This window comes from Coregonus lavaretus, assembly GCF_964263955.1.
Source record: "Coregonus lavaretus genome assembly, chromosome: 21".
Taxonomy (NCBI): Eukaryota; Metazoa; Chordata; class Actinopteri; order Salmoniformes; family Salmonidae; genus Coregonus; species Coregonus lavaretus.
In genome coordinates this window covers 42,008,819-42,585,534 of record NC_140008.1, presented here as the reverse complement: position 1 = coordinate 42,585,534, position 576,716 = coordinate 42,008,819, and the positions used below count along the sequence as shown (strand labels likewise).

At 43.9% G+C, this 576,716-nt stretch overlaps 1 protein-coding gene across 4 annotated transcripts; it reads right to left on the bottom strand.

Moving 5' to 3' along the window:
• Positions 1-107,798: 107,798 nt before the first annotated feature.
• pik3r3b (phosphoinositide-3-kinase, regulatory subunit 3b (gamma)) lies at positions 107,799-470,213 on the bottom strand. 4 transcript variants are annotated; one of them, XM_084186117.1, is made up of 15 exons: positions 469,826-470,213; positions 341,510-341,602; positions 341,234-341,311; positions 300,622-300,753; positions 267,839-268,040; positions 265,563-265,648; positions 123,440-123,554; positions 117,744-117,842; positions 117,232-117,412; positions 115,905-116,030; positions 115,137-115,279; positions 114,689-114,865; positions 114,255-114,329; positions 113,823-113,996; positions 107,799-112,043 (listed from the first exon to the last, which is right to left on the bottom strand). In XM_084186117.1, the coding sequence occupies exons 1-15, from the start codon at positions 470,172-470,174 to the stop codon at positions 111,830-111,832; spliced, it is 2,244 nt and encodes a 747-aa protein (XP_084042243.1). In that variant the 5' UTR covers positions 470,175-470,213; the 3' UTR covers positions 107,799-111,829. The 4 variants fall into 4 exon arrangements, with proteins under 4 accessions (XP_084042243.1, XP_084042244.1, XP_084042245.1 ...); XM_084186118.1 differs by lacking the exons at positions 265,563-265,648; positions 267,839-268,040; positions 300,622-300,753; ... (1 more) ...; positions 341,510-341,602; positions 469,826-470,213 and adding an exon at positions 139,029-139,490; XM_084186119.1 differs by lacking the exons at positions 265,563-265,648; positions 267,839-268,040; positions 300,622-300,753; ... (1 more) ...; positions 341,510-341,602; positions 469,826-470,213 and adding an exon at positions 128,482-128,640.
• Between the last annotated feature and the right edge of the window lie 106,503 nt (positions 470,214-576,716).

The window sequence follows — 576,716 nt, the reverse complement described above, 5'->3', positions numbered from 1 at the left end:
TGTAGAAACATCTCAAGGATGATCAATGGAAACAGGATGCACCTGAGCTCAATTTCGAGTCTCATAGCTCAAGTTTCTGAAAAGTATTTCTGTTTTTTGTTTTTAATAACTGTGCAAACATTTCCTAAAACCTGTTTTCGCAATGTCATTATGGGGTATTGTGTGTAGATTGCTGAGGAAATTGTTTTATTTAATACATTTTAGAATAAGGCTGTAACGTAACAAAATGTGGAAAACGTCAAGGGGTCTGAATACTTTCCGAAGGCACTGTATGTGCAGATATGTGCTCCACATCATTGCTCTCGCTCTGCTGTTTGTGCATCTTGCTACCTGTCACTCGTACGGCGAGGGGCTGAAGCTCATTGGTTGAAGTCAAATTAGGGAGCTGAATTAGGGGTCTGGCCCACATGGGGGAAAATGTAGGGAAAATGGTGCAGCACAGCTTCCAGCAAGACAGTTGCTTTCAAACTATATATTTAATGGCTAATTGAGGTAAGAAAGTAATTCTGCTCATAGATTGTGCATGTACTGTGTGAACTACACATTGACACATTCAGCCCAAAGCGGGAGGTTTAAAAACGACTTAGTAGTCGCCAAAGTTCCGGAGCATATCTTTAAATAGAGTTGTGACTAGCATAATTAGGCTATGATAAAAAAACACAAAGAAGACATAAGTTTGAAAACATAGTAGAACTTATGATTGATGTACAAAAACACTAACTCTCTCAAAGTTCTAATGATTTATATATACACTAGATCACTGACAGGGGGTGCTGTGTTGAAGCCACTGCTCCTTCATCTCGGCACTCTCCCACCATCACTAAAAACATTTTGGAATATTTTAATTTTACATTTTAGCTCTTATCCAGAGCGACTTACAGTTAGTGTGTGCATACATGATTAAATTTTTTTCATACTGGCCCCCCGTGGGAATCGAACCCACAATAATATTATAATAATATGCCATTTAGCAGACGCTTTTATCCAAAGCGACTTACAGTCATGTGTGCATACATTTTTACGTATTGGTGGTCCCGAGGATCAAGCTCACTACCCTGGCATTACAAGCGCTGTGCTCTACCAATTGAGCTACAGAGGACCACAACCCTGGCATTGCATAATGCCATGCTCTACCAACTGAGCTACATCCCTGTCGGCCATTCCCTCCCCTACCCTGGACCAATTGTGCGCCGCCCCATGGGTCTCCCGGTCGCGGCCGGCTACGACAGGGCCTGGATTATGAACCAGGATCTCTAGTGGCACAGCTAGCACTGCGATGCAGTGCCTTAGACCACTGCGCCACATTATTAAATAATGTCTGCATTCGTTTTTGACACGTATTCCATTACAGACACCTTAATGCCTACTTTAAACTATATTATATTAACTAAACATTTTTTTTAATGAAAATATATATACAAACTTTTTCCTTAAAGGGTAATTTTTTGGAGAGTACAAATGTTACTGTCCCCACTAAAACAACAAAAATACTTAAATATCTGTAATTTTGTCCTTGAAACATTTAATTGAAATATTGTAGAATTCCATTAATTCCTATGGAGGACTGCTCCTTTAAAGCATCCCAATGGCCAATACATACCATCAGAAATCCAGGGTTTATATACAGTACCAGTCAAAAGTTTGGACACACCTACTCATCAAATGGTTTTTCTTTATTTTTACTATTTTCTACATTGTAGAATAATGGTGAAGACCTCAAAACTATGAAATAACACATATGGAATCATGTAGTAACCAAAAAAGTGTTAAACAAATCAAAATATATTTGAGATTCTTCAAATAGCCACCCTTTGCCTTGATGACAGCTTTGCACACTCTTGGCATTCTCTCAACCAGCTTCACCTGGAATGCTTTTCCAACAGTCTTGAAGGAGTTCCCACATATGCTTAGAACTTGTTGGCTGCTTTTCCTTCATTCTGTGGTCCAACTCATCCCAAACCATCTCAATTGGGTTGAGGTTGGGGGATTGTGGAGGCAAGGTCTTCTGATGCAGCACCATCACTCTCCTTCTTGGTAAAATAGCCATTACACAGCCTGGAGGTGTGTTGGGTCATTGTCCTGTTGAAAAACAAATGATAGTCCCACTAAGCCCAAACCAGATGGGATGGCGTATCACTGCAGAATGCTGTGGTTGGAACCAAAAATCTCAAATTTGGACTCCAGACCAAAGGACAAATTTCCACCGGTCTAATGTCCATTGCTTGTGTTTCTTGGCCCAAGCAAGTCTCTTCTTATTATTGGTGTCCTTTAATAGTGGTTTCTTTGCAGCAATTCGACCATGAAGGCCTGATTCACACTGTCTCCTCTGAACAGTTGATGTTGAAATGTGTCTGTTACTTTAACTCTGTGAAGCATTTATTTGGGCTGCAATTTCTGAGGCTGGTAACTCTAATGAACTTATTCTCTGCAGCAGAGGTTACTCTGGGTCTTCCATTCCTGTGGCGGTCCTCATGAGAGCCAGTTTCATCATAGCGCTTGATGGTTTTTGTAACTGCACTTAAAGAAACTTTCAAAGTTCTTAAAATGTTCCGTATTGACTGACCTTCATGTCTTAAAGTAATGATAGACTATTGTTTCTCTTCGTTTATTTGAACTGTTCTTGCTATAATATGGATTTGGTCTTTTACCAAATAGGTATATCTTCTATATACCCCCCTACCTTGTCACAACACAAGTGATTGGCTCAAACACATTAAATTATGTTTTAACAAGGCACACCTGTTAATTGAAATGCATTCCAGGTGACTATCTCATGAAGCTGGTTGAGAGACCGCTGTAGTTTACAACAATTATAGTTTCTGAGGTGGAATTTGGGAGAGTTATATTCGGGTGTTTCAGTGAAACGTAAGTGAGGGAGGCCCCGCTCTCTCCTTTCCCAGATGTTTAGTTCATTCATTCCGATCTCCTTTGCATTATTGTAGCCATTTTCTGTAGCCTGTCAACTATGCCTCTGTCTATCCCTGTTCTCTCCTCTCCGCACAGGCTATACAAACGCCTCACACCGCGTGGCTGCTGCCTCTCTAACCTGGTGGTCCCTGCACGCACCACCCACGTGGAGTTCCAGATCTCAGGCAGCCTCTGGAACTGCCGTTCTGCTGCCAACAAGGCAGAGTTCATCTCAGCCTATGCTACCCTCCAGTCCCTCGACTTCTTGGCGCTGACGGAAACATGGATTACCACTGAAAACACTGCTACTCCTGCTGCTCTCTCCTCGTCTGACGATGTGTTCTCGCATACCCCGAGAGCATCTGGTCAGCGGGGTGGTGGCACAGGAATACTCATCTCTCCCAAGTGGACATTCTCTCTTTTTCCCCTGACCCATCTGTCTATCTCCTCATTCGAATTCCATGCTGTCACTGTCACTAGCCCATTCAAGCTTAACATCCTTGTCATTTATCGCCCTCCAGGTTCCCTTGGAGAGTTCATCAATGAGCTTGATGCCTTGATAAGTTCCTTTCCTGAGGATGGCTCACCCCTCACAGTTCTGGGTGACTTCAACCTCCCTACGTCTACCTTTGACTCATTTCTCTCTGCCTCCTTCTTTCCACTCCTCTCCTCTTTTGACCTCACCCTCTCACCGTCCCCCCCTACTCACAAGGCTTGACCTCATCTTTACTAGATGCTGTTCTTCTACTAATCTCACTGCAACTCCCCTCCATGTCACCGACCACTACTTTGTATCCTTTCTCCTCCAACACTTCTCACTCTGCCCCTACTCAGATGGTAATGCGCCGTCGCAACCTTCGCTCTCTCTCTCCCACTACTCTCTCCTCTTCCATCCTATCATCTCTTCCCTCTGCTCAATCCTTCTCCCTCCAATCTCCTGATTCTACCTCCTCAACCCTCCTCTCCTCCCTTTCTGCATCATTTGACTCTCTATGTCCCCTATCCTCCCGGCCGGCTCAGTCCTCCACTCCTGCTCCGTGGCTTGATGACTCATTGCGAGCTCACAGAACAGGGCTCCGGGCACCCGAGCGGAAATGGAGGAAAACTAGACTCCCTGCGGACCTGGCATCTTTTCACTCCCTCCTCTCTACATTTTCTTCATCTGTTTCTGCTGCTAAAGCCACTTTCTACCACTCTAAATTCCAAGCATCTGCCTCTAACCCTAAGAAGCTCTTTTCCACCTTCTCCTCCCTGCTGAATCCTCCTCCCCCTCCCCCCCTCCTCCCTCTCTGTGGATGACTTCGTCAACCATTTTGAAAAGAAGGTTGACGACATCCGATCCTCGTTTGTTAAGTCAAATGACACTGCTGGTCCTGCTCACACTGCCCTACCCTATGCTTTGACTTCTTTCTCCCCTCTCTCTCCAGATAAAATCTTGCGACTTGTGACGGCTGGCCGCCCAACAACCTGCCCGCTTGACCCTATCCCCTCCTCTCTTCTCCAGACCATCTCCGGTGACCTTCTCCCTTACCTCACCTCGCTCATCAACTCATCATTGACCGCTGCCTATGTCCCTTCCGTCTTCAAGAGAGCGAGAGTTGCACCCCTTCTCAAAAAACCAACACTCGATCCCTCTGATGTCAACAACTACAGACCAGTATCCCTTCTTTCTATTCTCTCCAAAACTCTTGAGCATGCCGTCTTTAGCCAACTCTCTTGCTATCTCTCTCAGAATGACCTTCTTTATCCAAACCAGTCAGGTTTCAAGACTGGTCATTCAACTGAGACTGCAATTCCTGTGTCACGGAGGCTCTCCGCACTGCTAAAGCTAACTCTCTCTCCTCTGCTCTTGTCCTTCTAGACCTGTCTGCTGCCTTTGATACTGTGAACCATCAGATCCTCCTCTCCACCCTCTCCGAGCTGGGCATCTCCGGCGCGGCTCACTCTTGGATTGCGTCCTACCTGACCGGTCGCTCCTACCAAGTGGCGTGGCGAGAATCTGTCTCCGCACCACGTGCTCTCACCACTGGTGTCCCCCAGGGCTCAGTTTTAGGCCCTCTCCTATTCTCGCTATACACCAAGTCACTTGGCTCTGTCATATCCTCACATGGCCTCTCCTATCATTGCTACGCAGATGACACACAACTAATCTTCTCCTTTCCCCCTTCTGATAACCAGGTGGTGAATCACATCTCTGCATGTCTGGCAGACATATCAGTGTGGATGACGGATCACCACCTCAAGCTGAACCTCAGCAAGACGAAGCTGTTCTTCCTCCCTGGGAAGGACTGCCTGTTCCATGATCTCGCCATCACGGTTGACAACTCCGTTGTGTCCTCCTCCCAGAGTGCGAAGAGCCTTGGCGTGACCCTGGACAACACCCTGTCGTTCTCCGCTAACGTCAAGGCGGTGACCCGATCCTGTAGGTTCATGCTCTACAACATTCGGAGAGTACGACCCTGCCTTACACAGGAAGCGGCACAGGTCCTAATCCAGGCACTTGTCATCTCCCGTCTGGATTACTGCAACTCGCTGTTGGCTGGGCTCCCTGCCTGTGCCATAAAACCCCTACAACTCATCCAGAATGCCGCAGCCCATCTGGTGTTCAACCTTCCCAAGTTCTCTCACGTCACCCCGCTCCTCCGCACACTCCACTGGCTTCCAGTTGAAGCTCGCATCTGCTACAATACCATGGTGCTTGCCTACGGAGCTGTGAGGGGAACTGCACCTCCGTACCTTCAGGCTCTGATCAGTCCCTACACCCAAACGAGGGCATTGCGTTCATCCACCTCTGGCCTGCTGGCCCCCCTTCCTCTGCGGAAGCACAGTTCCCGCTCAGCCCAGTCAAAACTGTTCGCTGCTCTGGTACCCCAATGGTGGAACAAGCTCCCTCACGACGCCAGGACAGCGGAGTCACTCACCACCTTCCGGAGACACTTGAAACCCCACCTCTTTAAGGAATACCTGGGATAGGATGAAGTAATCCTTCTACCCCCCCTTACCCCCCCCCCCCCCAAAAAAAAATAAAAAATAAAAAAACATATTGTAAAGTGGTTATCCCACTGGCTATAAGGTGAATGCACCAATTTGTAAGTCGCTCTGGATGAGAGCGTCTGCTAAATGACGTAAATGTAAATGAGATTACAACATTATGTAATAATACTGTTTATGCATCAAATGGTTGTTTTATGCAATAGAATAGGGTTGTTAGAACTCTCTCATCTGTGTCTGTGTGAACTGTCAGGAGCCTCTGAAGCTTGGGCTGGCAACTGATTAAGTGATGGCTAGGTGATAAATCCAACAGCCATATTCCATTCTATGATTAGTGGTGTGTGAGAGGGAGAAGTCTCCGGTCTGACTGAGCCTGCATTTCATAGACTGGATTGGTGTCTGTGTGTGTAAGGTATCAGGGACGAGATCTGTTATGAATAGTTGATAAGAACCTCGTCTTGGGGGCCAAATCCTGGTTTCCATACAATGAGAACAGTCTTCACAGCAGATACTGTCTGCTGTGAATTATTAATTGCTTTCATACAAAATCCTAACCTTTTGACCCATTCCAAACATCTGTTGTTTGTCATGAACATTCAGGAGGATGTACTTTGCTATAAAAGGTGTAACCCGATGTCACACCCTGACTTATGGAACTCTTGTATGTTGAGTCAGGGTGTGGAGATCTATGTTGTTATTTCTATGTTTACGTTCTAGGTGTAGTATTTCTATGTTTGGCCGGGTGTGATTCCCAATCATAGACAGCTGTCGCTCGTTGTCTCTGATTGGGGATCATACTTAGGCAGCCTGTTTGCAATCATTAGTTGTGGGATCTTGTTCCGTGTAGAGGCTTGTATTATGTTTCGCCTGAGGACTTCACATTACTTTGTTTTGTTCGTGTGTTTATCGTTATAATAAACATGTATGCTTTTCACGCTGCGTCTTGGTCTGACCCGTCCTTCAACGTCCGTGACAGAAGATCCCACCAAACACGGACCAAGCAGCGTGCCCAGGAGGAGCAGAGAGTATGGACTTGGAGGGAGATAAGAGAGGATCTGGTCAAGCAGATGGAGGCCCTGAAAGGGATCAGGGTGGAGAAGGAGAGACAGCCCCAAGATCCTCTCAAGCTCTGTCAGGTTGGATGGGGAGGTTCGCTGCACAGCTATTTTCAGGTCTCTCCAGAGATGTTCGATCGGGTTCAAGTCTGGGCTCTGGCTGGGCCACTCAAGGACATTCAGAGACTTGTCCTGAAGCCACTCCTGCGTTGTCTTGGCTGTGTGCTTACGGTCGCTGTCCTGTTGGAAGGTGAACCTTCGCCCCCAGACTGAGGTCCTGAGCGCTCTAGAGCTGGTTTTCATCACTCTATTCTTTGCTCCGTTCATCTTTCCCTCGATCCTGACTAGTCTCCCAGTCCCTGCCGCTGAAAAACATCCACACAGCATGATGCTGCCACCACAATGCTTCACTGTAGGGATGGTGCCAGGTTTCCTCCAGACATTTGGCATTCAGGCCAAAGAGGCCAATCTTGATTTCATCAGACCAGAGAGTCTTTAGGTGCATCTTGGCAAACTCCAAGCGGGCTGTCATGTGCCTTTTACAGGAGTGGCTTCCATCTGGCCACTCTACCATAAAGACCTGATTGGTAGAGTGCTGCAGAGATGGTTGTCCTTCTGGAAGGTTCTCCCATCTCCACAGAGGAACTCTGGAGCTCTGTCAGAGTGTCCATCGGGTTCTTAGTCACCTCCCTGACCAAGGCCCTTCTCCCCCGATTGCTCAGTTTGGCCGGGAAGCCAGCTCTAGGAAGAGTCTTGGTGGTTCCAAAATTCTTCCATTTAAGAATGATGGAGGCCACTGTGTTCTTGGGGATCTTCAATGCTGCAGAAATGTTTTGGTACCCTTCCCCAGTTCTGTGACTCGACAAAACCCTGTCTCGGAGGTCTATGGACAATTCCTTGGTTTTTGCTCTGACGTGCACTGTCAACTGAATATGGCAACACAACAAACCTGCCAAGAGAGGGCCGCCCACCAAAACTCACAGACTAGGCAAGGAGGGCATTAATCAGAGAGGCAACAAAGAGACCAAAGATAACCCTGAAGGAGCTAGGAGTATCTGTCCATAGGACCAATCCACAAAGCTGGCCTTTACTGAAGAGCGGCCAGAAAAAAGCCATTGCTTAAAGAAAGACATTTGGTGTTCGCCAAAAGGCATGTGGGAGACTCCCCAAACATATGGAAGAAGGTACTCTGGTCAGATGAGACTAAAATTGAGCTTTTTGGCCATCAAGGAAAACTCTATGTCTGGCACAATCCCAACACCTCTCATCACCCCGAGAACACCATCCCCACAGTGAAGCATGGTGGTGGCAGCATCATGATGTGGGTATGTTTTCATTGGCAGGGACTGGGAAACTGGTCAGATTTGAAGGAATGATGGATGGTGCTAAATACAGGGAAATTATTGAGAGAAACCTGTTTCAGTCTTCCAGAGATTTGAGACTGGGACAGAGGTTCACCTTCCAGCAGGACAATAACCCTAAGCATACTGCTAAAGCAACACTCAAGTGGTTTAAGGGGAAACATTTCTTGGAATGGCCTAGTCAAAGCCCAGACCTCAATCCAATTGTGAATCTGTGGTATGACTTAAAGATTGCTGTACACCAGCAGAACCCATCCAACTTGAAGGAGCTGGAGCAGTTTTGCCTTGAAGAATGGACAAAAATCCCAGTGGCTAGATGTGCAAAGCTTATAGAGACATACCCCAAGAGACTTGCAGCTGAAATTGCTGCAAAAGGTGGCTCTACTCAAGTTTTTTGTTGTCTTATTTCTTGTTTGTTTCATTTTTTATTTTATTTTGGATCTTCAATGTGGTAGACATGTTGTGTAAATCAAATTATACAAACCCCCCAAAAATCAATTTTAATTCCAGGTTGTAAGGCAACAAATTAGGAAAAATGCCAAAAAAGTGCCCCTTGCTTAATTATGTGACTTCTGAAAGTAATTGGTTGCGCCAGATCTTATTTAGGGGCTTCATAGCAAAGGGGGTGAATACATACAGTATGCATGCACCACTTTTCCGTTAAACAAGTAATTTTTTTCATTTCACTTCACCATTTTGGACTATTTTGTGTATGTCCATTACATGAAATCCAAATAAAAATCAATTTAAATTACAGGTTGTAATGCAACAAAATAGGAAAAACGCCAAGGGGGATGAATACTTTTGCAAGGCACTGTATCTCTAGCTTAAATTCACTGATTTAGATGGGGATTTGTTATTATATTACTTACCTCAATGGACTAGTAACGATTATTAGGTCAAAAATCTACATTCATCCAATTACGGCAAATTCCAAAGTGAAACTATGAGATCAGGTTGTGGAATCAACCTTTCACTATGTGGCACTGTTTTTCAAATTACATATTCAACCTTCCCCTGTTCCCCTTGCAATAGTATGTCCAGCATGTGTGCATTATGGTGCCTAAAGGGTTAATGGTTCAGCAGTAGTTAAAACACCCTAAACCACAGCTTTAATGACCTCAGGTTATTGCTATAGTGTACTGTATTGCTTTTCTGTCACCTCAAACAAATTATTTTGTAGCAATTACAGAAACAATAACTCTGTGTTTAAATGAAAACACGTGGCCTAACATAGAGCAGAAAAAACACAGACAATTCAATTGAACTGCATTCATTGATCTATAACGATGATCTTCCGCGATACGGATTGAATCCAGCCCCCACACACGCACACACGCGCACACACATGCATGCGCACACGCACACAAACACACACACACACTGTCTCTCCGGCACATATAAACCCAGCCATGCGCTGCAGCCACGTTGGCTCACACATACAGTAGACATGAGTCGTTCAGCCCCTGACTAGCCATTTATTACAGGGAGACAGGGACTGTCACAATACTTATAGACTCATATACAGACCCATATACCTCCTCAAGTCCTGGCCAGCCAAGCATCTGATGGGGGAAAATGTGCTTTTTTAATTGATTCCCATTCATTGTTTTCTGCTGTGGCCCCTGTGATTTCAGGTCCCTCTGAAGGTCATTTGGTGCCTGAGGAGGAGGACCTATAAGTGAAATATAGGACTGTAAACTCCTGCCAACAGCATATAAATCTACCTTACAGCAACTCTTGACATTTCACACCAACAATCAACAGCTTCCATAACCATCCCACATCTCACTTGTAAGTTTTTATTTTCTTCTTTTCATTCCTTGATAATTTCATAAAGCATCCATTATATGTCCCAAAGTGTTGAAACAGCAGATTTGTTTCTCTCCCTGTGTCCCGTAAATTGAATTGTAATTAGCAGTAAAGCCATGCAGTGACTTGGAAAGGCAGTCATTACGTTTTTACACAGGGTAATTTATGGCCGGGGCGGTTGTGAATGTTCACCGATATGATCATGGGCCACATCCAGAGAGGCACAACACAACAGAACGCCCTTTGTTCGTCTGCGAGCCACGCTAAAATAGCAAGTGTGTTCACCACACAATAGACCCCAGATGCAGAAATTGTGTGTTTCTCCCATTTCATAGCTGCTGCTGTATGTAGCTGAATGAGATCGGAAGTCATAGGGCTCTATTCAATCCGTATCGCGGAAGTTCAGAGTTACAGCATGATTGAAATTTAAAGGCAACGTTACCGTGTTAGCGGAGATTGCATTCACGGTAAACGCTGCAAATGTTGGCTCAATCGGAAATTACCTTTACATTTATTTTGCGCAATCTGTAACGCTTCAGCGGTACAGATTGAATAGAGCCCATAGACAATCTTTCCTCAGGAGCTATTGAAGTGAAACAACGGGAGCTGTGAGTAACCACACAAATCAAGGCGTCAGTGTATATTACACATTCTCTTAGTGGACATAAAGTTGTCACATTATCAACTGATTCACTAACAGACAGACAGCAGGGGAAGGAGAGCGTTGCTGCAAAGCTCTCACTCTTCTTCTTGTTTTTTAATAATGATCATGAAGCTAGATATTTTTACAGCACATTTCATACATTTAGGAAACAACAATGCAATCTCCAACAAACCACAACAAATCCTATTATATCAAATCAAGTTGTGTAGACTTCTTGTCCACATTATAAAGTAAGGCCTAGCTACTGTATGTTGTATCGAAGAAACCAATCAAGATGTAATTGCTTTTGTTTACAAATAGAAGTCTGGGATGGTATCCTATGTCCTTAGTCTAGGTCATATCATGCCGTCTGGTCACTCTGTCATGGTTTGGAGGTGCCCTGGGCTCCCTCCAGTCTATCAGTAAGCTCTCTCCCCTACATCCAACACATAGCCAGTAGACAACCAGGGATTCACTCATTTGTACACTAGTCAGTCAGAATTCCCCAATACCATGACAAATCAGGCACTTCTTCAAAAGACTGAAGTCCCGTTCACCGTGGTCCCGTCCGGCTGCTGGCAGACCCCGCGGCGCCTAAGGCTGCCATTAAGCCTTTCAACCATGGACCCCTGCATCCACAGTCATGTGAGGGGCTCCCTCTCTCCCTCTCTCTCCCTCTCTCTCTATATGCCCAGCAAGGGAGATAGAGACCATGAAAAAAACATCAGAGGAAAAGATTTCTGCCTTTCATATTTCATCCCCAGTCAGAATCAGCCACAGACAGGGGGTATGAGGGGGGGGGGGCACCTGTATCACCCCACTCAGCTGTGAACTCAGAGACAGGAGAGGAAATGGGGAGAGGAGGGTAGGGGAGGAGAGGAAAGAAAACGAAACCAAATGAAAGTAGAAGTAAGGAAGAGAGAAAGGAGAGGTACAGTGAGGGGAAAAAAGTATTTGATCCCCTGCTGATTTTTTACGTTTTCCCACTGACAAAGACATGATCAGTCTATAATTTTAATGGTAGGTTTATTTGAACAGTGAGAGACAGAATAACAACAAAAAAATCCAGAACAATGCATGTCAAAAATGATATGAATTGATTTGCATTTTAAAGAGGGAAATAAGTATTTGACCCCTCTGCAAAACATGACTTAGTACTTGGTGGCAAAACCCTTGTTGGCAATCACAGAGGTCAGACGTTTCTTGTAGTTGGCCACCAGGTTTGCACACATCTCAGGAGGGATTTTGTTCCACTCCTCTTTGCAGCTCTTCTCCAAGTCATTAAGGTTTTGAGGCTGACGTTTGGCAACTCGAACCTTCAGCTCCCTCCACAGATTTTCTATGGGATTAAGGTCTGCAGACTGGCTAGGCCACTCCAGGACCTCAATGTGATCTTCTTGAGCCACTCCTTTGTTGCCTTGGCTGTGTGTTTTGGGTCATTGTCATGCTGGAATACCCATCCACGACCCATTTTCAATGCCCTGGCTGAGGGAAGGAGGTTCTTACCCAAGATTTGACGATACATGGCCCCGTCGTCCATCGTCCCTTTGATGCGGTGAAGTTGTCCTGTCCCCTTAGCAGAAAAACACCCCCAAAGCATAATGTTTCCACCTCCATGTTTGACGGTGGGGATGGTGTTCTTGGGGTCATAGGCAGCATTCATCCTCCTCCAAACACGGCGAGTTGAGTTGATGCCAAAGAGCTTGATTTTGGTCTCATCTGACCACAACACTTTCACCCAGTTTCCTCTGACTCATTCAGATGTTCATTGCCAAACTTCAGACGGCCCTGTATATGTGCTTTCTTGAGCAGGGGGACCTTGCGGGCGCTGCAGGATTTCAGTCCTGTGGTAGTGTGTTACCAATTGTTTTCTTGGTGACTATGGTCCCAGCTGCCTTGAGATTATTGACAAGATCCTCCCGTGTAGTTCTGGGCTGATTCCTCACCGTTCTCATGATCATTGCAACTCCACGAGGTGAGATCTTGGATGGAGCCCCAGGCCGAGGGAGATTGATAGTTATTTTGTGTTTCTTCCATTTGCGAATAATTGCACCAACTGTTGACACCTTCTCACCAAGCTGCTTGGTGATGGTCTTGTAGTCCATTCCAGCCTTGTGTAGGTCTATAATCTTGTCCCTGACATCCTTGGAGAGCTCTTTGATCTTGGCCATGGTGAACAGTTTGCTAGTGTCGATACACTGCGATAGCGTTTCAAAACATTCATCAAGGATCTTTAATTAGTGGGAAAACCCCCCTATCTTTTTTTTGCGCCCGCCCTCACCATCTCTGTTTGTTTTTGTTTGTGTCACTTAATCGTCTTTTTTTTCTACGGTAAGATTGGGCTATGACGTTCAGCAATAGTATGGACAGGATTTAGATGTTCCTCTAACCTAGCAACTAGGCAGCGATTGGCTAAGAGAGAGTTGGTTCAGAGTGTGTGATTGGAGGGCTGGGCTGGTGTGAGACAGGGAGCTGTCAGAATGGGCAGATAAAGACAGAGAGGCGAGACATGTATGTGAGGGGGGCTAGATAAGTGGGAAAAGTTGGCCACAAGGGTTGAGTGTGTGTGTGTCTGTGTATGTGCGTGCGAGTCACCGAATTTGTGTGTGTGGGTGTGTGTTTGTGTTTGTGGCGGTTTGTCTGTCAATGATGGTGTGTAAATGTGGCGATGAGTGTTTGTGTGAATGCATCTAGGTGTGTGTGTGTTGGTGCATGAATGTGTGAGGTGGTGGGAAGGTGCAGGTGTCTCAACAGTCTAGAAGGGCAGAGCAGGGTAGGGCAGTAAGTAATGCGACAAAGTTGCGACAAAGTTGATGTGTCGAAACATCTGACCGAAGATTCAGGTTATGTGAGCTGAGAGTGACATTTCAGTTCAACTATCAGAGAATTTCAAACACAAGACAATGCCTTCCTTTCTTTCTTTCTTTCTTTCTTTCTTTCTTTCTTTCTTTCTTTCTTTCTTTCTTTCTTTCTTTCTTTCTTTCTTTCTTTCTTTCTTTCTTTCTTTCTGTCTGTCCATCTGTTTCATCCTCTGTGGTCCCAAGCTTCAATCCATCTAATACTGTTTGTCTTCTCCTGTCAACACTAGTTTTATATTAAACATTCTTACTGGAAGTTACTGGCTGACCAATCAGTTCTACCTCTCTGTTACTAGAACCACTGGTCTTAAATCCTTCATGAAATCATCTCTCTCTCTCTCCTCTCTCTCTCTCCTCTCTCTCTCCTCTCTCTCTCACTCCTCTCTCTCTTCCTCTCTCTCGCTCACATTAGACTGTGTAGGTGGTTCCACTTTAGAGAGCTGGCCCTGTAGCTGGCAATGTTTCAGGGTTCTGCGCATGTGTGCATGCCTGTGTGATTGTGTGTGTGTTTGTTTTATAATCAGAAACCTGATGTATAAGCATAGAGACAGAAGCAGAGCACCTGTAACTAAAGACAGGCAGGCACAATGTAAAATAATGCTTTTGTGTGCTGTGCTGTTGTCTTATACAGTAGGGGTGACTGACTAGTAACCCTGTACCAGACAAGCACTGACACGGAACAGAACACCGCCCTTGGAAACCTACTGAGGGAAAAATTGTTCTTAACATTTCCAAAAAGTCTATCAATCCCTGTTCCCCCTCTCGCTCAATTTTCTTTACCGTTATTTCCTCCCTCTCTCTTTCTTTTTCTCCCTCTCCATTCCTCTCCATCCCTCTCTCCCTCTCTCCATCCCTCTCTCTCAGTGGAAACAGAAGTATAGGCCTGGGCCTGTGTGTGTATAGGTGATGGATGGGCTCTCTCCTGACGCATGTTTGTGTGTCTGGGTCCTGTTCACACTTCCCACAATGCTTCAGCATGTGTTGTCTGTTCTGTTCTGTGTTGTGTTGTGTCCAAACCTAGCACTTCCAGTCTGCAGTTGGCGGCTGGCTCAGAGAACTAAGCTGAGCCTCAAATATTCTAAACATCTCACCGGAGAGGAAGTTTAATGCATCTCTCTTATTTACGTCTGGACGTCTATGGGTATCTACTAGCATGCTAGCAGATACCCATAGACTTCTAGTCATTGTGCTAATGCTAATTAGTGTTGGCTCACGAAACTACCTCTATGGTATCCACAAGTTCATCTGACTCTGGGGAAGTGGATAAAGGGCCTCATTGCCAAAATCCCAAAGTATCCCTTTAAGTCATGAAGGAACCATGCACACTCACGTTTTGGATGAGCCTGGAGTTTAAACAGATATTTTTTTGTCTATACAATTACCTCCATTCATGATTGTCTGTTATGGTTACACTGCTATGGTTTCAACTATACTGTATATTGATATTATATTGTCATTGTATTGTTATGATTGTGAAAGAGTGTGTTCCCTCTTGTTGTATTATTTGTTGTAGAAACTATTTTTGTAGTTCTCACATGACCAGGAGTGAAAGTAGATTTAATTTCTTACCGGTACGGGATACCCAAATGCGCACACACATTTTTTTTATACTACAAGAATTACAGGGTAGCCTACGCTGCTGACACTGACAAACAAATCAATAAAAAGGATATTGTCTTATCCATATAATCGGTCTACGAAAAGGGGAGACAGAAATACAATCTAACCTGGAGGAGGAAATTATTGTCCAAAAACAAACAAAAGGGGCACTGACCCAATGATAAAGACAGTGAATATGCACACTCACCGGGGATATGGCCGATGTTCTCCTCTGGTGCCAATAAGATAGGCTATTGTTTGCTCAATTAAGTTACAAATTTGTATAACTAAAAGACAGATTGGTGTCTTTTCATTGTCATCTCTTTACAGAATAGCCATTTGCTTTCCAAACAGTTTTTTCGCGATTGTATTTTTCAATATTGCGATATGCCTGGCTGGGTCTCTCTGCTTTTCACTGACAGTCACAACTTAACAATCATCTATTTGGTATTTGCAGCAAGCACTGCCCAAATTGCGGGCCCTTCCGACTGTAGGCAATGCGATTTTAAACAATCCACAGCAAAAAATGTTTTTAACTAATTATCTTCTGTGGCCAAATCATGCTTTCTGGTATAGTAGCCTATTTCAAATTATTTTTATTTATTTCTGTATAGACAGGAGTAAGCTAATTAGGCTATATAATTTTGGCTAGTTAATTCAATTTACTTTAGGGGAAACTTAGCTTCCCCTAGCCTTATGGACACGCCCCCTATTCCTTCTAATGTGGCATAGAGACAACCAGTCTTGATGTTTTCATCTGATTGTCAAACAAACACTTAACAAAGGCGCTCCTGTAGGCTACCCACACACATTCGTCCACTCACAAAATAATGTCAGCATCCAAACCCCAACAGTGCACTGTGCACCCGCAAATTGATGAATGGAAAGAGACATCAGTTACAAAACACCTACAGTGAGGGAAAAAAGTATTTGATCCCCTGCTGATTTTGTACGTTAGCCCACTGACAAAGACATGATCAGTCTATAATTTTAATGGTAGGTTTATTTGAACAGTGAGAGACAGAATAACAACAAAAAAATCCAGAAAAATGCATGTCAAAAATGTTATAAATTGATTTGCATTTTAATTAGGGAAATAAGTATTTGACCCCTCTGCAAAACATGACTTAGTACTTGGTGGCAAAACCCTTGTTGGCAATCACAGAGGTCAGACGTTTCTTGTAGTTGGCCACCAGGTTTGCACACATCTCAGGAGGGATTTTGTTCCACTCCTCTTTGCAGATCTTCTCCAGGTCATTAAGGTTTCGAGGCTGACGTTTGGCAACTCGAACCTTCAGCTCCCTCCACAGATTTTCTATGGGATTAAGGTCTGGAGACTGGCTAGGCCACTCCAGGACCTTAATGTGCTTCTTCTTGAGCCACTCCTTTGTTGCCTTGGCCGTATGTTTTGGGTCATTGTCATGCTGGAATACCCATCCACTACCCATTTTCAATGCCCTGGCTGTGGGAAGGAAGTTCTCACCCAAGGTTTGACGGTACATGGCCCCGTCCATCATCCCTTTGATGCGGTGAAGTTGTCCTGTCCCCTTAGCAGAAAAACACCCACAAAGCATAATGTTTCCACCTCCATGTTTGACGGTGGGGATGGTGTTCTTGGGGTCATAGGTAGCATTCCTCCTCTAAACATGGCGAGTTGAGTTGATGCCAAAGAGCTCGATTTTGGTCTCATCTGACCACAACACTTTCACCCAGTTCTCCTCTGAATCATACAGATGTTCATTGGCAAACTTCAGACGGCCCTGTATATGTGCTTTCTTGAGCAGGGGGACCTTGCGGGCGCTGCAGGATTTCAGTCCTTCACGGCGTAGTGTGTTACCAATTGTTTTCTTGGTGACTATGGTCCCAGCTGCCTTGAGATCATTGACAAGATCCTCCCGTGTAGTTCTGGGCTGATTCCTCACCATTCTCATGATCATTGCAACTCCACGAGGTGAGATCTTGCATGGAGCCCCAGGCCGAGGGAGATTGACAGTTCTTTTGTGTTTCTTCCATTTGCGAATAATCACCTTCTCACCAAGCTGCTTGGCAATGGTCTTGTAGCCCATTCCAGCCTTGTGTAGGTCTACAATCTTGTCCCTGACATCCTTGGAGAGCTCTTTGTCTTGGCCATGGTGGAGAGTTTGGAATCTGATTGATTGATTGCTTCTGTGGACAGGTGTCTTTTATACAGGTAACAACATGAGATTAGGAGCACTCCCTTTAAGAGCGTGCTCCTAATCTCAGCTCGTTACCTGTATAAAAGACACCTGGGAGCCAGAACTCTTTCTGATTGAGAGGGGGTCAAATTCTTATTTCCCTCATTAAAATGCATATAGATTTTAAACATTTTTGACATGCGTTTTTCTGGATTTTTGTTGTTGTTATTCTGTCTCTCACTGTTCAAATAAACCTATCATTAAAATTATACACTAATCATTTCTTTGTTAGTAGGCAAACGTACAAAATCAGCAGGGGATCAAATACTTTTTTCCCTCACTGTACGTGTTGTCAATAGGACAACACTTGTAGACTGAATTGATGCATCCACTATTGTCCACGCACGCCTCGGCCTGCAAGCGTCTCGGCCACTCATCGCCGTCTTGACAAAATGTAGGCGTTCTCCTCAAACAACAATGCAATTTGAAGCGTATACCACCCGGTTTCCAGTCAATTCGCAATTTGCAATTATTGCTGACATGCAATAATGTTAAATAATGGTGTTATAGCCTATAGTTTTTTGGGCATTTTGTATTAATTGTGATAGGCTCACATTTTACCGGTATGGCGTACCCCCACTATTTATTTTTTACTCGGACGCCTTCCCAGACCATACCGCCTTACTTTCACCCCTGCACATGACACCCTTCCTCAGTGTGACAGACATCGTGACAATAGAGGAAGTGGCTCTCTCTCTCTCTAACAATACAGTACTTCTCCATCAGCTGACCATGTATTGTCATGGACAGCCCTCAATGGACAATAAACTGAATGACTGCCTGGTCTGTGTGACTTATGGGGAACCTTGTGAGGTTCAAATGATCCCATACTAAACCACAGCACAACACAGTACAACCACCCTCCAGACCTCTAAGGGACCTTTCAGCCTGGGCCTTCCCCAAGACATTACTTCTAACCTGGGCTTGGCTAAAGAAGAAGTTGGATGGAAATGCATAAAAAAAGCTGGTTTTGGTTTTGTTTCCTCTTTTTTCTTTGAAATTCACGCATGCACACAGGCACAAACATGCATATGCACACACACACATACACACAAACTCAAACAAAACCCTGACACAAGTCTGTGGTTGGTATGAAGGCCGTAACAGAAGGGAACTGATGAACAGTAGATCACTATTTTATTAACTTGGCGTGATGTGTTTGCACAATGTGTGTCTTTGTTAACCCAGCGGGGATTCAATGCATCTTTCAAGCCATCTCCATCTCTCCTCCTCCTCTCCACCTCCTCTTTTTCTGTCTCAGTCTGATGAAGTGAAACTCCTATCATGTTAACACTGGGGAAAGAACTTTCCAACTTTCCACCAAACTCCCAACTTCTCTTTTCCATGTCATTCATCCAGGGACGGCCTGTTCAATAGGGCGATATGGGCGACGCACTGCCAAACGGGAAAAGGAAGGGATTTTTTTTCTAATCAATTATATCACGGCAACAGTAGTTATCAGTGTTGTAATCTGATCTGACTGCCACTAAATGTCAAATCAGGCTAAAGTCGTGCTTCAAATGGCCCCGCCCGTTTTTGGGCGATTTCAGTCAGGTTGAAAATCGCCCAGAAGTCTCTCATAGCCTGTCATGTAAAATCTATTTTTTTCAAATTTCAAAGCTTTCAATACATTCTCTATGGGTGTCTGTGGGCTTGCACTTACGCGCTTTCGTCATACGTGACGTAACCATGAACGTAACTAAGCAAATAGCGGCTAGCAGCGTCTCTTTGCGACCTGCAGTGTGGCGTTATTTTATGTTTTTAATTTGTACACTTAGTGGCGTTATTTTATGTTTTTAATTTGTACACTTAGTTTACAAACATTCTGCCAACCATGGATTTCGAGTGGTGGGTTTTGGACTGATCTTGTTGATCGTGTACATACCCGCTACGAACGGACTAAATAATGAAAACGTTGCTGGCAGCGGAATCCAATACAGCTGGGAGACTTGGCTGGATGACAGAGTCCCGGACAGAGAAGTGGAGCCGGCCGGCTTCACCCTGGTCGGAGCGGACCTCGATCTGACAGTCACAGGGAAAATCGATCCTGGTAAGAGAGCGACTCTGTACCCCCGAGCCCCGACATTGAACTGCTTTCTGTGTCACTGTGACCTTACTATCTGCCCCGTGAGTTCCCCCAATTGTTTGTTACCGTTGTGTACTGTTGATAATCACAAGTTTACTGGAGAACTGAGACCAAGTAGAGACTTTGGACAGGGTGGATATGGTATAATAAAGGCAGTTTATTCAGAGGTAAAGATATCTGGAATCGCGTGCACGGACTCGTTCGTCAAACTCTTAGGGAGCTATCTGAAGAGAGCCCCGAAAACATTGTGTGCACAAAATGGGTCATGCACAAGATTTTAGTCAGACCAAGCTATAACATTATATATTTACTACGACAGTACATTCAACCAAAAGCTAATATAACAAAGGCATCAGAGATTATTTATAATCTGTCACAGAAACTGGAATCCATCTCCCCAGATCAGTCAATAAATGCTTCTGGTATTGACTTATATGCTGCCCCTGTCTTCATGTTGTTGCTGGACATATCTTTTTTTAAATGTGTGTAGGTCACCTAAATCATCAGAAAAATTGCCCCTCCTGAGAATTTTTTCAGGAGCCGCCACTGCATTCATCAGAACAGGCCTGGTAAAGGAAGGGTGTAAAAATACAGAGAGGGCTCTTTCTTTCTTTCTTTCTTTCTTTCTTTCTTTCTTTCTTTCTTTCTTTCTTTCTTTCTTTCTTTCTTTCTTTCTTTCTTTCTTTCTTTCTTTCTTTCTTTCTTTCTTTCTTTCTTTCTTTCTTTCTTTCTTTCTTTCTCTCATTCTCTCTGCTTCTGTCTACTGTTTATCTTTATGTGAGTCTCTTGCTTTCCCTCTCTCTCTGTCTCTCTATGGCTCTCCCTCTCCACCCCATCTCCCTCTCTCACCCCTTTCTCTCTCTATGCCTTAGCCTGAGAAGAGAGTGAGGTTGTGATTGGAGCAGGGTTGAGCTGGGCTAAGCAGAGCTGGGTTGGCTGTGCAGGCAGCCCCCTTCACCAGTGATGGAGTAGTAAAGGTACATGGAAAGGGCTGAATTTCCTGGGCAGTCAGTCTGAAAAAACATACATGTGAGCACACTCACTGCACACATTAAACAAGTGCACGCACACATCTGGCCTCTCAACTGACCTTATTTTCATTCATATGTGAAACGTTGGATTTGAGAGAGAGACTGTGTGTAAGAAAGGTGTGAACAACTGAAAAAGTTGGATGGTGAGACAAAGTGAGCCAATGTTGAAGGGGCTGTATGGACTGTATGGACTGTAATGAACCTCATTGGCCCAGGCCCACTATTCCTCACGTTATGTTTATTCCGTCAATGGGCGGCTTGGAGACCCAACCTCAAGAAAAGGAGAGAGAGAGAGAAAGAAAGGGTGTGTGTGTGTGTTTTTTGGGGGTCATCAGGGTAGTCTGGCATCACCAGATGAACATTTACACTAAAACACTCATTTCTTCCACTAACAGCATCACATGCTGCTACAGTATTTCAAATACATTTCCATGCTTATGTTGTGTTTATGCAACGTGCCATTGTTTAGTATTCCATTTGCTCATTTCCAGCTCTGCCCTCCTCCCTCGGTTTCATTAGATCCTCATCACTCTGAGGTACTCAAGGGGCACTTTTAAAAGATGCATTCCCCGTCTCCTCCAATTTGACTAAGGCAGTTTCCACTTTTTTTAAAGTCTGATTTTTCCTTCCAGCGTATTTCAAAGGCTCTGAATTTGAAGTGTGAAGAGTTTTTTTAACTAAAGTACCATGACCTGAACAGCTCTGTTGTGACAGGTTGATTGAAATGTACAACAAAACCCTGATCTTGTAATTTAACCCCAACCCTAATCGAATTCCTAACCCTAACCCTAGCGATAGCATTTCCCCCTTTCTGGCATTTTCCCTAAATTTTTCCTGTAATTTCGGCCTCATTTCAATCAGATCGAGCAGTAACCCACGTTGGTGGTGTTGGAGGTGTAACTGCAGTATGAGAAGACAAATACAGTAGGTGGGCGACTGCTCTTGAGTGTCACAAACCACTCCCTCCATATTATCCGTTAGAAGTTCGAAACGGCGATAGAAAGTGTAGGCTAATGCATGTTTTCATGTTAATTGGATGGGGGGATTTATAGCCTATTCGTCTAATGAAAAGAACATCACGCTTTCGAGTGTTTGAAAGCGGCTGCATGGGATTTGTCGGATTATAAAGTCAGGTGGTTTGTTACATCTGATGGCAGTGTCCGCGATAAGCTAACACAATGAGCTGCTTGTCGATTTGACAGCTGCAATGCAGTTTCACCTCTGACACCGACAAAACAACCACTATTTGGGTGTTGGCTAGCACAGATCTAGAATCTAGCCCTGGGTAGACTGATTAATATGAGTTTGGTAAACATATTATTTTGAGTTGGATAACAATCATATTTTGAGTTTGGTAAACTGATTGACCCTTGCTGGCATTTACCAGTATTTTCCCAGTATTTCATTTAAACTTATCATTTTGAATTGGGTAAACTGATTGAGTAATTTGAGTTGGGTATGATTTGTCAATTTGAATGATTATTATTTAGATTTGGGTAAACATACTTGAGTGAACTTTTTTCTTTGAGTTGGATAAACATATTTTAAGCTTCAAACCTAACCCTAACCCTAGCCACTAAGCAACTGTTTCTTTTTCGTGGGGGAACTCAGTCGGGGTATCAACTTACTGTTGAGAGTTAAAATAGTAGAATACACAAGGTGCAATTTCAAAAATGTGGTTGTGCATCAGCAGTTTTCCACTTGTTATGTCAGTAACTGACAGTCACCCAAGTAGCCCATGTCAGCTAACATTTTGTAGATCGGTAAGTTAGTCTAGCCGGATATCTAAACTTGAAGTAATCATGGTTGAATTTACGACCGGGCACACAGCGCACGTGCCCAGGGGCCCTGACCTCCAGGGGCCCCCCATTTATGTTGTTAGCCACTCTCACTCAGATATCATATTAACCTGGCATTTTCACCCCACCCCATGCCAGAATTTGTAGAATTACTTAGGACCCCGAAAAGGCTAGGGCCGGCCCTGCCTCACCCTACCCTAGCTCCCCCCCCCCCCCCCCCCCACCCACCTCTCTGGTCTGGGAGGGTGGCCCAGGAGGGATGTAAAACATCTGTTCAGCATGTGTTGTCATGGCAGCCCTCCAATCCCACCTCTCTCAGCCTCTCTAACGCCTTGTTTATACCTGGTGCGCCCTTTGTCATGATTGTGTCCAAATCCTAATTGTGCCCACTTTTGTAGACAGGTGTAGACAATCAAAAGACACATTGTGATCTGATTGCGATCAGATCTTCCTGACCACCTTTGAAGGTAGTCAGGCACATATTTTGTCTGGATAGCTCACAAGTGTAGAAAGATCTAGACAGCGAAACCATTTAAATCATCAGTATCCTGCCTTCTAAAATCATTGACAGGTGGCACCATTCACTTATGACATCAATATGTAAATAAATGAATAATATTTTGAATGAATATCTGTCAAACAATTTGCATACAGGGAGGAACCAGGAAATCTGGTCACCATGCGGACACTGTGGAGGGATAAGAGACACATTTTAATACCGTGTGTAGTCGCATATCTGGTAATGTGGGCACAATCAGAATGTGGACAAGATCAGGACAAATGATGCATGTTAGGCTGTGTTTAGACAGGCAGCCCAATTCTGATATTTTTTCACTAAATTGTCTTTTGACCAATCAGTTCAGCTCTGAAAAATATCTAATGTGAAAATATCTGATGTGATTGGTCAAAATACAAATTAGTGGAAAAAATATCAGAATTGGGCTGCCTCTCTAAATGCAGCCCTAGTGCCAGGTATAAACAAGGCTCCTTTACCTGTCCCTCTTCTCCGAGGTGGGATGCTGTTCTCTCTCCCCTCTCTATTTCTGGTTAAACCTTGCTTTAACATATGGTTGTCTTCATCCGATTATGACACAAGCTGTATAAATTGACAGAAAACAGCACACTTCATATAGTCAATAGTTTTACACAATCATCATTACAGCCTACTTTTCGTGATGGGGGAAAAACATCTATAGTTACATTTTAGTCATTTAGCAGACACTCTTATCCAGAGCAACTTACAGTTAGTGAGTGCATAATCTTTTTTCACACTGGCCCCCCGTGGGAAACGAACCCACAACCCTGGCGTTGCAAACGCCATGCTCTACCAACTGAGCTACACGGGACTACAGTTGAAGTCAGAAGTTTACATACACCTTAGCCAAATACATTTAAACTCAGTTTTTCACAATTCCAGACATTTAATCCTAGTAAAAATTCCCTGTCTTAGGTCAGTTAGGATCACCACTTTATTTTAAGAATGTGAAAATGTCAGAATAATAGTAGAGAGAATGATTTATTTCAGCTTTTATGTCTTTCATCACATTCCCAGTGGGTCAGAAGTTTACATACACTCAATTAGTATTTAGTAGCATTGCCATTAAATTGTTTAACTTGGGTCAAACGTTTCAGGTAGCCTTCCACAAGCTTCCCACAATAAGTTGGGTGAATTTTGGCCCATTCCTCCTGACAGAGCTGGTGTAACTGAGTCAGGTTTGTAGGCCTCCTTGCTCGCACATGCTTTTTCAGTTCCTCCCACAAATGTTCTATAGGATTGAGGTCAGGGCTTTGTGATGGCCACTCCAATACCTTGACTTTGTTGTCCTTAAGCCATTTTGCCACAACTTTGGAAGTATGCTTGGGGTCATTGTCCATTTGGAAGACCCATTTGCGACCAAGCTTTAACTTCCTGACTGATGTTTTGAGATGTTGCTTCAATATATCCACATAATTTTCCTTCCTCATGATGCCATCTATTTTGTGAAGTGCACCAGTCCCTCCTGCAGCAATGCACCACCACAGCATGATGCTGCCACCCCCGTGCTTCATGGTTGGGATGGTGTTCTTCGGCTTGCAAGCTGCACCCTTTTTCCTCCAAACATAACGATGGTCATTATGGCCAAACAGTTATATTTTTGTTTCATCAGACCGGAGGACATTTCTCCAAAAAGTATGATCTTTGTCCCCATATGCAGTTGCAAACCGTTGTCTGGCTTTTTTATGGCGGTTTTGGAGCAGTGGCTTCTTCCTTGCTGAGCGGCCTTTCAGGTTATGTCGATATAGGACTTGTTTTACTGTGGATATAGATACTTTTGTACCTGTTTCCTCCAGCATCTTCACAAGGTCCTTTGCTGTTGTTCTGGGATTGATTTGCACTTTTCGCACCAAAGTACGTTCATCTCTAGGAGACAGAACGCGTCTCCTTCCTGAGCGGTATGACGGCTGCGTGGTCCCATGGTGTTTATACTTGCGTACTATTGTTTGTACAGATGAACGTGGTACCTTCAGGCGTTTGGAAATTGCTCCCAAGGATGAACCAGACTTGTGGAGGTCCACTATTTTTTTCTGAGGCCTTGGCTGATTTCTTTTGATTTTCCCATGATGTCAAGCAAAGAGGCACTGAGTTTGAAGGTAGGCCTTGAAATACATCCACAGGTACACCTCCAATTGACTCAAATGATGTCAATTAGCCTATCAGAAGCTTCTAAAGCCATGACATCATTTTCTGGAATTTTCCAGGCTGTTTAATGGCAAAGTCAACTTAGTGTATGTAAACTTCTGACCCACTGGAATTGTGATACAGTGAATTCTAAGTGAAATAATCTGTCTGTAAACAATTGTTGGAAAAATTACTTGTGTCATGCACAAAGTAGATGTCCTAACCGACTTGCCAAAATGATAGTTTGTTAACAAGAAATTTGTGGAGTGGTTGAAAAACGAGTTTTCAACTGTATATATCAGGATATTATTTTTGACAATATATCGTACTGTTTTGACAATATCGCAATATTGTTTTTGCGCTAGTTGGCTGTACCTGCACAAAACTCCAGTAGTTTTCCTTCATAGCTTGTTCTCCATCTTCTTTTTACATAGGGAGCCAATTTGTTTTCAGCACTTTTGGAAATTCTACACAGGGACACTCGAAGTCAATCTTAAATGAATCATCCTTTATTGTCAGCGTGCTGGAGAAGTCCCAACCAATTCAATGCACCAAGTACACATGTTGATCAGGAGCTCCACCCGGGGCAGTCCCTTTAGTTCTCTTATATACAGACAAGTTATATTTGCATGATTTAGCTTATTCATTGTTCATAATTAATTCATCATTAACGTTTGCTTCCTTCATTTGACCGACCAATACTCGTTCATAACATGTGACAGAACAATACCTCACAAGGCTTCTCTCTCTAAGCTGATACCTTGAAACTGAGATATATTTTGTTCTCAAAACAAGGGTCTGGGTGTACTGCCAAATTGCAGATACTGATAGTGAGGATTTGTTCGATCAGTCACTTGCATGAACACAGAAATTGGTTACTAGAAAAGCACAACCAATAGAAATGTCCATCACAATATCATATTGGCCCCAAAGTATTGTGATAATATCGTATCGAGAGGTCCCTGGAAATTCCTAGCGCTACTACATTTGTTTTCCAACAATTTAAGACTGAGCTTAATAGGCTACTGTCCCGATAACAGCTGTACACATAAATATTCCAAGAATCTCTCCCATCCCTTAAAAGGTCACCACATGAAAGAGCTGAGTATCTGAATGTGTGTACAAAATACAATTAATGGATAGGATAAATAAAAATGACACAAAGATGCAATGAGAAAAAATCGCTCCTCAATTTCCTGGTTGCTAAAATTCTAATAGTTTTCTTAATGTCAGTTTATGTGACAAAACAAGCAAGTAAAGTGTAGAGAATCATTGTACCATCTAAACTGCTGTGAAATATATTTTCAATAACCAAAAATATTGTATTTTCAGTTCTTTGAAACTGGTGTACAAAACCGAAAGTAAGAGAAACAAAAACAAAACGTAAGAACGGGAAGCATAGACATAGCACACATAGAACAGATCTACCAATTCTTAGACTTGCTTTCAATGTGAATGACATATCTATAACCCACATTTCTTGCTTTCAATGAGAATGAATATTTATTTCTAGGCAATGTAGTAAACTATAGCCTAATCATATTTATGAAGTAAATTTCCTTGGAAAGATAACTGCCCATTTCTCCGCCCATGCATATGCTATAGCCTATTTAATTGAGACCACACACGCACCTGATGTTGAGGTTGGATCTCCACCTATTGCTACTGAACTTGAAGCAGCAAAAATGATGAGAGCAGACACTTGCACTTTCTCTTGAGCTACGTTTTGCACATAAGACATAGCCTACATTTTAGGAGGACGATTTACAGGCAGAGACAAATGAATAGGTAATCAATATTTATTGAAAATGAAAAGGAGCAACGCTCGCTCACCCTCACAAAGGAGCACGCATATAAAGCAAATATTAATAAAGGAATAACGTGTAAATCAAAAATGGGCCTAAAGAGTCCTTCATATTGTACATTATAGTGGACAGTGGCCTCACTCATGCTTACAGAAAGCTATGCGCCTTTACGCATCAGTTTGAATATCTTCTGTACTTCTTTGCTTTAGCGATTTGTCTGGAAAATGCTAAATGATTCACAGAATATAATGTACAGAGTTTCATTATTACAGATTCTTAATTAGTATAGGTCTAAACCATACCAAACCGTACGACCGTGGGTTGGTTTCCTCCAAATCAATGATCAGTGATAATTCACTGATGGAGTCTCTTTCTCTCATTGAGGGTTGATAGACTGATATAATGTACTAGCATTAAGTAGTTTAAACTGAACTACAAATGTATTGGGGATGCATGGGAAGGTGGGCTTGTGGTGGGATGGTCACCCAATACTGAGTCCACCTCTGAATAAAATGGTCATAGGGTTCTCCCATTCCCACTCCTGCTATTACAGTGTTTGGCATTTCTGTATGATGTTTTAAAATATTTGGTTTTGCGCTGGCATTGGACGTTGGAAAGGGAGAACCCTTTTTCTCTCATTCAGGATGATATCTCTTCATAAATATCTTTATTTCTATAGCCTATGTTTGATCTAATTTCGATTGGAATGTGGCATCCGACCACAGTAACTGTAGGCACTTGGTTTCTAATGAGCACCATGATCTTAATTCTGGAGGAATGATAGAGGTATCGTTGTCCATAATTACTACCTCAACTGGCCAGAGTGATTTTTTGGAGAGGGTGGGACAACCGTGATGTTTGCCAAATGTATATGGTTTCGTTGTCAGAATTCATTTACACTTCAAGGATATCCTACAAGATACATCTTCGACTACCTTTGGACAAAGATGGTGGATAAATGAAGATAGTTCACTCAAGCTGTTTACCATGGTTAAAAATATTCAATGTTCCTGTCTGTGTAAGTGGACGTACCCTCTCTTGTGTGAGCTTGCTTTCCCGCGTGAGCTCACGTTCCTCCATAATATCTGGCATGCTCACAAGAGTAGGGGAACAGCTGGCTTTGGTCTACTTATTGTCTCTTCCCTGCTCGCCCCACCTGCCCTGACCAAAAAAAATGGACAGTGAGGTGTCTCCCTCTGGGGCACTCCCTCTGCGGGGCAGGGGCAATAAATAGATCAGAGTGGCTCCGCCCTGATCAGAAAAAATGAGGGAGTGGGATGACTCGCTTTCTCTACTGTCTCTGCCTCCTTATGTGGTCAGGAAGATCTAATCACAATCAGATCACAATGCGTCTTTTGATTGTCTACACCTGTCGATGAATGTGGGCACAATCAGATTGCTGACAAGATCAGGACAACGGCCACATGATAAAACCAGGTATAAACTGGGTTTTCTCTCTCTCATCCCCCTCTCTCTACCAGCCTCCTTTGGCACAGGCTCCTCTCCCCCACCCTTACACCCAGGCCAACCAATAACGGCTCCATTCACGGCACCCAGCAAAAACACAGCACCGGTGAAGCGATTTTTTCAGCCCTTCCTTCTTCCCCCTTTCATATTCTGCTGTGGAGCGTTTTCTTCAACGCTGAATAAATGTTTACTTTATTTTGGTTCTGTCGAATTCCTCAGCGGGCTCTGCTTCCATGGATTGGGTAGGGTACTTGTGGGCCTTAAAAGGTTCTGTGTGGCAGAGATTGGGTTTTACTGCTGGGTAAATTCCTGAAACACTCTCCCTCTCTCTTCCTCCCCCTGTTCCTCTCCTTCTCTTCTTCCCCCTTCTTCCCCCTCCACCTCCTGTAATTCTCTCTCTGTCTCTGTGATAGGCTCCATGGATTGCTATAGTATCCAACAGAAGGTGATCAATGTTCACAGAGCGACAACCAGACTTCAAACATTCATTTATTTTCATTTATTTCTACTAAACACAGTTATAGCTGATTCCATCGTGTGCAAGAATACGTACATGATTTAATTTAAGAGAAGTGTAATACACAAACCTTTCTACATCCATGACAATTAACTTTATTCACATGATATTACAGTATTATTCCATTCATATGATATTAGTAAAGCTGTTTGGAAGGTCTGTGTTTCTAAACATATCCCTGTGTCTGTGCAGTGCAAAATTATTGGCACCCTTGATAAAGATGAGCAAAAAAGACTGTATAAAATAAATAATATAAATACTGAGCTATATTGTATGCGGCAAAACATTTGGAAATTATATTATTTTATACTAATACAATTGCTCATTGAAAGAGATTTTGTTTAACAAGTAATTCCCCCAAAATTGCAAAAGATAGGCGTGTCCAAATTCAGGAAGGTGAGCGTAGGACACACATTCCTAGGAGAGACGTTAGATTTATTATTTTATTTTTTGCAAAAATTCATTTTTTGCTAAAATGCCTTGAACATGTGAACTTTCATGTGCCTTAATAACAAACTCGTAAGTGATCTGTAAATATGAATACGAATGTTAAATTACGAGCCTAGTTTATTTTTCACTTTTTATTTTTAGTGAGGTGCCAACAGTCTACTTTTTTGAGATGTAAAAATACAATTTACTGTATACAACAGGTGGGGTTGAAATTCCCATTGTTATAGAGCATTTCAAACCCGTAATAAAATGCACAACATACTATACCCATGGCCACGTTGATGTGGTGTGCTGGTGATCAGTAGGATTCCGCATGACCTGTACATTGATCTCTAACTTCAGCACCATGGACAGCTTCGTATATTTGTATCATGCATGGCCTTAAGAAAGTATTAATATCCCTTGACTTATTCCATATTTTGTTGTTACAGCCTCAATTCAAAATGGAGTAAATAGTTTTTTTTCTCACCCATCTACACACAATACCCCATAATGACAAAGTGAAAACATGTTTTTAGAAATTTCAGCAAATGTATTGAAAATTAAATATGGAAATATCTAATTTACATAAGTATTCACACTCCTGAGTCAATACATGTTACAATCACCTTGGCAGCGATTACAGCTGTGAGTCTTTCTGGGTAAGTCTATGAGCTTTGCACACCTGGATTGTACAATATTTGCACGTTATTATTTTTCTTTTATAAATCGTCAAGCTCTGTCAAGCTGGTTGTTGATAATTGCTAGACAGCAATTTTCAAGTCTTGCCATAGATTTTCAAGCCTATTTAAGTCAAAACTATAGCTAGGCCACTCAGGAACATTCAATGTCATCTTGATAAGCAACTCCAGTGTATATTTGGCCTTGTGTTTTAGGTTATTGTCCTGCTGAAAGGTGAATTTGTCTCCCAGTGTCTGTTGGAAAGCAGACTGAACTAGATTTTCCTCTAGGATTTTTACTGTGCTTAGCTCTATTCTGTTTCTTTTTATCCAAAAAAACTCCCTAATTCTTGCCGATGACAAGTATACCCATAACATGATGCAGCCACCACCTGCTTGAAAATATGAAGAGTGATGTGTTGTGTTGGATTTGCCCCAAACATAATGCATTGTATTCAGTACATAAAGTTCATTTCTTCGCCACATTTTGCCTTGATGCAAACAGGATGCATGTTTTGGAATATTTTCATTCTGGACAGGCTTCCTTCTTTTCACACTGTCATTTAGGTTACGAGTCATGAAGTAAGTCAAATTCCACGTGACCATTTAGTCACAGTAATTAGGCTTCTCCAAACTCTGATGCTGTTGATGGTCATTAGTAGCCTATCAAACTTGCTAACTGCCTGGTACTCAGCACTCTATTGTCCCTCTAATCACTCTGACATCAATGCAAATGTTATCAAAAATCGAATCAAACACTTAATGAGAGCCCATGAGCTCACGTTGCACAACATTTCTATAAGCTATGGAATTGTGCGAGAAAACAGAGTGATGGCCTCTATTAAAAAGAGGAGGATCCCATCAACTTTCTATAGGCTAGGCCTACTATATCCATTTCTCAACTTTCCTAATATTAAACAAATATAAGCACATTGCTTATCTGTCATGAATCCTGCTTTCTGAGTCTGTTTCTGCCTGAGTTGCCTGTTTTCTGTCTTGGAGTCTGTTTCCTGAAGGTTCCTGAACGCACCCTGTCTGGTTGCCGGGCGACGAAGCTATGCGGGAGATCTCTCGATTACCCGCACCTGCATCTCTTCAGCTATCTGCACACCTGGTCCTGATCATCACCTCTTCACTTCATAAGCTCTGACCTGACATCCATTCCCTGCTGGATTGTTAGCCATGAACAGTATGTTGTGTCAGTGTATCAGCCTCAAGTTTTCTAGAGTTAGTTTTGTTGTTTTGTACTTTTTGCTTGCCATGTACTTGCCTCCGTTTACTCTGTCTACAGTTATTCTCCCGGAACATTCACTCCACCCTTGCCTGGTTGTCGGTGGGTTCTGTAACATCATTGGATCTGCCTATTCACTTCCACCAACTCACCTCCGCTGCCCGCTCCATCTCCTGAATTATCCTGCTTCCACATTTGAGTCGTTAAATAAATACTCCCCTTCTGTCTACTCACCTTGTCCTGGTCTGCTTCTGGGTTCTGCTTTAGAGAATCGTGACATTATCTTTACAACAGGAGTATAGCCTACCTGGCTGGCATAAAAATGAACCACAGGAAAAGCGTCCTCCATTCGCTATTTAAAAGTGCAGAGATGACACTTATTTTTGCTGTTTGTTAGGCCTACTCATCTTGTTGGCTGATGAAAAGTACATGTGGACAGTTCTTCCAATAACTTCAATATGCATTATGGCCAAACAAAGGGGACGACGCCGGGAAATTCGAAGCAGAGCTCATGCCTTTCAAGCATCATGCAGCCTTACAATGTATTAAACAACTAAACATATAGCCCAACGTTTGTAGAACAACTAAAGTTACATTAATAACTCTAAATGAAGCATATAGGAGTACCTATTTCTTTGTTAACCGCTCAACACAGAATAGCCGCATGTGCGCACTTCCTCAAATCGTTTGGAGAAAATATCCTTTCCATTTTATTCAGCTTTGTTCAATTGTATTCTTCATACTATAAAATAATGTAAAATAATTCCACTGAATTCTAAGCAACTCTTGTCTGCTAAATGAACTAGTGTAGCCCACAGCCATATGGCATAGCCAGATCAGGACCTAACATAAGGACAACTCAGAGTATGCTATTCTGTTCTTCTGAAATAGACTACATTTTCTTCATATCATGTTTCTTTCGACCTGTCTAAAATAAATAATGGATTTATAGTGAAGGTGTAGGCTATATTACATGGAGTTATTAGACTTTTTTAAATGAAGATGTTCCAAAGGTCTGCAAAGGTGACTTGTAGGCTATGTGCAGAAGCCAGGAGATGCTAAATGTGTTTATGTTAATTAACGGTAAATTACCATGAGACCGACAGTTATTTGTTGATAATCACCAGCTGACGAAGTTTCGTGACCGCCACAGCCCTAATTGTGGAGTAACTACAATACTGTTGATCCATCCTCAGTTTTCTCCTATTACAGCCATTAAAGTCTGTAAATGTTTTAATGTCACCATGGTGAAATCCCTGAGTGGTTTCCTTACACTCCAGCAACTGAGTTAGGAAGGACACCTGTATCTTTGTAATGACTGGGTGTATTGATACACCATCCAAAATGTAATTAATAACTTCACCATGCTCAAAGGGATATTCAATGTCTTTTTTTTTTACCCATCTACCATCTTTGCGAGGCATTGTAAAACCTCCCTGGTCTTTGTGGTTGTATCTGTGTTTGAAATTCACTGTTTGACTGAGGGACCTTACAGATAATTGTATGTGTGGTACAGAGATGAGGTAGTCATTCAAAAATCCTGTTAAACACTATTATTGCACACAGTGTAAGTCCGTGCAACTTATTATGTGACTTGTTAAGCATATTTTTACTCCTGAACTTATTTAGGCTTGCCATAACAAAGGGTTGAATATTTATTGACTCAAGATATTTCAACATTTAATTTTTTATTAATTTGTACCAATAAATCGAAAAACATAATTCCACTTTGACATTATGGGGTATTGTGTGTAGGCCATTTTAAATTCAGGCTGTAACACAACAAAATGTGGAAAAAGTCAAGGAACTGTAGATTTCACTTGCTGTGGTAGCTGACTTATACACTGAGTGTGATGCCATTTGAAAAAGGTTTGTGGAAAAGTTCAGTAAATTATTGTGTGTGTGCAAAATATATCAGATAACGAGGGCCAGCCCTGGTCACCTGGATCCACTGGTGAAGACAAATCAAATCCCCAAAAATTGCCTATAGGGATCAGTGGCGGCTCCTGAAAAAATTCTCAGGAGGGGCAATTTTTCTGATGATTTAGGTGACCTACACACATTTTAAAAAAGATATGTCCAGCAACAACATGAAGACAGGGGCAGCATATAAGTCAATACCAGAAGCATTTATTGACTGATCTGGGGAGATGGATTCCAGTTTCTGTGACAGATTATAAATAATCTCTGATGCCTTTGTTATATTAGCTTTTGGTTGAATGTACTGTCGTAGTAAATATATAATGTTATAGCTTGGTCTGACTAAAATCTTGTGCATGACCCATTTTGTGTTGGGCGTTTGTTTTCAATCAATGCTGTTCCTATCCTATAACAATGGACAAAAGAGTCCTATCTTGTCAGCCTTGTCAGCAGGTGGCCAAGGACAACACCCACGCCATAGGTCTCTCAGTTCTTCCAACTCACGAGTTCTTGCTCTGAGGACACACACACACACACACACACACACACACACACACATCATCACTGATAACACACACACACACACACATCATCACTGTTAAACACACACACACACACACACACACAAAAATCCCCTCTCTTTAGGCTGAACATTTGAAGACAGAGAACCCGACTCAGAGCCAATGCAACAGTGGAGGGGACCTCGCCCAACTCATCAGGACCAATCAGAAGATCAGAACTACTAGATTCAACCTACATCATTTATTGTATAAAATGTCTGCACACAATGTTTTCGGGGCTCTCTTCAGATAGCTCCCTAAGAGTTTGACGAACGAGTCCGTGCACGCGATTCCAGATATCTTTACCTCTGAATAAACTGCCTTTATTATACCATATCCACCCTGTCCAAAGTCTCTACTTGGTCTCAGTTCTCCAGTAAACTTGTGATTATCAACAGTACACAACGGTAACAAACAATTGGGGGAACTCACGGGGCAGATAGTAAGGTCGCAGTGACACAGAAAGCAGTTCAATGTCGGGGGTACAGAGTCGCTCTCTTACCAGGATCGATTTTCCCTGTGACTGTCAGATCGCGGTCCGCTCTGACCAGGGTGAAGCCGGCCGGCTCCACTTCTCTGTCCGGGACTCTGTCATCCAGCCAAGTCTCCCAGCTGTATTGGATTCCGCTGCCAGCAGCGTTTTCATTATTTAGTCCGTTCGTAGCGGGTATGTACACGATCAACAAGATCAGTCCAAAACCCACCACTGGAAATCCATGGTTGGCAGAATGTTTGTAAACTAAGTGTACAAATTAAAAACATAAAATAACGCCACTAAGTGTACAAATTAAAAACATAAGATAACGCCACACTGCAGGTCGCAACAGAGACGCTGCTAGCCGCTATTTTCTTAGTTACGTTCATGGTTACGTCACGTATGACGAAAGCGCGTAAGTGCAAGCCCACAGACACCCATAGAGATTGTATTGAAAGCTTTGAAATTTGAAAAAAATAGATTTTACATGGGAGTCTATGACAGACTTCTGGGCGATTTTCAACATGACTGAAATCGCCCCAAAAACGGGCGGGGCCATTTGAAGCACGACTTTAGCCTGATTTGACATTTAGTGGCAGTCAGATCAGATTAGAACACTGATAACTACTGTTGCCGTGATATAATTGATTAGAAAAAAAATCCCTTCCTTTTCCCGTTTGGCAGTGCGTCGCCCATATCGCCCTATTGAACACACCGCCCCTGATAGGGATATAGTATGGACATTGTTTGCCCATGTGCATAGTGAGTGGAATAAGGTAGAGTGCAGTAGCATCATATAATTATATGAAAGTATACTGTACATTAGTAGTGCAGTAAGGTTACAAACTATTGCATTGGTCCGTTAGACAAAATGTAATTTCAGTGTGTACAGAATATGAATAAATGGTAAGTGTGTGGTAGGATACAGTACTCAGCTGTTGGAACAGTCTTGTGGCTTGGGGGTAGAGGCTGGCTTTGAGACAGGTGGTCCGAGACTTGATGTTGACCCTCACTGCAACGGTCCCTCTCCCCTGCCCGCTGCCGCCTCCTGCCTTCACAATCGGAGGCCCTTTTCAGGTAACGGGTGACCTGAATCTGGACCCCTCATCCATGGCATCCTGGGTTGCAGGGTTCTTCTGAACGGCTCCTATACACAAAGAAAGAACATTGAGTTACATTTGACTCACACATGGTCTTACACATTAGTTTAAGACCATGCAGCATTAGTAAAGATGTGACTAATACACGTGGATGATTTCTTTCCTGTGCTGTTTGTATATACCCTGATAGGTTGACTGATTACCTGAACCAGATTGCAGGCACTGGTTACAGTTTGAAGATTTTTGTTGAGTGGACAGCTTGATGAAAACCAGTCAATATGTAGGTCACCCAGAAAATACACTGAGTGTATGAAACATTATGAACACCTGCTTTTTACATGACATAGACTGACCAGGTGAATCCAGGTAAAAGCTATGATCCCTATTGATGTCACTTGTTAAATCCACTTAAATCAGCATAGATGAAGGGGAGGAGACAGGCTAACAAAGGATTTTTAAGCCTTGAGACAATTGAGACATGGATTGTGTATGTGTGCCATTCAGAGGGTGACTCGGAAAGACAAAATATTTAAGTGCCTTTGAACGGGATATGGTAGTAGGTGCCAGGCGCACCAGTTTATGTCAAGAACTGCAACGCTGCTGGGTTTAGTCAGCCACCAATTGTGCAAGTTCTCCCACTTAAAAAGATGAGAGAGGCCTGTAATTTTCATTATAGGTACACGTCAACTGTGACAGATAAAATGAGGAAAAAAAATCCAGAAAATCACATTGTAGGGTTTTTAATGAATTTATTTGCAAATTATAGTGGAAAATAAGTATTTGGTCAATAACAAAAGTTTCTCAATACTTTGTTGTATACCCTTTGTTGGCAATGACACAGGTCAAACGATTTCTGTAAGTCTTCACAAGGTTTTCACACACTGTTGCTGGTATTTTGGCCCATTCCTCCATGCAGATCTCCTCTAGAGCAGTGATGTTTTGGGGCTGTCGCTGGGCAACACGGACTTTCAACTCCCTCCAAAGATTTTCTATGGGGTTGAGATCTGGAGACTGGCTAGGCCACTCCAGGACCTTGAAATGCTTCTTACGAAGCCACTCCTTCGTTGTCCGGGCGGTGTGTTTGGGATCATTGTCATGCTGAAAGACCCAGCCACGTTTCATCTTCAATGCCCTTGCTGATTGTCACGCCCTGGCTCTGGGGACTCTAGTATGTTGAGCCAGGGTGTGAGTTTTCTAGTGTGTACGGTCTAGTATCGTATTTCTATGTTGGCCAGTGTGGTTCTCAATCAGAGGCAACGGGTATCAGCTGTTGCTTGTTGTCTCTGTTTGGGAGCCATACTTAAGCAGCCAGTTTTCCCACAGTGTTTGTGGAATCTTGTTCCGTGTTGGTTTGTGTATGTAACCAGGGACGTCACGTTATCGTTTTGTTGTTTTGTTCGTGTGATCATTATCTATAATAAATATGTTCGCAAATAACGCTGCGCATTGGTCCTCTGTTCCCGATGATCGTGACAGAAGATCCCACCAAAACTGGACCAAGCAGCGTGTCCAGGAGCCATCGCCAGGGGAATCGCTAGTGGATCTCCGTGGCAACCTCGACTGGGTCAAGCCTAGTGAAGAGCAGAGAGGGTGGACTTGGGAGCAGTGGAGGAAGAGTCTCGACTGGGTCAAGCCAAATGAAGAGCAGAGAGGTTGGACTTGGGAGCAGTGGAGGAAGAGTCTGGCGAGAGATAGGGAGGCTTGGTCCACGGGGAGGAGAGACACCCAGAATTTTTTAGGGGGGGGCTCACGCCGTGGACGACGGGGCAGCAGGAGGCCGCGATGGAGCGGTCCAGCGGGTTTGCAGAGGAGGCCGCCAGGTTAAGGGGGCCACTGGTCACAGAGGAGAGGGAAAGTGTAGAGGCACGGCGAGAGGTACTGGGGTGTGTTACCAGTCCAGTCCGGCCCGTTCCTGATCCCTGCGTAGGGCCAGTGGTGTGTGTCCCCAGTACGGTCCGGCCTGTTCCTGTTCCTTGCATCGAGCCTGTGGTGCGCGTCGTCAGCCCGGCCCGGTCTGTTCCTGCTCCCCGCACCAAGCCTATGGTGCGCGTCGCCAGCCCGGCCCGGCCTGTTCCTGCTCCCCGCACCAAGCCTATGGTGCGCGTCGCCAGCCCGGCCCGGCCTGTTCCTGCTCCCCGCACCAAGCCTATGGTGCGCGTCGCCAGCCTGGCCCGGCCTGTTCCTGCTCCCCGCACCAAGCCAATGGTGCGCGTCGCCAGCCCGGCCCGGCCAGTTCCTGCTCCCCGCACCAAGCCTATGGTGCGCGTCGCCAGCCCGGCCCGGCCCGTTCCTGCTCCCCGCACCAAGCCTATGGTGCGCGTCGCCAGCCCGGCCCGGACCGCTCCTGCTCCCCGCATCAAGCCTATGGTGAGCGTCACCAGCCCGGTCCGGCCCGTTCCTGCTCCCCACACCAAGCCAGTGGTGTGCGTCGTCAGTCCGGCACGGCCCGTGCCTGTTCCACCAGTGCCTGGTCCGGCACCGGTCAGCTGCTTCACGCCGGAGCTAGAGCAATCCGCTCCACCAGTGTGCAGTCCAGTTCCGGCCAGCGGGGCCAGACCGGACCAGGGGTACTTTGGGGGGTTGGAGAGGGAGTGGGGATCAGGCCCGGAGCCGGATCCGCCGCCAAGGCGGAGTGCCCACCCGGTCCCTCCCCTGTGGTGTTTGGTTGGCGCGGCCGGAGTCCGCGCCTTTGGGGGGGGGGTACTGTCACGCCCTGGCTCTGGGGACTCTAGTATGTTGAGCCAGGGTGTGAGTTTTCTAGTGTGTTCGGTCTAGTATCGTATTTCTATGTTGGCCAGTGTGGTTCTCAATCAGAGGCAACGGGTATCAGCTGTTGCTTGTTGTCTCTGATTGGGAGCCATACTTAAGCAGCCAGTTTTCCCACAGTGTTTGTGGGATCTTGTTCCGTGTTGGTTTGTGTATGTAACCAGGGACGTCACGTTATCGTTTTGTTGTTTTGTTCGTGTGATCATTATCTATAATAAATATGTTCGCAAATAACGCTGCGCATTGGTCCTCTGTTCCCGATGATCGTGACACTGATGGAAGGAGGTTTTCACTCAAAATCTCACGATACATGGTCCCATTCATTCTTTCCTTTACACAGATCAGTCGTCCTGGTCCCTTTGCAGAAAAACAGCCCCAAAGCATGATGTTTCCACCCCCATGCTTCACAGTAGGTATGGTGTTCTTTGGATGCAACTCAGCATTCTTTGTCCTCCAAACACGACGAGTTTAGTTTTTACCAAAAAGTTCTATTTTGGTTTCATCTGACAATATGACATTCTCCCAATCCTCTTCTGGATCATCCAAATGCACTCTAGCAAACTTCAGACGGGCCTGGACATGTACTGGCTTAAGCAGGGGGACACGTCTGGCACTGTAGGATTTGAGTCCCTAGCGGCGTAGTGTGTTACTGATGGTAGGCTTTGTTACTTTGGTCCCAGCTCTCTGCAGGTCATTCACTAGGTCCCCCCGTGTGGTTCTGGGATTTTTGCTCACCGTTCTTGTGATCATTTTCACCCCACAGGGTGAGATCTTGCGTGGAGCCCCAGATCGAGGGAGATTATCAGTGGTCTTGTATGTCTTCCATTTCCTAATAATTGCTCCCACAGTTGATTTCTTCAAACCAAGCTGCTTACCTATTGCAGATTCAGTCTTCCCAGCCTGGTGCAGGTCTACAATTTTGTTTCTGGTGTCCTTTGACAGCTCTTTGGTCTTGGCCATAGTGGAGTTTGGAGTGTGACTGTTTGAGGTTGTGGACAGGTGTCTTTTATACTGATAACAAGTTCAAACAGGTGCCATTTATACAGGTAACGAGTGGAGGACAGAGGAGCATCTTAAAGAAGAAGTTACAGGTCTGTGAGAGCCAGACATCTTGCTTGTTTGTAGGTGACCAAATACTTATTTTCCACCATAATTTGCAAATAAATTCATTAAAAATCCTACAATGTGATTTTCTGGAGAAAAAAAATCTCAATTTGTCTGTCATAGTTGACGTGTACCTATGATGAAAATTACAGGCCTCTCTCATCTTTTTAAGTGGGAGAACTTGCACAATTGGTGGCTGACGAAATACTTTTTTCCCCCACTGTATCTAGCCAACCTGACACAAATGCGGGGAGTATTGGAGTCAACATGGGCCAGCATCACTGTGGAATGCTTTCAAAACTTTGTGTAGTCCATGCCCTGACGAATTGAGGCTGTTTTGAGGGCAAAAGGGTGTGCGAAATGACAGTGTGAAAAGAAGAAAGCCTGTAAAGATTTGCAACTCAATATTAGGAAGGTGTTCTTAATGTTTTGTACACTCAGTGTATTCCTCTTTGTTAATATCACACACACCATCAAGCATTTCACACATATTATGCAGATAGATACTGACTGTTAGCACTCGGGGGTGCCATGACCCTTCACAAAAGCCACCCCCAAATTCTTGTAGGGAATTAGTAAGATATGGAAGGATCATGAAACAGAGGGTGGCTGGAAGGTCTGGGAGGGATTAGGAGATTGGAGCAGGTGAGCCACTGGGTCGGACACAGGGTTGGAACTGGTTGCCAGGTCTGGGACGTAGAGGGCTTAGCCCCATCAGGGAGCCGCAGGGAGAGTAGGTGGTTGGGACCTGGCAGCCCGTACGGGACATAAAGGGTGGAAGTTCGACACAGGGCAGCGTGCTTGAGTGACCTCAGGAGGAAGAAGGCGTAGCTTGCTGGTCACTGGAACTCTCTGAGGGTTTGATGGGTTTGGGTTCGTCTTGTCAGCCGGAGGCTGAAGGCCTGGGGTTGGCACACTGGCCACCAGAGGGGGTCTTGGAGGTTACACACTAGCCACAGGAGAGGAACCTGAAGGGCGTGGCACGCTGGCCACTGGAGACGGTGACAGAGTTGGCTGGCAAGCCACAGCATGGGCGCTTGGAGAGGCTGGCTCGTCTGCCGGAGAAGGGTCTGGATGTTGTGGCACACTAACCACTGGAGCAGGAAGGCCCTGGGGTGGCACGCTGACCACTGGAGGAGGAAGGCCTGTGGGTTGCATGCTGACCATAGGAGAAGCAAGCTTGGTTGCTGGAGCTGGGATGGCTCTTTGGATCGGAGCCGGACTGGTGACTCCCTGAGTCAGAGCCGGACTATTGGCTCCTTGGATCGGAGCTGGATTAGGGGCTCCCTGGGTCGGATCCAGATTGGTGGCTCCCTGGATCAGAGCTGGATTGGTAGCTCCCTAAATCGGAGCCGGAGGATACTTGGTAGGGGCTGGTGCGCTGCAGGTGCTCCAGGAGGCCTTGTCTTACTGGGGCGATTAGGGTAATGAGATGAGTGTCCTCTATTTGGAAGTACTGTCCTGGATGTGAGGCAGAGGTTAGCTTGAATGATACTGTGGAGACGTGAAGGGTTTCAACTTGCCTGATGGTCCACAGTGTTAGGTCTTCAGCCTCACCCCATAGCTGGCGGTGGCAGACAGATGGTTTTAGGAGGAGAGTTCTCTCAGAACCATCATCAAGGATTGCATAGGTGTCAAGGGATCCTTCTCTGTTGTGAAGGGTTACCTTAACTAGTTTAAGGAGAACTCTGTTCTTGGTTGCGGGTCGGTCGAGTTACAGGGTCTGTACAGTTGAGCTGACCAGGAAGGTGTTGTTGCTGGGATGCTGGTTGACCTCACATAGGATCTATAAGTGTCTCCCTTTGCAGGTTGCACAAGGTTTCTTTAGGCCACACTGAAAGGCCTGATGGTTATGTGCACAGCGCCAGCAGCATCCTTTCTCCTTTATCCAGCTTACCCTTTCACCGTTTGTCATACGTTGGAAGTCATCCAGCTACTAACGTGGTGGTGAGGGGAGCAACAGTAAGCACACTGATCGGAAGGATGGTGTAGGAGGGTTACTGTCAGTGGCCTTTTGGGTCACATGGAGGATGGTGGTAGCACCCCGGCTGGACCTTCGGGACTGTCCCTGTGGAACCTGGGCCATTGGGTAATGCTCCTTTCTTGGCAGACATCGTGCTTCGGTCTGGAGCCAGGCAGATAAGTCCAGAAGGTCATAAGACATGGAGCTTGTGTGGTTTCAGCAGATTCACCTTTTGAAGCGAGAATATTGTTCTGTCGGCAGCTTTTCCATCGGATGCTCCACATGAGACTCACAGAGCAATTCAGCCTCTCCAATCTCATAAAACATTTTAGAAAAAGGCTCAGTGCCATTATCCTCACAATGGGAGAGTGCTAGAGTATTGAAAACAGGGGTGTCAATAATTCTGACCCCTATCTTTTTTAGATTTTTTAGAATGACTTGTTAAACAAAATATATTTTTTCTGAGCAATTGTATTAGTATAAAATAATATACTTTTCTATTTATTTAGAGCATACAACGTAGCTCAGTATTTGTATTATTTATTTTTAGTCTTTTTAGCAGATCTTTATCAAGGGTGTCAATAATTATGGACCCCACTATACGTTGGCTGTAGCAATACTATTTTTGGTTATTATTGTCTCACTAGACATACGAGCATAACTCATTTAGGAGCAGTTGCATAACCAATTTCTAAAATCAATTTTCACCACGATGAAGAAACAAGTTACGGTAGCCTACTCTCAGACTTGACATTCCGAATGCGGCACGCTGTTTACCTAACGCTCCACCCACTATAATTTGAATCAGCTGTAAATTGCTTGAGTCATAATTATTTGAGAAATATTTAATTGAACAATTATTAAAACAAGTATAAAGATCTAGTCTATCTAAAAAAAATGGACGATAGATTGGAGATAATATATGACAACTACTAGAAATAATAGAACAACATGAAACATCTAAGAAGCCAGTCCTGGTATTTATAGTGGAGTTTGAAAAGGCTTTTGATAAAGTAAGACTGGATTTTATTTATAAATGCCTGGATTTTTTCAATTTCGGTGATTCACTTATAAAATGTGTAAAAGTAATGTATAGCAAACCCAGGTGTAAAATAATAAATAGTGACTACTTCTCAGAGCGTTTTGAATTGTCAAGAGGAGTTAAACAAGGGTGTCCGCTGTCACCATATCTATTCGTTATGGCCATCAAAATGATAGCTATTAAAATCAGATCAAATACAGTTGAAGTCCGAAGTTTACATACACTTAGGTTGGAGTCATTAAAGCTAGTTTTTCAACCACTTCACAAATGTCTTGTTAACAAACTATCGTTTTGGCAAGTCGGTTAGGACATCTACTTTGTGCATGACACAAGTAATTTTTCCAACAATTGTTTACAGACAGATTATTTCACTTAGAATTCACTGTATCACAATTCCAGTGAGTCAGAAGTTTACATACACTAGGTTGACTGTGCCTTTAAACAGCTTGGAAAATTCCAGAAAATTATGTCATGGCTTTAGAAGCTTCGGATAGGCTAATTGACATCATTTGAGTCAATTGGATGTGTACCTGTGGATGTATTTCAAGGCCTACCTTCAAATTCAGTACCTCTTTGCTTGACATCATGGGAAAATCAAAAGAAATCAGCCAAGACCTCAGAAAGAAAATTCTAGACCTCCACAAGTCTGGTTCATCCTTGGGAGCAATTTCCAAATGCCTGAAGGTACCACGTTCATCTGTACAAATAATAGTACAAAAGTATAAACACCATGGGACCACGCAGCCGTTATACCGCTCAGGAAGGAGTCGCGTTCTGTCTCCTAGAGATTAACGTACTTTGGTGAGAAAAGTGCAAATCAATCCCAGAACAACAGCAAAGGACCTTCTGAAGATGCTGGAGGAAACAGGTACAAAAGTATCTATATCCACAGTAAAACGAGTCGTATATCTACATAACCTGAAAGGCCGCTCAACAAGGAAGAAGCCACTGCTCCAAAACTGCCATAAAAAAGCCAGACTACAGTTTGCAACTGAACATGGGAGAAATGTCCTCTTGTCTGATGAAACAAATATAGAACTGTTTGGCCAGAATGACCATTGTTATGTTTGGAGGAAAAAGGGGTATGCTTGCAAGCTGAAGAACACCATCTCAACCGTGAAGCACGGTGGTGGCAGCATCATGCTGTGGGGGTGCTTTGCTGCAGGAGGGACTGGTGCACTTCACAAACTAGATGGCATCATGAGGAAGGAATATTATGTGGATATATTGAAGCAACATCTCAAGACATCAGTCAGGAAGTTAAAGCTTGGTCGCAAATGGGTCTTCCAAATGGACAATGACCCCAAGCATACTTCCAAAGTTGTGCCAAAATTGCTTAAGGACAACAAAGTCAAGGTATTGGAGTGGCCATCACAAAGCCCTGACCTCAATCCTATAGAAAATGTGTGGGCAGAACTGAAAAAGCGTGTGTGAGCAAGGAGGCCTACAAACCTGACTCTGTTACACCAGCCCTGTCAGGAGGAATGGGCCAAAATTCACCAAACTTACTGTGGGAAGCTTGTGGAAGGCTACCCGAAACGTTTGACCCAAGTTAAACAATTTAAAGGCAATGATACCAAATACTAACTGAGTGTATGTAAACTTCTGACCCACTAGGAATGTGATAAAAGAAATAAAGCTGAAATAAATAATTATCTCTACTATTATTCTGACATTTCATATTCTTAGAACAAAGTGGTGATCATAACTGACCTAAGACAGGGAATTTTTACTAAGATTAAATGTTAGGAATTGTGAAAAACTGAGTTTAAATGTATTTGGCTAAGGTGTATGTAAAGTTCTGACTTCAACTGTAACAACATTGGAGGATTAGAAATCCAAGGCTTAAAAACAAAGGTGTCCATGTATGCTGATCCCTCAAGTTTTATATTAAGTCTGCAAGCTAGATCCCTGCAATGTCTCATTGAAGATCTAGATAACTTTTCTGGACCCTCTCTGACTAAAACCTAGTGTACAGTATTATGTATTGGGTCTTTAAAAAATACAACTTTTACATTACCCTGCAGTTTACCTATAAAATGGGCTGATGGTGACGTAGACATACTTGTTATTCATATCACAAAATATATAAATGAGCTCTCCACAATGAATTTCAATAGACAAGATCCTGCAAGCATGGAGAGATAAATACCTATCTTTTTATGGACAAATTGCCCTGATTAACTCCTTAGTCATATCTCAGTTTACTCACTTACTTATGGTGCTGCCTACTCCTGATGATTAGTTTTTCAAATCTTATGAGTGAAAAATATTTCGCTTTATCTGGGATGCTAAACCAGACAAGATAAAGCGTGCCTATCTATATAATGAATATGAACTGGGTGGGTTGAGATTATTACATCTAAAAACACTAAACCTCTCTCTAAAAGCTTCACTTATCCAAAACTTTTACTTTAACCCTCAATTGTTCTCAAGTAGATTACTAAGAAAAGCTCATCCATTGTTTAAAAATGGCCTTTTTGCCTTTGTGCAGATTGCCATGTCTCATTTTCGATTAATTGAAAATGAAACTTTTTTCAAAGTATCTCTCTTTTTCAAACAAGCATTGCAGAGCTGGCTACAATTTCAATTTCATCCCCCTGAAAAGATAGAACAAATATTACAACAAATATTATGGCTGAACTCAAATGTGCTGGTTGATAAAATACCTGTATTTATGGAAAATATGTTTGAAAGGGTATTTTGTTTTTAAATGATATTGTAAATTGGAATGGTAGAATTATGTTTTTAATGGAGTTATCAGAATTGTATGGGAAGGTCTGCTCAATCCAAGATTACAACCAATTGATTACAGTATTACCCCAAAAATGGAGGAGACAGGTGGCAGCGGGAGGAGGTAGGGATCTGGTCTGTCTGCCCAATATGAAGGATCAAAATTGGCGGAGGAAGAAAAATAGCATAAATAGGAACGTATACAAGTTTCTTTTGAGGACCAGGATGTTGACAGCTGTGCCATACAGATTGCAAAATGATTTATGATGTACCGATTTCATGGTAATAATATGCCATTTAGCAGACGCTTTTATCCAAAGAGTCAATAGGCCATTTGTTTGGTATTGACTTAGGTAGCCTGTTTCTGGTCTCAGGTTCAGGAATTGTTGAAAACGCATAACATTGATCTAAAATTGACCCTAGAAATAGTATTGTTGGGAGATCTGGAGAGACCGGGTCAGTCAATTACTAATATACTAATACTCTCAGTAAAAGTACACTGCTCAAAAAAATAAAGGGAACACTTAAACAACACAATGTAACTCCAAGTCAATCACACTTCTGTGAAATCAAACTGTCCACTTAGGAAGCAACACTGATTGACAATACATTTCACATGATGTTGTGCAAATGGAATAGACAACAGGTGGAAATTATAGGCAATTAGCAAGACACCCCCAATAAAGAAGTGGTTCTGCAGGTGGTGTCCACAGACCACTTCTCAGTTCCTATGCTTCCTGGCTGATGTTTTGGTCACTTTTGAATGCTGGCGGTGCTTTCACTCTAGTGGTAGCATGAGACGGAGTCTACAACCCACACAAGTGGCTCAGGTAGTGCAGCTCATCCAGAATGGCACATCAATGCGAGCTGTGGCAAGAAGGTTTGCTGTGTCTGTCAGCGTATGTCCAGAGCATGGAGGCGCTACCAGGAGACAGGCCAGTACATCAGGAGATGTGGAGGAGGTCGTAGGAGGGCAACAACCCAGCAGCAGGACCGCTACCTCCGCCTTTGTGCAAGGAGGAGCAGGAGGAGCACTGCCAGAGCCCTGCAAAGTGACCTCCAGCAGGCCACAAACGTGCATATGTCTGCTCAAACGGTCAGAAACAGACTCCATGAGGGTGGTATGAGGGCCCGACGTCCACAGGTGGGGGTTGTGCTTACAGCCCAACACCGTGCAGGACGTTTGGCATTTGCCAGAGAACACCAAGATTGGCAAATTCAACACTGGCGCCCTGTGCTCTTCACAGATGAAAGCAGGTTCACACTGAGCACATGTGACAGACGTGACAGAGTCTGGAGACGCCATGGAGAACGTTCTGCTACCTGCAACATCCTCCAGCATGACCGGTTTGGCGGTGGGTCAGTCATGGTGTGGGGTGGCATTTCTTTGGGGGGCCGCACAGCCTTCCATGTGCTCGCCAGAGGTAGCCTGACTGCCATTAGGTACCGAGATGAGATCCTCAGACCCCTTGTGAGACCATATGCTGGTGCAGTTGGCCCTGGGTTCCTCCTAATGCAAGACAATGCTAGACCTCATGTGGCTGGAGTGTGTCAGCAGTTCCTGCAAGAGGAAGGCATTGATGCTATGGACTGGCCCGCCCATTCCCCAGACCTGAATCCAATTGAGCACATCTGGGACATCATGTCTCGCTCCATCCACCAACGCCACGATGCACCACAGACTGTCCAGGAGTTGGCAGATGCTTTAGTCCAGGTCTGGGAGGAGATCCCTCAGGAGACCATCCGCCACCTCATCAGTAGCATGCCCAGGTGTTGTAGGGAGGTCATACAGGCACGTGGAGGCCACACACACTACTGAGCCTCATTTTGACTTGTTTTAAGGACATTACATCAAAGTTGGATCAGCCTGTAGTGTGGTTTTCCACTTTAATTTTGAGGGTGACTCCAAATCCAGACCTCCATGGGTTGATACATTTGATTTCCATTGATAATTTTTGTGTGATTTTGTTGTCAGCACATTCAACTATGTAAAGAAAAAAGTATTTAATAAGATTATTTCATTCATTCAGATCTAGGATGTGTTGTTTAAGTGTTCCCTTAATTTTCTTGAGCAGTGTATTTATCTTCAACTCGCAATCTGTGGATTCTATTTGATTAGATTTATTCAAATTGTATGTTAAACATCACAGCAAAGCTGAAAGATATATGATGCGTAGAAATCCGAAGAGGGTGGCCAGCAGAGATAGTGGGATGGGCTTAGGGAAGCTGAGGGTTGGGATGTGGAATTGGAGACAAGTGGGAGTGGAGTTGCTGGGATGGGGATAGAATGTAAAAGTCAAAATAATAAAGTCAAAATAAAACATAACAAAAAGTAAGTTTGAATGACACTGAGGGGCACACACGTGCACATACACCAACACACATACACACACACACATACACATATGTAAATACTGCCATGCATGAATACAAACATACAGTACAGGATTGTGTCGAGGCACAGAAGGGTACCAAAAAAATTCTGCAGCATTGAAGGTCCCCAAGAACACAGTGGCCTCCATTATTCTTAAATGGAAGAAGTTTGGAACCACCAACACTCTTCCTAGAGATGGCCGCCCGACCAAACTGAGCAACCGGCGGAGAAGTGCCTTGGTCAGGGAGGTGACCAAGAACCTGATGGTCACTCTGATAGAGCTCCAGAGTTCCTCTGTGGAGATGGGAGCATTCCACCAATCAGGCCTTTATTTAATAGTGGCCAGACGGAAGCCACTCCTCAGTAAAAGGCACCTAAAGTACTCTCAGACCATGAGAAACAAGATTCTCTGGTTTGATGAAACCAAGATTGTTGTCTTTGGCCTGAATGCCAAGCGTCACATCTGGAGGAAAGCAGGCACCGTTCATCACCTGGCCAATACCATCCCTACGGTGAAGCATGGTGGTGGCATGTAATTTATATATAATTGATTAAATGTCATATTGCTCAGTGTTTGATAATTAGTTGCTTATTATATCTAGATGTGTGCCCGATGCTGCCCCTCATCCCTGATTCTCTGCTGGGCACGTAATATAAAGTACACCTAGTGCAGTCTCAATCAAATGATCCATAGACTATACTATAGGCTATAGGCCTAGGCTATACGAAGGAAAAGCACCGGACAAAGTTATATTTAGAAGAAAATGTACTTCCTCCCCAAGATTTTGCGGTGCTGGGATGGTGTATATAAAACTAGGCTACACTGCATTACACACTGCAATGGATAGGCTATCCCAATCATGAGCCCTGGCCTTCCCTGCTCTTGCTGATGTAAACCCTTTTGTGCTGCCGAACCAATGGCTGCGCTTTGTACGGTGACACTTCAGGAGGCGAGTCGAAGGCTTCTTCCGAAAATACATTTTTATTGAAAAAGGAAATGCAATATCTCTGCGCGCGTATGTTATAGCACGAAGATAAGGAGGACCGGAGTTAAGCTTGCTACTGCTATAATTGATTTTAATAAAAACGCTATGTTTCGTTGCCCATAATGAAGCTGTTTATTAGAGTTATTGACCTCACAATAAGCCATATTTGAGTAATTTACATAACTTATGTCGTGACGTGCCTTTCATTATTGTGATTACTATAATTTATAGAATAATTACCTACTATGTTCAATTGTTACTAGATTAAATTAATCATGTAACAATTAACTCATTGGGAATTTGGGGCATCACGGGAAAAGTTGTTTAACGAGTTACCGTTTCCTGAATGAACTCTAAAGATATCTAGATATCTCTTATCATTTAACAGTCATTTATTAATAATTTACCTCATATCAGTCTCATTCTGAAAGTCGTAGGCTTTTTAAGTCTGCATGAACCCGGGTCTTACTGATCATTCCATACCACACAAATCTATTTAATTATTGATTTACTAACTAATAAAAAATGATAACACAAGATACAAACACATACACGGTATAGGTTAGGGATTAGAAACTTAATACAATGAAAATGGGTCCCTAGCGGACTAACACAATATGACTCTTGTTACAAAAGATGGCGATTTAAAGAGAGAGAGAGAGCGAGAGAAAACACTTGGATACACATGGACCTATACTCATAGTAATCCTAATAATTTGGCAAGAACTGCCGCCCGTTTGGTAAGAAGTCATGCATGTATTTATGTGTTTGTCTTTGTTGTCTCTGTTGGACCCAGGCCTTCGTGGGAAGGGTTGATTGGACCTTCTCTTTTCGGATGGCCTTTTAGATGTGAGGTTCAGATGTAAGGCTCAGATTGTCCACAAGAGGTCACAATGTCCTTCTTCTTAGTCGTCTGTTGACTTTCACTCGTTCTGGAAGTGGTCTTCTGAGGACGGCTAATCAGCCGTGTTGATGATCATCTGTGGGGTGATGAGATCAGTGTAGTAGACGATGGTTTGAAGAGAGTAACAGGATGGTCCCACTTAAATTCACCTTCTTAGATACAGTACCTAGAACATCTACTCAGCCGTAACATTGATTGTTAGTGGAGGCAACTTTGTCGTCTTCACCTCGTGTTGACTCCTGAGTGGCGCAGTGGTCTAAGGCACTGCATCGCAGTGCTAACTGTGCCACTAGAGATCCTGGTTCGAATCCAGGCTCTGTCGCAGCCGGCTGCGACCGGGAGACTCATGGGCGGCGCACAATTGGTCCAGGGTAGGGGAGGGAATGGCCGGCAGGGATGTAGCTCAGTTGATAGAGCATGGCGTTTGCAACGCCAGGGTTGTGGGTTCGATTCCCACGGGGGGACAGTATAAAAAAAGATGTATTCACTAACTGTAAGTTGCTCTGGATAAGAGCGTCTGCTAAATGACTAAAATGTAAATGTGTTGATTTTCAGGGTCGGGACCAATATGGACAAAAGCTGCAGCTTGAGGTCCGTCTAGTCTGATCTGATAATTCTTATCTCAGTCTTTTATGCACTCTGGTAAAGAGGGGCATTTCCGTCATACTGACACGCTCTCTGAGCTCCCTCGGGTGTGGCTAGTTATGAGGCAAAAGTATTATTATCACTATGATTTTGTTAGAAAGCTAAAATCACCTTCCTATCTTCACGAAAACATTGTCTTCCTCCTTGATATTTTCTACCCAAGGTAAAGGATGTAATCCTGATATCCACAGTGTAAAAGCTCTTCACGTCACAATGTTTTCGTTATAACATCTTTATACATTTTTAATGACATCACAAAATAGACATTAATTTTCCATATTCCATTTCTCATCAATCCCAACATTTGGATGTTGAAATATATTGTCCCAATGTTCATTGTTGGATGTTGAAGTTTTTGGGCGGCAAAAGTCTCTGAAACAAAATACAGTGGGGAATAAAAGTATTTAGTCAGCCACCAATTGTGCAAGTTCTCCCACTTAAAAAGATGAGAGAGGCCTGTAATTTTCATCATAGGTACACGTCAACTATGACAGACAAATTGAGGGAAAAAAATCCAGAAAATCACATTGTAGGATTTGTAATGAATTTATTTGCAAATTATGGTGGAAAATAAGTATTTGGTCACCTACAAACAAGCAAGATGTCTGGCTCTCACAGACCTGTAACTTCTTCTTTAAGATGCTCCTCTGTCCTCCACTCGTTACCTGTATTAATGGCACCTGTTTGAACTTGTTATCAGTATAAAAGACACCTGTCCACAAACTCAAACAGTCACACTCCAAACTCCACTATGGCCAAGACCAAAGAGCTGTCAAAGGACACCAGAAACAAAATTGTAGACCTGCACCAGGCTGGGAAGACTGAATCTGGAATAGGTAAGCAGCTTGGTTTGAAGAAATCAACTGTGGGAGCAATTATTAGGAAATGGAAGACATACAAGACCACTGATAATCTCCCTCGATCTGGGGCTCCACGCAAGATCTCACCCGTGGGGTCAAAATGATCACAAGAACGGTGAGCAAAAATCCCAGAACCACACGGGGGGACCTAGTGAATGACCTGCAGAGAGCTGGGACCAAAGTAACAAAGCCTACCATCAGTAACACACTACGCCGCCAGGGACTCAAATCCTGCAGTGCCAGACGTGTCCCCCTGCTTAAGCCAGTACATGTCCAGGCCCATCTGAAGTTTGCTAGAGTGCATTTGGATGATCCAGAAGAGGATTGGGAGAATGTCATATGGTCAAACTTTTTGGTAAAAACTCAACTCGTCGTGTTTGCAGGACAAAGAATGCTGAGTTGCATCCAAAGAACACCATACCTACTGTGAAGCATGGGGGTGGAAACATCATGCTTTGGGGCTGTTTTTCTGCAAAGGGACCAGGACGACTGATCCGTGTAAAGGAAAGAATGAATGGGGCCATGTATCGTGAGATTTTGAGTGAAAACCTCCTTCCATCAGCAAGGGCATTGAAGATGAAACGTGGCTGGGTCTTTCAGCATGACAATGATCCCAAACACACCGCCCGGGCAACGAAGGAGTGGCTTCGTATGAAGCATTTCAAGATCTCAACCCCATAGAAAATCTTTGGAGGGAGTTGAAAGTCCGTGTTGCCCAGCGACAGCCCCAAAATATCACTGCTCTAGAGGAGATCTGCATGGAGGAATGGGCCAAAATACATACCTTACCCAGGCACACCTGGCTAAATTGATGGGTCATGTAAAAGAGGGCTATAACAATCCCCCAGACACATCTAGCTAAGTGGATGGTTGTCTTTTGTCCAGCTACTGTAATTACACTTTGACATTATAGGGTATTGTGTGTAGGCCAGTGACACACAATCTCAATTGAATTCATTTTAAATTCAGGCTGTAACGCAACAAAATGTGAACAAAGTCAAGGGGTGTGAATACTTTCTGAAGGTACTGTATATTGGGGTGGTTGAAATTATGTTGAATTCTTTATTTGATTAGACATATTTTATTTGACCTTGTTTCAATGTTGATAGTAAAATGATATGTTTGAATCAACGTCATTGTTTCAACTTCATGCCATCAACCTAAATAAAGAGGTATATTGAAATAAAATGTGAAGCCACAGTCCACCGATTCCTTCCTGAACAATGACTCCTACTGGTATATGAGGGGAATGCACATACACCTCATATACCGAGGATATACCATCCAGATGCCTACCTCTGTCTATCCTGCTTAGCTTTGGAAACAAGCTGTGTATGTTTCAGCTGAGCTATCATGTCAACACATTTAGAAATTGATCAGCTGCCAAACTCATTATGTAGACAACCCAAATAACATTGAATAATTGAAATTAAGTCCTCTACCTTTTCTTACACAAGCTGAATGTGAAAGTAAATTCAGATTCAGGTTGGGTTTATGTAGACTACATTGACATCTGATTTGCCCAATAAAGGACACCATCATTCCAACATGTAACTAGGTATACTATCATTCATCCATGGTTGATTGGATCTTTGGACATTTAGAAGTAGTTACCATTAGCCCTATAAATAGGATGCCACATTCATGATATTAATAATTCCCTTTCACCTGGAACCCACAGGGGAAAAGGAAACTAGGAAGACCCAAGAACAACGGGAGAAGGTCTGTGGAGGCAGAACTTAAAGATGCAGAATCATCCTTGAAAGAAGCAGAGAAAACTACCCAACACCTACAGTGGCTTGCAAAAGTATTCACCCTCCTTGGCATTTTTCCTATTTTGTTGCCTTACAACCTGGAATTAAAATGGATTTTTTGGGGGGTTTGTATCATTTGATTTACACAACATGACTACAACTTTGAAGATGCAAAATATTTTTTATTGTGAAACAAACAAGAAATAAGACAAAAAAACTGAAAACTTGAACATGCATAACTATTCACCCCCCAAAAGTCAATACTTTGTAGAGCCACCTTTTGCAGCAATTACAGCTGCAAGCATCTTGGGGTATGTCTCTATAGGCTTGGCACATCCAGCTACTGGGATTTTGCCTATTCTTCAAGGCAAAACTGCTCCAGCTTCTTCAAGTTGGATGGGTTCCGCTGATGTACAGCAATCTTTAAATCATACCACAGATTCTCAATTGGATTGAGGTCTGGGCTTTGACTAGGCCATTCCAAGACATTTAAATGTTTCCCCTTAAACCACTCGAGTGTTGCTTCAGCAGTATGCTTAGGGTCATTGTCCTGCTGGAAGGTGAACCTCTGTCCCAGTCTCAAATCTCTGGAAGAGTTAAACAGGTTTCCCTCAAGAATTTCCCTCTATTTAGCTCCATCCATCATTCCTTCAATTCTGACCAGTTTCCCAGTTCCTGCCGATGACAAACATACCCACAGCATGATGCTGCCACCATCGTTCTTCACTGTGGGGATGGTGTTCTCGGGGTGCTGAGAGGTGTTGGGTTTGCGATAGACATTGAGTTTTCCTTGATGGCCAAAAAGCTCAATTTTAGTCTCATCTGACCAGAGTACCTTCTTCCATATGTTTGGGGAGTCTCCCACATGCCTTTTGGCGAACACCAAACGTGTTTGCTTATTTTTCTCTTTAAGCAATGGCTTTTTTCTGGCCACTCTTCCGTAAAGCCCAGCTCTGTGGAGCGTACGGCTTAAAGTGGTCCTGTGGACAAATACTCCAATCTCCGCTGTGGAGCTTTGCAGCTCCTTCAGGGTTATCTTTGGTGTCTTTGTTGCCTCTCTGATTAATGCTCTCCTTGCCTGATCCGTGAGTTTTGGTGGGCGTCCCTCTCTTGGCAGGTTTGTTGTGGTGCCATATTCTTTCCATTTTATAATAATGGATTTAATGGTGCTCCATGGGATGTTCAACGTTTTTGATCTTTTTTTATAACCCAACCCTTATCTGTGCTTCTCCACAACTTTGTCCCTGACCTGTTTGGAGAGCTCCTTGGTCTTCATGGTGTCGCTTGCTTGGTGGTGCCCCTTGCTTAGTGGTGTTGCAGACTCTGGGGCCTTTCAGAACAGGTGTATATATACTGAGATCATATGACAGATCATGTGACACTTTGTTTTACTAATTATGTGCTTTCTGAAGGTAATTGGTTGCACCATATCTTATTTAGGGGCTTCATAACAAAGGGGGTTAATACATATACACGCACCAGATATTTTTTTCATTTCACTTCACCAATTTTGACAAAATAGGAAAAATGCCAAGGGGGATGATTACTTTTGGAAGGCACTGTAAACCCTTTGCTATTTGGGGAGCATAGGTCATTCACAAACTTACTCCAGTGGGCTACAGTGCCTTGCAAAAGTATTCATCCCCCTTGGCATTTTTCCTATTTTGTCAAAATTGGTGAAGTGAAATGAAAAAAATAACTGGTGCGTGTATATGTATTCACCCCCTTTGTTATGAAGCCCCTAAATAAGATATGGTGCAACCAATTACCTTCAGAAAGCACATAAGCTTTTTGGCAATCAAGGAAAACTCTATGTCTGGCGCAAACCCAACTCCTCTCATCACCCCGAGAACACCATCTCCACAGTGAAGCATGGTGGTGGCAGCATCATGCTGTGGGGATGTTTTTAATCGGCAGGGACTGGGAAACTGGTCAGAATTGAAGGAATGATGGATGGCGCTAAATACAGGTAAATTCTTGAGGGAAACCTGTTTCAGTCTTCCAGAGATTTCAGACTGGGACGGAGGTTCACCTTCCAGCAGGACAATGACCCTAAGCATACTGCTGAAGCAACACTCGAGTGGTTTAGGAGGAAACATTTAAATGTCTTGGAATGGCCTAGTCAAAGCCCAAACCTCAATCCAATTGAGAATCTGTGGTATGACTATGATAAAGATTGATGTACACCAGCAGAACCCATCCAACTTGAAGGAGCTGGAGCGGTTTTTTCTTCAAAAATCCCAGTGGCTAGATTTGCCAAGCTTATAGAGACATACCCCAAGAGATTGCAGCTGTAATTTCTGCAAAAGGTGGGTCTACAAAGTATTGACTTTGGGGGGGTGAATAGTTATGCACGCTCAAGTTTTCAGTTTTTTTTGTCTTATTTCTTGTTTGTTTCACAATAACAAATATTTTGCATCTTCAACGTGGTAGGCATGTTGTGTAAATCAAATGATACAAACCCCCAACAAATCCATTTGAATTCCAGTTTGTAAGGCAACAAAATAGGAAAAATGCCAAGGAGGGTCAATATTTTCGCAAGGCACTGTAAGTAAACTTAGACCTTTCCTCCATACAGAATCCTTCCAGATCCTTGATATCCTTTGTCGGCGCTTATGGACTGCCATCTTCAATTCAAACCATAGGTTTTCAATGGGGTTCAAGCAACAACTAAATTGTTAAAAGATTGTAAAAACAATTCTAATGAATGCAATAGTTGGGACAATGGATAAAGATACTTCAAACTTTTTGAATGTTAATAATCCATCAAAATATTGACTGAATTATAGCACATAAAACAGTTCAGGGATTTTGGTGGGATTCAATTTATTGTAAAATATCACTTATTTTTTCTTAGAATGCACTTATATACACATTTTCTTATATTATTAAGTATATTTTTTTATAATGTTTGTTAAAATCAAATAAAATTATATGTGCCTCATTCGCATAAATTCAATGGGTATATTTGCATATATGAAACCATTAACATAAAGGTGAGGACCTGGCTCCAACCACCAAACACTCTAACCTACCTGCACTCACCTGTGCTGTCTAGACTGCCTCATTAATTATTGTTGTTGTCACATTTTCTTGCATAATACAACAAATGTGTCAATAGCAGGATACCCTCGGATTAAAAATCAACCCGTTTGGCTCTAGGTTACACCTATCTATACATACTTTACATTGTTTGCGAGATCAGACATAATATCACTATAATTCAAATGTTCATTTTCGGAAGTTGCTTTCATTTCAGGGTATCTAATTTGTAAACATTTCAACTGTAATATATGATTATTATTTCAATTCCACAAAAAATGTACACCCATCAAAATAAAGTTATCTTTCTTCTCTGTCTTGTGATGTAAGTGTCGAGACAGTGCGTTAAATCCAGACAAAGCTTTAGCGTTCTTATAGATATAACGGAAAGCCAATGTATCCTATTGAGCCCATTTCAGCCATTACCGGAGTGTGTTTGACAGGTCATTACAAACATTTCCGCGGTCGTAGCGTTAACAGGAAAAAACGACAGGTACAAGCAAGAGTATGAAAGAGTCGCAGGAGTAAAATGAAAGTAACCAATCCTGCGAGATTTAAGTGACAAGTGGATTTTGCACCCCTCAAACACAGGAAATAGAGGGCTGAAAAAGACAGCTCCTCAGCTGGGCAAGGCTTGCATATTGTTAGTTCAGAGACTGAGATGGCCATTGCAAAATGCAAATTTTTTGGTCAATTAACCATTTCTTTGTGGATTTTGATGTGTGCTTGGGGTTGTCTTGCTGGAAGATCCACTTGATGCCAAGTTTCAGCCTCCAGGTTTTTGGCTAAAATGTCCTCCTTTGGTGTCAAAAAACAGATGCATATGCAGAAAATAACCTCATACCTACTGTAAAATATGGTGGTGGATCTTTGATGATCTGGAGCTATTTTGCTTCCATTGAAGAGGGCAGTCCATAAGCACAGACACAGGATATCAATGATCTGGAAAGAATCTGTATGGAAGAATGGTCTAAGATCCTTCCCAATGTGTTCTCCGATCTCATAAAACATTTTAGAAAAAGGCTCAGCGTCGTTATCCTGGCAAGGGGATGGTGCTGGAGTATTAAGTCTTTAAAAATATACAGTGGGGAGAACAAGTATTTGATACACTGCCGATTTTGCAGGTTTTCCTACTTACAAAGCATGTAGAGGTCTGTAATTTTTATCATAGGTACACTTCAACTGTGAGAGACGGAATCTAAAACAAAAATCCAGAAAATCACATTGTATGATTTATATGTAATTAATTTGCATTTTATTGCATGACATAAGTATTTGATCACCTACCAACCATTAAGAATTCCAGCTCTCACAGACCTGTTAGTTTTTCTTTAAGAAGCCCTCCTGTTCGCCACTCATTACCTGTATTAACTGCACCTGTTTGAACTCGTTACCTGTATAAAAGACACCTGTCCACACACTCAATCAAACAGACTCCAACCTCTCCACAATGGCCAAGACCAGAGAGCTGTGTAAGGACATCAGGGATAAAATTGTAGACCTGCACAAGGCTGGGATGGGCTACAGGGCAATAGGCAAGCAGCTTGGTGAGACGGCAACAACTGTTGGCACAATTATTAGAAAATGGAAGAAGTTCAAGATGACGGTCAATCACCCTCGGTCTGGGGCTCCATGCAAGATCTCACCTCGTGGGGCATCAATGATCATGAGGAAGGTAAGGGATCAGCCCAGAACTACACAGCAGGACCTGGTCAATGACCTGAAGAGAGCTGGGACCACAGTCTCAAAGAAAACCATTAGTAACACACTACGCCGTCATGGATTAAAATCCTGCAGCGCACGCAAGGTCCCCCTGCTCAAGCCAGCGCATGTCCAGGCCCGTCTGAAGTTTGCCAATGACCATCTGGATGATCCAGAGGAGGAATGGGAGAAGGTCATGTGGTCTGATGAGACAAAAATAGAGCTTTTTGGTCTAAACTCCACTCGCCGTGTTTGGAGGAAGAAGAAGGATGAGTACAACCCCAAGAACACCATCCCAACCGTGAAGCATGGAGGTGGAAACATCATTCTTTGGGGATGCTTTTCTGCAAAGGGGACAGGACGACTGCACCGTATTGAGGGGAGAATGGATGGGGCCATGTATCATGAGATCTTGGCCAACAACCTCCTTCTCTCAGTAAGAGCATTGAAGATGGGTCGTGGCTGGGTTTTCCAGCATGACAATGACCCGAAACACACAGCCAGGGCAACTAAGGAGTGGCTCCGTAAGAAGCATCTCAAGGTCCTGGAGTGGCCTAGCCAGTCTCCAGACCTGAACCCAATAGAAAATCTTTGGAGGGAGCTGAAAGTCCGTATTGCCCAGCGACAGCCCCGAAACCTGAAGGATCTGGAGAAGGTCTGTATGGAGGAGTGGGCCAAAATCCCTGCTGCAGTGTGTGCAAACCTGGTCAAGACCTACAGGAAACGTATGATCTCTGTAATTGCAAACAAAGGTTTCTGTACCAAATATTAAGTTCTGCTTTTCTGATGTATCAAATACTTATGTCATGCAATAAAATGCAAATTAATTACATATAAATCATACAATGTGATTTTCTGGATTTTTGTTTTAGATTCCGTCTCTCACAGTTGAAGTGTACCTATGATAAAAATTACAGACCTCTACATGCTTTGTAAGTAGGAAAACCTGCAAAATCGGCAGTGTATCAAATACTTGTTCTCCCCACTGTATATATTTTTACTTGTTAAACAAAATCTCTTTCTCTGAGCAATTGTATTAGTATAAAATAATATCATTTAAAATAAAAATGTGCATACAGTATTTCTCAGTTTTTGTATTATTTATTTCATACAGTTGTCTTTTCTTATATCTTTCTCAAGTGTGCCAATAATTTTGGACCTGACTGTAAGTTACACTTTGGATGTCATCATCCTTCATCTTCAGTTGGCCAAACTACTGATTAATGGTAGTAATGACTCCTGCACCCTCCCTCCCTCCCTCCCTCCCTCCCTCCCTCCCTCCCTCCCTCCCTCCCTCCCTCCCTCCATGTCTGTCTGTCTGTCTGTCTGTCTGTCTGTCTGTCTGTCTGTCTGTCTGTCTGTATGTCTGTCTGTCTGTCTGTCTGTCTGTCTGTCTGTCTGTCTGTCTGTCTGTCTGTCTGTCTGTCTGTCCGTGTCTCAAGGCCCCCAGCATTCACAGCTCAGAGTTACACTCCAGCCCAAATAACACTAATCCCCACTCACTCGCTTCATCCACCTCTACTCCCCTATCGCTTCAGCGTCGGCAAGGTTTTTCCACAGGCATGCAGACAGACAGCCTTCAGAGGAGGTTCCGGTGACTGTGAAGCCGTGCCAGACATAGGAGCAGGGGCCTGATGTATCAGCACCTGTTCCACACAAGGCCTGGCCAGAGATAAATATGTGGGCAAAAGGAGGGACAGTGACTGTCTGTGACAGCATAGAGTTACAGCCCAACTCAAAAATCAAAGCAAAGGACTAGCACATCAAGTACTGCAGTGAGATAAGATGCATGATTACATTTTTTTTTATTTGATTTGACTATTTATTGGGTAATAGTGAATCATAATGAAGTAATACTGAAATTGCTCAAGACTACACAGCTAATTATCCAGTGTTAAATCAACACTGAGAGTGTTACATTTAACTGAAAGTGTGGTCCCATATAGACGCTGGAACTGTGTTATATTAACACACAGCTTAGTGTAAAGCTTTATTTACATATTTCCCAGAGTGCCTTGCCATTTGAGTGAATTGTAGAGTTACTACCCATGATTGTTTTTGTTAGTGACAGATATATGGTAGTTGCATTTATCGCCAAATGAGATCGTAAGTGAATATGTTAACAATAAAATAATATTTTAACACAATACAATAGGTATTTTCTAACAGGCCTACAAGTCACATTATACTGGCTTGCAAAGTGATGTGCACATTGATTGACTAATTGATCTTATGCTACAAAAATATCAATGACATACATTTTCTAAACTAATCCAGTATGTTACATGGACTTATTGCACCCATTACTGAAATGGTTGTTCCAGTTTAGATGCTTTAGGTAGTTTCATATCATATTCTTCCCAACCCTGGCAGTCATTCTGAACGCAGGTTGTGGGTGCTAAAAAATTCCAAAGGTTGGATATCTCCACTCAGGCTGGATTCCAATAGGAATCATACAAAAACATAGATATTGAAACAAACAATTCAAAAATGAATAGAGCATGCTGTGAAATATGATAAAGATTTCTGTGGTTTTGGTTCAATTCTGGTATTAAGACCAAGACTGGGGTTATTTTACACCACTGAGTGTTAATTTAACACTTACAGTGTTAATTGTTATGTTACACAGAAAAATCAACACTAGGTAACACTGGCCAATTTACTTTGTAGCTTTGGATCTTTGGTGGCTATTTAGCTTGAGAGAATGAAAGAGTGTGAGAGAGGCAATAGTATAAGAAAAATACAGGGAAGGAGTGTGAGAGAAGGAGAAGGAAAAAAGAGAGGGAAAGGGGACTTTGTGAAGCGGATGTTGGTTTTGGCCACGGAGCAGACTGGAAGAGAAGGTGCAGCTGCTGCTGCCGCTGCTTGTGTGCGAGCGTGCGTGAGTGCATGCATGTGTGGGTGAGAACGAGAGAGAGAGAGTGCACCTGAATGTGTTACTGTGTGCTCGGAATCGGTATTCCAAATCATTTCATTCAAAGGTGAGTTTACTAGGTTACACATGATGACAACATTTTAAAGGTTCTCTGCAGTCAAAAGTCCTGTGTTTGATATCATTTTTGCACAATAACTGATCAAACTAAGGCCATGATTCAATCAGATCAGTGGTAACTGAGTCGTATTAGTATGAATCCCAAATAAAATAAAATAGGATTTGTCACATACTGTACACAGTTTACAGCAGGTATAAAAGGTGCAGTGAAATGCTTGTGTGCTAGCTCTCTCAACATTGCAGTACAATAATCAATATCAATACTAAAAAGTCTATTAAAAAATAAGAAGTAATAGAAGAGGTCGTATTCATAGTAATAAGCTGATACTGTATGTACACAATATTTACAGTATTGATTATGAATGTGCTATGTCAAGTATGACTGCATTTACATATATAAAGTGGGTAGTGTCTTGGTCGTGCAGTTCAATAAATAGCATACAGTGCCTTCAGAAAGTATTCACACCCCTTTACTTTTTCCAGATGTTGTTGTGTTAGAGCCTGAATTTAAAATGGATTCAATAGAGATTTTTTTCACTGGCCTACACACAATACCCCATAATGTCAAAGTGGAATTATGTTTTTAGAGAATTTTTTTTTTAATTGAAAATGAGATACAGATATTTAATTTACATAAGTATTCACACCTCTTAGTCAATACTTAGTATAAGCACCTTTAGCAGTGATTACAGCTGTGAGTCTTTCTGGGTAAGTCTCTTAAGAGCTTTCTATACCTGGATTGTGCAACATTTGCCCATTTTTCTTTTCAGAATTCTTCAATAACCCGGCCACTCAGGAACATTCACTTTCGTCTTGGTAAGCAACTCCAGTGTATATTTGGCCTTGTGTTTTAGGTTATTGTCCTGCTGAAAGGTGAATTTGTCTCCCAGTGTCTGGCGGAAAGCAGACTGAACCAGGATTTCCTCTAGGATTTTTCCTGTGCTTAGCTCTATTCCATTTATTTATTATCCTGAAAAACTCCCCAGTCCTTTACGATTACAAGCATAACCATAACATGATACAGCCACCACTATGCTTCAAATTTGGAGAGTGGTACTCAGTAATGTGTTGTATTGGATTTGTTCCAAACATGACACATTTAGGATAAAAAGTGAATTGCTTTGACACATTTTTTTCAGTATTACTTTAGTGTCTTGTTGCAAACAGGATGCGTGTTTTGGAATATTTTTTATTCTGTACAGGCTTCCTTCTTTTCACTCTGTCATTTTGGTTAGTATTGTGGAGTAACTACATCCTCAGTTTTCTCCTATTACCGCAATTAAACTCTGTAACTGTTTTAAAGTCACAATTGGCCTCATTGTGAAATCCCTGAGCGCTTTCCTTCCTCTCTGGCAAATGAGTTAGGAAAGACGCCTGTATCTTTGTAGTGACTTGGTGTATTGATACACCATCCAAAGCGTAATTAATAACTTCTCCATACTCAAAGGGATATTCAAGGTCTGCTTTTTTTTTATCCATCTACCAATAAGGGCCCTTCTTTGCGAGCCATTGGAAAACCTCCCTGGTCTTTGTGGTTGAATCTGTGTTTGAAATTCACTGCTCGATTGAGGGACCTTACAGATAATTGTATGTGTGGGGTACAGAGATGAGGTAGTCATTTAAAAATCATGTTGATCACTATTATTGCACACAGAGCGGAGTCCATACAACTTATAATGTGAGTTGTTAAGCAAATCCTTACTCCTGAACTCATTTAGGCTTGCCATAACAAAGATGTTGAATACTTATTGACTCAAGACATTCCAGCTTTTCATTTTTTATTAATTTGAAGAAGAGAATCGAAAAACATAATTCCACTTTGACATTATGCGGTATTGTGTGTCTAGGCCAGGGTAAAAAAATCTCAATTGAATCCATTTTAAATTCAGGCTCTAACACAACAAAATCTGGGTGTTAGGCTAGGTGGGGACTCAGGCGCAGAGACGGACACACGGACAAAGAGGGTGAATTAAGATGTTGTTTATTCAGCGTGTTTTGGCAGAGAGAAGCAGTTCAGGGTGGAGCAGCTTCAGACCGGGGTAGGAGCTGAGTGGGGTGGAGAGCCAGTAGCACTGAGAGCTGGATGACGAGGATATCAGACAACAGATGAGCAGGTTGCGGCGTGGGAGTGGCAGGCAGGCAGGCAGCAGGAACAGACGGGATCTGGTCGAAGGAGAGACAGGTTACAAACGTGGCAGAGACAACTATAATGCTGAGAGGGTAACAACTAAACTGAGATTGCTGTACGGAGCCAAGTTACCACAGGTGGTGTAGGAACGAACTGGCGCTGGAGAGGTGGCCAGCCCGGGTAGATAACTGCTGGTTGATTGGTGACAATGAGCTGCAGCTGGATGTAACTGAGCAGGAGAGAGAATGGCCACGCCCCCTGACCTAGATCCTCTGACTGGGCTGCACAGCGGGAGGAGACAGACACAGACAACACACACAGGGAAAAAAGGAAAAGGAAAACAAGCGGGGACAGGAACAACAGTGCCGGACCGTAACAGTACCCCCCCCTCAACGGGCGCCACCCGGCGACCCACCCGGCTTGTCAGGGTGGTCCCTATGGAAGTCAGCCACCAGCTGCGGGTCCAGTATAAACCGCCGGGGAATCCAGGACCTCTCCTCGGGACCGTATCCCTCCCAGTCCACCAGGTACTGAAGCCCTCTACCACGCCTCCGGACGTCCAGCAGTCTCCGCACCGTGTAGGCTGGATGGTCGTCAATAATACGCGGTGGCGGAGGGGGATCCACAGGCGGACACAAAGGGCTGGAGGAGACCAGCTTCAGCTGGGACACGTGAAATGTAGGATGGACTCTCATGGCCTGGGGAAGCTTCAACCGAACAGCCGAAGGGTTGATGATGGAGTCGATCTCGAAAGGACCCAAATACCGGGGCGACAGCTTACGGGAGTCAGTGCGCAGAGGGATGTTGCTGGAGGAGAGCCAGACTCGCTGACCAGGCTGGAACTGGGGAGCGACTACCCTGTGCCTGTCCGCCACTCTCTTGTTACGCTCTGCTGTCCGTAGAAGGGCCTCACGGGTGTCCACCCACACCTTGCGGCAGCGACGAAGGTTATCCTGAACTGACGGGACGGCTAACTCCCTTCCCTGAGACGGGAACAATGGCGGTTGGTACCCCAAAGCCGCCTCAAATGGTGAGAGGCCGGTGGCAGATGAGGTGAGGGAATTGTGGGCATATTCGACCCACGGGAGGTGTTTGGCCCAGGTGGACGGGTTCTGGGATGTCACACAGCGTAGAGCAGCCTCCAGGTCCTGATTGGTCCTCTCAGTCTGGCCATTGGACTGGGGATGGAAACCTGATGAGAGACTGACAGAGGCACCCAGAGCAGAACAAAACTCCTTCCATACCCGAGAAATGAACTGTGGGCCTCTATCGGACACTATGTCCACAGGTATTCCATGGGGACGGAATACATGTAGGACAAAGAGGTCGGCTGTCTCACTGGCAGACGGTAATTTTGGTAATGCAACAAAATGGGCAGATTTAGAGAATCTGTCCACGATGGTGAGTATGGTGTCATTACCTTCAGACATAGGAAGTCCAGTGACGAAGTCCAAGGCCACGTGAGACCAAGGACGACTCGGGACTGGGAGAGGCCGCAGCAGGCCCGAAGGAGCCCGGTGGGAAGCCTTATTTTGGGCACAGATGGAACAGGCCGCCACGTATTCCCGGACGTCAGCCTCGACGGATGGCCACCAAAAGTGCCTCTTCAGTAGCGACAGTGTACGGTTCATACCAGGGTGGCAGGAGAAGCGCGAGGTGTGGATCCAGTTGAGCACTTGCGGCCGCACGGCTGCGGGAACATAGAGAAGGTCGGGGGGGCCATCGGCCGGTCCAGGTTCCGACTCTTGTGCCGATCGGACGAGGGGCAGAACAGGTTCAGGATTGCTGGAGTCTTCATTGTCTGTAAACTGGCGAGAGAGAGCATCAGGCTTGACATTACGTGTGCCAGGACGATATGTTAAAATAAACTTGAACCTGCTGAAGAACAGAGCCCATCTGGCCTGACGGGAGTTTAGCCTCTTGGATGACTGGATGTAAGCCAGGTTCTTGTGGTCTGTCCAGACTATGAAGGGTTGCTCTGCTCCGTCTAGCCAGTGCCTCCACTCCTCCAACGCCAACTTGACAGCAAGCAACTCCCGGTTACCCACGTCGTAGTTCTTCTCAGCAGGGGTCAATCTCCTGGAGAAAAAGGCCACAGGATGGAGCTTCTGGTCCGTGGGGGAACGTTGTGACAGGACAGCCCCCACCCCCGAATCAGAGGCGTCCACTTCCACAATAAACTGCAAACTAGTGTCTGGATGAATAAGAACAGGGGAGGTGGAGAACAGTTCCTTCAGTGTACTCACGGCTGACTCGGCCTCAGGCGTCCACAGGAATGGCACCTTTGGGGAGGTGAGCTTGGTCAGGGGGGCAACCACTCGGCTGAAACCCCTGATGAAGCGGCGGTAGAAGTTGGCGAAGCCCAGGAAGCGTTGTAGCTGTTTCCGAGACGTGGGTGTGGGCCACTCCGCAACCGCTCTGATTTTGTCAGGGTCTGGTGACACTTGTCCCCGCTCGATAATAAAACCCAAAAAGGGGACGGACTGCCGGTGGAACTCACATTTTTCTGCTTTCACATACAGTTTATTTTCCATGAGGCGTTGGAGAACCAGACGGACGTGGGAGACGTGTTCATCCTGTGACTTAGAGAATATTAGAATGTCATCCAAATAGACAAACACAAAACGGTGTAGAAAATCCCTCAACACATCGTTAACCATGGCCTGAAACACTGCTGGGGCGTTAGTGAGACCGAATGGCATGACTAGGTATTCAAAGTGTCCGAGAGGGGTATTGAACGCAGTTTTCCATTCGTCTCCCTGCCTGATCCTAACGAGGTGGTAAGCGTTACGCAGGTCGAGTTTGGTAAACACGGTGGCACCATGAAGGGGTTCAAATGCTGAGTTGATGAGAGGCAGGGGGTACGTATTTCTGACTGTGATGTTATTTAGTCCTCTGTAGTCAATGCAGGGGCGTAATGTTTTGTCCTTCTTCTCTACAAAAAAGAACCCAGCACCAACAGCGGAAGATGAGGGACGAATGATGCCAGAGACTAGGGAGTCGCCTATGTAGGTTTCCATAGCTTCTCTCTCAGTACGGGACAGATTGAAAAGCCGACTGGACGGCAAAGGGGCTCCAGGCAGTAACTCAATAGCGCAATCGTATGGCCTATGAGGTGGTAGTGAAAGTGCTTTGGACTTACTGAATACCTCGGCCAGGTCCAGGTACTCTTTAGGGACTGAAGAGAGGTCTGGGGGTTTGACAGGGGAAGCAGGGGAACCTACAGAGGGCGGAATAGCCGACCCAAGGCAAGCAGAATGGCAGTGAGTGCTCCAACTGTGTATTTTGTGGTTTTGCCAGTCAATATGGGGGTTGTGAAGGCTAAGCCAAGGGAAACCGAGGATAAGAGGGGAGGCCGAGGAGGAGACTACTTTAAACTGGATGGTTTCTTTGTGATTGCCGGACAGCATGAGAGAAACGGGGACAGTTTGGTGGGTGATGTTGGCAAACTGATGGCCGTCTATAGCGGTTACTGTTATAGGCTTAGGCAGGGGCTTAACAGGGATCTCAGCCTGAGTGACCAGGTTAACGTCAAGGAAACTATCCTCAGCACCAGAGTCAATGAGAGCAGCTAATGGGAGAGACAGATTCCTGAACTGGACTGTAGCTGGGATAACTAGACGGGGTGCTGTGGGCATTGAGTCAGGTGTAGCACTCGCAAGTACGCCCACTTTTACCTGCGAGCTTTGTCTTTTGGGCGAACCGGACAGTTAACCAGGAAATGAGTGCGGTCCCCACAGTACACGCACTCACCAGCCCGCATGCGCCGTTCCTTTTCGGCAGGGGACAGACGAGCACGGCCCAGCTGCATGGGCTCGTCTAGTTCCGTGGAGGGATCCGCTGAGGTGTGTGGGCGGTGTCCGAGTGGTGGTGTTGCTCGGGTTGCAGAAAGCGAGGGGGCCCCGCCTGCGGTGCGGACCCGACCGCCCCTCTCCTGTCTCCTCTCCCGTAGCCTGTTGTCTATTCGTGTAGCAAGGGAAACGAGAAGATGAAGGTTAGCAGGCTCATCACGAACAGCTAGTTCATCCTTAATCGTGTCACTCAAACCGTTAACAAACGCTCCCTGAAGAGCTTCGTCATTCCACTTGGAATCGGCTGCCAAGGTCCAAAAATCAATGGCGTATTCAGCCACGCTACCCGTGCCCTGTCGTAGCTTCAACAGTCTCTTTGTGGCGGTCCCGGCATGGTCCGGGTGATCAAACACAATTTCCAATTGAGAGGAAAAATCGTCAAACGACAGGCTGGCAATCTGCTGAGTAGAACAAGCCGCTTCTGCCCAAATCAAAGCTTTGCCCCTCAGTAACCCCAGAGCGTAATGTACCTTTGAGGATTCCGTGGAGAAAGACAGGGGCTTCTGTTGGAACACCAAGCGGCACTGAAGCAGGAAACCACGGCATTTGTTCAGGTCCCCGGTGAAAGGTTCGGGTGAGGTTGTAGGGGGTTCCCGCAGGGCAGGAGCGGAAGCCGAGCCTGGAGCAACTGTAGGAGGAACAGGCGGAGGAGAAGCAGAGGGAGGAAGAGTAGTGAGTGTTACCAGGTTAGCTACCTGAGAGGTGAGCTGAGATACTTGATCCAACAACCGCTGGTTGTTATCCAATAGAGACCGGATGAGTTGGTCGTGTTGTCCCAATAACATTCCCTGTGAATGGAGGGCGCGTTGTACGCCATCACCCGTTGTTTCATGTGGCATCTCTGCTGAGTCCATGTTTGGCCAGTTCGTTCTGTTAGGCTAGGTGGGGACTCAGGCGCAGAGATGGACACATGGACAAAGAGGGTGAATTAAGATGTTGTTTATTCAGCGTGTTTTGGCAGAGAGAAGCAGTTCAGGGTGGAGCAGCTTCAGACCGGGGTAGGAGCTGAGTGGGGTGGAGAGCCAGTAGCACTGAGAGCTGGATGACGAGGATATCAGACAACAGATGAGCAGGTTGCGGCGTGGGAGTGGCAGGCAGGCAGGCAGCAGGAACAGACGGGATCTGGTCGAAGGAGAGACAGGTTACAAACGTGGCAGAGACAACTATAATGCTGAGAGGGTAACAACTAAACTGAGATTGCTGTACGGAGCCAAGTTACCACAGGTGGTGTAGGAACGAACTGGCGCTGGAGAGGTGGCCAGCCCGGGTAGATAACTGCTGGTTGATTGGTGACAATGAGCTGCAGCTGGATGTAACTGAGCAGGAGAGAGAATGGCCACGCCCCCTGACCTAGATCCTCTGACTGGGCTGCACAGCGGGAGGAGACAGACACAGACAACACACACAGGGAAAAAAGGAAAAGGAAAACAAGCGGGGACAGGAACAACAGTGCCGGACCGTAACACTGGGTGTGAATACTTTCTGAAGGCACTGTATGCTATTTATTGAACTGCACACTTTATATTTGTAAATAGAGTCATACTTGACATAGCACATTCATAATCAATACTGTAAATATTGTGTACATACAGTATCAGCTTATTACTATGAATACGACCTCCTCTATTACTTCTTATTTTTCATTTTACTTTTTGTATTGATATTGATTATTGTACTGCGATGTTGAGGGAGCTAGCACACAAGCATTTCACTGCACCTTTTGTACCTGCTGTAAACTGTGACGTATGTATGTATGCATATGTGGGGGCATATGTATGCATATTTGTGCTTGAGTGTGTGTGTGTTTATGTGATATTGTGTGTGTGTGCTTGTATGTACTACTACTACTACTAATAATAATAACAATAATAATAATAATAATAATGTATTTTATACAGCGCTTTTCATAAATAATCTATACAAATCATTCTGGCAGCTGGCAGTTTATGGGAGATGGTCTTCCACAGATAGATGATGATTGATTTCAGTAAAGGCGTAGCTTGAGTGCAGGTGGCGTCAATATTACAGCCAGGGAGGGAGAAATATCAGTCAGACAGGCAGGCCCAGAGCTTTTCGTCAGGCACCTCTGTCTTTGAGGTTCACAGGTACTCCTCCTTTATAGTAGGCTGGAACATCCAACACTGAATGTGTAGCACCCACCTGGGTGATGCTTCGGCAGCTATAAGCACCTGAGAGACCACCACACCTTGACAGTAATAAGCAACAGTCTCCTACGAGGTGAGCCTCTGTCATCCCCTCACACCACAGTCCAAATCCTTCCAGAAACCGGGGCAGGTGGAATAAAAAGCTGGTGCTGTGTTGATCAGGTGTGGATGCATCATTCAAAAGATTAGCCAGCTAGCTAGCTATGGCTAGCCAAGCCAAGTAAACAGACTTGCCATCTGTCAGGGCATCAGTGAAATGCGGTAGGCGAAGTCAAGCGCAGGACACAGAGCTGATCAGAAGACGTACTTTACTCCAAGGTAAAATAAATAACAACAACCTCCACACAGGGAGGGAACAAACCCGCACACTAACGACTGCCGAAACATGAAACAATCACACACAACACACAGTGTAAGACAGAGGGTTAAATAGGGAAGACATCACTACATAATGGGAAACAGGTGTAACCAATAAAGACAGAACAAGTCGAACATAGAATCATGGATCGGTAGCAGCTAGTACTCCGGTGACGACGAACGCCGAAGCCTGCCCGAGCAAGGAGGAGGGGCAGCCTCGGCTGAATCCGTGACACCATCGTCACTCCTGCGACTCCATGAGTCACCATTAGATATTTTAGCTCAACACTCAACAGGTTATCAAAAACCCAAACAAATGTTTAAAAAATGCAATAAAAAAAAACACTTAACCCTTTGACACGTACGATCACATATTTGTGATCATTGTTGAGTGGTCCCTGCAGCGTACCATTGCAAATATGTGATTGGAACAGTAGCAACAGAACGTATGATGCAACAAACGCGTCCATACAGCATTGTTGTCTGAAAAACATTGAAACAATGTTTTGTACTGATGGGAAATAAAGGTCTTCACAACTTTATTCCTCAATTTCACCTTTTATTGTTAAAGATAAATGCAAACTTCAACATCCAAGCATCACACGGAACACATCCACAGCCAAACTCATTCCATAAACCAGTCTAAATAATAGGTTGCACTGACAAAAAACAAAACATAAGTTAGCGACCTAACAGCTAGACTTGTTTACAATGTACCACATCTCTGGTGAGCACAAGGGATAAATTAAGAATTGTATAGAAAAGAGATGTGTGTCAGCTAAGCTAACAGCAGCTAAATTCTTTATGCTGGCTGCCATGTTTGTTTATATTTGACAAGCGAAAACTCCCTAATCCCAGAATGGCATTCACTATAAGACTCAAAAAAACAAAGTCAAAGTCAAGGCCCATTGCCCGAAAAATATTAACTTAGTTTGGCCACTTTTCAGCATATTACAAATCTTCAATGTACTTGTTACAGTGTATACAAGAACAGGAGCAGATAACTTGACAAGTCGTTTACAGTTTTTGACAAATCACAAAGCAAATAAAATGTTAATAACTCACAGATCATCACCCCAAATACAACTGGCCTACTGCCTAGGCCTACTGCCTAGCCTAACTGTAGCACGAAAGCTAAATAGGGTTGCAAGATTTGGATAAAACCATTTTAGGGGAGTTTGTGGGGGAGTTCATTTCATTTGTGGGGGATTTTAAGTCCACGGGGTGTAGATATGGGGGAAGGTATCGTGGCAGGATATGATGCAGGAAATATTACTATGATGGGGAAATTATCAATAAATGGGGGGCAAACACAGGATAAGTTTATAAGCTAAATAAAAATAAAACCCCTGGAAAGGGGGGTCTGAGCTGGCAACCCTGAGTAATGATAGTTACAATCTAAGTCAGTCGAGTGAACCATCTCTTCACCTCGTTTTGTTATAACATCTTTGGTCTGACAGACGTTTAAGTGACAACCAGAATGCATAGCGCCATACATAGCTGGCATTTAACTTAGCATTAGCTCATCATAATCAGTACAACCTTCCAAAAAGTATTTTACATACATCATATGTGTCCATTACAATCTATGCAAGAATCCGAATGCATGATTTGTCACCAGTACTTGAAAACGTGAATAAAACAGTAAATACATTATGCTCCATACATACGGTGTGCTACAGCAGAAAGGACAATACAATATACAGAAACTATAATGATAACGTAATAAGGCACTTACTTTGAAATGAACGCACACAGGTCCAAAGTTATTATTAGTAAGGAAAACAACAAAGAAGGCAATGCGGACGCCAGACGGAAAATGTGCCAGGGGGAAAAACGTTTGTGCAAGTTCTGTTCTGACTGAAGATGCGCAAATGTCTGCGTACTCGATCTGGGGAAACACTGGGGAAGTGCTGAGGCTCTTGTCGAAGAGAGAAGTTTGTCCAGCTCAGTAAAGCCTCAAACATAAATTGTCCACAACAGTGAAATGGGCTACTTCTATGTGAATTAATGAGGAGGTGGAACACACCTAAATTCAAACTGTTGTTAGAAAATAAAACTTGTTAAAAAAGTCATTTGAAATTAACAAGCTGAAACATAGCCTATAGATATTTAGCAGGCAGTGTGCCTTGGTTTGAGAGCAGCCCAGGTTAACTGTCCTGTTGGGTAACAATCACATGTTGGAAACAGTGAGTGCATTCTGACATCACGCACATAAACAAACTCACACTGGGACAACCGTTAGAGATATTTGGAACTTGTGTGAAAAGGATAAAAATAACAAAAAATATGTACAATATTTACAGAGCTCTCTGCCTTGGCTTCCTCACGGTGCCATGGCAACCACGGAACTAAGGATAAGGGTTGGATGTGTGGAGAGTCAGTGCAAATAGTCTCTAAGGTTCAGGTCTAAGCAGGTAGACAGCTAGGGTTAGCTGTTCAACAGTCTGATGGCCTGGTGGTAGAAGCTGTCTCGGAGCCTGTTGGTTCGAGACCAGATGCTCCGATACCGCTTGCCAGATGGTAACAGGGTGAACAGTCTATGGCTCGGGTGACTGGAGTCCTTGACGACCTTCGAGGCCTTCCTCAGACACCGCCTGGTGTAAATGTCCTGGAAGGCAGTCGGCACCACCTTCTGTAGAGCCTTGCAGTTGAGGGCGGTGCTGTTGCCATACCAGGCGGTGTTGCAGCTTGTCAAGATGCTCTCGATAGTGCAGCTGTAGAACCTCTTGAGGATCTGAGGGCACATGCCAAATTTCTTCAGACGCCTGAGGTTGAAGAAGCACTGTTGCGCATTCTTCACCACGGTGTCGGTGTGATTAGTCCATGTCAGGTCCTCTGTGATGTGCACGCTGAGGTACTTGAGGGACGTCTCCACTGCAGCCCCGTCGATGTTGAATGGAGCGTGCTCCCCCCTGTTTCCTGAAGTCCACGATCAGCTCCTTGGTTTTCCTGACGTTGAGGGAGAGGCTGTTTTCCTGGCACCACTCTGCCAGGGCTTTAACATCCTCCCTTTAGCCTGTCTCGTCGACGTCTGGAATCAGGCCCACCACCATCGTGTCGTCTGCAAACGTAATGATGGTGTTGGAGTTGTGCGTGTACAGGGAGTACAGGAGGGGGCTGAGCACATGCCCATGAGCGGCCCGCGTGTTGAGAGTCAGCGCGGTGGAGGTGTTGTTGCATACCCTCAGCAACTGTGGTCTGCCCGTCAGGAAGTCCAGGATCCAGTTGCAGAAGGAAATGTTTCATACCCAGGGCTCTGAACTTAAAGGAGAAGTTGCCCAAAATCCAGAAACTCCCAAGTGATTCCATTCATTGAAACTAGTTCAGTGGAGTTTGCCCTCTCCCCTTCTCTCTCCCTCTAGTGCTGTACTGAAACAGTTGCAAAAACGAGTCACGTGACTCATGACGTTGCTGGATGCAGGCCTCGCTCTGCTCTGTTGCCAGTGAATTCATGATTAAGAAATCTGCAGGACAAATTCATTGTTTTATTGAAAGCGTACGTCCGAATTAGCTATTTTTGTCAAAAGTACTAGGTGGAAAAGTAAATGTGTACTTTTCCACCTAAAACATTTGCGATTATTTTATCTCATTATTTTATGTAGCCGACTGGCACTGCAGCGGAGATGTGTAACAACTGCGCATGTGCACTTTCAGGGGAATCCCTGCTACGTAGAACTGCACGTTATGCCCTTATTCACAGATGCACGTTTTTTTTGGCGGAGAAGTGAAGACAGCATTACACATTAGCTATACAAAGTAAACAACAACCTACAAATATGTCTGACTAAGAAATACTTGCGAGTGACGAAGAAAGCTACTGGAGGGATGCCGATGGTGTCCTCGAACTGTATTTATTTGAGCCTGAGTATTCGGACGAATTCACCTTCAGATGGCCGCGGCCGCCACTGCTCTAGCCACCGAAGCCAGAGCACAGCCCCAACCAAACCCCAGGATCAATACAGACTGGTGGTGCAGTTGTGGCAATTACGCTTCAATGCTGCGAATGAGGAATGTTTGTGCTGCAGAAAATTCAAATACGTGACTACAATTCTTACAGAAATGGAGGAACATAATAATGATGAAGAGCAGTTAGTTTGCTTTTGCGACCACAATGATTTTTCAGCCCACATAAAATCTGGGGTCCTGAAAAAAAAAAAATATGTATTCCAAAGACGAATTGGAGACTTACCCATGTTCCAGCTGGGCTAAAAGTATTTACTACTTTGAATTGCTACTAACCATCTTCTGCATCTCTCCATATCTTTTATCGGAAAAAAGTGACATTTTGTGTCTTCTTCCCTGCAGCCAGAGACCGAACACCAGCTTGCTCTTGCTACCATCTCTTTTTCTCTTTCCACTTTACCTGTGATACCAGCTCCTTCTCATCCCCAAAAAACTTGAACCTGTGACATCAAGCTCCATAAAAGGGCATATTGTGACGTCTCTACGTAGCAGGGTCTCCCCCACGAGGGCTCACATGCGCAGTTGTTGCCCATCTTCGCTGCTGTGGCAGTCGGCTGCATAAAAAAATTATAAAAAATGATTGCTAATGTTTTAGTTAGAAAAGTACACATTTCCTGACTCAAAACCGATAGTACTTTTGACAAAAATAGCTAATTCGGCCGTACGCTTTCAATAAAACAACAAAATTGTCCTCACTTCGCAGATTTCTGAATCATGAATTCACTGCCAATGGAGCAGAGCGAGGCATGCATCCAGCAACGTCACGAGTCAGGTGACCCGTTTTTGCAGCAGTTTCAGTACAGTACTAAAGGGAGAGAGAGGAGGAAAGGGAAAACTCTGCTGAACTAGTTTAAATGTATGGAATCACTTGGGAGTTTCTGGATTTTGGGTAAAGTTCTCATTTTACGACGAGCTTTGAGGGGACTATGGTGTGGAAAGCTGAGCTGTAGTCGATGAACAGCATTTTCACATATGTATTCCTCTTGTCCAGGTTAGATAGGGTAGTGAGCAGTGCAATGGCGATTGCGCAGTCCATGGATCTGTTAGGTCGGTATGCAAATTCTAATGAGCCCAGGGTGTCAGGTAAGGTGGAGCTTATGTATTCCTTGACCAGCCTCTCAAAGCACTTCATGATGACAGAAGTGAGTGCTACAGGGCGGTAGTCGTTTAGGCAGGTTACCTTTGTTTTGCTTGGGTACAGGGACAATGATGGACATCTTGAAGCATGTGGGGATCACAGACTGGGACAGGGAGAGGTTGAGTATGTCCGTAAACACTCCGGCCAGCTGGTCTGTGCATGCTCTGAGGACGCGGCCAGGTATACCATCTGCTTTGCGAGTATTCACACGCTTGAAAGTGTTATTCACATTGGCCACAGAGAATGAGAGCTCACAGTCCTCTTCAGCAGCGGGGGCCCTCGTAGGAGGATCAGTGTAGTTTACCTCGAAGCGAGCATAAAAAGTGTTTAGCTCGTCTGGGAGAGAAGCATCGGTGTTCGCCACGCAGCTGGTTTTCCCTTTATAATCCATGTTGGTTTGTAGTCCTTGCCACATGCATCGTGTGTCGGAACCATTGAAATGTGATTCCCCTTTGTCCCTGTACTGTATTTTTTGCGTCTTTGATTGATTTTCGGAGGTCATAGCTGGTCTTCTTGTATGGGATATGTGCGAATAGTCACTGTCCTTTGTGCATTTCCTGATGAACCCTGTGACTGTGTCTGTGTACACGTTGATGTTATCGTTGGAGGCGACCCGGAACATTTCCCAGTCCTCGTGATCAAATCAGTCCTATAGCATAGATTCTGATTGGTCAGACCAGTGTTCGAACACTGGAATGTGTGACGTAATCTTCATCTCGATTAGGCTGATATAAATACTTATTATTTTGTTTAATGACTTTCAATTTGAGAGTCATTATTTCTATATACCCTACACTTTCTCGTTCTGAACTTCTAACATGGGTGTGATATAAGGACAAAAGCAATGATATGCTACCACGGGTAACGCTGATCTGATTGAAACACTGTAAAGAAAATGTAATAATGCATGCGCATGCCAAATGAGTCTACCTGAGATAAAGATTTTAATATTGACACAAGGATCTCATACTCTTTATGTATACATTCTTTAAATTGGTCATCTTTTTAATAAACTTGTGCTTAGCACAAGGTGCCACTATGATTGTAGGCCGTCATTGTAAATAAGAATTTGTTCTTAACTGACTTGCCTAGTTAAATAAAGGTAAAATAAAAATAAATAAATGATTATATCATATCCACAATGATACATGGCCTCATGTTTTGGGTACTGACCATATCCTGACATAGTCGGACTCGGGAAGTGAAGCATGTCCGAGTCGGGAAGTCTACGTGTGTGTGTGCGTACCCGTGTGTTTGACAAAAAAGGACAGTGGTGGTGAAGAGGTGGGGTTAGGGGGATGTAAATGACAGGATATGTGGCCTGGCCACTTAAAAAATCTGCAGAGTAACGTTAGTAAATATAGCAGTGATCTACTGGCTTCTCTCAATAGCCGCCTGTTAACCCCTGGTCTATTAAGGGTCTTGGATGAGGTGCTGCAGTGCTTTCAGCCATACATGAATGGGGGCCAGTGTTCTCCACGGGTGTGGGTGGGAGGGGCCGTTACACAGCTGTATTTACTCTTGAGGCCGTTGCGTTAGGGTAGAGTAACACCACTGAATTTGCCTAAGGTAAGGCCTTGTTGGGAAACTCAAAGTGGGACCACATGTCAAAACGCCAACTCCATTCTCAGATAGTGCACTGTACTAAAGCGATGCAGAGGCCAGATTTAGGGTTAGCTAAGCCTCCTGCTCCGAAGATGTCTTACTGAATGGTGAAAGGATAAACAGATTGATGAGGTCCGGAATGAAGAAAGAGGGAATGAGTGGGTGATCAGGTAGAGGAGAGGAGAGGTAGTTAAAGAAAAAGGGGTGGTGGTGGAGATGGGTTATTGACTGAAGCTGGACAGGTTTAAGAGCCCTATAGTGTGTGTGTGTGTGTGTGTGTGTGTGTGTGTGTGTGTGTGTGTGTGTGTGTGTGTGTGTGTGAGTGAGTGTTTGTGTGGAACTGATTGGATAGTGGATTAATTTCAGTGGCCGTGGGCTCCATGTTTAATAACTGATAGGGTGAGGGAGGGCGATGTATCGAACCAAGGGATGAGGGGACAATTGATTTAGCTATCATTGTGTTTTCCGATCTCCTCGAGTCTTCAGAACTCTGTAGCAACCTATTCGACCCCCCTCGGGCCTGCTCCCTCAGGACGACTGAAGTTGACATAGAATGTAAAGATCACACGACCCCTGACCTCTATGGATTAGCAAATGTGAACTGTCAGCAAATCTCCATTCCCAATGACTGAAACACTCTTCTTCTAATGAGGCCTGGCTAGGAGTGCTGCATGGAGGACAATCCAGATAGACACTACACACAAACACACACACACGCACGTGAGCATGCACACACGCGAGCACTCACGCACAAATGCACACACATACACACACATGCACACACACACAGGCGCACTATGCTGCTCTCTCGCTGTCTCAGCCTGGTATTTAATGGGGCTGGCCCTGGTACTGCCTGCCTGTGATTTAATGACCAGGACTTATTACAGGGTGGTACATTATCACTGGGCTGTGCCCGGCCTGGGTGTTGGGGTTGGCACGGTGGGGAGCTGCACACTCATTATCACATTATTATTCTGTCTGTCTGAATGTAATTACCCCCCTGCTGCCACTGCGGCTGGTACCTTTGCTGCAACACTGTACACCTTTACACTCCAAAACCACCACCACCATCCCATACATACTGTATGTGTGCACGCACAAACACACACCAAACTACCCCCCTCATCGAGATGGTGGTGGTGGAGGTGGTAGTAGAGGGAGCTAGAGGATCAGGGCCTCATTAAAGGATGTGCTGATATGGGGAAAAAGTTTACTCCTCTGGGTTGTGAACCTGGAAGTTGCTCTGGAAGATCCTGGCGCAACGGATGGAGTCTTTTATCTGATGCTGTAGCCATCCATCTAAGATAGGAGGCGCTACAACTACAGTGAAAGTGGGTTTTTGTCTAGACTCACTCTTACCTTTGAAGACACCCACCAGAAATGTTACTATTTTTAAGAGAATTCTAAATCGTACCCCCAGTGAAAAACTAAACTGTGCAGCGAATGAATGAGTGAGTAGCAATATCTCAAGGTGAAGAGAGGAATAACAGATTTAACAGCTTGAGAAACACAGTTAGAGTTAGAAAAATGTATTAAAGCTTCACTCCACAATGATAAAATAGTTGACAATACAAAATACAGATTTTAAAAGCCACATTGAGGACCACTAAACCCGATGCTAATCTCTTAACCAAGATCCACAGATAAAATATATTTTCAAACAAAAAGCCTTCAGATACAGTTGAAGTCGGAAGTTTACATACACCTTAGCCAAATACATTTAAACTCAGTTTTTCACAATTCCTGACATTTAATCCAGTAAAAATTCCCTGTTTTAGGTCAGTTAGGATCACCACTTTATTTTAAGAATGTGAAATGTCAGAATAATAGTAGAAAGAATGATTTATTTCAGCTTTTCTTTCTTTCATCACATTCCCAGTGGGTCAGAAGTTTACATACACTCAATTAGTATTTGGTAGCATTGCCTTTAAATTGTTTAACTTGGGTCAAACGTTTCGGGTAGCCTTCCACAAGCTTCCCACAATAAGTTGGGTGAATTTTGGCCCATTCCTCCTGACAGAGCTGGTGTAACTGAGTCAGGTTTGTAGGCCTCCTTGCTCGCACACGCTTTTTCAGTTCTGCCCACAAATGTTCTATAGGATTGAGGTCAGGGCTTTGTGATGGCCACTCCAATACCTTGACTTTGTTGCCCTTAAGCCATTTTGCCACAACTTTGGAAGTATGCTTGGGGTCATTGTCCATTTGGAAGACCCATTTGCGACCAAGCTTTAACTTCCTGACTGATGTCTTGAGATGTTGCTTCAATATATCCACATAATTTTCCTTCCTCATGATGCCATCTATTTTGTGAAGTGCACCAGTCCCTCCTGCAGCAAAGCACCCCCACAGGATGATGCTGCCACCCCCGTGCTTCACGGTTGGGATGGTGTTCTTCGGCTTTCCTCCAAACATAACGATTGTCATTATGGCCAAACAGTTGTATTTTGTTTCATCAGACCAGAGGACATTTCTCAAAAAAGTACAATCTTTGTCCCCATGTGCAGTTGCAAACCGTTGTCTGGCTTTTTTATGGCGGCTTTGGAGCAGTGGGTTCTTCCTTGCTGAACGGCCTTTCAGGTTATGTCGATATACGACTCGTTTTACTGTGGATATAGATACTTTTGTACCTGTTTCCTCCAGCATCTTCACAATGTCCTTTGCTGTTGTTCTGGGATTGATTTGCACTTTTCACACCAAAGTACGTTCATCTCTAAGAGACAGAACACATCTCCTTCCTGAGCGGTATGACGGCTGTGTGGTCCCATGGTGTTTATACTTGCGTACTATTGTTTCTACAGATGAATGTGGATGAACCAGACTTGTGGAGGTCTACAAATTTTTTTCTGAGGTCTTGGCTCGTTTCTTTTGATTTTTTACCATGATGTCAAGCAAAGAGGCACTGAGTTTGAAGGTAGGCCTTGAAATACATCCACAGGTACACCTCCAATTGACTCAAATGATGTCAGTTAGCCTATCTGAAGCTTCTAAAGCCATGACATCATTTTCTGGAATTTTCCAAGCTGTTTAAAGGCACAGTCAACTTTGTGTATGTAAACTTCTGACCCACTGGAATTGTGAAAAATGACTTGTGTCATGCACAAAGTAGATGTCCTAACCGACTTGCCAAAACAATGGTTTGTTAATAAGAAATTTGTGGAGTGGTTGAAAAACGAGTTTTAATTACTCCATCGTAAGTGTATGTAAACTTCCGACTTCAACTGTATCTTCATTCGCGTCACGGGTCAGACAACTGGTTGTGACTTCTCTGATTCCCTGTACTGCTCTGTTAAACCCTGTTAATTGACATGCTAATTGCGTGTGTATCATTGTTTCTATATGATCATTGCTGGCTGGAGTGGAGGAGTCAATATAGCCAATTAAAGCATGGTGGTGATAAAGAGACAAGCAGCAACAGAACAGAGGATGATGACAGGCTGGCTGTCACTTTCACTTAGGCCCACAGTGTGAACTGTCCAGAATAGATAAAAGATATGACTGACGTATTGTCTATTGTACAATCTCTGTGATCTCAGTGTGCCAGGAGTAGGCCTGGGTTCAAAATAGTTTTCCTCTTGGGGACATTAAAGTTAATCCTATCTTATCGTATACTATTCTATCCTATCCTATCCTATCATTTTATTAAAAAATACATATCATTTAATAATTTAAACTGTGTTAGATTGAACTCGTCTGACGAAATGGAACTAATAGAATGGTCCCAAAAGTGTGGACCTGCCCATATGGCACTCCAGCCAGGATTAAAGCAAACGCTCAAATTATTTGAAACATTTCAACTAGTATTTGAATCCAGGTCTGATGAATATGTGTATAGTCTAGATAGAATCATATTTGTGATCTCAGTGTGCCTGGAGTCAGTATTTACTCAAACAAACACGTCTTTTAGAGTTATCCTCTGTGGAAAGTACTTCTATTTACAAGAGCAAGGAGGTTTGGAATGTTACTTGGTTTACCAATAGTGTGAGCAATGGAATAGAGCAGTTCGCAGGTAAACAGTTCCCAGCATTCTATCACCTGAGCCTACCTGACATACTTCCTTATACAGTATACATTTTCCAGAGAGGAAGTGAGGAATTTTTGTATGGAGTTCAGTGTCAAATTTGATCAACAAAAAATGCAATTGCTAATTTGCTATGAGAGTGTTATTTGATTTAATATACATTTTTACACATTCTGTTATGTTACAAAGTGGGATTAAAATAGATGCAATTGTCCTTTATTGTCATCAATCTACACACAATACTCTGTAATGTCAAAGTGGTAGAAAAATTATACGATTTGTAAAAGATGTATGAAAAATAAAACACTAATATATCTTGTAAAATGTAAATGTAAATGTATATCTTGATTAGATAAGTATTCAACCCCCTGAGTCAATACATATTATAATCCCCTTTGGCAGCTGTGAGTCTTTTTGGGTAAGTCTCTAAGAGCTTTGCACACCTGGATTGTATATTTGCTAATTTTTTGTTTTTTTAACATTCAAGCTCTGTCATTGCTACACAGCCATTTTAAAGTCTTGCCATAGATTTTCAAGCCGATTTATGTCAAAACTGTAACTAGGCCACTCAGGAACATTCAATGTCGTCTTGGTAAGCAACTCCAGTGTATATTTGGTCTTGTTTTTTAACCTAAAAATGTCCTGCTAAAAGGTGAATTTGACTCCCAGTGTCTGTTGGAAAGCACACTGAACAAGGTTTTCATCTGTGTTTTGCCTGTGCTTAGCTCTATTAGGTTTATTTTTATCCTAAAAATCTCCTTAGTCTTTGCCGATGACAAGCATACCCATAACATGATGCAGCCACCACCATGTTTGAAAATATGAAGAGTGGTACTCAGTGATGTGTTATGTTGGATTTGCCCCAAACATAATGCTTTGTAACAAAAAGTTAATTTATTTGCCACATTTTTGCATTATTACTTTAGTGCCTTGTTGCAAACAGGATGTTTTGGAATGTTTTTATTCTGTAAAGGATTCCTTCTTTTTACTCTGTCATTTAGGTTAGTATTGAGCAGTAACTACAGTGTTGTTGATCCATCCTCAGTTTTCTCCTATCACAGTTATTAAACTCTGTAACTGTTTTAAAATCACCAATGGCCTCATCGTGAAATCGCTGAGCAGTTTCCTTCCTCTCCTGCAACTGAGTTAGGAAGGACGCCTGTATCGTTGTAGTGACTGAGTTTATTGATACACCATCCAAAGCGTAACTGATAACTTCACCATGCTCAAACGGATATTCAGTGTCTGCTTTTTTTTCACCTATTTACCAATAGGTGCCATTCTTTGCGAGGCATTGGAAAACCTTCCTTGTCTTTGTGGTTGAATCTGTGCTTGAAATTCACTTCTCAACTGAGGGACCTTACAGATAATTGTATGTGTGTGATACAGAGATGGGGTAGTCATTCAAAAATCATGTTAACCACTATCCATGCAACTTATTATGACTTGTTCAGCAAATTTTTACTCCTGTACTTATTTAGGCTTGCCATAACAAAGGGGTTGAATACTTATTGACTCAAGACATTTCAGCTTTTCATTTTTAATTAATTTCTTAAAAATTCCACTTCGACATTATGAGTGTGTAGATCAGTGACACAAAATCTAAATTGAATCCATTTTAAATTCAGGCTGTAACAGAAAAAATGCGGAAAAAGTCAAGCGGTGTGAATACTTTCTGAAGGCACTGTAACTGGATGCATGTGGCATTTTGGCAACTTTAAAAAAAAGACTTTATGGAGTTGTGCCTGTTGTTCACGCGTATCTGCCCTCTCATTGGCTAGAATGGTCCCACCTGAGCTCGCCTCCTCCCGCCTGCCTTCCATCTTTGAGGACATGTATTTCCATTGCCAGAATGGTCACCCGACTATCTTGTCAATATAATATCTTTGCGTATACCTTTATGGGGAAACTTGCTGCTACTGGGTCTTGGTGTCCCTATCTGTTGCACTTCCTACCCCTGACGTTTGCCATTCAAATTCAAATGTATGCCCTTAGTTTGTTGAGTTACCTCACCAGTGTATGTCTAGGGGGCCAGTCTGTCAGGTCAGCTGGATCTCACGGTCATCCCCTCCACAGGAAAACAATAATGTCATCATCAATCCAATGTTTCAGATGCTCATCTTGGGTCCAGGAATAGGGTTTTGCCTTGATCACATGATCTCCTCCTATTTAACCCTTCATCGAGTCATAATAGAAATGAGATTATGGATATGTCCATTGCCTTGGGATGCTCGTCTATACCTGTGATCAGTGAATAATCAATTTCAATTTTGGAAATGACTACCTTCTTTAGAAAACACCCCACACCAATTACCCAGTGTTAATCCCAGGTCGTCTGGTCTGCTATTAGGCTGCATTCAATGAGCCTCCCCATAGCCATGTTTTACAGTTGTTTTGGAACAATGTTGTCGTTTTACAAAACAGAGTCCACAATACACGAACTCTGTGGCCTTTTGCAAATCAGTAAGCATTTTCAAAGTGTAGTTGCCTTCTCAAAACATAAATACATTAATCAAAACTACATATATTATACAGTCAAAATTGCAAATTAATTCATCAAAAGAACATGACTGCCTGCAAAAGGATTTACGCAACCATACTTATCTCTTGAGTCCAAGCAGACAAAACAGAAAGATAGTCTCTTTCAAATAAATCCCACTACATCAGTACATTTTCTTTGCAGTCACTTAATCATCATGGTGATCAAAATTGGAAGTACAACTATCCAAAGGTGCAGAATTATGGGAAATTGCTCTCCTTTTATGCATATTTCACCAAACATCAAATCAAATATTATTCCTAAAACTAAGAAATAAATAAGCACATTGTGTGCAGGATTCATTAATCGGTACCATCACAATCCAATTACATGTATTCAATAAAAAGGTTGGTTTGCTCATAGGTTTGGCGGGTCCACACTTGCGAACATTAGAAAAAGTTTACATTTAAACTTAAAAACAGCCAATTAAAATCATTGATGTACTTGCATGTGATACAACGCTAGATGTTAGCTGTTCCCATCAGATAACCTGGTAGCCCTATGCTACAAGTATGGGTAACTGCAGCCCAATACGGTGACCGGATTATGGGCGAGTGGGTGTGTCGAAAGGAGTCGGTGTATGGAAAGCGAATCAGCTAATTGGGCAGATTGGTTGCCACTCAAGATCATTTGAGCCATCATAGCCATACAATCTCCATAGACTAACATTGGCAGTAGAATGGCCTTACTGAAGAGCTCTGTGACTTTCAACGTGGCACCGTCATAGTTTCCAACAAGTCAGTTCGTCAACGGCTCAGCTGCGAAGTGGAAGGCCATACAAGCTCACAGAACGGTGCCATCAAGTGCTGAAGCGCGTAGTGTGTAAAAATTGTCTGTCCTCGGTTGCAACACTCACTACCGAGTTACGAACTGCCTCTGGAAGCAACGTCAGCACAATAACTGTTCGTCGGGAGCTTCATGAAATGGGTTTCCATAGCCGAGCAGCCGCACACAAGCCTAAAATCACCATGTGCAATGCCAAGCGTCGGCTGGAGTGGTGTAAAGCTCGCCGCCATTGGACTCTGGAGCAGTGGAAACGCGTTCTCTGGAGTGATGAATAACGCTTCACCGTCTGGCAGTTAGACGGTCAAATCTGGGTTTGGTAGATGCCAGGAGAACACTACCTGCCCGAATGCATAGTGCCAACTGTAAAGTTTGGTGGAGGAGGAATAATGGTCTGGGGTTGTTTTTCATGGTTCGGGCTAGGCCCCTTATTTCCAGTGAAGGGAAATCTTAATGCTACAGCATTCAATGACATTCTAGACGACTCTGTGCTTTGAACTTTGTGACAACAGTTTGGGGAAGATATTTTTCTGTTACAGCATGACAATCCCCCCATGCACAAAGCGAGGTCCATACAGAAATGGTTTGTCAAGATTGGTGTGGAAGAACTTGACTGGCCTGCTTTGGGATGAATTGGAACGCTGACTGCGAGCCAGGACTAATCGTCCAACATCAGTGCCCAACCTCACTAATGTTCATGTGGCTGAATAGAAGGCCCTAGAAATTGTCAAAGACTCCAGCCACCCTAGTCATAGACTGTTCTCTCTGCTACCGCACGGCAAGCGGTACCGGAGCACCAAGTCTAGGTCCAAGAGGCTTCTAAACAGCTTCTACCCCCAAGCCATAAGACTCCTGAACATCTAATCAAATGGCTGCCCAGTCTATTTGCATTGCCCCCCCTCCCCCCTCCCCCCTCCTCTTTTACGCTGCTGCTACTCTCTGTTTATTATCTATGCATAGTCACTTTAATAACTCTACCTACATGTACATATTACCTCAATTACCTCGACTAACCGGTGACCCAGCACATTGACTCGGTACCGGTACCCCCTGTATATAGCCTCGCTATTGTTATTTTTACTGCTGCTCTTTAATGATACTTTTTTCGTATTATTTTATATTGTATTTTATTTTAATTTTTGGGGGGTATTCTTTCTTAAAACTGCATTGTTGGTTAAGGGCTTGTAAGTAAGTCTACACCTGTTGTCTTCGGCGCATGTGACAAATACAATTTGATTTGATTTGATTTGAAGTAGTTATCTAGTAGCCAATATCAGGGTGACAGTCACAGTAAGCACACGCATGCAACGCATGAAGCAACAGTACACCCATCATCAATACTTTTAATCAAAAACAAACAGACGTCAGTTTTCATAACTGAAAATGTACAATTATTTGTGTAAAACTAACAGTGAAATATGACTCAGACATTCCTCTTGCTTAAAAACAGAAGTCCAAACTCTCGCTGTATGGTAGCGCAATGTACAGTAGTTGCCTGGTAAGAAATGGAAGAAAAACAACACTGCTCAATCAAAACCATCTAACCTATAGCAGAGCGCTTTCAATAGACCCACTCCTTTCCACATGCCCACTACTTTCATTTCGTCACACCTACTGGACCATACTCCGGTCGCCATATTGGGATGCAGCTACCCCCTTCTCCTTTGCTAACCTGGCCAGCTGGACATGATTATTTCCAGTAACATGTTCCTCATCAGCCAATTACAAATGCTGACATAGGTGGACGTGATCAAACACTTTTTCATGAAAACATCCTTAACAGAAGTTAAACGGCACAATCTAATATTCAAAGCTACTGAAACATGTGCTAAGTTTTATATTGACTAATAGCTCACAGTGTTGAGAAGCCGACTTTAGTAGTTTTTGCTGTTTGCAGCAAGTTTGAATCCCAGGAGAGGTTCCTTTGAAATGTAGAATTACATTCATTGTGATAGTGTGTTGCGAAAGGAAGTGCAGCCAAACTGTTGTAAATGAAGATTACAAATATATTTGATGAGTAGCTTCTTGGAGTACCTCTTGCAGACCGACACATACTGTAGGCTATAGCTACAGGGGTGTAACATTAGTGCTGCCGGAGAGCACCGAAGTGACGCTCCGCCAACTCTCAGAATGGTGCTTGTTTACTAAAGCTTAGATCAAAGCTGAATGAATGTCTTCCAAGATCACTTAAAGGGATGGTTCACCCAAATTACAAAATTACACATTGGTTTCCTTACCCTGTAAGCAGTCTATGGACAAGGTATGACAAAAATCCACACTTTGGTTTAGTTTACTTGGCGCTGTTTCCACATGCTAACGTATTAACATTTGTGGCACAAATCCCATTCAAGTCATTTGCGGCAAGTTCGAATCCCAGGTGAGATATTGTTTTTTCCTTTGAAATGTAGAATTACATTTCTTGTGATTTAAAAAAAATTTTTTTATTAGGATCCCCATTAGCCGACGCCAATGGCAACAGCTAGTCTTACTGGGGTCCGACACATAACGAAAAATATATTACAGACAAAGTACTTTGCAATTTACATACATTTAAAACATTAACATGTCGTGTGCAGTTACACATACATGTCAGGACGTAGACACAAAAAGTAGGTCATGTGGGAGAGGCATTGTGCCGTAAGGTGTTGCTTTATTAGTTTTTTGAAACCAGGTTTGCTGTTCTCTTGCGCTATATGAGATGCAAGGGAGATCCATGCAATCATGGCTCTGTATAATACAATATGTTTCCTTGAATATGTTCTGGACCTGTGAAAAGACCCCCTGGTGGCATGTCTGGTGGGGTAAGTGTGTGTCAGTGCTGTGTGTATGTTGATTATACAAACAATTTGGAATTTCCAACACATTAATGTTTCTTATAAAAACAAGAAGTGATGCTGTCAGTCTCTCCTCAACTCTTAGCCAAGAGAGACTGGCATGCATAGTATTGATATCAGCCCTCTGATTACAATGAAGAGCAAAACGTGCCGCTCTGTTCTGGGCCAGCTGCAGCTTAGCTAGGTCCTTCCTTGCAGCATTTGACCATATGACTGGACAGTAATCAAGATAAGATAAAACTAGAGTCTGCAGGACTTGCTTTGTGGAGTGTGCTATCAAAAAAGCAGAGCATCTCTTTATTACAGACAGACCTCTCCCCATCTTTACAACCATTGAATCTATATGTTTTGACCATGACAGTTTACAATCTAAGGTAACACCAAGTAATTTAGTCTCCTCAACTTGCTCAACAGCCACACAATTCATTACCAGAGGTCTAGAATTTAGGGAATTATTTGTACCGAATACAATGCAGCCTATTTGTTGCTGTTTCCATCTGCCCTGCGACCTGCCCTGCACAACAGCAGGTCTATTTTGCTCCAGAGAAGTCGTTCATTGTTCCCTTGTTGGAATCAGATTTTAAAGCAGATTGGTGTTTATTGGGATGAGTCTTGTGCTTGAGGCAGAACTGAGTGATTTCCACTAGATGGGCCAGCTGCAAAGTCAAAATTTGCTATATTGTAAAAATTAATGAAAGCACAAATTAGCTTTTTGGTCTTAATTTAAGGTTAGGCATTAGGGTTAGCATTCTGGTTAAGGTTAGGGGAAAGTAATCTAAAAGCAATCAGATTACATTACTGAGTTTGGGTAATCCAAAAGTTATGTTACTGATTAAAATTTTGGAAACGTAACTAGTAACTAACGGATTAGATTTAGAAAGTAACCTACCCAACCCTGAGTTACTCCTCGCAGTTCCAGACAGAGCAGGTCGCAGGGAAGATGGCACCAACGAGGGAACAATAAGCAAATTCTCTGGAGCAAAATAGACCTGCTATTGTGCAGGGAAGGTCGCAGGGCAGATGGAAACAGCAACAAACAGCAGGGATCTAGACAGCCACAAGCCTGGGGAAATGCGCGGCCCCAGCCACAAGGGCTAACCACGTCGCAGGCTGCATTCAAGCCCCCAAGAAAGCCCTGCTAGCTTCATAGCCAGCTAGCACATAGGCTAACTGCTACGCCAAACAGCTTCTCAGACCCTTAGCCGGCAGGATCCCAGGACAGATAGCAGCCGTCCCAGCAACTGGCCAACCGCATCACGGTATCCAAACTCAAAAGGCAGCTAGCTAGTAACCAAACTTTTTCAATAGAACACTTTTCCAGAGACTTTTCAAAACACCAAAACAACAGACCGAGCTCTCAGATAGTGTGTTGCGAAGGGAAGTGCAGCCAAAACCTTGTAAATGAAAATTACAAATATATTTAACCTCCTAAAATCGATGTCCGCGCCCCTGTGGAAATCGAATTAGCATAATAAAAACATCTAAATCTGTCAGTTTAAGTTAGAGATATCTGCTTTTTTGCATGGGCTGCATCTCAATCCAGTGTGTCTGCCGATGTCGCCCTTCTTAATCTCACGAAAACATCTGTAGCGTCCGAACGGTTTGCCCTACAAAACTATGGAAAGATGACTCTCACGATGGTGTTCTCCGTTTTGCTCTACGGCCCCTCACAGGACTCGTCTGAGGTTGGTACAGCCGATCTGCCAACTTCTGTCTGTAGCGTCTGAACAGTTTGGGCTACACACTAATTTGACCTATCTATGGAAAGGTAAGTCTCTCACTAAGACGTACTTATTGGTTGTTTTGCTCTAGAATGCCCACAAGCCTCACAAGACTATTCTGAAGGTAGCCGGGTACCAGTAAAATAAATGAATGGAAGTACAGTATATATGGAGATAGATTAGTGCCTAAAATAAGTGGTTAAATAGATGTCTGCTGATTGTTTGCTGATCTTTCTTGTATCTCTCAGATATAGGATGGACATGAGCCCTCCCAAGTGGCGCAGCGGTCTAAGGTCGAGAGGCGTCACTACAGACCCGGGTTCAATCCAAGGCTGTGTCGCAGCCGGCCGCGACCAGGAGACCCATGAGGCGGCGCACAATTGGCCCAGCGTCGTCCGGGTTAGGTGAAGGTTTGGCCGGCCAGGATGTCCTTGTCCCATTGCGCTCTAGCGACTCCTTGTGGCGTGCCGGGCGCATGCACGCTGACTTCGTTGTATGGTGTTTCCTCTGACACATTGGTGCTGCTGGCTTCCGGGTTAAGTGAGCAGTGTGTCAAGAAGCAGTGCGGCTTGGCAGGGTTGTGTTTCGGAGGACGCCTGGCTCTCTCTCGAGTCTGTATGGGAGTTGCAGCGATGGGACAAGACTGTAACTGCCAATTGGGGTAAAAAAATAAGATATAGGACAGACACTTCAGAACAAACTTCCTTTAGATTTTTTTTTTTTACTATATGTTTGTCCATGTAGGAAGCTGTTATTCAATGCGTTTCTATGGGCTGATCGCAGTAAGGCCAAATTCAATGTTTCATCAAATAATTGTTTTATATATTTTTTTGATACCTTAAGGGGTGCTCAAACTCAAATAGCTAAATGATCCTTGGTATCCTTGGTACAATTCCATATTTTAGACTCTAGATCGGGGTGTCAAACTCATTCCACGCAGGGCCAAGTGTCTGTGGGTTTTTGTTTTATCCTTTCAATTAAGAACTAGACAAACAGGTGAGAGGAGTTCCTGACTAATTAGTGACCTTAATTCATCGATCAAGTACAAGGGTTGAGCAAAAACCCGCAGACACTCGGCCCTCAGTGGAATGAGTTTTACACATGTGCTCTATTGGAGGAGCTTCTTGGAGTACCTCTTCCAGACCGACACATAGTGCTGCCGGAGTGCACCGGAGTGACGCTCCGTAATTTCTCAGAATGGTGCTAGTTTAATATAGTTTAGATCAAAGCTGAATCAATGTCTCCCAAGACCAAAAACACCACTTCATTTCTTATGTAGGCTACACTTACATGTATAACGTTTTATATGCATTATTATAATCATCCACTTCGTCACAAAAGCTGCAGGGGCCTCAAATCTATGGTTACTGTACCCCAAATACTCTCAGTCAACCGCCTTAGTGGCATATGCCACCTGGCAGCGATGGTAATAGTGGTACATGACAGCTATTTGACAAGACCATAAGGCTCTTCTACTTTTTTTCACAATGTACGATAAACTTAAATGTTGTATAGACCTCCTTTATCTTTTTCCCATAAAAGCAACTGGATGTGTGTAAAACGATAAGCAAAAATGTGCGATTTTCTCATATGCGTAAGCATGCCTTTGAATTTTGTCTAACCATTCTGTTATTTTCACAGTAAATAATTGTACAATCAACAGTATCGTATAAACTGAATACAGGAGATTACCGTAATTACATTGCATTGTGGGAAAATATTAAATGGCCAGGAAATATTAGATTTAGTTTGGACGTTATCGTAATATTTGATGTATTTTGGACTTTACTGTAAAATATGCTACATAAAATACAGTAGCAGTCCACTTACTGTATTTGTGAATGTTCAAAATAGAATGCCACACAAAGAGCATAAGGTCAACAAAATCAAAGCACATCCTCTGAAGTAAGAGGAAAACGTTTTTTGCTGCATTTCGAAATGGCTTGGAATTCCACCCCACAGAATACAGTACCGTACCGTATTTTTGGAATGCGAAAAACCTTTTAACCATGCTTAAAACTTTCTTGTTGTTTTGACAGTATTATACAATAAAACTAACAGTAAAGTATCGTATAAATGATTTACAGTAAATTGCCATAAATGGAAATGCACTCTGGGTGATTTAAGGCCTACACAGTACATTATATCGTATATTCAAAATAAACTTTGGTTTAACTGTACATTACTGTAACCGCACAGCATTGTGGAAATGGCAACTGGCAACTTTTCAAACAATTCTGAGACATCAAGGTCTAAAGTGAACCAACCAAACAATGTGTGTACAACATTTATATGATTTACAAAATTAATGACGCAGAATATTACACTGTTATGAAAAACTTTCATAGTTATGGTACATTTTTACATTTATCAACAGTAAAATACTGTGAAGCATTATATTACAGCATACTATACATTATGGTGCATTGTGGGAAAGTGTTGTGGGCAGGGATATAATTGCTGTATTTCGAATGGTACTGTAATTCCACTCCACAGAATACAATACCGTATTTTTGGAATGCCAAAAATCTTTTGACCACTAGTGATTTCATTGTATTGTTGTTTCTGGCTCATTAACATATTTGTAGGCATGCCTTGTAAGAAGCTAATTTGTGGCACCCGTTAATGAGAGCGCTGTACCTATTTAACTGATATGTGGTAATAGTGCCCCGACAATTAAATATGTATAGGGGACAGATTGAAGTGGCAGCACGTCACAAACCTTTAATGGTTGAGTATTTTCTATGTCCTTTGGACTGTTTTGCCCTGTAGCTAAGATTGTTTATAATAGTGACTGCTATAACAATAGAAATACAATCCTCAACAATGGAAGGCAGGCGGGAGGAGGCGAGATCGGGTGGGACCATTCTAGCCAACGAGACGGCAGATACGCGTGTGAACAACAGGCCATAGAGATAGATAGAGGACTCATCTTATTTTCCGTGGACAGATTTTGGGCGGAGTAAAACCTCTCGCTTCATCTCTTCTTCTCTGCCTGTAGTCACTGTGTCACGCTCTGGCTCCGGGACTCTGTATAGTGAGCCAGGGTGTGTTCATTATTTGGGTGTATTTCTATGTTTGTATTTCTGTTGGGTGCATTTCTATGTTTGGTCAATGACTCCCAATCGGAGGTAACGAGTGTCAGCTGTCGGCTCGTTATCTCTGATTGGGAGCCATATTTAATCTGTATGTTTTCCTGTGGGTGTGGTGGGTTTTTGTTCGTGTTTGGTTGTGTATTGACCGTCGACTGTCACGTCGTTGTTTTGTTGTTTTGATCGGGTGATCATTCAAATAAATAATATGTTCACATTCAACGCTGCGCCTTGGTCCTCCTCCTCTATGTATGATGATCGTGACACACTGTAGGTTTGAAAGCCTTTGTTAAGGCTTCTAGAACAGTGTTTCCCAACTCCAGTCCTCGAGTACCACCAACAGTATACATTTTGGTTGTAGCCCTGGACAAGCATACCTTATTCAACTTGTCAACTAATCATCAAGCCGTCAAAGAGTTGATTCAGGTGAGTTTGTAGGAGGCTACAAAAAAATATGTGCTGTTGAGGGTACTCGAGGACTGGAGTTGGGAAACACTGCTATAGAAGTGCAAGTGATATAAAATGCCAAAATGTGGTATTTCATATCACTTGCACTTCTAGAGGCCTTAACAAAGGCTTCCAAACTGGCATTCACTGATATTCTGTAATATGTAAACTGATTACCTACTGTAGCAGCCAACCTGCTTGCGCCAATCCCATGTCATTACGGCAAAATACTGTAGCATAAAAACCCCATCACCCCTCAATGAATTTAATTAATTCATTCATTCATTCATTCATTACAATTACCATAAAAATATTACAGTAATAGTATTGGATACTTTAAAATTCGGTACAGTAACATACTGTACCTTTTTGTACGGTAACTTACAGGCAACGGTCTGCCTGTAAGTTACCATAAAAACAACAGGAAATGGTTAATAGTGTAGCTAGTAGCCTAGTCAAGGATGCATCATGCAATATTGGGGCACTACACTTTACAGACCAAGTGGAACAAAAGTAAACCTTGAATTTGGAAGTTTAAAATCCAAGTTGACCTATTTTAAGAAATGCCATTGGTTGGTGGATATAGTCTAAGATCTTTGATAGGCTGATTTGTTACAGGAAAAAATTACTGCCACATGGTCAGGTTAACATAGGGCTAAATGTGCCAAGTTATGTAATGGGAACAGCTAACATGTAGTGTTTTATCACATGCAACTATATCAATGATTTTAATTGGCTGATGCATATTTTGAGACTAAGAAAAAGTTTAACCTCAAACTTTTCCTATTTTCATAAGTATGGATTCATCATTGGCGCAAAGAAACACAATCAACAATAGAAATATGGAAGGCTGAATACAATGGAGGAGTGCAACTGACAGGAACTTACAGTATAGACCTAAATCCACACCAATGCAAAGCTCTATAATGGAAGGTCACAATGTTGGAAATGACTTAGGAGTAACCCAGAGTTATGTAGAAGTAACCCAACTTAATTCTCTGCATCTCTGCATGTCCATAATATTGTAAAAAATCATACAGTTTTTCTCAATCGCGTACAAGCAATTTCTGGATCTGTGTTGAAACTAACAGTGCCTTCTGAAAGTATTCACACCCTTTGACTTTTTCCACATTTAATACCAAAGTGGTATTAAAATGGATTTAATTGTCATTTTTTTGTCAATGATCTACACAAAATACTTGAATGTCAAAGTGGAAGAAAAATTATATAGTTTGTAAGAAGGAATGAAAAATAAATATATGTTAGAAACACCTTTGGCAGCGTTTACAGCTCTGAGTCTTTTGGGGTAAGTCTCTAAGGGCTTTGCACACCTGGGTTGTGCAATATTTGCCCATTATTCTTTAAAAAATGATTTAAGCTCTGTAGAGTTGGTTGTTGATCATTGCTAGACAGCCATTTTCAAGTCTTGCCATAGGTTTTCAAGCAGATTTAATTCAAAACTGTAACTAAGCCATTTAGGAACATTCAATGTTGTCTTGCTAATCAACTCCAGTGTAGATTTGGCCTTGTGTTTTAGGTTATTGTCCTGCTGAAAGGTGCATTTTTGGAAAGACTGAACCAGGTTTTCCTCTAGGACTTTGCCTGTGCTTAGCTCCATTCTGTTTCTTTTTATCCTGAAAAACTTCCCAGTCCTTGCCAATGACAAGCATACCCATAACATGATGCAGCCACCACCATGCTTGAAAATATGAAGAGAGGTACTCAGTCATTGTTATGTTGGATTGGTCCCAAACATTACACTTTGTATTCAGAACAAAAAGTTCATTTTTTTTGCAGTATTACTTTAGTGTCTTGTTGCAAACAGGATGTATGTTTTGGAATATTTGTATTCTGTAAAGGCTTCCTTCTTTTCACTCTGTCATTTAGGTGAGTATTGTGGAGTAACTACAATGTTGTTGATTCATCACAGTTGTTTTCTCCTATCACAGCCATTAGACTGGCCTCATGGTGAAATCCCTGAGCGGTTCCCTTCCTCTCTGGCAACTGAGTTAGGAAGGACGCCTGTATCTTTGTCATGACTGGGTGTATTGATACACCATCCAAAGCCTAATTAATAACTTCACCATGCTCAAAGGGATATTCAATGTCTGCTTTTTTATTTTTACCCATCTACCAATCAGTGCCCTTCTTTGCGAGTCATTGGAAAACCTCCCTGGTCTTTTTGGTTGAATCTGTGCTTGAAATTCACTACTCGACTGAGGGACCTTTCAGATAATTGTATGTGTGGGGTACAATCTTAGTAGTAATTCAAAGATCATGTTAACCACTAATATTGCACACAGAGTTAATCCATGCATCTTGTTATGTGATCTGCTAAGCAAATTTCTACTCCTGAACGTATTAAGCTTTCCATAACAAAGGGGTTGAATACAAAGGGGTTGACTAAAGACATTTCAGCTTTTCATTTTTAATGAATTTGTTTTAAAAGATCACAAAAAAAAATCAATTTGACATGATGGGGTATTATTGTGTGTATATCAGTGAAACAATTTCAATTTAGTACATTTTAAATTCAGGCTGTTACACAACAAAATGTGGAAAAAGTCAAGGGGTGTGAATACTTTCTGAAGGCATTGTATCTATAGCAAAACAGCAACGATCAAATGCTCAAATACATTTATAGAACTTCTGATAATTGTCTTGCCTTAGTATCTACATTTACATTTTACATTTTAGTCATTTAGCAGACGCTCTTATCCAGAGCGACTTACAAATTTGTGCATTCACCCTATAGCCAGTGTGATAACCATTTTACACTTTTTTTTAGTTATTTTATTATAATTGTATTTTTTAAATATTATTTATATATTTTTGTATTTTTTTTTTTTTTTTCTTAAATATATATATATACAGTGGGGAAAAAAAGTATTTAGTCAGCCACCAATTGTGCAAGTTCTCCCACTTAAAAAGATGAGAGAGGCCTGTAATTTTCATCATAGGTACATGTCAACTATGACAGACAAAATGAGGAAAAAAAATCCAGAAAATCACATTGTAGGATTTTTAATGAATTTATTTGCAGATTATGGTGGAAAATAAGTATTTGGTCAATAACAAAAGTTTCTCAATACTTTGTTATATACCCTTTGTTGGCAATGACACAGGTCAAACGTTTTCTGTAAGTCTTCACAAGGTTTTCACACACTGTTGCTGGTATTTTGGCCCATTCCTCCATGCATATCTCCTCTAGAGCAGTGATGTTTTGGGGCTGTCGCTGGGCAACACAGACTTTTAACTCCCTCCAAAGATTTTCTATGGGGTTGAGATCTGGAGACTGGCTAGGCCACTCCAGGACCTTGAAATGCTTCTTACGAAGCCACTCCTTCGTTGCCCGGGCGGTGTGTTTGGGATCATTGTCACGCTGAAAGACCCAGTCACGTTTCATCTTCAATGACCTTGCTGATGGAAGGAGGTTTTCACTCAAAATCTCACGATACATGGCCCCATTCATTCTTTCCTTTACACGGATCAGTCGTCCTGGTCCCTTTGCAGAAAAACAGCCCCAAAGCATGATGTTTCCACCCCCATGCTTCACAGTAGGTATGGTGTTCTTTGGATGCAACTCAGCATTCTTTGTCCTCCAAACACGACGAGTTGAGTTTTTACCAAAAAGTTCTATTTTGGTTTCATCTGACCATATGACATTCTCCCAATCCTCTTCTGGATCATCCAAATGCACTCTAGCAAACTTCAGACGGGCCTGGACATGTACTGGCTTAAGCAGGGGGACACGTCTGGCACTGCAGGATTTGAGTCCCTGGCGGCGTAGTGTGTTACTGATGGTAGGCTTTGTTACTTTGGTCCCAGCTCTCTGCAGGTCATTCACTAGGTCCCCCCGTGTGGTTCTGGAATTTTTGCTCACCGTTCTTGTGATCATTTTGACCCCACGGGGTGAGATCTTGCGTGGAGCCCCAGATCGAGGGAGATTATCAGTGGTCTTGTATGTCTTCCATTTCCTAATAATTGCTCCCACAGTTGATTTCTTCAAACCAAGCTGCTTACCTATTGCAGATTCAGTCTTCCCAGCCTGGTGCAGGTCTACAATTTTGTTTCTGGTGTCCTTTGACAGCTCTTTGGTCTTGGCTATAGTGGAGTTTGGAGTGTGACTGTTTGAGGTTGTGGACAGGTGTCTTTTATACTGATAACAAGTTCAAACAGGTGCCATTAATACAGGTAACGAGTGGAGGACAGAGGAGCCTCTTAAAGAAGAAGTTACAGGTCTGTGAGAGCCAGAAATCTTGCTTGTTTGTAGGTGATCAAATACTTATTTTCCACCATAATTTGCAAATAAATTAATTAAAAATCCTACAATGTGATTTTCTGGATTTTTTTTTCTCAATTTGTCTGTCATAGTTGACGTGTACCTATGATGAAAATGACAGGCCTCTCTCATCTTTTTGAGTGGGAGAACTTGCACAATTGGTGGCTGACTAAATACTTTTATTCCCCACTGTATATAAAAAAAAAAAAATCTTTTTTTTTCATTTTTTTTATTTTTTTTTTTCACTTGCTACAGTATGTTAGACCACCTTTTGCAAAACATTAAATATAAATGTCATCAGTGAATATAAAATTCACTTAAGTGTTTTGTTCACAGAATATTAACAGTGTTTTCATCAGAAGATAAATGTGTGCAATTGTTTTCCTTGTTTCCAGCAATCTGCACAAAATTCTACTGCACAAAATTCTAAATCATCCCATCAGTGTCATACCATGTACAATATATGGAAAGATCTAGGCAATGGGGACTGTCTAATTTGTCACGTCTACTACTCCCATCCCCCTCTCCGGCACTCAACATCGCCGGTTTACTAATCACTGGCTCTGACAACCATCATTACGCGCACCTGCGCCTCATCATGAGACTCACCTGGACTCCATCCCTTCACTGATTACTTCCCCTGTATCTGTCACTCCCTTAGGTTCATTCCCCAGGCAGTATTGATTATGTGTTTCATGTCCAGACGCTACTCCTGTTTTGTATCGTTCGTTGTTTTATTAAACTTACCACCTGCTTCTCGACTCCAAGCGTCATCGTTACATAATTGTTATGATATTTTACATATTGTGGACATGCCTGGATGCAGAGAATGAAGTTGGGTTACTCCTAAATCATTATCTCCAACAGTGTCTTGTGGACTCTGTTTTGAAAATCGGCAACAATGTTCAAAAAAATGCTTGTACGCGATTGAGAAACGGAAACAATTAGACAATCCTCATTGCCTAGATCTTTCCATATACAGTATTTTCGGTGAACAAAACACTTAACAGTAAATGTTGTATTCACTGATGACATTTGTATTTAATGTTTTGCAAAAGGTGGTCTAACATATGCAAGTCAGGTACTAAGGCAAGACAATTATCAGAAGTTCTGTAAATGTATTTGAACGTCATTGCTGTTCTTTTATGGATACGTTTCAACACAGATCCCAAAATTGCTTGTATTTGATTGAGAAACTGTAATCAGGGTCATTTCCATATGTATGTAGGTATGCCCAAGACCCCATTAGGGCTGAGGAGCACATGGGTCTGAACTAAAGCAGAACTCTAATGTGTGGGTGGTTGCATTTAGGCTATGCAATCCAGCAGCACATGGCAGGATTTTGCCATGCTTCATTTGTCTGACATGTTAATCAAAGTATCCCTGGGGGAGGGGCCAAGGTCCCAGTGGACTCCGCCCCATGCAGAGGTGTGGTACTGTATCAAGTGTGTGTGTTGGAGTGTATCCATGTGTGTGTGTGTGTGTTGGAGTTTGTCCGTTTCTAGAATTGGGATTATGTGTGTAGGATTGTGTGTGTGCGCGCACGTGCATGCATGAGTGTGTGTGTCTTATAGTAAGATGATTGGCACATATCATTCAGGCCTGGCAGTGTGTAAAGGAAAGGGGGGTTCACATAATGCACGCTCTAATGACCTTTTAATGTTTCTGCCAAATCTAATTAATCTAGCTCTGGATCTGCTTTTAATTACCAACCTCAAAGTAGGGAAATGGAGCAAAATATAACATTTATTAAATAGAATTTCAAATTCGTGAGAGAAAGAAGAAGATAAATAATAAGAAGAGGAAAAGATCAAACAGCCGTCCTTACTTTAGTGGTTTGGTCCCATGGGGTTCTCTGCTTTTCAAGGTTTGTGTGTTTTCAGTCTTTAGAGAGGCTACATAGACCCACATAATTATCTGACTGGCTTTACTAGGAGAGAACACAGGTCTCAAGGCATGTAGTTAGTACAGATGGAATGGGAGCATGGATTTCTGTCTAAAACCACTCATCATTTATTAGGAAATCACTCAGGCATATCACTCAGGCGTTTTTCATCAACTTCTGCTAACGCTATAAATACTGTAGTAAAAGAAAATGCTAGCATACAGTGCATTCGGAAAGTATTCAGACCCCTTGACTTTTTCCACATTTCTTTTACGTTACTGCCTTATTCTAAAATGGATTAAATTGTTGTTTCTCCCCATCAATCTACACACAATACCCCATAATGACAAAGCAAAAACAGATTTTATTTGTTGTTGTGCAAATTCATTACAAAAAATAATAATAATGGGAAAATTACATTTACATAAGTATTCAGACCCTTTACTCAGTACTTTGTTGAAGCACCTTTGGCAGCAATTACAGCCTAGAGTCTGCTCTGGTTTGACGATACAAGCTTGGCACACCTGTATTTGGGGAGTTTCTCCCATTCTTCTTTGCAGATCCTCTCAAACTCTGTCAGGTTGGATGGGGAGCGTCGCTGCACAGCTGTTTTCAGGACTCTCCAGAGATGTTTGATCGGTTCAAGTCCAGGATCTGGCTGGGCCACTCAAGGACATTCAGAGACTTGTCCCGAAGCCAGTCCTGCGTTGTCTTGGCTGTGTGCTTAGGGTTGTTGTCCTGTTGGAAGGTGAACCTTTGCCCTAGTCTGAGGTCCTGAGCAGGTTTTCATCAAGGATCTCTCTGTAGCTTTGCTCCGTTCATCTTTCCCTCGATCCTGACTAGTCTCTCAGTCCCTGCCGCTGTAAAACATCCCCACAGCATGATGCTGCTACCACCATGCTTCACCGTAGGGATGGTGCCAGGTTTCCTCCAGACGTGACGCTTGGCATTCAGGCCAAAGAGTTCAATCTTGGTTTCATCAGACCAGAAAATCTTATTTCTCATGGTCTGGGAGCCTTTGGGCAAACTCCAAGCGAGCTGTCATGTGTCTTTTACTGAGGAGTGGCTTCTGTCTGGCCACTCTACCATAAATACCTGATTGGTGGAGTCCTGCATAGAAGGTTCTCCCATCTCCACAGAGGAACTCTGGAGCTCTGTCAGAGAGACCGTCAGGTTCTTGGTCACTTCCCTGACCAAGGCCCTTCTCTCCCGATTGCTCAGTTTGGCCGGGCGGCCAGCTCTAGGAAGAGCCTTGGTGGTTCCAAACTTCTTCCATTTAAGAATGATGGAGGCCACTGTGTTCTTGGGGACCTTCAATCCTGCAGAAATTTTTTGGTACCCTTCCCCAGATCTGTGCCTTGACACAATCTTGTCTAGGAGCTCTACGGACAATTCCTTCGACCTCATGGCTTGGTTTTTGCTCTGACATGCACTGTCAACTGTGTGACCTTATATAGACAGGTGTGTGCCTTTCCAATTAATGTCCAATCAATTGAATTTACCACAGGTGGACTCCAATCAACTTGTAGAAACATCTCAAGGATGATCAATGGAAACAGGATGCACCTGAGCTTAATTTCGAGTCTCATAGCAAAGGGTCTGAATACTCATGTAAATAAGGTACACTACCGGTGAAAAGTTTTAGAACACCTACTCATTCAAGGGTTTTTCTTAATTTTTTACTATTTTCTACATTGAGAATAATAGTGAAGACATTAAAACTATGAAATAACACCTTACGAATCATGTCGTAACCAAAAAAGTGTTAAACAAATCAAAACATACACTGCTCAAAAAAATAAAGGGAACACTTAAACAACACAATGTAACTCCAAGTCAATCACACTTCTGTAAAATCAAACTGTCCACTTAGGAAGCAACACTGATTGACAATAAATTTCACATGCTGTTGTGCAAATGGAATAGACAACAGGTGGAAATTATAGGCAATTAGCAAGACACCCCCAATAAAGGACTGGTTTTGCATGTGGTGACCACAGACCACTTCTCAGTTCCTATGCTTCCTGACTGATGTTTTGGTCACTTTTGAATGCTGGCGGTGCTTTCACTCTAGTGGTAGCATGAGACGGAGTCTACAACCCACACAAGTGGCTCAGGTAGTGCAGCTCATCCAGGATGGCACATCAATGCAAGCTGTGGCAAGAAGGTTTTCTGTGTCTGTCAGCGTAGTGTCCAGAGCATGGAGGCGCTACCAGGAGACAGGCCAGTACATCAGGAGACGTGGAGGAGGCCGTAGGAGGGCAACAACCCATCAGCAGGACTGCTACCTCCGCCTTTGTGCAAGGAGGAGCAGGAGGAGCACTGCCAGAGCCCTGCAAAATGACCTCCAGCAGGCCACAAATGTGCATGTGTCTGCTCAAACGGTCAGAAACAGACTCCATGAGGGTGGTATGAGGGCCGACGTCCACAGGTGGGGGTTGTGCTTACAGCCCAACACCGTGCAGGACGTTTGGCATTTGCCAGAGAACACCAAGATTGGCAAATTCAACACTGGCGCCCTGTGCTCTTCACAGATGAAAGCAGGTTCACACTGAGCACATGTGACAGACGTGACAGAGTCTGGAGACGCCGTGGAGAACGTTCTGCTGCCTGCAACATCCTCCAGCATGACCGGTTTGGCGGTGGGTCAGTCATGGTGTGGGGTGGCATTTCTTTGGGGGGCCGCACAGCCCTCCATGTGCTCACCAGAGGTAGCCTGACTGCCATTAGGTACCGAGATGAGATCCTCAGACCCCTTGTGAGACCATATACTGGTGCGGTTGGCCCTGGGTTCCTCCTAATGCAAGACAATGCTAGACCTCATGTGGCTGGAGTGTGTCAGCAGTTCCTGCAAGAGGAAGGCATTGATGCTATGGACCGCCCGTTCCCCAGACCTGAATCCAATTGAGCACATCTGGGACATCATGTCTCGCTCCATCCACCAACGCCACGTTGCACCACAGACTGTTCAGGAGTTGGCGGATGCTTTAGTCCAGGTCTGGGAGGAGATCCCTCAGGAGACCATCCGCCACCTCATCAGGAGCATGCCCAGGCGTTGTAAGGAGGTCATACAGGCACGTGGAGGCCACACACACTACTGAGCCTCATTTTGACTTGTTTTAAGGACATTACATCAAAGTTGGATCAGCCTGTAGTGTGGTTTTCCACTTTAATTTTGAGGGTGACTCCAAATCCAGACCTCCATGGGTTGATAAATTTGATTTCCATTGATAATTTTTTTGTGAATTTGTTGTCAGCACATTCAACTATATAAAGAAAAAAGTATTTAATAAGATTATTTCATTCATTCAGATCTAGGGTGTGTTATTTTAGTGTTCCCTTTATTTTCTTGAGCAGTGTATTTTATATTTGAGATTCTTCATATAGCCTCCCTTTGCCTTGATGAAGGCTTTGCACACTCTTGTCATTCTCTCAACCAGCTTCATGAGGTAGTCACCTGGAATGCATTTCTATTAACAGGTGTGCCTTCTTAAAAGTTAATTTGTGGAATTTATTTCCTTCTTAATGCGTTTGAGCCAATCAGTTGTGTTGTGACAAGGCAGAAATGTATATAGAAGATAGCCCTATTTGGTAAAAGACCAAGTCCATATTATGTCAAGAACAGCTCAAATAAGCAAAGACATGAAGGTCAGTAAATACGGAACATTTCAAGAACTTTGAAAGTTTCTTTAAGTGCAGTCACAAAAACCATCAAGCGCTATGATGAAACTGGCTCTCATGAGGACCGCCATAGTAATGGAAGACCCAGAGTTACCTCTGCTGCAGAGGATAAGTTCATTAGAGTTACCAGCCTCAGAAATTGCAGCCCAAATAAATGCTTCACAGAGTTCAAGTAACAGACACATCTCAACATCAACTGTTCAGAGGAGACAGTGTGAATCAGGCCTTCATGGTCGAATTGCTGCAAAGAAACCACTACTAAAGGACACCAATAATAAGAAGAGACTTGCTTGGGCCAAGAAACACGAGCAATGGACATTAGACCGGTGGAAATTTGTCCTTTGGTCTGGAGTCGCGGTGTGGGTGAACGGATGAACGCCGCATGTGTATTTCCCACCGTAAAGCATGGAGGAGGAGGTGTTATGGTGTGGGGGTGCTTTGCTGGTGACACTGTCTGCGATTTATTTTGAATTCAAGGCATACTTAACCAGCATGGCTACCACAGCATTCTGCTGGTCTTAGTGGGGCTATCATTTGTTTTTCAACAGGACAATGACTCAACAAATCAAATCAAATTGTATTTGTCACATACACGTGTTTAGCAGATGTTATTGCGGGTGTAGCGAAATGCTTGTGCTTCTAGCTCCGACAGTGCAGTAATATCTAACAGGTAATATCTAACAATTTCACAACATATACCCAATACACACAATCTAAGTAAGGAATGTAATTAAGAAGATATACATATATGGATGAGCAATGACAGAGTGGCATGGACTAAGATACAGTAGAATATTATAGAATACAGTAAATACATATGAGATGAGTAATGCACGATATGTAAACATTATTAACCTCTACCGGATCGGTGTCCCGTATACGGGACTGTTGAGCCAACATGCGCTATGTGATTAGCATGACATTTGTACTGTAAGTAACAGCATACGTTCCAGGACATAGACATGTCTTATATGGGCAGAAAGCTTAAATTCTTGTTAATCTAACTGCACTGTCTAATTTACAGTAGCTATTACAGTGAAAAGATACCATGCTATTGTTTGAGGAGAGTGCACAACAACAACAAACTTTTCACGGCAACTGGTTTGATACATTACATTTTACATTTTAGTCATTTAGCAGATGCACTTTTCCAGTGCGACTTACAGTTAGTGAGTGCATACATTTTCACATTCACCACTGAAGGTAAATAATGTACTTACATTCAGTAATTACAATATCTTGTAATATTAAAAAGTATGAACTGGGTTCTACAGTTTGAACCCCTGCTGTCTCTGGCTCCACACCCACCCCGCCCGGCCATCTAGGTGCGTGAAAGTTAGTGTATAAGCTAATGATCCATCGTGAATGACATTCCTGGGAGTGTGTAAACTTATATTTTGTATTACCATATCATTTTTGTATGTTCTCTATAGTCATGTACTTGAAAATGTATCAATTGACCAATTCGGCACATTTGGGCAGACTTGATACAAAATAGTCCAGTATTTCAATGCTTCACTGGATCAATCGGAAACTTTGCACACATACTGCTGCCACCTAGTGGCCAGAATCTATATTGCATCTAAACTGCAATATTATATTGTGGCCTTTCTCTTGCATTTCAAAAATGATGGAACAAAAACATAAATAGAAAACACATGTTTTTGGTTTGTATTATCCTTTGCCAGATCTAATATGTTATATTCTCCTACATTAATTTCACATTTCCACAAACTTCAAAGTGTTTCCTTTCAAATGGTATCAAGAATATGCATATCCTTTCTTCAGGTCCTGAGCTACAGGCAGTTAGATTTGGGTATGTCATTTTAGGCGAAAATTGAAAGAAAGGGTCCGATCCGTAAGAGGTCAAAGTGACTAGTGATCCATTTCTTAAAGTGACCAGTGATTTGTAGTCTATGTCTATAGGCAGCAGCCTCAAATGTGCTAGTGATGGCTATTTAACAGTCTAATGGCCTTGAGATAGAAGCTGTTTTTCAGTCTCTCGGTCCCAGCTTTGATGGACCTGTACTGACCTCACCTTCTGGATGGTAGCGGCATGAATAGGCAGTGGCTCGGGTGGTTGATGTCCTTGATGATCTTTTTGGCTTTCCTGTGACATCGGGTGCTGTAGGTGTCCTGGAGGGCGGGTAGTTTGCCAGCGGTAATGCGTTGGGCAGACCGCACCACCCTCTGGAGAGCCCTGTGGTTGCGGGCGGTGCAATTGCCGTACCAGGCGGTGATACAGCCCGACAGGATGCTCTCAATTGTGCATATGTAAAGATTTGTGAGGATTTAGGTGCCAAGCCAAATTTCTTCAGCCTCCTGATGCTCTGTTGCGCCTTCTTCACCATACTATCTGTGTGGGTGGACCATTTCAGTTTGTCAGTGATGTGTTCGCCAACATGAAGCTTTACACCTTCTCTACTACGGTCCAGTCGATGTGGATAGGGGGGTGCACTCTCTGCTGTTTCCTGTAGTCCACGATCATCTCCTTTGTTTTGTTGATGTTGAGTAAGAGGTTATTTTCCTGGCACCACACTCCCATAGCCCTCACCTCCTCCTTGTAGGCTGTTTCGTCATTGTTAGTAATCAAGCCTACTACTGTAGTGTCGTCTGCAAACTTGATGATTGAGTTGGAGGCGTGCTTGGCCACAAAGTCATGGGTGAAGAGGGAGTACAGGAGTGGGCTGAGCACGCACCCTTGTGGGGCCCCAGTGTTGAGGATCAGCGAAGTGGAGGTGTTGTTTCCTACCTTCACCACCTGGGGGCGGCCCGTCAGGAAGTCCAGGACCCAGTTGCACAGGGCGGGGTTAAGACCCAGGGCCTCGAGCTTAATGATGAGCTTGGAGGGTATTATGGTGTTGAATGCTGAGCTATAGTCAATGAACAGCATTCTTACATAGGTATTCCTCTTGTCCAGATGGGATAGGGCAGTGTGCAGTGTGATGGCGATTGCATCGTCTGTGGATCTATTGGGGCGGTAAGCAAATTGAAGTGGTTTTAGGGTGACAGGTAAGGTAGAGGTGATATGATTCTTGACTAGTCTCTCAAAGCACTTCATGTTGACAGAGGTGAGTGCTACGGGGCAATAGTCATTTAGTTCAGTTATCTTTGCTTTCTTGGGTACAGGAACAGTGGTGGCCATCTTGAAGCATGTGGGGACATTAGACTGGGATAGGGAGAGATTGAATATGTCCGTAAACACACCAGCCAGCTGGTCTGCGCATGCTCTGAGGATGCGACTAGGGATGCCGTCTGGGCCAGCAGACTTGCGAGGGTTAACACGCTTAAATGTCTTACTCACGTCGGCCACGGAGAAGGAGAGGCCACAGTCCTTGGTAGTGGTCCGCGTCGGTGGCACTGTGTTATCCTCAAAGTGGGCGAAAAAGGTGTTTAGCTTGTCCCGAAGCAAGATGTCGGTGTCGGCGACATGGCTGGTTTTCCTTTCGTAGTCCGTGATTGTCTGTAGACCCTGCCATGTACGTCTCATGTCTGAGCCATTGAATTGCGACTCCACTTTGTCTCTATACTGACTTTTTGCCTGTTTGATTGCCTTGCAGAGTGAATAGCTACACAGTTTGTATTCTGCCATGTTCCAGGTCACCTTGCCATGGTTAAATGTGGTGGATTGTGCTTTCAGTTTTGCGTGAATGCTGCCATCTATCCACGGTTTCTGGTCATGGTAAGTTTTAATAGTCACAGTGGGCACAACATCTCCTATACACTTCCTGATAAACTCAGTCACCGTTTCAGTGTATTCGTCTAAATTATTTTCGCAAGCTACCCGGAACATATCCCAGTCCGCGTGAACAAAACAATCTTGAATCGTGGATTCCGATTGGTCAGACCAGCGTTGAATAGTCCTTAGCTCGGGTACTTCCTGTTTGAGGTTCTGCCTATAGGAAGGGAGGAGCAAAATGGAGTCGTGGTCAGATTTGCTGAAAGGAGGGCAGGGGAGGGCGTTGTAAGCATCCCAGAAGTTCGAATAGCAATGGTCGAGGGTTTTAGCCACGCGAGTACAACAGTCGATATGTTTATAGATCTTCGGCAGCCTAGTCCTCAAATTTGTTTGTTAAAATCCCCAGCTACAATAAATGCAGCCTCAGGATTTGTGGTCTCCAGTTTGCATAAAGTCCATTGTAGTTATTTGAGGGCTGTCGTGATATTGGCTTGAGGGGGGATATAAACGGCCGTGGCTATAACCAAGGAAAATTATCTTGGGAGATAATACAGTCGGCATTTGATAGTGAGGAATTCTAGGTCGGGTGAACAAAAGGACTTGAGTTCCTGTATGTTACTACAATTACACCATGAGTCGTTAATCATGAAACACACACCTCCGCACTTCTGCTTCCCAGAGAGATATTTATTTCTGTGAGCGCAATGAACTGAAAACCGATTTCGACAGAATATCCCAAGAGAGCCATGTTTCCGTGAAACAAAGTATGTTACAGGCCCTGATGTCTCTCTGGAAAGAAACCCTTGCCCTGAGTTCTGGTGAGTTACCTCCGCTCTGATATCCAATAGTTTTTCCCGGCTGTATGTAATGATACAAAACATTTTCTAAGCTAATAATGTAAAATACAATACATAAAAAAACAAAATACTGCAAAGTTTCCTAAGAGATCGTTGCGAGGCCGCCATCTTCATCGGCACCTTACACATCTCCAGGCTGTGTATGGGCTATTTTACCAAAAAGGAGAGTGATGGAGTGCTGCATCAGATGACCTGGCCTCCACAATCCCCCGACCTCAACCAAATTGAGATGGTTTGGGATGAGTCGGACCGCAGAGTGAAGGAAAAGCAGCCAACAAGTGCTCAGCATATGTGGGAACTCCTTCAAGACTGTTGGAAAAGCATTCCAGGTGAAGCTGGTTGAGAGAATGCCAAGAGTGTGCAAAGCTGTCATCAAGGCAAAGCGTGGCTATTTGAAAATATATTTTGATTTGTTTAACACTTTTTTGGTTACTACATGATTCCATATGTGTTATTTCATAGTTTTGATGTCTTCACTATTATTCTGCAATGTAGAAAATAGTACAAATGAAGAAAAACCCTTGAATGAGTAGGTGTTCTAAAACTTTTGACCGGTAGTGTCCCACACCTCCTCGGGCCGTATGTATTGCTTAATTGACCCACAAGACAATACAGAGACAACAGTAAGTTTGAACAAAATATTTTCTTTATTCTGCGAGATAAATGAATATGGTGAAGTTCCATTGATAACGTACAAGAGTTGAGCTCATAACAAATTGAGATTTTACAACATATACAAACTATTGCAACAGATACGAGAAAGTGAAGTAGTGTACTGTGATGGAATTAAACCAACTTAACTGAACAATTGAATACCTATAGAAGCCAGAAGCAAGGTATGTATGATGTTGTTGTAATACTGAGAAAGAAGTCTCTGTCTGGTTGGTCTGGAGAGTAGAGAACCACTCATAGCCGGCTGTACAAGAGAAAGTCATCACCATCACAATCCACATGCAAGAACACTACAATGTCGCTCCAGAAACACACAATTATATACCAGAAATGGTATGTGAGTAGGTACTTAGCAGTAATTGTCAGAATAAAGTAAGCAGATGGAAATATAAAAGTAGTTGAATATCATACTGATTCAGTAGCCTACATAACAAAAACTGGTGGTGTTACAAAATGCTGCGAACAGTCTGTGAAATAAGAATAATTGTTTGATTATGTGAGTTACAAGCTGTGTACTGTAAGCAACCCAATAAATGCTTTACAGGTCAAACATTCAAAGCATTTATATTGTATGCCTCAAACATTGACAGATATTGTTATATGGAGAGACATGTTAGTTTCAACAAGCCAAACAAACAATAACGGACACATGTTTGTATTGCTGTGATGTTCATCTTTCTCAGTATTACATACTTATAACGCTATAAACTGACAATAATAGGACTCTAACTTGGTTCAGCTGGAAGCAGTGACTTGTTTAGTTAGCTATATTAAATTCAGATCTGAATACACCATAAACAGACAAAGAACATTTTTTTTTTTAAACATCTCTTTTTCTATTTTCTTTTATACACAAAAACAACAGTCAAGAGTACCAAAGATGCATGCTGGATCTGTACGTATGTCAAAAAAGGGATAGGGACAGTGTGATATACACATTATTTTCTTCAAAACTATTTTTTTTCTCTTTTCTTTCTAAATCTTTTTTTTTAATAAGAAGCTGTACTCCTTGAAGCTGTGCTGGGTATTGTGATCAGATAGCAGTGGTAAGAACACACACGACTCCTGGTGAGAATCACAACATATTCAAACCCCACTGGCTGTTGCTGCAAATAAAACTTTGCAGAACTGCTTGAGGGCAAGAAGAAGAACAACAGACATTATAGCTATATAACAGTCCTGTGGTGCTATAGGAAACCTAAGCCTGCATCTTCCTGTACCTGTACTCCAACTTAGTGTTTTGTTTTCACACAGAAAACTCTTAAAACAGTCAAAAAGTAAACTTGGGTAATATATATCTTAGTTTGTCCTAACCGCTTCGAAATGTATTTTCCCTCCGAAAGTCTCGTAGTAGTAAAATCCCACTGACAGTGGTTCTACACACTAATCTCAGACAAAACATCTCTCTCACGCATCACTCCTCTGTCCCTGACCCCTAACCTCTGACCCTTGACAGAAAAAGAAAGGAATATTGCATGCATTCTGGAGTGAAAGAACTTAAGGAAAACCTGCTTTCTTTCCAGCAGAAGAACGACAATCACTTCTTCTCTTCTTAAGACAAACCACTAGACACAAAATGAAAGTGTATTGGTCTTATTCCCTTCTTTCCAAAGCTGAGAGGGAGAGAGAGCAAGCATAACTCTGACTGGATCAATATGTGCAAATATATGACTGTGTTGTGAGAAAACAAGAGGAGACAGACCCTGGGAGTGTTTTTGGTGAAGTAAGAGGTCTTTCACGAATTTAACAAAACTCAAATAAAAGAGGAACCACACCAATGGCACACATATTATAGACCAATAAAGCCACTCACATCATTGGTGCAGAGACTTGCTAAACCATCAAAATAAAACCCGGGCATATGAATGAATCTGCCATATCTCTCAGCACTTTCAGAACAGTGAAAACTATCGGTCTAATTTGAATAGACAAAAGACTGAGAGGTGATATGAGTGGCAAACTATCCTCCTTAACCACACTGCTTGGTGAGGACATCCAAATGTTCTTTGGTATAGATCCTATACCCCAAGGAACACCTATCCCCAATAATTAATTGTATTAATTAAAATTATTATACTTCATAATAATTACCTTTATTGATAATTATCTACATCATTATCACTAACAGGGGATTATACTGTATGGTACACACTCACTCACTCTGACTACATCTAGCTACTGTACCATATTAACTTCTGAGTTCTTCTGCAAACAAGGCAATGGAAATAATATGTAACATGGAAACAAACATCCCTTTCAAACTATCAACATCTAAAGGCTAAAAATAAAGTCAAATGAAAGCTTTGGTCTCAATGCCAGAGGGAAAAAAGTAGTGGAACAACAACTAAATCACAAACAAAAATAGTATGTGTTCTTTTAGCATCATAGATTAGTATGAGAAATGCTTTGTCTCACAGTGGAAAATAACAACTGTAGATGAGACAGTCACACTATGTCTGCGTCTGAAATGGCACACTATTCCCTAGGCACTATATAGGGAATAGGGCACCATTTTGGATGCACCCTGTCTTCTCGAAAGAGTGATGTGTGCAATATCAGACAAGCCCTCATCGACAAACATAATCTTAGTATATTTCTGAGAAAGTTTACAAAGCACCTCCTTCCCTCCTTGCAAAGAAGATTCATTTGATTTCTGTTTCTGTGACATAGACATGTATAGTTATATATATTTAAAAGTCAACCCAGTCCTGCTCACCATAGAAAAACAAAACAGATATTTTCTTTAATATATGCATATTTCTATTAAAAGACATTCAACAGTGAGCAATGCAATAGTTCAAGTAAAAGAGTTAGGGCCCTATAGGGCTCCTAGTAAAAAACGAACCAAAAGTCAACAAAAGAACAACCTTCAAACCACGGTGGAGGATAAGGAAGGAGAGGAGACTGAAGTGAAGATAGACAGGCTCTAGAGCTACCTCAGTGGACAAACCTAACAGAGCAGGGCTACTGAGGTCGAAAGACACCATTAGAACCAGGTAGACACCATTATAATTAATGACATAGCTTACTGTCTGGGTGTTGTTTACCAGTCCAGAGATTAAAGAGGGTTTTGTTATGAAACTGTTATGTAGCAAAAGGGTAGCCTAGCATCCCGCCTGAGGGTCCTTGCCAAAAAGAAAACAGGGACGAGGAGACACACAAACAAACTTCCATCTAGCAGAACTGCCTGATCCAGTTTTACATTCAACATAACCTCTAACCCCCTTCCCTCCGCCAGTACACCATATCACACCCCACTACACTCCATACAGAAGAGCTGAACCTCACCTTAACCCTAACAGCTGTTACTAGGCAGATCAGAACATACAGACCAGGGAGAGACTGAATAAGGGAGAACCCATCTCTTCAGAGGGAGTGTGTCACACCTTCTCCCTCCTCCTCCCTTGCATGTGTTCCCTATCAAGCGCTTTCAGCACTGACTGTGTCCTAGTGACCCCTCCACCCCCACTGCCTCATCTGGCTTATCTTAGTGCACTACTCCAAGGGGTGGGGGTGTATGTTAGATAAAGATGATTCGCTCAAGGGTATGGCGTCGTTGTGGAGGAGATACAGGGGAGATAGCTACTCGGTGGGCAGGCGGCGTAGAGGCCTGGTTTTTACAAGGCTGTATCATTCACTCATTCATTCACCATGATGATTCCACTTCACCACCACCACACAGCTAGATAACGTGACCTTAACTTTCCTCCTCCCACTCACACACACTGAGCACTGGTTCTCACTGGTGTGACCCCATACACTTTACTGATTTCCACTGGTAGTTCAGTAAAGACTCCAGACGATATACAGGTGCTGTCTGACTTTGTAACAAGTGCTTAGTCCTGTTTTCAAAGTATGACAAGAGAGCTACTTATTTGTGTAACTCTAAATCTGTTAGATCAATTTTGGTAGTCAACCTCACTGGAGTAGTGTCTTTACCCCAATTGTGCCAAAACATTTGTCCAGTAAGGTGCAGAAATTTGGAGGGGGCTCGCTCCTCATAGTCATAGACAAGGGCTGAGTGTGTCTGATTAAAAACCGCTGTCTTTGTTCTACTCCAGGGTCACTAAATCACCCCTCTGCTGCAGCACTACCCTCTCCTGTCAACAAAGGCCTTAAATATGGCCTAAGATTAACAGGTAGGGAGGGGACAACTGTCTGGGAGACAGGACCCCAGGGACACTCAGAGATGGAAGAGGAAGTGAAACAACCCACTCGCTGTTTTTTTCTGGTTCAATGAAAGTCAATTAACTAAGTAGACCAGAAATTGACAATTTATTTTCAATGGTAAATAGTTCACTCAGGCTATCTTCATTTATCCACCATATTTGACCTCACTGGCCCATTGTCTGTCTCAGAGGCTGCTGGTTAGATAGGCAGCAAGGAGAGCCAATGGTAAAACAGTAGCCAAACAACAGCCAATCAGAATAGAGAGTTTCATATCAGGAAGTAGAGGTGACTGAATAGACTGGAAAATTGCACATTGTGGTTTGTCATTTTGTCAATATTTATTGTGCGATGTTATAATCTTTTATTTTCAACAGAAATGTTTCCACTGGTCATAAAGTCAAGCACTGGGTAAGAAGTTTGAGTGAAACACAAACAAAAGAAAAAAAGGAAAAAAATAAAAACAACATATCTTCAAAAGCTTCACTGTGCACTTTGATTATCTCTCCTGCGAGTCTGGCTGGAAGCTGGGTTCGTTCAGCTCTCCGGGTGACTGCTAACCTAAATAATCATAATACAATGTTGGATTGCACTTTCTTCAAGTTTTTATCATCAGCAAAAGCATTCGTCTTCAACTTGAAACTCCCCCCCTCCCTACCTGCTTCGTGTACACTAAAACAGTTCAAAGCCTATTATCTCAAAGGTTCCGTAACCAATACATAAAGTCCCCGTTTGTTTTAAACAGACATTAGCATATACTACACATAATCTTTTGTTTAAAACAAACGTGTTTCAGGTTCTAAGGTAGTTTGTTTCTCCTAAGTTTTGGGATTTGGTGTCAAACCGTACGGTGCAGCCTTGGCTGGGCTCTCCTCTTAGATAAGTGCTTCTAACTCGACCGTGACCGCCATCTAGATGGTCAAACCCACCGACCGTCTCCGTCTGTGCGTACCATCCCCTCAGAGCTTATAGTGCACGAGCACTGGGCCCAAACTCTGTTTTATGTGTGGTATTAAACAAAGCAAGCACTCTCTTTCCTCTTCTCCATTCATACAGACTAATAAAAACACAATGGACTTTTTTTCTGCCCATGCCAACTTTGGTCTCTATAGGTGACTATAACAACATGACTTTACCATAACTTACAATGTGTCAAAGGAAATAGGATCCAGCCAAGCAAGAAAACAAACTCACTCTCCATCTACAGTTAGTATAAAAGCAAGCTTTTTTTCTTCTTTTAAGAGTACAAAACCTTTTTATCTCGCTTGTGGCCCCTTTCGACTCTTCCCTCCCTTTTATTCTCCCTCCCCCCAAACCTTCAGCAGCAGTCTATATGGAGGGACACTGAACAACTGTCTTTCGTCTGTTATGCTACATTATTTTTGCTTCTCATACGGAGAGGGACAGAGAACATACACTCGACATCATCATAATCATCATCTCTTGCATTTAGCAGACAAGCTGTAAACAAAATAAATTGTCCAAATGAAAAAATAAAGAAAGAAAATAATAATTTGGGGGACAGGAAACAAAGCCTTAAAATTGAGCGTTTTCATGTTATTGTTTTTCTGTAAAAGAGTCCTGGCTGGAGTTTAGGCTGCAGCGGGGTCACCTGAAACTCGGCTCTTCTCTTTTCCTTACGTTTTTTCACATTCACAAACATTTATAACTTCCTTGTGCAAATCAAGCAGTCTTTAGAAAGAATGCCCTCCAATTGTTCTAGTAAAAATATATATAACTCCAAGGTGGCTGACGTGTGTGTTGCAGCAAGTGTTTCTGTATTTGTTTCTTTCGTTTTTTTTATCTCAGGTTTTTTCTCAGGTTCTGGGTACAAGTTTGTACCCCCCACCCCGTCCCCTCATCCCTCCTGGGGCTGGGTAGGAGGGGGGGGGGGCTCATCTCCGTGGGGCAGGGCCGGAGGATGAGGGCATCTGTGCGTAGACTGGGTAGGCCAGGCGCACGTTGAGCGAGTCGTTGTGCTGGACCAGGGAGGTCTGGTGGTAGTGCAGGACCAGGTCTTTCAGAGAGCTGTACAGGTTGTAGGGCTCAGCGAAGCCGTAGCCCCTCTGCGTGCTGTAAATCACACAGTGCTTCACCTCACCCTCCACACTGTAGAGAGAGGAGAGGAGGTGTTAATACTAGCCTAACACACAATGAAAACAAAGCAGTTGGACATGGACACATACTTGCGACTGCTTATAGAGTGCCTTCGGAAAATACGTTACAGCCTTATTCTAAAATTGATTAAATAAAACATTTTCCTCATCTATCTACACACAATACCCCATAATGACAAAGCGAAAACAGGTTTTTAGAAATGTTTGTACATTTGTAATAATAACAATTTACGTAAGTATTCAGACCCTTTACTATGAGAATCGAAATTGAGCTCAGGCGCATCCTGTTTCCATTGATCATTCTTGAGATGTTTCTACAACTTGATTGGAGTCCACCTGTGGTAAATTCAATTGATTGGACATGATATAAGGTCCCACAGATGATGTGCATGTCAGAGCAAAAACCAAGCCATGAGGTGAAAGGAATTGTCCGCAGAGCTCCGAGACAGGATTGTCTCGAGGCACAGATCTGGGGAAGGGTACCAAAACATTTCTGCAGCATTGAAGGTCCCCAAGAACACTGTGGCCTCCATCATTCTTAAATGGAAGAAGTTTGGAACCACCAAGACTCTTCCTAGAGCTGGCCGCCCCGCCAAACTGAGCAATCAGGAGGTGACCAAGAACCAGATGGTCACTCTGACATAGCTCTAGAGTTTCTCTGTGGAGATGGGAGAACCTTCCAGAAGGACAACCATCTCTGCAGCACTCCACCAATCAGGCCATTGTGGTAGAGTGGCCAGATGGAAGCCACTCCTCAGTAAAAGGCACATGACAACCCGCTTGCAGTTTGCCAAAAGGCACCTAATGGACTCTCAGACCATGAGAAACAAGATTCTCTGGTCTGATGAAACCAAGATTAAACTCTTTGGCCTGAATGCCAAGCGTCACGTCTGGAGGAAACCTGAAACCATCCCTACGGTGAAGCATGGTGGTGGCAGCATCATGCTGTGTGGATGTCTTTCAGCGGCAGGAACTGGGAGACTAGTCAGGATCGAGGGAAAGATGAACGGAGCAAAGTACAGAGAGATCCTTGATGGAAACCTGCTCCAGAGCGCTCAGGACCTCTGGCGCGAAGGTTCACCTTCCAACAGGACAACAATCCTAAGCACACAGCCAAGACAACGCAGGAGTGGCTTCGGGACAAGTCTCTGAATGTCCTTGAGTGGCCCAGCCAGAGCCCGGACTTGAACCCGATCTAACATCTCTGGAGAGACCTGAAAATAGCTGTGCAGCGACGCTCCCCATCCAATCTGACAGAGCTTGAGGGGATCTGCAGAGAAGAATGGTAGAAACTCCACAAATATAGGTGTGCCAAGCTTGTAGTGTCATACCCAAGAAGACTCAAGGCTATAATCGCTGCCAAAGGTGCTTCAACAAAGTACTGAGTAAAGGGTCTGAATACTTATGTAAATGTGATATTTCAGTTGTTTTATTTTTTGTAAATGTACAAACATTTCTAAAAACCAGTTTTTGCTCTGTCATGATGGGGTATTGTGTGTAGATTGATGAGATTTTTATTTTATTTTATCCATTTTAGAATAAGGCTGTAACATAACAAAATGTGGAAAAAGGGAAGGGGTCTGTATATTCTCCGACGGCACTGTATAAGAGCAGTTTTTGACACACTCACAGAGGATTATTGAACTACCACAACTTAGCAAGACTTACCATGGCATATCATCATCGCAGAGACTCAATCAGTAGTACATATTGAGACACTTACACTACGGAACATGCTTATCTTATTGATAGTATATACTTGAGTACTTACACTACGGAACATGCGTAGCAGCCCTTCTTGCTGCTCTCCCTAATGAGGAAGGCTCCGTCAGGTTTGCCCAGTAGAAGGTCTTCAGACTGGGTTCTGTTCAGGTCTCCTACAAACCAGCTCTTCTCATCATAGTGGGGCAGGTTCTCATCCTCCTCCGTACTCACAAAGTACCCTCTACACACACAGGAGACAGGGGAGCGAGATAAGCATAGGGTTTAGCAGAGATTCATTTGAGATGATGCATTTATGGTGTAGCCAACATATAAAATGAGAACGATTTCCTCAAATCTATATCCCTCAAACATGAATATAGTGATGAGACTATTGTGAATGAGCAAAGCCAATGTCAAGTCTATTGCTCCAGTATGTCCATGCTACAGATAGAGTGAGCCTTGCAGTGCGAGGCTGGGAGGCCGTGCTCTGAACACTTACTCATCTGTGTTCTCGTTCTTGATCCCCAGCCAGTCGTTAATTCGTTTCTGTCGCACTCCTTTGTGATTGAGCCAGCTGCAGAGAGAGAGAGAGAATGAAAAGAGAGGAGAAATGACTACAAACATCGAGTTAAAGCCCTTCTTTCATTATGCACATCATTCCTCCATTGAACAGAACAGACGACAAAAGGTATTGAATTAGTAGCACTCGCACAACCCTTCTGAATTAATCTGTGTATAGAAACGAGGCAGACCTGGTAATGCTATTACAGGCTTCCTAGAAGCCATGGCCTTTCTCTCCCCAGGCAGCCCAGAGACTTCCCTATAGAGAGCCTGCTGTAGCTAAGAGGAAACACAAGCTTGTAATATGGCAGCTCTCCAGTTAACCCCGTACGAACTCCACGTTTACCCCTTGCGGTCTGGGTTACTACTTACACAAGGTATTGGTCCCTGATCTTGCGGAGCTGGATGAGGTCAGGTTTGAGGCTGTTCATCTTCTTGTCTGTCTCTCTGTTGTCCAGAGCCTGGGTCTTCAGGTCCTGCTCCAGACGAATCTTACTGTCGTGGATCTCACCTAGACGAGACTTAAGCTTCTCATAGTTCATCATGATCCTATAGGACAGAGAGGGAGCGGAGGGGAGGAGGAGGAGAGGGGGAGGATGGGTCAGGATACTGCATCCTTTATGTATACTACTGCGCTACTATTACCATTATTCATAACTATTTCCATCACCCCCACAACCTAACATCCTGTTAAACACTTAAGGTCAATCTAGACACCACACTCTTTAATGTACACAAACATGACTTTGCCTGATGACAAATAGAGTGTATTCCATTTGGAGCAGGTCTGAGCCAATAAAAAAAAACGTCCACTGCATACCTCTCGATCTCCTTGTCGTTGCCCTCCCGGCGGAAGCGCTCAATGTACTCTTTGCTGTAGCGCTCCTGCGTGTGACACTGCTCCTCAAAGATCTTGATGGTCTCGTTGAAGGCCTCGATGGCCGTCCTCTTCATCTGAATCTCCTGAGAGGGTTTACAAAGACATCAGGGCTATTAGTCCTCCACTCATCAGCCTGATAATGGTGTAATCTTCTAACGAATAAAGTCTATATCTATCTGTCTCGATTTATCAGCCAGGCACAGTCATATACACCTGGCAGTACACTGGTTGGCTGGATGTCCTTTGGGTGGTGGACCATTCTTGATACACAAGGGACACTGTTGAGCGTAAAAACCCAGCAGCGTTGACACAAACCGGTGCACATGGCACCTACTACCATACCCCGTTCAAAGCCACTTACATGTTTCACCCTCTGAATGGCACACATACACAATACATGTCTCCATTGTCTCAAGGATTAAAAATCCTTCTTTAACCTGTCTCCTCCCCTTCATCTACACTGATTGAAGTGGATTTAACAAGTGACATCAATAAGGGTTCATAACTTTCACATGGATTCACCGGGTCAGTCTATGTCATGGAAAGAGCAAGTGTTCTTAAAGTTGTGTACACTCAGTGTAGCTGTTCCTTTCCTGATTAAAATAGAACATAGCTAGCTACTAGGTCTGTATTGGGTTTGGTGATGCAGGTGCAGGGTAGGTGTGTGTGGTATGATGGGCTAACAGTGTAGTGTGGTGTGTACGGTACCTGTGAGGTCTTGGTGTACTCCTCATAAAGCCGGTCATACTCCTTGCTCTTCTCCTGGTATTGATTGTGATATTCCTGGAGCTTCTTCCCCACCGCGTCAATGTTGTCCTCTTTCACCAGCTGATCCTGAGAGAAAGGAAGAGAAAGAAAGAAAGAGAGAGCGTATTAGAGGGAGATACATTGATATTAAGTGCAGAGAGCGAGAGAGAGAGAGAGAGAGAGAGAGAGAGAGCGAGCGAGAGAGAGAGAGCGAGAGAGAGAGAGAGGACAGGAGTTGGGGATTAACCTGTCTGATTGTGCATACAGAGGGAGGCTTCCTGATTAATTCAGGACCCATGATTTGGCATGGGTCCTCAGATCCTCAAAAAGTTATACAACTGCACCATCGAGAGCATCCTGACTGGTTGCATCACCGCCTGGTATGGCAACTGCTCGGCCTCCGACCACAAGGCACTACAGAGGCTAGTGCGTACAGCCTAGTACATCACTATGGCCAAGCTTCCTGCCATCCAGAGCCTCTATACCAGGCGGTGTCTGAGGAAGGCCCTAAAAATTGCCAACGACTCCAGCCACCCTAGTCACGGCAAGCGGTACCGGAGCGCCAAGTCTAGGTCCAAAAGGCTTCTTAACAGCTTCTACCCCCAAGCTATAAGACTCCTGAACAGCTAATCAAATGGCTACCCGGACTATTTGCATTGTGACAAATAAAATTTGATGATGCCTTTATCTAGGTGCTTGGGGGGGGGATAATTATAAATGCAGGGACGGCCTTTTGACATGGAAGATGCATCTAATTATTTAGGGAGCTGTGCATTGCAGCACACAGCGGAGGAGAGAGAGAGAGAGAGAGAGAGAGAGAGAGAGCGAGAGAGCGAGAGAGCGAGAGAGCGAGAGAGCGAGAGAGCGAGAGAGAGAGAGAGAGAGAGAGAGAGAGAGAGAGAGAGAGAGAGAGAGAGAGAGAGAGAGAGAGAGAGAGAGAGAGAGAGAGAGAGAGAGAGGAATAAGCAGGGTAATATTTCACCATGCTGTAAATCCTGCTGTATAGGCACTTTGCCTGGGAAGGAAGGGAACAACCCCCAGGACTACTCATTAGATAGACTGGGGATGCACAGGAGAGGAGGAGCAGGGGAGGAAGAGGAGGACGGGAGGAAGATAGTTGTCGAAGAGGAAGAGTAAGAGGGAGCAAGAGGTGCAGAGAGAGAAAGAAAGAACGACGAAGAGGACAGAGTAAAGGAAGAGGACAGAGAGAAGAACACGAGGAGAGCAGAGAGAAAAAGAGGGAGGAAAAAGAAGTGGGCAGTAGATAGATGGGAGTGTGTGTGTGTACCTGCTGGTAGCGTGAGATGGGGTACATGAGTTTGACGTCTAGCTTGGTGTTGTACTGGGCCAGAGACTCATGTCTGTAGTGACTAATCAGCTCCACCACAGAACCAAATGTCAGGGGGTCGGAGAAACCATACTTCCCATCCCGGTGGTAGATTTTGATCAACTTGTTGTTCCCCCCTTTCCTACAGAGAAGAAAAGGACAGAGAGAGAGGATGCATGTATGAAATAGGGCTTTCTAGAACCATTTGGACTATCAATTAATTCATAGATTATACATTTTAATAATATCTTTAACGAGTACTACCTCATAAAAAAACCTTCCTACGGTAAATAAACTCTTGAGTGAAGTGTCCCAGGCCTTACCTCACTGTTAGTGTGTAGTGTGGTAACCTACCTCAGTGTTAGTGTGTAGTGTGGTAACCTACCTCAGTGTTAGTGTGTAGTGTTAGTGTGTAGTGTGGTAACCTACCTCAGTGTTAGTGTGTAGTGTTAGTGTGTAGTGTGGTAACCTACCTCAGTGTTAGTGTGTAGTCGCCCTGCATTTTGGTGGAGGCATCCCGAACCAAGAAGGTCCCGTCAGGCATGTCTCTCAGCTTATCATTCACCTCTTCCCTGAAGAGAGGGATGGAGAGGGGGATGGAGAGAGGGATGGAGAGAGAGACAGAGAGAGAGAGAGAGAGAAACAGAGAGAGAAACAGAGAGAGATAGAGAGAGAGAGAGAGAGAGACAGAGAGAGAGAGAGAGAGAGAGAGAGAGAGAGAGAGAGAGAGAGAGAGAGAGAGAGAGAGAGAGAGAGAGAGAGAGAGAGAGAGAGAGAGAGAGAGAGAGAGAGAGAGAGAGAGAGAGAGAGAGAGAGAGGTTACACATCTGAGGCAGTGGCCAGATGACATTTACAAGAAAGGCTGCAACTTAGTTATGGCAGGTAATATACACTTTACCCTCCCTTCCTCCCTCCCTCAACACATTGGTGTCCTTGAGACAGGAGAGACAGGCACACATCGGTATCGGTGTGTGTGTGTGTGTGTGTGTGTGTGTGTGTGTGTGTGTGTGTGTGAGAACAGGCTGCGGGCAGAGGCAGTGGCCCGTGTCCCTCCTGTCAGCTGAAATGGTCTGGACAATGGAGACATGTTGGGATGGTTTACCTTAAGATGACCCACACACACACATGTCCTAAATGGCTCCAGTCTGTATGTCTGTAGCCTATATCCCAGACAGGCTTTAGGGGCTTTCCTGTCTGTCTCCCGAGCAGCTTGCTCACCCTCCCTCCCCTCGTCTGTCTGTCTGTGTGTCTGGGCCAGTGTGGGCAGTAAGCCTCGTCATGCTGAGAAAGCAGGCTCCCACCTCCAGTCAGCTGACCTCTCCATGGCCGTCTCTGGGACGGCAGGGGTTAACTTCAGCCTGCCGGAGCAGCTGGGGCCCTGTGTGTGTGTGTGTGTGTGTGTGTGTAGAGGGGAGCTGGGGCAGTGTGTGGAGTTGATTTGACATGACACAGCGCTGCTCGAACACTGCTGCCCCAGGCTTAGATGAGGAGGGGAAGGGCGGGGTGGGGGGGGCTCATTTACTGCCAAATTCCCTAAACCCCCTCCTAACTATGCACCCTGGGTAACTTTCAGTTTTATGTGTGTGAGTGTGTGTCTGTGTGTGTGTGTGTGTTTCTGTGTGTTTCTGTCTGTGTGTGTGTGTGTGTGTGTGTGTGTGTGTGTGTGTGTGTGTGTGTGTGTGTGTGTGTGTGTGTGTGTGTAATGCATTGTAAACAGTGTAGCCATGAAATAATTTGAATAATAAGAGCATGAAACACAACCCAAATTAGCCAGAGAGAGACTGACTGACGACAAGATTGGGCCATGCAAATTAACCTGATTTTCTTAAATATATATATTTATGTTAACTTACTATAGGCAGCTCTGGTCTAGTCCGTCTACGTTTCACCCTACAGTCCCACTCAGACAGGTCTGTGGGCAGACAGACTTACTGTCTGTAGGTGTGTGTGTGTGTGTGTGCGTGTGTGTCAGTCTGTAAGTGTATCTATGCCTGTGTGTGTGTGTGTGTGTGTGTGTGTGTGTGTGTGTGTGTGTGTGTGTGTGTGTGTGTGTGTGTGCAGCTTCAGCCTCAGATGTGTGTCAGCTTTGGCTGGTGGTGGTAAGCTAAGCTGCACTTTACACATGGTGTAGATGAAACAGGGGGTCAAGTAAAGCCAGTCACTAAGCAGGCCTGTAAGCTGCTAAAACCTGCCTGGCTGGGAGACTCTGCTCTATAGGCATAGTGTGGTCTGGAGACAGACACACAGACAGACTGCTAGACTGGAGATTTAGGTTCATTTTAAAGGCCCAGTGCAGTCAAAAACGTGATTTTCCTGTGTTTCATATATATTTCCACACTATGAGGATGGAATAATCCTGAAATTGTGAAAATGATGATAACGCCGTTTTAGTGTAAGAGCTGTTTGAAAAGACCACCTGAAATTTCAGCCTGTTTTGGTGGGATGGAGTTTTGGCCTGCCTAGTGACATCACCAGGTGATACATTTGTTAATAGACCAATAAGAAAGAGTTCCAAACCTCTATGCCAATAATACGTTTTCAGTTTTCCCCTCCCAACACAGACCCCTCCCAGAGAGTCCTAGTAAAATTCATGCTTGAGAAATTGCTCTTTGCTAATACATTTGTTTCTTTTTGAACATTTTAATTGAAAACAGTCACAGCAAGGTACTTAATTGTTACCCAGAAATTGATTAATATTGAGATTAAAATGGCTGCATTGGACCTTTCAAAGGTTCTTCCTTCTAACATCCTCTCTACCCCTTGACACCAACCCATACTGTACAGTCCATATCCCAGTTAATGTAAGACAGCCGATAGAGGGAGAGAGAATTGTAAAACTGAAATGAAAGGGACTTCCGTGATCATGAGAGTGACTGAGTATTGATTTATGTGATCCCATGACTCGACTCAAGGCACCTTCTCGCCAAATAAACTCAGATGTGCACCATACCAACACACAAGACAAACAGGAACCTTCACACACACACCACACCACATCTCGCGCTAGTTAGACAAACTTGTTGCTGCCATAGCTGATCTACCATCCCATCTGGTAGTGCCCATCTTGACTGCATGCCTGTAAGAGTCTGCTGACTTCCACAGGCTTCAAACTTCCTTTTAAGAGGTACAGAAAGCAGCAGTTGACTACTCCATTGTCAACACTTTGATTAAATCAGTAGACCTATATCAATATCTTTGAAAATACCATATAAGTATCATTAGCTTTTAAAACCAATATAATCTATTTTCTTTTATCATATTTTAGACCAGAGTTAGGCTACCTTTTGTTCCTGCAGTGAGGAGGATTCACCATCGTCATCCTCCTGTAGCTCAGTTGGTAGAGCATGGCGCTTGCAAAGCCAGGGTTGTGGGTTTGATTCCCACGTGGGGCCAATATGAAAAATGTATGCAACTGTAAGTCGCTCTGGATAAGAGCATCTGCTAAAATGTCATCAAATGTTTTTATAATTTATCTGCAGTTAATTGCCAAAAAGCCTACCAGTATGTAAATTAGGAAGCCAAATGAACAGCTCTTACCGATGCAATTCGGTAAGCTACTGACGAGTCACTCACTTTAACGTCACTGAAGTCCATCAGTAGCCAGCTAAATTAGCCAGCTAGCTAGCTAAAGTAGCAAGGCTAATTGAGGCTATTTTGAGGCACCCTTGTCTACAACAACTCCATTCATATAAAACAACAGCCTACCTGTTGGTTGATCATTGTAGCCTACTCCTTCTCATTTAGCCAACTTAATTCCATAATTTTAGATTAGAAATCTCCCACTTCACTGGCTACACATGGAGCCTAAAAATGAATACTCTCCTAGTAATCGAAAACTAACGTCCGTTCTGATATTTGAATAACCGTGCCCATCCCTAGTCTAATTGCCCCCTTCTCTGCCCCTAACAGTGAGAGACACACATGACAGATCCAACTGAAACGTAGCCTACCAGTATTGAAACTCTCTGCACGGCATCTGTACCCAGTGGCCACTGCATGCAGAAGTGTGTGCTTGGGGCTGGAGAATTTTCAGAGATTAAAATGTATGAAATTAGCTAGTTTGATGTGCATTACATTTAAAATTAAAACATTGAAAAGAGACTTAAAATAAAATAAAAAGTAAATCATCAAATAAAATCCCCCAGTGTTTTTCACTAGCGCCAGCTGTCGGCTATACAGACGATTACAGACCAATTTTCAGCCACCTACATTGTCCACTTAAATGAACTACACTACTTTTCAATTCGCTAGTCAAAAAAAGTCTGCCGAGCCCTCTCCCGCTAGATTGAAGGATATCCATCTTCTAGCAATCTATTGATAGGAGGAACAGGCGCCTGTCAGTCACAAAGTGAGAGATGACAGGTAAACACTGCTGGTTTGACAGTCTGCTGTCTGTTCCATCTCTTGGTACCTGGATGTGTGTGTTGTGTGCGTGTGTTGTGTGCGCTGTGGTTGCAGTCAAAATGCTCATATAATGTGGTATCGATGTGTTTTCTGGCACATTAATTTATTTTATTTTGCGTGCAGGGTCCGACATTAACGACGGCCCGCTGGCCCAGGGCCAGTAAAAATGTGGGGCCAGTAACTTTTCAGCGCATTTCAGTTCAACATTTACCTGCTCTGTCACAGTCTACCATTGAAAACCATTGAATTTTTGCTATTTGTATTTGAGCAATATGATTGGCCATTCATTCAAGCACTACCACGCTCCCGCGAGTCACAACTTCTCGAGCACCCGAGCAGTACATGAGTTGGTGCCTTCACACAGCACATGCGAACTGTCCAGAGTGAAAATAAGATTTATTTTAGGGAAAGTGATTTACAAAAGTAAACCTTCAATAGTGAACATACTAGCAATATGCTGGCTACTGTTGATACGTAGTCTGCAAAAAGAAAGCTACAAAAAGACATAGCATTCATCTTGGCTAGCCTACTGTAGCCATGTCGATGTCTCTTTTGTCTTAAAGGGACAGCGTCCGATTTTCAAATCTTCTCAAAAGGACATACTTTAGAAACAAAAATGTATGCAATTAATACAATGCAATGCTAAAGAATAGAGTAATGACTTGCATTGCTAAATTATATTACACAGGTTTTTAATACATATCATAGTAACCAAATATAGCCGAATATAGAGAAAAAGCATGCCAACCTATAGGCCCTGCAAGACCCCAAATCATTTAAGAACTACACCATGTCCGGGCCAGTAGAAATTCTGTTCGGGCCAGTAGATTTTTGGCCAACTGGCCCAATCGGGCCAGTGAGAAAAAAAGTTAACGTTGGACCCCGGCGTGTTTCATATGCAGCGATGGAGTTATACGTCAATGGTATCGCATCGGGACAAGTCAACTAAAGATCTCGTTTGTATTTTTGATATGAAGTCCATCAGGACTAGCCAGAAAGTGACGTTAAAGTGAGTGACTCGTCAGTAGCCTACCGAATAGCATCGGTAAGAGAGCTCTTCATTTGGCTCCCTAATTTGCATACTGGTAGGCTTTTTGGCAATTAACTGCAGATAAATTATGAAAGCATTCGATGAAGATGGTGAATCCTCCTCACTGCAGGAACAATAGGTATGTTAGTGGAGAGACAGCCTCACTCTGGAAAACCGATTGAATTATTTTAAAAGCGAATGATACTTGTATGGTATTTTCAAAGACATTGATATAGGTCTACTGATTTAATCACAGTGTTGACAATGGAGTAGTGAACTGCTGCTTTCTGTGCCTCTTAAAAGGAAGTTTGAAGCCTGTGGAAGTCAGCAGACTCTTACAGGATTCTTTAAATGCCCAGTGCAGTCCAGTTTTGTTTTGCCTGTGTTTTATATCACATTGTACAACAGCTGATGAAACTAACACCGACTGTAAAAGTGTGAAACAATTGGATCAGGGTTATTTCCTGATAGTTGCTGGTTCAAAATACAATCTAGCATTAGAATATACCAGAGGCCACCAAAATAGAGCTAGTTCGGTAAAAATATATTAACCAATCCCCCCAGCCCAGGGGAGCCTGGCTAACTACTTTTTCGATTTGGCTGGCTACTCAATGTGCTTGTGAAAAACGCTGATCCCCCGAGCTGTCAGGGCACTTTCATAGGAGGGCAAAAGGGCAGCTGCTCGGGCACTGGTTGAGCCCTATTTGTGCATGTGCCTGGTGTGCGGAGTGTTACCTTGATATGTCTCCCCAGTACCACTCTGCTTCCTGTAGCGACCCCCCAGCCCCCTCCTTCACACCGTTGCTGCTGCTCACTGGAGTCATGGGCTTGGCCGGCTTGGGAGGAAGAGCTGCAGAGAAACAAATAAGGGAAGAGAGAAAGACAGAGGGTTAATGGCAACAAAATAACAAATAAATGCTTCTACATGTATGAGGTGTACTGACATGACAGTGGACCTGAAGCTTGTAGGAAACAGTCTTCCTGTCCTGTCATTCCTCCTTTCTGCACCTCTACTTCTGGCCTGAGTTCATTCCTTCATCCCTCCATCCCCCTGGCTTAGATGATGTCTCAATCGGCCATACTGGCCATGCTTCGCCTCCCTCCCATTCAGCGCGGTTGTTAATAATTTACCAAGAAGAGACCTCCCTCACAGCATTTGGAATCTAGAGATGCCGTGAGAATACTAATCGGAGGATAAGTAGCAGGAAACAGAGCTGGGCTGGGCTGGTTAGATCCCCCTCACCCCGGTTAACAGTAGAGAGAGGTGGACATACGTCTAGGCTGCTAGTAGAGGGACCTTGAGGGTCAGGGAGGGGTGAGATAGGGAGTAGAGGGTAGGGGCGAGACATGCCACATGCCAGGTGCAGCAGAGAAGAAAAGTGTAATAACATTGCTAGCTTTAGGGGAAAATAAGCCCTCACCTCCTCCCTTTACCCCCTCTAGCCCAACAGTAGTTACAGTGTTCATATGAAAACTCCAAGCCAAGCATAACTAACCTGCCCCTGACCCAGACACCCTACTCAGCACCCACAACCACACACATACACACAGCGCGCGCACACACACACACACACATATATGTGTACCCACTCTTCAGTCAAGAGAGTCACTGACTTTAGAGAGTGCCCTTTCAGAGAGCACACACAACAAAGAGCAGTGTGTGTGTGTGCGTGTGCGCGCGTGCGTTTCATCTTTCATTCAGGGGTCTCCCCTGGCTCTCTGGCGGCCTCTAGAATGTTTTGTCTGTCCCTCTCTAGAACATTCAGGGCTGCTCTGGGAACTCACACACACCAGGGAGGGAAGACACAAGGTGACATCATGACAGACAGTCAGGGGAATCCCATAAATACACTACTAGGGGGCAGTCCAACCAGGCAACCAGGCCAGTCACAGACAGACAACCAATTCCCCAGAGTCATCCAGGACACATTTATTGACATAACCATTACTCAATGTCCCCATGAGAGTCACATCACTCACTGTCATGGGTCCTCATACTCTACAGTACCAGTTACAGAAAGTAACACATACTGAGAGTATTACTACAGAATTAACTCTGCATTAATGGTGTCAATAAAGGGAATTAGAATGTGTGACAGACATACAGCAAAGGAAATAGCTCTTAGTAAAAGAGGTTACAGTTGGAGCAGACTGAGTACAATATTTATTTCGCTACAGCAGTACAGAGCTAGGGGAATATAAAACTGTGTCTGGGATACTAATGAAAACCAGCTCTTTCAGTTGGGTTGGCAGTTGGTCCACGGGGTATGCACACACACATACACATACGAACACGCACATGCAGGGTTGGGGAGTAATAGATTACATGTAATGCGTTACGTTAGCAGAAAGAATATTGTAATCGGATTACAGATACTTTTTTAAAAGTAGATGATTACTTAAAAATTCAGAAAGGGTGTTTGCGATTATTATAATTTTTTTTACACCTTTCTGTTTTCTCAATGACATTAAATGTATTTGTTTGTTCCGCCTGAGGGAGTCTGACCACAAATCAAAGACCACTATGAAGACACACCAAATGCGTTTGATGGATTGCGGGAACAGAGCAGGAATAAGATTTTGTAGACTACAGTCCAAGCTATATCTTCCAATGGTGCGACTGCTGTCGGCATCCAAAGATTCTTCAACTTGAATAAACACTTGGAGGTAAGGACATTTTACATTTTCATTTAGTAGAGGCTCTTTTTTTTGTTTAAATGTTTGGAGGACAGCTTTTCCATTTACACACGACACTTATTGTTTTACTTAGCGGAGGCTCTTAACCAGAGCAATTTACAGGAGCATTGCTCAAGGGCACACGGACAGATTTTTCACCTAGTTGGCTCGGAGATTCGAACTGGCGACTTTCCGGTTACCAGCCCAACCCTCTTAACCACTAGGCTACCTGCCGCACAACAGCAGTGGTGTAGCCTATGGGCGATACGGAAATCACTTAGGCCAATTATAGGCTACATAGCGCATTGATGTGAATCACACTGCCGCTCTCTCATTTAGCTATTTGCGCCTTACAGCTTGTGGTTGTTGTGGATGGCTGTTCACAAATGTATATGTGTATTTTAAAGAAGTTTGCACTGCCTATCAAATCATTGTTTTCGTGACCAGGGGTGTATTCATTAAGAAAAATGTTTACCGTTTAAGAACCAAACAGAAGCAAACAGAGCAAGTCAACATTTTCTATTGGACAAATTCAGGTAGGTCCCTCCTCGTTTCGTTCAGTTTGCTTCCGTTCAAGAAACGTTTTGGAACAGAATGGGCGTAAAGAATATGCCCCCAGTGGACAGCCAGTAAGCCTATAAAATGCGCTCTTGCAACAGCTGCATAGTGCGGCTACCAGCCTATGGCGTAAAAGTTTGAGGGAGTTCCTCCCTTCCTCCCCCGTAGTATTGTCCTCCATACCGTCAAAAACAAGTTTCATTTAAGAAGACCACGAATGTGGCTTTTATTGCTCAATCAAATTTGTGCAACAACCAAAAAAATGTCCATAGGCGTAACGGACACATGTTCAAACTTGCGTACTTTAGATAGATTTAAACAGCTGCAAATTATTGACGTATCAGTATCGACAACAGAAGTAGGCTTATAGCAAATGCAGCATGTGGCATACATTTTTCACATGCAAAAAGCACTTTTTGGTAGTGCTCAAAGCATACCATTCCGACAGCAGCATTTTTTTTTTCAACTCGAAGCAATGAGCCCAATTACTCCTCCATGACAACAAAATCATAAACAACAGAGTAGGCTAAATAATATTTAGTTTTTGGGTTATGCTCAGGTAAAAAACATTTGTCTAGTCTAGATTTTCAAGTCCTATTCTTGAAGATGAAGTATTAAATTCATTGGAATGACTATAAGTCTGACACAGTTTTTTTTAAATGTAAAGATATAGCCTAATCATATTATTACTATTATCTGCAGTAGAAAGCAATGTATTAGAAGAAGCCTACATAAACAACCCATAAAGTAAAATGCAACATCCATTTAAGGCCAGCCATGTAAACTCTAACAATGATTTATCCTGCAATAGATGTCGTTCAATTGGTAATATACATTTTTGTCTTCTTCTAATGCCTCTTAAGCAGATTGATGTTTATTGGGATGAGCCTTGTCCTTGAGGCAGAACTGAGCAATTTCCCCCAGATGGGCCAGCTGCAAAGTCAGAATTGGCTATATTGTAAAAAATATATGAAAACAGAAATGTAATTTAGAGTTAGGGTTAGGCATTAGGGTTAGCAGTGTGGTTAAGGTTAGGGTTAAGTTTAAAATCAGATGTTATGACTTTGTGGCTGTGCCAGCTAGTTACCACTCTGCAGAGCTGCCTCCAGAACAAGACTAATGACGAAAAACGCTAAACTGCGCCTCTTAAGGGGAACGTCATCTAAAAGTACCTGAAAGTAATCCGATTACTTTACTGAGTTTGGGCATTCCAAAAGAAACGTTACTGATTACAATTGTGGACAGGTAACTAGTAACTGTAACGAATTACATTTAGAAAGTAACCTACCCAGCCCTGCGCCACACACACGCACACAGTGAGCCAGGCAGGCAGCCCAGGAGACAGAGCTCCTCTCCTCTTCCCTGTGGGGTGAGCAGTCTCCACCAGTGAGAGAGAGCCAGGGGCGGACCTGCCTCTCTCTCCTCCCCTCCTCCTCCTCTCTTTCCTTTCCTCTCCTCTCCTCCCTCCAGCCTCTCCTTGCAGGTGCACACACACTGCTTTCACTCTCTCTCACAGCACACAGGGGAAAGAGGCAGGAAGCCACAGGAGGAAGAGAGCAGAATTGGGCCAAGTGAAAATGAAAGCCCTGGCTAGCTAGCAACCTCCAGCCCCCTCCCCTTCCAGGACCTGTGTGTGTGTGTGTGTGTTAGTGGTCTTTACTATTTATTCATCCCCACTTCATCATTAACAGATTAATTATATATCAGAGAATCTGTCCTGCACCCTTCACCCTCAGTCGAGCCCCCACCTATGACACACACATACACAACAGCTCGATCCGAGCCAGTTCCAAAGAGCACATTATGCAGCTTGCATAGGACACAGGGTCAGCCTCAGGCACAGGGACAACTCTGTGTGTGTGTGTGTGTGTGTGTGTGTGAGGCAGCTCTTGGGTACAGAAGCAGGAGCATGTTAACCAGAGTGTGTCGGGGGCCAGCAGAGTGTATTAACACTACCGCCCCACAGCAATCCTTCACACACACACCTCAGTGAGATGTAAATGACAAATCATAATTGACAAGTAAAAAAGTGAAACAAACGAACATTTGCGCAAATGTGCAAAGTTACTAAATAGAAAATGGAATGAAAGTAGTAGAATAAAGAACAATCCAATCCAACCTTTATTATTGATTTTGTTGGGAGGGTGTAAGCCCCAGTGTGTGCAAGCAGAGCAGAGGGTCTTTTACACACACACACACACACACACACACACACACACACACACACACCAGTCTGTCTTTTAAGCTGAGCAACACATGCAGTGCTGCAGACTCAGTCCACGCGGCCGGCCAGCCAGCCTACCACCGGTCCCCTCAAACCTGTCACACACACATAAGCCCTCATTTCAGTCCTGTCCAGTCGCAGGCGGCACTTTGCTTCACACACACAAACATGGACCCACATACACACACACACACACACACAGGGAAGCACAAACACACAAAAGGGACGTGGGCCAACTGACAAGAGAAGAAAGAAAGGGGAGGAGGACGGAGAGAAAAAAAGAAAGAAAGAAAGAAAGAAAGCTGGTGCTGGGTCTTACCGTCTTCCACTACTGTCTGTGTGAGCTGCATTAGTCCTGTCAGCTGGCTGCCACACACACACTGTTCCTTTCCCTTTCTCTGTGTGTCAGTCAGTCACCCCCTCTCCTCTTCTCCTCTCTCTCTGCTCTCTCTCTCTCTCTTTCCTCCTCTGTCAGACTGGCGCTGCGAAACAAGCCCTGATCCTAAAATCAGCCAGCTAGCTAATCTCTGAATGGAGACCTGATTTAGCCAATAAGAGCACAGCAGGGGGGGGGTAGGGGGTGGACCCTGAGAGAGGGGGGAGCAGAGAGAGAGAGAGAGAGAGTTAGACCCTCAGAGTATATAAATTATGTCAGGGACATGTTGAGGAAGAGAAAGAGAGAGGGTCAGGGAGAGAGAGAGGGTCAGGGAGAGAGAGAGGGTCAGGGAGAGAGAGAGGGTCAGGGAGAGAGAGAGGGTCAGGGAGAGAGAGAGCACACAGCGTGTGGAGCCTCACTAAACCAGACACACAGTCTTACACACACATACAAACACGTGACGTGACAAATGGACAATTTTTCTTAACGTTTAAACAGCCATTATTTCCATTAAAACTATAAGAAATTTCATAAAATGTGCAGCTGCCAGCAACGGTTTGGGTCTCAAAGTGCGTCCCTTTCAGATGGTTAAGCATTGCACCTGTACTACCATTACTGTACCTCAATTCCACCTCGCAAAGTTTGCATTTCCTTCTCATTTTATTTCTCGAAGTATTGCCATACAGGACTTCGCTGCTGTCGCTTGCCTTCCTTTGCCATTTTTCCAACTGTTAATGACGATGGCGTAGTGGTGGAGAGTCGATTCCAAAATAATTGACTCCTCGACTCTTTGTACGTTGACTCCCGGTGTCAACTCCCATTTCTGAGTGTCAAGACTCGATTCTGCTAGGAATCAACTCCTAAGATTCAATATTTTTGGAACGGAGGAGACTGATTAGTTGCTTTACTTCCGAGAACACAAACACATCTTTCATAGCGAGCTAGCGAGGGACGGAGAGAGAGGGGAGGGGCACAGTATAGGCAGGTCGGCCACCAGGCAGACAGTCAGAACCGTGCACTAGGCCTGTGCACTAGGCCTGTATCTCGCAATGGAATGCATTATCTTGCAATTTCTTGGCTTGCAATGTCTCGCAACTTCAGAAAAGCAGGGCCTATCATCAATGAATAGGCTAGGACATTCTACATGCAACAGACCGAAGACTGAACACACACTCGCATCATTAGTGAAGAGAAAGAGCAGGGGTCTAATCATTAGTCCAAATAGTTGCAAAACGGAACGTTCCTATTGGACAAATTCAGGTAGGTACCTCCCCGCTTCATTCCATTTGCTTCCGTTTAAGAAACGTTTTGCAACATAATCGGTGTAATGAATACGCCCCAGGCGAGCCAGCGCGAGGGAGAGAGGAGGGGGCAGGCAGAAAAAACCGTGGTGCGCATATGTCTTGCATTCCTCGCAAATTCACCAAAGTAGTCTAAAGTTCATCTCTTCCTCTCGTTTTATTTAAATTACACAACTTTATAGCTTATCGTCCAGTTAGGCTAAAACACAGAAAATAATGTTTTGTGATTTTTCTCAAAGTTAAGGATCCCAATTTAATTTTTAAAAAATTACGTTCACCCCCCCCCCCCCCCCCCAACACAAACACACCCCACACACACCCCCTGTGGCCAAAGCTGTGTCTGTGTGTGAATGGGAAAAGACAGGCATATTCTGCTCTCAGCCCAGTTTCCACAAGTCAGGCCTGACCAAGCTGCACGCTTTTAACTCTAGTACTATTTATACATGTGAGGAGAGAAAGGGAGCGCGTGAGAGAAACAGAGGCAGAGAAACAGAAGGAGAACAGAGTGAAAGCAAGAGATTTGGGAGGGAGAGAGATGGGAGAAAAATGTTTATCCTTAACAGATGTATGTGTTCTGGGTCTCTTCCCAGCCTAACATGTGTCCAACATGAATCCCAGAAAATAATAGAAGACAGAAAGAGAGAGAGAAAAAGAGAGGTTGGGGGGAGAGGGCAAGTTGCCTTGTATGCTTAGACACATGATGAATCCTTAGCTCTGCTACATCTCTCCATGGCAGACAGAATGAGAGAGAAAGGTTGTGTCTACACTTGACACTTACATGCAACTTCTGCTATCAGAATACGAAGATCACATTGAAAAGACGGGTCTAGACACACAAAAGTCGCATTGTGGTCTGATTGTGTTCAGATCTGGCTGACCACTTCAGGATGTGGTCAGGGATGCGTTGTGTGCAGATTTCCGAAAGCATTCAGGCTACCGAAAGCGCATACAGTGGCCGACGTCATCAGCACTCCTCCCACAAGTCTCCAGAAAACGTGGGTTTTGGGACGGAGAGGCACCTTTTCATTATGACGTTGGAGGAAATACATTCCTAGCGTGTGAGGAACGTGTTTGCTGGCCTCATAAATGTTAGCCAGTTAGCTAATAAATAAAAAAGAATATATATGTTTGGCTAGAGTTATGCTAACCCGTTTGCAATCCCTTTAGCGTTGCTTGCTAGCTTGCTGGCTAGCTATAGAGGTTAGCTGGCTAGTTAGCTTCAGTAGTTAGCTACTGCCATTAGTTGTCGTTGTGTTATTATCAGATTTGGCCTATTCCACCGTTTGTAGAATGCATACTGTCATTTGAATATAGTGCAGGAAAGGGGAATCCGGACACACTGTGGACACGGTAGACTCATTTAAATGTAGGTGTAGATGCATGACGCGTTCGGAATTCATTTATCATATATCTAGGATCAGAATACTAAAGCTGCATGAACTGTCAAGTCTAGACACGGCCAGAGAGAGAGAGTAAGGTAATAGTTCTACTGTACTTCTTATGGAAGAGAATGCGTGTTTTAATGTGTAGAGGAAGAATCAACACAACCAACCCAGTCTGTCTGTCTGGCTGTCTGACGTGCCTCTCCTGTAAGTGACTTATGTCATTGACCCATATAGCATCATTCTAGCAGCATGGGACAGAAATGTACTGGTGATTTTCCATTCAATGAAGAACCTACCCAATTCTCAGAGTGCTACCCTGCAAACCCACACCCCATCCCTGCACCTTACACACACACACACACACACACACACACACACACACACACACACACACACACACACACACACACACACACACACACACACACACACACACACACACACAAAATGGGAGGGGAGTAGTCGTGTTGCCGTTGGGAACTGAGGTCAGCCCTCCCCTGGGGCAGCACTCCACCTGTGCTAATCACCCACGCCCACGGACACAAAGACACACACACACAGAGCTGGCCCCCGGCATTACATCCTGACCGTCACAGAGCCTCTCACATTTCAATTCCACTGTAATAAATATATTAATGAACATCTGCACAACGCTCATCCTTTCTCTTGCCTTCTCTCTATTTCTCTTTCTCTGCTGGGCCCAGGGCTTAGACCCACAGTATCCCACAAAGTGAATCCCATGCCGAAATAAAATCTAAAAACAGGAGTACAGAAGAAGAGAGAAAATCCCAGACAGGCAACCTAAAACACAGCGTGTGTGTTCTGTAGGGGCCGAGCTGTGCGCTGGCATTGAGTGGAAGATAAGATTAATGTGCGGTCTTGATCACACACACTGGTGAGCTCATTCCCCCTGGAGAGAGAAGAGGAGGAGTAGAGAAGAAGAGTGGGGCTATTTTCTTCAACTCCCCTATACACACCGCCGCTATACGCCACTCTATACACCTGCCTGCCTGCTGTAACACAGCTAGGGTCCTTTCAGATAGCCCAGGAGATGTTACATAGAAGCCAAACACACAACACAGTGCATCTTTACCTTACAAACCTATTGTTTATACAAAGCCTACTGGTTGTTTCATTCAATGTCTTCACTGACAATCCCTGGCACAATGGAACAAGCTAGCTAACAGGTGATCATGTAATACAACCGATGTTGTTTGTTATCACTCTGTAACAACACCAACACACATAAAAACACAAACATCAACCATTGACAGATTAATCACAGCAGGAGATGGTGATTATGTTTCCAACACCAGGACACGTTTAGACATTGTTGTTTTGAAACAGATCTGACAACATGATTAGTGTGACATTTTGGCCATTTGCCAACTGGCTCATCCATCTGGGTTTATATGCATAAGATGCACAGCATTACTATGCCCATTATACATACATTGTAGTCTTATTGTTCATATTTTCATAGACAGAGAACCTACCCAGTGGGCATACAACATGATAAAGATGTTTTTTTTTTCTGGTTGAAATCTGGTCGGGGCGTCATATAACCAGATCACAACCAGATTAAGACGTATTTTTCATTACGGAAATTAACTTTTTGGTCCAACAGCCACTGTGGCAGGTAGATTTTAAAAAAATCTATCAGCCACTCACATTTTTTACCAGCCAATTATTTTATTTTTTCATAATCACACACACAAAAAAAAGAGTATTCCTAGTAAGACATAATGTGGTATATTGCTTAATTTAATTTAATTAGTGACCTGCGTCATTTAACCAATGTATGTTAAAAGAAATCATTTAGATCCAATAATAAAAACAGATAAATAGTTATACAACTGTACATCAACAATCAACAAAGTGCCTACCCTGATACAAAATGCTGAGTGATACGGCTTATTTATTATTACAGTTCAGGGCTCTATGCTGACATTTTTTTACAAGGAGTACATGATGTGCTCCTAAGTAGAAATGCAGAAGCACAATGACTACAAGTTCATGAATAAACGTTTTTGGGAGCAATCCATGCTCAATCAAGCGCAATCATTAGGTGAGACAAAAACTTTCAGCTGGCCCTTTAAAGGAAGGGCCGTTACCGTGGTAACTTGGGCACTTGCTTGGCTGTGATGAAAATAATCTTGACTGTGTTGTTTTCCTAACAGCAGACAGTTGCAGCAAACTTAAACTAACATTGAAAAACAACCTAGCATGTGAACAAAACGATGTAACTGGCCAAGAAACACGAGGACAAAGTCACACTTTAGTAGATTTTCTTGTAAATTCGACCATGTGGGCTTTGGATTTTTTTTTTCATTTTTTTTTCTAAATGCTCTGTGTCACCACCCGACAACGTGGCTTATGAAATATACATTCTTACCCACCAATTACAAAATCTACCCGCATTTGGAGGGTTTTAATTTCCAAACCAGATTACTTCTTTTTGACGTCTTGAAAAATACATCTTATTTTGGTTGAAATCTGATTTAACTACTGACCAGTTATCTAAATGTTACTCAATTAATAGACACCAATCTATATAAACACGTGCATTGTTGGATATAAGACACTAGAACCATTACAAGTATTCAAATTGGAGTAATGTTCTTTTTCAGCAGGGTTTGCATGATTCAGCTTAATCAAATCAAATCAAATTTTATTGGCCACATGCGCCGAATACAACAGGTGTAGACATTACAGTGAAATGCTTACTTCCAGCCCTTAACCAACAGTGCATTTATTTTAAATAAAAAAGTAAAATAAAACAACAACAAAAAAGTGTTGAGAAAAAGAGAGCAGAAGTAAAATAAAATAACAGTAGGGAGGCTATATATACAGGGGGGTACCGGTGCAGAGTCAATGTGCGGGGGCACCGGCTAGTTGAGGTAGTTGAAGTAATATGTACATGTGGGTAGAGTTAAAGTGACTATGCATAAATAATTAACAGAGTAGCAGCAGCGTAAAAAGATGGGGTGGGGGGGCAGTGCAAATAGTCCAGGTAGCCATGATTAGCTGTTCAGGAGTCTTATGGCTAGAAGCTGTTGAGAAGTCTTTTGGACCTAGACTTGGCACTCCGGTACCTTAGCACAGCTGGCAGACGCACCAAAGCGGGTTAAGGTCCCATGGCATACAACATGCTGGGCTCAGACCTATTCCGTTTGAGACTCAGGGGACTCCGCATGGACTCGCACGGTTTCATTTATGTTTTACATTTTAGTCATTTAGCAGATGCTCTTATCCAGAGCGATTTACAGGAGCAATTAGGGTTAAGTACCTTGCTTAAGGGCACATCGACAGATTTTTCACCTAGTCGGCTCGGGGATTAGAACCAGCGACCTTTCGGTTACTGGCACAACGCTCTTACCCACTAAGCTACCTGCCGCCCTCTTCCTGAGTCCGGCAGAATCATATTACACTATGGGCTCCGGCTAACGGTAGTCGGGTCAAGTCCACTTTAGCTTATCCTGAGGTCATATGTCATTAACAAGCAAAAATGTGTGATAGTCTCTGCGGTCTTATAGCTATCAGAGATGGTCCCTAATTTAGAGAATCTCCGGTGCTATAAATGCTTTGGATTTTACTACAGGCTATGGCAATGTTGTTCGTAGTTGTAGTCCACCCTATTGTAAAGTGCACATTCACTTCCATAACATTTGTTCCAGGCTACCAGCATGCAAGATACACATGCACAATAATACAGGATATCCTTACAAAAATTAACTGCCGTTAAAATGCAGTAAAACTGCAGTACAATGAAATAATGTTTTATTAATGAATGATATCTGGTAGCTTGCTGTGTGTGTTGGCTTCTAATGTTAATCTTCTGTCGGTGTAATTACACTGTTTATTGTGCTGGGCATTTTCTTCTGTTCCACTGAATGCCATTTTGATGTTCTATTATGACTAAATACATTTGTTTTCAGAATTTAACAACTAACACTTAGGCCTATGTCTTTAATTACAATATCATACTGCAATCCACCAGGATTTACAAAACACTATTTTCATCCCATTTATTTCCATCAATAATTAATCAAATTATTGCACCTGAATTTAACCATGAAAACATGACAATTATATTTTCCCTTAAATCTTTTAAGCAATTAACCTTTTACTACAATGGGCTAAATCAGGGTCACACAGTGTTTCTTGGTAGTCTTAAAACAAATCTACTTTGAAACAAAAGTATACACCTTACACAAAAAAGAAGACACCTGTACCATGTCAGATATAATAATATGCCATTTAGCAGACGCTTTTATCCAAAGCGACTTACAGTCATGTGTGCATACATTTTTACGTATGGGTGGTCCCGGGGATCGAACCCACTACCCTGGCATTACAAGCGCCATGCTCTACCAATTGAGCTATAGAGTTTAAATGTATTCCATTTTGAGTTTGCATACCAATATTAAAGTTGATATACTTCACAGAAGACTGAAATATAACAAAACCGTTTGACATAGAAACACCGGATTTTCTGCGTTTAAAAAAGTATCATGTTTATTAATTATGAAATTATTTAAAATATTAATACAATTCCACCCAGGAGGGCACTAGAGGGCGAATTGGTCATTTGACTGCAGGAAAGGGCTACCATAACGCGTGCACTAATTTTATTTTAAGTAGCTAAATAAGGAGGTAGGCATATCAGTTCCAACTAAAACTTGGATTGGAATCTGTGCCTTGCACACAGCAATAGATCTCTGCGCGCAAGCAGCCTGCTTGCTCGAGCCATCAACATTCCATATGGTTGTTGGGCCAGAGCGCCCGGTAGGCTACACAACAACACAGCTGGAAAACAACAACAGTTTCTCGAAATGTACACAAAAAACTGCCAAAAGATTTGACTGCTAAGTGCTAGTCCCTGTTCTCCTGCATTCTTGTTGAACTTTTGAAAGTAATGCAGCGGTTTGTTGGGGAGAAGAACGTCAACTAAAGTTGCTAGCTGGCTAACGTTAGCTCTCTGGCTAATCCTCCATGGACGTGGTAAGTTTTAATTTTTACCTGTTGTAACTAGCTAGCTAGCTAGCTAGCTAAAGTTTACATTTTGATATCTGTTTAGTTAATGACAGTAAATGTGTGTATGTGTGAGAGAGAGTGAGCGATGATCACAACTTTAGAAAACATTGTCAGGTCCAAAAAAATGTTTGATTCATCAGGGATCCATGTATTTTTGTGTATTTTGTATTTGACAATACGATCCATCTTGCCTATCCCCCCTCAACACTCATTCTAAGGTTACACCACAACTGCCTTTTCCAATTCTTGATTCTCTTTTAGCTGCGATGTGGCAGAATAGGTGACTGGTAACTGAGTGGGTGGTCAAGGCCTTCTGTAGTAGCTAGGTTAATGAACTTAACGGTTCATCATGATTCGTCTCTGTCTTTACAGTTCCTGAAACATGTCCTTGGCCACCCACTCAGTTACCAGTCACCTATTCTGCCATATCCCAGCTAAAGGAGAAAGGAAAGAGATTAGCCAATTACACTCGTTTCTAACAATGTTTGTTGCAGGAATGATATGACATACACACATAACTTTAGATTATGTGTGTCCTCAGGTTTATGGAGTGGTGTGTTTATAAAATGTTGTTTGAATATTACAACATGTATTAGGATTAAGCAAAACTTTACCATTTAGAGATTGTATTATCCAACTAGTGTAATTTTGATATCCTCTTTCTTAAAAAGTTTGAGATTGATGACCAACGAGTTAATGTCCCACTTCATTATGAAGGGACAGAGGAGCAAACATGCCTTTGCTACAACTTGAGTGCTCCATTGTAATTGGTAAGTAAATGTGAGCAGTTGAGACATTTGGCGTAGACAATGAGACATTTTTAGTAGATTCTGACTGTTAAAGATATTTTACTGTGCGTTATTGTTATGTAATGTCCTGCATGCCCATATTATACCAATCATTAATTTATTTTCTTCTCTTTTTATGCTTACAGTAAGTGCAATGAAAAGCCAGAAAAGGTTGATGTTGATGTGTTTCGGGCCCTCTGGAAAGTTCTAAAATATGCCCCTGATGCCGGGATGGATGAGGACGCAAAGTATATATATGAGCAAGTTGCTCTTTTTTGAAGACATCTAAGCTACAACTTCTTCAACTAGGACCACAAAGTTTCTTCAGGAATGTCCTTTTCTAGTTATTCTAAAATCTCAAATTGATTAAGTTTTGCCCACTGGGTACTGACTCACTTGTTAGTTCATTTGACAGTAGCTTTGTAGCCTATATGGTAGACTATGTATTTTAGAGTAGGCCTATAGTTGAGTTGCATTGCAGAAGTGAAGCTGGACTACAGCTCGGGCCTATATATCTAAATGCCATCTTAAAACTGTCTCTCTCCAGGTTCCCAGCCTATGTATGACCTCATAGTGAATGCGTGAAACCCTGTGAAAGAAAGCAAAGCTTTGTGAATCGCAGAGCCATTGCATTGACAGCACATATAAATGGAAGGGGACTACACATAGGCTATAGGATAATGCTTCCCCCCCATTCACTCCACCACCGACATAAAGCCCCTTTTTCTAAAGAGATATCATCCCACTTGCCCCGGAGGACAATGGAGAGGGTTGCTGTACACGCAGAACGGGATATTGTAACAGTCCACTTCACTCGCATGCGCTACAGAAGGTGCCAAGATTCTAAAACCTTTCTATCAAGGGAATGGGACAGGGGGGAGAAAGAGCTACCGGGAAATTCTATTCAGTGCAATTCTACAGCGCCTCCTGCTCCATCCGCTGAGCGTCCTACATCTGCGGTATTAATTCAAGAAGAGGGGGAAGGGGGATGGGAGTCGAATGACACTTGCACAAAATACCAAGAAATGACTGAAATACATTTAAACATCTATATGACAGTCGGCTAGAATCATGCGCAGATATTATGCATGAAATCTGCGCCTGGAGCAACGTTGATATAGATTCAACAGAGGGTTTTACTTCATTGATTGTAACGCAATCTTTTCAGATCTCTTTCCCCTCCCCCACAACCTATGCTTCACTGGACTGAACACTTTTAACTATTTTGGAGAACCAGGATATTATATTGATGGTAAAACACGGTAAAGTAGAGTTTAGGTATGAACGACATGAATAAATATTGAATAGACTGTTATAAAAGAACAAAGCAAACTGACAAAAGCGATGGCATTCGTGCTAAATGAATGAATGAATGACTAAAGAAAAACGAATGAATAAGCAGCCGAGTAAATAACTATATTTGAGGTAATCCATTCGTATGATAGCGACAAAGAAATACAGTTAATTGACACAATGAATAATGTCCATATGCGCGTGAAATGTTTACTAGAACGGAAGACATTATTGCAGGATACACCATAGCCTGTATCAATCTGCTGTTCATGTGATGTCACTCCGATAGACTCGTAAAAAAATTAGAAACATTGTTGCAAACCAAACAACGCATCTGATACATTATAACAATAAATGCTAAATGATCGTCATCACGTTGCACTTGCAACAGTAGCAAAACGACTGGACGTTGACAATGTTGCGATGTTACAGCGAACGGAATAGAAAACGATAACGCTAATTCTAGATGATTGTGCACTACTTGTGCATCTGTAATAACTACTGCAAAATGAAACAAAAACTAAGTTACCCAAATGAATAGGCTCGCTATCTAGACAGGCAGGTTTTTCAGGCAACGCGTTCTTCTCAAAGTTTTCACCATTCAATCCATCTGACAAATGGCCCCGCATCCACGAATAGGATACATTACTTTACACAATGACTATCCAATAGTTTTAGTGGCCTACCTGGAGGTGGTTGGTCCATTTCAATGTAAAATATTAATTCTGTGGAATATGGCATCATCACGTCCCTCCAATCATCGTCTTCTTTTTCCGTAGTCCAAACTGTATTGTACATTGTCTTTACTTCACTTGCGAATGACACTTGTCCTTCTCCAAATGGATATATAAAAAAAGAGGATCACAGGTGAACAACGACAAAACTTGACTGATTTGATACTGCTATCTACTGTATATAGGACAGCTCAAATATAACAGTCTCTGATGATCTGAATTCCTGCTTCAGACAATAAATACGATGAATTCTTCTCTAAAAGCACCAGGCATCACTGCTCAGTCAGACATAAAGCTTCACTTTTCCAAAGGCCTATAAAATGTTCTAACAGTCCTACAGAGCTGAAAGTAGATACCAGCTCTACAATCCAGTCCGTTCTTCAGGGACTGAGCAGTAGTCTTCATTTTAAGAACACTGACAGCGCGCAGGGAAGCGTTCACATCATCTCGGCGATACCACTTCACGCGGACACACGGGGGACAATCGTTTCTAATAATGACGCATCGAAAATGGGTTTGCGCTTTCTCTGCGCTATATTCACAGACAAAGTTGTTATAACATACGGACGATTGTATATGTATATGCGCATATTTTGCTGTTCTCTGGTTTATATATCATGTTTGTAATTTTCAAGTAACTAGTGGCATCAATTTACTGGCCCCCTTTTCCACAAACACATTGGTATGTTCCCATCTACTTTCCAGAGGCTGAGAGCTGGGGAGTTTGAAGTTTTGTATTTCATTTTTTTGCAACCTCGTGTACCCTCCTGGCCAATGAACATCGCAGGGATGCAGGCAGTGAATTGCTGATTGTGTCAAACAGTACTATCAGGGACAAAGGGTTGCAAGACACAAGAGGAGAGAAATGTGACACTAAAAGATGTAGTAATTGTTTTCTGAGCACAACCACAACTCCTGGCCAGGCACAAAACACACACTATGTTATATATATGGTACAGCTTACTGTTAACTAGTGGTATACTTGAACTATTTTTTTGGGGGGGGGGGCAGAGTGGTGTGTGTGTGTGAGGGGGGGTGGAGTCCCCCAGACCCCACCCCAGATGGCTCATGCTGGACACCCAGCCCCTTTCTGTCAAGTGTGTCAAAGTCTTTTAATTGCCACTGTCTCTATCTGTGGTGGGGTGGTGCCACACAGGCCAGGCTGGACAGATGGAAGGGTAACAATGACACAGGAACTGCCTCTGCCCTGCATGGTAATCCACATGAGATAGAGCCCTGGGAAACTAGAATATTCTGCTGTGTTTTATCTATGCATCAGGACGGGGTCCCTCTTAATCTGATGAATAATAGATGAGGGAGGCATCACGCCTGTATTTGCATACTGTATGTATAATAATCACCAGCAGCAGTAGGAATAAGTGTGTGTGTGTGTGTATGTGTGTGTGTGTGTGTGTGTGTGTGTGTGAACTACCCCTCCTTCGCCTCCTCCCTTCCACACCAAATTTTTCTGAGATCATTTGTTCATTTATTAGGAGGGTCAGTCAGGGATGTGCATTTTCCATCCTGTGATTCTGGCTTCTCTCAAGCATCTGATACACAGGTGGTGAGTGTGTGTGTCTGTGTAACCACAGGTGACCTCTGGGACTCAGGTGTTGGTTTTGTTACTTCTGTAGCCATAGAAACGCAGCAGTGCCTAGTGAAGCGCTGTAATGTGATGATGTAGCATCTACTAAGAGAGTTATTCCAAAAGGTCTTAAATAAAGGTATGTTTTAATAAACCATTTAAAGTGTAGGCCCTCTTTAGGAATATAGTGTTCAGTAAACAAGTTTTAATCTCGTCTTGACATATCAGGGGGTTGCACGGCAGCTGTGTCTGAAATACAACATCTACGCAATACTGGAACAATGTCTGCTTCTTCTAACCTTTAATCATTTAAATTAATTTATCTGTGTAAAAGCTAAGATGCCAAAAAAGGGAGGTCCAGACTGACAGAGATGAATTGGGTGCCTATGGGACCATATCACATTTAGAGACTTTTTCCTGATTTTTACGCATGGTTTCATGGCCCCTGTCTCAGTGTGCATGTGCTGCAACAGATCATTGTTACAGAAAGACACACTCCAGCTAGGTACAGTAGCTCTGCCTGTCAAAGTCCCCAGTGTATGCTAAAATCGTCAACAGTGATTCCACTGCTCTCTGTGAGTGTGTGTGTACAGTGTATGTGCGTTGTGTTAAAACACTTTCACACATGTAGATTGCGCATTTGTGCTGCTCAAAGCCATGGGGCAGGCATGAGCAGCCGTGAGAGAGATTCTAATCTGCCTGGCTACAGTGCAAGACCAAGCTAACCAACGCCCGATCGAGAAAGAAATTGACAAAAAAAGCAAGGCAGACTGTTAGGTTAGGTTGTTGAAGTTTGAAAGGTACATGATTGCCTTGCGGATTTGGAAAGCGGTCCATGCATGGAGATGGAGGGGGGGAGCGTTTTCACTGCACACTGATGTGACCGCAGTCTGCTTTCCGCATGACACATTTTCTGACTGTGCTATTTCTGTGCTGATTATCCATTGCCCTTAGCGCTTTCATATTTTGTCTGTAACTGTAATAAGTAGAGTGGAAAGTGCTATTTAACTGTAGACATGAATAGGCTGTTCCATAGTCCAGTGCTAAACATAGACCTTTCTAGAGTAGGGGAGCCAGAGCACACACAGAAAGGGAACTGTTGCATAAGACACCGTGGCGGTCATGCATATATTATGTTTGAAAGTTGTGATAATATTAGTGTCCAAATCCAAAGACAGGAATGATTGTGCTTCCTGTTCCCTCTCCATCCACTGTGAGGGTTTGATGATTATCTCTTAATTTTTTACAGACATCATTAGATTCTCCCCCTCTCACTCTCTCTTTCTGTCTCTCTCTGCAGTAATATACAATATTATATAAAATAGTTGCATAAGCCATACAGGATTCAGGGTTACCTAATGGTGTGTGTTTGCGTGTGTGTATGTGTGTGTGTGTATGCGTGTTCGGCCCATTTGTGTGTACCGTATGTCAGAGCAGCAGCAGTAACAGCGTCCATGGGCTGGTAGCTGCAGGGGACATGTGGAGAGGGCCATACTCCCTTCCTAATATTGAGAGACACTTCAAAACCTTATTCCTTATGATTTATTTTTTGACTCTCTTTTTTTGCGATTTGTGAATGTGTTATTCAATGTGTTTCTATGGGCTATAGATGGCTTAGACTTTTAGAGGATAAAGAAAGCATTGCGTTGTATCTTTTGAGTCTTTGATGCACTTCAGACCTAACAGATTCAAGCCTGATTGTCATATTAGCTGCTGTGGTCTATCTGGTCTGTCTGTCCAACTGACACTCACTGTGGGAGAAATCTGCAGCAGCAGCCAGCCAGCCAGCTAGGAGTCATGTGTGTGCTAACTCGAGCTAACCGATTAGCTGCACCGTCTGGAAGTTTCCAGGCATTGCTCTAATTCAGTGTGAAAACCCAGTCTCAGTTCCCAGTACTGGCTGAATAGGTCTTTGCCCAAACGCAACGCACAAGAGAACCGGCCGGCGGGTCTCCTGTTAGGCACACATGGCGTATGCAGCTCTTCCCCAAAAACTAGACCCCGGCACCAAAGTGTTAATAACGCAGTGTTAATAACCCCCCCCCCTCTCTCCCCTCCACCTCTGTCAGTGCATCAGCCAGTTACAGTGCCAAGCAGGGAGAGAGAGAAAGCAGGCAGGGCAAGGCAGTACCCTCGCTACACTCCACCCCCACCCTTTCGCTAACCCAAATCTCTCTCTCCTGTTCTCTCTCTCCCTCTATCTTTAGTCTGCACCCTTGTTCCTCACCTTTACCCTTCTCATCCGCCCCCAAACCCTCTTTCTCTATCTCGCTCTCTTTCCCTCTCTCTGGGGTGGCAGGCAGACGGTGTGTTTGGAGCTCCTGTCCGCAGCAGAGCAGAGCTGAGCCGGTATAAGGTGATGTCATCCTGCAATGTGAGCGTCCCTGTAGCACTGATGCAATACTCCGGTGACACTCTGTAACGAGCTGCTGGCAGGCACAACTGCTGACCCCTTCTTTATCTATCGCTATCACTATCCCTTTTCTCGTCCTCCATGTTTCTACCCTCCATTTCTCAATTTGTGTTTTTTTGTTTGATCCAAATCCCCCTTTCCCCTCGCCTCGTCTGTATTTGTTCTCTTACCCACACAGTCCCCTTTCCTCCTTCTACTTCCCATCCCTTCCTCCCGCCCCTCTGTGGTTGTCACAGTGTCATGGCACCATGGCTCAGCATTACTCATGTAGTAGCACAGCCAGTCAGTCAGGCAAGCAGGACCTCTTCAGATAAAGGGCCAGCTCTACAATTAACCCCTTCCTCCCCTCTTCACAGCAATGCCTGCTGGGTTAACCCTTCCCTGACAGAAAATGACATTTTAAATTGAAGTATTCAATTCAATTCTACACAGTATGCAATTAAGAAACATGACACAAGACAAGGCAGAATGTAATAGAAGGAGTGTGCAAGCACATCATTTTTTGTCTGTGTGTAAGGGTTTTCCCATACCCTGAGAACAGCTGTGTGTAAGGGTTTTCCTTTTGTCTGTGCTTAGATCCTCTGACTCCTCTTGAGTTATCAACAGCTCACAACAATGAACAAGCAGCAGCGACTGATACAGCAGCACCTAGGCACCCTTGGATAAGATTACACCACTAAACAAACACGTTCTCACTTCTGATATGTCAATCAGGACTTTCACCCTCCCCCTTCTCCCTCCTGTCCACCCTCCCTACCTCCCTCCCTCCCTCCCAACTCTTCAATAAACCCCCATTATTCGCTGGAGATGGATCCTGCCACCCTAGTCCTCCATCCTCAGGCATAGCTTTCTGTCATGTCAGTCTGAGCTAAGCTGCAGAACAGGGTTAGCGACCGCATAGCTGCTATCCATGCACGCCAACACCTGAACCCATGCAGAATTACCAGGCGCTAACGCTAACAGATTAGCATCCTTCCATGACTGGCTCTAGGCTCTGCACGGCTGGGAGTGGAGCTGTGGACTTGTGTGTGCGCGCGTGCGTGCGGCCTAGGGTGGTCTAGTGGTTGTACCACGGCAGCATGGGTTCCAATCTGTGTGTGAACTGCGTGTGAATGGGCCCCTTTATCCTGTGACCTGGCAGAGAGATTATACAGCAGAAACTAGGTGTGTAATCCTTTTAGGGTCTGCTACAGTGGAACGACTGGGACGGGAGCCGGAGCATAAACCTGACTGAGTCTGGGCTGGATTAGAGGAACACTGACAGAGACAGACACTAGGGCCCTAGCTAACCAAACTCTCTCTCTCTCTTTTCTCATTCACTTATTTACTGTACTTACTGCCAATGTCCTGGTAGGGCTCTGCAGCTGCCAACCTGAGTATGACATGCTGTATCATGCTGTATCTTATATTGGTGAGCTGTTTTTTTAACAGGTGGTCAGGACGAGAATAGAATAATAATAATAATAATAAGAGATTGTACAGGGCTTGGAGCTGTGTTGTGTGTTAGAGCTGCCTCCCACTCCTCCCTGTATACCATTTACATTTACGTCATTTAGCAGACGCTCTTATCCAGAGACCATCCTCATCAGCTGCACGTACAGGGCCATCATGACGCAAGCTGTGTGTTTATGTTTGTGTGTTTTTGTGTGTATTTTTGATACAGTGAATGTTTGTTTGATGAATGCTAGTGTGTGTGTGTGTATGTGTGTAAGTTAGATATGGAGGGTGATACAGTGAGTCTTTTTAGAGTGAGAATATGAGTGTGTGTATGATAATGTGTGTATGTGTATGTGTATGTGTGTGTGTGGGGGGGTGTGTGTGTGTGTGTGTGTGTGTGTGTGTGTGTGTTTCTGTCTGTGTGAGTCGGGTGTAATCTGAATTTGCATTTCTGCTTGCTTGCTTTGGATGCAATTCAAATAATTTGTAACCTCAAGGGAGAGGCCCACATAAAGAAATACTACAGTTTACTATAGAATACTATAATACTTACTATAGAATTATGAGGTAAACTGTAGTATACTATACTACACATTGTAGTGTCCCCTGATCATGTGTAGTACTTACTGTATAATTGTGTAGTATACTGTAGAATACTATAAATACTACAGTATTATCCGCATAAAAAACACTGTAATAAATACTGCAGTAATGTCTGCAAAAACACTACAGTCTACAACAACAATACATATTTATTTACTATAGTAAATACTACAGTATTTAATTAGCATATACCCCTCCCCCACATCCCAATTAGTGCCACCCATAAGTCAGAAACCTACATGCCAAGAATAGACCATACAATGTGTTCCCTACAGGTTATAGAAAAGAGCAGAAGCTCTGAACTATCTGTTCAGATATCAGACCTACCTATAGGTTATGGAACATTTGCTCTTTTAGTATTTCTCCAGTAGGGTTCCTCAATAAGAAAGCCTCCACCACTATAGTGCCTTGCAAAAGTATTCATCCTCCTTGGCGTTTTTCCTATGTTGTTGCATTACAACCTGTAATTTAAATGTTTTTTTATTTGGATTTCATGTAATGGACATACACAAAATAGTCAAAAAAAGTGGTGAAGTGAAATAAAATCTAAAAAATCAATAACGGAAAAGTGGTGCGTACATATGTATTCACCCCGTTTGCTATGAAGCCTCTAAATAAGATCTGGTGCAACCAATTACCTTCAGATGTCACATAATTAGTTAAATAAAGTCCACCTGGGTGCAATCTAAGAGTCACATGATCTCAGTACATATACACCTGTTCTGAAAGGCCCCAGAGTCTGAACACCACTAAGCAAGGGGCACCATGAAGACCAAGGAGCTCTCCAAACAGGTCAGGGACAAAGTTGTGGAGAGGTACAGATCAGGTCATAAAAAAATATCTGAAACTTTGAACATCCCACCGAGCACCATTAAATCCATTATTAAAAAATTGAAAGAATATGGCACCACAACAAACCTGCCAAGAGATTGCCGCCGACCAAAACTCACGGACCAGGCAAGGAGAGCATTAATCAGAGAGACCAAAGATAACCCTGAAGGAGCTGCAAAGCTCCACAGCGGAGATTGGAGTATCTGTCCATAGGACCACTTTAAGCCGTACACTCCACAGAGCTGGGCTTTACGGAAGAGTGGCCAGAAAAAAGCCATTGCTTAAATAAAAAAATAAGCAAAAACGTTTGGTGTTCGCCAAAAGGCATGTGGGAGACTTCCCAAACATATGGAAGAAGGTACTCTGGTCAGATGAGACTAAAATTGAGCTTTTTGGCCATCAAGGAAAATGCTATGTCTGGCGCAAACCCAACACCTCTCATCATCCCGAGAACACCATCCCCACAGTGAAGCATGGTGGTGGCAGCATCATGCTGTGGGGATGTTTTTCATCAGCATGGACTGGTAAACTGGTCAGAATTGAAGGAATGATGGATGGCGCTAAATACAGGGAAATTCTTGAGGGAAACCTGTTTAATTCTTCCAGAGATTTGAGACTGGACGGAGGTTCACCTTCCAGCAGGACAATGACCCTAAGCATACTGCTAAAGCAACACTTGAGTGGTTTAAGGGGAAACATTTAAATGTCTTGGAATGGCCTTGTTAAAGCCCAGACCTCAATCCAATTGAGAATCTGTGGTATGACTTAATGATTGCTGTACACCAGCGGAACCCATCCAACCTGAAGGAGCTGGAGCAGTTTTACCTTGAAGATCCCAGTGGCTAGATGTACCAAGCTTATAGAGACTTGCAGCTGTAATTGCTGCAAAAGGTGGCTCTACAAAGTATTGACTTTGGGGGGGTGAATAGTTATGCACGCTCAAGTTTCTAATTTTTTTTGTCTTATTTCTTGTTTGTTTCACAATAAAAAAAACATTTTGCATCTTCAAAGTGGTAGGCATGTTGTGTAAATCAAATGATACAAACCCCCCAAAAATCAATTTTAATTCCAGATCGTAAGGCAACAAAATAGGAAAAATGTCAAGGGGGGTGAATACTTTCGCAAGCCACTGTGTGTCAAAGATATTCAAACAAAAACACTATAGTAAATACTACAAAAATTTACACATCACACATGGTTATGGGCTTTTAAAAAATAAGACACCTGTACCATGTCAGATTTGAAATCTATTCAATTTTGAGTTTGCATCCCAAAACTGTTTGACATAGAAACAACGGATTTAAAAATGTTTATTAATTATTTATTAATACCATTCCACTCATGAGCCCACTAGGTCATTTGACTGCAGGAAAGGGCTACACACTATTATTGCACACAGACTGAGTCCATGCAACTTTTTATGTGACTTGTTAAGCGAATGTTTACTTATTTAGGCTTGCCATAACAAGACGGGGGAAGACCCGTGACAAAGTCTAGGGATACAGTATGTGAGACCAGGGACGGTGAAGAACAGGTAGAGGTTGGAGGAGACCAGCCGGAGCTTGCCGAGGAGTCTTGTTCTGCGCACAGATCGTGCAGGCGGCGACGAACGCGGAGATGTCAGGAACCATGGTAGGCCACCAAAAGCGTTGTCACACAAAGGCCAGGGTCCGAAGGGAGCCTGGATGGCAGGCAAGCCTGGAGGAGTCGGCACACTCCAGGACCTGCGGAGCGGACAGCATCAGGAACAAACATCTGGTTATCTGGGCCCCCCCGGGGTTTGGCTGGGAACGCTACGCCTCCAGGACTTGCTTCCCTATTCCCCAACTGAGTGTCATCGCCAAGCACGAGGTGGGAAGGATGGTCTCGGATTCTGGGGGTGTAGCCACGGGGCTATAGCAGCGTGACAGTGCATCTGGCTTGACATTCTTGGATCCCGGTCGGTATGAGAGGGAGAAGTTGAACCGGGTGAAAAGCAGGGCCCACTTAGCTTGCCTGGAATTGAGACGCTTGGCGGTGCTGAGATATTCCAAGTTCTTGTGGTCTGTCCACACAATGAATGGATGTTCCGTCCCCTCCAGCCAGTGCCTCCACTCCTCCAACGCCATCTTCACCGCGAGAAGCTCACGATTCCCCACATCGTAATTCCTCTCCGTGGTGTTGAGGTGATGGGAGAAGAAGGCGCAGGGATGTAACTTGAGGTCCAGGGCCGGACGCTGGGACAGGACCGCCCCCACTCCGACATCCGAAGCATCGGCCTCCCCTACGAACTGGCGGGACGGGTCAGGATGAACCAAGATGGGAGCAGTGGTGAAACAGTGTTTGAGGTCTCGGAACGCCCAGTCAGCATCTGGGGACCATGTGTACGGAACCTTGGGAGAGGTGAGTGCAGACAGGGGGGAAGCCAGGGTGCTGTAACCCCGGATAAAGTGGCGATAAAAGTTGGAGAATCCAGGAAACGTTGCAGCTGCAATCTGGACGTAGGCTGGGGACAATCCACCACCGCTCCCACCTTCCCGGGATCCATCTGTACACTCCCTGCAGCAATGATGTAGCCCAGGAAGGGGATGGTGGAGTGATGACATTTGCATTTCTCCGCTTTCACAAAAAGCGTTGGAGGACCTGTCGGACATGGAGCACGTGTTCTTGGGTGGAATGGGAAAAAACGAGGATGTCGTCGAGGTAGACGAAGACGAACTGGTTCAACATGTCACAGAGAACATAATTAACCAGGGCCTGGAACACAGCTGGAGCATTGATAAGGCCAAATGGCATGACCAGATACTCGTAGTGACCGCTGGCCGCGTTGAAGGCCGTCTTCCATTCGTCCCCCTCCCGTATCCGCACCAGGTGGTAGGCGTTCCGTAGATCCAGCTTGGAGAACACGTTGGCGCCCTGGATCGTCTCGAAGGCCGAGGAGATGAGTGGTAGCGGGTAGCGGTTCTTCACTGTGACATTGTTGAGGCCCTGGTAGTCGATGCACAGGCGCAGGGTTCTGTCCTTCTTCTCCACAAAGAAGAACCCTGCGCCGGCAGTGGAGGCAGAAGGACGGATGAACCCGGAAGCTAGGGAGTCCTCAATGTAGGTCTCCATCCTTGGTCTCTGGACCCGACAGCGAGTACAGTCGTCCCCGGGCGGCGTGGTGCCTGGGAGAAGGTCGATTCCACAGTCGTAGGGTCGGTGCGGCAGAAGCGAAGTGGCCCGGGCCTTACTGAACACGTCCTGAAGGTCCCGGTACTCCGCGGGAATGGCAGAGAGGTCCGAGGCAACTTCCAAGCCCCCAGGAAGATGTCCCAGGCAGGCTGCGCTGACTTCAGACAATGAGTGTGGCAGAATGGTCTCCAGCCCAAGATGGCACCAGTAGACCAGTCAATAAAGGGGTTGTGTCGCTGGAGCCAAGAGAAACCCAATACCACAGGAACCTGAGGAGGCTTAATTAGCAGGAATTGGATCGTCTCGCTGTGGTTCATGATACTCGTAGGTTGATGGGGGTGGTATTGTGGGTGACCCGGCCTATAGAGCGCCCGTCCAGCGCTCCAACGTCCATGGGAATGGAGAAGGGCTGAGTGGGGATGCCCAGCTTGGATGCCAGGGTAGCGTCCATAAAGCACTCATCGGCCCCAGAGTCGATGAGTACCCAGAGTGATTTTGACTGGTTCCCCGACAGCAAGATGGCATGAAAGGGGGTGAGAGTAAGGGGAGAGGAAAAGTTATCCGTATGGCCCACCAGAGCCTGGTCTTTTAGTGGACAGGTGGACACAAAATGATCAGTAGTCCCGCAATACAGGCAACTCTTCACATGAGCCTGCATTGCCGTTCGGCTGGAGACAGCCTAGCTCTGCCTAGTTGCATCGGCTCGGGAAGAGGTGAATCGGCAAACTTCGGAGACTCTCGGGGGAACTCGGGTAGCCTCGGGTTCTCTCAGCAACGGAGCCGTCGGGGACTTCCGGGATGCCTCGGAGGTGAGGTGGAATCGGACATCCTCTCCTTCCTTCGTTCCCGTAGTCGCCCATAGATCCGAATGGTCAAGGCGATGAGCAAGTCAATATCCGTCGGTAGTTCCCGGGCTGCAAGCTCGTCCTTTACTTCCTCCGATACTCCATGCAGGAATGTGTCGAACAGCGCTTCCGGGTTCCAGGCACACTCAGCTGCCGACGTGCGGAAATCCACTGCATAGTCTGCCACACTGCGGGATTCTTGCCGAAGCTTGAGTAACTTCCTGGCAGCCTCTCTCCCGGACAATGGAGCATCAAAAACCTTCTTTACCTCCTGCATGAACTCCTCCAGACTGAAGCATACGGCCAACTGTTGTTCCCACACTGCCGTAGCCCAGACATCAGCGTGATGAGGTACACTATCTTAGAGCGGTTCGAGGGGAAGGAGGAGGACTGCAGCTCGATGATGAGCGAACACTGAGTGAGAAATGCCCAACAGGTTCTCGACTCTCCAGCGAAGCGTTCTGTGGGAGGTAAGCAGGGTTCTCGGGAAACCGGGGTGGCTGGGGAGGCCGCGCTGCTAACAGACGGGTTGGTGAGGGGCTGGGAGGTGACCGTTGTGGTAGGCTGCCTAACAGACAACCCGCAGAATTGCTCCAGCAATGTGTTAAACGCTCGGTCATGGCGTTCGGCCAAGGTCTGGAACCCTTCCATGAGACCACGAAGCAACTCCTTGTGCCTTCCAATGGTGGGCTACTTGGTAGGAGATGGCGTTGCAGAGCTGGTCCGAGTCTGCTGGGTCAGTCATTGCCAGTTTGTACTATCACGTTTCAGGAGAAGACCCAGATGCAGACAGTGTCGAAGTAACAAAAGTTGATTACAAAAACAGGGGGCAGGCAAACGACAGGTCACGGTCAGGCAGAGGTCAGTAATTCAGATCAGAGTCCAAAAGGTACAGAACGGCAGGCAGAAGTAAATCATCCAGGGTGGTGTGACAAGGTACAGAACGGCAGGCAGGCTCGGGGTCAGGGCAGGCAGAATGGTCAAAACCGGGAAAACTAGAAAACAGGAACTAGAGAAAGACAGGAGCAAGGGGGAAAAACGCTGGTAGGCTTGACGAAACAAAACGAACTGGCAACAGACAAACAGAGACCACAGGTATAAATACACTGGGGATAATGGGGAAGATGGGCGACACCTGGAGGGAGGTGGAGACAATCATAAAGACAGGTGAAACAGATCAGGGTGTGACAGAGTCAGCTCAATTCAAGTTTGTCTGTTCGTCTGCATTTGTCATTATAGACTGTATCGTGACACTGCTAATAGTAGGCCCAAGTGACAGCAGTGGTTGAGTAACCGGGTCGTTCTTGAATTGCGGTGGCATTTGCGTCCATGAAAAACACTTTAAAATGACAAATAGTTACACATCATACATGTTTTTGTTGATATTGAACTGTCTATTAATGATAAAACATCCGTTATACTGCAAAATCTAATGTTTATGCATTGCTTAAAGTACTTATGCTAAGCAAATTGGCTTGTCCCACTAGGTATGTGTAGAGTTGTAGTGGCATGTTTTGGGGATGTAGCGATATCTATCTATTATTTTGAAATCTGGAAAGTGAACAAAAGTATTTAATATATTGTATAAATCAATAAAAACAAAGAACGCTATTAAAATACATATTTCTTTATTTGTATAATGTCTGTTCCTCAGTTTTATGTCATTAGTGTTCCCGCCGTGAAACTCACTCATTACAAAGATATACAAGGACCTTGAGCACTCCCTCCATTGGCAAGCTGTTATCAGGGGAGGGGTCTGTACTAAAGAGAAGTATTAGCTAATCTGACGAGGATTCAGTCTCCTCGCTGCCCGAATGTACTCCAGAATGCGGTGGTCAGTCAAAATGAGAAAAGGGTGTTTAGCCCCCTCAAGCCAATGTCTCCACACCTTAAGAGCTTTCACAACAGCTAACAGCTCCCGATCCCCCACATAGTTTTGCTCCGCCGGGCTGAGCTTCTTCGAGAAGAAAGCACAGGGGCGGAGTTTGGGAGGCGTACCCGAGCGCTGAGACAGTACAGCTCCTATCCCCGCCTCGGACGTGTCCACCTCGACTATGAATTGCAAGGAAGGATCCGGATGAGCCAGCACGGGAGCCGTGGTGAACAGCGCCTTCAGCTGACCAAAATCCCTGTTCGCCTCTGCTGACCACTGCAGGCGCACCGATCCGCCCTTTAGCAAAGAGGTTATGGGAGCTGCTACCTGGCCAAAGCCCCGGATAAATCTCCGGTAGTAGTTGGCAAAACCCCAAAATTGCTGCACCTCCTTTACCATGGTAGGAGTCGGCCAATTATGCACGGCTGAAATGCGGTCACACTCCATCTCGACCCCTGACTCTGACAAGCAGTATCCTAAGAAGGAGACGGACTGTCTGAAGAACAGACATTTCTCAGCCTTAACGTACAGGTCATGCTCCAACAGTCTACCAAGTACCTTGCGCACCAGGGACACATGCTCGTCGCGTGTAGCGGAGTATATGAGAATATCATCTATATACACCACTACACCCTGTCCGTGCAGGTCCCTGAAAATCTCATCGACAAAGGATTGAAAGACTGAGGGAGCATTCATCAACCCATACGGCATGACAAGGTACTCATAGTGACCAGAGGTGGTACTAAATGCCGTCTTCCACTCGTCCCCCTCCCGGATACGGATCAGATTGTACGTGCTCCTGAGGTCCAATTTTGTGAAGAAGCGTGCCCCGTGCAATGACTCCGTCATACTAGCAATGAGAGGAAGAGGATAGCTGTATTTTACGGTTATCTGATTTAGACCTCGATAGTCAATGCACGGGCGTAAACCTCCATCCTTTTTCTTCACAAAAAAGAAACTCGAGGAGGCAGGGGAAGTGGAGGGCCGAATGTATCCCTGTCCGAGAGATTCGGTGACATATGTCTCCATAGCCACCATCTCCTCCTGTGACAGAGGATACACGTGACTCCTGGGAAGTGCAGCGCCCTCACGGAGATCTATCGCACAATCCCCTTGTCGATGGGGTGGTAATTGAGTCGCCTTCCTTTTACAGAAGGCGAGAGCCAAATCGGCATATTCTGAGGGAATGTGCATTGGGGAGACATGGTTTGGACTCTCCACCGTGGTTGACCCTACGGAAACACCTACACACCTTCCCGAGCACTGAGGTGACCATCCCCTAAGAGCCCTCTGTTGCCACGAAATACTGGGGTCATGGGTGGCTAGCCAGGGAAGGCCCAGCACCACGGGAAACACAGGAGTATCAATAAAAAAGAGACTAAGTCTCTCTTCATGACCCCCCTGTGTCTCCATCCGAAGTGGAGCTGTGACCTCCCTAACCATACCTGAACCTAGGGTGACTATCTAGGGCACGTATGGGGAAAGGCACATCTAACGGCAATATAGGAATCCCTAATCTATGCGCAACCAATCTATCCATGAAATTCCCAGCTGCGCCGGAATCTACGAGCGCCCTATGCTGGGAATGTGAGGAAAACTCAGGGAACATAACATTAATCATCATGTGAGCAACAGGGAGCTCTGGGTGAGTTGGGTGCCTACTCACCTGGGATGGTCCCCCAGAACCTTTCCTGCTGCCTCGATTCCATGAGGGTCTTCTCCTGCACCGGCCCGCAGTGTGTCCTCTGCGGCCACAGTTGGTGCAGGAGACCACCCCATTGCTCGGTCTCTCCGCATCAGCACTTCCAAGTTCCATAGGTGTGGACTCGGAAGTGCTGGGGGATGGACTGGATGGACCCTGATCTGGACGTCCGCGGGTAGCCAACAGGTTATCCAGCCGGATCGATAAATCTACCAGCTGGTCCAGGTTAAGATTGGTGTCCCTGCAGGCCAGCTCCCGACGGACGTCCTCCCGTAGACTGCATCGGTAGTGATCAATCAGGGCCCTCTCGTTCAATCCCGCACTGGCTGCCAGTGTCCTGAAATCCAGGGCGAATTCCTGTGCGCTCCTCCTTCCCTGGCTGAGGTGAAACAGACGCTCCCCCGCCGCTCTCCCCTCAGGCGGATGATCGAATACGGGTAAAATCCTCATAACGAACGGACTCAGCGTCTATTCCACCCCACTCCGCGTTGGCCCATTCCAGGGCTCTGGCCGACAGACAGGAGATGAGGGCGGACACGCTCTCGTATCCCGAGGGAGCCGGGAGGATGGTGGCCAGGTAAAGTTCCACCTGGAGCAGGAAACCCTTACACCCGGCAGCTGTCCCATCGTATTCCCTCGGGAGCGAGAGCCGAATACCACTGGACCCAGGGTAGGAGGAGGAGGAGGTGTAGAAACCCGACTCTTTCCCATCGATCCATGGTGTTGATCACTTGATCCAGAGCCGAGCCTAGTCTCTGCAGCATGGTCGCGTGCTGGTGGATGCGTTCCTCCACCGAAGCGCTGGGACTCCATAAAAGGTGCGTGATTCTGTCAGCGTCAGGGTGCAGTGGGGAAACGGAATCAGGCGCAGGACACAGAACTGAGAGATAAATGGCTTTACTAGAATCCAAGTAAACCATAGCAAACCCTCTACGCAGGGAAGAGCAAAACAACAGCTCAACAGACGACGTAAGAAAGAACTATCATGCACACACCCAGGAGGGAAAACAGAGGTAATATAGGGAAACTAATAAGCCTAATGAGTAACAGGTGTGAACAATAAAGACAGAACTAGTGAGACACAGAAACATAGATCGGTGGCAGCTATTACTCCGGTGACGACGACCGCCGAACCCTGCCCGAACGAGGAGGAGGGGCAGCCTTGGCCGTATCCGTGACAGAGGCTGACAGCGAATGATAGTGTCACAGCTGAGCCCAGTGTCTTTTCAATTGAGCGGGGGTGGCGGTTGGGCCACTGGTTGTGTACAAGCAAAACAGAGGGTCATTTGGTGAGACAACTAGCCAAACACTGAGCCTAGCCGGTGGCCTTACAGACTGTATAGGGGGAGAGGTTTGAGTGTGTAGAGGGTGGGGTGGTGGTGGTGTCCATGGGAGAAGATGTGTGTGTTTGGTGCCAGGTGTACAAACAGACTAACCCAGGAGACAAGGAGAGGGTGGCCCAACAGGGCTGGGCCCAGTGTTTGGTGTTTGATTCCAACACATGGAGGAGAAGGAAATTAGAGATTTGACAGGGATGTGAGAGAGAGGAGGTGAGAGGAAAAGAGAAGAGAGGAAAGGCAGGCGGGTGTTCTCCTCACCTCCTCACCGTGCCAAGTGCAGAGCCCAGAGCCCAAATTTTGTCAGCCGGTGATTGTCATGCAAATATCTGCAGGTCTCACGGTAATTGACATAAACACTTTTAGCATCTCCTGGCTTCTACGCATAGCCAACAAACCTAGGAGCCTGGACCCTCTCTTCATATTTCAAGGCTGCGTTAAGATATTGACTCAGAGACAGACCAAGCCCGGTTTAGGCAATACCTCCCATCCTCTCTAAGAGTTATCGTCGTACTGTTGTCTATACTGCCAGGGGTGTTGTCAGTTGAAATCTTGTACCCATTAGTTTGAACTCCACTCTTAGATCTGCTATTGTTAGCTCAAACGGTTTGCTCACCCAGTGCTTTTAGTTCAAATGTGAATACCATAAACTTGAATACCCCCTCGGTTTTCAAATCACGTAGAGGGCTTGGGCTGTTGCACGATAGAAACCAAAGCCCATGTATGTCAGTTTATAACATTCCATCATTGGTTACTCTGAGAGTTCCTCATATTGACATTGGCTGCGGACTCAGGCCTTATGGTGCTAACCTTGGAAAAGTGATTCTATTACTAATAGGGATAGACCAAATGGTGCAGTTCTATGCAATCTTATAGCCATACCAACTATATTAATATCAACCATCAGACAGGGCCTGCAACCGCCTATTGAATGTAGCTTGTTTGAGTTGGAGTTTCCATGTGACTAAAAAATCGTAAAGGTCTTGGGTTGATGCATCTGAACATTAGGAGCTTATTTCCTAAACTGGATTACATCAAGATCTGGGCTATGCAGAGAAATCCAGATATTCTGGTATTGACTGAAACTTGGATCTCTGGGGACATTCTGGACTCTGATATTAATATTTAGGGTTATCATTTGTTCAGAGCTGACAAACAGGGTAGAGGTGGTGGAGTGGCCATTTTTTATTCAAAATAATTTCTCTGTCTCTTTACTGAGATCCATTTCCATTGCCCAAAAAATTTGAGCTACTATCTTTAAGCCTTTGTCTGGGAAAGAATGTATGCATAACTGCTATTAACTGTTATAGGGGTCTACCGTCCTCCCTCGGCTAACCTATGTGCACTTGTGGAGTTAACTAGTTTGTTGTCTTATTTTACTAAATCAGAAGTTATTATCCTGGGTGACCTAAATTATGACTGGGAAATGCAGGTTTCAGACATTCTAAAAAAACATGTGTAATGATCTAAACGTAACCCAGCTGGTGACTAAGCCTACACAGCCCAACCCTAGAGATCCTTCAAAGTCATCTCTGATGTATCTTATTTTAATGAATACTCCAGAGAAATATGTTTCTACTGGTGTCTTCGCCCAAGACATTAGTGATCATTGCCCAGTTGTTTGTGTTAGAGATGTGAGAATACCAAAATCTAAGCCCCGTGTCATCACAAGAGCCTTGTGTCATCACAAAGTGGAACTTTTAAAACTTCAGTGAACAGGCTTTTTTACATGATCATTATTTTAGTGTCCTTGATTATATTTCAGCTATCCCTGAACCTGAATTAGCTTTGAGCCTCTTTGAGATATATACAATACTATTGTGGATAATCATGCTCCCTTAAAAAAATTAAGGGTTAAAGGTAGATCAAATGCCTGGTACACTCCTGAATTATCAGAAGTTTTTCATAAAATAGATTATGCTTGGGTCAAGGCCAGGAACACAGTGTTAGGGCCGGACTGGAAAGCTTTTAAGCAACTAAGGAATCATTGTGTAAAACAACTCAGAAAGGTTATTATGTAACCGCTCTTTCAGATTGTAACGGGAACCTGGTTAAATTCTAGAAAACTGTAAAATCCCTGAAGGGCTCTACTTTCTCCTCTCTGCCACAATAAATTATACTGAACAAAAATATAAACGTAACATGTAAAGTGTTGGTCCCATGTTTCAGGAGCTGAAATAAAATATCCCAGAATTGTTCCATTCGCACAAAAAGCTTATTTCTCTCAAATTATGTGCACAAATTAGTTTACATCCCACTGAGGAGTATTTCTATCTGTAATAAAGGGGGGAAATTATTCTGATCGTCTGGGCCTGGCTCCCCAGTAGCTGCGCCCTTGCCCACTCATGTGAAATCGATAGATTAGGGCCTAATTAATTTATTTCAATTGACTGATTTCCTTCTATGAACTGTAACTCAGTAAAATCTTTGAAATTGTTTCATGTTGCATTTATATTTTTGTTCTGTATAATTAAGACACTGGTCTCATTACGGAAATAAAGGCCATCATTGATGCATTTAATCAGCATTTTATCGCTTTGAAAGAAATTCTAAGCCTATTCACAATTATATTGGGCTGGATGCTGATAGGGAAAACTTGCTGAATGATCAGAGAAATTATAGTCAAAGATTTTATTTTAGTCTATTTACAGAAAAATAAGTCCTGGAGGGTTTGCTAGCAATTGACCACAATAAATCCACAGGGGCCAACAAATTGGATCCTGGTCTGCTTAACTGTGCAGAGCACACATTTTTTATTCAACATTGTTATCAGGAAATATTCCAAAAGTATGGAAATCAGCTCTTGTGCTGCCACTCCATAAGGGTGGGGATAGTAGTGAGCTTAATAATTATCGCCCCATTTCAAGGCTTTCTTGTCTAGCTGAGATTCTCGAATCCTTGGTAAATGTACAACTTTGCTCATTTTGTTATCAGATAAATGTATTTTGAATGTAAATCAATCAGAGTTTAGGCCTGGGCATAGCACTATTACAGCAACCACTTTAGTTGTTAATGATCTTGTCAATGCTTTAGACACTACAATGAAATGTGCTGCTTTGTTTGTGGACCTGTCAAAAGCTTTTGATACTGTTGATCATGCTATTTGATTGAATCAGTTGTCCTCGATAGACCTGAGCTCTGACGCCTGTTCTTGGTTTCATGATTATCTTAGTGACAGAACTCAGGCCATCGTGATGGATGGGGTAAAGTCTGAATTTCTTTAAGTACATAAAGCTGTATCACAGGGGTTGATTTTGGGACTTGTTCTCTTCAGTATTTATATAAACACCATTGGTCAATCTGTAAAAAATTGTAAACCTAATCTATATGCAGATTATACTTTTATGTATCCTATTGCCCCGACTGTTGATCTGGCTGTGTTAAAACTACAGTCAGATTTGATAGCTTTGCAGGAATCCCTTGCTGATTTAAAACTTGTGCTTAATATGGGCAAAACTAAACACACGTTGTTTTTAAACTCCCGTAACAATGTTTCAGAAGAACTACATGTTCACTCATTAGATGGTTCTCCAATCGAACGTGTTCCCGCATATAAATACTTAGGCATTTGGATTTATATGGATTTTACATTTTAAAAAACATAGAGATGAGCTGGTTAAGAAGCTAAGATTTAAATTTAAGATTATTCAGTCAACGTTTTTATCTGTTCTTGATTATGGTGATATTATTTATCAAAGTGCAGCTGCTACTACTCTTAAACCTTTGGATGCCATCTACCATAGTGCCCTTCATTTTGGTTACAGGCGACAGTTTTGATACTCATCACTGTATCCTGTATCAAAAGGTTGGCTGGACTTTGCTAACGACCCGCAGATCTCTACATTACTCCCTTTTAATTTACAAGGCCCTACTTCATAAACTTCCGTCTTATCTAACTTTAATGTAGCCTATAATATATATAATAATAAATAATAAAAAATAAATAAATGCATATTTACATAAGTATTCATACCCTTTTCTCAGTACTTTGTTGAAGCACCTTTGGCAGCGATTACAGCCTCGAGTCATCTTGGGTATGACGTTACAAGCCTGGCACACCTGTCTTTGGGGAGTTTCTCACATTCTTCTCTGCAGATCCTCTCAAGCTCTATTAGGTTGGATGGGGAGCGTCGCTGCACAGCTATTTTCAGGTCTCTGCAGAGATGTTCAATCGGGTTCAAGACTGGGCTCTGGCTGGGCCACTCAGAGACATTCAGATACTTGTCCCGAAACCACTCCTGCGTTGTCTTGGCTGTGTGCTTAGGGTTGTTGTCCTGTTGGAAGCTGAACCTTCGCCCCAGTCTGAGGTCCTGAGCGCTCTGGAGCAGGTTTTAATCAAGGATCTCTCTGTACTTTGCTCCGCTCATCTTTCCCTTGATCCTGACTAGTCTCCCAGTCCCTGCCGCTGAAAAACATCCCGACAGCATGATTCTGCCACCACCATGCTTCACCGTAGGGATGGTGCCAGGTTTCTCCAGACGTGACGCTTGGCATTCAGGCCAAAGAGTTCAATCTTGGTTTCATCAGACCAGAGAATCTTGTTTCTCATGGTCTGAGAGTCCTTTAGGTGCCTTTTTGCAAACTCATAACGGGCTGTCATGTGCCTTTAACTGAGGAGTGGCTTCCGTTAGGCCACTCTACCATAAAGGCCTGATTGGTGGAGTGCTGCAGAGATGGTTGTCCTTCTGGAAGTTTCTCCCATCTCCACAGAGGAACTCTAGAGCTCTGTCAGAGTGACCATCGGGTTCTTGGTCACCTCCCTGACCAAGGCCCTTCTCCCCCGATCTTTGGCCGCGCGGCCAGCTCAAGGAAGAGTCTTGTTGGTTCCAAACTTCTTCCATTTAAGAATGATGGAGGCCACTGTGTTCTTGGGGACCTTCAATGCTGCAGAAATGTTTTGGTACCCTTCCCCAGATCTGTGCCTCGACACAATCCTGTCTCGGAGCTAAGGACAATTCCTTCGACCTCATGGCTACGTTTTTGGTCTGACATGCACTGTCAACTGTGGGACCTTATATAGACAGGTGTGTGCCTTTCCAAATCATGTCCAATCAATAGAAACATCTCAAGGATGATCAATTGAAACAGGATGCACCTGAGCTCAATTTCGAGTCTCATAGCAAAGGGTCTGAATACGTAGGTAAATAGGGTATTTCTGTTTCTTATTTTTAATACATTTGCTACAATTTCAGAAAACCTGTTTTCACTTTGTCATTATGGGGTATTGTGTGAAGATTGATGAGGAAAAAATGTAATTTAATCCATTTTAGAATAAGGCTGTAACGTTACAAAATGTTGAAAAAGGGAAGGGGTCTGAATACTTTCCAAATGCACTGTATATATATATATATATATTTTTTTTTTTGTGTTTAATGTATATTTTATATTGTATTATACAGGGTGGATTTGGAAAAGAGAACTAGGTCTGAATACGTCTTCCCCTGTCAAAATAAAGGTTAAATAATTAAAAAGCTACTGACCTTTTGGAACATCTACATTTAAAAAAGTCTAATAAATCCATTTAATATAGTCTGCATCATCACAATAAATCCATTCTTTATTTTAGACAGATCTAAAGAAACACGATATGAAGAAAATATAGCCTAATTCAGAAGAACAGAATAGCATACTCAGAGTTGTCCTTATGTTAGGCCCTGATCTGGCTTTGCCATTTGGCTGTGGGCTATACTAGTTCATTTAGCAGACAAGATTTGCTTAGAATTCCATGGCATTATTTTATATTATTTTATAGTATGAAGAATACAATTGATAGACTACATGTTTCGATTTTTTATACATTCTAAGGCTGCATGATGGAACTCTGATGATGATTTGAAAAAAGTTGCATGAAAAGCATGAGCTCTGCTTCACAATTTGACAAGCACTTGATAATATTCTCACCCATCAGACTATTCTTAATTTAATCTGGTCTTTACATATTTGTGTGGAAAAGTGGAGTCTGGTGGGAGGAGCTTTAGGAGGACTGGCTCATAGTAATGGCTGGAATGGAATCAATGGACCAGTATCAAACACAGCAAACATATGGAAACCACATGTTTGACTCTGTTCCATTTATTCCATTCCAACCATTACAAGGAGCCTGTCCTCATATAGCTCCTCCCACCAGCCTCCACTGGTGTGGAATTATTTTTTATTTAGAATGGCCCACAAAAAATAAAATAAAAATGTAATCCGTTGCCTGCACTCGAATAGCGAATGGAGGTTACGTGCGGTTACGTTTTTTGAGTCAATTGGAGGTGTACCTGTGGATGTATTTCAAGGCCTACCTTCAAACTCAGTGCCTCTTTGCTTGACATCATGGGAAAATCAAAAGAAAGACCTCAGAAAAAATTTTGTAGACCTCCACAAGTCTGGTTCATCCTTGGGAGCAATTTCCAAACGCCTGAAGGTACCACGTTCATCTGTACAAACAATAGTACGCAAGTATAAACACCATGGGACCACGCAGCCGTCATACCGCTCAGGAAGGAGACGCATTCTGTCTCCTAGAGATGAACGTACTTTGGTGCGAAAAGTGCAAATCAATCCCAGAACAACAGCCAAGGACCTTGTGAAGATGCTGGAGGAAACAGGTACAAAATTATCTATATCCACAGTAAAACAAGTCCTATATCAACATAACCTGAAATGCCACTCAGCAAGGAAGAAGCCACTGCTCCAAAACTGCCATAAAAAAGCCATACTACGGTTTGGATCTGCACATGGGGACAAAGATCGTACTTTTTGGAGAAATGTCCTCTGGTCTGATGAAACAAAAATAGAACTGTTTGGCCATAATGACCATCGTTATGTTTGGAGGAAAAAGGGGGTTGCTTGCAAGCTGAAGAACACCATCCCAACCGTGAAGCACGGGGGTGGCAGCATCTGGATAAGAGCGTCTGCTAAATGACCAATTATTATTATTATTATTATTATTATCATGCTGTGGGGGTGCTTTGCTGCAGGAGGGACTGGTGCTCTTGACAAAATAGATGGCATCATGCGGAAGGAAAATTATGTGGATATATTGAAGCAACATCTCAAGACATCAGTCAGGAAGTTAAAGCTTGGTCGCAAATGGGTCTTCCAAATGGACAATGACCCCAAGCATACTTCCAAAGTTGTGGGAAAATGGCTTAAGGACAACAAAGTCGAGGTATTGGAGTGGCCATCACAAAGCCCTGACCTCAATCCTATAGAAAATGTGTGGGCAGAACTGAAAAAGCGTGTGCGAGCAAGGAGGCCTACAAACCTGACTCAGTTACACCAGCTCTGTCAGGAGGAATGGGCCAAAATTCACCCAACTTATTGTGGGAAGCTTGTGGAAGGCTACCCGAAACGTTTGACCCAAGTTAAACAATTTTAAAGGCAATGCTACCAAATACTAATTGAATGTATGTAAACTTCTGACCCACTGGGAATGTGATGAAAGAAATAAAAGCTTAAATAAATAATTCTCTCTACTATTATTCTGACATTTCACATTCTTAAAATAAAGTGGTGATCCTAACTGACCTAAGACAGGGAATATTTACTAGGATTAAATGTCAGGAATTGTGAAAAACTGAGTTTAAATGTATTTGGCTAAGGTGTATGTAAACTTCCGACTTCAACTGTAGATTATAAACAGAGTAGCAGCAGCTTATGTGAAGAGTGTGAAAGAGTGTAAAAGTGTGTCTATGTGTGAGTGAGTGAGTGTGTGTGTGTGGCATCAATATGCATGTGTGTGTGTGTTTTGTGTGTGTGAGCGTATGTAGGGTGTGTCTGTCAGTGTAGTGTTTGAGACCACCTAAAGCGAGACAAATTCAAGACCAAGACCGGAGCAAATTGAGTCCGAGTCAAAACCAAGACTGGAGGGGAGGCGAGACTGAGTCAAGACCGAGTCCGGGAGGGGGACAAGGGGTCCTTGGCCGAGTCAAGAGAAATGTGAGTCCAATTCAGGACCATGATTGCAATTTTGTAAATTACCCCCATAATAAGCGTTCAAAATGTCCAGTATTTCTGTGTTCATATTTCAGAACAACATATAGATTCTTTAGACATTCAAAAAAATGCATGCTGAGGGAAAATGGGCCTTCTATGCGTTCAGAGAAGGGCTAACGATTTATAAAATAATGATTATAATAATATAATAATAATGATAATTATATTATTATTTTCAATGATGCTCTTCAGTTTTTGTTGGAAAGAAAAAGATTAACACTGAAGAGAAAAACATATCCAATCAGGATTTTTCTTTGCTGGTCTCTGGGGAGATACATCTAGCTAGCTAAGTCAGCCATTGGCTAGGCCATCAGAAGCTAGTTACAGGCATCTGCCGTTCAACTGTATTAGGGCAACATTTTGGAGTGACAGTGGAATCAACCAATCGCATTTTGAATTCATGGGTGGGACCATTAAAAAAAAAAACATATGGAATCTTCTGCCTTCTTGAAGGCCAATAGGTCACTGCGCAATAGCGAGCAGGAGTTTTCCCACAGTCTAGCTAGCTAGCTTTTGTTGTCGACTAGTTTTCAGCGGCTGCAGCATGTGTTATCAAAGAGGATGTTGTTGCTAATTTATTTGCTTCTCCCTTTTCAAGAATAACTTTCAACAAGAAGTTTAAGTTGATGATCATCATCTGGTGAGTGGAACTGTGTTTTTTATTGCAGCGTGCTTGCTGTTGTTAGCCATCTCTTTCAAAATAACTTATGAGTGTGAAACATTGTTGCATTTAAAGTGGAACTGACAACATTTTAGCAACATGAAATCTTATTAAAATCTGTTCATATACACCCCCAGGAAGAATATGACACTTTTTAAATCATTTTCTGACAAGCGACCACTTAGATATGGTCATTTTCACATTTTCATAAATTCCTAGAATGTTTGGGAATTATGTATACTAAGGCATTTGTGAAAATTCTATAGCCTAATAAAAAGCATGAGCTGGCGCACACCCAGAGGAAATTATTTAATTTAGAGGTGCTGACTAACGGGAATTAACTGTAACCTATAAAAACAAAGAGAGTCGCACACTCCATATGTATAACCTCCCAGTAATTTATTGGGTAAAAAAACCACCAACGTTTCGGCATCACTGTGCCTTCTGAAGAAGGACATAGCAACATAGAGAGGGAAAGCGGCTGTGCGTGTGGACAATTAATAGACACTGCAGTAAATAAAATCGGATTAAAACATCTGTCTTGTCCAGCACCGGAGTCTACACAGACCGGTACGCTATAGCCAATCAAAGCTACATTAGGCCTTTATACAAACAAGCCATTCACCACACGGGCCTGCCATCATTCACTTTGAACTGGACTGTGTGTTTACAGGCAATTGCAACAGTGCGACTTTAGACAATTAGAACGCATTCACCTAAAGCCACAAAATATACCTGAACGGATTTCTGCAAATATGTAAACACCACAGGAGTCCTCTTACATTTGGGAACTTTACAGTCCTATTGATCAAACAACATGAAAAGGTAGGCTCTCTCTCCCTCAGTTATGCACATCAACAACAACAAGATCAACAACTAATGCTAGCCAGAGCAAGATGAGTTAAAATCTAACGAAGGAACATTAGATAAACCCTCTGAAACTTTTTCAGATAGTTGGCCGTCAAAATTGCACTGATAAACGATGGGGTATTGTAGCCTCCTCGTCCTTCTGCAGCTTGCCTGTCAATGCATGCTTGTCCCAACCAAGCACCCAAGCTAACTGGCTAAAGTTGGCTAGCTTGCTAGCTACTTCCAGACACAAATGAGAGTACACCTTACTCTGACCATTTTACTCGCCTTGGCAGAGCTGTTTAGGCTGTTAACATGTTATCTAGAGCATTCTTGACTAACACTTTTTTTGTCTACATTTACTAACAACGGTCATATTCAGCGGGTGTTGCGCGTTCGTAAATTGATTATGTTCTGCGCTCTGGCACACTCAGATGAGAGTGCTCTGAAATTGGAGTAGATAGCCAGAGTGAATTTGCGAACTCAAGTGATAAGGTCCCGTGTAGCTCAGTTTGTAGAACATAGAGCTTGCAACGCCAGAGTTGTGGGTTTGATTCCCACAGGGGATCAGTATGAAAATACAGTGGCTTGCGAAAGTATTCACCCCCCTTGGCATTTTTCATATTTTGTTGCCTTACAACCTGGAATTAAAATTGATTTTTTGGGTGTAGAAATCATTTGATTTACACAACATGCCTACCACTTTGAAGATGCAGAATATGTTTTATTGTGAAACAATCAAGAAATAAGACAAAAAAAAACTGAAAACTTGAGCGTGCATAACTATTCACCCCCCCAAAGTTAATACTTTGTAGAGCCACCTTTTGCAGCAATTACAGCTGCAAGTCTCTTGGGGTATGTCTCTATAAGCTTGGCACATCTAGCCACTTGGATTTCTGCCCATTCTTCAAGGCAAAACTACTCCAGCTCCTTCAAGTTGGATGGGTTCCGCTGGTGTACAGCAATCTTTAAGTCATACCACAGATTCTCAATTGGATTGAGGTCTGGGCTTTGACTAGGCTTTTCCAATACATTTAAATGTTTCCCCTTAAACCACTCGACTGTTGCTTTAGCAGTATGCTTAGGATCATTGTCCTGCTGGAAGGTGAACCTCCGTCCCAGTCTGAAATCTCTGGAAGACAGGTTTTCCACAAGGATTTCCCTGTATTTAGCGCCATCCATCATTCCTTCAATTCTGACCAGTTTCCCAGTCCCTGCCGATGAAAAACATGGTGTTCTCAGGGTGATGAGAGGTGTTGGGTTTGCACCAGACATAGCATTTCATTGATGTCCAAAAAGCTCAATTTTAGTCTCATCTGACCAGAGTACCTTCTTCCATATGTTTGGGGAGTCTCCCACATGCCTTTTGGCGAACACCAAACGTGTTTGCTTATTTTGTCTTTAACTAATGGCTTTTTTCTGGCCACTCTTCCGTAAAGCCCAGCTCTGTGGAGTGTACGGCTTAAAGTGGTCCTATGGACAGATACTCCAATCTCTGCTGTGGAGTTTTGCAGCTCTTTTCAGCGTTATCTTTGGTCTCTTTGTTGCCTCTCTGATTAATGCCCTCCTTGCCTGGTCCGTGAGTTTTGGTGGGCGGCCCTCGCTTGGCAGGTTTGTTGTGGTGCCATATTCCTTCGATTTTTTTATAATGGATTTAATGGTGCTCTGTTGGATGTTCAAAGTTTCTGATATTTTTTTATAACCCAACCCTGTTCTGTACTTCTCCACAACTTTGTCCCTGACCTGTTTGGAGAGCTCCTTGGTCTTCATGGTGCCGCTTGCTTGGTGGTGCCCCTTGCTTAGTGGTGTTGCAGACTCTGGGGCCTTTCAGAACAGGTGTATATACACTACCGTTCAAAAGTTTGGGGTCACTTAGAAAAGCAATTTTTTTGTCCATTAAAATAACATCAAATTGATCAGAAATACAGTGTAGACATTGTTAATGTTGTAAATGGCTATTGTAGCTGGAAACGGCTGATTTCTTATGGAATATCTACATAGGCGTACAGAGGCCCATTATCAGCAACCATCAGTCCTGTGTTCCAATGGCACGTTGTGTTTGCTAATCCAAGTCGATCATTTTAAAAGGCTAATTGATCATTAGAAAACCCTTTTGCAATTATGATAGCACAGCTGAAAACTGTTGTGCTGTTTAAAGAAGCAATAAAACTGGCCTTCTTGAAACTAGTTGAGTGTCTGGGAGCATCAGCAATTGTGGGTTCGATTACAGGCTCAAAATGGCCAGAAACAAATAACTTTCTTCTGAAACTCGTCAGTCTATTCTTATTCTGAGAAATGAAGGCTATTCCATGCGAGAAATTGCCAAGAACCTGAAGATCTCGTACAACGCTGTGTAATACTCCCTTCACAGAACAGCGCAAACTGGCTCTAACCAGAATAGAAAGCGGAGTGGGAGGCCCCGGTGCACAACTGAGCAAGAGGACAAATACATTTGAGTGTCTAGTTTGAGAAACAGGCACCTCACATGTCCTCAACTGGCAGCTTCATTAAATAGTACCCGCAAAACACCAGTCTCAACGTCAACAGTGAAGAGGTGACTCCGGGATGCTGACCTTCTAGGCAGAGTTGCAAAGAAAAAGCCATATCTCAGACTGCCCATCTTAATCTTTTATTTTTATTGGCCAGTCTGAGATATGGCTCCCAAATGGAGGCAGTATACAATGTACCAGGCCAGCTTTAATTTACAAGCTGATAGCAATATTTATTTTTGGACTACCAAGACAATCTATCTGCATTATTAAAGCTGATCTACCCCCTAAAATGTTTTTATTAAATAAAAATAAGAAATGTATTGGTGAATTATATCAATCATGCATTGAACTGCATCCATCTATTCTGCCAACAATGCCTTAGTGTACGTCATGGAACGTTGAGTCAAATATAAACTATTATTAAAACCCCCTTTAAAGTTGGTTTTGTAGCATAAACTGGAAATTTGACATTTTTGACTGATATTATGATTGTCTGTTTGTTTCATATCTGCAAAGTAGTTAAAATGCTGTCAGTTCCACTTTAAACTTTATGTCACCGGTTACTTTATGTCCTAAACATGAAATGTTTTTTGCAATGGGAAGTAATCGTTTTTTTCGATTGGGAAATGCTTAATGGTTGTGTTGTTGTATTCTTATGATTGGGACCTACTGGCTTATTATGTCTGAGTTTATAGACTGCTTATCCTTGAACATCATGCTATGTGTGACTGCTGTCTCCCCACTGGCCCTATGCAGTGGTGCCTGGAGAAGTGGGTATACTCAAATTTTGCCCAAAAGTTCCCAAATGGCCCGCCCAGTGAAAAATCCTATTCTCCTATGTTTTTTTAATGAGTTTTCCTATAGATTTTCTGATTATCACTCTCAAAATCACACTTAAAAATTAAATACAAATTTGATGGTCTAAGTCCAACAATAAATAAACCACATCAATCTGATTGGGTGAGCCTGTCAGGGCCTGGCTCCCCAGTGGTTGGGCTTCTGTCCACCCAGGCCCATCCATGTCTACACCCTTGATGCAAACAGCGCATGATGACAATTGCGCATCATAAATAGCCTACTAACCAACACTTAGGACCCATTGTTGCATATCCATTGTTGCCTTAGCTAGCATTTACTGATAGATATCATACGTTGAAACGTCTTTCCTACCCTAACGGCTACCGATGTCATTCTTCTGTGAGCTGCTTCATGCCAAAACCAGTTGAGAGCTGCACACTCTTGCTGCCTGCAAATTATATTCTGCTGAATCTATGCTATGTGTGCGGCGCACATGTGAATATATTTCACGTGCTTTGCGATTGTGTAGGCTACTTTGTGCATGATTTCTCTATTGTATATAATAATTGATAAGTAGTATACCTCCACTACACTACTTTGAAACGCATCAGTAGGTATTAAGAAGTGAGTATACGCAATGGCCACGGAAAAAAAAGTGGGTATACGGCTTATACCTGTGTCAGTGGTGGTCAGTGCCGTTTATGATGAGGGAGGACACATTTTTTTTTCATGAGCATGGCCTTATTTCTATTACAGCATGTTGGATGACTGTCATTCATATTACATTCACCCAGTTCAATGTAACATCGATAGGTTTAGGCTACTACACGATCCTCAAATTTTCCCTATACCCATCATGAGGTTGCTACAACCTAGCCTATGAATGAAAATGTACAATGTAGATGCACACAGGTGGAGAGAGAAATTTGAGATGACAGACAGTGACACATGCACAGACAGTGACGCATTCAATACTGCCTTGCACACTCTTGCCTGCATCTAGCTTATCTAGGGTGTAATAATTAGTCCAACAGTTGCAAACTAGAGTTTCTATTGGACAAATTCAGGTATTTTTATCCCTGTTTCGTTTGCTTCCGTTTAAGAAACATTTTTCCACAGAATCGGCGGAATGAATACACCCTTGATTACGCATAAACACAGTTCACTTTCATAGCAGCCACGTTGTATTCCTTCTCGCCTCTATGCACTCTCCTCCTCTCACCTTTTCCCTTCGTTTGTGGACTTCAATGAACAACACATCAGCTGTATGTGACCAGGCGAAAAAACCTTTCCAAGCCAAACCATGTCATAATCGCTACACATAGCCTTCATCGTTGTCCCCATACTAGCTAAAGTATCATCCTAGTCAATATAGCTAATAGAACAAATGCGTTAGTAAACCCGCTACAATGATGCAGTAAGGTTACAGTGCATAGTCAGTAAGCAGTTACACCGGGCCCCGGTGGCAATAAATTAATCAAACCAAAAGCTTACCTTGACTTGGAAGAGTTCCAGTGTTGTGTTGGATAGTCATAGCCAGCTAGCTAACATAGCATCCCTCTGTTTGAGCTGGGTGTTTGAGTAACTAAACTAGCCAACTGCGTTTGCTAGCTAAGTAAGTGAAACTGAAAGTGAAAAAAAAATGCAGAAATCTCTCTCTCTCTTTCTCTCTTGCTTCTCCTTCATTTTTGAAGAAATTAATTTGTTGAAATTTTTTCAACTATTGTCTTTCTCTCTCTTTGAGTCAACTACTCACTACATTTCATACACTGCAGTGCTAGCTAGCTGTAGATTATGCTTTCAGTACTAGATTAATTCTCTGATCCTTTGATTGGGTGGACAACATGTCAGTTCATGCTGCAAGAGCTCTGATAGGTTGCTCGACGTCCTCCGGAAGTTGTCATAATTACTGTGTAAGTCTATGGAAGGGGGTGAGAACCAAGAGCCTCCTAGGTTTTGTACTGAAGTCAATGTACAAAGAGGAGGACGGAAGCTAGCTGTCCTCCGGCTAAACCATGGTGCTACCGTACAGAGTGTGGTTGAGGCTACTGTAGACCTTCATTGCAAAACAGTGTGTTTAAATCAATTATTTGGTGACATGAATATATTTAGTATAGTTTTATCTAAAAAGGATAACTTTTTCCATGTTTTACCATTTATATGGTAAAACATGGATGGTCCTCCCCTTCCTCCTCTGAGGAGCCTCCACTGACCTGCGTGTACCCTCCACTACCCCACTGGCCCTTTGTGTTTTACAAAAACGCCCTCTCCTACATGAGTGCGCTGCTATTACGGTTGCTGTCCTTTCAGAATCATGAACCTGTCACACACTGAAGGCCTATAGGTTCTCCACTGCGCAAACATGTCTATAAGGCTGTTAAGATACTGTATTAATGTTTCAAGAAAGGAGTGTATATATTTGGCCTGGCGAAGCGGTTTTATGCGCTGACTGAATGGAAGCTGATAATTAAGAGTTTTTTTACTCCACTGGTCTCGGGAAGAAATTACGAGTCCTCACTGTCCGAGACCGAGTCAAGGCCGAGTACAAATGTATCCGACACCGAGACAAGACCGAGACACTCAATATGTGGTCTCGAGTACTACAACACTGGTGTCTGTGTGTGTGTGTTTGTATGTGTGTGTTGGAGTGTGAGTGTAGTATGTGTGAGTGTGTGGGTAGAGTCCGGTGAGTGTGCATAGAACCGGTGCAAAAGAGTCAGATAATAAAAGGAGGTCAATGCAAATAGTCAGAGTAGCAATTTGATTAACTGTTCAGCAATGGCTTGGGGGTAGAAGCTGCTCAGGAGACTTTTGGTCCCAGACTTGGCGCTCTAGTGCCGCTTGCCATGTGGTAGCAGAGAAAACAGTCTATGACTTGGGGGGCTGGAGTCTTTGACAATTTTTAGGGCCTTCCTCTGACATCGCCTGATATAGAGGTCCTGGATGGCAGGGAGCTCGGCTCCAGTGATGTACTGAGATGTACGCACTACCCACTGTAGCGCCTTACGGTCGGATGCCATACAGTTGCCATACGAAGCGGTGATGCAGCCAGTCAAGATGCTCTCAATGGTGCAGCTGTATAACCTTTTGAGGATCTGAGGGCCCAAGCCAAATCTTTTCAGCCTCCTGAGGGGGAAGAGGCATTGCCCTCTTCACGACTGTCTTGGTGTGTTTGGACCATGATAGATCCTTAGTAATGTGGACACTGAGGAACTTGAAGCTCTCAATCCGCTCCACTACATCCCGTCAATGTGAATGGGGGCGTGCTCGGCCCTCCGTTTCCTGTAGTCCACGATAAGCTCCTTTGTCTTGCTGACATTGAGGGAGAGGTTGTTGTTCTGGCACCACACTGCCAGGTCTCTGACCTCCTCCGTATAGGCTGTCTCATCGTTGTTGTTCATCAGGCCTACCACCGTCGTGTCGTCTGCAAACTTAATGACGGCGTTGGAGTCGTGTGCGGCCATGCAGTCATGGGTGAACAAGGAGTACAGGAGAGGAAAAGGCACGCACCCCTGAGGGGCCCCCGTGTTGAGGGTCAGCATAGCGGATGTGTTCTTGCCTACCCTCACCACCTGGGGGCGGCCCGTCAGGAAGTCCAGGATCCAGTTGCAGAGGGAGGTGTTCAGTCCCAGAGTCCTTAGCTTAGTGATGAGCTTGGACAGCACTATGTTGTTGAACGCTGAGCTGTAGTCAATGAACAACATTCGCACATAGGTGTTCCTTTTGTCCAGGTAGGAAAGGGCAGTGTGGAGTGTATGTCTATTTGTGTGTGTGTGTGTGTGTGTTATGAAATGTATACATGTGTTCAAACACATGCATGTGAATTCTGTATGTGTATGTGTGTAGGTCCAGCTTATGAGTAAACATCACAGTTTTACTGCCACTTTGTGCTTCTGCCTGCCTGTTAGCACTCTAGTCCTGGACTGGAAGGGGTTAACATCAGCAGACTAAACAGAGGGTGAAGAAAATGACTAATTGAGCATTTTAATATCTTTCTGACAGGCGAGAGACCAAGATAAAAAGGAAAAAAAATCTTGCAAGTCATGCTGCAATGATTAGAAGACCCATGTTGTAACTAAATCACCTCTTTTTTTATTTTAAAATATAAACCTTGTTCACTTCATTACGCATCAAAACCGTTAACCAGATGAGGGCATTTTGGGCATCAACTCAACAATAAACCATAGAGGTGCATCTAAATGTGCTAAAATGATGCATGCTTAAATAACCTTCAATTACTTCAGTTTGACATGAAAGGAGCACTGGCGTCAGGCACTCGTTTACCGGCAAGGCCATGTGAGAGTTTTAGTTAGAAAACACTCCTCGCTCTTACTGTTAGGCCTGTGTGTGCGTATACACGTGAGTGTGCGCGTGTCAGTGTGTGTGTCAGAGCTCTCAGCTGATGAGGGCAGAGTGTGATCTGCTTGTGATCTCTCCTTATTTTAGAATAGAAGAAGAGGAGAGGGGAACATGAAAAGAAATGATGGCTTATCTATCTATATGAAAACAGCTACACAGAACTAAACTCAACTATTTTTTTTGTCTCTCTACCTCCTATACCCGTCCACCTCTGCCCTCCCAGCTAATGCACACATTAATTGAGCCAAGGCACACATTATGACAGCATAATCCAATCTAAAGTAGTACAAATATTATTGCATTGGTGTGCAGATGTGTTCATAAACACACTAACTAACTAATACGATAGCTGGCCAGCTAAAAAGATGCAAAAAACTGACTGTGGGTAAAGCTAATCGAATCAAAGTTTTGAGAAATTAGGCCAGAGGAGAAGAAGGAGGAGGAGGGTATGTGTGTGTGTCAGAGACAGTATATACAGTTGAAGTCGGAAGTTTACATACACTTAGGTTGGAGTAATTAAAACTCGTTTTTCAACCACTCCACAAATTTCTCATTAACAAACTATAGTTTTGGCAAGTCGGTTAGGACACTACTTTGTGCATGACACAAGTAATTTTTCCAACAATTGTTTACAGACAGATTATTTCACTTATAAGTCACTGTATCACAATTCTAGTGGGTCAGAAGTTTACATACACTAAGTTGACTTTGCCTTTAAACAGCTTGGAAAATTCCAGAAAATGATGTCATGGCTTTAGAAGCTTCTGATAGGCTAATTGACATCATTTGAGTCAATTGGAGGTGTACCTGTGGATGTATTTCAAGGCCTACCTTCAAACTCAGTGCCTCTTAGCTTGACATCATGGGAAAATCAAAATAAATCAGCCAAGACCTCAGAAAATAAATTGTAGTCTGGTTCATCCTTGGGAGCAATTTCCAAACGCCTGAAGGTACCACGTTCATCTGTACAAACAATAGTACGCATGTATAAACACCATGGGACCACGAAGCCGTCATACCGCTCAGGAAGGAGATGGGTTCTGTCTCCTAGAGATGAACATACTTTGGTGCGAAAAGTGCAAATCAATCCCAGAACAACAGCAAAGGACCTTGTGAAGATGCTGGAGGAAACAGGTACAAAAGTATCTATATCCACAGTAAAACGAGTCCTATATTGACATAACCTGAAAGGCCGCTCAGCAAGGAAGAAGCCACTGCTCCAAAACCGCCATAAAAAAGCCATACTACGGTTTGCAACTGCACATGGGGATAAAGATACTTTTTGGAGAAATGTCCTCTGGTCTGATGAAACAAAAATAGAACTGTTTGGCCATAATGGCCATTGTTATGTTTGGAGGAAAAAGGTGGATGCTTGCAAGCTGAAGAACACCATCCCAACCGTGAAGCACGGGGGTGGCAGCATCATGCTGTGGGGGTGCTTTGCTGCAGGAGGGACTGGTGCACTTCACAAAATAGATGGCATCATGAGGAAGGAAAATTATGTGGATATATTGAAGCAACATCTCAAGACATCAGTCAGGAAGTTAAAGCTTGGTCGCAAATGGGTCTTCCAAATGGACAATGACCCCAAGCATACTTCCAAAGTTGTGGGAAAATGGCTTAAGGACAACAAAGTAAAGGTATTGGAGTGGCCATCACAAAGCCCTGACCTCAATCCTATAGAAAATCTGTGGGCAGAACTGAAAAAGCATGTGCGAGCAAGGAGGCCTACAAACCTGACTCAGTTACACCAGCTCTGTCAGGAGGAATGGGTAAAATTCACCCAACTTATTGTGGGAAGCTTGTGGAAGGCTACCCGAAACATTTGACCCAAGTTAAACAATTTAAAGGCAATGCTACCAAATACTATTTGAGTGTATGTACATTTCTGACCCACTGGGAATGTGATGAAAGAAATAAAAGCTGAAATAAATAATTATCTCCACTATTATTCTGACATTTCACATTCTTAAAATAAAGTGGTGATCCTAACTGACCTAAGACAGGGAATTTTTACTAGGATTAAATGTCAGGAATTGTGAAAAACTGAGTTTAAATGTATTTGGCTAGGGTGTATTTAAACTTCTGACTTCAACTGTATCTGCACATGACTTGACATTACATTGAATTAGATTTCACTAATTTATCTAGCAGACACTCTTCTCCAGGGTGGACTGAGTGAGTGAATTATCACCTCTCTAACAGCCACATGATGCTGCAGAATAGAACTTAGACCACAGTCACGCTGGCCGCTGGCTCGGTTGTCGGTCGGTGGCAGCAACAGTAGCCGGCGGTGATGGTAGGTTAGGTTAATGGCGGTCGGTGGAGGGTTACAGACGTGTGTGTGTGTGTATGTGTGGGTGAGAGTGTGTGTGTGCGGTGGGCTGATAACCGACACCCTGGTGCGCTGCTGTGGCACTGACCCCCGTGTTCCCGACTTTGTCACTGAGTAGCCAATCATTAGGGCTGCTGTTGAATTATTCAGAGGCTGGACTGGCCCACGTCACTTAGCCGGCCTGATGAAGATGAATACAGCCGTTATGGGGGACAGGGACAGATATGTTTAGCCTCTCAGATGGCAGAGAAAAAATGGATGAGACAGACCAGGCTGTCGGTACGCCTGCATAATGAAGACAACAAAAGAAGGAAGGGTTGACCTTTTTGGTCAAGTGTGTCATTGATGTTAAGCTGAGTCATAGCCCTCAAATGGACAAATCATATGACATATTGTAGTAAGTTGTTAAGACACAGAAACAACTGTGTGATCGCAGCACACAGTGTGAGTCAAAGCAGTAACACGCACACATACATGTGCAAGGTCTTGACAGGCAGCGATGTTAAAAAAAAGTAAGGCTCAGCTGCCACACTTAGACATGGACAAGCGTCCAACCCTGTGCCCGGTCCTGAAAGTGTGGCCTAGATTCCTCCCAGAGAGAGATAGGGTTGAGCTCAGACCTGGGGTAAAAATTATATTTGTTTTACTTTCAAAATATTTTCGGCCATTTGATTGAGTCTGCCTAGACTGGGCATTGGTTCTATTGCACCAAGCAAGCTCAATAAGTGTAACTAAAGTATTTAAAAGAAAACAAATACTGTTTAAACGGAAGTCTGGGTGAGATGATAGAGGTATGAGACAGAGGGATGGGATAGAGGGCTGAGCTAGAGGGATGAAGGGCCAAAGAGAGGGAGACATTTCTTTAACAAGGATTAGTGTGTCACTCAGCTGAGCTAAAAGACCCTGCTCCATCACACAGGGTGACATCAGGTCACCACCTCAACCTGCCACCGCTGGCCTAAGTCCCGGTCAGGCCTCGCGCTCCCAGACAATCAGGTTAAAGGGCCATACAGTGTATGTCACCATGGAGATGGAGCAGATACAGTATTTAGCGTTAAACGCTGACAGCATTATGGAACAACCTTCTGCCCACATTCCACTCTTTCCTCTTCTCCTCTATCTATTTATATCTTCCCCTTCCACTGTGTCTTTCTGAAATCTGTGAATAGGTATCAGCTTTGAGGCCCTCAATGGATATAGGGCACCCAGTCATCCTCTTTCTACCTCTCAGACCTGTAGCACTCCACTCTGGCTAAGTAATCAGTGGTGGTGACGTCATAGACAGACTACAGAGGCATTTTGAGTGACTGTGGCATCTGTAAGTGCTGGGACGGTTCTTATTCAAGGTCAATAGCTTGGCAGTGACTGGCTGCCCTGACTGAAAAACACTTGACACTGACCCATAGATACTGTACAGCATATAGGCTTAAGTCACTGAGGACACTGGACATAATATAAAACCACTGTAACCATGTCTTCATCAGTGTAACAGTACATGTACACTTACCAACAACCAATGCACAGAAAATGCTAGAAGACACTGAAGAAAGTGTTGGTATAATACAGAGTTGACAAAGGCAGGTTAGATACAGTGTGACTAAAGGGTAAGGAAGGTATGTGTATGTGTCAGAGAGCGTGTGTGTGTGTGTGTGTGTGTGTGTGTGTGTGTGTGTGTGTGTGTGTGTGTGTGTGTGTGTGAGAGAGTGTGTACGTGAGTGTGTGTGTGTGTGTGTGTGTGTGTATGTGTGCTGGTACAGAATAAGCTCAGTAGCTCTCTCCTCTAGGTTTGTGTGTCTAATAGGATTAATGGGATAGAATATGAGAGTATTAATCAGGCTTTAGAGTGAGAGGGGCTGATACACTGAGCTTTACCCAGCTGGAAGCAGACCCAAGGCTGGCTCAGCCCAACTCGCAGGGCACGGGCACACACACACACACACACAAGGATGCATGCATGCAAACACACACACACACACACACACACACACATACACACAAGGATGCATGCATGCAAACACACACACACACATACACACACACACTTGCATGTTAGTATGTAGTCTCACATACACTACTCTCCCTTATAGTTTGCTTCAACACCTCTAGGTCACCTGTCTTTGTTTCAAAGTGAGGGCAAAGGGACCCTGAGGGTTAGTCTCTTTCCTTCCCCTCTGTTCTCTCTCTCTCTCTCAATTCAATTTCAATTTAAGGGCTTTATTGGCATGGGACGTGTGTTAACATTGCCAAAGCAAGTGAAGTAGATAGTAAACAAAAGTGAAATAAACAATAAATATTAACAGTAAACATTACACTCAGAAGTTTCAAAAGAATAAAGACATTTCAAATGTCATATTATGTATATATACAGTGTTGTAACAATGTGCAAATAGTTAAAGTCTCTCTCTCTCTCTCTCTCTCTCTCTCTCTCTCTCTCTCTCTCCATCTCTCTCTCTCTCTCTCTCTCTCTCTCTCTCTCTCTCTCTCTCTCTCTCTCTCTCCCCGTCTCTCTCTCCGTCTCTCTCTCCGTCTCTCTCTCTGTCTCTTTGTGGGTCTACACTCTAAAGCCTCTTCACAATGTGCTGTATCAGTGGACCTGTGCCACTGCAGGGGCCTCACACAGCACAGCATGATAAAGTGTTTAAGGCAGCTTCACACATGAATGGACTGTTTCACACAATGCCCCCTCAGAGTGCCGAATCAGTGGTTTTGACGAAGAGATGTGTTAATCAACACACACACACACACACACACACACACACACACACACACACACACACACACACACACACACACACACACACACACACACACACACACACACACACAGTGTCTCCAGGCCCGGGGTGGCAGGGGGGCTTATCAGAGGGAGCAGCTGTTTCCTGCTCAGACCCAGTGGGCAATGAGCACATGAATCTACAGTCTGAGCGGCAACACCAGACGTGTGGCCTCTGGAAGGGTGTGTGTGTGTGTGTGTGTGTGTGTGTGTGTGTGTGTGTGTGTGTGTGTGTGTGTGTGTGTGCATGTGTGTGTGAGTGTATGCACATGTCTGTGTGTGGCAGACTTTGGAGCAGACATGTAGGGGTGCTTATAAGAGGGCATCTGTATACGAACACACACCAGCTTGCAGAAACCTTGTGTGTGTCTGTGTGTGTGTACATGTCTGTGTGTGTCACTGTTAGAGAGTGTGTGTGTGTGTGTGTTTGTCTGTGTGTGTGTGCGTGTGTTCCAGCTGAGCACTAATAGAGAACAGGTCAGCTGATGGGGGTAGGGGGTGCCAGCCCAGCAGGCTTCTCTCCTGTCCTCCTCTCTCCGTCAGCCAGCCAGCCAGCCTGAGATTACACTCACTACTCATTTAACACAGCCCCAGAGAGAGGGAGGGAGAGAGGGCAGAGAGGGAGCATAAGGGATAAAGTAGTGAGAGGGAAAGAGGGGAGAGACTAGAGGGGAGCATGAGAGAGAACTGGAAAGAGAGAGAGGGAAGTGGAGCCAGGAGAGGAGAGAGGAGTGAGTGAGAGAGAGGGGGAGAGACAGGAGGGGAGAGATCAGAAGAAGGGGAATTAATATTATCCCTTTTCTTTGGAAAATATGAGCAGGACAAATGAGTGTGATGAATTGATTAATTAACTTTGATTGTGGTCTTAATGAAACATGAACACACAAACGAACACACCGCTTATTTTTTAGCCATTGTTGATGGGGAAATAAGTGGAGGCCTTGTACAGCTGGACACACATACTGTGCCCTTTGATGCTGTGGAACATGGGATTAAATTGTCAACACACTAATCTGGAGACCACAATACCTCTGTGGGTTAAGAAACAAACACACAATCATTGACACAATATTACATAACATTTCCCAGAACAACAGAGCTAGCATTAACCTAGAATCAGCCAGCAGTGAAGAAATACTTAGTGTTGTTTTCTTCAACTGCAATGTCTAGGGAAGCCTTTCAGACAAATGGTCAAAACTAGGAACAAACCCTAAATGAAAATTCCAGTAAAATCTCCCCTAAAAATAAACATGCAAGATAAGTTTTAATATTCAATCTAACTAGGGGTGAGGACTTTAGGGAATGCCCTCTTAAATATTCACTCCTCCCCCTATATTTGTAGGAATTACTAACCCCGGTCCAATTCACAGTATTTCCTCTAAGGATCCTTCCTGCCTCCATTCATTATGCAAACAGACAGGGGAACGGGGGCATGTAAATGTGGAGCTTTGTGACATAAGATGTTGTTCTACGGGAGGAACCCCAGCCAGCTAATGGGATGAGTCCAGGACCCTGAGAGCAGGCCTGGGGAGAGAGAGGCAGCGCTCGGCTCTGAGAACCAGCCAGGCCTCACCTACCAGACCACCACCCCCACCACTGGTGGTGCTGCTGGGCTGATAGTGCTAACCCCAGCCCCCTGACGGATCTAGGGCATGAAAGATTTATATTTAGGGCCTGGAAGACTAGACACTCCTGCTGAGTGGGAGTGGGATCAGGGGGGGGTGAGGATGACATGGGTGTGGGGGTGAGGGGTTAGAGGGATGGTAACCTAACGTAGCAGGCGTAAAATAAGAAACTAGATCCCCCTACATACTGGTCTCGACAAGAATAAAGAAACTTTCGGGAGACGTTCTCTTCTGTACTGTTCGACCAATCCAGTAAATATGGAGGAGTTAAGATGGAGTGTCGCATTGTTAACGTCCAAAAGTGGAAGTCACGTCACATCCGGTTGTTGGGGACTCGGCTCTGTCTCCTCCTCTCCCTGTCCTCTCTCTTAAAGGGATACTTTGGGATTTTGGCTATGAAACCCTTGATCTACTTCCCCAGAGTCAGATGAACTCATGGATACCATTTGTATATCTCTGCATCCAGTATGAAGGAAGTCACGAGCAAATGCTAACTAGCGTTAGCACAATGACTGGAACGCTAGTTAGCAATTACGCTAATGCTAGTTAGCAACTTCATCTGACTCTAGGGAAGTAGATAAAAGGCTTCATTGACCAAATCCCCAAGTATCCCTTTAACCCCAGTCTACTCCCTCCCTCCCTCCCTGTCTCCCTGTTAGAAGGCCTGAGCCCACACAGGGGTAAAATCAACCCGACACTAATGATAATTATGTGTCACTGACATCTTTCACAGTGACATTTGCCAGATGCACATATGCCTGGAATGCTGTGCTTTCATAAGTGAATGACAACTGTCAGTGGGTCCCTCCTGTTCTCTCTCTGTGTGTGTGTGTGTGTGTGTGTGGCCTTGCTGTGAAAGAGAGACAGAGTGAGAGAAAGGAAGATAAGAAAGAAAGAGCGAGAGGAACATTGAAATAGAGAGATAGATGAGAGAGACAAGGGGAGACAGTGGTGAAAAGAAAGAGATTGGAAGAGAAAGAGAGAGGAACATCTGCTCCAGTTCCCTTCACACCAATGTGACACATGAGAGACAATGCAGGCAGCGCTGCCTCAATTTGTTACTCTAATAAGATTTTCCTTCTGAGCCTCTGCTTTGTGTTGTATAAACATTAGCCAAAGTGCTGCCTGCCTGTGAACCAACCAGTGTGAATGCTCTGCTCCACTCATGCATGCCCTCATCTCATGCTATGGCCTTCACTCACATAAGCCTATATGGGTGATCAAAACAAATCAAATCAAATTGTATTTATCACATGCGCCGAATACAACAGGTGTAGACCTTACCGTGAAATGCTTACTTACACGCCCTTAACAAACAATGCAATTTTAAGATAATAGAGTTAAGAAAATATTTACTAAATAAACTAAAATAACACAAAATAATAATAACGAGGCTATATACAGGGGGTACCGGTACCGAGTCAATGTGCGGGGGTACAGGTTAGTCGAGGTAATTTGTACATGTAGGTAGGGGTAAAGTGACTATGCATTGATAATAAACAGCGAGTAGCAGCAGTGTAAGCAGCAACGCAAAGGATCTGGGGACCCATGCCAAATCTTTTCAGTCTCCTGAGGGGGAAAAGGCGTTGTCGTGCCCTCTTCACAACTTTCTTGGTGTGTTTGGACCATGATAGTTTTTTGGTGATGTGGACACTAAGGAACTTGAAAATCTCGACCCGCTCCACTACAGCCCTGTCAATGTGAATGGGGGCGTGTTCGACCCTCCTTTTCCTGTAGTCCACGATCATCTCCTTTGTCTTGCTCACGTTGAGGGAGAGGTTGTTGTCCTGGCACCACACTGCTAGGTCTCTGACCCCCTCCCTATAGGCTCTCATCATTGTCGGTGATCAGGCCTACCACTGCTGTGTTGTCTGCAAACTTAATGATGGTGTTGGAGTCGTGCTTGGTCATGGGGGAACAGGGAGTACAGGAGGGGACTAAGCACGCACCCCTGAGGGGCCCCCGTGTTGAGGATCAGCGTGGCAGATGTGTTGTTGCCTAACCTTACCACCTGGGGGCGGCCCGTCAGGAACTCCAAGATCCAGTTGCAGAGAGAGGTGTTTAGTCCCAGGGTCCTTAGCTTAGTGATGAGCTTTGAGGGCACTGTGGTGTTGAATGCTGAGCTGTAGTCAAAGAACAGCATTCTCACATAGGTGTTCCTTTTGTCCAGGTGGGAAAGAGCAGTGTGGAGTGCGATTGAGATTGCATCATCTGTGGATCTGTTGGGGCGGTATGCGAATTGGAGTGGGTCTAGGGTTTCCGGGATGATGGTGTTGATGTGAGACTTTCAAAGCACTTCATGGCTACCGACGTGAGTGCTATGGGGCGGTAGTAATTTAGCTTGAAACATGTAGGTCTTACAGACTCTGTCAGGGAGAGGTTGACAATGTCAGTGAAGACACGTGCCAGTTGGTCCGTGCATGCTCTGAGTACGGCCTTGTGAATGTTGACCTGTTTAAAGGTCTTGCTCACATCGGCTACGGAGAGCATGATCACACAGTCGTCTGGAACAGCTGGTCCTCTCATGCATGCTTCAGTGTTGCTTGCCTCGAAGCGAGCATAAAAGGCATTTAGGCTGTCTAGTAGGCTCGCATCACTGGGCAGCTCGCTAATGGGTTTCCCTTTGTAGTCTGTAATAGTTTGCAAGCCCTGCCACATCCGACGAGCGTCAGAGCCGATGTAGTAGGATTCAATCTTAGTCCTTTATTGACACTTTTCCTGTTTGATGGTTCGTCTGAGGGCATAGCGGGATTTCTGATAGGCGTCCGGATTAGTTTCCTGCTCCTTGAAAGCGGCAGCTTTAGCCTTTAGCTCGGTGCGGATGTTGCCTGTAATCCATGGCTTCTGGTTGGGATATGTACGTACGTCGTTCAGCCACGACTCGGTGAAACATAAGATATTATAGTTTTTAATGTCCTGTTGGTAGGATAGTCTCGAACGGAGCTCATCCAGTTTATTTTCCAGTGATTGCACGTTGGCCAATAGAACGGATGGTAGAGGCAGGTTACCCACTCGCCAACAAATTCTCACAAGGCACCATGATCTGCGCCCCCTCTATTTCCTTATTTTCTTCATGCGAAAGACGGGGATTTGGGCTTTGTCCAGGAGCAACATTATATCCTTCGCGTCAGACTCATTAAAGAAAAAATCTACGTCCAGTTCGAGGTGATTAATCGCTGTTCTGATATCCAGAAGCTCTTTTCGGTCATAAGAGACGGTAGCATCAACATTATGTACAAAATAAGTTACAAATAATGCGAAAAAACACACAAAATAGCACAATTGGTTAGAAGCCCGTAAAATGGCAGCCATCCCATCCGTCGCCATTCTTCTTCCTCAAAAAAATTATTCTACAGAAATGGTGTAAATTGCTGTCCCACCCCCAAAAAACTAAAAACTAACAAAGAAGTCTCCAAACTTAAGACATTTATTTATATCATGATATGTTCTTATTCATTCCAAGGCAATAAACAACATATTGTTAAATTAACATAGTACAAAGTCATTGTTTACACACCTATTTCTATTGAAAGGTGGCTGTCCCACACCATGACTCCTAAACTTCATGTTTGAAAATAAAGCAATTAATAAATTGTGTTATATTCTTAACACTATTATTTCAATAGAACAGTTGTTTATTATTATGTTTAAAAATACTGATCTAATTAGTAGTTTAGTGAATTTTTAACCATCCTTCTAAAGAAAATGCTGTCCCACCTGATGTCACTACCGAAACACCCACATTAAAAGACTGTAGAATTAATGTGCCTTAAGCCACACACCTACAAATATCACCAGGTGATGGGATTGCACCCATCGCCAGCATGGCCACATGGTGAGCAGTCTATCTGCAAACATTTTGGAGAAAGGGAGTGAGCAAGTTGGTAAATTGTCATGCAATTTTAAGAAGTGTCACTACCGAACATCTAATATTTCAAGAAATATGTAAAGTATGGTTTTGGGACTAAAATATATGTCGGCTGGAAGCTAGCCAGCCATATGCTAGCTATGGGGATTCTTTAAAGTCCAACATAACTGTAAATTGTCCAAACTAAAATGGTCACAACCGAAACAATTGACACCATAGAGATAGAGGTCTCATCTTTGAATCTGTGCCATTATGGCATCTGTGACAGCACAGGCAGTGCCACTGAGGCTATCTAAATTTTTAAGTTGCAAGAGCCATGCGCTACCAACTGGGCGACAGAGGACCACAATGTGGGTAATTGACAAGTGAAAAAGTCTACAGTATTGCGATGCGTAGCCAGCAGGGGGCTCTAACCCTCCAAGAGCCCAAACATTGACGTCTATAGTGTGCTGTACTGTACTGCACTGCACTGTACTCTACTCTACTGTACTCTACTGTATTGTACTCTACTCTGCAGTACAGTACTGTGCTCTACTGTACTGTGCGTCTGCTAAATGACGTAAACGTACTGTACTGAACTGAACTCTACTCTACTCTACTCAACTTGACTGTACTGTACTGAACTATAATCATTAACCCATAGGAATCCCCACCTAGTTGACTACTTTAAAATGGTGGAAGCCCTCAATTGCAATATCCATATTAAAACAAGTTATATCCTTCAAGAGTCTATCTATCTCTATGATTGACACTTGCTTGTTAGTCCACTGTATTTTTGTTGTAAATGTTGTGGATGGCTGCCATTTTATGGACTCTTAACCAACTGTGCTATTTTGTTTGTTTTTTCACATTGTTTGTAACTTATTTTGTACATAATTAGCCGCCGAAATTGTCGCAACCCCTATCACTAGCCTGTTCAACCTCTCTTTCGTATCGTCTGAGATCCCCAGAGATTGGAAAGCTGCCGCGGTCATCCCCCTCTTCAAAGGGGGTGACACTCTAGATCCAAACTGTTACAGACCTATATCCATCCTACCCTGCCTTTCGAAAGTATTTGAAAGCCAAGTTAACAAACAGATCACCGACCACTTTGAATCCCACCGTACCTTCTCCGCTATGCAATCTGGTTCCCGAGCTGGTCATGGGTGCACCTCAGCCACGCTCAAGGTCCTAAACGATATAATAACCGCAATTGATAAAAGACAGTACTGTGCAGCCATCTTCATCGACCTGGCCAAGGCTTTTGACTCTGTCAATCACCGCATTCTTATTGGCAGACTAAATAGCCTTGGTTTCTCAACTGACTGCCTCGCCTGTTTCACCAACTACTTCTCAGATAGAGTTCAATGTGTCAAATCGGAGGGCCTGTTGTCTGGACCTCTGGCAGTCTCTATGGGGGTGCCACAGGGTTCAATTCTCGGGCTGACTCTATTCTCTGTGTATATCAATGATGTCGCTCTTGCTGCTGGTGACTCTCAGATCCACCTCTACGCAGACGACACCATTTTGTATACATCTGGCCCTTCATTGGACACTGTGTTAACAAACCTCCAAACGAGCTTCAATGCCATACAACACTCCTTCCGTGGCCTCCAACTGCTCTTAAACTCTAGTAAAACTAAATGCATGCTCTTCAATCGAACGCTGCTTGCATGCCCTCGTAAAACTGACTATCCTAACGATCCTTGACTTCGGCGATGTCATTTACAAAATAGCTTCCAACACTCAACTCAGCAAATTAGATGTAGTCTATCACAGTGCCATCCATTTTGTCACCAAAGCCCCATATACTACCCACCATTGTGACCTGTACGCTCTCGTTGTCTGGCCCTCACTACATATTCGTCTCCAAACCCACTGGCTCCAGGTCATCTATAAATCACTTCTAGGCAAATCCCCGCCTTATCTTAGCTCATTGGTCACCATAGCAACACCCACCCGTAGTCTGCGCTCCAGCAGGTATATCTCACTGGTCATCCCCAAAGCCAACACCTCCTTTGGTCGCCATTATTATTTTGCACTATGGCCTGTTTATTGCCTTACCTCCTTAACTTACTATATTTGCACACACTGTATATATATTTTCCATTTTCTATTGTGTTATTGACTGTACGTTTTTGTTTAATCCATATGTAACTCTGTGTTGTTGTTGTTTTTATCGCATTGCTTTGCTTTATCTTGGCCAGGTCGCAGTTATAAATGAGAACTTGTTCTCAACTGGCTTACCTGGTTAAATAAAGGTGAAATAAAAAAATAAAAAAATAATGTTGCTGCTCTTATGACCGAAAAGAGATTCTGGACATCAGAACAGCGATTACTCACCTTGAACTGGATGAATAATTTTTCTTTAATGAGTCGTACGAGAGGGATTTGCTCCAGACGCCCGACAGGGCCCTCATCCCCGTCATTCGCAGCAGAAAGAAAATAAAATATTGCGGAAGGAGATCGGGGTGCCTGGTAAGGAGCTGGCGACGAGTGGCTAATCTGCATTTGCCATCGATGCTATTGGCCAACGTACAATCGATTGATAATAAAGTGGACAAACTAGAAGCACGTATAACCTACCAACGGGACATGTAATCTTATGTTTCACCGAGTTGTGGCTGAACGACGACATGACTAACATACAGCTGGTGGGTAAAACACTGTATCGGCAGGATAAAACAGCAGCCTCTGGTAAGACAAGGGGTGGCGGTCTATGTATATTTTTAAACAACAGCTGGTGCACGATATCTAAGGAAGTGTCAAGGTTCTGCTCGCCTGAGGTAGAGTATATCATGAAAAGCTGTAGACCACACTATCTACCAAGAGAGTTTTCATCTATATTCTTCGTAGCTGTCTATTTACCACCACAAACCGATGCTGGCACTAAGACCGCACTCAATGAACTGTATAAGGCCATAAGCAAACAGGAAAATGCTCATCCATAGGAGACGCTCCTAGTGGCCGGGGACTTTAATGCAGGGAAACTTACATCCGTTTTACCTCATTTCTAACAGCATGTTAAATGTGCAACCAGAGGGAAAAAAACTCTAGACCAACTATACTCCACACACAGAGATGCGTACAGAGTTCTCCCTCACCCTCCATTTGGCAAATCTGACCATAATTCTATCCTCCTGAATCCTGCTTACAATCAAAAACTAAAGCAGGAAGCACCTGTGACTAGGTCAATAAAAAAGTGGTCAGATGAAGCAGATGCAAAGCTACAGGACTGTATTGCTAGCACAGACTGGAATATGTTCCAGGATTCTTCCAATGGTATTGATGAGTACACCACATTAGTCACTGGCTTCATCAATAAGTGCATTGATGACGTCGTCCCCACAGTGACTGTACGTACATACCCCAACCAGAAGCCATGGATTACAGGCAACATCCGTACTGAGCTAAAGGGTAGAGCTGCCGCTTAAAAGGAGCGGGACTCTAACCCGGAAGCTTATAAGAAATCCTGCTATGCCCTCCGACGAACCATCAAATAGGCAAAGCGTCAATACAGGACTAAGATCGAATCGTTCTACACCGGCTCTGACGCTCGTCGGATGTGGCAGGGCTTGCAAACTATTACAGACTACAAAGGGATGCACAGCCGCGAGCTGCCCAGTGACACAAGCCTACCAGACGAGCTAAATTACTTCTATGCTCGTTTCGAGGCAAGTAACACTGAAACATGCATGAGAGCATCAGCTGTTCCGGATGACTGTGTGATCACGCTCTCCATAGCCAATGTGAGTAAGACATTTAAACAGGTCAACATTCACAAGGCCGCAGGGCCAGATGGATTACCAGGACGTGTACTCCGAGCATGCGCTGACCAACTGGCAAGTGTCTTCACTGACATTTTCAACCTCTCCCTGTCTGAGTTTGTAATACCAACATGTTTCAAGCAGACCACCATAGTCCCTGTGCCCAAGAACACTAAGGTAACCTGCCTAAATGACTACCGACCCGTAGCACTCACGTCTGTAGCCATGAAGTGCTTTGAAAGGCTGGTCATGGCTCACATCAACACCATTATCCCAGAAACCCTAGATCCATTCCAATTTGCATACCGCTCCAACAGATCCACAGATGATGCAATCTCTATTGCGCTCCACACTGCCCTTTCACACCTGGACAAAAGGAACACCTAAGTGAGAATGCTGTTCATTGACTACAGCTCAGCATTCAACACCACAGTGCCCACAAAGCTCATCACTAAGCTAAGGACCCTGGGACTAAACACCTCCCTCTGCGCTGATCCTCAACACGGGAGCCCCTCAGGAGTGCGTGCTCAGTCCCCTCCTGTACTCCCTGTTCACTCATTACTGCATGGCCAGGCACGACTCCAACACCATCATTAAGTTTGCAGATGACACAACAGTGGTAGGCCTGATCACCGACAACTACGAGACAGCCTATAGTGAGACCTGGCCGTGTGGTGCCAGGACAACAACCTCTCCCTCAACGTGATCAAGACAACGGAGATGATTGTGGACTACAGGAAAAAGAAGCGGACCGAGCACGCCCCCATTCTCATCGACGGAGCTGTAGTGGAGCAGGTTGAGAGCTTCAAGTTCCTTGGTGTCCACATCACCAACAAACTAACATGGTCCAAGCACACCAAGACAGTCGTGAAGAGGGCACGACTAAACCTATTCCCCCTAAGGAGACTGAAAATATTTTGCATTGCCCCCCCCCCCCACCCCCCCCCCCCCCTCCTCTTTTACGCTGCTGCTAATAACTATACCTACATGTACATATTACCTCAATTACCTCGACTAACCGGTGCCCCCGCCCATTGACTCGGTACCGGTACCCCCTGTATATAGCCTCGTAATTTTTATTTTACTGCTGCTCTTTAATTATTTGTTACTTTTATTTCTTCTTATTTTATTTTTGAACATTTTTTTTTTTTTTTTTTTTGTATTCTTTCTTACAATTGCATTGTTGGTTAAGGGCTTGTAAGTAAGCATTTCACTGTAAGGTCTACACATTTAGTCTTTGGCGCATGTGACAAATAAAATTTGATTTGATTTAATACATCCCCTAACCCAGACAAATGTGCGTCGCCCTATGGGACTCCTGGTCACGGGCCGGTAATGACACAGCCTGGGATCGAAACCCAGACTGTAGTAACACCGCAACACTGCGATGCAGTGCCTTAGACCGCTGCGCCACTCGGGAGGCCCCACTGTGTTTGTTTACATTTATTTGAGAATAAAACCCATCTGAAATGATCATCTATATTAAACACAGATAATTATACATATTTTGGATTATTTGTAGAGTTATGAAGGACAGGGACATCGATAAGGTGCCAACATGCCAAAAAGTACAGCAGACAGTCAGAGAGGATAAAAACTGACACTGTGCGATATCAAGAATATCTGAGAAAGGTATATTAATGCTAAAAGAAAGGCAGAGGGAAAGGTCAAATAAGTAAAAGATTTATCTGAGAGGGAGAAGAGCAAGATGGAGGTCAAGTCAAAGACAACACAGGGCAGCAGTGAAAAGGCAGAAAGACAGATAGAAATACTTGTCTTTTATTGATTGTTATAATTATGGCAATCACATGTGCCCCATTCGATATGGTATCAATTAAGTAAGCAATTAAGTTCAGAATATACACTACCAGTCAAAAGTTTGGACACACCTACTCATTCAAGGGTTTTTCTTTATTTTTACTATTTTCTACATTGTAGAATAATAGTGAAGACATCAAAACTAAAAAATAACACATATGGAATCATGTAGTAACCAAAAATGTGTTAAACAAATCAAAATATATTTTATATTTGAGATTCTTCAAGTAGCCACCCTTTGCCTTGATGACAGCTTTGCACACTCTTGCCATTCTCTCAACCAGCTTCACGAGGTAGTCACCTGGAATGCATTTCAATTAACAGGTGTGCAATCTTAAAAGTTAATTTGTGGAATTTCTTTCCTTCTTAATGCGTTTGAGCCAATCAGTTGTGTTGTGACAAGGTAGGGGGGGTATACAGAAGATAGCCCTATTTGGTAAAAGACCAAGTCCATATTATGGTAAGAACAGCTCAAATAAGCAAAGAGAAACAACAGTCCATCATTACTTTAAGACATGAAGTTCAGTCAATATGGGAAATATCAAGAACTTTTAAAGTTTCTTCAAGTGCAGTCGCAAAAACCATCAAGCTCTATGATGAAACTGGCTCTCATGAGGACCACCACAGGAATGGAAGACCCAGAGTTACCTCTGCTGCAGAGGATAAGTTCATTAGAGTTACCAGCCTCAGAAACTGCAGCCCAAATAAATGCATCACAGAGTTCAAGTAACAGACACATCTCAACATCAACTATTCAGAGGGGACTGTGTGAATCAGGCCTTCATAGTCGAATTGCTCCAAAGAAACCACTACTAAAGGACACCAATAAGAAGAAGAGACCTGCTTAGGCCAAGAAACATGAGAAATGGACATTAGACCGGTGTCCAAATTTGAGATTTTTGGTTCAAACCGGCGTGTCTTTGTGTGACGCGGTGTGGGTGAATGGATTATCTCTGCATGTGTAGTTCCCACCGTAAAGCATGGAGGAGGAGGTGTTATGGTGTGGGGGTGCTTTGCTGGTGACACTGTCTGTGATTTCTTTAGAATTCAAGGCACACTTAACCAGCATGGCTACCACAGCATTCTGCAGCGATACGCCATCCCATCTGGTTTGGGCTTAGTGGGACTATCATTTGTTTTTCAACAGGACAATGACCCAACACACCTCCAGGCTGTGTAAGGGCTATTTTACCAAGAAGGAGAGTGATGGAGTGCTGCATCAGATGACCTGGCCTCCACAATACCCCGACCTCAACCCAATTGAGATGGTTTGGGATGAGTCGGACGCCAGATTGAAGGAAAATCAGCCAACAAGTGCTCAGGATATGTGGGAACTCCTTCAAGACTGTTGGAAAAGCATTCCAGGTGAAGCTGGTTGAGAGAATTCCAAGAGTGTGCAAGACCCTTGAGGTGAACTGGGGACCCTGATCCGACACAATATCCTCAGGTACCCCGTAGTGCCGGAAGACGTGTGTAAACAGGGTCTCAGCAGTTTGTAGGGCTCCACAACGACCGGGATCGTGGTGTTCCCTTGTGAGGGGGGAAGGTCCGTCACAAAATCCACCGATAGGTGGGACCACGGCCGTTGTGGAATGGGTAGGGGTTGAAATTTCCCTCTGGGCAGGTGTCTAGGTGCCTTACACTGGGCGCACACCGAGCAGGAGGAAACATACACCCTCATGTCCTTGGCTAAAGTGGGCCACCAGTACTTCCCACTAAGACAGTGCACTGTCCGACCGATGCCAGGATGACCAGAGGAGGGTGACGTGTGAGCCCAATGGATCAATCGATCACGAACCTCGAGCGGCACGTACATCCGACCCTCTGGACACTGGGGGGGAGTGGGCTCGGTACGTAACGCCCGCTCGATGTCCGCACCAACCTCCCACACCACCGGTGCCACCAGACACGACGCCGGGAGTATGGGAGTGGGCTCAATGGACCTCTCCTCTGTGTCATACAGTCGGGACAGGGCGTCTGCCTTAGCGTTCTGGGAACCTGGTCTGTAAGTGAGAGTAAACACAAAACGAGTGAAGAATATGGCCCACCTTGCCTGACGAGGGTTCAACCTCCTCGCCGCCCGGATGTACTCCAGGTTACGATGGTCAGTCAAAATGAGAAAAGGGTGTTTAGCTCCCTCAAGCTCCAACAGTCTACCAAGCACCTGACACACCAGGGACACATGCTCTGCCCGTGTAGCGGAGTATACGAGAATGTCATCAATATACACCACTACACCCTGTCTGAGGTGGAATAGACACTCACCCGCCGCTCTCCCCTCTGGTGGTTGATCGAATACTGCCCTAAAGCGGCGGGTAACCTCCGCATAGCTTACAGTTACGCCGTCTATTCCCCCCCACTGGCGTTGGCCCACTCGAGCGCTTTACCGGACAGACAGGAGATGAGGGCGGACACGCTCTCGTATCCCGAGGGAGCCGGGTGGATAGTTGCCAGGTAGAGCTCTACCTGGAGCAGAAAACCCTGACACCTGGCAGCTGTACCGTCATAAGCCCTCGGGAGCGAGAGCCGAATCCCACTGGACCCAGAGGGTGAAGCGATGGACATCGGTGTAGGTGGTGGTGTAATCGGAGGAGGTATAGGGATACCTCCTCTCTCCCATTGCTCCATAGTGTTCACAACTCGTTCCATAGCGGTGCCGAGAGCCTGGATCATGGCCGCTTGTTGTTGGACGCGTTCCTCCATCGATCCGGCTGGCATATCTGTACCTGCTGACTCCATGATGTGGTGCGTGTTTCTGTCAAGGCGTCAGGGTAATGAGGTAGGCGAAGTCAGGCGCAGGACACAGAGCTAATCAAAAGGCATACTTTACTCGAAGGTAAAAGAATGAACAACAACCTCCACGCAGGGAGGGAACAAACCCGCACACTAAAGACAACCAAAACATGAACAAACATGCACAACACACATTGTGAGACAGAGGGTTAAATAGGGAAGACATAACTACATAATGGGAAACAGGTGTGACCAATAAAGACAAAACAACATAGAACATAGATACATGGATCGGTAGCAGCTAGTTCTCCGGTGACGACAAACGCCGAAGCCTGCCCGAGCAAGGAGGAGGGGCAGCCTCGGCTGAATCCGTGACAGTGTGACTAGTTGATATGTCTATCTGACATATGTTGTAAGACGAGTGCTGAAAGTTTGGTAGAAATAGGATACACATTTTCATTTTTTTACAACCCCCAATTTTAACCACTTCTGTAGAATCACCCATTTAATTGAAAAAGGGCAAATGAAAGAAAAATATGGCATATGATAGAAAGAAAGAAAGAAACATAAAAATGTTCTAGCTACGCATTTGACAATATTTGTCACAATGCACCAGATTAAAGATAGCTATTCTTCTTCTTGACTTGAGGAAGGAAATAGTATTAGGCTAATAGATTCAGGCAGCCATACATGCTGACATCTGCTCATCAAAGAAACGGTTAGACAACCCTGGGAGTGAGAATGATCAGGATTAGAGGTGTATTGTGAAAGTGTTTACACAAAGCCTCCTCGTCTAAAGCAGAGGCACCACAACAGCAGCAGCCATATCCAATCAGTGTGTGTGTGTGTGTGTGTGTGTGTTTGTGTGTGTTTGACCTGCAGGCACGTGCACAGATAGGGGCTCTATCACAGACTGGCCTTCCAGTCTCCAAAGTGCACTTTTGGGTGGTGGTATAATTTCCCCCAAAACGATTTTTGTGTCCATAAAAAATAAATAAAAATCATTGTTGTTCTGAACCCACTGCTCGCAAGTTACACTTTTTTTGTTGTTGAACACACTGTCTGTCTCTCTGTGTCCTTCTGTTCTTAAGACTATTACCATCCTTATTAATTAATTGTCAACTGCGTGAAGGCAATACGCAAATTGCCCCCCAACACACAGATTGTTCTGGCTCTGGGATTAAACTAGAGAAGAAAAGACAATAGGAAGGGGAATATGATGTTAATGCACAATGATGTAAACCCCCCAATGAACGACAGAGTGGAGGGAGGCAGCGAATTGGCCAAGAGGAGATGAATAAGGAAAAATGGTTGTGGCTATTAATAATTAAAAGGGGGAGTGTAGGGGGGAGAGAAAGGGAGGGGTGGCAGGCAGGCAGTAAGCACTAAGCCGTGACACAGATAAAGGATAATGCCTCTTCAGACAGCACCATTAAAGCCCTAGCTACAACAGTATTGGGCTTATCGCCTGGACACAGGGCACGACTCTCCTCTCATAATAGCGTCATTATTTACACCCAGATGGAGAGGGCCATTGTTAGACTTAGTGGGCAGAGCCACGGATTTATAACCCCCATGCCTCGACCTCTGACCCTGACCTTCACTGGCAAGCAGCAAGCAGCATCCTCAGGTCTGGCGGATTCATGTCTGGTCTGGGGCTGGGGGGCTCGACAAGGGGCTCAACCAATGCAACAATGGACAGAGACAGTGAGCCAATGGAGGGAATCTTTGTGTGTGTGCTGGGTGTGTGTGGTCGGGTGCGGGTGGGTGGGTGGAGGGGCTGTGGAGAGAGGAGACCAACAAAGTCCAAACACAGATATACAGAGTTAGAAATAAAGACAGAGACACACAGGAGACACAGGTACACAGTCACACATAAGAATCACATGGTGAGTGCATCTGATCACAGAACTGTGAAAGTGGTTGCTACAGTAACTACAGTATTGAAGAGGTGTGGTAGGCTCCATCAAGTTAGCAACGGTGGCTACTATAGAGGCAATAGGGAATCTTGGGTTATATGGCTGATATTGTGAGTGAACTGGCTTTTGGGTAACGCATAAGTGGTTTGCTCCATCAGTTACCAATGTTGGGTACTACAGAGGCTAGCTACAGGCAGCTCAGGTTATTTTATGGTTTTATTGTGGGTGAAATGGCATTCTGGGTAGCACAGAAGTGGTGTGCTATCTTTACAGTAGGTTGGTGCAACATGGTTGGATAAAAAGGCCCAAACAGATACTGTCAATCATATGCAGTCCACCTAACTGCCTGACCACCAATTATCTTCAGTAAAATATACATTTGTATCTGAGCCCAGGGTTAACAATGAGCCTGATCAGATAAGAGCAGCACTCTATGAGAGACACCATCCCCCCCCCCCCCCCCCGTCCGTCTGATGGAGCAACCCTCTTCCCCATCCTTTCCAACCCTCTCCCCCCATCCCTTCCAACCTTCTACACTCTACAGGATTCTAAATCTAAGACCTTGGCCTGCCTCACTGACTGGCTGACTGGTTGTCTGACTGACTGCTGGCAGGTTGTCTGGCTGGCTGACTGGTTAGCTGGCTGACTATCTGGTTGATTGACTGGCTGGCTGGCTGACTAACTGGCTGGTTGGCTGACTGGCTGACTGACTTGCTTGACTGATTGACTGGCTGACTGACTTGCTTGACTGATTGACTGGCTGACTGGCTGACTACAGGATGTGATAGGCCTGGCTGGCTGACTGACTGATTGACTGGCTGACTGGCTGGCTGAATACAGCATGCGATAGGCCTACTCGGCGGCTCTGATAGACAGGGCCATTCTCACTGTAACAGGCGTAGTAATCCCACCAATCAAACACATGCAGACGGTCACAATGGAGACACATGTGTCAATAATGTAAATGTGCCTGAGCTGACTGAGCCTGAACACGCTGCAAACACATTCAACGTGCTCCCTCATCACAGGATATAGGCGCCTGAGATTCGATTAGACTCACATAAATCCGCCCTCAATAACCAAAGCCATTTAGTTTTGAGTGGATGGAGGGAATTTAGATAGAGAAAGAGAGGGAGGGAGAGAGACAAAGGAAATCTGAAATAAAATAATTTCAAGAGGTGGTCCTCAGAGGATACGGAGAACACTGCCTTTACCCCCGACATGCACGCACACGCACACACATACTTGACAAAGGGAAAAGCAGAGATAGAGCGATCAAGAGAAAGAGAGGTGGGAGAGAGAAAGAAAGAGAGATAGACAGACACATAGAAGGAAGTAGAGAGAGCGAAAACAGATAGAGAAAAATGGTAAGAGAAAAAGGAAAAGAGCCGTAAATGGAACAAGAGAATCCAGCCTCTCCTCTCCTCCCATCTCAATCCCATTAGTCTAGAGACCACAGCAGAACAGAGCAGAGGCTGCCAGGGTACTTTAGTCTCTGTGCCCATCCAGACTGAGCCCTGACAGAGGGCTGAGTTAGGTCTGTACCATAGCGTGCTGTCCCATGCCCTGCTCCATGCAGAGCGAGAGGTATATCAGCCATCAGCCTCCTAGCTCCCCATCTCTAGCTGTAGGGGGGCTAGACAGGGGAGCTGGCCCACACGCACAGAACACCTCACACACACCTAGCAGTCTCAGTAGCAGACAAAACTCACACAACTATAGCACCAAACTACTATGCAACAAGCACCAAGTCAGCTGCACTATGTATACAAAGGTATGTGGACACTCCTTCAAATGTGTGGATTCGGCTATTTCAGCCACACCCGTTGCTGACAGGTGTATAAAATCGTGCACAAAGCAAACGCAATCTCCATAGACAAACATTGGCAGTAGAATGGCCTTACTGAAAAGCTCAGTGACTTTCAACGTGGCACAGTCATAGGATGCCACCTTTCCAACAAGCCAGTTCATTAAATTTCTGCCCTGCTAGAGCTGCCCCGGTCAACAGTAAGTGCTGTTATTGTGAAGTGGAAACGTCTAGGAGCAACAACGAATCAGCCGCGAAGTGGTAGGCCACACAAGCTCAAAGAACGGTACCACCGAGTGCTGTAGCGGCTGTCCTCAATTGCAACACTAACTACCGAGTTCCAAATTGCCTATGGAAGCAACGTCAGCACAATAACTGTTTGTCAGAATGGGTTTCCATGGTCGAGCAGCCGCACACAAGCCTAAGATCACCATGTACAATGCCAAGCATCGACTGGAGTGGTGTAAATCTCGCCGCCATTGGACTCTGGAGCAGTGGAAACACGTTCTCTGGAGTGATGAATCACGCTTCACCGTCTGGCAGTCCGACAGACAAATGTGGGATTGGTGGATGCCTGGAGAACGCTTCCACCCCGAATTCATAGTGCCAACTGTAAAGTTTGGTGGAGAAGAAATAATGGTTTGAGGTTTTTTTCATGGTTCGGCCTAGGTCCCTTAACGCTACAGCATACAATGTGCTCCAACTTTGTGGCAACAGTTTGGGGAAGGCCCTTTCCTGTTTCAGCATAACAATGCCCCCGTGCACAAAGCGAGGTCCATACAGAAATGGTTTGTCGAGATCGGTGTGGAAGAACTTGACTGGCCTGCACAGAGCCCTGACCTCTACCCCATCGAAAACCTTTGGGATGAATTGGAACACCGACTGCGAGTCAGGGTTAATCGCCCAACATCAGTGCCAGACTTCACTAATGCTCTTGTGGCTGAATGGAAGCAAGTCCCCGTAGCAATGTTCCAACATATTAATGCCCAAGATTTTGGAATGAGACGTTCGACGAGCAGATGTCCACATACTTTTGGTCATGTAGTGTAGCAAGCACATTCCCATCTCTCTCTCTCTCTTTCTCTCTCTCTCTCTCTCTCTCTCTACACAGATCATTCATATCCACCCTCCCACCCCCCACCTCTCTCAAAAGAGCCATATTGCAACCTATGTGTTGTGATAATTGCATTGTTTGCTCTATAACCTGTTAATTCATATGCCTTGCGACCATGATATATATATACAGTTGAAGTCAGAAGTTTACATACACTTAGGTTGGAGTCATTAAAACTCGTTTTTCAACCACTCCACAAATTTCTTGTTAACAAACTATAGTTCCGGTTAGACACAAGTAACACGACACAAGTAATTTTTCCAACAATTGTTTACAGACAGATTATTTCACTTATAATTCACTGTATCAGAAATCCAGTGGGTCAGAAGTTTACATACAGTAAGTTGACTGTGCCTTTAAACAGCTTGGAAAATTCCAGAAAATGATGTCATGGCTTTAGAAGCTTCTGATTGGCTAATTGACATCATTTGAGTCAATTGGAGGTGTACCTGTGGATGTATTTCAAGGCCTACCTTCAAACTCAGTGCCTCTTTGCTTGACATCATGGGAAAATCAAAAGATATCAGCCAAGACCTCAGAAAAAAAATTGTAGACCTCTACAAGTCTGGTTCATCCTTGGGAGCAATTTCCAAACGCCTGAAGGTACCACGTTCATCTGTACAAACAATAGTACACAAGTATAAACACCATGGAACCACACAGCCATCATACTCGTTCTGTCTCCTAGAGATGAAGGTACTTTGGTGCGAAAAGTGCAAATCAATCCCAGAACAACAGCAAAGGACCTTGTGAAGATGCTGGAGGAAACAGGTACAAAAGTATCTATATCCACAGTAAAACGAGTCCTATATTGACATAACCTGAAAGGCCGCTCAGCAAGGAAGAAGCCACTGCTCCAAAACCACCATAAAAAAGCCAGACTACGGTTTGCAACTGCACATGGGGACAAAGATCATACTTTTTGGAGAAATGTCCTCTGGTCTGATGAAACAAAAATATAACTGTTTGGCCATAATGGCCATCGTTATGTTTGGAGGAAAAAGGTGGATGCTTGCAAGCCGAAGAACACCATCCCAACCGTGAAGCACGGGGGTGGCAACATCATGCTGTGGGGGTGCTTTGCTGCAGGAGGGACTGGTGCACTTCACAAAATAGATGGCATCATGAGGAAGGAAAATTATGTGGATATATTGAAGCAACATCTCAAGACATCAGTCAGGAAGTTAAAGCTTGGTCGCAAATGGGTCTTCCAAATGGACAATGACCCCAAGGATACTTCCAAAGTTGTGGCAAAATGGCTTAAGGACAACAAAGTCAAGGTATTGGAGTGGATATCACAAAGCCCTGACCTCAATCCTATAGAAAATATGTGGGCAGAACTGAAAAAGCGTGTGCGAGCAAGGAGGCCTACAAACCTGACTCAGTTACACCAGCTCTGTCAGGAGGAATGGGCCAAAATTCACCCAACTTATTGTGTGAAGCTTGTGGAAGGCTACCCAAAACATTTGACCCAAGTTAAACAATTTAAAGGCAATGCTACCAAATACTAATTGAGTGTATGTAAACTTCTGACCCACTGGGAATGTGATGAAAGAAATAAAAGCTGAAATAAATAATTATCTCTACTATTATTCTGACATTTCACATTCTTAAAATAAAGTGGTGATCCTAACTGGAAAATATAAATAAAAAAATATATATATATTTTTTTTTTACTAGGATTAAATGTCAGAAATTGTGAAAAACTGAGTTTAAATGTATTTGGCTAAGGTGTATGTAAACTTCCGACATCAACTGTATGACTCTATTCTCATCATTGATTTCATTTACTTATTTCACAAATTTGTTGATTTTGTGAATTGTTGTCTAATGTTGGTGGGGCATATTATTCTGTTTCAATGTTACTCCTGAATCACTATGATAAATATAATAGTTTTTCTTGAGTTTATTCTTAAGAAAGCAGAAATTCACTTTGAAGTCCAAAGTGTCAGAATACAGGTGAAAACAGTTATTAACACAGGTGTGGTGGCATAGCAGAAAGATCAGAATGTCGTGAATCAAGAGGTTGTGAGTTCAAATCCCAGGTGAGGACACTAATAATAATTACTGTATAAATAAACTGACGTCAAAGTGTATCAAATATGTAAGTTGAAAGCACTGTGTTTATCATAATGACTCATTTTGGATTTAATATGTGACATTTGTTCCAAAAACACATTTTCCACATGTGAAGTAATGTGGTTTTCCTTAAGGGTGGGTCCTGAGGGGGGAAATGACAGAGTATAGCAGCAGCTGCAGTCTCTAGGGGGGAGACGACACAGTGATTTTAATGTTGGGTTTCTCAGCCTGCACCAGGCGCCCTGACACACTCCAATTAAAATTTATATGTTGGAGAGAAAGACGAGCACACTCTGTACTAGAGTCTCTCTCTCTCTCTCTCTCTCTCTCTCTCTCTCTCTCTCTCTCTCTCTCTCTCTCTCTCTCTCTCTTTCTGTTTCTCTCTCTCCTGGCTGGTTGATGGTTTGACCCTGTGTGGAGCCAGTGGTCATACCCTCGCTGAGGTTCTGTGTCACTGAGGGATGTGTGTGTGTGACCACAGGAAAGACCCCCTGTCTCATAGTCCCCCTAACCCCCCCACCCTGTCTCATAGCCCCATGACCTTTGACCTCTAACACAATATCCTGGCCATGCTGGCGTCTCCTCTGATGGGGGGGATCCATCTTTACCTCCACCTCTCTCCACCCCGTCTTTATCATGGACACTCCATCCATATACCCACACACATACACACCCACAGACACACACACACGCTGAGCTGTGTGATTTTTCCCCTATGCAGGGATCTTTCCAAGGGACGATTAATTTTCATCTCTGTGCAGGTCACCCTCTCATTCTCTTTCTCTCTGTCTCTCTGTCTCTCTGTCTCTCTGTCTCTCTCTCTCTCTCTCTCTCTCTCTCTCTCTCTCTCTCTCTCTCTCTCTCTCTCTCTCTCTCTCTCTCTCTCTCTCTCTCTCTCTCTCTCTCTCTCTCTCTCTCTCTCTCTCTCTCTCTCTCTCTCTCTCTCTCTCTCTCTCTCTCTCTCTCTCTCTCTCTCTCTCTCTCTCTCTCTCTCTCTCTCTCTCTCTCTCTCTCTCTCTCTCTAACTGGCTTAGAGGCGCATAACCTCTCAATCTAAGAGGGTCAATGAACGCCTCTACTACTTCTTAAGCCAGAATGACACCAATTACTGCACTGTTGGAGCTAGAAACACAAGCATTTCGCTGCACCTGCGATAACATCTGCAAATCTGTGTACGCGACCAATAAACGTTGATTTGAAGTGCAGAGCTAGCTGCCCTGGACTGGAAACACACTGGGTGCATTGGGTGCATACAAAACAGCCCATAGGGCTCTGTTGAAAAGTAGTGCACTGTCTAGGGAATAAGATGCCAATTTGGATGCAGCCGCTGTCTGCATGATGCTTCAGCATGTAGAGAGCCTCCAGGGAGAAGTCCCAGCCCCAGTCAGCCAGTCAGCCAGTACAGCACTTTATGTGGACAGTGACCGGCCAATCCAGACTGTGTTTATTGTAAATGAGTTCATCTGTAGAGAGTCAGTCTAGTTTAGTCTAGTCTAGAACACTAACAGGGCGAGTTATGACTTCATCTGTATGTAAATGCTGCATTAATTTCTTCATAGCGCCCTTCTCCCTCCCTGGTAACTTCAGTACCTGTGTTGTGAGAGCCGAGCGGAGCACACAACTTCTACCTCCCTCCCTCCGTCCCCCTCCATCCTTCCTTCCAGCTTGCTAGCTGACATTTCTGTTTGTTCGATCCAGGGAGAGAGAGATGGAGTGATGGATAGAGGGAGGGGAGAGGTGATTGAAGGCTGAGGTAAGAGGGTGGAGGAGGGAAAGAGCACGGTCATGCAGACACACACACTCAACCCCCCCACAAACACGCTCTTGAGGCCTTGAAAATCAAGTGTCTATCGGAGGAACAAAAGGACATCCATCCACAGCCAGGCCTTATGAGAGAGAGACCATCCCTCACCTTCCAACCAGGGGCCCTGGAGAGGACAGGGAGAGGACTGTGGTTGGGATGAGGAGTGTGTTTCCCCTCTGGGAACATTCATATCTCCTGTTGGATGGCTCCCCTGCGGTTAGCACAAGTCTAATTTGTTAGCGCATAGCAGGCGCCTTCGCCACAACATCATTACCACCACAGGGGTCAGAGTTCAACATCATCACTACAGTGATTCCCCAGATATCTCCCAGGATCCCGTCTGTCTTGTTGTCGGGAAGACACCGCCCCTGTGTCCTCTTTTCATTCACACACTCCCTCTCTCCCTAAATCCCTCTCCTCTCCCTCCTTCCTTAATCTTTCCTTATACCCCTCTCTTCCTACATCCCTCTCCTCTCCCTCCTTCCTTAATCTTTCCTTATACCCCTCTCTTCCTACATCCCTCTCCTCTCCCTCCTTCCTTCTCTTCTCCCTATACCCCTCTCTCCCTCCCTTTCCTGTCCCTCCACCCCCCTTCCATCCCTCTCTCTTTACTCCCTCCTTCCCTTTCTACGTCTCCCTGTGCTGTATATCTTGAGTAGAGATGATTAACCTTTCGTTGCTGTCATTAGACCATGTGTGGTGCTGTGTTAAGCATGTGGAGTCTTGGCTTAGCCAGGCTGGCCCGCAGATAGTATTAAGGGGGCTGTATTAAGTGAATCATCCAGTATATGCTACTTGTATTAAGTGAATCATCCAGTATATGCTACCTGTATTAAGTGAATCATCCAGTATTTGCTACCAAATATTAATTAATATTAATATGCCATTCAGCAGACGCTTTTATCCAAAGCGACTTACAGTCATGTGTGCATACATTTTTACGTATGGGTGGTCCCGGGGATCGAACCCACTACCCTGGCGTTACAAGCGCCATGCTCTACCAATTGAGCTACAGAGGACCTGTATTAAGTGAATCATCCAGTATATGCTACCTGTATTAAGTGAATCATCCAGTATTTGCTACCTGTATTAAGTGAATCATCCAGTATATGCTACCTGTATTACGTGAATCATCCAGTATATGCTCCCTGTATTAAGTGAATCATCCAGTATATGCTACCTGTATTAAGTGAATCATCCAGCATATGCTACCTGTATTAAGTGAATCATCCAGTATATGCTACCTGTATTAAGTGAATCATCCAGTATATGCTACCTGTAGTAAGTGACTCATCCAGTATCTGCTACCTGTAGTAAGTGAATTACTATATGGTTTCTATAGAGCCTGAGGCATTAGAACTATTGAATTATTGAGTGCTTATGGATGAGAGAGAGGAGTGATTGCATTGCATCACTGCCACAATGGTCAAGTGACACACTCACAAACACTTACAGACATGTACACGCACACACACAGTGCATGAACACTCACACACACACACACACAGTGCATGAACGTGACACTCGAACGCACTAGTAAGTTGCCCCATCACTTTGAGCCTGTTGGATTTGATGGGATCAGGAGCTGGTGCGGTGGATCGATGGGTGTTGAATGGAGAGAGGAAAACATCAATAGAATGTAATACTGTAATAGCCTGGCCTCACCTGCTTATCTTACCACAACACAACCCCCAACACACAAACACACACACACACACACACACACACACACACACACACACACACACACACACACACACACACACACACACACACACACACACACACACACGTGCACACTCTTAGAAAAAAAGGTGCTATCTAGAACCTGAAAGGGTTCTTCGGCTGTCCCCATAGGAGAACCCTTTTTGGTTCCAGGAAGAACCCTTTTGGTTCCAGGTAGAACCCGTTTGAGTTCCATGTAGAACCCTTTCCACAGAGGGCTCTACATGGAACCCAAAAGAGTTCTACCTGGAACCAAAAAGGGTTCTCCTATGGGGACAGCCGAAGAACCCTTTTGGAACTCTTTTTTCTAAGAGTGCACACACACACACACACACACACACACACACACACGCAGACATGCTCCACCAGGTCAGGCCAGGGTAGACTATACCGTATAACCTAAATATCTTATATTGAAAATAAATAACAAAATGTTTTTCTTGTGTGTTTTTTACCAAGCTAAATTATTTAGCGTCATTGGCAGATAACTTTGCTTATTTTAACCTAAAAAAGGCTTAATACAAGTAATGTATCTTTTACCTTAAGAATACGATTATGGTAAAATATCTTGAAAAATATCTTGAAATATGATTAAATAATTGTATTTAACCTTTTTTATGTTAAAATAAGCAAAATTATCTTCCAATGACGTTAGATAATTTAGCTTGTTGAATTACACTCAATATAAGATATTTAGACTTGCTTAGATTTTAGTTTTTGCAGTGTAGTGGTTCATCCGCCTGGGTTAGGGTTAGGATTATTAATCTGCCTGGGTTAGGGTTAGGGTTAGGCTTATTCATCTGCCTGGGTTAGGGTTATTAATCTGCCTGGGTTAGGGTTATTAATCTGCCTGGGTTAGGGTTAGGTATATTCATCTGCCTGGGTTAGGGTTATTAATCTGCCTGGGTTAGGGTTAGGTTTATTAATCTGTCTGGGTTAGGGTTAGGTTTATTAATCTGCCTGGGTTAGGGTTATCCATCTGTCTGGGTTAGGGTTATTAATCTGCCTGGGTTAGGGTTATCCATCTGCCTGGGTTAGGGTTATCCATCTGCCTGGGTTAGGGTTAGGATAGTTCAACTGCCTGGGTTAGGATAGTACACCTGCCTGGGTTAGGATTAGGGATGGTTAATCTGCCTTTGTTAGGGTAGTTCATCTGCCTGGGTTAGGATGGTTAATCTGCCTGGGTTAGGGTTAGGATAGTTAATCTGCCTGGGTTAGGGTTATTAATCTGCATGGGTTAGGGTTAGGATTATTCCTCCGCCTGAGTTAGGGTAATTAATCCCCATGTTAAACCTATAGACCCTCATTACTAAGCGATATGAACTGACTTTTGATGACTTATTTGCAGACCCTTTGGTTCAAAAAGACCCCAGATGAGAGGCAGCATCAGACACACCATATGGATTGGACTCAGGCCACCAATCAGATTCTAATCTGTTCGTTGTGGTGTCCTCACTTCAATCGGGTTTTGACTATGATGCATCATCTGGGAAACTGATTGTAGTATAGATTGATTTAGTGCAAGCTTTCCCAAACTCGATCCCAAGGTGTGCACATTTTGTTTTTTTGCCCTAGCATTACACAGCTGATTCAAATCATCAAAGCTGAGTTTGGGAAATTAAGTGATTGAGTTGCAAGCACCTTACCAAATCTATATTTTTTCTCAATTGAATAAAAGCATGTAGTATTCTTCAGGGGTAGACTAACTAACATTCTGTATTAAACCACAAGCTGCCTTTTTAGCAAAAATTATACAGATAGAAAAGTGAGGCGAAAGTTCCTCTTCACCCACACCATACCCACATAAAAAATAGTACAGTTTACTATATAATACTACAGTACTTACTATAGAATGCTGTAGTAAACTGTAGAATACTATATTACACACCACACTGTATGTAGTATACCTCGATCATGTGTAGTTCTTAGTATAGCATTTTGTAGTATACTGTGGAATACTATAATAAATCCTACAGTATTATCCACAAAAAAACACTGTAGTAAATACTACAGAAATGTCCACAAAAACCCTACAGTCTGCAAAAACCCTACTTTTTTTTTTACTATAGTAAAAAACTACTGTATTTAATTTACATATATCCTGCCCATTCCCCTCCCTTATATCCCAATTTGTGCCACCTGTAAGTGAGAAATCTACATGCCAAGTATGTAGAAGCTCTGAACTCTCCGTTCAGAACCCAGTCCTACCAACCTACAGGTTAAAGAAAACTAGATATTTTTGTATTTCTCCAGTAGGTTCCTCAAGGAGACTTGACACTTAGATTGCACACAGGTGGACTTTATTTAACTAATTATGTGATTTCTGAAGGTAATTGGTTGCACCAGATCTTATTTAGGGGCTTCATAGCAAAGGGGGTGAATATATATGCACGCACCACTTTTCCGTTATATATTTTTTCATTTTTTTTTCATTTCACTTCACCAATTTGGACTATTTGGTGTATGTCCATTACATGAAATCCAAATAAAAATCAATTTCAATTACAGGTTGTAATGCAACAAAATAGGAAAAATGCTAAGGGGGATGAATACTTTGCAAGGCACTGTATGTCAAAGATGATAAAACAAAAACACTTTGTTAAATACTACAGTAATGTCCCTCAAAACTCTACAGTAAACACTATGGTATTGCTACAGTCCTCAAAAACACTACAGTAAATACTACAGTATACTACAGTCCGACAAAAACACTACAATAATTACTATAGTATATACTACTATTTTTTTACTATAGTATTTATAATATAGTAAATTGTAAATACTACAGTATACTACAGTAAATACTACAGTATTCACTGTAGTGTTTTTGCAGATTTCAGTAAAGTCAGCAAAAACACTACAGTGAAGACTACAGTGAAGTCCGCAAAAACACTACAGTGAATACTATGTATTCCTGCCATAGTATACAATATAGTATTTTTTTCAACGTGCACTTTTAATTCTTTCAACTGACGTTTCATTCTTTCAACTGACGTTTCATTCTCAAAGGTACAGACACATTTTTACATTTACATTTTAGTCATTTAGCAGACGCTCTTATCCAGAGCGACTTACAGTTAGTGAGTGCATACATTTTTCATACTGGCCCCCCGTGGGAATCGAACCCACAACCATGGCGTTGCACGCACCATGCTCTACCAACTGAGCTACAGGAGGCCCCACGCATGGCATGCAAGATAAGCTAACAGGGCGATGTCATGGTGCATGGTATACAGAGTAGCAAATATGGCCATACGGTACCATTAACCGTGATCCAGACTTAAGGTGACAACTTATGTAGTTCCGAATACAGACAAACAATCAACACTAGTTGAGAGGGCTCGCGAGAGAACACACTTTAATGAGATGACACTAAATTAAGGTATCTTCTGTTCTCTTCCTCTCAATTTAACTTGGAGTACACATTTATTAAAAGAAGCATGAACACCAAATCTCTTTTGGCATTATTTTCCTAAAACATAGTGGCTTTTCTGCTTGCGTTTGCGGTGACGGCCATAGAGATGCAGTAAGGGTGGTTGATGGGAGGGATGGGGCTTTTCTCTGTCTGCCAAGGGTTCACACAGAGGATAACGTCTTTAAGTGCGGGCTTGGATTTCCCACGTCTTTGTACAATTTAGTAACACAACCCTGTTCTTAAGCAGCCTGTCCAATCCTTAATCTCACACAGACACGGAGACATATTCACCACAAGACAGCACAGTCAGGGACTGCTAACACACACACACAAGCGCGCAAGGACATGCGGACGCACACACACACGCACGCACGCACGCACGCACGCACGCACGCACGCACGCACGCACGCACGCACGCACGCACGCACGCACGCACGCACGCACGCACGCACGCACGCACGCACGCACGCACGCACGCACACACACACACACACACACACACACACACACAATGGTAAAAGGCGGCAGGTAGCTTAGTGGGTAAGAGCGTTGTGCCACTAACCGAAAGGTCGCTGGTTCTAATCCCTGAGCCGACTAGGTGAAAAATCTGTCGATGTGCCCTTAAGCAAGGCACTTAACCCTAATTGCTCCTGTAAGTCGCTCTGGATAAGAGCGTCGACTAAAATGTAATGGTTTCCATTAACACACACCAGGGTTTCCATTACGAAAATTTGATCAGCAGCATTTTAATTTACCGGACATTTGAGAAAGTTACTGGACGCATATGCATTGGGTGCGTAACCTGATTAGGGCGTCCACCCATGGTGCTCAGAATGACAATAACTTTGATAATGGTAATTAATCTTCACAGAACATGCAAGTCGAGGGTGCAATGACGTGTGTCCTTACCGTGCACTTTGAAGATGTTAGAATAACTGTCCACATTTACTATTTCTCAGCCAACAAGATGAGTAACGAACAGCAAAATCACTAGCCTATGCATACTGTAGGAAGTTAGTGAGTTTCAAATTTGGGGAACAAATTTTCAGCATTGGGCTCCCAAGTGGCACAGTGGTCTAAGGCACTGCATCTCCAGGTCGCAGTTGTAAATGAGAACTTGTTCTCAACTGGCTTACCTGGTTAAATAAAGGTGAAATAAATAAATAAATAAAAAATAAAAAATCTCAGTGCTTGAGGTGTTACTACAGACCCCCTGGTTCGATTCCAGGCTGTATCACAACCGGCCGTGATTGGGAGTCCCATAGGGCGGCGCACTGGGTTTGGCCGGTGTAGGCCATCATTGTAAATAAGAATTTGTTCTTAACTGACTTGCCTAGTTAAATAAAGGTAAAAATGCACCTTTATAATAAAGCATTGCATTTGCAGACTTCTGTAAGATAGACTACTATTCGTAATGTGATGAGAAAATAGGATAGTCAGAGTTTAGGCTAATAATATAACTCAATTGCTGTTTTTAATACGACAAATTACAGTGTAGCCTACTCTGCTGACACTGACAAACAGATCAATAAAAACGACATTGTCCATAAAATAGGCCTACGAGAAGGGGAGACACAAATAGAATATGACGTCCATCTAAACTGGAGGAGGAAATGATTGTCCAAAAACAAACTTTTAAGTGGCACTGACCCAACAATGCTATAGTAAATATTCGCAGTGCACACGCACTGAGGATATGGCAGATGCTCTCCGCTGGTTCCAATAAGATATGCTATAAGCCTACTGTTGTTATTCACTCAATTACATTTTGATAACTAAAAGACAGATTAGAGTATTTTCATTGTCTTCTATTTACAGCAATAGCCATTTGCTTTCTAAACTGTGTTTTACCGCAATTTAATTTTGAAATATTGCAATATGCCTGGCTGGGTCTCTCTACTTTTCACTGACAGTCACAACTCAACAATCATCTATTTGGTATTTTTCATGGGCTAATTGCGCGCTGCCTTTCCTTCCAACTGTAGGCAATGCGATTTAATCCCCTAGCCTTTTTTTTAAGGCTAGGGGAAGCTAATGATCCTCTGTGGCCAAACCATGCTTTAGTAGCCTATTTTGAATTATTTTATTTATTTATGTATAGACAGGAGTAGGCTAATTAGGCTATATAATTTTTGCTATTTAATTCAATTTACTTCAGGGAAAGCTTTGATTCCCCTAACAAAGCGCTGTCTAACAGATTTTCCGCTCAAAGGCTCTGTATCTGTATGCTGTGAGAGTGTGATAAATAAGATACATAACGAATATACACACACGCCAATTTAATTCCACGAAATTATGCAAATTAACCCATAGACCAATAAGCATGGCCAGTCAAATGTACTTACATTATTTAGTAATGGCCATGTTTTTCTTCTCTCAGCTTTTCACATTTTTTAACAGCCAAAAGCCGGATATTACCGACTAATGGAAACCCTGACACACACACACAAGCAAACATTAACACACACATACACATGCATGCACACACACACACATAAATGCAAACGTGCGCAAACGTGTGCGCACTCCCACACACTCACACAGTGCCAGAATTTCTGCCTCCTCAAACCTGTCAACTGTAGCTAGCATGTATTAAATGTCCACACCCATACACACCTCATTGGCTGAAGGAAAGCTGTGTGATGGCTGGTTTGTTTGCGTTTGGGGCTGAAACAACAGACAATGCCATGACCTCTGACCCCTGCCCTTTAGCTTGCGCCTCCAGGTGTCATAAACTCTCAACTCCAACTCAGAGAAAGTCCAGAAGTCTCCCAGGCAGCAGGCAGGCAAGGAAAGTTCACTTCACTTCTACCCAAAGTCACAGTAGGTGGAGTGGAAACACAGACAGCACCCTAACGCTGTGGAGCTCTGTAGAGTTGTGTGACTCTGACAGGTTCTACATAATTAACCATCAAAGTAAACAGGGCCGACCACACTAACACTTCTTCCATAGAGTTAGTCAGCTAGCTTAGCTGCTGCAGAAATAAACCTTGCCAGAAGAGTCTGGGGTCAAGTAAATTAAATTCCCCGATATACATTAGTTGTTTATTTGGTGTTTACTGCCGCGGTGCACTGAGAGGAGAGACATGGATCAATCTACAGCCTTTGTCACGCAAAGAGCCATGTCAGGATCTATTCCAGTAACTATTCCCCTGTCATCCTGACATAAGGAGAAATGGAAGGAAGGAAAGAGAGTGAGGAGGGGGCGAGAGGGAGGGGGGAGTGTTCTCAGAGGGAGACCAGAGCTCCTGATCAGGGGACTGGGATAGCGTGAGAGGCTGGGAGAGGAGAGAGGACACGCAACAGGACCCCCTGCCTGATGTGCTGCACACACACACTGAGTCTCTCACTCAAACAAAATCAAACACAGACATACAAGCACAAACTTTAGACACACAAATGTACTTGCATACAGTACACAAGTCACTCTCACTGCCCTGTCTCTCATGCTCATATGACACACACATATACTACCGGTCAAAAGTTTTAGAACACCTACTCATTCAAGGGTTTTTCTTTATTTTTACTATTTTATACATTGTAGAATAATAGTGAAGACATCAAAACTATCAAATAACACATATGGAATCATGTAGCAACAAAAAAAGTGTTAAACAAATCAAAATACATTTTATAAATAGCCACCCTTTGCCTTGATGACAGCTTTGCACACTCTTGGCATTCTCTCAACCAGCTTCATGAGGTAGTCACCTGGAATGCATTTCAATTAACAGGTGTGCCTTCTTAAAAGTGAATTTGTGGAATTTCTTTCCTTCTTCATGAGTTTGAGCCAATCAGTTGTGTTGTGATAAGGTTGTATACAGAAGATAGCCCTATTTGGTAAAAGACCAAGTCCATTTTATGACAAGAACAGCTCAAATAAGCAAAGAGAAACAACAGTCCATCATTACTTTAAGACATGAAGATCAGTCAATACGGAAAATTAGAGATTTTTGTTTCCAACTGCCGTGTCTTTGTGAGACGCAGTGTGGGTGAACGGATGATCTCCGGATGTGTATTTCCCACCATAAAGCATGGAGAAGGATGGTGTTATGGTGTGGGGGTGCTTTGCTGGTGACACTGTCTGTGATTTATTTAGAATTCAAGGCACACTTAACCAGCATGGCTACCACAGCATTCTGCAGCGATACGCCATCCCATCTGGTTTAGGCTTAGTGGGACTATCATTTGTTTTTCAACAGGACAATGACCCAACACACCTCCAGGCTGTGTAAGGGCTATTTTACCAAGAAGGAGAGTGATGGAGTGCTGCATCAGATGACCTGGCCTCCACAATCCCCCGACCTCAACCCAATTGAGATGGTTTGGGATGAGTTGGACCGCAGAATGAAGGAAAGTCAACAAGTGCTCAGCATATCTGGGAACTCCTTCAAGACTGTTGGAAAAGCATTCCAGCTGAAGCTGGTTGAGAGAATGCCAAGAGTGTGCAAAGCTGCCATCAAGGAAAAGGGTGGCTATTTGAAGAATCTCAAATATAGAATATATTTGTTTAACACTTTCTTGGTTACTACATGATTCCATATGTGTTATTTCATAGTTTTGATGTCTTCACTATTATTCTTCTTCTAATGTAGAAAATAGTAAAAATAAAGAAAAACCCTTGAATGAGTAGGTGTTCTTAAACCTTTGACCAGTAGTGTACATTGCCCCTGTCACTCTCGGATACACCCACACACCCTTGTACTAAAAACAGCCCCAAGGCGGTCAAGACCACTAGGCTGGTCCATCTCTTAACAGAGAGAGGAGAAGAGAAAGCCTTACACTCCACACCACATGTCTTGATGGTACAGAACTATAATATCCAACAGTCCCCCCATCCGTCTTCATCCTCACACCTTCTATCCTCCTCTCTGACTCACACTGCCCCCCTTTCTTTCCTGCTCTTTCCTCGAGTGAGGAAGCTCTCTAGCGAGAGGGCTGAACATGGAAACCACTCGCACGCAAAGGCCTTGCACGACGAGCCCTCACACTCCTGAGGGGCCAATAGAGCGTGTGTGTTGTATCACATTGGGACTCAATACAACACCAGCAGACACTTTTCCGGGGGCAGGTGAGCGTGTGTGTGACGTGTATGTGTGTGTCTATCAGACAGGCAGTCATCACTTAGGATGACCGGCACAGATGGTTGCTTTTAGCGATGTGTTTACATTTAGCGGAATCCCCCTGGAGACAGAATGAGTGGAGTGTCAGAGAGGGCCTGAGACTTCTAAAGAAATATTTCATGAAACAGAGACTCTCTCTCTCTATCCATCTCTCTAAGTGTGATGATATTCTGATGAATCTCCCCTCTTCTGCTAATAGTAATCCTGGAGTTAGAATTTAAAAAGTCACTGGTGCATGTCTCATCTGAGTCTGAGTGTCTTGGTTGTTTATCAGAGCGCAATCTATCACTCATTCATGTGTATGCATGTGTGTGTGTGTGTGTGTGTGCATTCATGTTGGTGTGCATACGTGTGTGCATGGCTATATGTGTCTGTGCGTGCGTGTGTGTGTGTACATGTGTCTGTGTATTGATCTGGGTTTACTGAGTTCTAACCATAACCCCAGACAGGCTAGACAGTAGAGTATTTCCTAGCAACTGCAGTGATATTTTAAAACAACTAGCTGCTAACTTCACATGGTGTCATACAGAGTGGATCCAGAGCCAGAGATACAGCAACTAAATCACGCCATTATAGCTGTTACTGTCCACCACTCTCTCTTATTACAGCATATAAACACATCACATCTCTGGAGTCAAACCAGAACTAATACAGATACAGAGAGAGAGAGAGGGGGGAAAGAGAGAGAGAAAGAGAGGTGAGGAGAAGGATATGGGTTAGCGAATAAGGGTCTACCCAGAAGTTATGGTTATCACCACATACAGCTACACTCAGATTACTTTAACTGGAGAAACAGCAGGCGAAAAAAGGCTTTTGTTTACCTAATACAAACGCACCAGTCTTGTATTTGCTTCTATACGTTTACCTGTTCATATGGTAATGAGAGCAAACAGCCAAGGTTGTTTGGTGACAGTTGGGGGGTGGTTAGATGTAGTATTTGAGTGGTTGGCGTGGGAACAATTCTCCAAGGGCCTGAGCCCTGAAGGCTGTGGTGACGTACTGACTGGATGGGAACTGACGTGACATGTCATAATGTTTGGCCATGCGTGTGTGTGTTTGTCTGTGTTCATTTCTAGGAAGGCCCATGGTGACATAGAGAAAGCAGACAGGGAGGAGACAGGGAGGAGAGGACTGTGTTTGAGGATAATCACATACCTTCATAGGCTGCCATAATGTAGCATACACAACAACTAGCATGTTGAGAGAGAGAGAAATAGAGAGAGAGATAGAGTGTGGATGTGTGGATGTGTGTGATGAGTGTGAACAATGTGTGAGAGTAGCTACAGCCCATAAACTCATTATGCTAGGAGGAAGGATTGTAAACCCAAAGAATCATCGGACGTCATATTCACAGCCTACTTCCGTTAGAGTTTAGTATCTCTCTCTTTGACACTGTGATCCAATCATTGCATCCACTCCCAGTGATTACAGCGGTCATCACTTATTGACCTTCTCTTACACACCATATGCTAATTTCATTATCCTCTAAAAGTCTATCAAATTACCACAGGTCACTATCCAGGGACAGAAGGTTAGCTCCTACGGTCAGTGGGCATTGTCGCCAAGGGAACAATGCCAGTTGCTACGGACAGGGGTGGTATGATGGGGACAGGGTGGACCAATCAGAACCTCTGTCCCTTTCTGCATCATCTGATGACATCACACTATCATCACTCCTAAGCTCAAAATATATGGGTTAAGGCAAGAGGATTCTAATATCCCATAACTCTTTGCGCCACTATTCAACAAGGGGCCAGCTTCCGTATTCAGAATGACTGGGAGTGAATGGTAGCAGCACAGAAAGTTTGCCATCTAAGTGAAGAATATACACAATCGTGGGGAATTTCAGCTAACTACTCAGCGAACACATAGCACAAATGCTTTACTGTCACTGTATTCATTTAGAAAAAATTATAATTATCGACAGACACTTCATTACTGGATTTCCCGACCGCTGGTCACGTTTTCAATGCTAATCCTGTAGAATCCATCAACAGTGCTGGTCTCACGAATTTGTTTATTTTCGAACGGTCCGTATTGAATTATTACGTTGTCTTCACCTTACAGCTTCAACCTAGCATCACTTCAGTAAGTTGACCCTGGTTCTAGAACAGTTTAATTAACTAATAAGATCTGCTAATCAGGTTTCTATTGGCTTTCTATTGTCCCTCATGATGAATGAATGCGCTTAAGGGCTCTGGCACCTGGGGGTTTAGCAGGGCTAGACGTACAGTAGACTAGCTAGCTGAACAGGACTTAACAGGCCTAAGGAACATGCTAATCCTGTTTCACTAATGCTGTTGATACTCAGGTGGACAATAAGTGAAGACAAGATTCAAGTTTCAAGTTTTATTAGTCATATGTACGGGATACACATGGTATACAGTGCCTTGCAAAAGTATTCATCCCCCTTAGCGTTTTTCCTATTTTGTTGCATTAAAACCTGTAATTTAAATGGATTTCTATTTGGATTTCATGTAATGGACATACACCAAATAGTCCAAATTGGTGAAGTGAAATTTAAAACATTACTTGTTTCAAATAATTCTAAAAAATAAATAACGGTAAAGTGGTGCGTGCATATGTATTCACCTCTTTTGCTATGAAGCCAATAAATAAGACCTGGTGCAACCAATTACCTCAAGAGGTCACATAATTAGTTAAATAAAGTCCACCTGTGTGCAATCTAAGTGTCACATGATCTGTCACATGATCTCAGTATATATACACCTGTTCTGAAAGGCCCCAGAGTCTGCAACACCACTAAGCAAGGGGCACCACCAAACAAGTGGCACCATGAAGACCAAGGAGCTCTCCAAACAGGTCAGGGACAACGTTGTTGAGAAGTACAGATCAGGGTTGGGTTATAAAAGAATATGGCTCCACAACAAACCTGCCAAAAGAGGGCCGCCCACCAAAACTCACGGACCAGGCAAGGAGGGCATTAATCAGAGAGGCAGCAAAGCTCCACAGCGGAGATTGGAGTATCTGTCCATAGGACCACTTTAAGCCATACACTCCACAGAGATGGGCTTTATGGAAGAGTGGCCAGAAAAAAGCCATTGCTTAAAGAAAAAAATAAGCAAACACGTTTGGTGTTCGCCAAAAGGCATGTGGGAGACTCCCCAAACATATGGAAGAAGGTACTCTGTTCAGATGAGACAAAAATTGAGCTTTTTGGCCATCAAGGAAAATGCTATGTCTGGCGAAAACCCAACACCTCCCGAGAACACCATCCCCACAGTGAAGCATGGTGGTGGCAATAGTTATGCACCCTCAAGTTTTCTGTTTTTTTTGGTATTATTTCTTGTTTGTTTCACAATAAAAAATATTTTGCATCTTCAAAGTGGAAGGCATGTTGTGTAAATCAAATGATACAACCCCCCCTATTTTAATTACAGGTTGTAAGGCAACAAAATAGGAAAAATGCCAAGGGGGGTGAATACTTTCGCAAGCCACTGTACACCGTCCAACGAAATTCTTACTTGCAGGTTCCTTCTCAACGCTAAGAAATAATAAAAGATAAGAATACGAACATAAAGTAAATGGCTCAGTAGAATAGAATATACGAGTGGCGCAGTGGTCTAAGGCACTGCATCGCAGTGCTAGCTGTGCCACTAGAGATCCTGGTTCAAATCCAGGCTCTGTTGTAGCCGGCCGCGACTGGGAGACCCATGGGGCGGCGTACAATTGGCCCAGCGTCGTCCAGGGTAGGGGAGGGAATGGCCGGCAGGGGATGTAGCTCAGTTGGTAGAGCATGGCGTTTGCAACGCCAGGGTTGTGGGTTCGATCAAATAATGTATGTGCTAACTGTAAGTCGCTCTGGATAAGAGCGTCTGCTAAATGACTAAAATGTAAATGTAAATATACATTTTAGCATAAGTATAATACAGGAAGGCACAATTTATAGTCCAAAGGGTTTTGGGGAAGGGGGGATCGTTTAAATTGTGCAGTATTTACAGTAGCAATCATAATAAGAGTCAGGTTTCAGCATTTGTGATGTGTTTGTAGCATGAATGTATATACATATGTGTGTGTGTGTTTGGGGGTGGGATCATTGTTAAAGAGTCAGCAAGTTAAGAGCCGTTTAACTTCATGTGCGTCAAAGGGAAAGGAACAACAAATGTGAGCACCGAAACTCACAGTACCCAGGGGAAAAATACTGTAGCATAATCCACACAAAACAAGGCCTAAAAGCAGGTAGATCCACCACACAACATGTATGTGCATGGCACCACAGATACAGTATGTCCATGTGGCCAATACGTGTTTTAAATGTGGCCAATACGTCAGTTAGGCCTAGCCTGGGAAAACTGGTGCAACAGAGGGAGGGAGTGATGGAAGGGGAGGGAGGGATGGAGGTAGAGAGAGAGACAGTTGGACAGGGACAGGGACAGGATAGCCTGAGTCTCTCTCTCTCTCTCTCTCTGGGCTCTAATTTAACAAACCTAACACAATGGTAAATCTAAGCATTGGCGTTAGCTCTATAGGTTTTGGGGTCTGTCAGAAATATTTTTGCTATTTTCACAACCAGAATTATTGGCGCAGTAGCTGGTGATGGCGCGAAAAGCCTGGGTTTTGATGAATAAACAAGTTGAAGGTGTGTTGAGGCTTGACCCTTCACTGGCCAATCATAACGTGCTCCATGCCAAAATATTGGTTGCTTCAAGTTCTGTCTTTTATGTATTGCGTTGTCATCAACTCCAATTCCAATGTTGGTCGGTTATAGCCTAGTTTGTTACATAGCCTACTAAAACAAAATAACAAAATGTAGGCCTATACCATATTTGCTATATATTTTGAACATGTTTTTGTACAGTAATTGCATGGCTTCAATATGGAAACTTTATTGTTAACATGGCATTCACACTGATATAGGCCTACTGTAAAATACATTATGGCTGAGCCATGGACATGCCAAACGTTGTCAATAAGCAAGATTCAATTCACTATTGATAAGACCTAAAAAGACAGTGAATATTTCTAATAAAATGAAATCACTTTTTATAAAGTTACAGAGGCACCATAATTGCTCCCTGTGGGTTAATAATAATAATAATAAGCCTAAAACAACTTGGACTATGGAGGGTCTTACACACATACAAACTTTTCACGGGGGGGTGGGGTGGGGGGGGTAGGTTGGCGGTGCAACTCGATATTAGGAAGGTGATGTACAAAAGGCTGTGTGCCTCTGCTGGCAAAATCAATGCCATAACCAATTGATTTACCGCTAAGACCAGCTTTTGGTCAGTCTTAAATATCCGTAGTTGTGTTCACTGAAATTGGCATATTGGCACATGTTTTTAAGGACACACCTCAAATATTGCCACACATCCCACCTCAGCGCAAGCCACCTAATGTTAGACAGGTAAATTGCCGAACCTGCCGTAAGGGCTGGAAAATGCAAGTGCGACAGTTTTTACAGGTAGCAGGGCCGAAAACATGTTTATGGATGTGTGACTGTGTTTGAGCGCGCATGTGGATGAGGTGTGTGTGTCTATATATGTTACAGTGTGTGTTAGAATGTACGTGTGTGTATGTGTATATTTGTGTGTGTGTGTGCCTGGGAATCTGTTGACGCCTCAAGGGTTTCAGCAACAGACTTAAGTGCCCCTTTTTATTCTTCTATCAGCTCATGGCCTATGAGTTCACCTCAGTAGCCTCAGCACTGATGCTCTTTTCAAAAACACACTTTGAAGCCAGAGAAACAGAGAAGCAGAGACACAGTCTTAATAATCACACAGCCGCTGCTATTTCAAACTGCCTGCCTGCTTGTTTATATCCCCTTTGATCTTTCCTCTCTGTTATGGCCTTGTCTTCATGTAAAAATAAGTGAGATTTTGTGTGTGTATATGATGTGTGTGTAGAGGTCAGGCTGCATTTTAGACCCACATTCTTCTCTGACAGCATCATTAAGCAGACGCGGCCGGGCACACACGCACACACACACACACACACACACACACACACACACACACACACACACACACACACACACACACACACACACACACACACACACACACACACACACACACACACACACACACACACACAGCCTCCATCCATAAAGCATACAGTGGGCTCTCTGCCAGGCTCTGCCCACAGAGGGAGGCTTTTCTGTGGGTGCGAAGGGCTGGAGCCTGGCTTAGTGGTTCCCCACTCCCTGGAGGAATGAGAGAGCTCTCAGCCTGCATCAGCCTTCACTCTGGGGACCAACAAATATGCAGAGGCCCCTCTATCCCTATATGGCTGCCATAACACTCATCTTAGTTCCCAATATCTCTCTATAGCCCAGCTATAGGCACACAGCTCGTTTATTGATGGGCCCTCCACTGGGTCTGTGATGTGGGGAGACCCCGCGGCCCCCCTCTACCCCCTCCCCCGGGGCAGCCATCACACTGGAGGAGGTTGGGGTGGAGGAGACCAGGTGGGCCGCTTTGAAACCAGGGTCTGTCCTGCCTCTGTAGCCCACCTCGGGGCTAACCTGGCATGGGTATCCCAATTACAGGGACCCCCGGCGGTCAGAGTAATTGGGGGAAGAAAAAGGAGAGGGATGGTGGGGTGTGATGAAGAGGCTGTTGGAAGGGGTTTCCTCTCTCTTTCTGTCTCCCTGTCTCCCATCTCTATAGGCCACATATTACACCTGCCTCTGCATCCACACAAGCTAAGTCTGCAAGACCAAGAGTTTCCCATTTAAGAAGTATGGCAGAGACAATATAGATATACGTTTTACTCATGGTATTCACTTGAGAGACTTGTGGCCTAATTTAATTTATGCACCTTCACAAAGCTTATAAATGTTCCTTTTCCTAAATGGGTTACAGGGAATCCACTGACACTGACATTTCTATATGAAGCATGGTGAATGGACAGAACAGCCATGTACTGTTACTGTAGCACGGCCGGGAAGGCGCTCTTGGGCTAAAAGCCCAATCTGATTGTTTAAGGAGATCTCCATCTGTGTGTGACCAATGATGGATGAAATGCTAAGAGAACATTGTGTGACTGTGGCTAAGACAGTGTATAAAAGGAATCGCTAATGATGTAAGCGCTGTGGCTGTGCAGTGCTGCGGTGGAGTTTGCCCAGAGTTGTTCCTGTGTGTTAAAAGTGGAGCACAGGGATAGCGTGAGAGAGGTTCAGGGAACTCTGTGGCTGGCTGAGACCAAGGCTAAAGCTAGCCTGAGGGCATCACGCGCTAGGCTAGCTAACACGGCCGCTCCGCTCTGCTCCTCGTACCACTCTCTAGCTATCGCTGTCTCTCTGTCTCTCTGTCTCTCTGTCTCTCTCTCTCTCTCTCTCTCTCTCTCTCTCTCTCTCTCTCTCTCTCTCTCTCTCTCTCTCTCTCTCTCTCTCTCTCTCTCTCTCTCTCTCTCTCTCTCTCTCTCTCTCTCTCTATCTCTCTCTCTCTCTCTCTATGCCCAGGGAAGTCCAAATAACAATCGTCTCTCTCTTCTCCCTCCACCCTGAGTCTTATGATGATCCTAACAAACAGAACAGGACTTCAGTGTGTTTGTTTATGTCTCTAATATTCCTTATGTTGACCAGGGTTAACTGTCTGTTAAATTATGTCTTCGCTAGGACACCACCAGATATTTATCTCAGAAACAAAGACTGGTAAGGATAAAGCTCAGAGAGGGACAACCTAATGAAAATAACTCACTGATTTGATTATCATTGAGATGTGCCATTTATAAATGATGACATTGACAAAGGTTTAACCACTCCTAATGGACACTAGAGGAAAGCCACACTTGCACCACACAGTGCACAGAGCACACACACACACAAAAAACATCTAATTGATGCGTACAACCAACTAATTGATTATTGGAAACATTATCCCAGCTAATCTAATAGGCTTGATTGAAGCTAATTGAAAGGGACCTAACCCTAATTTTAACCCTAATTCTAACCCTAACCCCTAAGCCTAAAATTGCCTTTTTACAAGTGTCCTCATTTTTCTGAATTTTTGTTGGTTTACTATTCTTGTGAGGACATCTGGTACTTACAAGTATAGTAAAACATATACACACACACACATACACACACGAACAAACAAAAGTAACTGCAGTCGACTGTGATAGTAATTGCAGAATAACTGCAGTGTACTAGTTATACTGCACTGTAATGGCAGTTACACTGCAACATTACTGTAGTAAAAAATAACAGTGTTATTTTGGATGCAGTATTTGCAGCATACTGCAGTTATATTGCACTCTCACTGCAGTTTTACCGCAGTGTACTGCAGTTATACTGCACTCTGACTGCAATCGTTTTTCGTAAGGGCACATACACACACACACACACACACACACACACATTATGAGGGCACCTGAGGGGTTTGGTAAAGTCATGCTAATTAACCCCAGATCAGCACCCAACTCTCTGTAATATCATTCAGTAATTGTTGAGTTCTAATCATTATTTAGAGTAATTAATCATATATGAACATGCCGCTGTGTGCCAATTATGTAAGGGATAATCAAGGAGGGGCTATGCGTACTATGGAAAATAATGCCTGAAGTGAAAGGTGTGTAGCACGACGTTCTATCGGAGTGGCACTAACCTTCCACGGAGTTGCAATATTTTCCAGAGAACACATAGAGCCCCGAGTTGATTATCCCGCTTATACCAAGGGATAATCAACTCCCGGCATAAGCCGGAATTGATTTTCCCGCTTATGCCGGTAGAAATGTGTTGAACTTCCACTGAAGTAGCTAGCAAGTTTACTATATAGCTACAGTCGTTGCTTTGTGTAACCAAACAAAAATACCTGCTAGATTAGCTAACCAAACAATCAGTCCTTCTTCAGTAGCTTGCTATTATGGAAATCGAATTCAACAATGCCAATAAAGTTTTCAATTTGACTTTTGCTTTCAAAAGCAGCTCCATAGATTTAAAACAGGGTTCTATATCTATGAGTAGGATGTTATGTGACACAATGGACGTTATGCGATAATTCTACCAAAAACCACAGTAAACAAATCTGTTTTCACTAAATGTCAATAATAGATGCTGTAAAGAGGTCAATGGAACGCAGACCATGGGGGACAGAAGAAAGAAGTTGGAGATTGGCGCACATTCAACAAATCACATCTAACAAAGTGGATATTCCTCAAATCCGTCATGATTGATGTACAGGCCCACAATGTGGTAACTAAAGTCAATTTTGAACATACAGTATTTGGCTGTTTTCGCTACATAACATTTAGAAGTTTTCAGGTTTAGAAGAAGTGACTGCTAAATGCTAACTCCCATTCGTATAAGCTTGTAGCATATCTAGCATACAGAAATAGGTGGTAGTAGTCAAAGTTGTTTTTAACTGCAATGCCGTTCCTTGGCGTCCACATCACTAAGGACTTAACATGGTCACACACACTCGCACAGTCATGAAGAGGGCATGGCAGCGCCTCTTCCCCCTCAGGAGGCTGAAAAGGTTTGGCATGGGCCCTCCGATCCTCAAAATGTTCTACAGCGGCACCATCGAGAGCCTCTTATTATATTAATGGGGCCGAGCTCCCTGCCATCCAGGACCTCTATATCATGCAGTGTCAGAGGAAAGGCTGAAAAAATTGCCAAAGAATCCAGCCACCCAAGCCATAGACTGTTCACTCTGCTACCGTCTGGCAAACGGTGCCGGAGCATCGGCTCTCGAACCAACAGGCTCTGAGACAGCTTCTACTTCCAAGCCATGAGACTGCTTAATAGCCAGACTGCTAAATAGTCAATTAATGGTACCCGAACTATCTGCACTGACTCTATCTTGCACTGACCCTACGCACACTCACTAGACTATATATACACACCATATTCACACTCACTCACTCACACACACACTTTTACACTCATAATTTGCTACTGCTACTCTGTTCTTTATTTTACTCTTATCATTATCTATCCTGATGCCTAGACACTTTTACCCTGCCTTCATGCGAGAGTTGCACCCCTTCTCAAAAAACCAACACTCAATCCCTCTGATGTCAACAACTATAGACCAGTATCCCTTCTTTCTTTTCTCTCCAAAACTATTGAGCGTGCCGTCTTTAGCCAACTCTCTTGCTATCTCTCTCAGAATGACCTTCTTGATCCAAACCAGTCAGGTTTCAAGACTGGTCATTCAACTGAGACTGCTCTTCTCTGTGTCACGGAGGCTCTCCGCACTGCTAACGCTAACTCTCTCTCCTCTGCTCTTGTCCTTCTAGACCTGTCTGCTGCCTTTGATACTGTGAACCATCAGATCCTCCTCTCCACCCTCTCCGAGCTGGGCATCTCCGGCGCGGCTCACTCTTGGATTGCGTCCTACCTGACCGGTCGCTCCTACCAGGTGGCGTGGCGAGAATCTGTCTCCGCACCACGTGCTCTCACCACTGGTGTCCCCCAGGGCTCAGTTCTAGGCCCTCACCTATTCTCTCTATACACCAAGTCACTTGGCTCTGCAATATCCTCACATGGCCTCTCCTATCATTGCTACGCTGACGACACACAACTAATCTTCTCCTTTCCCCCTTCTGATAACCAGGTGGCGAATCGCATCTCTGCATGTCTGGCAGACATATCAGTGTGGATGACGGATCACCACCTCAAGCTGAACCTCGGCAAGACGGAGCTGCTCTTCCTCCCGGGGAAGGACTGCCCGCTCCATGATCTTGCCATCACGGTTGACAACTCCATTGTGTCCTCCTCCCAGAGTGCAAAGAACCTTGGCGTGACCCTGGACAACACCCTGTCGTTCTCCGCTAACATCAAAGCGGTGACCCGATCCTGCAGGTTCCTGGTCTACAACATTCGCAGAGTACGACCCTACCTTACACAGAAAGCGACACAGGTCCTAATCCAGGCACTTGTCATCTCCCGTCTGGATTACTGCAACTCGCTGTTGGCTGGGCTCCCTGCCTGTGCCATTAAACCCCTACAACTCATCCAGAATGCCGCAGCCCGTCTGGTGTTCAACCTTCCCAAGTTCTCTCACGTCACCCCCCTCCTCCGCACACTCCACTGGCTTCCAGTTGAAGCTCGCATCTGTTACAAGACCATGGTGCTTGCCTATGGAGCTGTGAGGGGAACGGCACCTCCGTACCTTCAGGCTCTGATCAGTCCCTACACCCAAACGAGGGCATTGCGTTCATCCACCTCTGGCCTGCTGGCTCCCCTTCCTCTGCGGAAGCATAGTTCCCGCTCAGCCCAGTCAAAACTGTTCGCTGCTCTGGCACCCCAATGGTGGAACAAGCTCCCTCACGACGCCAGGACAGCGGAGTCACTCACCACCTTCCGGAGACATTTGAAACCCCACCTCTTTAAGGAATACCTGGGATAGGATAAAGTAATCCTTCTACCCCTCCCTTACCCCAACCCCCCCCCCAAAAAAATAAAAAATAAAAAATAAAAATATAAAAATATAAAAACACATTGTAAAGTGGTTATCCCACTGGCTATAAGGTGAATGCACCAATTTGTAAGTCGCTCTGGATAAGAGCGTCTGCTAAATGACGTAAATGTAAATGTAAAAATATCTACCTCAAATACTCATACCTTTACACATTGATCTGGTACTGGTACTCCCTGTATATAGCGCTATTCTTGTATATTTTAATTTGTTGCTCGTGTTACAATTGTTTTTATTTATTATTATTATTATTATTATTATTATTATTTTTAAACTCTGCATTGTTGGGAAGGGCTTGTAAGCAAGCGTTTCACAGTAAAGTCTACACCAGTTGTATTCGGCGCATCTGACAAATAACATTTGATTTGATTTGATTGGTGACGATGACATGAACATGTATTGGGGTTGACATCCATACAAGCATTATACTCCAATTTGTACCTTAACATAGTGTGAAATACACATATACAGTGCCTTCAGAAAGTATTCACACCCCTTGACTTATTCTACATTTTGTTGTTACAGCCTGAATTCAAAATAGATTCAATTGCTTTTTTTTCCCTTACCCATCTACACACAATACCCCACAAATACAATGTGAAAACATGTTATTAATTGTTTTGCAAATGTATTTAAAATTAAATATAGACATATCTAATTTACATAAGCATTCATACCCCTGAGTCAATACTTTGTAGAAACACCTTTGGCGACGATTACAGCTTTGAGTCGTCTTGGGTATGTCTGTATCAGCTTTGCACATCTGGGTTTGGGGATTTTCTCCCATTCTTCCTTGAAGATTTTCTCAAGCTCTGTTAAGTGAGATGGGGAGCGGCGGTGAACAGCAATCTTCAAGTCTTTCCACATATTTTCAATGGGATTCAAGTCTGGGCTTTGGCCGGGCCACTCAAGGACTTTCACATTCTTGTTCTGAAGCCATTCCAACATTGCTTTGGCTGTATACTAAGGTTGTTTGCACTCTGAAGCAGGTTCTCATCAAGGATTTGCCTGTATTTGGCTCCAATCATTGTTCCCTCTATCCTTACCAGTCTCCCAGTCCCTGCCGCTGAAAAGCATCCCCATAGCATGATGATGCCACCACCATGCTCCACAGTAGGGATGGTGTTAGATATAATAATAATATAATATAATATGCCATTTAGCAGACGCTTTTATCCAGAGCGACTTACAGTCATGGGTGCCTGGTTTTCTCCAGACACAGCACTTTGCATTAAGGCCAAAGAGTTACATTTTTGTCTCATCAGACCACATCATATTTTGCCTTATGCTCTCAGTCTTTCACGTGGCTACGTGGCTTTTTGCAAACTTCAAGCGTGCTGTCATGTGCATTTTTCGCAGGAGTGGCTTCCATCTGGCCATTCTCCCATAAAGCCCAGATTGGTGAAGTGCTGTACAGTCTGTTGTCCTTCTGGCAGGTTCTCCCATCTCAGCCAAGAGACTCTGTAGTTCTGTCAGAGTGGTCATTGGGTTCTTGGTCAACTCCCTGACCAAGGTCCTTCTTGCCCGGTTGATCAGTTTGGTCGGACGGCCAGCTCTATGGGTAGTTCCATATGTTTTCCATTTCCCAATGATGGAGACCACTGTGCTCTTGGAAACTTTCAACACTATAGAAATGGTTTTATACCCTTTCCCAGATATATGCCTCATCACAATCTCTGAGATCTACAGACAGTTCCTTGGACTTCATGGTATAGTTTCTGCTCTGACATACACTGTCAACTGTGGGACCTTATATAGACAGGTGTATTTCTTTCTAAATCATGTCCAAACAATTAAATTGGCCACAGGTGGACTCCAATCAAGTTGTAGTGACATTCAAGGATGACCAAAGGAAATTGGAAGCTCAATTTGGAATGTCATAGCAAAGGGGTGTGAATACTTATGTATGTAAATGAAATATTTCTGTCTTTCATTTTCAAAAAAAATCTAAAAATTTCTAAAAACATGTTTTCACTTTGTCATTATGGGATATTGTTGTGTGTAGATGGGTGAGAAAAAACATATATTTAATCAATTTGCTGGGGGCAATGAGGAGATTTGGGATCTTTTCCCCATGGCATCTTTCCCCCACGCATTTCCATGGCATTTTCATTGTTTTGGTCGAGTTCCATTGACCTCTTTACAGCATCTATTGAATTATGCTGCGCATTATAGGGATATATTGCATACTCTAGAATGCCCTTCTAACCAATCAGAAACTAGTATTCAACAATGCCATGGTATAAGACATAATAACGAGATTTAATTTAAAATCTCTTGCTCTCAAATCACCATTAACAAATATTAGTCAATCCATTGTATTGCTTGTGTCTTTCTGTGATTGCAGAGATTGTCTAGAGATAATCAGCATACAAAAAAAGGAGTCTCAGTTGATAGACAGAGTGAAAGAGGGAGAAAAAGAGGATGGGAGAGAATGAAATAGATTATGAGGAAGTGTGAAATAGAGGGAGGGAGATGAGAGGGGAGCGGTAGGAGAAATTATTACATATTTTGTGTTCTCCTCCAGGCTTATGCGTGTGTGTGTGTGTTCGGACGGCCTTCTCCCCTCCAGATTCACCAGCCACTGGCTATAAACAGAGCAGGCCTGTAAAATCCTGAGCCAGTAGAAAACATTGATACATTTTTATGGCTCAGTTATCAGCAGGGGGTGAGATTATCCTTGACTCCTGTTGTAATCTCTCTCATTCATCCAGCACCTGCCGCACACCCGCCCGCCCGCCCGCCATCCACCTCTCCCGGCCGACCAACCCAGCCCAGATTGATTGAGAAATGAACTGGCTCAATAAAAAGTAGAGGTCAAAAGTTTGATAAGGCCTCAGGAGCCGGGTTAGGCTGACCTTGGATGGGAATTTGTTAAATTCGGGAGGAGGTAGGAGAGCTAGGAGGAGGCAGCTCCAATCTGACTGAATATAATATCAGATATGGATTATGCTGGGAGGAAGAAGGAAGCACCAATATGTTTCATCAGGTGGCTTATTACTTATTCAACGTTGTTCTGGATGATGACTTCTACATCAAAAGGCAGTTGCCGTTGTTGCATACTGATATATTACACAAAATGTATTTCTGCTATTTTTTTTAATTATTTTTTTTTACAGAATATTATATCCTGAAGACATAAGAACCGACAAACAAACAAACAATGCTAATCAATTGTTTAAAACAATAAGACAATGTTTTCCGCTCTATCCCTTCAACCTCTGTGTGATCTGCAACTGTGCTTTCATGTCACTCAACAAAGTGACCTCAATCCTGCCACCCACAATTTCCAGAGTACATTACAAATGGCAGCCTTCCCTATACAGTGCACTGATTTTGACCAGGGCCCTGGTCAAAAGTAGTGCACCTTATAGGAAATAGGGTGCCATTTGAGACGTACCCTGGACAGTTGCCCAACCTTCACTTTACCTTACCTACGCCCTTAGTCTAGTGGTCAGAGACAATGGGACGTCTTTAACTGTATTAAGTGATGTACTAGCCAGGGGCTGGGAGGGCAAAAGGCCAGAGCCAAGGCTGCAGAACAAGCAGTTTACATGTACAGGCTTGATGGCTGACGTCAGGTGGTAGTTGGATCACATTCAGCCTGCTTAGGAAACACTGGGGTGGCCTTGTTAAGACCTAGACACTGCTATTATCCACTGTCCCATGACAGAGGTAGACTACCGCTCCACTACCACAACAGGACTCAAACACATACACGTGCACACCTGCACACTCTTTCCAAAAAGCTTAAAAATGGATCTGATGTTTTATGCATATGAAGAGTTTATTTCCAAAACGCTATATCCATCAATTTTTCACATGTTGTTTTGTCACCAGAAATGATTGCTTATGGGTACTTTCATGTGTGTGTAAAATATTATTGTTCTCAGATTTGTTATGAATAGATTTGAGGTGTTTTTTTAAAGCGCTATATATCCATTGTTTAGCTGGAATGGAATGTTCGTACACTGTATATTTGACTGTGATATGTGGTTGTCTCACCTAGCTATCTTAAGATGAATGCACTAACTGTACGTTGCTCTGGATAAGAGCAATTGGCTACAGTAAATTACTAAAATGTCAAATGTAATGTAAATCTCATATTACTGTATTGATTTTATTTTTAATATTGATGTCACAAATGTATCATTTGTACAGTTCGTTATATATATTTTTGTTATTTGTTACATTTGACTAGCAGGACTACTTACTTCTCTGAGAGAGAGGCGGATATATAGTGTTTTGCAAAACAAACATAATTATTTGTCTCTGAAATGAAACCATCAAGTGATAGATTTCAAACAAATACATGTCTGTCATTGAACAACCCCATACCATGATTAGATAGTTAAAAAATATATAATGATCTCTTTTATAGGTTCTTTAAACAATAAAAGCTAATTTACCAACATTTCTGAAAATGTATATATAGCAATTTGGAAAGAAATTCTTCATATGTACTTTGGATGGTGCCCACATTGATCGTGTCCCGGGTTATAAATATATGTTTATGTGGATTGACGAAAAGCTATCTTTCAAAAAGCATATTGATGAGTTAGTTAAGTTCCTTTATAGGAATAAGGCATGCCTTTCATTAAATAGCAGAAAACAAATCATTCTGTCGACATTCATACCGGTTATAGATTATGGTGTATTGTATTGAAACCATTGGATGCAGTTTATCATAGTGCACTGCACTTTATTACAGGCGACAGGTTCAGTACACATCACTGCATTCTGTATCAGAAAGTAGGCTGGCCCTCTCTTAAGTCTCATAGATCAATGCACTGCTCTCTTTTTGTTTATAAAGCCCTCTCTCCATACCTTACTTACTTCATTGTTAACATATGAGTCACTAGACCCAATCACAGAGATGGCTAACTTTAGAGGTCCTCTTGATCACTACAGAATTAGGTAAATCTGCATTTCGTTTTTTTGCGCCCCGTATATGGAATGATCTGCAGAGCTCTCTGCATCTTGATGCTCTGGGCCTCTAGGGCAGTTCAAGTTGTTAATGGAGGACCTCATTGTTGAGGAATGTGTTTGCTTCTTAAATTGATTGTAGTATCGTATGCTTTTATTACGGCACCCGTTTGAATGTTGTACATTTTATAAATTGTGTTCATGCAGGGCCCCCTTGAAAAAGAGGCCTTGGTCTCAATGGGATTCCCTACAAAAATAATAAAGGTAACAAATCATTATAACAAAGCAGGTCAAGTCAAAGGTGACAGCTCAGAAAACAGATGACCCCTATCCCTGACCCTTGACCTTAACCGATGCAGAAGCTGACATACTGTATTAGCTGTATAAACTGTATAAACTGCCAGCTCACACAGTTTAACTGCTTTCCTTAATGACTTAATTGTTATTCCTGCTGATTTTTAAGACCAGCTCATAAAAGACTGTAGCTTCATTGTGGAGTCACACTGAGACACCAATAAACACCAGGCTTTGTACAATGGAAAAAAACACCACAACAGAGACCATTCACAATCAACAAATCCTGCATATTACACAAATTATCTTGTGACTGTGTGTCTGTCTGTGTCTATGCATGCCCCTCATCGCCCATTGGCACAGTGGTAATGGTTTCTCTGTGACCATGATAAAGGGCCATTGACGAGGCCTATCTCCTGGTCCGAGCAGTGCAGATTGGAGCCAGGACGGAGAAGGCCAGCCTGATTGGATAGAGAGTGGGATCCTCTCCCACTCTTTATAAAGTAATGAAATAGAAACTCTTTGGCCGGGGGAATCCCTTTAGCTAACCGCCTAGATTGCTCCTTGAAAACCCAATTAGATTAAGGCCAAATCAGGGAATTAAAGCGTGGCATAGTCGCGTTGGGACGTCTATTCTAATTCACTTACTGGGACTTGGCCCTCCTTTAGGTCTATAGTAGGGGTCAGGGCCCTCTTAAGCACTTCATGTGGATCTATATCACAATGGAGCCATTCACTGATTCACTGGACCAATGGATGCCCTGCCCACAGGGACCGTGGCTCTCTCTCTATGGGGCTCTATGGCTGGGGTTGTAGAAGGCTCAGTGGAGAGATGGTTCCCATTGCCTGTCTCTGTGGATCATATGATATGGCCATATGGCCATCAGAAGCCATAGACAAGTAGCGAGACCAAACAGTGAACAATGACGACATTGAGACTCTTTAATTTGCCCATAAGTGGTTTTGTAGGGTTGTTGTTGGGAGCAACCCCGAGTCAAGCATGATGGAGTTGGTGGAGGACACTGACTGCATTTTGTGTTAACGCATTTGAAACAGAGTGATCCTCAAGCTGAGATAGTCAGTTAGCTAGTAAGCATAACATCAATTACCTTTCAAATAATCAACCCCCCAGCAATAGGCCTCTACTCAAGATCCACTATTCAAATCAGTGCACTTAATGCATTGCAATTCAATGCCGTTATGCAGCTAGCTATTGAAGTAAATCAGTAGATATTGCATTAGTGCTAGGTAACATGCTAGCACAGCTAACAGACATTAGACCCATCCCTATAAACCATCAAAAATTATTGCAAATTAAGCTAGCCTTTGTACTATTTCTGCACCACCACAGGGTTGCAGGCCAGGTTGACCACCAATGCTACAATGCTACAGATACAGTGTGAGTGAGTCTCTGGAACACACAGTAGAGCAGAAGAGGAGAGTGGTAGAGAAGTGTGGGACTGTGGGTTGGAGAGGAGCTGTGGCGTGTCCATGATAATGGTCAGGTCTGAGTCTGGGATATTACTCTACAGAGAATACAAAACTCATTACATCCGATTCACAGCCACTGTAAACATATGAGGTTGTGCGGGTGCATGATTGTGTGTGTGTATGCCCATCTCCAGAGGACCATGAAAGCCAGTGATATGTGTGTGTGCGGTCACCCGTGTGTGTGGTGGGGCGGCTGGGTTATCATTACCTGTGGTCTTCAATGCACAGACACACCCACTCACGCACACTCTACCCACACACTCTACCCAGACACTCACACATACTCACACTGACACCCCAACACCCAGATACACACACACATATACACACACACACTACATACGTCCACACACACATAACATGTGCACACATGCATACTGACGCCACACACACACACACACACTTTCACACTCACCACATACGCTGCTACTACTGTCTATTGTCTATCCTGTTGCCTAGTCACTTTACCCCAACCCATACGTAGATAGCTACCTCAATTTCCCCTGCACATTGCCTCGGTACTGGTACTCCCTGTATATAGCCATGTTATTTGACACAGACACACACACACACACACACAGTCATGGACCAATTACGGCCCTCCAGTCGGCCATTAAGACCTAGGGTATGAAAGGAAAGGAGAGAGCGCCTTTTTCCAAGAAATGTGGAGGAAAAATGTATCCTATTTTTATAAATCTCCATCTTTACAATATCCGGCAGATTTCATGTCTTCATATGAAGTGCCCTTGACCTTGGGCTGGAGACTGATACAGCCTCATAATGTGAGACCATAACTTTCCATGTGGTTGAGCCTGAGCCCTCTGCTAGCTACAGTATTATCTGATAAACTGCATTCTAAAAAATGCTGGGTTGTTTGGAAGACCCAACTGCTGGGTTGCAGGCATTGGGTCACTTAGTTGGGTTGTTTTCTTTAAAAACTGTCAGATCAGAAGACTGGAGGCATGGCTTTGGAGGAGCATGGCTTTCAGATAGCTATTTTTGGTCACCCATGAGAGTAAATGTCATTGAGGTTTATCTGTTCTGTTATAAAAAAAAATGTCATTTAGCAGACGTTCTTATCCAGAGCGACTTACAGTAGTGAGTGCATACATTTGCATACTTTCTCCCCCCATACTGGCTCCCCGTGGGAATTGAACCCATTGCAAGCACCATGCTCCCTAATAGGCCATGCCTCCTGGCCGACAGTTTTCCAGTTAATTCTGCAATCCCAAAGGAAAAACCAAACATTTTATGGGTTCATGGTCTTAATTTTCATTTTAACATTGTTATTAAGTTGGGTGTGTGCACATCATTATGTTTTAATGTCATAGGCCTACAAGTATGGCTTAACTGACAGACCATAGAAAATAACATTTTTAGAACTAAGTAACACATAAATCGGAAAAACAGATGGCTAAATCTTCAGAACCACGCGCTGCCTAGCTCTATACATGTCTCAATGCTTATTTCTATCTTGCTTAACCTTTATTTGACCTAGAACATCATGTACGCTACTGGATGGCTACGTTCTCTCCTAGTGATGCAACACATTGTTTTCCACAGGGTACGTCCACTAACTAACTCACTCACTCACTCATTCACTCACTAACATCAACCAGAGGCTAAGTATGTCCAGGCTAAGCCCCTGATACATTCTGACTTCTGTAAACAGCTTAAGAGCACTCACGTCATATTGATTAGGGATTAATTTATTTGTAATTTAATGAGGCAGGTGCAGGGAAAGCAGTTTATCATTGATTAGAAAAAGGTTTACCTGCTTAACATGTGGAAAAGGATCTGAACAAGCTTTCAAATGAACTTAACTCGTGGCAGATAGAGAGAGAGAAGAGAGAGAGTGAGAGAGAGAGAGAGAGAGAGAGAGAGAGAGAGAGAGAGAGAGAGAGAGAGAGAGAGAGAGAGAGAGAGAGAGGGGGGGCAAGAGGGGGGGGGGCAGGAGGGGGGGGGCAGGAGAGAGGAGAAAGAGAGAGGTGAGAAAGAGAAGAGAAAGGATAGAGGGCGAGAGAGGGAGGGAGATGATGGTTGAAAATGGCGCCGAAGGAGATGGCTGCGTTTTACGGGCTCCTAACCAATTGTGTGTGTTTTTTCGCGTTATTTGTAACTTATTTTGTACATAATGTTTCTGCCACTGTCTCTTATGACCGAAAAGAGCTTCTGGATATCAGGACAGCGATCAATCACCTCGTACTGGACGAATATTTTTTCTTTAACGAGTCGGACGCGAAGGATATTCTTCAGACACCCGACAAGGCCCAAATCCCCACCATTTGCATAAGAAAGAGACGGAGATATCGGGGACGTATGCCCGGGTGCCTTGTAAGGATCCGACGGCAAGTGCATAATCTGTCTCTACCATCAGGCCTATTAGCCAACGTACAATCATTGGATAACAGAATAGACGAACTAAGATCATTGATATCCTACCAACGGGACTTTAAAAACTGTAATATCTTATGTTTCACCGAGTTGTGGCTGAACGACGACATGGATAACATACAGCTGGCGGGAAATACGCTGCATTGGCAAGATAGAACAGCTGCCTCCAGTAAGAAAAGGGGTGGCGGTCTGTATATATTGTAAACAACAGCTGGTGCACAAAATCTAATATTAAGGAAGTCTCAAGGTTTTGCTCGCCTGAGGTAGAGTATCTCATGATAAGTTGTAGACCACACTATCACTGACATTTTCAACCTGTCCCTGACTGAGTCTGTAATACCAACATGTTTCATGCAGACCACCATAGTCCCTGTGCCCAAGAACACTAAGGTAACCTGCCTAAATGACTACCGACCCGTACCACTCACTTCTGTAGCCATGAAGTGCTTTGAAACGCTGGTCATAGCTCACATCAACACCATTATCCCAGAAACCCTACACCCACTTCAATTTGCATACCACCCAAACAGATCCACAGATGATGCAATCTCTATTTCACTCCACACTGCCCTTTCCCACCTGGACAAAAGGAATACCTACATGATAATGCTATTCATTAACTACAGCTCAGCATTCAACACCATAGTGCCCTCAAAGCTCATCACTAAGCTAAGGACCCTGGGACTAAACACCTCCCTCTGCAACTGGATCCTGGACTTCCTGGCGGGCCGTCCCCAGATGGTAAGGGTAGGTAACAACACGTCTGCCACGCTGATCCTTAACACGGGGGCACCTTAGGGGTGCGTGCTCAGTCCCCTCCTGTTCTCCAAGTTCACCCATGACTGCATGGCCAGGCACGACTCCAACAAAAAGAAGCGGACCGAGCACGCCCCCATTCTCATCGATGGGGCTGTAGTGGAGCAGGTTGAGAGCTTCAAGTTCCTTGGTGTCCACAGCACCAACAAACTATCATGGTGCAAACACACCAAGACAGTTGTGAAGAGGGCACGACAACGCCTATTCCCCCTCAGGAGACTAGGAGAATATTTGGCATGGGTCCTCAGATCCTCAAAACGTTCTACAGCTGCACCATCGAGAGCATCCTGACTGGTTGCATCACTGACTGGCATGGCAACTGCTTGGCCTCCGACCGCAAGGCCCTACAGAGGGTAGTGCGTACGGCCCAGTACATCACTGGGGCCAAGCTTCCTGCCATCCAGGACCTCTATACCAGGCGGTGTCAGAGGAAGGCCCTAAAAATTGTCAAAGAGTCCAGCCACCCTTGTCACTGTTCTCTCTGCTACCGCACGGCAAGCGGTAACGGAGCGCCAAGTCTAGGTCCAAGAGGCTTCTAAATAGCTTCTACCCCCAAGCCATAAGACTCCTGAACATCTAATCAAATGGCTACCCAGACTATTCGCATTGTCCCCCCCCCCCCCCCCCCCCCACCCCCTCTTTTACGCTGCTGCTACTCTCTGTTTATTATCTATGCATCTAAATCTTTAAATCTACCAACATGTACATACAGTGCCTTGCAAAAGTATTCAGCCCCCTTGCCGTTTTTCCTATTTTGTTGTATTACAACCTGCAATTTAAATAGATTTTTATTTGGATTTCATGTAATGGACATACACAAAATAATCCAAATTGGTGAAGTGAAATGAAAAAAAAAATTGTTTAAAGAAATTCTAAAAAATTAATGACGGAAAAGTGGTGCTTGCATATGTATTCACCCCCTTTGCTATGAAGCCCCTAAATAAGATGTGGTGCAACCAATTACCTTCAGATGTCACATAATTAGTTAAATAAAGTCCACCTGTGTGCAATCTACATGTCACATGATCTGTCACATGATCTCAGTATATACACCTGTTCTGAAAGGCCCCAGAGTCTGCAACATCACTAAGCAAGGGGCACCACCAAGCAAGCGGCACCATGAAGACCAAGGAGCTCTCCAAACAGGTCAGGGACAAAGTTGTGGAGAAGGACAGATCAGGGTTGGGTTATAAAAAATATATCCAAAACTTTGAACATCCCACGGAGCACCATTAAATCCATTATTAAAAAATTGAAAGAATATGGCACCACAACAAACCTGCCAAGAGAGGGCCGCCCACCAAAACTCACAGACTAGGCAAGGAGGGCATTAATCAGAGAGGCAACAAAGAGACCAAAGATATCCCTGAAGGAGCTGCAAAGCTCCACAGCGGACATTGGTGTATCTGTCCATAGGACCACTTTTAAGCCGTACACTCCACAGAGCTGGGCTTTACAGAAGAGTGGCCAGAAAATAGCCATTGCTTAAAGAAAAAAATAAGCAAACAAACATATGGAAGAAGGTACTCTGGTCAGATGAGGCTTTTGGCCATCAAGAAAAACGGTATGTCTGGCGCAAACCCAACAACTCTCATCACCCCAACACCTTTCATCGACAGGGACTGGGAAACTGGTCAGAATTGAAGGAATGATGGATGGCGCTAAGTACAGGGAAATTCCTGTTTCAGTTTTCCAGAGATTTGAGACTGGGATGGAGGTTCACCTTCCAGCAGGACAATGACCCTAAGCATACTGCTAAAGCAACACTCGAGTGGTTTAAGGGGAAACATTCAAATGTCTTGGAATGGCCTAGTCAAAGCCCAGACCTCAATCCAATTGAGAATCTATGGTATGACTTAAATATTGCTGTACACCAGCGGAACCCATCCAACTTGAAGGATCTGGAGCAGTTTTGCCTTGAAGAATGGGCAAAAATCCCAGTGGCTAGATGTGCCAAGCTTATAGAGTAGTTCCGTTTTTTTTGTCTTATTTCTTTTTTGTTTCACAATAAACATATATTTTGCATCTTCAAAGTGGTAGGCATGTTGTGTAAATCAAATGATACAAACCCCCCAAAAATCAATTTTAATTCCAGGTTGTAAGGCAAGAAACTAGGAAAAATGCCAAGGGGGGTGAATACTTTCGCAAGCCACTGTATTACCTCAATTACCTCGACTAACCTGTGCCCCCACACATTGACTCTGTATAGCCTCGCTACTGTTATTTTACTGCTGCTCTTTAATTATTTGTCATTTGTATTTTTTAGATATCTATTGTTTACTTAACACTTATTTTTCTTAAAACTGCATTGTTGATTAAGGGCTTGTAAGTAAGCATTTCACTGTAAAGTCTATACCTGTTGTATTCGGTGCATGCAACAAATACAATTGTATTTTATTATATTTGAGAAAGAGAGTGAAAAAAGAACAGGTTTGAAGATGGGGTAGAGTCAAGTTGAGATAGTACAAGAGGAGTGTGAGATAGCTATGTAGATAGGGATGGATGGACAAAGAGAGAAAGGGGTAGGGGAAAAAAGAGAGCACAAGCAAGAGATAATTATTATAATTTGGTGGGTGCTTATATTTATCCTATTTCACATGTACAAGTGTGTATTAATATGCATGTGCGAATTGGAAAGGTTTTTTGCATATCCCAACTCCCCCTGAGACACTCTTGGAAAGTGGCTTCACGGCCAGGGTCTCTCTCTGTGTGTGTGTGTGTGTGTGTGTGTGTGTGTGTGTGTGTGTGTGTGTGTGTGTGTGTGTGTGTGTGTAACGTACCCGTCTGCCAGTCTGTAGTAGGAGATGAGAACATGCTGCCCACAGACTGGCATCAGTCAGCTACCATGCCACGCATCACTGCTCTGACACTAACATAATCTGAAGGGCTTGTTTTCAGACACACACATCGGTACACACACAGACACAGACACACACACCAGTGAAGGGAGTCTACCTAGTAATCTGTGGGCACCAGTGGATAATGGGACAAACTGCTACTGAAGGGTCATTCTCAGACACACATCAATACACCCCAAACTTTAATGACAAGTTAACGCAGGTTCAACAGAGGATTAGTGTTATACGGGCCACTAGCCAGCCAGTCCTTATACAGTATAGCAGGAATCATCAACTACAGTGCCTTTAGAAAGTATTCACACCCCTTGACTTTTTATACATTTTGTTGTGTTACAAATTGGGATTAAAATTTTGTTAATTGTATTTTTTCACGATCTACACAAAATACTCCGTAATGTAAAAGTGGAAGAAAAATGAGATTTAAAAAAAATAGATTAATGAAAAATAAAACACTCATATATTGATTAGATAAGTATTCAACCCACTGAATCAATACATGTTAGAATCACCTTTGGCAGCATTTACAGCTGCAAATAATTTTGGGTAAGTCTCTAAGAGCTTTGCACACCTGGATTGTACAATATTTTGCCCATCCATCTCTTCAAGCTCTGTCAAGTTGGTTGTTCATCATTGCTAGACAGCCATTTTCAAGTATTGCCATAGATTTTCAATCCGATTTAAGTCAAAACTGTAACTAGGCCACTCAGGAACATTCAATGTTGTATTGGTAAGCAACTCCAGTGTATATTTGGCCTTGAGTTCTAGGTGATTGTCCTGTGAAAAGTAAATATGTCTCCTAGTGTCTGTTGGAAAGCAGACTGAACAAGGTTTTCTCTAGGATTTTGCCTGTGCTTAGCTCTATTCCGTTTCTTTATATCCCCCCACAACTCCCTAGCCCTTGCCGATGACGAGCATATCCATAACATGATGCAGCTACTACTGTCACGCCCTGAGGGAGCCCAGGGGACTCGTATATGTTGAGTCAGGGTGTGTATATTCTTTGTTGTGTTTATTCTATGTTGTCGATCTAGTATGTGTGGATCTATGTTGGCCGGTGTGGTTCCCAATCAGAGGCAGCTGTCGCTCGTTGTCTCTGATTGGGGACCATACTTAGGCAGCCTATTGGCACTGTCTAGTTGTGGGATCTTGTTCCGTGTAAAGTATGTTGTGTGTTCTACCTTAGACTTCACGTTTCGTTTGTTGTTTTGTCGTTGTGTTGATAAGTTAATAAACATGTACGCATATCACGCTGCGCCTTGGTCTGACCCGTCAATCAACGAACGTGACAGAAGATCCCACCAAACGAGGACCAAGCAGCGTGCCCAGGCGGAGCGAATAGCCATGTCACAGGTGGGCAATTTGTGGTCATGGGAAGAGATATTTGCGGGGAGAGGACCATGGGCTAAGGTAGATGCCCAGGCAGGAGAGGAGCAACGGCAACACAGAGGAGGCCGGTCGAGGAGGAAGCCCATGAAGCAGCCCCAATACATTTTTTTGGGGGGGCACACAGGGTCGACGAAGAGGCAGCAGGAGGCCGTGGAAGGGCGGATCTGCAGGCTAGGAGGCCACCATGTTACGGGGCCTGTTGGCTCAGAGGGAGCAGGAGTTATTCGGTCAGAGGGAGGCGCTACAGGAGGCTAAAAGGGAGAAGGAAAAAGTAGAGGCACGGCGAGAGGAGCTGGTTAGGCAGCAGAAGGAGCGGGGGTTAATAAAGGAACCCAGTCCTGCTCCTCGCACCAAGCAAGTGGTGCGTGTCGCCAGTCCGGTCCGGCCCGTTTCTGCTCCCCGCACCAAGCCAGTGGTGCGTGTTCCCAGTCCGGCCCGGCCCGTTCCTGCTCCTCGCACCAAGCCTGTGATGCGCGTCACCAGTCTGGCCCGGCCCGTTCCTGCTCCTCGCACCAAGCCTGTGGTGCGCGTCGCCAGTCCGGCCCGGCCCGTTCCTGCTCCTCGCACCAAGCCTGTGGTGCGCGTCACCAGCCCGGCCCGGCCCGTTCCTGCTCCTCGCACCAAGCCTGTCTAGTTGTAGGATCTTGTTCTGTGTAAGGTATGTTGTGTGTTCTACCTTGGACTTCACGTTTTGTTTGTTGTTTTGTCGTTGTGTTGATAAGTTAATAAACATGTATGCATATCACACTGCGCCTTGGTCTGACCCGTCATTCAACGAACGTGACAACTACCATGCTTGAAAATATGAAAAGTGGTACTCAGTGATGTGTTGTGTTGGATTTGCCCAAACATAATGCTTTGTATTCAGGACCAAAAGTGCATTTGTTTGCCACATTTTTAGCAGTATTACTTTAGTGCCCTATTACAATCAGGATGCATGTTTTGGAATATTTGTTATTTTGTTTAGACTTCCTTCTTTTCACTCTGTCATTTAGGTTACTGTTGTGGAGTAACTACAATGTTGTTGATCCATCCTCAGTTTTTTCCTATAACAGCCATTAAACTCTGTAACTGTTTTAAAATCACCATTGGCCTAATTGTGAAATCCCTGAGCGGTTTCCTTCCTCTCCGGCAACTGAGTTAGGAAGGACGCCTGTATCTTTGTAGTGACTGGGTGTTTTGATACACCATCCAAAGCGTAATTAATAACTTCACCATGATTTTTTGTTTTTACCCATCTACCAATAGATGCCCTTCCTTGCGAGGCATTGGAAAACCTTCCTGGTCTTTGTGGTTGAATCTGCGCTTGAAATTCACTACTCGACTGAGGGACCTTACAGATAATTGTGTGGGTCGGGTACATGGGGCAATCATTCAAAAATCGTGTTAACCACAATTATTGCACATAGAGTGATTCCATGCAACTTATGTGACTTGTTAAGGAAATCTTTACTCCTGAAGGTATTTAAAATCAAATTGTATTTGCCACATGCGCTGAATACAACAGGTGTAGACATTACAGTGAAATGCTTACTTACAAGCCCTTAACCAACAATGCAGTATTTTAAAAGAAAAGAAAAAGAAAAGAAAAATAATGTGTTCATTAAATAAAAAAATAAAATAAAAGCAAATAACTAAAGAGCAGCAGTAAAATAAAATAACAGTAGGGAGGCTATATACAGTGGGGTACCGGTACAGAGTCAATGTGCGGGGGCACTGGCTAGTCGAGGTAATTGAGGTCATATGTATATGTGGGTAGAGTTAAAGTGACTAAGCATAAATAATAAACAGAGTAGCAGCAGCGTAAAAGAGGGGGATGGGGGACGACGTCATCGATGCTCTTATTGATGAAGCCAGTGACTGAGGTGGTATACTCCTCAATGCTATCTGAAGAATCCCGGAACATATTCCAGTCTGTGCTAGCAAAACAGTCCTGTAGCTTAGCATCTGCGTCATCTGACCACTTTTTTATTTAACAAGTCACTGGTGCTTCCTGCTTCAGTTTGTGCTTATAAGCAGGAATCAGGAGGATAGAGTTATGGTCAGATTTGCCAAATGGAGGGCGAGGGAGAGCTTTGTATGCATCTCTGTGTGTGGAGTAAAGGTGGTCTAGAGTTTTTTTTTTATTTTCCTCTGGTTGCACATTTAACATGCTGGTAGAAATTAGGTAGAACAGATTTAAGTTTCCCTGCATTAAAGTCTCCGGCCACTAGGAGCGCTGCCTCTGGATGAGCGTTTTTCTGTTTACTTATGGCCTTATACAGCTCATTGAGTGCAATCTTAGTTCCAGCATCGGTTTGTGGTGGTAGATAGACAGTTACGAAAAATATAGATGAAAACTCTCTTGGCAAATAGTGTGGTCTACAGCTTATCATGAGATACTCTACCTCCGGCGAGCAAAACCTCGAGACTTCCTTAGTGTTAGATTGTATGCACCAGCTGTTATTTACAAATATACACAGACCGCCACCCCTTGTCTTACCGGAGTTAGCCGTTCTATCCTGACGATGTAGCGTATATCCCGCAAGCTGTATGTTATCAATGTCGTCGTTCAGCCACGACTCGGTGAAACATAACATATTACAGTTTTTAATGTCCCGTTGCTAGGATAACAAATGGGTTGAATACTTACTGACTCAGGACATTTCAGCTAGAATTTAACAATTAATTTGTACAAATTTCTCTAAATAAAATTCCACTTTGACATTGTGGGGTATTGTGTGTAGATCAGTGGTACACCTAATCTAAATGTTATCCATTTTAAATTCAGGTTGTAAAACAACAAAATGTGGAAAAAGGCACTGTAGATTCAGCCACGGCCTGATTTTTTCTTGAGTGGATGGTCAGGGGGCCGGAACATATTCAAAAATAACTTGTAGACTGCAAAACAGATATAATAGAAGCCCAAAGAGATATCATATTTTACTAAAACATAATCACCCGCAGACCAAATTGGCCCGTGGGCCGCCAGTTGGGAAACCCTGCAGTATAGGATGACTAGATGGGATCTGCTAGAAGCCCTGAGAGAGAGCTAGCTACAGTAGTGTGGGATGTATGTATGGGAACTTTGCTGATGAAACTGAATGTCATTTTCTTGTGATCCTGATAATGACATCAGCTCCATTCCGTTTCTATGGAGAGATAAGGGCTGTTTGATGTGTAGTTATGCAATAGATTACATTCTATCTCCAGTCTTTCAGCACAGAACATCGAAAGCAGCACATCGTTTCCCAGGCCATGCTATAAACCAAGCCATCCAGTGAGGAATGGGCTGCATTGGCAGTTACAGGGGGTCTTAGAGGATTAATGATCTATATCTATGCAGTGGTAGACATAACAGAGAGAGAGCGAAAGAGAGAGAGAGAAAGAGAGAGTGTGTGTGTGTGTGTGTGTGTGTGTGTGTGTGTGTGTGTGTGTGTGTGTGTGTGTGTGTGTGCATGTATGTGTGTGTGGTAGCTAGTTAGGTATGAGCTGAAGCAGCACATGACCCTACCTCCATGCCACCTCTCTATTCTAGATGACCTTTGAACCTGGAGCTTTCTTCTATGTTCAGCCTCCAGCCAACGCCTAATTTCAGACCTCATCACTCCTCTCTCTACCGCTTGACCCCCCAGCACCCCCTGTCAGCCTGCAGTCCAGACCCAAGGATGGCACACTCCTTCCCCTTAGCTGGAGATGTAGAGGCTGACCAAATGGAAATAAAGTAGGAGGCAGGTTGGGAGAAAATATAATAGTGGGTGTGTTTTTACATGGTACATTATGACAACACCCCTCCCATCATTTGCTGATCAACAGATGTCTGCACTTTACACCTCAGACACTCACCCACAATGCAGCAGCTGCTGCTAAGTCACACAGCTGTACAAGTATTCCCTACACTGATCATACTGTATGTTTCTTTGTGAATGGCAATTTCATCACAACCACCTCTCCCATCATCTGCTGATCACCAATTATCTGCACTTTCCTCATCTCAAACACACTGAACTGTACTTCACTGTTCATACTGTATTTGGGTGGTATGTTACTGAATACCCAGTTCTCTTTTTGAGTTACATTAAATATTGAACACTCCCCTGTATTTTAGAATTTCAAAGATAAACATTATTTGGATATATATATGAATGTTTAACATCTGTTTGATGCTACAGAGCCCTGTACAGCTTATATAAATATATTATGTGAATCCATAAAGGCAGACACATTTAGAAGATTGATAGAAAATATCCGTATTTATTTTATGGTGGTTCTACATGGTCTTGTCGAGCGACACTTTCCTTTATCTGGCTTTGGTACACGGGCAATGGTGTTTGGCATGGTGGGCTGGGGAAGCTGAGATTCTTTGTGCCTTCTGTGGTCTTGTCCTGTCTGTGATGTACGGCCAGCTGGATAAGACTCTGCCGGAAGTGGGCTTCCCGAGTGGCACAGCGGTCTAAGGCACTGCATCGCAGTGCTTGAGGCAGGCATCACTACAGACCTGGGTTTGATCCCAGGCTGTGTCGCGACTGGGAGACCCATGAGGTTTTGGCTGGCTGGGATGTCCTTGTCCCATTGCGCTCTAGCGACTCCTTGTGGCGGGCCGGGTGCATGCACACTGACTTCGGTCGCCAGTTGTACAGCGTTTCCTCGGACACATTGGTGTGGCTGGCTTCCTAGTTAAGCGAGCAGTGCAGCTTGGCAGGGTCGTGTTTCGGAGGACGTGTCTCGACCTTCGCCTCTCCTGAGTGCGTACAGGAGTTGCAGCGATGGGACAAGACTGTAACTACCAATTAGGGGTAAAACGTTTTTAAAAAACAAATACTAAAAACTGGTGAGTGCAGGGCTTGTAGACCTTCTTAACAACCCACTGTTTGGACCTCTTGCAGAAGATTTGCTGGTACTGCACATCTCCTGGTTGTGGTGTTAGCTTCTTACACTCAGTTGGGGAAGGGGCGTAGTGCAACACTCCTTTGTTGGTAAAGGTGTAAAGCGAACGGGATCCTAAGTGTTTAGAGACAGGCTAATGTATTGTTTAGGGACAATGAGGGACTTTAGGAGCTGCTTTTGAGAGGAAAGATCAGTCAACAAAGTGAATGGGCTGGGGGGCTGCAGAAGGTGTGAAGTCTTAGGAGGGCCGTTCTTACACTGTATGCATTGTTGTGTATAGGAGATTGAGGTGAAATGACACCTTTCAATCGTTCTCATACACAACAATGCATTTACTATCTCTAAGCACAACCCTGCACAACCAAAACACCCTTCCTCTCAAAGACCTGTCTGTAAACCTCCCATTGACTTTTACAGCTCATTCTTGTCAGTAGTAGCCCTTGGCAGGGGTATTTTTGTAGACATGTCTTTGTATTGTGTTTCGAGAATCTGCAGAGAGAAGAATGAGGTGGTTGTGTCATTACTGTAGTCTTGATTATATACCTTTCTGTGTCCCTTGTTGGTTTCCGTCCCATAATCTTGTTGTGCTCCATAACGGCAAGGTGTGTCCGCTCCCTCATGCTCATGTACCCAAAATGCAGCCGCTTTGGGGTATATTTCAGCAGGGCACTGTGGAAGGACTCCACATACACAGAGTTTTACAAAGAGAAAGGGTCATAAGAGAAAAGGGGCTGACTAAATTGATTACATGGTCTGGAAGGTACTCTGTGGTCCTCAGGCTACCTCCAACCACATGTAACCTCATAACACAAACCCACACAAACACGTAGCTTCACTTTGTGCAGAGGGGTAGGAAGCACATGCTGGTGGAATCAGGTTCTGTACCACCTACAACAAAATATACAACAATTCACAATTTAACCACAGCACTAATTGTATTGATCTCTATTACACTGGCTAGCTTAGAACACCTAACCTAGACATTTCAATATTGTCAGCTAGCTAGCTAGCATCACTAAATTGGCAGCAAGATTGCTAGCCAGCTGAGAACCAACTAACCAACCATAGATGATTTATGCACATTCATCATTTCCAGACAAGAGTGGAATATGTGGCCACCAGATTGAGCTACTGTTATTCACTAAAGTTAGCTAGCTTACATTAGTTAACATTAGTCAAGGATAAAATGAACAAACAAACATGTTTACTCTGCTGAAGGTAGCTAGCTACCAGTATAGCAGTGACTACCATGGTATAGACAAAATTGATTGGCAGTGTGTATCCAAAAGATAGCTATATGAGTTAGCTAATGGCTTTCAGTTCAATACAGGACTGTAGCTAGCTAGCTAACTTAGTCCAACTAGGCTAGTAAGCTAGCTAACGTTAGGTTACCTCTAATCGAGAATCTTTCGTTTTGTGAAGGAAAAAAACAATGGTATCGCATCACTTCTCAGCTGGCGTCGAAATAGATGACCCATCAGTTCAGCCTGTAAGCATCATTCTTGATAGCCGCAAGCCACTGGCAGCAAACCCTAAACCTATCTCTAAACCTTTAACCCCCTAACCCCTGACCCTAACTCTAACCCTAAACCCCCTAGAAATATACTTTTTCCTTGTGGGACCGGCAAAATGTCCCCAGTTGGTCTAATTTTTGTTTGTTTACTATTGTTGTGTTTACCATTCTAATGCATGGCCTCTCTCTGACCGCCACCATACTCCATGAGTCAGCCATCAAGACAGAAAGAGAGAGAGAGGAGGAGAGGGAGAGAGACAGACAGAAACCTATCAGTGAGAGTAGAGACTGAAAAGCAAACCTGCCACCAACAGAGACACCTGTCAATGACATGTGATCCTGTCCGTCTTAGTATTATCCATCCACATAGTCACGATCCCCTCTCTCTTACGCACACACATGCGTATTAACACACAATTGTACATGTGTGAAATAGGACAAATATACACACCCACCAAATTATTATCATTATCTTACACACGCTAACACAGCTGTTGAATTACATCATGACACATCTCTCCAACCACAAAAACAATCAGATGCCCTGATGACTAATGCTCACTAATAGCTTGGTGGAGTGGGTTCGTGACAGTCTCCGTGTACCAGATATGCTACTTGTAATGCTATTTATATGCTCTAACACAGAACACCAGAGCGACAGAGACCTGTTCTGAATGGATGGTGAGTGGGCAAACTTAAGTTCAGCATAAAGGCCTGTACACATACAAAGAGAAGGATCATACACCATGAAATGGTTAAAGGAAACAGCCAGAGTTTCATAGTCTCCGCCAAAAGTTTAAAACTTGCACCATTCTCACATAGATACATTCCACATTCTTTTATGTGATGTTTTTATTTTTATTTCTTTAAAATCATTCATTTTTATTGCAAATGGGCTCCGGCATTTTAGTCTAGTTGTTTGAGGGGCAATATAATGGAGAACCTTATAAACATTGGACTGGGTACTGTTTGTAAACCCTGCTATAAACACAGAGAGAAAAGAAGAGAGAAAAGAAGAGAGGGAGAGAGAAGGGGGGATATGAAAACAGAGAGAGAGAGATATTGAATGGGAGGTGTATCTCTCTTGCTCTCTCTTTCTCTCTCTCTCTTGCTGTCTCTCTCTTCCCCCAATCTTTCTCTCTCTCCCTCCTCCCCCCTTTTTTTTTTTCAGCGCAACATGCTCGCAGCCACAATGAATCCATCAGTATCTGACAGGGCTAGTCATCCGAGAAGATGGAAGTCAAACGCGAGCCCACAAGATCTGTCTTTAACCGCAATGTTTTACCAACAAACTTTCCCTGCCTGGAACACATTAAGGCCCAAATAAATGTCCTGGGGACGGGAGCAGTGGGGGGGTAATGGGGGGTATAGGGTGTGTGTTACATTTGCTAGGCTGTGGGAAGGGGTTGCGTGCCTTCAGCAGTGGAAAATAAGTCATAACAAAGCAGAAAAAAAGGCATTAATGTGAATGTGAATGTTTTTTTGTTCTTATTTTTTCTTGTTTGGTAGCGTGATTCTTACGTGATGGTAATGGCTGACAGATTGACTGGCTGAGCTGGGATCCACCGAGACGTAAAACTCAAGCGGTCCTGCTGTCACGACTTCCGCCGAGGCTGCCTCCCCTCCTTGTTCGGGCAGGCTTCGGCGTTCGTCGTCACCGGCTTACTAACCACTGCCGCTCCATATATCACTATTCCATTTGTCTTGTCTTGTCAATTACACACACCTGGTTCATATCCCCTCATTAGTCTGTGTATAATTGTTCCCTCTGCCCCCCTTGTCCTTGTGGGTGATTGTTTATGGTGAGAGTAGTGTAGCTCGGTGGAGCTACTCGCACTTTCTATTGCCGGGGTAGATATTTCCCCTGTGCATGTTTATTGTGGGAGTATCCCGTACCGTGTATTGCCAGGGTAGATAGTTTCCCCTGTGCCTGTTTTCCTGTGTCGCTATCCAGCGCAATTGTGTACGACGGAATAAACTCTGTATTCGGTGATTCACCCTCCTGCGCCTGACTCCTTCTATCACACTCATCACACCTGCTCCACCAAACACACACACACACAAACTTGAACACTCAGGTTAGGACCGTATCTGGTCGTAATTTATTATTGTAAGACTCCATTTGCAGCAGGCTTTGTTCGGCCTAATCAGGGGGTTAATGGTACACCCATGGGAGCTAGTCTGACCTTTGACCCGGGCTAATGTATACTCTGAAGCTGGAGGGGTGAGGGGTGGTAGGGGTGCTGGTTACGGAGCCAGTGGGGGAGAAAATTGTTCACACGTGAACCTGACCTCTCTCTTTCTCCCCACAGCAGCAAAGTGCTGTCCACAAACAAAGACACATAGCTGATCTAGACAAATGGTGTACATGCATGCCCACACTATGTGGCTACTGCCCCTTTTAAAGATATTCAATCTGACAAACATGAGGTCTGTGGACTTTACTTCTGCAACATCAAATATTTAAATGATCCATCTTGAGTTGACATGCAAGACAGAATAGAGACAAAGATGATCATAGGTAGTGATACTAGAGGTAGAATATGGAGATACAAGCAGTCGCAAAATGTCAAGATGATCTTGAAGAAATTCCATCCATCCACTCAGAGAGCTTGTCTAGTGGGTTGCGTAAGACAGGTTATAAAAGACGTTGCATGTCAGAGACAAATAGACAGGACTCATGTGATCTCTTTGTTGGTATAATGTAACCCTGCCAACCCACACATCATCCACACATACTTAAAAAAGCACTGGGATTCATTCCACACAATGAATTCATTATACTGGAATAATGTACTGTTAAGGACCATTCCCCACTCTACTTATGTAACAATAACCATAACCTTCAACTCCATTACTATGTAATTGCTAGGGAATAATACCAAATTAAATGTTGTTTTTATAGTAATTAAAGCATAAAATACCCTAGTATAAGAGCTGCTGGAATGTAAAGTCCTAATGATATATCAGTGAAATAAAGGGCATCAACAACCCCATACAGATTTCCATTTATTTTTATTGCTGCTCCCATCCCTCCCTTCTATTATCCTAAATGCTGTCCCCCTAACCCCCATAACCCCCATCTCTTACCCCCATAACCCCCATCTCGCCCAACTGGCTCTGACTTTCAGGGTAGTGAAAGCCACCCCATAAACCCCTCTCCGTTCCAGGCATGCTGAGTGTGGTGATTGGCTCTGAGTTATGGTGCCTTTGTCCTGGCCCAGGCCAAGCACAGACAAAGGGTTAATATAGGGCCCAGCATTCCTGATCACAGCTGACTGAAGGGAGGAGTGGTGGACATCTTAAAGTTACGTCAGCCATTCAAGACATTGAACAGGATCTTAAGCACTTACAAATTCGTAAAATATTGTACGAATTGGAAGACGTACACAATTGTGTGCAATTTTCGGGGACCAGTTTTGGCTCGTGAGCAATACTTTCAAAACTACTGGCTGAAATTATACAAAACCTTTATAACGCATCGTAAAGTAACACCTGGTGTCCAGATTTACACACCTACTAAAAGAGCCATCTGAGATATACTGTCCTATGCTATTGTTCCAACCCCGTCACCCTCAGCGGGGTCGTACACAACCGGAAGCATACCGTTTTCAGAGGAAATGGAAAGAGAGCCTGTGACACGACTTCTGCTTTGGACGTTAACAAGGCGACACTGACCCCATAACATTAACCCCATAAGCCCCCACACCCCCAAACCACCCCCACCTGACCACCTAACATTGACCCCAAACAACCCCCCAACCCCACCTCCTAACTTTAACCCTATCCAACATCCCACCCCTCATAATCAACACACACCTGCTGTCTGACCCTTAACATCCACATTCAGTCCCACGCCCACCGCCTGCCTGTCTGTTGGTCTCTGTATGGCTAACAAAGATCCTTTCACAAACACGCACACAACGAGCGCGCACACACACACACACAAACACAGAGAGGGTACAAGACGATCCTAACAACCTTTACAAGTCTAATCCGCTTCTCCGATAGCGTTACACCACTGGTGACAGGACACCCCCGCAGCCCCATGCGCCTGTCTGACATCAATGTGTATTATTATTATTGTTGTTTTTATATAAATAATTTTGACAGTCACTTAACCCTCCAAAAAGTTAATTAGGCCAGCGTGTATAGCTTTGTGAAATGTTAGGTTTAACATGAGAAAATTAAGACCAAATAGGCCTACCAATAAAAATGTATCCATTAGCTAAAGCAAAGCTATAGGCTACATGCCCTGGCACCACAGAAAGCCTATAATTGATTCAATAGGCAGCCGCATAGACATGTCACAATTTCAGCACCATGGACAGTGATCGGCAGTCTATACTTTGTGAGTGGCTGCCTGGCTGACACATTACATATTTTATGGGGGGAGGGGAGGGGGGCCCGACCTCCGACCTTGCAGGGGGTCCAGAGAAACTGAGTTACTGAGGTTGGCTGACTCTCCAGGCATTTTTCTTTGACATAAACACTAGCAGACCAGCCAGACAAATGCACATATCTGGTTACATTATTGCAGCTTTCGTGGCAAAGCAAACAAATGGAGGAAGATGTATGCTATTATCTCATACTACATGCACCATTTGTTACAGTAGCTCAGGACATTTCTTAAACCAAAAGTCTCTTTTCCACTGGAGGTTGTGCATTTTCCCACTGTGAGAAATACATAAGTTAAATAAACTACACGGCCCAGCTTTGGGAAGCTCCTCAAGTCTTTTCATTAAAACCACCAACAAACCCCTTGCTGGCAGTGGGCTGTTTCTTACAGGGCAAACATAATACAGAGTGTCTGCTCTCTGCCAGAACCCTGCCAAGCCTTCTAGAACCAGCCTGTCCTTGGATAGAATACCCACTATTCCATTCTACAGACATCCTGCCACCGCAACGGGTGTAGACTTAACCGTGAAATGCTTGCTTATAAGCCCTTCCCAATGATGTAGAGAGAAAAAAAATATCATTACAAAAATTGTAACACAAGAGGAATAAAATATACAAGAATGTAGCTAAAGTGCTTTCAAAAAGTATTCACACTCCTGGCCTTTTCCACATTTTATTGTGTTACAGCCTGAATTTAAAATGGATACACTTTTGATTTGTTGTCACTGGCCTACACACATACCCCATAATGTCAAAGTGGAATGATGTTTTTGACATTTGTACAACTTAATAAAAAATGAAAAACCGAAATGTCTTCAGTCAATATTCAACCACTTTGTTATGGCAAGCTTAAATAAGTTCAGGAGTAAAAATGTGCTTAACAAGTCGCATAATAAGTTGCATGGACTCACTCTGTGTTAACAGTGTTTAACATGATTTTTGAATGACTGCCTCATCTCTGTAGAAACACACAATTATCTGTAAGGTTCTTCCGTTGAGCAGTGAATTTCAAACACAGATTCTGCTTGGAAATCTATGGTAAGACCTGAAAATGATTGTATAGCAATGATTAATAACCAATTTGATAGAGCTTGAATAATTTTGAAAATAATAATGGGCAAATGTTGCATAATCCAGGTGTGGAAAGCTCTTAGAGACTTATCCATAAAGACTCAAAGCTGTAATCACTGCCAAAGGTGCTTCTACAATGTATCGACTCAGGGGTGTGAATATTTATGTAACTTTGATACGTCTGTATTTTATTTTCAATAAATATGCTAAAATTTCAAAAAACAAGTTTTCACATTGTCATTATGAGGTATTTCCCGTCAAGAAGTTCATGATCCAGTTACAGAGGGAGGTGTTCAGTCCCAGGGTCCCCAACTTGATGATGAGCTTGGAAAGGACTATGGTGTTGTAGTTATTTCCCCTCTTGTCCAGGTGGGAGAGGGCAATGTGAAGTGCAATTGAGATTGCATCATCTGTGGATCTGTTGGGGCGGTATGCAAATTGGAGTGGGTCCAGGGTGTCTGGGATGATGGTGTTGATGTGTGTCATGACCAGCCTTTCAAAGCACTTCATAATTACAGATGAGTGCTACAGGGCAATATTTAGGCAGGTTACCTTGGAGTTCTTGGGAACAGGGACAATGGTGGTCACCTTGAAACATGTTGGGATTACAGACTGGGATGATTGAAAATGTCTGTGAAAACAACTGCCAACTGGTCTGCACTTGCTTTGAGAACGCACCCTGGTATTCTGTCAGGCCTGGCAGCCTTGCGAGTGTTAACCTGTTGAAAAGTTTTACTCGCATCGTCCACAGAGAGCGAGATCACACAGTCACCGGAACAACAGGGGCTTTCACACGAGACTCAGTGTTGTATTCCTCGAAGCAAGCATAAAAGGCATTTCCCTCATTTGGGAGTTCTGCATCACTGGGAATCTCACGGCTGGCTTTCCATTTGTAAGCTGTTATTGTCTGCAAGCCCTGCCACATATGACAAGTGTCGGAGCTGGTGTAATAGGATTCCACCTTCCTCTTATATTGTCCTTTTGCATGTTTGATGTCTCGTCAGAGGTCGTAGCGAGCTTTCTTGTATGCGTCCATGTCCGTGTCCCGTTCCTTGTAATAGGTAGCTCTAGCCTTTAGCCCAGCGTGGATATTGCCTGTAATCCATGGTTTTTGGTTTGGATACGTTCGTACTGTATAGTCACTTTGGGGACGATGTCGTTTATGCACTTATTGATGAAGCCCATGACTGATGTTGTAAACTCCTTAATGCTATTGGATGAATCCTGGAACATATCCAAGTCTGTACTAGCAAAACAGTCTTGTAGCCTCGCGTCTGCTTCATCTGACCACTTCTGTATTGATCGCGTCACTTGTACTTTCTGTTTGAGCTTTTGTTTGTATACAGGAAGCAGGAGAATAGAGTCATGGTCAGATTTGCTGAAGGGAGGACCTTATATGCGTTTCTGTGGGTAGAATAAAAGTGGTCTAGAGTTTTAGCGACCCTAGTGGCGCAGGAGACGTGTTGGTAAAAGTGAGGTAGAATGGTTTTATGTCTCCCTGCGTTAAAGTCTCCGCCCACCAGAAACGCTGCCTCAGGGTGAGCGGTTTCTTGTTTCTTTATGGCCCCATACAGTTCGTTTGAATGCCAGCGTGGTGTTGGCTTGTGGAGGGATGTATACAGCCATGATGATTACGGAAGAGAAATCTCTAAAGGGTCTGCAGCTTACCATGAAGTATTCTATATCAGGTGAGCAAAAGTTTGAGATTTCCTTCACACTGGAAGCAGCGCACCAGTTGTTGTTTATGAAGAGAAACACCCGAGACATCCTCAGACAGATCTATTACAGTCTAACATTCCACCATTATCCACTAATAGACAGACTTACTGTAAATTGGGAGCTGAAATAAGTCCATGATGACATGGTGGACATTAGTAGCTGTTGTCGTAGTGGAACAACAAACTATGCACAGTCATAATGTAGGTGTGTTTGTCATATGAAACATGATGATAATTTAGTAAAATCACCACCATAATAACAGTTCAAAATGTCCAGTATTTCTGTGTTCATATTTCAGAACAATGTATGGATTCTTTAGGCATTCAGAATAGTGAAAAAATAAATGCATGCTGAGGGAAAATAGAGCCACTCTACAAATTATTACTAACCCAAACACAGTGGGGAACAATGGGCCTTCTACGCCTTCAGAGAAGGGCTAAGGATTTATAAAATAATGATTATAATAATATAACAATAATGATAATTATACTATTATTTTCAATAATGTTCTGATTTAATCTCTTAAGTTTTTGCTGGAAAGGAAGGTTTAACACTGAAGAGAAAAAAATATCCAATCAGGATTTTTCTTTGCTGGTCTCTGGGGAGATAAATCTAGCTAGCTAAGTCAGCCATTGGATAGGCCATCAGAAGCTAGATAAAGGCATCTGCCACTCAACTGTATTAGGGCAAAATCCAACAGGTCGTTGCGCAACAGCGAGCAGTAGTTTTCCCACGGTCTAGCTAGCTAGATTTTGTTGTCAGCTAGTTACCAGCAGCTGCAGCAGGTGTTATCAAAGAGGATGTTAATGCTAATTTGTTAGCTTCTCCCTTTTCAAGAATAACTTTCAACAAGAAGTTTAAGTTGATGATCATCATCTGATGAGTGGAACTGTGATTTTTATTGCAGCACGCTTGCTGTTGTCTCTTTCAAAATAACATATGTGAAGTGATACATTGTTGCATTTAAAGTGGAACTGACAACATTTTAGCAACATGAAATCTTATTCAAATCTGTTCATATACACCCCCAGGAAGAATATGACACTTTAAAAAATTATCTGACAAGCGACCACTTAGATATGGTCATTTTCACGTTTTATAAATTATTAGAATGTTTGTGAATTACGTATACTAAGGCATTTGTGAACATTCTATAGCAATATAGAGTGGGAAAGCGGCCGTGCGTTTGGACAATTAATATACACTGCAGTAAATAAAACCGTATAAAAACATCTGTCTTGTCCAGGACCGGAGTCTACACAGACCGGTGCGATATAGCCAATCAGAGCTACAGTGGACCTTTATACAAACAAGCCTTTTGCCACACGGGCCTGCCATCATTAATTTTGAACTGGACTGTGTGTTTACAGGCAATTGCAGCAGTGCGACATTAGATCATTAGAACGCATTCACCAAAAGCCACGAAATACACCTGAATGGATTTCTGCAAATATGTAAACACCACGGGAGTCCTCTTACATTTGGGAACTTATAGTCCTATTGATCAAACAACCATGAAAAGGTATTCTCTGTCCCTCAGTTAAGCACATCAACAACAACAAGATCAACAACTAATGCTAGCCAGAGCAAGATGAGTTAAAATCTAACGAAGGAACATTAGATAAACCCTCTCAAACCTTTTCAGCTAGTTGGCCGTCAACATTGCACAGATAAACGTTGGGGTATTGTAGCCTCCTTGTCCTTGTGCAGCTTGCCTGTCAATGCATGCTTGTCCCAACCAAGCACCCAAGCTAACTGGCAAAAGTTGGCTAGCTTGCTAGCTAGCTACTTCCAGACACAAATGAGAGAACACCTCACTCTGCCCATTTTACTCACCGTAGCAGAGCTGTTTAGGCTGTTTACATGTTATCTAGAGCAGTTCTTGACTAACTATTACTTTTTTTGCCTATGTTTACTGATCCCGATCATATTCAGCAGGTGTTGCGTGTTCGTAAATTCAATCAGTTGTTCTGCACTCCGGCACATTCAGACGAAAGTGCTCTGAAATCAGAGTAGATAGCCAGAGTGAATTTGCGAACGCAAGAGATGTGCTAACTGTATAGCAGTTGTTCAAGTTCTTGCTAGCTAACCAAATTATACCTGCATCTCTAGCTGTGTATAGCCACCGAAAAACAATATGAGGGGAAAACTTCAGTCACTCACCCACTCCTCCAGTGGCATGACATGACATCCTCCTAGCAGCTAGCTAGCTAGCTATCTAGCTAACGTTAGCGAACACAAGTGTTTTTAGCTTGCTACTTAAACAGATACGCTAGCCTATTAGCCACATTATGACTACCAAGAAATGTATTGATGAATTATACTTGTCAAGTTCTGCGTGATTTCTGGCTGACCACAGCTCTGCCCAAACTTGAAAACGGCTTTATCCTTGATGAACGCAAAGGACAACTCAAAACTGTTCACTTTATGATTTTTTATTGTCATAAAGATGGAACAGAATAGGTTGATAACCTTCAAAAGACACAAACAAAAAACCATGGATTAGTTACAAATAACTCTCAATTCCACTTTCTCAAAAATAAGCATAAACTAATGTTACTGAATCCTCAAACCTAACCAAACAATCATTTCATCATTTAGATTAACCTAGGATCATTGCAAGTTAATAATTAAATATCAATATCATAATTAAACATTTAACAATACACATGATTATAGTAACGTTACTGTCAAGTTCTACGTTCACATAATGAAGTCTTCACTATTTAATTTAATTAATAATTGTATTGTATGTTACAACCAAACAAAAGGGCATATAGAAGCATGAATTCAACACATTTCAACACATTCTGTCCTACCAGTTGCGTCTTTGGATGATCAGGAGCTGTGGTCATTGGTATCTCTTCTCAGGAATGAGTGAGAGCCAAGTAAGCTTTTACCAAACATTTCGATGCCATGCACATGCACTGCTTGTGGGTGCGCAGGTTAATATGGTCCCCAGAGCACTTCCTGGTGGTTGGTTTCAACAGCCCCGGTTGCATGGTTGCCCCCTGCAGGTTGGGAGTGCTTTGAGCACCCTGGGTGGATTTAGGCTTGAGTGCTCGGTATAGCTTGTAGTCAGGAATTGACACAACACCTCCCACTTGACCTCCTGGTTCTTCAACCCAAGGAGGTCACACAGAACTGTGATGTGTTGGACTCAGTTACTCTATTTTTGATCCTGTTGCTGCTGCTCTTCAACTGGAAGCAAGACAACTATCCGTCTGACATCTCTGTTAAGAACTGTTGCTGGTATCTTGATTGAATGTTTTTCCATCTTTTTAGTGGGCTTCACAGTTGCGACTGGGTAGCTGGGGAAGGATCGGAGATATACATCCCTCACAATTCCCTTCTTGTCAGTGTTAACGTCAATAACTCTGGCAAGCCTGTACTGACCTCTCAAGGCGTTCTGGTCGGCCAGACGACATCTCCAATTGCCACATTCCTGTGAGCGGTGTGCCACTTGGTCCGGACAAACAGGTTTGGTCCGGCTAACTGACTCCATTTCCTCCAGAATCGGTCAACTTCTGTTTGGATGGTCCTTAATCTCTTGTAGGAGTAACCTTCAAAGTCAAAGGTCCCTGGATCTCCTCTGGGTCCGGTTCGTCCGAGTAGAAGTGAATTTGGGCTAATGTATTCTACACAGACCTCTCTGCTCTGAGTCCTGGCATCAATAGGCCGCTCATTGGCAAGGTTGGAAGCCATATAAAGGAAAGTCTGAAATTCACCCCATGTGAGGACTCCATTACCTCCCAGATTGTGTAAAGCCCGCTTCACAGTTCGGACAGCGGCTTCAGCAGCTCCGTTTCTGTGAGGTGAGTCTGCTGGATGGATCCTCCAGCTCCATTCTGTGCCATGCTTGGAAACGTCGTTTTCAAGCTTCGACTTCTCCAGCCGGTCCAGAAACATGTAGAGTTCTTTGAGGGCAGGTCTGGCTCCGACAAAGTTTTTTCCAGGATCCGACCACAATTTCTTTGGATGCCCTCTCAGTGCCGTAAATCTTTGGTAGGCTAACAGGAAGCCTTCAGCTGACTGGTCGCTGACAAGGTCTGTGTGCATAGCTCTTGACACCATGCAGCAAAAGACAATTCCCCACACCTTAAGTTTCACCTTCTTTCTCACCTCATCCTTCACTTCATAAGGTCCAAATAAGTCCACTGTGGTGTACTCAAAGGGATTGGCTGGTGTTATTCTCTCCGATGGAAGGTCACTCATGATCTGTTGGCATCTCCGGGCCTTAAGTTTCCTGCATGTCACACAGTTATCAACGATCTTTTGAGCTAGTTTCCGGCCTCTTACCACCCACGCTTTCCTTCTCATCCGGAGGAGTGTGCCTGCGATGTCTTCATGATTTGTCTTGTGGGCTTCTTGAGCTAGAAGGGAGGATACCCATGACGTGCAGGGCAAGATTGGTACTGCAGTTTTTTCTTCATTAAAGATTTGGAATCTTCCTCCACAGAGCAAGAGTCCAGTGTTTTCCTCTTTGACCACAGCAAGCCTGCTGAGTGTGGTGTCTGGCCAGGTTACATCCTTTTGGGCTGCAAGGAAGAGATCCCTGAGTGCATCTTCACACTCCATGATGGTAAGTGTAGCTTTCTTGATTATGGACTTGATCTCAAGAGCTGAAGGAATTTCCTTTTTCTTTGGCTTGCTTGTGGTGGTGGTCTTGGCTAGCATTTCTTTCCACCTTGTGGCAGCTCTCCACACCCAGGCAATGACTCTTGTCAACCTGGTTAAACTGCTGAACTTGCCGATGTTAAGGATATTCCCCACTGAATAACCAGAAGGTGGTCTTTGGACTTGGATTTGGTGCCCTCCCCCATTAGGGCTGCTTGGCAGGTCTTTACCTTTGTCAGAGGTTGGAGATATTGGTATACGTGGAGCATGTTGGATTTTTTTCCCCACCTGCGCTCGGGTCAGTGCTGCTGTAAAACATTTCCTTTGGAGCTTGTTTATGCCTTCTTTGGCATCTGCAGCGACTTCTTTGGCTGACTTTGTCGGCCAATCCTCTACAGGTCGTTTCAGAAACTCTGGGCCGTTCTGCCACACAGAGTTCTCTTTGAGGTCCTCTGGGGTTGCTCCTCTTGTCATGAGGTCAGCAATGTTTTGCTCACCTGGAATCCATCTCCAGTCCTCAACTGATGTGGACTTCTGGATCTCTCCCACTCTGTTTGCAAAAAAGGTCTGGTACCCATAACTGTCCCTTTGGATTGCACCCAGCACAGTTTGACTATCTAACAGATGGATCCAACGTCCTACTTGCATCCGACTGTGCTTTTCAATGTATTTCCTGAGTCTTGCAGCGAACACAGCACCACAGACTTCAGCCTTCACTGGTTCTCCCTTTTGGTCAAGTGGTGTAAGCTTGGCTTTGGACTCAACAAGTCGGACCAGGATGCCTTGCTCGGTCTCCCACCTGAAGTATGCCACTGCTCCATAACTCTGGTCGCTCCCATCTGAGAATGTTATTCCCCAGGGTTCCCCAATCCTTTTGACTGGAGTCAGGCTTCTATGGAAGGTAATTTGGTTGAGGCGTGTGTATTCCTCAAACAGGTGGATTGCTTCTCCTCTAAGTTTCTCAGACAGAGGTGTGTCCCATGTGTCTCTTGTTAGAGCTTTGCCTCCAGTTTCTTGGAATGCTTTTCTGACTACAATGGCTCCTTTCTGTTTGGCAGGTGTTGCAAGGCCTATTGGGTCATACAAACTAGCTACTTGGCTAAGCAGTTGCCTTCTGGTCAGTGGGTTTGGAGCTTTCATTCTCACTTCCTCTCCAACGAGATCTTGACTGATCCTCATCTTCTTTTGTCTCTTTGAGAAGTTTATCGAGGTCATGAGGTACAGTTTGTCTGATTCGACTAAATAACCAACTCCAAGGGCTCTGTTGTCTCCTTCTCTCACTTGGTTGGGGAGGATGAAGACTTCATCTGACGATGTTGGATGTTCTGATGTAGATGTTTGCCTCCCACTTTGGCCTGATCGGACCCACGGCTTGAGGAAGAATCCACCTGCCTTTAGGATTTCTTCGACTTTTTTGGTGGTTCCGTCTAGCTTTTCCAGGTCATTATGGGATGTCAGGATGTCATCTACGTAGGAATCCTCTTCAAGGACCCTCCGTTCCTCTTTCAGATGTGTGAACATGGGCAACTTCGCTGTTTCTCTCATGGCTAGTTGTGCGATACACCCTGCTGGTCGATCGCCCATGTTGACCCTGGTGATGGCATATTCCTCAATGTCCCCATCATCACCGTCTCTCCAGAGGAATCTATGGAGGTGCATCTCCAGGTCTTCGAGCCACACAGAATTGTACATCTTTTTGATGTCGCCGAGAGCAGCATGGATTCCTCTCCTGAACCTTGGGAGTACCGCTCGAATAGGATTAAGTACCTCAGGCCCTTTCAGAAGAAGGTCATTCATGCTGCTTCCTCTAAACCTCTGGCTGCTGTTCCATACCAGTCGGACAGGTGTAGTTATAGAGTGTGGGTTTGGTGCTATCAAGTGACTGACGTACCATACTGGACCTTTCCAGTCGGCAATGGTCTTTCTAGTGAGTTTCTTTGCTGCCTTCCTTTCCACCATCTCATGAACTTGAGTTGTGTATGCTGCACGCCAATCTGGTTCTCTCTTGAGTTGTTTCTCCGTCCTCAGAAACGTGGCTTCCACTGCGCTTCTGTTGTTGGGCAGGGAACTTGGATCTTCAATCCAAGGGTATTTTGTGTCCCAGTGAGGCTCCTGACTATGCACATCTGACTCCACGTAACTGAGACCTTGCCTGATTATCTCAAGCTCTCTTTCTTCACTAAGAGTCATGTCTTTGCCTCCTGGTTGACAGTTACCACAACAACATCCTCCACACATGGGTTCACAGGCCGCACCAATGCTGTCCCACTTCCACCAGTCCAAGAACTCTTTGCCAATAACAGTGGTTTTAGTTTCAGCTCTAGATTCTTGCATCTCAGCAATTTCTTGATACTTTACTGCTGTGATTCTCATAGATTGTGCAAAATGAGTTTCAGAATTGTGCAGGGCCATGTCCACTACTTCACAGAGGTCTGGATGTGCTCCTCCAACGGTCTTTCCTAAAGGGCTCTCCCACAGGACAAGATCTCCTACTACCTTTACTCTCTGTGGAGCAAGTCTTCCTTCACGGTGGCTTATGAGAAGCTCAACATGTTCTGGTCTGTGAAGGTCTTCCAGGTTGGTATCGGGGAAGAACTTCTTGAGGTGTTGTGCTTTGATTGCTCTGTGAACTTTTGCAATTTCATCCAACCCATAACAGATCAGCTCATGAGCTTTCTCCGTGCCTCTTGGTGTCTTGACTCTCACCTTGAGTAAGTATCTTTTGGTCTTCACCTTCATGGCCATGCCTCCAACTCCATGGACGACTAGTGTGATCCTTTCACTTCGAAGCTTCAGTCTCCTGGCGGCTGTGTGAGTGATGTAGTTGGTGTCTGATGCTAAGTCAATGAGAGTTCCAATTTTCTGCCCTGCGTTAGTAGTTACTTCGAGAAGCATAAGAATAACTGGTAATTCACGTGTGCTTGAGTCCATTACCCCAGGAAGGCTTCCTCCAGTGCAGTGTGATTTTGCCATGTTGGTGAAAGCATTCCTGAATTTTTCTGCCATGTCCGGGGTGAGCTCACGTATTAATCTCTCTTGCTCCTCTGTGAATGTTTGCCTCCTGGTGCTGGGTTTTTCCACTTTCACGTATTCTTTCCTCTTAGCCCCTCCTTTAAGGCAGAGAAAGAAATGGTGATCTGAGGAGCTTCCTCTTTTGCAGTCTCTGTTTCTGCAAAGGTAAGTGTCCGTACATTCCTCATCCTCTCCATGACATCTGAGGCATCTTCTGCATGCTCCCAGTCTTTCGACAGCATTCAGCTTCTCACTAGGCTTTAGTTCTTTGAACTGCTTACAAAAGAAAATCTTCTCACGGTGCTTTTCATCTCCACACACAACGCATCCTCCCTTTCTCGTGGACCTTGTGGAAGCATACCGCTTCTCCGGGTACGTAGCTTTCTTTTCAGGTTTTTCACTTACACCCAACTGGTCTAGTTTCTCCAGTATGTCTTCTTGTGTCTTTAAAAATCTTAGAAGGCTGTCGAAGTGATTGTCAGGTGTGACTCCATTTCTTGGGTTGACCATGAATATCAGCCAGTCCCTCTTCATGTTATCCGGCAGCTTGCTCTCTATGGATCTGATGACAAGGGGATTCTTTATGGCTCCACTGCTTTCGAGCTCCGTGAGGTCATTCAGGGCCTTTTCCACAGCTTGAATCAGGTCAATAACCTTCCTTGGTTGGTGTGACTTTAAAGGAGGGATCCTCTCCAGGTCCTCAATTATCTCCAAAGCAATTGTTGGCTTGTTTCCATACCGGTTTTGGAGTACTCTAAACATGTCTTCAGCACTGTTATATGATGACAGGCGCAGGTCTCTACATATTCTCTCGTCCACACTGTCAAGAAGTTGAAACTTCTTCACCTCCACTGAACCAGTCGGCTCTCCCTGCTTTTGCAGGCTCTCCCAGTCTTTCCTCCATCTGTGGAAATTCCTCCTAAGCCCAGTGAATTTAGGTAGACTGGTTGGTTTTATTCTCACCACTGGTTGTGGGACTGCTCTTGGTTGAAGCTCTGTAGGTCTTCTGTCCTCTTCTGCAATTCTCTGTGCGATGAGGAATTCTGTTCTTTTGGCCTCGAGGTTACTGCCGAATATTCTCAGATCTTTTACTCTGCCTTTCAGCTCTGCAGTCTCATCGTGTGGGACCCATTTTTCCCAGTCTTTCAGGCTTTCACTTGCATCATGGATTAGCTTCCTCGCTCTTTCCAGCTGTAGTTCATAGCCGTCCCTGTTAATAGCAGTGACGGGGGTTTCTTTGGCTCTGTCACAGGCTTTCTCCGCTTCTTGGATTGCAAAGTTTACCTCCTCTTTACCGTATCTTGGCCAGAGGTTGAATTGGACTGCCTCTCGGATCTCCCCCAATTTCATGTCGCACTCTTCAATCGTCCTTTCAAGATCAGCCTGCTGGTTCTTGTCGAGCTTGACCTCTTCATCTCCCTTAGTTCCCGCTTCAGCCAGTAGGCCAACCGCGTAGTCATCATTTGAATCACTGACTCTTCTAGCCAGGGAACTGAGCTTGCTGAACTCCTCTTGTAGTTCATGCTTAATCATACCAGCTGCAGCTTTACTCAGGTAGTTCGCTTGTCTGGTGAAAGCAGATTTGGCTAAGGTCCGCTCTTGCTTCATTTGCTTGACTGTTTTCCCAAAAGTTTCCTTGGCCATGGTGTAGAGTTTTACAGGCAATTCTTCCTTTGCGTCGACAGCTTGACTTCAGCCCTTTGATCCTCGTCTTCACTGCCGCGCTGGTTATCAACTGTCAAGTTCTGCGTGATTTCTGGCTGACCACAGCTCTGCCCAAACTTGAAAACGGCTTTATCCTTGATGAACGCAAAGGACAACTCAAAACTGTTCACTTTATGATTTTTTATTGTCATAAAGATGGAACAGAATAGGTTGATAACCTTCAAAAGACACAAACAAAAAACCATGGATTAGTTACAAATAACTCTCAATTCCACTTTCTCAAAAATAAGCATAAACTAATGTTACTGAATCCTCAAACCTAACCAAACAATCATTTCATCATTTAGATTAACCTAGGATCATTGCAAGTTAATAATTAAATATCAATATCATAATTAAACATTTAACAATACACATGATTATAGTAACGTTACTGTCAAGTTCTACGTTCACATAATGAAGTCTTCACTATTTAATTTAATTAATAATTGTATTGTATGTTACAACCAAACAAAAGGGCATATAGAAGCATGAATTCAACACATTTCAACACATTCTGTCCTACCAGTTGCGTCTTTGGATGATCAGGAGCTGTGGTCATTGGTATCTCTTCTCAGGAATGAGTGAGAGCCAAGTAAGCTTTTACCAAACATTTCGATGCCATGCACATGCACTGCTTGTGGGTGCGCAGGTTAATATGGTCCCCAGAGCACTTCCTGGTGGTTGGTTTCAACAGCTCCGGTTGCATGGTTGCCCCCTGCAGGTTGGGAGTGCTTTGAGCACCCTGGGTGGATTTAGGCTTGAGTGCTCGGTATAGCTTGTAGTCAGGAATTGACACAACAATACTGAACAAAAATATAAACGCAACATGTAAAGTGTTGGTCCCATGTGTCATGAACTGAAATAAAAGAACCCAGAAATGTTCCTTATGCAAAATAAGATGTATTTCTCTCAAGTTTTGTGCACAAATTTGTTTCCATCACTGTGAGTATTTCTCCTTTGCCAAGATAATGCATCGACCTGACCAGGGACGGCCTGTTCAATAGGGCGATATGGGCGACGCACTGCCAAACGGGAAAAGGAAGGGATTTTTTTTCTAATCAATTATATCACGGCAACAGTAGTTATCAGTGTTCACGTCTGATCTGCCAGCCACTAAATGTCAAATCAGGCTAAAGTCGTGCTTCAAATGGCCCCGCCCGTTTTTGGGGCGATTTCAGTCAAGTTGAAAATCGCCCAGAAGTCTCTCATAGCCTGTCATGTAAAATCAATTTTTTTCAAATTTCAAAGCTTTCAATACATTCTCTATGGGTGTCTGTGGGCTTGCACTTACGCGCTTTCGTCATACGTGATGTAACCATGAACGTAACTAAGACAATAGCGGCTAGCAGCGTCTCTGTTGCGACCTGCAGTGTGGCGTTATTTTATGTTTTTAATTTGTAGACTTAGTTTACAAACATTCTGCCAACCATGGATTTCCAGTGGTTGGTTTTGGACTGATCTTGTTGATCGTGTACATACCCGCTACGAACGGACTAAATAATGAAAACGCTGCTGGCAGAGGAATCCCAATACAGCTGGGAGACTTGGCTGGATGACAGAGTCCCGGACAGAGAAGTGGAGCCGGCCGGCTTCACCCTGGTCAGAGCGGACCGCGATCCTGGTAAGAGAGCGACTCTGTACCCCGACATTGAACTGCTTTCTGTGTCATTGCGACCTTACTATCTGCCCCGTGAGTTCCCCCAATTGTTTGTTACCGTTGTGTACTGTTGATAATCACAAGTTTACTGGAGAACTGAGACCAAGTAGAGACTTTGGACAGGGTGGATATGGTATAATAAAGGCAGTTTATTCAGAGGTAAAGATATCTGGAATCGCGTGCACGGACTCGTTCGTCAAACTCTTAGGGAGAAGAGAGCCCCGAAAACATTGTGTGCAGACATTTTATACAATAAATGATGTAGGTTGAATCTAGTAGTTCTGATCTTCTGATTGGTCCTGATGAGTTGGGCGAGGTCCCCTCCACTGTTGCATTGGCTCTGAGTCGGGTTCTCTGTCTTCAAATGTTCAGCCTAAAGAGAGGGGATTTGTGTGTGTGTGTGTGTGTGTGTTTAACAGTGATGATGTGTGTGTGTGTGTGTGTGTGTGTGTGTGTCCTCAGAGCAAGAACTCGTGAGTTGGAAGAACTGAGAGACCTATGGCGTGGGTGTTGTCCTTGGCCACCTGCTGACAAGGCTGACAAGATAGGACTCTTTTGTCCATTGTTATAGGATAGGAACAGCATTGATTGAAAACAAACGCCCAACACAAAATGGGTCATGCACAAGATTTTAGTCAGACCAAGCTATAACATTATATATTTACTACGACAGTACATTCAACCAAAAGCTAATATAACAAAGGCATCAGAGATTATTTATAATCTGTCACAGAAACTGGAATCCATCTCCCCAGATCAGTCAATAAATGCTTCTGGTATTGACTTATATGCTGCCCCTGTCTTCATGTTGTTGCTGGACATATCTTTTTTAAAATGTGTGTAGGTCACCTAAATCATCAGAAAAATTGCCCCTCCTGAGAATTTTTTCAGGAGCCGCCACTGGACCTGACAGGTGTGGCATATCAAGAAGCTGACTAAACAGCATGATAATTACATGCATTGAACTGCATCCATCTATTCTGCCAACAATGCCTTAGTGTACGTAATGGAACATTGAATCACATATAACTTATTTTGTAAAACCTCTTATAAATGGATTTTGTAGCATAAACTGGAAATTTGATATTTTTGACTGATATGATTGTCTGTTTGTTTCTTATCTGCAAAGTAGTTAAAACACTGTCAGTTCCACTTTAAACTAGGTCACTGGTTACTTTGTGTGCTGAAAGTGAAATGTTTATTTTTTTGCAATGGGAAGTAATAGTTGTACATTTTGATTACTCTAATTTTGCCAAAAAGTTCCCAAACAGCCCACCCAGCGAAGGAAAGGCACCCTGTGTGAAAAATCATATGTTTTCCTTTGTTTTTTAATGAGTTTTCTATAGATTTTTCAGATTTTCACTCTCAAAATCACACTTTTTTTAAATAGAAAAAATACTACATTTGATGGTCAAATTCCACAACAATGCTTAAACCACATCAATCTGATTGGGTGGGCCTGTCAGGGCCTGGCTCCCCAGTGGTTGGGCCTTTGTCAACCCAGGCCCATCCATGTCTACACCCTTGATGAAAACAGCACATGATGACAATTGCACATCACAAATAGCCTACTAACCAACACTTCGGACTAAACTTTTAAAATACCTGGTATGCATACCCATTGTTGCCTTACTTAGCGTTTACTGGTCAATATCATGAGTTGAAACCTCTTTCCTACCCTACCGGCTACCGATGTCATTCTTTTGTGAGATTCTCCATGCCAAAACCAGTTGAGAGCTGCACACTCTTGCACACTCTTGCTGCCTGCAGATGATATTCTGCTGAAACTATGCTATGTGTGCGCCGCGCATGTGAATATATTTCACGTGCTTTGTGATTGTGTAGGCTACTTTGTGCATGTTTTCTCTATTGTACTGCATAATTGATAAGTCGTATACCTCCACTACACCACTTTGATACGCATCAGTAGGTATTAAGAAGTGAGAATACGCAATGCCCACCGAAAAAAAAGTGGGTATACGGCTTATACCTGCGCATACCCTCAACTACACCACTGGCCCTTTGTGTTTTACAAAAAGTGCACTCTCCTACATGAGTGCGCTGGTATTACGGTTGCTGTCCTTTCAGAATAACGAACCTGTCACACACTGAAGGCCTATAGTTTCGACACAAACATGTCTATAATAGATGTAAAGGCTGTTAATATATTAATGTTTCAAGAAAGGAGCGTATATATTTAGCCTGGCGAAGCGGTTTTATACGCTGACTGAATGGAAGGTAGCTTAGTGGTTAAGAGCGTTGTGCCAGTAACCGAAAGGTCGCTGGTTCTAATCCCCGAGCCGACTAGGTGAAAAATCTGTCGATGTGCCCTTGAGCAAGGCACTTAACCCTAATTGGTCCTGTAAGTCGCTCTGGATAAGAGCGTCTGCTAAATGACCTATTATTTATATAAACACTTAACCAGAATGGCTAACACAGCATTCTACAGCGATACGCTATCCCATCTGGTGTGGGACTAGCATTTGTTTTTCAACAGGACAATGACCCAACACGCCTCCAGGCTGTGTAAGGTCTATTCTACCAAGAAGGAGAGTGATGGAGTGCTGCATCAGATGGCCTGGCATCCACAATCCCCCGACCTCAACCAAATTGAGATGGTTTGGGATGAGTCGGACGGCAGAGTGAAGGAAAAGCAGCCAACATGTGCTCAGCATATGTGGGAACTCCTTCAAGACTGTTGGAAAAGCATTCCAGGTGAAGCTGGTTGAGAGAATGCCAAGAGTGTGCAAAGCTGTCATCAAGGCAAAGGTTGGTTATTTGAAGAATCTCAAAAAACTTTTTTGGTTACTACATGATTCCATATATGTTATTTCATAGTTTTTATGTCTTCATTATTATTCTACAATGTAGAAAATAGTCATACGTTTGGACACACCTACTCATTCAAGGGTTTTTCTTTATTTTTACTATTTTCTACATTGTAGAATAATAATGAAGACATCAAAACTATGAAATAACATATATGGAATCATGTAGTAACCAAAAAAGTGTTCAATAAATCAAAATACATTTTATATTTGAGATTCTTCAACGGGATGGGATGGGATAGCGTATCGCTGTAGAATGCTGTGTTAGCCATGCTGGTTAAGTGTGCCTTGAATTCTAAATAAATCACAGTGTCACAAGCAAAGCACCCCCACACCATCACACCTCCTCCACCATGCTTCATGGTGGGAAATACACATGCGAAGATCATCCGTTCACCCACACCACATCTCACAAAGACACGGCGGTTGTAACCAAAAATCTCCAATTTGGCTCCAGACCAAAGGGCAAATTTCCATTGCCTGTGTTTCTTGGCCCAAGCAAGTCTGTTCTTCTTATTGGTGTCCTTTAGTAGTGGTTTCTTTGCAGCAATTCGACCATGAAGGCCTGATTCACACAGTGTCCTCTGAACAGTTGATGTTGAGATGTGTCTGTTACTTGAGCTCTGTGAAGCTGGTAACTCTAATGAACTTATCCTCTGCAGGAGAGGTAACTCTGGGTCTTCTATTCCTGTGGCGGTCCTCATGAGAGCCAGTTTCATCATAGCGCTTGATGGTTTTTGCGACTGCACTTGAAGAAATTTTCAAAGTTCTTGAACTTTTCCGTATTGAATGACCTTCATGTCTTAAAGTAATGATGGACTGTCGTTTCTCTTTGCTTATGTGAGCTGTTCTTGCCATAATATGGACTTGGTCTGTTACCAAACAGGGCTATCTTCTGTATACCCCCCTACCTTGTCACAACACAATTGATTGGCTCAAATGCATTAAGAAGGAAAGAAATTCCACAAATTAACGTTTAAGAAGGCACACTTGTTAATTGAAATGCATTCCAGGTGACTACCTCATGAGGCTGGTTGAGAGAATGCCAAGAGTGTGCAACGCTGTCATCAAGGCAAAGGGTGGCTATTTGAAGAATCTCAAATATAAAATATATTTTGATTTGTTTAACTCTTTTTTGGTTACTACATGATTCAATATGTGTTATTTCATAGTTTTGATGTCTTCACTATTATTCTACTGTCACGTCCTGACTTATGGGACTCTGGTATGTTGAGTCAGGGTGTGGTGTTCTATGTTGTGTTTTCTATGTTTTCATTCTAGGATTGTATGTCTATGTTTGGCCGGGTGTGATTCCCAATCAGAGACAGCTGTCGCTCGTTGTCTCTGATTGGGGATCATACTTAGGCAGCTTATTGGTTAGTTGTGGGATCTTGTTCCGTGTATAGGTTTGTTGTGTGTTCAACCTTAGGACTTCACATTTCTTTTGTTTATTGTTTTGTCGTGTGTTTATCAGTTTAATAAACATGTACGCATTTCACGCTGCGCCTTGGTCTGACCCGTCCTTAAAGGAACGTGACATCTACAATGTAGAAAATAGTAAAAATATAGAAAAACCTGGAATGAGTAGGTGTTCTAAAACTTTTGACCGGTAGTGTATATGTCCATTACATGAAATCCAAATAAAAATCAATTTAAATTACAGGTTGTAATGCAACAAAATAGGAAAAACGCCAAGGCGGATGAATACTTTTGCAAGGCACTCTATGCTACCCTCTGCCTATTGGCTACTTAGCTTAGTCAAGCGTGTCTGAAAATACAACACTGCCCCTTTAAGATAAACAAAAAATATTTACCTGACATGCTTTTCAAAGATGTCTAGAATGTACACATTTTCTGCTCTTATAGGAAGCAATCACTCCCCTATTGCTGACTACAAATTATCTATAACTGGGCTAATAACTCACTAACTAGAAAAGGATATGAACAAAATGTGCACATGTGGCTAAATGTAGCTCTTGCTTTAATCTCAAAACAAGTGCATCTACTCACGACCACAGCCATAAACACAGTCCAGTTCAAAGTAAATGTCACAGATCCATATACGGCAATGGTCTATTTGCATATAGTCCTACTGCAGCTCTGATTGGTTATGCCGCGCCGGTCTTTGTAGAGTACAGGCTGAGCCATGCACAATATAATCCTACTCTGATAAGTTCTGCCTACAACAAAATATTTAGTTTGTTTTGTTTCGGTATGTGCATTGAAAGTGGCTAATATTGTGTTGATTCGATCACAATTGCCACAGTAAAGGGAAATGTTGATAGTGTTAACTAACAGGGAAAACTCTAGAAAGTTGAGTGAAGTTCAATCTCGTGCTTCTCTCCATGGACTGATATTTCTCGCCTGCGCACGCGCGTAGCTTAGAGGAAGCATTGCTCATTGGCGACCCACTTCTACAAATTGTCCTCTAACCAGTGATGTACACATTATTTCCAGAATCCATCTGGTTTTTGAGTTGTGGTAGTTTCAACAGCGCATATCCACCCCACCCCCCTAAAAAAAACGGGTTTGCCCTGCCTACAATGAGGACATCTGTACTCTCTATTGAAGTAAAGACCTAGGCTTTACTATGGGTTCTGGGCAAAAGTAGTGCACTATATATGAAATAGGGTGCCATTTGGGACACAGACCATGTAAAAAGACAATGACACTCGACCATGTTGGGAAAGAGAGAAGGGCGGACAGATTGCAGTTCGGATCCAAAAAGGGAGTGTCCTACCTGGGGCTGCCTGCATCTCCACCAGTCCCCCAGCTGTAATCAGGGCCTCCATGATCTTCACATGGTGCTCTGGGTTCACGTCCGCACTGCAGGGAGAGGGACAGGCAGGGTCCGAGGTCAGAGGTCAAATGAAGGGACAATGAGGTCAAGAGGTCAAGCATGGGGAGAAGAGGGTCAGTGATGTAAATATCGACATCAACATAACACTGTTTTAATAGGAAGTCAAGTCCTACAACGTCACTTGATTGTAGAGAAAGAGAGAGAGAGAGAGAGAGAGAGAGAGAGAGAGAGAGAGAGAGAGAGAGAGAGAGAGAGAGAGAGAGAGAGAGAGAGAGAGAGAGAGAGCATGTCATTGTTCTTGTAACCATAAAAGCCATAGGTATGGTTGAACTGCAGTAGTAAATGGAACCAATTGGCTTCTTTTAGAAAGAGTTTCTTGGTAAAGAACCAGGTCACAAGAGAGTAGGAGGAAATGGAGGTGGTGGGGATTTTGAGGGGAAAAGGCCCAGGTCACACCATGGGATGGTAGGCTAATGTCTCTGGCAGGCAGACTCCTCTGGTTCTCCTCTTTCTCCTGCCCTCTCTCTCTATTGGATTTTGCCTGGTACTGGGTCAGAGAAAGTGTTGATTTACTTATGCATTTATTTCCTATAATTCAAGTCCTGTGATGGATACATATGTGACCTTTGAGGCATTATACACATGCTTGCGTTCTGCGCCTCTTCTCTCTATTTTTGCATGCCGTGCTCTCCCTACAGTAGTTTGACAGGCCACAACTCTGTCATGAAATACAAGTGCAGCGGAGAGAGATGATGTTACGTTTACGCTATGCTTACTATGTACAGTAAGCTATATGCTGATATTTGCATGCAAACAACATTAAACTCACTATTTACTGCAGATGATTGGATTTTCATTTTCATCTTCCTTCCACAGTTAATCTGATATAAAAAATGATTGATCTTGATCTACTTATATGACCTACTGCTACTTTACACTCTATAATCTCTGTTGGCACAACTCTCTGGCTGGCCTAGAGCTAAAGGGTTAAGAAGACTTCCTGCCCTGCCATTCCTCTCTGCTTTCTATCCAATGAGCTTACGTCTGAGTACCAAATGGTAAAAGGTAGTGCACTACAAAGAGAATAGGGTGCCATGAATGAGGCAGAGACTGAGACATACTCTCCAGTAAAGTCAGACAAATAGATTTAGGTTGGCCTCCATCTGGTTCTCTGGTGGTTATGGCCAGAGGGCTGAAACACCATGGGTCAAATTTATATCAACAACACCACGGAGCAACGGGCCAGGGAGAGCAATGTATTCTGGGATAATCCAGCACGCTCACTCCTCCTGGTGACATCAGAGGCGAACGGCAGAGCGAGTGGAAGAGGCAACACAAATATCACAGGTTCTGACTCACTGACTGTAATCTCTTATTCCAGGTTTATGTGTAAAGAGAAGCCAGAAACAGACATTCCTCGCTGATTCAGAGCAATTCAGAGAGCAATTCTCCCAGTGAGCTTTTGCACAAACAGCATGCTCAACATGTTAATGCTTTGCTTGACCATTTCAGCTTACGGTTTACAATGACAGGATGTTAACATTACCACCGAGCCAAATATTACTGCATAGTTTTCCCTTTAGTAAATGCAGCTCTATCAGTTCATGCCCAAAGGCCTACTAGTGCACAGGGAATTCTAATCTTCCTCTTCTTCTTCTAAAATAGACTTGAGTGTGTACATGAAGAGGATAGGAACAGCATCACTATCAACTGGTCACTATCACTATCAATAACAACAGCAACATAACAACATAATTGAAGCTGCTGGCTAGCAGGGTTTTTATCTTAAAGCTCCAGGGAAACATGCTTTGTTTACATTTTCATTAGTTGACTGTAGCTGCAAGTCAATGTCAGTATACAGTATATCTGAGAATATAACATGCATAAGACCCATGTTTAATATGTTTCCTATACATGTTTGACAGTACACTCTTAGAAAAAAGGGTTCTAAAAGGGTTCTTCAGCTGTCCCCATAGGATAACCTTTTGAATAACCCCTTTTGGATCCAGGTAGAACCCTTTTGGGTTCCATGTAGAGCCCTTTGTGGAAATGGATCTACATGGAACCCAAAGTGGTTCTACCTGGAACCCAAAAGGGTTATTTAAAGGCTTCTTCTGTGGGGACAGCCGAATAACCAATTTAGGTTCTAGATAGCACCTGTCTATCTAAGAGTTCAGCCAGCCACACCACTTCATCAATGCACCAATCAGTCTTACCTGAAGTGGGAGTGTTTGAAGATGGCCTCACTGAAGACCTGGCCTAGAAGCCTGGGACTGGCCTGGTTCTGAGCCTCACTCTGGGCCACCCTGACCAGGTGTCTGGTGAGGTGCACCAGGAGCTGGTAGTTGGCCTGGGGCACGTTGGGGGACTCCAGGATGCTCTTCAGCTTCTCACCACACTCCTCCAAGCTCTGAGTTTCTGGAGTAAGAAGACAGAGAAGGGAGAATGAGTTCAAGTGTGTATTGTGTTTGTGTGTGTGTGTGTGTGTGTGTGTGTGTGTGTGTGTGTGTGTGTTGGGACAGAGAGCCAGGCACTAGTAACAGAACATACATATTCTCGGTTCTTTGAATATTTGAGAGAAAAAATCTAGCCTCCCCAACTGCTGCCCTGCTGTCTAGCATAGCAATATGTAGTCCATCCATAAATGGCTTTTTAATAAGTTATAAAGACTATGTCTTCTGTGTCTGTGGATGTTAGTAAAAGCAGCTAACCCACCAGGAGTCAGGCTGGCCTGGGATCTGGCTCAGCTCCTTTGTGTGTTGTCACAGCTCAGACAATAATGTTGTTTAGAGAGGAGCAGACATATTGATGCTCTCACCACAGGTCTTCTCTTCACTCTGCAAACAAGTCGACATCTGTGCCTCTCCTCTGCAAGACTCTGCTCTGTCTAGGCAGCTAGGGGTTCTTTCATAGGAGCCACATAGATACATTATATTCTAGATTCACTTCTGCAGTCTGCAAAAACAGGTTCAATCAACATTGTTTCCACGTCATTTCAACCAAAAAATGCAATGTGACGACGTTGAATCAACGTGGAAAACTGATTGGATTTGAAAAAAGTCATCAACGTAAGGGAATTTGTGACTCGTTTCAGGAAACTAGAAGTATGTCGAGTGTTACTACTTCACAGGAGCGCCTTTTGAACGTAAACTTTTTTTTAATCAAAATGCGTTTTTTGGCAGAAATGCCTTCTGGAACATGTGAACTTTCATGTGCCTTGATAACAAACTTGTATGCCATCTGTAAATACGAATAAAATTGTTAAATTACGAGCCTAGTTGGTTTAGCCACGGAAAAAGACAGCAACCTTCCCGCTAGCCATGATTGGAAATGCCGAGAGATGAGTTTGGATTGGTCTGCCATGTAGTGCGCTTCTGTCTATAACATGAACTGGTCAGTATGTGTTGGTAATCCTTTCTAACGCGGCTTCTTTGAAAGATATCACATAGTAGAACTGCATAAGTGTTGCTCTCCACTTTCTGGAGGACCGAGTTTTGAAATCAGTGGAATTAGAGTATGATAGCTAAGGAGATGGAGAAAATTCTGGCATTTGATTGCAAATATGCAGACGGAGTCGAAAAGAGAACACACAGAAGGCTGTTGTATAAAACACCTGTCTCCGGATTACATCTTCAAACTAAGAGCAACCATGGCATCCGTGACATAGAGGGAGAAGCGTCCATCCATGTATACAGGTAAGATAGTCTAGCTAGCTACATTTTCAGATATGACACGTTTCAAATGTTGTTAGAAAGTTCAAGGTAAAGTGTACTGTTAGCTAGCTAGCTAACATTAGCTGGCTGGCTAGCTAGCTAACGTTAAGTGTATGATCGGTGTAGTAATATTATTGGTATACATTAGAACTAGTAGATATATGGAGGCTTAAATATCCTGATCTAGTGAGATATACATGGCGGAGATTCAATCAAGCTAGTCGTCTTGACTTCTTTCTTATGTCATTCTCGTTGGCACCAAAAGTTTAGAAAGTGTTGATAGGGGACGGAATGCGGTCGGACCATCATATAATTGGCATATACATTACTCTTACTGAATTTCCACATGGGCGAGGATATTGGAAATGTAATCAAAGCCTATTGGATGATAACTTGTTTTTAACTAGGACAGAGGAATTTATAAATGTTTTTTTCCCGACATAACATAGGTACAGCAAATCACCTTATTGTATGGGACACCTTTAAATGTGCCTTTAGAGGCCATGCAATTCAGTACTCATCTCGAAAGCAAAAAACAATTTAGGTCAAAAGAGTCCACACTAACAAAGGAAATAGAAGGTCTAACAGAACAGATAGATAGCAATAAAAACTGTAACATCGAGGTTCAGAATAAATTAGAGGAGGAACAAAAAGAAATGGAGAAACTTATTCAAGAAAGATCAAGTGTAATATATTATAAAAATAAAGCAAACTGGATGGAATATGGGGGAAAAAATGGTTATCTTCAACATAGGAATGCTACCTTATAATAATTTATTGAAACTGGTTACAAATGACGGAGTAACCCATGATTCAACGAATTATATTTTGAAGGAGGAAACAAAGTACTTTAAACATATGTTTTCATTTCAGTCGCCTCCATCTCCTCTAACTGAAGCAAATTGTAGAGATTATTTTTCTATTGATAATGTAAAATGAACAGCCATACAGAAAGACTCATGTGAAGGTGAAATTACACAGGAGGAACTTCTGGATGCAATGAAATACTTTAAGCCTGGGAAAACTCCAGGGTTGGATGGCATACCAGTCGAGGTATACCAAACCTTTTTTGATATACTCAGAGGACCGTTATTAGCATGTTTTACCCACTCCTATGTAAATGGTAGATTATCAGACACTCAATAAGAAGATTTCATTTTTACTGAAACAGGATACAAGTGGAAAATATAAAGATCCAGTCCATAAAAAAATTGGCGGCCCCTTACACTTCAGTGTTGTGATGCAAAAATTCTAGCAAAATGTATAGCGCATAGAATTAAAAAGGTATTGTTGGACATTATTCATTCTAATCAGACATGTTTTTTACATGGGCGATACATTGGAGATAATATAAGGCAAGTACTGGAAACAATAGAACACTATAAACAATCTGGGAAGCCAGGCCTACTACTCAAGGCAGACTTCGAAAAGGCATTTGATAAAGTACAACTGGGGTTTATATATAAATGCCTGGAGCATTTAAATTTTGGACAATCTCTTATAGATTGGGTTAAAATCATGTATAGTAACCCTAGGTGTAAAATAGTAAATAATGGCTATTTCTCAGAAAGTTTTAAACTGTCGAGGAGTGAAACAAGGTTGTCCACTATCGGCATATGTATTTATTATTGCCATCGAGATGTTAGCTATTAAAATCAAATCCAACAATAATATCAAGGGATTAGAAATCCAGGGCTTAAAAACAAAGGTGTCATTGTACGCTGACGATTCATGTTTTCTTTTAAATCCAAAACTTGAATCCCTCCACAGCCTCATAGAGGATCTAGATCAGGGGTGTCAAACTCATTTTAGCTCAGGGGCCACATGGAGGAAAATCTATTCCCAAGTGGGCCGGACCGGAAAAATCATGGTATATATAATTTAAAAACAACAACTTCAGATTGTTTTCTTTGTTTTAATACGATCAACATACAACATAAAGCTGGAGCCTGAGGACAGTGTGTCCAAAATAGTACAAGCACAACATCACTATTAATCATAAAACACGTCAAGTTTATTTGAAAATTCTAAAGAAAAAGAACACAAACACACAATACCTCAGTGATTAACAGAACTGTTTCACAGATCACAGAACTATATCAGGGGGTCATTTCTCAGGCGGAAATGTAGATAAAAAGAATGAAATCCTGTTCCCCAAACAAGTGCAAGAACCACAGAGTCAAGAATAGGTTAAATATACAAATAAAATAAAATCAATTAAAAACAATAGCACATCAACATAAAAACATATAAACATAAAGCTGGAGCCTGAGGACAGTGTGTTCAAAAGCACAACATCACTATTAATCATAAAACACCTCAAGTTATTTGAAAGTTCTGAGGACAAAGAACACACAAACACACAATGCCTCAGTGATTCACAGAAGTATATCACAGATCACAGAACTATATCAGGGTGTCTCATGTAGCACTTTAAGTGGGGTTGCATAGTTTATTTGACTCCTGATACCTGGCATCTTTTAGCTTTCACCAGCGCATCAATATCAGGCGTCACATCCTGAGTGGCAGCCAACATCAGGATGTGATTCAAGTGCTTGTGCGTGAGCCTTGAGCGCAGCTTTGTTTTATTTATGCTCATTACAGAGAAAACTTGCTCACAAAGATATGTGGTTCCAAACATGCACAACAGTTTTGCAGCGAGGGCTGTCAAGTTGGGGTAACCTGGCAAGAGATTCTGATTAAATGTGTCCAAGCCAGCTGCGGCAAATTTGCCCTTCAAATCCGAGTCACACTGCAAGTCTATTATTTCAAGTTGGATGCTGACGGGCAGATCAAAGGGATTCACGGTGAATGGCGAGCAAAAAACTTTGAAGTCTTTCTCCAGTTCACCAAAAATCTGAAAGCGTTGCTCAAACTCCCGTAACAGTCCCGTTATTTTATCTTTGAACCGCTTCATGTCTGCCACATGTTGGGTCGCGCACACATTTTTCAGACAGGGGAAGTGAGCTGCATCACCACCGGCAAGTTGCGTCTCCCACAATGACAGCTTCAACTTGAAAGAACGTATGCTGTCATAATACTGTGTGACAACTTTGTTGCGCCCTTGCAGCTGTTTGTTCAAGTTATTCGGGTGCTCTGTAACATCCACCATAAATGCAAGGTCCTGCATCCATTCTGCGGAATGGAATTCTAACACTGGTTTGCCCTTTTCTTCCATGAACTGTTCAATTTCTTCTCGTAAATCAAAGAAATGCCTCAGCACCTCGGCTTAACCATCTTACCTCAGTGTGGTATGGCAGGCCATAGATGTGGTCTTTCTCTCTGAGAAGGCTGTCAAACTGACGGTGATTCAGGCTTCTGGATCGGATGAAATTAACAGTTTGGATGACCACCTTCATGATGTTATCCATCTTTAATGACTTGCAACACAAAGCCTCCTGGTGCAAAATACAGTGAAAAGTCAAAAAATCACGTCCTCCATTTGCAGATTGCACTTTCTCTCTGAACTTTGTCACAACGCCTGCTTTTTTCCCGATCATTGAGGGCGCACCATCTGTAGCCAGGCTGACAGCGCGGGACCAGTCCACTCCGACCCTGTCAAGCGCGCCGACGAGTGCGGTAAAAATATCAGCTGCTGTCGTTGTATCTGTCATCGGCACCAACTCCACGAACTCCTCGGTGACGGTCAATGTGTCATCAACTCCGCGGATGAAAATGGCCAGTTGTGCAACATCTGTAATGTCCGTGCTTTCATCAATTGCAACCGAAAACGCAATAAATGACTTTACTTTTTGCTTCAACTGGCTGTCCAAATCCACTGAAAGATCGGAAATCCTGTCTGCAACTGTGTTTCTTGTCAGGCTGATATTTACAAAAGCCTGACGCTTTTCAGGGCACACAATCTCCGCTGCCTTCATCATGCATGTTTTTACAAATTCACCCTCACTAAATGGTTTTGAAGCCAATGCAATTTCATTAGCAATGAGGTAGCTAGCTTTCACTGCAGCGTCACTGATGTCTCGGCTGTGAGTAAACACAGACTTGACCTACTTGCTCTGCCCCGGTATAAACAGTTTGCTTGCTTAACACAATTGCTATTGCGCCATCCAGTGGAGGCAATTGGAACAGCAGTTTATTTTATTGAAAAATTGCAGCACATTTTTATACTTTACAAAATCATCTCGCGGGCCGGATTAAACCCGTTTGCGGGCCTGATCCGGCCCGTGGGCCGGACGTTTGACACCCCTGATCTAGATACAGTGGGGAAAAAAAGTATTTAGTCAGCCACCAATTGTGCAAGTTCTCCCACTTAAAAAGATGAGAGAGGCCTGTAATTTTCATCATAGGTACACGTCAACTATGACAGACAAATTGAGATTTTTTTTTTCTCCAGAAAATCACATTGTAGGATTTTTTATGAATTTATTTGCAAATTATGGTGGAAAATAAGTATTTGGTCACCTACAAACAAGCAAGATTTCTGGCTCTCACAGACCTGTAACTTCTTCGTTAAGAGGCTCCTCTGTCCTCCAGTCGTTACCTGTATTAATGGCACCTGTTTGAACTTGTTATCAGTATAAAAGACACCTGTCCACAACCTCAAACAGTCACACTCCATACTCCACTATGGCCAAGACCAAAGAGCTGTCAAAGGGCACCAGAAACAAAATTGTATACCTGCACCAGGCTGGGAAGACTGAATCTGCAATAGGTAAGCAGCTTGGTTTGAAGAAATCAATTGTGGGAGCAATTATTAGGAAATGGAAGACATACAAGACCACTGATAATCTCCCTCGATCTGGGGCTCCACGCAAGATCTCGCCCCGTGGGGTCAAAATGATCACAAGAACGGTGAGCAAAAATCCCAGAACCACACGGGGGGACCTAGTGAATGACCTGCAAGAGAGCTGGGACCAAAGTAACAAAGCCTACCATCAGTAACACACTACGCCGCCAGGGACTCAAATCATGCAGTGCCAGACGTGTCGCCCTGCTTAAGCCAGTACATGTCCAGGCCCGTCTGAAGTTTGTTAGAGTGCATTTGGATGATCCAGAAGAGGATTGGGAGAATGTCATATGGTCAGATGAAACCAAAATATAACTTTTTGGTAAAAACTCAACTCGTCGTGTTTGGAGGACAAAAAATGCTATACACAATACCTACTGTGAAGCATGGGGGTGGTAACATCATGCTTTGGGGCTGTTTTTCTGCAAACGGACCAGGACGACTGATTCGTGTAAAGGAAATAATGAATGGGGCCATGTATCGTGAGATTTTGAGTGAAAACCTCCTTCCATCAGCAAGGGCATTGAAGATGAAACATGGCTGGGTCTTTCAGCATGACAATGATCCCAAACACACCGCCCGGGCAACGAAGGAGTGGCTTCGTAAGAAGCATTTCAAGGTCCTGGAGTGGCCTAGCCAGTCTCCAGATCTCAACCCCATAGAAAATCTTCGGAGGGAATTGAAAGTCCGTGTTGCCCAGCGACAGCCCCAAAACATCACTGCTCTAGAGGAGATCTGCATGGAGGAATGGGACAAAATACCAGCAACAGTGTGTGAAAACCTTGTGAAGACTTACAGAAAACGTTTGACCTGTGTCATTGCCAACAAAGGGTATACAGTGGGGGAAATAAGTATTTAGTCAGCCACCAATTGTGCAAGTTCTCCCACTTAAAAAGATGAGAGAGGCCTGTAATTTTCATCATAGGTACACGTCAACTATGACAGACAAAATGAGGAAAAAAAATCCAGAAAATCACATTGTAGGATTTGTTATGAATTTATTTGCAAATTATGGTGGAAAATAAGTATTTGGTCAATAACAAAAGTTTCTCAATACTTTGTTAAATACCCTTTGTTGGCAATGACACAGGTCAAACATTTTCTGTAAGTCTTCACAAGGTTTTCACACACTGTTGCTGGTATTTTGGCCCATTCCTCCATGCAGATCTCCTCTAGAGCAGTGATGTTTTGGGGCTGTCGCTGGGCAACACGGACTTTCAACTCCCTCCAAAGATTTTCTATGGGGTTGAGATCTGGAGACTGGCTAGGCCACTCCAGGACCTTGAAATTCTTCTTACGAAGCCACTCCTTCGTTGCCCGGGTTGTGTGTTTGGGATCATTGTCATGCTGAAAGACCCAGCCACGTTTCATCTTCAATGCCCTTGCTGATGGAAGGAGGTTTTCACTCAAAATCTCACGATACATGGCCCCATTCATTCTTTCCTTTACACGGATCAGTCGTCCTGGTCCCTTTACAGAAAAACAGCCCCAAAGCATGATGTTTCCACCCCCATGCTTCACAGTAGGTATGGTGTTCTTTGGATGCAACTCAGCATTCTTTGTCCTCCAAACACGACAAGTTGAGTTTTTACCAAAAAGTAATATTTTGGTTTCATCTGACCATATGACATTCTCCCAATCATCTTCTGGATCATCCAAATGCACTCTAGCAAACTTAAGACGGGCCTGGACATGTACTGGCTTAAGCAGGGGGACACGTCTGGCACTGCAGGATTTGAGTCCCTGGCGGCGTAGTGTGTTACTGATGGTAGGCTTTGTTACTTTGGTCCCAGCTCTCTGCAGGTCATTCACTAGGTCCCCCCGTGTGGTTCTGGGATTTTTGCTCACCGTTCTTGTGATCATTTTGACCCCACGGGGTGAGATCTTGCGTGGAGCCCCAGATCGAGGGAGATTATCAGTGGTCTTGTATGTCTTCCATTTCCTAATAATTGCTCCCACAGTTGATTTCTTCAAACCAAGCTGCTTACCTATTGCAGATTCAGTCTTCCCAGCCTGGTGCAGGTCTGCAATTTTGTTTCTGGTGTCCTTTGACAGCTCTTTGGTCTTGGCCATAGTGGAGTTTGGAGTGTGACTGTTTGAGGTTGTGGACAGGTGTCTTTTATACTGATAACAAGTTCAAACAGGTGCCATTAATACAGGTAACGAGTGGAGGACAGAGGAGCCTCTTAAAGAAGAAGTTACAGGTCTGTGAGAGCCAGAAATCTTGCTTGTTTGTAGGTGACCAAATACTTATTTTCCACCATAATTTGCAAATAAATTCATAAAAAATCCTACAATGTGATTTTCTGGATTTTTTTTCTCAATTTGTCTGTCATAGTTGACGTGTACCTATGATGAAAATTACAGGCCTCTCTCATCTTTTTAAGTGGGAGAACTTGCACAATTGGTGGCTGACTAAATACTTTTTTTCCCCACTGTATCACTAAAAGCTTCAGTCATACAAAAATTATACTTAAATCCGAGCTGGTTCTCTAGCAAACTAGTAAGATTGTCTCACCCAATTTTCTAGAAAGGACTTTTTCCCTTTATTCAAATCATCTCCCAAATATCACTATTTCTAAAACAAGCCATAGAAAGTTGGTTGCAATTTCAATTTCATCCTCCAGAAATGACAGAACAAATATTGCAACATATATTGTGGTTAAACTCAAATATACTAATTGATAAAAAAAACATTATTTTATGAGAAAAAAAAAAAAAAAAGGTATAATCTTTGTAAATTATATTATCGGTAGGAATGGTGGAGTTATGTCGCACATACAGCTAACAGAAACATGAAAATGTCTGCTCTACCCACAATTACAATCAAATAATTGCAGCATTCCCGCGGAAATTGAAGAGGAAAGTGGAAGGAGGAAAAAGTAAGGAACTTGTCTGTCGGCCTTGCATTTTAAGACCATAATTGTTTAAAGAAAATCGTGATAAATAAAAAGGTTTACCAGTTTAATTTAAGGACCAATAGATTGCAAAATAGTTGGGAAGGGATTTTTGACGTATCGATTCCATGGCATAGTGTTTATGAACTGATACGCAAAACGACGCCGGATTCAAAACTTATAATTTTTCAATTTAATTTATTATATAAAATTCTTGCTACCAATATAATGTTATTTGTATGGGGGATACAATATTCCCAGCTCTGCAGATTTTGCTGTGAAGAGACAGAATTATTAGATCATTTGTTTTGGTACTGTCCATTTGTAGCTTGGTCCAGGAATGGCTGAAGGATTGCAATATTTGCATGGAGCTGACCCTGCAGATAGCACTACTGGGTGATCTGAAAAGTTATAGTCAATCGATCAATAATATAATAATACCTTTAGCAAATATGTTTATTTTCAATTCACAAACTGTAGAAAAAATTAGCATAGAAAGGTTCAGAACTTTTATAAAACATCACAGTACAGTTGAAAAATATATGGCAAATAGAAATCCAATATGGATGGTGTTAAGAGATAGATGGGAGGTGTTGAATGGAGCTGAAGGATGGGACTTATAACAACAACTAATAACAACAAGATAACTAGTGTAAGACATACTGTGTCCATAATAAGTATATAGGTTATATATTGTGAGCTTTTGTGAAAGAGCACAGTTAGAAAGATATGGCATATATGAGCATACCAGATGGACATCATGAAAATGATCGGAGGAAGTTCAGGAGTAAAAACAAACAAAATATAATTATTGACTGTGTCCATAAAATGTATATAGTATGTATGAGCATGAAGTAGAGGCCTAACCATTGTTGTTCACTAGTTTACTCCAATCAGGGAGGGGATGGTGGGGTTGGAAAGTAATATATATATATATATATATATATATATATATATATATATATATATATATACTAGTATCTCAGAGCCATTTGCATTGCTAGTTATAGCCTAATGTTAGCTAGCTAACATTGAACCTGGTTGGTTAGCTACCTGCAGATTCATGCAGTGTCACGCCCTGGCCTTGAGAGCCCATTTTCTTTAGTTGGTTTGGTCAGGGTGTGAATTTCTATGTGTAGATCTAGATATTGTAGATCTATGTTGGCCGGGTGTGCTTCACAATCAGAGGCAGCTGTCGATCGTTGTCTCTGATTGGGGATCATACTTAGGCAGCCATGTTGCCTACCTATGTTGTGGGATCTTGTTTCTGTGTGTTTAGAACTTCATGTTACGTTGCTTTTGTTGTGTTGTTCGGTGTATATTCAATAAACAAACATGTACGCATGCCACGCTGCACCTTGGTCCAATCCTGTACTCAACGAACGTGACAGAAGATCCCACCACCAACGGACCAAGCAGTGTGCCCAGGAGGAGCAAACACCCTGGACACAGGTGGGGAAGATGTGGTCTTGGGAGGAGATATTTGCTGGTAAAGGACCCTGGGCGAAGGTAGAAGCACAGGTAGGAGAGGATCAATGGCGAGGGGGGGGGGGGGGCGGGGGGCACACGGGGTGGTTGGCTAAGCAGCAGGCGGCTCGGAGAGACCTGCAGATTAGCACTCGAACAGAAGAGACAACCACCTTACGAGGGCTGATCGCGAAGATAGAGCAGGAGAGCGCCCTTCAAGAGGAGGCGCTGCAGGAGGCCCTTAGGGAGAAGGAGTCAATGGTTGCATGGAGAGAGGAGCTGGCCAGGCAACAAGAGAAGCTGAGAGAGGAATTAACACTCCAGCAGCAGAGAGCTCAGTCGTTAGAGCAGAGGTTAGCAGAGCCAGCTACCCGCACTCGCTGTAAGGAGCGTGTGTTCATTGTGGAACCAGGTTATGCATAGATACGCACTGTGTCGCCAGTGCGTCCTGTGGCAGCGCCCCGCACGTGCCGTGCAAAAGTGGGCATCCAGCCAGGAATGGTTGTGCCAGCTTTACGCTCCAGACCTCCAGTGCGCCTCCATGGTCCAGTATATCCTGCGCCGGTTCTACGCACTGTGTCACCAGTGCGCCTCCCCAGCCCGGTACGGCCCGTACCTGCTCCTCGCACCAAACCAGTGGTGTGTGTATCCAGTTTGGTACGGCCCGTTCCTGCTCCTCGCACCAAACCAGTGGTGTGTGTATCCAGTTTGGTACGGCCCGTACCTGCTCCCCGCACCAAACCATATGTCAAGCTGTATATTTGGAGCACATGCTGCCCAAACTGCAGCCTTCTTGAGAGCGGGCTCATGAGTCCTCCTGTGGTTGGCGGTTGCAAAAAAAATAAAATAAAAAAATATATATACTACATATATAATATATACTGTATATATTTCCTTTTTTGTTTTATTATTTTATTTGCTGCCTCTTGGGCCCTCTACTGGCCTGGGCCCAGGGGCTTCAGCCCTGGTAAGTCCCTGCATTAATCCGGCCCTGTGTGCTGAGGATTATAATGTTTGTAATACTAACATATACATTCCACTATGCCCATAGAAGAGGAAGCAAAGATAATTATATTGTGCTTACTGAATTAAATTAAAGCGAGCTTGTCATTCAGACCAGACTTACTGATTGAATCTCCGTATTAACTACATTATAGGTACTAAAATCTAATGCAGCTAGCTATTCATTCACACACACTGTACATGAAGGTAGCAGAATGTGATCCATATTGACTTATTAGAGTGGTGCATTTGGACCTCGCAGGGTTTTCAGTGTTAAAACCCATGTTTGTGATCGATCCTAATAACTCAAAGTGCTCTGGACTTAACCCACAACCAGCAGAATGGCCTCAGTAAATCTGTCTGTCCTGACTGACATTGTGATTTTTAGCTGAGAGTGTTTGTTGAGCCTTAGTGGTGTGTTTGTGTGGGTGTGGGTGTGGGTGTGGGTGTGTGTGTGTGTGTGTGTGTGTGTGTGTGTGTATATTTTAGCTGCAGACAGAGCAGAATGCAGCACCATGAGTGCTCAGTATAGAGCATCTCATGTCTACTGATAAGGACTACTCTCCTGTTAGCTGCTCTTGTCGCCTGGCTGAGGCTGGCCTTTCTTTTAATGAGTTCCACCCACGCCTGGAGCCATTAGCGCTGGCCTGGTTAAGGCTGGCCAAGCGTGCTTATATGAGATAAATGTCTTAGGGTCAGGGGTCAAAGGTTAGCAGGGCCGTGCACATACATTTCAGGGGGCAGGTGCTAAAAATAAAAAAATGGTACCCAGACTGGGAAATGGGCACACGCGAGCTCTGTACAGGGCATACCAAAGGACAGAGTAGGAGTGGGGGGTGGCAAACTTGACGACGTCACGGTAACTTTGGGGCAGTGGGTTCAGAACAAAAACTACAAAAACTGTATACAACAAATATATAATTATACCACCACCCAAAAGGGCACTTGAAGAGTGGGAGGGCAAAGTGGCAGGTGCTTGGGCACAGGTGACGGAGGAGGTGGTGGCAGGGCAATGGTCATGTGTGTTGAGATGGAGGGTGTGTTTGTGTGTGTGTGTGTGTGTGTGTGTGTGTGTGTGTGTGTGTGTGTGGATGAGTGTGGAGGTGTGTGTGTGTGGGGGGGGGGGGGGGGGCTGTGTGTCAGCTGTGTTGACTTCCTCTCGTCTCACCTCCTCAGACCACAGACGCAGCCAATGACTGCTACCCACCCATACCCCCTGCTCTCCCTCCCCCAAAATCCATCCACATCCCGTCTGGAGCTGTGATCGCCCCTCCCTGTCCCTCTCGGTCCTCATGGCCCCCCTTGGTCCTTATCAATACGATCTGACCCTGGCTCAGTAGAGGACAAGGCTGGGAACTTGGCCTGTCCATCTGACCCTGAGAACCTACTGGACACTGGGAATGGGCACAGAGGAAGGGGGGATGGGAGGAAGGGGAGAGGACCTTTGGGTGCCACTGATCGGTCGAGTGGCTTTCCATCTGTCCCTAAGGACACTGGACACTGGGCAGACCCGGGAGGATCGGAGGATGGAAGGAAAGCAGGACGGACGGAAAGGAGGAAAGAGAGTAGATGTGGGTGCTATAGGGCTACTGACTGGTCTAATGGCTTCCCATATGGACCTGGCCTACTGGGCACTAGGACATTGGGCAGCCCAGGGAGGAGGGAGTAAGGGAGGGTTAGAGCTGGGTGCTAGGCAGACCTGGGTTCAAATACTATTTAGGGTATTTCAATTATCTTCAAAGACATTTGGAAATAGTAGCTAGCTAGCTAACTTTTTATTTTGGATCCCGCGACACAGTTGGCATCAGTTGCTGGGATTGCTAGTCTCTGTCCAGTGATCCTGCCGACCAAGGACGGGTCTGAGGAGCTATTTAGGGTTGCAGCTAGACTAGCTGCTAGCTAGCAGCAAATCAAGCTAGTGGGGTTTTCTTGAGGGCTTGAAAGCAGCCTGTGATGCAGTTAGCCATTGTGGCTGGGACCGCAGATTGTCCAGGGTTTGTGGCTGTCCAGATCCCTGCTGTTTGTTGTTTTCAATCTTCTCTGTGACCTGCCCTGTCTGGAACTGCGAGGAGTAACAGCGTAACCTACGTTGCAAGCTACCATGACAAAGACCAAAGCCGGCGGGAGTACCGTTGTCGAGGACAGTGGTGTCTCTCTATCACACGTGAAGGATCTTTTAAACGAACAAAAATAGTTCTACAAGCAGTTGTTACAACAACAAGAAAATAGCTTCAAGTGCTTTGTCCAAATACTGGTGGATTTGACTAATAAAAGAATGGACAGAATAAAATAACAGTTTGCAGTTCTCCCAGGGTCAGCTCGATGAGTTGAAACAGGAGAACGGCAAGATTACAGCAATCTGTAAGTCATTGAGAGAGGACATCAGTTATGTGTGTGAATCCATGATAACAATGACGGATTAATCAGACTATCTCGAGGGACTATCAAGGCGTAACAACATGGTTGTGGACGGAATTGCAGAATCTACACATGAGACCTGGACGGAGTCTGAGGACAAAGTGAGGGAAATGATCTCTGAGAAATTGAAGATGGATCACAGAAAGATTGAGGTGGAGCGCGCCCACAGGACTGGAAAACCCACCACCGGCCCAGGTGACAGGCCCAGGCTGATAGTGGTCAATTTCCTGAGGTTCAAGGACAAGGTAGCTGTTCTGGAAAGAGCCAAAAACTTGAGAGGAACATATATATTTCTCAACAAGGACTATCCTGAAGCTGTGCGCCAGAAGAGGAAAGAACTTATCCCAGCCATGAAAGCTGCCAGAGCGTGTGGGGACATTGCTTACATCTGCTTTGACAGGCTCATTGTTCACCCTCCCTCCCAGAAGCCTGGAAGGGATGAGAGAGCCAAGCCTATGGGTTTGTAGCTTCAACCACGCAGCACAGACACACACACACACACACCAATTGATTAATGGACTGCTGAATGTGTATTTTTACTCTTGCTTTGTTTGCTCTTTTCAGTATTATGTCTATCTCTGATAAGCTACCCAGGAAAGGGCTGAAAATAGCCCATATTAATATATGTAACCTTAGAAATAAAGTTTATGAAATCAATAACTTGATAACATCAGATAACATTAATATATTGTGAGACTCACTAAGATAATTCATTTGATGATACAGCAGTAGCAATACAAGAATATAACAGCAGAGAGAACAGTCTATGACTAGGATGGCTGGAGTCTTTGACACATTTTAGGGCCTTCCTCTGACACCGCCTGGCAGGAAGCTTGGCCCCAGTGATGTACTGGGCCGTACGCACTACCCTCTGTAGTGCCTTGCGGTCGGAGGCCGAGCAGTTGCCATACCAGGCGGTGATGCAACCAGTCAGGATGCTCTCGATGGTGCAGCTGTAGAACTCTTTGAGGATCTGAGGACCCATGCCAAATCTTTTCAGTCTCCTGAGGGGGAATAGGCTTTGTCGTGCCCTCTTCACGACTGTCTTGGTGTGTTTGGACCATGATAGTTTGTTGGTGATGTGGACACCAAGGAACTTGAAGTTCTCAACCTGTTCCACTACAGCCCTGTCAATGAGAATGGGGGTGTGCTCAGTCCTCTTTTTTTCCTGTAGTCCACAATCATCTCCTTTGTCTTAATCATGTTGAGGGAGAGGTTGTAATCCTGGCAACACACGTCCACATCTCTGACCTCCTCCATATAGGCTGTCTCATCATTGTCGGTGATCAGGCCTACCACTGTTGTGTCGTCGGCAAACATAATGATGGTGTCATGGGTGAACAGGGAGTACAGGAGGGGACTGACCATGCACCCCTGAGGGGCCCCCGTATTGAGGATCAGTGTGGCAGATGTGTTGTTACCTACCCTTCACTTGCCACATCTAAAGCCTTTTCTTTTGGTGTGATGCTATAGGCCACCAAGTGTCAACAGTCAGTATCTAAATAATACCTGCAAAATGTTTGATAGTGTATGTGATGTAAATAGAGAGGTGTACTTTATTGGGGACCTGAATATTGACTGGTTTTCATCAAGCTGTCCGCTCAAGAGGAAGCTTCTTACTGTAACCAGGGCCTGTAATCTGTTTCAGGTTATTAATCAACCTACCAGGGTGTTTACAAACACTACAGGAACAAGATCATCCACACGTATCGATCACATTTTTACTAATACTGTAGAACTTCTAAAGCTGTATCCGTACCCATTGGATGCAGTGATCACAATATAGTGGCTATATCCAGGAAAGCCAAAGTTCCAACAGCTGGGCCTAAAGTAGTCTATGACTAATATGTGGATGATGTAAAAAATATTTGTTGGTCTGATGTGATTAATAAGGAGCATCCAGACGCTGCACTTGATGAACTTATGAAATTGCTTCTTCCAATTATTGATAAACATGCACCTGTTAGGAAACTGACTGTTAGAACTGTTAAGGCTCCATGAATTGATGAGGAATTGAAAAACTGTATGGTTGAAAGAGATGGGGCAAAAGGAATGGCTAATAAGTCTGGCTGCACATCTGACTGGTTGACTTACTGCAAATTGAGAAATGATGTGACTAAACTCAACAAAAAGAACAAGACACTGTATTAAGAAGCCAAGATTAATGATATAAAGAATGATGAAAAAAAAAACTTTGAGTAAATTAAATTATGGGCAGAAAGACAAATTCTACTCCATCTTTCATCAAATCAGATGGCTTATTCATCACAAAACCATTTGATGTTGCCAATTATTTTAATGATGACTTAATTGGCAAAGTGGACAAACTTAGGCAGGAAATGCCAACGATGAACAGTGAGCCATCGTATTCATGCATAAAAAAACAAATAATGAAAGAAAAGCATTGCAAGATTGAATTTTGTAAAGATAGTATGGGAGAGGTGGAAAAAGTATTGTTATCGATCAATAATGACAAACCTCCTGGCATTGACAACTTAGATGGAAAGCTACTGAGGATTGTAGCTGACTCTATAGCCACTCCTATCTGTCATATATTTAATCTGAGCCTAGAGGAAAGTCTTTGTCCTGAGGCCTGGAGGGAAGCCAAAGTAATCCCGCTACCCAAGAATTGTAAAGCGACCTTTACTGGTTCTAACAGCAGACCTATAAGCTTGATGCCAGCTCTTAGCAAACTGTTGGGGAAAAAATGGTGTTTGACAAAATACAATGCTATTTCTCTGTAAACAAATTAACAACAGACTTTCAGCATGCTTATAAGGAAGGGCACTCAACATGTACTGCACTGACACAAATGACAGATGATTGGTTGAAAGAAATTGATAATAAGAAGATTGTGGGAGCTGTACTGTTAGATTTCAGTGCAGCCTTTGATATTATTGACCATAAATCTGTTGTTGAAAAACCTACGTGTTATGGCTTTCAACGTCTGCCATATCGTGGATTCAGAGCTATCTACCTAATATAACTCAAAGGGTTTTCTCTAATGTCAAACATGTAAAGTGTGGTGTTACCACAGGGCAGCTCTCTAGGCCCTTTTTTCTATTTTTACCAATGACCTGCCACTGGCATTAAACAAAGCATGTGTGTCCATGTATGCTGATGATTCAACCATATACGCATCACAACCACAGCTAATGAAGTCACTGAAACCCTTAACAAAGAAAAAGGAAAGGAGGACAGGTAAAGCGGGTTGGGGAATTAGTGCCGATCGTCAGAGAGAGAGAGAGAGAGAGAGAGAGAGAGAGAGAGAGAGAGAGAGAGAGAGAGAGAGAGAGAGAGAGAGAGAGAGAGAGAGAGAGAGAGAGAGAGGAGAGAGAGAGAGAGAGAGAGAGAGAGAGAGAGAGAGAGAGAGAAGAGAGAGAGAGGAGAGAGAGGAGAGAGAGAGAGAGAGAGAGAGAGAGAGAGAGAGAGAGAGAGAGAGAGAGAGGAGAGAGAGAGAGAGAGAGAGAGAGAGAGAGAGAGAGAGAGAGAGAGAGAGAGAGAGAGAGAGAGAGAGAGAGAGAGAGAGAGAGAGAGAGAGAGAGAGAGAGAAAGAGAGAGAGAGAGCGCCCGGGAGGACAGGCTGAGTTCTCTGCAGCATGACAGACAAAGAGACAAGCATGGAGAAAAGCTAATGATTACTGTACACAACATAGGTTCACAAAGTACAGACAAATGAATGAACCCAGAGCTTGTTAAATGTGCTCAGCACAAGCCTGCATCTCAGAGACATTAGAAAGGATCCATAACCCCATAGGTTAACAAGAAAGCCGACGGTACGGACAACCAAGTGTCATTTATACACTGAGTTTACAAAACATTAAGAACACATGAAACACACACCCACACAGGAGCCAGTCAGTGCACTGTATCATATCATCACTAATGACGAAACTTCTACCAGTTTAAAGGCGTTGTAGGCTAAACGTCCATGCCAAGTTTCGGTTCCAACAGGTCATTGCTGTAGCCTACAGAAAATGGCATCTTGGTCGTCAAAACGTTTTCAGATAAAGGATTACTACTAAAGGAAAATAAAACACACAAGTGAGTATAAATGAGTCAACTGCTGCGCCACTCGGGAGGCCAGTGCAAAACTTTTTTAAACATATTTAAGTTGAAATGTTACAACAACCTAGCTACGTTTTTGTTATTTGGAATGATTAAATAGGCTACTTTTTGAATAGGGCCACAGCATATTATGCAAATCTGCAAGCATAGCAGCAAATGCTGGACAAATATTATTCATATCTACTTTTGTTTTAATATGTTATACAGCATCCTATGTACAGTTGTGGTCAAAAGTTTTGAGAATGACACAAATACTAATTTTCACAAAGTCTGCTGCCTCAGTTTTGATGATGGCAATTTGCATATACTCCAGAATGTCATGAAGAGTGATCAGATGCATTGCAATTAATTGCAAAGTCCCTCTTTGCCATGAAAATGTACTTAATCCCCAAAAAACATTTCCACTGCATTTCAGCCCTGCCACAAAAGGACCAGCTGACATCATGTCAGTGATTCTCTAGTTAACACAGGTGAGAGTGTTGTCGAGGACAAGGCTGGAGATCACTCTATCATGCTGATTGAGTTAGAATAACAGACTGGAAGCTTTAAAAGGAGGGTGGTGCTTGAAATCATTGTTCTTCCTCTGTTAACCATGGTTACCTGCAAGGAAACACGTGCCGTCATCATTGCTTTGCACAAAAAGGGCTTCACAGGCAAGGATATTGTGGCTAGTAAGATTGCACCTAAATCAACCATTTATCGGATCATCAAGAACTTCAAGGAGAGAGGTTCAATTGTTGTGAAGAAGGTGTCAGGGCACCCAAGAAAGTCCAGTAAGCGCCAGGACCGTCTCCGAAAGTTGATTCAGCTGCGGAATCGGGGCACCACCAGTGCAGAGCTTGCTCAGGAATGGCAGCAGGCAGGTGTGAGTGCATCTGCACAGTGAGGCGAAGACCTTTGGAGGATGGCCTGGTGTCAAGAAGGGCAGCAAAGAAGCCACTTCTCTCCAGGAAAAACATCAGGGACAGACTGATATTCTGCAAAAGGTACAGGGATTGGACTGCTGAGGACTGGGGTACAGTCATTTTCTCTGATGAATCCCCTTTCCGATTGATTGGGGCATCCGGGAAACACCTTGTCCAGAGAAGACAAGGTGAGCACTACCATCAGTCCTGTGTCATGCCAACAGTAAAGCATCCTGAGACCATTCATGTGTGGGTTTGCTTCTCAGCCAAGGGAGTGGGCTCACTTACAATTTTGCCTAAGAACACAGCCATGAATAAAGAATGGTACCAACACATCCTCCGAGAGCAACTTCTCCCAACCATCCAAGAACAGTTTGGTGACGACCAATGCCTTTTCCAGCATGATGGAGCACCTTGCCATAAGGCAAAAGTGATAACTAAGTGGCTCAGGGAACAAAACATCGACATTTTGGGTCCATGGCCAGGAAACTCCCCAGACCTTAATCCCATTGAGAACTTGTGGTTGATCCTCAAGAGGCGGGTGGACAAACAAAACCCCACAAATTCTGACAAACTCCAAGCATTGATTATGCAAGAATGAGCTGCCATCAGTCAGGATGTGGCCCAGAAGTTAATTGACAGCATGCCAGGGCGGATTGCAGAGGTCTTGAAAAAGAAGGGTCAACACTGCAAATATTCCCTTTGCATAAACTTAATGTAATTGTCAATAAAAGCCTTTGACACTTATGGAATGCTTGTAATTATACTTCAGCATACCATAGTAACATCTGACAAAAATATATCATAACACTGAAGCAGCAAACTTTGTGAAGACCAATATTTGTGTCATTCTCAAAACGTTTGACCACGGCTGTGTTATGTGGGCAGCTTGTCTCTCCCTGTTCTGTTTCCCTTCCTCCTTGTTTTGTCCCCTCTTTTTCTGTTGTATGTGTGTTTGTCCCCTTTATGTGGGTGTGTCTGGAGTGGAGCAGGGGGCGGGCTCAGGATCTGCCTCTCCTGTGCAGCTGCGGGTTGTTTCCAGTGATTCCTGCCTACGCAGCTGCATCCTATTCTCTCATCAACCTACACTACTTATTCCTGGGCATGGCTCTCCACCGGCGCCAGATCGTTGTTCTTACCAGAGCGGTAACTTGGCTCACCAGTAAAGTTATTTTGTCTTTGTCTTCAGCCTGGCTCTCCACTCTCCTTAACCTGTCGTTTGTTTTGTCTTCAGTTCAGTCATACCTCCCAACCTGCCTGCCTTCCTGCCTGTCGGTCGGTCTGCCTGCCTGCCTGCCTGCCTGCCTGCCTGCCTGCCTGCCTCAGCCTCTCCTTCCTCCGGAGCCGACTAGCCCACTCTGTTCCTTTACTTCAGTTGTTTTTGGACTAAGACAATTTGAACTTTTATTAAAATATTTTTGTTTCTTCCACTCCCTTTGTCGTGTTGGTTTCTCTGAGTGCTGGGTTGAACCATAGCCTTAACAGAACGATCTGGCCATGGACCCAACAGAGAAACAGCACGGGGCAAACAAAGACAGCTTCCAACAAGCTATCCAGGCTCAAGGAACGTTGCTAGGACAGCATGACCAGTTGATTCGGACTCTTGTGGAGGATAATCATCAACTGCTGAACCAGGTGACTCAGTTAACTACACACGTCTCTAAATTGTCTGTTATCAGTTCTCCATCTCTCTCTGAACCCCAGTTTGATGCACCCCAAGTTGTTTCCTCGGACACTAGGCAGGCTTCGTTCCGTCGGGAACCCCCTGTCACGTCGCCTGAACCGTTCAATGGAGAATTGGACAAGTGCCGGGGATTTTTGCTTCAGTGTGACTTGATTTTTCGGCAGAGACCACTGTCGTTTTCTACTGATTCATCTAAGGTACATTATGTTCTGGGGCTGTTAAGAGGGAAAGCTCTGGTTTGGGCTGAGGCTGTGTGTTCAGATCAAACTTTGACTGGATTGACTTTTGCTGATTTCTCTGCTAAATTGAAGACTGTTTTTGACCATCCTGACCATGTGGGTAATTCCTCCAAGATACTTTTTAATTTGAGGCAGGGTTCTAACAGTGTGGCAGAGTACTCTATTGAGTTCTGGACGTTGGCAGCGGACTCCAAGTGGAACAATGTGGCACTTCAAGGAGCATTTCTAAACGGTTTAAATGAAGCCATTAAGGATGAACTGGCTGCTCGTGATGAGCCACATGATTTACATTCTCTCGTTTCCCTGTCCATCAAGCTAGACAATCGGTTGCGGGAGAGGCGTCGGGAGAGAGGCGATCGGCCACATCTATGAGGACGAGTTCCCCAGCCTCCAACCACTCGAGTCTCGCCTCTCCGGAGTCGGCAGCTTCTTGTTCCTGATTCCATCCCGAGCACAGAGGAGGAACCTATGCAAGTGGGTCGAGCTCGACTACCTCCAGCTGAGCGGCAACGGCGCCTCCAGGCGGGTGAGTGCCTGTACTGTGGAGACGCCACACACATTCTGGCTACATGCCCTAAGCGGCCAAAAGACAAGGCTCGCTCGTAACGGTGGGTCTACTTGCGAGCCCAGAGTTAGATCCTGAACCCATCATTCCCCGATTACAAGTACCTGTAACCTTACGTTTCCAGAGTCATTCCCTGCCACTCTCAGCTCTCATAGACTCAGGTGCAGAAGATAACTTTATTAGCCACCAGTTCGTTACACAAGCTCGTATCCCCATGGAGCCACTACCTACCCCCATCCGGGTCACAGCCCTTGATGGGCGCCTCCTCGCGGAGATAACTCATCAAACCACCCCCGTTTCCCTAGTGATTTCTGGCAATCATTGTGAAAGCATTCAGCTAAGAGTTATGTCTGGCTCAGCTACCTCCCTAATCCTTGGCTTCCCCTGGTTGGCTCTTCACAACCCACAAATTGATTGGACACGTCACACCATTTTCAGTTGGAGCACTAACTGCCATTCCGAGTGCCTGAGGTCAGCGGTTCCCCCCACTAAGTGTAACCCAACTCCTCCCTCAGCTCCTCTTGATCTGTCATCTGTCCCCAAAGAATACCATGACCTAGCGGAGGTTTTCAGTAAGGACAAGGCTCTGTCTCTACCACCACACAGGCCTTATGATTGCCCTATTGAACTGCTTCCTGGTGCTCCCTTGCCCTCTAGTCGGTTATACAATCTGTCCCGACCGGAAAGAGAGGCAATGGAGCAGTACATTGGTGATTCTCTGGTCTCGGGCATAATCCGTCCCTCGTCGTCTCCTTTGGGTGCAGGTTTCTTTTTCGTGGAAAAGAAGGACAAGTCATTACGCCCCTGTATCGATTTCAGGGGTTTAAACAACATAACTGTTAAAAACAAGTATCCCCTTCCACTCATCAACTCAGCTTTTGAACCTCTGCATGGCGCCACAGTGTTTTCCAAGCTCGACCTCAGGAATGCTTATCACCTTGTCCGAATCCGAAAGGGAGATGAGTGGAAAACCGCTTTCAACACTCCACTGGGACATTTTGAGTATTTGGTCATGCCCTTTGGGCTTTCAAATGCCCCTGCGGTTTTCCAAGCCATGGTGAACGATGTTCTTAGGGATTTTTTGAACCGTTTTGTCTTTGTATACCTGGATGATATTCTTGTTTTTTCCAAGTCACCCGAGGAGCATGAGTCACACGTCCGTCAAGTCCTTCAACGGCTCTTGGAGAACAAGCTGTACGTCAAAGCAGAGAAGTGTGAGTTCCACAAACAGTCTACATCGTTCCTTGGATTCATAATTGAGAGCGGGCAGGTGAAGGCGGACCCCGAGAAGATCCGGGCAGTGACGGAATGGCCCACACCCACCACCCGTAAGCAACTTCAACGATTTTTGGGCTTTGCTAACTTCTACCGTAGATTCATTAAGGGTTTTAGTAGAGTGGTGGCACCCCTTACAAGACTCACATCTCCTAAAGTCCCTTTTCGGTGGTCCCCTGAGGCGGAGCAGGCGGTAGGGGTTTTGAAGGAACTGTTTTCCACCTCCCCCGTGTTGATACACCCCAATTCCTCTCTGCAGTTTGTTGTGGAGGTGGACGCGTCGGACTCAGGTGTGGGAGCAGTCCTCTCCCAGCGCTCCCCCACTGACCAGAGGCTTCACCCCTGTGCTTTCTTCTCCAAGAAATTGTCACCCACAGAACGGAATTACGACGTTGGAAACCGGGAACTGCTGGCGGTCAAGCTTGCACTGGAAGAATGGCGGCACTGGCTGGATGGAGCTGAATTGCCGTTTGTGGTCTGGACTGACCACAAAAACTTGGCTTACATCCAAGCCACTAAGAGACTCAACTCACGCCAAGCCAGATGGGCCCTGTTTTTTAGTAGGTTTAACTTTATTCTTACATACAGACCGGGGTCAAGAAATGTTAAACCAGATGCTTTGTCCCGCCAGTTTGCTGACCCTTCGGAGACCAGCGAGCCTGAGGCAGTCCTGCCTTCCTCATGCGTCGTGGCGGCTGTTCAGTGGGAGATCGAGTCTCTTGTGAAGACTGCACTTGCCACGGACCCGGGACCGGGTGATGGACCTCCCAACCTACTCTTTGTTCCCGAGACGGTCCGGTCTCAGGTGTTGCAGTGGATTCACACCTCCCGTTTTGCTGGTCACCCTGGGATGAGACGCACGTTGACGCTGCTTAGGAGACATTTTTGGTGGCCTTCAATGGAAACTGACGTTCGGGCTTTTGTGGCAGCCTGTTCAACCTGTGCTCGGGGCAAAGCCTCCCATCAGTCCCCTTCGGGGCTGCTGCTACCCCTCCCAGTTCCCAGCCGTCCCTGGTCCCACATTGCCATGGATTTTGTCACCGGCCTACCCAAGTCTGAAGGTAATGATACTATACTTACCATTGTGGACAGATTCTCTAAATCTGTCCACTATATAGCATTACCAAAATTACCGTCTGCCAGTGAGACAGCGGACCTCCTAGTCCAACATGTATTCCGTCCCCATGGAATACCTGTGGACATCGTATCTGATAGAGGCCCACAGTTTACTTCCCGTGTTTGGAAGGGTTTCTGTTCTGCTTTGGGTGCTTCCGTTAGTCTGTCCTCAGGGTTTCATCCCCAGACCAACGGTCAAACAGAAAGAGCCAATCAGAACCTCGAAGCAACCCTTCGGTGTGTGGCTGCTCAACATCCATCATCCTGGGCTAAACATCTGCCCTGGATAGAGTACGCCCACAACTCCCTCACCGCCTCTGCCACCGGTCTTTCACCCTTCGAGGTTACCATGGGTTATCAACCCCCTCTGTTTCCTGCTCAGGAGAAGGAATTGGCTGTTCCTTCGGTTCAGGAGAACCTCCGCCGCTGCCAGAGAGTGTGGAGCGACGCTCGGGAAGCATTGCTTCGGACCACCGACAGGAACAAGACAACAGCGGATAGGAGCAGGACTCCCGCACCTGTGTTTCATCCTGGTCAAGAGGTTTGGCTGTCATCTAAGAACGTACCTCTTCGTACCAAATCACGCAAGCTGTCTCCTCGGTACCTGGGTCCGTTTGTGGTGGAGTCCATTATTAACCCCGCTGCGGTTCGTTTGAAGTTGCCTTCAGCCATGAAGATACACCCTACCTTCCACGTCTCCCAACTGAAACCTGTGTCCTCCAGCCTTTTGTGTCCGCCGGCTGATCCACCTCCACCTGTTCGCCTCATTGACGACCATCCGGCCTACACCGTCAGTAGGCTCCTGGACTCTCGGAGGCGGGGTAGGGGTCTCCAATACCTAGTCGATTGGGAAGGTTATGGACCAGAGGAGAGGTCTTGGGTCCCTAAGCGTTTTGTGTTGGATCCTCAGCTGATCACAGACTTCCATCACGACAACCCTGACAGGCCTGGTGGGTCGCCAGGTGGCGACCATTGAGGGGGGGGTACTGTTATGTGGGCAGCTTGTCTCTCCCTGTTCTGTTTCCCTTCCTCCTTGTTTTGTCCCCTCTTTTTCTGTTGTATGTGTGTTTGTCCCCTTTATGTGGGTGTGTCTGGAGTGGAGCAGGGGGCGGGCTCAGGATCTGCCTCTCCTGTGCAGCTGCGGGTTGTTTCCAGTGATTCCTGCCTACGCAGCTGCATCCTATTCTCTCATCAACCTACACTACTTATTCCTGGGCATGGCTCTCCACCGGCGCCAGATCGTTGTTCTTACCAGAGCGGTAACTTGGCTCACCAGTAAAGTTATTTTGTCTTTGTCTTCAGCCTGGCTCTCCACTCTCCTTAACCTGTCGTTTGTTTTGTCTTCAGTTCAGTCATACCTCCCAACCTGCCTGCCTTCCTGCCTGTCGGTCGGTCTGCCTGCCTGCCTGCCTGCCTGCCTGCCTGCCTGCCTCAGCCTCTCCTTCCTCCGGAGCCGACTAGCCCACTCTGTTCCTTTACTTCAGTTGTTTTTGGACTAAGACAATTTGAACTTTTATTAAAATATTTTTGTTTCTTCCACTCCCTTTGTCGTGTTGGTTTCTCTGAGTGCTGGGTTGAACCATAGCCTTAACAGGCTGTACATAAGTGGACATTATAAAGGGCAAAAAAAAATTCTATAAAACAATGGCCAGTTTGGGTCGCAGTTGTATGCAAACAAAAATGTAAGAACAAATATAATAGGCCTGTCTGACCCACAAATTTGTTGTGTTTTTTCAATATGGCCCGTTCACTGATTGAGTTTGACACCCCTGACATAGACTGACCAGGTGAATCCAGGTGAAAGCTATGATCCCTTATTGATGTCACCTGTTAAATCCACTTAAATCAGTGTAGATGAAGGGGTGGATACTGGTTAAAGAAGGATTGTTAAGCCTTCAGCCAATTGAGACATGGATTGTGTATGTGTGCCATTCAGAGGGTGAATGGGCAAGCCAAAATATTTAAGTGACTTTGAACGGGGTATGGTAGTAGGTGACAGGCGCACCGATTTGTGTCAAGAACTGCAACACCGCTGGGTTTTTCATGCTCAACAGTCTCCCATGTGTGTCAAGAATGGTCCACCACCCAAAGGACATCCAACCAACATGACACAACTGTGGGAAGCACTGGAGTCAACACGAGCCAGCATCCCTGTGGAAGGCTTTTCGAAACCCAGATTAATTGAAGCTGTTCTGAGGGAAAAGGGGGGAGGGCGCAACTCAATATTAGGAAGGTGTTCCTAATGTTTGGTATACTCAGTGTATGTGCTCAGGGGGGGTTGTACTAAGCTATATGGAATTGTTTTAAGAAGGTCGTGCGAAGGATAATTTGGCTTTTTGATTTTGAATGTTATGACCCCTTGAAGTATCAAATAAATATATTTAAAAAGTATTTGATGAAAAATTATTTTTGGCCTTACTGCTATTAACCCATACAAACACATTGAATAGCATATTCACTATATGGAACAACAGATAGTCCCACAAAAAAATCTAAAGGAAGTTTGTTCTGAAGTGTCTGCCCTATATCTGAGAAATATAAGAAAGATCAGAAAACATGTTTTTGTTTTGTTTTTTTAAACATGTATTTAACCCCTTATTTTTGCCTTGAGGGCATCCTAGAGCAAAACAATTGACATGCACTGTTCGTGAGAGTCTCACCTTTCCATGGAGGGGTCATATTAGTGTGTAGCCCGATTTTGTGAGAAGACCGATTTTTGGGATGGCTCATGGTCTGACAAACACCGCTCTAGACCTGTCACCTTTCACCGCAGATGCGGAAGTGCGACATTGGCGGATGCGGTGGATTGGAACAGATATCTCTAGCTTAATCTGAAAGATTTTTATGGGGATTTTTGTATGATGGTAATTAGATTTACTCGAGGGCACGGACATTGACTCTAGGGGGTTGATAACATATTGGAGAGTGATATGCAGACTAGACCACAAAAATGGTTTGAGAGGGCATCAGTTTGCCCAAGCAAATGACAACTGCATACTGGATGCTTAAACTATCTTAACCTGTCAAATCAATCAAATTGTATTTGTCCCATGCGCCGAATAAAACAGGTGTAGACTTCACCGTGAAATGCTTACTTACGAGCACTTTCCCAACAATGCAGAGTTAAAAAGTAAGAAAAATTAGCAAAAAACACTAAAGGAAATAGTAACACAATAAAATAACAATAACGATACTATTTACAAGGAGTACCGGTACTGAGTCAATGTGCAGGGGTATGAGGTAGTTGAGGTAATTGAGCTAATATGTACATGTAGGTAGGGGTAAAAGTGACTAGTCAATCAGGATAGATAATAAACAGAGTAGCAGAAGCGTGTGTGAAAATGTGTGTGTGTGTGAGTGTGTGAGTGTGAGTGTGTGTGTGTGTGTGTGTGTGTGTGTGTGTGTGTGTGTGCGTGTGTGTGTGTGTGTGTGTATGTGTGTATGTGGCATCAATATCCCCTGTCAATGTCCCTTGTAGCTCAGTTGGTAGAGCATGGGTTGTGGGTTCGTTTCCCACAGGGGACCAGTATGAAAAATGTATGCACTCACTAACTGTAAGTCGCTCTGGATAAGAGCGTCTGCTAAATGACTAAAATGTTAAAATATGCATGTGTGTGTGTGTGTTTTGTGTGTGTGAATGTATGTAGTGTGTGTGTGTGTGTGTGTGTGTGTGTGTGTGTGTGTGTGTGTGTGTGTGTGTGTGTGTGTGTGTGTGTATGTGTGTGTGTGTGTGTGTGTGTGTGTGTGTGCGTGTGTATGTGTGTGTGTGTTGGAGTGTCAGTGTAGTATGTGTGAGTGTGTTGGTAGAGTCCAGTGAGTATGCTTAGAGCCGATGCAAGAGTACAAATAAAAAAGGGGTCAATGCATATAATCACGGTAGCCATTTGATTAACTGTTCAGCAGTCTTATGGCTTGGGGGTAGAAGCTGTTCAGGAGCCTTTTGGTCCCCGACTTGGCACTCTGGTACCGCTTGCCATGTGGTAGCAGAGAGAACAGTCTATGACTTGGATGGCTGGAATCTTTGACAATTTTTAGGGCCTTCCCCTGAGACCGCCTGGTATAGAGGTCCTGGATGGCAGGAAGCTCAGCCCCATTGATGTACTGGGATGTACGCACTACCCTCTGTAGCGCCTTACGGTCGGATGCCAAGCAGTTGCCATATCAAGCGGTGATGCAGCCAGTCAAGATGCTCTCAATTGTGCAGCTGTAGAACATTTTGAGGATCTGAGGGCCCAAGCCAAATCTTTTCAGCCTCCTGAGTGGGAAGAGGCATTGTCATGCCTTCTTCACGACTGTGTTGGTGTGTTTGGACCATGATAGGTCCTTAGTGATGTGGACACTGAGGAAGTTGAAGCTCTCGCTCCACTATAGCCCCATCGATGTGAATGGGGCCGTGCTCGGCCCTCCGTTTCCTGTACTCCACGATCAGCTCCTTTGTCTTGTTAATGTTGAGGGAGAAGTTGTTGTCCTGGCTAGGTCTGTGGCAGTTACTGTCATGCAAAAGTCTGCCAGTCTCACAGTAATTAACTGTTAATTACAATAAACATGTTTAGCATCTCCAGGCCTCCATGCTTACTAGACCTATACGTTCTCTCCCAGACTCATGAATAGAAAGATTGGAGCATAGCATAAGCTAACCAGTCCATCCAGTATGCATAATAATACAGTCCACACTCAAAGGCAATTACTAGAATGTTCTAATTTTGGAGTAGAGGCTTGACCAATTACGTACCAAAGACATCTTAAATCCGTTTATTTTATGTTTTTCTGCTGTGTGTAATATGCAGTAGGCTATGTATTGTATAATGGCACAATCATTATTTTAATTCAGATTTTTCTTCAGGCTTGGGCTCATAGGCCTATGCTTATGCATAAACTCTAATATGCATATGGTCGTTTTGAATTAATCGTGTTGTGTTAGGCTTTGAAACAACATCCACAATGACCATGTTTTCCACTCAGTTTCAACCTGTTGTTGAACTTCTTTCATTAAATTGATCACAGTGAGGTGAGTTTTAAAAGCACATACTGTTTTGATGATGTGTTTGATGTGATTTCCGATTGCATTTGCATTGATGTCAGAGTGGTTAGAGGGACAATAGAGCCCTGAGTACCAGGTCATTAGCGACCTGATGATCGTTAGCGAGTTGGGTACTACCAACGCATGTCCAGAGTGCAAAAGAGGAGATAACCGTGACTCAACGGTCACGTGGAATTTTACTGCGGTCATGACTCATGACTGCCGGTGTGGCGGTAATATGGTCACCGCAACAACCCTAGCCCTAGCACCACACTGCCAGGTCACTGACCCACTCCCTGTAGGCTGTCTCATCGTCGTCGGTGATCAGGCCTACCACCGTCGTGTCGTCGGCAAACTTAATGATGGTGTTGGAGTCGTGCACGGCCACGCAGTCGTGGGTGAACAGGGTGTACAGGAGGGGACAAAGCACGCACCCCTGAGGGGCCTCCATGTTGAGGGTCAGCACGGCGGATGTGTTGTTGCCTACCCTAACCACCTGGGGCCAGCCCGTCAGGAAGTCCAGGATCCAGTTGCTGAGGGAGGTGTTCAGTCCCAGGGTCCTTAGCTTAGTGATTAGCTTTGAGGGCACTGTGGTGTTGAACGCTGAGCTGTCATTGTATGACCTATCATATCATATTGTACCATTGCATGTTTCAGCACATGATCCTGATCCATTTAACTATTTAAATCCATTTGACGGTTTATCTCTCAGAGCTAGAGTGAAATCATGTCTAATAGCACTTTATAAATATTTTACAAGTGACACACACCCCTCTAGTCAGAAAGAAGTTCAATTTCAAAGAGCTTAACCTCACAGATCCCTAGTCTTTTCACAATGCATATTTTCAAGTGGTTTATCCTGACTTAAAATGTTCCCATAAATAAAAGAGAGAAGCTAGTGTTGGGAGTATGATGAAACAGGGTCAGAGCTGGGAGAGACAAGCACTTACATAATAAACTGAAGCTGCTGCTGTTGCTGTTGCTGGATAATTTTGGGGGAGGTCAGGGGAGAGTGGGTGTGAACTCGCCCCCAGGGTTGACATTGCCGCTGTCTGCCCTATGGTGTTCCCAAAACACATGCGCACGCATGCGCACACACACACACGCACACACATACACACCACCCACGGAAAGCATGACTCTCCTTATGTTCAAGGGAAAGGGTCATGAAAAATAGATCAGGCGCTACAGCTACAGTACCTCTGCACAAGCTGAGAGGGAACACTTCTCCTTCTCTCGCTCTCTCTCTCTCAGCTGTTATAAGTGAAACATCAAGGGGTTAGAAGAAAGGAGATGTTTGACACTGACAGGAAGATACTAAGACGTCTTGATACTGCACTTTGGTCCAAGAGGTTAAAGCAGGGTGGCCCACCCATGACCCTGGGAGCTAGCTAGCTGTACTCGAGCTAGCTGTAATACAGTAGAGGGTTGGCTGGATCTTGACTGGTGTTGATATGATCTTAGCTGAGCAACTATATTTAACATGGCTTTTCACACTGTATGTTCCTATCCTTAACACATAGGCCAACGGCCACTGACATTTGATTTTGAAAATACAAAAAATCTGCCAAAGAAAAAAGCTATGTCCTGCTCCTTCCCTGACTTTTCCTAAATGTTTGTATTTTACACTGCTCATTTGTCAGCATTTTGAAATCACAAACAGAAAAGTATTTAGACTTTTCACCTATTCCTAATTTAACCCGCCAAGACAATGGGTTGTAGGAAGTTGGTACCCAGACAGGTGCTAATGTGTCTCTCTCTCCACACTGAATGAAGGACAAATGGATGAATGGGTGATAATTACTTCACAATTGAATTTAAATTAGGCCTAACTGAATGATAAGGAGGGTGAAGAGGTTGATTTAATTTAGAAAGACAATAGTGTAATGATGATCTTGTGTTATGCATATTTATCAGCAGCAAATCATTTGACCGCGTGCGTTGGGGGTTGATACCATTTCTCTTTTATGTTTTACTTTGTAAAAAAAGCTGTTAGGGGTCTGTTTTATTTACTATAACTCTATTACTAATCACATGTATTGTAAGGGAAACGAAAACATGCTATGTGTTGCAGTTAGCCTTTAGAATAATGCAAAACATATCCTTGACTCTATCCAATTTGATGAGCGGGAAACAAATGATGCCAGTCAGCCTGCACAGCTGGCCCATCGAAACTACACCTAAATTATACCTAAACTAATTTCACACATAATAAGAGTTAGCCTATAGACAAGATTAAATTGACAATATAGAGTGACAATATTAGGCCTATCAGTTGTCAAATTGTACATGAAGAGATGGGCGCGTCTTGTAATTTACATTTACAGATGCAGGGAAAGGATCATCACTTTATCAAATCTTCCTTCATTTTTTACATTTTAGTCATTTAGCAGACGCTCTTATCCAGAGCGACTTACAGTTAGCGCATACATTATTTTATCGAACCCACAACCCTGGCGTTGCAAACGCCATGCTCTACCAACTGAGCTACATCCCCTGCCGGCCATTCCCTCCCCTACCCTGGACGACGCTGGGCCAATTGTGCGCCGCCCCATGGTTCTCCCGGTCGCGGCCGGCTATGACATAGCCTGGATTCGAACCAGGATCTCTAGTGGCACAGCTAGCACTGCGCCACCTTAGACCACTGCGCCACTCGGGAGACAGAGTCACATGGAGGTAAAACATTTTGATTTCTATATAGTATCAGAGCATATTCTGCAGTTTCTATTACACTTACCTTTGTCAAATAACTCTCATAATTCAAGAGGTGCAGCTCTATTTCCAAATTGCACTTTTTCCAAGAATATCCGTGCTGTCCGTGCGGAAGCATTGCTCTGGCTACTAAGCAAAAACTAGTAACATAATACAATTAAAATTAAAATATACTATTTATTCATGCAATTCATCCTTTACAATTGATCATGCACTGGTGCTTTTGTTTAGGAATACAGCAAATCATTTCACCTGCGCACCTGGCTGGTTATATTATTGTTATCATCTTTTTCATTTCTACTTTGTCAAAAGAAGCTGTAACTGGACTTTATTCATTACTATAAGTCTATTACTAATCGAATTTACAAATAAAGTTGATCAAATGGATTACACAAAAATTTTTTATTGTAAGGGAAATGAAAATAGACTATAGGCCTACATTTTTTCAAGGACTTTGTAGAACTACTATGTATATATTTCCACAAATATTTCTTCATACAAGTAATCCTTTATAATAGTTTATGCACTATTTATCAAGCATTGGTGCTTATGTTTACTGCACCTTGTGGGTTGATATGCATCTGATGCATATGCTAAAAGGGACGCCAGGCAACGTTCTCTAGCGGGTACTTATAGACAGAAAGGCCAGGCGGTTCTAGTGTTAAAGGGATACTTCGGGATTTTGGCAATGAGGGCATTTATCTACTTCCCCAGAGTCAGATGAACTTCTGGATACCATTGTTATGTCTCTAGCGCAGTTTCTAACTAGCGTTAGCATAAGGACTGGAAGTCTATGGGTATCTGCTAGCATCTGCTAGTATACCCATAGACTGCCAGTCATTTTGCTAATGCTAGTTAGCGTTGGCTCACGAAACTACCTCTAACTTCCTTCATACTGCACACAAAGACATACAAATGGAATCCACAAGTTCATCTAACTTTGGGGAAGTAGATGAAGGACCTCATTGCCAAAATCCCGAAGTATCCCTTTAACCCCGGGTTAAAAATTGTTCATCGCTTAGCCTTACTTCAAGTGACAGCAGAACTCAGTGATGGGCTAGCCGCAATAGGTCTGTGCAAAATGTATCTATTCCATATGGCCTTGCTGACTAAGGACTGTGATGTTTGATGTTAGTTAATAATTACCATTGTGAGTGTCCTGTTACTGTACCTTGGGCGGTGTAGACCAGTTCACTGTAGACCACAGCTGGGATGATGGGGGAGGGCAGGTCTTGGAGGAAACCCCTCAGAGTATCAGACAACACTGCCACTTCATACTGGTCCACATCCACTGAGACTGGGTCTGAGAGGGAGGGAGAGAGGGGAGGGGGAATGGGTTGGGAGGAAGAGAGTACGAGAAAGAGACTGGTGTTTAGAATCACAAATTCTTCAATCCTATGTAATTTACAAGAGAACACAAAAAAATGAAATGTGACTGGCATTGGCAGCTCATCTTTCAGCTGTACTAGTGGAGACAGACAGACATGTTGGTACAGCAGCAGCCTGACACTGGATGGTATTCTGAGCTGTAACGAAATGAGTCAAAGGAATGTCAGGGTCATTTAGCTCTGGGGAAACAGGAACATATCAGTTAGAAACAGATAAAGAACTTCCCAGATGTACTACATTCAGAGAAAGAATGTCCTAAACTAGCAGGATGTAGACAAAACAGTCACAGAGATAATGTTTGTGTGTGTGTGTGTGTGTGTGTGTGTCTATGTGTGTGTGTGTGTGTGTGATCTGGGTGATCATGTTCATTGCAGTAGGGGCGGACAAGCTGTGACACACTGTAGGACAAGCATGGATTTCTCTATAACTAATTGTCAAATAAGCTTTTCAATCATGAAGGTCCACTAAACCAGAGGTCTATTTATATCACGGTGAACTCTTTCTGACCCCCTTCCAACACAATATGATAATTAGAGAACAGTCCTGCAGCTTGTGTGTGGGTGTGTTGTGGAGTCACTGATCCTGCTCCTCCATGTGGAAAAGTCACACAGAGGGCAAGACATTATATTAATTGTCACTGTGTTCAGTGACATAGAGGACAGAGGAACAATAGTAATGTATGTTTCATGGCACACGCTAGTGACAGTCAGCCTGTGCTGGGGTTGACTGTTTTTCTATGCTGGGGTTGACTGTGTTTGACTGACAGTAGTAACTCTCTGTGAGGATGAGGACAGCCCTCTCATGGCTGACAGTAGTGGCTCTACTATGAGGATGAGGACAGGATGAGGAGTGAGGACAGGATGAGGACAGGAAGAGGACAGGATGAGGACAGGATGAGGAGTGAGGACAGTATGAGGACAGGAAGAGGACAGGATGAGGATAGGATGAGGATTGAGGATTGGATGAGGACAGCCCTCTCAAGGCAGTGCCTCCAAGTTTAATCACAGCTAAAGAACAGGTTCCAGGGACCTCAGCCAGCATCATTACACCACTGCTGCCCAGTCAGACTACAGGGGATTGTGACCAAGAAATCCCCACATCAATTCCCTCTCACTCCCTAACTCTTGTTCTGCTATCTCTCCCTCCCTCTCTATCTTTGCTGCTATCTCTTTGAGGGCTCTATTTTAACAAACCAATGGTAAGTCTAAGGGCTGGTGGTAGCGCTATAGGTCCGGGGGTGTGTCAGAAATATTTTAGCTAATTTCACAGCCATTATTATGAACGCAATAGTTGGTGGTAGTGTGAAAGGGCTGGGTTGTAGGTGTGACGAGGGCTTGGCCACTCACTGGCAAATCAATGTGTTCAATGGCTTAATACTGCATGTGTGTGTTATGTTCTGACGGTCTTTGCATTATCATCAACTCATCCATTGTGGATTGATACTACAGTTTATTAAATAGCATAGGCTACAGTAACGAGTGATAGCAACAGTAAAACATTTTTACATCCAGTGTTTGCTCACTATGTTTGGAGTGTTGACAGTCAACATTGTAGTAATTGGCTTCAATGAATATAGGCCTTTGCACATCGCACTTCTCAACAACAAAAAAATACTGGCTCCAGTAAATTGTATTGTATGTGTGAGGAACATATTCAATAAGCAAGATATAGCCTAGGCCTACCGTTGATATGGTGTTACAGAACTGAAATAATTGAATAGCCTATGTTTTGAGGAGCACATCTTCGGTAACCGGACAAGAGGCACTGTTTGGAAAGGGGGATAGATACAAGCCGAATGGAGTATGCATTGCAGGTAGGCCTACGTGAATTGTGAATAATGCAAAAATATGTTGGGTAAAAGCTTCACGAGTAGACCATTTAGAAACCTTTTATGGATAAGCTCCTTGGCTAATGCATGGCCATGATAAGAAAGACCAGACACAAGACACATTGCTGTTGAACCAGATTTCGTTATAGTAGGGTAAGGGTAGCCTACCCTAAGGGTTTGTTTTTTAATCAAACGAAACGGAATTGTTACAGGAAAATAACTGAAATGTTTTTAAATAGGAGTGTCATCAGATTATCTCATCTCTCATTCTATGATGGGCATACAGTGCCTTGCAAAAGTATTCATCCCCCTTGGCATTTTTCCTATTTTGTTGCATTACAACCTGTAATTTAAATGGATTTTTATTTGGAGTTCAAGTAATGGACATACACAAAATAGTCCAAATTGGTGAAGTAAAATTGTTCAAAAAATTCTAAAAAATAAATAACGGAAAATTGGTGGGTGCATATGTATTCACCCCCTTTGCTATGAAGCCCCTAAATAAGATCTGGTGCAACCAATTACCTTCAGAAGTCACATAATTAGTTAAATAAAGTCCACCTGTGTGCAATCTAAGTGTTACATGATCTGTCATGATCTCAGTATATATACACTTATTATGAAAGGCCCCAGAGTCTGCAACACCACTAAGCAAGGGGCACCACTAAGCAAGCGGCACCATGAAGTCCAAGAAGCTCTCCAAACAGGTCAGGGACAAAGTTGTGGGGAAGGACAGATCAGGGTTGGGTTATAAACAAAATATCAGAAACTTTGAACATCCCACGGAGCACCATTAAATCCATTATAATTTTTTTTAAAGAATATGGCACCACAACAAACCTGCCAAGAGAAGGCCGCCCACCAAAACTCACGGACCAGGCAAGGATGGCATTAATCAGAGAGGCAACAAACAGACCAAAGATAACCCTGAAGGAGCTGCAAAGCTCCACAGCGGAGATTGGAGTATCTGTCCATAGGTCCACTTTAAGCCGTACACTCCACAGAGCTGGGCTTTATGGAAGAGTAGCCAGAAAAAAGCCATTGCTTGAAAAAATAAATAAGCAAACACGTTTGGTGTTCGCCAAAAAGCATGTGGGAGACTCCCCAAACATATGGAAGAAGGTACTCTGGTCAGATGAGACTAAAATGGAGCTTCTTGGCTATGTCTAGCGCAAACCCAACACCTCTCATCACCCCGAGAACACCATCCCCACAGTGAAGCATGGTGGTGGCAGCATCATGCTGTGGGGATGTTTTTCATTGGCAGGGACTGGGAAACTGGAATGATGGATGGCGCTAAATACTTGAAGGAATGATGGATGGCGCTAAATAAAGGGAAATTCTTGAGTGAAACCTGTTTCAGTCTTCCAGAGATTTGAGACTGGGACGGAGGTTCACCTTCCAGCAGGACAATGACCCTAAGCATACTGCTAAAGCAACACTTGAGTGGTTTAAGGGGAAACATTTAAATGTCTTGGAATGGCCTAGTCAAAGCCCAGACCTCAATCCAATTGAAAATATGTGGTATGACTTAAAGATTGCTGTACACCAGCGGAACCCATCCAACTTGAAGGAGCTGGAGCAGTTTTACCTTGAAGAATGGGCAAAAATCCCAGTGGCTAGATGTGCCAAGCTTATAGAGACATACCCCAAGAGACTTGCAGCTGTAATTGCTGCAAAAGGTGGCTCTACAAAGTATTGACTTTGGGGTGGTGAATAGTTATGCACTCTCAAGTTTTCTTTTTTTTGTCTTATTTGTTGTTTGTTTCACAAAAAAATATATTTTGCATCTTCAAAGTGGTAGGCATGTTGTATAAATCAAATGATACAAACCCCCAAAAAATCAATTTTAATTCCAGGTTGTAAGGCAACAAAATAGGAAAAATGCCAAGGGGGGTGAATACTTTCGCAAGCCACTGTATAGCCTACATGGAGTTTTTTTAAACACACATCCAAAATAATAACAGGAGCTGGCTAAAATAATGTAATTGCCTACATAGATAAAAAGGGGATGTCTGCTCACTGTTCTGTTGCTGCCAAACTTGATATTTTAATAATTTTTTTTATGTTTCTAAATACGAGGTTTATAGGGACAAAAAGCACATATCTCTTGTTCCATGTGTATATTGGCACTGTGCGTCAAGGCTGGATAGGCTGCACTTCCGCTGTCAAAATCCAATCCATGCCATAACCAACCATGTTACCGCTAAGAACAGCTTTCGGTTGGTCTTAAATATTCCCACCAGTGCATACTGAAATTGGCACTTTGGTGCACATTTTTAAGGACACACCTCAGATATTGCCACCCACATCAGTGCAAGCGAGCTCATATAAAACAGGTAAATGACCAATCCTGGGATTGAAAATACAAGAGTGCCGGCTTTAACAGTTCGAAATTGCAAATTTGCGTGCGTTTGACTGCAGTCGGAAATCGAGCACTGAGGGCCTGGACCATTCTCTGCCTTTCGCATTCCCTGAATTTCTCTCTTCCTTTAGATCTCACTACATCCCTTTGTTTTTGTCTCATTCTTTCGCTCTCTCTCTCTGGCTACCACTTACTCTCTGCTCCATTGGGCCTGAAGAATCCAAGTGAATCCTAGTGTGAAGGCTATCCCTTCTCCACTCTCCTCTCTCACTCTCTTCCAATTCCCCCCCATCTCCCTCCTGTGCTTTCTCTTCTCCGCAACCCTCTTTCCAAATGCCTGCCTGCTCTCACAGAGTGGAGATGTGGCGTCACAAATGAGAAACAGCTGTTTAATCCCCTCCAGAAAGGATTAGCTTCCGCAGCGCTGCTAATTCAATGGCCCAACACTTCAGCAGGGGCAGGGCAGGGGCACACCAGGCCAACTCCACCCAGGTCAAGTGTGACCGTCGTGGGACACTGACAGGACCTGATCCCGCTGGCCCTGGATGGATGAGGTGAACTTCAGGCAGACAGAATTTTGGTCTTCTATTCAGGTTGTCTGTGTAACAGAGGGAGTTGGGAGGAGGGTGGGGGTGAGGCTGTGTGTTTGCGTGCGTGCGAAAGAGGGAGAGAGAGAGAACAGATTAGTCTCTTTTCTATTCTTGGTTGGGGTGTGCGTGTCAGAATTTGGGGTCAATTCCATTGGCCTATATACAGTGGGGTCCATAATTATTGTTATCCTTGATAAAGATGAGAAGAAAGACTGTCTAAAATAAATAATAAATAATATACTTGTTAAACAAAATAAATTTTTCTGAGCCATTGTATTAGTATAAAATAATAACGTTAAAAAAACAAACATTTGAGCATACAATACAGCTCAGTACTGGTATTATTTATTTTATACAGTCAGTTTTGTTCATCTTTATCAAGGGTGCCAATAATTATGGCCTGTTTTTCATTCCTAATCCAATCCCAGAGTTGAGTGGAATTGAAATGACATTGACCTCAGTACTAAAAGTGTGTATCATCATCATCATCATCATCATCATCATCATCATCATCATCATCACTATCCATTTCCAGCACACACAGCCTTCTACCTTCAAATCCCCCAATACATTCTGTAGAAGAGAGATAAGCTACAGTGGGGGAAAAAAGTATTTAGTCAGCCACCAGTTCTCCCACTTAAAGAGATGAGAGAGGCCTGTAATTTTTTTATCATAGGTACACGTCAACTATGACAGACAAAGTGAGAAAAAAAAATCCAGAAAATCACATTGTAGGATTTCTTATGAATTTATTTGCAAATTATGGTGGAAAATAAGTATTTGGTCAATAACAAAAGTTTCTCAATACTTTGTTATATACCCTTTGTTGGCAATGACACAGGTCAAACGTTTTCTGTAAGTCTTCACAAGGTTTTCACACACTGTTGCTGGTATTTTGGCCCATTCCTCCATGCAGATCTCCTCTAGGGCAGTGATGTTTTGGGGCTGTCGCTGGGCAACACAGACTTTCAACTCCCTCCAAAGATTTTCTATGGGGTTGAGATCTGTAGACTGGCTAGGCCACTCCAGGACCTTGAAATGCTTCTTACGAAGCCACTCCTTCGTTGCCCGGGCGGTGTGTTTGGGATCATTGTCATGCTGAAAGACCCAGCCACGTTTCATCTTCAATGCCCTTGCTGATGGAAGGAGGTTTTCACTCAAAATCTCACGATACATGGCCCCATTCATTCTTTCCTTTACACGGATCAGTCGTCCTGGTCCCTTTGCAGAAAACAGCCCCAAAGCATGATGTTTCCACCCCCATGCTTCACAGTAGGTATGGTGTTCTTTGGATGCAACTCAGCATTCTCTGTCCTCCAAACACGACGAGTTGAGTTTTTACCAAAAAGTTCTATTTTGGTTTCATCTGACCATATGGCATTCTCCCAATCCTCTTCTGGATCATCCAAATGCACTCTAGCAAACTTCAGACGGGCCTGGACATGTACTGGCTTAAGCAGGGGGACACGTCTGGCACTGCAGGATTTGAGTCCCTTGCGGCGTAGTGTGTTACTGATGGTAGGCTTTATTACTTTGGTCCCAGCTCTCTGCAGGTCATTCACTAGGTCCCCCCGTGTGGTTCTGGGATTTTTGCTCACCGTTCTTGTGATCATTTTGACCCCACGGGGTGAGATCTTGCGTGGCGCCCCAGATCGAGGGAGATTATCAGTGGTCTTGTATGTCTTCCATTTCCTAATAATTGCTCCCACAGTTGATTTCTTCAAACCAAGCTGCTTACCTATTGCAGATTCAGTCTTCCCAGCCTGGTGCAGGTCTACAATTTTGTTTCTGGTGTCCTTTGACAGCTCTTTGGTCTTGGCCATAGTGGAGTTTGGAGTGTGACTGTTTGAGGTTGTGGACAGGTGTCTTTTCTACTGATAACAAGTTCAAACAGGTTCCATTAATACAGGTAACGAGTGGAGGACAGAGGAGCCTCTTAAAGAAGAAGTTACAGGTCTGTGAGAGCCAGAAATCTTGCTTGTTTGTAGGTGACCAAATACTTATTTTCCACCATAATTTGCAAATAAATTTATAAAAAATCCTACAATGTGATTTTCTGGGGTTTTTTTCCTCAATTTGTCTGTCATAGTTGACGTGTACCTATGATGAAAATTACAGGCCTCTCTCATCTTTTAAAGTGGGAGAACTTGCACAATTGGTGGCTGACTAAATACTTATTTTCCCCACTGTAGGTGTTTTGTATAGGTCATGTTTGACTGGCAAACATTTCAACAAGGACCACTACCTCACTGTACACACACCCTCAAACACACCCACACGAAGACACACACACACACACACACACACACACACACACACACACAAAGACACCCCCCCCCCCCACACACACACATACCCACAAACACACACACAAACACACAGCCCCATGAGTATTGATCAACTATTTCTAGACGTCTCTGATTATTGGTCCAGCTGTCCATCTGATCTATTGACATATTTTGGGTTATTTTTCTAAGCATCGTCCCAAAGGAGGTCTGCTTGCCTCTGAACAAACTAATCCATACCAAGCAGGTATTTCTCCAGGCCTCATATCGATGCTCAGCTTTCAGCCTCCCCATCGCTAACACACTCTAATAGCTCATCAATCAGGCTTGACTCTCCTCCTCACACACCCAACACACAAAACACACACACACACACCGTACACACGCGCCATGACGATTGAATCATTTACATTTACATCATTTAGCAGACGCTATTATCCAGAGCGACTTACAAATTGGTGCATTCAACTTATGATAGCCAGTGGGACAACCACTTTTTTATGGGGGGGGTGGGGTAGAAGGATTACTTTATACTATTCCAGGTATTCCTTAAAGAGGTAGGGTTTCAAGTGTCTCCGGAAGGTGGTCAGTGACTCCGCTGTCCTGGCGTCGTGGGGGAGCTTGGTCCACCATTGGGGTGCCAGAGCAGCAAATAGCTTTGACTGGGCTGAGCGGGAACTGTGCTTTCGTAGAGGTAGGGGAGCTAGCAGGCCAGAGGTAGATGAACGTAGTGCCCTCGTTTGGGTGTAGGGTCTGATCAGAGCCTGAAGGTAAGGAAGTGACGTTCCCCTCACAGCTCCGTAGGCAAGCATAATGGTCTTGTAGTAGATGCGAGCCTCAACTGGAAGCCAGTGGAGTGTGCGGAGGAGCGGGGTGACATGAGAGAACTTGGGAAGGTCGAACACCAGACGGGCTGCGGTGTTCTGGATAAGTTGTAGGAGTTTAATGGCACAGGCAGGGAGCCCAGCCAACAGCGAGTTGCAGTAATCCAGACGGGAGATGACAAGTGCCTGGATTAGGACCTGTGCCGCTTCTTGTGTAAGGTAGGGTCGTACTCTGCGAATGTTGTAGAGCAGGAACCTGCAGGATCGGATCACCACTTTGATGTTAGCGGAGATCGACAGGGTGTTGTCCAGGGTCACGCCAAGGTTCTTTGCACTCTGGGAGGAGGACACAATGGAGTTGTCAACCGTGATGGCAAGATCATGGAGCGGGAAATCCTTCCCCGGGAGGAAGAGCAGCTCCGTCTTGCCGAGGTTCAGCTTGAGGTGGTGATCCGTCATCCACACTGATATGTCTGCCAGACATGCAGAGATGCGATTCGCCACCTGGTTATCAGAAGGGGGAAAGGAGAAAATTAATTGTGTGTCGTCTGCGTAGCAATGATAGGAGAGACCATGTGAGGATATTGCAGAGCCAAGTGACTTGGTGTATAGAGAGAATAGGTGAGGGCCTAGAACTGAGCCCTGGGGGACACCAGTGGTGAGAGCATGTGGTGCGGAGACAGATTCTCGCCACGCCACCTGGTAGGAGCGACCTGTCAGGTAGGACTCAATCCAAGAGTGAGCAGCGCCGGAGATGCCCAACTCGGAGAGGGTGGAGAGGTACTGCCTTTCACAGTATCAAAGGCAGCAGATAGGTCTAGAAGGATAAGAGCAGAGAGAGAGTTAGCTTTAGCAGTGTGGAGAGCATCCGTGACACAGAGAAGAGCAGTCTCAGTTGAATGACCAGTCTTGAAATCTGACTGGTTTGGATCAAGAAGGTCATTCTGAGAGAGATAGCAGGAGAGTTGGCTAGAGATGGCACGCTCAAGAGTTTTGGAGAGAAAAGAAAGAAGGGATACTGGTCTGTAGTTGTTGACATCGGAGGGATCGAGTGTAGGTTTTTTGAGGAGGGGTGCAACTCTCGCCCTCTTGAAGACGGAAGGGACATGGCCAGCGGTCAAGGATGAGTTGATCAGCGAGGTGAGGTAAGGGAGAAGGTCTCCGGAAATGGTCTGGAGAAGAGAGGAGGGGATAGGGTCAAGCGGGCAGGTTGTTGGGCAGCCGGCCATCACAAGTCGCAAGATTTCCTCTGGAGAGAGAGGGGAGAAAGAAGTCAAAGCATAGTGTAGGGCAGTGTGAGCAGGACCAGCGGTGTCATTTGACTTAATAAATGAGGATCGGATGTCGTCAACCTTCTTTTCAAAATGGTTGACGAAGTCATCCACAGAGAGGGAGGAGGGAAGGGGAGGGGGAGGAGGATTCAGCAGGGAGGAGAAGGTGGCAAAGAGCTTCCTAGGGTTAGAGGCAGAGGCTTGAAATGTAGAGTGTTAGAAAGTGGCTTTAGCAGCGGAAACAGAGGAAGATAATGTAGAGAGGAGGGAGTGAAAAGATGACAGGTCCGCATGGAGTCTAGTTTTCCTCCATTTCCGCTCAGCTGCCCGGAGCCCTCTTCTGTGAGCTTGCAATGAGTCGTCAAGCCACGGAGCAGGAGGGGAGGACCGAGCCAGCCGGGAGGATAGGGGACATAGAGAGTCAAAAGATGCAGAAAGGGAGGAGAGGAGGGTTGAGGAGGCAGAATCAGGAGATCGGAGGGAGAAGAACTCAGCAGAGGGAAGAGATGATAGGATGGAAGAGGAGAGAGTAGCGGGAGAGAGAGAGCGAATGTTGCGACGGCACATTACCATCTGAGTAGGGGCAGAGTGAGTAGTGTTGGAGGAGAGCGAGAGAGAAAAGGATACAAAGTAGTGGTCGGAGACTTGGAGGGGAGTTGCAGTGACATTAGTAGAAGAACAGCTTCTAGTAAAGATGAGGTCAAGCGTATTGCCTGCCTTGTGAGTAGGGGGGGGGGGGGGGGGGGGGGGTGAGAGGGTGAGGTCAAAAGATGAAAGGAGTGGAAAGAAGGAGGCAAAGAGAAATGAGTCAAAGGCAGACGTAGGGAGGTTAAAGTCACCCAGAACTGTGAGGGGTGAGCCATCCTCAGGAAAGGAACTTATCAAGGCGTCAAGCTCATTGATGTACTCTCCAAGGGAACCTGGAGGGCGATAAATGACAAGGATGTTAAGCTTGAATGGGCTAGTGACTGTGACAGCATGGAATTCAAATGAGGAGATAGACAAACAGCCATGTGGTGTGAAGCGTTTGTATGGCCTGTGCAGAGAGGAGAGAACAGGGATAGACAGACACATAGTTGACAGGCTATAGAAAAAGGCTACAATAATGCAAAGGAGATCGGAATGAATTGAACTAAACATCTGGGAACGCGAGAGAGCGGGGCCTCCCTCACTTAGGTTTCACTGAAACGCTCAAATATAACTCTCCCAACTTCCACTTTAGAAATTATAATTGTTGTAAACTACAGCGGTTCAATGTTTCTAGGAATAGACTAACTTAGTTTATTCAGCTAGCAACTTGGTACAGTATTCTTCCGTGAAACCGTCCAGGGCACCGAATCCTATGACGCCAAAGCCAACTAGCATGCCTCCAATAACACGGTTTAGCACCAATACTCGGTTACAACAAACCACCAGTGTGTTAACACGCCAAATCAAATCAAATCAAATCAAATTGTATTGGTCACATGCGCCGAATACAACAGGTGCAGACATTACAGTGAAATGCTTACTTACAGCCCTTAACCAACAGTGCATTTATTTTAAACAAAAAAAGTAAGAATAAAACAACAACAAAAAAAGTGTTGAGAAAAAAAGAGCAGAAGTAAAATAAAGTGACAGTAGGGAGGCTATATATACAGGGGGGTACCGTTGCAGAGTCAATGTGCGGGGGCACCGGCTAGTTGAGGTAGTTGAGGTAATATGTACATGTGGGTAGAGTTAAAGTGACTATGCATAAATACTTAACAGAGTAGCAGCAGCGTAAAAAGGATGGGGTGGGGGGGCAGTGCAAATAGTCCGGGTAGCCATGATTAGCTGTTCAGGAGTCTTATGGCTTGGGGGTAGAAGCTGTTGAGAAGTCTTTTGGACCTAGACTTGGCACTCCGGTACCGCTTGCCGTGCGGTAGCAGAGAGAACAGTCTATGACTAGGGTGGCTGGAGTCTTTGACAATTTTGAGGGCCTTCCTCTGACACCGCCTGGTATAGAGGTCCTGGATGGCAGGAAGCTTTGCAGATCATTCGTGTCCGTGTCTAACGTTGTGTAAAGTTTTGGGTTAGTTTTGACAGTTTGAGTGAGTACGTCGTCAACTTATTCAGCCAGTTAGTTAGTTAGAATAGTTAGCATACTAGCTAGCCATTGCTCTCTGCCAACGAGCTAACCCCTCCTCCCACGGCACGAACACACAGAGAGCCAAGCTAACGTTAACTAGTCACCTATGTCCCGAATTCCCTTGAATGACTCTGGTTACCAGTATGTAAAAACAAAACTAAAAATGTAGGTTATAACTTACCCTTAGTAGCTACTGTTAGCCAGTTAAGTGCAAAGCTAGCCACTGAATCGATTCAGCCAGTTCGCATCTGTACCAACGGAGAGAACGTGTCTCCAAATATTAAAGCTAGGTCGTTCCAGCTATTGTTTAATTAGCTATCCAGGTAGCTACATTTCGAGTACAGTAGCTACTAACTACCTAACGTTAACGCTTCAGATAATGACCTTAACAAGCACCTGTAGGATGAAATACCTTCAGAGACACGCATGTGTGGAGTTTAGGGAAAGAAGGATCACGAGCGACACACTCTCCTCTGACTTGGCCCAAGCTGTGCAGTGAGTGAGATAGAAAGCAGTGTGAAACTAAGCAGGCGGTTCGACTGTCATTTCTGCCACCAGCCCAATATGGGTCTGCCCTCTACTATTGAGTCATTTAATAATAATAATATGCCATTTAGCAGACGCTTTTATCCAAAGCGACTTACAGTCATGCGTGCATAAATTTTTTGTGTATGGGTGGTCCCGGGGATCGAACCCACTACCTTGGCGTTACAAGCGCCGTGCTCTACCAGCTGAGCTACAGAGGACCACAAGGAAAGGACCACCGCCCCCCCCCTACTCACAAGGCAGGCAATACGCTTGACCTCATCTTTACTAGAAGCTGTTCTTCTACTAATCTCACTGCAACTCCCCTCCAAGTCTCCGTCATCTTTAGTTCATAGTGATAGTGACTCCAGTCACCCAATTCATAGACTGTTCTCTCTGCTACCGCACGGCAAGCGGTACCGGATCGCCAAGTCTAGGTCCAAAAGGCTCCTTAACAGCTTCTACCCCCAAGCCATTAGAGTGCTGAACAATTAATCAAATGGCCACCCGGACTATTTGCATTGACACCACCCCCTTTGTTTTTACACTGCTGCTACTTGCTGTTTATTATCTATGCATAGTCACTTTACCCCTACCTACAGTGGATTGCGAAAGTATTCAACCCCTTGGCATTTTTCCTATTTTGATGCCTTACAACCTGGAATTAAAATTGATTTTTTGGGGGTTTGTATGATTTGATTTACACAACATGCTTACCACTTTGAAGATACAAAATATTTGTTTTATTGTGAAACAAACAACAAATAAGACAAAAAAACTGAAAACTTGAGCGTGCATAACTATTCACCCCCCCAAAGTCAATACTTTGTAGAGCTACCTTTTGCAGCAATTACAGCTGCAAGTCTCTTGGGGTATGTCTCTATAAGCTTGGCACATCTAGCTACTGGGATTTTTGCCCATTCTTCAAGGTAAAACTGCTCCAGCTCCTTCAAGTTGGATGGGTTCCGTTGGTGTACAGCAATCTTTAAGTCATACCACAGATTCTCAATTGGATTGAGGTCTGGGCTTTGACTAGGCCATTCCAAGACATTTAAATGTTTCCCCTTAAACCACTCAAGTGTTGCTTTAGCAGTATGCTTAGGGTCATTGTCCTGCTGGAAGGTGAACCTCCGTCCCAGTCTCAAATCTCTGGAAGACTGAAACAGGTTTCCCTCAAGAATTTCCCTGTATTTAGCGCCATCCATCATTCCTTCAATTCTGACCAGTTTCCCAGTCCCTGCCGATGAAAAACATCCCCACAGCATGATGCTGCCACCACCAAGCTTCACTGTGGGGATGGTGTTCTCCGGGTGATGAGAGGTGTTGGGTTTGCGCCAGACATAGCGTTTTCCTTGATGGCCAAGAAGCTCAATTTTAGTCTCGTCTGACCAGAGTACCTTCTTCCTTATGTTTGGGGAGTCTCCCACAAGCCTTTTGGCGAACACCAAACGTGTTTGCTTATTTATTTTTTTAAGCAATGGCTTTTTTTTGGCCACTCTTCCGTAAAGCCCAGCTCTGTGGAGTGTATGGTTTAAAGTGGTCCTATGGACAGATACTCCTATCTCCGCTGTGGAGCTTTGCAGCTCCTTCAGGGTTATCTTTGGTCTCTTTGTTGCCTCTCTGATTAATGCCCTCCTTGCCTGGTCCGTGAGTTTTGGTGGGCGGCCCTCTCTTGGCAGGTTTATTGTGGTGCCATATTCTTTCAATTTTTTAATAATGGATTTAATAGTGCTCCGTGGGATGTTCAGAGTGTCGGATATTATTTTATAACCCAACCCTGATCTGTACTTCTCCACAACTTTGTCTCTGACTTGTTTGGAGAGCTCCTTGGTCTTCATGGTGCCGCTTGCTTAGTGGTGCCCCTTGCTTAGTGGTGTTGAAGACTCTGGGGCCTTTCAGAACAGGTGTATATATACTGAGATCATGTGACAGATCATGTGACACTTCGATTGCACACAGGTGGACTTTATTTAACTAATTATGTGACTTCTGAAGGTAATTGGTTGCACCAGATCTTACTTAGGGGCTTCATAGCAAAGGGGGTGAATACATATGCACGCACCACTTTTCCATTATTATTTGTTTTGATTTTTTTTTAAACAAGTAATTTTTTTTTATTTCACTTCACCAATTTGGATTATTTTGTGTATGTCCATTACATGAACTCCAAATAAAAATCTATTTAAATTACAGATTGTAATGCAACAAAATAGGAAAAACGCCAAGGGGGATGAATACTTTTGCAAGGCACTGTACATGTACAAATGACCTCAACTAACCTGTACCCCTGCACATTGACTCGGTACCGGTACCTGCTGTATATAGCCTTATCATTGTTATTCTATTGTGTTACCTTTTTAATTTGTTTATTTAGTACACATTTTCTTAACTCTATTTCCTTAAAACTGTGTTGTTGGTTAAGGGCTTGTATGTAAGCATTTCACGGTAAAGTCTACACATGTTGTTTTCGGCACATGTGACAAATAAAAATGTGATTTGATTTGATATGCACTGTTATCCAGGACCATTCTTAAAACAAAGCCTTGACGATAACCTCGCTAGTCACCAGCTCCTGATGACACTGGGTTGGGGGAAGGTGGTGTGTGTGTGTGTGTGTATATATATATGTGTGTTTGTGTGAATGTTTGTGTCTACTACATGCAAGTGATGATCAGGCGAGCCAAGGGAGGGAAAGGTTACACGGGTGAGAGGGCGAGAGGTTTTTCTTGCAGGGTCACATGACAGTATAGGTATAGGTCCTCGTGCAACCAGCTCTCACAGTCTCACTGCGGAATTAGACGTTCATCCACGTTCTCCAAACTTCACATTTCGAAGTTAAGGATTAAGTTTAGGCACTCATTCCGAATGGTTAAGGTAAGGGTTAAGGTTTGGGTTGGGTTAAAACAAAAAATATATAACATGCGTCCACAACTGGGATCAAACACGCAACTTTCTGATCCTGAGTCATGGGATTACACCCATCGCCGTCCACAACGCCCTAGCAAAACCCAAGACTACTTGATGGTAATAGAGCTCACTGTTGCCTCATGGATAGACGTCCAATTTCGAAGTCAATCTTGAATGATCTCCCAACCTTGTGACAGGATTAGCTGTGTGACCTCTAGTGAACCCTATGTGACCCCTGGTGACTTGAGAGACTCAGACAGCTGTAAAGGTTAAGGTGGTTGGATTGTGTTCTATTTAAATGAGACTGACCGACCAGGACCCAGAGCCCTCACCCTGACCCTGACCCGCAAACGTAAAGGTCGCAGGAAGCCAGCCGTGCGATGGGCTATCCAGCTGGTCATTTCATGCTGTTTAAATCTGCATTACAGATGGCATTTAGGCTATACACATACACCGACATGAATGCACACACATACACATACACACACACACACACACACACACACACACACACACACACACACACACACACACACACACACACACACACACACACACACACACACACACACACACACACACACACACACACACACACACACACACACACACACACACACACACACACACACACACACACAGCCTAGCCCACAAACTGGATGGCAGAAAGATGATGCAGGAGAACTGGAACTATGGTACAACGTCCAGGGGTTGGAGCTGGCATGGGGTGGCAGTGTACCCTCAGGGATGAAGGGTGACGCTGTGGTGTGGAGTGCCCTAAAACGAAAAACCTGTGTCATGGATGGGGCTTTACCATTTACAAGGCAGGCTAAATGGCAGGCTAATCACTCTGGGTTTATTTACACTGGGGGGGAGATGACACCACACAGACACAGACACAGACAGACAGACAGACAGACAGACAGACAGACAGACAGACAGACAGACAGACAGACAGACAACACACACCACACACACACACACACACACACACACACACACACTTACGAGAGAGGGCCGTTGTATCTGTCCAGGAAGGTGGAATAGCAATGGTCCAGCGTTAATTAGCCTCACATAAGACAGCAGATGTGTTGATGGAACTTCGGAAGAACATTATTCAGGTTTGCTTTATTATTTAAATTTTATTATTGAATTTTAAAACATACAATCCACCTGCAGTAAAGCCACTCAACATTTACATTACATTTTAGTCATCCAGCAGACGCTCCCATCCAGCGAGACTCACAAGAGCAACCATGGTCCCGCTCAAGGGCACATCGACAGATCCCCCACCCGAACCAGCGATATCTCGGCCACCGGCCCAGCGCTCTCAACCGCCAGGCCACCCGCCGCCACCCAACCATCCTAGACCCACCCTGAAAACCGTCCCTCCCACAGTCCCGTCCTCCCGAATAAATAAATACCCCCCCCCCCCCCCCCCTAGGTTTGCTTTATTAAAGTCTCCAGCCACAATAAGTGCAGCCTCTGGATGTATGGTTTCCGAATTGTAAAAAGTCTGTTACGGTTCCTTAAGTGCCAGAGCGGTGTCGGCTTGGGGAGGAATAGCCGTGATGATACCAGATGATAATTCTCTTTGGAGGGAGAAGGGTTGGCATTTAATTGTCAGATATTCCAGATTGGGTGAGCAAAATGTTGAAAGAGTTTCTACCAGAGGAGGCTGGTGAGGGGAGGACGGCTCATAATAATGAATTAAATGGAATAAATGGAATGATATCAAACCCATGGAAACCATGGAAACCAGGTGTTTGATGTGTTTGAGACCATTCAATTTTTTCCATTCCAGCCATTACTATGAGCCATTCCTCCCCATTTAAAGTGCCACCAGCCACAACTGATTTCTACATTACAACAGTCACACCAAGAGATGTTGATCATGAAGCATACCCCTCGCCCTTTGTTCTTTCCCGACTCCTTTGTCCAGCCAATGAATGGAAAACCCAGCAGGCTGGATAACCGGGTTAGTAACACTTAGAGCTGTGGCGGTCATTACATTTTGTCAGCTAGTGATTGTCAAGCAAATAACTGCCAGTCTCACGGTAATTGACTGTTAATTAACATAAACACGTTTAGCATCTCCTGGCTTCCACGCATAGCCTTCAAGCCAGTGATGCAGACCTTTGGAATGTCTACATTAAAAAAAGTCTAATAAATCAATTTAATAGACCCTACACCATCAGAATAAATCCATTATTTATTTTAGACATGTCTAAAGAAACATAATATGAAGAAAATGTAGTCTATTTCAGAAGAACAGAATAGCATACTCTGAGTTGTCCTTATGTTAGGCCCTGATCTGGCTATGCCATACGGCTGTGGGCTACACTAGTTCATTTAGCAGACAAGATTTGCTCAGAATCCCGTGGCATTATTTTATATTATGAAGAATACAACTGAACATAGCTTAATAAAATAGAAAGGATATTTCCTCCAAAAGGTTTCCGAGGGAGTGCCCACATGCGGTTATTCTGTGTTGAGCGGTTAACAAAGAAACAGGTCCTCCTATACGCTTAATTTAGAGTTATTTAGGCAACTTTAGTTGTGATACAAACGTTGGGCTATATGTTTAGATTTTTAATACATTCTAAGGCTGCATGATGCGACTCTAACAATGATTTGAAAAAAAAGTTGCATGAAAGGTATGAGCTCTGCTTTGTTTCTTATGCAAGCTGCACACACTTCATCAGTCTCTTATTCACAATTTGACAAGCACTTGATCATATTCTCACCAGGCCTTGAATCTCCCAGCGGCATCCCCCTTGTGTGGCTGTAATGCCCCCTAAATAATCCATGCCTATTGTGGCCTGTGTGCCCATGGGCTGAATATAATAATTATAATTCCCTTTTCCCGGCAGCCGTGCTCCGAAGCACCTCTCACTCACATGGCTCTCTCAGATATCTCAATTCTTATTAGCCAATGCCCGTCATGTGATCGGGTCCTTCTCACAGGCATCTCAGCTCCAAGGTAGGCTACAAGTGAAGCCAGACACAACTGCGCGCATCCCTCTTATCGAATTCTGAGGCACATATTGAAAATGTTAGAAGAACGGTCCACATTGACTTTTCGTCAGCCATAAAGATGAGTAGTCCTAACGAACACCAAAAGCACTAGCCTGTGTCAATCTACTATCCCTGATAGTACAAAAGTTGTCATTCTGTGCGAGAAATAAATATTCCAAACATACTCAGGGACAGTTGTGTAATCTACGCACTTAAATAGCGAATGGAGGTGTCACGACTTCCTCCGAGGCTGCCTCCTCTCCTTGTCCGGGCAGGCTTCGGCGTTCGTCGTCACCGGCCTTCTAGCCACTGCCGCTCCTCATCTCATAATTCCATTTGTTTTGTCTTGTTTATTACACACACCTGGTTCATATCCCCTCATCAGTGACTTTATAAGTGTTCCCTCTGCCCCCTTGTCTTTGTGTGTGATTTTTTATTGTGGAGAGTAGTGAAGCTCGGTGGACCTCCTTGTATTTTGTATCGCCGGGAGATTTTCCCGTGTGCCTTGTATTTTCCAGCGCGCCTGTTTTGCACACTGGAATGTTTTGACGCGTTACTGCGTAACTCTGTGGTTGCGGAATTAAGCCTGTTATTCTGTGATTTACCCTCCTGCGCCTGACTCCTTCAACATCACCTCATCACAGGAGGATGCTTTTTCCATGGATAATTTTCATGCCAGCCAGGTAGGCTATATTCCTGTTGTAAAGCGAAGCAATGTGCTTAATATTAGGAAAGTTGAGAAATAAATATAGTAGGCCTAGCCTATAGAAAGCTGATGGGATCCTCCTCTTTTTATTAATAGAGGTCATCAAAACTCTGTTTTCTCACGCAATTGCATAGCCTATAGAAATGTGCGCAACATGAGCTGATGGGCTCTCATTAAGTGTTTGATTTGATTTCCGATACATTTGCATTGATGTCAGAGTGATTAGAGGGACAATAGAGTGCTGGATATCAGGCAGTTATGACTCATGACTGCCAGTGTGGCGGTAATACGATCACCATAACAGCCCTATTAACTCTTCAACTAACTATCTACTAACCCTAACCCTAGCCCTAACCTTAAGCCTTACCCTAATCCTTATTCTAAACCTAAGCAAGCAGTTGCTTATCAACAGATTGTTTGTTGATAGTATGACCAACTGTAGAGCATCTACGTATGGACTATCCAGACTATCACGGACACAGTCGAGTTGAGTGGCCTTCCAGTGTATTTACTCCTCCTAAATAGCTACCACAACAAGCAGAGAGTCAGGACATTTACATTTTAGTCATTTAGCAGATGCTCTTATCCAGACGCATACAGTTTCATACAACAACATAGTCTTACTGAATTTTCAGCCAGGGAGAATGGAGGAACTAATCAGCAGAGCTTTTGTACCAGAGATCTATGACATTCCTCCAAGACAGAGAGAGCCAGTTGGTGAAAGACACCCCAGTGTTCTCCACACACAGACACAGAGAAAGCGAGACAGAGCGAGAGAGAGAGAGAGAGAGAGAGAGAGAGAGAGAGAGAGAGAGAGAGAGAGAGAGAGAGAGAGAGAGAGAGAGAGAGAGAGAGAGAGAGAGAGAGAGAGAGAGAGAGAGAGAGAGAGAGAGAGAGAGAGAGAGAGAGAGAGAGAGAGAGAGAGAGAGAGAGAGAGAGAGAGAGAGAGAAACAGAGAAAGACAAACACACAGACAGACCGAGAGAGTCAGGAGGACTAGGTCCTGTTATACAGGGTTATTCCAGGCTAAGAGCCAACCTCTTTCAGCTAACAGCAGTAGATGCTGCTCCACTCTTCGTCTCACTGCAGGTCTATAAGTAACTGCCTGCAGTGCTGCCTGTGTTTATACACTGGTAGATAGAGAGATAACCATCTATTCAAACAGCATATAAACTCAGCAAAAAAATAAATGTCCTCTCACTGTCAACTGCGTTTATTGTGTAAATATTTGTATGAACATAATGAGATTCAACAACTGAGACATAAACTGAACAAGTTCCACAGACATGTGACTAACAGAAATTGAATAATGTGTCCCTGAACAAAGGGGGGGTCAAAATCAAAAGTAACAGTCAGTATCTGGTGTGGCCACAAGCTGCATTAAGTACTGCAGTGCATCTTCTCCTCATGGACTGCACCAGATTTGCCTGTTCTTGCTGTGAGATGTTACCCCACTCTTCCACCAAGGCACCTGCAAGTTCCCGGACATTTCTGGGGGGAATGGCCCTAGCCCTCACCCTCCGATCCAACAGATCCCAGACCTGCTCAAAGGGATTGAGATCCGGGCTCTTCGCTGGCCATGGCAAAACACTGACATTCCTGTCTTGCAGGAAATCACGCACAGAACGAGCAGTATGGCTGGTGGCATTGTCATGCTGGAGGGTCATGTCAGGATGAGCCTGCAGGAAGGGTACCACATGTGGGAGGAGGATGTCTTCCCTGTAACGCACAGCGTTGAGATTGCCTGCAATGACAACAAGCTCAGTCCGATGATGCTGTGACACACCGCCCCAGACCATGATGGACCCTCCACCTCCAAATCGATCCAGCTCCAGAGTACAGGCCTCGGTGTAACGCTCATTCCTTCGATGATAAACGTGAATCCGACCATCACTCCTGGTGAGACAAAACCGCGACTCGTCAGTGAAGAGCACTTTTTGCCAGTCCTGTCTGATCCAGCGATGGTGGGTTTGTGCCCATAGGCGACGTTGTTGCTGGTGATGTCTGGTGAGGATCTGCCTTACAACAGGCCTACAAGCCCTCAGTCCAGCCTCTCTCAGCATATTGTGGACAGTCTGAGCACTGATGGAGGGATTGTGCGTTCCTGGTGTAACTCGGGCAGTTGTTGTTGCCATCCTGTACCACGCAGGTGTGATGTTTGGATGTACCGATCCTGTGCAGGTGTTGTTACACGTGGTCTGCCACTGCAAGGACGATCAGCTGTCCGTCCTGTCTCCCTGTAGAGATGTCTTAGGCGTCTCACAGTGCGGACATTGCAAATTATTGCCCTGGCCACATCTGTAGTCCTCATGCCTCCTTGCAGCATGCCTAAGGCACGTTCACGCAGATGAGCAGGGACCCTGGGCATCTTTCTTTTGGTGTTTTTCAGAGTCAGTAGAAAGGCCTATTTAGTGTCCTAAGTTTTCATAACTGTGACCTTAATTGCCTACCGTCTGTAAGCTGTTAGTGTCTTAATGACCGTTCCACAGGTGCATGTTCATTAATTGTTTATGGTTCTTTGAACAAGCATGGGAAACAGTGTTTAAACCCTTTACAATGAAGTTCTGTGAAGTTATTTGGATTTTTACGAATTATCTTTGCAAGACAGGGTCCTGAAAAAGGGATGTTTCTTTTTTTGCTGAGTTTATTATTAATATGGGCCATATTTCCATTTTTGTTTTCATTTTCAATCATTCTAATGTGACCATGGATAACTAACTTTTTGCACAAATGGAATTGTATATAATAACATAATATATTCAATCCAAATGTTGAGTGTGATGTGTTCAGACTGTGTGCTTGTTTCAGTGAGATAGGTGTGATGTGGAGTATTAATCAAAAGCTGCCAAGCGTTGACTTTTGAAATGATGGCACCATATCATGTGTTACAGTCAGCTGACACCTGTGCTGTGACGCGGCTTGCTAGAGCATTGTGAACATCCATAATGCAGTGATCTAAGCAGAGCGCTCCAGCTCCGAGCATCACGAGTTCTCGCCCAGTGCTGGGCAATTGTTTTTCATTTTTTGGGTGAGTACCGAGAAAGGCATATATTGACGTTCTCTTGACCTCTTCAAAAGTACGAAATCACAGTGTATTTTTTTGTAATAAATCTGTGGTTTGCCCCTATTTCAATTTTCAGATCAAAGTTTTGCACGGATGATGCCTTCTGTCTGCCACACACAAACACACACACACACACACACACACACACACACACACACACACACACACACACACACACACACACACACACACACACACACACACACACTAACCCTAAACCTCAACCCTAATTCTAACCCCTAAGCCTAAAATAGCCTTTTTCCTTTCCCCACTTGTCTGAATTTCCCTTGTTTTACCATACTTTTGAGGACTTTGGGTAACCACAAGGATAGAAAAACCAAACACACACACACACACACACACACACACACACACACAGGATCTTAATTTGAGCCAGTTTGCTACAGCAGAAAAATTATCCTGCAGCAACCAGAAATGTGAATTATTATGTGTATTATAATTAATGGACATTTTTGTAGGGGTTGATACATTTTTCGTAAGGGAAAATCAAGTCTGAAATATCAAAGTACAAATTACAAACTTCAGAAGCCTTTTTAAACCTCAAATACACTACAAGTTTAACATTTCCTGCATTGCAGTTCTCCTTTACTAATACTATTTCAAAACAAAAAACTGTTTTAAGTGAGAAGTAGGCATTGGTCTGGAGTCAAAAAATAAAGGAAATTCACATGAGCACAATGTCTACTCCACAAATGCTCTATAAAGGTTTTCCAGCACATAGCTTTGACCTACTACAGTGGCTATGTTAATCTATTATACTTCAAACAATATGTATGCAGGTTGCTTAGGATTCAAACCTTCTCAAACAGCCTAATTCATACTCTTAGAGGTGTTCCCACAATAAGGAAGGGATAATCAACGAGGGGTTATGCGTTCTCTGGAAAATAATGAACGACATGGAAGGTGTGTTCCACAACGTGCTAGCGGAGTGGAACACACCTTCCACGGAGTTGCGTTATTTTCCAGAGAACGCATAGAGCCCTGAGTTGATTATCCCTTTTATACCATGGCTATAATTTGTGTTCAACATCCACTGAAGTAGCTAGCAAGTTTACTAGATAGCTACAGTAGTTGCCGTGGTAACCAAACAAATAGACTTGCTAGTTTATCTAACCAAACCATCAGTCCAGCTTGCCATTATGAAAATCTAATTCAACAATGCCAATAATGTTTTCAATTCAACTTTTGCTTTCAAAAGCAGCTCAAACATAGAACATGTAAGAATTAACTGTAGCCATTGATTTCTACCATGCAAATATACTGTATTATAGGGAAATAATGCACGCTCTAGAATGCCCTTCAAGCCAATCAGAAACAAGTATTCAACAATACCATGGTATAATGTGATTTGTAACGCATACAAGTTAAAGTATTGGATTCTTCACACACCAGACTAATTGCATTCCACTACCTTTTCAAGCTTATTTTGTATTTATTTTATATGAAAACAAGCTTCGCTTTTATACTTACAAGACCATCACGCTTGATTGAGCGAGTTGTTTCGTCTTGTAGTAACGTGGTGCCTGCCTGTATTTCCTTCAACCTTTTTATTTAGTAATACATGTCAGAGGTCTATACAGCCTGTTTGCAGTCCTGATTTCTGTAACCGTTAGCTTACCTGTGTAATATTGACATAAGCTCAGAAACACTTGCTTTGCAAACATGGTTCTGTTTTATCAATTGCTGTGCTGATCAATCTGCAGTATATTAACTCTGTCAAATGAACATGTAGTTTAAAGTTACGTGTGTATTTGTATTTCTTTTTGCAATAAAGATGGTGATGCTACAATAATACCCATTTACAACAGGCATATATCTAAAATACATACAGCCTAGTGATATAGGTTATTTTAATAGCAGGACAATGTCCATTATTCCACTGAAGAGTATGAATTAGGCTGTTTAGAGAAGGTTTGAATCCTAAGCAACATGCATACACATTGTTTGAAGTACAATAGAACAACATAGCTACTGTAGCAGGTCAAACCTGTATGCTGGAAAACCTTTGTAGAGCATGGGTGGAGTAGGCATTGTGGTGTTCATGTTAATTTCCTTTCTTTTTCAGCTTCAGACCAATGCCTACTTATCACTTAAAACATTGTTTTTTGTTCTGAATTTCCATGATTTTTACACCGGAAGGTAATTATGCAACATTATTATACAGCATTATAATACAGCATAACACAGAAATACAAGTAAAGTAAAAATACACAATGACAAATGACAACATAAATAATGTAGTTATTAGTATTTATTTAGCTGATTTTCCAGAGGGAAGTGAAAAACCAGAAATCCATTTAAGCCAATATCAAGTAAACTGGAAAAAATTTTCCCTGATCTCTTTTAACAAGACAATCGGGTAAGCTACTGAAACATTCATAAATAATCAACATGTATCCTACCCATTAACTATTTACATCCATTATTGACTGTCACATTAGATGGCTCAGAGAGCAAGGCATGAATCGGCTCAAACTGATCGGTTTTCTGCAACAGTAGAGGGCCTGTGATACTTCTCCCCCTGACATCCTAGTCATCCACCTTGGTGGAAATGACATGGGATACACAAAGGGGACGGCACTGGTGTGGCAGATGAGCAGATTTAGAGGTGGTCATCCGAATATTTACCGGGACAACAGTGGTTTTCTCTGATATAACACAGCGGACGAGCTGGATGTTCCAGTTGGACCAGAAGATTAACAAGTGTACGCATTTCAGGGAACACAATCTGCCCCCCTGCCATTAAGCAGTGTGTCCCCAGAGAAGATGGCTGCCATTTTACAGCCCTTTAACCAATTGTACTATTATGTGTGTTTTTCCGCGTTATTTGTAATTTATTTTGTACATAATGTTTCTGCCATCGTCTCTTATAACTAAAAAGAGCTTCTGGATATCTGTCACGATCGTTTACGGATGAGACGGACCAAGGCGCAGCGTGATAAGCGTACATATTTATTAACGTACTGAACACGAACAAAACAACAAACAAACGATATGTGAAGTCCAAGGTAGACTAATAACATACCTATACGGAACAAGATCCCACACAGACTGGTGCCAAACGGCTGCCTAAGTATGGTCCCCAATCAGAGACAACGAGCTACAGCTGCCTCTGATTGGGAACCACCCTGGCCAACATAGATCTACACGATCTAGACACTCAACATAGAAAACTAAACATAGAAACTACACACCCTGGCTCAACATTTAAGAGTCCCCAGAGCCAGGGCGTGACAGTACCCCCCCCCCCCAAAGGTGCGGACTCCGACCGCGCCCCATAAACATAACAGGGTAGGGGCCGGGTGGGCATTCCGCCTCGGAGGCGGATCCGGCTCCGGGCGTAACCACCACCTTCTCTCCACCTCCCTGTTGCGCCCCTGGTCTGGTCTGGCACCGCTGACTGGAGCTGGACCCGACAACGGTGGAACGAACTGTACAGGCTCCGGACTTGAGCCGCTGGCCGGAGCTGGACTGGGCACCGATGGAGCGGATTGCTCTGGCTCCGGAGTGGATCCGCTGACTGGAGTAAGACCGGACCCCGGTGGAGCGGATTGCTCTGGCTTGGTGCGGGGAGCAGGAACGGGCCGGACCGGGCTGACGACGCGCACCACTGGCTTGGTGCGGGGAGCAGGAACGGGCCGGACCGGGCTGACGACGCGCACCACTGGCTTGGTGCGGGGAGCAGGAACAGGCCGGACCGGGCTGGCGACGAGCACCACTGGCTTGATGCGAGGGGCAGGAACAGGCCGGACCGGGCTGGCGACGCGCACCACTAGCTTGGTGCGAGGGGCAGGAACAGGCCGGACCGGGCTGGCGACGCGCACCACTGCTTTGGTGCGTGGGACAGGAACAGGCCGGACCGGACTGGCGACACGCACCACTGGCTTGGTGCGGGGGGCAGGAACAGGCCGGACTGGGCTGGCGACGCGCACCACTGGCTTGCTGCGAGGGGCAGGAACAGGCCGGACCGGGCTGGCGACGCGCACCACTGGCTTGGTGCGGGGAGCAGGAACGGGCCGGACCGGGCTGACGACGCGCACCACTGGCTTGGTGCAGGGAGCAGGAACGGGCCGGACTGTACTGGGAACACACACCACTGGCCTTGTGCGGGAAGCAGGAATGGGTCGGGCCGGACTGGGAACCCGCACCACTGGCTTGGTGCGGGGAGCAGGAACGGGCCGGACTGTACTGGGAACACACACCACTGGCCTTGTGCGGGAAGCAGGAATGGGTCGGGTCGTACTGGGAACACGTACCACTGGCTTAGTGCGGGGATCAGGAACGGGCCGGACCGGACTGGCGACACACACCACTTGCTTGGTGCGAGGAGCGGGACTGGGTTCCCTTATAAACCCCCGCTCCTTCTGCTGCCTAACCAGCTCCTCTCGCCGTGCCTCTACACTCTCCTTCTCCCTTATCACCTCCTGTAGCTCCTCCCTCTGACCAATTAACTCCTGCTCCCTCTGGACTAATAGCCCCCGTAACCTGGTGGCCTCCTCTCCTAGTCTGCAGATTCGCCCTGTCGCTGCCTCCTGCTGCCTCGTCGTCCACGCCGTGTGCCCCCCCCAAAAAAATTTATTGGGGTTGCCTCTCGGGTGTCCGTCGTCGGCACGGTTGGCGCCGTTTCTCCTCTCCTGCTTGGGCATTTACCTTCGCCCATGGCCCTTTCCCCGCGAATATCTCCTCCCATGACCACCATTTGCCCACCTGAGACATCGCTATTCTCTCTTCCTGGGCACGCTGCTTGGTCCTCATTTGGTGGGATCTTCTGTCACGATCGTTTACGGATGAGACGGACCAAGGCGCAGCGTGATAAGCGTACATATTTATTAACGTACTGAACACGAACAAAACAACAAACAAACGATACGTGAAATCCAAGGTAGATTAATAACATACCTATACGGAACAAGATCCCACACAGACTGGTGCCAAACGGCTGCCTAAGTATGGTCCCCAATCAGAGACAACGAGCTACAGCTGTCTCTGATTGGGAACCACCCTGGCCAACATAGATCTACACGATCTAGACTTTCAACATAGAAAACTAAACATAGAAACTACACACCCTGGCTCAACATTTAAGAGTCCCCAGAGCCAGGTCGTGACAATATCAGCACAGCGATTACTCACCTCGTATTGGATGAAGATTTTTTCTTCAACGAGGCGGCCGTGAAGGATATCCTACAGACACCCGACAAGGCCCAAATCCCCATCATTCGCATGAGGAAGAGACGGAGATATCGTGGACGTAGGTCGGGGTGCCTTGTAAGGATCCGACGGCGAGCGAGTAAAACGCTCATACAGAGGCAGCGCCCCTAGTGGCCGGGGACTTTAATGCAGGGAAACTTAAATCTGTTCTACCTAATTTCTACCAGCATGTTAAATGTGCAACCAGAGGGAAAAAAAACTCTAGACCACCTTTACTCCACACACAGAGACGCATACAAACCTCCCCCCGCTCTCCTATTGGCAAATCTGACCATAACTCTATCCTCCTGATTCCTGCTTATAAGCAAAAACTAAAGCAGGAAGCACCAGTGACTCGGTTAATAAAAAAGTGGTCAGATGACGCAGATGCTAAGCTACAGGACTGTTTTGCTAGCACAGACTGTAACATGTTCCAGGATTCTTCAGATAGCATTGAGGAGTGCACCACATCAGTCACTGGCTTCATCAATAAGTGCATTGATGATGTCGTCCCCACAGTGACCGTACGTACATACCCCAACCAGAAGCCATGGATTACAGGAAACATCCGCACTGAGCTAAAGGGTAGAACTGCCGCTTTCAAGGAGTGGGACTCTAACCCGGAATCTTATAAGAAATCCCGCTATGCCCTCTGACGAACCATCAAACAGGCAAAGAATCAATACAGGACTAAGATTGAATCGTACTACACCGGCTCTGACGCTCGTCGGATGTGGCAGGGTTTGAAAACTATTAAAGAATACAAAGGGAAGCACAGTCACGAGCTGCCCAGTGACACAAGACTTCCAGACGAGCTAAACCACTTCTATGCTCGCTTCGAGGCAAGCAACACTGAAGCATGCATGAGAGCATCAGCTGTTCCGGATGACTATGTGATCACGCTCTTCGTAGCCGATGTGAGTAAGACTTTTAAGCAGGTCAACATTCACAAGGCCGCAGGGCCAGACGGATTACCAGGACGCGTCCTCCGAGCAACAGATCCACAGATGATGCAATCTCTATTGCAGTCCAAACTGCCCTTTCCCACCTGGACAAGAGGAACACCTACGTGAGAATGCTATTCATTGACTACAGCTCAGCATTCAACACCATAGTGCCCTCAAAGCTCATCACTAAGCTAAGGATCGTGGGACTAAACACCTCCCTCTGCAACTGGATCCTGGACTTCCTGACGGGCCGCCCCCAGGTGGTAAGGGTAGGTAACAACACATCTGCTATGCTGATCCTCAACACGGGGGCCCCTCAGGGGTGCGTGCTCAGTCCCCTCCTGTACTCCCTGTTCACCCATGACTGCATGGCCATGCACGACTCCAACACCATCATTAAGTTTGCAGACGACACAACAGTGGTAGGCCTGATCACCGACAACGATGAGACAGCCTATAGGGAGGAGGTCAGAGACCTGGCCGTGTGGTGCCAGGATAACAACCTCTCCCTCAATGGGACCAAGACAAAGGAGATGATTGTGGACTACAGGAAAAAAAAGAGGACTGAGCACGCCCCCATTCTCATCGACGGGGCTGTAGTGGAACAGGTTGAGAGCTTCATGTTCCTTGGTGTCCACATCACCAACGAACTATCATGGTCCAAACACACCAAGACAGTCGTGAAGAGGGCACAACAAAGCCTATTCCCCCTCAGGAGACTGAAAGGATTTGGCATGGGTCCTCAGATCATCAAAAATTCTACAGCTGCACCATCGAGAGCACCCTGACTGGTTGCATCACCGCCTGGTATGGCAACTGCTTGGCCTCCGACCGCAAGGCACTACAGAGGGTAGTGCGTACGGCCCAGTACATCACTGGGGCCAAGCTTCCTGCCATCCAGGACCTCTATACCAGGCGGTGTCAGAGGAAGGCCCTCAAAATTGTCAAAGACTCCAGCCACCCTAGTCATAGATTGTTCTCTCTGCTACCGCACGGTAAGCGGTACCGGAGTGCCAAGTCTAGGTCCAAAAGACTTCTCAACAGCTTCTACCCCCAAGCCATAAGACTCCTGAACAGCTAATCATGGCTACCCGGACTATTTGCACTGCCCCCCCACCCCCACCCCATCTTTTTACGCTGCTGCTACTCTGTTAATTATTTATGCATAGTCACTTTAACTCTACCCACATGTACATATTACTTCAACTACCTCAACTAGCCGGTGCCCCCCTGTATATATAGCCTCCCTACTGTTATTTTATTTTACTTCTGCTCTTTTTTTCTCAACACTTTTTTGTTGTTGTTTTATTTTACTTTTTTATTAAAAATAAATGCACTGTTGGTTAAGGGCTGTAAGTAAGCATTTCACTGTAATGTCTGCACCTGTTGTATTCGGCGCATGTGGCCAATACAATTTGATTTGATTTGATTTGTACCGTAGGGGTGGAATGCATCTGACGGATGAGGACAATGACATATTTCTTGAAAGTTGAGAGTTGGTATCTCCAGTCTCCACCGTTCTCTCCTCTGTAGTAGCAAGACGGAGAAGGGTGCAATTGCAGCCCGCAATTCGGGGCGTTCTTGGATGTGGGCATTCCTGCATCTGCAGGAACCCCTCTTTAAACTTCTACTTCTATCGGACCATTTTTAAGGACTCTGGTACATAGGAGGGAGTGTGGAGGGGTGTAGGGCTGCATGTAGGGTTTCATGGGAGAGCCAGGCTCCAGCAGTACCTGTATTTACCCAGAGACCCAGACAGACAGACAGAGCTGACTCGGTTCAGAGACTCTGCGTGTTTAACAATGAAGAAGGTGCCTCTTACCAGGAACTGCAGGAACGTGATGAGTGGGCATGTTAATGGTATGCATTCCCCATTCTAACAAAGTAATGACTTTCCATAATACTTTATTTTGGTCTCTGAGTTTTCTGATACTGATGACACATGTTTTTTAGAAGGATTCTATAAGTACTGTCTTACTTGGGCTTGAGTTGCTTCACAAGGTACAAGAACGTAGGCGTTTCCCCCGTGATTAATAATGATGCCAGAGTTTTTTCCCGACAACCCTGGTTCTGGTTTCCTGGTTCTAGTAACTGTCCCTAAGTTCCCGGCACTGTTGTCAGTGTCACTAACAGTACTGTATGTTGTATAAGCAGTACTCTGCTGTTGGCTGTAACACAGGACACTTCTAGTAAATCAACGCCCTCTCAGAGAGGAAAATATCGGTGAAGATGACACGTCTCATTCCTGCATGTCAGTGTGTGTGTGTGTGTGTGTGTGTGCCTGCCTGCCTGCGTGCATGAATGTGAACCCATTCACCTCTCTGTCTACCCATCTGTCCTTGACATGCTGCTCAAGTACACAAGCACGCGTAAACACTAGGCCAGAGGTGATGATTGTGAGGAAGGAAGTGCTGAGGGTTAGAGTAAACAGTGAGGTCTGAGGGTGAGGAGGACTGGAGCCAGGACAGGACAGGGCAGGGCTAGAGCACCCAACACAGAAAACACACAGTACAAGAACAATAAACAGTCAGAACAGCATCTAACATAGAACAGCACCACAGCGTCAACTGGCAAGAGAGAATGAAGGAGAGAGACAGAGAGAGAGAGATGGTGAGAGAGAAAGAGAGGGAGAAGAGAGAGGGATAGAGATAAAAAGGGAGACATGGTGGGAAACCGAGGGGAAGAGACCAGCACAGGGTATGATAGATGGATAGATAGAGGGGCAGATTGAGAAAGAGTGATTCACGCTTTGTGTTTCTCTGCTCTGTCATAAGAGGCCTGACTCCAAGAACACAGTACTGCTGCTGCTCTGCTAGGAGGTGACACCATCACCAGAGACAGGGAGAGACGGATTCTTTACCTCCACTCACTCCACGGAGTGGAAGAAAGCAGGAGGTGAGAGGAGAAGTGGAAGTGGAGGGGAGAGAGGAGAAAGGGTTAGGACAAAATGTCAAAGGTACAAACTGCAGCAGACTCTAATTGGAACAGAGTGTATAAAGTGTTACGGGAAGATAGGATTGTGGGAGAAAAAGGGCATCGCATCACCCTTCCCGTGGGGGGCGGACTTTAACGGCGTTCCTTCCTCAGAAGGAAGAAAGGAAGGAAGTTGTAGCTCCCTTGGTGACACACCACCGTTCCCTTGTCTGTTAATCACACAGATTTAGTTAAATGACTGCCATAAAACAAAAGGCGTACGAACAGTAGCTAAGTAAAGTAGGTAGGTAATATGGCTGTGGTCTGTGTATAAGCTTAGGCAGCAGAAGAGCAGCTAGGAGAGAACTCCCCAGCTGACTGTAAAACCAACACTGGCCTCTAATAGGTTATCGACGAGTGCATGCGGCACACGGTGACACCACCTGAAGCCAATAGGAGTAGAGGAAGGAGTGGAGGAAGTCGTTTAATTCGTGTTTTCCTGATCTTAACGGGTCCTGTCACAGAGGTAGGGAGGGGAAAAGGGGATGGTGATGAATGAGTGAATGAAATAAAGAGAGAGTGGGTGAAGAGTCAGAGAAGGTGGGAAGAAAGGGGTGAAGGTATGACGTGGTTGGGTGTGTGTAGGCTGTCTGTGTCTTCATTGGGCATAGACGGTGTGACTCTGTTCCTAGGCATCGTCCAGGCAGGATGGAGATGCCGAAGAGGAGATGTGGAGGTTCGGGAGATTTGGAAACAGCATCTAACATAGAATAGTACTGCAATGTCAACCGCCAAGAGAGAATGAAGGAGAGAAAGAGAGAGAGATGGTGAGGGAGAAAGAGAGGGAGACACGGTGACATAACCCTAATCCAATAGGAGAAGAGTAAGGAGTGTAAGGAGTGGTTTGATTGGTGTTTTCCTGATCTCAGCGGGTCCTGTCACAGAGGTAGGGAGGGGAAAAAGGGATGGTGATGAATGAGTGAATGAAAAAACACGAGAGAGTGGGTGAAGAGTCAGAGAAGGTGGGAAGAAAGGGGTGAAGGTATGACGTGGTTGGGTGTGTGTAGGCTGTCTGTGTCTTCATTGGGCATGGAGGGTGTGACTCTGTTCCTAGGCATCGTCCAGGCAGGATGGAGATTCCCGAAGAGGAAATGTGGAGGTTTGGGAGATTTGGTAAAACTACAGATCCCAGTCCCAGGATTTATTCTGAAAAAATACAGGTGGCTGTGTGTGAAACTATGAGTAGAACGTGTAAGTATGTATGTGTGTGTGCGTGCATGTGTGTGTCTGCTATTTCCAGGAGTGATAAGTTGAAATGTCTTAGTCTGTTGTTGTCTAATACTGTATTTTTTCTAGGTAGGGCCATCTACTTTAACTGCTGCCTGTCTTCCCAGTAGCCTACTTGGTGTGTGAACTGCTGACTGCTCATAACTTGCAGCTGATTGTTGACACATCCACCAGGATTAAGGGGCAGGGCAATTTGTGATTGTTGTTGTTTTGGTAATCAGTGGCTGTATTGGAGGGGGAGTGGTTTCTCCTCTCCTATGCAATCAGCAATTAGTACCGGTAGGTGTGCTCTTCACCTCTTCTAGGCAATTAGCAAGTAGTGTTAGTACTTCAGTTTCCCCTGTTTTTTCAGCGGCGGTCTCGTCAAATTGTTCTGCAGAGTTTGTGTGTGTATATGAGTCATCCTCTCCAAAACTGTTCTCACTCTATGCCAGAGAAGTTGGCGGCTGGATGACTGCATGCACGTAATCAGTGTGATTCATATACCAGGTCTGTTACCATACCGTGCAGCTAAAACAACAAGGAGTGTGGGCATCACTCAACCAACAATGTTGGGGAATCTACTCTGAAATCATAGTTTACCAAACTACCAATTACTTCACACTGGAAAAGTTAACCTACACTAAAGCTACCCTTAATCAAAATATAGTTTACTTAACTAAAGCTACTTTGAAAAAGTAGTTCACTACATCCAACCTACTTTGTGAAGAATTTTCATATCTAAATCTGAAATGTCATAGACATAATTCAGTTCAACTACCACCAAGCTACTGCAAAATCTAGTTTATTACTAGTTGAACTACATGTAGTTCATTACTCCCCAACACTGTGAACTAACAGCTAAAAACGGCTAGCTGTCTCTATGGCAACACCAGTGCCATTTACCAATCGGCAGTCTGCTCGATGAGGTAATGGTTCTAGATAGGTTTCTGTGGCTGCTTGACTCTGTGAGCCTTCCGAGACACACACACACACACACACACACACACACACACACACACACACACACACACACACACACACACACATATATATATATATATATACAGTATATACACACGCACACATGTACGCACACACACACACACACACACACACACACACACACACACACACACACATATATATATATATACAGTATATACACACGCACACATGTACGCACACACACACGCACACACATACACGTGCACACATGTACACACATGTACACACATGTACACACACATGTACACACAGCATGCACTCTGTGGCCATCATGCTGTTCATTGACTATAGCTCAGCCTTCAACACCACAGTACCCTCCAAGTTCATCATTAAGCTCGGGGCGCTGGGTCTGAACCCCGCCCTGTGCAACTGGGTCCTGGACTTCCTGACGGGCCGCCCCCAGGTGGTAAAGGTAGGAAACAACACCTCCATTTCGCTGATCCTCAACACAGGGGCCCCACAAGGGTGCGTGCTCAGCCCCCTCCTGTACTCCCTGTTCACCCATGACTGCGTGGCCACACATGCCTACAACTCAATCATCAAGTTTGCAGACGATACAACAGTAGTAGGCCTGATTACCAACAATGACGAGACAGCCTAGAGGGAGGAGGTGAGGGCCCTGGCAGAGTTGTGCCAGGAAAATAACCTCTCCCTCAACGTCAACAAAACAAAGGAGCTGATCGTGGACTTCAGGAAACAGCAGAGAGAGCACGCCGTACACATCGGCGTACACATCACAGACGCGCAACAGCGCCTCTTCGACCACAGGAGGCTGAATAAATCTGGCTTGGCCCCTAAGACCCTCACAAACTTTTACAATTGAGAGCATCCTGTCGGGCTGTATCCCCGCCTGGTATGGCAACTGCCCCGCACCCAACTGCAGGGCTCTCCAGAGGGTGGTCCGGTCTGCCCAATGCATCACCGGGGGCACACTGCCTGCCCTCCAGGACACCTACAGCACCCGATGTCACAGGAAGGCCAAAAAGATAATCAAGGACATCAACCACCCGAGCCACAGCCTGTTCACCCCGCTACCATCCAGAAGGCGAGGTCAGTACAGGTGCATCAAAGCTGGGACCGAGAGATTGAAAAACAGCTTCCATCTCAAGGCCATCAGAATGTTAAATAGCCATCACTAGCCGGCTACCACCCGGTTACTCAATCCTGCACCTTAGAGGCTGCTGCTCTATATACATAGACATGGAATCACTGGTCACTTTAATAATGGAACACTGGTCACTTTAATAATGTTTACATACTGCTATACTCATCTCATATGTATATATTGTATTGTATTCTTCTTCTGATTTGATTTGCTTTGATGCTGTGTCCATGCCAAATTACTGAGAGGGTTGTGGAATAGCGTGAGAGTTTCCGCACTATGTAACAACTCCCTATTACATAACAACAGGACCCATGCACTGAAGAGAACACCAAAGCACAGAGAGAGGAAAACTGTCTGCATGGAAACAGTACCTCTCTCAGAACCACACTGTCCTCCTCCCATACTGTGTACTATGAACACTTCCTACATAACAAAGACCTTACCACACTGCTCAAAGAGACATTCTCAGACAGAGAGATTTCTGTCTAGCTCTTTTTCTCATATTCTCTCTCTGTTTTATCTGTTCCATTAGTAATGTCTTCCTCCCACTCTTCCTCTCCCCACTAAAAGCATCAGACGTGTGTCCTTCTCTTTGCGACAGTCATGCCTTTACTGTACATGTATGTATAGGTATGCATGTATAGGAGTCATGTGTCAACCCATTTCTATACATTCATTCCCTCTCGCATTTCTACTCCTGGGCACATATATGACCTGTTCATGTCTGTTAGCTAGGCTTGCTCTTTCATGCATGTGCATATGTGCATATGTGTACATTTCTGCATGTACTGTACATTTGTGTTGAATTCTCTCATTCCTATTTCTGTCTGTCCATATGTATGTCTGTGTCAACTATATTCCTGGGAGTCAACTCTTTGTCATTTTTTTTTATTACATGCATGTCTTTACCCTCGCATTGACCCCTTATTGCCCCGGGATGAGGAGAGACCACTTTGATGACACACCAAATGTGTTTGATGAATATTTTTTGGCTTCTTCCAATGCCCCCTTTAGGGAAAGTAATCCAAAAGTAATCAGATTACGTTACTGAGTTTGGGTAATCCAAAAGTTAAGTTACTGATTACAATATTGGACAAGTAACTAGTAACAGATTACATTTAAAAAAGTAACCTACCCAACCCTGCATAGAAACTGAAACTGCTTGTCTCAACCTTGATTCAGTGTCATTTTGATTATGCTTGCTCTGCTTGGTATAGTGGGCTATCAAATAAGATGAAAAAGAGAAGGCAGGTCATACAAAATAATGTTATCAGGTATATGCTGAATGTCCCCCCTAGGATCCACATAGGGGTACAAGAGTTCTGGGAGGTGGGCTTGTTGCCTTTGGAGTCCAGAGTGGACCAACTTAAACTCAATCAACCTCTTAAATGATCGTGCCCAGGTTATTTGAAAAACCACAATGATATGGTCTAAAACCAGCACAGTTACAATACCAGAGCTAGTGTTATGTCTTGTAAAATCCCAAGAGTAAACAGTACAGCGAGGAGCACGTTTTTCTATACAGGCATTTGTCTATGGAATAGCTTCCCCTTGGAGATCAAGCAATGAAAAAGTAGAAATAGCTTTAAAAAGCAGGCAAATGTTTTCATTTGGACAAGGTTGTCTAAGTAAGTTAAACCACTCCACTGCCCATTGTGCCCCCTACTGCTCGTCAGGTATATTTATATATAAATGAATGTATTTATGGTTGTTTGTAATGTTGTCTTGTCTTCTAATCATTATATGTGTTATTGGTTTTACAATTGAGGACCACTTTGGAAACAAGTGTTTTAATTCATACTTATAAGTGATATCCTCTGGGTCCACATTGTACATTTTTATGTATATGTCTGTTAACCAAATAAATTCAATTCAATTCAATAGAGATATCCAAACCATTGATTTTATTATTTTATACTGTATGTGTTCTACATGTAGATGCTATGTGTCATATTGTGTATTAGATGCTGAGTGTGTATGTGATGCTGAGTGTGTATGTGATGCTGAGTGTGTATTAGATGCTGAGTGTGTATGAGATGCTGAGTGTGTATGTGATGCTGAGTGTGTATGTGATGCTGAGTGTGTATGAGATGCTGAGTGTGTATGTGATGCTGAGTGTGTATGAGATGCTGAGTGTGTATGTGATGCTGAGTGTGTATTAGATGCTGAGTGTGTATTAGATGCTGAGTGTGTATGAGATGCTGAGTGTGTATGAGATGCTGAGTGTGTATGTGATGCTGAGTGTGTATTAGATGCTGAGTGTGTATGAGATGCTGAGTGTGTATGTGATGCTGAGTGTGTATGAGATGATGAGTGTGTATGTGATGCTGAGTGTGTATGAGATGCTGAGTGTGTATTAGATGCTGAGTGTGTATGAGATGCTGAGTGTGTATGAGATGCTGAGTGTGTATGTGATGCTGAGTGTGTATTAGATGCTGAGTGTGTATGAGATGCTGAGTGTGTATGTGATGCTGAGTGTGTATGAGATGATGAGTGTGTATGTGATGCTGAGTGTGTATGAGATGCTGAGTGTGTATTAGATGCTGAGTGTGTATGAGATGCTGAGTGTGTATTAGATGCTGAGTGTGTATGAGATGCTGAGTGTGTATGAGATGCTGAGTGTGTATGAGATGCTGAGTGTGTATTAGATGCTGAGTGTGTATGAGATGCTGAGTGTGTATTAGATGCTGAGTGTGTATGAGATGCTGAGTGTGTATGAGATGCTGAGTGTGTATGTGATGCTGAGTGTGTATGAGATGCTGAGTGTGTATGAGACGCTGAGTGTGTATGTGATGCTGAGTGTGTATGTGATGCTGAGTGTGTATTAGATGCTGAGTGTGTATGAGATGCTGAGTGTGTATGTGATGCTGAGTGTGTATGAGATGCTGAGTGTGTATGAGATGCTGAGTGTGTATGTGATGCTGAGTGTGTATGAGATGCTGAGTGTGTATGTGATGCTGAGTGTGTATGAGATGCTGAGTGTGTATTAGATGCTGAGTGTGTATGTGATGCTGAGTGTGTATTAGATGCTGAGTGTGTATTAGATGCTGAGTGTGTATGAGATGCTGAGTGTGTATGAGATGCAGAGTGTGTATTAGATGCTGAGTGTGTATTAGATGCTGAGTGTGTTTTCAATGCTGAGTTTGCATGAGATGCTGAGTGTGTATTATATGTTGAGTGTGTATTAGATGCTGAGTGTGTATGAGATGCTGAGTGTGTATGAGATGCTGAGTGTGTATTAGATGCTGAGTGTGTATTAGATGCTGAGTGTGTATGAGATGCTGAGTGTGTATGAGATGCTGAGTGTGTATGAGATGTTGAGTGTGTATTAGATGCTGCGTGTGTATGAGATGCTGAGTGTGTATTAGATGCTGAGTGTGTATGAGATGTTGAGTGTGTATTAGATGTTGAGTGTGTATTAGATGCTGAGTGTGTATGAGATGCTGAGTGTGTATGAGATGCTGAGTGTGTATTAGATGCTGAGTGTGTATTAGATGCTGAGTGTGTATTAGATGCTGAGTGTGTATAAGGGCTGTATCCAGGCTCTCCACCTTGGCCATATTATTAACCTTTAGACGTACAAGTTACTATACCCGGTCTCAGGGATGGCTAACTATGGAAATCCCTTCGGTTTACTCAGTTAGGTAAATCTGCTTTTATTGTCTTTGCACCCCATGTATGGAACAACCTACAGAGTTGCCTACAACTAAATGTTCTGGTGCCTCTTGGGCAGTTCAACATGTTGATTGGAGACCTCCTTGACTGAGGAATGTGATTGTTTTTCTTGAATATTTATATTATACTGTATTTTATTTTACATTGTATTTTATTTTATGTTGTAAATTGTGTATATGCAGGGTTCCATTGCAAAAGAGACCTTAGTCTCAATGTTGACTCCCTGTTAAAATAAAGGTAAGATATCAACCAGCTCTCACAGTCTCACTGCAGAATTAGACACATTTATTTTTGACACACTGGGTGGACTCCTCCTGCTCTGTATCATTCCATTTCTCCAAATGTCAAATTTCGAAGATGCCCCAAATGTCAAATTTGAAAAGTTAAGGGTTAAGGTTTGGGATAGGGTTAAAACAAAAACATTTCAAATGAGTGTCCATCACTGGGATCGAACACGCAAATCATGGGATTACACCCATCCACCAACTCCATCCACAAGGCCCTAGCAAAACACAAGCCTTCTTTATAGTAAAAGCGTTCACTGTTGCCCCTAGGCATGGATAGACGTCCAAGTTTGAAGTCATATAAGAAAATATATCACACCCCCTCAGGCCTTATTGCTTAATTAGATGCTGTGGGTGTATAAGATGTTGTGTATACCATTGTGCCTCTACTGGTTCTGACACCACTGTGTTTGTAATGCTGTGGGCTCAATGAGTCCCAGTTAGAGTTATGTTCGGACTGCCCAAATATTACAGAGTCAGAGCACTCCCTTGTGGAGCCAGCCTGAACTTCAGCACAAACTTTCCCAACTTTCTCTTTACCGGGATAGACTAACAATTCTAGCTTTCATCAGTAGGCTACTGTATGCCTTCTGTATGAGTCAGCACACCGGAGAGATGCTGTACTGATAGATTATATTAAAGACGTATTAGGCCCAGTGTGTCCATTAAATACCTGGCAGGCTGACACCTGTTGAGTTGACATGCTGCAATTTTAGCATACAAACACTGTAACTCCACAACTCCTCAAATACTGTAACTCCACAACTCCTCAAATACTGTAACTCCACAACTTGTGCCCTGACATGAGACAAAAACAATTTGTAGTTGCACAGACAGTATGTGTTATGTAGGGTTTGTGGTCCTCTGTAGCTCAGCTGGTAGAGCACGGCGCTTGTAACGCCAAGGTAGTGGGTTCGATCCCCGGGACCACCCATACTAAAAAAAATAAAAAATGTATGCACGCATGACTGTAAGTCGCTTTGGATAAAAGCGTCTGCTAAATGACATATTATTATTATGTACCTGTGTTATGTAGGGGTTTGTAGGATGTATGTACCTGTGCTGTGCAGGGTTGTGTAGGGTTTATGTACCTGTGTTATGTAAGTTTATGTTATGTAGGTTTTCTGTATACTACCGTTCAAAAGTTTGGGTTCACTTAGAAATGTCCTTGTTTTCGAAAGAAAAGCAATTATTTGGTCCATTAAAATAGCATCAAATTGATCAGAAATACAGTGTAGACATTGTTCATGTTGTAAATGGCTATTGTAGCTGGAAACGGCTGATTATTAAATGGAATATCTGCATAGGCGTACAGAGGCCCATTATCAGCAACCATCAGTCCTGTGTTCCAATGGCACGTTGTGTTTGCTAATCCAAGTTTATCATTTTAAAAGGCTAATTGATCATTAGAAAACCCTTTTGCAATTATGTTAGCACAGCTGAAAACTGTTGTGCTGATTAAAGAAGCAATAAAACAGGCCTTCTTGAGACTATTTGAGTATCTGGAGCATCAGCAATTGTGGGTTCGATTACAGGCTCAAAATGGCCAGAAACAAATAACTTTCTTCTGAAACTTGTCAGTCTATTCTTGTTCTCTTACAACGCTGTGTACTACTCCCTTCACAGAACAGCGCAAACTGGCTCTAACCAGAATAGAAAGAGGAGTGGGAGAAACAGGCGCCTCACAGGTCCTCAACTGGCAGCTTCATTAAATACTACCTGCAAAACACCAGTCTCAACGTGAGACCTGTGAGGCACCTGTTTCTCAAACTAGACACTAATGTTTTTGTCCTCTTGTTCAGTTGTGCACCGGGGCCTCCCACTCCTCTTTCTATTCTGGTTAGAGCCAGTTTGCACTGTTCTGTGAAGGGAGTAGTACACAGCGTTGTAAGAGATCTTCAGTTTCTTGGCAATTTCTCGCATGGAATAGCCTTAATTTCTCAGAACAAGAATAGACTGACGGGTTTCAGAAGAAAGTTCTTTGTTTCTGGCCATTTTGAGCCTGTATTCGAACCCACAATTGCTGATGCTCCAGATACTCAACTAGTCTCAAGAAGGCCAGTTTTATTGCTTCTTTAATCAGCACAACAGTTTTCAGCTGTGCTAACATAATTGCAAAACGGTTTTCTAATGATCAATTAGCCTTTTAAAATGATAAAAATAGCAAACACAACGTGCCATTGGAACACAGGACTGATGGTTGCTGATAATGGGCCTCTGTAGGCCTATGTAGACATTCCATTAAAAATCAGCCGTTTCCAGCTACAATAGCCATTTACAACAATGTCTACACTGTATTTCTGATCAATTTGATGTTATTTTAATGGACAAAAAAATTGTTTTTCTTTCGAAAACAAGGACATTTCTAAGTGACCCCAAATCTTTGAACGGTAGTGTACATTTTAGTAATTTAGCAGACGCTCTTATCCAGTAGTGAGTGCATACACCTGTGTTATGTAGTGTTATGTATGGTTTATGTTGGGTTTATGTACCTGTGTCAAGAGCCTGTCTCAGTTCTGGTGGTCCGGTGGAGGCTGGGGGCGTCCGGTACAGAGGCTCACTCTCCAAGCCTAGACAAGACAGGGGGAGAGAAATGAGTGACAGTTACATTTCAATGCATCCACAACATACTTTAGGCCTCCTACATAAAAATTATATATTCATAAAGATGCATTTGAAGAGCTCAAACATGGAGTCATAATCATTCCTGAATGTGTACAATATGAATTACAAACATGTTTTTTTCTCTGAGTTGTGGAAGTTTTTACCTTGTCTCTCCAGAGCTTCTATCAGCCTGTGTAGCACCACGGGAGCCTGCTCAGGCAGAGCACACACCTCTGGGGCCTCCCTTGGCCCCCCACCTAGAGAAAGAGAAAGAGCAAGAGAGAGAGAGAGAGAGAGAGACAGACGGGAGAGAGGAGGGAGAGAGGGGGAGAGAGAGAGAGGGAAAGGGAGGGAGGGAAAGGGAAGGAGAGAGAGAGAACAACGATCAGAGATGCTACACACATAGACATACACACTGAATCAAGAGAAACTCAAGAAGATAAGCATATTCCCTTAGTGCTTCACTTTACTGACCCACACACAACCACATAACAGAACAGGAAAGTGTGTGAGAGAGAGAGAAAAAGAGAGAGAGAGAAGAGAGAGAGAAGAGATAATAAAAAGACAGAGATAGATTTGCATGTGTGTGCTTAAGTCTTTGACCTGCACTGTCTCGGTACATCTATTTCAGGAGCAGCATTTCAATTCCGCTCTCCTGCTCCGTATGACAAATGCACTCTCCCACTCACACATGCCACCTTCATCTTTTACCCCCATCCCACTGTGTGTGTGTGTGTGTGTGTGTGTGTGTGTGTGTGTCTGTGTGTGTGTGTGCAAGAGAGAGAGAGCGAGAGAGAGCGAGAGAGAACGAGAGAGAGAGAGAGAAGGATGTTTGGGCATGTGTGTGTGTCTCATATTCGTACGTGTGACAGGTGGCAGCTGCATGGTTGTGTAGGACCCCACACCAGGGTTTATTTCTGCATGAAAAGTCTTGGTCGGGCCACATGTTTTTATTTTATTTATTTTTTTGGTCCGACTAAGCCCAAACAGCATTCAGTGTAAACCTAAATGACCAAAACCAGATATAATTTTTGGGAATTAACAATCACCAAAATAAAAGCTAAATAGTCAGGGAGAATCAAAAATGCAAAATGTGAAGAATTTAAAGAAATTAGCTTTAAAAGTGCAAATTGTCTCTTAGCCCTGTGGCAAGGTGTGCAGAATTTAGGGATGTGCATCTTTCCCTTTCATGACGAATTGATATGTTGGGCCTCTCTGAGCTGGATCTGTCTGAGCTGACCTCTTTCTTTTTCTCTCTCTCTCTCTCTCTCTCTCTCTCACACTCTCACTCTCACTCTCACTCTCACTCTCTCACTCTCACTCTCACTCTCACTCTCTCTCTCTCTGTGTGTGTGTGTGTTTGTGTGTAAATCATGTCTATGGAGTATGTAGTCACCTGAGCTGAGCCATAAGGGAGACTTGTGGGCATCTACCACCCAACTATAAGATTAGGAGTGGCGATGTATGCTTTTTTTATCCCCCCACTTTTCATCTGAAATCACCATCACCCACATGTATATTTTCCACATTAAAAGTGTTTGAGCTAGCAATGTGTCAATATTTATCTTTACAAATTAGTTATGATATAGCCAATGAATATATAGCACAACTTTGGATTTCACCCCCATCTGAAAATGTAATGGTTTTGACCGTTAGAAGTTTTTACAAGTGAGCTTCTCCTCCCATTCAGCCATTTGTATTTATTATGGATCCCCATTAGCTGCTGCCAAGGCAACAGCTACTCTTCCTGGGGTCAAGCAAAATTAAGACAGTTATACAATTTAAAAATCATTACAATACATTTCACAACACATTAACTGTGTGCCCTCAGGCCACTACTCTACTACCACATATCTACAACACAAAATCCATGTGTACATGTGTGTATAGTGTGTATGTTATCACGTGTGTGTGTATGCATGTGTCTGTGCCTGTGTATGTGTCTCTTCACAGTCCCCGCTGTGCCATGATGTGTAATTTTATCTGTTTTTTTAAATCTGATTTTACTGCTTTCATGAGTTACTTGATGTGGACTAGAGGTCCATGTAGCCATGGCTGTATGTAGTACTGTGCGCCTCCCATAGTCTGTTCTGGACTGTGAAGAGACATCTAGTGTCATGTCTTGTGGGTATGCATGGGTGGCCGAGCTGTGTGCTAGTAGTTTAAACAGACAGCTCAGTGCATTCAGCATGTCAATACCTCTCACAAATACAAGTAGAGATTAAGTCAATCTCTCCTCTACTTTGAGCCAGGAGAGATTGACATGCATATTATTAATGTTAGCTCTCCATGTACATCCATAGCAACACCCACACGTAGTATGCGCTCCAGCATACTAGCCAACACCTCATTTGGCCGCCATTCCTTCCAGTTCTCTGCTGCTAATGACTGGAACAAACTCTGAAGCTGGAGACTCTTATCTCCCTCACTAACTTTAAGCATCAGTTGTCAGAGCAGCTTACCGATCACTGCACCTGTACACAGCCCATCTGTAATTAGCCCACCCAATATTGTTATTTATTTTGCTCATTTGCACCCCAGTATCTCTATTTGCACATCATCTTCTGCACATCTATCATTCCAGTGTTAATACTAAATTGTAATTATTTTGCACTATGGCCTATTTATTGCCTTACCTCCATAACTTACTACATTTGCACACACTGTATATCAATTTTCTATTGTGTTATTGACTGTATGTTTTGTTTATCCCATGTGTAACTCTGTGTTGTTGTTGGTTTTATCGCACTGCTTTGCTTTATCTTGGCCAGGTCGCAGTTGTAAATGAGAACTTGTTCTCAACTGGCTTAGCTGGTAAAATAAAGGTGAAATAAAAAAATAAAATAAAATAAAAAACGATTTAAGGGCCAGCCGTGCTGCACTGTTCTGGGCCAATTGTAATTTTCCTAAGTCCCTCTTTGTGGCACCTGACCACACGAATGGACAGTAGTCCAGGTGCGACAAAACTAGGGCCTGTAGGACCTGCCTTGTTGATAGCGTTGTTAAGATGGCAGAGCAGCGCTTTATTATGGACAGACCTCTTCCCATCTTAGCTACTGTTGCATCAATATGTTTTGACCATTACAGTTTACAATCTTGGGTTACTCCAAGCAGTTTAGTCTCCTCAACTTGCTAAATTTCCACATTATTCATTACAATATTTAGTTGAGGTTTAGGGTTTAGTGAATAATTTGTCCCAAATACAATGCTTTTCGTTTTTTGAAATATTTAGGATGAACTTATTTCTTTCCACCTGTAAGGGTTGGTGTGAGGTGTGACCCAGGTGCGGTGCAGGATATACAGTAGGCAGTAGGCAGAGATGGTGAAACAAGGATCTTTACTGGTGGTCCCGAAGCCAGAATACAAAATAACGGACTTATCACGATAAAAGAAAGGCGGAGCAAATAAGTCTCCAAAAACCGGCTGACGAAATACTACCTAAGACTGAAACAAATAATAAAACAGGGAGAACACTTCTCAAGTACCTGTACATAGATCTCCGATCAGACACTGAGTAGTACTGCTGGACATAGAGAAACTAGCAGAGAAAACTGAGCAAGGGAACACAGGGAAGTGAGGGCATAAATACACAGGTGAACCGATAGACACAGGTGACACCAATAGGATGATGATTAGTCCCGACTGTGAGTGAGAAGGTGCCTAAGGTTGTCGGAGGATGACACCTAGTGGGTCGCTCCGGAACGGCGACCCCCTCCTGTAACATCCACCCATTCTGAAACTGACTGCAGCTCTTTGTTAAGTGTAGCAGTGATTTCACTTGCTGTGGTAGCTGACGTGTATAGTGTTGAGTCATCAGCATACATAAACACACAGGTTTACTCAGAACCAGTGGCAGGTCATTAGTAAAGATAGAAAAAAAGTAAGGGGCCTAGACAGCTGCCCTAGGGAATGCCTGACTCTACCTGGATTATGTTGGCTTCCATTAATGAACACACATGTGTTCTGTTAGACAGGTAACTAATAATATAGCAGGGGATGTAAAGCCAGAACACAGCAGCATATTATGAACGATAAAGTCAAAAGCTGCACTGAAGTCTAACAAAACAGCTCCCACAATCTTGTTATTATACATTTCTCTCAGCCAATCATCAGTTATTTGTTTAAGTACATGTTGAATGCCCTTCCCTATAAGCGTGCTGAAAATCTGTTGTTAATTAGTTTACTGTGAAATAGCATTGTATCTGGTCAAACACCATTTTTTCCAAAAGTTTACTAAGGGTTGGTCACAGGCTTATTGGTTGGCTGTTTGAGCCAGTAAAGGGTGCTTTGCTATTCTTGGGTAGTGGAATTACTTTTTCTTCCCTCCAGGACCGAGGGCACACACTTTCCTGTAGGCAGTGGTGCTCGCAAAAGTGATTGCTGTCCTCGTTATGAAATTATCAAATTACATTGGTTGTCACTCATCTAATAAAGCCTAATATTGCACAACTATTTTACAAGCATTTGAATGCTGAAGGTGGCACGCAAATGTGCAAGATAGGCCGCCCAACTCTCATTGGTCAGCACGTGAAGCACTGCAAAGTGCGCAGTTTGACTAGGCTACTGATATTGCCTGGGGTTGTTTGGCATGCAAAATGACTTGTAGATCAATGACTGTCAACGCAGTTACATACTTAGTTCGACACATCCGTTGTCACAAAAGATGAGGTATTTTCGGAAGGTAGGAAGAAAGTAATATGAGCAACAAATGTTAGTGAACCGAGGATTCGTAACGTTTGAATAGATTTTCTGAACTATACATGCTACATTTGGATCGGTTTGCGGTCCCGTTGTCACGCCCTGGCTCTAGGGACTATTTTATGTTGAGCCAGGGTGTGTAGAGTCTATGTTTTGTGTTCTTTGTTTCAGTTTCTAGTTCATGTGTATCTATGTTGGCCGGGGTGGTTCTCAATCAGAGGCAACGAGAATCAGCTGTTGCTTGTTGTCTCTGATTGGGAACCATACTTAGGCAGCCTGGTTGGCACAGTGTATTGTGGGATCTTGTTCCGTGTATGGTTTGTGTTTTGTTACCAAGGACTTCACGTATCGTTTTGTTGTTTTGTTCGTGTGGTGAATATAATAATAAAGTATGTTCGCATTCCACGCTGCGCATTGGTCCAATCCTTTTGACGATCGTGACAGAAGATCCCACCAATACTGGACCAAGCAGTGTGTTTCGGAGCTAACGCCGTGTAAGGAGATGGAGAAGTTGGCGATGGCCCAGGTGGGCCAATGGTGGTCCTGGGAGGACATGTTCAAGGGCAGAGGACCATGGGCAAAGGTTAAAGCCTTGGCGAGAGAGGAGGTACGGCGCCAACAGTGTCGTCGTCGGACAGGCGAGAGGCAACCCCAAGAAATGTTTAGGGGGGGGCACATGGCATGGACGACGGGGCTGTTGGAGTTAGATAAGGGGCGAGTTTGTGGACGAGGAGAGAAGACCACCGGGTTACGGGAGCCATTGGTGATTAGAGGGAGGGAAAGTGTAGAGGCACGGCGAGAGGTACTGAAGTGTGTTGCCAGTCCGGTCCGGCCCGTTCCTGATCCCCGTATAAGGCCAGTGGTGTGTGTTCCCAGTGCGGTCCAGCCTGTTCCTGTCCCTCGCACCAAGCCTGTGATGCGCGTCGCCAGCCCGGTCCGGCCTGTTCCTGCCCCTCGCACCAAGCCAATGGTGTGCGTTGCCAGCCCGGCCCGGCCTGTTCCTGCTCCCCGCACCAAGCCAATGGTGCGCGTCGCCAGCCCGGCCCGGCCTGTTCCTGCTCCCCGCACCAAGCCTATGGTGCGCGTCGCCAGCCAGGCCCGGCCTGTTCCTGCTCCCCGCACCAAGCCAATGGTGCGCGTCGCCAGCCCGGCCCGGCCTGTTCCTGCTCCCCGCACCAAGCCAATGGTGCGCGTCGCCAGCCCGGTCCGGCCTGTTCCTGCTCCCCGCACCAAGCCTATGGTGCGCGTCGCCATCCCGGTCCGGCCCGTTCCTGCTCCCCGCACCAAGTCAGGGGTGCGCGTCGCCAGCCCGGCCCGGCCTGTTCCTGCCCCTCGCACCAAGCCAATGGTGTGCGTTGCCAGCCCGGCCCGGCCTGTTCCTGCTCCCCGCACCAAGCCAATGGTGCGCGTCGCCAGCCCGGCCCGGCCTGTTCCTGCTCCCCGCACCAAGCCTATGGTGCGCGTCGCCAGCCAGGCCCGGCCTGTTCCTGCTCCCCGCACCAAGCCAATGGTGCGCGTCGCCAGCCCGGCCCGGCCTGTTCCTGCTCCCCGCACCAAGCCAATGGTGCGCGTCGCCAGCCCGGCCCGGCCTGTTCCTGCTCCCCGCACCAAGCCTGTGGTGCATGTCGTCAGTCCGGCACAGCCCGTGCCCGGTTCACCGGTGCCTGGTCAGGTACCGGTCAGCTGCTCCACACCGGAGCCTAAGCAATCCGCTCCACCGATGTCCAGTCCAGCTCCAGCCAGCGGGGCCAGACCAGACCAGGGGCACTACGGGGGGGTTATTAGAGGGTGGTGGTCACGCGCGAGGAGGAATGCCCACCCGGCCCTCCCCTGTTCGGTTTATGTTTGGCGCGGTCGCAGTCCGCGCCTTTGGGGGGGGGTACTGTCACGCCCTGGCTCTAGGGACTCTTTTATGTTGAGCCAGGGTGTGTAGAGTCTATGTTTTGTGTTCTTTGTTTCAGTTTCTAGTTCATGTGTATCTATGTTGGCCGGGGTGGTTCTCAATCAGAGGCAACGAGAATCAGCTGTTGCTTGTTGTCTCTGATTGGGAACCATACTTAGGCAGCCCTGGTTGGCACAGTGTATTGTGGGATCTTGTTCCGTGTATGGTTTGTGTTTTGTTACCAAGGACTTCACGTATCGTTTTGTTGTTTTGTTCGTGTGGTGAATATAATAATAAAGTATGTTCGCATTCCACGCTGCGCATTGGTCCAATCCTTTTGACGATCGTGACAGAAGATCCCACCAATACTGGACCAAGCAGTGTGTTTCGGAGCTAACGCCGTGTAAGGAGATGGAGAAGTTGGCGATGGCCCAGGTGGGCCAATGGTGGTCCTGGGAGGACATGTTCGAGGGCAGAGGACCATGGGCAAATTGGTGATTAGAGGGAGGGAAAGTGTAGAGGCACGGCGAGAGGTACTGAAGTGTGTTGCCAGTCCGGTCCGGCCCGTTCCTGATCCCCGTATAAGGCCAGTGGTGTGTGTTCCCAGTGCGGTCCAGCCTGTTCCTGTCCCTCGCACCAAGCCTGTGATGCGCGTCGCCAGCCCGGTCCGGCCTGTTCCTGCCCTTCGCACCAAGCCAATGGTGTGCGTTGCCAGCCCGGCCCGGCCTGTTCCTGCTCCCCGCACCAAGCCAATGGTGCGCGTCGCCAGCTCGGCCCGGCCTGTTCCTGCTCCCCGCACCAAGCCTATGGTGCGCGTCGCCAGCCAGGCCCGGCCTGTTCCTGCTCCCCGCACCAAGCCAATGGTGCGCGTCGCCAGCCCGGCCCGGCCTGTTCCTGCTCCCCGCACCAAGCCAATGGTGCGCGTCGCCAGCCCGGCCCGGCCTGTTCCTGCTCCCCGCAACAAGCCTATGGTGCGCGTCGCCAGCCCGGTCCGGCCTGTTCCTGCTCCCCGCACCAAGCCTATGGTGCGCGTCGCCAGCCCGGCCCGGCCTGTTCCTGCCCCTCGCACCAAGCCAATGGTGTGCGTCGCCAGCCCGGCCCGGCCTGTTGCTGCCCCTCGCACCAAGCCAATGGTGCGCGTCGTCAGCCCGGCCCGGCCTGTTCCTGCTCCCCGCACCAAGCCAATGGTGCGCGTCGCCAGCCCGGCCCGGCCCGTTCCTGCTCCCCGCACCAAGTCAGTGGTGCGCGTCGTCAGCCCGGCCTGGCCCGTTCCTGCTCCCCGCACCAAGCCAGTGGTGCGCTTCGTCAGCCCGGCCCGTTCCTGCTCCCCGCACCAAGCCTGTGGTGCGCATCGTCAGCCCGGTCCGGCCCGTTCCTGCTCCCCGCACCAAGCCAGGGGTGCGCGTCGTCAGCCCGGTCCGGCCCATTCCTGCTCCCCGCACCAAGCCTGTGGTGCGCATCGTCAGCACGGTCCGGCCCGTTCCTGCTCCCCGCACCAAGCCAGGGGTGCGCGTCGTCAGCCCGGTCCGGCCCATTCCTGCTTCCCGCACCAAGCCTGTGGTGCGTGTCGTCAGTCCGGCACAGCCCGTGCCCGGTTCACCGGTGCCTGGTCAGGTACCGGTCAGCTGCTCCACACCGGAGCCTAAGCAATCCGCTCCACCGATGTCCAGTCCAGCTCCAGCCAGCGGGGCCAGACCAGACCAGGGGCACTACGGGGGGGTTATTAGAGGGTGGTGGTCACGCCCGAGGAGGAATGCCCACCCGGCCCTCCCCTGTTCGGTTTATGTTTGGCGCGGTCGCAGTCCGCGCCTTTGGGGGGGGGGTACTGTCACGCCCTGGCTCTAGGGACTATTTTATGTTGAGCCAGGGTGTGTAGAGTCTATGTTTTGTGTTCTTTGTTTCAGTTTCTAGTTCATGTGTATCTATGTTGGCCGGGGTGGTTCTCAATCAGAGGCAACGAGAATCAGCTGTTGCTTGTTGTCTCTGATTGGGAACCATACTTAGGCAGCCTGGTTGGCACAGTGTATTGTGGGATCTTGTTCCGTGTATGGTTTGTGTTTTGTTACCAAGGACTTCACGTATCGTTTTGTTGTTTTGTTCGTGTGGTGAATATAATAATAAAGTATGTTCGCATTCCACGCTGCGCATTGGTCCAATCCTTTTGACGATCGTGACACTCGTGGAGTTTAAGTTCAAGGTTAAGTTTAAGCATCAGCCAATTAAAATTGTTGATGTAGTTGCACGTGATCAAAGGCTACATGTTAGCTGTTCCCATTACATACGCTTGCACATTTAGCTCTATGCTAAACTCAGCAGGTGGCCATGATTATTTCCTGTTACAAATTCCATATCAGCAAATTAAAATTGTTGACGTAGTTGGACGTGTTCCAACACTTGTTCATGAAAGCGTCTTTAACATAAGTCCAACAGCACTTTCTGATAATCAAAGCAACTACATCACGTGTATTTGACTGACTGGTCAAATAGCTCTCTGTGTAGACTGCCTAGCTCCACGTAATTGTTGCAGATTGTGGCAAGGTGTCGAATCTCACATGAGTTTCTTCCCCCCTTTGAAATGCAGAATTATATGTATTGTGTTAGTGTGTTGAAAAGGGACGTAGCCTAAAGCCAACAGTTTGAAAATGAATATTAAGAATGAATTTACTGTAATAAGGAACTACCTAGTTTTTCAGCCTTGCAGAGAAACACACTGCTTTGGCCTAATAATCATATTGCATAGGCTATATTACATGGACGTGTCCACCTAAATGTAGGTCTACAACATTTTATAATCATCTACTTTGTCACATATGAGTTATTTGACTCAAGGACTAGCATTACGAAGTGTAATACAGTAGGACTTTAAATGTATCCCTCTGGTGGCGAAGTTGACCTATTTTAAGAAATGCCATTGGTTTGTCGAAAAAAAGTAGTTAAGATCTTTGATAGGCTGATGGGCAATATGGTACAGGAAATAATCACGGCAACCTGCTGAGGTTAGCATAGGGCTGCATGTGCAAGCTTATGTAATGGGAACAGCTAACATGAAGCCTTTGATCAAGCTTCAAGTTTCAAGTTTTAATGTCACATGCCCAAGTACAGTGAAATGCCTTTCTTGCCAGCTCTAACCCCAAGAATGCAATAATCAATAACAATGTAATGTAATACTAAAAATAACAAGGTAGAACAAAAACACACAATATATAAAAATAAGAAATAAGAAATATCACACGCAACTACGTCGACAATTTTAATTGGCTGATACATAAACTTTTTCTAATGTTCGCAAGTATGGCCCCAATAGGTCTACATACCCAGTACCCACAACTTTCAGTTAAAGGGTTAAACAACATCTGAGATTCATATAGAAGAAGCCAGGTAGAACTGAGAGCAGCTGTGAAATTCCCACTTTTGGGAATCAATTAGGAGACTAAAGAAAGAAAGAAGCATCCCAATTATGGATTAGCATATCCATGTTTGCTAATGTTTGACTGGTATTGTACATACCGTACACACAGCTGGGAGAGCAGGTTACCTATACTGCCTCCTACATACCATACACACAGCTGGGAGAGCAGGTTACCTATACTGCCTCCTACATACCATACACACAGCTGGGAGAGCAGGTTACCTATACTGCCTCCTACATACCATACACACAGCTGGGAGAGCAGGTTACCTATACTGCCTCCTACATACCATACACACAGCTGGGAGAGCAGGTTACCTATACTGCCTCCTACATACCATACACACAGCTGGGAGAGCAGGTTACCTATACTGCCTCCTACATACCGTACACACAGCTGGGAGAGCAGGTTACCTATACTGCCTCCTACATACCGTACACACAGCTGGGAGAGCAGGTTACCTATACTGCCTCCTACATACCATACACACAGCTGGGAGAGCAGGTTACCTATACTGCCTCCTACATACCATACACACAGCTGGGAGAGCAGGTTACCTATACTGCCTCCTACATACCATACACACAGCTGGGAGAGCAGGTTACCTATACTGCCTCCTACATACCATACACACAGCTGGGAGAGCAGGTTACCTATACTGCCTCCTACATACCATACACACAGCTGGGAGAGCAGGTTACCTATACTGCCTCCTACATACCGTACACACAGCTGGGAGAGCAGGTTACCTATACTGCCTCCTACATACCATACACACAGCTGGGAGAGCAGGTTACCTATACTGCCTCCTACATACCATACACACAGCTGGGAGAGCAGGTTCCCTATACTGCCTCCTACATACCATACACACAGCTGGGAGAGCAGGTTACCTATACTGCCTCCTACATACCATACACACAGCTGGGAGAGCAGGTTACCTATACTGCCTCCTACATACCATACACACAGCTGGGAGAGCAGGTTACCTATACTGCCTCCTACATACCATACACACAGCTGGGAGAGCAGGTTACCTATACTGCCTCCTACATACCGTACACACAGCTGGGAGAGCAGGTTACCTATACTGCCTCCTACATACCATACACACAGCTGGGAGAGCAGGTTACCTATACTGGGGGTGTATACTATGTATGGAGGTGCATTGTATATCAATAAATACATATCTGATGGTGGCTGATATTCATAGTGTGAGGTATGATGAAATTTAAGATTTATACACTGAGTATACAACACATTAAGAACACATGCTCTTTCCATGACATTGACTGACCAGGTGAAAGCTATGACCCCTTATTGATGTCACTTGTTAAATCCACTTCAATCAATGTACATGAAGAGGAGGAGACAGGTTAAAGAAGGATTTTAAGCCTTGAGATAATTGTGACATGGATTGTGTATGTGTGCCATTCAGACAAAATATCTAAATGCCTTTGAGCAGAGTATAGTTGTAGATGCCAGGCACACCGGTTTGAGTCAAGAACTGCAACGCTGCTGGGTTTTTCACGCTCAACAGTTTTCTGTGTGTATCAAGAATGATCCACCACCCAATGAACATCCAGCCAACTTGACACAACAGTGGGAAGCATTGGAGTCAACATGGGCCAGCATCCCTGTGGAACGCTTTCGACACCTTGTAGAGTCCATGCCCCAATGAATTCAGGCTGTTCTGAGGGCAAAAGGGGGTGCAACTCAATATTAGGAAGGTGTTCCTAATGTTTGGTATACTCAGTGTATGTGCTTCAATGTAGGTTGTATACATGTTTTATACTGTGCATGCTAACCTATCTATTTCCCTCAACTACAGTTTCTCTATGTGGAGAGTAATGCTGCTGGTGATAATCAGTATTGTCTCTAGTAGCAGCCCTGGCTTGGCCTGCAGTGACCCGATGGTCACACTAGGGGGCATGTGATAGCCAGTCTGACTGTACCATTTGTCCCGTATGATCTCTCTCAGTTTGTCATTAAAACACATTACTTTAATAATATCCTGAGGAAAGTATGATTATATAATATAGTCTAATGATACAGTAATACCAGGCAATCGGAATCAAGCAGTGTTGTGAATATTTCTCATGTTAAATGACTTGTAATATGTGTGTGTGCTCTGTGTGAGGGAGATTGTAGAGGTATGCAATATAAGATGGGTTCACAAAGCACACACACACACACACACACATACACACACACACACACACACACACACACACACACACACACACACACACACACACACACACACACACAGTGGCGGGTAGACTAGTGTCAGATGAGGTGACAGAGGGTAGAGAAAAAGAGAGGAGAAGAGGAAGGGGGGTCGTTTTCATCATTTCAGTCTTCACACCGGTAACAGGATGCAACCCCCAACCCCCACCACCCCTATCCTCCTCCACCATCCCCCTATCACCCCCAACCACCACCACCCCTATCCTCCTCCACCATCCCCCTATCACCCCCAACCACCACCACCCCTATCCTCCTCCACCATCCCCCTATCACCCCCAACCACCACCACCCCTATCCTCCTCCACCATCCCCCCTATCACCCCCAACCACCACCACCCCTATCCTCCTCCACCATCCCCCCTATCACCCCCAACCACCACCACCCCTATCCTCCTCCACCATCCCCCCTATAACCCCCGACCACCACCACCCCTATCCTCCTCCACCATCCCCCCTATAACCCCCAACCACCACCACCCCTATCCTCCTCCACCATCCCCCCATCACCCCCAACCATCACCACCCCTATCCTCCTCCACCATCCCCCCATCACCCCCAACCTTCACCACCCCTATCCTCCTCCACCATCCCCCCTATCACCCCCAACCACCACCACCCCTATCCTCCTCCACATCCCCCCTATCAACCCCAACCACCACCACCCCTAACCTCATCCACCATCCCCTCCAGCATCCCCCCTATCACCCCCAACCACCACCACCCCTATCCTCCCATCCCTTCAGGCGGATGGATGGACGGACAGACAGACAGACGGACAGGCGGAGTGGAGCACAACATCTATTATTCACCATGGCTAAAATAAGACAAACGACAGAACAGTTTGTTCCCAGTTAACTTAGAACACTCTTTAATGGCTAGAGCTACTCTCTGTACCAACTTCCAAATCTCTTCTCTTCTCTCAGTGTACCAGACAGACAGTACAGCATTACCCACTGCACAGTCAGTCAGTCACTGTCAGTCTGCACAGATTGCCATGGATGGCCGTGTTGGGTTTAACTCATGGAAGGTTTCACTGTCTTTGTGTGTGTGCTTATCAAGTAATACAGCGGGGGAACTGAAAAACAGTTAAAGTTATTGGCTACTGTACTTTTACTGTGAAGGCATATTCTGTTAGTCTGCGTACCTGTCTGTTTAGCTAACATTTCACTCCTTGTACTCTGTGTCATTGACTAACTATTGATAATTTATCATAGCGTTGCTTACCCGGAACATCTCTCTCATCCCTCTCTTTCCTCTCCTACTCCTGACCTGATCTTTCTCTCCCTCTACTTGTCACACTGGTCCTCCATGTCAATAATTGCTCTTTATCCTGTGAACCTGTCTATAGCCTGGTTCTCTGACTGATGAGACGCCCAGTCAGAGACAGCTTCCCCAGCCCCTGAGCCACTTCCCTGGGCTGGGTTCACCCCCCCGCTTCCTCTACCCCCCCCCCCATCTCTCCATCTACCTCCCTCCACTCTACGTCTTTCCATCTCAACCCCATTCATCAACTCTGATAGACAGCCCCCCCGTCCACCTTCAAAATGGAATTACATTTCCAAACAACCTGGCATTTACCTCAAAAGGGACTCCATGCTGGTTCCACACTCCCACTTACTCACACACACACTAGCGCACACTCTCTAGCGCACACACACACACACAGCCACTTCCCTCGCACACACAACCCCTAACCTAGAAAGTAAACGTGCATTGAATAATTTATTAAAGGAGGTTGAACTGACTGATTTAGCCTCGGTTTCAATCCTCCTCATTAGGAAATGCAAATGAGAATGAGATTTGGGTCTTGGAGGCGTGCTTTGATGTGTGTGTCTCTTGTGTGTGCGTTTGCACGTGGGAAGCGTTTTGTATTTCCACTCAGTACACAGTTCCGAAACAGTACACAGTTACATTCACTCACCCTTCTAGATAACTTGAAACAGTCTGACCAGGTCTTGTGTCTGGAAGTAGCCTAGGCTAGCTAGTAAGCTAGCCAACTTCTATCGGTAATTAGCTTCAGCCCCCGGTGTGCAACCGTGGCAAAGTTGGTTTGATAGCCTATTTGTGGGGCTGGTTAGAGACAGTCAATAAATTACACAATGTAAATGGGGCAATATTTACATATGGAAAGCCTTTTAGTTTTCTCATTAAATGCTTTCAATATTTGTATATGAATTTCTACAATTTATAGTTGGTTTGAGGTTTCTAAGTCATTGAAATTTGGAGCTATTGAAATGTTTAAATATTGAAAATGTGTCTGACAGTGTAATTGAATTTGGTGTGTGTGTGTGCGGTGCATGTTTGTGTGTGTGTGTGTGTGTGTGTGTGTGTGTGTGTGTGTGTGTGTGTGTGTGTGTGTGTGTGTGTGTGTATATGGATGGGTTGGCCTGACTGTGGGTCCTGACTGGCTATTAATCCACAGGGCTCCTCATCCACTCCTGGAGGAATAAAACAATATATTACAATAATCAATACAGACCCACAGAGACATCCAGCACACCCAGCCCCAGCATTAATGACACAAGTGATGACATCAGGAAAACAGTCCTCCAGGAAGGGATTCTACAATCAATGGAATAACACAGAAAAACATTGGGGACAAAAATTGACAAACTACAGTGAGGGAAAAAAGTATTTGATCCCCTGCTGATTTTGTACATTTGCCCACTGACAAAGAAATGATCAGTCTATAATTTTAATGGTTTGTTTATTTGAACAGTGAGAGACAGAATAACAACAAAAAAATCCAGAAAAATGCATGTCAAAAATGTTATAAATTGATTTGCATTTTAATGAGGGAAATAAGTATTTGACCCCCTCTCAATCAGAAAGATTTCTGGCTCCCAGGTGTCTTTTATACAGGTAACGAGCTGAGATTAGGAGCACACTCTTAAAGGGAGTGCTCCTAATCTCAGCTTGTTACCTGTATAAAAGTCACCTGTCCACAGAAGCAATCAATCAATCAGATTCCAAACTCTCCACCATGGCCAAGACCAAAGAGCTCTCCAAGGATGTCAGGGACAAGATTGTAGACCTACACAAGGCTGGAATGGGCTACAAGACCATCGCCAAGCAGCTTGGTGAGAAGGTGACAACAGTCGGTGCGATTATTCGCAAATGGAAGAAACACAAAATAACTGTCAATCTCCCTCGGCCTGGGGCTCCATGCAAGATCTCACCTCGTGGAGTTGCAATGATCATGAGAACGGTGAGGAATCAGCCCAAAACTACACGGGAGGATCTTGTCAATGATCTCAAGGCAGCTGGGACCATAGTCACCAAGAAAACAATTGGTAACACACTATGCCGTGAAGGACTGAAATCCTGCAGCGCCCGCAAGGTCCCCTTGCTCAAGAAAGCACATACACATGCCCGTCTGAAGTTTGCCAATGAACATCTGAATGATTCAGAGGAGAACTGGGTGTAAGTGATGTGGTCAGATGAGACCAAAATGGAGCTCTTTGGCATCAACTCAACTCGCTGTGTTTGGAGGAGGAGGAATGCTGCCTATGACCCCAAGAACATCATCCCCACTGTCAAACATGGAGGTGGAAACATTATGCTTTGGGTGTGTTTTTCTGCTAAGGGGACAGGACAACTTCACCGCATCAAAGGGACGATGGACGGGGCCATGTACCGTCAAATATTGGGTGAGAACCGCCTTCCCTGAGCCAGGGCATTGAAATGGGTCATGGATGGGTATTCCAGCATGACAATGACCCAAAACACACGGCCAAGGCAACAAAGGAGTGGCTCAAGAAGAAGGACATTAAGGTCCTGGAGTGGCCTAGCCAGTCTCCAGACCTTAATCCCATAGAAAATCTGTGGAGGGAGCTGAAGGTTCGAGTTGCCAAACGTCAGCCTCGAAACCTTAATGACTTGGAGAAGATCTGCAAAGAGGAGTGGGACAAAATCCCTCCTGAGATGTGTGCAAACTTGCCAACAAGGGTTTTGCCACCAAGTACTAAGTAATGTATTGCAGAGGGGTCAAATACTTATTTTCCTCATTAAAATGCAAATCAATTCATAACATTTTTGACATGCGTTTTTCTGGATTTGTTGGTTGTTATTCTGTCTCTCACTGTTCAAATAAACCTACCATTAAAATTATAGACTGATCATTTCTTTGTCAGTGGGCAAACTTACAAAATCAGCAGGGGATCGAATACTTTTTTCCCTCACTGTATGTTGTTTAGCACGTGAATGCATTCAATATAAGCTTGAGTGTGGTTGTGTGCCTTTGATGTAAGAGTCTGTTGAAATATTAGTGTGTGTGTGTGTGCATACACACATGAGTGTGTGTGTGTGTCTATGGTTACACGCATGTATGTGTGAACCCTGTCAGGTCTTGGCCCAGAACATACAGCCAGTAGGTAGAGCCAGCTGGCAGTGCTGAGTCTGTGTGCGTTCTCTGTTCTCCCCACTAGCCTCTGGCTGAACCTGGTCCCACTCTATCATTTTCTCTTTCTGTACAAGCACCAGGCACAGGGTCCTCTGTATCGCTGCCTCACATCCCGATTCCACACTACTGGGACCAGAGTTAGGGGAGAAGGGAAAGGAGAGGGGAAAAACTGAGAGGAAATAGGAGAGGGGAGAGGGAAGAGGGGGAGAAGGGAACGGAGAGAGGGTCTAGGAGCCGGACATGAGAGATATGGAGAGACAAGGTTACAGCTCAACCAAGAATGTGAGGTTGAGGTAGGGGGAGAGACGAAGAGACAGTGGGATATAGAAGAGGTAAATATGACTGAGAAAGAGAGGAAAAATCCGGATCATATATAAGAGAAAGAAACAAACAACTGAGAGTGGGAGGGAGAGGGAGAGAGGGAAGGAGGAGCAGGTGTCAGAAGATCCCGTCTGTGAGGGTCAACCAGCGGACTTCCTAAAACTCAGCCACCTGGCAACCCCCCACCCAGCCCAGCCCCACCGCTGCAGGGCTTGCATGTTCCCCTCCAACCAGTGACAGGGGTGCTAGAGAGGGGTGGAGGACCTGGGGCAGAGGAGAGGAGAGAGGGAGAGGAATGAAGGGGAAGCTGAGCAGGCTGCAAAGTCTCTTCAGTTAGAGCCACCACAGAAGGGGAGAGATAGAGAGGGGAGAGAGAGAGAGAGAGAGAGAGAGAGAGAGAGAGAGAGAGAGAGAGAGAGAGAGAGAGAGAGAGAGAGAGAGAGAGAAAGAGAGAGAGAGAGAGAGAGAGAGAGAGAGAGAGAGAGAGAGAGAGAGAGAGAGAGAGAGAGAGAGAGGGGGAAGGAGAGAGGGAGGGAGAGATGGATAGAGAGAGAGGGAGGGGGAGAGAGAGGAAAGAGGGAAGGAGAGAGGGATGACAAGAGGGAGGGAGGAGGACTTCTTTCAGTCTCATTCAGTAGCTCTGGAGTCTTGGGTCTGTAGCAGTTATATATACACTGAGTGTACAAAGCATTAAGAACACCTGGACTTTCCATGACATAGACTGACCAGGTGAAAACTATGATCTCTTGATGTCACTTGTTAAATCCACTTCAATCAGTGTAGTTGAAGGGGAGGAGATAGGTTAAAGAAGGACTTTTCAGCCTCGAGACAATTAAGACATGGATTGTGTATGTGTGCCATTCAGAAAGTGAATTGGCAAGGCAAAATATTTAAGTGCCTTTGAACGGGATATGGTAGTAGGTGCCAGGCCAGCCAGGTCACCCGTGATACAAGTTAGTATTCGACGTCCATCCATGTCTGAGGATGTCGGGAGATTATGTGGAAACTGGCCACTAGGGGCAACAGTGAACAAAGTTACCTTCAAGTAGGTTTTGGTTTTTCTTTGTGGACGGGGATGGCGAATGGGCGTAAGCATCTGCCTCTGGTGCCAAAAATGGATGAACGTCTAATTCTGACGTTAGATTGTGTGAGCTTGTTGTGCCAAGGGCACCGGTTTGTGTCAAGAACTACAAAACTGCTGGGTTTTTCACACTCAACAGTTTCCTGTGTGTAATCAAGAATGGTCCACCACCCAAAGGACATCCAGCCAACTTAACACAACTGTGGGAAGCATTGGAGTCAACATGGGCCAGCATCCCTGTGCAACTCAATATTAGGAATGTGTTCTTAATATTTTGTACACTCAATGTATATATAATTAATGTAAGGGGGAATGGACTTGTAGTGTGTGCGTGTGTGTGCGTGCCACTGACCGATACACTATATGACCAAAAGTATGTTGACACCTGCTTGTCGACCATCTCATTCCAAATCATGGGCATTAATATGGAGTTGGTCCCCCCTTTGCTGCTATAACAGCCTCCACTCTTCTGGGAAGGCTTTTCATTAGATGTTGGAACACTGCTGCGTGGACTTGCTTCTATTCCGCCACAAGATCATTAGTGAGGTCGGGTACTGATGTTGGGCGAATAGGCCTGGCTCGCAGTCGGCGTTACAATTCATGCCAAAGGTGTTCGATGGGGTTGAGGTCAGGACTCTGTGCAGGCCAGACAAGTTCTTCCACACCGATCTCGACAAACCATTTTTGTATGGACCTCACTTTGTGCACGGGGGTATTGTCATGCTGAAACAGGAAAGGGCCTTCCCCAAACTGTTGCCACAAAGTTGGAAGCACAGAATCATCTAGAATGTAATTGTATGCTGTAGTGTTAAGATTTCCCTTCACTGGAACTATTGGGCCTAGCCCGAACCAGGAAAAACAGCCCCAGACCATTATTCCTCCTCCACCTAACTTTACAGTTGGCACTATGCATTGGAGCAGGTAGCGTTCTCCTGGCATCCGCCAAGCCCAGATTAGTCCATCGGACTGCCAGATGATGAAGCGTGATTTATCACTCCAGAGAACGCGTTTCCACTGCTCCAGAGTCCAATGGTGGCGAGCTTTACACCATTCCAGCCGACGCTTGGCATTGCGCATGGTGATCTTAGGCTTGTGTGTGGCTGCTTGGCCATGGAAACCCATTTCATGAAGCTTCATGAAGCTCCTGGCTTCCACACATAGCCTACAAGCGACTGATGCAGACCTTTGGAACATCTACATTTAAAAAAGTCTAATAAATCCATGTAATATTGCCTACACTGTCACGATCGTCTGAAGGAGGAGACCAATGCGCAGCGTTGTGAGTGAACATGATGACTTTATTATAAAGCAACCACGAAAAAACAACAAAAGACAATACGTGAAGTTCTATACTGAATAAGACTAACAGCAACAAAGAAACAATAACCCACAACCACAAGGTGAAAACACACAGAATATATATGGCTCCCAATCAGAGATAACGAGCCGAACAGCTGACACTCGTTACCTCCGATTGGGAGTCAATAACCAAATTACCAAAAACACAAACAAATGAAACTCACCCCTACCCAACACCACCAAATGAAATACACCCAAAAGAAAAATGAACAACCCTGGCTCAAAATCAACGTCCATAGAGCCAGAGTGTTACAGTACCCCCCCCTAAAGGTGCGAACTCCGGGCGCACCAACATCAGGACTAGGGGAGGGTCTGGGTGGGCGTCTGTCCATGGTGGTGGCTCTGGCCCCGGTCGTGATCCCCACCCCACCACAGTCACAACCTGCTTCGGTAGCCTCCTCCCAATGACCACCCTCCACCTAACCCCACCTGGACTAAGGGGCAACCCCGGACTAAGGGGCAGCATCGGCCTAAGGGGCAGCACCGGGATAAGGGGCAGCACCGGGATAAGGGGCAGCACCGGGACAAGGGGCAGCACCGGACTACGGGGCAGCACCGGGCTAAAGGGCAGCACCGGACTACGGGGCAGCACCGGGCTAAGGGGCGGCACCGGACTCAGGGGCAGCACCGGACTAAGGGGCAGCACCGGGCTAAAGGGCAGCACCGGGCTAAGGGGCAGCACCTGACTAGATGGCGGATCCTGGCTGGCTGGCTCTGGCGGATCCTGGCGGGACGGCTCTGGCGGATCCTGGCGGGACGTCTCTGGCGGATCCTGGCGGGACGGCTCTGGCGGATCCAGGCTGGACGGCTCTGGCGGATCCTGGCGGGACGGCTCTGGCGGATCCTGGCGGGACGGCTCTGGCGGATCCTGGCGGGCCGGCTCTGGCGGATCCTGGCTGGACGGCTCTGGCGGATCCTGGCTGGACGGCTCTGGCGGATCCTGGCGGGACGGCTCTGGCGGATCCAGGCTGGACGGCTCTGGCGGATCCAGGCTGGACGGCTCTGGCGGATCCTGGCGGGACGGCTCTGGCGGATCCAGGCTGGACGGCTCTGGCGGATCCTGGCGGGACGGCTCTGGCGGATCCGGGCTGACCGGCTCTGGCGGATCCTGGCTGGCCGGCTCTGGCTGATCCTGGCTGGACGGCTCTGGCGGATCCTGGCGGGACGGCTCTGGCGGATCCGGGCTGACCGGCTCTGGCGGATCCTGGCTGGCCAGCTCTGGCGGATCCTGGCTGGCTGACGGGTCTGGCTGCTCATGGCTGGCTGACGGATCTGGCTGCTCATGGCTGGCTGACGGATCTGGCTGCTCATGGCTGGCTGACGGATCTGGCTGCTCATGGCTGGCTGACGGATCTGGCTGCTCATGGCTGGCTGACGGATCTGGCTGCTCATGGCTGGCTGACGGATCTGGCTGCTCATGGCTGGCTGACGGATCTGGCTGCTCATGGCTGGCTGACGGATCTGGCTGCTCATGGCTGGCTGACGGATCTGGCTGCTCATGGCTGGCTGACGGGTCTGGCTGCTCATGGCTGGCTGACGGATCTGGCTGCTCATGGCTGGCTGACGGATCTGGCTGCTCATGGCTGGCTGACGGGTCTGGCTGCTCATGGCTGGCTGACGGATCTGGCTGCTCATGGCTGGCTGACGGGTCTGGCTGCTCATGGCTGGCTGACAGATCTGGCTGCTCATGGCTGGCTGATGGTGCTGGCTGGGAGGCTGGCGGTGGAGGCGGACCCCAGCCTCGGATAGCAGTCATCACCTCCAGCAGGGCGGCTCCCATCTGCAGGATCTGCTCTTTCTGGTTCCGAACCTGAGCTTCCAGTCTAGTATGGGCTGCGTCGGCTCCTGCTGATTCCATAGCAGGTGTCTGATTCTGTCTGGCGGACGGCTCTGCAGGCTCATGGCAGACGGACGGCTTTGCAAGCTCAGTACAGACGGGCGGCTTATGCAGCGCTTGGCAGACGGGCAGTTCAGATGCCCTAGGGCAGACGGCAGACTCTGGCCGGCTGGCGACGCACATCGTGGACCTGGTGCTTGGAGTAGGAACAGACCGGCCCGTACCGGGAACACCCACCACTGGCCTTAACTGGGGATCAAGAACGGACCGGACCAGACTGGGAACACACTTCAGTCTCTCATGCCGTGCCACAACAACTTCCCTCCCTCTACTCGCCAATGGCTCCCGTAATCCGATAGCCTTCTCTCCAGCTCTACCCGTGGCAGCCTCCTGCTGCCCAGGCGCCCAAGCCATGTGCCCCCCCCCAAAAAATTTTTGGGGAGTAACCACGGGCTTCCAGCCTCGACTCCGCGCTTCCTCTTCGTACCACCTCCTCTCGGCTGCAGCTGCCTCCAGCTCTTCACGAGGGCGGTGATATTCCTCCTCATACCACCTCCTCTCGGCTGCAGCTGCCTCCAGCTCTTCACGAGGGCGGTGATCTTCCTCCGGTAGTGCCCAAGGACCCTTTCCAGCCCGAATCTCCTCCCAAGTCCAAAAATCCTTAGGAGGCGTCCATACATCCTGCGTAGGTAGGTCCTGTTGCCGCTTGTTACGCCGCTTGGTCCTCTTGTGGTGGGTTATTCTGTCACGATCGTCTGAAGGAGGAGACCAATGCGCAGCGTTGTGAGTGAACATGATGACTTTATTATAAAGCAACCACGAAAAAACAACAAAAGACAATACGTGAAGTTCTATACTGAATAAGACTAACAGCAACAAAGAAACAATAACCCACAACCACAAGGTGAAAACACACAGAATATATATGGCTCCCAATCAGAGATAACGAGCCGAACAGCTGACACTCGTTACCTCCGATTGGGAGTCAATAACCAAATTACCAAAAACACAAACAAATGAAACTCACCCCTACCCAACACCACCAAATGAAATACACCCAAAAGAAAAATGAACAACCCTGGCTCAAAATCAACGTCCATAGAGCCAGAGTGTTACATACACCTTCACAATAAATCCATTATTTGTTTTACAGATCTTAAGAAACATGATACGAAGAAAATGTAGTCTATTTCAGAAGAACAGAATAGCATACTCTGAGTTGTCCTTATGTTAGGTCCTGATCCGGCTATGCCAAATGGCTGTGGGCTACACTAGTTCATTTAGCAGACAAGATTTGCTTAGAATTTCGTGTTTATAGTATGAAGAATACAATTGAACAAAGCTGAATTAAATAGAAAGGATATTTTCTCCAAATGATTTGAGGGAGTGCGGCTATTCTGTGTTGAGCGGTTAACAAAGAAATAGGTACTCCTATATGCTTAATTTTGAGTTATTAATATAACTTTAGTTGTTCTACAAACGTTGGGTTATATGTTTAGATTTTTAATACATTGTAAGACTGCATGATGTGACTCTAATGATGATTTCAAAAAAGTCGCTTGAAAGGCATCTGCTTTGTTTTTTGCGCAGGCTGTACACACTTCATCAGTCTTTCATTCACAATTTGACAAGCACTTGATAATGCCTTGAATTTCCCTGCGGTATCCCCTTTGTGTGGCCGTAATGCACCCTAAAACAATCCATGCCTTTTGCAGCCAGTGGCCATTGTGCCCTTGGCCCGGAGTGCTGCGTACTCCGAAGCACCTCTCATTCACAAGGCTCTCCATCACGTGATCGGGTCTTTCTCACAGGCCACAAGTGAAGACACACACATCGGGGACGCAACTGCGCACGTCCATATCCAATTCCGAGGTGCATATTGAAGATATTGGAAGAACTGTCCACATTTACTTTTCGTCTTATTTCTTCACATTATAAGCGCAGCAATGCGCACACAGCAGTAGGCTATAAGCGCGGATGTTCCATTAGCGGGAAAACACCATCATCAAAAGTGACCACAAATACAATTATGCATGTAATGCTTTTATTATAAAAGTGCATTTTTATGGTGAATATTATCTTCCCCAAACTTGAAACTCACACGCTGCTTATGTATGCCAGTTAGGCTCTACACCCCCTGTAAAGCGGATTAATGTGCTTAATTTTAAGAAGTTATTTGGCCACTTTAGTTGTGATACAAACCTTATCAAAACATATAGGCCTATGGGCTAGGCTACATGAGGTGTGTGACTATGATTCAAAAAAGTCACCCGTCAGACTATTCTTGATTTAATCTTGTCTTTACATATACTAAATAATATATTTGTGACCTTTTTTTAGATTTAGAATGGACCATTATCATGCACCTGTCTCGAAACAGGGGCAGGGAAAAAAAATACATGTCATCTGTGCACTTAAATACCGAATGGAGGACGCTTTTCCCCTGGTTCATTTTCATGCCAGCCAGGTAGGCTATACTCCTGTTGTAAAGATAAGCAATGTGCTTAATAATAGAAATGTTGAGAAATAAATATAGTAAGACTATAGACAGCTGATGGGATCCTCCTCTTTTTAATATTGGCCATCACTCTGTTTTCTCGCGTAATTGCATAGCCTTTAGAAATGTTGCGCAACATGAGCTCATGGGCTCTCATGAAGTGTTTGATTTTCGATTACATTGGCATTGAAGTCAGAGTGATTAGAGGGACAATAGAGTGCTGAGTACCAGGCAGTTAGCAAGTTTGGTAGGCTACTAATGACCATCAGCAGCATCAGAGCTTGGAGAAGCCAAATTACCGTGGCCGTTTTCACATGGAATTTGACTGATTTCATGACTCGTGACTGCCGGTGTGGTGGTAATATGGTCACCACAACAGAGGACAGACGATTTTTACGTGCTACACGCTTCAGCACTCGGCGGTCCCGTTCTGTGAGCTTGTGTGGCATACCACTGAGCCGTTGCTGAGCCATTGTTGCTCCTAGACACTTCCACTTCACAATAACAGCACTTACAGTTGCCCGGAGCAGCTCTAACAGGGCAGAAATTTGATGAAGTGACTTGTTGGAAAGGTGGCATCCTATGACAGTGACACGTTGAAAGTCACTGAGCTCTTCAGTAAGGCCATTCTAATGCCAATGTTTGTCTATGGAGATTGCATGTCTGTGTGCTCAATTTGATACACCTGTCAGCAACAGGTGTGGCTGAAATAGCCAAATCCACTAATTTGAAGGGGTGTCCACATACTTTTGTATATATAGTGTAGATAGAGGGAGCATGTACATTCAGTTCAGTTGAAGACTGTAAATGTAGGCCAGAGCAGAGCCCTGCTATCTTCAACAAATTATTCAGTGGAGCATTCTGTTCAATGCAGCCCAGTCGACCCGTGTGTGTGTGTGTGTGTGTGTGTGTGTGTGTGTGTTGTTCAAAACATTCAACAGAGTCCAATACCCTTTTTTAAACACAGATCACACTCTTTTAATTAGCCTGTCTCTTCAGTGTCTTGAATAAGACATTTAAAAAAATCCCATTAACCTTTTCAAAGAGGGAGAAAACAATACATTGCAAATAAACAGAGGAGAAAAGAAGCCGCTTATACTATGCAAAGGTAACCTTGAACGGTAAAGTGAAAAGAAGTATTATATTTTTCTATAGAGGATTTTATATGAATTTCTTCAATCTCTTCATCTAGGGTTTCATGGCATCTGCCAAGAGAAGACTGTGTTTGTGTGTCTGTCTGTGGCTGTGAAGAGGTTGAGCCATGAAGCCTCTTCTGTAAAACAGTGTATTATAATGAATACGAAGAGAAGAGAAGCAACCATGAAGAACAATCACATCTTATTCCCTTCACCACCCAAGGTTCTTCTCACAATACCTTTTTGATATGAGAAACACACACAGCAGGGGGTGGCAGGTAGCTTAGCAGTTAGACCGTTGGATCAGTAACTGAAAGGTCGCTAGTTAGAATCTCTGAACCGGCAAGGTAAAAAATCTGCCGGTGTGCCCTTGAGCAAGGCACTTAAAGTAACTGTCCAGTGAAAAAAAATAAAAATAACGGTGTTAACTCGTCCTTTACTTGTAGTTGTGGCCAAAGCATGAATATGAGACAAACGCCATCTCAAACCCCATCTCATTTTCATAAACATGCTTGAAATCATCCTCTTTGGCCGAGACAGGCACGTATGTGATTGGTCCAGCATCTTTTTTTTTTTTTTTTTTTATCTCCGGTGGGGAGAAAGATCCTTCTCGGGACCAGGGGTAGCAGCTGCACAGACACTATGGAAGCTCTAGTTTAGAGTCCCCAGTTAAATTGTGTTTGAGAGCATTTTTTAACTCTATAAATGGTTAAATGAGTGAGAAATGGATGTAATTGTTGCAACAGTTTGTGAGTGGGCAACATATACTATCATTCAAAATGTACATGTTAAATTATTTTTGCCATATTACATTATTTTATAATGCGCTAATTTCCATAATGTGGAGAGTTTGTGTTATTACCTTACACAAGCTCACATTTTAACCTCATGAGTTTACACATCATTTTTACCTCAATTTGGTGATGTTAACATAAACGTTTAAATGTATCAAGATGACACTAAATCAATTGCTTTAAACGGATTAATATCTTTGGTTTGGTCAAATTGATTTTATCATAGGCGCTTGTCTGTCGCAGGATTTAGAACGCAGTTGTCATTTTCAAACTCAATTGGCAAGGTAAAATAGGGGTACTCTCTTTATAAAAGCTGATGGCCACAAATAAATACATGGATTTGACAGTCAAGCTATCAATGAGAGCCAACCCCTGTCACTATTTCATTGAAATTATCCAGTCATCTATCCAAGTTCTTTGTGGTTTGTCTTTTAGAAGAGCGCAAATGGCACATGTAGCGGCAGCGAATTGTCCCAGTTTCATTGATTTCCATACAACATCGATGTGAGTGATTCATCTGCGTGCACTATTGAGTACAGTAGAACAAGCGAATCAATTTCAGTCTGGAGTGACCGCTTGGTAAATGTTGATGCGTGAGAAGTTTTTAAGGTACTAATTTAGGAAAATAAGAGTAATCTGAACACAAGTGTGACACATGTGTATAGGGAGTCATTTGTATGTCTTGGTCTGCAACATATCACAATTTACAGTATTTCAGCATATTGATTATGACATTTAAAACCAGTGTTTTTACACTAACAATACATGACAACAGGAAGCAGCAACAGTATCATTTTCAACGTATGTTTTAGGAATATAAATATTACTTTTAACATCATTTTTCATTAGGATTCTACTTCATCAGGTAAAACTACTGAATGAGGCCAAAAATGTGCTATGATAGCTGTTGTTGACTGATATAGGTAGCAGCAGTAGCTAGCTAGCTTCACAACTAGCTAGCTAGCTAGTTAGGTGGCTAGCTAACAACAAAAATGTCAGGAATATAGCGACAAAGTAAAGGACAGAAACGACTAAGGCTTGTGAAATAATCAGTCTGCATTTAGTTATAGTAGTGTCCTAGTAGTTTCATCGTGCATTAAATTCCAAATCCTGAATCGATCCATACTATTTGACTTGGTGCAGCTGGGCACGGGCATTCTGCCCCAGTGCCCCTATGTGGGAGCTAATTTAAATAATCAAGTGTATGCGCATCTCATTGGCTGAGCTGTCACATTTATTTATTTTTTAAACCAGTATACGCCCAAACCGCTCCGTTGTTTTCTAACAGCCCAACCAGGGGCACAGAGAAAAGCTACTTTCTAACATCCTTAATTCTAATGTTTTGGAAGGACATTATTTAATTAACTGAACAGGTACTTTAAACCTAATTGCTCCAGGGTCACCATTGATAATTGCAGACCCTGGCCGTCCGAGGGTGTGTAAGGGGGAGTTGGGATATGCAAAAATCACATTTCCAATTCACACATGCACAAGTGTGAAATAGGACAAATATAACCACCCTGTAAGACTTTTTTGTAATCTCAACAGTAAAATACTGTAGAATCAGTGGCGATTTTAGCATGTAAATCTTGGTGGGGCAAAAAAATTAAATAATGTGGGATGCATGCCAGAAAAGCAACTACACAACACAACACTAAACAATACATTAATTGCACTATAACGGTGACAGACGTTGCCCACAAACAGTTAGGGTCTACATAAAGCTGTCCCAACAGCAGTGTCCCAACACCTTACCACTGCTACACCTGGCTATCAGCGGAGCCATGTCTGGCAGCGAAACAGTTCATTCAGCCTCATTTACTGCCATCATCTTATCCAGAGCGACTTACAGTTAGTGAATACATATTTTTTTTATACTGGCCCCCCGTGGGAATTGAACCCACAACCCTGGCGTTGCAAACACCATGCTCTATCAACTGAGCTACATCCCTACCGGCCATTCCATCCCCTACCCTGGACGACGCTGGGCCAATTGTGCGCCGCCCATGAGTCTCCCGGTCACAGCCGGCTGCGACAGAGCCTGGATTCGAACCAGGATCTCTAGTGGCACAGTTAGCACTGCGATGCAGTGCCTTAGACCACTGCGCCACTCAGGAGTGGCACAGTGGGAGCTAATGCTTGCTGTTAGCCACTGCTAATGCTTGCTGTTAGCCACTGATTCCTTCCAAACCACTCATTGTTGAATTTGCGATTTCCAACTTGTTGTGTAATGTTTATGTCCAATGGCCGATGAGCACCGATACATTTTATCTATAATTTCTCTTTATTATTTATCTTCATATGACAAGGATTAAAAAGGATTTGCCAGTAGATTGTCGACTTGATTCATGATGATGACTGCTAGCTAAGATTTCTAAAGTATAATGTTGACATTATCAGTCCAATCAAAGCTACTGTAGATATAATGTGATTTGAAGTCATTTTATCTGTGGCCAATGACCTTGAGCCTTCTTGGATGGGCGCTTATATTGTAACTCTATGGCAGCACCCAAGGGGCTTGAACTTTCGAGCTCTACCCTTAGACTTGGCGGTGACGTAATGTTTTCCATGAGTGACAGAACACTGAGCCAATCACGGCGCAACTATAGAACATTACCAGCACCTACGCTCCGTATTTTCCGCTGGTTGCCCCACCATCACAGAAAGCACTGAGCTAGGCTGAAACACCTGCATTTTGGAGCTGCCTTACTCAAGACAGCAAAAAAGAGACCATGTTTGTATGCGGCTTTATTAACTCAATTATATAGTTATATTTTTAACATTGTTTGCAAACTGATATGTGACATGTATTAATGCCAAAATAACATGAAAAACAGGCAAGGCCCCAAAAAATATATAAATTCAGCAAAAAAAGAAACGTCCCTTTTTCTGGACCCTGTCTTTCAAAGATAATTTGTAAAAATCCAAATAACTTCACAGATCTTCATTGTAAAGGGTTTAAACACTGTTTCCCATGCTTGTTCAAAGACACCATAAACAATTAATTAACATGCACCTGTGGAACGGTCGTTAAGACACTAACAGCTTACAGACGGTAGGCAATTAAGGTCACAGGACACTAAAGAGGCCTTTCTACTGACTCTGAAAAACACAAAAATAAAGATGCCCAGGGTCCTGCTCATCTACGTGAATGTGCACGCTGCATGCTGCAAGGAGGCATGAGGACTGCAGATGTGGCCAGGGCAATACATTGCAATGTCCGTACTGTGAGACACCTAAGACAGCGCTACTGGGAGACAGGACGGACAGCTGATCGTCCTCGCAGTGGCAGACCACGTGTAACAACACCTGCACAGGATCGGTACATCTGAACATCACACCTGCGGAACAGGTACAGGATGGCAACAACAACTGCCCGAGTTACACCAAGAACGCACAATCCTTCCATCAGTGCTCAGACTGTCGGGAATAGACTGAGAGAGGCTGGAATGAGAGCTTGTAGGCCTGTTGTAAGGCAGGTCCTCACCAGACATCACCGGCAACAATGTCGCCTATGGGCACAAACCCACCGTCGCTGGACCAGACAGGACTGGCAAAAAGTACTCTTCACTGACGAGTCGCGGTTTTGTCTCACCAGGGGTGATGGTCGGATTCGCGTTTATCGTCGAAGGAATGAGCGTTACACCGAGGCCTGTACTCTGGAGCGGGATCGATTTGGAGGTGGAGGGTCCGTCATGGTCTGGGGCGGTGTGTCACAGCATCATCGGACTGAGCTTGTTGTCATTGCAGGCAATCTCAACGCTGTGCGTTACAGGGAAGACATCCTCCTTCCACATGTGGTACCCTTCCTGCAGGCTCATCCTGACATGACCCTCCAGCATGACAATGCCACCAGCCATACTGCTCGTTCTGTGTGTGATTTCCTGCAAGACAGGAATGTCAGTGTTCTGCCATGGCCAGCGAAGAACCCGGATCTCAATCCCATTGAGCACATCTGGGACCTGTTGGATCAGAGGGTGAGGGCTAGGTCCATTCCCCCCAGAAATGTCTGGGAACTTGCATTTGCCTTGGTGGAAGAGTGGGGTAACATCTCAGAGCAAGAACTGGCAAATCTGGTGCAGTCCATGAGGAGAAGATGCACTGCAGTACTTAATGCAGCTGGTGGCCACACCAGATACTGACTGTTACTTTTTGACCCCCCCCTTTGTTCAGGGACACATTATTCCATTTATGTTGTCACATGTCTGTGGAACTTGTTCAGTTTATGTCTCAGTTGTTGAATCTTGTTATGTTCACACAAATATTTACACATGTTAAGTTTGCTGAAAATAAACGCAGATGACAGTGAGAGGACGTTTCTTTTTTTGCTGAGTTTATATACACTACCGTTCAAAAGTTTTGGGTCACTTAGAAATGTCCTTGTTTTCCATGAAAACATACATGAAATGAGTTTGAATAGGAAACATAGCAAAATGAATAGGAAATGTAGTCATTGACAAGGTTAGAAATAATGATTTTTAATTGAAATAATAATTGTGTCCTTCAAACTTTGCTTTCGTCAAACAATCCTCCATTTGCAGCAATTATAGCCTTGCAGACCTTTGGCATTCTAGTTGTCAATTTGTTGAGGTAATCTGAAGAGATTTCACCCCATGCTTCCTGAAGCACCTCCCACAAGTTGGATTGGCTTGATGGGCACATATGGTCAAGCTGCTCCCACAACAGCTCAATATGGTTGAGATCCGGTGATTGTGCTGGCCACTCCATTATAGACAAAATACCAGCTGACTGCTTCTTCTCTAATTATTGCATAGTTTGGAGCTGTGCTTTGGGTCATTGTCCTGTTGTAGGAGGAAATTGGCTCCAATCAAGCGGCGTCCACAGGGTATGGCATGGCGTTGCAAAATGGATAGCCTTCCTTCTTCAAGATCCCTTTTACCCTGTACAAATCTCCCACTTTACCACCACCAAAGCACCCCCAGACCATCACATTGCCTCCATCATGCTTGACAGATGGCATCAAGCACTCCTCCAGCATCTTTTCATTTGGTCTGCGTCTCACAAATGATCTTCTTTGTGATCCGAACACCTCAAACTTCAATTAGTCTGTCCATAACACTTTTTTCAAATCTTCCTCTGTCCAGTGTCTGTGTTCTGTTGCCCATCTTAATCTTCTCTTTTTATTGGCCAGTCTGAGATATGGCTTTATCTTTGCAACTCTGCCTAGAAGATCAGCATTCCGGAGTCGCCTCTTCACTGTTGACGTTGAGACTGGTGTTTTGCGGGTACTATTTAATGAAGCTTCCAGTTGAGGACCTGTGAGGCATCTGTTACTCAAACTAGACACTCTAATGTATTTGCCTCTTGCTCAGTTGTGCACCGGGGCCTCCCCACTCCTCTTTCTATTCTGGTTAGAGCCAGTTTGCGCTGTTCTGCCAAGAAACGGAGATCTTCAGTTTCTTGGCAATTTCTCGCATGGAATAGCCTTCATTTCTCAGAACAAGAATAGACTGACGAGTTTCAGAAGAAAGTTATTTATTTCTGGCCATTTTGAGCCTGTAATTGAACCCACAATTGCTGATGCTCCAGATACTCAACTAGTCTCAAGAAGGCCAGTTTCATTGCTTCTTTACATTTTAGTCATTTAGCAGACGCTCTTATCCAGAGCGACTTACAGTTAGTGAGTACATACATATTTGTATTTATTTTTCATACTGGCCCCCCGCGGGAATCGAACCCACAACCCTGGCGTTGCAAAGACCATGCTCTACCAACATCCCTGCCGGCCATTCCCTCCCCTACCCTGGACGACGCTGGGCCAATTGTGCGCTGCCCCATGGGTCTCCCGGTCACGGCCGGCTACGACAGAGCCTGGATTCGAACCAGGATCTCTAGTGGCACAGCTAGCACTGTGATGCAGTGCCTTAGACCACTGCGCCCTCGGGAGTAATCAGCACAACAGTTTTCAGCTGTGCTAACATAATTGCAAAAGGGTTTTCTAATGATCAATTAGCCTTTAAAAATGATAAACTTGGATTAGCAAACACAACGTGCCATTGGAACACTGGACTGATGGTTGCTGATAATGGGCCTCTGTACGCCTATGTAGATATTCCATTAAAAATCAGCCGTTTCCAGCTACAATAGCCATTTACAACATTAACAATTTACACATTTCTATGTGACCCCAAACTTTTGAACGGTAGTGTATATATATATATATATATATATTTTTTTTAGGTAAAAATGTGAGGCCCTGAATGATGGGTCGCCACTGTGTAGAATGCACAGTAATATACCATACATGTGTTTTACAGCATTAATGCTGCAGATAGCACTGCATTATGGGTAAAATGCTGAAAAATACTGGTATTAACTATAATTGGAAGCCTCCTGTAAAAATTACTCTAATATACTGTATTTCTTTACACTAATAGCTTGTGCCTACTGTAGATTCAAATTATCCATTTCAGGCACCAACCTCATGCTGTCGGGTGAGACACATGAAGCGTCGACTATTTTAGTAAATATCTTCTTGAAGCGGCTGTGAAGTGGAATAATATTTTCAGAAGCTGCTAAGTACGTACCTTGACTTGTTTATAAGCATCTTTATTGCTAACCAACGTTGAATTTCTTCGCTAACCTAGCTAGCTAACCAGCTGGCTAACGTTTGCTAGCTAGCTAGCTAGCTAGCTCAAGTTGACACAAGCCATTTTGGTCTGCTCTAAATTGCTCGTAAATATCTTGCTAGAAAATAATCACCCACATAATAAGTGTTGTGATGATAGGTTTTTAGGTAGGCTACACCACAGCAGTATCTGTCACGACTTCCTCCGAGGCTCCCTCCTCTCCTTGTTCGGGCAGGATTCGGCATTCGTCATCACCGGCCTTCTAGCCACTGCCGCTCCTCATCTCATCATTCCATTTGTTTTGTCTTGTTTATTACACACACCTGGTTCATATCCCCTCATCAGTACCTGTATAAGTTCTCCCTCTGCCCCCTTGTCTTTGTGTGTGATTGTTTATTATGAGGATAGTGAAGCTCGGTGGAGCTCCTAGTATTTTGTATCGCCAAGTTATTTTTCCCTGTGTGCCTTGTTGGTTCCAGTGCGCCTGTTTTGCGCACTGGACTGTTTTGACGCTTTACTGCGTAACTCTGTATTCCGGAATAAAGCCTGTTATTCTGTGATTTACCCTCCTGCGCCTGACTCCTTCAAATCACCCATCACAGTAACATAGAGAATAAGCTGAGCGCAGATTTGTGGCTTGATATTTACTGGATAAAATGTACAGTGCACCCACACAATTATTATTATTATTACTCACTGTCACGGTTTCGGCCGAGGCGGCCCCTCCTCCTTGTTCGGGCAGGCTTCGGCGGTCGTCGTCTCCGGAGTACTAGCTGCCACCATTCGATGTTTCATGTTTGATTGGTTTTGTCTGTTTGTCACACCTGTTTAGTGTTTAGTCTCATTAGGCACCCTATTTAGTTCCTTGTGTTAGGTCAGGTGTTGTGTGTAATTGTTCATCTGTCGTGTGGTTGTTTGGTCCTCTGGATTTTTGTTCTCTCTTATTTCGTGTTGATTAGAGAGTCCTGCACGTTGTGCATAGTTACTTTGTACAGTTTAGTGTGCGTTTGATTTCGCCTGTGGCCTGTTGCCGTGTTTGGCGTGTACTACGGACTTTACTAAAAGACCTTTGGATTTATATCTCTGTGTCCTGCGTGTTCCACATCCCACTACACTCCACTCCTGACACTCACATAAAACAAACACACGTAGTGAATCTCTTAGGCAGCCAGTGAAGTGTGCAGTATGTAATGTTTGTGTGACTGTAATCCTCCCATTGAGAAGTGTCCTAAATTCTCTCTGTAATTGAGAATAGATAGTTTAATACGAGACGTTGCTTTGATGTGGCCAACAGAGACAGGCCCCGAGGTGTTTAGCTTAGATTAATATTTTACTCTTGTTGTTGACACACTGCAAATGCCTATGCATTTATAGTACACACACACACACACACAAACACACACACACACACATTACGCCTGGGATTTCTATCACTCCAGGCAATCTAACATATTTTATGTACCAAAGCTCATTTATGTTCTCACAAGATGAGTGGCAAGAATTCTCTCTGGATGCGACACATACAAGCACAAGCACGTACACACACATAAACACACACAGTAACGGATTTAATACAATGTATGTAATCAGTGCAAAACACAGATTTTGGGTGTGTACTATCATAGTACTGTCATTCATTCAGATGTATTAACTCTCCCTCTCTGCCTCTCTTTCTCTCTCTCTTGCAATCTTTTAATATTGGATAGTTCCTTTCATGGAGGTAAAGATTGGATTGATTTTTGAATTGAGAATGAACAGAGAAAGATTGGAGAGAGAGAGAGAGAGAGAGAGAGAGAGAAAGAGAGAGACCGAGTGCGAAAGAAAAAGAGTGTGAGCGGTAGAAGTGGGGAGACGAGATGTAGAGAGCAAGAGAGAGAGTGATGGAGTGAGGGGGGTCATTTAAAGTATGATTCACAGCCCTTGGCTGAGACAAGCTGAACAAAGAGAGAGAAGTGTCAGAGAATCAGCCTGTGAAACGAGGTTAAAGTAGGAGCACAACCACTAGGGTTATTATGGTTGTTCTGTGTTTTTACAGTATATTTGTATTTATTTCTATTCGTTTTAAAGTTTTTATTTGAAGTTTAGTTTATTAGTTAACAGATACAAAAAAAAAAAAGCGTCTGCTAAATGACTAAAATGTAAATGTAATTACCTTCAGAAGTCACATAATTACTTAAATAAAGTTCACCTGTGTGCAATCTAAGTGTCACATGATCTGTCACATGATATCAGTATATATACACCTGTTCTGAAAGGCCCCAGAGTCTGCACCACCAAGCAAGCGGCACCATGAAGACCAAGGAGCTCTCCAAACAGGTCAGGGACAAAGTTGTGTACAAATCAGGGTAGGCTTCTAAAAATCAAATCAGAAACTTTCAACATCCCACGGAGCACCATTAAATCCATTATTAAAAAATGGAAAGAATATTGCACCACAACAAACCTGCCAAGAGAGGGCCGCCCACCAAAACTCACAGACCAGGCAAGGAGGGCATTAATCAGAGAGGCAACAAAGAGACTAAAGATAACCCTGAAGGAGCTGCAAACCTCCACAGCGGAGATTGGAGTATCTGTCCATAGGACCACTTTAAGCCGTACACTCCACAGAGCTGGGCTTTATGGAAGAGTGGCAGAAAAAAGCCATTGCTTAAAGAAAAAAATAAGCAAACATGTTTGGTGTTCGCCAAAAGGCATTTGGGAGACTCCCCAAATATATGGAAGAAGGTACTAAAATTGAGCTTTTTGGCCATCAAGGAAAACACTATGTCTGGCGCAAACCCAACACCTCTCATCACCCCGAGAACACCATCCCCACAGTGAAGCATGGTGGTGGCAGCATCATGCTGTGGGGATGTTTTTCATCAGCAGGGACTGGGAAACTGGTCAGAATTGAAGGAATGATGGATGCGCTAAATACAGGGAAATTCTTGAGGGAAACCTGTTTCAGTCTTCCAGAGATTTGAGACTGGGACAGAGGTTCACCTTCCAGCAGGACAATGACCCTAAGCATACTGCTAAAGCAACACTCGAGTGGTTTAAGGGAAAACATTTAAATGTATTGGAATGGCCTAGTCAAATCCCAGACCTCAATCCAATTGAGAATCTGTGGTATGACATAAAGATTGCTGTACACCAGCAGAACCCATCCAACTTGAAGGAGCTGGAGCAGTTTTGCCTTGAAGAATGGGCAAAAATCCCAGTGGCTAGATTTGCCAAGCTTATAGAGACATACCCCAAGAGACTTGCAGCTGTAATTGCTGCAAAGGTGGCTCTACAAAGTATTGACTTTGGGGGGGGGGTGAATAGTTATGCACGCTCAAGTTTTCTGTTTTTTTGTCTTATTTCTTGTTTGTTTCACATGAAAAAATATTTTGCATCTTCAAAGTGGTAGGCATGTTGTGTAAATCAAATGATGCAAACCCTGAAAAAAATCTATTTTAATTCCAGGTTGTAAGGCAACAAAATAGGAAAAATGCCAAGGGGGTGAATACTTTCGCAAGCCACTGTAAGTCAAGGGCTATGAATACTTTCTGAAGGCACTGTAGATAATAAGCAGTAGCAGCAGCATATGTGAGTCAAAAGAGTGCAAAGGGGGTCAATGCAGATAGTCCAAGTAGCTATTAACTATTTAGCAGTCTTATGGCTTGGGGGTAGAAGCTGTTCAGGGTCCTGTGGTTCCAGACTTGGTGCATCGTTACCGCTTATGACTTGGGTGGTGGAGTCTTTAACAATTTGTAGGGCCTTCCTCTGACACTGCCTTGTATAGAGGTCCTGGATGGCAGGGATTTTTAAAATCTTTTTTTAGGATGTCACCACTGTGGGGCGGTAATGCATAAGTTTATGGGTCACGTCATAGGTTAGGGTTAGGGTAGACTCAGCGAGGTGACGTAGATGCACGAAGTAAACAGTAGTAGTGGGTCAATTTCCGCAACAACCCTAAGCGTTTAAGCGCGAGGCTAACCCTTTCTGCTGTTTTGGCCCCATAGCTACTATGTTGTAGCCGTGTGAAGCGCACCCGTGCACATGCGCAGATAATCTGTGTGACTGTGTTAGTGCATAGTCTTGCATCGTGCTCTTCACAATTAGTAGAGTTCGAACAGATCACTTTTGTCAAGTCCGTCACCGCCTTTCAAAGTATGTTGCATTCTGGAGTTCTTGTCCGACTACAAGTTTTGACTGCAGTCGACTGCAAGTTTCTGCAATTGCTCTTCACCAACTTAATCCTGCAGCCATCACCTGCATTGTAGGAGGCTCTATTGTCAACCAATCATTATGGTGTTTTTGTGAACGTGACCAAAGATATGACTAAAACAGGAACCAATTTGCTGTGATTTATGTGTACAGAATTCTATACCAGGCAGGATCAAACTCAGTTCACAGCACAGGCAGACAGAGCCATTAGCGCATGTTAGCTAAGCAGAAATAAGCTAGTAATTACTGAACATACACGACAGAAACAAATAACTTTCTTCTGAAAATCATCAGTCTATTCTTGTTCTGAGAAATTAAGGCTATTCCATGCGAGAAATTGCCAAGAAACTGAAGATCTCGTACAACACTGTGTACTACTCCCTTCACAGAACAGCGCAAACTGGCTCTAACCAGAATAGAAAGAGGAGTGGGTGGCCCCGGTGCACAACTGAGCAAGAGGCAAATACATTAGAGTGTCTAGTTTGAGAAATAGACGCCTCACAGGTCCTCAACTGGCAGCTTCATTAAATAGTACCCGCAAAACACCAGTCTCAACGTCAACAGTGAAGAGGCGACTCCGGGATGCTGACCTTCTAGGCAGAGTTGCAAAGAAAAAGTCCAGTGTCTGTGTTCTTTTGCCCATCTCAATCTTTTCTTTTTATTGGCCAGTCTGAGATATGGCTTTTTCTTTGCAACTCTGATGTGCAGCCAATAACAGCTGTGCGTGTGTGTGTGTGTCTGTCTGTGTGAGTGTGAGCGCATGTGTGTGTGTGAGTGTAACCTTCTCACCCCATTTCAGAAACATACAGATGTAGGATCTTAATTTGATCACTCTTTTGTTGCTGAAAATTGCAGGAAATGCAGATGAGCTTTGTGGTTGAAAACCTGCACTAACTCCACAGTTACAGTGGGGAGAACAAGTATTTGATACACTGCCGATTTTGCAGGTTTTCCTACTTACAAAGCATGTAGAGGTCTGTAATTTTTATCATAGGTACACTTCAACTGTGAGAGACGGAATCTAAAACAAAAATCCAGAAAATCACATTGTATGATTTTTAAGTAATTAATTTGCATTTTATTGCATGACATAAGTATTTGATACATCAGAAAAGCAGAACTTAATATTTGGTACAGAAACCTTTCTTTGCAATTACAGAGATCATATGTTTCCTGTAGGTCTTGACCAGGTTTGGCCACACTGCATACAGACCTTCTCCAGATCCTTCAGGGTTCGGGGCTGTCGCTGGGCAATACGGACTTTCAGCTCCCTCCAAAGATTTTCTATTGGGTTCAGGTCTGGAGACTGGCTAGGCCACTCCAGGACCTTGAGATGCTTCTTACGGAGCCACTCCTTAGTTGCCCTGGCTGTGTGTTTCGGGTTGTTGTCATGCTGGAAGACCCAGCCACGACCCATCTTCAATGCAAAGGAGGTTGTTGGGCAAGATCTCGCGATACATGGCCCCATCCATCCTCCCCTCAATACGGTGCAGTTGTCCTGTCCCCTTTGCAGAAAAGCATCCCCAAAGAATGATGTTTCCACCTCCATGCTTCACGGTTGGGATGGTGTTCTTGGGGTTGTACTCATCCTTCTTCTTCCTCCAAACACGGCGAGTGGAGTTTAGACCAAAAAGCTCTATTTTTGTCTCATCAGACCACATGACCTTCTCCCATTCCTCCTCTGGATCATCCAGATGGTCATTGGCAAACTTCAGACGGGCCTGGACATGCGCTGGCTTGAGCAGGGGGACCTTGCGTGTGCTGCAGGATTTTTTATCCATGACGGCGTAGTGTGTTACTAATGGTTTTCTTTGAGACTGTGGTCCCAGCTCTCTTCAGGTCATTGACCAGGTCCTGCCGTGTAGTTCTGGGCTGATCCCTCACCTTCCTCATGATCATTGATGCCCCACGAGGTGAGATCTTGCATGGAGCCCCAGACCAAGGGTGATTGACCGTCATCTTGAACTTCTTCCATTTTCTAATAATTGCGCCAACAGTTGTTGCCTTCTCACCAAGCTGCTTGCCTATTGTCCTGTAGCCCATCCCAGCCTTGTGCAGGTCTACAATTTTATCCCTGATGTCCTTACACAGCTCTCTGGTCTTGGCCATTGTGGAGAGGTTGGAGTCTGTTTGATTGAGTGTGTGGACAGGTGTTTTTATACAGGTAACGAGTTAAAACAGGTGCAGTTAATACAGGTAATGAGTGGAGAACAGGAGGGCTTCTTAAAGAAACACTAACAGGTCTGTGAGAGCCGGAATTCTTACTGGTTGGTAGGTGATCAAATACTTATGTCATGCAATAAAACGCAAATTAATTACTTAAAAATCATACAATGTGATTTTCTGGATTTTTGTTTTACATTCTGTCTCTCACAGTTGAAGTGTACCTAGGATAAAAATTACAGACCTCTACATGCTTTGTAAGTAGGAAAACCTGCAAAATCGTCAGTGTATCAAATACTTGTTCTCCCCACTGTATATGAAAAATATTGCACTTTTCATGTAGTCTAATTTTGGTCAGCTAATAGCCTAATTACCGATCAAGCAACATTATGGACTAAAAGTTAAAATCCTGTTGCTGCAGTACAGTCCTCTCAAACAAAGCCTACTTGCCTTTTTCTGATTTGACACTTTTCATTATCCATTCTCTTCCACATCGCACAGCACACAATTGACTAGTTTCAAGTTTTATTAGTCGTATGTACAGGATAAACATGGAATACACATTCCAACGAAATGCTTACTTGCAGGTTTCTTTTCAACATTGCAAAAACAATAAGAAATAATAAAAATATAAGAATACGAATGTAAAGTACTGTGAGCTCCAAAAGTGACACATGTTTTGTTGTTTTGGCTCTCTACTCCAGCACTTTGGATGTGAAATGATACAATGACGATGAGGTTAGAGTGCAGACTGTCAGCTTTAATTTGAGGGTATTTTCATCCATATCGGGGGAACCATTTAGAAATTACAGCACTTTTTGTCCCATTTTAGGGGACCAAAAGTGTTACGACAAATTCACTTACATGTCTATTAAAGTAGTCAAAGTTTAGTATTTGGTCCCATATTCCTAGCACGCAAGGATTACATCAAGCTTGTGACCCTACAAACTTGTTGGATGCATTTGCTGTTTGTTTTGGTTGTGCTTCAGATTATTTTGTGCCCAATAGAAATAAATGGTAAATAATGCATTGTCCACGGAGAGTCCTGCTAACCTCCCCGGTTATTGTAAAGGTTAGATGTTTGCATGTCTTGGGGGTATGATATTTGTGCTTCTGTCAGATCTCATGCTCCGATACCGTCTGCCCGCCAGTAAGGGAGTGAACAGCTCGTGGCTGGGGTGTGTGGGGTCCTTGATGATGCTGCAGGACTTCCTCAGGCACCGTTTCAAGTAGATGTCCTGGATGGGTTGGAACACGGCCCCAGTGATGTACTGGGCTTTCTTCACCACCCGCTGGAGGGCCTTGCGGTCGTGGATGGAGCAATTCCCGTACCAGGCCGTCATGCAACTGGTCAAGACGCTTAGAGTGGTGATGTTGTTATTCCATGTCAAGTCATCGATGACGTGGACGCCAAGGAACTTAAAACTGCTGACTGTTTGTTTTGCTGACATTAATGGAGAGGTTGTAGACCTGGCATCACAATGCCAGTTCACTTACCTCCTGCCTGTTGGTTATCAGGCCTACAACCGTGGTGTCGTCAGCAAATTTGATGATGGAGTTGGTGTCATGCAAACCCATGCAGTCGTGGGTGAACAGGGAGTAGAGCAGAGGGCTGAGGACACACCCATAGGGGGTCCTGTGTTAATAGTCAGTGTGGAGGTGTTATTGCCAATCCTCACAGCCTGTGGTCTGCCCGTCAGGAAGTCCAGGATCCAGTTGCAAAGTGTAGTGTCCAGACCCAGGGCTCTGAGCTTGGTGACGCACTTGGAGGGAACAATACTGTTGAATGCTGAACTGTAGTCAATGAACAACATTCTCACCTACACTACATGACCAAAAGTATATGGACACCTGCTCGTCTTTCATTCCAAAATCATGGGCATTAATATGGAGTTGGTCACCCCTTTACTGCTATAACAGCCTCCACTCTTCTGGGAAGGCTTTCCACTAGATGTTGGAACATTGGTGCGGGGACTTGCTTCCATTCAGCCACAAGAGCATTAGTGAGGTCGGGTACTGATGTTGGCCGATTTGGCCTGGCTCGCAGTCGGTGTTCCAATTCATCCCAAATGTGTTTGATGGGGTTGAGGTCAGGGCTCTGTGCAGGCCAGTCAAGTTCTTCCACACCGATCTCGACAAACCATTTTTGTATGGACCTCACTTTGTACACAGGGGCATTGTCATACTGAAACAGGAAAGGGCCTTCCCCAAACTGTTGCCACAAAGTTCGAAGCACAGAATCGTCTATAATGTAATTGTATGCTGTAGCGTTTAGATTTCCCTTCACTGAAACTAAGGGGCCTAGCCCGAACCATGAAAAACAGCCCCAGACTATTATTCCTCCTCCACCAAACTTTACAGCTGGCACTATGCATTGGGGCAGGTAGTGTTCTCCTGGCACCCGCCAAACCCAGATTAGTCTGTCGGACTGCCAGATGGTGAAGCGTGATTCATCACTCCAGGGAACGCGTTTCCACTGCTCCAGAGTCCAATGTCGGCGAGCTTTACACCACTCCAGCCGACGCTTGGCATTGCGCATTGTGATCTTAGGTTTGTGTGCAGCTGCTTGGCAATGGAAAACCATTTTATGAAGTTCCTGACGAACAATGAACCTCCTGACTTGTTGCAATCTTTAATGATTTTTTACATTATTAGCTCAGAAAGTGTTTTGTATCATTACATACAACCGGGAAAAACTATTAGATATCAGAGCGGCGGTAACTCACCAGCATTACGACCAGGAATACGACTTTCCCGAAGCAGATCCTTTGTTTGCTCTCCCCAGGGCAATTGAACTGATTCCAGCGGCTGACCCAAAACATCGCCGGCGGAGGAGAGGCACTCGGAGCGGCCTGCTGGTTCGACTTAGGAGGAGCGCACACCACCTACCGCTTCCAAGTATACTACTCACTAATGTTCAGTGTTTGGATAACAAGATCGACAAGCTCAGGGCAAGGATTTCTTTCCAGAGTGACATCAGGGCCTGTAACATACTTTGTTTCACGGAAACATGGCTCTCTGGGTATATTCTGTCGAAATCGGTCCAGACAGATGGGTTCTCAGTTCATCGCGCAGACAGAAATAAATATCTCTCCGGGAAGCAGAAGGGCGGAGGTGCGTGTTTCATCATTAACAACTCATGGTGTAATTGTAGTAACATACTGGAACTCAAGTCCTTTTGTTCACCCGACCTAGAATACCTCACAATCAAATGCAGACCATATTATCTCCCAAGATAATTTTATTTGGTTATAGTCATGGCCGTGTATAGAACTTCACTGGACTTTATGCAAACTGGAAACCACATATCCTGAGGCTGCATTTATTGTAGCCAGGGATTTTAACAAAGCAAATTTGAGGACTAGGCTGCTGAAGTTCTATCAACATTCTGACTGTTGTACTCGGGTTGCTAAAATCCTCGACCATTGCTATTCAAACTTCCGGGATGGTTATAAGGCCCTCCCCCACCCTCCTTTCGGCAAATCTGACCATGACTCCGTTTTGCTCCTCCCTTCCTATAGGCAGAAATTCAAATAGGAAGTACCCTTGCTAAGGACTATTCAACGCTGGTCTGACTAATCGGAATCCACGCTTCAAGATTGTTTTGATCACGCGGACTGGGATATGTTCTGGGTAGCTTGCGAAAATAATTTAGATGAACACACTGAAACGGTGACTGAGTTTATCAGGAAGTGTATAGGTAGAGTTGTGCCCACTGTGACTATTAAAACCTACCCTAACCAGAAACCGTGGATAGATGGCAGTATTTGCACAAAACTGAAAGTGCAAACCACCGCATTTAACCATGGCAAGGTGACTGGGAATATGGCAGAATACAAACAGTGTAGCTACTCACTCCGCAAGGCAATTAAACTGGCAAACCATCACTATAGAGACAAAGTGGAGTCGCAATTCAACGGCTCAGACATGAGACGTATGTGGCAGGGTCTACAGACAATCACGGACTATAAAAGGAAACCCAGCCACGTCGCCGACACCAACGTATCGCTCCCAGAAAAGCTAGAACACCTTCTTCGCCCGCTTTGAGGACTGTGGCCTCTCCTTCTCCGTGGCCGACGTGAGTAAGACATTTAAGCATGTTATCCCCCGCTAGGCTGCCGGCCCAGACGGCATCCCTAGCCGCGTCCTCATGCATGCGCAGACCAGCTGGCTGGTGTGTTTACGGATATATTAAATCTCTCCCTTTCCCAGTCTACTGTCCCCACATGCTTCAAGATGGCCACCATTGTTCCTGTACCCAAGAAAGCAAAGGTAACTAAACTAAATGACTATCGCCCCGTAGTACTCACCTCTGTCATCATGAAGTGCTTTGAGAGACTAGTCATGAAGTGCTTTGAGAGACTAGTCAAGGATCATATCACCTCTACCTTACCAGTCACCCTAGACCCACTTCAATTTGCTTACCGCCCCAATAGATCCACAGACGATGCAATCACCATCACACTGCACACTGCCCTATCCCATCTGGACAAGAGGAATACCTACAGTTGAAGTCAGAAGTTTACGAACACCTAGGTTCGAGTCATTAAAACTTGTTTTTCAAACACAAACTATAATTTTGGCAAGTCGGTTAGGAAATCTACTTTGTGCATGACACAAGTAATTTTTCCAACAATTGTTTACAGATAGATTATTTCACTTATAATTCACTGTATCACAATTCCAGTGGGTCAGAAGTTTACATACACTAAGTTGACTGTGCCTTTAAACAGCTTGGAAAATTCCAGAAAATTATGTCATGGCTTTAGAAGCTTCTGATAGGCTAATTGACATCATTTGAGTCAATTGGAGGTGTACCTGTGGATGTATTTCAAGGCCTACCTTCAAACAAAGTGCCTCTTTGCTTGACATCATGAGAAAATCAAAAGAAATCAGCCAAGACCTCAGAAAATAAATTGTAAACCTCCACAAGTCTGGTTCATCCTTGGGAGCAATTTCCAAACGCCTGAAGGTACCACGTTCATCTGTACAAAAAATAGTACGCAAGTATAAACGCAGCTGTCATTCCGCTCAGGAAGGTGATGCGTTCTGTCTCCTAGAGATGAACGTACTTTGGTTGCGAAAAATGCAAATCAATCCAAGAACAAAAACAAAGGACCTTGTGAAGATGCTGGAGGAAACAGGTACAAAAGTATCTATATCCACAGTAAAACGAGTCCTATATCGACATAACCTGAATGGCCGCTCAGCAAGGAAGAAGCCACTGCTCCACAACCAACATAAAAAACCAGACTACGGTTTGCAACTAAACATGGGGACAAAGATCGTACTTTTTGGAGAAATGTCCTCTGGTCTGATGAAACAAAAATATAACTGTTTGGCCATAATGACCATCGTTATGATTGGAGGAAAAAGGGGTAGGCTTGCAAGCCGAAGAACACCATCCCAACCGTGATGCACGGGGGTGGCAGCATCATGCTGTGGGGGTGCTTTGCTGCAGGAGGGACTGGTGCACTTCACAAAATAGATGGCATCATGGATTTATTGAAGCAACATCTCAAGACATCAGTCAGGAAGTTAAAGCATGGTCGCAAATGGGTCTTCCAAATGGACAATGACACCAAGCATACTTCAAAAGTTGTGGCAAAATGGCTTAAGAACAATAAAGTCAAGATATTGGAGTGGCCATCACAAAGACCTGACCTCAATCCTATAGAAAATTTGAGGGCAGAACTGAAAAAGCATGTGTGAGCAAGGAGGCCTACAAACCTGACTCAGTTACACCAGCTCTGTCAGGAGGAATGGGCCAAAATTCACCCAACTTATTGTGGGAAGCGTGTGGAAGGCTACCCGAAACGTTTGACCCAAGTTAAACAATTTAAAGGCAATGCTACCAAATACTAATTGAGTGTATGTAAACTTCTGACCCACTGGGAATGTGATGAAAGAAAGAAAAGCTGAAATAAATCATTCCTTCTACTATTATCCTTAGAGAGGGAATTTCTACTAGGTTTAAATGTCAGGAATTGTGAAAAACTGAGTTTAAATGTATTTGGCTAAGGTGTACGTAAACTTCCGACTTCAACTGTATGTTAGAATGCTGTTAATTGACTATAGCTCAGCATTCAACACCATAGTACCCTCCAAGCTCATCATTAAGCTTCAGGCCCTGGGTCTGAACCCCGCCCTGTGCAACTGGGTCCTGGACTTCCTGACTGGCCGCCCCCAGGTGGTGAAGGTAGGAAACAAAATCTCCACTTCGCTGATCCTCAACACTGGGGCCCCACAAGGGTGCGTGCTCAGCCCCCTCCTGTACTCCCTGTTCACACATGACCGAATGGCCAAGCACGCCTCCAACTCAATCATCAAGTTTGCAGACTACGCAACAGTAGGCTTGATTACCAACAATGACCAGACAGCCTACATGGAGGAGGTGAGGGTTCTAGGAGTGTGGTGCCAGGAAAATAACCTCTCACTCAACGTCAACAAAATAAAGGAGATGATCGTGGACTTCAGGAAACAGCAGAGGGTGCACCCCTCTATCCACATCGATGGGACCGCAGTGGAGAAGGTGGAAAGCTTCATGTTCCTTGGCGTACACATCACTGACAAACTGACATGGTCCACCCACGCAGACAGTGTGGTGAAGAAGGCGCAACAGAGCCTCTTCAACCTCAGGAGGCTGAAGAAATTTGGCAGCCTATTGAAATCACTGGCCACTTCAAGAAATGGAAAACTAGTCACTTTAATATTGTTTACATATCTTGCACTACTCATCTCATATGTATATACTGTATTCTATAATATTATACTGTATCTTAGTCCATGCCGCTCTGTCATTGCTTCTCCTCCATATATGTATATATTCTTAAATTCCATTCCTTACTTAGATTTGTGTGTATTGGTATATGTTGTGAAATTGTTAGATATTACTTGTTAGATATTACTGCAGTGTCAGAGCTAGAAGCACAAGCATTTCGCTACACCCGCAATAACATCTGCTAAACACGTGTATGTACATTTTTTTGTTGTTGATTTGATTTGAACAGTTATTGTGCTGATGTTCCTTCCAGAGGCAGTTTGGAACTCGGTAGTGAGTGTTGCAACTGAGGACAGACTTTTACACGCTACGCGCTTCAGCACTTGGCGGTCCCGTTCTGTGAGCTTGTGTGGCCTACCACTTCATGGCTGAGCCGTTGTTGCTCCTAGATGTTTCCACTTCACAATAACAGCACTTAGAGTTGACCGGGGAAGCTCTAGCAGGGCAGGCATTTGACTAAGTGACTTGTTGGAAAGGTGACATCCTATGACCGTGCCACGTTGAAAGTCACTGAGCTCTTCAGTAAGGCCATTCACCTGCCAATGTTTGTCTTTGGATATTGGCTATTTGCTCGATATGATACACCATTTAGCAATGGGTGTGACTGAAATAGCCGAATACACTAATTTGCAGGGGTGTCCACATACTTTTGTATATATAGTGTAGGTGTTCCTCTTGTCCAGATGTGTTAGGGCAATGTGAATAGCGATGGAAATTGAATCTTTTGTGGATCTGTTGGAGCCGTAGGCAAGTTGGAGTGGGTCCAGCGTGCCTGGCAAGCTGGTCTTGATGTGTGCCATGACCAGCCTCTCGAAGCACTTCATGAAGACAGCGGTGAGTGCGACGGGGCGATAATCATTTGGGCTTGAGAGAGAGAGAGAGAGAACAAAGGAATGGCATGCAGACAAAGAAATAGAGAACTGACAGTAAAATTCAAAGTGTCTATGGGAGCTGCAGAGACGTGTGTGTTTGTGTGTGTGTGTTCCTCATGGACTGTTTCAAGGCAGAACGGTACGGTGGGAGGTGCCACTGTCACCAAATGGCCCTGATTTCCTGAGATAGACCGTAATCTCATTCCCTTTCTAAGCGAGCGACAGGGTAACCCTGTCCCCATTTACGCACACACACACACACACACCTTGCCCAGTCCCAAATCCCATAGCCCCATTCACTGCATGCCCTTTACCGGTCTGGTACAGTATACAGTGGATTAGAGCAGTGGTTCCCAAACTGTGGAGTGCGCAGACCTTAGCGAGCTAGAAAATTGTTACAAATGTACAGATCAACTAGCCCATGTCAGCTAACGTTTTTTAGCTAGGTTCTTTAGCCCATTGCTTTTGTTGTAATGTTTGAGTCACTCATATCACATGAACACACATAAGACATGGCAAAATGTGTAGAATTGCAGGAAATTATCTTTAAAAGGGAAAAAAAAAGTCTCCACCACGTTAAAAGTGATACAATTGCAGGAAATAAGCATTAAACCTGCAAAATGTTTTCTCTGCCAACAAGATGGGTGTGAACAGTTTGTGTCATGAACAGTGCTTATGCCCATAGAAATAGACTTGGTTCACAGGATGTTCCCCAATGCTGGAAGGGGGGCCTGCATTAGAGCATGTTGTTGACACACATCTCTCTGTATTAAAATGGTAAAAAGCCCTAAAACGGGGCTAGAATAGAAATCCGAGCAGCAGCAATACACACTCAGCGGGGCATTGCCCATGTGCAGCCAGCCATCTCTGGGCTTTAGCCTCATATCTGTCAAACACACACGAACACACAAAGACACAGAACACATGCACACACGCACACACATGCAAACACACACACAGAACATATGACAGAACATATGTGCAAACATATACTGCACACACACACACAAACATACACACACACTCTAAAAACAAATGCACATACACACACACACACACACACACACACATATACAGTGATGGAAAAAAGTATTTGATCCCCTGCTGATTTTGTACGTTTGCCCACTGACAAAGAAATTATCAGTCTATAATTTTAATGGTAGGTGTATTTGAACAGTGAAAGACAGAATAACAATACAAAAATCCAGAAAAATGCATGCCAAAAATGTTGTAAATTGATTTGCATTTTAATGAGGGAAATACGTATTTGACCCCCTCTCAATCAGAAAGATTTCTGGCTCCCAGGTGTCTTTTATACAGGTAACGAGCTGAGATTAGGAGCAAACTCTTAAAGGGAGTGCTCCTAATCTCAGTTTGTTACCTGTATAAAAGACACTTGTCCACAGAAGCAATCAATCAATCAGATTCCAAACTCTCCACCATGGCCAAGACCAAAGAGCTCTCCAAGGATGTCAGGGACAAGATTGTAGACCTTCACAAGGCTGGAATGGGCTACAAGACTATCGCCAGCAGCTTGGTAAGAAGGTGACAACAGTTGGTGCGATTATTTGCAAATGGAAGAAACACAAAAGAACTGTCAATCTCCCTCGGCCTGGGGCTCCATGCAAGATCTCACCTCGTGGAGTTGCAATGATCATGAGAACGGTGAGGAATCAGCCCAGAACTACACGGGAGGATTTGTCAATGATCTCAGGGCAGCTGGGACCATAGTCACCAAGAAAACAATTGGTAACACACTACGCCGTGAAGGACTGAACTCCTGCAGCGCCCGCAAGGTCCCCCTGCTCAAGAAAGCACATATACAGGCCCGTCTGAAGTTTGCAAATGAACATCTGAATGATTCAGAGGAGAACTGGGTGAAAGTGTTGTGGTCAGATGAGACCAAAATCGAGCACTTTGGCATCAACTCAACTCGCCGTGTTTGGAGGAGGAGGAATGCTGCCTATGACCCCAAGAACACCATCCCCACCGTCAAACATGGAGGTGGAAACATTATGCTTTGGGGGTGTTTTTCTGCTAAGGGGACAGGACAACTTCACTGCATCAAAGGGATGATGGACAGGGCCATGTACTGTCAAATCTTGGGTGAGAACCTCCTTCCCTCAGCCAGGGCATTGAATATGGGTCGTGGATGGGTATTCCAGCATGACAATGACCCAAAAACACACAGCCAAGGCAACAAAGGAGTGGCTCAAGAAGAAGCACATTAAGGTCCTGAAGTGGCCTAGCCAGTCTCCAGACCTTAATCCCATAGAAAACCTGTGGAGGGAGCTGAAGGTTCGAGTTGCCAAACGTCGGCCTCGAAACCTTAATGACTTGGAGAAGATCTGCAAAGAGGAGTGGGACAAAATCCCTCCTGAGATGTGTGCAAACCTGGTGGCCAACTATGAGAAACGTCTGACCTCTGTGATTGCCAACAAGGGTTTTGCCACCAAGTACTTAGTCATGTTTTGCAGAGGGGTCAAATACTTATTTCCCTCATTAAAATGCAAATCAATTCATAACATTTTTGACATGCGTTTTTCTGGATTCTTTTGTTGTTATTCTGTCTCTCACTGTTCAAATAAACCTACCATTAAAATTATAGACTGATCATGTCTTTGTCAGTGGGCAAACGTACAAAATCAGCAGGGGATCAAATACTTTACCTCACTGTAGATTCTCCACTTGGCTGTGGTCCTGCTGTGGAATCAGGCTAGACACTGAACACCAGCCCAGTCAGCCATGCCGACACACACACAAACACAGGATATGGATCATCGGTTTGTTCGGGCCATCTCTCTGTTTCACCATGGCTATTTCCCTGCTCCACCAAGCCTCAGACACACATCCATCCAGTAATAATCAATAACCTATCTGTACGGCAACACTCGCTGCGGTAACCGTCTCTGCAGTTCCAACCCTTTTGTCGCCAAGTGAGCTGTCTAATTCCTTCGTTCGCTGCGGTTCCCAATCTAATTATCCCTCTGTAGTAAATGTCCCTCCCATTCCCTTCTTCCATATACAGTATAGAGGGGATAAGAGAAGAGAATAAAGTTTAAACTATCTTCAATTTTCACCTGTACCTCTGAGACAAGGTCCACACACCACCACTTACACGGTACCGTTCAGTCCAAAATGATTGACACTAGACCAGATGCTAAACAAAGGAAAATATGTCAGTGACCCATTTGAGATTCAGACAGGGACGGCTTGTTCAATAGGGCGATATGGGCGACGCACTGCCAAACGGGAAAAGGAAGGGATTTTTTTTCTAATCAATTATAAAAAATAAAAAAAAAAATATATATATATATATATATATATTTTTTTTATAAATTTATAAAAAATTATATCACGGCAACAGCAGTTATCAGTGTTCACGTCTGATCTGACAGCCACTAAATGTCAAATCAGGCTAAAGTCGTGCTTCAAATGGCCCCGCACGTTTTTTGGGCGATTTCAGTCAGGTTGAAAATCGCCCAGAAGTCTCTCATAGCCTGTCATGTAAAATCTATTTTTTTCACATTTCAAAGCTTTCAATACATTCTCTATGGGTGTCTGTGGGCTTGCACTTACGCGCTTTCGTCATACATAACGTAACCACGAATGAACGTAACTAAGAAAAGACCAGGTAGCAGCCTCAATCAATTCACTACTACTATCAAAATGGCTAGGCTTCAGTCCAACTCGATTGTGTCTTTGAAAGAAGTTCCTTTTTGTCGGCGAACAAATTAAGATAAATTGGCAACGAAACAATTAGGACCTCCCAGACCAAATTTAATAATTCAACAGGTTTCTACTAAAGGCGGAAAGTCCTACACCCGAGGATTTTCCAAAAATTGGTACGAACGAAAAAAGACATTGCCACTCACTCAACTGGATGACGAGGGATACAGGCTAGCTGTCCGCCGCCACAACGATGAGGTTAGTGTTGATAATCACAAGTTTACTGGATGTGGATATGGTGTAATAAAGGCAGTTTATTCAGAGGTCAATATATCTGGAATCGCGTTCACGGACCCGTTCGTCAAACTCTTAGGGAGCTATAAATTAAGCCCCATTACTTACCATATCAGATAAGAGAAATTGCTGCAGCTACATATATTTTACATCCTGGCCCTACATAGTTCACTATTTGCATCACTTACCAAAATATTACATGTGGTCATATATGCTTGGAAAGTGGAGATGCCATAGAACGTCAAAAAAGTAAACATTGCTGGAGACACATTGTCGTTTTGGAGAAGACATTGCGTTTGCTAGCGAAGAGATTTGTTGTGGCAAATGAACTTGGCCTGGGAATTGCCAGGAACCTCACGATAAGATATATGCATCAGCATTGCGAGTCTCATGATTCTATACGTATTGCGATTCGATACTGTGATTTTATTGCGCACCATATGTCTGTTGCAGAGGGATCAGAAAGCCATGAGAACGAGTTTTGATCAGTCATGGAAATAAAAGTGCTGAAAACTAATTGGCTCCCAATGTGAAAAGATTGAGAACAAGCTATGAAGGAACAATAATGGTGTTTTGGTGCAGGTACAGCCAACTAGCGCTAAAATATTGCGATATTGTCAATACAGTATATCGTAAAGTATCACTATGTAACTCGATTTCTTTCACCCCAATCCCTCAAATTAACGGTAAATAACTGAATTGTTTGCCCCACATTTAGCTAAGATGATTAGCTAGCCAGCTAAAATGTTTTATTTAGTTAGCAGTCGCATCTACAATAGTTTACTGTCAATAACATGTCTCCAAAAATGACGTGGTGTCTCCAATTGTGTTGACATTTTACAATTGCAATGCGCATCCATGAGTATCCACTTTCTGTAGCTCAGCTGGTAGAGCATGGTGCTTGTAACGCCAAGGTAGTGGGTTCGATCCCCGGGACCACCCATACACAAAAATGTATGCACGCATGACTGTAAGTCGCTTTGGATAAAAGCGTCTGCTAAATGGCATATTATTATTATTATTATTATTATTATCTGAAGAGAGCCCCGAAACATTGTGTGCAGACATTTTATGCAATAAATGAAGTAGGTTCAATCTAGTAGTTCTGATCTTCTGATTGGTCCTGATGAGTTGGGCGAGGTCACCTCCAGGCTACTGTCACTGTTGCATTGGCTCTGAGTCGGGTTCTCTGTCTTCAAATGTTCAGCCTAAGAGAGGGGATTTTTGTGTGTGTGTGTGTGTGTGTGTTTAACAGTGATGATGTGTGTGTGTGTGTGTGTGTTTAACAGTGATGATGTGTGTGTGTGTGTGTGTTTGTGTGTGTGTGTGTCCTCAGAGCAAGAACTTGTGAGTTGGAAGAACTGAGAGGCCTATGGCGTGGGTGTTGTCCTTGGCCACCTGCTGACAAGGCTGACAAGATAGGACCCTTTTGTCCATTGTTATTGGATAGGAACAGAACTTATAACCAGCTCCTGACCTAAATAGATCTTAGCACAACATTTTACTCAACATATCATATTCCATATTCACTATAACAAATATATTTACTACGACATTAGCAAGAACCGCCACATCCTCAGCCGGCTAATCCAGTGTGTGAAGTTTTGCGGAGTGTTTGAGTTAGCTTTGCGAGGCAAAGATGAAACTGAGGGCTCCACCAACCCTGGTAAGCCAACACTTTTGAGATCAGTCAATAAATGCTTCTGGTATTGACTTATATGCTGCCCCTGTCTTCATGTTGTTGCTGGACATATCTTTTTTTTAAATGTGTGTAGGTCACCTAAATCATCAGAAAAATTGCCCCTCCTGAGAATTTTTTCAGGAGCCGCCACTGGATGCAGACAATAAAATATAATTTCATAAACTGATACAGACATAGCGTAATCCTTCCGTTTGGCTTAGTCAAGACATTGTGAGATAGTGAAGCAACACAGTGTAACAAATCCTGTATGTCTTCATTAAATCCTCCTTTCTTGGTAAACCTTTCTTTTACAGTACGCTATTTACTAGGTAATAACTAGGTAAATACTTAGTAACAAAAAGTAAATACATGGTAACAATTTAGTCCCAAACGTACTTGCTAGGAACCAAGCAAGTAAGTACTACATACTTTATTAGTAAATACAAATTTTTTTATTTTTATTATTTATTAGTCCCCTTTAGCCCAAAGGTAAGTATTGAGGACCTTATAAGTACAAGGTACTCATTATGTAAATACCTAGTAACAACATCTGCTGATATTTTATTAATGTATTACCACGTACTTACCATAAATACCTTCAAGTCAATCATCCTGACATTGGTATTCTCTCAAGTTGTTTCCATTTACTTTGCCATTAGTTACCATGAATGTTTGTATTAAAAGGGCTGTAAAATGAAGTGATGTCTGTTTCCATGTAGATACAACGTAGTTACTTGTGAAATACTACCACAATGGATGACTCCATCCCATGAAGATGACAGCAAATCTGTCTGTGATCTTACCCTGTTATTTCATGGTACCACCTTCACACTTACAGGGTAGGGTACAAGGTAATGGGCTGTAAAATGAAGCCATTGCTAATACCATGTAAATACCAGATACTTGCAGGTCAACTATGATCTATGATTTAGTCTAATTATTGTGTAGACATAATGTACCAAGTAATTTTCCTGTAGTTACTAGGTATTTACATTTTAGTCATTTAGCAGACGCTGTTATCCAGAGCGACTTACAGTAGTGAGTGCATACATTTTAATACTTTTTTCGTACTGGTCCCACGTGGGAATCGGACCCACAACCCAGGCGCTGCAAGCACCATGCTCTACCAACTGAGCTAAACGGGAACGTACTGTATGTTGTAACAGGGCTGTAAAAGGAAGTGGTGTCTGTTTCCAGGTAGATTCCAGGTATATCCCACGAAGATGTCAGCAAATCTGTCTGTGATCTTAACCTGTTGGTACATGATACCACCTTCACACTTACAGGGTAGGAATGGGGTAAGGGGGCTGTAAAATTAAGCTGTTCATATGACCATGTAAATACCAAATACTTTCTAGTTTCTAAATAAAAGTGAGAATATTTGTGACTTGTTTCAGGAAACTAGGCGTATGTTCACAGGAGCCCCATTTGAACATAAACTTTTTTGCCAGAAATGCCTTCTGGAACATGTGAACTTTCATGTGCCTTAATAACAAACTTGTATGCCATCTGTAAATACGAATGCAATTGTTAAATTACAAGCCTAGTTGGTTTAGCCATGGAAAAAGACAGCAACCTTCCCGCTAGGAATGATTGGCTGAGATAATGAGTGGGCTGGACATGCCGAGAGATGTGTTCGGATTGGTCTGCCATGTGGCACGCTTCTGTCTATAATATGAGCTGGTCAGTATGTGTAGGTAATCCTTTCTAACACTGCTTTTTTGAAAGATATCACATAGTAGAACTGCATAAGTGTTGCTCTCCACTTTCTGGAGGACCAAGTTTTGAAATCAGTGGAATTAGAGTATGATAGCTAAGGAGATGGAGAAAATTCTGGAATTTGATTGCAAATATGCAGACGGAGTCGAAAAGAGAACACACAGAAGGCTGTTGTATAAAACACCTGTCTCTGGATTACATCTTCAAACTAAGGGCAACCATGGCATCCGTGACAGAGAGGGAGAAGCGTCCATCCATTTATACGGGTAAGAGAGTCTAGCTAGCTACATTTTCAGATAATACACATTTCTAATTTTGTCAGAAAGTCGTTTTCATTTCAAGTTAAAGTGTACTGTTAGCTAGCTAGTAATATTATTCGTATCTCATAGCCATTTGCATTGCTAGTTATAGCTTAATTTTAGCTAGCTAACATTGAACCTGGTTGATTAGCTACCTGCAGATTCATGCAGAGTAGTAACGTTATGAGGGGATTATGGTTCATTGTTTAGCTAGCTAGCTACATGTCTTAACAAAAGACTCCACTATGCAAGTAACTATTTCAATAGAATGTTTATGATGTCACTGCGACAACTGTCGATAGACGTAGCTGATAAATCGCTTCCAGCTGGCTACAACAAAACGGACGCTGTGGTCTGGCTAATCAACCTGAGCTAGGCCCATCTCCCGGCTATCTACCTCTCTATCAACCGGACGGGACCACATAGTATTGACACGGAGCCCCGCCGATCCTACACGACTGGTCTGCCGACGAAATCGTCTGATGTGGTTACGACGTAACCACGAAGATTCCATCCATCTGCTAGCCCTGGCCCGTTAGCACACGCTTACTCACTAAACTGAACTAGCTACTGGACTAGCTACTTGCTATTAGCCACAGCTAGCAGTGTTTCACCCAGAACATTTGATTTTTTTCCGCGGGATTAATTTTAATCACTGGACTTTGATCACCGGATATTCGGCCAGTCAGCACTGCGCGTTATCGACCCAGAACATATCAGTTTTTCCGCCGGAATCACTGGACCTTTAACTCCGGATTCTTCGCTACCAGCTGGCTACAACAAAACGGACGTAGCACACGCTAGCCGTGGCCTCTTACTCACTAGCACTTCACCACCGGACCTTATGATAACCCAGCTATACAGCTGATATCTGCTGGACTGTTCCTTTTTACGGTACTACATCCTGTTTATGTTTAGCCTCAGCCCAAACATGGTTAGTTTATTGTTGTTTCGGTTATTTCTAATTGTACTATATCACTGTAGACCCCCCAGCCTAGCTAAACCTGCCTTAGTTAGCTCCTTTGTCCCTCCACCCATACACTCAGAGACCGACTCAATTGATGCCTCTAGAGATACTATCTCTTTCAGTGTTACCCAACGCTTAGGTTTACCTCCACTTTACTCATATCCTTCCATATCCTTGTCTGTACATAATGCCCTGAATCTTTTCTATAACACCCGGAAATCTGCCCCCTTTATTCTATGTACCCAACGCACTAGAAGACCAGTTCTTAAAGCCTTTAGCCGTATCCTTATTCTAGTCCTCCTCTGTTCCTCTGGTGATGTAGAGGCTAACCCAGGCCCTGTAGCCCCCAGTATCACTCCTACTCCCCAGGAGCTATCATTTGTTGACTTCTGTAATCGCAAAAGTCTTGGTTTCTTGCACATAAATATCAGAAGTCTACTTCCTAAGTTTGAGTTATTCACTGCGTTAGCACACTCTGCCAACCCTGATGTTCTAGCAGTGTCTGAATCCTGGCTCAGGAAGGCCACCAAAAATTCTGAAATTTCCATCACCAACTATAACATTTTCCGTCTAGATAGAACTGCCAAAGGGGGTGGAGTTGCAATCTACTGTAGAGATAGCCTGCAGAGCTCTATCATACTATCCAGGTCTGTACCCAAACAGTTTGAGCTTCTACTTCTAAAAATCCACCTTTCCAGAAATAAGTCTCTCACTGTTGCCGCTTGCTACAGACCCCCCTCAGCCCCCAGCTGTGCCCTGGACACCATATGTGAATTGATTGCCCCCCATTTATCCTCTGAGTTTGTACTGCTTGGTGACCTAAATTGGGATATGCTTAATACCCCAGCCATCCTACAATCCAAGCTAGATGCCCTCAACCTCACGCAAATTATCAACGAACCTACCAGGTACAACCCTAAATCCTTAAACATGGGTACCCTCATAGATATCATCCTGACTAACATACCCTCTAAATACACCTCAGCTGTCTTCAACCAGGATCTCAGCGATCACTGCCTTATTGCCTGCGTCCGTAACGGGTCCGCGGTCAAACAACCACCCCTCATCACTGTCAAACGCTCCCTAAAACACTTTAGCGAGGAGGCCTTCCTAATTGACCTGGCCCAGGTATCCTGGATGGATATAGATCTCATTCCGTCAGTAGAGGATGCCTGGTTGTTCCTTAAAAGTAATTTCCTCTCAATCTTAAATAAACATGCCCCATTCAAAAAATACAGAACTAAGAACCGATATAGCCCCTGGTTCTCCTCAGACTTGACTGCCCTTGACCAGCACAAAAACATCCTGTGGCGTACAGCATTAGCATCAAATAGCCCCCGCGATATGCAACTTTTCAGGGAAGTTAGGAACCAATATACACAAGCAGTCAGGAAAGCAAAGGCTAACTTTTTCAAACAGAAATTTGCATCCTGTAGCACTAACTCCAAAAAGTTTTGGGACACTGTAAAGTCCATGGAGAATAAGAGCACTTCCTCCCAGCTGCCCACTGCACTGAGGCTAGGAAACACTATCACCACCGATAAATCTACAATAATCGAGAATTTCAACAAGCATTTTGCTACAGCGGGCCATGCTTTCCATCTGGCTACCACTAACCCGGCCACCAACTCTAAACCCTCTGCTGCAACTTGCCCATGCCCCCCCCCCGCTTCTCCTTCACACAAATTCAGACAGCTGATGTTTTGAAAGCGCTGCAAAATCTGGACCCCTACAAATCAGCTGGGCTAGACAATCTGGACCCTTTCTTCCTAAAACTAGCCGCCGAAATTGTCGCAACCCCTATTACTAGTCTGTTCAACCTCTCTTTCATAACGTCTGAGATCCCCAGAGATTGGAAAGCTGCCGCGGTCATCCCCCTCTTCAAAGGGGGTGACACTCTAGATCCAAACTGCTACAGACCTATATCCATCCTGCCCTGCCTTTCGAAAGTATTCGAAAGCCAAGTTAATAAACAGATCATCGACCATTTCGAATACCACCGTACCTTCTCCGCTATGCAATCCGGTTTCCGAGCTGGTCACGGGTGCACTTCAGCCACGCTCAAGGTCCTAAACGATATTATAACCGCGATTGATAATAGACAGTACTGTGCAGCCGTCTTCATCGACCTGGCCAAGGCTTTCGACTCTGTCAACCACCGCATTCTTATTGGCAGACTAAATAGCCTTGGTTTCTCAAATGACTGCCTCGCCTGGTTCACCAACTACTTCTCAGATAGAGTTCAGTGTGTCAAATCGGAGGGCCTGTTGTCTGGACCTATGGCAGTCTCTATGGGGGTGCCACAGGGTTCAATTCTTGGGCCGACACTTTTCTCCGTGTATATCAATGATGTCGCTCTTGCTGCTGGTGACTCTCAGATCCACCTCTACGCAGACGACACCATTTTGTATACATCTGGCCCTTCATTGGACACTGTGTTAACAAACCTCCAAACGAGCTTCAATGCCATACAACAATCCTTCAGTAGCCTTCAACTGCTCTTAAACACTAGTAAAACTAAATGCATGCTTTTCAATCGAACGCTGCTAGCACCCGCCCACCCGACTAGAATCACCACTCTCGACGGGTCTGACCTAGAGTATGTGGACAACTACAAATATCTAGGTGTCTGGTTAGACTGTAAACTCAACTTCCAGACTCACATAAAGAATCTCCAATCCAAAGTTAAATCTAGAATCGGCTTCCTATTTCGCAACAAAGCCTCCTTCACTCATGCTGCCAAACATGCAGGGGCGGCCTGTTCAATAGGGCGATATGGGCGACGCACTGCCAAACGGGAAAAGGAAGGGATTTTTTTTCTAATCAATTATATCACGGCAACAGTAGTTATCAGTGTTGTAATCTATACGTCTGATCTGCCACAGTGCCACACTGCCACTAAATGTCGAATCAGGCTAAAGTCGTGCTTCAAATGGCTCCACCCCCTTTTGGGGCGATTTCAGTCAGATTGAAAATCGCCCAGAACTTCTGTCATAGACTCCCATGTAAAATCTATTTTTTTCAAATTTCAGAGCCTTCAATACAATCTCAATGGGTGTCTGTGGGCTTGCACTTACGCGCTTTCGTCATACGTTACGTAACCATGAACGTAACTGAGAAAAGAGTGGATTGTTTGAAAAAAGTTCCTTTTTGTCGGCGAACAAATGAAGATAAATTGGCAACGAAACAATTAGGACCTCCCAGACCAAATTTAATAATTCAACAGGTTTCTACTAAAGGCGGAAAGTCCTACACCCAAGGATTTTCCAAAAATTGGTACGAACGAAAAAAGACATTGCCACTCACTCAACTGGATGACGAGGGATACAGGCTAGCTGTCCGCCGCCACAACGATGAGGTTAGTGTTGATAATCACAAGTTTACTGGAGAACCAACTGAGACCAAGTAGAGACTTTGGACAGGGTGGATATGGTGTAATAAAGGCAGTTTATTCAGAGGTAAATATATCTGGAATCGCGTTCACGGACCCGTTCGTCAAACTCTTAGGGAGCTATAAATTAAGCCCCATTACTTACCATATCAGATAAGAGAAATTGCTGCAGCTACATATATTTTACATCCTGGCCCTACATAGTTCACTATTTGCATCACTTACCAAAATATTACATGTGGTCATATATGCTTGGAAAGTGGAGATGCCATAGAACGTCAAAAAAGTAAACATTGCTGGAGACACATTGCCGTTTTGGAGAAGACATCGCGTTTGCTAGCGAAGACATTTGTTGTGGCAAATGAACTTGGGCTGGGAATTGCCAGGAACCTCACGATAAGATATATGCATCAGCATTGCGAGTCTCATGATTCTATACGTATTGCGATTCGATACAGTGATTTTATTGCGCACCATATGTCTGTTGCAGAGGGATCAGAAAGCCATGAGAACGAGTTTTGATCAGTCATGGAAATAAAAGTGCTGAAAACAAATTGGCTCCCAATGTGAAAAGATTGAGAACAAGCTATGAAGGAACAATAATGGTGTTTTGGTGCAGGTACAGCCAACTAGCGCTAAAATATTGCGATATTGTCAATACAGTATATCGTAAAGTATCACTATGTAACTCGATTTCTTTCACCCCAATCCCTCAAATTAACGGTAAATAACTGAATTGTTTGCCCCACATTTAGCTAAGATGATTAGCTAGCCAGCTAAAATGTTTTATTTAGTTAGCAGTCGCATCTACAATAGTTTACTGTCAATAACATGTCTCCAAAAATGACGTGGTGTCTCCAATTGTGTTGACATTTTACAATTGCAATGCGCATCCATGAGTATCCACTTTCTGTAGCTCAGCTGGTAGAGCATGGTGCTTGTAACGCCAAGGTAGTGGGTTCGATCCCCGGGACCACCCATACACAAAAATGTATGCACGCATGACTGTAAGTCGCTTTGGATAAAAGCGTCTGCTAAATGGCATATTATTATTATTATTATTATTATTATTATCTGAAGAGAGCCCCGAAACATTGTGTGCAGACATTTTATGCAATAAATGAAGTAGGTTCAATCTAGTAGTTCTGATCTTCTGATTGGTCCTGATGAGTTGGGCGAGGTCCCCTCCAGGCTACTGTCACTGTTGCATTGGCTCTGAGTCGGGTTCTCTGTCTTCAAATGTTCAGCCTAAGAGAGGGGATTTTTGTGTGTGTGTGTGTGTGTGTGTGTGTGTGTTTAACAGTGATGATGTGTGTGTGTGTGTGTGTTTAACAGTGATGATGTGTGTGTGTGTGTGTGTTTGTGTGTGTGTGTGTCCTCAGAGCAAGAACTCGTGAGTTGGAAGAACTGAGAGGCCTATGGCGTGGGTGTTGTCCTTGGCCACCTGCTGACAAGGCTGACAAGATAGGACCCTTTTGTCCATTGTTATTGGATAGGAACAGAACTTATAACCAGCTCCTGACCTAAATAGATCTTAGCACAACATTTTACTCAACATATCATATTCCATATTCACTATAACAAATATATTTACTACGACATTAGCAAGAACCGCCACATCCTCAGCCGGCTAATCCAGTGTGTGAAGTTTTGCGGAGTGTTTGAGTTAGCTTTGCGAGGCAAAGATGAAACTGAGGGCTCCACCAACCCTGGTAAGCCAACACTTTTGAGATCAGTCAATAAATGCTTCTGGTATTGACTTATATGCTGCCCCTGTCTTCATGTTGTTGCTGGACATATCTTTTTTTAAATGTGTGTAGGTCACCTAAATCATCAGAAAAATTGCCCCTCCTGAGAATTTTTTCAGGAGCCGCCACTGCAAACATGCCCTCGTAAAACTGACTATCCTACCGATCCTTGACTTCGGCGATGTCATTTATAAAATAGCCTCCAACACTCTACTCAGCAAATTGGATGTAGTCTATCACAGTGCCATCCGTTTTGTCTCCAAAGCCCCATACACTACCCACCACTGTGACCTGTACGCTCTTGTTGGCTGGTCCTCACTACATGTTCGTCGTCAAACCCACTGGCTCCAGGCCATCTATAGATCACTGCTAGGCAAATCCCCGCCTTATCTTAGCTCATTGGTCACCATAGCAGCACCCACCCGTAGTCTGCGCTCCAGCAGGTATATCTCACTGGTCATTCCCAAAGCCAACACCTCCTTTGGCCGCCATTCCTTCCAGTTCTCTGCTGCCAATGACTGGAACGAATTGCAAAAATCTCTGAAGCTGGAGACTCTTATCTCCCTCAATAACTTTAAGCATCAGTTGTCAGAGCACCTTACCGATCACTGCACCTGTACACAGCCCATCTGAAATTAGCCCACCCAACTACCTCATCCCTATATTGTTATTTAATTTGCTCTTTTGCACCCCAATATCTCTATTTGCACATAATCTCTTGCACATCTAGCATTCCAGTGTTAATACTATTGTAATTATTCTGCACTATAGCCTATTTATTGCCTTACCTCCATAACTTGCTACATTTGCACACACTGTATATATATTTTCTGTTGTATTTCTGACTTTATGTTTTTTTTTACCCCATATGTAACTCTGTGTTGTTTTTGTTGCACTACTTTGCTTTGTCTTGGCCAGGTCGCAGTTGTAAATGAGAACCTGTTCTCAACTGGCTTACCTGGTTAAATAAAGGTGAAAAAAAAAAAAAAAAAATTCCGCTCTGGCTATCTACTCAGATTTCAGAGCACTCTCGCCTGAGTGTACCAGAGCGCAGAATAACTGACGAATTTACGAATGCTCAACACCCGTTGAATATGGCCGGTATCAGTAAACGTTGGCAAAAAAGTGTAATTCAATTGTTGCCAGCAGCACAGTTGCAGTCACCAACGCTCTGGATAACATAAAAACAGCCTAACCAGCTCTGCTAGGGCCAGTAAAATGGTCAGAGTGAGGTGTTCTCTCATTTGTGTCTGGAAGTAGCTAGCAAGCTAGCCAACATTAGCCAGTTAGCTTGGGTGCTTGACTGCTGTTGTTAGGTCAGAACGCTCGGATCAACCCTACTTTTTGTCCAGAGCTCTGAACGCTCCGAGAGTGAAACGCTCTGAATTTACAAATGGACAATCTGACAACGCTCTCAGTTTACAAACGCCCAGAGCACACTCTGGCACTCCAGATTAAATTTAGGAACACACCCGTAGTATAAGCCAGCCTTTAGTCTTGAAATCTTTGGTTGTTTAGTACATAGCCTCACATGTGAATCCTTAAAGAGATGGGTGGGGCTAAAGCTTAAAAGGGTGTGAACAATGCTGAATGGGTGTAGAAAAATAAGAGCTCTCCAGAAGGTACCAAAACATTCAAGGTACATTTTCTCAAAAGTGAGGTTACAAGTTTATCAACATTCAAAGCAGAATTACTTTCCCATTGATCCTCAACTGTTGTGTATGATATACAATTTTCTAGTTCTGAGTCTCTACTTTTATCCAAATTGATAAACTTGGATTAGCAAACACAACGTGCCATTGGAACACAGGACTGATGGTTGCTGATAATGGGCCTCTGTACGCCTATGTAGACATTCCATAAAAAATCAGCCGTTTCCAGCTACAATAGCCATTTACAACATTAACAATGTCTACACTGTATTTCTGATCAATTTGATGTTATTTTAATGGACAAAAAAAATTGCTTTTCTTTCGAAAACAAGGACATTTCTATGTGACCCCAAACTTTTGAACGGTAGTGTAGTTATGTATATTCTTAATCTCTATTGTTGCCATAAGAAGTATGTTAGTAAATAATAGTAAATAAAGTAGGACTATCTTTATCTAATGTAATTGTAGGAACTGGACTTTGCACTGTTACAAAAACACCTTTGTATTCATTCGATTTTTACCAATAGAGGCGTACTGTACACTTAGGTTACAGATGTAGGATCTTAATCTGATCACCGTGTTGCAGGATAACTTTTCCCTGCAATGCAGTAAATTTAAAACTTTTAGTTTATTTGAGATTAAGATCTGAATTATTTTATTTTCTACGAAAAACGTATCAACCCCTACTAAAATGTCCATTAATTATAATCCACATAATAATTCACATTTCCTGTTGCTGCAGGACTATTTTCCTACTGTAGCAAACTGGCTCAAATGAAGATGCTACCCTTGTACTATCCATCATTCAAACTGAAACAGTACATGTAGGGTAGACCCAACGACTGTATGATCATGTTGTTGAAAACATGAATGTTCAACATAACATGTGATTTCAATCCATCAATGTAGCAGAAAGGTATTTCTCTTCATCTGTAGATAAAAGTATTTGATAAAACACCACAGGTCTGGGATCAGAAGGTCAACTTTGATAAAATGAATAATTTAGTAGTGAGAAAAAGTCTGAAAGCTTTTAGTGAACATAATTACATATGGCTATTCAGCCACGGAATGAATTTATGATTGAAAACAATTATTCCCAGTGCTCCAAGCTCATATGACGATCAGAGTCGCTCTTTTACTTTGTCACTTTGATTGGAGCCCTTTTTGTGTGCAAGGTTTACAGCCCTCGAACGTAAATCATCGCTCGCTCGCTGCGGATAACAAACAAGGGGAGGGAGAGAATAAACTAAGGTATCTCTCTCTCTCTCTCTCTGCATACCTTTCAGTGGAGTGATTAATGAAACTTGTAACTCATTCATCACAGCTTATGCCACTTTACGTAGGACAGTAATTTAATGCTGACCCAGTGGAAAGACAAAAATTAAGAAATCAACCTTGACACACCATAGTGGAAAGAAAACCAATAAATCTCTCGCTTCCCGCCCTCTGTCTCTTTCTCCCCCTCTCCCTTCCACCTTCTCCCTCTCTCCATTTCTTATCTCTCTCTCCGCCCCTCCCCCTGTCCTTCGCTCCATCTCTCTCTCCATGGGGTCTACGTCTAGTTATTAAGCTGATGTCAGAGTAAGGATGGGGTTAGCTAGTGAAAGCTCGTAATAGTGATGCACAAGCTAGGCCTATAAAAAAATACAACAACCTAATGAATTATGGTTTTCATTATATTAGAGTTAGTTGATGGAGTCAAAGTTAATAGTTTCAGTATAGTTTTAGTTTTCAGTTTTCAGTTTTAGTTTACACACACACACACACACACACACACACACACACACACACACACACACACGCAGAAGGATGTGGAGAAGAAGAAACAGGCTGTTTTAAAGGGTGACTAGAGGAGGGAGAGGGGGGGTACGACTCTGTTTTTGGAAGGAAAGAACGGGGACCATCAAATATTTATAGAGCTTATCCCAGGATGCAGTGCATGAAGGATTCAGCCCAATGAAAAATGGATGGGCTGAAAGAAGGGTCGCTCTATTCTGAGACGGAGATAAGAGGGCTCCGGGTACGAGGGAGTCGGGGAGAGTGTGTGTGTGTGTGTGTGCACGCACACACATGTGAATGTGTCTGTGCATGTAAGTGCTGCTATGTGTGTGTCAGTGACCAGCACTGCTTTCCCATGCAGAGGGGGGTGAGGAGGGAGGGAAAGGAATAACTAGTGAAAGGGGTTAGACAAAGAGAAGGGGAGATGGGTTGTTTAACACCAAACATGGGGGTATAACTTGGCCTTCTACAGTATTGTCCTGTGGGAGCAGAGGGCTGCAGGGTCACCCTTTGATTCTGGAAGGAAGGGGTAACGAGAGATACTGTATCAGCATATTCAGACAGTGGTGAAGGGAGAGCTCTCCTCTGTCTGAGATGTCTTGGAGGTGATGGCTAAGAGAGCTCAGAGGGAGAACAGAGGGCTTGGGTCTGCCAGAGACACCTAGGGACTGGAGAGAATGTCCCCTCTTTCTGTCTCTCTCGTCCTTCTCCTCTCATCCTGCTTTAATTGCATCTGTCAGGGAGAGGGCACACACAAACCACTGCTATAGGAACCAAGACCAGGCTCCTAATCCGTGACCGGATTATTTATTTCTGAGGCTCTGTATCCCTGAGTGAGCAAATTCTCACAGTATCTCGAGGGAATTTGGGACTCATTTTCTCATGCCGAAATCGGACTAGATACATACCGGTCGTTAAATCAAAGTTAGGGATGGATCGAAATGTACATAATTGGCACCTGGAGGAAAATGGTGGAAGGTCATGCTTTTTAAATTCTAGTCCAGGGGAGGGTCATGTAATTTGTAAATGATGAAATGTCAATATTTCTCAGTGTTTTAGAATTAGTTGGTTATTAGGCTAGACAGTACATTCGGAAACTATTCAGACCCTTTAACTTTTTGTGATATTTCAGTTTTTCATTTGTAATAAATTTGCAAGCATTTCTAAAAACCTGTTTATGCTTTGTCATTATGGGGTACTGTGTGTAGATTGATGAGGGGAAAAAAACGATTTAATCCATTTTAGAATAAATCTGTAACGTAACAAAATGTGGAAAAAGGGAAGGGGTTTGACAGAAGAATTTAGGCTATAGGCCTCCACCCACCATGAACTCTTTAATAGCCTACTTCCATGTCAGTGAAGGGCTGTTAAATTAAAACCAAGACTCAAATTGAGGGGATATGAGAGGGTATGCCATAGGCCTACCTTTTATTAAAGAAAATGGCAAAAAGCAAGCACAGGCCTACCCTTTTTAGCTTAAGATTTTGAATAAAATAAAACGGATCCGATTATATAAAGTGATCCATAACAGTGCTTTGGTCTGCAATGCTTTATACTAGAAACAAGCTGCACAAAACAAACAGACACCCTGATGTGCTCCCCTCTCTCTTCCCTAGCCCTCTCGCTCCTGTCACCCCGCTCTCATTCTCCCTCCTCTCCCTTAGCCTCTGGGCTTCCGATACTTATCAAACATTAGTATGTCTGTGGTGGGCTAAAGGTGGAAAGGGCTAGCTTCACTGATGACCTACATAATATAATACTCAGGCTCCTCAGATCCACTGTCATCTGAATAGGAATGAGAGAGCTAAACAGTGGAGGAAATTAGCATAGGGAGAACATTAACCCAGTTACAGTAAACAAATGGTGAGTAAGGTAAACTGAGGTACAGTAATGACTGTTCCGGCACATAATGGGTGCCATGTACCATGTAGATAAGTGTCGTAGAGTGCTTTTGGATCTGAAGGGAAATACTACATAATGTATCTAGTAGGCATAGCCGGATCCATTATGACCAACCTGTTAGGATAACAAATTGTGTCAGTGAATGCGTCATTCAGGGTTAGCGTTGGATGGAGTCAGGTTCACAGCGTTCACTCGAGTCACTGGTAAACTTACTGAAAGGTCAATGGGTTGACTGACCCATTGTATCATAGGAAGCTAAGGCAATTTGAACCACATGTCAGTCAGCACTTCAAATCATAACTGATGTGACAATCCCGTGTATAATGCGCACGCACACACACGCCCATACACATACACACGCTCATTTGCTATTATTACATGCTAATCCCCTGGGCTTGTAGATAGGGGTGAAGGGATGGAGTGAGGGATGGAGGGAGGGGATTGCGGACAAGCTCTGACAGTAATCAGATGTCCTAGCTTACTATGGCAAAGAACATAGCTTACTATGGCACCAGGACCAGGGGGGCTAATTTATAAACGTTGCATATGCACAAAATATGCCCCAAAACATACGTGCGCCAGTTTTCAAGCAAAAGTTGACATTTATAAAAACTGAACTTGACGTGAGAATGTGCTTATCCTCCTGCAAACTTTAGACCATGCGTACATACAGTTTCTAGTGGTTGAAGTATTGCATCATTACAGAATAAATTCCTCACCTTTTCTGACTGTGACGGTTTCCTACTCGAAGAATAGCCTATCAAATCAAATCAAACTTTAGTTGTCACATGATCCGAATACAACAGGTGTAGACTTTACAGTGAAATGCTTACTTACAAGCCTTTAACCAACAATGCAGTTTTAAGAAAAATAAGTGTACATTAGACCACAATGGACATTAGACTGGTGGAAATTTGTCCTTTGGTCTGGAGTCCAAATTTGAGATTTTTGGTTCCAATCGCCGTGTCTTTGTGAGACGAGCTGTGGGTGAACGGATGATCTCCGCATGTGTAGTTCCCACTGTAAAGCATGGCGGAGGAGGTGTTATGGTGTGGGGGTGCTTTGCTGGTGACACTGTCTGTGATTTATTTAGAATTCAAGGCACACTTAACCATCATGGCTACCACAGCATTCTGCAGCGATACGCCATCCCATCTGGTTTGGGCTTAGTGGGACTATCATTTGTTTTTCAACAGGACAATGACCCAACACACCTCCAGGCTGTGTAAGGGCTATTTTACCAAGAAGGAGAGTGATGGAGTGCTGCATCAGATGACCTGGCCTCCACAATCCCATGACCTCAACCCAATTGAGATGGTTTGGGATGAGTCGGATGGCAAAGAAAAGCAGCCAACAAGTGCTCAGCATATGTGGGAAGTCCTTCAAGACTGTTGGCAAAGCATTCCAGGTGAAGCTGGTTGAGAGAATGCCAAGAGTGTGCAAAGCTGTCATCAAGGCAAAGGGTGGCTATTTGAAGAATCTCAAATATAAAATATATTTTGATTTGTTTAACACTTTTTTGGTTACTAAATGATTCCATATGTGTTATTTCATAGTTTTGATGTCTTCAATATTATTCTACAATGTAAAAAATAGTAAAAATAAAGAAAAACCTTTGAATGAGTAGGTGTATCCAAACATTTGACTGGTAGTGTATGTGACCCGTTTCAGGAAACTAGGTGTATGTCATGGGTCACTACTTCACAGGAGAGCCGTTTGAACGTAAACTTTTTTTAAAAATCAAAATGCGTTTTTTTGCAGAAATGCCTTCTCGAACATGTGAACTTTCATGTGCCTTAATAACAAACTTGTATGCCATCTGTAAATACGAATACAATTGTTAAATTACGAGCCTAGTAGATTTAGCCAAAGAAAAAGACAGCGACCTTCCCACTAGCCATGATTGGCTGAGATAATGCGTGAGCTGGGCATGCCGAGAGATGAGTTTGGATTGGTCTGCCATATAAGCTTCTGTCTATTTGAGCTGTTCAGTATGTCTAGGTAATCCTGTCTAACGCGGCTTTAAAAATTTTTTTAATCTTGTATTAAAACTGCATAAGTGTTGCTCTCCACTTTCTGGAGGACCGAGTTTTGAAATCAGTGAAATTCGAATATGATAGTTTAGGAGATGGAGAAAACACCTGTCTCCGGATTACATCTTCAAACTAAGGGCAACCATGGCATCCGACAGGAGACGCGTCCATCCATAAATTATGTATACGGGTAAGATAGTCTAGCTAGCTATATTTTCAGATATGACACATTACTAATTTTGACAGAAAGAGCCATTTGCTTGGCTAGCTATAGCCTAATGTAAGCTACCTGGTTGGTTAGCTACCTGCAGATTCATGCAGGATAGTAACGTCATGAGTTGGGATATGGTTAATTATTTACCTAGCTAGCTAGCTACATGTCTTAACAAAATACTCTACTAAGCAAGTAACCATATCGGGTGCGTTCGTAAATTCAGTCTGGCCATCTACTGGGATTTCAGAGCACTCTCGCCTGAGTGTGCCAGAGCGCAGAATAACTGATGAATTTACGAACGCTCAACACCCGTTGAATATGGCCGGTGTCAGTAAACGTTGGCAAAAAAGTGTACTTAAATTGTTGCCAGCAGCACAGTTAAAGTCACCAATGCTCTGGATAACATGAAAACAGCCTAACCAGCTCTGCTAGGGCGAGTAAAATGGGCAGAGTGGGGTGTTCTCTCATTATGTGTCTGGAAGTAGCTAGCAAGCTTGCCAATGTTAGCCAGTTAGCTTGGGTGCTTGACTGCCGTTGTGAGGTCAAAACGTTCGGATCAACCCTACTCATCGGCCAGAGCGTCCCATGTGCGCTCTGAACGCTCCGAGAGCGACACGTTTTGAATTTACGAACGGAATATCTGACAGCACAGTTGCAGTCACCAACGCTCTGGATAACATAACAGCTTAACCAGCTCTGCTAGGGAGAGTAATGTTCAGTGAGCTGTTCTGTGATTTGTGTCTGGAAGTAGCTAGCAAGTTAGCTTGGGTGCTTGACTTCTGTTGTTAGTACAGAACGGTCGGATCAACCCTTAAAGAGATGGGTGGGGCTAAAGCTTAAGAGGGTGTGAACGATGCTGAATGGGTGTAGACAGAGAAGGGCTCTAGTAGTAGTACCAAAAGATTCAAAGGCCATTTTCTCAAAAATGTGTTTACAAGTTTATCAACTTTCAAAGCAAAATTACTTTCCCATTGTTCCTCAACTGTAGTGTGTGATATACCATTGTGTAGCTCTGAGTCTCTACTTTTATCCAATGTAAAAAACACAATTTCTAATTTTGCTACATAAGACCGATTTGAGCCGGTCGGTCACATATCCAGTACCAGTCAAAGGTTTGGACACACCTACTCATTCAAGGGTTTTTCTTTATTTTTACTATTTTATACATTGTAGAATAATAGTGAAGACATCAAAACTATGAAATAACACATATGGAATCATGTAGTAACCAAAAGTGTTAAACAAATATATACAATGTAGAAAATAGTAAAAATTAAGAAAAACCTTTGAATGAGTAGGTGTGTCCAAACTTTTGACTGGTACTGTATATATATGCATAAATGCTTGCACACACACACACACACACACACACACACACACACACACACACACACACACACACAAACACACCACACCGCCTTATTTACATACATATTTAATATACATAACACACCTAAAACCTGGAGCTGAGTGTGCATACATTGTCATTTCAGGAGCCGTTATTTAACAAGAGTTGGACATCTGTCACGGTACCGTCTAATGTGCTTAACCACATCCAGGCCTCAGATAGCAGGTGACCTGACCTGAGATAATCCAATAATCACACAGCCTTTATTGCTTATCTATTGAGCACCCTTTAGCACCCCATTAGATTTACATTCCAATTCCACCTCCCTCCCAGGATAATCGTAATACAGCAGGCAGCACGCACAGCAAAACCACACACTATGCATATTCCACATTTCACAAAGCCGCTATACTGTCCTAAACTCTAAGGGGTAATGGGGTACACCCCTAGCCAGTCACTCATGAATGCATATGCATGCACGGCACACATACACATGCAAGCATACACACACGTACAGGCTGGGTTGGGGAGTAACTGATGAACTGTAATCAGTTACCTTACCCTCAAACATATTGTAATCAGATTATGATACTTTGAAAAACTAGATGATTACTTCTTGGATTACTTTTAAATTAACAAAGGATGTTTGTTAAAAAAAATGCATTATGACACCATTCTGTTTTCTCAATGGCATTCAATTCAGCATTGAAAAAGGTGCAAGTTTAATTTTGTTCCACCTGAGCGAGTCTGACCACAAGTCAGAGACCACTATGATGACACACCAAATGCGTTTGATGGATTATTTTATGTCTTCTTATGCATCTTAAGGGGAAAGTACTTAGATTACGTTACTGAGTTTGGGTAATCCAACAGTTGTGTTACTGATTACAATTTTGGACAGGTAACTAGTAACTGTAATGGATTACATTTATAAAGTAACCTACCCAACCATGCGTACAGGAAAACAAACACAAGGACTAAGTGATGGTCCGGAACAAAAGCCTGCACAAAGCTCTCCAGGTCCAAGGTTAATGTGACCAGTAGAGTATAGTATGTTAGACAGTACAGCACCTTAAATTCATACACAACAAAATCAAATCAAATGTATTTATAAAACAATTTTTACATCGGCAGATGTCACAAAGTGCTTATACAGAACCAAGCCTAAAACCCCAAAGAGCAAGCAATGCAGATGTAGAAGCACTGACCAACACTGGCCAACAAGCCTGGGTGTAGTGTAGCTTGGTGTGGCGTAATCTCGGACACCCAGATCTAGGCTTGGGCAGTATCCAGATTTTCATATCGTCATACTGTCCTTCTCTCATCCCGGGATTTACGGTATTACCAGGGTGCACTAAAAATGGAAGAAAAGCCCATTGTGCCTCTTTTACCAGAATGCTAACTAAATTAGCACAAACTAGTAGCAAAATCACATAGACGCTGTTATCTAAATGCTAAAAATGAACATAAACTAATTGCAAAGACAGGCAAATCCAGCTCATAAAGTTATCCAAGCATAGCTAGTAGCTACCGAATGTCATTTTCGGTGAGTGTGGACATTTACAAGCGAAAGAGCATCATGTGTACAAAGAGCAGAAGGGAGAAGAACTGAGGAGAAAGAAACCACTAGTAGGATGCACAGGGAAAAAATGGCAACTGTACAGATAACTCATCCAGAGCTCTTTGACTTCTGGCAGAAAGCCATTATACAATATCTAATGGCAAACATTTAGTAGTGAATTGCATTCAAGTGTAATTTCATCTCCTCATGTGCACCCCACAACAGAGACTCACCGATAGATACAGTATAGAACACTATGGACTTACCAGCTCCTGCTTTCTCCCGTTGCGCTATTTACAAACAAACACATGACTGGCTCAACTGTTCTGAGGAACTTCGGGCTGCTTCATAATGTAAAATAATGTGACAGGTGAAATGAAGAACGCAATCTGCTTTATCTCCGAACGTATTGCACAAGTTGACTGCAGGTATTAACTTAAAAAGTAGCGACAAATATTCATATTTATTGAAAACTTCAAAGAAATAGTTTTGACGGTATTGAAAAACCATCCAGTGGCTTTTGTGCAATTGTGTCAGATGCTCTATTAAGTTCTGTGGGAGACGTGTTAGAAAATGTACTAACGAGACTAGCGAAGTCTCCACCACTCTAAACAGAAACTCTCAACTCTATATGGGCCAAATGTCCCCTCCGGCCCCTTTTGATATTAGAAAGATGTGAGCTCCTACAAAATCGTGATTTGTCCAAATGATCAGTGACATCCCTTCAATTATTTTAAAAAGAGAGAGGCTGCCCCAGTGGACATACATATGCATGCTCCCACATGGATAAAACATAGAAATAGTGACACAAGGAATAAATACACAGTGAATAACGAATAACAATAACGAGTAAAAATAACATGGCTATATACAGTGGGGGAAAAAAGTATTTAGTCAGCCACCAATTGTGCAAGTTCTCCCACTTAAAAAGATGAGAGAGGCCTGTAGTTTTCATCATAGGTACACGTCAACTATGTAGCATTTTTTTTCCAGAAGATCACATTGTAGGATTTTTAATGAATTTATTTGCAAATTATGGTGGAAAATAAGCATTTGGTCAATAACAAAAGTTTCTCAATACTTTGTTATATACCCTTTGTTGGCAATGACACAGGTCAAACGTTTTCTGTAAGTCTTCACAAGGTTTTCACACACTGTTGCTGGTATTTTGGCCCATTCCTCCATGCAGATCTCCTCTAGAGCAGTGATGTTTTGGGGCTGTCGCTGTGCAACACGGACTTTCAACTCCCTCCAAAGATTTTCTATGGGGTTGAGATCTGGAGAATGGCTAGGCCACTCCAGGACTTCGAAATGCTTCTTACGAAGCCACTCCGTTGCCCGGGCGGTGTGTTTGGGATCATTGTCATGCTGAAAGACCCAGCCACGTTTCATCTTCAATGCCCTTGCTGATAGAAGGAGGTTTTCACTCAAAATCTCACGATACATGGCCCCATTCATTATTTCCTTTACACGGATCAGTCGTCCTGGTCCCTTTGCAGAAAAACAGCCCCAAAGCATGATGTTTCCACCCCCATGCTTCACAGTAGGTATGGTGTTCTTTGGATGCAACTCAGCATTCTTTGTCCTCCAAACACGACAAGTTGAGTTTTTACCAAAAAGTTATATTTTGGTTTCATCTGACCATATGACATTCTCCCAATCCTCTTCTGGATCATCCAAATGCACTCTAGCAAACTTCAGACGGGCCTGGACATGTACTGGCTTAAGCAGGGGGACACGTCTGGCACTGCAGGATTTGAGTCTGTGTGGTTCTGGGATTTTTGCTCACCGTTCTTGTGATCATTTTGACCCCACGGGGTGAGATCTTGTGTGAAGCCCCAGATCGAGGGAGATTATCAGTGGTCTTGTATGTCTTTCATTTCCTAATAATTGCTCCCACAGTTGATTTCTTCAAACCAAGCTGCTTACCTATTGCAGATTCAGTCTTCCCAGCCTGGTGCAGGTCTACAATTTTGTTTCTGGTGTCCTTTGACAGCTCTTTGGTCTTGGCCATAGTGGAGTTTGGAGTGTGACTGTTTGAGGTTGTGGACAGGTGTCTTTTATACTGATAACAAGTTCAAACAGGTGCCATTAATACAGGTAACAAGTGGAGGACAGAGGAGCCTCTTAAAGAAGAAGTTACAGGTCTGTGAGAGCCAGAAATCTTGCTTGTTTGTAGGTGACCAAATACTTATTTTCCACCATAATTTGCAAATAAATTCATAAAAAATCCTACAATGTGATTTTCTGGATTTTATTTTCTCATTTTGCCTGTCATAGTTGACGTGTACCTATGATGAAAATTACAGGCCTCTCTCATCTTTTTAAGTGGGAGAACTTGCACAATTGGTGGCTGACTAAATACTCCCCCCCCCCCCACTGTACAGGGACTGCCAGTACCAAATCAATGTGCAGAGGTACAAGGTAATTGAAGTAGCTATGTACATACACTGAGTATACAAAACATTAAGAATACCTGCTCTTTCCATGACATAGACTGACCAGGTGAATCCAGGTGAAAGCTATGATCCCTTGTTGATGTCAATTGTTAAATCCACTTCAATCAGTGTAGATTAAGGGGAGGAGACAGGTTAAAGAGGGATTTTTAAGCCTTGAGACAATTGAGACATGTATTGTTTATGTGTGCCATTCAGAGGGTGAATGTGCAAGACAAAATATTTAAGTGCCATTGAACGGGTATGGTAGTAGGTGCCAGGCGCACTGGTTTGTGTCAAGAACTGCAATGCTGCTGGGTTTTTCATGCTCAACAGTTTCCGATATGTATCAAGAACAGTCCACTACCCAAACCAGCCAACTTGGCAAAACTGTTGGAAGCATTGGAGTCAACATGTGCCAGCATCCCTGTGGAATGCTTTCGACACCTTGTAGAATCCATTCCCTGACGAATTGAGGCTGTTCTGAGGGCAAAAGAGGGGGGGGGGGGGGGGGGATGTGCAACTCAATATTAGCAAGTTGTTCCTAATGTTTGGTATACTCAGTGCATAGGTAGGGGTAAAGTGACCAGGCAACAGGAAAGATAATAGTCAGTAGCAGCTGTGTAAGTAGTGAGTGTGTGTGTGTGGTGTCAGTTTGCATGTATGCGCATGTTATGTTTGTGTGGGCGTATGTAGTGTTTGTGTTGGGGTGTCAGTGTAAGTATGTGTGAGTGTGTGGGTAGAGTACAGTGTGTGCACATAGAGTCAGTGCAAGAGAGGCTGAACATTTTCATCTCTACAAATGATTTACAGGACACCTGGAGATTATTATTCCCAAAAGTTATTCTACAAAAGACTATTCATTTTTCACTCAAATTAAGAAAACCTATTCAAGAAAACAAAGGCACTCAACAATTTACTGCCAACGTAAAACCAATTACCCTACTGAAGATATTATTTAAAAAAGTATACTCGGTCATAACAGACGTCCTCGATTCAGTCTTATGTAGCAAAATTTGAAATAGTGTTTTTTTTCATTGGATAAAAGTAGAGAGTCAGAGCTAGAAAATGGTATATCATACACTACAACTGAGGAACAATGGGAAAGTAATTCTGCTTTGAAAGTTGATAAACATGTAACCCCACTTTTGAGAAGATTACTACAAAGATCATACATGTAACATTCGCCAGCCCGCATTTTGATAAAATAATTAATGATTACGTTTAAATGCCTCTCCTGTGAAGTAGTGACGTGCGACATCCGCCTACTATTCACATATGGACAAATACAATTCATAGAATAAAAAGGAAAGTTTGACATCTTCCTAAGTCTGAGGGTGTTTTAACCTTCTAGACTTGGAATTGTATCAACTCGCTACCTGTGACATATAGTGAAATGCAATAAAGAGGAACAATGAGTACATATTCAAGATGCGCATGCTCATCCCCAAAATCTTTTTACATGCCTATTTTCAAAGGATAAAGCTAAGAACATTAACAACTTCATAGTTAAGAACACTATAACAACATGGATGAAAATGAAACGTATTCTACAAGAACCAATATAACTTCCTAAAAACAGAAACCTATGGAACAATCCTTGGATAGCTTTTCAGAATTCAGAGATAAATTGGTCAACATGGAAAACTAAATGACTTGGTAACAGGGGTGGCAGGTAGCTTAGTGGTTAAGAGCGTGGTACCAGTAACCGAAAGGTTGCTGGTTCTAATCCCCGAGCCGACTAGGTGAAAAATCTGTCGATGTGCACTTCAGCAAGGCACTTAACCCTAATTGCTCTGGATAAGAGTGTCTGCTAAATGACAAAATAATAAATATAAATACATTTTTTTCCATGACAGAATTAAAAAGTAATTTTGGACTGACCAATGTAGATAGTTTCAAATAGAGTGCCTTGCAAAAGTATTCATCCACCTTGGCGTTTGTCCTATTTTGTTGCATTACAACCTGCAATCTAAATGGATTTTTATTTGGATTTCATGTAATGGACATTGGTGAAGTGAAATGAAAAAAATAACTTGTTTCAAAAAATTCTAAAAAGTAAATAACAGAAAAGTGGTGTGTGCATATGTATTCACCCCCTTTGCTATGAAGCCCCTAAATAAGATCTGGTGCAACCAATTACCTTCAGAAGTCACATAATTAGTTAAATATCAAATCAAATCAAATTTTATTGGTCACATGCACCGAATACAACAGGTGCAGACATTACAGTGAAATGCTTACCTACAGCCCTTAACCAACAGTGCATTTATTTTTAACAAAAAAAGTAAAAATAAAACAACAACAAAAAAAGTGTTGAGAAAAAAAGAGCAGAAGTAAAATAAAATAACAGTAGGGAGGCTATATATACAGGGGGGTACCGGTGCAGAGTCAATGTGCGGGGGCACCGGCTAGTTGAGGTAGTTGAAGTAATATGTACATGTGGGTAGAGTTAAAGTGACTATGCATAAATAATTAACAGAGTAACAGCAGCGTAAAAAGGATGGGGTGGGGGGGGGCAGTGCAAATAGTCTGGGTAGCCATGATTAGCTGTTCAGGAGTCTTTTGGCTTGGGGGTAGAAGCTGTTGAGAAGTCTTTTGGACCTAGACTTGGCACTCCGGTACCGCTTGCCGTGCGGTAGCAGAGAGAACAGTCTATGACTAGGGTGGCTGGAGTCTTTGACAATCTTGAGGTCCTTCCTCTGACACCGCCTGGTATAGAGGTCCTGGATGGCAGGAAGCTTGGCCCCAGTGATGTACTGGGCCGTACGCACTACCCTCTGTAGTGCCTTGCGGTCGGAGGCCAAGCAGTTGCCATACCAGGCGGTGATGCAACCAATCAGGTTGCTCTCGATGGTGCAGCTGTAGAATTTTTTGAGGATCTGAGGACCCATGCCAAATCTTTTCAGTCTCCTGAAGGGGTATAGGCTTTGTCGTACCCTCTTCACGACTGTCTTGGTGTGTTTGGACCATGATAATTCGTTGGTGATGTGGACACCAAGGAACTTGAAGCTCTCAACCTGTTCCACTACAGCCCCGTCGATGAGAATGGGGGCGTGCTCAGTCCTCTTTTTTTTCCTGTAGTCCACAATCATCTCCTTTGTCTTGGTCACGTTGAGGGAGAGGTTGTTGTCCTGGCACCACACGGCTAGGTCTCTGACCTCCTCCCTATAGGCTGTCTCATCGTTGTCGGTGATCAGGCCTACCACTGTTGTGTCGTCGGCAAACTTAATGATGGTGTTGGAGTCGTGCCTGGCCTTGCAGTCATGGGTGAACAGAGAGTACAGGAGGGGACTGAGCACGCACCCCTGAGGGGCCCCCGTGTTGAGGATCAGTGTGGCAGATGTGTTGTTACCTACCCTTACCACCTGGGGGCGGCCCGTCAGGAAGTCCAGGATCCAGTTGCAGAGGGAGGTGTTTAGTCCCAGGATCCTTAGCTTAGTGATGAGCTTAGAGGGCACTATGGTGTTGAATGCTGAGCTAAAGTCTGAAAATAAAGTCCACCTGTGTGCAATCTAAGTGTCACATGATCTGTCACATGATCTCAGTATATATAAACACCTGTCTTGAGTCTGCAACACCACTAAGCAAGGGGCACCACCAAGCAAGCGGCACCATTATTAAAAAATGGAAAGAATATGGCACCACAACAAACCTGCCAAGAGAGGGCCGCCCACCAAAACTCACAGACCAGATAAGGAGGGCATTAAACAGAGAGGCAACAAAGAGACCAAAGATAACCCTGAAGGAGCTGCAAAGCTCCACAGCTGAGATTGGAGTATCTGTTCATAGGACCACTTTAAGCGGTACACTCCACAGAGCTGGGCTTTACGGAAGAGTGGCCAGAAAAAAAGCCATTGCTTAAAGCGAAAAATAAGCAAACACGTTTGGTGTTTGCCAAAAGCCATGTGGGAGACTCCCCAAACATATGGAAGAAGGTACTCTGGTCAGATGAGACTAAAATTTAGCTTTTTGGCCATCAAGGAAAACGCTATGTCTGGCGCAAACCCAACACCTCTCATCACTCCGAGAACACCATCCCCACAGTGAAGCATGGTGGTGACAGCATCATGCTGTGAGGATGTTTTTCATCAGCAGGGACTGGGAAACTGGTCAGAATTGAAGGAATGATGGATGGCGCTAATTACAGCGAAATTCTTGAGGGAAACCTGTTTCAGTCTTCCATAGATTTGAGACTGGGACGGAGGTTCACCTTCCAGCAGGACAATAAACCTAAGCATACTGCTAAAGCAACACTCGAGTGGTTTAAGGGGAAACATTTAAATGTCTTGGAATGGCCTAGTCAAAGCCCAGACCTCAATCTTGAAGGAGCTGGAGCAGTTTTGCCTTGAAGAATTGGCAACAATCCCAGTGGCTAAATGTGCCAAGCTTATTGAGACATACCCCAAGAGACTTGCAGCTGTAATTGATGCAAAAGGTGGCTCTACAAAGTATTGACTTTGGGGGGGTGAATAGTTATGCACGCTCAAGTTTTCTGTTTTTTGGTCTTATTTCTTGTTTGTTTCACAATATAAACATATTTGGACATGGTGGGCATGTTGTGTGAATCAAATTATACAAATCCCCCCAAAATCAATTTTAATTCCAGGTTTAAGGCAACGAAATAGGAAAAATGCGAAGGGGGGGTGAATACTTTTGCAAGCCACTCTACATGCAACTTAAATGTTACATCCTTTTCGATTTTGAAATCTTTTGAACATCAAAGCAACCTTGAGAGAATCTTATTTGAGTCAGAAAAGGATGTTCATATGATAGGGAAGATATACAAAACCTTGCAGAGAGCATATCCAACTGACAATCTCTTAGAAAAAAATATAAACTATTGGAACCAAGACTTAAGAAGAACAGACGTTGGCACAAGATGGAGGGAAAATTTGAGCATTATTTACAGTTAACGCAAATGTATGCTTAGTCCAGTATAAACTAATGAATATAATGTATTTTACAAGAGACAAAATGCAGAAACTCTACAGCACAACGGCAGAGTCATAGGTGTAAAACAAATAATGACTCAATAATCCATGCTTTCTGGGAATGCAATAAATTATGGAAGTTGTGGGTGGAGCTAAAAAAAATTGGTTGTCAGAAGTATTACAATGTAAACTTACTTTTAATCCATCTGTCTGCATACATGTATTTCAAGACATGGCATATGGTGTGAGATATCCGATGGGTTAGACGATTCTCTTCTCATCACTCATCTTGAAAAAATGTATACAACATTTTTTGAAATCAATCCATCATCATTAACACAATGGAAAAATTGAAAGATTTATTATTTAAATATTGAAAGTGTGTGGGCTACGGAGAGAAACAAAATGGTGCAGTTTGAGGCCATGTGGTGGAAAGTGAAGTGGGCACTGGGGGTGCGTGCTAGTGGGTCTGGGCAGGTGTGATGTAGTTGATGATTGTATATATATATTGATTTTTTTAACTAGGCAAGTCAGTTAAGAACACATTTTTATTTACAATGACGGCCTCCACCGGCCAAACCCGGACGATGCTGGGCCAATTGTGCGCCGTCCTACGGGACTCCCAATAACGGCCGGTTGTGATGTGGGTGTGTGTTGACCATGTTAATTCCTTAGTGATGTGGACACCGAGGAACTTGAAGCTCTCGACCTGCTCCACTACAGCCTCATCGATGTGGATGGTGGTGTGCTCGCCCCTCCGTTTCCTGTAGTCCACGATCAGCTCCTTTGTCTTGCTGACATTGAGGGAAAGGTTGTTGTCCTGGCACCACACTGCAAGGTCCTCCCGATAGACTGCCTCATCGTCGTCAGTTATCATTCCTACCACTGTTGTGTTGTCAGCAAACTTGATGATGGTGTTGGAGTCATGAGTGGCCACGCAGTCATGGGTGAACACACCCCTGAGGGGCCCCCATGTTGAGGGTCAGTGCGGCGGATGTGTTGTTGCCTACCCTCACTGCCTGGGGGCGGCCTGTCAGGAAGTCCAGGATTCAGTTGCAGAGGGAGGTGTTCCGTCCCAGGGTCCTAAGCTTGGTGATGAGCTTGGAGGGACTATGGTGTTGAATGCTGAGCTGTAGTCAATGAACAGCATTCTTACATAGATACAGTATTCCTTTTGTCCAGGTGGGTGAGGGCAGTGTGGAGTGCAATAGAGACACATCTATGGATCTGTTGGGGCGGTATACTAATAGGAGTGGGTCCAGGGTGTCTGCGATGATGGTGTTGATGTGAGCCATGACCAGCCTTTCCAAGCATTTCAGGGATATAGATGTGAGTGATACGGGATGATAATCATTTAGGCCGGTTACCTTGGCGTGCTTGGGCACGGGGACTACGGCAGTCTGCTTGAAACAATTACTTGGCATTACAGATCGGGTCAGGGATAGGTTCAAAATGTCACTGAAGACACTTGCCAGATGGTCAGTGCATGCTCTGAGTACGCGTCCTGGTATTCCATCTGCTATGTCTCCTATGGACATATGTACAGTATGTATTCCAGCCTAAGCATAGGCATGGTGTGGTTTATTGACTGCAGTGAGGGTTAAGAGGTTTCAGCAGCTGTATATACTGTATGCACGCACACAAACACACACACAGCTTGCCTCTGGCCACCTTCACAGCCAATTAAAACAGGTTCCTCCAACTGGATCACGGCAAACTGGCTCAGTTCACAGCCTCCAACCCTCCCTTTATCCCTCCTTCCACCCCCTCTCCTCTTCTCCTCTGTCTCTCGCCATCCCTCCATCTCTCTAAAACAAAGCGATGGTAATGGTAACATTGTTATATCATCATTAGGGTTGCAAAGAGAGGGTATATTACTGATACATTTCGAAGTTTACCAGTAAACTACTAGAATTTTGGAAACTTTTATGGTTTAATTTTATTTTATCACATGACAGCTAGTGGCCTTTTTGGGTTCTTCAGATTATCACCGGTGTAGGTCATTATCTCTGGCCCTCGGTGTGGCCTTATAACGTAAAGTATATACAATAATCAAATAAGATTTTTTTTTTTTTTTTATTGAATGACAATGCAGAAAATATTATCCTAAAGACAAACCATCAAGTTATGGAAAGGGGATACCTAGTCAGTTGCACAACTGAATGCATTCAACCAAAATGTGTCTTCTGCATTTAATGCCTCTGAATCAGAGAGGTGTGGAGGGCTGCGTTAATCGACATCATCGGCGCCCGGGGAGCAGTTGTTGTTTAACTGCTTTGTTCAAGGTCAGAAAGGCAGATTTTTCCACCAGCGACTTTTCAGTTACTGGCCCAACGCTCTTAACCACTAGGATACCTGCTGGTGAATACTTTTGGTGTTTAATATGAGGGTTTCAGCATGAAATGCACACTTTTATTTATTTTACTATGTCAATATGTCTTTGTTGTTGTTTTGCTGCCAAACTGGTGGCAGGTGAAAAAAGTAAATAGTTGGAAGGGTTGCAGAGTTCAAAATAAAGCCATGGTTGATTAGATGCTTTTTCCATTATGAAGCTATTTTCTCTTGAAACACATGGACAATATGGACATATATAGAAATGAATACTACATATGAATACATTTTTTCAAAGTTATTTAAGAATAAATGTCCAAAGTTACCATAGCTTGCCATAGATTAACTGTTAATTACCAAAAATACCAAAAGTTACTGTAACTTTGGTAAATTACTGGTCGTTTTGCAACCATAAACATCATCATCTAGTTGTGAGTACTGATCAGTGTTAGGCCTATCCCTATCTGTGCTGTAGAGACTAGGGCTCATCACTACTCACCACCACACAGGGGCAATAAGGAACATGTCTCTCAACAGAATAAGGTATTTAACCCTGTGGGGTATATATACAGTAGCTCTCATTGGAGGGGGTATTATTTGGACCAATAAGGGGGGTATGTCACCATAAGAGGGGGAAACTATACTTATCCTGTACTTATGATTCAGCACATATGGTCACCCTTAACAACGCCTTGTCAGCAGTACTGTCTAACAGATGTCCTGTCCTGCGTAAGGGTTCTATCTGTTTGTTTGAATAGCCCTGATTTGTCTAGGATTAATCTACACCCAGATTAGACAGCTCTCATCTAATTTAATATGATCTGTGTGTTTGTGTGTGTGTGTGTGTGTGTGTGTCTGTTTGTGTGTGTGTGTGTGTGTCTGTGTTTTTGTGTGTGTGTGTGTCAGAGCTCAGGGCTTACTGTACCTGTCGGTCTTACAGCACCTACACACGCAAGCCTGGTTATGAAATAAATAATCTATTTTTAAAGACATAACAGATGAAGATCATGTCCAAGGCCAGACCAGGGAATGACTACCTCCGCCTGAAAATCCGAATACTTTCCACCTGACAGTCTCCTCATTTAGAATAATATTTATAAACAATAAATATTCAATTTGGAGGTCAATTCCATTTCAATTGAATTTCTGTCAGTTGAATTATACATGGAATTTCACTATAGGAGTGATATTCGATTCCTGTATTGACAGGAATTAAATGGAATGGAATTGACCTCTAACCGTGTTAGTGTAAACAATCTGCTAATTAAGAGTATATTGATATTTGATAAATAAGTTATATGGGTGCTTTGCAGTTTAAGTACATGTGGCTAGATGAATGAGTAGTGAGGGTCAGGCCCAGTGGAGTTAATAACTTAGAACAGAGGCAGCCCATTAGGGCGTTAGGCGTCGCACCACTTGTTATTGGTAAAAATAAATCATCATAAAAATCATATAATTCATGGATTATGTTTAAAATGCTCATAAAAGTGTGGAAAATGTATGTACATTTTACTGTTTCAAACATATATTGTTCAAAAGAAGCTGTTCAGTTACCTACTCCTCTGCCAGCAGCAGCTCCGGGTGCCTGGGCCTGCCGCCCAGTGGTTGAATTGCATTGCCAGGAATGCACCAATGAGAGTGCAGGATTTCAGGTCACAGCACACAAAGTAAATTGACCATTCTCGTGCGCTGAAATGAACGCTCAGATCTTCTGGATCTGCTCTATCAGGTACTCAACAGATGGAGCTAAAGAGCAATTTGCAATTAACCCTTTGACATGTACCAACAAATGGGTGTGATCCTTCTACAGTGGTCCCTGCAGGGTACGCTCAAACCGGTGTGATTAGAACGCTTATTTAGAACGTCCAATTTCGATTGACGCAACAGTCAGCGTTTGAGCTGACCACACTGTTTTTTAACAGAAACATTTTGCACAAACACAGTCCTTACAAAGTTATGTCCTGAATGTGACCATTTTATTTCTGGATGCAATGTTCAGACATTCACAGAAGTAGCAACAGCATAACACAATCATCCAAACCGTAAAATGTAGGCTACATTAGTCCTAGCGCTAACTGAGGAAAGAGCGGTCATATTTAGCTAACTCTCGGCTGACAGAAACCACAATATGAATTAGCTAATAGCAATTACTATTTACAATTCATCACATCACGGGTGAGCTCACTATTGATCAAAATAATTGAGTAAAACACTTTCTAAAAATCTACAGTAATCCAACGATGGGTAGTTTATGCGCGCCACCATGTTTGTTTTTCGAGTCAACCAAAGATAATAAGAGGAGACAAGATGAGTTTGGTCTGTTTGCCGTATGCATGTTGAAGGGGGTGTATCGTCTACGATCATTCACTTCCCTTCATTCACTTCCGGAAGTTTACTCGAAAGATGAGTGAACCATTCCTTCACTTTGGGTGCGTTCGTCAATTCACTCTGGATGTGTGTCTCCCGAGTGGCGCAGTGGTCTAAGGCACTGCATCGCAGTGCTAGCTGTGCCACTAAAGATCCTGGTTCGAATCCAGGCTCTGTCGTAGCCGGCCGAGGCCCATGGGGTGGCGCATAATTGGCCCTGCGTCGTCCAGGGTAGGGGAGGGAATGTCCGGCAGGGATGTAGCTCAGTTGGTAGAGCATGGCGTTTGCAACGCCAGGGTTGTGGGTTCAATTCCCACGGGGGGCCAGTATGAAAAATAAAAGAATGTATGCACTCACTAACTGTAAGTCGCTCTGGATAAGAGCATCTACTAAAATGTAAATGGATGTCTACTCCGATTTCAGAGCACTCGTCTGAGTATGCCACAGCGCATAATAACTGATGGGTTATAACTGATCAAATTACAAACGATCAACACCCCTTGAATATGGCCGGTGTCGGCAAAAAAGCGTAACGCTCTGGATAACATAAACAGCCTAACCAGCTCTGCTAGGGTGAGTAAAATGGTCAGAGTCAGGTGTTCTCTCATTTGTGTCTAGAAGTAGCTAGCAAGCTAGCCAATGTTAGCTTGAATGATGATGTGAGGTCAGAACGCTCTGATCAACCCTACTCCTTGGCCAGTGTGCGAAACAAACGGACAATCTGACAACGCTCTGAATTTACGTGTGCACTCTGGCACTCCAGATTGAATTTACGAACACACGCTCCATTATAACATCTTTGGTCTGACAGACGTTTACGTGACACCCAGAATGCATTGAATAATGTCAACAAACATGGCACCACACTCCTGTAGCTCAGTTGGTAGAGCATGGCGCTTGCAACGCCAGGGTTGTGGGTTCGACTCCCACGGGGGGCCGGTATGAAAATATTTATGCACTCACTAACTGTAAGTCGCTCTGGATAAGAGCGTCTGCTAAATGACTAACAAAATAGCTGGCAAATAGCTTAGCATTAGCTCATCATAATCAGTACAACCTTCAAAAATGTATTTTACACACATCATAGGTGTCCATTACAATCTATGCAATAATCAGAATGCATTATTTGTCACCAGTACTTGAAAAGGTGAATAAAACTGTAAATACATTATGCTCCATACATACATACTGTATGCTACAGTAGAAACGACAACACGATATACAGAAAATAAGGCACTTACAGTGCCTTGCAAAAGTATTCATCCCCTTTGGCGTTTTTCCTATTTTGTTGCATTACAACCTGTAATTTAAATTGATTTTTATTTGGATTTCATGTAATGGACATACACAAAATAGTCCAAATTGGTGAAGTGGAATGAAAAAAATAACTTGTTTAAAAGAATTCTAAAAATTAAATTACAGAAAAGTGGTGCATGCATATGTATTCACCCCCTTTGCTATGAAGCCCCTAAAACCAATTACCTTCAGACGTCACATAATTAGTTAAATAAAGTCCACCTGTGTGCAATCTAAGTGTCACATAATTTGTCACATGATCTCAGTATATATACACCTGTTCTGAAAGGCCCCAGAGTCTGCAACACCACTAAGCAAGGGGCACCACCAAGCAAGCGGCACCATGAAGACCAAGGAGCTCTCCAAACAGGTCAGGGTTGGGTTATAAAAAAATGTTTGAAACTTTGAACATCCCACAGAGCACCATTAAATCCATTATTATAAAATGGAAAGAATATGGCACCACAACAAACCTGCCAAGAGAGGGCCGCCCACCAAAACTCACGGACCAGGCAAGGAGGGCATTATTCAGAGAGGCCACAAAGAGACCAAAGATAACCCTGAAGGAGCTGCAAAGCTCCACAGCAGAGATTAGACTACCTGTCCATAGGACCACTTTAAGCCGTACACTCCACAGAGCTGGGCTTTACAGAAGAGTGGCCAGAAAAAAGCAATTGCTTCAACAAAAAAATTAGCAAACACGTTTGGTGATCGCCAAAAGGCATGTGGGAGACTCCCCAAACATATGGAAGAAGGTACTCTGGTCAGATGAGACTAAATTTAGCTTTTTGGCCATCGAGGAAAACGCTATGTCTGGCGCAAACCCAACACCTCTCAGCACCCCGAGAACACCATCACCACAGTGAAGCATGGTGGTGGCAGCATCATGCTGATGCGGATGTTTTTCATCGGCAGGGACTGGGAAACTGGTCAGAATTGAAGGAATGATGGATGGCGCTAAATACAGGGAAATTCTTGAGGGAAACCTGTTTCAGTCTTCCAGCGATTTGAAACTGGGACGGAGGTTCACCTTCTAGCAGGACAATGACCCTAAGCATACTGCTAAAGCAACACGAGTGGTTTAAGGGGAAACATTTAAATGTATTGGAATGGCCTAGTCAAAGCCCAGACCTCAATCCAAGAGAATCTGTGGTATGACCTGCCGATACAGTGTATAACCCGCCAGCTGTATGTTATTCATGTCATCGTTCAGCCACGACTCGGTGAAACATAAGATATTACAGTTTTTAATGTCCCGTTGCTAGGATATTCGTGCCTGTCATTCATCCACTTTATTATCAAGCGATTGTAAGTTGGCCAATAGTATCGATGGCAAAGGCAGATTAGCCACTCGTCGGGATGAGGGCCCTGTTGGGTGTCTGGAGCAAATCCCTTTCATCCGACTCATAAAATAAAAATTATTCGTCCAGTTCAAGGTGAGTAATCGCTGTTCTGATGTCCAGAAGCTCTTTTCGGTCATAACAACATTATGTACAAAATAATATAAATATTACAAACATAGCGAAAAACACACAAAATAGCACGGTTGGTTAAGAGTCCATAAAACGGCAACCATCCCCTCCGGTGACATGTTGTGTGGACTAAAACAGGATAAAACCAGGGGTAGGCCTATCACAAAGCATGATCAAGTTAATAAGCCAGCTACAGTAATTTTGAGAAACATTCTGAAATAGTTTGGTAGATTTCTGGTCGATTTAACTAGTTAGCCTACCTTTGATAAGCAAGCTAGCTAGCTAGCTATCGGCAAGCTAGCTACCGGTAGCTTGCTAGCTCGCATGCCAATTTCAAGCCTATCTGAACTAGCTTAAATCTTACACTTGGAAATATGAATTAAAGTTAACTGGCTAGCTCATCATGCTTTTACTTTTCGCATCAGTGCTTGTTGCGTTTTCCCTGTGCTTGTAATCGGTGCACACACTCGTGAGCTGGCTGCTCATTCTAAATGGTTGGTAATCTGTTCAAAACAGTGGCAGCATGTGCAGCAGTGGTGATTCCGTTTTTTACATGCAAAAGTGAAATAGGTGTATTTATGCTGTTGTTAAAATGCACAGATTGCTTTATATATCTTCCCATATAAACTACCAGTAGTAGTAGTAGTACTTGGGATAATATTTCTGTCATGCTGCTTTGTTGACAATATGACAACTCCTGTGTATAGTATATTCACTTCAAAGTGTATAAGAGAGAGTGTGTGTGCCTTTGTGTATGTGTGTGTGCCTTTGTGTATGTGTGTGTGCGTGTCTGTCTGTGAGTAATGTAAGCAGTCTAACTCACAACTTTGGCAACAGATTCCGGTGCGGTTTGGATGTGTGCTCTCATGTCCTCTGTAATGTGTGGTTTTATCTCATCCAGAATGTGTGTGTTCTCATCTTATCCAGTGTGTGTGTGAGTGTGTGTGTGTGTTATGATGTCATGGTGTTCTAAGACCCCTGTATATCTGTGCTGTTGAGTGTTCCACAGAGGCCTAGATGGGTTGGTATTGCATTCCCATGTTCACTGCGTCTCTCTCTCCTCTCCTTTCAGATCCCTGGCGGGCTGGATGATTTACGATGCTGTCATAATGATGGTCGTGCTGCTGTCTCTCCTTCACCACTCTCCCTGGACACAGACAACACTGACTCTCAGCCCAGGAAGGAGGGAGGGAAGAAAGGAGGGAGAGATGGGAGGAGGAATAGAAGGATGAAAGGCATGGTGAGAGGTTAAGGGAGGTAAGGGTAGGCATGAGGATTGGAGGGAGAGGGAAGGAAGAGAGGAATGAGGGAGGGAAAGAGGGGCTAATAAAGGGTGTAGCTGGGGGGTATGGGTGTACAATAAGAAATGGTGGGGATTTTACGGGTGAGAGATTTAGGGGTGTGACTGTGTGTGAGGGGAGGGGAGATGTATAGGGGGTGATAAACCAGGGTTTAAAGAGGGTTAGTGCTAATATGATAATATTATTATAGAGGCCAGGGGATAACTGATGACGAGTGCAGTGTGTGACCATGTGTGCGTGCTAGACCTGACTAGCCTATACCTCTTCTAAATGGCTCCTCTGTTTGTGTGCTAGACCGGACTGATCCTTCCTATAAATAGGCCTAATGTGTGTGTGGTAGAACTGACTACCTGACTAAAACACTCCTCATCTCGCAACTATATTCACAAGAATACATATGTTGAGCTTCGAAAACACTATTGATGTAACTATATTCAAGAGATCTGTTGTTCAACACACATTATAATCGCATCAGACTCCCTGTTATGTGGCATTGAGTATGTTTACATGCACAGTAATAATATTAAACTGATTATGGCAGTAGGTAGATTATGCAATAGTCATGTAAACACCTTACTCTGCTTATCTTAATCAGCCAAAATCGAAATAAGCATCCACCGATTAAAACACCTGGTTTTCTGAGCAATATTTCGAAATTATTAAGACATGTAAACACCTTAAACGGAGTTCCAGCGGTGTATTTGATCTGCGCATGTGCTAGCACCAGCAGAGCGAGTCTCAATCTTCAGCGCGAGTGAAGTGAGTTTGGAACAACTGAATGCATGCGTCTTACAAGTAGTTTTCACTTTATATGTCTGAACTCAGAATCAAATATGCTTCCCAAAAATAACATGGTTGCTGTGGTAGAATGTTTATTTTCATTGTCGATTTTCTGCATTTATCAGAGTGCCATCAGGTAGCCTGATTTCAGATGTGCCCATGTAAACAGGATTATTGGGGAAATCGTTCCTCTTGCAAAGCATGTAAACGTTTTCATCAAATTATTATATTAATCGGACTATTCACAATAATCGCATTATTGTGTGCATGCAACCATCCGTACTCATTGGTAGAGAAGTACTACAATTCAGGAGAGAGGGCCAGACTTGAATGCAACACTTTAACTAGTTGCCTAGAACAGGGTTTCCCAAACTCGGTCCTGGGCCCGCCTGGGTGCACATTTTGGTTTTTGCCTTGGCACTATACAGCTGATTCAAATAACCAACTCATCATCAAGCTTTGATTATTTGAATCAGCTGTGCAGTGCCCAGGACCGAGTTTGGGAAACCCTGGCCTAGAACCCAGCTCCCTAGCTACTCAACAAGCACCAGCTGCTGCGAATTGCCAATCAGCTCCATGCCCGTTGGCAACACTTTAACTACTGTAGTTGCCTTGAACGCAGCTCCTCAACAAGCATCAGCTGCTACTCATTGCTAATCAGCCTCCACATCTGTACTCACTCTCCTTAATCACCACTGCCACCTCTACTTAAACCTGACAAAACTATGATTCCTCCTCGTGTATCGACACGCCGCAAGAAATCGACCCAAGGACACTGCCACCATCACAAATCTGCTGCTCTATGGCGACCCCCTCCTATGGAGATGGCAGAAGCAGAAGTGTCGTTTGAAGCTGAAAGCACGTTGAGTACAGTTAGCGAGAAAGGTGAGTGGACAACAGTTTAGTACCAAAAAATCATAATAAAGAGGGCTAACATTTTTGTGGAAAATGAGTCTGATCAATCGTTGCTTGTTGGAGTACGTTTTTTGGATAAGGATTTTTATTTGGGAAACCCTTTTTGAAGTCACAAGGTATGTGAAGAAGGCGTTGGGAAAAGTGGATGCAGTCAAAGTAACCAGGAGTGGTATGGTGTTGGTACCATAGTAACCAGGAGTGGTGTGGTGTTGGTATCATAGTAACCAGGAGTGGTATGGTGTTGGTATCATAGTAACCAGGAGTGGTATGGTGTTGATATCGTGTGTACCTAAAGAACAAAAGGAGTGTGCATTGTGGCTCGCAAAATTATCGACGCATGAAATGGACAACTTTGATTTTTCGGAGCAGGACACCGGTAAAAGGTATTATCTCTGGCGTCCCGTTGGACATTGATAATCAAAATCTTAGGCAAAGAATTCCAGGAGTAGTTAATGCACGTCTCTTGACCCGTATGGAGAATGGGAAAAATGAGGAAAGTTGATCTGTATTATTGATGTTTGATGAAGAGTAATTACCACCCAATGTAAAGTTGGGATATACAGCGAGGGAAAAAAGCATTTGATCCCCTGCTGATTTTGTACGTTTGCCCACTGACAAAGACATGATCAGTCTATAATTTTACTGGTAGGTTTATTTGATCAGTGAGAGACAGAATAACAACAAAAAAATCCAGAAAAACGCATGACAAAAATGTTATAAATTGATTTGCATTTTAATGAAGGAAATAAGTATTTGACCCCTCTGCAAAACATGACTCAGTACTTGGTTGCAAAACCCTTGTTGGCAATCACAGAGGTCAGACGTTTCTTGTAGTTGGCCACCAGGTTTGCACACATCTCAGGAGGGATTTTATCCCACTCCTCTTTGCAGATCTTCTCCAAGTCATTAAGGTTTCGAGGCTGACGTTTGGCAACTCGAACCTTCAGCTCCCTCAACAGATTTTCTATGGGATTAAGGTCTGGAGACTGGCTAGGCCACTCCAGGGCCTTAATGTGCTTCTTCCTGAGCCACTCCTTTGTTGCCTTGGCCGTGTGTTTTGGGTCATTGACATGCTGGAATACCCATCCACGACCCATTTTCAATGCCCTGGCTGAGGGAAGGAGGTTCTCACCCAAGATTTGACGGTACATGGCCCCGTCCATCGTCCCTTTGATGCGGTGAAGTTGTCCTGTCCCCTTAGCAGAACCCCCCCCCATGTTTCCAACTCCATGTTTGACGGTGGGGATGGTGTTCTTGGGGTCATAGGCAGCATTCCTCCTCCTCCAAACACGGTGAGTTGAGTTGATGCCAAAGAGCTCCATTTTAGTCTCATCTGACCACAACACTTTCACCCAGTTCTCCTCTGAATCATTTAGATGTTCATTGGCAAACTTCATACGGGCCTGTATATGTGCTTTCTTGAGCAGGGGAACCTTGCAGGCGCTGCAGGATTTCCAGTCCTTCACGGCGTAGTGTGTTACCAATTGTTTTCTTGGTGACTATGGTCCCAGCTGTCTTGAGATTACTGACAAGATCCTCCCGTGTAGTTCTGGGCTGATTCCTCACCGTTCTCATGATCATTGCAACTCCACGAGGTGAGATCTTGCATGGAGCCCCAGGCCGAGGGTGATTGACAGTTATTTTGTGTTTCTTCCATTTGCGAATAATCACACCAACTGTTGTCACCTTCTCACCAAGCTGCTTGGCGATGGTCTTGTAGCCCATTCCAGCCTTGTGTAGGTCTACAATCTTGTCCCTGACATCCTTGGAGAGGTCTTTGGTCTTGGCCATGGTGTAGAGTTTGGAATCTGATTGATTGCTTCTGTGGACAGGTGCTTTTATACAGGTAACAAGCTGAGATTAGTAGCACTCCCTTTAAGAGTGTGCTCCTAATCTCAGCTCGTTACCTGTATAAAAGACACCTGGGAGCCAGAAATCTTTCTGAGAGGGGGTCAAATACTTATTTCCCTCATTAAAATGCAAATCAATTTATAACATTTTTGACATGCATTTTTCTGGATTTTTTTGTTGTTATTCTGTCTCTCACTGTTCAAATAAACAAACCATTCAAATTATAGACTGATCATTTCTTTGTCAGTGGGCAAACGTACAAAATCAGCAGGGGATCAAATACTTTTTTCCCTCACTGTATAAGATACGCCGTAAGTGCGTTCGTGCAAAACCCGATGCAATGCAAGAAGTGTAAAAAGTTTGGCCATGTGTCAAGTGTTTGCGCACGGAAGGAATATGTCACTGAATGTGAATGTAAAATGTTGCATATTTCATATTTCCGAATTCCCTGAGTGCCCTGTTAGGGTGAAAGAGGTTGAGGTGTCAAGGATTAGGGCTGTACAGCAAATCTCCTACAGTATGTGGAGGCATTGAAGAGAGTTGAAGGGGCAAGAGGCCACAGTTATGAAGAAGATATGGCGGTGGATGCACCACAACCAAGTGCTCTGGATACACTTAATGTGAAGAAGGTGGATTTTGTAGCATTTATAGCCACAGTTATTAATTGTACTGCACAAGTGTCCAAGAAGCTGGATATCATTATATCTGCAGCCAAGAAGTTTTTGGGCCTCCAAGACTTAATGGCAGAAGCACTGCAAGGACTACTGTCGCCAGGAAATGTCCCGCCATCACAGGATCCTTCTGACCCTGTGTAGGGACCTGATTAGAACAGAAAAGCTGGTTGATTTTAGTTTAATTAACATTTAGTTATTGATAGTTTGTATGGATTATTATTATTTTAAAATATATATATATGCACTTTAAGTTGGATGCGATCCACCAACCCAATCCCAAAGAATATGATTCCTTTTAGTTCTGCAGTGCATATCGCATTGCACGACACTGAGTTACTAGCCTTAGAAGGGATGCAGACCTTGATATCTAGTATCTCAGGTGCTTCCAAGGATCTCCTGAGGGGGTTGGGCACAATTCAGAGGTAACACGCTATATGGATAGTCCATCTGTAAATGCTCTACAGACTATTAGTAACGTTTCAAATTACTATCCCCTAGCCCTAACCTTGACCCTAACCTTAACCTTTATTCTAAACCTAACCTTAGCAAGCAGTTGCTTATCAGCAGATCGTTTGTTGATAGTATGACCATCTACAGATGGACTATCCAAATGAAGTGTGACCAATTCAGAAATTTGGAATTGGCTCCAATCCAACTCATGAGTTGGAATTTAATTGCCCAAACTCCACAGGATGTAGAGTTTAAGTGACAGGAAGTAGAATTTAATTCAGTCAAAGATTGTCTATTATATTAACAAGATAGTCAAGTGACCGCTCTAACAATGGAAATACATGTCCTCCAAGATGAAAGGCAGACGGGAGAAAGTGAGATCAGGTGGGAACATTCTAGCTAATGAGATGGCAGATGCGTGTGGAAACAGGCCATAGAAATGGATAGAGGACTTGTTTTTGTATCTGTGCCATTATAGCGTCTGTGACAGCATGGGCAGCGCAATTGAGGCTCTCAATTTTAAAGTACACTGAACAAAAATATAAACGCAACAGGCGACAAATTCAAAGATTTTACTGAGTTACAGTTCATATAAGGAAATCAATCAACTGAAAAATGAATTAGGCCCTAATCTATGGATTTCACATGACTGGGAATATAGATATGCATCTGTTGGTCACAAATACCTTTTTAAAAAAGGTAGGGGCGTGGATCAGAAAACCAGTCAGTATCTGGTGTGACCACCATTTGCTCCATGCAGCGCGACACATCTCCTTCGCATTGAGTTGATCAGGCTGTTGATTGTGGCCTGTGGAATGTTGTCCAACTCCTATTCATAGCTGTGCAAAGTTGCTGGATATTGGCAGGAACTGGAACACGCTGTCGTACACGTTGATCCAGAGCATCCCAAACATGCTGAATGGGTGACATGTCTGGTCATATGCAGGCCATGGAAGAATTGGGCAATTTTCAGCTTCCAGGAATAGTGTACAGATCCTTGCGACATGGTGCCGTGCATTATCATGCTGAAACTTGATATGATGGTGGCGGATGAATGGCACTTCAATGGGCCTCAGGATCTCATCATGGTATCTCTGTGCCTTCAAATTGCCATCGATTTGAAATGCAATTGTGTTCATTGTCCGTAGCTTATGCCTGCCAATACCATAACCCCACCATCACCATGGGGAACTCTGTTCACAACATTGACATCAGCAAACCGCTCACCCACACGACACCATACATGTGGTCTGCGGTTGTGAGGCCGGTTGGACGTACTGCCAAATTCTCTAAAACAACGTTGTAGACAGCTTATGGTAGAGAAATTAACATTCAACTGTCTGCTAACAGCTCTGGTGGACATTCCTGCAGTCAACATGCCAATTGCACACTCCCTCAACTTGAGACATATGTGGCATTGTTTTGTGTGACAAAACTACATATTTTAGTGGCCTTTTATTGGCACCAGCACAAGGTGCACCTGTGTAATTATAATGCTGTTTAATCAGAATGCCACACCTGTCAGGTGGATGGATTATCTTGGCAAAGGAGAAATGCTCACTATCAGGGATGTAAACAAATTTGTGCACCAAATTTGAGAGAAACAAGGTTTCTGTGTGTATGGAACATTTCTGGGAACTTTTATTTCAGCTCATGAAACATGGGACTAACACTTTACATGTTGCATTCATATTTTTTGTTCAGTATAGTTGGATTGGTAAAAATAAAGTGAGATATATTGTTTGATTTGAAAATTGATGCATTAATGCATACATGGCTTTCTCTGGGAAATTTTGTCATCAAAATGTTCAAATTGAATGATATATTTAATGATAACATGTCGGCCATCGGCCTCCTTGACCCCCAAAAATCGGCATTGGCCCTAAAAAATCCATAACCGTGTGGTTCTCTACCCCATCACCTTATGCATTACTGCCCCACAGTGGCTAGAAGTGACATCCAAAAAAATGAAACTAACACATAAATGGCTCCTAGCCTCCCATGCATATGCCGCAATTTCACTTCAATGACCCTCCAAGTCGGAATTACAAGTGGTACAAGTTGCTGAGTTGTGACAGTTTACCACTGACCTTTTAACCAAAAGATGACAAATCAGTTTTTGACAATTACAACCTTATCAATATGGATAATGTAGCTAGTCTGACCATATTGTCAATGTTAAGCAAGCTAGCTTTATTATAGAATTAGCAATGTTAGCACGATTTTCAAGATAGCTAAAATCTTAATCGTTGAAGAATTGTTCCAACTTCAAAAGCACTTGAACACAATCATGTCGGACTTACCAGTTTCCTATTTCCCACGAGCACGTGAAGCCAGCAATACTTTGTGTCCCTAACACTAAAACTAAATAATATAAAAACGAAATAGAAATGTTTAAATAAAACTTAAACTAAATAAAAACTAGAAAGTGGATCTGAAAAATAAAAACCTAAACTGAATTTCAAATAAAAATGTATAAAACTAATATAAAACCCAATTATAATAACCATTGACTACACCTAATAGAATAGCGGCATTTGAATTTCACTGAATTCAATTATTTCCATTCATTGAAATTTTGAATTTCAATTCTGTATCCTGTTTACCACTTCAATTCAAATTCAATAATTGTATTGGAATTTCAGGCATTCTGAATTCATTTCGGAATTGAGCCCAACACTGATCACCACAGCAGCTGCCTAACTACCACGGCCTGAGGATGATGTCTCCAAGCCAAACTCTAGAGTCCACCCCCTGAATCCTTCATCTACAGCCCTTGGCTTCATCTGGTCAATTCTCGTTCCCCTCCTGAATCCTCATTCTCACATTCATTCCAATTCCTCAAATATTCTAAACTCATTTCAATGTCTGATCCTTAAACTTGTGAATGAGGTGAATAATAATTCTGTGTTTAAAGGGATACTTCAGGATTTTGACAATTAAGCCCTTTATCTACTTCCCCAGAGTCAGATGAACTCGTGGATGCAGTTTGAAGGATGTTGCTAACTAGCGTTAGCGTAATGACTGGAATTCTATGGTAACTGCTAGCATGCTAGTAGCAGTCATTGCGCTAACGCTAGTTAGCATTGGCTCGCGAAACAACCTCCAACTTCCTTCATACTAGATGCAGAGACAAAGGTGGTGTCCATGAGTTCATCTAACTCTGGGGAAGTAGATAAAGAGCTTCATAGCCAAAATCCCAAAGTATCCCTTTAATCTGGGTAATGCACTAGAGACTACAGCAAATCCAAACAGAGCTTGCCTTGCATGCTACTGAGAGGTTACTCAGCAGTGGACACAAGTTGAGCGATACTCAATTTATGGTGAAAGAGGATTTAAGATTAATATCAACAGCACTATCAGATTAAATTAGAGGTGAGATTACAGGGCATGTGAGTGGGAGGTTTAGGAGAGGACCTACAGTAGGCCTACAGTATGTGTGAGTGTGTTAGGAGAGAGGGAAAGATATGCTTATGTGAGTGTGTTAAAGAGCCACTGAACACACCAATTAGCATGTTTTTCTGTTGCTCATTAGAAAAACAAGATTTCAGTCTTAGAGGTGTGTTTCCTGACCGATTCCACATTTGGTTAATGATGTTTGTCCCCCATGAGAAGCCTATTTCACGTCCTCATAATCCCCAGAATGAATCTAAGATACAGTTGAAGTCAGAAGTTTACATACACCTTAGCCAAATACATTTAAACTCAGTTTCACAATTCCTGACATTTAATCCTAGTAAAAATTCCCTGTTTTAGGTAGGTTAGGATCACCACTTTATTTTAAGAATGTAAAAAATCAGAATAATAGTAGAGTGATCTATTTCAGCTTTTATTTGTTTCATCACATTCCCAGTGGGTCAGAAGTTTACATACACTCAATTAGTATTTGGTAGCATTGCCTTTTAAATTGTTTAACTTGGGTCAAACGTTTCGGGTAGCCGTCCACAAGCTTCCCACAATAAATTGGGTGAATATTGGCCCATTCCTCCTGACAGAGCTGGTGTAACTGAGTCAGGTTTGTAGGCCTCCTTGCTCACACATGCTTTTTCAGTTCTGCCCACACATTTTCTATAGGATTGAGGTCAGGGCTATGTAATGGCCACTCCAATACCTTGACTTTGTTGTCCTTAAGCCATTTTGCCACAACTTTGGAAGTATGGTTGGGGTCAATGTCCATTTGTAAGACCCATTTGCGACCAAGCTTTAACTTCCTGACTGATGTCTTGAGATGTTGCTTCAATATATCCACATCATTTTCCTTCATCATGATGCCATCTATTTTGTGAAGTACACCAGTCCCTCCTGCAGCAAAGCACCTCCACAGCATGATGCTGCCACCCTCATGCTTCACGGTTGGGATGGTGTTCTTCGGCTTGCTAGCACCCCCTTTTTCCTCCAAACATAACAATAGTCATTGTGGCCAAACAGTTCTATTTTTGTTTCATTAGACCAGAGGACATTTCTCCAAAAAGTATGATCTTTGTCCCCATGTGCAGTTGCAAACCGTAGTCTGGCTTTTTTATGGCGGTTTTGGAGCAGTGGCATCTTCCTTGCTGAGCGGCCTTTCAGGTTATGTCGATATAGGACTCGTTTTACTGTGGATATAGATACTTTCGGACCTGTTTCCTCCAACATCTTCACAAGGTCCTTTGCTGTTCTGGGATTGATTTGCACTTTTCGCACCAAAGTACGTTCATCTCTAGGAGACAGAACGTGTCTCCTTCCTGAGCGGTATGACGGCTGCGTGGTCCCATGGTGTTTATACTTGCGTACTATTGTTTGTACAGATTAATGTGGTACCTTCAGGCGTTTGGAAATTGCTCCCAAGGATGAACCAGACTTGAAGTCTTGGCTGATTTCTTTTGATTTTTCCATGATGTCAAGCAAAGAGGCACCGAGTTTGAAGGTAGGCCTTGAAATACATCCACAGGTACACCTCCAATTGACTCAAAATATGTCAATTAGCCTATCAGAAGCTTCTAAAGCCATGACATCATTTTCTGGAATTTTCCTAGCTATTTAAAGGCACAGACAACTTAGTGAATGTCAACTTCTGACCCACTGGAATTGTGATACAGTGAAATAATCTGTCTGTAAACAATTGTTGGAAAAATTACTTGTGTCATGCACAAAGTAGATGTCCTAACTGACTTGCCAAAACTATAGTTTGTTAACAAGAAATTTGTGGAGTGGTTGAAAAACGAGTTTTAATGACTCCAACCTAAGTGTATGTAAACTTCCGACTTCAACTGTAACTCAATAAATCTGTAATTAATTTTGAAATTTTTGCCGAGGACGTTTTAGTTGCGCAATTTGGCATCTAACTAAGGTGTTTGCTGCAGTATTTCTCAAGTTAAAAAAATGGTGACATGCTGTCTTATGTAAACAAAGTCAGAGCTGCTGGGCAGGTCTGTCTTACTGTCTACGCTATTGGACAGAGAGCAATCACTGCAGCTGTTCACCCCACGATAGTGGGCAAATAGACATTGTCAAATCAAAACCCAACCTTCATTTACCCATTGTGACACACCGATGTTCCAAACTCCGTTTCAACAAGACTGACTTCATGACCTATTATCCTATTTACACTTTGTAGTCAATTTTGACACTAGAACAACTGTTTCTGACTCGACTCGATGCCACAGGCCGTTTTCAAAGAGATTTGTTGCTCCTTAAAGGCAGTCGTTCTTTAAGGGGAGAGAGGGAAGTGAATGTGTACATGCAGACGCATGCCAAGAGCGATCAAGTGAGTGTGTCCATGTGTGTCACAGGAGGTTGTGGCACCTTAATTGGGGAGGTCGGGCTCGTGGTAATGGCTGGAGCGGAATCATGGAATGGTATCAAATACATAAAACAAGTGTTTGATGCCATTCCATTGGCTCCGTTACAGCCATTATTATGAGCCGTCCTCCCCTCAGCAGCCGTGTGTGTGTGTGTGGCTGTGTTCTTCTCTATACAAGTGTAACCTTCAGAAATGTTGGATAATGTTCAATCCCAGCACCACGGGGCCCAGGTACGCATCGCTGTCCCCCAAGCCCATTGCGGCCACCCCTCCCTGGGCTAACGGCCTCCGGATTTCCAACCTGATCCGAGGGGTCATGGAGGAGCGCCATTTTGGCATTATGCACGGATCAAGGCTCTAAAAGAGGGATTTTGAAATTCAGCCGAGCGAATGATGAAGTTTTTTTTTTTTTAATGATTGTTTAATTTTTAGATACAGTAAATGGCATGGTGTCGAGCGGAGGGGAGGCCTGAAAATGTAGCATGAACGAATATGACTGATTTTGAAAGCTGAGATAAAATGGGCTCCTTTTTTAGGCACAAAGAGGAATGACAATGAAAATAATAGATCGAATCCAAATAAAATGGAGAGATAAAGACAAAGTGAGAGGGAGGGATAAATTAATTAGTATTTTCTAAAACAATATGAAGGAGGGGTGCACGGGTCTAATGTGTGATCAAATAAGCAAGGGAGGGATAAATGAATGATAGAAAGGTAAGTGAACGAGTGATTGTTTTAGAGGAGAGATAGGTAATAGTGTACTGTATGGGGGAGAGGGCTGGTAGCTGGTATAGTAGAGTGAGATAAAATGAGAGCGGTCTAAATTAAAGAGCGTTTTAGAGGAGTAAGAGGGTAATGGTGGACTGTATGGAGCGAGTGGTGTGTGTGCGTGTTTTGTAGGGTTCCTATAGTAATGTATAATTGAATCACCCTGTGAGGGGTGCAGAGCTACAGGAGAAGATACATGGGCAGGTCAATACACTGTGACACTAATCAGCCTCCACTGCCCACAGCTCAAATAAGAAAGGGAGGGACAGCACACACATACACACCCAAACATGCACACATGTACGCATGCACACACACAAACGTGCACCAACATGCACATATACACACGCACAAACTCTCCTTGTAGTGTCACATTCCCTGCCACTTAAGCAATCCATTCCCAACCCCTATATAATATAGTAAAACAGCAAGAGAGACAAGAGTGTCTAACTGTTTGAAATTCTACCCTGAGTTAGTAAAGGGGGGATGATCAAATGAGGAGGAAAGGAAAGGCAGGGATGAGCTCCCTTCTGTGCATGAGAAGTGGGGAAGGATAGAACCCCTAGGGAAGTAATAATGAAAAAGAGGAGAGGTGTGTGCCTGTCTGGGGGGAGTCCTGGCCCTTTCTACTGGAGAGAGGGGTGAAGAAGAAAGGAGAAGGGAGAGAGGGAAAGAAAGAAAGAAAGAAACACTGGAGCCATGTGATGTGTCCTGGTATGGCCTGGCTTAGCCTGGACAGGCTGTTCTAGAACGTTTTGAAGGGGGGCCAAGAGAGAGCGCTAGGGGGAGAGGCTGGGGGATTAAGAGTCAACATCGCAGCCTGCAATGATGTGGTGGAGTCAAGCCCAAACTGTCGGCTGAAACCTCTGGCCAGCCACAAGGAAGCGCATCCTGGGACATTCTACTGTCGTCACATTAACATGTCTATATGTTTATGCCGGCCCTGTAGAGTCCAGAGAGAGGCTCTGTTGACAAAGTTTACCTCACTCCTCTATCTACTTGTACCTTCCTTTTTACACCAAAATAATGACTTCAGAACTGCTGCAGAAGTCCCATAGGCATGGGCTGGCCAGATGCTGTGTTCCTTTACAACAGGCCTAAGCCAAGGGCCTTTAAACATTATAATGTGAATGTAGCATCATTATCCAATGTGGTCCCTAAGCATTTAGTATTATTCTGTATGTAAATCAGAGACACTCCATTTAGTATGATATGGTATGTATTAATTTGTGGATGTCCATCATCCATTTCGTACAGTATGTTACAAATTTGCTAAACGTACAATATGCTACGAATTTGCAAAACATATGATACATTACGAATTCCAAGTTGCTAATTAGCTAAAATGCTCATGTTGTTCGTGATGAGATTCGAACACGCAACCTTTGGGTTGCTAGACGTTTGTGTTATACGCCCACCCGACTAACCACCCACCTTTTCATTTTTGCCTGAAGTAACCTGTCTTATGTAACTATACTAAACGTAACATAACCATGTCCCGGATTTACATTTACTATGTTATGTCTAGTCTATGAGACCAGTCTGCATTATCAGTTATGGGGATTGTTTGAGGAGAGTAATAATCAACGCCCTCCATTGTGGCATACTGCCTCCTCACTTATAAACCAACTGGGACCTGAGACTACGTTGAAGTAAGAGCTTTCAGACCCTACTAATACGTTCCCTATAACTCTGGTCCCAAAACAGAAACTACATACAGTGCCTTCGGAAAGTATTCAGAACCCTTGACTTTTTCCACATTTTGTTACGTTACAGCCTTATTCGAAAATTTATGCGGAAATTGTTTTTTTAATCCATCTACACACAATACACCATAATGACGAAGTGAAAACAGGTTTTTAGAAATTTTAGCAAATGTATTAAAAACCAAAAAACAGATACCTTCCTGTGACCTAAGTATTCAGACCCTTTATGAGACTAGAAATTGAGCTCAGGTGCGTCCTGTTTTCATTGATCATCCTTGAGATGTTTCTACAACTTGATTGGAGTCCACCTGTGGTAAATTCAATTGATTGGACATGATTTGGAAAGGCACACACCTGTCTATATAAGGTCGCACAGTTGACAGTGCATGTCAGAGCAAAAACCAAGCCATGAGATCGAAGGAATTGTCCATTGAGCTCCGAGACATGATTGTGTCGAGGCACAGATCTGGGGAAGGGTACCAAAACATTTCTGCAGCATTGAAGGTCCACAAGAACACAGTGGCCTCCATCATTCTTAAATGGAAAAGTTTGGAACCACCAAGACACCTACTAGAGCTGGCCGCCCGGCCAAACTGAGCAATCTGGGTAGAAGGGCCTTGGTCAAGGAGGTGACCAAGAACCCGATGGTCACTCTGACAGAGCTCTATAGTTCCTCGGGGGGAGAGGGGATAACCTTCCAGAAGGACAACCATCTCTGCAGCACTCCACCAATCAGGCCTTTATGGTAGAGTGGCCAGACGGAAGCCACTCCTCAGTAAAAGGCACATGACAGCCTGCTTGGAGTTTGCCAAAAGGCACCTAAAGACTCTCAGACCATGAGAAACAAGATTCTCTGGTCTGATGAAACCAAGATTGAACTCTTTGGCCTGAATGCCAAGCGTCATGTCTAGAGGAAACCTGGCCCCATCCCTACGGTGAAGCATGGTGGTGGCTGCATCATGCTGTGGGGATGTATTTCAGGGGCAGGGACTGGGAGACTAGTCAGGATCGAGGCAAAGTACAGAGAGATCCTTGATGTGTGCTCAGGACCTCAGACTGGGGCGAAGGTTCACCTTCCAACAGGACAACGACCCTAAGCACACAGCCAAGACAACGCAGGAGTGGCTTCGGGACAAGTCTCAATGTCCTTGAGTGGCCCAGCCAGAGCCCGGACTTGAACCTGATCGAACATCTCTGGAGAGATCTGAAAATAACTGTCCACAATGCTTCCCATCCAACCTGACAGAGCTTGAGAGGATCTGCAGAGAAGAATGGGAAAAACTCCCCAAATACAGCTGTGCCACTCCTCTCCTCTTTTGACCTCACCCTCTCACCGTCCCCCCCTACTCACAAGGCAGGCAATACGCTTGACCTCATCTTCACTAGATGCTGCTCCTCTACTAATCTCACTGCAACTCCCCTCCATGTCTCTGACCACTACTTTGTTTCCTTTTCTCTCTCGCTCTCCTCCCACACTACTCACTCTGCCCCTACACAGATGGTAATGCGCCGCCGCAACCTTCGCTCTCTCTCTCCCACTACTCTCTCCTCTTCCATCCTATCATCTCTTCCCTCTGCTCAATCCTTCTCCCTCCAATCTCCTGATTCTGCCTCCTCAACCCTCCTTTCCTCCCTTTCTGCATCCTTTGACTCTCTGTGTCCCCTATCCTCCCGGCCGGCTCGGTCCTCCCCTCCAGCTCCGTGGCTTGATGACTCATTGCGAGCTCACAGAACAGAGCTCCGGGCAGCGGAGCGGAAATGGAAGAAAACTAAACTCCCTGCCGACCTGGCATCTTTTCACTCCCTCCTCTCTACATTTTCTTCATCTGTTTCTGCTGCTAAGGCCACCTTCTACCACTCTAAATTCCAAGCATCTGCCTCTAACCCTAGGAAGCTCTTTGCCACATTTTCCTCCCTCCTGAATCCTCCCCCCCCCCCCCCCCCCCCTCCTCTCTCTCTGTAGATGACTTCGTCAACCACTTTGAAAAGAAGGTTGACGACATCCGATCCTCGTTTGTTAAGTCTAATGACACTGCTGGTCCTGCTCACACTGCCCTACCCTATGCTTTGACTTCTTTCTCCCCTCTCTCTCCAGATAAAATCCTGCGACTTGTGACTGCAGGCCGCCCAACAACCTGCCCGCTTGACCCCATCCCCTCCTCCCTTCTCCAGACCATCTCCGGTGACCTTCTCCCCTACCTCACCTCGCTGATCAACTCATCCTTGACCGCTGGCCATGTCCCTTCCGTCTTCAAGAGAGCGAGAGTTGCTCCCCTTCTCAAAAAACCAACACTCGACCCCACTGATGTCAACAACTACAGACCAGTATCCCTTCTTTCTTTTCTTTCCAAAACTATTGAGCGTGCCGTCTTTAGCCAACTCTCTTGCTATCTCTCTCAGAATGACCTTCTTGATCCAAACCAATCAGGTTTCAGGACTGGTCATTCAACTGAGACTGCTCTTCTCTGTGTCACTGAGACTCTCCGCACTGCTAAAGCTAACTCTCTCTCCTCTGCTCTTGTCCTTCTAGACCTGTCTGCTGCCTTTGATACTGTGAACCATCAGATCCTCCTCTCCACCCTCTCCGAGCTGGGCATCTCCGGCGCGGCTCACTCCTGGATTGCGTCCTACCTGACCGGTCGCTCCTACCAAGTGGCGTGGCGAGAAGCTGTCTCCGCACCACGTGCTCTCACCACTGGTGTCCCCCAGGGCTCAGTTCTAGGCCCTCTCCTTTTCTCCCTATACACCAAGTCACTTGGCTCTGTCATATCCTCACATGGCCTTTCCTATCATTGCTACGCTGACGATACACAATTCATCTTCTCCTTTCCCCCTTCTGATAACCAGGTGGCGAATCGCATCTCTGCATGTCTGGCAGACATATCAGTATGGATGACGGATCACCACCTCAAGCTGAACCCTGGCAAGACGGAGCTGCTCTTCCTCCCGGGGAAGGACTGCCCGTTCCATGATCTCGCCATCACGGTTGACAACTCCGCTGTGTCCTCCTCCCAGAGTGCGAAGAGCCTAGGCGTGACCCTGGACAACACCCTGTCGTTCTCCGCCAACATCAAGGCGGTGACCCGCTCCTGCAGGTTCATGCTCTACAACATTCGGAGAGTACGACCCTGCCTTACACAGGAAGCGGCACAGGTCCTAATCCATGCACTTGTCATCTCCCGTCTGGACTACTGCAACTCGCTGTTGGCTGGCCTCCCTGCCTGTGCCATTAAACCCCTACAACTCATCCAGAATGCCGCAGCCCGTCTGGTGTTCAACCTTCCCAAGTTCTCTCACGTCACCCCCCTCCTCCGCACACTCCACTGGCTTCCAGTTGAAGCTCGCATCCGCTACAAGACCATGGTGCTTGCCTATGGAGCAGTGAGGGGAACGGCACCTCTGTACCTTCAGGCTCTGATCAGTCCCTACACCCAAACGAGGGCATTGCGTTCATCCACCTCTGGCCTGCTGGCTCCCCTTCCTCTGCGGAAGCATAGCTCCCGCTCAGCCCAGTCAAAACTGTTCGCTGCTCTGGCACCCCAATGGTGGAACAAGCTCCCTCACGACGCCAGGACAGCGGAGTCACTCACCACCTTCCGGAGACATTTGAAACCCCACCTCTTTAAGGAATACCTGGGATAGGATAAAGTGTTCCTTCTAACCCCCCCAAATTGTAAAGTGGTTATCCCACTGGCTATAGGGTGAACGCACCAATTTGCGAGTCGCTCTGGCTAAGAGCGTCTGCTAAATGACGTTAATGTGCCCTTGAGCAAGGCACTTAACCCTAATTGCTCCTGTAAGTCGCTCTGGATAAGAGCGTCTGCTAAATGACTAAAATGTAAAAAAAAAATGTAAATGTGCCAAGCTTGTAGCGTCATACCCAAGAAGACTCAAGGCTGTAATCGCTGCCAAAGGTGCTTCAACAAAGTACTGAGTAAAGGGTCTGAATACTTATGTAAATGTGATATTTCCGTTTTCAATTTTTTATAAATTAGCAAACATTTCAAAAAAACAGTTTTTGCTTTGTCATTATGGGGTTTTGTGTGTAGATTGATGAGGGAAAATAACTATTTAAATCAATTTTAGAATAAGGCTGTAATCTAACAAAATGTGGAAAATTCAAGGGGTCTGAATACTTCCCGAAGGCACTATACTTCTGGGCATTTCCATGTAAAGGACCCATGAGCACCAACGTGTTCATAGGAGTATGTCAAATCTGGTGTCAAATTAAAGCATATATATATATATATATATATATATATATGTATATGTGTGTGTGTTTCAACTGTTTTCTATCCTAAATATTACGAATAAGCAAAGACTTTGATTCTGGTCAAACAGATGGAAAAGGGGTCTAAGAAAACATCTACCAGAAAAAGTCTTAAAAGGTATTAGAAATACATTAAAACACAATCATGTTAAAGTAAAGACCCCTGCCAACTGATATCAACATGTTTCCTTGTGTAACTTTAAGAAACATTGCCCTGTGCCTTGAAATTCCGTTACGAAAAAACCCACATATCTTTAAGATTTTTCTAATTTCTCTCCCTCATGAGGAGGGAGGAAAATGAAAGTTCACAGAAGTAAGTAACAAGTAAAGGTAGACCTACCAATTAGTTAGTGTTTTTAATATCTATTTGGTTTCTGAATTATAAAAAATCTGTAATGGAATTACTGCAATTTAATTGGCTACAACAGGAAATCATTGTAGTCACAAACCACAGTCACAGTCCTCCCTTCCACTGGCATACTGTTTTCCTGTTGTCACCTCTCCCCGCTCTTACAGACACCTACCCATTAGCCCCCTCTTTCCAATTCATGTAACCAGCATCCTTACCTACTGAGTACCGACCGACACAGGATGTCCATGGACGTTGAAAAGTAGTTGAAATTTGGTCAGTCCTTTCCTGGCCTTGATTTCAACGTCCACAGACGTCGTTTTTTGATACACTCCAGACTGGCTTTAATTTCAACGTCCAGAGATGTAAATTTTTGGCCCAAACATAGATGTCCATGATTGGTTCAGATTTGGTCCAGTTGGGACCAAATCTGAACCAACCATAGACGTCTATGTTTCACAAGTTTGGAGAGCACAGTAAAGTAAAGTTCAAAAAAAGTTGAGTAGAGTATAGTTCAGTAGATTAGATTACAGTACAGTAAAACAAGTTGTAGAGTACAGTACCGGATAGTATTGTAGAATAGAGTTGAGTACAGTACACATTTGAGCACACTAGAGTTGAGTGCACTATAATGTGCTGTCCTGTACAGTACTGAGCTCTACTGAACTCTACTCTACTTTACTGTTCTACGCTGTGCTGCACTGTATTGTACTCTCCTGAGCTCTACTGTGCTGTACTTTGATGTCCAAACTTGTGAAACATATGATTGGTTCAGATTTGGTTGGGTCTGGACCAACAAAATGTGGTCTTGTTTGGGTGCGAAGCTCAATCAAATAATAGCCAGTGTGTAGAATAATACACAAATATGCATATTTCTACCTTTTTTTGTACATACAGTATTTAGGATACATCACCATGATATCCATAATTATGCATTTCTGTGCAGTACAGATCAGGGACCCATGATGAAATTCCGTTACCGCAATTCCGTTACCGGGTGTAAATCCACTTAACCTTTTTTTTCAAAGTCAAAGTGTCATGTCATGGCTGACACCCCATTCTATCTGCAGGCATCTTTGAATCTTAATTTGGAGCAGATATTTAACAGAGTTCTTGGAAAACATGGTCACATACAAAACTGAGGGAGATTTAACTGAAATTCTGTTACCAAACTTTGCATCTGCACAGTTCTTCCAGTAAATGTGTTTTTGTAAAATGTTCTGTGTAAATTGTTAAAAGTAGTCCTTGTGCATAGAGTTGTATGGTTTGTTAAACTTCGAATTCAATGGTTTTTGGTTGGCCGGCCCAGGCGCATTTGTTTTTGTTTAGAGGAAATGAGCATCCTGCATCGTGGTAAAAAAAAAAAATGTAGTACATACTCTGCTGTTATATCGCATGTGCAATGACGTCAGAGAGGGGGAAACTGTTTTTGTTGTTTGAAGTAACGTCTTTGCTGTTGTAATATTGCAAACGGAAGTGGCAGTTTCACCTATATGGATCGTAGCTTTAAAGTGACAATTCTCAGCGCAATTCCGTTACAATGGAATTGCCCTTCTACCATTTATCTTGGGTGAGATAGGAATGGGCAAATCAAAACGATCCTTGTTTTCTATCCTCAAACGAGGCCCTCTGAACGACCAAGACATCGGAATGAACTTTGAGAACTTCCTGGACTTGATGCTTTGACTAGTGCTGATGTGAGGCCTTGTCATCAGACCATAAACGTCAAAAAGACTGTGGTCCAAGAGGCATAGTACTGTACGCCCATCATCATCTCCCCAACACCATGCAGTCAGGTTCCAGGCTCCATTAGAGAAACACTAAACCAATAATGTTCTTTATGTTTGACATTTCAACTCTTTAGAATTGTCTTATAATGACCTTATGAAGGAATGACAGGGGAGATGATGGAGTGATGGGGAATAGAGAGAGGGGTGGAGGGGTGGAACATAAAGCAGAGAGATGACAGAGCCAGACATCTTCGGGCAAAACTGAAGGGGTGGGGTCAGGGACAGTTCAAACCAAGTACCTAACCCTCAAGTACACACAAAGCACGATAGAAGTGAAAATGTGATCAAATAGAGAGAGAGAGACTTGAGAAATGGAGAGAGGGAGATATTCTCTCTATCTAACAGCACAGACAATAGTAAATATCTCTGAGCTCTGTCCATTAATAATACATAGTCATTTCTACTGACTGTAATATTTCATCCATAATTAGTGTCCTGCATCGCGCTGCTTCCCAACACATTGAGCTAAAGGAGAGATATACCCCTCTGCATGAGAACCAATTACACTATATCTGCATCACCCCTCTATCTACAGTCAAAGCTGGCTTTAAACCATCCTGGCATTGTTTGAATCTTGTGTGACCCTCATTCCATCCAACCGACCAATTGCAAGTAAACATGTGGAAAGAGAAAGAAAGAAAGAAGAGCGTATCTATCCAAGCCTCAGATGGTAAATACAGGTATTATCAGCTGCTGTGTGCCTGTGGAAATACACCACTTATTTCTGTCTACAATCACTCCCTAAGTCTCCACTTCAAAGAGACACAGCCTTGTGAGCGCTGATTACAGGAGTATCAGACCTGATGATGATGATGACTTTCCTGCCTGAGCCTGATCAGAATCACACACTGCTTCTGCTTCTGGAGAACAGAGGGATGTATAGAAAGAAGAGAAGGGGTTTGAGGATGTCATTATACTGTACATACACAAAGAGATCTGTGGAAAATGTCCCCAGCTTACTACTCAGCTAACAATGGGTCCTTGGAAAAGGCAAAAATAGTATGCACACAAATGTGCACTCATCACACTCGCAAACACACAAACACACACACAGTGAACCGACATACTAAAGCAGGAAAAAGGCGATGTAGGGGGAAAATGTCTACTCTCATATTACAAGCATGCTGTGAATGAGAACCATGGCAGAAGAGAACAGAGAGAGCAGAAACGGCTCAGCAGCAGCAAAACACTGACCTTCAAACTAAGTTAGAGGCTGTAGTGCAACAAAACACCTTCTGCCATGATGCATTTTCGGTGTTTATGCTTTTCCTCTCCCCGACACAAATGACGCTGACTCGACGTAACTGTAACTGCCATAGCATGGGAGCTTTGAGCTCTACTTAGGCAACAAGTCTCCTGAATACAGTACATAAAGTATAAACAAGCTATAGGCTATGCATACCGCATACCAAAAGGAATGAGATTTCAGAAGCACCAAAGAAACAACATTTTAGGCTCCCAGCCGTGATCTGTAGAGCTGGTATAGCTTCCACGGTGTGGCTTTTTTACACCATATACTGGAATACTTTCCCCCTCACTTCCTCTTGTCACAGTTTTAGTGACTCAAACTAATATTTTGAAGATGACATGAATTAAGCCAGGAGTACATGGTGTTATAAGATGTGCTTTGAAAGGGTGGGAGGCAAAAGGGGTAAGGCTGAGGAATGAGGCCCAGAGGTAGACAGGAAACATCACAGCACCTGTGGCAACACAACAGGGTCGTTCCACGAAAATAGTGCCTTTTGCGTCCCTTTGATATTTTAAGTAGAGATTGTGCACCAGTATGGAATTTTAAAAGCCTGTTATATAAAATGAAGTGCCCTTTAATATAGACTATATGGCAAATTCAAATCTGATTTGTAATATGAATAAACACTGTGCACCCTCTGTGACTTTTAGAAAGATTTACTTAACATTTCTCCAAGTTTTTCCCATCATTGTAAAGCCCTAGTTGTTTCTGAATATTATTATTTATTTCATGTGATTAGTGATTCAATTATGTCTATCCCTCATTTTAAGGTCAACTCTGTTACGTGAACTGAACTCTCATTTTAATATCGTGAAACTATTCCTTTTTGAATATTTTTTTCTAAAGAAACTTTAGTGTAAAATCAAGTGAGCTGGTTCTATTTTTTCTCTCTATTTTTCTGGTGTTTGAGCGGATCGAGCATAACACATCAACCCTGTTCCCCATAGATAGATAGAAAAAAAAAAAATGATTTCTTTTTGTGAAGCTTGCATTGAATTGCCACTCACTGTTTCACACAACAAGCTTCCATTCCCCCTGTCACAAGGCGATTTATGGCTGATTTTAAGATGAGATCGTCAACCCTGTTACTTTATTTGGCACTTACTGTAGTCATTTCTTTATTTAACCTCTTGAGATGGGAAAACATGCTTTTTATCAAGTTGAACATGCACTTTATGACAGAATGTTAAAATTCTGTGAAATCAAACATTCTTCTCAAAAGGCACCGAATCGATGGAACAACCCAACTGTCTGAGCCCTATTTGTGGACGCATCATTCATTCTTCCATTCAGTGGCTCTCTCTCTGTCTCTTTCTGAGAGCAGAGCATGACCACTTCCATGGGAAGATGAAATGGGACAGGAGGTGAGAGATCCAAGAAGAAGTGTTTAACCAGGCAGACGGCGGTAAACTGCACAGGAGAATCATGACCTCGTTTAACCGTCTGATGTTGTGCATTTACCTGAATACCAGGGATACATCAAAGACCAGGGCTTCTTCTCTCCCTAGTTCTTCTCTCCCTCTCCATCTATAAAATGAACACCAAAATGCCCCTCTCTCCACCCATTAGTTTGGTTAGAAGTCAATACTACTACAGATCCAGATAATAGCACTAGTGTCCGTTCATTCCCCAGCTAACAGCCTCTCTCCCTGGGCTTGAATGGGGCTGAGAGTAGCCCTGGCCTTAACCTGGCTCCAGAGGTACATTAGTATTAACAGCCCAGGCAATTAGCCAGCTCCTTATCCTGCTAATGGAAGAAGAAGTGACAATACAACTCCACTCTCTCCATACTCAGGTCTGTACTCTGCTATCCCCAGCCTAGCCACAAGCTTGGCCTGTCTTTGACTGTCTGGTGGTGAATTGCTAATGTACAGTACCAGTCAAAGGTTTGAACACACCTACTCATTCAAGGGTTTTTCTTTATTTTTTACTATTTTCTACATAGTAGAATAATAGTGAAGACATCAAAACTATGAAATACCACATATGGAATCATGTATTAACCAAAAAAGTGTTAAACAAATCAAAATATATTTTATATTTGAGATTCTTCAAATAGCCACCCTTGGCCTTGATGACAGCTTTGCATTCACATTCTTGACATTCTCAAAGGGTGGCTATTTGAAGAATCTCAAATATAAAACATCTCCATTAACACAGAGAAGTCACGAGACTAAGATAGACACAACAAAGACAGAGGCTGCTGCTCACTACCTACATTTCAACTGAATTGTGAAATAACACAAAGCTTACGTGGCAGCTGGAAACAGGTTAACAATAGTTTTATATTGGAGGGAAAACAAAACAGCCATTTTGTAAGGAAAAAAATCTATAGAGCACATCTGTTTTTATTGTTGACAAGTAAATTCACCTGCATGGATGTTGGATCCAGCTAAGCAATACCAAGGCCAATCAGTCATCCAATAAAATGACTTTACTGGCAGTGCTTGGTTACAGTGGCTTGTGAAAGTATTCACCCCACTTGGCATTTTTCCTATTTTGTTGCCTTACAACCTGGAATTAAAATTGATTTTTTTTTGTGGGGGTTGTATAATTTCATTTACACAACATGCCTACCACTTTAAAGTTGCAAAACATGTTTACTTGTGAAACAAACCAGAAATAAGACAAAAAAACTGAAAACGTGAGTGTGCATAACTGTCTGCTAAATGGCATATTATTATTATTATTATTATTCACCCACCCCCAAAGTCAATACTTTGTAGAGCTACCTTTTGAAGCAATTACAGCTGCAAGTCTCTTTGTGTATGTCTCTATAAGCTTGGCACATCTAGCCACTAGGATTGTTGCCCATTCTTCAAGGAAAAACTGCTCCAGCTCCTTCAAGTTGGATGGGTTCCGCTGGTGTACAGCAATCTTTAAGTCATACCACAGATTCTCAATTGGATTGAGGTCTGGGCTTTGACTAGGCCATTCTAAGACATTTAAATGTTTTCCCTTAAACCACTCGCGTGTTGCTTTAGCAGTAAGCTTAGGGTCATTGTCCTGCTGGAAGGTGAACCTCCGTCCCAGTCTCAAATCTTTGGAAGACTGAAACAGGTTTCCCTCAAGAATTTCGCTGTATTTAGCGCCATCCATCATTCCTTCAATTCTAACCAGTTTCCCAGTCCCTGCCGGTGAAAAACATACCCACAGCATGATGCTGCCACCACCATGCTTCACTGTGGGGATGGTGTTCTCGGGGTGATGAGAGGTGTTGGGTTTGCGCCAGACATAGCGTTTTCCTTGATGGCCAAAAAGCTCAATTTTTGTCTCATCTGACCAGAGTACCTTCTTCCATATGTTTGGGGAGTCTCCCATATGCCTTTTGGCGAACACCAAACATGTTGGCAGATTTTTTTCTATAAGCAATGGCTTTTTTCTGGCCACTCTTCTGTAAAGCCCAGCTCTGTGGAGTGTACGGCTTAAAGTGGTCCTATGGACAGGTAGTCTAATCTCCGCTGTGGAGCTTTCAGCTCCTTCAGGGTTATCTTTGGTCTCTTTGCCTCTCTGATTAACGCCCTCCTTGCCTGGTCCGTGAGTTTTGGTGGGCGGACCTCTCTTGGCAGGTTTGTAGTGGTATCATATTCTTTCAATTTTTTTTATAATGGATTTAATGGTGCACCGTGGGATGTTCAAAGTTTCTGATATTATTTTATAACCCAACCCTGATCTGTACTTCTCCACAACTTTGTCCCTGACCTGTTTGGAGAGCTCCTTGGTCTTCATGGTGCCGCTTGCTTGGTGGTGCCCCTTGCTTAGCAGTGTTGTAAACTCTGGGGCCTTTCAGAACAGATGTGTGTGTGTGTGTGTATATATATATATATATATATATATATATATATATGAGATCATGTGACACTTAGATTGCACACAGGTGGACTTTATTTAACTAATTATGTGACTTCTGAAGGTAATTGGTTGCACCAGATCTTATTTAGGGGCTTCATAGCAAAGGGGATGAATACATATGAATGCACCACTTTTCCGTTATTTATATTTAGAAATGTTTTTATGAAGTTATTTTTGTCATTTTACTTCACCAATTTGGACTATTTTGTGTATGTCCATTACATGAAATCCAAATAAAAATCCTTTTAAATTACAGGTTGTAATGCAACAAAATAGGAAAATCGCCAAGGGGGATGAATACTTTTGCAAGGCACTGTATATTCCCGCCTGCCTCCCTCTAAAGTGCATTTCTCTCCCTCTCACCGTCACTGCTCAGGCAGTGTAGCTAAACCGTGTCTCTCTCTATATATATCTGCATTTACACAACATGGCCCATTTAAGAACAGGCAGCTACCAGGGTTCTCACAGTAAGCTCTCAATGATGCTAAATGCCATTAGTGTGCAACATACATTCCAATTTAGAAGTACAATATCACCTAGTAGTATAGGTCGTATAAGGTGCAGAGCGTTCAATTTGCCTGCTGGGGGACAAGGAGACCCCAGCTCCGCTAAAACCATTGACAACTGCATGCCGTTTTCAAGGGATTGTTAAATAAATAAATGTTATAACTATTTGGTTGTAATATCATCACCTCTTGAAGACCATAGTCAGAATTACACATTTCCGATTATTCTATGCAAAACTATTGTGCACATTTAGCTCGATCATCAGAGTTTTCGGCCTACAGCAAGTAACTGCATGCTTTTCATGATCAGTAAACATAAATTGAAACATAAAACCTCTTTATCTTGACATTTAAAAAAAAATACATTAGGCCTACTTCTACAAGTGTGCCTGTTCTGCATCAGAGGAGAGGACCATGAAACTGCACATTATCAATCTGATCCTCTCTCTCCCACATATAGCATACAACACACCTATAGCACACTGCAACCTCTACACACAGCACCACCACAACAACAGCACAAAGCAGCCCAGCCTTGAGCCAACTAAAAATAGTTTCAAATGAGGCAATTTAGCCAGGCCTGCTCATTTGGCCAGTGCTGCAGCAGCGATCCCAGTGACTGAACCAATCAGCTTGCTGCTGTTATTGATCAAAGAGAGAAAGGGGGAGATAGACGCGGACAGACATTTAGAGAGAAGTGGAGAGAAACATAGGCAGAGGAAGGACTAAGGCTGACATTGTAAACAGTAAGTAGAGTGCCTTCAGAAAGTATTCCCAGCCCTAGGCTTTTTTCACATTTTGTTGTGTTACAGCCTGAATTTAAAATGGATTAAATTGAGATTGTTGTCACTGGCCTACACACAATACCCCATGATGTCAAAGGGGAATTATGTTTTTAGAATTTTTTAGAAATTAATAAAAATGAAAAGCTGATATATCTTGAGTCAATAAGTATTCAACCCCTTTTTTATGGCAAGCTTAAATAAGTACAGGAGTAAAACTGTGCTTAATAAGCCACATTATAAGTTGCATGGACTGATTTTTGAATGAAAACCTAATTTCTGTACCCCACACATACAATTATGTGTAAGGTTCCTCAGTCGAGCAGTGAATTTCAAACACCGATTCAACCACAAAGACCAGGGATGTTTTCCAATGCCTCACAAAGAAGGGCACCAATTGGTAGATGGGTAAAAATGTAAAAAAGCAGACATTGAATATCCCTTTGTGCATGGTGAAGTTATTAATTACCATTTGGATGGTGTATCAATACATCACTACAAAGATACAGGCGTCCTTCCTAACTCAGTTGCCGGAGAGGAAGGAAACCGCTCAGGGATTTCACCATGAGGCCAATGGTTACAGAGTTTGATGCCTGTGATAGGAGAAAACTGAGGAGGGATCTTCAACATTGTAGCTACTCCACAATACTAACCTAATTGACATAATGAAAAGAAGGAAGCTTGTACAGAATAAAAAAATATTCCAAAACATGCATCCTGTTTGCAATAAGACACTAAAGTAAAACTGCAAAAAATGTGTCATGAAATTTGTCCTGAATACAAAGCGTTATGTTTGGGACAAATCCGACACAACACATCATTGAGTCCCACTATTCATATTTTCAAGCATGGTGGTGGCTGCATCATGTTATGGGTATGCTTGTCATTGGCAAGGACTAGGGAGTTTTTTTAGGATAAAAATAAATGGAATAGAGCTAAGCACAGGCAAAATCCTAGAGGAAAACCTGGTTTGGTCTGCTTTTCAAAAGACAGTAGAATGTCCCTGAGTGACCTAGTTACATTTTTGACTTAAATCGGCTTGAAATTCTATTGAAAGTTTTGAAAATGGCTGGCTAGCAATGATCAGCAACCAACTTGACAGAGCTTGAAGAATAAATCAAAAAGAATGTGCAAATATTGTACAATCCAGGTGTGCAAAGCTCTTCGACTTACCCAGAAAGACTCACAGCTGTAATCGCTGCCAAAGGTGATTCTAACATGTATTGACTACTTATATAATTAAGATATTACAAATATAACATTAATATCTTTTTTTTTAAATAAATGTTAGAATTTTTCTTCCACTTTGACATCACAGAGTATTTGTGTGTATCATTGACAAAATATTTCAATTAAATCCATTTTAATCCCACTTTGTAACACAACAAAATGTGGAAAAAGTCCAGGGGTGTGAATACTTTCTGAAGGCACTGTATATCCGCAATTTTATTTTTAGATTACATTATCATTTTTGTTTTAATTTTTATACAAAAATAACAGTTGGGAGTATTAATGGTATTATAAGCAGTTTTACATGACTATTTACAATGCAAATTGTGAAGAAGAAGAAGAAGAAGAAGTTACATTCACTGCTAAAATTGACTAAATGTGACTGCCAATATAATCTGTTAAAGAAATTACATGACTCCGTGAATGGTGGTCGTCAAGCGCTTTTGACTGTGATTTGGTGGTCCCCGGAACGGAAAAGGTTGGGACCCGTTGCTTTAGACCAGTGGTTTCCAACCTGTGGTTCACGGACCACTGGTCATCCGCAGGGGTACTGCAGGTGTTCTGCTAATTATAACGGTTGGGAGTATTAATGGAATTATAAGCAGTTTTACATTACTTTTCACAATGCAAATTGTTTATAATAATAGGCATTTCATCTGTTACATGATAAAACGGACTCTAAATTTTTCCACCAAGATATTTTATACAAAAAAATTCTGCGACTCCGTGATGGTGGTCCTCAAGCTTTTGACTGTGATTTGGTGGTCCTCTGAACGGAAAATGTTGGGAACCGCTGCTTTAGACAGTGAGGTCTGTTTTGTGTGTGTGTGGGTTTGGTGTGTGTGGGTTTGGTGTGTGTGGACGTGTTTAGCTATACTTGTGGGGACCAGAAGTCCCCACAAGAATAGTAAACAAACAAATATTTGACCAACTGGGGACATTTTGTTGGTCCCCACAAGGTCAAATTATATTTCTTGGGGGTTTAGGGTTAAGGTTAGAATCAGGTTTAGGGTTAGGAGCTATGGTTAGTTTTAGGGTTAGGAGCTAGGTTTTCGGGTTAAGGTTAGGGTAAAGGTTAGGGTTAGGGGTTAGAGAAAATAGGATTTTGAATGGGACTGAATTGCGTGTCCCCACAAGGTTAGTTGTACAAGACTGTGTGTGTGTGTGTGTCAGGGGAATGTTTAGGTGCACCAGAGGGTGATGGGGTGTTCTGCATGTATGGCCAGACCTCATTCCAGGTCAACTCACACCTTGTAAATGGATGGCATGGACCTACATCCTCCAAAATATCTGAAGGTTACACTTGTATTGAGAAGATCACACACACACGCACACAAAGTCAAAGAACATCAATAACACACTTCATAAAGATTCTCAGGTTAGCAGGTGGAAGTTACTGGTTCCTGTATGATAGCTTCCTCCAACGACTTAAAAGGAAACATCCCTTTATACGCAGATCTCTCTGTGTCTGTGTGTGCTTATCTCCAGCAGGCAGTGTGTGGTATATAATTACCCCATTACCTTCACAATGATTTAGTCTGCCTGGCTCCTCTCCTCCTCCTCCTCTCCTCCACACCTGCATGTAATTATCACACAGCCAACAGGGATTCATCAACCACTATCATAATTGCAGCGCAGTGGTTGTACTTATCTCACTAGTGAACTCACTAACTTACAACACCCAAATGGGATGGCTAGTTGTCAAGCTCGAGCATGCGCTGGTAAGATAGATAGGGGGACTTCGCTAATCGCTATCTCAGTATATCAGTTTCAGTTTCACAAAGACACACTGTTGTTATCGTCGTGATAGTCACCTGATTTTAATTGACTGTGACTGTAGGTGTGGGAATTGGCTGGTGTTGTATGTTCAAGAGGGAAACGGAGAGTGAGTGAAGGACCGCGGGTTGTGAAATTAATAATTCAGACCGCTAATCTTGTTTATCTGTAATTCTTTGAGCGCCCCATAATTCCATCAAAAGAATGTGCCTCACCACCGGGACTCTAGAACTTAATCCATTGTTATTCCACTTCTCTCCCTCCCAAGCACATGGGATGAAGGGAGAGGTGAGAATGTTTTGGAACACCAAGTACCGTACCATACGGTAGTACCGTACACTTCAGATTTGTGAGCCTTCTTATGCCTGCTTGTCAACACTAGGCAGGTTTCCATTGACCCAGGTTTATTCGACAAAAGAAATGTTGCAAAAAACAACAACATTGCGACGTGTAATGGAAAAAAAAATAATGCATTTGACAGGGCTGGATTTCAAACTTTCTTTATTGCGACAAATGATGGAAACTGTGTTTTTTTTTAATAAATGATGATTGATTAATAATTTTGAAAGTATGCAGGGCACATTATGTCATCAAGTAACTATAAAGCTCCACTCCACATTTAATTCTAAATGCCTACTGCTTGCTAAATCTATTTTTCATGCCTGAATTGTTCGCCTTGCTTTACTAGATGGCTTGATGCAAATTTCACCATCCAGTTATTTCAGATCTACAGGAGTGCAAGTTTCACCATGGCACGGACCGTGGCAATATGTTAGCTCATGATAATTATTAGAATATTGAAAATATTAGTCAATTCTTGCATTCTATCTATACTGGCTTTTGCGGGCTACCTGAGACATGAAACAGAGTTTGGAGGGCATACAGGCTATTGCTAATTTATTCATGCGCAATTTGCCTAAATGGATAATGAAAAAAAATAATTTTTATACGACAGGTTTTGGTGTGACGTCATTACATCCAGCTGTTTTTATCTACACAAGACAGTTCATTGGAAACACACCGTAGCAGGCAATTGTCGCATCTATTTTCTATTCACACTTTCTAAATGTCAACAGAAATCACTGGACAAGTTAATGGAAACTTAAACAGTGATAGAAGTGTTGTTTGGGCACTACGACTCCCTCTGCAACCAAAGCTTCCGTATTCCTCTAACAAACCTCAGCGCCCCATAGTACACAATGTCCAGCATACGTAATGACGCCACAGGGTACAAGATATCACCATAATCAATTACAGGCACGAAAGTAGCAGAAACATGTCTCTTACTCGCTTCAAAAGAAAAACATGACTTATTACGAACATTTTAGCCTAAGCTTTTTCACAAGACCTTTGATGTGGGGTTTAAAGGTGAGACACTCATCTAGCAAGAAACCCAAGTACTTGTAAGTTGCTACTCTTTCTATTTGCTTGTACTGCATAGTGACTATACGTGGAAGAGTCTGAGGTTTTATCTTAGATTTCAAGAAAACCATCAACCATTTGTCTTTTCAGCATTTAAAAACAACTTCAGCTGACAGAGCTGAGTCAGGACAACAGTAAAGGCAGACTGCAGTTCTTCACAGGCCTTTAATAAATAACTGTGACGTCAGCATAAAAATGTTAAATAGCAATTGACACATTTCTACCAACATTATTAATATAGATAGTAAACAACAGTGGTCCAAGAACAGTGCCCTGTGGCACCCCCTTCTGGACAGTTAACCTATCAGATGAATTGCCATCAAACTGGGCACACTGAGTTCTATCTGACAGGTAGCGTTTGAACCATGAGACTGACTGATCAGATAATATAACCAGTGACGAAAGCCCAAAGACCGAAACTACTGCAGCTCGATATCTCACGCATTCCTTCAGTCCCGGCAGATTCTTCGGTCTACGCGCAGAATCTGCCCTCGGGATATTACACTACACTACACTAGCCCACACCACACCACACCACACCACACTACACTACAGCAATCATAACAGGCCAGACACACAGAGCTAAAACAGAGCTCGCCCAGCCCTGTAAAACCCTAATCAAAGCCTGCCAAATAGAAGATGCTGCGTTTGCTTGCTCACACAGAGTCAGGATACAGTTAGACCAGAGCTTGTCCTCTTTGTGAGGAGCGTTGCGTTTGCTCATCTGGATGCTGAATAAAACATCCAAACAAATCCAGCTGCCTGCGAGTCATGACACACACACACTCATACACACATGCACACTCAGACAAGCACAAACACAAACACGCACACACACGTATACCTATTCTTTCTCAAAAACACATACACATCATCTTCGTAAACACAAATGCTACTGTATATTCATTTTAGCAGAACCAACACCTGGGTTTGGTTAGGAACTACTTCAGTGAGAGAAACATTGCGACACAATTACGCTAACGCAGGTTAGCATCTTTGAGGCAGGCTGTGCCTCTGGAGCACATTGGAACCTATTGGAGCACACACAGGCTGTGTCACAACATGTTCACTTCTCAGGACTCTGGTCTGGTGGAAGTGCAGAAATACTCTCTTTTATCTTTCTCTGCAGTAAAGCTATAACACATGCGGCAGACGGGCAGCCCAATTCACACTCTGGTCCATGGTGACTCATATTATAACAGGGTCGTTCCATTTGATTTCAATCACTTTTTGACAGCACCCCTTTTGATTTGAATGAAACGTTCCATACATATTTGGTAGTAAATTCTCTGTGCTACACCAAACAGTACCTATCCTGTAACGGCTAATGGAGCATCACATTAGCCCGTTAAAATCTGCTAGCTAAGTTCAGTACAGTACAGTAGAGTATACTACAGTAGAGTATATTACATTATACTGTACTCTCGTGTGTTCTACTGTACTGAATTCTACCATACTGAACTATACTCTACTCTACATTTATTTCCTGTACTGTATTGTACTGTACTGTACTCTACTGCAACTGTGGTTTATGACTAGTATGATTTCCCATTTTAGCCAATTCAATTGCAGTCATTCTGTTACTGATTTTCCAGTCACTCTGTTACCGATTTAGAAACAGAGTGATGCATTTTAATCACTTAATAGATCATAAACATAAAATGTATCCGTGAACTTTCATAATCCTCTCTCCTCATGAGGCAGAAACTAGAAAATATCTTAAAGATGTGTTTTTTGGTAACAGAATGACAACACACTAGGCAATATTTCTTAAACTTACAGAAGGCAAATCATTTCTGCAAAACTAAATATAAATGTTGATATTAGTTGGCAGGGGCCTTTACTTCAACATGATTGTGTTAATGTGAATTGAGGTCACGTGACTTCCGTCTCGCTTCCGCATTGTCTCCGTGCTGCTCTGCTGTTTGTTGCTACTTGGCTACCTGCCAAACTATTCACGTTTTACTTTTAATAAACGTTTAATCAATCTCTGTGTTCAACAAATTTACCAACTTTTTAGTTTTGTCCTCACTCATCTTTTTTCGTTAAACTTTTTCACCCCGGACGTTTATCCCGAGACAGAAGAGTCATTTTCCTGTGCGTTTTAGCTGCCAACTTTACGTTATTTTCCGTTTTTCCATCGCAATTTTTTTTTTTTTTTTTTTATTTTTTATTTTTAATTTTTTTTTTTTTCCCTTATTCAACTTTTTCACTCCGGACGCTTTATCTGGACATGGCTCATCAACATCTTCAACAGCCGAAGCTAAGTAGTAACATTAACATGATGTCTTTTAATTGCAGTCGCTGTACTCATAATATACAGGAGAATTCTCGCCTTACGGCGAGAATAGCTGTGCTACAAGCCCAGCTTCAGACGCAATCGTTAGGCAAGAGTATTATCAGTGTAGGAAAGGAAGAAACAGCGTCTGTGCCACCAGTAAGTACAGACAGTAACGTTAGTATAACTCCCCCCGCACAGTCCCTGCAGCCGGACAACTTTCTCATGGCTTCTGGAGGGAAATACTGTTGGAATGCTCAACCGGTGTCGCTCATTCAGCCGACAGAAACCTTCAACCGGTTTTCCCCATTATGTAGCGAGTCGGAGTCTGAGTCTGAGTCTTCTCTAGTCTCTACTCCTCCCGTTACGGGGTCTGAGACGCCGAAGGCTCCCACCATTAGCTCTGACAAATTGAAAACCCTAGTCATTGGCGACTCCATTACCCGCAGTATTAGACTTAAAACGAATCACCCAGCGATCATACACTGTTTACCAGGGGGCAGGGCTACCGACGTTAAGGCTAATCTAAAGATGGTGCTGGCTAAAGCTAAAACTGGCGAGTGTAGAGAGTATAGAGATATTGTTATCCACGTCGGCACCAACGATGTTAGGATGAAACAGTCAGAGGTCACCAAGTGCAACATAGCTTCAGCGTGTAAATCAGCTAGAAAGATGTGTCGGCATCGAGTAATTGTCTCTGGCCCCCTCCCAGTTAGGGGAAGTGACGAGCTCTACAGCAGAGTCTCAGCACTTAATCGCTGGTTGAAAACTGTTTTCTGCCCCTCCCAAAAGATAACATTTGTGGATAATTGGCCCTCTTTCTGGGACTCACCCACAAACAGGATCAAGCCTGACCTGCTGAGGAGTGACGGACTCCATCCTAGCTGGAGGGGTGCTCTCCTCTTATCTACCAACATAGATAGGGCTCTAACTCCTTTAGCCCCACAGTGAAATAGGGTGCAGGCCAGGCAGCAGGCTGTTAGCCAACCTGCCAGCTTAGTGGAGTCTGCCAATAGCATAGTCAGTGTAGTCAGCTCAGCCATACCCATTGAGACTGTGTCTGTGCCTCGACCTAGGTTGGGCAAAACTAAACATGGTGGTGTCCACCCTAGCAATCTTATTAGGATAAAGACCTCCTCCATTCCTGCCATTATTGAAAGAGATCGTGATACCTCACATCTCAAAATAGGGTTACTTAATGTTAGATCCCTCACTTCAAAGGCAGTCATAGTCAATGAACTAATCACTGATCATAATCTTGATGTGATTGGCCTGACTGAAACATGGCTTAAGCCTGATGAATTTGCTGTGTTAAATGAGGCCTCACCTCCTGGTTACACTAGTGACCATATTCCCCGTGCATCCCGCAAAGGCGGAGGTGTTGCTAACATTTACGATAGCAAATTTCAATTTACAAAAAAAAAATGACGTTTTCATCTTTCGAGCTTCTAGTCATGAAATCTATGCAGCCTACTCAATCACTTTTTATAGCTACTGTTTACAGGCCTCCTGGGCCATATACAGCGTTCCTCTCTGAGTTTCCTGAATTCCTATCAGACCTTGTAGTCATAGCAGATCATATTCTAATTTTTGGTGATTTTAATATTCACATGGAGAAGTCCACAGACCCACTCCAAAAGTCCTTCGGAGCCATTATCGACTCAGTGGGTTTTGTCCAACATGTCTCTGGACCTACTCACTGCCACAGTCATACTCTGGACCTAGTTTTGTCCCATGGAATAAATGTTGTAGATCTTAATGTTTTTCCACAAAATCCTGGACTATCGGACCACCATTTTATTACGTTTGCAATCGCAACAAATAATCTGCTCAGACCCCAACCAAGGAGCATCAAAAGTCGTGCTATAAATTCTCAGACAACACAAAAATTCATTGATGCCCTTCCAGACCCCTTCTGCCTACCCAAGGACGTCAGAGGACAAAAATCAGTTAACCACTTAACTGAGGAACTAAATTTAACCTTGCACAATACCCTAGATGCAGTTGCACCCCTAAAAACGAAAAACATTTGTCATAAGAAACTAGCTCACTGGTATACAGAAAATACCCGAGCTTTGAAGCAAGCTTCCAGGAAATTGGAACGGAAATGGCGCCACACCAAACTGGAAGTCTTCCGACTAGCTTGGAAAGACAGTACCGTGCAGTACCGAAGAGCCCTCACTGCTGCTCGATCATCCTACTTTTCCAAATTAATCGAGGAAAATAAGAACAATCCAAAATTTCTTTTTGATACTGTTGCAAAGCTAACTAAAAAGCAGCATTCCCCAAGAGAGGATGGTTTTCACTTCAGCAGTGATAAATTCATGAACTTCTTTGAGGAAAAGATCATGACCATTAGAAAGCAAATTACGGACTCCTCTTTGAATCTGCGTATTCCTCCAGGGCTTAGCTGTCCTGGATCTGCACAGCTCTGCGAGGGCCTGGGATCGGGAGAGACACTTAAGTGTTTTAGTACTATATCTCTTGACACAATGATGAAAATAATCATGGCCTCTAAACCTTCAAGCTGCATACTGGATCCTATTCCTACTAAACTGCTGAAGGAGCTGCTTCCTGTGCTTGGCCCTCCTATGTTGAACATAATAAACAGCTCTCTATCCACCGGATGTGTACCAAACTCACTAAAAGTGGCAGTGATAAAGCCTCTCTTGAAAAAGCCAAACCTTGACCCGGAAAATATAAAAAACTATCGGCCAATATCGAATCTTCCATTCCTCTCAAAAATTTTAGAAAAAGCTGTTGCGCAGCAACTCACTGCCTTTCTGAAGACAAACAATGTATACGAAATGCTTCAGTCTGGTTTTAGACCCCATCATAGCACTGAGACTGCACTTGTGAAGGTGGTAAATGACCTTTTAATGGCGTCAGACCGAGGCTCTGCATCTGTCCTCGTGCTACTAGACCTTAGTGCTGCCTTTGACACCATCGATCACCACATTCTTTTGGAGAGACTGGAAACCCAAATTGGTCTACACGGACAAGTTCTGGCCTGGTTTAGATCCTACCTGTCGGAAAGATATCAGTTTGTCTCTGTGAATGGTCTGTCCTCCGACAAATCAACTGTACATTTCGGTGTTCCTCAAGGTTCCGTTTTAGGACCACTATTGTTTTCACTATATATTTTACCTCTTGGGGATGTTATTCGAAAACATAATGTTAACTTTCACTGCTATGCGGATGACACACAGCTGTACATTTCAATGAAGCATGGTGAAGCCCCAAAATTGCCCTCGCTAGAAGCCTGTGTTTCAGACATAAGGAAGTGGATGGCTGAAAACTTTTTACTTTTAAACTCGGACAAAACAGAGATGCTTGTTCTAGGTCCCAAGAAACAAAGAGATCTTCTGTTAAATCTGACAATTCATCTTGATGGTTGTAAAGTCGTCTCAAATAAAACTGTGAAGGACCTAGGCGTTACTCTTGACCCTGATCTCTCTTTTGACGAACATATCAAGACTGTTTCAAGGACAGCTTTTTTCCATCTACGTAACATTGCAAAAATCAGAAATTTTCTGTCCAAAAATGATGCAGAAAAATTAATCCATGCATTTGTTACTTCTAGATTAGACTACTGCAATGCTCTATTTTCCGGCTACCCGGATAAAGCACTAAATAAACTTCAGTTAGTGCTAAATACGGCTGCTAGAATCCTGACTAGAACCAAGAAATTTGATCATATTACTCCAGTGCTAGCTTCCCTACACTGGCTTCCTGTTAAGGCAAGGGCTGATTTCAAGGTTTTACTGTTAACCTATAAAGCGTTACATGGGCTTGCTCCTACCTATCTTTCCGAGTTGGTCCTGCCGTACATACCAATACGTACGCTACGGTCACAAGACGCAGGCCTCCTAATTGTCCCTAGAATTTCTAAGCAAACAGCGGGAGGCAGGGCTTTCTCCTATAGATCTCCATTTTTATGGAACAGTCGGCCTACCCATGTGAGAGACGCAGACTCGGTCTCAACCTTTAAGTCTTTACTGAAGACTTATCTCTTCAGTAGGTCATATGATTGAGTGTAGTCTGGCCCAGGAGTGTGAAGGTGAACGGAAAGGCTGGAGCAACGAACAGCCCTTGCTGTCTCTGCCAGGCCGGTTCCCCTCTCCACTGGGGTTCTCTGCCTCTAACCCTGTTGCAGGGGCTGAGTCACTGGCCTGCTGGTGCTCTTTCATGCCGTCCCTGGGAGGGGTGCGTCACTTGAGTGGGTTGAGTTACTGACGTGATCTTCCTGTCTGGGTTGGCGCCCCCCCCCCCCTTGGTTTGTGCTGTGGTGGAGACCTCTGTGGGCTATACTCGGCCTTGTCTCAGGATTGTAAGTTGGTGGTTGGGGATATCCCTCTAGTGGTGCGGGGGCTGTGCTTTGGCGGAGTGGGTGGGGTTATATCCTTCCTGTTTGGCCCTGTCCGGGGGTTTCTTCGGATGGGGCCACAGTGTCTCCGGACCGCTCCTGTCTCAGCCTCCAGTATTTATGCTGCAGTAGTTTATGTGTCGGGGGGCTGGGGTTAGTTGGTTATACCTGGAGTACTTCTCCTGTCTTATCCAGTGTCCTGTGTGAATTTAAGTATGCTCTCTCTAATTCTCTCGTTCTCTCTTTCTCTCTGAGAACCTGAGCCCTAGGACCATACGTCAGGACTACCGGGCATGATGACACCCTGCTGCCCCCAGTCCGCCTGGCCTTGCTGCTATTCCAGTTTCAACTGTTCTGCCTGCGGCTACGAAACCCCTACCTGTCCCAGACCTGCTGTTTTCAACTCTAAATGATCGGCTATGAAAAGCCAACTGAGAGACCTGAGCCCTAGGACCATACGTCGGGACTACCGGCCGTGGTGACTCCTTGCTATCCCCAGTCCGCCTGGCCTTGCTGCTATTCCAGTTTAAACTGTTCTGCCTGCGGTTATGGAACCCCTACCTGTCCCAGACCTGCTGTTTTAAACTCTAATGATCGGCTATGAAAAGCCAACTGAGATTTATTCCTGATTATTATTTGACCATGCTTGTCACTTATGAACATTTTTGAACATCTTGGCATGGTTCTGTTATAATCTCCACCCGGCACAGCCAGAAGAGGACTGGCCACCCCTCATAGCCTGGTTCCTCTCTAGGTTTCTTCCTAGGTTTTGCCTTTCTAGGGAGTTTTTCCTAGCCACCGTGCTTCTACACCTGCATTACTAGCTGTTTGGGGTTTTAGGCTGGGTTTCTGTACAGCACTTCGAGATATTAGCTGATGTAAGAAGGGCTATATAAAATAAAATTGATTGATTGATTGATGTATTTCTAATACCTTAAGACTTTACTAGTTTTTAAGACACTTTTCCATCTCTGTGAGGGCATTTCCATCGAAAAGGAAACATGAGCACCAACATGTGAAGTTCATACATAGAAGCATATCAAATTGGATGTCAAATGAAAGCTATATTTTGGGGAAATTAAGTCATAGATACATTTTTCAACCATTTTCCTTAGAAATTAGGCATAAGTAAAGGCTTTGATTTCTGGATAAACAGATGGAAAAGGGGTCGTAGAAAACATCTACGAGAAAAAGTCTTAAACGGTATCAGAAATAAATCAAAACACAATAAAGTTGACGTAAAGACCCCTGCCAATTAATCTCACTTATATTTAGTTTTGGAGAAATTATTTACCTTCTGTAAATGTAAGAAATATTGCCTTGTGCCTTGAAATTCCGTTAGCAAAAACCCACATTCTGTATCTTTAATATACACTGCTCCAAAAAATTAAGGGAACACTAAAATAACACATCCTAGATCTGAATGAATGAAATAATCTTATTAAATACTTTTTTCTTTACATAGTTGAATGTGCTGACAACAAAATCACACAAAAATTATCAATGGAAATCAAATGTATCAACCCATGGAGGTCTGGATTTGGAGTCACCCTCAAAATTAATGTGGAAAACCACACTACAGGCTGATGCAACTTTGATGTAATGTCCTTAAAACAAGTCAAAATGAGGCGCAGTAGTGTGTGTGGCCTCCACGTGCCTGTATGACCTCCCTACAACGCCTGGGCATGCTCCTGATGAGGTGGCGGATGGTCTCCTGAGGGATCTCCTCCCAGACCTGGACAAAAGCATCCGCCAACTCCTGGACAGTCTGTGGTGCAACGTGACGTTGGTGGATGGAGCGAGACATGATGTCCCAGATGTGCTCAATTGGATTCAGGTCTGGGGAACGGGCGGTCCATAGCATCAATGCCTTCCTCTTGCAGGAACTGCTGACACACTCCAGCCACATGAGGTCTAGCATTGTCTTGCATTAGGAGGAACCCAGGGCCAACCGCACCAGCATATGGTCTCACAAGGGGTCTGAGGATCTCATCTCGGTACCTAATGGCAGTCAGGCTACCACTGACGAACACATGGAGGGCTGTGCGGCCCCCCAAAGAAATGCCACCCCACACCATGACTGACCCACCGCCAAACCGGTCATGCTGGAGGATGTTGCAGGCAGCAGAACGTTCTCCACGGCGTCTCCAGACTATGTCACGTCTGTCACATGTGCTCAGTGTGAACCTGCTTTCATCTGTGAAGAGCACAAGGCGCCAGTGGCGAATTTGCCAATCTTGGTGTTCTCTGGCAAATGCCAAACGTCCTGCACGGTGTTGGGCTGTAAGCACAACCCCCACCTGTGGACGTCGGGCCCTCATACCACCCTCATGGAGTCTGTTTCTGACCGTTTGAGCAGACACATGCACATTTGTGGCCTGCTGGAGGTCATTTTCCAGGGCTCTGGCAGTGCTCCTCCTGCTCCTCCTTGCACAAAGGCGGAGGTAGCGGTCCTGCTGCTGGGTTGTTGCCCTCCTACGGCCTCCTCCACGTCTCCTGATGTACTGGCCTGTCTCCTGGTAGCCCCTCCATGCTCTGGACACTACGCTGACAGACACAGCAAACCTTCTTGCCACAGCTCGCATTGATGTGCCATCCTGGATGAGCTGCACTACCTGAGCCACTTGTGTGGGTTGTAGACTCCGTCTCATGCTACCACTAGAGTGAAAGCACCGCCGGTATTCAAAAGTGACCAAAACATCAGCCAGGAAGCATAGGAACTGAGAAGTGGTCTGTGGTCACCACCTGCATAACCACTACTTTATTGGGGGTGTCTTGCTAATTGCCTATAATTTCCACCTGTTGTCTATTCCATTTGCACAACAGCATGTGAAATTTATTGTCAATCAGTGTTGCTTCCTAAGTGGACAGTTTGATTTCACAGAAGTGTGATTGACTTGGAGTTACATTGTGTTGCTTAAGTGTTCCCTTTATTTTTTTGAGCAGTGTATTTTCTAATTTCTCTCTCTCATGAGGAGGGAGGATAATGACAGTTCACAGAAGTAACAAGTAATGGTAGACCTACGAATTAGTTTTAGTGATTTTACTGATATCAATTTTGTTCATGATTAAAACTCGTACCAAACAAATCTGTAATGGAATTACTGCAACGGAATTGGCTACAATGGGAAATCATAATAGTCACAAACCACAGTGGGGTCACCTGCTACAGTACTTCCACTGGAATAGTGTTATGTTCAGCAACCCCTCCTCCTCTCTCTCCCTCTCTCTCTCACGCTCCAGTTAATGTCACCTCTACCAGCTCTTATTGACACCTACCCATGAGCCCCCTCTCTTTTAATTTACTGTAATCAGCAACCTCACTTACTGAGCACCGACCGACTTACACCGGACGTCGATGGACATCGAAAAGCAGTTGAAATTTGGTCAGTCCACTCTGGCCTTGATGTTAACATCCACAGATGGACTGGGTACAGTACAGTACTGTACAGTGAGTAGAGCAGAGTAGAGTACAGTCCAATACAGTAGTACAGTACAATACAGTACGGTACAGTAAAGAAAAGTATAGTACAGTACAGTATAGTAGAGAACTGTACTGAACTCTACTCTGCTGTGTTGTATTGTACTGCACTGTACTCTACTGTGCTCTGCTGTGCTGCATTTCACATTTTAGTAATTTAGCAGACGCTCTTATCCAGAGCGACTTACAGTTAGTGAGTGCATACATTATTTGTTTTGTATTTTTTTGTTGTATTTTTTTTTATACTGCGTTGTTATCCATAATTATGCATTTCTGTGTAGTACAGATCAGGGACCCATGATGTAATTCCGTCACTGTAATTATGTTACCAGGTGTAAATCCACTTCACTTACTGTAGTTTAATAACCCAAATAGATTTTTTCAACTCAAGGTGCAATGTCTTATCTGACACCCCATTATTTCCGCAGACAAAATGTGGTCGCATAAAAACCTGAGAGAGATTTTACCGTAATTCCGTTACCAAATTTTGTATCTGCACAGTTCCATTAAATTCGTTTTAGTACATTTTTTTCTGTGGAAATTGTTAAAAGTAGTCCTTATGATTAGAGTTGTTTGATTTGTTAAACTTTGAAATCAATGTTTTTTGTTTGGCATACATTTAATGTAAAAAAAACTGAGTCAAAGTGTAATTCTGTTACTGTGGAATTGCCCATGACCAGAAATCAAAACTTTGCTTATTCGTAATTTTTTGAATGTAAAATGGTTGAAAAACAAAAATAATAATCAAGAAATTATTAAATAGTTTGACAACCCTGTTTGTAAGCTTTTACATTATGTCAAACTCAACCTTTAATATTTTCCAGTGATGAAGACATGGATGTCTCATGGTATGTGTCACGCCCTGGCTCTGGGGACTCTAGTATGTTGAGCCAGGGTGTGAGTTTTCGTTTGTTTTTGTTCTAGTTTCGTATTTCTATGTTGGCCAGTGTGGTTCTCAATCAGAGGCAACGGGTATCAGCTGTTGCTTGTTGTCTCTGATTGGGAACCATACTTAAGCAGCCAGTTTTCCCACAGTGTTTGTGGGATCTTGTTCCTGTGTAGGTTTGTGGTTTGCATTTGGATGTCACGTATCGTTTGTTGTTTTGTTCGTATAACCATTATTTAATAAATATGTTCACCTTCCACGCTGCGCCTTGGTCCTCTGTATCCGACGATCGTGACAGTATGATTGGATATGCAAAATGGGTCAACTTTTAGCACCTCCAACTCCAAAAAGTCACTTTCTGACCACTTCTACCGTGAGAAAATCTGTATGGAAAGTTTTGTTCAAATCAAAAGGGGTGCAGTCAAAAAGTGATTGAAATCAAATGGAATGACCCAACAGAGGCTGCCATTCAGTCAGTGCTACTGTACACCTCTAGTCCAACATTAGAATAAAACCCTAGCGGAATGGATTGCCAGACCAACAGTAAAGCAAAGCACCATTACATTGCATTTAACAGTTCATAACAGATGGCTCAAACATTTAACAGTCTCCATGTTTCTGAATGGAGTGGTCTTGGCATGCCCCAGTCCCAACACTCACCTCCTGCTGCAGTGGCCCCTGGAGGCTGGGGCCCGGGCCCAACGCTGCTCTGTGTTCCCCCAGGGGTCGGGGGTACGGGCCTGGGCCAGGGCTTGGCCGCAGGCAGCCCCTGCCTCACCACCCCCGCATACTCCACAAACGTCCCAGGGAAGTCGCCCTTCTCCTTGGTCCGCTCGTTGGTGCCGTGCAGCCATCCCTTGGGGCTGCGCTCGTCCCCTTCCTGGTAGTCCTTTAGGGAGGCTTTCAGGACCGTCAGGACGTCCCCCGGCTGGAGGCTGATGTCATCACCACGTTCCCGTTTGTACTCGAAGAGCGCATGGTACTGAAAGCTGCTGTCAGAGGCTGTCATGGCCACAGTCACAGGCTCATAGATAGGTCCTCAGGCAGGCTCCAACTGAGATCTCCTGTGTCACTCACTCACGTCAGTTGTTTTTACTTTGCAAACTTCAATTCAATGCCAGTGAGGTCTAATACTGTAGCACTCCACCCAGTAGTCTAATAATTTAGAAGCCCTTGGGTTGAAGAGAAGAGCAAAGACTCAACATTGGAGTGATCCCTTCAGAGTCAGGGTGAGAAAAGAAGAAACCAGACAGTGGGTCCGTTGTCCTTGGTTAGGTCCACCTCTGAGAAGAAACCAGACAGTGGGTCAGTTGTCCTTGGTTAGGTCCACCGCTAAAGCTCCACCCCTCTGTCTGTATAATAGTGTAAACACGATGAACACATGACACACGACTCTGGCTCCCTCCAGTACCTGGATAATATTAATCCACTGCAGAGCAGACAGGCCAAGGCATCCAGTCCAGCATACTCTCAGCCAGCCCTCTCTCTCCCAGCCAGCCCTACCTGGAAACTTCATCAAAGTTACATGATAATTAGCCTCATTATTATGACATTAAATATGTTGATATAATGATCAAACATGTAGTATTATTATCATTATGTCATTATTTGCATCACTAGGAAGCAATATAAGGATGATGTATAGTAAACTAATACAGAATGTAGGCCTACAGATATAATACAAATCTAACATTATTTAAATATTTGGATTGCATAGCGTGTGGCTAATATTGTACATTGCATTTCATATTACAATATAGAATAAAGGCATGGTAACATATCACTTACAAAACGTGACTTGGCGAATAGGAACTTCAGAGCAGCATGCCGAAACTCGAGTGGTAGCCTAATCTGCGAAAATGTAGAATAAACTTGCCTCTCTTTCAATGCTACTGCCTTCTATCCGTGTATCGTTATCCAATTTGTGCGACTTGTTTGTTAAAATACACGCGATATAAAATACAGAATATAAAAGCAGAAGTCAATATGGTCCGATATAATGATGCTTGCCGGTCCAGACCTCGAGCCAGATTTACGGAGTAGAACAGAGCGTGCTGATGTCAGAGACCACACCCCCGCGTCTGCGAATTATTCTAGTAGAGAATGCACACTACTGCAGTAGACAATATGCTACATGACCTGGTTTAGTGCTCATAATAGAAACCCTCATTATTATTTTATACTATTACCGTTGTAGTCTACTCACATGTGTGCAATGAACAGAGGGTCCAAATCGAGACGGGCAGTCAGTGTAGCTGCTAGGCTAGGATAGTATTTAATGGAGCTGCTTCAGAATGATGATAAATTATTTAACACTCGTTTTACCAGAACTGTGCGCCTTAAAGGGCAGGTAGATTTGGGGCCTCAATTATAAACGTTTTGTATGTACAGAATTAAACGGGCAGGTAGATCTGGGGCCTCATTTATAAACGTTTTGTATGTACAGAATATACCACAAAGTCAAACCAACCCCTGTATGCAAAAAATGTCCTCCTGCTTGCTATTTTGCACTTTCCATATGCCCAAACCTATAAATTCCTACCGCCAGCGGGTAAGCAGCATTTGCCGTTGAAGACATGATTTACATCTCTGGCGGGTAGACCCCTTTCAGAGGACCGCTTTAAGCCCTTGGCAGGCCACTTTTGCATCTCTGGCGGGTTGCCTCAACTCAGAGGACCGCTATAAGCCCTCTGCAAGCCATCTAGCCATGAGTTCATTTGATAGACATGTAGTCCTGTGTAGCTCAGTTGGTAGAGCATGGCGTTTGCAACGCCATGGTTGTGGGTTCGATTCCCACAGGGGGCCAGTATGGAATTGTATGCGCTCTGGATAAGAGCGTCTGCTTAAATGACTTAAGACAAGAGCAAGGAATTTCTCTAATCTCAATAACTTTTTATATTATTAAATGTGTTACACTTTTTTTCTTGACTTAAGTAAATACTTAAACTCATGTGTAAGACCATGTGCGATTCAAATGTAACTCAATGTTCTTTCTTTGTGTATAGGAGCCATTCGGAAGAACCCTGCAACATGGGATGCCACGGATGAGGGGGTTCAAATTCAGGTTACCTGTTACCTAAAAGAGGCCTCCGATTGTAAAGGCGGGAGAAGGCAACGCACAGGGGAGAGGGATCCGCTGCAGTGATGGTCAACATCAAGTCTCGGACCACCTGTCTCAAAGCCAGCCTCTATCCCCAAGCCACAAGACTGTTCCAACAGCTGAGTACTGTATCCTACCACACACTTACCATTTATTCATATTCTGTACACACTGAAATCACTTTAGTCTACCGGACCAATGAAATAGTTATGTCACCTTACTGCACTACTATTGTATATTACTTATTATTTTATTATTTATTATGGATCCCCATCAGCTGCTGCTAAGGCAACAGCTACTCTTCCTGGGGTCCAGCAACATAAGACAGTTACATACAGTTTAAAATACTACATGACATTACATTTCATAACACCTTACCCAACACATTCAGTGTGTTCCCTCAGGCCACGACTCCATCACCACATATTTACAATACAACATCCATGTGCACGTGTGTGTAGATTGCGTGTCTTATCTTGTGTATGTGTGTCTGTGCCTGTGTGTGTCTCTTCAGTCCCCGCTGTTCCATAAAGTGTATTTTTATGTTTTTTAAATCTGATTCTACTGCTTGAATCAGTTACTTGATGTGGAATAGAGTTCCATGTAGCCATGACTATGTAGTACTGTGCGCCTCCCATAGTCTGTTCTTGACTTGGGGATTGTGAAGAGACCTTTGGTTTTTAGTTGATTTAATTGAGGTTTATGTTTTAGTGAATTACTTTCTAGTAGGCTTAGATTGACGATATGGCAAATAGGAGTGGCAATATCGTCCGCTATTATCCTCAGTAATTTTCCATCCAAGTTGTCAGACCCCGGTGGCTTGTCATTGTTGATAGGCAACAACAAAAAATGAACTTCTTCCACGCTCTAAATTACTGTGGGTGGCACTGTGTGCTCTTTTCGAAGGATGGGTCGCGGTCTCTCGGGGGCCTTGGGATCCGGGGGGACAGAGGTGGTCTGCCTGTTACTGGGATGTCAACCCAACTTGGGATGGGAGGGGGGGATTTAGCAGGTGGAATAGTGGAGGACAATTGGAAGTATACTTAGTAGCAATGCAAATATCATGGTAAAGCTATATGGACACTCAATTACTATAATTGAAACTTGTATCTCGTTATGGTAAATGGTGAAATAAGTATTGCCAGCTATAATTGTAATGGCTTAGCAGATAATAAGAAAAGACGATCAGTATTTACCTGGCTAAAGGACAAGGAAAATAATATCTATTGTTTACAGGAAACTCATTCAACAATTTTAGATGAAGTTGTGTGGAAAAAGGAATGGGGGGGGGGTGAAATATACTTCTCCCATTGGCAAAGAAACTCAAAAGGGGTGATGATATTAATTAACAATAATTTTGATCCGAATGTGGAAATTGTCCAAACAGCTCCGCAAGGTAGATGGATGATTTTAAGTATGTTATTGGACCATAAACAGGTTCATTAATCAATACAGTCTAAATAATGATGATCCATGCTTCTTTGAAAATATATATAATAATTTGTTAAACCTACAAGCAATACAAGACTCTATTATTATGGTGGGAGATTATAATATGGTTTTAAATACCTAAATGGACCGGAAAGGAAATCACACTACAAAGTATCACCCTCATGCACTTAAGGAAATCACAAATGTCAAGGATATATTGGAACTAGTGGATATATGGAGGCTTAAATATCCTGACCTAGTGAAATATAGATGGCGGAGGCTCAATCAAGCTAGTTGTCTTGACTACTTTCTAATGTCATTCTCGCTGGCACCAAAAGTTTAAAAAGTGTTGATAGGGGACAGAATGCGGTTGGACCATCAAATAATTGGCATATATACAGTACCAGTCAAAGGTTTGGACACACCTACTCATTCCAGGCTTTTCTTTATTTTTACTATTTTCTACATTGTAGATTAATAGTGAAGACATCAAAACTATGAAATAACACATATGGAATCATGTAGTAAACAAAAATAACTGTTAAACAAATCAAAACATATTTTTTATATTTCAGATTCTTCAAAGTAGCCACCCTTTGCCTTGATGACAGCTTTGCACACTCTTGGCTTTTTTTTTCTATTAAAAATGTTAAAATTAACAGCTGTACAGAAATACTCATGTGAAGGCCAATTTACAGAGGAGGATCTTCTTGATGCAATTAAAGCATTTAAGTCCGGGAAAACTCCAGGGTTGGATGGCATACAAGTGGAGGTATACCAAACCTTTTTCTGATATACTCAGAGGACCGTTATTAGGTCCCTTACACTTCAGTGTTGTGATGCAAAAATTCTAGCAAAATGCATAGCGCATAGAATTAAAAAGGTATTGTTGGATATTATTCATCCTAATCAGACAGGTTTTTTACATGGACGATACATTGGAGATAATATACGACAAGTACTGGAAACAATGAAAAATCGGGAAAACCAGGCCTGGTAGTCATAGATGACTTTGAAAAGGCTTTTGATAAAGTACGACTGGAATTTAAATATAAATGCCTGGAATATTTCAATTTAGGAAAATCTCTTTATAAAATGGGGTAAAGTGTTATGTATGTATATTAACCTTAGGTGTAAAATAGTAAATAATGGCTACTCTGAAAGTATGAAACTGTCAAGACGAATAAAACAAGGTTGTCCACTATCGGCATATCTATTAATTATGGCCATCGAAATGCTAGCTATTAAAATCAAATCCAACAATAACATCAAGGGGTTAGAAATCAAGGGCTTAAAAACAAAGGTGTCATTGTACGCTGATGATTCATGCTTTATTTTATATCCACAATGTGGATCCCTCCACAGCCTCATAGAGGATCTAGATATTTTTTCTACCTTCTCTCGATTACAACCAATTTATGATGAATGTACTATATTACGCATTGTATCACAAAAAATACAACTTTTACATTACCGTGTAGTTTACCAATAAAATGGTCTGACGGTGATGTGCACAGACTCGGTATACATATCCCAAAATAAATAAATAATCTTACTACAATACATTTTAATTGAAAGTTAGCAAAAATAGATATGATTTTGCTACCATGGAAAGGAAAATACCTGTCTATTTGCGGAAAATCACCCTTTAGTCATATCCCAGTTTACCTACAGTGGCTTGCGAAAATATTCACCAGGCCATTCCAAGACATTTAAATTTTCCCCTTAAACCACTTGAGTGTTGCTTTAGCAGTATGCTTAGGGTCATTGTCCTGCTGGAAGGTGAACCTCCGTCCCAGTCTCAAATCTCTGGAAGACTGAAACAGGTGTCCCTCAAGAATTTCCCTCTATTTAGCACCATCCATCATTCCTTCAATTCTGACCAGTTTATCAGTCCCTGGAGATTAAAAACATCCCCACAGCATGATGGTGCCACCACCATGCTTCACTGTGGGGATGGTGTTCTCGGGGTGATGAGAGGTGTTGGGTTTGCGCCAGACATGGCATTTTCCTTGATGGCCAAAAAGCTACATTTTAGTCTCATCTGACCAGAGTACATTCTTCCATATGTTTGGGGAGTCTCCCACATGGCTTTTGGTGAACACCAAACGTGTTTGCTTATTTTTTTCTTTAAGCAATGGCTTTTTTCTGGCCACTCTTCCGTAAAGCCCAGCTCTGTGGAGTGTACGGCTTACAGTGGTCCTATGGACAGAAACTCCAATCTCCGCTGTGGAGCTTTGCAGCTCCTTCAGGGTCATCTTTGGTCCCTTTGTTGCCTCTGATTAATGCCCTCCTTGCCTGGTCCATGAGTTTTGGTGGGCGGACCTCTCTTGGCAGGTTTGTTGTGGTGCCATATTCTTTCAATTTTTTTATAATGGATTTAATGGTGCTCTGTGGGATGTTCAAAGTTTCTGATATTTTATTTATAACCCAACCCTGATCTGTACTTCTCCACAACTTTGTCCCTGACCTGTTTGGAGAGCTCCTTGGTCTTCATGGTGTCGCTTTCTTGGTGGTGCCCCTTGCTTAGTGGTGTTGCAGACTCTGGGCCCTTTCAGAACAGGTGTGTATATATACTGAGATCATGTGATGCTTAGATTGCGCACAGGTGGACATTATTCAACTAATTATGTGACTTCTGAAGGTAATTGGTTGCACCAGATCTTATTTAGGGGCTTCATAGCAAAGAGGGTGAATACATATGCACGCACCACTTTTCTGTTATTTATTTTGTCAATTTTTTTTTTTTTTAAACAAGTTATTTTTTACATTTTACTTCACAAATTTTGAATATTTTGTGTATGTCCATAACATGAAATCCAAATAAAATCAATTTAAGTTACAGGTTGTAATGCAACAAAATAGGAAAAACGCCAAGGGGGATGAATACTTTTGCAAGGCACTGTACATGTATAAGCTGGAAGTAGAAGCGTAAGTGTTGTTGTCCATTAGTTTACTCCAATTAGGAGAGGGGTGGGTAGGGTTAGGGGAAAATAATAATGGAAAATATATTTAAAATATGTCTCTTCGCAGCAAAATCTGAAGAGCTGGGAAGATTGTATCCCCCATTTGAATAACATTCTATTGGTAGCAATAATTTTATATAATAATTTAAATTGAAAAATTCTAAGTTTTGAATCCGGCGTCGTTTTTCAGTTCATGCCATGGAATCGGTACGTCAAAAATCTCTTCCCAACTATTTTGCAATCTATATGGGACGGCTGTCAATCCTTTGGTCCTTAAATGAAGCTGGTATACTATTTTATTCATCACTGTTTTCTTTAACCAATTATGTTCTTTATTGCAAGGCCGACAGACAAGTTCCTTACTTTTTCACACTTAAGTTGTTTTCAAAGAGATGGCTAACAACAGCAAGCGCGGTGCAATAAAAAACACTGTTCCACTCACCAGATGATGATCATTTGAAACTTAACTTCTTGTTGAAAGTTGTTTTTGAAAAGGGAGAAGCTAACAAATTAGCAACACCATCCTCTTTGATAACACCAGCTGCAGCCGCTGCAAACCAACTGACAACAAAATCTAGCTAGCTAGACCGTGGGAAAACTACTGCTCGCTGTTGCGCAATGACCTTTTGGATTTTGCCCTAATACAGTTGAATGGCATATGCCTTTATCTAGCTTCTGATGGCCTAGAAAATGGCTGACTTAGCTAGCTAGATTGATCTCCCCAGAGACAGCAAAGAAAAATCCTGATTGGATCGTTTTTTCTCTTCAGTGTCAACCCTTTCCTTTCCAACAAAAACTTACGAGATTAAATCAGATCATCAATGAAAATAATTATATAATTAGCATTATCATTGTTTAATAAATCCTTAGCCCTTCTCTGAATACGTAGATGATCCATTGTTCCCCACTTTGTTTGGGTAAGTAATAATTTGTAGAGTGGCTCTATTTTCCCTCAGCATGCATTTTTTCACTATTTTGAATGTCTAAATAATCTATATGTTGTTCTGAAATTTGAACACAGGAATACTAGACATTTTGAACTCTTATGGTGGTGATTTGACAAAATTACATGGTCTTGAATTGGACTCACATTGTTCTGCTCTCGGTCTTGACTCGGTCTTGGACCCCTTGTCCCCCTCCCGGTCTCGGTCTTGACTCGGTCTCACCCCCCCCAGTCTTGGTCTTGACTCAAACTCAATTTGCTCCGGTCTTGGTCATGAATCAGTCTCCAAGGTGGTGTTGAACACAACACTGTTTGTTTGTCATAAAATGGCCTTAGAACTTTCACGATTGGTATGCTAATGTTGGGTGCTGTAAACTGAGATGTGAATACATTTAATTTTCTAATCACTTGTGCAACAACTCTGAACTTACATTGTAATTCTCACACATAGACTAGACCTAAAAATGTGTTAGATTTATATTTTCAGTTGCTTGAAAGTTGTTTTGATTTAACTTCAATAATTGTTCTTGATTATTTAAAAATGATGTTTTTTTTGTGTTAATTTTCAAGGACAATCCCTTTTCTTTCAAAGATACTGTCTTTATGATAGTGATCTTTGATAATCTTTTTATGTATATCTGACTGTTTGATAAAACTACATTTGAAGTTGTTATTGGCCAATCCAATCAGATAAACAGACAATTGTATGTTCATTGAAATGTGAATTAATCTGTGATGTACCTTCAGTTATGAGCATCCCTTTCTAGCTTGCTTGCAGGAAGGTGTTACCTATGGACATTTGCATGTCTAAAGAAGACAATGCTACCCACCAAAAGGACACTCCTGAAGTGATGCTGCTAGGACCATGAACTGCTGGTCAGAAGATTGTCTACAATGACTACAGTGCTGGCCGTCCGGTTTTTAACACTTCAGTCTGATGCAGAATCAGATGTGTCCAAGGGAGGATTATGTAGGGAAGCCCACTATCCGAAATGACTCTTCTTATCAACTGTATCCAATAATTTCCTCTGTGTTGTCTTAGGAATTCAACATCCTCTGTGTTGATCTTGCCAACCCCCACTGTCACACCTCTGAGAAGCAGAGGTTACATTATGTAGGTCTGATATCTAATTGGAGGTTAACTTTACAGTGTTACTATTGGTCAACAACTCAGGTTTTGAATCCAAACAACTCAGATGCTTATAAAAGGGTCTAAGATTGTCACGGTTTCGGCCGAGGCGGCCCCTCCTCCTTGTTCGGGCAGGCTTCGGCAGTCGTCGTCTCCGGAGTACTAGCTGCTACCGTTCGATGTGTCATGCTTGATTGGTTTTGTCTTTTTGTCACACCTGTTTAGTGTTTAGTCTCATTAGGCACCCTATTTAGTTCCTTGTGTTACTTTAGGTGTTGTGTGTAATTATTTTACTGTTGTGTGGTAGTTTTGGTCCGCTGTATTTTGTTCTCTCTTTATTTCGTGTTGTATTAGAGAGTCCTGCACTTTGTGCACACTTACTTTGTTCAGTTTAGTGTGCATTTATTTCGCCTGTGGCCTGTGGCCGTTGTTGGCGTGTTTCTACGGACTTCACTAAAGACCTTTGGATTTATATCTCTGTGTCCTGCGTGTGATTCCACATCCCACTACACTCCACTCTTGACAGAATTACACACCATCTCATGGAATCAGCAGGAGCACCCACACCCACCGACATCATGGAGGAGCGCTTTCGTGGTCAAGAAGATCGGATCAACCAAATCGGGCACGCCCTGGACCGGGTGATGAACATTCTCCATCGATGGGAGATCAGCGATGTACCCACACCTCCACCTACCGCACCATCACCATCGGTCAGGCCGCCCGTCCATCAACCGGAACCCAGTGGGATTCGGCTCTCGCTCCCGAGGGCGTACGACGGCACCGCTGCCGGGTGTCAGGGGTTCCTGTTACAAGTGGAACTCTACCTTGCCACCGTACACCCGGCGCCCTCGGGACACGAGAGCGTTTCCGCCCTCATCTCCTGTCTCACCGGCAAGGCGTTGGAGTGGGCCAACGCCGAATGGAGGAGAATAGACGCTGCCACTATCACCTATGCGGAGTTCTCCCGCCACTTCCGTGCGGTCTTCGACCATCCACCAGAGGGGAAGGCGGCGGGGGAGCGTCTATTCTACCTCCGGCAGGGGATGAGGAGCGCTCAAGAGTTTGCGCTGGAGTTCCGGACTCTAGCGGCAGATGCAGGGTGGAATGAGCGGGCCCTCATAGACCACTTTCGTTGCAGCCTCCGGGAGGACGTCCGCAGAGAGTTGGCGTGCAGGAATACTACACTCTCATTTGACCAGTTGGTGGACATGGCCATTCGGCTGGACACCCTGCTCGCTACCCGCGGACGTCCCAGGTGGGGGTCGCCCATTCCACCCTCCAGCGCCTCCGAGCCGAGCCCGATGGAGCTCGGAGGTCCTGGCGCTAGAGGGGGGAGAAGAAGGAGCCCGAGGGGGGCTGTCCCCTGCACCAACTGTGGCCATGGAGGGCACACCACGGCTAGGTGCTGGGGAGGGTCCCCTGGTGAGGGAGACGGCAGGTCACACATTGGGGAGTCCTCCCAGGTGAGTAGGCGCCCCACTTACCCAGAGCTTTCTGTCGTACACATAACTATACCTGTTTGTTTTCCACAGGTTGCACCTCGTTCCCAGCATAAGGCGCTCGTAGATTCAGGCGCAGCTGGGAATTTTGTAGATCGTAAATTCTGTGTTGAGTTAGGGATTCCCCTCCTTCCGGTTGATAATCCTTTCCCTGTACATGCCCTAGATAGTCGTCCGTTAGGATCTGGGTTGATTAGGGAGGTCACGGCGCCACTTAGGATGAAGACGCAGGGGGGTCATGAGGAGACGATTCAACTCTATCTGATTGACTCTCCTGCGTATCCGGTGGTACTGGGGCTTCCCTGGTTGATTACCCATGATCCTACGATTTCGTGGCGAGAGAAGGCTCTTAAAGGGTGGTCTGCTCAGTGTGAGGGGCTATGTCTGGGTGTTTCCGTAGGGGCGACCTCGGTGGAGAGTCCGAACCAGATGCCAGCACTGCACATTCCACCTGAGTATGAGGATTTGGCACTCGTGTTTAGCAAGACAAGAGCGGCACGGTTGCCTTCTCATAGACAGGGGGATTGTGCGATAGACCTCCAGGCAGGAGCTGCGCTCCCGCGGAGCCATGTGTATCCTTTGTCACAGGAGGAGAAGAGGGCAATGGAGACATACATTGCCGAGTCTCTGAGACAGGGATACATACGGCCCTCCACTTCTCCCGCGTCCTCGAGCTTCTTTTTTGTGAAGAAAAAGGATGGAGGATTGCGTCCGTGTATTGATTACCGCGGTCTCAATCAGGTGACTGTGAAATATAGTTATCCACTCCCGCTGATTGCGACCATGACGGAGTCCTTCCACGGGGCACGGTTCTTCACAAAATTGGACCTCAGGAGCGCATATAACTTGGTGCGCATTAGAGAGGGCGATGAGTGGAAGACAGCATTTAGTACTACCTCCGGTCATTACGAGTATCTCGTCATGCCATACGGGTTAATGAATGCTCCATCAGTCTTCCAATCTTTTGTAGATGAGATTTTCCGGGACATGCAGGCGCAGGGAGTGGTGGTGTACATAGACGATATTCTGGTGTACAGTTCTACTCGGGCCGAGCATGTAGCCCTGGTGCGCAGGGTATTGAGGAGATTGTTGGAGCATGACCTGTATGTCAAAGCCGAGAAATGTCTGTTCTTTCAGGAGTCAGTCTCCTTTTTGGGTTATCAGTTGTCTGCGTCAGGGGTGAGAATGGAGGTTGACCGTGTGTCTGCCGTGCGTAATTGGCAAACCCCAACTACGGTTAAAGAGGTGCAGCAGTTCTTGGGTTTTGCGAATTACTACCGGAGGTTTATCCGGGGTTTTGGACAGGTGGCAGCTCCCATAACGTCCCTTCTGAAGGGGGGTCCTGTGCGCTTGCGGTGGTCAGCTGAGGCGGACGGGGCTTTTGGGAGACTGAAGGACCTGTTTACCTCGGCTCCAGTGCTGGCGCACCCGGATCCCACTTTACCATTCCAAGTAGAGGTAGACGCGTCTGAAGCCGGTATCGGGGCTGTTCTTTCACAACGGTCCGGCACACCACCTAAACTCCGCCCCTGTGCTTTTTATTCTAAGAAGCTCAGTCCGGCGGAGCGGAATTATGACGTAGGGGACAGGGAGCTGTTAGCCGTAGTACAGGCCCTAAAGGTGTGGAGGCATTGGCTTGAGGGGGCTCAACACCCTTTTCTCATTCTGACTGACCACCGTAACCTGGAATACATTCGGGCAGCTAGGAGACTGAATCCTCGCCAGGCTCGATGGACTATGTTTCTCGCCCGGTTTGTGTTTAAGATCACTTACATCCCTGGGTCCCAGAACGGGAAGGCAGATGCCCTGTCTCGGCGGTATGACACAGAGGAGAGGTGCGTGGAACCCACTCCCATACTACCTGAGTCTTGTCTGGTTGCACCGGTGGTATGGGAGGTCGATGCGGAGATCGAGCGGGCATTACGCACCGACCCTAGCCCTCCACAGTGTCCGGTGGGTCGGACGTACGTCCCGCTCGAGGTCCGGGATCGGCTTATTTATTGGGCTCACACGTCACCCTCCTCTGGACATCCAGGTATTGGCCGGACAGTGCACTGCCTTAGTACAAAGTACTGGTGGCCAACGTTAGCCAGGGATGTGAGGATTTATGTTTCCTCCTGCTCAGTGTGTGCCCAGTGCAAGGCGCCCAGACACTTGCCCAGGGGTAAATTACAACCCCTGCCCGTTCCGCAACGACCCTGGTCTCACCTCTCGGTGGATTTTGTTACCGACCTTCCCCTCACAGGGGAATATCACCATCCTGGTCGTTGTGGATCGGTTCTCGAAGGCCTGTCGTCTCCTTCCCATGCCGGGTCTTCCTACTGCCCTACAGACCGCTGAGGCTCTATTTACTCACGTCTTCCGGCATTACGGGGTACCCGAGGATATAGTGTCTGATCGAGGCCCCCAGTTTACCTCCAGAGTCTGGAGAGCGTTTATGGAACGGTTGGGGGTTTCGGTGAGCCTTACCTCGGGTTACCACCCGGAGAGTAATGGGCAGGTCGAACGTGTCAACCAGGATGTGGGTAGGTTTCTGAGGTCATATTGTCAGGGCCGGCCGGAGGAGTGGGCGAGATATGTGCCCTGGGCCGAGATGGCACAGAACTCTCTCCGCCACTCCTCCACTAAACTAACCCCTTTCCAGTGTGTGTTAGGGTACCAGCCGGTTCTGGCACCTTGGCATGAGAGCCAGATCGAGGCCCCTGCTGTGGATGAGTGGGTGCGGCGCTTGGAGGAGACGTGGAACGCTGCACACGTCCATCTGCAGCGAGCCATCCGTCGACAGAAGACGAGCGCCGACCTCCACCGCAGTGAGGGGCCAGTGTACGCACCTGGAGATCGAGTCTGGCTCTCAACCAGAAACCTGCCCCTCCGCCTGCCCTGCCGGAAGCTGGGTCGGCGGTTTGTGGGGCCTTTTAAAGTCCTGAGGAGATTGAACGAGGTGTGTTACAGGTTACAACTGCCCATTGATTACAAAAATATTAACCCCTCGTTCCATGTGTCTCTCCTCAGGCCGGTGGTAGCTGGTCCACTCCAGGACTTTGAGATAGAAGAGACTCCTCCGCCCCCGTTGGACATCGAGGGGGCTCCGGCGTACACTGTTCGGGCCATCCTAGATTCGAGACGCCGGATGGGGGGTCTCCAATATCTCGTGGAGTGGGAGGGGTACGGCCCGGAGGAGCGGTGCTGGGTGCCGAGGAGGGACAACCTGGACCCGTCCCTTCTGACCGAATTCCATCGTGGTCATCCTACGCGCCCTGCTCCGCGTCCTCCTGGTCGTCCCCGAGGCCGGGGGCGGCGCACGGCTGGAGCCGCACGTCAAGGGGGGGGGGGGGGGTACTGTCACGGTTTCGGCCGAGGCGGCCCCTCCTCCTTGTTCGGGCAGGCTTCGGCGGTTGTCGTCTCCGGAGTACTAGCTGCCACCGTTCGATGTGTCATGCTTGATTGGTTTTGTCTGTTTGTCACACCTGTTTAGTGTTTAGTCTCATTAGGCACCCTATTTAGTTCCTTGTGTTAGTTTAGGTGTTGTGTGTAATTGTTTTACTGTCGTGTGGTAGTTTTGCTCCGCTGTATTTTGTTCTCTCTTTATTTCGTGTTGTATTAGAGAGTCCTGCACTTTGTGCACACTTACTTTGTTCAGTTTAGTGTGCGTTTATTTCGCCTGTGGCCTGTGGCCGTTGTTGGTGTGTTTCTACGGACTTCACTAAAGACCTTTGGATTTATATCTCTGTGTCCTGCGTGTGATTCCACATCCCACTACACTCATTGTTCATTCTCTTATTTGTTCCTGACCTGCTGTGGTGAGATCAGTGGTGACCGTCACTCAGAGCAGGTGGGGCAGAGCCACCTGTTTAGCTAAAAAATATATATAGATATATAGATATATTTTTTGGTGGCATGTTTTGCATGTTATTTTTGCATTAATACGTGTCACATATCAGTTAGCAAATCATTGAGTTAATAATGCCGCATACAAACATGGTCTCTTTTTTGCTTTCTTGAGTAAGGCAGCTCCAAAATGCAGGTGTTTCAGCCTAGCTCAGTTCTTTCTGTGGTGGTGGGGCAACCAGCGGAAAATACGGAGCGTAGGGATTGATAATGTTCTGTAGTTGCGGCGTGATTGTCTCAGTGTTCTGTTACTCATGGGGACAATACGTCACCACAAATCTACGGGGAGAGCTTGAAAATTCAAGCACCTTGGGTGCTGCCATAGAGTTACATTAGAAGTGCCCATCCAAGAAGGCTGAAGATAAAATGATGTCAAATCACGTTATATCTACTGTAGCTTTGATTGGACTGATCATGTCAGCATCATACTTTACAAATCTTAGCTAGCAAGATAGACAAGCAGTCGTCATCATTAATCAAGTCGACAATCTACTGGCCAATCCTTGTCATAAGAAGATAAATTATAGATAAAACGTATCGATGCTCATCGGCCATTGGACATAAACATTACACAACAAGTTGGAAATCGCAAATTCAACAATGAGTGGTTTGGAAGGAATCAGTGGCTAACGGCAAGCGTTGCAAAGCAATCAGTAGCCTGCTATTCAGTGGAATGGGTGTGTGGTCCAAGTCTGAGTTTAAGGGTCTCGTTTCCAAGCTTAAAAGGATAAAGATTCAACACCATGGGCCAGAAAAGGTTGAATACATTGGTCATGCTGTCAATCCAGCATGACATCTACCGTGTTTAAAACAACTGGAAACTCGGAACTGGGTAATCGCACACTTCAGTGAGTTCAAGAGAACTGGGAACTCAGAAATAAACGAGCTCCGATGTAAAATACGTTTTGAATGGTCATCCAACTCAGAATTCCATGTCGGGAACTCAAGGCTCTTTCTAGAGCTCTGACCTGAAGATTACTGACGTCATGATTCAACCTTGTTATTTTCCGAGTTCCCTAGTTGTCTTGAAAGCACCATCATTCCAGAGAATGCCAGACTTTGATGCCAAAGTTTGATGCCAAAATCTGCCCACAAGGAACGCCGCGCCACCTTCCTGTTCAAGTGAGCACAGCACAACAAGATGAGTCCAAAAATGTCTTGTATGCTGCTGCATAAATGATGTAATATCCCAGGGAGAAATGTATACTGTAGCTAAGAAAGTAATATTAAATGTATGTTGTGTAGTAAACTGTTAGTAGCCCATGTGCCACACCCTAATCATTTGGTCCCTTTCCCACTAATACCTTACTGTTCTGACTTGGTGGTGCACATGTAGCCTGTAGCCCGTTTTAGAGAAATGTCATCATCGAATATTGTCTGCTTATATGCCCCCTTTATTTATCTTACGGTTCTGACTTGGTGTACAGGGAGAATTCTGTAAGAACGGCCCATGTTCTGAATTCTGTCGCTGTACATTTCAAAAGTGCTGAATAAATAGTTATATTGACTACGTCCGTCCTAGCTCGCTCATTAATGTCTTAATCGAAATTTGGGATTGCCTCTTATCCGCTCATTTTCCCTAACAGTTTGTGGGCACCGTTTGTCCCCGTTATAGTGCAAATAATGTATTGTTTAGTATTGTGTTGTGTTGTGTAGTGGCTTTAATGGCATGAATTTAAACTTTTTTGTTTTTGTTTGCCACACCAAGATTTACAGTGCATTCGGAAAGTATTCAGACCCCTTTACTTTTTCCACATTTTGTTATGTTATGTTTTTCTCTCATCAATCTACACATAATACCCCAAAATACCAAAGCAAAAACGAAATATCACATTTACATACGTATTCAGACCTTCAATGCTGCAGACATTTTTTGGTACCCTTCTCAACACAATCCATTATATACAAATCATGTCCAATCAATTGAATTTACCACTAGTGGACTCCAATGAAGTTGTAGAAACATCACAAGGATGATCAATGGAAACAGGATGCACCTGAGCTCAATTTCGAGTCTCATAGCAAAGGGTCTGAGCTCAAAGTCGCTTAGGTCACTCGTTTTGCCCATTCTAAAGTTCAATCAACTAGTAACTGAATGCCTTGATGCCTGTCTGCCTGCTTTATATAGCAAGCCACAGCCATGCGACTGTCACGAACGTTGAGAGACGGATCGGACCAAGGTGCAGCGTGAAAAGCGTACATGTTTATTAATTAAATAAACATTCAACAATACAAGAAACAACGTAACGTGAAGTCCAAAGGGCTATACACACACCAGCCTAACCGGAACAAGATCCCACAACTAAGGTAGGCAACCAGGCTACTTAAGTATGATCCCCAATCAGAGACAACAAGCGACAGCTGTCTCTGATTGGGAATCACACCCGGCCAAACATAGAAACACAACCTAGAACTGCAACATAGAAATAGACTAACTAGAACATAAACATAGAATATATAACATAGAAACTCACGCCCTGACCAAACCAACTAAAGACAACCGGCCTCTCAAGGCCAGGGCGTGACAGCGACTCACTGTCTGTAGGTGCGAACCATTTTCGTGAACGGGGTGGTGTACCTAATAAACTGTGTAATAATATTTCACATAATAAGATTATTATGTGTGTTTGTGTGTGTGTGTGTGTTAGTGTGTGGGTGTGTTGGTATTTTAGTGCCACCTATCTGTAACTGTGGATGCTACATCGGTCTATGGCTGAGCTGAGTTGAGCAGTGTATAACCTTGTCAGATGAAGCCGCCATCGGAAGCTATCAATATACGTGAATGAGAGATAGATGGGAGATTTAATCAAGAGAAAGCAGGTGTTTAGTCATGGTGGTGTTGTTTTGGGGTAATTTATATGCTCATCTTTTTGTCTTATCTGCCACAGCCAGAGGAGAATCAAAGAGAAACAATCCATCACAGGATGGCATCACTTCCAATGTGAAATGGGGTCGCTCCCTCTGCAAAGTGACACCATCACTTAAGGAGGCAGGCTTGTAGACATGCAGAGGAGCAGTGTGTGTCTGTGCGTGCGTGTGTGTGTACATGCATGTTTGACAGCAGATAAGAGAAGTACAACTTTGCAAAGTGAACGTTTTCAACTTGACTCGGGTTGCCTACACTTCATATACTCCACAATCCTATTGTCTCTATGTTGCCTTGTCTTGCTGCACAAAGGCTTCATTGTCAAAAGTCGTTTGTGGATGTCAGTAAAAAAGTGTAGTAGATCATACCGATGTCTGGGGGTTCAGGTGAACATTTCTGCTCTAATGTCTCTCTGTCCCTGTAGCCCAGAGCAGAGCAGGATCCTCTGTGGATGGACTGCATTAACAACAATACAGAGTGATGGATGTCTATCCCCACAATGACCTGATAATAACCCATGACAAACCTCAGAAATGGGATATTGCTCTCATGACATGTAGCCTGACTGTACTGAAATAAGTCTAATCAGCTCAGTCAGAAGAACCACCGCACAACATCACAGGCCTGTTTGGATCAAACCACCATCACTGTGGCAACCGCGAAAGGTCAGGCAGACTGGACCCTGTGTGGGCGGTGTGTGGAGTCAGAGTGTCATATTCACTCTGATGTCTCCTGAACTGTTTCTGTGGCCTTTAAAATTCATACTGTATACGTCTGAGAAAATACAGTATATGCATATTCGTCTCCATTTCAACAACAACTGGTAGAAAAAAAATACTATATTGTACAGTGCCTTGCAAAAGTATTCATCCCCCTTGGCGTTTTTCCTATTTTGTTGCATTACAACCTGTAATTTAAAATGATTTTCATTTGCATTTCATGTAATGGACAAAACTTTGAACATCCCACAGAGCACCATTTAATCCATTATAAAAAAAAATTGAAAGAATATGGCACCACAACAAACCTGCCAAGAGAGGGCCGCCCACCACAACTCAAGGACCAGTCAAGGAGGGCATTAATCAGAGAGGCAACAAAGAGACCAAAGATAACCCTGAAGGAGCTGCAAAGCTCCAGAGCGGAGATTGGAATATCTGTCCATAGGACCACTTTAAGCCGTACACTCCACAGAGCTGGGCTTTATGGAAGAGTGGCCAGAAAAAAGCCATTGCTTATAGAAAAAATCAGCAAACACGTTTGGTGTTCGCCAAAAGGCATGTGGGAGACTCTCCAAACATATGGAAGAAGGTACTCTGGTCAGATGAGACTAAAATTGAGCTTTTTGGCCATCAAGGAAAGCGCTATGTCTGGCGCAAACCCAACACCTCTCATCACCCCGAGAACACCATCTGAAAGAGCCAACACCGATGAAAAACATCCCCACAGCATGATGCTGCCACCACTATGCTTCACTGTGGGGATGTTTTTCATCGGCAGGGACTGGGAAACTGGTCAGAATTGAAGGAATGATGGATGGCGCTAAATACAGGGAAATTCTTGAGGGAAACCTGTTTCAGTCTTCCAGAGATTTGAGACTGGGACGGAGGTTCACCTTCCAGCAGGACAATGACCCTAAGCATACTGCTAAAGCAACACTCGAGTGGTTTACGGGGAAACATTTAAATGTCTTGGAAGGGCCTAGTCAAAGCCCAGACCTCAATCCAATTGAGAATCTGTGGTATGACTTAAAGATTGCTGTACACCAACGTAACCCATCCAACTTGAAGGAGCTGGAGCAGTTTTGCCTTGAAGAATGGGCAAAAATCCCAGTGGCTAGATGTGCCAAGCTTATAGAGACATACCCCAAGGGGGGTGAATAATTATGCACGCTCAAGTTTTCTGTTTTTTTCTCTTATTTCTTGTTTGTTTCACAATAAAACATATTTTGCATCTTCAAAGTGGTAGGCATGTTGTGTAAATCAAATGATACAAACCCCTCAAAAATCCATTAGAATTCCAGGTTGTAAGGCAGCAAAATAGGAAAAATGCCAAGGGGGCTAAATACTTTCGCAAGCCACTGTAGCTTTTATCAATAGCTCTTATCAAGTTGTAAATTACAGTGCATGGAGAATGGTGTTATTTAGATAGGAAAAAATTAAGTACTGCTTTTCCACTTGGAACCGGTACGTTCGCTAGACCTTATTCATGGTTTCCTCATGCGTAAAGGTGGTGGAATTATTAGGGAATTAAGTCAAGGTCAGAATACGGCGTATCTGTAGACACACCTCCTCCACACCTTCACTTTTTTGACACCACATTCCACAAAGCAAGCTTGCAGGCTCTAGTTTTATCTTATCTTGATTATTATCCAGTCATATGGTCAAGTGCTGCAAAGAAATACCTAGTTAAGCTGCAGGGGGTCCAGAACAGAGCGGCATGTCTTGCTCTTCATTGTAATCAGAGGGCTAATATTAATACTATGTATTCCAGTCTCTCTTCGCTAAGAGTTGAGGAAAGACTGACTGCATCACTTTTTGTTTTTGTAAGAAACATAAATGTGTTGGAAATTCCAAATGGTTTGCATAATCAACTTACACACACACTTACCCCACCAGACATGCCACCAGGGGTCTATTCACTGTCCCCAGGTGTAGAACAAATTCATGGAAACCTATAGTATTATACAGATAGGAGAACCTTCCAGAACGACAACCATCTCTGCAGCACTCCACCAATCAGGCCTTTATGGTAGAGTGGCCAGACGGAAGCCACTCCAGCCTGCTTGGAGTTTGCCAAAAGGCACCTAAAGACCCTCAGACCATGAGAAACAAGATTCTCTGATATGATGAAACCAGATTGAACTCTTTGGCCTGAATTTCTGCTGCCACCACCATGCTTCACCATAGGGATGGTGCCAGGTTTCCTCCAGACGTGACGCTTGGAATTCAGGCCAAAGAGTTCAATCTTGGTTTCATCATATCAGAGAATCTTGTTTCTCATGGTCTGAGAGTCTTTAGGTGCCTTTTGGCAAACTCCAAGCAGGCTGTCATGTGCCTTTTACTGAGGAGTGGCTTCCGTCTGGTCACTCTACCATAAAGGCCTGATTGGTGGAGTGCTGCAGAGATGGTTGTCGTTCTGGAAGGTTCTCCTATCACCACAGAGGAACTCTCACCAGTCTCACCATGCTGTGGGGATCTTTTTCAGCGGCAGGGACTGGGAGACTAGTCCGGATCGAGGCAAAGATGAACTGAGCAAAGTACAGAGAGGTCCTTGATGAAAACCTGCTCCAGAGCGCTCAGTACCTCAGACTGGGGTGAAGGTTCACCTTCTAACAGGACAATGACCCTAAGCACACAGCCAATACAACGCAGGAGTGGCTTCGGGACAAGTCTCTGAATGTCCTTGAGTGGCCCAGCCAGAGCCCGGACTTGAACCTGATCGAACATCTCTGGAGAGACCTGAAAATAGCTGTGCAGCAACGCTCCCCATCCAACCTGACAGAGCTTGTGAGGATCTGCAGGGAGGAATGGGAGAAACTCCCCAAATACAGGTGTGCCAAGCTTGTAGCGTCATAGCCAAGAAGACTCAAGGCTGTAATCGCTGCCAAAGGTGCGTCAACAAAGTACTTAGTAAAGGGTCTGAATACTTATTGTGACGAGGTGTGAATGAAGGAGTCAGGCACAGGAGGTAAAATACTGAAGTCCAGAGTTTATTCCGTTTACATAAATCAAACGCCCAAAGCGTCAAACGAAACTATTACAAGGGAAAAGATCCACCTTGGCATAAACACAGTGAATAGTAGCTCAACCGAGCTACACGCCCTCACAACAAACAATCACTCACAAAGACAAGGGGAACAGAAGGAACACTTATACACATACTAATTAGGGGAATGAGCACCAGGTGTGTGTGATTGACAAGACATGACAAGTGGAGTGATGAGAATGGCATCGGCAGTAGCTAGTACTCCGGTGACGGCGAACACCGAAGCCTGCCCGAACCAGGAGTGGGAGGGGGGGCACTTATGTAAATGTGATATTTCAGGGTTTAAAAAATATATAAATTAGCAAACATTTCTACAAACCTGTTTTTGCTTTGTCATTATGGGGTATTGTGTGTAGATTGATGAGGGGGAAAAAACATTTAATCCATTTTAGAATAAGGCTGTAACCTAACGAAATGTGGAAAAAGTCAAGGGGTCTGAATACTTTCCGAAGGCATATAGTATGTTATACCTGCAACACCTACACTAATGCTCCACATACTCCAAGTCATTCAGATTAAGGAGAATGGCTCCTAATATCTATGGATCTCTTTCTATAAGCATGGCGTTAAGCCTGAGCAGTTCAAGTTGTTTTTTCTGCTCATAGTTTGATTCAATCAGACCGATTTTCAATTACGTACATGAAATCACACAAGCATAGCATAGGTATAGCATAGCTGTCTTAACCAGTGGCTTCCATACATACATAGTCCTCTATCTGTACGGAGTATAGAGACATTATAGTATTAAAAACTCCTACGGTCCCACCATGACGCCGGCACGTTTTGGACTTCGACCCCCTTTTAAACATTGTGTGTTTGAGCTACAGACTTCTGGGTTGTACCATTGGATTCGTATATTTCTTCTGCATCCGTTAGTCTGTGTGATTAATGAGGGCTGAGCTAGAGCGGTGCTTGTGAGACAAGGCCAGATCCCAAAGGGGCCTGGGGCTCGGTCTTCTTATAAATACGTCTGTAGAGTCAGAATGGTTTGAGCTACAATATTTATTTGCTCTATGATGCTCGCAAGCTACACAAGAGTCGTTAGAAGGTAAAGGGTTCTTCTACATAAAAGATCATAGGAAATCCTATAATACTGTATAATCTCACATAGTTGCTGTCACAAACTCCAAACTCCACATTTGTCAATAAAAGTTATGAATGCATCTGTTTATGTCAAATAATTTTTTATTATACTTGTAGCCCTGGTTGTCCTGAAGAGAAAGTGGTAAAACACTTAATTGTGAGGCTAAATATAAGCGTTGAACATGCATATAGATGAAAGTCAGATAAAAGAAAAGCCGATTTTTGCTGGGGTCTCGGGACTGATAGGGTTGTGGGAGGTTGATAAGCCTGTTTACATTAGACAAGGTGATTGCTTTAAATCACTTTCTACAGTGGCTTGCGAAAATATTCACCCCCCTTGGCATTTTTCCTATTTTGTTGCCTTACAACTTGGAATTAAAATTGATTTGGGGGGGGGTTTGTACCATTTGATTTACACAACATGCCTACCACTTTGAAGATGCAAAATATTTTTTATTGTGAAACAAACAACAAATAATACTAAAAAACTGAAAACTTGAGCGTGCATAACTATTCACCCCCCCCAAAGTCAATACTTTGCAGAGCCACCTTTTGCAGCAATTACAGCTGCAAGTCTCTTGGGGTATGTCTCTATAAGATTGGCACATCTAGCCATTGGGATTTTTTCAAGGCAAAATTGCTCCAGCTCTTTCAAGTTGGATGGGTTCCGCTGGTGTTAGCAATCTTTATGTCATACCACAGATTCTCAATTGGATTGAGGTCTGGGCTTTGACTAGGCCATTCCAATATATTTCAATGTTTCCCCTTAAACAACTCGAGTGTTGCTTTAGCAGTATGCTTAGGGTCATTGTCCTGCTGGAAGGTGAACCTCCATCCCAGTCTCAAATCTCTGGAAGACTGAAACAGGTTTCCCTCAAGAATTTCCCTGTATTTAGCGCCATCCATCATTCCTTCAATTCTGACCATTTTCCCAGTCCCTGCCGATGAAAAACTTCCCCACAGCATAATGCTGCCACCCCTATGCTTCACTGTGGGAATGGTGTTCTCGGGGTGATGAGAGGTGTTGGGTTTGCGCCAGACATAGCGTTTTCCTCTATGGCCAAAAAGCTACATTTTAGTCTCATCTGACCAGAGTAACTTCTTCCATATGTTTGGGGAGTCTCCCACATGCCTTTTGGCAAACACTTTTCTGGCCACTCTTCCGTAAAGCCCAGCTCTGTGGAGTGAACGGCTTAAAGTGGTCCTATGGACAGATACTCCAATCTCTTGCAGCTCTTTCAGGCTTATATTTTGTCTCTTTGTTGCCTCTGATTAATGCCCTCCTTGCCTGGTCTTTGAGTTTTGGTGGGCGGCCCTCTCTTGACAGGTTTGTTGTGGTGCCATATTCTTTCCATTTTTTAATAATGGATTTAATGGTGCTCCGTGGGATGTTCAAAGTTTCTGATATTTTTTTATAACCCAACCCTGATCTGTACTTCTCCACAGCTTTGTCCCTGACCTGTTTGGAGAGCTCCTTGGTCTTCATGGTGCCGCTTGCTTGGTGGTATCCCTTGCTTAGTGGTGTTGCAGACTCTGGGGCCTTTCAGAACAAGTGTATATATACTGAGATCATGTGACAGATCATGTGACACTTAGATTGCACACAGATGGACTTTATTTAACTAATTATGTGACTTCTGAAGGTAATTGGTTGCACCAGATCTTATTAAGGAGCTTCATAGCAAAGGGGGTGAATACATATGCATGCACCACTTTTCTGTTATTTATTCTTTTGAAGTTATTTTTTTCATTTCACTTCACCAATTTAGACAATTTTGTGTATGTCCATTACATGAAATCCAAATAAAAATCCATTTAAATTACAGGTTGTAATGCAACAAAATAGGATAACGCCAAGGGGGATGAATACTTTTGCAAGGCACTGTATACAGCAAGATCCATCTGTATGAAAGCACAGGGTGTAGAGTGTTTGGAGAGCAGGGACAGACAGACACATGGATACCTACAGCTGCAGGGAATATACTTTAGATTGACGGACAAATGAAGCCTGTTCTTCCACCCTCACATCCCACTTCCCAGACATCACATGCAGTTTACTGAGACGACAGAGAGAGGTGCACAGATGAGAGAAAATGTGGGCCAGCTTCTCTTATCTTTTACTCTCTCTCCTCACTCTCCTCTTCCTCCTCTCTCTCTCCTCTCTCGCCAATCAAATCCACATCAGGTGTGTGAAGGACTCTGAAGGAGACCATACCTATCCCTCCTCTCCTCTCCTCTCCTTCTCCAAGCCTCAACAGAGGGAGCGAGGGACAGGAGAGGAGAGGTTATGACAAGGGGTCACCTACAGCCGGAGCCTGAGGGAGAGGTAAAAAAACCAAAGGCAAAATAAACATTTGAGGAAACAGTCAATTTAATGGAGAGCCATACAGGGTTTATTCTCTCTCTGTGTGTGTGTGTGTGTGTGTGTGTGTGTGTGTGTGTGTGTGTGTGTGTGTGAGATGGTCTCCCAGGGGTTCAGTTGATGAGACAGGAAAGGTTGTGTTCCATGGTGGTGTCATCCCCCCGTGGGGCAAAGAGAGGGGTGCTGGGAAGGGCAAGGGGGGTGGGGAGGAGGGGGGGGGGGGGGGGAGTAGAGAGGGAGGGTACATATAGACACAGACCTAAGCTGTGTTCAAATACTCAGACTAACCACACAAACCGTACTATTTGTGATATAAAGTGAGTATCTAGTATGCTCATTGGTCATAGTATGGATATAGTTAGTATGCTAAAAGTTCCCGGATGTTGTACTACATTCGCCAAAATACGAAGTATGCAAGCATTGGACACTATTTCCGTGCTTTTAGGGCCCATAATGCAATTCTTCAGAAAATGGGGAAAATGGCGGAAATTATGCAGCTGAAGTCCGACGAGAGCGGATACAAATTCATTGCTTTAACTAATTATGACAAATGTGAAGAAAATGTTGAACAATGTAATAATGTAATGACTTTTCAAATAAGTAATGTTACACGTTTGTTGGCTGACAATTTGTTAGCTACGCTAGCCTTACGAACCACATAGCATGTCATTACAGCAGTTGCTTGTATGTACCGGTATGTTAGCTAGCTACCTAAGATAACGTTAGTTGGCTACTAATACATCGAACTTGCCAGTATATTAACTATATGATATCTAACTAACTACCCAACATTTATTGACTTGATTATTCATGTCATTCTAAGTGGTATAGTCATTGTGCGTTCACAATTGACATTGTTAATGAAGTCGTAAGATGTCTAGCTAGTAATTAGTTGCATAGCAACAGCATCAACTTCCGGTAGGCAGGCGAAGCGCTAGCACGCTCAACTGAAAGGATACTGTTCGTTTACAGTATACTAAAATGACCGAATAGTATGTAGTATATACTCATTAAGTATGTAGTATACAGTATGTTAGTATGGGTATTCGAACACAGCTCTTGCAGGACATATAGGATAAACATAACTGGTTCAGAGAAAAGCCTGGCGACATGATGGCATCATGCCTGTTGTATTACAGTACAGTACATACAGCACAGACCATATGATCTTACCATACAACCTGCCACCATACTGAGAATGACTAAATCACTTGTGCACAACACTTATAATAAAATCTAATCACTAGAACAAAATCAGAAGTGTGGGGGGGGGCAAGGTCTGAATAAGCGGTGGTGTAGTGTTCCTCTCCTCTCCCCTCCCATCAGGAACATATGTCTCCCCAGCATGGGTCAGGACTGAGTCTGGCAGACTGTGTCTGGCATTAGGAACTAAAGCTTTAGACTAGAGAGACTCTCTGACAAAAATGGCACCCTATTCCCTCCATAGTACACTACCTTTGACCAGGACACATGGGCTCTGGTGAAAAGTAAAAAGTAGTGCACTGTATAGCGAATAGGGTGCCATTTTGGATGTAATCTAGGACTGAGTGGGGAGTCGTTCTCTCCACTCAAAGGGTCATTCATAGAACCAACATTAGGCAATGCTTGTTTTGAATGAAACAGTGCCTTGCAAAAGTATTCACCCCCCTTGGTGTTTTTCCTATATTGTTGCATTACAGCCTGTAATTTAAATTGATTTTTATTTGGATTTCATGTAATGGACATACACAAAATTGTCCAAATTGGTGAAGTGAAAATAAAAAAACAATAAGGGTAAAGTGGTGCATGCATATGTATTCACCCCCTTTGCTATGAAGCCTCTAAATAAGATCTGGTGCAACCAATTACCTTCAGAAGTCACATAATTAGTTAAATAAAGTCCACCTGTGTGCAATCTAAGTGTCACATGATCTGTCACATGATATCAGCATATATACACCTGTTCTGAAAGGCCCCAGAGTCTGCAACACCACTAAGCAAGGAGCGCCACCAAGCAAGCGGCACCATGAAGACCAAGGAGCTCTTCAAACAGGTCAGGGACAAAGTTGTGGAGAAGTACAGATCAGGGTTGGGTTATAAAAAAAGATCTGAAACTTTGAACATCCCACGGAGCACCATTAAATCCATTTTTTTTTAAATGGAAAGAATATGGCACCACATCAAACCTGCCAAGAGAGGGCCGCCCACCAATACTCACAGACCAGGCAAGGAGGGCATTAATCAGAGAGGCAACAAAGAGACCAAAGATAACCATGAAGGAGCTGCAAAGCTCCACAGCAGAGATTGGAGTATCTGTCCATAAGACCACTTTAAGCCGTACACTCCACAGAGCTGGGCTTTACCGAAGAGCAGCCAAAAAAAGCCATTGCTTAAAGAAATAAATAAGCAAACACGTTTGGTGTTCGCCAAAGGGTATGTGGGAGACTCCCCAAACATATGGAATAAGGTACTCTGGTCAGATGACACTAAAATTTAGCTTTTTGGCCATCGAGGAAAACGCTATGTCTGGCGCAAACCCAACACCTCTCATCACCCCGAGAACACCATTCCCACAGTGACGCATGGTGCTGTGGGGATGTTTTTCATCGGCAGGGACTGGGAAACTGGTCAGAATTGAAGGAATGATGGATGGCGCTAAATACAGGGAAATTCTTGAGGGAAACCTGTTTCAGTCTTCCAGAGATTTGAGACTGGGATGGAGGTTCACCTTACAGCAGGACAATGACCCTAAGCCTACTGCTAAAGCAACACTCGAGTGGTTTAAGGGGAAACATTTAAATGTCTTGGAATGGCCTAGTTAAAGCCCAGACCTCAATCCAATTGAGAATCTGTGGTATGACTTAAAGATTGCTAACACCAGCGGAACCCATCCAACTTGAAGGAGCTGGAGAAGTTTTGCCTTGAAGAATGGGCAAAAATCCCAGTGGCTAGATGTGCCAAGCTCATAGAAACATACCCCAAGAGACTTGCAGCTGTAATTGCTGCAAAAGTTGGCTCTACAACCAGCTGTTTTTTTGTCTTATTTCTTGTTTGTTTCACAATAAAAAATGCTTGTTGTAAGGCAAAAAAATAAGAAAAATGCATGGTGGTGAATATTTTCGCAAGCCACTGTACATAAAGCATGCATAACCTTGTACTATCATAATGTCCAATTGTCTGCTGCAAACGTACTGTATTGAAAAATACATGAACATTATCACACACAGAGATACATGTGTATTGAACAGATGCTCTACAGATGTACACACATACACGGCAGGTAGCCTCGAGGTAAGAGTGTTGGTCCAGTAACCGAAAGGCCGCAGGTTCGAATCTAACAAAGTGAATAATCTGCCACCGTGCCCTTGAGCAAGGCACGTGACCCCAATTGCTCCAGGGACGGTGTAAATAATGGCTGACCCTGGCTGTGACCCCTCTTGCCAAGGGTGTCTCAGGGGGAGTTGGGATATAAAAAAAAGAACATTTCCAATTCACACAAGTACACACTTGTACTCGTGTGAAGTAGGACAAATATAATGTGTGTGTGTACTCTCCCCCTAAGTGTAAGCGGCAAACTGAGGTGTGTATTTATTTTCTTCCTCTTTGGTCAATTTTTACCCCAGATGCACATGCTTCATCTTTCATCATTCACACTGACACACATGGATACGAGCCTGGAAGCTGCTGGAGACTCTAAGTAGGGCCCTTCATACACACACACACAAATACACACACGCACACACGCATGCATGCACAAACCCGTGCCTTACATAAAGACATGTTCAAAAACTATTTTTGACACAAATAGGATTCACAAACACACATTCACACTCTCTCCCAGCTCCGACAACCTCCTGCTCATTACCAGCGATAACTTCAGCTCTCATCATCTGAGCCTGACACACGCTGAACACCGCACGGCAACCCCCCCACACCCTTCCCCTCTCCTCTTCTTCTCTTTCTCTTATCTTCTTCCCTCGCTCCTCTCTTCCCTGCTGTAACAAACTTTTATGCTGACTCTCACCCTGATCATGTTGTGTCAGATCTACACCAGTATGAGCCCCGGCGGGGCCAGAAACAACAGGAGGAGGGAAACACGCTAGTTATTAGAGGTGTGTTGAAGTTTACCTGCTGCCTGTTGTGTTGTGCTTTACCATTGTCCTCTGCTTAACCCGCAGCCGCAACACAACACAGCTCTCATCGTAGGGATTCTGTACCACAATAGAAAACATGATACGTTTCATAAAAATTACTGTCCACTCACTGATAGTGTCCCAAAAGCCTGTTGACTTATTCTATAATGTTCAGCATGTGGATACCGCATTGCTTGAGCTTTTGTGTACAGTACTGTACTTGGACAACAATGTCATGGGATGAATTTGCACTTAATTAGATTTGATCTGTTGGCCTATCCAGACCATAGAGATAGATACTGTGCCTATTCATACCCCTTGACTTATTCCACATTTTGTTGTGTTACAGCCTGAATTCAAAAGTGATTAAATATTTTTTTTTCTCACCAATCTATACACAATACCCCATAATAACAAAGTGAAAACATGTTTTTAGAATTTTTTGCAAATATATAAAAAATGTAATATAGAAATGTCTCATTTACATAATTATTCACAACCCTGAGTCAAAACATGTTAAAAATTTCCCTAGGATTTTGATTGTGCTAAGCTCCATTACGTTTCTTCTTTAGCCTGAAAAACTCCGCAGTCCTTACTGATTACAAGCATACACATAACATGATCCTCTGTAGCTCAGCTGGTAGAGCACGGCGCTTGTAACGCCAAGGTAGTGGGTTCGATCCCCGGGACCACCCATACACAAAAATATATGCACGCATGACTGTAAGTCGCTTTGGATAAAGGCGTCTGCTAAATGGCATATTATTATTATTATTATTATTATTATTATTATTATTATGATGCAGCCACCACTATGCTTGAAAATACAGAGAGTGGTACTCAGTAAAGTGTTTTATTGGATTTGCCCCAGACATAAAATGTTGTATTCAGGACAAAAAGTGAATTGCTTCGCCACATTAATTGCAGTATTACTTTAGTGCCTTGTTACAAACAGGATGCATGTTTTAGAATATTTGTATTCTGTACAGGCTTCCTTCTTTTCACTCTGTCAATTAGGTTAGTATTGTGGAGTAACTACAATGTTGTTGATCCATCCTCAGTTTTTCTCCTATGACAGCCATTAACCCTTTAGAACCCAATAGAATTGTAGAATGCTGCTGTAGATTACTGAGAATTTTCAAGATAAAGCTCATTTTCTCACACATTTCAAACAAACAGACTGCTCAAAAACAAAGAAGAAATTACAATTACAAGTTCACTTACTTTTAAAGAGCACAACCTCTTCTTTAATGTGACACCACATTCATGTCAATAAGAATAACATTCATTTTGTCTTCCATTGTGTAAAGACACTCACTGTCAAAAAACGATTAACACTCAACACAACCAAAAAACGCTAGAGTATTTAAATTGTAGTATATTTGACTAAGTTACTCACTCAAAATGTATCAAGTATAATACAGTGAGGGAAAAAAGTATTTGATCCCCTGCTGATTTTGTACGTTTGCCCACTGACAAAGAAATGATCAGTCTATCATTTTAATGGTAGATTTATTTGAACAGTGAGAGACAGAAAAACAACAAAAAAATCCAGAAAAACGCACGTCAAAAATGTTATAAATTGATTTCCATTTTAATGAGGGAAATAAATATTTGACCCCCTCTCAATCAAAAAGATTTCTGGCTCCCAGGTGTCTTTTAGACAGGTAACGAGCTGAGATTAGGAGAACACTCTTAAAGCTTGTTACCTGTATAAAAGACACCTGTCCACAGAAGCAATCTTGCATGGAGCCTGGGGCTCCATGCAAGATCTCACCTCGTGGAGTTGCAATGATCATGAGAACGGTGAGGAATCAGCCCAGAACTACACAGGAGGATCTTGTCAATGATCTCAAGGCAGCTGGGACCATAGTCACCAAGAAAACAATTGGTAACACACTACGCCATGAAGGACTGAAATCATGCAGCGCCCGCAAGGTCCCCCTGCTCAAGAAAGCACATATACAGGCCCGTCTGAAGTTTTCCAATGAACATCTGAATGATTCAGAGGAGAACTGGGTGAAAGTGTTGTGGTCAGATGAGACCAAAATGGCATCAACTCAACTCGCCGTGTTTGGAGGAGGAGGAATGGTGCCAATGACCCCAAGAACACCATCCCCACCGTCAAACATGGAGGTGGAAACATTATGCTTTGGGGGTGTTTTTCTGCTAAGGGGACAGGACAACTTCACTGCAACAAAGGGACGATGGACGGGGCCATGTTCCGTCAAATCTTGGGTGAGAACCTCCTTTCCTCAGGCAGGGCATTGAAAATGAGTTGTGGATGGGTATTCCAGCATGACAATGAGCCAAAACACATGGGCAAGGCAACAAAGGAGTGGCTCAAGAAGAGGCACATTAAGGTCCTGGAGTGGCCTAGCCAGTCTCCAGACCTTAATCCCATAGAACATCTGTGGAGGGAGCTGAAGGTTCGAGTTGCCAAACGTCAGCCTCGAAACCTTAATAACTTGGAGAAGATCAGCAAAGAGGAGTGGGACAAAATCCCTCCTGAGATGTGTGCAAACCTGGTGGCCAACTAGAAGAAACGTCTGACCTCTGTGATTGCCAACAAGGGTTTTGCCACCAAGTACTAAGTCATGTTTTGCAGAGGGGTCAAATACTTATTTCCCTCATTAAAATGCAAATCAATTTATAACATTTTTGACGTGTTTTTCTGGATTTTTGTTGTTGTTATTCTGTCTCTCACTGTTCAAATAAACCTACCATTAAAATTATAGACTGATCATGTCTTTGTCTGTGGGCAAACGTACAAAATCAGCAGGGGATCAAATACTTTTCTCCCTCACTGTATATTATACTTATAAGATTTAGTACAGACCAGGCCTGACAAAATGTAAAAATAGTAGCCTACTTTCAAATATAAACAACAATTCAGTGAATGCAACAAGTATTAGATAGAAACAGATAAAGAGAGAAGATACAAAACTCAACAACTGTTCAGAGACAATAAAAGATTTGGACAAATTCATATTTCACACTGTCACTTTAGTGTTTGCATTTAGTCTACAATATGCCATGGAACTTCTGGAAGCACTGCCACATCCTGCAAATGTAAGTTAGGACTGAGGCTGGACCACTCAGGAACACTCAACACCTCTTAGAAAACCCGTTCTGGTATGTCTTTGGCATTGTAAATTGTGTAATTGTCCCGCTGAAAAATACAACTGTAGGTTTTCAGAAGACTGTGGCGGGTATTCTCTAACTTTTTACCTGGGCTTTGCTCTTCTGATCCTGACAAGCTTCCCAGTCCCTGCCGATTACAAACATACCCATAACATGATGCTGCCACCACAATATTTTCTATCTCCCCCTCACCCTCTCTCTCACTCACTCTCTCTTTCTCTCTTTCTCTCGCTCTCTCCCTCTCTCTCCCTCTCTCTCGCTCTCTCTCGCTCTCTCTCGCTCTCTCTTGCTCTCTCTCTCTGAGCAGATGAGCATCCCTTTGGCTCAGGGATAGAAGCTGACATATCTGGGACATTGCCCTCAGTACTCCACTAATGAGCAGAGATGTCACAGGCTACTGCCCAGATACCCAATTAGCTATGCCTATCTCCCAATCATGAAGTCAACCTATTAGACATTAGGAGAAGCCTGGGTCAAATGAAATCATGCACACACGCACACACACACACACACACGCACACACACACACACACACACACACACACACACACACACACACACACACACACACACACACACACACACATACAGACACACACATAGTTGTGTATTTCCTGAGAACTGAAGAACATAAAGATGTATGATCATTATCTACTACACTCTCATATTAAACCACAACTACTGTGGCCTGCCACTTTAACAGGAGTCAAATCAACCCAGTAGGGATACAATCAAGATGAGTAGAAGTTCACCAGCGACACTAGATTAATCAACGTGACCTCCGTACAGAGAGATAAGGGTAATGTTATGAAGGTGTTGTGCTAGCCGATTGTCCAGGGTTCAGTACTGGCCTAATCTCATATTTCTCCTGCACTGTTTTTTCTGTCCCCCTGCCTCTGCCTCCTGCACTGCATTCCTTTGTCTCCTCCTGTGCTGCACAGATGCATAGCTCTCTGTTTTGCTTGTGTTCTCATTTTCTCTCTCTCTCTTGCTCAATCACTCGCTCACTGCTGAAGGGAGGCTGAACAAACTGAACAAAGAAAGGGCTCCTACTCTCACAAACTGTACATATTGTCAGTCACACACAAACAAATTATACACAACACTACATAACCATGTTGTCGAGATCCTGCTCGTACGGCATACGCACATTTAGAAGCTGACACAGGTCCACACACGTCCTACACACACATGTGCATGCACACACACACACTTTCACAATAACGACACACTGACACAAGAACGACACACTTACATGAATACATGTATTCCCCCTCCTTAACACACACACACACAGTCATACGAACATGACAGGAACACATTATTGCAATACAAATTATTTTTCCTCTATTTCCTTTCCATTTGCATTAGATATGGCACCTCGGAAATCGCCCGAACTTCATTGGAACGCACATAAATGAAATCATGCCTGTCTATTGATGTTACCCCAATGCAATTAATTCTGATTCATAGCATTACTCTCTCAAAGATTTGAGGTTATTTCATTGGTAAAGTCATTCATTATAGTGTCCCTCTAAAAGGAGTCCCACATATGTAATATGGTTCTTTATCTATAAATGATTTTATTATCTTCACATCTGTGTTTCAGCTCCCTACACATGCAAAAGCATGCATTCACACAAACACACACACATACACACACACATACACACACACACACACACACACTGGGGTCCGAAATGATTGACACCCTTGATAAAGATCAGCAATAATGTCTGTATAAAATAAATACTGAGCTATATATACACTACCGTTCAAAAGTTTGGGGTCACTTAGAAATATCCTTGTTTTTGAAAGAAAAGCAATTTTTTTGTCCATTAAAATAACATCAAATTGATCAGAAATACAGTGTAGACATTGTTAATGTTGTAAATGGCTATTGTAGCGTTCATTTCTCAGAACAAGAATAGACTGACGAGTTTCAGAAGAAAGTTATTTGTTTCTGGCCATTTTGATCCTGTAATCGAACCCACAATTGCTGATGCTCCAGATACTCAACTAGGCTCAAGAAGGCCCGTTTTATTGCTTCTTTAATCAGCACAACAGTTTTCAGCTGTGCTAACATAATTGCAAAATGATTTGCTAATGATCAATTAGCCTTTTAAAATGATAAACTTGTATTAGCAAACACAACGTGCCATTGGAACACAGGATTGATGGTTGCTGATAATGGGCCTCTGTACGCCTATGTAGATATTCCATAAAGAATCAGCCGTTTCCAGCTACAATAGCCATTTACAACATTAACAATGTCTACACTGTATTTCTGATCAATTTGATGTTATGTTAATGGACAATTTTTTTCTTCTTTAGAAAACAGTAAACGGTAGTGTATATTGATTGCTAAAAAGAATTGGGAAATAATATTTTAGTATGAGAGAAAGAGATTTTGTTTACAGTTTATTTTAATCACTCTGGTTCTATTTCCACAAGTATGTGGTACTTTTTCACAACTCTTAGTACAAAACTCCAAACTGGTCACGTAACCAGTCTTTCATTCAAAACCTGTTATTCATTTGGATTGTAAACATCTCTCACCCCACAACCATTGATTCAAAATATGTTTATTGTGAAATGTAATGAGAACATTGATTTAATAACCAAAACACAACATAATGATATCTTTTCAATTTAGTCGTTAATCCTTTTAATCCAATAGCAAACAATGCAATATACTGGTTTCAAATATTCCTTAGAAGTGCTGAAAGTAATATGCTACAGTACTGTAAATTACAGTAGATTACACAGATTTCACATTAGGCAATACTAAACAAAATTGACAGAAAATCTATTATTTTCATAATATCTATCCAATGTGTCATCAAAGGTGTGATCAATGAAGACATTGATCACACCTTTGAAATCATTCATGCAAAAAAACTATTTTATTTTTCAAATATAATTTCAAAATAGGAAAAAATTAAAAAAATTAAAAAAATGAAAATAAATCATAATGTTTCGCATGCTTTAATTTGCATCAAGCCTGTCTTGATCATTTGGCCATCAATTCTCATCCACATCACAGTGAATGTCCTCATTGTTCATGCACCGCAGAAAAAACCTTTTTGAATGGCAAATCCAAGCTTGACATTGGTCTTCATTGATGTCGTTACATGCCTCATCCATGGCCAGAAGCAGGCTAGCATGCTCATGGGGATCGCGATCGTACACCTTCAACCCCCATGCTGAAAAACAAACCTCAATAGAGTTGAGGAAAAGAGAGTATGGGTCAGGTATAGGGTCACGAATCGGGGATGGGCCCGAAACCATGCCTGAATCACTTTTGCATGGTGGAACCTGACATTGTCCCACACAATGACATAGGTGACCTCCTCACCTTGACAGGCCTGCTCAATTTCATTAAGAAACACAATGAGGTGTGCAGCGTTGTAGGATCCAAGTAATGGCCTACGTCCTACCACACCATCTTCAGAGATAGCTGCGCAGGTGGAGGTGTTTTCCCCATGTTGTCCAGGCACTTGGACGGTCGCCAGCTGGCCGATGAGGTTTGCCAATGGCGCCAAGTTTTTGCCAGGTTGAAGTCCGCATCATCAACCAAGCTCAAACACTGACTGTTGCGTGAATCGTAACTGGACGTTCTAAATAAGTGTTCTAATCACACCGGTTTGAGCGTACGCTGCAGGGACCACTGTGTTCATAAGTGTCAAAGGGTTAAAGTCCCCATTGGCTGCATGGGGAAATCCCTCAGTGGTTCCTTCCTCTCCGGCAACTGAGTTAAGAAAGACGCCACTATCTTTGTAGTGACTGGGTGTATTGATACACCATCCAAAGTGTAATTAATAACTTCACCATGCTCAAAGGGATATTCAATGTGTGCTTTTTTAAAACTCATATACCAATAGGTGCCCTCCTTTGCAAGGCATTGGAAAACCTCCCCAGTCTTTGTGGTTGAATCTGTGTTTGAAAGTAACTGTTCGTCTGAGGGACCTTATAGATCATTGTCTGTGTGCGGTACAAAGATGAGGTAGTCAAAATCATGATAAACACTATTATTGCACACAGAGTCCATGAACTTATTATGCGACTTGTTAAGCACATTTTTACTCCTGAACTTATTGAGGCATGACATTACAAAGTTTTTTTTACTCAAGACATTTCAGCTTTTCATTTTTTATTAATTTGTAAAAAGTTAGAAAAGCATAATTGTGTAGGTGTTACGAACCCCGTTGCTTTAAAAGTCTAGGGTGGATGGTAAAGAGATCCGTAACATAACTAATGCGAATTACAGTGGGTGGTCCGCTCAGGTCTAACTAGTGTTTTTAGACAATGTTTTCCTACGGGTAGTGTATGCCCAAGGGCGACTTGCTAAAAATCCCCTTTTCCCAGGCAACAAACAAGCATATGTAAAATCAGGACTAAACAGCAAACGAGTGACTAAACAATAGCAAACAGGACACCACAGTAATACATACTCACATGGAACAGGACAAAGTGAGATGTATGGGCTAGGACTATGTGGTGTATGAAGGAACCAAGGAATGAAGGTAGTCTGTCTATGAAAAGGTCCCCGGCACAAGGTGCATCTGTGTAATGATCATGCTGTTTAATCAGCTTCTTGATATGTCTTACCTGTCAGGTGGATGGATTATCTTGGCAAATGAGAAATGCTCACTAACAGGGATGTAAACAAATTTGTGCATAAAATCTGAAAGAAATAAGCTTTTTGTGCGTATGAAACATTTCTGGGATCTTTTATTTCAGCTCATGAAACATGGGACCAACACTTTACATGTTGCGTTTATATTTTTGTTCAGTGTATTATGAACACTCTATGGAAAGGGGAAACTCTCACAAACACGATGTGTCACGGGTAACCCATACAAACAAATGGAAGTATGGAGGTAGTTTTGTGCCAACAAAAATAAGGGGTTAAATATGTGTCAAAAAACTGATTTTTTTTCCTGAGCTTTCTTATATCTCCTAGATATAGGACAGACACTTCAAACCTTATTCCTTACAATTTATCTTTTGACTGTCTTTTTTGCCATTTATATTTGTTATTCAATGCTTTTCTATGGGCTATAGTAGTCCATATATTATTTTGGGGACACCTAAAGGGGTCCTAAAACTCCAAATAAAATAGCTAAATTATCCATGGTATCACTATCTTAAAACAATTCCATATATTTGCTTAGTATTTTTTTTTAAGTTATCCTTTTTAGATTAAACTATACTAAATATATTCACGTCAAAATATTATTTATTAAAACACACTGTTTTGCAATGAAGGTCTACAGTAGCCTCAACTGCACTCTGTAGGGTAGCACCATGGTGTAGCCGGAGGACAGCTAGCTTCCGTCCTCCTCTGGGTACATTGACTTCAATACAAAAAACCTAGGCGGCTCATGGTTCTCACCCCCTTCCATAGACTTACACAGTAATTATGACAGCTTCCTGATGACGTCCTCCTACCTATTAGAGCTCTTGCAGCACGAACTGACATATTGTCCACCCAATCAAAGGATCAGAGAAGGAATCTAGTACTGAAAGCATAAGCTACAGCTAGCTAGCACTGCAGTGCATAAAGCGTGGTGAGCAGTTGACTCAAAGAGAGAGAAAGACAATAATTGAACAGTTTTGAACAAATTAATTTCTTCCAAAATGAAGGAGAAGCAAGAGAGAGAGAGATTTCGTCATTATTTTTTTACTTTCAGTTTCACTTACTTAGCTAGCAAATGCAGCTAGCTAGTTTAGCCTACTTAAACACCCTGCTCAAACAGAGAGATTCTATGTTAATTAGCTGGCTACGACTATCCAACACAACACTGGAACTCTTCCAAGTCAAGGTAAGCTTTTAGTTTTACGAATGTATTGCCACCGGGGCCCGCCGGTGTAGCTGCTAAACTGCTAACTGACTATACACTGTAAAGTTACTGCATAATTATAGCGGGTTTACTAATGCGTTACTAGTAGTTCTATTAGCTTTGTTGACTATGACGTTACTTTAGCTAATATGGTGACAATGATGTAGGCCGTGTGTAGCAGTTATGATATGGTTTGGCTTAGAAATATTTTTTTGCCTGGTCACATACAGCTGATGTGTTGTGCATTGAAGTCCACAAACGAAGTGAAAAAGTGAGAGGAGGAGAGCGCATAGATGCGAGAAGGATACAACGTGGCTGCTATGAATGTGAACTGTGTAAACGCATGACCAGGGGTTTATTCATTCCTCCGATTCTGTTGAAAAATATTTCTTAAACGGAATGAAACGTGGATAAACATACCTGAATTTGTCCAATAGAAACTCTAGTTTGCAACTGTTGGACTAATGATTACACACTAGATCAGCTAGATGCAGGCAAGAGTGTGCAAGGCGGTATTGAATGTGTCGCTGTCTGTCCATGTGTCATTGTCTGTCACCTCAACATTTTCTCTCGACCTGTGTGCACCTACGTTGTAATGTTTCATTTATAGGCTAGGTTGTAGCATCCTCATACGCTAGGTTGTAGCCATCTGGGTATAGGGAAAATGTGAGTATCATGTAGTAGCCCAAACCTATCGATGTTACATTGAACTGGGTGAATGGAATATGAACAACAGTCATCCAATATGCTGTAATAGAAAATTAAGGCCACGCTCATGAAAAAAGAATCGCCCTCCCTCATCTTAAACGGAACTGACCGCCACTGGCATAGGCCTATGACTACTTGGGAAGCCCGCAATTTGGGCAGCGTGCGTAGCAATAGGCCTAGGTAATTAATGAGTTGCAGCTGTCAGTGAAAAGCATCTAAAATATCTGTGAAGATAATGTTTCTTGAGTAAAATGTTAAATGTTGAGACAAGAATAAGGGGAGGGGTGTGTGGCGAAGATATAGAGTTTAAGTCGGAAGTTTACATACATTTAGGTTGGAGTCATTAAAACTTGTTTTTCAATCACCCCACACATTTCTTGTTAACAAACTATTGTTTTGGCAAGTCGGTTAGGACATCTACTTTGTGCATGACACAAGTAATTTTTCCAACAATTGTTAACAGACAGATTATTTCACTTATAATTCACTGTATCATAATTCCAGTGGGTCAGAAGTTTACATACACTAAGTTGACTGTGCCTTTAAACAGATTGGAAAATTCCAGAAAATGATGTCATGGCTTTAGAAGCTTCTGATAGGCTAATTGACATAATTTGAGTCAATTGGAGGTGTACCTGTAGATGTATTTCAAGGCCTACCTTCAAACTCAGTGCCTCTTTGCTTGACATCATGGGAAAATCAAAAGAAATCAGCCAAGACCACAGGAAAAAAATGGTAGACCTCCACAAGTCTGGTTCATCCTTGGGAGCAAACACCTGAAGGTACCACGTTCATCTGTACAAACAATAGTACGCAAGTATAAACACCATGGGACCATGCAGCCGTCATACCGCTCTGGAAGGAGACGCGTTCTGTCTCCTAGAGATGAACCTTCGTTGGTGCGAAAAGTGCAAATCAATCCCAGAACAGAAGGACCCTGTGAAGATGCTGGAGGAAACAGGTCCAAAAGTATCTATATCCACAGTAAAACTAGTTCTATATCGACATAACCTGAAAGGCCGCTCAGCAAGGAAGAAGCCACTGCTCCAAAACCGCCATAAAAAGCCAGACTACGGTTTGCAACTGCACATGGGGACAAAGATCGTACTTTTTGGAGAAATGTCCTCTGGTCTGATGAAACCAAAATACAACTGTTTGACCATAATGACCATCGTTATGTTTGGAGGAAAAAGGGGGTCACTTGCAAGCCGAAGAACACCATCCCAACCGTGAAGCACAGGGGTGGCAGCATCATGCTGTGGGGGTGCTTTGCTGCAGGAGGGACTGGTGCACTTCACAAAAAAGATGGCATCATGAGGAAGGAAAATTATGTGGATATATTGAAGCAACATCTCAAGACATCAGTCAGGAAGTTAAAGTTTGGTCGCAAATGGCTCTTCCAAATGGACAATGACCCCAAGCATACTTCCAAAGTTGTGGCAAAATGGCTTAAGGACAACAAAGTCAAGTTATTGGAGTGGCCATCACAAAGCCCTGACCTCAATCCTATAGAACATTTGTTGCCAGAATTGAAAAAGCGTGTGCGAGCAAGGAGGCCTACAACCTGACTCAGTTACACCAGCTCTGTCAGGAGAAATGGGCCAAAATTCACCAAATTTATTGTTGGAAGCTTGTGGAAGGTTACCCGAAACGTTTGACCCAAGTTAAACAATTTAAAGGCAATGATACCAAATACTAATAGAGTGTATGTAAACTTCTGACCCACTGGGAATGTAATGAAATAAATAAAAGCTGAAATAAAAAATTATCTCTGTGTGATTAGAAGGAGTCAGGCGCAGGAGGGTAAATCACTGAATACACTGTTTATTCCGCCATACACAGGTGCGCTGGATAGCGACAACAAAATACAGGCACAGGGAACAATCTACCCCAGCAATACAAGGTACGAGTAGCTCCACCAAGCTACACTCGACTCACATAAAACAATCACCCACAAGGACAAGGGGGCAGAGGGAACACTTATACACAGACTAATGAGGGAATATGAACCAGGTGTGTGTAATTGACAAGACAAGACAAATGGAATGATGATATATGGAGCGGCAATGGCTAGTAAGCCGGTGACGACGAACGCCGAACCCTGCCCGAACAAGGAGGGGAGGCAGCCTCGGCGGAAGTCATGACACTCTGCTATTATTCTCCTCAGGACTTTGAACGGCCACACAAATCACAGGCTCAGCTTCTGGCAGGGCAGGCAGAGGGGCAGATTCCGGGTGGCGGTCAGCGTTGGCCTTCTGATGATGCACGGCGCGTTGGAGGTGAACTTGGGCAGCGTCCCACGTCTCTACCGCGCGCCGAAAGCAGTCATCCACCGCAGGAGCCTCGGTCTGGCTCTGGTGCCACGGTGCCAGAACCGTTCGGTAACCTAAAACACATTGGAATGGTGTTAGGTTGGTAGAGGAGTGGTGGAGAGAGTTCTGGGCATATTTTGCCAATGGCAAGAACACCGACCACTCCCCCGGCCGGTCCTGGCAGTAGGACCGCAGGAACCTACCCACATCCTGATATACCCGTTCCACCTGCCCATTAGAATCGGGGTGGAACCCAGAGGTCAGGCTGACCGAGACCCCCGGACGTTCCATGAACACCTTCCAGACCTTGGATGTGAACTGTGGTCATCGGTCAGACACTATATCCTCTGGTACCCCGTAGTGCCAGAAGATGTGTGTAAACAGGGCCTCCATAGTTTGCAGACCCGTGGGGAGACCGGGTAGAGGAAGGAGGCGGCAGGCCTTGGAAAAGCGGTCCACAATGACCAGGATGGTGGTGTTACTTTGGGAGAGGGGAAGATCAGTCAGGAAATCAACACTTAGGTGAGACCATGGTCGTTGTGGAACTGCTAAAGGTTGTAACTTACCTGCTTGGAGGTGCCTAGGTGCCTTACTCTGGGCGCACACAGAGCAGGAGGAGACATACACGTCCTTAACCAAGGTAGGCCACCAGTACTTTCCGGTCAGGTAGCGCATTGTACGACTGATACCTGGGTGACCAGAGGAGGGTGATATGTGTGCCCAGTAGATCAGACAATCACGGATAAGAGCAGGCACATACCGCAGCCCAGCTGGACACTGAGGTGGAGATGGATCTGCTCTATATCCGCGTCCATCGCCCATACTACCGGCGCCAAAATGCAGGAGGCCGGGAGTATGGGGGTGTTGTCTCTGGGCCTCTCCTCTGTGTCATATAGCCATGACAATGCGTCTGCCTTCAAGTTCTTCATACCCGGGATGTATGAATGTATAAAATCGAACGGGATGAAGAATAGGCCCACCTGGCCTGGCGAGGATTCAGCCTCCTCACTGCCCGGATGTACTCCAGGTTACGGTGGTCCGTCCAGACGAGGAAGGGTGTTTCGCCCCTTCGAGCCAATGCCTCCACACGGTCAAAGCTCGGACAACAGCCAACAGCTCCCGATCACCAATATCGTAGTTCTGCTCTGTCGGGCTGAGCTTCTTAGAGAAGAAGGCACAGAGGCGGAGCTTGGGTGGCAGGCCCGAGCGTTGAGACAGGTTAGCGCCTATCCCTACCTCGCACGCATCCACCTCCACTACGAACGATAGTGATGGATCGGGGTGGGACAGTCCCGGGCCTGAGGTGAACAGACCCCGCAGTTTGCTGAAGGCCAGGTCAGCCTCAGCAGACCAGCGGAGCAAGGACGGCCCACCCTTCAACAAGGATGTAATGGGAGCTGCGACCTTGCCAAAGCCCCGGATAAACCTCCGATAGTGGTTGGCGATGCCAAGGAAGCGCCGCACCTCCTTAACCGTGGTTGGAGTCAGCCAATTACGCACGGCTGAAATGCGATCTCCCTCCATCTCCACATCTGAGGTGGTAATGCGGTATCCGAGGAAGGAGACAGACTGCTGGAAAAACATACACTTCTCTGCCTTGGCATAAAGGTCATTTTCCAACAGTCGGGCCAGCACTTTGCGAACCAGGGACACATGCTCGGCGCGTAGCGGAATACACCAGAATGTCATCGATGTAGACCACTACACCGCGACCAAGCATGTCCCGAAACACCTCGTTCACAAAGGACTGGAAGACGGATGTAGCATTCATCAAACCGTAGGGCATCACCAGGTATTCATAATGCCCCGTAGTTGTGCTGAATGCTCTCTTCCACTCATCCCCTTCTCAGATACGCACCAGGTTGTACACACGCCTGAGATCTAATTTGGTGAAGAAGCGCGCCCCATGCATTGACTCGACGGAATGAGGGGGAGGGGATAACTAAATCTGATCGTCTCCTTGTTCAGTGGTCGATAATCAATGCACGGGCGCAGACCGCCGTCTTTCTTCTTCACAAAGAAGAATCTCGAGGAGGCGGGTGAAGTGGAGGGACGTATTTACCCCTGGTGCAGGGCCTCGGTGACGTATGTTTCCATAGCCGCCGTTTCAGCCTGCGACAGGGTGTACACATGACTCCTGGGAGGTACAGCGTCTACCCGGAGGTTTATCGTGCATTCCCCTGCCCGATGTTGTGGTAACTTGGTAGCCTGCGTTTTTGAAAACACGTGCGCCAAATCGAGGTATTGGGGGGGAATGTGCACAGTGGAGGTACTGTCTGGACTTTCCGTTGGTGCAACCACAGTGGAAACACCTAGACACCTACCCTGACACTCTCGCGACCACCCAGTGAGAACCCTCTGCGGCCATGTGAAGGGTGGGTGATTCTGTGATGGGTGTGATTAGAAGGAGTCAGGTGCAGGAGGGTAAATCACCGAATACACAGTTTATTCCGCCGTACACAGGTGCGCTGGATAGCGACAACAAAATACAGGCACAGGGAATAATCTACCCCAGCAATACAAGGTACGAGTAGCTCCACCAAGCTACACTCGACTCACATAAAACAATCACCCACAAGGACAAGGGAGCAGAGGGAACACTTATACACGGACTAATGAGGGAATATGAACCAGGTGTGTGTAATTGACAAGACAAGACAAATGGAATGATGATATATGGAGCGGCAGTGGCTAGTAAGCCGGTGACGACGAACGCCGAAACCTGCCCGAACAAGGAGGGGAGGCAGCTTCAGAGGAAGTCGTGACACACGCTATTATTATGACATTTTTACTAGGATTAAATGTCAGGAATTGTGGAAAACTGAGTTTAAATGTATTTGGCTAAGGTGTATGGGTCACGACTTCGGCCGATGCTGCCTCCCCTCCTTGTTTGGGCAGGCTTCGGCATTCGTCGTCACCGGAGTACTAACCACTGCCGCCCCAATCATCATCACAATTGTCTTGTCTAGTTATCACACACACCTGGTTCCAATCCCCTAATTAGTCTGTGTATAAGTGTTCCCTCTGCCCCCTTGTCCTTGTGGGTGATTGTTTATTGTGAAGGTTAGTGAAGCTCGGTGGAGCTCGTGTATTTTGTTCGACGGGAGTATTTTCCCGTGTGCCTTGTATTTTCCAGTGCACCTGTTTTCAAACACTTTCACCCTCAATAATCACCAAGCCTCGGTGTGAAAGAGCAAAATATCATGATCTGATGATCCCATATCCAGTGGAATCGTCATAAAATACCTGAACTCTTTTCCCAAAAACAGCTGTCTGTCCCGAGCTCACTGGCACGGGAAACTCTGAGGACTTGGAATAGGCTCCTTGATACAATGTTGCACTTCACTAGCAATAGTTCAAGTCAAGACAGATAGAAAGGGAGGGAGACAGGCGGAGTAGACTAGAAAGATGAATGCGATTGAAAGAACCTGTATTTTCATCATCATTTTTTATAATTTTTTTTGTTGGTTTTATGTATTTTTTTACTTTGTCCACGAAGGACTGCCGCGCGACCTTCCTGTTCAAGTAAGTAAGCACAGCACAGCACAGCACAGCACAGCACAGCACAGCACAGCACAGCACAGCACAGCACAGCACAGCACAGCACAACAAGGGGAGTCCAAACATGTCTTGTATGCTGCTGCATAAATGATGTAATATGCCAGGGAGATATGTATAATGTAGCTAAGAAAGTCATACTAAGTGTATGCTGTGTAGTAAGATGTTAGTAGCCCATGTGCCTCACCCTAATAGTTTGGTCTATTTACCCCTCTTAATTTCAACTACTGTTCTGACTTGGTGGTGCACATGTAGCCTATAACCTGTTTTAGATAAATGTAATCATCGAATATTGTAAGAGCTTTCATTGTCTGCTTACATGCCCCCTTTATTTATCCTACGGTTCTGACTTGGTGTACAGGGAGAACACTGTAAGAACGGCCCATGTTCTGAATTCTGTCGCTGTACATTTCAAAAGTGCTAAACAAATAGTTATATTGACTACGTCCATCCTAGCTCGCTCATTAATGTCTTAATCGAAATTACGGATTGCCTCTTATCCGCTTGTCGTCCCCTTATGCCATAGTTTGTACATCTGAATTGTCATTAGAAATCACATTTGTTTAAGCAAGTCAGCCATATCAGCTATGTTTTTTTCAAATGCAGTAAATGAGGCTGAATAAACTGTTTCGCTGCCAGACAAGGCTCCACTGATAGCCAGGTGTAGCAGTGGTAAGATGTTGGGACTGCTGTTGGGACTCTGCTGTTGGGACAGCTTTATGTAGGCCCTAACAGTTTATGGGGACCGTTTGTCATCGTTATAGTGCGATTAATGTATTGTTAAGCGTTGAATAGTGGCTTTGCTGGCATGCATTCCACTTGCTTTTGTTTTTGCCCCACCAAGATTAACATGCTAAAATCGCCGCTGAGTGTATGAATGTGTCCACATGGCAGAGGCTGGTGCTCTCACATTAGTTGAATTTTAGATTTTTATCATTTTAATTCAGATTTTTATGATTAACCAAGTAACAATGATTTTGAGAAACGAAAACGTTATTAGTGAAATTAAACGTTTCCACGAAAATTTGCATATGAAAATCATAACTGGCACACAGATCGGTTGAAATGGTAATATAAATTGTAAGCTTCCCCAAACTTGAAACTCATGCGTTGCCTATGAAGTGATTTGATTGACAATCAGATGAAAACATCATGACTGGTTGTGCTCATGCCAGGTAATACATTTTTACAGTTAAATGACATTTCTTTATTAAAAACCCAATTTAAAAATGTAGGAGATTCTGTAAAGAAAACGTGTCCCCCTGTGGAAATCAAATACCTGTCCACCTGATTCGTTCTGGCGGCGGCCCTGATTTGCTGTTCAAATATAATTATTGTTACGTTTTTTTATTGTATAGAAATACAGTAAACAAGCTTCAACTTTCAAAACATTTCCTGGGCCTCACTAAAACTCAAACCCTGGTTATGGCCCTGATCACACAAACCTAGTGACAAGAGAAGTCGCTTTCAAGGTTGGAGATGTTGCACTTGTGCACAAAGACAAAATCCCACGTCATATGTGGAAGATGGGCTGTATGGAAGTGTTGTTCACAGGAAGAGATGGTAAGGTACGCTCATGTATTATCAGAATGCCATCGAACACTCTCCTGAAGAGACCCATTAAACTGTTGTACGAGCTGGAGTAATGGATGAACATGGAGAGGGCCAAGTTCATCGGGCTGGAGTTTGTTTAAGCTACGGTAGTGGAGAGCACCACTGCAGCGGGCCGCGCCCAGCCCCAACCATGCTCCTAACTGTTGGCATTGAATCATAGATTTGGTTTTAACAAATGTCGTTTTTTATTTTCAATTGAGAAAACCTAACTCATTTACTTGTAACCAGTTACACCATTTTTTTTAGGTTAAGCCAAAGGGTCATTTTCTGACTGTGTAGTCATGTCACACTCACTCACCTTGATAGGAGATTTATAGAAGTGTGTGTGTGGGGGGGGGGGGGGGGGGGGGGGGGGGGGAGGGAGGTGGGCGTTGGATCTAATGCACCTCAATCAAAGTCCGTTGTGGGATCAGACAGAAAGCTCCAGCCAATCACTGGAGCTCTCTGCCATGCAATTTACCGCCTCGCGGGGAGAGAGGTAAGCCATCATATCCACAACCATCATCGTTTTCGTCTCCATCATCATCATAATGGCCATCATCATCATATATTGTTTCTCATGTCAAGGTCTGGTTCTAATATGTGGGCCGTCATGGCCGGATAGGTACCTGGACAAACTCTGTCAGAATGGCCATAGAAAATATCCCCACAGGACAAAAGGGGACAATTCCTCATCTGTTCCTTGTCTCTTTTCATCCATTTATTTTACACATCTCTCTCTCTCTCTCTCGCTCGCTCTCTTTCCTGCAACCCCCTTTTCGACATCACTGCTTGGCGCTGGCTGGCTATTAACTTTATGCACCTCGGCAGTATGTGTCCGCATGCGTGTGTGTGCATGCGTGTGTGTGTGTGCTTACATGCGTTTGTGTGTGTGTGGATGTGTGTGTGTATATGTGTGTTTGTGTGTGTGTATTCCTCTCTCACACCTCAGCAGAATGTTTGGGGGTTAAGATATGAATGCAAAGAGCCCCGTGCTGTATCAAATTGACATCAGATTAGGTTTTCAGTCCCTCATCCTCGTAGAATTCACATGCAATAACTATTGTCTGCCACACACACACATAACCAGGCACCCAGCATGACAAGCAGAGGGGAAAGAAGGGCATCCTGGGATACCCTTGGCCGATGACACGGTGACAGGACCACCAGCCAGGACAAATGGGCCATATTACTGCATTGGAACACCGGTGATGGGGACATGGAATAGCGAATGGGCTGCTCTTGGAAAATACGGAGTGCAGAACCTTTATTAGACTTCATCTTCTCCTTCACTTTATCTTCATCAGGAAATACTTCCTTTTTTTTACCAGGTCTCCCCACCCCCCCAACCCAGCTCTGTCTCTGTCTCTGTCTCTGTCTCTGTCTCTGTCTCTGTCTCTGTCTCTGTCTCTCTCTCTCTCTCTCTCTCTCTCTCTCTCTCTCTCTCTTTGTGTACAGACAGAATTTCACAGTTCACTGGACTCAGCAGGGACACAAAAGTTGTTCCTTTGCTGTGTGCACGTGTGTGTGTGATCGATACGAGCCATGGTTCTATGGCCAGCACTTTAAATTAGAATCCAATACCCTGTTGTAAGTTGAGCAAAATACATTATATTTATGTAAATTGCTGTAACCATTCAAATGAAGCAACTTTGTGTTCAGCAGTATAATATAATACAATAAACTGCTCAAGTACAGTTAAAGTTGAATTGAACAGCAAGTGCAGGTTTCCACTTTAAAGTACCTACAGTGAGGGAAAAAAGTATTTGATCCCCTGCTGATGTTGTACGTTTGCCCACTGACAAAGAAATGATGTGTCTATAATTTTAATGGTAGGTTTATTTGAACAGTGAGAGACAGAATAACAACAAAAAAATCCAGAAAAACGCATGTCAAAAATGTTAGAAATTGATTTGCATTTTAATGAGGGAAATAAGTATTTGACCCACCTCTCAATCAGAAAGATTTCTGGCTCCCAGGTGTCTTTTATACAGGTAACGAGCTGAGATTAGGAGCACACTCTTAAAGGGAGTGCTCCTAATCTCAGCTTGTTACCTGTATAAAAGACACCTGTCCACAGAAGCAATCAATCAGATTCCAAACTCTCCACCATGGCCAAGACCAAAGAGCTCTCCAAGGATGTCAGGGACAAGATTGTAGACCTACACAAGGCTGGAATGGGCTACAAGACCATCGCCAAGCAGCTTGGTGAGAAGGTGACAACAGTTGATGCGATTATTCGCAAATGGAAGAAACACAAAATAACTGTCAATCTCCCTCGGCCTGGGGCTCCATGCAAGATCTCACCTTGTGGAGTTGCAATGATCATGAGAACGGTGAGGAATCAGCCCAGAACTACACGGGAGGATCTTGTCAATGATCTCAAGGCAGCTGGGACCATATTCACCAAGAAAACATTTGGTAACACACTACACCGTAAAGGACTGAAATCCTGCAGCGCCTGCAAATCCCTCCTGAGATGTGTGCAAACCTGGTGGCCAACTACAAGAAACGTCTGACCTCTGTGATTGCCAACAAGGGTTTTGCCACCAAGTACTAAGTCATGTTTTGCAGAGGGGTCAAATACTTATTTCCCGCATTAAAATGCAAATCAATTCATAACATTTTTGACATGCGTTTTTCTGGATTTGTTTGTTGTTATTCTGTCTCTCACTGTTCAAATAAACCTACCAGTAAAATTATAGACTGATACATAAAACCACAACACAACACTTTGGCTGTTTTCACAAGGACAGGCCAATTTGGATATTTCTTCACTAATTGGTCTTTTGACCAATCAGATCAGCTCTGAAAAAGATCTGATGTGAAAAGAGCTGATGTGATTGGTCAAAAGACCAATTAGCACAAGAAAAGATCAGAATTGGGCTTCCTGTGTAAATGCAGACTAACTGTATAAAAGACACCTGGGAGCCAGAAATCTTTCTGATTGAGAGGGGGTCAAATACTTATTTCCCTCATTATAATGCAAATCAATTTATAACATTTTGACATGCGTTTTTCTGGATTTTTTTGTTGTTATTCTGTCTCTCACTGTTCAAATAAACCTACCATTAAAATTATAGACTGATAATTTCTTTGTCAGTGGGCAAACGTACAAAATCAGCAGGGGATCAAATACTTTTTTCCCTCACTGTACATGTACAAACTGTAGAGCAATACGTCTCCGCTATCAGTGACAATTAAGTGTTCACATAGAGGTATTGGGGCAAACAGGGGACGTAAGCGCCAGCTCCCGATTCAAAGCTTGTGACCTCCTTCCCAGCTCCGACGAAAAACCTTTGCCAACAAACAAAACTAAACATAACTCAAGGGTACTTTCGTAACCCCGGTTGTCTGATATGAGTGAAATGTTTCACATATGGGCATTCCCCAGTGTTCTGTCATTAGGCCACGAGTGGACAGCAATACATTCCATACCAAGATTTACAGATCCTGTAATTGACAGCGCCTCTGTCAAGCCTATCACAAGACAAACAAACTGTTCTTCCCAAACATCCTGTTATGACTCGGAATGATCTGCTGAATGTCAGAAGATAGTCAGCAGACCCACTTTATGACCCACGCTCTCCGTCGCGTAAGCAGCGCCGGAAGAAGATGGCTGCCGTTTTACAGCCCTCTAACCAATTGTACTATTATGTGTGTTTTTCCGCGTTATTTGTAATTTATTTTGTACATAATGTTTATGCCATCGTCTCTTATAACCAAAGAGAGCTTCTGGATATCAGGACAGCGATTACTCACCTCGCGTTGGACGAACAATTTTTCTTCAACGAGGCGTTCGCGAAGGATATTCTACAGACTCCAGACAAGGCCCAGATCCCCGTCATTCGCGTGAGGAAGAGACGGAGATACCGTGGACGTAGGTCGGGGTGCCTTGTAAAGATCCGACGGCGAACGAGTAAACTGCCTCTCCCATCAATCCTATTAGCCAACGTTCAAGCTTTGGATAATAAAATGGACGATTTAAGATTACGGTTATCCTACCAACGGGACATTAAAAACTGTAATATCTTATGTTTCACGGAGTCGTGGCTGAATGACAACAATGACAACATTCAGCTAGCAGGCTATACGCTACATCGGCAGGACAGAACGGCAGACTCGGGTAAGACGAGGGGTGGCGGTCTCTGTATTTTTGTAAACAACAGCTGGTGCACAAAATCAAATACTAAGGAAGTCTCAAGGTTTTGCTCGCCTGAGGTAGAGTATCTTATGATAAGCTGTAGACCACACTATTTACCAAGAGAGTTTTCATCTATACTTTTCATAGCTGTCTATTTACCACCACAAACCAATGCTGGCATTAAGATTGCACTGAATGAGTTGTATAAGGCCATTAATCAACAGGAAAACGCTCATCCAGATGCAGCGCTCCTAGTAGCAGGGGACTTTAATGCAGGGAAACTTAAATCCGTTCTACCTCATTTCTACCAGCATGTTAAATGTGCAACCAGAGGGGAAAAAACTCTAGACCACCTTTACTCCACACACAGAGACGCATACAAAGCTCTCCCTCGCCCTCCATTTGGCAAATCTGACCATAACTCTATCCTCCTGATTCCTGCTTATAAGCAAAAACTGAAGCAGGAAGCACCAGTGACTCGGCTAATAAAAAAGTGGTCAGATGACGCAGATGCTAAGCTACAGGACTGTTTTGCTAGCACAGACTGGAACATGTTCAGGGATTCTTCAGACAGCATTGAGGAGTACACCACATCAGTCACTGGCTTCATCAATAAGTGCATCGATGATGTCGTCCCCACAGTGACCGTACGTACATACCCCAACCAGAAGCCATGGATTACAGGAAACATCCGCACTGAGCTAAAGGGTAGAGCTGCCGCTTTCAAGGAACGGGACTCTAACCCGGACGCTTATAAGAAATCCCGCTATGACCTCCGACGAACCATCAAACAGGCAAAGAGTCAATACAGGTCTAAGATTGAATCATACTACACTGGCTCTGACGCTCGTCGGATGTGGCAGGGCTTGAAAACTATTACAGACTACAAAGGGAAGCACAGCCGCGAGCTGCCCAGTGACACAAGCCTACCAGACGAGCTAAACCACTTCTATGCTCGCTTCGAGGCAAGCAACACTGAAGCATGCATGAGAGCACCAGCTGTTCCGGACGACTATGTGATCACGCTCTCCGTAGCCGATGTGAGTAAGACTTTTAAGCAGGTCAACATTAACAAGGCCGCAGGGCCAGACGGATTACCAGGACGTGTACTCCGAGCATGTGCTGACCAACTGGCAAGTGTCTTCACTGACATTTTCAACATGTCCCTGACTGAGTCTGTAATACCAACATGTTTCAAGCAGACCACCATAGTCCCCGTGCCCAAGAACTCTAAGATAACCTGCCTAAATGACTACCGACCCGTGGCACTGACGTCTGTAGCCATGAAGTGCTTTGAAAGACTGGTCATGGCTCACATCAACAGCATAATCCCAGAAACCCTAGACCCACTCCAATTTGCATACCGCCCCAACAGATCCACAGATGATGCAATCTCTATCGCACTCCACACTGCCCTTTCCCACCTGGACAAGAGGAACACCTACGTGAGAATGCTATTCATTGACTACAGCTCAGCATTCAACACCATAGTGCCCTCAAAGCTCATCACTAAGCTAAGGATCCTGGGACTAAACACCTCCCTCTGCAACTGGATCCTGGACTTCCTGACGGGCCGCCCCCAGGTGGTAAGGGTAGGTAACAACACATCTGCCACACTGATCCTCAACACGGGGGCCCCTCAGGGGTGCGTGCTCAGTCCCCTCCTGTACTCTCTGTTCACCCATGACTGCATGGCCAGGCACGACTCCAACACCATCATTAAGTTTGCCGACGACACAACAGTGGTAGGCCTGATCACCGACAACGATGAGACAGCCTATAGGGAGGAGGTCAGAGATCTGGCCGTGTGGTGCCAGGACAACAACCTCTCCCTCAACGTGACCAAGACAAAGGAGATGATTGTGGACTACAGGAAAAAAAAGAGGACTGAGCACGCCCCCATTCTCATCGACGGGGCTGTAGTGGAACAGGTTGAGAGCTTCAAGTTCCTTGGTGTCCACATCACCAACGAACTATCATGGTCCAAACACACCAAGACAGTCGTGAAGAGGGCACGACAAAGCCTATTCCCCCTCAGGAGACTAAAAAGATTTGGCATGGGTCCTCAGATCCTCAAAAAATTCTACAGCTGCACCATCGAGAGCATCCTGACTGGTTGCATCACCGCCTGGTATGGCAACTGCTTGGCCTCTGACCGCAAGGCACTACAGAGGGTAGTGCGTACGGCCCAGTACATCACTGGGGCAAAGCTCCCTGCCATCCAGGACCTCTATACCAGGCGGTGTCAGAGGAAGGCCCTCAAAATTGTCAAAGACTCCAGTCACCCTAGTCATAGACTGTTCTCTCTGCTACCGCACGGCAAGCGGTACCGGAGTGCCAAGTCTAGGTCCAAAAGACTTCTCAACAGCTTCTACCCCCAAGCCATAAGACTCCTGAACAGCTAATCATGGCTACCCGGACTATTTGCACTGCCCCCCCACCCCATCCCTTTTACGCTGCTGCTACTCTGTTAAGTATTTATGCATAGTCACTTTAACTCTACCCACATGTACATATTACCTCAACTAGCCGGTGCCCCCGCACATTGACTATGCAACGGTACCCCCCTGTATATATAGCCTCCCTACTGTCACTTTATTCTATTGTATATATAGCCTCCCTACTGTCACTTTATTTTTTACTTCTGCTCTTTTTCTCAACACTTTTTTGTTGTTGTTTTATTCTTACTTTTTTGTTTAAAATAAATGCACTGTTGGTTAAGGGCTGTAAGTAAGCATTTCACTGTAATGTCTGCACCTGTTGTATTCGGCGCATGTGACCAATAAAATTTGATTTGATTTGATTTGATTTGACATGTATGAAGGTGGGAGGTCATCAGAGGCTTTTGGCGCTACTGCTATGTTCCAACAAAATAACTCCTCTCCCCTTTCTCTCAGCAACAAAGAGGAAATGGCCTAGAGAGAAAAAGGTAATTTGGTATAACCCAAATATAAATTGTATTAAAAGTGTAGTAAGTATTTCACTGTTATATGACAGGTGCAGATTTTATCATGGCCATGTTTGTAACATGAAGACTGCTTATTTAATCCTAGAGATCTTTTTGATGTTGTTGTTCAAAGCACATTTAAACATGCTGTGAACACTTATGAGGAATCTCAGGTTTTGTCCCAATATTGGCATGCCCTATGGTTAACTCGAAGGAGTGACCGGGCAGTCTTCATGACACTTCCTGGCTGAGCCCTCCACCACTATAAGTAGGGAGACTCGGACTCAGATTCATCAGATCAGAACTTCGGGAGGTGTGGCCACCACATTAGAGGTTCAATGATTAACCACTTGAGAAACCTAACGCAACTCTGACCGTTAGCATCCGACTCCAAGAGAAACAATCACCTGAGAATAACTTTTGTGGAACACCCTCTGATCACTCACAATGAACCGTTGAGTTTCCTATGTGCCCCAGAATGGACCCGAAACGTTATATTGAACCCCAGTGTCTTAACTAACTTTATCTATTTGGAGTGAACGAATTTAGAACTGAACCAAGAAAGAACGGCGAGCCTACGAGAGGAAGCAGCTCCTTTGACTGAAAGCTCCAACGCCAGGACCACTGACCCAATATTCCCTGCCTAGCACTCCGCCATCTCTCCCCACAGGACCAGACAACACTCAGCTAAAGTTCACATACATTCCTCATTGCATTGAATTTCCCTTTTGTGTGATGCTGTGTCTGTGTAAACGGGGTGGAAATAACTGATTATTGTAGAAGACAGTTAGTCTTAATTTCATATTAATACTGTCATTGCATTGTACCCATTTGGATGCGAACGAATACCCTAGCCACTGGTGGAACCTTAATTATGTACCCTCTATTTCACTGCTCCTGTTCTCACGAGTAAGAATATTCCACTCTTCCAAAGTCCTGTTAAAGTGTTTCCATATCTGCCGATGAGTCCGCAAGCCTATTCAATGGATCTGTAGGTTTCCCATGTCAATGATTGTACTGCATTACATTTGTATCTTGTCTATTAAGACAACTGTAACTACCTCATTTTCCAACCTATGTTAGTCTAGTAATAAAACCTTGAAGTTAATCTTTGGTTGCATTGAAGCCAAACGAGCGATTGGATTCTTGAAGACTGTTGATTGAGACTACTGTTGACATAAGTATTAGGGGCATACCGGTTAATGATAACTACGGATAGAGTTAATTCAAGGGACCTCTATACCCCCACAAAAACATAATGATGCCCCTCAGATTAATTTGGATAGGATAACCAAATTAATTATGTTAAATTAGATCAATTAATTATTCCAGTAATTAATCAATAAATGATCTTGAATATCCATAGCCAAAAGTCACAACACCAGGATCACCAATATTCTCGGAAGGACAAATCAAAAGCGTCTGTTGGAGACAGACGGGTAGAGTGGCGAATGAGGTGAGACAGCCACTCTAGCGCCCTCTGGTCATTCTCAAGCATGCTTCTCTTCGTCCCGCTCTTGCGAGCAAGGCAATGTGGTGATACATCTCACTCATATTAACAGAGAACCGGGTTGCAGAAGTAACCTTGACCTCGTTTCGATGTATCACATATGGGGATATGGCCAGCTCTCACCTCATTCGCCACTCTACCCATCTGTCTCCAACAGACACTTTAGATTTGCCTTGTAAGGATCCGACGGCGAGCGAGTAAACTGCCGCTCCCATCAATCCTATTAGCCAATCTTCAATCATTGGAGAATAAATTGGATGACCTAAGATTACGGTTATCCTACCAACGGGACATTAAAAACTGTAATATCTTATGTTTCACCGAGTCGTGGCTGAACGACGACATGGACAACATACAGCTAGTGGGCTATACGCTACATCGGCAGGATAGAACGGCTGACTCCGGTAAGACAAGGGGTGGCGGTCTGTGTATATTTGTAAACAACAGCTGGTGCACAAAATCAAATACTAAGGAAGTCTCGAGGTTTTGCTCGCCTGAGGTAGAGTATCTTATGATAAGCTGTAGACCACACTATTTACCAAGAGAGTTTTCATCTATATTTTTCATAGCTGTCTATTTACCACCACAAACCAATGCTGGCATTAAGATTGCACTGAATGAGCTGTATAAGGCCATAAGTCAACAGGAAAACGCTCATCCAGAGGCAGCGCTCCTAGTGGCCGGGGACTTTAATGCAGGGAAACTTAAATCCGTTCTACCTAATTTCTACCAGCATGTTAAATGTGGAACCAGAGGAATTAAAACTCTAGACCACCATTACTCCACACACAGAGACGCATACAACCCGTAGCACTGGCGTCTGTAGCCATGAAGTGCTTTGAAAGGCTGGTCATGGCTCACATCAACACCATTATCCCAGAATCCCTAGACCCACTCCAATTTGCATACCGCCCCAACAGATCCACAGATGATGCAATCTCTATTGCACTCCACACTGCCCTTTCCCACCTGGACAAGAGGAACACCTATGTGAGAATGCTATTCATTGACTACAGCTCAGCATTCAACACCATAGTGCCCTCAAAGCTCATCACTAAGCTAAGGATCCTGGGACTAAACACCTCCCTCTGCAACTGGATCCTGGACTTCCTGATGGGCCGCCCCCAGGTGTTAAGGGTAGGTAACAACACATCTGCCACACTGATCCTCAACACGGGGGCCCCTCAGGGGTGCGTGCTCAGTCCCCTCCTGTACTCCCTGTTCACCCATGACTGCATGGCCAGGCACGACTCCAACACCATCATTAAGTTTGCCGACGACACAACAGTGGTAGGCCTGATCACCGACAACGATGAGACAGCCTATAGGGAGGAGGTCAGAGACCTAAAATAGCCCCCATGATCCGGCAGGTTATACTGTAGAAGAGAAAAGGGCCCACCGTCTTTCAAAGGTGATTGCCCAATGAGTAAAGAGCATAACACCCTTGCCTGAGCTCTCATTCAATCCAAGTAGATGCGCAACGCGTGTACTGGAGAACAACGTGGAGATGCCCTTCTGGGGAAGGCGACAGGCGAAAAGCCATACTGTAGGCTCCAAGGTACGACAATGAGAAATTGTAGACTTAGGCCAAAGGATATGGTTAGGTACATAGGTAATCCTTTTGCAAGTGTGGAGACTTCGCAAGCCGGAACTCCCAATTTCTAACACCTATGGACCCAGAACATAATTACGCAAGATTTTAGTTCTGGGTTAACTGAGATTAGACTGCTTTAAGGAGTGGCTGCAATCCCCATTTTGGTTTTGGTAGAAAAGTCACTGCCAATAAATGCTTAGAGTGCATTCGGAAAGTATTCAGACCCCTTGACTTTTTCCACATTTTGTTACGTTGCAGCCTTATTCTAAAATTGATTAAATAGTTTTTTCCCTCATCAATCTACAAACAATACCCCATAATGATGAAGCAAAAACATTTTTGCAAATGTATTACAAATAAAAAACGGAAATATCACATTTACATAACTATTCAGACCCTGTACTCAGTGCTTTGTTGAAGCACCTTTGGCATCGATTACAGCCTAGAGTCTTCTTGGGTATGACATTACAAGCTTAGCACACCTGTGTTTGGGGAGTTTCTCCCATTTTTCTCTGCGGATCCTCTCAAACTCTGTCAGGTTGGATGGGGAGCGTCGCTGCACAGCTATTTTCAGGTCTCTCCAGAGATGTTGAATCGGGTTCAAGTCCGGGCTCTTGCTGGACCACTCAAGGACATTCAGAGACTTGTCCTGAAGCCACTCCTGCGTTGTCTTGGCTGTGTGCTTAGGGTTGTTGTCCTGTTGGAAGGTGAACCTTCACCCAAGTCTGAGGTCCTGAACGCTCTGGCGCTGGTTTTCATCAAGGATCTCTCTGTACTTTGCTCCGTTCATCTTTCCCTTGATCCTGACTAGTGTCCCAGCCCCTGCCGCTGAAAAACATCCCCACAGCATGATGCTGCCACCACCATGCTTCACCGTAGGGATGGTTCCAGGTTTCCTCCAGATGTGACGCTTGGCATTCAGGCCAAAGAGTTCAATCTTGGTTTCATCAGACCAGAGAATCTTGTTTCTCATGGTCTGAGAGTCCTTTAGGTGCCTTTTGGCAAACTCCAAGTGGGCTGTCATATGCAGTGGGCTGTCAGGAATGTAAATGCCTGCTCCTGTGCACCCACTATCTGGGTCCTTGGATCCACCTGTAAAAAGCGGTAAAAAAGCATAAAAACGTATACGAATGTAATCGTCAGCCAGTTTACCTATATCACTGACTTCTGACCAATCTTTCCTTTTCTCTACCAAGGTTAGATCAACAACAGGATCTGGGAGTAACCATGGAGGAACATCCCCTATCACCACAGAAGGGCCAACCTCCAACTCCATCAAAACAGTCTCATCAGCAAGCTTTCCAACTGTCCAACCACAACCTCTACCTTGTCTACTAGTATATTCCCAACAGTCATCTACAACAGTAGCAGTGGGATGCTCAACCTCACAGCCTTGCAACCTAACCCAATAAGATAATGACAATTTTCACGCCGTATATCCAAAAGCATCTCACCTGACTCCACTAGTAAGGCACATACAGATGTTGATTTAAATGCACCAATACATATCCTTAAAGCTATATACTGGATTCTGTCCAGCTTCTGAAGCCAAGTCTTTGCCACTGTTCCATAAACTATACACCTGTAATCAATTGTCGTCCTGATCAGAGCTCTATAAATATCCATCAATGATTGTTTGTTAGCACCCCATTCATAACCAGCGACCGAGCGCATAAGATTCACCACCTTCTTACACTTTGTTTCAACATTTATGACATTATCTTTCCATGTATATCGCTCATTGAACCATAGACCCAAATATTTGTATTTAGAAACACTCGCCATAGGCTGTCCATACAGAAACAATTGTATATTATCAGCAACTTTGTTCTTCTTCGAAGAACATACAACAAGACTTCGCCACTAACAATTTAAAACACCAGTCAATCGACCATCTTTCAACATCCACTATACCCTGTTGAATAGATCTGATCACATGAGAGACATTCCTTCCCCTCTTCCAAATAGCTCCATCATCAGCATATAGGGAAGCCCCAATACCCCTACCTACATTCAAAAACACATCGTTAATCATAATGTTGAACAAAATAGGACTGATAGCACTGCTTTGAGGAATACCATTGTCTACTCCATAGGCATCAGATGAAATGGATCCTATTTTAACTCCAAAAGAGCGATGAAATAAGAAGACCAAAACCCAGTTATATAATCTCCCACCAATACCAAGTCTTTCCATCTTAATCAGTAGGCCTTCTCTCCACATAGTGTCATAAGCCTTTTCAATGTCAGAAAGATAGTAGCCATTACTTCTTTCATGACCAGAGTTTTTTCAACTTCATTGCTCACCTTTACTAATGCATCCAAAGTACATCTACAGTGGGGAAAAAAAGTATTTAGTCAGCCACCAATTGTGCAAGTTCTCCCACTTAAAAAGATGAGAGAGGCCTGTAATTTTCATCATAGGTACACGTCAACTATGACAGACAAAATGAGGAAAAAAAATCCAGAAAATCACATTGTAGGATTTTTTATGAATTTATTTGCAAATTATGGTGGAAAATAAGTATTTGGTCAATAACAAAAGTTTCTCAATACTTTGTTATATACCCTTTGTTGGCAATGACACAGGTCAAACGTTTTCTGTAAGTCTTCACAAGGTTTTCACATACTGTTGCTTGTATTTTGGCCCATTCCTCCATGCAGATCTCCTCTAGAGCAGTGATGTTTTGGGGCTGTCGCTGGGCAACACGGACTTTCAACTCCCTCCAAATATTTTCTATGGGGTTGAGATCTGGAGACTGGCTAGGCCACTCCAGGACCCTGAAATGCTTCTTGCGAAGCCACTCCTTCGTTGCCCGGGCGATGTGTTTGGGATCATTGTCATGCTGAAAGACCCAGCCACGTTTCATCTTCAATGCCCTTGCTGATGGAAGGAGGTTTTCACTCAAAATCACACGATACATGGCCCCATTCATTCTTTCCTTTACACGGATCAGTCGTCCTGGTCCCTTTGCAGAAAAACAGCCCCAAAGCATGATGTTTCCACCCCCATTCTTCACAGTAGGTATAGTGTTCTTTGGATGCAACTCATCATTCTTTGTCCTCCAAACACGACAAGTTCTATTTTGGTTTCATCTGACCATATGACATATGACATTCTCCCAATCCTCTTCTGGATCATCCAAATGCACTCTTGCAAACTTCAGACGGGCATGGACTAATAATTGCTCCCACAGTTGATTTCTTAAAACCAAGCTGCTTACCTATTGCAGATTCAGTCTTCCCAGCCTGGTGCAGGTCTACAATTTTGTTTCTGGTGTCCTTTGACAGCTCTTTGGTCTTGGCCATAGTGGAGTTTGGAGTGTGACTGTTTGAGGTTGTGGACAGGTGTCTTTTATACTGATAACAAGTTCAAACAGGTGCCATTAATACAGGTAACGAGTGGAGGACAGAGGAGCCTCTTAAAGAAGAAGTTACAGGTCTGTGAGAGCCAGAAATCTTGCTTGTTTGTAGGTGACCAAATACTTATTTTCCACCATAATTTGCAAATAAATTCATTAAAAATCCTACAATGTGATTTTCTCGATTTTTTTTCTCAATTTGTCTGTCATAGTTGACGTGTACCTATGATGAAAATGACAGGCCTCTCTCATCTTTTTAAATGGGAGAACTTGCACAATTGGTGGCTGACTAAATACTTTTTTTCCCCACTGTACCTTTACGGAATCCACTTTGACATTGACTCAATAAACCTCTATGTTCCAGGAAACATGACAATCTATAGACTATCATATTTTCTATCAGTTTACACAAGTTAGAGATCCGTGCTATTGGTCCATATCTATCAGCAGATGAAGGGTCCTTACCAGGCTTTACAAAAGGTAGTATTACTGCACGTTTCCAACCAGAAGGTAAAAACCCCTCACTCCAAATCTTATAAAATAATCCCAGGAGAACATGTATGACCTCATCAGGTAGATTCTTAAACATGACAAAGAATAACTGATCATGACCTTGGGCTTTATATCCACAGCCTATTAAGGCGGAACGCATCTTGTGTATGGTAAAAACAGCATCCAAAGAAGAGTCAACAGTATCCCTTTTCTTATACACATTAACATGAGCATTTAAAATATCACACCTGCGTTGCTTATATACTTCAGCTCAAGAAGAAGCACATTAAGGTCCGGGAGTGGCCTAGCCAGTCTCCAGACCTTAATCCCATAGAAAATCTGTGGAGGGAGCTGAAAGTTCGAGTTGTCAAACGTCAGCCTCGAAACCTCAATGACTTGGAGAAGATCTGCAAATCCCTCCTGAGATGTGTGCAAACATGGTGGCCAACTACAAGAAACGTCTGACCTCTGTGATTGCCAACAAGGGTTTTGCCACCAAGTACTAAGTCATGTTTTGCAGAGGGGTCAAATACTTATTTCCCTCATTAAAATGCAAATCAATTGATAACATTTTTGACATGCGTTTTTCTGGATTTTGTTGTTGTTATTCTGTCTCTCACTGTTCAAATAAACCTACCATAAAAATTATAGACTGATCATGTCTTTGTCAGTGGGCAAACGTACAAAATCAGCAGGGGATCAAATACTTTTTTCCCTCACTGTATATTGCTATCATAATGGCGAGAAAAGGCTATTAACAAAGGACGACAGACAGACCATTATAACCCTTAAAAGTGTAGGTCTTTCCTTTAGAGAAATTGCAAAGAAAGCCAAGGTGTCAGTGAGTACAGTTTCCTACACCATTAAAAGGCACTTGGAAACTGGAGGAAGCTCTGAAAGGAAGAGGTGTGTCAGACCCAAAGCCACAACAGAATCAGAAGACAAGTTCCTGATGCGTGATAGGCGGCTCACAGGACAACAGCTTCAAGCACAGCTTAACACTGGTCGAAGTAAGCAAGTCTCAGTTTCAACTGTGAAGAGAAGACTTCGAGCTGCAGGTTTGACAGTTTGAGTGGCAGTAAGAAAGCCATTGCTAAGATGGCAAAACAAGAAAAAGACTGGAATCAACATTTTAAATCTTCGGTTCAACAAGCAGGGTTTTTGCACGCCGTCGAGTAGGCGAAAGGATGGTTCCTCAGTGTGTGACACCAACTGTCAAACATGGAGGAGGAATTGTTATGGTCTGGGGCTCTTTTGCTGGATCCAGAGTCAGTGACTTGCACAGAGTGAGTGGCACCCTGAACCAAAACGGGTACCACAGCATTTTGCAGCACCATGCAATACCCTCTGGTGTTCACCTAGTTGGTCAGGGGTTCATCCTACAGCAAGATAATGACCCAAAACATACAGTACCAGTCAAGGTTTGGACACACCTACTCATTCAAGGGTTTTTCTTTATTTAAAAAAAAGTAACAATGTACAATAATTGTGAAGACATCAAAACTATGAAATAACACATCACATATGGAATCATGTAGTAACCAAAAACGTGTTGAACAAATTCTTCAAATAGCCACCCTTTGCCTTGATGACAGCTTTGCACAGTCTTGGCATTCTCTCAACCAGCATCATGAGGTAGTCACCTGAAATGCATTTCAATTATCAGGTGTGCCTTTTAAAAAGTTCATTTGTGGAATTTCTTCCCTACTTAATGCGTTTGAGTGAATCAGTTGTGTTGTGACAAGGTAGGGTTGGTATACAGAAGATAGCCCTATTTGGTAAAAGACCAAGTCCATATTATGGCAAGAACAGCTCAAATAAGCAAAGTGAAACGACAGTCCATCATTAAGACCTGAAGGTCAGTCAATACTGAAAATGGCAAGAACTTTGAAAGTTTCTTCAAGTGCAGTTGCAAAAACCATCAAATGCTATGCTAAAATTGGCTCTCATGAGGACGGTCACAGGAAAGGAAGACCCAGAGTTACCTCTGCTGCAGAGGATAAGTTCATTAGAATTACCTCTGCTGCAGAGGATAAGTTCAATAGAGTTACCAGCCTCAGAAATTGCAGGCCAAATAAATGCTTCACAGAGTTCAATTAACAGACACATCTCAACATCAACTGTTCAGAGGGGGCTGTGTGAATCAGGCCTTCATGGTCAAGTTGCTACAAAGAAACCACTACTAAAGGACACCAATAAGAAGAAGAGACCTGCTTGTGCCAAAAAACACGGGTGATGGACATTAGACTGGTGGAAATGTGTCCTTTGGTCTGGAGTCCAAATTAGATTTTTGGTTCAAACCGCCGTGTCTTTGTGCGATGTGGTGTGGGTGAACGGATGATCTCCGCATGTGTAGTTCCCACCGTAAAGCATGGAGGAGGAGGTGTTATGGTGTGGGGGTGCTTTGCTGGGGACACTGTCTGTGATTTTTTTAGAATTCAAGGCACACATTCTGCAGCGATACGCCATCCCATCTGGTTTGGGCTTAGTGGGACTATAATTTTTTTTCCAACAGGACAATGACCCAACACACCTCCAGGCTGTGTAAGGGCTATTTTACCAAGAAGGAGAGTGATGGAGTGCTGCATTAGATGACCTGGCATCCACAATCCCCTGACCTCAACCCAATTTAGATGGTTTGGGATGAGTCGGACGGCAGAGTGAAGGAAATGCAGCCAACAAGTGCTCAGCAATGTGGGAACTCCTTCAAGACTGTTGGAAAAGCATTCCAGGTGAAGCTGGTTGAGAGAATGCCAAGACTGTGCAAAGCTGTCATCTATTTGAATAATTTGTCTAACACTTTTTTGGTTACTACATGATTCCATATATGTTATTTCATAGTTTTTGATTTCGTCAATGTTATTCTACATTTTAAAAAATAGTAAAAATAAAGAAAAACCCTTGAATGAGTAGGTGTGTCCAAACTTTTGAGTGTTGCTGTACCTCCAGGCTATGTCAGAACTACCTTAGAAGAAAAGAACAAGACGGTAGGCTTCAAATCATGAAATGGCCAGCACCATCTCCAGACTTAAACCCCATCCAGCTGGTTTGGGATGAACTGGGCAGAAGGGTGAAAGCAAAGCAACTTACAAGTGCAACACATTTGTGGGAACTTCTGCAACAGTGTTAGGAAGAACTTTCCGAACAATATTTGATTTCCATTGTAGAAAGAATGTATGTCTGCAAAATGGGGCTACTTTGATGAGTCAACAATGTAGATTACATTTTGTTGAACAAAACGATTCCATGATTACTTTTTGTCTCCAATTGTTTATTTGTTCTATGCTTTAATTTCAGAGTACATTAAGACATTAAACTGTGTGAATTTCAATAAAAACTGGAAAAATTGAGGTGTTCTAAAACAATATATACACATACACTGAGTGTACAAAACATTAGGAACACCTGCTCTTTCCATGACACCAGGTGAATCCATGTGAAAGCCATGATCCCTTATTGATGTCACTTGTTAAATCCACTTCAATCAGTGTAGATGAAGGGGAGGAGACCGGTTAAATAAGGATCTTTAAGCCTTGAGACAATTTAAACATGGATTGTGTTTGTGTGCCATTCAGAGGGTGAATGGGCAAGGATTTTCCTTGCCCATTCACCCTCTGACTGGCACACAAACAAATGTAATTACCTTTGAATGGGTTATGGTAGTAGGTGCCAGGCGCACCGGTTTGTGTCAAGAACTGCACGGCTGCTGGGTTTTTCACGCTCAACAGTTTCCCGTGTGTATCAAGCATGGTCCACCACCCAAAGTACATCCAGCCAACTTCACACAACTGTGGGAAGCATTGGAGTCAACATGGGCCAGCATCCCTGTGGAACGCTTTTGACACCTTGTAGAGTCCATGCCCCAACGAATTGAGGCTGTTCTGTGTTGAAAAGGTGTGGGGGGGTGCAACTCAATATTAGGAAGGTGTTTGGTATACTCAGTGTCTATATATACTGTATATATTTTGGGGTCAATTTCGACCAGCCCACCCCAATAAAAGATAGATGGCATTTGCCAGAAATGCTAGACGTCCAATTCGCCCATGATAGTATAATAGAATGTTTGTTGTTTGATGATGCATTTCATAAACAAATTATTTGATTCCCAGGGAATGCCACCGGGACAATTTTCTAGTGGTCCCACTCCAGCCTCTTCACGTGGATGCAATACATACACATGTAGGCTACCCTCAGCACTTTTAATTTGGTTATATAGCAGAAATTTAGGAAAGGAAAGCAGAAGTCAACACAATAAACATACACAGGTTGACGTTTATTGTCATGAGTCTTGCCTGGAGGCAGAACTGAGCGATTTATCCTTAGATAGACCAGCTTAGTCAAAATTGAGAGCTTCAAGTTCCTTGGTGTCCACATCACTGAGGAATGATCATGGTCCTCACACACCAACACAGTCATGAAGAGAGCATGACAATGCCTCTTCCCCCTCAGGAGGCTGAAAAGATTTGGCATGGGCCCTCAGACCCTCAAAAACTTCTACAACTGCACCACTGGGAGCATCTTGACGGGCTGCATCACCGCTTGGTATGGCAACTGCTTGGCATCCGACCAAAAGGCGCTACAGAGGGTAGTGCGTACGGCCCAATACATCCTGCCATCCAGGACCTCTATACCAAGTGGTGTCAGAGGAAGGCCATGCAAACTGTCAAAGACTGTTCTCTTGCTACCGCACGGTAAGCAGTACCGTTGCACCGATGCAAGTCTGGAACCAACAAGACCCTGAACAGCTTCTACTCCCAAGCCATAAGACAGCTAAATTGTTAGGTAAATAGTTAACCAATAGCTGCTCGTTGTAAGCGAATGCTCCTGCTAGTAACCGAAAGGTCGCTGGTTCTAATCCCCAAGCCGACTAGGTGAAAAATCTGTCGATGTGCCCTTGAGCAAGGCACTTAACCCTAATTGCTCCCGTAAGTCGCTCTGGATAAGAGCGTCTGCTAAATAACCAATTATTTTAATTATTACCTGTCTCTCCCTAACTTGTTGACTGGTGTTTTGGCTCACTGCCCCACAATTTACTGCTTGTTTCTAGAGCACCAAGTTGTGAGTTAGTCATCTCCCGCTCGTATAGTGTATGTGCTGCCAGGATCCATACAGTGAGCAAGTCCTCCGCTTTCTCTCTGTTTGCCATACTGGTGTGTGACTCGGGTGTGTGCTGCTTGTGTGTTTGCCATTTCACTGGCTGTGCTTGTTTCAGGATGCGGGGTGTGGGCTGTATTTGTGAACCCACTGTAGCTCATAGCAAACCTTTTGTAAATTCCTGTCAAGAAGATAGACACGGAAGCCCAGCTAGCCAAGGTAGCCTAGTTTCAAATTGAGGTCGCTAATGAACGTTTTCAATGCATTCAACATGTACGGCACTTACACAAATGACTGATGGTTGGCTGAGAAAAATGTATAATAAAACGATTGTGAGAGCTGTTTTGTTAGATTTCGGTGCAGCTTTTGACATTATCGATCTCAATCTGCTGCTGGAAAAACGCATGTGTTATGGCTTTATATCCCCTGCTATATTGTGGATCAAGAGATACCTGTCTAACAGAAAACAGAGGGTGTTCTTTAATGGAAGCCTCTCAAACATAATCCAGGTAGAGTCAGGCAATCCCCAGGGCAGCTGTCTAGGCCCCTTACTTTTAAAAATCTTTACTAATGACCTGCCACTGGCTCTGAGTAAAGCCTGTGTGTCTATGTATGCTGATGACTCAACACTATACACGTCAGCTAGCACAGCAAGTGAAATCACTGCAACAGTTAACAAAGTCAGTTTCAGAATGGGTGATAAGAAATAAGTTAGTCCTAAATATTTCAAAAACTAAAGCTTTGTATTTTGGACAAATCATTCACTAAACCTTAAACCTCAACTACATTTTGTAAGGAATATTGTGGAAATTTAGCAAGTTGAGGAGACTAAACTGCTTGGAGTAACCCTGAATTGTAAACTGTCATGGTCAAAACATATTGATACAACAGTAGTTAAGATGGGGGAATGTCTGTCCATAATATTAAAATGTTGCTCTGCCTTCTTAACAATGCTATCAACAAGGCAGGTCCTACAGGCCCTAGTTTTGTCTCCCCTGGACTACTGTCCAGTCGTGTGGTCAGGTGCTACAAAGAGGGACTTAGGAAAATTACAATTGGCCAAGAACAGGGCAGCACGGCTGGCCCCTAAATGTAAATGGAGAGCTACAGTACCTTGCAAAAGTATTCATCCCCCTTTGGCATTTTTCCTATTTTGTTGCATTACAACCTGTAATTTAAATGGATTTTTATTTGGATTTCATGTAATGGACATACACAAAATTGTCCAAATTGGTGAAGTGAAATGAAAAAAATTACTTCAAAAAAATCAAATACGTAAAAGTGGTGCGTGCATATGTATTCACCCCCTTTGCTATGAAGACCCTAAATAAGATATGGTGCAACCAATTACCTTCAGAAGTCACATAATTAGTTGAATAAAGTCTACCTGTGTGCAATCTAAGTGTCACATGATCTGTCACATGATCTCTGTAATTGCAAACAAAGGTTTCTGTACCAAATATTAAGTTCTGCTTTTCTGATGTATCAAATACTTATGTCATGCAATAAAATGCAAATTAATTACTTAAAAATAATACAATGTGATTTTCTGGATTTTTGTTTTAGATTCCGTCTCTCACAGTTGAGTGTACCTATGATAAAAATGACAGACCTCTACATGCTTTGTAAGTAGGAAAACCTGCAAAATCGGCAGTGTATCAAATACTTGTTCTCCCCACTGTATATGCACCTGTTCTGAAAGGCCCCAGAGTCTGCAACACCACTAAGCAAGTGGCTCCACCAAGCAAGTGGCACCATGAAGACCAAGGAGCTCTCCAAACAGGTCAGGGACAAAGTTGTGGAGAAGTAGAGATCAGGGTTGGGTTGTAAAAACATATCAGAAACTTTGAATATCCCATGGAGCACCATGAAATCTATTATTAAAAAATTGAAAGAATATGGCACCACAACAAACCTGCCAAGAGAAGGCCGCCCACCAAAACTCATGGACCAGGCAAGGAGGGCATTAATCAGAGAGGCAACAAAGATACCAAAGATAACCCTGAAGGAACTACAAAGCTCCACAGCGGAGATTGAAGTATCTGTCCATAGGACCACTTTAAGCCGTTCACTCCACAGAGCTGGGCTTTAGAAGAGTGGCCAGAAAATAGCCATTGCTTAAAGAAAAAAATAAGCAAACACATTTGGTGTTCACCAAAAGGAATGTGAGAGACTCCCCAAACATATGGAAGAAGGTACTCTCGTCAGATGAGACTAAAATTGAGGTTTTTGGCCATCAAGGAAAACCCAACACCTCTCATCACCCAGAGAACACCATGTTTTTCATCGGCAGGGACTGGGAAACTGGTCAGAATTGAAGGAATGATGGATGGCGCTAAATTCTTGAGGGAAACCTATTTCAGTCTTCCAGAGATTTGAGACTAGGATGGAGGTTCACCTTCCAGCAGGACAATGACCCTAAGCATACTGCTAAAGCAACACTTGAGTGGTTTAAGGGGAAACATTTAAATGTATTGGAATGGCCTAGTCAAAGCCCAGACCTCAATCCAATTGAGAATCTGTGGTATGACTTATAGATTGCTGTACTATAGAAGGATTACTGTTATACTATTACAGGTATTCCTTAAAGAGGTAGGGTTTCAAGTGTCTCCGGAAGGTGGCCAGTGACTCCGCTGTCCTGGCGTCGTGGGGGACCTTGTTCCACCATTGGGGTGCCAGAGCAGCGAATAGCTTTGACTGGTCTGTGCGGGAACTGTGATTCCGTAGAGGTAGGGGGGCTTGAAGGCCAGAGGTGGATGAACGTAGTGCCCTCGTTTGGGTGTAGGGTCTGATCAGTTTTTTTGTCTTATTAAAAAATGTTTTGCATCTTCAAAGAGGTAGGCATGTTGTGTAAATCAAATGATACAACCCCCCAAAAAATCAATTTTAATTCCAGGTTGTAAGGCAACAAAATAGGAAAAATGCCAAGGGGGGTGAATACTTTCGCAAGCCACTGTAACATTAATAATATGCATGTCAATCTCTCCTGGCTCAAAGTAGAGGAGAGATTTACTTCATCAGTACTTGTATTTGTGAGAAGTATTGACATGTTGAATGCACCGAGCTGTCTGTTTAAACTACTAGCACACAGCTCAGACTCCCATGCATACCACACAAGACATGCCACCAGAGGTATTTCCACAGTTGCCAAGTCCAGAACAGTCTATTGGAGGCGCACAGTACTCCATAGAGCCATGACTACATGGACCTATATTTCACATCAAATAACTCATGCAAGCAGTAAATCAGATTTAATAAAACAGATAAAAATACACCTTATGGAACAGCGGGGACTGTGAAGAGAGACACACACATGCACAGACACACGCATACACTCACACGTGATAACATACGCACTATACACACACGTACAGATTAATTTTGTGTTGTAGATATGTGGTAGTAGAGTAATGGCCTGAGGGCACACACTTAATGTGTTTGTGAAATCTGTTGTGAAATGTAATGTAATGTTGTTTTAGTTGTATATAACGGCCTTAATTTTACTGGACACCAGGAAGAGTAGCTGCTGCCTTGTTTATGAAGCATGTGACCCAAAAAGAAACTATTTGATTTGATGTGCTGCGCGCCAGACACCGAAGAAGCTGTCAAACAAACAAGTATTACAATGAATGAAATTCGTAAAATAAAGCATATTCTTTTACAAATTGAAAAAGTAATTGATTCTGTGTTGCCACTAACAGCACAAACTAATGGTGCACTCATAAGTTTAATGCAACTGCAGTAATGGAGTTTGTAGAAATTCAAATATTTGTACTTGGTTCTCGTGGGAAATAGAGAACAGTACTTCAAAGTGACGACCCAGCAAACCGGGAACATTTGGTAACATTTCCATTAAGTTCTAGTTAGGGTTTTATCTAACATTACAGTAGGATGATAAAATCCCCAAAACATTCAAATAATGTTTTTGATGACAAAATGTTTTTTCATTTCAGAAAATGTTTTATATGAAATATCCTTGGAATGTTCTCCAAACATTCATTAAAATGTTGTGCACAACATCTGTGGCAACCACAACCGAACATTCCCAGAAGGTTCTTATTAGATTTCCAAGTAAAGTAATAATGTGTTCTGGGAATGTTCTTGCAACATCAGGCAAATGTTTCATACAATCATCAGCACAACTGCACAACTGGGGCAACCTAATGAATGTTCTGGGAACGTTGACAGAACCAATTTTGGTTTGCTGGGGAGAGAGCAGTAGAGAGCTCACATCACAGTGTTTGAGATGAGAGGTACTCTATGTTTTTACCTGTGGCCCTGAACTGCTTCTTTATAATGACCCCTGGTTGTTTGATCCAATAAGAGACCTCCTGTCTCTCTGTGGATAGTATACCTGGCCTGGGGTTCGCCTGTGTTTGCCATACCTCTCCTCACTGTCTCACGGTACAACGTTCTATGAAGAAAACATAAGGTTCTTATGATAGGGCTTTGGGCTACATGCCTTATACCTGGAAGAAAAATCTGTTATTCTGCTTCAACCAGTGGAGGCTGCTGAGGGGCGGACGGCTCATAATAATGGCTGGAACGGAGTGAATTGAATGACATCAAACACATAGAATCCATGTGTTTGATACCACTCAACTCATTCTACTCCAGCCATTACCACGAGCCCGTCCTCCCCAATTAAGGTGCCACCAACCTCCTGTGTCTTCAACAGTATAAATAATTCATGCCCACCTACCTTAGCAGGGAGCGAGACAGAGAGGGATAGTTATAGAGAGAGCGAGAGATACTACACTGAACAAAAATATAAAACGCAACATGTAACAAATTCGACGATTTTACTGAGTTACAGTTTATATAAGGAAATCAGTCAATTTAAATAAATTCATTAGGCCCTAATCTATGGATTTCAAATGACTGGGAATACAGATATGTATCTGTTGGTCACAGATACCTTTAAAAAAAAAAGTAGGGCCGTGGATCAGAAAAACAGTCACTATCTGGTGTGACCACCATTTGCCTCATGCAACGCAACACATCTCCTTCACAAAGAGTTGATCAGGCTGTTAATTGTGGCCTGTGTTGTCCCACTCCTCTTTAATGGCTGTGCGAAAATGCTGGATATTGGCGGGAACTGGAACACGCTGTCGTACACGGCAATCCAGAGCATCCCAAACATGCTCAATGGGTGACATGTCTGGTGAGTATGCAGGCCATGGAAGAACTGGGACATTTTCAGCTTCCAGGAATTTTGTACAGATCGTAGCGACATGGGGCTGTGCATTATCATGCTGAAACATGAGGTAATGGTGGCAGATGAATGGCACGACAATGGGCCGCAGGATCTCATCACGGTATCTCTGGGCATTCAAATTGCCATTGATAAAATGCAATTGTGTTCGTTGTCTGTAGCTTATGCCTGCCCGTACCATAACCCCACCACCACCATGGGGCACTCTGTTCACAATGTTAACATCAGCAAACCACTCGCACACACGACGTCATACATGCTGTCTGCCATCTGCCCGGTACAGTTGAAACCGGGATTTATCAGTGAAGAGCAGACTTTTCCAGCATGCCAGTGGCCATCGAAGGTGAGCATTTGTCCACTGAAATTGGTTATGATGCCGAACTGCATGCAGGTCAAGACCCCGGTGAGGACAACGAGCATGCAGATGAGCTTCCCTGAGACAGTTTCTGACAGTTTGTGCAGGAATTCTTTGGTTGGCAAACCCACAGTTTCATATCAGCTGTCTGGGTGGCTGGTCTCAGACCAGGTCCTGGGCTGTTGTGGTTACAAGTGGTCTGCGGTTGTGAGGCCGATTGGACGTACTGCCAAATTCTCTAAAATGACGTTGGAGGTGGCTTATGGTAGAGAAATGAACATTCAATTCTCTGGCAACAGCTCTGGTGGACATTCCTGCAGTCAGCATGCAATTGCATGCTCCCTCTGTGGCATTGTGTAGTGACAAACTGCACATTTTAGAGTGGCCTTTTATTGTCCCCAGCACAAGCTGCACCTGTGTAATGATCATGCTGTTTAATCAGCTTCTTGATATGCCACACCTGTAAAGTGGATGGATTATCTTGGCAGAGGAGAAATGCACAACATTTGAGAGAAATAAGCTTTTTGTGCGTATGGAACATTTCTGGGATCTTTTATTTTAGCTCATGAAACATGGGACCAACACTCTGCATGTTATGTTTATATTTTTGCTCAGTATATTTCTAACATATGTCTCCCGCTGCATTACAGTCAAAAGACCTTCTGTTTTTACTTCATAGTTTGTGTCTGTGTGTGTGTGTGTGTGTGTGTGTGTGTGTGTGTGTGTGTGTGTGTGTGTGTGTGTGTGTGTGTGTGTGTGTGCGTGCGTGTGTGCTGCAGGTCATTGAATTTCATGTAATTTCTCTGGGTTTACGGGAAATAAGTTCTGTAATCAATCACACAATTCAGGGGATTTTTCACGTATCAAGCTACCCAGAAAAATACATACTTTTGATTCGGCACTCGTGCTCTTACCATGAGTGAATCTGAGAGGCAGTGTTCTCAATAAAACCAAGCTGGCCTAAACCGCGGACGGTGGGTTCCTTCATGCTTTTCATTCGGTTCACATGCGAGTCAGGAGACCCACAGGAGCACGCTAGGGCAGCAACTGCCAACAGAAACCTGCCTGAGACAGTTACACAGCCAATCTGTTATACCAGTCCTGTGACAGTAATACACACAACATGTGCAGGAACAACTGGCTCTGACACACAGGTGGGGCTCAGTAGAGGGGAGCTGGGAGGAGGGAATGGAAGAAGAACAATACATACTTCTCTCTCTCTGCCTCTCTCTCTCCCCTCTCTCAATTCAATTTCAAGGGCTTTATTGGCATGGGAAACGTATGTTAACATTGCCAAAGCAAGTGAAGTAGATAGTAAACAAAAGTGAAATAAACAATAAATATTAACAGTAAACATTACACTCAGAAGTTTCAAAAGAATAAAGACATTTCAAATGTCATATTATGTATATATACAGTGTTGAAACAATGTGCAAATAGGAAACAAGTACAAATGGGAAAATAAATAAACATAAATATGGTTTGTATTTACAATGGTGTTTGTTCTTCACGGGTAGCCCTTTTCTTGTGGCAACAGGTCACAAATCTTGCAGCTGTGATGGCACACTGTGGTTTTTCACCCATTAGATAAGGGAGTTTATCAAAATTGGGTTTGTTTTCAAATTCTTTGTGGATCGCTGTAATCTGAGGGAAATATGTGTCTCTAATATGGTCATACATTTGGCAGGAGGTTAGGAAGTGCAGCTCAGTTTCCACCTCGTTTTGTGGGCAGTGTGCACATAGAATGTCTTCTCTTGAGAGCCAGGTCTGCCTACGGCGGCCTTTCTCAATAGCAAGGCTATGCTCACTGAGTCTGTACATATTTAAAGCTTTCGTTAAGTTTGGGTCAGTCACAGTGGTCAGGTATTCTGCCACTGTGTACTCTCTGTTTAGGGCCAAATAGCATTCTAGTTTGCTCTGTTTTTTTGTTTGTTCTTTCCAATGTGTCAAGTAATTCTCTTTTTGTTTTCTCATGATTTGGTTGGGTCTAATTGTGTTGTTGTTGTTGTTGTCCTGGGGCTCTGTGGGGTCTGTTTGTGTTTGTGAACAGAGCCCCAGGACCAGCTTACTTAGGGGACTCTTCTCCAAGTTCATCTCTCTGTAGGTGATGGCTTTGTTATGGAAGGTTTGGGAATCGCTTCCTTTTAAGTGGTTATAGAATTTAACGGCTCTTGTCTGGATTTTGATAATTAGCGGGTATTGGCCTAATTCTGCTCTAAATGCATTATTTTGTGTTTTACGTTGTAAACGGAGGATGTTTTTGCAGAATTCTGCATGCAGAGTCTCAATTTGGTGTTTGTCCCATTTTGTGAATTCTTGGTTGGTGAGCGGACCCCAGACCTCACAACCATAAAGGGCAATGGGTTCTATAACTGATTCAAGTATTTTTAGCCAGATCCTAATTGGTATGTCAAATTTTATGTTCCTTTTGATGGCATAGAAGGCTCTTCTTGCTTTGTCTCTCAGATCGTTCACAGCTTTGTGGAAGTTACCTGTGGCGCTGATGTTTAGGCCGAGGTATATCGTTTTTTGTGTGCTCTAGGGCAACGGTGTCTAGATGGAATTTGTATTTGTGGTCCTGGCAACTGGACCTTTTTTGGAACACCATTATTTTTGTCTTACTGAGATTTACTGTCAGTGCCCAGGTCTGACAGAATCTATGCAGAAGATCTAGGTGCTGCTGTAGGCCCTCCTTGGTTGGTGACAAAAGCACCAGATCATCAGCAAACAGTAGACATTTGACTTCAGATTCTATTAGGGTGAGGCCGGGTGCTGCAGACTGTTCTAGTGCCCTTGCCAATTCGTTGATATATATGTTGAAGGGGGTGGGGCTTAAACTGCATCCCTGTCTCACCCCACGGCCCTGTGGAAAGAAATGTGTGTGTTTTTTGCCAATTTTAACTGCAGACTTGTTGTTTGTGTACATGGATTTTATAATGTCCTATGTTTTTCCTCCAACCCCACTTTCCATCAATTTGTATAGCAGACCCTCATGCCAAATTGAGTCAAAAGCTTTTTTGAAATCAACAAAGAATGAGAAGACTTTGCCTTTGTTTTGGTTTGTTTGTTTGTCAATTAGGGTGTGCAGGGTGAATACGTGGTCTGTCGTACGGTAATTTGGTAAAAGCCTATTTGACATTTGCTCAGTACATTGTTTTCACTGAGGAAATGAACTAGTCTGCTGTTAATGATAATGCAGAGGATTTTCCCAAGGTTGCTGTTGACGCATATCCCACGGTAGTTATTGGGGTCAAATTTGTCTCCACTTTTGTGGATTGGGGTGATCAGTCCTTGGTTCCAAATATTGGGGAAGATGCCAGAGCTAAGGATGATGTTAAAGAGTTTAAGTATAGCTAATTGAAATTTGTGGTCTGTATATTTTATCATTTCATTGAGGATACCATCAACACCACAGGCCTTTTTTGGGTTGGAGGGTTTGTATTTTGTCCTGTAGTTCATTCAATGTAATTGGAGAATCCAGTGGGTTCTGGTAGTCTTTAATAGTTGATTCTAAGATTTGCATTTGATCACGTATATTTTTTTGCTGTTTGTTCTCTGTTATAGGGCCAAAAAGATTGGAGAAGTGGTTTACCCATACATCTCCATTTTGGATAGATAGCTCTTCGTGTTGTTGTTTGTTTAGTGTTTTCCAATTTTCCCAGAAGTGGTTAGAGTCTATGGATTCTTCAATTACATTGAGCTGATTTCTGACATGCTGTTCCTTCTTTTTCCGTAGTGTATTTCTGTATTGTTTTAGTGATTCACCATAGTGAAGGCGTAGGCTCAGATTTTCTGGGTCTGTATGTTTTTGGTTAGATAGGTTTCTCAATTTCTTTCTTAGGTTTTTGCATTCTTCATCAAACCATATGTCACTGTTGTTACTTTTCTTTGGTTTTCTGTTAGAGATTTTTAGATTTGATAGGGAAGCTGAGAGGTCAAATATACTGTTTAGGTTTTCTACTGCCAAGTTTACACCTTCACTATTACAGTGGAACGTTATGTCCAGGAAGTTGTCTAGAATGGATTGAATTTGTTGTTGCCTAATTGTTTTTTGGTAGGTTTCAACACTACTTCTCTCTCTCTCGCTCTCTCTCCCCCCTTCCCCCTTCCTGCCTCCCTCTCTCTCCCTCTCTCTCCCCCCCTGCCTCTCTCTTCTGATAGCATGGCCTTCTACAGCCAGAGGTGTCTAATTAAAAAGCAAACAAAAACCATATGTTCAGCAAAACGCCTTGAATTTAGATTTCACTACTAAAACGATGAAAATAAAGGAATCTCACTGAAAGGCTAATTTGAATGAGATTAGATTATATGGCTCTGCCTTTGATGAGTCTTGTTGAACCCTAATAAGAATGGCCTTTATTCAGATTCAGCACAGAAATATTCTCCTCCCCTGCTAGTTTGATCTCCGCTATTCTTTTCTCACTCTCAGAAAACTAGAACATGACCCAATTCTTGCGTTTTGAAGGCATCGGTGGGGGCTGTCTGGATGGATTAGATAACGTTGACTGTCAGTGGACCAATGTATCTGTCTAGTCTGTAAAAGATTCAGAGCTCACATGTACTATTGATGCAGAGTTTAATCACTCTGTAGACTATAGTAAGGAAGACCTATTCTCTTGCAGGAGAAAAGGAGAGTGGAAGAGGTGGAGGATGGGAGAGAGGTGTGTGGCAAAGTAGCTGGGAGCCTCTGTTACAAACCCCTCTCTGAGATTCCATGGCTCTGCCTTTGATGAGTTTAGTTGAACCCTAATAAGAATGGCCTTTGTTCAGATACAGCACAGAGAGAGAGAGAGAGAGAGAGAGAGAGAGAGAGAGAGAGAGAGAGAGAGAGAGAGAGAGAGAGAGAGAGAGAGAGAGAGAGAGAGAGAGAGAGAGAGAGAGAGAGAGAGAGAGAGAGAGAGAGAGAGAGAGAGAGAGAGAGAGAGAGAGAGAGAGAGAGAGAGAGAGAGAGAGAGAGAGAGAGAGCAGCAGCATTGTGATGGATAGAGAGATAGGGTGCATGGCAGCAGTCATGGTTGAGGTGTGAATGACTCCCCTGTTGTGTTTAAAGTCTCCCATGCCTTTTGTTGCGGTGAGTAGAAATTGTATGAAAACGCTTTAATATTTATGTGGAATATCCATTTATTTTCTACAGTGACACTTAGTGGCGCCGGAGAAGATGGCTGCTGTTTTACAGCCCTCTAACAAATTGTACAATTATGTGTGTTTTTTCGGGTTATTTGTAATTGATTCTGTACATAATGTTTCTGCCACTGTCTCTTATGACCAAAAAGAGCTTCTGGATATCAGGACAGCAATTACTCACCTCGTATTGGACGAAGATATTTTCTTCAACGAGTCGGATGCAAAGGATATCCTACAGACACCCGACAAGGCCCAAATCCCTGCTCTTCGCATGACAAAGAGACAGAGATATCGTGGACGTAGGTCGGGGTGCCTTGTAAGGATCCGACGGCAAGCGAGTAAACTGCCTCTTCCATCAATCCTATTAGCCAATGTTCAATCATTTGAAAACAAATTGGACGACCTAAGATTAATGTTATCCTACCAACGGGACGTTAAAAACTGTAATATCTTATCTTTCACCGAGTCGTGGCTGAACGACGACATGGATAACATACAGCTGGTGGGATGTACGCTACATCGGCAGGATAGAACGGCTGACTCCGGTAAGACAAGGGGTGGCGGTCTGTGTACATTTGTAAACAACAGCTGGTGCATAAAGTCTAATACTAAGGAAGTCTCAAGGTTTTGCTCGCCGGAGGTAGAGTATCTCATGATAAGCTGTAGACCACACTATTTACCAAGAGAGTTTTCATCTATATTTTTCGTAGCTGTCTATTTACCAACACAAACCGATGCTAGCACTAAGATGGCACTCAATGAGCTGTATAAGGCCATAAGTAAACAGGAAAACGCTCATCCAGAGGCAGCGCTCCTAGTGGCCAGGGACTTTAATTCAGGGAAATGTAAATCCGTTCTACCTCATTTCTACTAGCATGTTAAATGTGCAACTAGAGGGAAAAAAACTCTAGACCGTCCCCACAGTGACCGTACATACATACCCCAACCAGAAGCCATGGATTGCAGGCAACATCCGCACTGAGCTAAAAGGTAGAGCTGCCGCTTTCAAGGAGCGGAACTCTAACCCGGACGCTTATAAGAAATCCCACTATGCCCTCCGACGAACCATCAAACAGGCAAAGAGTCAATAGAGGACAAAGATTGAATCGTACTACACCGGCTCTGACGCTCGTCGGATGTGGCAGGGCTTGAAAACTAATACAGACTACAAAGGGAAGCACAGCTGCGAGCTGCCCAGTGACACAGGCCTACCAGACGAGCTAAATCACTTCTATGCTCGCTTTGAGGCAAGCAACACTGAAGCATGCAGCACCGCCCCCTCAAGATTCTGAGCCTGCCTGGCAGGGTTGGGTCCTACAAATCCAGAGGCCCCTGATGGGAGAGCATAATATACAAGGAAATTCTCAAAGCTGCTAATGAGAACCTTGACGACCTTGTACCTAGCCGGTGGGGATTCCGGTGGGGTACCCCCACCCAGGTAGTGGCAGTGCTGGCAACACTGGCTGCAGTAACCCATGGGGAGGGGGTCACACTCGGACAATCAGAGAGTGGGCTTATCATTGTGGCCCAGGTGGCACAAAATAATCAAAGGTCTGACTGCACGGAGATGCTTTGGAAAAATGGTTACAACGGGGGACCAGAGTGTTTGTGTCTCAGGTGAAGAGGGTGGATCTGATCTCCATTACCTAGGACTTGACATAGATTAAATAGATTAATCAAATCTCCCATTGTTGTCAATTTTTGCTCAATCTTGCATGCTTTCTCAAACAGCTGTAACTGTATATGCATACGTATATGCATTCGTAAATCCGGTCCTTTCTTGAGTTGGGCTCTGGGATGTAACAACCGTTGAGCATCTGATTTTATGGTTGATTGTGGAGGAAAGGGGTTGAGTGTGTTAGAGTATGTGCGTGTGTGTTTATCCCACATCTGTTGCAAGGGGGTAAGGATGTTAGGGAGAATATAGGATGAACCACAATAATTGTTTGCTAAAATAATAATTGCTTGTCAAAAATGTAATGTAATACAATGGCAATCCGGGTTATAGGTTAAAATCCTACGCCTGAACTGCCGACATTATTACCCATATTAATTGATAATGATGAAAGGAAAATAAGATATTGAAGATATTTGAATAGATATATATTTTTAAATAGCTATATACTGTATATAGTATGTATAAGCTGGAAGTAGAGGCCTAAGCATTCTTGTTCACTAGTTTACTCCAATTAGGGAAGGGGTGGTGGGGTTGGAAAGTAATAAAGGGACATTTATTTTTAAAAAGGAAATATACAGTGAGGGAAAAAAGTATTTGATCCCCTGCTGATGTTGTACATTTGCCCACTGACAAAGACATGATCAGTCTATAATTTTAATGGTAGGTTTCTTTGAACTGAGAGACAGAATAACAAACAAAAAAATCCATAAAAACGCATGTCAAAAATGTTATAAATTGATTTGCATTTTAATGAGGGAAATAAGCATTTGACCCCTTTGCAAAACATGACTTTGTACTTGGTGGCTAAACCGTTGTTGGTAATCACAGAGGTCAGACATTTCTTGTAGTTGGCCACCAGGTTTGCACACATCTCAGGAGGGATTTTGTCCCACTCCTCTTTGCAGATCTTCTCCAAGTCATTAAGGTTTCGAGGCTGACGTTTGGCAACTCTAACCTTCAGCTCCCTCCACAGATTTTCTATGGGATTAAGGTCTGGAGACTGGCTAGGCCACTCCAGGACCTTAATGTGCTTCTTCTTGAGCCACTCCTTTGTTGCCTTGGCCGTGTGTTTTGGGTCATTGTCATGCTAGAATACACATCCACGACCCATTTTCAATGCCCTGGCTGAGGGAAGGAGGTTCTCACCCAAGATTTGACGGTACATGGCCCCGTCCATCGTCCCTTTGATGCGGTGAAGTTGTCCTGTCCCCTTAGCAGAAAAACACCCCCAAAGCATAATGTTTCCACCTCCATGTTTTACGGTGGGTATGGTGTTCTTGGGGTCATAGACAGCATTCCTCCTCCTCCAAACACGCCGAGTTGAGTTGATGCCAAAGAGCTCCATTTTGGTCTCATCTGACCTTAACATTTTCACCCAGTTCTCCTCTGAATCATTCAGATGTTCATTGGCATACTTCAGATGGGCATGTATTTGTGCTTTCTTGAGCAGGGGGACCTTGCGGGCGCTGCAGGATTTCAGTCCTTCACGGCGTAGTGTGTTACCAATTGTTTTCTTGGTGACTATGGTCCCAGCTGCCTTGAGATCATTGACAAGATCCTCCTGTGTAGTTCTGGGCTGATTCCTCACCGTTCTCATGATCATTGCAACTCCACAAGGTGAGATCTTGCATGGAGCCCCAGGCTGAGGGAGATTGACAGTAATTTTATGTTTCTTCAATTTGCGAATAATCGCACCAACTGTTGTCACCTTCTCACCAAGCTGCTTGGCGATGGTCTTGTAGCCCATTCCAGCCTTGTGTAGGTCTACAATGTTGTCCCTGACATCCTTGGAGAGGTCTTTGGTCTTGGCCATGGTGGAGAGTTTGGAATCTGATTGATTGATTGCTTCTGTGGACAGGTGTCTTATATACAGGTAACAAACTGAGATTAGGAGCACTCCCTTTAAGAGTGTGCTCCTAATCTCAGCTCGTTACCTGTATAAAAGACACCTGGGAGCCAGAAATCTTTCTGATTGAGAGGGGGTCAAATACTTATTTCCCTCATTAAAATGCAAATCAATGTAGAAAATGTTTGACATGCGTCTTTCTGGATTTTTTTGTTGTTATTCTCTCTCACTGTTCAAATAAACCTACCATTAAGATTATAGACTGATCATATCTTTGTCAGTGGGCAAACATACAAAATTAGCAGGGGATCAAATACTTTTTTCCCTCACTGTATATGTATGTGTATACAGTGGGGAGAACAAGTATTTGATACACTGCCGATTTTGCAGGTTTTCCTTCTTACAAAGCATGTAGAGGTCTGTAATTTTTATCATAGATACACTTCAACTGTGAGAGACAGAATCTAAAACAAAAATCCAGAAAATCACATTGTATGATTTTTAAGTAATTAATTTGCATTTTATTGCATGACATAAGTATTTGATCACCTACCAACCAGTAAGAATTGCGGCTCTCACAGACCTGTTAGTTTTTCTTTAAGAAGCCCTCCTGTTCTCCACTCATTACATGTATTAACTGCACCTGTTTGAACTCGTTACCTGTATAAAAGACACCTGTCCACACACTCAATCAAACAGACTCCAACCTCTCCACAATGGCCAAGACCAGAGAGCTGTGTAAGGACATCAGGGATAAAATTGTAGACCTGCACAAGGCTAGGATGGGCTACAGGACAATAGGCAAGCAGCTTGGTGAGAAGGCAACAACTGTTGGCGCAATTATTAGAAAATGGAAGAAGTTCAAGATGACGGTCAATCACCCTCGGTCTGGGGCTCCATGCAAGATCTCACCTTGTGGGGCATCAATGATCATGAGGAAGGTGAGGGATCAGCCCAGAACTACACGGCAGGACCTGGTCAATGACCTGAAGAGAGCTGGGACCACAGTCTCAAAGAAAACCATTTGTAACACACTACGCCGTCATGGATTAAAATCCTGCAGCGCACGCAAGGTCCCCCTGCTCAAGCCAGCGCATGTCCAGGCCCGTCTGAAGTTTGCCAATGACCATCTGGATGATCCAGAGGAGGAATGGGAGAAGGTCATGTGTTCTGATGAGACAAAAATAGAGCTTTTTGGTCTAAACTCCACTCGCCGTGTTTGGAGGAAGAAGAAGGATGAGTACAACCCCAAGAACACCATCCCAACCGTGAAGCATGGAGGTGGAAACATCATTCTTTGGGGATGCTTTTCTGCAAAGGGGACAGGACGACTGCACCGTATTGAGGGGAGGATGGATGGGGCCATGTATCGCGAGATCTTGGCCAACAACCTCCTTCCCTCAGTAAGAGCATTGAAGATGGGTCGTGGCTGGGTCTTCCAGTATGACAACGACCCGAAACACACAGCCAGGGCAACTAAGGAGTGGATCCGTAAGAAGCATCTCAAGGTCCTGGAGTGGCCTAGCCAGTCTCCAGACCTGAACCCAATAGAAAATCTTTGGAGGGAGCTGAAAGTCTGTATTGCCCAGCGACAGCCCCGAAACCTGAAGGATCTGGAGAAGGTCTGTATGGAGGAGTGGGCCAAAATCCCTGCTGCAGTGTGTGCAAACCTGGTCAAGACCTACAGGAAACGTATGATCTCTGTAATCGCAAACAAAGGTTTCTGTACCAAATTTTAAGTTCAGCTTTTCTGATGTATCAAATACTTATGTCATGCAATAAAATGCAAATTAATTACTTAAAAATCATACAATGTGATTTTCTGGATTTTTGTTTTAGATTCCGTCTCTCACAGTTGAAGTGTACCTATGATACAAATTACAGACCTCTACATGCTTTGTAAGTAGGAAAACCTGCAAAATCGGCAGTGTATCAAATACTTGTTCTCCCCACTGTGTATGTATGTATGTATGTATGTATGTATGTATGTATGTATGTATGTATGTATGTATGTATGTATGTATGTATGTATGTATGTATGTATGTATATATATATATATTTGCGAGAAAGAAAAAAACATATGGGGGATTGGAAGTGATGCAGACAATTACATTGATGGAAGTTACAATCTATCTGCAATATTAAACCAAAAACAATAAAAAATAAAATAACAATAATAATAATAATAAATATTTTAAAAACACTGAAGCATGCATGAGAGCATCAGCTGTTCCAGATGACTATGTGATCACGTTCTCCGTAGCCGATGTGAGTAAGACTTCTAAGCAGGTCAACATTCACAAGGCCGCAGGGCCAGACGGATTACCAGGACGTGTACTCTGAGCATGCACTGACCAACTGGCAAGTGTCTTCACTGACATTTTCAACATGTCCCTGACTGAGTATGTAATACCAACATGGTTCAAGCAGACCACCATAGTCCCTGTGCCCAAGGACACTAAGATAACCTGCCTAAATGACTACCGACCCGTAGCACTCACGTCTGTAGCCATGAAGTGCTTTGAAAGGCTGGTCATGGCTCACATCAACACAATTATTCCAGAAACCCTAGACCGACTCCAATTTGCATACCGCCCCAACAGATCCACAGATGATGCAATCTCTATTGCACTCCACACCGCCCTTTCCCACCTGGACAAGAGGGACACCTACGTGAGAATGCTATTCATTGACTACAGCTCAGCGTTCAACAGCATAGTGCCCTCAAAGCTCATCACTAAGCTAAGGACCCTGGGACTAAACGCCTCCCTCTGCAACTGGATCCTAGACTTCCTGACGGGCCGCCCCCAGGTGGTTGATTTGTTGGAATTGTATTTAAAGAGTGACTGCCTCTAAAAACCAAACGAATCCCTTTCAAAATGGCCTATGTGGCATTGATATGAGTCAGAAACATTTATTCTAGTGTCAAAATGTACTACAAAGTGTAAATAGGATAATTTTTGATATAAAGTCAGTCTCGTCTAAAATGGAGTTTGGAACCTCAGTGCATCACAACGAGTAAATGAAGGTTGGGTTTGGACTACAATTGTCAACAAATCATGCCCCCTATTGCCAAACTCCACGTGCAAATAATCCCCTGCACCCACTTTGATTCCCTTCAACCAATGCGTTCAAAGGATCATGTACATTTCAGACTGAAAAGCCCCTATACGGATTGACCATGCAATCAATGCATGCTTCCAGCAGGATGCACAGCCAACAACTATGGTTTGCATGCCCTGCCAAAGGACCCTATCATGCAGAAGAGGTGGTTGTAGTTTGTTGTCCACAGTGCAGTGGTGGCGAGTACAGTCGTGGTCAAAACTTTTGAGAATGACACAAGTATTGTTCTTCACAAAGTTCACTGTTTCAGTGTTATGAGATATTTTTGTCAGATGTTACTATGGTATACTGAAGTATAATTACAAGCATTCCACAAGTGTCAAAGGCTTTTATTTGAGTTTATGCAAAGAGTCAATATTTGCAGTGTTGACCCTTCTTTTTCAAGACCTCTGCAATCTGCCCTGGCATGCTGTCAATTAACTTCTGGGCCACATCCTGACTAATGGCAGCCCATTCTTGCATAATCAATGCTTGGAGTTTGTCAGAATTTGTGGGGTTTTGTTTGTCCACCCACCTCTTGAGGATCGACCACAAATTCTCAATGGGATTAAGGTCTGGGGAGTTTCCTGGCCATGGACCCAAAATGTCGATGTTTTGTTCCCCGAGCCACTTAGTTATCACTTTTGCCTTATGGCAAGGTGCTCCATCATGCTGGAAAAGGCATTGGTCGTCACCAAACTGTTCTTGGATGGTTGGGAGAAGTTGCTCTCTGAGGATGTGTTGGTACCATTCTTTATTCATGGCTGTGTTCTTAGGCAAAATTGTGAGTGAGCCCACTCCCTTGGCTGAGAAGCAACCCCACACATGAATGGTCTCAGGATGCTTTACTGTTGGCATGACACAGGACTGATGGTAGCGCTCACCTTGTCTTCTCCGGACAAGGTGTTTTCCGGATGCCCCAAACAATCGGAAAGGGGATTCATCAGACAAAATGACTTTACCCCAGTTCTCAGCAGTCCAATCCCTGTACCTTTTGCAGAATATCAGTCTGTCCCTGATGTTTTTCCTGGAGAGAAGTGGCTTCTTTGCTGCCCTTCTTGACACCAGGCCATCCTCCAAAAGTCTTCGCCTCACTGTGCTTGCAGATGCACTCACATCTGCCTGCTGCCATTCCTGAGCAAGCTCTGCACTGGTGGTGCCCCGATCCCACAGCTGAATCAACTTTAGGAGATGGTCCTGGCGCTTGCTGGACTTTCTTGGGCGCCCTGACGCCTTCTTCACAACAATTGAAGTTCTTGATGATCCGATAAATGGTTGATTTAGGTGCAATCTTACTAGCAGCAATATCCTTGCCTGTGAAGCTCTTTTTGTGCAAAGCAATGACGAAGGTATGTGTTTCCTTGCAGGTAACCATAGTTAACAGAGGAAGAACAATGATTTCAAGCACCACCCTCCTTTTAAAGCTTCCAGTCTGTTATTCTAACTCAATCAGCATGACAGAGTGATCTCCAGCCTTGTCCTCGTCAACACTCTCACCTGTGTTAACGAGAGAATCACTGACATGATGGCAGCTGGTCCTTTTGTGGCAGGGCTGAAATGCAGTGGAAATGTTTATTTGGGATTAAATTCATTTTCATGGCAAAGAGGGACTTTGCAATTAATTGCAATTCATCTGATCACTCTTCAAGACATTCTGGAGTATATGCAAAATTTGTATTTATGTCATTCTCAAAACTTTTGACCACGAATGGTAGCTAGACCATAGACTGCTGGTTACGTATATTTTGAATTGTCACTATTGTAATGACCTGGCTAGATCATAAATTAACAATTGTCCAGACAGAGGTTTGAGATTACGAATTCCCGGTTTATTAACCAAACTCAACACAGGCTACTGTTTGGCCGTAGCCCACGCCAAATAAATCAAGGATACCCGTATGAAACAACCGTGACCACCTCTTGTTAAGATCAGATGTAAGAGAGAGAACAATGGCTAAGCATGGTCTTAAACCCCCCCCCCCCCCCCCCCCCCCCCTCTCCGGGCATACTCCAACCAAACGCCATCTCTGCAGGGGTGCGGATCTCTCTCCCCAGCATGAGGAGGGCAGGCGTGCAGGAGGTGGAATCTTGGACAGCGGAGCGGCATGCCATGAGGACCATGGGCAGGTGCTTGTCCCAGTCACACTGGTGTTTGGCAAAGACGATGGCCAGCTGCTGTCCAAGCGTTTTGTTGACGCACTCCACAAGGCCATCACTTTGAGGATGGAGAGGAGTAGTGCGGATCTTGTGCATACCCAGCCTCTCACACATGGTGGCGAACACACATGACTCAAAGTTTCTGCCTTGGTCGCTGTGGATGGACTCCGCAGCTCCAAACCTGCTGAACATCCCTGCTGTCAGGGCATCGACGATGGTCTCTGCCTCCTGTTCAGGCAGAGTATAGGCCATTTTGTGAAATAGTCCATGGCCATGACCACCCAGCGGTTTCCGCTGTCTGTGGTGGGGAACGGCCCAACTACATCCACTCCCACCCTCTCAATGGGAGCCCCAACTGGGAACTGTTGGAGCTGAGCATGAGAACAGCCTGGAGGGGCCTTTCTCGCTGTGCAGTTGTCACAGCGGCGGCAAAAGTCCTCCACATCCCTCTTGTGCTTCCCCCAGTAAAAGCCCTGACGGAGGTGGCGGAGGGTTTTTGTGACCCCAAAGTGTCCAGTCCCCCCCCCCCCCCCATCAGTGCTCTGGAGCACAGCCTCCCGCAGTGCTTTTGGGACCACCACCTGCCACCTCTCCTCTCCCGTAGCTGGCTCCTTCCATGCCCGCTGTAGCATGCCATCAGCCAGCCGCAGTCTCTCAAACTTTGACCACAACCCTTTGGTCGCGAGTGAGAGCGCTGCCACTTCTTCCCACGGTGGCCTCAGCTGCGCCTCTACCCACTGTAGCACTGGTTGTAGGTATGTGTCCCGTCCCTGCTGCTGCCCTCATTCAGCCACGTCGACAGTCTGCAGCTCACAGCAGACAGGCCCGGCCGCCCGACACACTGTGGCACAGACCCCCTCCTTCGCATACAGCTCTCTCTCACGGCCCTCTATCCGCTCACAGTGGCGGCACCCATCTGCAGTACAGGGCCGACAGCAGTGGTGTAAAGTACTTAAGTAAAAATACTAGAAAGTACTACTTAAGTCGTCTTTTGGGGTATCTGTACTTTACTTTACTATTTACCTTTACTTCACCACATTCCTAAAGAAAATAATATACTTTTTACTCCATACATTTTACTGTGACACCCAAAAGTACTTGTCACATTTTGAATGCTTAGCAGGACAGGAAAATGGTCTAATTCACACACTTATCAAGAGAACGTCCCTGGTCATCCCTATTGACTCTGATCTGGCGGACTCACTAAACACATGCTTTGTTTGTAAATTATGTTGGAGCGTGCCCCTGGCTATTTGTAAATTTAAAAAAACAAGAAAATGGTGCCGTCTGGTTTGCTTAATATAAGGAATTTGGAATGATTTATACTTTTACTTTTACTTTTGATACTTAAGTATATTTTAGCGGTTACATTTACTTTCTTTTGATACTTAAGTATATTTAAAACCATACTTTTAGACTTTTACTCAAGTAGGATTTTACCGAGTGACTTTCACTTTTACTCAGGTATGACAATTGAGTACTTTTTCCACCACTGGCCGACAGGACATGGCGTCGGCGTTGAAGTGCCGTGCCCCTGCCCTGTGCACCACTGTGAAGTCGTATGGCTGAATCTCCTCCAACCAGCGTGCAACCTGCCCCTCTGGCTCTTTGAAAGACATGAGCCACTGAAGAGCAGAGTGGTCAGTCCTTACAGTAAAGGGCAGGCCACCCAGGTAGTACTTGAAGTGTTTGATGGAAGCCACAACATCGAGGAGCTCCCGCCGGGTGACACAGTAGCGCGCTCATGTTTTTTGAATGTTTTGCTGAAGTACACCACCACTCTCTCCCCCTCTGGCCCCACCTGGGCCAGCACCCCACCCATGCCCACATTTCTCGCGTCTGTGTCCAGGATAAAGGGCAAGGTGAGATCAGGGGGGGGCAAGCAAGGGGGCCTCGATCAGTGCATGTTTGAGGGTGTTGAAGGCCTCCTCACACTCCACTGTCCAAGTGAAGGCCTTGAACTTCGGCAGCAGGCGGTTCAGGGGAGCAGTGACGCTTGAGAAGCCCCGTACAAACCTCCTGTAGTATGAGGCCAGGCCCAGGAAGCTCTTCAGCTGATGCTGGTTGGTGGGGGTGGACCAGTCTCGGACAGCCCCCACTTTGTCCTCCATGGTGCTGATACCCTCCTCTCCTACTTGGTGGCCCAAAAAGGACACCTCTCTTCTCATGAAGTGGCACTTCTCAAGGTGGAGCTTCAGGCTTGCGGCAGCCACCCTCTCCGGCACACGCCGTAGCGCCCACAGGGCTGACTGGAATGAGCTGCCATGGGCCAGGATGTCGTCGAGGTATACCAGACACTCCTGTCGGGGGATGCCATCCAGCACCCTGTCCATCAAATGCTCAATAGCTGGAGCGTTGCACAGGCCGAAGCACAGGACCTTGAACTGCCAGTGTCCTCTGGCCTCTGGGGAGAGGAGCACCTGCCAGTAGCCACTACGGAGGTCTAGTGAGGAGAACCCCTTAACCAGGTCCAGCGACTCATCGATGCGTGGTATGGGGTATGAGTCCTTCCTGGGTACCTCATTCAGCAGCCTGTAGTCCGCACAGAACCTCAGCTTGCCCCTCTTCTTAGGAATCATGATGACTGGTGCCACCCAGGGGCTGTCTGAGGGCTCAATGAATTCTGCCCGCTGCATCTCCAACACAGCCTTGTCTGCCGCCTCCTGGCGTGCCAGTGGGATACGGCGGGGACACATCTTGATGGGCTGAACATCACCTGTGTCGATCTCATGCTGCACCAGATGAGTCTGACCCACCTCTTCCTCACTCAGTGCAAAGCTGTCTCTGAATTCAAACAGCAACTGCCACAACCGTTCCTGCTGCTCGGGTCAAGACCAACACAGTTCCTCTCCCATATCTCCCTCACTGCAGAGAGTGTCCTCTCCTCTCCCATCTGGGGTAGCTGGGCTGGAGGGGCGTGGCCCGGGGTCACGGAGGGATGTGTCACAGAGGTAGCTGGGGGAATGTAACACACAGCCGTAGGTGACAGAGGGGCTGGGGAAAAGTCACTGAGGGGCTGGGGAAAAGTGTGAATGTGATATTAGGGGGGGCCATGGTGACTGCCGGCACTCCCTGGAAGCTCAGTGTACCCCATTTAGGTGTAACTGGTAGCCTGTGCTCCTAAGAAAGTCCAACCCCAGGATACAAGGGTCCTGCACAGCCGCCACCCACACAGGATGACGCACAGTCCTGCCCCCTACTGTCAGAGTCATTATTCCCTTCCCTTTCATGGGTGCCAGCTCACCTGTGACTGTGCAGAGCTGCACAGTTGTGGGCTCAAACTGAGTCCAACCTGGCATAATATCCGGCCTCACCAGGATTACTGTGGACCCACTGTCCACCAGGGCAGAGCAGGGCACCCCCTCCACAGTGACAGGGACATGACAAAAGTCCTCAACACAGGTCCGACCCACCACAACAACAGGCTCCATCCGCTTGCACTCGTCTGCTTCTGGGGGGCGTGGAGCCTTGCTCCGCTGTCCATGCCGGTGGGTTCCTCCTGGCGATGGTGGTGGTTGCGAAAGAGAGCCAAGGGTCCGCACTGCCCCGTCTATGCGGACCCCGAGACGTTTCTCTGAGCTCTGAGGGACATGTGGCAATCCCGACGCAGATGGCCTGGCTGGCCACACCCCCAGCAGTTAATGGGACCAGGGCGTGTGTTGCGTGCCACCAGTAGCGACACAGCACGAATGAGTTCAGTCATTTCAGCCACCCATGCAGGCTTTTTCGGCTCTGGGCTGCTCTGCCCCACAGCCCGCACAGTGGGTGTGTCTCCCTGCACCCCCACCAAAGCCCCAGCTGAAGCCCCAGCCCACACAAGCGCCCTCTCCAAAGCCATCTCCAAGGCTATCTGCAATGACTCAGGATGAGCCAGCTGGGTCTGTATGCGCAGCTCCTTAGGAGAGAGCGCCTGTATAAACTGATTATGTGCTAGCTCGCTCTGCACAGAGGGGGGCATGTGAGCATATCCCCGCCGAGAGAGGCTCTCAATGTCATTAGCTAGCACCCGTAGTGGCTCTCCAGGCTGCCTGCGTCTATTACTCAGTTTGGAGCGCAGCAACCAGGGCTGTACACACTGTGCAAAGCACCTCCTCAGTGCTCCAACTAAAGCCCCATAATCACATCTGTCCTCGGGGCTAATCAATATCAAACAGGACAGAGCATAATCTGTGAGGCACAAAGCCAACTGCAGTGCCCTATCTTCAAACAGTTCAAACTGAGCATGAAAAGCTTCCCAATCGGCCTTACCGGAGTACTTCGGGGTCTTAACAGATGCGGACGCAATCGGGGACTGGGCGCCGCCTTGTTTGTTTACATCCTGAGCCCCAGCCTCCTCGTCATGCAGCGTCGACGTCACCCCTTCGGTCCGCCCCCCAGAATCCGTGCGAAGCACAGTCGATGAAGCACTCATGCCCGCTTCAGCCGCCATCATTCTAGCGGTCTCTCTCAAGTGGCCTCTGTGCTCCGATGCCATGGCGATCTCCTCGGCCAGATCCTCCGACGTCCATGCACACGCTCCTCATTGGCCATAATCGTCCCCTATCTCCACATTCACTTTCGGATTCCCTCGAAGTATTTTCAACCCCCGTTCTTCGCCACGTACATGTTAGCTAGCCACAGCAGTGAGCTAGCTAGCTGGCTAACTTTTATCCACGTTTTTACTTCTGACACCAATGTAATGAAACAGGTAGGGAACAGGTCTTGAACCCTCAACCTTCTAGCCCGAAATCCAGCGCGCCATCGACTGTGCCCCAAAAGCATGCTCCCATGGCAGAGTCGATATCCGCGCTTATAAACCCAGGGTCGTTACACTATCATTGCTAGAATAGCTGACGTTACCAACTAGCTAGCTGGCTAACGTTACCCTACCTCAATACAACTCGGATTTGGCTTGGAAACACGATAACATTTCAAAAGAAGGCAAATAATTAGTAGGAAATCTGTTTGTCATGATTGTGATGTCGCCAAATTGACTTAAGATGCAGTAACATATAACGTTAGCTAGCTAACTAAGATTGAGGGGACCACTGTATTTTAGCTAGCTAATATTAGCATTGCTAGCTACTTTTGACAAACTTTGCTAGTAACAGTAATTGCAACAATATTGCCATCTCTCTAAAGTAAATTTGATGACATCATAATATGGCAGCGTTTTTTCCGACTAATTATTTGCCTACTTTAGCACTGTCATCGTATTTCCATGCCTTTCTAAGTTAGTGTAATTTAGACGAAACAGTCACATTAGCCTCCGAGGTGCAACCCATGTCTACATCACAAATAAATATTGGATGAAGCTATGGTGGGCCATAGCAACCCAGGGCCATAGCAAAACTTGTCACAGTTAGTTGCATAGTGTAACGGCGTTGCCAGCCTGAATCTAACCCAATCTGGAGCCAGTCAGTCTACATCTGAAAAGCACAGAATTAGCTTCCAAACAAGACTACGCTATTTCTCAAGCTATGTTTATAATTGAGGGATGATGACAATCGTTAACCCTGTTTTTCTGTTAGACAGTGTACAGTTGGGTGCCAGACAGATCCCCTGGTCATGATCCTACCAGAAGGAGAAAGGTGGGTATCAATGTGATTGCAATGGTCTCCCGAATGGCGCAGTGGTCTAAGGCACTGCATCGCAGTGCTAGCTGTGCCACTAGAGATCCTGGTTCGAGTCCAGGCTCTGTCGCAGCCGGCCGCGACCGGGAGACCCATGGGCGGCGCACAATTGGTCCAAGGTAGGGGAGGGTTTGGCCGGCTGGGATGTGGGTTCGTTTCCCACGGTGGGCCAGTATGAAAAAAACAAAAAAAAAACATGTATGCATTTCACTAACTGTAAGTCGCTCTAGATAAGAGTGTCTGCTAAATGACGTAAATGTAAAATGTTTAGCGACCTCCAAAAACCCATGGGGTATAGAACCTTTAGTGGTGCCATATACGAAGCAAGCAATAGAACCCTTTTTGGTTCTAACCAGAACCTTTTTTTCTAAGAGTGTATACTGAGTATTGCCAACCCAGACAGTCTTTCCTGAGACATTGTGCATTATACACTATATATACACAAAAGTATGTGGACACCCCTTCAAATTAGTGGATTCGGCTATTTCAGCCACACTTGTTGCTGACAGGTGTATAAAAATTGAGCACACAGCCATGCAATCTCCATAGACAAACATTGGCAGTAGAATGGCCTTACTGAAGAGCTCAGTGACCTTCTACATGGCACCGTCATAGGATACCACCTTTCCAACAAGTCCGTTTTTACAATTCTGCCCTGCTAGAGCTGCCCCAGTCAACTGTAAGTGCTATTATTGTGAAGTGGAAACATCTAGGAGCAACAACGGCTCAGCCGTGAAGTGGTAGGCCACACAAGCTCACAGAACGGTACCGCCGAGTGCTGAAGCGTGTAGCGTGTAAAAATCGTCTGTCTTCGATTGCAACACTCACTACTGAGTTCCAAACTGCCTCTGGAAGCAACGTCAGCACAAGAACTGTCGTCGGGAGCTTCATGAAATGAGTTTCCATGGCCGAACAGCCACACACAAGCCTAAGATCATCATGCGCAATGCCAAACATCGGCTGGAGTGGTGTAAAGCTTGCCGCCATTGGAGAAGTGGAAACACGTTCCCTGGAGTGATGAATCACACTTCACCATCTGGCAGTCCGACTGACGAATCTGGGGTTGGCGGATGCCAGGAGAATGTTATCTGCCCAAATGTATGGTGCCAACTGTAAAATTTGGTGGAGGAGGAATAATGGTCTGGAGCTGTTTTTCATGGTTTGGATTAGGACCCTTAGTTCCAGTGAAGGGAAATCTTAATGCTACAGCATACAATTACATTTTAGACGATTCTGTGCTTCCACCTTTGTGGCAACAGTTTGGGGATGGCCCTTTCCTGTTTCAGCATGACAATGCCCCTGTGCACAAAGCGAGGTCCATACAGAAATGGTTTGTCGAGATCAGTGTGGAAGAACTTGACTGGCCTGCACAGAGTCCTGACCTCAACCCCATCAAACACCTTTGGGATGAATTGGAACGCCGACTGCGAGACAGGCCTAATCGCCCAACATTAGTGCCCGATCTCACTTATGCTCTTGTAGCTGAATGGAAGCAAGTCCCCGCAGAAATGTTCCAACATCTACTGGAAAGCCTTCCCAGAAGAGCGGAGGCTGTGATAGCTCCATATTAATGCCCATGACTTTGGAATGAGATGTTCGACAAGCAGGTGTCCACATACTTTTGGTCATGTAGTGTACATCCCTCCCTACCCAGTATCAAAGGCTTGGCTTCAAAATCTCAAAATGTCATTAAACTTTTTGGTGTTTTGTAACAGATATCTCTTTCCATTCATCAAAAGGCCGCTGCACAGTTTGGATTGATTGATTTTATTTGTCTGCAAAAAATATATACATACACACATAGTACAAAGATTTTTTTTAAGTTACCTGGATTGCACAATAAAGTCCGGGACTTATTTTCATTGTGGAGCCATTTTTGTATTTTTATTATTATTTTAACATAAATACATATGCAATTACATATATACAGACACATTACAAAGGTACAGACAAAAAAAAATGCTTTTAAGTACAATTCTTACAAGCTTGTTTTGGCTGGTTTGTATCTTATTCTTTAGATGTTTGGGGCTGCTGGTGGGCCATGATGTGCAGGCAGAAGTGACACTGGACTAGCACACTTGCCAGAGTCTTTAGGGTGTCCATAGCTAGTTTTCCATCCAATTGGCAACAGATGTTCATGCAAATATTCAACAATTTGCATAAAACAATATAAACATTTTTCCATTAAAGTTGTTTCCATCCAATTGACTTGTTGCAGATAAGTCTGTGTGTAAATACGTAGTGCACATAAATAACTTTTGCGGTTAAAAACCCCTAAGGTCGATGTCTTTTTCCACATTTTGTTGTTTTACAGCCTGAATATAAAATGGATTACATTTAGATGTTTTATCACTGGCCTACACGACATACACCATAATGTCAAAGTGGAATCGTTTTTCGACATTTTTACAAATTAATTAAAAATTAAAAGCTGAAATGTCTTCAGTCAATAAGTATTCAACCCCTTTGTTAGGGCAAGTCTAAATACGTTCAAGAGTAAATATGTGCTTAATAAGTCACATAATAAGTGTTGAACATGATTTTTTTGACTACCTCATCTCTGTACCCCACACATACAATTATCTGTAAGGTCCATCCATCAAGCAGTGTATTTCAAACACAGATTCAACCACAAAGACCAGGGATGTTTTCCAATGCCTTGCAAAGAAGGGCGCCTATTGGTAGAAGGGTAAAAAAAAAATACCTTTGAGCATGGTGAAGTTACTAATTACACTTTGGATGGTGTGTCAATGCACCTAGTCACTACAAAGATAGGCGTCCTTCCTAACTCAGTTGCCGGAGAGGAAGGAAACCGCTTAGGAATTTCACCATGAGGCCAATAGTGACTTTAAAACAGTTACAGAGTTTAATGGCTGTGATAGGAGAAAACTGAGGATGGGATCAACAACAATATATTTAATCCACAATACTAACCTAATTGACTGAGTGAAAAGAAAGAAGCCTGTACAGAATGAAAATATTCCAAAACATGCATCCTGTTTGCAACAAGGCACCAAAGTAATGCTGCAAAAAATGTGGCAAAGCAATTCACTTTTTGTCCTGAATTCAAGTGTTATGTTTGGGGGAAAATCCAATACAACGCATTACTGAGTACCACTCTCCATAGTGGCGGCTGCATCATGTTATGGGTATGCTTGTAATCGTTAAGGACTGGGGAGTTTTTCAGGATAAAAAAAGAAACGGAATTGAGCTAAGCACAGCTTTCCACCAGACACTGGGAGATGAATTCATCTTTCATCAGGACAATAACCTAAAACAAAAGGCCAAATCTAGTTGCTTACCAATAAGACAGTGAATGTTCCTGAGTGGCTGAGTTACAGTTTTGACTTAAATCTACTTGAAAATCTATGGCAAGACTTGAAAATGGTTGTCTAGCAATGATTAACAACCACTTTGACAGAGCTTGAAGAATTTTCAAAATAATAATGTGCAAATGTTGCACAATCCAGTTGCGGAAAGCTCTTATAGACTTACCCAGAAATCTCTGCCAAAGTTGCTTCTACAAAGTATTGACTCAGGGGTGTGACTACTTCTGTAAATGAGATATTTATTTATTTATTTTCAATATATTTGCCAAAAACTCTAACAACATGTTTTCACTTTGTCATTATGGGGTACTGTGTGTAGATGGGTGAGGGTCAAAGGGTATGAATACTTTCTGAAGGCACTGTACAGTGCAACTATAGCCTACTACATGATGAGATTATTATGGACAAAAGTGTGAGATTATTTGTATTTATTCAACAGGTGGGTCTAATCCAGAATGTTGACTGGTTAATTTATAAACTTGATCTCTACTATAAAAGCATCTAGACATTATCTCACATAGGCCCTAATATATGGATTTCACATGACTGGGCAGGGGCGCAGCCATGGGTGGGCCTAGGAGGGCATAGACCCACCCATTTGGGAGCCAGGCCCACCCACTGGGGAGTTTTTCCCCACAAAAGGGCTTTATTACAGACAAACACTCCTCATTTTCGTCAGCTGTCATGGTGGCTGATCTCAGACGATCCCGCAGGTGAAGAAACCGGATTAGGAGGTCCTGGGCTGGCGTAGTTACACGTGGTCTGCAGTTGTGAGGCCGGTTGGACGTACTGCCAAATTCTCTAAAACTATGTTGGTTTATTTTTATTTTTATTTTTTATTTCACCTTTATTTAACCAGGTAAACCAGTTGAGAACAAGTTCTCATTTACAACTGCGACCTGGCCAAGATAAAGCAAAGCAGTGCGATAAAAACAACAACACAGAGTTACATATGGGGTAAAACAAAACAAAGTCAAAAATACAACAGAAATACATATATATACAGTGTTTGCAAATGTAGCAAGTTATGGAGGTAAGGCAATAAATAGGCTATAGTGCAAAATAATTACAATTAGTATTAACACTGGAATGATAGATGTGCAAGAGATGATGTGCAAATAGAGATACTGGGGTACAAATGAGCAAAATAAATAACAATATAGGGATGAGGTAGTTGGGCGGGCTAATTTCAGATGGGCTGTGTACAGGTGCAGTGATCGGTAAGGTGCTCTGACAACTGATGCTTAAAGTTAGTGAGGGAGATAAGTGTCTCCAGCTTCAGAGATTTTTGCAATTTGTTCCAATCATTGGCAGCAGAGAACTGGAAGGAATTGCGGCCAAAGGAGGTGTTGGCTTTGGGGATGACCAGTGAGATATACCTGCTGGAGCGCAGACTACGGGTGGGTGTTGCTATGGTGACCAATGAGCTAAGATAAGGCGGGGATTTGCCTAGCAGTGATTTATAGATGGCCTGGAGCCAGTGGGTTTGGCGACGAATATGTGTTGAGGACCAGCCAACAAGAGCGTATAGGTCACAGTGGTGGGTATTATATGGGGCTTTGGAGACAAAACGGATGGCACTGTGATAGACTACATCCAATTTGCTGAGTAGAGTGTTGGAGGCTATTTTGTAAATGACATCGCCGAAGTCAAGGATCGGTAGGATAGTCAGTTTTACGAGGGCATGTTTGGCAGCATGAGTGAAGGAGGCTTTGTTGCGAATAGGAAACCGATTCTAGATTTAACTTTGGATTGGAGATTCTTAATGTGAGTCTGGAAGGAGAGTTTACAGTCTAACCAGACACCTAGATATTTGTAGTTGTCCACATACTCTAGGTCAGACCCGTCGAGAGTAGTGATTCTAGTCGGGTGGGCGGGTGCAAGCAGCGTTCGGTTGAAGAGCATGCAGGTAGAGAACTGAACATAAAATTCTCTGGCAACAGCTCCGGTGGACATTCCTGTAGTCAGCATGCAAATTGCACGCTCCCTCAAAATTTTAGACATCGGTGGCATTGTGTTGTGTGACAAAACTACACATTTTAGAGTGGCCTTTTATTGTCCCCAGCAGAAGGTGAACATGTGTAATGATCATGCTGTTTAATCAGCTTCTTGATATGCCACACCTGTCAGGTGGATGGATTTTCTTGGCAAAGGAGAAATGCTCACTAACAGGGATGTAAACACATTTTGTGCACAATTGTAGAGAAATAAGATTTTTGTGCATATGGACATTTTCTGGGATCTTTTATTTCTAGTCATGAAACAAGTTGCGTTTATATTTTTGTTCAGTATACTTTGTTGTTATTCTGGCTGCACTGTTTGACATCACTGTAAATTAGCCGTACTTGGCTAGCTAGCAAGCAAGGGATAAGAACGTTGCCAGCCAGTATGGCAATAGAACATTTAGAACGAATGACTGGGTCAGGTCCATAGATACAGAACAAAAAGGCTTAAGGACTGGGTCGTGTCTCTGGCAACCGAACCGATAGAACGAACGACCAGCCGGCTTGGGCAGAAACCCTAGATTTGTGTCGGGACTATATCTTGTGGAAGGAGGAAATAATATGAATAAATTCATCAAAGTAACATTGTTTATGAAAATATGTAAATCATTATTTGAATATGTTGGTAACATTTGTATAAAAGTGATAATGTCAAACGGCAGCCAAGCATCGATCATCATGTCACCAGAATAAGACCCTCGAAATGTATTGAAAGGAGCATCAAGCACCTCACCGTGCACTTTCACCACCCTGTGAAGTTCATCATAAAGTATTTAATCTGTAGCCTAATAAACTGCATTCTTTCCCATGATGTCTTGACATATTTTATCCGACATGTACTTTACTTGCATAAAAAGGTTGGATGGACACCTGGTTAATGTCAAGCCATTTTGAGGATGATAGAAGTATATAGTATACTACAGGATACTTTTGAAGTAGCCTAATCAGATTAGAACATTGTGACTGGTTGTGTTTATGCCACATATAAAAAGGTAATACATTTAAACAAGTTAAATGATTCATATTTAGGCTATATTGATGTGTTAGGTTCTAGGTGCATGAGGAATAGCCACTGGGATTGGAAAGGAGGCAGAGCTTGTGTTAAGCTTTCCTGAATAACTGGGCCTGCTGGGAGCATATGTGGCCAGATTATTATAGGAAGACTTGGAAGAATGATGATCTGAAACAGACAGCTCATTCAGTATCAGAAGTAAAAATACAGCCAGACTGGCCTGCTACTGTGCCTTTGTAGACGTTATAAACTGTCGAGAGTAGACCCGCAACTGATCCAAATGGAATGAAACATTCAAATCACAGGGCTTTTGCACCGTTATTCAAATCACATTTTCACTGCAGACGAGTAGAATGTTGTACTCACTGGAAAACAATAATGCAATTATTCATTGCATTGTGGTGTTGTAGGCTAGTCTAGGTAGGATCATTGTATTATCCCTAAACAAGATCAATAGGGGAGCTTTTTGAGCTGGATGTCTCATGTCTTCACTATTCTTTCATGCGCAATGATGCACCTGGCCTTTCCACTGCCTATCAGCTATTCCTATTTGTTCTTGTGGATTCATATTGAAAATGTATGCAGTTTTGAATGCTTGTATGTGTGGTATGATTGCTAGTTAGCCTATTACAGATCTGGACAATTGATCCATGTACCAGTGTTGTCACTATGAATGATGGATAGAGGGCAGGACAGACAGTTAGTTAGACTGGTAGACTATACTGACCTGTGGTATAGTAAAAGTTAGTGTGCAGAAAAGCGTAGTGCATAAGGGAAGTACCAAAACACCTTGATATAGGGGAGGCTCGCAAAGCAACAAAAAAAAGGTTTGACAACCCTTCCCTATTTTGGAGAAAGCGCTTGCTTTTCTCCCCCACTCACGTGCATTACTCCAATGTCTTGAGGTTCAGTTGTGACTTATAGCACTGATGTTTCTGTGCCCTGTACTAGCCATCTGAATGTGCTCTCCAAAGCCACTAGGCCTTCATCCTTCAATTCTTCCCGTCACAATCTTCCAATAATTATCACCTCTTATTAGAATAGATAGCTAACTGTTCTGTGTCCGTACCTCTGATTGGGATGTTGGCCACTTGCAGTCCTCTCTCTTCAAGGATTCTTCTCGTCTATTCACTTGCCACTTTCATATTTAACCTGAACACTCGGGGTGTCTCCAATAGCTGTATATCTACCCCTTGGCTATAGGATTTCTCAAACACACCCCTACTCTTCTGCAGGTTATCTTCTTTGGTGTAACTGAGCCAAACATATGCAAATTCAACACTTCAAATTCAACACTTCCTACTACTGCTAAGTTAAGTGAAATGTGTTCTCTACTGAAACTGCGTTTGCTGCCTCCATCTAGTAAACACCAGCCTACTTGACTCTGTTCAGGCGTTTCTATAAACACTGTAGCTGTTTGCAGTGTTACTGTGCTACCTTCACTGTAACCTGGTGAAATAGAAACTACAGCATCTGTGTCCATGTGCTCTCCATGGCACATCTCTGTGCGCACTGGGTACTCTGAGGGCCCTGGGCTCTGACCCTGGGCTCTGATTGGCTGATAGAGTGCAGATTGTTCGGTGCCAGTGGTGTCATTACAGTCTTTGGATTTGTGATCCATTCTGTCACAGAATATGCATTGTGACTCTTCCCTCGCACCTATGTGAAACGTTGCTGTTGAGGATGTGTTGGGCTTTCTTCTCTCGAATGTTCTCCTCTCCCATGTCCTGTCTCGCGTTCCTTCTCTTCTCCCATGTCCTGTCTCGCGTTCCTTCTCTGGAATGGAACGTTCTCCTGCTTTTGTGTCCATGTCAGATTAGTGTTCTCTCTCGGCTTTCGACCCCACTTCTGCAGGAACCTCATGAGATCTTACACTCTAGCTAGGTTTTCATCCGATTTGCCACAGATTTTCATGCGATTATTCAAAAATCTACATAAAATAATATGCGCATTTTCATACCAGAGATGTGTTTCCATCAAACAGATTTATTGCGGATAAAAGTCTGTGCGTGATGACGTCGCGCACATAAAAATAACATTTGCGGTTAAATTCCCAATGTACCGAATGAAAACAATACAAGTTAAATTGGTTTCCATCGCATTTTCAACTTTACTGATGGTTTTGACACAAAAACTGTTGCGTTACATGGCAAATGTGCCCACTCTGGTCATGTGCGTTTTAGCCAACTGCTCAACAGCTTGCACATACAGCGCTGGTAGGCTACCTACATGGTATTATTATGGATAAGAGCGACATTAGTTTTATTTGTCAAACGGCAGCCACATTGATCATCATGTCACCAGAATAAGAACCTTAATATTTATTTGAAAGGAGCATCAAGCTCATCACTTTCACCACCCTGTGAAGTTCATAATAATTTATTTAACCGGTAACCTAATAAACTGCATGGCGTCCTGAGTCATAGTGGGAGGACCACACAATTTATCATTGAGTGACGCCAAGTTTACCATGCTATAGTGGAGGCGCGCATGCAAGCAGATGAGGAAATTTGGCTAGGATGGAATACATTATAAAGTAAAACCTGCAAAAGAGCGAATGTAAACCAGGGAAAAAACGCACTACCCTCCCTTGTGCCCAATAAAAAAACACACACAACACTCCCCAAAGCAAAACATTTAGTTTGACAACCCTCCCCTATTTTAGTCTAATAAACTGCATGGTTTCCCTAGTCGGAGTGGGAGGACCACACAACTTATCAATATGTGTGCATAAAGGCTTTTCCAACGCAATTTCTCGCATAATTAATTTTACTGACACAAAAAGATCCCACCATGTCGAACAAATTGACTGTCGCCTTTAATAAAATTTTAACGGCATATCCTGTTTCCATCAACCTGTTCTTGACTTTTTGAATGCGTCAGGTAAATCATCCACATGAAATGGTTGGATGGAAACTTGTTATCCAGGTCAGAAAACTGCCAGTGGGGAAAAGATCAAAACGGCCCAGCGAGGGCTCTGTCTCTCCTCTGAGTTTAATATGCAGATGCCTGTTAACCTGTATTCTGCCAGGCTCCTGCTCTCATCAATGTACCTGGTTATTACAGTGCTATGGTGTGTAGTTTGGGGAAGGAGGGTTGGGGAGGGGAGTTGATGGGATAAGACAGCGTGCGTTGGCCCAGGTATGCCAGCATCTGCTGTGAGCAGGTGACTTCTCAATTTGTATCTCCATTGAGTGAAACCTCGATAGGCGCCTCATGTTGTCAGCTAATTCCCTGCCCTATATCCAACAAGCTTTCCCCATTTTTATTAATATACTGTATTCTTCACATAGCTCATTCTAATATATCTACTACTCACAGGCGGTCGGTGACGTTTAAGATTAGGGAGGACAATTTTATTTAATGAACATGGCCTTATTTTTTAAAACAAATTATTGGATGACTGTCATTCATGTTCCATTCACCTAGCTCAATGTAACATTGATAGGTTTAGGCTACTACATGAATACACCCCTGATCACCCGCGTACCACAGTTCACTTTCATAGCAGCTAGTTAGGCCTACAGCATAATCACTTTGTTCATTATATAATTCCTTCTCGCATCTACGCGTTCTCCTCTCACCTTTTCCCTTTGCTTGTGGACTTATCAATATATATATATATATACAGTTGAAGTCGGAAGTTTACATACACCTTAGCCAAATACATTTAAACTCAGTTCTTCACATTTCCTGACATTTAATCCTAGAAAAATTCCCTGTCTTAGGTCAGTTAGGATCACCACTTTATTTTAAGAATGTGAAATGTCAGAATAATAGTAGAGAGAATGATTTATTTCAGCTTTTCTTTCTTTGATCACATTCCCAGTGGGTCAGAAGTTTACATACACTCAATTACAGTGGCGGCTCCTGAAAAAATTCTCAGGGGGGGGCAATTTTTCTGATGATTTAGGTGACCTACACACATTTTTTAAAAGATATGTCCAGCAACAACATGAAGACAGGGGCAGCATATAAGTCAATACCAGAAGCATTTATTGACTGATCTCAAAAGTGTTGGCTTACAAAAGCAAAATAAGTTATCACAGTAAAAATAATCAAGGGTGTTCTTTCACATTCCTCAACACTGCATAAACAATATGCATTTCCATAAACAAATGAAATATCAGCTGAAAATACAGCATCTTGGTATTTGTTCAGATTGCAGGATCAACAAGAGCTTTTACCACATTTTTTGCCTCATGGTTGAATTGGAAATATGTGCACCTGAGCATAATTCACAACAAGCAAGCAGGAGCTTTTGATAGAGGCTACTGAAAACATTGATGCAAGTTATTGGTAATAAGAAATTTTTATAGACTTCCATATTCTGCCCTCTTGTATAGATTTGTGAAAATGAACAGTGATAGACATTTTGCCTGAAAACAGAATTTGAAAGTAATTTCTAGAAAAGGTAAACACAGCTATCTGTATGGCTTTGTAAAAATGAACAACCATATTCTGGCCAATTGTATAGATTTGTAAATATGAACAACCATATTCTGGCCAATTGTATAGATTTGTAAAAATGAACATGAACAGATTTTTTATTTTTTTGAATGGCAGTACCTTTCAAACATGTCTGCTTGCAGTAAGGTAGCACTCACAAGGTGGCCAGAGAAAGAGAACCTTTCTTTGGTGTGATCCAGGATGGTGTTGCAGACCTCTTCAGACAGCCTCTGCTTCTCCTCTTCTCTCAAAGCTGTTCTGGGTCTTTTGGCTCCTGTTGCTTCTTGCAGCTGCTGTTGAGAGGAGTCCCTGAAGGCAAACAGACCAATGTGTTTGTTGGCTTTGTACAGTATTGTTGTCTATGTGATGCACAGGTATATGCAATGTATCCACGTATAGTACAAATACTTCAGTTCCACTTAAAATGGGCAGGGATGCATAAAGTCTTTAGTGTTTAAGTTAGCCTTTGTGTCTCACATAGCCTGGATGTTCAGCACAGTATACAGTGGTGCTCATAAGCTTATGATCCCATGCTAAAGTTGACTAAAAAGAGGAATAAAAAAGAAAAGAAAATTGGTGTCCTTAAAGGTTGGATTTTCCAACTTTTTTAATTAAGTCATTAAGATCAATTTCCAAAAGATGATTTTTTTATTTTTTTATTCCTCTTTTTAGTCAACTTTAGAATGTGTTCATACACTTATGAGCACCACTGTACAGTACACATAGTATATAAAATAAGATAGATTACACCACTGGCCATATATAATGAGAATAATGTAATTTCAAACACAAATGCAGTCTCCTTTCATGCATACATTTTCAAATAAAGCTCTGCTTTGAGAAAGATCGAATGATATTGTTTAATCTTACCTTATGGCCTGCACACTGCTTGTGAAGCTGTCGAGGGCACGTTTGATAAAGACAGCATCGATGTCCTTCTTCTGTAGCTTCTGGTACAGAATGTCGACGTGGGGCATGATTTTGTGAAAAAGCCGCAGGAAAAAAATTAAATCTTCATCATGTAGTATCCTCACGTAGCCAGATGCCTCTCTCACGGTGGGCTGGTCAAATGAACCCAATGAACCCGTCCGGATGGCTTCAAAACATTCTATGAGGTCGTCTCGATTCTCGTAGACAGTGTTCACGACTCTGCTGTTGCTAACCTCATCGTTGTGGCGGCGGACAGCTAGCCTGTATCCCTCATCCAGTTGAGTGGCAATATTCACTCTCCCCAAAGCAGACAATCTCAAACAGCTATCCATGTGGGTCTTTGACAGCTCATTTTTCTTAATCTTTTCTGAAAGATGGTGCATGTCGGTTACACCAGTCGCTGTCCAAGCGGTGCTGTCTGCCGTGCCGCCTTCAGGGTGAAAGAGTAGTTTCTTAGTTACGTTCATGGTTATGTTACGTTACGTATGACGAAAGCGCGTAAGTGCAAGCTCTCAGAAACCCATAGAGATTGTATTGAAAGCTCTGATATTTGAAAAAAAAATATTTTACATTAGAGGCTATGAGAGACTTCTGGGCGATTTTCAACCTGACTGAAATCGCCCCAAAACGGGCGGGGACATTTGAAGCACGACTTTAGCCTGATTGGACATTTAGTGGCAGATCAGACGTCTAGATTAGAACACTGAACTACTGTTGCCGTGATATAATTGATTAGAAAAAAAATCCCTTCCTTTTCCCGTTTGGCAGTGCGTCGCCCATATCGCCCTAATGAACACACCGCCCCTGCTCAATTAGTATTTGGTAGCATTGCCTTTAAATTGTTTAACTTGGGTCAAACATTTCGGGTAGCTTTCCGCAAGCCTCCCACAATAAGTTGAGTGAATTTTGGCCCATTCCTCCTGACAGAGCTGGTGTAAGTGAATCAGGTTTGTAGGCCTCCTTGCTCGCACATGCTTTTTCAGTTCTGTCCACACATTTTCTATAGGATTGAGGTCAGGGCTTTGTGATGGCCACTCCGATACCTTGAATTTGTTGTCGTTAAGCCATTTTGCCACAATGCTTGGGGTCATTGTCCATTTCAAATAAAATAAAATAAAATTTTATTGGCCACATGCGCCCAATACAACAGGTGCAGACATTACAGTGAAATGCTTACTTACAGCCCTTAACCAACAGTGCATTTATTTTTAATAAAAAAATAAAAAATTACACAACAACAAAAAAGTGTTGAGAAAAAAAGAGCAGAAGTAAAATAAAATAACAGTAGGGAGGCTATATATACAGGGGGGTACCGGTGCAGAGTCAATGTACGGGGGCACCGGCTAGTTGAGGTAGTTGAAGTAATGTGTACATGTGGGTAGAGTTAAAGTGACTATGCATAAATAATTAACAGAGTAGCAGCAGCGTAAAAATATGGGGTGGGGGGTGGTGGTGGGGGGCAGTGCAAATAGTCAGGGTAGCCATGATTAGCTGTTCAGGAGTCTTATGGCTTGGGGGTAGAAGCTGTTGAGAAGTATTTTGGACCTAGACTTGGCACTCCGGTACCGCTTGCTGTGCGGTAGCAGAGAGAACAGTCTATGACTAGGGTGGCTGGAGTCTTTGACAATTTTGAGGGCCTTCCTCTGACACCGCCTGGTATAGAGGTCCTGGATGGCAGGAAGCTTGACCCCAGTGATGTACTGGGCCGTACGCACTACCCTCTGTAGTGCCTTGCGGTCGGAGGCCAAGCAGTTGCCATACCAGGCGGTGATGCAACCACTCAGGATGCTCTCGATGGTGCAGCTGTAGAATTTTTTGAGGATCTGAGGACCCATGCCAAATCTTTTCAGTCTCCTGAGGGGGAATAGGCTTTGTCGTGCCCTCTTCACGACTGTCTTGGTGTGTTTGGACCATGATAGTTCTTTGGTGATGTGGATACCAAGGAACTTGAAGCTCTCAACCTGTTCCACTACAGCCCCGTCAATGAGAATGGGGGCGTGCTCAGTCCTCTTTTTTATCCTGTAGTCCACAATCATCTCCTTTGTCTTGGTCACGTTGAGGGAGAGGTTGTTATCCTGGCACCACACGGCCAGGTCACTGACCTCATCCCTATAGGCTGTCTCATCGTTGTCTGTGATCAGGCCTACCACTGTTGTGTCGTCGACAAACTTAATGATGGTGTTGGAGTCGTGCCTGGCCATGCAGTCATGGGTGAACAGGGAGTACAGGAGGGGAATGAGCACGCACCCCTGAGGGGCCCCCGTGTTGAGGATCAGTGTGGCAGATGTGTTGTTACCTACCCTTACCACCTGGGGGCGGCCCGTCAGGAAGTCCAGGATCCAGTTGCAGAGGGAGGTGTTTAGTCCCAGTATCCTTAGCTTAGTGATGAGCTTTGAAGGCACTATGGTGTTGAATGCTGAGCTGTAGTCAATGAATAGCATTCTCACGTAGGTGTTCCTCTTGTCCAGGTGGGAAAGGGCAGTGTGGAGTGCAATAGAGATTGCATCATCTGTGGATCTGTTGGGGCGGTATGCAAAATTGGAGTGGGTCCAGGGTCTCCGGGATAATAGTGTTGATGTGAGCCATGACCAGCCTTTCAAAGCACTTCATGGCTACAGACGTCAGTGCTACAGGTCGGTAGTCATTTAGGCAGGTTATCTTAGTGTCCTTGGGCACGGGGACTATGGTGGTCTGCTTGAAACATGTTGGTATTACAGACTCAGTCAGGGACATGTTGAAAATGTCGGTGAAGACACTTGCCAGTTGGTCAGCACATGCTCGGAGTACACATCCTGGTAATCCGTCTGGCCCTGCGGCCTTGTGAATGTTGACCTGCTTAAAAGTCTTACTCACATCGGCTATGGAGAGCGTGATCACATAGTCCGGAACAGCTGGTGCTCTCATGCATGCTTCAGTGTTGCTTGCCTCGAAGCGAGCATAGAAGTGGTTTAGCTAGTCTGGAAGTCTTGTGTCACTGGGCAGCTCGCAGCTGTGCTTCCCATTGTAGTCTGTAATAGTTTTCAAGCCCTGCCACATCCGACGAGCGTCAGAGCCGGTGTAGTACGATTCAATCTTAGTCCTGTATTGACTCTTTGCCTGTTTGATGGTTCGTCGGAGGGCATAGCGGGATTTCTTATAAGCGTCCGGGTTAGAGTCCCGCTCCTTGAAAGCGGCAGCTCTACCCTTTAGCTCAGTGCGGATGTTTCCTGTAATCCATGGCTTCTGGTTGGGGTATGTACATATGGTCACTGTGGGGACGACATCATCGATGCACTTATTGATGAAGCCAGTGACTGATGTGGTGTACTCCTCAATGCTATCTGAAGAATCCCGGAACATGTTCCAGTCTGTGCTAGCAAAACAGTCCTGTAGCTTAGCATCTGCGTCATCTGACCACTTTTTTATTAACCGAGTCACTGGTGCTTCCTGCTTTAGTTTTTGCTTATAAGCAGGAATCAGGAGGATAGAGTTATGGTCAGATTTGCCAAATGGAGGGCGAGGGAGAGCTTTGTATGCGTCTCTGTGTGTGGAGTAAAGGTGGTCTAGAGTTTTTTTACCCCTGGTTGCACATTTAACATGCTGGTAGAAATTAGGTAGAACAGATTTAAGTTTCCCTGCATTAAAGTCCCCGGCCACTAGGAGCGCTGCCTCTGGATGAGCGTTTTCCTGTTGACTTATGGCCTTATACAGCTCATTCAGTGCAATCTTAATGCCAGCATTGGTTTGTGGTGGTAAATAGACAGCTATGAAAAATATAGATGAAAACTCTCTTGGTAAATAGTGTGGTCTACAGCTTATCATAAGATACTCTACCTCAGGCGAGCAAAACCTCGAGACTTCCTTAGTATTTGATTTTGTGCACCAGCTGTTGTTTACAAATATACACAAACCGCCACCCCTTGTCTTACCGGAGTCAGCCGTTCTATCCTGCTGATGTAGCCACGACTCGGTGAAACATAAAATATTACAGTTTTTAATGTCCCGTTGGTAGGAAAACCGTAATCTTAGGTCATCCCATTTATTCACAAATGATTGAAGATTGGCTAATAGGATTGATGGGAGAGGCAGTTTACTCGCTCGCCGTCGGACCCTTACAAGGCACCCCGACCTACGTCCACGATATCTCCGTCTCTTCCTCATGCGAATGATGGGGATTTGGGCCTTGTTGGGTGTCTGTAGGATATCCTTCGCGGCCGCCTCATTGAAGAAAAAATCTTCGTCCAATACGAGGTGAGTAATCGCTGTCCTGATATCCACAAGCTCTTTTTGGTTATAAGAGACAATGGCAGAAACATTATGTACAAAATAAATTACAAATAACGCGGAAAAACACACAATAGTACAATTGGTTAGAGGGCTGTAAAACGGCAGCCATCTTCTCCGGCGCCATTTGCGACAAATCTTTAACTTCCTGACTGATGTCTTGAGATGGTGCTTCAATACATCCACATAATTTTCCTTCCTCATGATGCCATCTATTTTGTGAAGTGCACTAGTCCCTCCTGCAGCAAAGCACCCCCACAGCATGATGCTGCCACCCCCGTGCTTATTTTTATTTATTTTTAATTTTAGTCATTTAGCAGACACTCTTATCCAGAGCGACTTACAGTTAGTGAGTGCATACATTTTTCATACTGGCCCCCCGTGGGAAACGAACCCACAACCCTGGCGTTGCAAGCGCCATGCTCTACCAACTGAACTACACGGGGCCCCGGTTGGTATGGTGTTCTTCGGCTTGCAAGCCACCCCCTTTTTCCTCCAAACATAACGATGGTCATTATGGCCAAACAGTTGACTTGAGGACATTCCTCCAAAAAGTACGATTTTGTCCCCATGTGCAGTTGCAAACCGTAGTCTGGCTAATTTTATGGCGGGTTTGGAGCAGTGGCTTATTCCTTGCTGAGCGGCCTTTCATGTTATGTTGATATAGGACTCGTTTTACTGTGGATATAGATACTTTTGTACCTGTTTCCTCCAGCATCTTCACAAGGTCCTTTGCTGTTGTTCTGGGATTGATTTGCACTTTTCGCACCAAAGTACGTTCATCTCTAGGAGACAGAACGCATCTCCTTCCTGAGCGGTATGACGGCTGCATGGTCCCATGGTGTTTATACTTGCGTACTATTGTTTGTACAGATGAACGTGGTACCTTCAGGCTTTTGGAAATTGCTCCCAAGTATGAACCAGACTTGTGGAGGTCTACAATTTTTTTCCTGAGGTCTTGGCTGATTTCTTTTGATTTCCCCATGATGTCAATTAAAGAGGCACTGAGTTTGAACGTAGGCCT

Excerpts from the sequence above, each read along its gene's own strand:
- pik3r3b (XM_084186117.1), bottom strand. The coding sequence starts at position 470,174 with ATGACAGCCTCTGACAGCAGCTTTCAGTACCATGCGCTCTTCGAGTAC. Across the intron at positions 300,754-341,233 it reads GAGACAGGCTCTTGACACAG|ACCCAGTCTCAGTGGATGTG; the intron begins GTACATAAACCC and ends CCTCCCTCTCAG. Across the intron at positions 117,843-123,439 it reads TACTGGGGAGACATATCAAG|GGAAGAGGTGAATGATAAGC; the intron begins GTAACACTCCGC and ends CCCTCTCTTCAG.